Genomic DNA, 576,716 nt, shown 5'->3' with positions numbered 1-576,716 from the left:
GGTTTATTTTATAACCAGCAACTTTGCTAAAGTTGTGGATTATTTCTAATAACTTTTTAGCAGAATCTCTGGGGTTCTCTAAGTATACCATCATGTCATCGGCAAAGAGTGATAATTTGGTTTCCTCATTGCCAATTCTTATTCCTTTAATCTCTTTCTCAGCTCTTATTGCTATAGCTAGCGTTTCTAATACAATAGTAAATAGTAACGGTGATAGTGGGCAACCTTGTTTCACTCTGGATCTTATTGGGAATGGTTGCAGTTTGTCTCCATTACATATGATGCTTACTGATGGTTTTAAATAGATGCTGCTGATTATTTTAAGGAAAAGTCCATTTATTCCTATACTCTCAAGTGTTTTTAATAGAAATGGATGTTGGATTTTATCAAATGCTTTTTCTGCATCTATTGAGATGATCATATGGTTTTTGTTAATTTGGTTATTAACATGGCCAATTATATTGATAGTTTTCCTAATATTGAACCAGCCCTGCATTCCTGGTATAAATCCTACTTGATCATAGTGTATTATCTTGGAGATGATTTTCTGTAGTCTTTTTGCTAATATCTTATTTAAGATTTTAGCATCAATATTCATTAGGGAGATTGGTCTATAATTTTCTTTCTCTGTTTTCAGTCTACCTGGTTTAGGTATCAGTACCATGTCTGTGTCATAGAAGGAATTTGGTAGGACTCCTTCATTCCCTATTTTATCAAATAATTTATATAGCATTGGGGCCAATTGTTCTTTAAATGTTTGGTAAAATTCACATGTAAATCCATCTGGTCCTGGGGATTTTTTCTTAGGGAGTTTGTTTAATTGCCTGTTCTATTTCTTTGCATATATTTTCAAAATAAAAACTATTATTTTAAAAAATGAATGCAAAAAGTTTTCAAATGGGACAGAATCCTAAATTTTGGGATTAGCTTCCAAAGCCAAAACCAATTTGTTTATCAAGATTTAGAATTCATATTACTTAATTGCATGTTATGCAAAATAATACTCAAGGGTGAAACTGAAAAAAGGAGAGAAATATATCTCTATACTGATTGGTTTTGCTGATTTTTTTCTTTTTCTTTTAATTCTATGTTATAATAGATGTGTCTCTGTGCAATGGAGTTGAGAAAGCTAAATTTAAAAATGAGAGTGATACAAAAACAAAAGATATCCTTTTAAAAAGGATTAAATAAACATTTTTTAGATATCAGGAATTATTCATAAGAGTGATCCTTATGTTCTAGGAACTTAAATAGACAACATGTGAAAATAACTAAAATATAGGATAAGTCCATTAGAAGATTCTTAAAGACTTGGTCAACAGAGAGTGTTAGAGCACATTATAGGTTAAAAATAGAGTGCTATGTGAACTCTAAGAAGTAAAGGTTATTTCCACTGAAGAAATAAATAAATAAATAAAAACATGGGAGCAAGAGTGTATATGTGAATTACAGAAGAAAATATACAGTCCAATTTGGCTAATACCTACAGTACATGGATGGAAACTAAATGAGATCGAAAATGAGCCCAAATTGTAGAGAATTTTAATGCCAGGTTAAGATATTTGAATTTTATACACAAGGAGTCACTGATTACTTTTGAGTAAGAGTGGAATTATTATTTGTTCAAATCTCTACATAAGGAAGACAAATCTGACAACAGATCTTGGGATTAGCTAATTTATAGAACAAAATAAGAGAAAATAGAATAGAAACCAGAATAAAAAAAATATTATGGACAAGAGACACACTCTGGGCAAAAAGACGTTCACAGAGTTTGAATGAAGTATTATAATTTAGTTGAAATATAGAGGGCAGGGATAGAAATAGTGATCTAGGATGACACAAAAGCAAAATTAGGTCTAATTAAAGGAGATAATAATAAAAGCTCCATTTTATTAAGTGGTATCATAGACAGTGAAGTAATGTTAAAAAAAACTTTGCAATTAATTTCTCAGGTAATAGCTCCATTTCTCAAATATATAGAGAACTGAGTCAAATTTATAAGAATACAAATCAATTCCAAGTTGATAAATTCCAAAGTATATGAATAGGCATTTTTCAGATGAAGAAATAAAAACTACAATCATATGAAAAATATCTATAAAATCTCTCTTGATTAGAAAAATGTAAATTGAAACAACTGAGGTACCGTCTCACAGCTATCAAAGCTGACAAATGCTGGAAGGCTTTAGGGGAAAATATGTACACTAATAATCTGCTAATACAATAGTAAAGTGGTCCAAACATTAAAATCATTTAAACAAGGTTTAAATATGCTACAGCTAACTCTGCAGAAGTAGATAACTTTGCACACCAGCAAGATTTTTTTTAAAAAAGTAACTTTCCCAAGTCAATAGAATTCTGTACAATACTAAAATTGTAATGGAGAAGAAAAAACAAGGGGGAGCTTGCACAGTAGAATAATTTAGAAATGGACTTAAATGATATGGAGCACTTTTCCAGGGGTAGATTCCAGTCTCCATGGGGAAAGAAGATAGGTAGATTGTGGCCTGAAGATTGGCAAGAATTGATGTGGAGCCTGATTCTAGGCCAAATTGAAGCAAAAGCTCATCTACCAGAGCCCAGTACCCTAAGGGCAAAGTCTAAAGTTCTGATGGAAGAAAATGAAGATGTTGGGCATGAGGTATACAGCCTGATGGGAAGATGGACAAGACAATGCTATGACATAATCTAACAAAGAAAATTTTAAATATGTTAAATATAAAAATTGGAGTAATTTGTAACAACTGTATTGGAATTCTATATTTAAATAAGTGCTTTCCTTTAGAGAAATAATCTCAATAAGTTATATACATTTCTTTTTTTGGGAAATGAATATCTGAACTCTACTAATTAGTATATTTTGATACATTTCTTTGTGGGTAATCACTAATTACATATTTGAAATAAATTTGTCTTATTAATGAAATAATAATCACAACAATAATTGGCATTTTTCCAGTAACTGGAGTTTCACACATCATACTTGATCCTCATGAAAAATATTTATGATGCTACTTACAACTGGTATTATAACCCTCATTTTAGATACAAGGAAACTCAAGCTAACAGAGGTAAGAGTTACCCATGGTCCCACACAGAAGGAAAAAAACAAAGAATTAAAATTGGGACACTAAGTCCTAATTCTTGAGTTATATTTTAAGTATAAATTCCTCCAAAACAAGTGCAATATTACTATTATAAGCATTATTAACTTGCATTTCATCAATGCTAATGCAGAATAGAGGAGGAAAAGAACTAGAAAAACAATCAGGAGACATGGATTCAATCTTGGGCACTTGGGTCAATTATCAGTTATAAAACTTCCTGTAGGATATGTCCCAAAGACTATGTTGTTAGCTGTAAAATAGATGTATTAGCTGTCTTGCTAATAAATAATCGCTAATTGCCTATCTCAAAGAAATTTGTGTTCTCCAAAATACAGTGGAGTATATTGAATAGTAATAATAACTTCATTATATTATGCAAATTTTTCCAAGTTTTTTTTCTAAAATCATTGAGTTCATCATTTCTTATACCATAGTAGCATTCCATCACAATTATATACCACAAATTGTTCAACCATTCCTCAATTGATGGGCAAGTTGCCAGTCCTTTGTCATAAGAAGAGAACTATGTAACCATTTTAGAACATATAGGTTATTTTCCATTTTCCTTAATCATCTTTGAAAAAAGACCAAGTAGCAGCATTGTTGAGTCAAAGAATATAAATAATTTAATAAATCATAAGGCATAATTCTAGATTGCTCTCCAAAATGGCTGGATCATTTCATAACACTACTAACAACGAATTAGTGTGCCAGTTTTTCCATATTCTTTTCAACATTTGTCATTGGATTTTTAAAATATTTGCTTAAGAAAGAAAAATAAATACTGAAAACTTCGACCATTCTTCCTCTACTATCACCAAAAAAACAAATAAAAGAAGTTATATAGAAAGAATGATAAATATGCATTTATGTAAATGAATCTCATAATCACAGACTTGGCAAGAAAAATAAGACCATATATTTGAAAATAAATAAAAATATAAATGTCTTACATTCATATAGGACTTTATAGTATACAGAAAATTTTATAATCCACCCTTCATTGGGGAGTTCATACTATACATAAATGACACAGTAAATAGGGCATTCTGTCTGGTTTCAGGAAAACTTCATTTCAAATCTGTCTTACTAGGTTTCCTCAACTGTTAAATAAATACAAAAATATAATTTACATTTAAGGGTTGTTTGTGAGGATCAAATGAGATATTTATTTTTGGGTTTTTTTATTATAATAACTTTTTATTGACAGAACCCATGCCAGGGTAATTTTTTACAACATTATCCCTTGCACTCACTTCTGTTCCAATTTTTCCCCTCTCTCCTTCCACCCCCTCCCCCAGATGGCAAGCAGTCCTATATATGTTAAATACATCACAGTATATCCTAGATACAATATATGTGTGCAGAACCGAATAGTTCTCTTGTTGCACAGGGAGAATTGGATTCAGAAGGCAGAAATAACCCGGGAAGAAAAACAAAAATGCAAACAGTTTACATTCATGTCCCAGTGTTCTTTCTCTGGGTGTAGCTGCTTCTGTCCATCATTGATCAATTGAAACTGAGTTTGGTCTCTTTGTCAAAAAAAATCCACTTCCATCAGAATACATCTTCATACAGTATCGTTGTTGAAGTATATAATGATCTCCTGGTTCTGCCAAATGAGATATTTTTAAAGAGGTCAATAGCTATGCAATAAATGCTTGTTCCCTTCTCCATTTCCTCTAAGAGGATTCAGATTAGACTGACTATATCTTTTCTTCAAAATGTGCAAAAAAGTAAGCCTACTTTTTCATTTTAAGCAGTATATTGACCTCAATCTGAATAATTTATAATTTATTCCTATAAATATTTTAATTAACAAGGATCTAGGGGGAGAAATCCTCTCTCTAAATTAGCAAAAGATTTTCTTTTTTATTAAAATAGCACTTGTTTAAATTAACAAGAGCTCACATTCTAGACGTCTTAAGTCATCAATCCCTTCTTTGAAACATCAGTTTTTACTATCTGTACCTCTCATTTGTCTGGCACTGATGCTTCTATGCAGCTCCACTTATAACAGTATATAACATACTGCCATTCAATTTGACTTTCATATTGCTTATGTTTTAGGGAAGTCTTCCTCTACCATTTATTATTTTTGAAATTTGAAGTGAAGTGAATAGCATTTTTTTTTTTTTTGCTTTTTAAAGATCCCACCCCTACTTGATGAGAGAAAGTCTGAGGTATGGATTAAATTGACTTTTATTGGGGCCTGTCTTCTCAGTTCCTTTCCTTGTGTTTTCATTGGTAATTGACATCCTCTGCTTCTTTAATTTGGTAAGAGATATTATAAGATACTAGTTAATTCATAATGAGAGGAACACAGTTTTTGAGTCTCTCCTTCTGGATTTAGAATAGGAAGAATTCCATTTATATTCCATTTATCAGTACATTTTAATACATTGCTTTGGAAATAATCATTAGTTTAGAAAGATACCAGTTTGTTTCTTGCTTCTGATATAGACTTTGTCAGATAGCTTCTCAGGGATGCAGAAAATCTTTGAGAATGTTAAGTTGCAAAGCAGTTATACAATTGCATCAAGAGAGGAGATTTTTTCTTCATCTCTACAATGATGAAATCACAAATCCAGTTTATAGACACATAAAGAGGTATGTGTACATGTATATGTATATGAGGATATATGCATGCATGTATATGGATATACTCATAATGAAGATGCATATAAATATAACTTTTCTTATAAATACATAATGATCTATGGATATATGTATAATTATTATCTTACATAAAAGTCCTATTTTAATTCTGTATAATAGCATGATAATGACATTTGTTGGAAACATATAACAACTATAACCTAAACTAACCTACTTAATCAAGCTACAGAGAAGATGTGAACATTGTGAATGTATAAAAGAAAAGATTAACATCTAAAGAAGGTATAATAGATAAAGTGCTATGCCTGAAGTCTGGAAAACTTATCTTCTTGAATTCAAATCCAGCCTCAGATATTTCCTATTTGTGTGAACCTAGAATAAGTAATTTACCTCTATTTGCCTTGGTTTCCTGATCTGTAAAATAATCTGGAGAAGGAAATGATAAACAACTGCAGTAGCTTTGCCAAGAAATCCCCAAATGGGATCATAAAGAATTGGATAGCACTGAAAGGCTGAATAATAACAAAACAAGAAAAAAATGACTCTAATTATCCCTTTCCCCACAGACATTTAATCAGACTAACTCAGAGACCACAATAGAAATCCCAGATGAGCACAGAAACCACTTCAGTCATCAAATTCTTATCTTCTTGCATAGCTAAGAAATGAGAAAGCTTAGGGAAAAATGTTAATTTTATTATATAAATTAATTTTGAAACATATCAAAGGAGAGTAGTTAATGGTTATAAGGAATATCTCTTGACAAACAACTAAGAACAGAATGAAAAAAATTGACAGAAAGTTAAGTTTTAGATCTTAGCCAAATCAAATAAAAAAGCATTTATAAATAAAATTGAAAGAACAAATAGAAAAATAGAATGAATTGTCCTTTATTTTTATCACTAATGATAGTAGAAACATTAATATTTTGACTCGATGATCTAACTACTTGATGAACCATACAGAGGAATGAAAAGTGAATTAAAGAAAATGAAGTCAGGAAGATAAACAGGATCAGTTCAAGTTCACAGAGAAAAAAAAAACAAAGCAAATTAATATGTTAAAGTTATCCCAATTCTGGAAATACTGAAGCATCAATTCTTTAGATATCTAAAAGGAGAAGTGATACCAAATGATTGGAGATAAATAGATAGAGACAGAGATGGAGATATAGAGATATCTTATATATCTTAAGTGATCAGGAAGCTATTCCAAATTACCAATATATTTGTCTGCTTTTCAAATTCTTTTTTGAGAAGGATACAGATATAATAAGGGTATTAGGCAATATGATAGCAAAATTAAAACATTAAAGATGGAGTTCTGGGAATAATTATTTACACAATTGACTAAAAAGTATAAAGAATACAAGATCTCCATGATCTTATTTTTTATTGATTATATTCATGGTGTGTGTATAGGAGAGCCAGACAGACAGAGAGACAGAGAGAGAGAATAAGAAAGAGATAGGGAGACATAGAGCCCTTCAATGGCTAAAAGATTCTATCATTTCTAGATACAACCATAGTGAGAACTTTTTTAGTAATCTTCTCATTATCTAAGCCAAGTGGTAGCATAAAATAAAACATGGGCTCACCTACTTGCCACTGTTGTGAAGGATATACTCTTCCAATTCTTGAGAATAGAGGAATTTTCAAAGGATTCTAAAGTTCTCCAAACAGTAGAATAGAGAAAACCAATGGATGAAGAATCAAGTTTGTTTGAAATACTAATCAGTTAGTGTTTCAATACATAAAGCTTAGGAAGCCACTGACCGGAAACTAAACAGGAAGAGATCAGACTTAGAATATATTTAAGAAATTATATAGAACTTTCAACAATTACAAGATGTTACATAAAACAAAATTCTGCCAACTATCAATATTTTTCTAATGATTCAATATGGCTATGAGTAATGGAAAACTACAAACTCCAAAGAATTAAATTGCAGATGACCCAGATGACACGGAGGATACAGATCCTGGTGAAGGAACATGCATAACAACTGCCTATTTTCAACAATGATTAAGAGGATCAAGTCAATAATCCAAGAAGGGTATAATTGGAAAACAAATGGGATTGGCTATTTAACAAAAGCAGATAGATAACAATATGTGATACCAGTTAGCACAGAATATTAAAAGATTTAGAAGAGAGTTTCCAGTGAGTCCAGCTGATTTGCAAAGGTGTAGATGTGTAAAAGGATTGGGACAAGAATCACACAAAATTAGAAATTATTGATGGGTTTCATTCTGAAACTATCAAGTATTGTCCACATTGTTATAATTACAGATTCAATGGAATATTATGATATATATTTGCCACATATACCAATGTATGTATATATTTGGAGAAGAAATATTTTCTTTTTTTCTGAGAGAGCAGGAATTAAAAATTCTTTTTATGGAATGTGTATAATTTTAGTATTATCTCTTTTAAGTATAAACTCCTTAAAAGAAAAAACTCCCAAGAAATTTATAGAGAGACCTCAGCATGCTTTAGGCTTCCTAATAAATGATCATTACAGCGAATAGTGTAAATTACATATTAGTAAAAAGGCTTAGCTATGCCGTATAAATTAAAATACCAAGTTAGTTCTGTAATTTAATTTGAGAAAATGATTGCAAGGCTTTCTGAAGCAATTGGGCTCATTTTGGTAAAATCCAGGGCAATTTACAACATTACTGTAGATGAGAAAGGTCCATTTCTCCCTCTGAGCTCATGGAAAGCTAATTCATTTAAAGGCACAAGAATACATAGGTATTTAATGATAGTCATAAGTTATTCTCGTCTTCAGTTAAAAAGGGGAAGGGAAAATAATCCATGCAGGATCTACTAGGTGAAGACAATGTACTAAGAGTTTGTTTCAAATATTATCTTGGGGAGGGGGCGGGGTTAACCAAAGATGGGAGAGAATAGGCAGGTCTTTGTCTTTAGCTCTTCTTGCCTTCCCTCAGATCAGCACCAGATAAAGCCTCTGAACTGGTTTTAGAGTGACAGAACCCACAAATATTTGGAGTGTAACAAATTTCTAGCAGGATATATTTTGGAAGAACTTCAGGAAAGATCAGTCTTAATTAGGGAAGGCAATTGAGACAGCCCAATGTAGACACAGTGAAGTGACAGAATGGCCTGGGGAGTAACCCCAGCATAATGTGGGACTTGGCAGTGCCCAACCCAGCACTAAAAAAAGCCAATAGCATCAGTTCTAGGACAACATTAAGCTACTGTCTCCTGTTGAGGAAGCTTGGGACAAGCTCTCCTTTGCCCTAAGAACAGAGCTAAATCTTTAGAAAGAGCAAAAAAGGCAAAATGAGCTCTGACCATACAAAGCATTTTTATGGAGACAGGGAAGAACAAATCTAAAACTCTGAGGACACTAAAGACAAAACAGCTCCAGATGAAGCCTCAAAGGTGATACAAGTTGGTTTCCATTTCACAAGGCTCTCTTGGAAGAATTCAAAAAGGAACACAAAATAGAGTTAGAAGAAAAATGGGAAAAGAAATAAGATCTTTGCAGGAGAGTTTGAATAGGAAACATAGCAATTATCTGAAGAAAACTTCTTAAAAAAGATTTGCGAAATAGAAAAATCATGTAACTCCTTAAAATAGATTTGGCAAAATGGAAAAATAAAACTTCTTGAAAAGAGAATTTATGAAATGGAAAAAATCCAATGAACAAAATAACTAATTTAAAAGTTCAATTGGCCAAATGCAAAAGCAGATTTTAAAAAGCTGACTGAAGAAAATAATTCACTAAAAATTAGAATTGAACAAATGGAAGTGAATGACTCAATGAGACATTAAGAATCAGTCAAATAAAAACAAAAAATAAAAAAGTAGAAGAAAATGTAAAATATATCATCAGAAATACAACTGCCCAGGAAAATAATCCAAGAGAGGTAATCTAAGAATTATTGTACTACATGAAAACCATGATGGAAAAAAGACTTTAGACAACATCTCTCCAGAAACCATAAAGGAAAATTGCCCTGATATCCTAGAACCAAAGCATAAAATAGTCATTGAAAAAAAGTCACCAATCACTTCCTGAAAGAGACTGCAAAATAAGACCTCAAAGGAATATCATAGGTAAATTACAGAATTACCATATCAAGGAGAAAATACTGCAAACAACCAGAAAGAAAAAAAAAATAGAATATTGAGGAACCACAATTAGGATTCCCCAGGAATGAGCAGCTTCTACTTTAAAGGATCAAGGCCCTGGAATATGATATTCTAGAGTACAAAGGAGCTTGAAATGCAGCCAATAATCAACTTTCCAGCAAAATTAAGCATTTTCTTTCAGGGAAAAAAAATAGACCTTCAATAAAAAAGGGAAATTTTATTTATTTATTTTTGATGAAAAGAACAGAGCTGAAGAGAAAAATTGATATTTATACAAAGAATTCAAGGAAAGGAAAAAGCATGTTTTATAGAGATTAAAAAGTTTACATCTTTATATGGGAAGACAATATGTTCAACTCTGAAGAACAGTATCTTTATTAGGAGTGTACTTAGAGGGTGTAGGTATAATTTGACATAACTGTGATGATATAAAAAGAAACTGAGGTGGGAAAGGGATTGTACTAGAAAAAGAGGAAAGGGGAAGTACAATGGGGTAAATTTCATTATATTAGGAGTCAAAAATATCTATTATAAGTAAGAGAAAGAAGGGAGGGGGGCAAGCATTGCTTGAACCTTAATCTCATTGGATTTGACTCAGAGAGAACATCAGACAAGTTAATTTTGACAGAGAAACTTGTCTCATTCTATAGCGAAATAGGAAGAGAAAGAAAGTTAAGGGGAGGCTAATAGAAGGGAGAAGAAAAGTAGAAGAGGAAAGGAAAAATAAAGGGGGAGGTGGCTATAAAGGAAGAGGGATGATTGAGGAAAGTGGTGGTCAGAAGCAAAACATTTGGGAGGAGGAAAAGACGAAAGGAAAGAGAAAAGTATACCTTGGGGAAAATGAGATGGTAGGAAATACTGTTAGTGATTTTAACTGTGAATGTGAATGGGATGAATATTCTCATAAAACGGAAGCAGATAGCAGACTGGATTAAAAGCCCAAATCCTACAATATGTTGTTTAGAAGAAACACATTTAAAGCAGAGCAACAGAGTAAAAGTCTGGAGCAGAATCTATCATGCTTCAACTAAAGTAAGAAAAATCAGGAGTAATGATTCTGATCTCATCAAGCAAAAGCAAAAATATATCTAATTAAATAAGGCAGGAAACTATATTTTGCTAAAGGATACCATGCTAAGTACTAAGTATATGTAAATTAGAGATAATGAAGTTATATCAATACTAAACATATATATACCAAATAGTATAGCATCCAAATTCCTATAGTAGTTAAGAAAGCTGCAAGCAGAAGTAGAAAATCACTATTCTAGTGGGTGATCTCAACCTTGCTCTAACAGAACTAGATAAATCAATCCACAAAATAATAAAAAAAAACACATTAAGGAGGTAAATAGAATTTTATAAAAAGTTGGTTATGATAGACCTTTGGAGAAAATTGATTAAAACAGAAAAAATATACTTTTTCTCAGTAGTACATGGAACCTACACAAAAATTGACCACCTATCAGGGCATAAAAACCTCATAATCAAATGCAGAAAAGCAGAAATAGTGAATGGATTTTTTTAAAATCATGATACAATAAAAATTACATGTAATAAAGGGCCAGTGGAAAATAGACCAAAAAATTAATTGAAAACTAAATAATGAAATCCTAAAGAATGAGTGGGTGAAACAATAAATCATAGACAAAATTGTTAATTTCATTCAAGAGAATGACAATAATGAGCCAACATATCAAAATGTATGAGACACAACCACAGCAATTCTTAGGGGACATTTTTTTATCTCTTGATGCTTACTTGCATAAAATAAAGAAAAAGAAAAAAAAGCTAGAAAAAAAGCCCTCAATTAAAAAACAAATTTGAAATCATGAAAATAAAAGGGGAGATTAATAAAGTTGAAAATAAGAAAACCATTGGACTAATAAACAAAACTCAGGGTTGATTTTATGAAAAAACCAACAAAATTGACAAATCTTTAAATAGTTCAATTATAAAAAGGAAAGAAAAAAGTCAAATTAGTATCAAAATGAAAAGGGTGAAGTTTCCACCAATGAGGAGGAAGTTACAGCAATAATTTGGAACTAATTTCCCCTAACTGTAAGCCAATAAATATGATTATATAAGGGAAATGCATGAATATCTACAAAAAAGTAGATTGCTCCAATTAACACTGGAGGAAATAAATTATTTAATTAATCCCATTTTAGATAAAAAAATTGAACAAGCTATTAATCAACTCCCTAAGGAAAATCTCCAGGGCTAGATGGATTTACAAGTGAATTCTATGAAACATTTAAAAATCAAATGAATTCTAATACTATGCAAACTATTTGGAAAAATAGAGAATGAAGGCATCCTATGAAATTCCTTGTATGATACAGGTATAGTGCTGGTACCTAAACCAGGTAGGGTCAAACAGAGAAAGAAAATTATACATTAATTTCCCTAATGAATATGGATGTAAAAAATCTTAAATAAAATATTGTCAAAAAGATTACAGCAGGTTATCACCAGAATAATATACCATGACCAAGTAGGATTCATACCAGAAATGCGGGGCTGGTTCAATATTAAGAAAACTATTAGCATAATTGACTATATTAATAATCATAGTAAAAGAAATCACATTATTATCTCAATAGATTCAGAAAAAATATTTGACAAAATCCAACACCATTCCTATTATAAACACCAGAGAGCATAAAAATAAATGAATTTTTCCTTAATATGATCAGTAACATCTATTTAAAACCATTAACAAGCATCATATGTAAAGGGGATTAATTAGAACCAATCCCAATATGATCGGGGTGAAACAAAGTTGCCTACCATCATCATTACTATTCAGTATTAGTTTAGAAATGTTAACTTTGGCAATAAGAGGAGAAAAAATAAAAAAAATAGAGTATGTAACAAAGAAACCAAATTATCACTTTTTGCAGATGATATGATGTTATACTTAAAGAATCCTAGAGAATTAACTAAAACACTTCTAGGAAAAATTCACAACTTTAAAAAAGTTGAAGAATGCAAAATAAATGAGAAGAATGCAAAAATATGAGATAGAGGGGAACCAGAAAACTGAGAATTTTTTTTTTATATCCAAGGGTCTGATAATGCCCTTATTTCTAAGAAATATAGGGAATTGACTCAAGTTTATAAGAATTCACACCATTTTACAATTGATAAATGGTCAAACATGTGAATAAAATTTTCAGATGAAGAAATTAAAACCATTTCTAGTCAATTGAAAATTGACTTTAAATCACTATTAACCAGAGAAATGCAAATTAAGATAACTCTGAGGTACCACTACATACTTCTCAGATTGGCTAAGATAATAAGAAAAGATAATGGTCAATGTTGGAGAGGGTGTGGGAAAACTTGGACACTAATATATTGTTGGTGGAGTTATAAATTGATCCAATCATTCTAGAGTGCAACATAGAACTATGCCCAAAAGGCTATCAAACTATATGCTTACCCTTTGATCCAGCAGTGTCTCTACTGGACCTGTATCCTAAAGATTTAATAAAAAGCAGAAAAGGACCCACATGTGGAAAAATGTTTATAACAACCCTTTTTGTGGTGGCAAGATACTAGAAACTGAGTGGATACACATCAGTTCAAGAATTACTGAATAAATTATGTTATATGAATGTAATGGAATATTATTGTTTTATAAGAAACAATAAGCAGGACGATTTCAGAGAGGCCTAGAGAGAACATGAACAGATCCTAAGTGAAGTGAGTGAAACTAAGAGAAAACTGTAAACAACTGCATCAAAATTATGTGATGATCAATTCTGTTGGACATGACTCTTTTCAACAGTGCGGTGATTGAGGCCAGTTCCAATGGACTTGTGATAGAGGAAATGATCTATATCCAGAGACAGAACTGGGGGACTGAGTGTGGATCAGAACATAGTATTTTCACTTTTTTGTTGTTTCTTTGTTTGCTTTTTTTTTCATTTTTTCTCTTTTAATCTGATTTTTCTTATAAAGCATGATAATTGTGAAAATATGTATAGAAGAATTGCACATGTTTAACATATATTGGATTATTTTCCCCAGGAGAGGGAATGGTGGGAAAGAAGGGAGAAAAAAAATGGAACACAAGGTTTTGCAATATATTGCATATATTTTGAAAATAAAAAACAAATATTATTGCATTTTATCCTCATAACAACCCTAAAAAATAAGAACTATTGTGATCCCAGTTTTTCTTGTTCAGGTGTTTCAGTCATGTCCAACTCTTCATTACTCATTTGGGATTTTTGTGGCACAGATACATGAGTAGTTTGCCATTTCCTTTTCCAGATAATTTTTACAGATGAGGGACATAGGTAAACAGGGTTAATTGACTTCACCACAGTCACATAGCTAATAAATATTTAAGGCTAGATTTGAAGTCAGGAAAATGAGTCTTCCTGGTTCCAACCTCAGTTCTCTTATCCATGAGTCACCTACGTACCCGGTTTTACAGTTGAGAAACCTGACTTCAACAGAAGTCAAGTGATTTACACTGTACATGCCTGACGTTGCATTTGAATTCAAGTCTTTCTGACTTCAGGCTGAGCACTCAATCATCTGTATCTCCAGCTACTTCTAATATATCACAGAATAGCAGCAGGAAACATTCAGAATTGTGGTCAGTCACTCATCAATTGTGCAGAGAAAAGACCTGGACTCCCTAATAATTAACTTGTAAAATCAGTGGGACCTAACTTTTAGAATTTTTGTCTAAAATTGTTTCCTTTTAAAGAATTTTTTTTCTCATAGTATCCATATACCAAAGTGATGAAACTCTTCAAGAGAGGCAGCTTGTCATGTTGGATACCGCAGGTCTTGGAGACAGGAAGACTAGGTCTTTTTTTATTATACACATCAGTTGGTTGATCCTGGGCAAGTCAGTCAATTTCTTAATATTCTAAGAAATATTCTGAGACTATACTGCAGAGAAGGGGCTGACCTGCCTCGGTAGAGAGTGAAGGAACATCTTGGAATCCCTACAGGACTTAAAAATAAGTTCCACTGTCTATCTCTTTATTATGTGGAAGATCTAAGAGAAAGTGTTCAAGGTTATAGTCAAGAGAACAAAGTGGGAATGGGGTGGAGCAGTTAGATTAGTGAATTCTTTTATGATATCAGGCTAATCTCCAGTTGGATCATGTTCCCAAAATGCAGTCATTGACCTTGTTCCATCACTAAGAGAATATTAGTGTTTTCCTTTTTGAAGCATGTTTTGCCTCAGGATCATGGTCTCTTTTCAGTGGTAAATAGTTTTTATCAGATAATTAGCCAATTTTGGTTTGCTCTTTGGCTTTGATCAACTGCTTCTCTGTATATTCCTTATGTTTAAACCATTACTTTAAAAAAAATTCTTGAGGCAGCTAATTGATGCAATGGATAGAGAACCAGCCCTGAAGTCAGGAGGACCTGAGTTCAAATCTGGCCTAAGACACTGAACATTTCCTACCTGTGTGACCTTGGGCAAGTCACTTAATACCAATTGCCTCAGCAAAAAAAAAAAATAATAATAATAATAAAATAAAATGAATTTTTAAAAATTATTTTTCTTTGGATCTTGCCTGACAACCTAATTTCCCCAATCTAGGGATTACACAGTGCAACATCCTGTTTCCAGCTTCTGGAGGAATTCATGCCCAATCTCGGATCAGGAACAGAATCCCTTTGGAAGCCAGGTGGCCCAATGGATAAATCACTGGACCTGGAATCACGAAGGCAGAGGTTATAGATATAGGTATAGATAGATAAATGTGTGTATGTATGTCTATGTATAAATGTATGTGTAGAATTATTTGTGGAGAAATGTATGTATATGTATCTAAATAGATACAGGAGCATATATATACTCATGCATATGTATGTGTATGTGCCTGTCTGTGTGTTCATATAGCCTCAGACATCTACTGAGTGATCCTGGGCAAGTGATTTAACTTCTGTCGACTTTAATTTTCTTAATTGTATAATGAAGACAGTAATATCTACTTCATAAAATCATTGTGAAGATAAAATGATGTAATATTTTAAAAGGAGTTAACATGTACTGTTTGCACATAGTAGGTATTTAATCAATAGTGCTAGCACATAGTAGAGCATTTAATAAATGCATGCTTCTCTTTTTGTTACACTGCCTGTAAAGTGGAGATGATATTACCAGAATATATTTTATGTATATGTCTATATCATAGTGGCATTTAGAATGGCAAAACTCTAGTTATAGAACTACATTTTGCTATTCCAGTCCCCCCACTAAAATCTCCTTCTAATCTTTGCTTCTCTCAGTTGTTGCCAAGATCGATTCAACAGAGCTGGTAGGAAGGAGAAGTATACCTCCAGGAAAACTTGCATCAGTTCTGGATCTCCTAATTTTCTTGGTTTTCCTGAAACATGTCTCTGACCTTCCCAATTCACTATTTATGTGACCATAGAATTTTGCTTTGAAAATAATAATAAATATTAAATTCTATAAAATCTTCATACACATCTCTTTCTCCCTCTTTATTCTCACTCCAAAAGAAAAGCTATTTTCCAATCTCTAATGGGGACATGAACAGCCCCTTGCAGAACTTTGGATGCAGGGAAAATGTTGATTTGGCAGATCAAGCTTACTAATTAATCTCATATTTCCCAAAGTGGCTTAAACACAGAACAGCTGTCTCCAAATAACTATGGCTTAGGGGAGTTCACAGAGTATCCAAGTGAGTGACCAGTGCAAACCAAGTTCAGTGTATAAAAATGAAACAATCAATGACCTGTTTCTATGGCCATGCCAACAGTGAATTAGGAAGGTCAGAGCCATGTCTGAAGAAAATCAAGATGATCAGCAGTATTTGAAATGAGCAGTCCAAGGACTCTGACCAGAGCCAATTTATCCATAAACAAAGTAGTCTACCAACCATACAATGTAATGTGTTTAAGCCACTTTGGGAAATGTCAGATTTTAATTAGTAAGCTATTAAAGGATAATGAGATGGCTTCCAGCCAATTATTAATTAAAGAAATATTATCTACTTAATAAAATGGGGCAGCAAATCTTCCCAACATTAGGAAAGCAAAGTTGGTGGGACAAACCATCTTTGTTAGAAACCCATCATTTAAGCTCAGTGTTTTCATTTAAAAATGTATTTAGAGTTTCCCTTGATTTAAGTTTATGTAGTGCTTTCTTTCTTTCTTTTTTTTTTTACTGAGGTAATTGGTGTTAAGTGACTTGCCCAGGATCATACAACCAGGAAGTATTAAGTGTCTGAGACCAGATTTCCACTCAGTCCTCCTGACTTCAGGGCTGGTGCACTCCACTTCACCAACTAGCTACCCCATGTGTATTGCTTTTTTTAGGATGATGTGTTTTATATATACTTTTATAAATATATTTGTTGGAAAGAAATAGGATAAGGGAATAAGATGTAATTTGCCTTAGAGTTTTAAATCCTTTAAGAGTAGTCCTAAACATTTGAGTGGGATATATATCATAAATTATACTCTCCTCACACATAAGCAATATGTCTTTTCAGTTTATACAACATTGAGTAAAAAATGCGAATGGATGCTTTCAAAATTGCTTTCTGATAATATTCCATCTCTATTCCAATTTTTTGAGCATTAATCTACAAATGATATTACAAAACACATTTTTACTAATCTATACAAGGTTAACTATAAAAGGTCCTTAGTACATAAAAATTTTTGTCATCACTCTTTTAGAGAAAGACCAGACAGACCAATATGCTTCAAAATTAGTCAGGTTGGGTGCTATGGCCACAAAATGTTAATGCCATTTTATGTTTAAGTAACAAAGGCATGACATTCAGGAATAAGAATAGTTAGCTAAATAGAAAAATAATTTAAGTGCTTATTATGTGTCAGGCACTGTACTAAATACTGATGATACAAATAGCAAAAAAAATAGTCCCTGTCCTAAAGAAACTTACTTTCTAAAACAGGTGGATAATAAAAAAGGGGACAAGGTGATAAATAGCAAGGAATAGCATAGGAAGTGACAGTTGGCCTGGACGTTGGCAAGATAAGACAAAAGCTAATCTGTTATAGTCAAAGGACCCAAAATGGAATTCTGTGTTACTAAAAGGGAGAAGGTATTGGTGTTTGAGTTGATTCATCAAGCATATATGAAGTGTCTACTATGTGACATTCACTGTACCATGTTCTGGAAATACAAAGAAAGGCAAAAATAGTTCTTCTTTGAAAGAGCTCATAGTCTAATGGGAAGACAAAAGAAAAATGCTAGAATAAGACCCCATATGCTCTGAAAGAGTCCTCGTGTGTGACCAGAGCAATCCCTACCACTTTTAACGTGGGAATATTTTGTGTGAATTAAAGGAAAGTAAAATAGGCTTCTTCAGCCTCTTTATATCTTCTGGAAAGACTTTATTCATATTAGGAGGGGAGGCTTCTCTGCTCTCCCCAAAGGGAGGGGATCAGAAGGATATCTATCTGTTCCCTTAAATATTGTTAGTCTAAGGAATATGATCAAGTTCCTTCTAACTTTTCATTATTCTATTCTTAGTTTTGGATGCAAAGAGATTTCTAAGCTCTACAGCAAAGGTTTACTTTTTTCTCCGAAAAAAAACAAAAAAAAAAACAAACCTAGTTCTATGAGAAACATACATAGCAAATAACAAATAAACTAATTTATCCAATCATAGTGAAATTGAAATCAGAGTAATTATACACAATAGAAGAAATAACAGAAAATATAGGATGAAGGAGCTTTTCCATTGGGAGTTTTGTAATTCAACTGAACAAGAGTACTGGATCTCATACAATAAAATCTCCCTAAATTCTCTAGTGTGGCAAACTAGGACAAGAGACATGAAAACTACCAATTCATCTCATATTCCCTAAATGTTTTCCTCCAGCATACTAAAGGAGGGTTGACCTCTTCCATTTTCCCTCTCAAAATTAGAAGCACATGTCCTAAGTGATTCAAAGTTCAAAGACTTCAAATTGGAAGTTCCAAAGAAGATAGAAGAAGGCTGAATCTCTCCAGCTCTTGTCAATTTTGCTCCCCATACCAATAAGCTATTGTATAAAAGTTACCTACACAACCATGCATAATCAAGATATTCCCAGGAAAAATAACAGATAATATCAGAGAGAAGCACTAATATTAAGGGTAACTAGTAAAGGGTTCCTGGAAAACATAGTTTTAACTGAACCTTGAAAAAAGCTAAGGAAGACAGAGATGAGGAGGCAGAGTTGCAGACATGAGGTATGGGCAGTGAAAATTAACCAAGTCAAGAGGTGAAGTGTCTTGTGTGAAGAACAGCAAGGAAATCAATGTCACTAGATTTATAGAGTAGCTTAAATGGGCAAAAAGACTGGAAATATAGAATGTGGCCAGGTTATGAAGGCTTGAAGGTGGAAAGGTCCAGGAAGTGATAATCCTGCTGTAGTCTGTAAAGACCAGACAACATTTAACATATTTTGTTCAGTTCTAGTCACCATGTTATAGGAAGGATATCGATTAATTGGAAGGTTTCCAAAGAAGGGCAATCAGAATGTTGTGAATTACTGGCAAATCAGTCAATCTCATCCATTGAGCAATGGTCAGTGCTACGAGTGAATCATCCTCCAGTTATTCCTTCATATACTTGCCTAATTAATCTTCCCAACTTCATGCTTTTAGTATATCATTCCTCTACCCAGAAATCTTCAGTGGTTTCCCACTACTTCCCCAAGAAAAAGCTCAGAAAAAGAAATATCTCCTCTCTGCCATCTTGGCTCGGCTCCCTATTTCTATCTTTACTAACATAATCTCTCATACCTAAAATGGACTCTCTCTATCCCCTCACCATCAACAACTGGTGAAGTTTCTCCCTTTCTTCAACTTAGTTGCTCCTTTCTCAATGATCCAATTAAAACAAATTTATGGTCTTTTCTCCTACTTTTAGAATACTTTTCTTAGATTATTCCTTTGCAGTCATCTTACATTCCCTTTGAACACAGTGACTGGTGTACATGCATCCAATCCCTGTTCCTATTTCACTGCACTTTTCTTGCTTTATATCCCTACCACAAAGCACACAGTAGATGCTATTTGATGAAATGATTTGCAAATAAATATTTGCTGAACTGAATGAAGTAGAATTTTTCTATGTTACTAAAATAACAGTGGAGGATGGAGGATAGGAGATGTGTTTGCTTACATAATTTTGAGCAATTCTTATTAAGCAAGTAGAATGGATCATCAAAGAGTATGGGTGTCTCAGTTTTGTTAGCTCAAGAAAAGACAATGGAATTTATTAAATGTGATTCATCAGAACTGGTATTTCCTCCAAGTCATCCTATTAAAAGATCTTTATTCTTATTAGCAGGAGAGAAAATGTTTTAAAGGAATAATAATACTTTACATATTAGTCAAAGTATGTATAATTTGTTTTTGTATTTTTAAGAAATTGGGTATATCATGACTCATTTTTAATACTTTGTTATCTTGTAATTTAGTCCAGAAAAAATCCTAAGAACCACCCACCAACTTTCTCTACAGCCTTTTTTCCCACCCCAATGCCCTAGAGATAGTTGTCATTAGAATCAAATTTATATGTGTATATATAATTATTCTATAGATACTTCTATTTATTAATTCTTTATCTGGATGCAGATAGCATTTTTCTTTGTCCTTAATAATTAATTCCTGCATTTATAATAGACAAAATAACTTTATTTCTTAAAGTTCTTGAAACAAATTTCCATTTTTATATAGTGTTCTCTTGATTGTGCTGATTTTGTTCTTCATTATTTCATGCAAAGCTTTCTATGTTTTTCTAAAGTCAATTTTGCTTATCATTTTAATAGCCTAGTAATATTTCATCACAATCAGGTATTACAACTTTTTTAGTCATTCCCCAAATAATGGGTATCCCTGCAATTTCCAGTTCTTTGCTATCACAAAGAAAGATGGATTCTCAAATATATTGTTTTTTTCCCCTTTTTCCTAATCAAATTTCGAAATAGACCAAGTTGTGGTATTGCTAGATTGAAGCATACAAGTAGTTTAATGATAATTTGGGCATAATTCCATATTGTTGCCAAAATGTCTGGGTTATTTCACAATTCCACCAACAATAAATTAGTGTCCCAATTTTTCAATATCCTCTCCAACATTTTGTAATTTTCCCCTTCTATCATTTTACCTAATCTTAAAATATGAAAAAAGGTTGTCTGCATTTCACTAGCCAATGATGATTTAAAACATTTCTATATGACTAAAAATTGTTTTAATTTCTTCATTACAAAATTGGCCATTCATATAATTTGACCATTTAATTGGAAAATGATTCATATTCCTATATTTGAAATGTATGCATGCATGCATGTATATGTGTATGTAAACTTCATTATCTATAGTACCTTTATCAAAATATAGTTACTGATTTATTATATGGTTTAGCTATAATGTTACCTAATCTATTCCTCCCTTTTTTTGCATTAGCTGAAGCATAATAAATTCTACCCCAAACCTCCATTTCAACTCTCTTTATATCTCATTTTAAAATATTTTCTTGTAAAAAACATTGTTGAATTCTATTTTTTAATCTATTCTACTATTCATTTCTTTTTTATGGTTAAGTTCATCCAATTCACATTCAGTTATACAAATAAGTAACATACAAATATATACAAATAAGATGGAAGAAAATTCACAAATAGAGATCAATTATAATCTCTATTTGTGAATTTTCTTCCATCTTATTTGTACTATTATCTTTCTCAGACTTTCTTTTTTTACCATATTCAAATTACCTTATCTTCTCTCCTTACCTTCTCATTCCTTATTTTGACCTCCCTTCTAAAAGTCCCTCCTTTATCTATTTTCCTCACTGTCCTAATTTTGATCAATATACTATTCTAAAAGTCCTTCTCATACTCTATCCCTCAGTTTTCTCACCTCTTGAGAAGATGAGAAGATTTCTAAACCTCTTCAGATATATTCATTGTATATTCTTCCACCCAAATGAGAATAAGATCCAATCTTATCTGCTTTCCACTCTAACCTGTTCCTTTTGTGTTAGTTCTTCCTTTGACATCTTAGTGACTTCCTTTGACAGATCAGCTACAGATGAAATTTCTCCTTGCACAATTCTCGTTTTCAAGAAGCTATTTTCTTCCTTAAGATTTTAATTGTATTTTCTAGTTGGTTAACTTTATGTAATTTTCTTGGATTATTTTATTTATTATTATTATTATTATTTATTTTTTCCTCATTATTTTAATTTGATTTTTAAATTCCCTTTTAAGTTCTTCCAAAATTTATTTTGAGGCTTGTGATGATTTGATCTCACTTTTAGTGTAGAAGTGGCTTTTTTTTAAACTTAACTATCTTCGTCTAAATAAGAACCCAGATCTTCTTTTAAATCAAATTAGCTATCAATGGTTTGGGTTGTGTTTTTTTTTTTTCTTTTGCTTACTCATTTTTATTTTTAATTTGCGTCATTTTATTTTTAACAATTTAATATTATTATCAAATTTTAATCCTAAATTGTAGTTGATGTTGCCCTAGGCCTCATATTCTTCTTAATATTGTTTTCTGAATTCTGTCAGGGACTCCTCTTTTTTTCACCCTGAGCCTTATAAAAGTTCTTGCTCTCTACAATACCACCCTCACCCCTGCCAAGACTTATGCTCACTTCATCTGGTTAGCACTTCAAAGCCTACTTCGAGAAACAGCAAGAGGTCCATCAATTTTACTCTACTCAATCATCTGCAGTTCTTTAGTTGAAAGTTTCCCTCCTTCCTTCCTCCTTCCTCCCTCCTTCGTTTTTTCTTTCCTTCCTTCCTTTCTTTTTTCTTCCCTCCCTCCTTCCTTCCTTCCTTCCTTCCTTTTTTACTTCCTTTCTTCCTTCCTCACTCCCTTACTTCCTTCTTTCCTTCCTTCCTTCCTCCCTCCCTTGCTCTCTTTCTTTTTTTCTTTCTTTCTTTCCTTCTTTCCTTCCTTCCTTCCTTGATTTTTTAATATCATTTGGAATACTTAATGTAACTTTCTTTTTGTTTTCTTCTTCCTTATTCTGATTTCTGGCATTGGAATTCTAAGACAGCTTCAGGGGTCAGGCATGGCCTAGCTTGGGATTTGATCATTGCTATCATGTACATGTGTCATCTTTTTCTATGCTAGAACTGAAATCTTTAGTCCTATATTGTCAATTGTGTGAAAATGTTTATCTTGATGTCATTCTCCCTTCTTGCACCTCAAACTCAGCATATCCAACCTCTTCAATTTCCTAATTTCTCTATTACTCTTGATAATACCATCTTTTATCACATCACAACCAAGGCAAAAATTCTAGTGATCTTTGACTCTTCCCTCTCCCTCACCCTACAAATCAAATCTGCTGTCAGGCCCTATCAATTCAATTATCAGGTTATCTTCTTTTTAGTTCCACTGAAACTACTTTATTTCAAGCCCTCATTTGTTTTAATCTATATTGTTAGCATTTTAACTGTTCTTTTGGCCTCTAACTTCCTCTACCTTGAATCCTTCTCATACAATAATTCACATAATGCATGTAATGTACAGTTATATTATTTACTTTTAAAACTTCAGTTGCTCTTCATTGACTATGAAGTAAAAATAAATTTCTAATCCTCATATTCACAAAGCTTCATAATTTGACTCCAACCTAATTTCCAATCTTACTTCATACTGCACTTTTGCCCATATCTTTCACATTCTGTACACACTATCTTAGTTTTATCTTGCTGCCTCACATATTTATGCCAATTTTTTCATGTTGTTGTATCCACCATCTCCATTCCAGAAATCTTATATTCATCATTAAGTCCAATTTAGGTTCCACTTTGGAAAAAATCACGGTTCTGGAATCATATGATCTGGATTCCAATCCTGATGTGCTGCTTATTAGTTGTATGACCCTCAGCAACACTTAACTTTTCTGGAATTCAATTCCATATGAGGTTTCTTTTAGCTCTAAATATCTGATCCTTGAGACAGCTAGATGGTATAGTGGAGAAAGTGTTGAGCCTTTAATTGGGAAGACAAATTTAAATCTACCCTCAAACACTTAGTAGCTGTGTAATTCTCAACAAGTCACTTAATATCTCTTGGCTTCCATTTCCACAACTATAAAATGGGCATAATAATAGCACCTATCTTTCAGGGTTTTTAATTTTTGTAAAGCAGTTAAGTATCTGGCACATAGTAGGTGTGATAGATGTGCTTATTTCCTTCTCTTTCCAATGCACCCCCTACCAGACAAAAGCTTTTTCTGTCATCTTAAAATTCCTTGAGGGATTTTATCTAGACATTATACTTATCACTTTCCTAGTTATATGTGCTTTTTTCTGCATTTTTTTAATTTCAAGGTCTTTGAGCATAATACTCTTATTAAGTCTACTCAGCATCTATCATAGTGCCTTGAACCTTGTTTTAAAAAATCCCTATAATCATAGAATCTCAGTTAGAAGGATTATTAAAAGCCACCAAATCTAACATGTCCTTGTACAAACATCCACTCTATATCCTACCCAAGTAGCAGTCATCCTTTCTTTTCTAGAAGATTTCTAATGAGAAAATCCCATTCCCTCAATCCCAATGAAGCCCATTTCACTTTTGGATAGATCTAATAAGTAGAAATTTTTAAGTTGAATTTTGAACCTAAGATTAGACTTTTACATTAATACCTATTCAATTTCATCCTGGAAAGCAATGTAGCATAATGTAAAGGGCAATCTGTTTTAGAGACAAGAAGACCTAGATTTAAAAAGCAAAGGATCACAGTAACCTTAGGTTTGATAAATCTAAAAATGCAGAGATTGCAAGGACTCAGTATTTTTTCAAAATTATCTTTATTTTGTTCAATATTTCCTAGTAATATGTAAAAACAAACTTTTAAACATTATTATTCTAAAAATTTGAGTTCTAAATTCTCAGCATCCTTCTAGAACTGCCCTCCCTCCCGGAAGAAAGCAAGTACTTTGATTTGTTTTCTACATTTGAGGTCATGTAAAGGATATTTCCATACATGATAATAGCAATATTATAAAGATAATCTATTGTGAAAGACTTAACTATTCTGATTAATGCAATGGTAGAACACAACTCCAAAGGATTTATGATGTAAAATATGATCTACCTCAAAATAGAAAAATGTTGAACTCACAGTACAGATTAAAGTATTTTCCTTTCCTTTTGTTCTTACTTTTTTTCAGAATATGACTAATGCAGAAATATATTTTGTATGATTTGATATGAATAATAGATATTACATTTTCAATGAGTGGAGGAAACAGTGAATAGATGGAGAAAATTTGGAACTGAAAATACTTTTTTTAAATGAAAAAGAAAAGGCAAATAAGACTTGACTTCAAACTCCTCCTCTGATATATACTGGTTGTGTAACTCTGCATGAGTTAATTTACATCTCAGTGTTCCTAGGCAATCTCTTAAAGTTCAAGTTTCAGAAAAACTGTAGATGAACTTCCTGTACCAGTAAAATCACAAATGAGAGAGAGAGAGTATATCACAAAATATGTATATATGTGAATATGTATATCTGTATACATATGAGGTGGGTGGATATATAATGTATGCATACATGTATATATCTTAATAAATTTGATCTCAGACTTCCAGTATCATTTGGATCCAGATTTTTTCATTTCACGTGTAAGTTATTCCTCAGAGTCTTATATTACCTGAAATAGCAATAAACATTCAATCTGTGCCTTAATTTGTTGAATCACAATCAGTTAACCCTCCCCAGAATTCATTTTAGAGAGTTCTGACTGAAACAACTCAGTACAAATTAAAGAAAATTTTTAGCTTTTCAATTTGGCACTATCATTGATATTCTGAATTATTTCTTATCATGTTGAGTTTATCTGGATCTTTTTATTTGGGATGATATCAAACAAAACAGGTTTCCTCTCTAGATTTATTCAACCAGAAAAACAGAAAGGATGTAGCATTTCTGTCTTCATTCCAAGCACTTATTTCACAACACAGAGTATCTCTTAGTAATCATTTAACAGTATAATCCCTCTCATTCTTGGGTACTGTGGCACTTAATGTCAATTCCATACATTTGGAGTACTTGTTTTTAGTCTCTAAGTAAATAAAATAAAATAAACATATAGACAGATAGATACACATATACACAGGATGACTATAATAATGAAAATGATAAAAATACTAAAATAAAGCTGATCATTCTGTAAATATAAAGAACAACTATTAGATAGTCATTATATAGACATAGTTCTCTCCTTTTCCTTGGAAAGATAGGGAACCATGGACTATCTGATATAATTATTGTATTGAGTTTATTTATTTATTTTCTTTACCAAAGAACACCAAGTGGTAGCAGATTGAGAATGGGGAGAGTCAATTCATAAGTAACTATCATGTAAAAAGAAAAACTTATAGATAAAGCTTTTATTTATATGTTTTATATATGTGTGTGTGTGCGTGTATATACTATTTTACTATAAAGTCAATTAGTGTATGTTTTACTTCTGCCTTGAATTTTGTATTTTTCCATTTCTTTTCCATACCACCCCATAAACTAAAATTTAAAATATGTACACATGCTCATATATCTATATATGGAATTTGTATATTAAATATAATATGTAAATATATAGATATTTGCATTACTATGCATCTATAACATATGACTTAAATTTAGGTTTTCATATATGAATATATACACATATACATATTTACATATGCATATTTGTGTATCATTTTATTTATGCTTTTTTTTTTCTTTTTTGAAAGGTCTGGAATTTATTTTTAATTATAAGCATTTCTTTTCTCTCCTATTGAAGAAAGAAAAAAATAAAAATTTTCATAACAAATATGCATAAAAAGTAAAACAAATTCCTACCCTGGCCATGACATATGAATATATGTATATATATATATATATATATATATATATATATATATATATATTCATATATACACACACATATATACATCTATATATACATACACATTTTATTTATATTTTCTTTATCCTGAGTGTCCATTACATCGCTATCAGGAGATGTTTCATCATCAGTACTCTGGATGCTTTTGCTTTTGTTGCTTTACCCCCAAGAGCCCCTGGAAGTAAACTCTTAGTAAACTGAGGCCATTAAGTGATCTTAAAAGAATGACAGAGCTGGAATTTGAAAGCAGGTTCTCTGTCTTGAAATTCAATACTTTCCACTCAGAAATTATTAGACACGGATAGACTTGTCTTAATGTTCAGAATTTCCTTGAATTTCCATAAGTCAAAAGAGTAACTCATTTATTCATGCCTGTAGGCAGAGGGGGAGAGCAGGGATAAATTAAATACATGGATAATCCCTCAACCTCATTTTAATGATTGTTTTCAACTCCCTCCTCTGTACCATTTACTGTCTGTATCATTCATTTGGCCTTAATATGTTCACTGCCTTGTATTGTTAGTTTTGTGTATAGGGTCTGTAGCTTCTTTCCCCACTAATGCATAAAGCTGTTGACAGCTGGGATTGTATCCTGTACTTGTTTTTCTCCTCAGTGCCTAGGACACCTTCCTGAACTTACTGAATTAGGCATTCAATAAATGCTTGATGATGATAATGATACAATTTGATAGCCTTGGTAGGGCTTATATGTATAATCAATTCACCATTATACAGCAGCTGATTATAACATTTTATGGATTATCCAGGCTCCTTGTTTCACTTTCTGTACTCCAATCAGCCACTTTTTGCTCATTCTGTCCTGAAACCTTTCCAATCCAAGACAGCTGGTAAGGAAGGGTAGAGAGAGAAAGTGAAGCTCTAGCCACTCAAGGTTTCCCTGAATTAGGATCCTGGGTAGCAGTTTTATTGGAGGAGGGAAGTGAAAGTAATCATGAAAATGAGGTTTAGGGATTATCTTTGGATTTCATTTATCCCTACTCTCATCTTTCCCTACAGACATCAATAATGAGTTTGCAATGTTTTGATTCATGGAAATTCAATGAAATTCTGAGCTTTAAGACAATTATAGCCCCTCAGAATTAGAACAAAATATCAGGTGGACTGCTCAAAGAGAAGTCTGTGCAGATTTGAGTTTTTGCTACAAATGTGTTTTATTCTGGTGCAATGAAATAAAACCATCATGTGGGAAAATACTAGGTGGGGAAAGAGTTGAGCAAATACACACTTGAAAACAAAAAAAGAGAAAAGAAAGCTCACCTCCCAAGCATAGTAATCCATACCAAAAAAAATAAAAGTCTCAGTGTTTTCCAAAGTAAGTCATTTTCCATGTTTACCTTTTTCCACAAAAGCGATCTTTGACTATGGGTACAGACGTCTAATGACCAACAAGAGAAAAAATTCAATCAAGGACCACAGAGATATAAAAAGCAATGAACCAATTTTATTTTAAATAGACATATAAGAAACTATTTGTTAGAATTATAAATTAAAATCAGGAAATATAAATATTATTTAATAAACATTCTCCATTTCATTTTCTGGTGATTGAAGAGAGTAGAACCATTCTGTTTCTTTCACTATGGGAGTTATTTATTTCTCTTCTGGTTTGCTGCTGTTACTGCTGCAGCAATCTTAGTCAAAGCAAAGACTCTAAACTTCCAGATGAAAAGCAATTAAAAGTGCTATGAATAATGGTTAATTTGCTCAAGTCAGCTTCAAAGAGCAATGTTAAGAAGTGAAAACAACCTGAAGTCCTAAGGAACAAGTTTGTGAGACAAAAATAGGTTAGCTATTGAACTTTTTCCCCCTTATCTCCTATGCTGACTGATTAAATATTGTCTGACTGTTTTTCTGTCTCTGACTCTGTCTCTATTTGTCTTTTACCTCTGTGTGTGTGTGTGTGTGTGTGTGTGTGTTTCCCTGAGTCTCTCTCTGTATGCCTCTCTCTGTGTCTCTCTTTCTAATTCTATCTCAGGCTCTCTGGTTTCCTTTTTTTCAAATCAATCTTTTCATCTCCATCCTTTCTTTTTTCATTTTCTTTTCTGTCCCAAAGCCACAAACTGTTCAACCCTAATCCTGGCTGACTGAGTAGTCAAGAGTACTGACTACTACATAGCACCACTTATATGAGGTTTTTTGCATGAGGAAATAGCAAAGAATAAGGAGGTCCCAAATATAAGAAAAAATAAAAATAAAAACACATAAGTAGAATCACTTCCATAAAAGTATATTGTCATTTATTTTCTTTATTTTTTTACTTTTTATTTAATTGAACTTAATAATTATTTGGCAAATTCTTCAATATTTAAAGATCAAGAAAACTGTCTAAAATTTAACTTCTTTTCTAAGTTACAAATATACACACATATGTATGCATATGCTTGTGTTTACATTCATACATACATATGTGTATAAACATTACTAAGATAATAACAATATTTCTCTCTCCTTTCTTATTCAGTTTTTTGGTTTTCTTATGTTCAACCTTTAGATTTTTTATTTTTTATTGATGCTCCTTTTCCCATATCTATCATTACCCATTTACCTACTTTCCGCTTCTTCCTATCAAATAGAAGATCCCTCGTAACAAGTATCAGGTAGGCATTTAAAACTATATTTTCCTTTACATAATGAATTTATGGCTAGAAAAAATCCTGTATCAATAAATTTCAGCTATTTTTTTTTTTTTTTTGCAAATTAGAGACATAAAATTGCTTGAAGTGCTAAAAAGTTAAATTACTTGCTGGTGGTGCATACTTAGTAAGTATGGTGAGATTTGAATTCAAGTTACCTTGTGACTATTAAGCCACATTGCCTCCAAAACAAATATCTCTAATCTAGGACAATATTAAACGCATTAGCAAACTCTGAAAATGTACTTTCACAACCTCTCCAAAAACTTGCAATTTTCCTTTTTTGAAAATCTTAACATAACATTTCTGAGAGAAATATTGGAGAAAAGATATACTAACACATTTGGAGGAACAGTGAATTTGTCCAGCCATTCTTTAAAAACAATTCAGGGTGTTATTCAAAAAGTTATTAAATTGTATATAGCATTGGTTCAGTGATATTACTATTAGATATAAATCCCAAGGAAATCAAAGAAAAAGAGAGAGGGTCTGCATGTATAAAAATATTTTTGTGCCATTTTTTCATGGTTGTTGCAATAAAGGAGTAGAAACAAAAATATATACTGTCTATCAATTGAGAAATGTCTGAAAAAGGTGTCATTCTTTGTTTAATGTTTATTTTAATTACCAGAATATGAAATTTAATGTGTTTATTAAATGATGTTTCATATATTCTATTCAATTTGTAATTCAGGTAAAAGTTAGCCTTTTATGTTCTTAAAAATAAATGATATTAAATTGTTCCCTATAGCCATCAATACTTTTTTCTATTGGGGCAGTATTATTGAAAGAATGTCTCTCTAAATTCAGAGATCACTTTTGTCAGAGAAAATGTGAGCATTTCAAAGTTACCTTCTGTATTTGTATAGTTTTCTATGCATTTCAAATCTTTCACATTCTTTTTATCATTTGATTCTCCTGACAAGTTTATTGATCTTTAAAGTAGAATGAGGTGAAGTATGGGTTACTCTTTCCACTTTAAAGATCAATAAACTTGGGTTCAAAGATACTATTAATTTCTTAGGGTCACATAGCTAATTGATGAGATTTAGTTTCCAGATACCCAATCTAGAGATGAAAACACAGCATATTCTTATTACTTCATAAAACTACATTTTTGTAGCTCTAATTATAGACAAGTGGATAAGCATTTCTTAAAAACTTACTACATACCAAAGACTATATGAAACTCTGGGGATACAAAGACAAAAGTTTGCAGGACCCCAATCTGAGCTGTCCTAGAAATCTTGGAATAAGATAGAATAGGAATAAGATAGAAAAAGAAATAGGAATAGAAATAAAAATAAGATAGAAAAGCAGGAGGACCAGTCCAGACTTTCCCTTCCAAAATGCAAAGAACTTGATTCAAACAAAATGATTAAAGTTAGGAAGAAGCCTAGAATAATGAGCAAAGCAATAAGACAGAGACAGAGACAGAGAAAGTCAGAGAGAGAGAGAGACAGAGAGAGACAGAGAGAGAGACAGAGAGAGAGAGACACACACACACAGAGAGAGAGAGAGAAAGAGAGAGAGAGAGAGAGAGAGAGAGAGAGAGAGAGAGAGAGAGAGAGAATATCTCCTCATAAAAAACTATTATAGTCAGTGACAGGCAAACTCAAGACACAGAAAATAAGAATGACAAAAAATCTACCTGTCATGTCTCAAAAACACAGCATAAGCAAAATTCTTGAAAGATATGAAGCAAGCATTGGAAAATGAGCTTTAAAATGCTTTTTGTTTTTCTCTTTTAATCAATAAAAGAGCACTAGAGGAGAAAATGTGGGGAAAATGAGAAACATAGAAGAAAGAATTAGAAAGGGAATTTATAGATTGATATAAGTATAAAATCTTGTCCAAGCAACAAAGTTCTTGTCAATTATAATGGGACAAATAGAAACCAATGACTTCATGAGAATAGGAAATATTAAAATAAAGTGAAAAGTCTAGAGAAAATGGAAGAAAATCTCAGCGTATAAGCAATTAACCTGGAAAATAAAGTAGAAAACATTAAAAATCATTGGACTATGTGAACAGTATGACCAAAGATGTATTTTAGACATTATCTTTCAAGAAATCTTACAAGAAAACTAACCAGACCTCTTAGAAACAGAGAACAAAATGGAAAGACAAAGAGATACAGAATAAGTCCCTCTAAGCCTGCAGAACATAAGCAACAACCACAGGAACCATGACCGCTGAAGAGGTTCAGGACTCTTTACCTCTGAGCGCCACATGATGTAGGTCCTTCCTGAGCCTGTATGTCTCAGGATATACTCTCAGATATATATTTTATATAATGTTGTGAAGACAAAGGACTTTAAGGTATGTCTTGATTATATTTTTATTATATTTCTTTTCTTGACAAACTAGTAGAAAAATAAAAGTCTGGATCTCCTGATTAGTCTAAAGACAGCAATCTAGGTCAGATATTGCTCCAGTAAACTAGAGAGTCTGCTCATTTGAGACTTTCTCAAGTTTCTTCCCTGAAACTCAGTTATTTGTTAAAAAAAAAAAGGCTCAATCCTTAGACCTTATGCACATATTGTCTCATCTTAAGTTATAGAATAAGTTTCTGAGTGTTTCAACAGAAGGATGACAGTATATCAAGTGGACAGATTGATGTTTCTATTCAGGATGTTTAATATTGCAAAAAAAAATTATTTGAAGCTTATTTTGAGAATGAAGCAATTGAAGAAGTGGGAAGCCATTGATGCCTTAATTGAACATTGTCCCAGAACATATGCACTTTACCATAAGATTTCTCAGTATAAGGCTAGAAAACTTGTCTGCAAAACTCTGGGATGTGAGCACAGGACAGTGCATATATAGCATCCAGATCTATATTTGCACTACTATGAAGTTTGATGAACATATACTTGTATGTGGATAGCAATTTAAAAATTATTTTTCATGCTAAGGCTTTTGGTTTCAATGCAGCCTCTCTCTATGACAGCCAATTTTTCATGAACCAAAGAGCATACCTACTAGTATTGCCATGCAGTAAATAATCATTTACTTTCCTGGATGGGGAAAGGGGATTTTTTATCGACATATTACAAAGTTACATACTAACAGTGTACACCAATAAAACTCATTTGTGCTTAGTTATATTTGTCATAATAAAATAATAAATTTGGTGCTTAAAAATATGAAGACTTTACATGTTACACTAAAAGAAAATTCCAAATGAAAAGTCCCAGTAACAACATAGTCAAATTCTATATAAGTATAAAATTAAAGAAAAAAATATTGTAAGCAGTCAGAAAGAAAGAATTCAAGTACCAAGAATCATAATTTACTATCATACCATCATATATGATTTAGCAACCACAGTTATAAAGTAGTTGGTTGAAAGCTTGAAATATGAAATTCTAGAAGATAATGATTTAGGTTTACAAGCAAAATTAACTTGCTCAGCAAAATTTAATATAATTTTACATGGGAAACAATGGATCTTAAATGAAAAAGAAGGAAGGTGGTGTAGTAGATAGATCATGGTCAGAAAGAATCATTTGACTCATTGACAAAAATATGTCAAAGACTAACAAATTTTAAAGAATTACGAACTCTAACCTGTGTAATAACTAATCACCATTGCAGAGTATTAATAATGAAACTTGTTAACTACTTCCTGATAGTGATATGAAGAATTCAGTGCCAAATGAGACAAACAGAATGAGAGATAGAGACAGAGAGACAGAGAGACAGAGACTGAGGCAAAGACAGAAAGCATACAGAAATTTTGTTATATGCGAGAATAACAAAGATTTTATTTTTCATTCATGTAGGTAATCAACCTATTGAAAAAAAGTATAGGGAGGAGGTCAATAGGACCTACACCATTTTGGTGGCAGCATCAGAAAAGAAAAAGAGGCATTGGTGAGATATGCCACAAATGTAGAATTCAGAGATCTTGGCAACAGATTGGTAGATATGAGGTAGGGCTGTGGGGAGTAGAATATGAAGTAGAGGATAATCTCTAAATTGAGATCAATACTAAGGAAATTAGGAAGAAAAGAGAAATTGGAGCAGGCTAGACATTTCATTTTGGACATTTGAATTTGAGATGTCTGTATATTCATTTCAAGATAAACAATAAATAGGTAGAAATCTTAGAAATCTAAAACTAGATGTCAGAAAGAAATTAAAGCTAGATACATCTGAGGGAAAAAATCTGCAAAGGAATGATAATAGAATGATGGGATATATATATAAGGGAATCTATGATGAAATCACCATTCAAAATGTCATACAGGGAAAAGAGAATTAAGGACAGAGATGTGGGGGGAAAGATAGTTACCAAGCATGACCTGAACGAAGTGAATTGTAGGTCTTACAGCTAATACGAACCAGAATTGAAATCCAGATCTTTTCTTTGATCCCATTGTATCTCATAGCTTCATTTTCTTCTTTACTGAAGGAAAAGGAAAAAAAAATTATCAACTTTCTTTTTTCCTTCTTTTTTTCTTCTTACTCCTCAGCAATCTCTCACCTGCTATCCTTCCCTTTCCATGACAGGTTCACATTCCAGCATTTCTCTATTTTTCTTCTTCAGATTTTTTGTTTATAGTTGATGACTAATATTCACTATGCTCTTAGATAGGGGTAGGTCTAAAAAAAATTCAACACAGCCAAATGTCCATAGCTATTGCTCTTCCTCCAGCTGTTCCTCCTCCAAGTTTTCTTCTTCAACAAAGATTTGCACACCTTGTGCTCACACCCTATTTCCATTATCATCCCTGTCCTTTGCCTATCAGCATATTTGTTTAAAATGTGGCAACATTTCCTGCAGGATTTTTCTTTCCTCCTCACTTCTCTGAGCATATTGACTATACCTCAGCAGGCAACATGTTCACAAGAAATGTTCATTTGTTTCTGATAACAACCTTGTGAGATGGAGTCAGCAAACAAGATTACCTCTATTTTTTTAGTTGTGGAAATTGAGAAATAAAGAAGTTATGCTGAAGACAAGTTGGTGATGATCTCTAAATTAAATATTCATCAGATTATATAGTCAATGTTGAAGGATCTAAGAACTGAAAGCATAAAGATAAAGACTATAGCTGGGATTTCATAAGGACAGGAAACTCCTGGATGACTAAAACCTCTAACAGTGCAGGTTGACATATTATTTTGAAGAATTGCCTACAACACTGAAAGGCTAAGAGATCCAGGGTCACAGAATCATTATGTATTAGAAGCAAAATATGAACCCAGATCTTTCTGGTACCAAGGTCAGCTTTTCTATATGTTGCCTTTCAGGTACCACTTATCATATGCTACCTCATATATCTCTCCTACTGGACTTTAAACTGAGGGTCAGGGATGATATTTAGCTATTTTTATATCTTCCAAAATCCTTTTTTCCTGTCTTCAAATAGTTTCCAATCTAGTTAAAGAAACATAAATTGGCATATGCCCAGTGGGTTCTCCTATTCTTGTTTTCAGATTCAGTATATTTGTCTTCAAAGAAACCCTAGTTCATTGGTGTGTCCTGTTAGCAAATGGGGCTATCCATTCATCATTTCTACATTTCCAAGGCCAAAGGATCAATTATATTACAAATCAGAGTATTGAGCATCCTATCGACTTATCAGTTCTATATCTATTCTTCCATCATCCCAGTAGTCAGTTTTGGGGTTATATTATTTCCTAATGGTCTCTTTCTTTGGAAAGCTCATAAGAGGCAAGAAATTTTTTAAGAACAGTTTCTTCATCCTATAGAAACTTATATTCTGAAAAACTGCTCTAGTCTGTTATGATTTGTCCTTTATTCTGCCCTTGCTAAGGATGGCAAAATGATGATGGGGGATGGCAACAGGCTCCTGTGGAGATCACCACTACTTTTGAAGCAAGGCTAGTTTGAAAAGTCTCTTGAACCAAGATGCATTTCAACCCACCCACTCCTGGGAACAAGCTGACATGATAATGAAGGAACTTGACTGCCCCCAAAGTTGAAGTGAAACCTCTCATATATTTTTTCATAAAAGCCTGGCATATGAAAGATTGAACTAAACTTTCCCTTGGGGAGTGAGCTCTGCATAGATCAGAAAAACTAAAGGGAAAAAAAAAGAATGGCTTTTAAAAGCCATTTTTTTTTTTTTTGCCAAAAATGGATCCTTTTTTTTTTTAGCTTTCCAGGGTGGATGTGTTATCAGAACTGATTGTTCATCTACAGTTTTATCTTCCAGGCCCCTGTCATTTCATCTCCTCAAAGACTGATTTATTTTTTCATGTTCCACTATCATTAACCCAACAAAGTTACAGGCACCACTCTGAGACCTTCATTTAAATGAAAAAATAAACTAAAGGCATTTTAGAGAATATTTTAAATGGAATTACATTAATATGTTGTTTCAGTGTTCATATAGCACATATACACACATCTCCTCTTTGTATATATATATATATATATATATATATATATATATATGTATATATTTATATACATATATACATGCAATATGTATATATGTGTATATAGAAGCCTAGTCCATTATGTCATTCTGACCACCCTTGCAGCCAGAGACAAATATCATATCTTGTCACTGCCAGTTACTAATTTGCCCAGCAGCATTTCCCAGAAAACATGAAGATATTCATTTTTCTTTCATTTTGCAATCTATTTAAAAGTGATTTCATGTTTTGTTTAAGAGGAAAAATAAGTACAGACAGCTGATAGAAAAATGGTCATCATTAGGAGAGCTTACTAGATTCTTCTCTGAGGTATAGCTATCATTTAGGATTTATAGATAATTAATATGTGGTATCCTAAATTGAAAGTCTCTTACTATTACCCCCAGAAATATGTCTGTGATGTCTCTTGGCTAGACAGAAAGAAGAGTGTGACCATTTTTGAACCCAGAGAAATATAGGAGCTGTTTAAACAATACTTTTCTTTGAACAAAGAAATTTAAAACAACCAGACTTGGAATTTTTCAAATCCATCAACGTCATGGTAGTAAAGAGAACTACCGCTAAATGGTAATATGACTTTAAACAAATTGTCTAGCTTCTCTGTGCAGAAGGTCTTCTAAATCCCTTTGCCAATTGAAATAGATCACATATGCTTTATGTACACTAAATTTCCACCTTTGGCTTCATTTTCCCACCATCAATACCCTTTCTTCCCCAAATTTGCTTCTCCCTTTCTTATACTTTTCCTATTCCCTTTAGTTCTCCACTAGAATTTGTTTGCTTTCTTGTCTATCTTAACAAAAATACTGTTCTTGTGGAAAATCTATTAAACTCATTCATATTGAGGCATGGTTTGGAGAGTGTTACCATATGCCAAAGAAGATGCTAAGTTAATAATAATGGTTCTGTGTGTGTGATACTTTTGAATCAGATATAGGTGGACAGTTGGGATCAGTGAATGGGAAGAACAAATTCAAGTAGGAATACTCCTTAGTTAGATTCCTTGGTCAAAACAAGAATATTTTACATGTATTATCAAATCTTACCCCAAATTAAAACAGAACTACAAAAGACTAGACCCAGAAAAAATACTCAAAATCAGTTGGCAACTTCAAGATCAAAAACTTTGCAAAGCATAATCTACTCCAGGCTGTGACAAGAGTCCCCTCACGACTGGGAAAAAATAAATAAGAACAAAAGCTCTCTCCCCATCTTCCACAGTAAATGAAAATGGTCCTTGAAGAAGTTTAAGTGCTCTACAGTAATCTTTTGTTTAATTTTCTAACTTGTGCATGTTTTCAAGGCAAAGCTTAAATAAAAAGGTGTATCCTGGAACAAAGAACTCTTATGCATTCTTAGCATGTTAATATAAGAGCTATCAATGGTGTCCATAAATTTTTCAGCCTGAACAAAGTATAAATATACTGAAAAGAATACTTAGAATCAAAAAGTGTAGGAAAACATTTTTAGAAGGCAGTGGACTCCTATTTTCTATTGTAGTTGTGCCTTGTTTTGAGGAGGTCATTTTTTATGTTTTGATTTTTGTTTTTCTCTAACTTGGAGAGGAGCTCAGAAAACAATTTTTTCTGTGTCTTTTTCAGGGACTTAAGAGGCTAATACGTTTCTTTTTTTCTCTATGTGATCCAGTGCAATGGTCTGATGTAACCCAGAGCACAGTTTCTCTATTACCTTGTCCAATCTTTCCAGAAGTCTTAGCAATATCAATACTACAAGTTGCAGCCGCACTGTTGTTGTCCCAAGTACTCTAGTTTTTTGTGTGCCTGTCTTTTTTCATGAATTGTAGCCTTTTTCATCTCTTTTCTGTGTATATGTCTTTTTCTATCTCTAAGACAATGTGGGTTACTGAATAATGATGCAGATCATTGGATCTTGGATTCAGAACTTGCCTGCAATGTATATCAGTTTGCGTTATTTGCAAGTAACCTGAGTTCTTTGATTTTCTTATTCATTATTTCTAACATGAAGAAATAAAACTGAAGTGTCTCTACCGTCTCCCAGTAGTAAAGCAATGATCCTGGGACTAAGGGGTATGATTTTTCTACTATAATTTGTTAAAGATGTCTTCTTAATAAAAAGCAGCCTTTTTATAGAACTAATTGTCATTTAGATGAACAATTATCTCTAAAATATAATTTCTCCATTCTGATCAATAAATATTTTAATTGTATGCTTAATCATTTATACTCCTGTTTTCAAGGAAAGAACTGAGAAGGTGTGAGTTATTGGATACATACTACCAAGACACATTATTGCCAAAATTAAAAGATTCCAAGTTCACAAAACAAAAACTATGCTAAGGAAGCATATGTCTATAAGAAGAGTTTTAACAATTAACCTTTGATGTTTAATAAGTTATAAGAAACCTTATAGAGTCTATGGATATAGAGTTGGCCTCCAACTCAGGAACAAACTAGATTCAAGTCCTGCCATGGAAGTATATTGGCTGGGTATATTGTACTGGTCAACTCATTTAACTTCTTAATGTCCCCAGAGAATTCTCTGATTTTGTAATTGTAGAAAAGATACCGACAAATGTTGATAGTTTCCTATGCCAATGAAATCACAAGTTCATCCCAAAATCAGAATAAGAACAAGATCTTAAGCCAAAGGAATAAATGTCAAGCAATAACAAGTACCACTCTATAGGAAAGGGAGAGATTTTTTATTAAGAGAAGCAAAGACATTTCCAAAATTGTACCTTCATTTGGCTGCAGTTCTATTCAGATCATATTATCATATTTAAGCATTCTGGGTTATGATGCTTCAGAAAGTCAGAAACAAAGACAAAATATCAAAATAGCAGCTCGTGAGTATCCAGAATTTCAGAAGGAGAGCAGAAATGAAAAGGAACAATTTCTTGAATACATAAGTCCCCTTTTTATCCAAAATGAAATATTTTGGCTGAACCATGACTCAAGAGGCATTTATATCCATCGGTATTATCACTGCAGTCTCTGAAAAAAATCACTGACACTGTGCACTCTGAATGACTTAAAGGGCTATGACAGCAACATGCTGGGACCAGCTCAAACCGACTTGTAAGAGCTGATTATTAAATTTCAGAGGGTACATTTAAACATTTTGCTTTCAAATAACAAACCTACAAATCAAGGTTTGAATTATATTTTGGTGATTATTTAGACTTAAAATAGTAATGGAGGAAAAGTTGATAAGGGAGATCAAACTTTAAAATATAACATATATTTTCAGAGAGCTGAGTATAAAACAGTCACTAGCATGTTCCTGGCTCCGTGGTCTCTAACAAATAGGATATGATTTATGAATTATATTTCTAGTAGAGGGGATAAATTACTTTGACAATTTGTTCTTTATTGTCCAGTCCTTTCTGATAATCAAAGGAGCACTTTGGCCAAAGGATAGTAGCAGCAACCTGAAGTAATCAAAAGATTTCTCTGGCCAAAAGATCTATTCCAGCTCATAGCCATAAGGGAAATGGTGAAATGATTGCCAGTTTGAATAAGTGTTTTGGGTTCTTTAAAGAAATAGTATAATTCTACAATTCCTCTCACTTTTCATTCACTCTTTGACCAAAACTCAGTGAGATATTTTGATAAGCTTATTAATTAAATTTTTAATGGAATGATGGGCCACTCTTCATGGAACTTAATAGGGGCTGGTTTCTTTTTTTTAAGATTTGTAGACAATGTCACCAACATGCCTTAGTAAATGCAACTCTCCCATGTAGAAAGGTGGTATAGGATATTTACATTTAAAATAGAGAAGAGGAAGGAGCCAAGATGGCGGAGAAGACACACGTGACTTTCTAAGCTCTTCTCTTACCCTCTATATCAATATTATATCGAAACTCAAAAATAGTCTTGACTGCCACAATTCGTAAAGATAAGAAGTAGAACAACTCACCGGCTGAAGAAAATCTGCAGTCTTGCCAAAAAAAGGTTGGTTCCGGGGCCAGGGGGGACAGCAGACTGGGAGAGAAATTAGGTTCCAGGAGGTCCAAACCGAGGGTGAAGGACAGATCCGCAAAGCGCGACCCCAACCCGCAGACGGGGCTTTTCCCTTGGGGCAGGGATCCTGCACAGGAGGCCGCAGCCCGGGTTAGCCCCAATCCACATGGGGGCCTGGCTTGGGGACATAGAGTTTCCAGGGCCGATTTGCATCAGGCAGAGACACTGGGGCAGAGTTCCCAGGTCTGCGGTCACAAACTCAGTCCCACAAGAGGCTCCGGCCTGGGGCATGACACTTTCACCCTTAGTTTCTAGCCGAGGGCAACGCTAACCCACAGCCCAACTGGGCACTTGATAGTCCCAGTGCTGAATCACCCCTGTTGGGGAAGGAAAACTCACCAGAGACCCCATACCTTGAGCCGGAAATCGGTTTACCTTTCCTCTGAGAGGAAGTGGAACCCCTGCCAGGGAGACCACCCAAAGGCTTTAAAAACATGAATAAAAAGATGAAAAGAATGATCCACACCTTCTATGCAGAAAAAGAGCAGGTCAAAACATGAAGAGACCTAAACAGCAAAAAAATTGACTGTCCTCCTTACATGATGCTCCAAGAAGAGACCATTAAAAGTCCCAAAAGAGAAGAAGATAAATGGAAAGGAAAGAGAAGCCTAAAGAGAGCAACAACTTCCTGAAATACGAATTGAAAAATTTCCCAGGAAGGAGGGAAACAAAAAGGGAATTGGAAAAAAAAAAAAGAATTACAGAAAGTAGGATGGCAAATTAAGACAAAGAACCCTGAGAAAGTAGGATCAAATTGAAAAAGAAAATAATTCACTAAAAAAAAAAATTAGTGAAATGGAAAAAAATTCCACAGACCAAAAAATACATTTAAAACCAATTGGAAATAAGAAAGAAGAAAAGCTAATGAAGAAAATAATTTTAAAAATTAGAATAACAAATAGAAACTAATGATTCATTGAACAGCAAGAATCAGTCACAAAACAAAAAAAATGACAAACTGAAAAACCATGAATTATCTAGAAAACGAAGACTTTTGAAAAATAGATCTAGGAGAGATAATCTGAAGATTAGATTTTCGAAAACTATGAAAAAAAGAGCCGATATATTTTCAAGAAACTAAAGAGAACTCCCAGATGTTAGAATCAGAAGGAAAAAACTTGAAAGAATTCATCGAACACCTTCTGAAAGAAACCCTAAAATAAAACCCAAGGAAATTGCAGCCAAATTTCAGAACTATCAGATTAAGGAAAAATTAAAAGCAAAAAAAAAAAAAACATTTAAATACCGAGGTACAATAAGGATCACCAAGACGGCTGCCTCACATTAAAGGAAAGAAGGCCTGGAATATAATTAAAGGCACAAGAACTTGGGGCAGCCAAGAATAAACTACCCAGCGAAGTGAGCATTTTCCCAGGGAAGAAGATATTTAATGAAACAAATGAATTCCATTTGTTTCGAAGAAAAACAACTAAACAAAAAATTTGATTCCAACCTAGAACCGAGATGAAAAAGGTAAAAATAACCTTTAGAATTGTATTTCGTTGTGATATACAAAAAGAATAATGTAAGATTTGATTGTACTGATATAAATAAAAAAGGGAAAGATAAAAGAGATGATGGCAAAAAGGTGGGGGAGGGAAAAAAGAGGAAACCAACCCACAAAGAGGCAAAGGAAACTTATCATTCTGAGGGAATTTGAGAGGGGAGGAACAGTGGAATCTTATCAGAGTTGGCTAAAGAAAAATAATTGACATTTGTTTTAGAGAAAATTTTCTCGCCCATTAAAAAATGGGGAGAGGAAAAGGGAAAAGAAAAAGAGTTAAGGGAAGGAAGGGGAAAGACCCAAAGGGGGAGGGAGGGATTAAAAGAGGGTAACATCGGATACAAGAGGGTATAAGTTTAAAGAGGTTGGGGAGGCAAGAATAAATAAAGAAATCTGGGGTTATTAGGATAAGAAATACAGATTTGAATTCTAACGTAAATGTGAAGGGATGAACTCCCCCAAAAGAGGAGGCAGATAAGACTGGACAAAAGTCAGAACCCTACAATAGTTGTTTACAAGAAACACAAAAAGCAGGAGATACAAAGGAAATAAAAGGCTGGAGCAAAATCTATTTGCTTCAGGTGAAGTCAAAAAAGGGAGCATCCTTATCTCAGATCAAGCAAAAGAAAATTTCTAATTAAAAGAGATAAGGAAGGAAACACATCCGCAAAGGGTAGGATAAACAAGAAGCAATATCAATATTAAAAACATATATGCACCAAGTATATGGCATCCAATTCCTGGAGAAGAAGAGAGTTGCAAGAAGAAATATACAAAAACTGTAAAGTGGGAGATCTCAACTTGCACCTGAATTAGACAAACAAACCACAAAAAAATAAAAAGAATTAGAATAAATAGAATATTAGAAAATTAGGGTTGGATCTTTAGAAAATTGAATGGAGATAGAAAGGAATATACTTTCTTCTCAGCAGTTCATGGAACCTATTCAAAAAATTGATCAATATTAGGACAAAAGACTCAATATTAAATGCAAGAAAGCAGAAATAGTAAATGCTTTTCAGATCATTATGCAAAAAACTAACAACAAAAAAGTTAGGGGAAATAGACCAAAAGTAATTGAAACTAAAAATCTCATCTTAAAGAATGATTTGAAGGCAAATTATAGATACAATTAATTTCCTAAATAAAATAAATGATGGACATCATACCAAAATTTGTGGGATGAAAAGTGGTAAAAGAGGGAATTTTATATCCTTAGAGGCTTACTTTAATAAAACAGAGAAAGAAAAGATTAATGAATTGGGCTTGAAAAAAAAACCAAAAAAGACCCAAATTAAAACCCCCAATCAAATATAAATTAAATTTAAAATTAAAAGTAGAAATTAAAAATATTGAAAGTAAAAAACTATTGAACTAATTAATAAAACTAAGAGTTGGTTCAGAAAAGCCAATAAAATAGATGTTTTTGGAAATCTGATTAGAAAAAGGAGAGGGAAATGAAATTAGTAGTCTTAAAAATGAAAAGGGAGAACTTTTCCACCAAGGAAGAGGAAATTAGGAGAAATAATAAGGAGGTATTTTCCAACTTTTACAATAAATTTGATAACCTAAGTGAAATGGAGACTACCTAAAAATATAGACTTCCAGACTAAAGAGGAGGAAAAATTGTTTAATGTCCCATTTCGAAAAAGAAAAGAACAGGAATTAAACAACTCCCTAAGAAAAATTCCCAGGACCAGATGGATTTAATTGAATTTTACCAAACATTTAAAGAACAATTGGCCCCAATGCTATATAAATTATTTGATAAAATAGGAATGAAGGAGTCCTACCAAATTCTTCTATGAACAGACATGGTATGATACCGAAACCAGGTAGGCTGAAACAGAGAAAGAAAATTATAGACCAATCTCCCATGAATATTGATGCTAAAAACTTAAAAAGATATTAGCAAAAGACTACAGAAAATCATTCCAAGATAATAACTATGATCAAGTAGGATTTATAAGGAATGCAGGGGGGTTAATAAGAAAAACTATCAATAAATTGGCCATTTTAAAAATTAAAAAACCAATGATCATCTCAATAGATGCAGAAAAGCATTTGATAAAAATCCAAATCCATTCTTATTAAAAAACACTTGGAGTATAGGAAAAATGGACTTTTCCAAATAATCAGCAGCATCTATTTAAACCATCAGTAACATCATATGTAAAGGAGACAAACCAACCATTCCCAATAAGATCTGGAGGAAACAAGGTTATATCACCGTTACTATTTAATATTGTATTAGAAACCCTAGCTTTAGCAAAAGAGCTGAGAAAGAAATTAAAGAATAAGAATAGGCAAATGAGGAAACCAAATTATACTTTGCCGATGAATGATGGTATATTAAGAAAGGATTCTCAAAAAGTTATTAGAAATAATCCACAATTTAAAAGGTTTTTATAAAATAAACCCACATAAGTCATCGCATTTTATATACAATAAAAAATGCAACAGTCAGAGTTAAAAAGAAATTATTTAAAGTAACTACTAAATATAAAATATTTAGGAATCTATTCCAAGGGAAAAATCAGAAACTTTATAAAAATTGAAATTTTCCCAAAATTAAGTCTGATCTAACCAATTGAAAATATTAAAGCCTTGGATAGGGGAAAATATAATAAAGATGAAAAATTTAAACAATCTATTTATTTAGCACTATACCAATCAGAGTCCCAAAAAATATTTTAATGACCTAGAAAAAATAACAAAAAGTTATATGATAAACAAAAATAAGAATGTCAAGGGAATTAATGAAAAAAAAAATGAAGGTGGCTTATTTACCAGATCTAAAATTATATTATAGAGCAGCAGTTAAAAAAACTATTTGGTATTGGCTAAAAAGATTATTGATCGGGAATAGATTAGGTCAAGGATAAAACAGTCAAAAATATAGCAACCTAGTCTTGAAAACCCAAAGATCCCAGCTTTGGGATAAGAACTTACTGTTTGATAAAAATTGGGAAAATTGGAAACAATATGGCAGAAACTAGGCATTGATCTATACTTAAGCCGTACACCAAGATAAGGTCAAAATGGGTTCAGACCAGAAAAGAAGAAATTAAAAAATTAGAGGAACACAGGATAGTTTACCTTAACCTGTAAGGGGAAGGTCTTTATGACAAGAGAACTAGAGATTTTGATCACAAAATAGAAAATTTCGATTATACCAAACTGAAAAGTTTTTTGTACAAAACAAAAACTAATGAGACAAGATTAGAAGGGAAAATAAACTGGGAAAATATTTTCAGTCAAAGGTTCTGATAAAGGCCTCATTTCCAAAATATATAGAGAATTAACCTAATTTATAAAAATCAAGCCATTCTCCAATTGAAAAATGGTGGATAGAAAAAATTTAGATGAAGAAATTGAAACTATTTCTAGTCATAGAAAAGATGCTCCAAGTCAATTAATCAGAGAAAGGCAAATTAAGACCTAAGAACTACACACCTGTCAGATTGGCTGATGCAGGAAAAATAATGATGATTGTTGGAGGGGATGCGGGAAAATCCGGGGACATTGATGCATTGGGTTTGGGTGAACGAATCCAACCATTTTGGAGAGTAGTTTGAACTATGCTCGTTATCAAACTGGATACCCTTTTGATCCAGCAGGTTACTACTGGGATTATATCCCAAAAGATTATAAAGAAGGAAAATTTTGCAAAGAATGTTTGTGGCAGCCCTTTGTAGTGGCAAAACTGAAACTGAATGGATGTCCACAGTTGAGAACTGAATAATTGTGGTATATGAATATTATGGAATATTACTTTCTGTAAGAAAACCAAAGGATAACAGAAAGGCCTGAGAGACTTAAAACTAGTGAGGAAATAAGAACCAGGAGATCATTTATATTTCAACAAAATACTATATGATGACCAGTTCTGATGGACCAGGCCATCCTCAGAACGAGATCAACCAAACTTTCCAATGGAGCAGAATAACTGAACTAGCTATGCCAAAAAAGAACCTGGGAGATGACTAAAACCATTAATTTAATTCCCAATCCTATATTTATAACCTGCATTTTTATTTCCTTCAAAGCATGTAAATATTTCAGAGTCGATTCTTTTTAAAAAAATAACGTTTTGGCATGTATACTTATTGTGTATCTAAATTTAAATATTTAAATCTACTGGTCACCCTTTATCTAGGGAAGGGGTGGGGGTAAGATTGAAAATTAAAAAAGGTTTGGCAATTGTTAATGCTGTAAAGTTACCCATGCATATATCCTGTAAATAAAAGGCTATTAAGTTAAAAAAAAAAAAAAGAGAATTAAAAAAAATAAAAAATAAAATAAAATATAATAGAAAAGAGGACATGATTCATGGTATTTAAATGAACTCTCTTGCCTCACAATATTTCTCATTTACATAATGTTTTATCTTGTTTGATTCTTAGTAATAATTTTAAGAGGCATATTGTTATTATTACCATTTTACAGAAAGGGAAATAGAGGTTTAGAGAAGTCAAGCAACTTGTCCAGTCACCACCAATAAGAAGAAAAGAGTGATTCAAAGTCAGATATCCTTTTGCTCAAGTATGGCCTTATTTCTGCTATATTACACTGCCACGTGTCTGCTGATTTATCTATGACATTGTTCTGGGACCACAAGAGAAGAGGAGTAAAGAGTCAAAATTGTTTTGGGCACTTCTCTAGGTAGCATGATTTCAAAAGTAGATTTTTTAAAGGCTCTAACATGATGATCTTCATTTTAAATTATTAACCATTGGTCATTCTGTCTTCTCTTCTTCTTTCAAATTGCAAGATTAGGTCTATTTAACCCAACAATTAAAAAGGGTAGTTGCCTAAAATTTCCCACCAGGGAAATGCAGGATCTTAAGATGGCGGGTCTGAACAAAAAAATAAAAAAGAATAACACAAGGATAACTCCTCTGTGGTTGTCATGTCTACCACATCATCCCAAGAAAGTTGGATGTCAGATGTATAAGAGAACACAGCAGAACAATATCAGAGTATCATTTTGTGATTTTAGATAAAGACTAAGAACCTTTCCAGGTCTGAAATTCCATGACACTGGGTTCTACCACAATTCTTTTTTTATACCTGAATGAGAAAGAAAAATGCATTACTCGTCCCTATTGGAAAGATGTGGCAGAAGAATGTTTAAAGAAGTGCATAGGTGGGGATAAGGGGGGGAAAGGAGGATTTCAAATTCTTGGATATTGATTAAATGTAAAAATCTTCCCTGGAAGCATTAATAACTCCCAAATAGCTCCAAATTCTAGAATTAACACCAGGAGTATATTACAATTTTTTCATCTGTGAAAATTCATTTATGCATTTGGGTGATGAGGTAAAGCCCAACAAAGAGCCCAGTGGAGAAGGTAAATAGAGTCCTCTATTTTATCACTACTTTCTGACAGGGAGGCTTCAGGCATAGGAAAAGGCATGGAGGAGCTCTCTAAGTGTTGGCCATGGTGAGGGGAAAACCTCACCATGATTGGACAATCAAGCCCAATAGTACAGTGGGGTACATATTCACACTTAAAATAATCATTGGGAAAGGCTAAGGTGGTTGGTGGCCCACATGGGAAGACAAAGGGTATCCATTCCCACTGAGGCACAAGGAGTTTTTTCCTCATTTACCTTCAGCATTGAGGCTGTCTGGGTAAAGAGCAGTCTTGTGCTCTTGGCGGATAGGCAGTTTATTTTCTCATGGGAGTTTATCAAAAAGGGCATAGCCCCAGAGCTCTCACAAGAGGATGTTTTAGATCATGTTCCCACTGGCAAATCCTTTGAAATGGTAATGAGGACCCAGCTATTAGACCCAATTTTGCTGCCCAATCAATATCTTCTTATTTTGAATTATTTTTATTTCTGCTTTTTCTTTCTTCTCTTCCTCTAAATAAGGGGGGAGGAGAAAAAGAAAACATATTATGAACATATATAATTAAGGAAAATTTTCATGTTGGCCATGTGGGAAACAAAAACTCAAATGCACCCAAATGCAGTCCTTCATCTCTCTGATCAGACCTCTTGATTCTTTCAATTTTATATGTCCTTTGTGGAGTTTATGTCTTGGGATAAAATGTACTGATTCTGTTGACTTCACTCAACTTTGTATAAATCTCCTTTGGTTTCTATGAAACTATCTCCTTCATTATTTCTTATAATCACCTAATCTATTTGGGCCTCCATTTCTATCTCTACAGCATAAACACTTTATAACTAATCTACATATAATAACAGAGTCATTACAAGAATCAATTAAGATAATAGATGCAAAAATATATGAAAGGTCAATAATCTTAATACATTAAAAGTGAGATAGATTAACAGATTTTAAAAACAGATTTGACAACTGTGGATACTTATCTATTTAAATCCATATCTCAGTAGAAAATATAGAATTGCTATAGCAAAATGACAATGGCCAACTTATCATATAGTGACCAACCATCTGATGATTAACAATCCAAGTTAAGGTAGACCAGCCCTTAGTTGGGAGAGACAGAAGACAGAGCTAGGTCTCATTTAGTGAGAGTGATGAGTCCTATGAAGTAGTCACATAATTTAAATTCATATTGTATATTTCCACTGGATTAGAATCAGATACCTTATATATAACTTTGATGTAAATTCAAATAATGAGAATACTACATGAAATGCATTATTTATGTTAATTAGTATATAGTTGTAGTTCATCAATGGACCTATATCCCAAAGTTTTCCTATTGGATATGAGCTTCCAGGTTATTCTCTATCCAAAAATCTTTTTGGAGCTCAGGTTCATCTTAATTCCAAGATAACACACTGGACAATTCTGAAGTGCAAAGATTATATACAAGTATTTCTGTCTCATATTCCAGAGAGAGTTCATAGGATCAGACATTTAAAGTTGGAAGGTATCTCAGATTTCATCTAATCCAATTCTCTTACTTTAAATATGTAGAAACTGAGGAAGATCATCTCCTTGAGGAAAGGAGTTGTCTTTTTTTTTTGGGGGGGTGATTGTATCCCTAGCTTTGTTCTGATAAGGAATAAGCATTTAATAAGTTATTTTTCATTTATTCTGACTCCAAATTAAGCATACATTCCACTGAAACATTGCCTCCACGACTGATCATACTTGACAAGATTGCCCTGAATCTCCAGGCTCCAGAAAGTTCAGACGTCCATCAACAGCCCCCAACCTTGGGCCCTACATTTAGATTCCTTTTTATCTGTAGATTCTCTAGCAAATAAACCTTTTACTTTTGACAGTTGAAGTATATTTTTGAAAGAATTCACCAAGAATAGTTTGGAGGCTTAGGAGTTTTATAAAACCTGAATTTAGAAGTTAATATGAAAGATGGCAATTGTCCCCTAAGGATAGCAGTACTATAATATGAACCATAAGGCTTCACATCAGTTGACCAAAAGAAGAAAGATAATTTGCTTCTTAATATCTTTTTCATGCAGTTTATAAAATAGTCTTCTGTGGTACAATTTTAAAAATAGAAACTGCTCAAAAATTATTAGCATTTGACTAAAAGCTATGATTTCCTATAACGGATGCTCAGGAATTCCAAATATACAAGTAAGACTAATTTAAATCACTAAAATATAAAGATTTGAATGTGTATACATACCTGCTCACATATGTGTACATGTCTGTCTGTGTATAATTAGGATGTCTGTATTCTGTTGATTCTTGGTTCCCCATTGATTTCAGAGCTTTCAATTTTATAGTCTTCATGTTTTAATAGATTGGGAACAATTCTTGTTCCATGTAGAATATCTAATGCTTTACCGAGAGAAGCAATTGCCAGGTAAAGTTCTACAAATCTATGCACTGTAGCTTCTCCCTAATGAGCAGCAATTTTGAATTCTTGCTTCCCCCTTGCTTACATTGTGAATGGAATGGAGAAGCGTGGCTGGAAGGTACCTGTGATTGGAATTTGCTAAAAATGGCCAGAAGGACAGAATCATATTATCATAGATGGAGAACTTAACCAACCTCTGAATTGGTATGCTGGGACTCCAAACTCAAAATGACAGTTCTATAAAGGTTTCAATATTCGTTTACACTAGGGTGGCTATTTCTACACATTGCTAATATTTGCAACAGGAATTGATTCTTATTTTTTGTATTATTTTTGTCAGACAGAAACATTGATTGAGCACCTATTTTATCCAGAGCCCAGGGCTAGGCACTGTGTACGTGCTAGGGATAAGGGTGGAGAATAGTTCCTAAGACACTAAAAACTATGTCCTTGTTCCTCCCTAAGTGACCCCTAAGGGACTAAAATACTGAGCACTCATAAAAATATAAAGAATAGGGGTTTTTTTTAATGTTTGTTACCACTTTTAATTGCTGCCACTTATGATAATTCTGTCCAAACATCCAAAAGGACCTTTCTTTTTTTTTTTTTAACACAGTATGATTTAATTACAGCAAATTAATCTTTTGGCCAAGTCTAACAATGCATGCATCATTCTGAAACTTTCTCATGTCACCTCTATAAGGAGAAAATTTTCTGGAGGAGTTAAAGTTGGAAAAATTTGAAACATTAATTTAAAAAAGGGGTTTGAGAAGTAAAATGAATGGCCAAAAAGATTAAGAAGAACATTCCATAAATAAAAAAATAAATGGCATAAATAATGGGTTAAATTTCATTGCAAGTTCAAAATTTGTTCTATTCTAGCCTTCTGACATCACAGAATTATATAATTTAGAGCTAGAAGATACCTTGGAGTTCATGTAGTTCAATTCTCTTCTTTCATTTTATAGATGAGGACACTAAGGACCAGAGATGGTAAGTGACTTGCTCAAGATAATGCAGTTAGTAAATAGTAAAGTTAGAATTTAAATCCAGTACATCTCATTTCCAATCCCATGCTTTTTCCTTTCTACTACCATGACTCCCTACTATCATCATCCCATCTTATCAGTCTCCTGCTCCCTGAAAGTCTTGCTCTTCTGTCCTACTCTCTACACACTCATCCAAAATCTTATTGCCCCCAAATCTCTAATCAAATTACTTTACTACAATATAATGGAAAGAAACTTTGGAGTCACAAGATATCAATTCAAATCTTGCATCTATCATTATCACAGATGTGACCTTGAGGAAATCAAGATTCATACTCACATAGAATTTACTCTGTACTTATTTGGTTGGGGGGATGTTAAAAGAGAGGCAAAGGAAGTTAAGAGAAGAAAAGGGGAGTAGCAAAGAAGGAAAGAATGGAAGAGAAAAGTGAAAAGAAAAATAATAGAGAAGGAGGAATATTTTTTTCTTGTAAAAAGAAACAGGGGACAATGCTTCTCCAAAATGTTGTTCATCTGTTAGAAATAATTGTCTTAACTCATGATATTACATATGTACTTTTCTCTTGGGGCAGTATAAATGAAAAATAAAACAAAAACTCTAGAACTATTAACCTGCAAAGGGTAGAATGCAAAGTACATGTCAGATTAGATCACTGAATTAGTTATTTTATTTGCTTAATTGTGGTTTTTTATTACATGTGAGCATTCAGTTTCAGAGAGGGCATTAGATACCAGGTACCTCAAACAAACAAAAGACACCAATGAAACTTATTTTTTAAAAAGCAACCCTCTAATTAAAAAGAAGAATGAAAACATTTTGAATACCATTTTCTTTAGTGTGCACCTTGAATGCCCTTTTATATTTTATATTTAGACCTCAAATGCAACAAGGAAAACTTATATGCAATAACTGCAAGCATCTTTTATTGTCTGTGAGAGTAAAGCAGAGTAATTGAAATTCAGCTTAGCCAATCAATGTCTATCGAATTCCCCCCATCTTTTCCCTTGATTTTCTATGGTCCAATGACATGGCACTTTCTTTCAATATCAAAATGATTTGGGGTAATGGCAGTTCAGTTGCAGAAAGCATGCATGGGCTTCTGAATAGAAAACTACAAGTTATAATATTACCAAAATGTCAAATGCAAATCCATCATAACAGAAATAAAAAAGGTTTTCTCCAGAAAGAGATGAATGTTCTCCAGTGTCCAGAGACCTAATCCATTCCTGTATTAATTTTGAAAAGGGATTGTAGAATATTCTTCTGGAAAGGAGAAGGAAGTGGCCTGAATGTCTAGCCCAACAGTAGATAGATTTTTGTTTCTCTTGTGTTGAATATATTTTGTCTGTCACATATGTTCTCTGCATGTAAAATCACTCAAATATGAAATTGAGACAGATTGCCATGGCTCATTCATTAATTTTCACAGCATTGGATGCCCTGCTGGCATTTTAAATTAACTTAAGGAAAAGTTCAAGGAATGTAACTTCATTTCAAATTTTGTCACCACTATGATTTTCTAGAAATGTGGCAAACTGATTAAATTGCATTAGTGCAAGCTAATTGCACAGCAAAAGAGGAGAATATTAAATGCTAACTACCATAGCTAATTTCCAATGCCCACACTTTTAGAAGTTGAATGTTGTATTACATGAAAGGTGACACTCTAATTAATGCCCAGCAATGATAAATAAACAGAACTGCAAATAATGTAATCTCTAAAAGAGGCAGAGACTGGCATCTTCCAACATTTTAAATAAAATGTTTTAAAAAATCTTAAAACCATAGGCTCATCGAATCTAAGAAGGAACCTTGGAGATGATTCAAGCAAACTTCTTCATTTTACAAATGAACAAAATAAGGTACTGAAACACTGTTAATTAGGCAAAGTCATATATCAAGCTAGACGCCAGAATTATTTATTCCCAATCCAATTTATTTTCCTTATTTCACTGTTTCAATGCTTTGGGATCATCTCAAAAGAATCAGTAGCTCTAGCTCTTGCTCAAACTTACTTTACTGCTCTTCTCTTCTTCAAAACATACATCTTACACATTCTGTTATAAAATTAATCTTCTTAGGGCACAGATCTGACCGTCATATTATTCCTTTTTTCAAATATCTTCAATCAGTTTCCCTTCTCTGTGCCTCTAGGATAGAATACAAGCTCCTCAGACTGACATTTGAAGTCCTTCATAATCCAGCTCAAATAAATTTTCAAGAAGTTTCATTTTGCCCACAATTCTGAAATAAGTAGTGTTATTCAGCTTGTTGGAGAGAACTACATGATATGTGATTCCTGAAGTGCTTTGTTCTCAAATAGTAACATGAACCACAGACACTAGTTGCATGAAAAAGAAAAATAGGTGCACTAGGAATGACATGAAAGGGAAAGGGAAGGAGGGCCTCCTATGTTCCAGGCATTGTGTTAAATGCTTTTTTTGGATATATTATCTCATCTGATCCTTACAAAAAACATGTGAGGCAAGTGCTATTATTATCTATATTCCAAAGCTGAAGAAATTGAGAAAAAAGAGAGGATAAATGACTTATCCAAGGTCACACAGCTAGTAAGATTCAATTGGAACTAAGGTTTTCCTGACTGCAAGCCCAGGACATTATATATTATGTTACCTACCAGCAATCTCTAAAAAGAAAGCAGCTTCATAGCAGAAGAGAACACTCACGCAATGGAAATCTAAAAGAAAGGTTGAACAACTGCTTGAAACAATGCTTTGCAAATGGATTCATAAATTTGGAAGAAGAAAGCATAGTGGTGGAGAGAGGATGAGAGAATCAGAGTAGCAGTAGGAGCTTTCAGTGATCCTAAGGTGCCACCCTGTTCCAGGGGAAATGGAGGCTAAAAAGCACAAGAAATTACCAGCCAGCCTTGGATCCATTGATGTTGTTAGTCTGAACTGCTCAAGTAATGCTACTTGTGCTGTGAGAAGCACAAAGAAAAATGTGATATTACTTCTCTAAAGACATGGAAGTTGGCAACTTTTTGTGCATGGATGTAAAGAATTGTTTTTTACTTTAATCCATTTCTTATCATTTGCCATGCTAATCTTTTTTAATTAAACACTGTCTTTGCTTATCTGTGCATATATGTATGCTTGTATGTGTATGTGTCACTTGTGTGATCTGGCAACATTGCTGGGGGATCAGGACAAGGTTTTATGAAACTCTATGAGGTCTTCTTCTCAATAAGTTCAACTGGTCTTTATCTTTTCACTAAGAGCAGAAATGTAGGTGGTTGAGCAGACCAGAACTACAAACTTTCATAAACAAGGATGAAATATCTGTACACAAACCACCAGTTACTAATGGATTCTACTTCCCCTCATTGAATCTAAGATTGAAAATGAGAGGAATTATCATAATTTTTTCCCATAACTCAGTTCCTAAGTCATTGATACTCTAATTTGTTTCTAAATTCCTGTAACCCAATAGATTAAAAAACAAAATAAACTTAATGAATAGAATAAGAAGTTAAAGGATACAAGAGAAAAATCACAGATGACAGTCCCTTGGCCTAAGTTTTCAACTTCATTTCTTCCAAGGGAACAAAGGAACATTTATAAAAGAGGCTTATCAAGAATTTCTCCATTATTGTAGTTACAAAGAAGAGAATGAAACAGATTCCCTAGTGACAAGAGTTTTAATTTCTGACTACTGTTAAGAGAGATGTCATTTTCTGACTAATTATTGGAGACTAATTGGAGTCATTTGTACGTCACCATCCTGAAGCCCAGGACAAAGGGGTCCCATAATCTCATTCTAACCCTCATTGTCCATGTCATGTCTTCAACATTTTGTGTGTGCCTTCCCATTTTTGCATTCTTCATCAGGGTGACTTTCACAATAACCATGGTCAACTGGAAAATGCCCAACTCCAAATTGGTGGTGTTTAATCAATAAATAAGCATGTGTTGAAGTGCCTATTTTGTTCCAGGAACTGTGACAGGCACTAACAAGTACAAAAAAGAAAAAAATCTCAACATGCCGAGCAAGATATATGGGAGCAGTGGTGCATTTTCTATTTAAAAGTCAGACTAGAATTGTCCAGAGTTCCAACTTTGGAGCCAAGGTGGCAGAGTAAAGCCGCTTGAACTCTCTCAGTTTTCCTCAAAAATCACATGAAATTAAATCTCTGAAAAAAGTCTAACTGAATGAAACTGAATGAAAACTTCAAGAAAGGTCAGTCTCACTAGGGTGAAAAGGGTGTGTAGCGCAGGTCAGATAGACTTTGGGAAAGCTGATAAGAGGGTCTTAATAACAGCAAATCAGCAACTAAGAACCTCAATTCTGGCTCAGTAGAAAAGCAAATCAGTGGGCCAGCTTCCAGTCCCAGCTCAGAAGGCAAACTCTGGGAAATCAGACTGTTTCCTGAAAAAAGCAAGCAAAGCTACCCCCTGCAAACACAAGGGGCCCCTGTGCTCAAATTGAAGGGTCAGAACTGCACAATAATCTTGGGATAGCACCACCATTATGCCAGAAGCAGAACTTCACCTTAAAAGTTAAAAAAAAAAAAAGAAAAGAAAAGAAAAGAAATAAGAAGAAGAAACACCAAAAGAAAAGGAAAGAAAATGAGCAAGAAACAGAAAAGAACCTTGACCATAGAAAGCTACTATGGTGATAGGGAGGACCAAAACACAAACTCAGACCAGGAGAGACCGTCCACAGAAGAAATCTCAAGGAGTGAGATAAATTGGTCTCAAGCTCCAAGAGATTTCTTGGAAGTGCTCATAAAAGACTCCAAAAGGCATATGAGAGAGTTAGAAGAAAAAATGAGAAAAGAAATGAGAGGTATGCATGAGAAAGTCATCAGTTTTGAAAAGGAAGGAGAAAAATTGTCTGAAGAAAACAATCACTTAAACAATAAAATAAACCAAATGAAAAAAGAGACTCAAAAAATAACTAAAGAAAATCACACATTAAAAACTAGAACAAGGCAAGTGGAAGCTAATGACTTTGTGAGACAGCAAGAATCAGTCAAACAACTAGAAAAAAATGAAAATTGGAAGAAAATGTGAAATACAGCATTAGAAAAACAGCTGACCTGAAAAATAGATCCAGAAGGACCATTTAAAAATTATTGGCCTATCTGAAGACCATGACCAAAAGAAGAGCCTGGATAGCATTCTACAAAGTGTCAGTAAGAAAAAAACTACCCTAATATTCTAGAAGCAGAAGAGGAAATTCTCACTGAAAGAATCCACTGATCCCCTCTGGAAAGAAATTCCATAAGGAAAACCCCAAGGAACATTATTGCAAAACTCTAATTTCAAGGAAAAAATACTGCAATCTGACAGACAAAAACAATTCAAATATCAAGGAGTAAGAATGAGAATTACAGAGGATCTAAAAGATTCTATAATAAAGTACTGGAGAGCCTAGAATGTCATATTCCAGAAGGCAAAGGACTTGGGGTTACAACCAAGAATTAACTACCCAGCATAATTTAGCATTAGCTTTCAGGGGAGGAGATGGAGCTTCAATACAGTAAGAGACTTTCAATCATTTCTATTAAAAACAACAGAACTAAACATAAAAATTTAATCTACAAACAGAGGGCTCAAGAGAACCACAGAATGACAAACAGGAAAAATATATATTTAAAGGTTAAGCTGTTTACATCCCTAGATAGGACAACAATATCTGTAACTCTTGAAAACTTTATCTGTCTCTGGGGCAGACAAAGGAGGCCATTAAATGGAATGAAAGTGAGGATGTGTATGGTCCCTGATGTGATAATATCAAAGAAAATGACATTAAAAGATATTAAGGGGTGGGGAAAGGATTGTACTGGAAAAAGAGGAAAGAGAGGTATAATGGGAAAAATAGTTCACATTAAGAAACTCAAAAGACCCATTTCAGTTAAAGGGAAAAAGGGAGGGTGATGAACATTGTCTGAAGCTTGATCGCATCAGTTTTGTATTCAAGAGAGAATAACTTAATCATTCACTTGGCTATAGAAATTTATCTAACCCTATAAATAAGTAGGCGGAGAAAGAGAAAAAGAAAAGAGAGGGACAGGATAGAAGCAAGGACAGAAACAATAAGGGAAAAGTAAGAGAAGGGGGAAAGGGATAGAAAATAAGGTAGTGGGTAGAGTGGGTTAAAAAGCAATACTTAGAGAAGGGGGAGGAGTGATAGGAAATAAGGTAATGGGTTTGATGGATAAAAAAAATTAGTTAGAGAAGGGGGAGGATTGATAGGACATAAGGTAGTGAATGACAGGTTAAAAAAAAAAACACATGACTAAGGACAGGATAGAAAAAGAGAACAAAGGTATACAGAGAGGAGAAAATGAAATGGAGGGAAATACAGAGCTAGTAATCATAACTGTTAATGTTAATGGGAATAACTCTCCCATAAAATGAAAGCCTATAGCAGAGTGGATTAAAAACAGAATCAGACAATATGTTGTTTATGAGAAACACACTTGACACAGAGAGATATATACAGAGTAAAGATAAAAGGCTGGAACAGAATTTATTATACTTCAGCTGAAGCATAAAAGCAGGGGTAACAATTCTGATCTCAGATAAAGCAAATGTAAAACTAGATCTTATTAAAAGAGATAAGGAGGAAAAGTACATCTTTATAAAAGATACAGTAAATAATGCAGTAGTAACAATACCAAATATGTATGCACCAAGTGGTAGAGTAGGTACATTCTTAGAAAAGATTTTAAGGCAGTTAGAGGAAGAAATAGAAAAACTATTCTAGTGGAGGATCTCAACCTTGTCCTCTCAGAATCAAACAAATCTAAACACAAAATAAACAAGACAGAAACTAGGGAGGTTAATAGGATCCTAGAAAACCTAAATATATAGCCCTCTGGAGAAAATTGAATAGAGACAGAAATGAAAACACCTTTTTTCTGGGCAGTACTTAACAAAAATTGACCATATATCAGACCATAAAAATCTCACAATCAAATGCAAAAAAGGCAGGAAAGGGATATGCTTCCTTTTCAACCACAATGCAATAAAAATTAATTTCAATAAAGGACCAGGGAAAGTAGACTAAAATCAATTGGAAATTAAATAATCTAATTCTAAAGAATGAGTGGGTCAAACAACAAATCATAGATACAATCCATAATTTCATCCAAGAAAATGACAATAATGAGACAATATACCAAAGCTTATGATATGCAGGCAAAGGGATTTTAGGGGAAATTTTATATTTCTAAATAGTTATATTAATCAAATAGAGAAAAAGAAGATCAATTAATTAGGCATGCAACTAAAAAGCTAGAAAAAGCACAAATTAAAAATTGTCAATTAAATACCAAATTAAAGATTTTGAAACTCAAAGTAGAGTGTAATAAGAGACTAAAAAAAAAAAAAAAAAACGAACTAAATAAACAAAAATAAAATTTGTTTTTCTGAAAAACTAACAAAGTATATAAACCTTTGCTTAATTTGATCAGAAAAAAGGGGGAAAAAAACCTCAAATCACCAGCATCCAAAATAAAAGGGAATAATTTATTACCAATGAAAAAGAAATCAAAGCAATAATTAGGATCTATTTTGCCCAAGTTTATGGCAGCAAGTCTAGTAATCTAATTGAAATAGATGAATATTCACAAAAATATAAATTCCCAAAATTAAGAGAAGAGGAAATAAAATATTTAAATAGTCCTATTTTAGAAAAAGAAATTGAACAAGTCATTAATGAACTCCATAAGAAAAATCTCCAGGGCCAGATGGATTCACAAGTGAATTCTACAAAGCATTTAAAGAACAATTAATTCTAATACTATGTAAACCATTTGAGAAAATAGGTAGAGAAGGAATACTGTCAAATTCTTTCTATGACACAAATATGTCTGATACTTAAACCAGGAAGGGCCAAAACAGAAAAAGGAAATTATAGACCCATTTCCCTAATGAATATTGATGCAAAAATTTTAAATACAATATTAGCAGAGATTACAGCAACTTATCAGCAGAATAATACTCGATGACCAAATGGGATTTATATCAGGAATGCAGGGATGGTTCAATATCAGGAAAATTATTATTATAATTGACCATACAAACAACACAACCAATAGAAATCGTATAATTTTAAAAGATGCAATAAAGGCTTTTGACAGCAACTATCCCTATTAAAAACACTAGAGAGCATGGGGATAAAGGGAGCTTTTCTTAAAATAATAATCAGTATCTCTCTAAAATCTATAGCAAGCATTATTAGTATTGAAGAGAAGCTGGCTGCATTCACAATAAGATCAGGGGTGGAACAATGATGTCTATTATTATCACTATTATTAAACATTGTACTAAAAATGCTGGCTTTAGTGATAAGAAAAGAAAAAGAAATTAAAGGAATAAGAATACACAATGAGGAAATAAAACTATTACTCTTTGCAAATGATATGATTATATACTTAGAGAATTCTAGGAAATCATATATAAACCTATTGGAGACAATTTACAGCTTTAGCAAAACTGCAGGATATAAAATAAACCCATATAAATCATCATTATTTCTATATATTACTGACAAAGATCATCAGCAAGAGATAGAAAGAGAAATTTCATTTAAAATTACTATAACAAAATAAAATACTCATGGGTCTACTTGCCAAATCAAACCCAAGAACTATATGAACACAATTAAAAAAACACTTCTCATACAAATAAAATCACATCCAAACAATTGAGAAGATATCCAGGCCAAGCTAATATACTAAAAATGACAATTCTACCTAAATTGGTTTACTTGTTGAGTGTCATATCAAATTGCCAAAATATTATTTTATAGAACTAGAAATGATAATAACAAATTCATCTGGAAGAACAAAAGGTCAAAAATATCAAGTTGACTAATGAAAAAAAAATACAAAAGATGGTGGCTTAGCAGTACCAAAGCTAAAACCATATTATAAAGCAATAATAATTAAAACCATTTTGTACTCACTAAGAAATAGAGTGGTGGATCAGTGGAATATATTCGATACATATAACATAATAATCAAAGCCTACAGCAATCTAGTATTTGATAAACCTCCAAACTCCAGCTTCTGGAATAAGAAGTTACTATTTGACCAAAACTGCTGGAAAATAGTATGTCAAAAACTTAGCAAATACCTACATCTCACATCCCACACCAAATAAGGTCAAAATGGATATATGATTTGGGCATAAAGGATTATATCTTAAACAAATTGGGTGAAAAAAAAAAAGATAATTTACCTATCAGATTTTTGGAGAAGAGAGGAATTCATGACCAAAGAACCAGAGAAAAAGGCAAAAAAGACAAATTTGATTACATTAAATTAAAAAGGTTTTGCACAAATAAAAATAACAGAAATAAGATTAAAAGGGAAGTATGAAGTTGGGAAAAAATCTTCACAGCCAGTATTTCTGATAAAGACCTCATTTCTAAAATATAAAGAATTGTTTCAAATTTATAAGAATACAAGTCATTCCTCAATTGATAAATGGCAAAAGGATATGAACAGGCAATTTTTATATCACAAAATTAAAGCCATTTATAGTTACATGTAAAAATGCTCTAAATCAGTATTGATTTTTAAAAATGCAAATTAAAACTACTCTGACGTACTATCCCACACTTCTGAGTTTGACTAAGATGACAGGAAAAGAAAATGATAAATGTTGGAGGAGATGTGGGGAAACTGGGACACTAATGCATTGCTGCTGGAGAGCAATCTGGAACGATGCCCAAAGAACTATAAAACTGTGCATACCCTTTGACTCAGCAGTGACATTAGTGGTCTGTATCCCAAGAAAATCATAAAGGAAGGAAAAGGACCCACATGTGCAAAAATGTTTGTAGCAGCTCTTTATGTAGTAGCAAAGAATTGGAAAAAGAATGGATGCCCATCAATTGGCAAAAGACTGAACAAGCTATGGTACATGAAGGTATTGGAATATTTTTGTTCTATAAAAAATGATGAACAACCTGATGATAGAAAGACTTGGAAATATATAAGTGATCCGATGCTGAGTGAAACAAGCAGAATCAGTAATACATTGTACACAATAACAGCAAGATTGTACAATGATCAGCTGTGAAAGGCTTGGTTCTTCTCAGCGATTTAAAAACCCAAAGCAATCCCAATAGACTTTGGACAGAAAATGACATTTGCATCCAGAAAAAGATGTAAGGAGATGAATGTAAATCAATACATGCTATGTTCACTTCTCTTTTTCTGTTTTTTTTTTTTTTATCTCTCCCATAGCTTTCCCTTTTGCTCTGATTTTTTCTCTCCCAATATGCTTCATAAAGCAATGTATAAAAATAAAATCACTACAATTAAAAGAAATAAAAGTCAGGACAAAACTCATCATATACAATGAGTCAAGTTCATTGTTTTTTCTTTGGCATTTTCTGGTATTTTTAGCATGTCTAGTCTAATGCAAACACGGCTTCATTTTTAAATGTCCCTTTAAAACACAGCAGTACATTACCTTCTGGACAACTTTTGTTTTAGTCTCTTGAGGCTATGTGGGCCACATGTTTTTCTATTCTGATATTTTCTAGGTTGAAATTGAAGGAATATATATATATAAAAAAAGAATAGATCAAATCTCAGGTGCTCTCAATATGTTACTGTGAAGTTTATGGGATATTATATCACACCTAAATGTAGAAGTAGCAAGAGGTCCTATGATCATGCTAAGAGCAGTGAGATTAAATGAAGGTGGGGGGGGGCGGAAAAGAGAGAGAAAGAGATTATATGCGCACGCGCACGCACACACACACACACACACACACACACACACACATATCCTTATTCCCCTTTAGAGGGATTGCATCTCAAGTAAACTCACCTAGCTGCAATTCCTCAGAAATTTCATCTCCTGACTTTGGGCCTTTGTATAGGATGTTTTCCATGCATAGAATATAATGTAACTCTGCCTTCTAGTTCCTTCAAGGTTTAGTTCTTCTATGAGGTCCTATAAGAAGGCTTTTCTGTTTCTTGTATTGTCAGTGCTATCTTGTTCCTTATTTTATGATGTATTTATTTATCTATCTATATGTGGTATCCTTCAATAAAATGTCAACTCCTAAGGGAAGTTACCTTTTGGTTTTGTCTTGGTATAATGCTTAAAGCAGGTCATTGATACACATTGTGTGATTGAATTTTATAAATAATAAGCCTTGTATTTTAATCATTAATGTTTATTAATAGTTCATTTATTTATTTATTTAATAATTTGTTTGATAAATGTTTATTAATGTTTTAAATTATTTAATTAAAGTTTAATAGGAATTTTAAAAAAACACCCTGGCTGTTTTCTAAAATTCCATTCTTTGCTTTTAAATTAGATGTTATTTAAACTTTGTGATTACAAAGTAATCTGCAGAGATGATAGTAAATCCATAGGAGTAGATGAAATTCTTCCATGCATGACACCTAACATGTAATTAATAAATGTAGTTTGATTGGTTGATCACAAAGGGAGAGAAAGCACACAGAGAACAGATCTTAAGAGAAAACCCATAATTAGGAACCAGTAGGAAGTGAAGAAAACATTCCAATTAATAGAAAAAAATAATAATTTCCATCAATTTTAGGTTTTTGTTTTATTCTTCATAATTTGTCTGGACCACAAACATTCATACTGAATGAGTGTCAAATTGAGCCAACATTCTTTTCTTTGTTTTTTTCTTTTTTTTTTTTTATTTAATAGCCTTTTATTTACAGGATATATACATGGGTAACTTTACAGCATTAACAACTGCCAAACCTCTTGTTCCAATTTTTCACCTCTTACCCCCCCACCCCCTCCCCTAGATGGCAGGATGACCAGTAGATGTTAAATATATTAAAATATAAATTAGATACACAATAAGTATACCTGACCAAAACGTTATTTTGCTGTAGAAAAAGAATCAGACTCTGAAATATTGTACAATTAGCTTGTGAAGGAAATCAAAAATGCAGGTGTGCATAAATATAGGGATTGGGAATTCAATGTAATGGTTTTTAGTCATCTCCCAGAGTTCTTTTTCTGGCATAGCTAGTTCAGTTCATTACTGCTCCATTAGAAATGATTTGGTTGATCTCGTTGCTGAGGATGGCCTGATCCATCAGAACTGGTCATCATATAGTATTGTTGTTGAAGTATATAATGATCTCCTGGTCCTGCTCATTTCACTCAGCATCAGTTCATGTAAGTCTCTCCAGGCCTTTCTGAAATTATCCTGTTGGTCATTTCTTACAGAACAGTAATATTCCATAATTTTCATATACCACAATTTATTCAACCATTCTCCAACTGATGGACATCCATTCAGTTTCCAGTTTTTAGCCACTACAAAAAGGGCTGCCACAAACATTCGTGCACATACAGGTCCCTTTCCCTTCTTTATAATCTCTTTGGGATATAATCCCAGTAGTAACACTGCTGGATCAAAGGGTATGCACAGCTTGATAACTTTTTGAGCATAGTTCCAAACTACTCTCCAAAATGGTTGGATTCGTTCACAACTCCACCAACAATGCATCAATGTCCCAGTTTTCCCGCATCCCCTCCAACAATCATCATTATTTTTCCTGTCATCTTAGCCAATCTGACAGGTGTGTAGTGGTATCTTAGAGTTGTCTTAATTTGCATTTCTCTGATTAATAATGACTTGGAGCATCTTTTCATATGACTAGAAATAGTTTCAATTTCTTCATCTGAGAATTGTCTGTTCATATCCTTTGACCATTTTTCAATTGGAGAATGGCTTGATTTTTTATAAATTAGAGTTAATTCTCTATATATTTTGGAAATGAGGCCTTTATCAGAACCTTTGACTGTAAAATATTTTCCCAGTTTATTGCTTCCTTCTAATCTTGTCTGCATTAGTTTTGTTTGTACAAAAACTTTTCAGTTTGGTATAATCGAAATTTTCTATTTTGTGATCAGTAATGATCTCTAGTTCTGCTTTGGTCATAAAGACCTTCCCTTCCACAGGTCTGAGAGGTAAACTATCCTATGTTCCTCTAATTTATTAATAATTTCATTCTTTATGCCTAGGTCATGAACCCATTTTGACCTTATCTTGGTGTACGGCGTTAAGTATGGATCAATGCCTAGTTTCTGCCATATTAGTTTCCAATTTTCCCAGCAATTTTTATAAACAGTAAGTTCTTATCCCAAAAGCTGGGATCTTTGGGTTTGTCAAAGACTAGGTTGCTATATTTGTTGACTGTTTTATCCCTTGAACCTAATCTATTCCACTGATCAACTAATCTATTCCTTAGCCAATACCAAATAGTTTTGGTAACTGCTGCTCTATAATATAATTTTAGATCTGGTACAGCTAAGCCACCATCATTTGATTTTTTTCATTAATTCCTTGAAATTCTTGACCTTTTGTTTTTCCATATGAACTTTGTTGTTATTTTTCTAGGTCATTAAAATAGTTTTTGGGAGTCTGATTGGTATAGCGCTAAATAAATAGATTAGTTTAGGTAATATTGTCATCTTTATTATATTTGCTCGCCCTATCCAAGAGCATTTAATATTTTTCCAATTGGTTAGATCAGACTTAATTTGTGTGAAAAGTGGTCTGTAATTTTGCTCATAAAGTTTCTGATTTTCCCTTGGCAGATAGATTCCTAAATATTTTATATTATCAGTAGTTACTTTAAATGGAATTTCTCTTTGTAACTCTGACTGTTGGATTTTGTTAGTGATATATAGAATGCTGATGACTTATGTGGGTTTATTTTATAACCAGCAACTTTGCTAAAGTTGTGGATTATTTCTAATAACTTTTTAGCAGAATCTCTGGGGTTCTCTAAGTATACCATCATGTCATCGGCAAAGAGTGATAATTTGAGCCAACATTCTTTTCAAAGAATTTCTGACTTCCACCTTTCTAAGCTCTAAGGTTAAAAAATATAGTTGTTTTCTTCATTTGAGAAAAAAAAATCAGTAAAGAAAAGTATTATCAACATCAAATGCTATTAGAAAATTAAGGATGTTTAAAACTAAAAGGAAGTCACTAAATTTTACATTTGGAAAGCCATTGGTGATCTTGCCAAAAAAAAAAAAAAAAGATGCAATATGGATTACAGGAAGAAAACCTGACCACAAGGAACTGAAGAGTGAGCAAGTAGTAAGGAAATTAAAACAGCAACTATAATTTGATTTTACTATAATTTTAACAGTGAAAGAAAGAGATTTGAGTCAACAGTCTGGGAAAGAATTGAATCAAAGAAAAGTATTTACAAAATATGGCTGTTCATAGGTCAAAAGAGAAGAAATCAGGGGAGAGGAAGAATTTGAAAATGACAGATAAGTAACAACTTGATATTAGAAGATGGAATTAAGTAAATAGATAGTATAGCTTTAGAAAAGAGAAAAACCTTATTTTCCTATGAATCTGCAGAGAAAGAGGACAAGATAGGAATAGACAGAGATGGATGGAAGGAGGAAGTTTTGAGCTGCAGAGTGAAGTTGTCAGAGCTCATGATAGATAGCCTCAATCTTCTCAGGAAAGAGGAGGCAAGGTCATCTGCCAAGAGAAAATAGGAAGAGGGAGTAGTGAGGGGTTAAGGAAGAATGAGGATATTTTAAAACATTATTATGAATGTTATAGGTAACCATTAAAGGTGAATAAGGATTATTAAATAGCACTGTGCTCAGTTAAACTTCATATAAATACATATATATATATATGCATATATATATATATATAATTGTCATAAATCCTGTCACTGTGGTTTTGTGAATTCCTTCAACAGTTGTGTGGGAGTATTAGCAAAAGCAAATAGTGAAGATTTTTCAGTATTTGAAATTACAAAGAAAAAAACAAAGGTTTACAGAGGTGAAGTTTTGTTGAAATAATTGAATTACAGATAGCTGAGAATGTTCTAAAGCAGTGAGCAATGGAAATAGCAGAAATTAAACTTATCAAAAACAGCTGAAATAGAAATGAGGGGCTAGCAGAGGAAAAAGAAAAAGATACTGTAATGAGAAAAACAGAAAAGTTTAAAGATCAATATCTTAGCAGCTGATCAATTTTGAGTGATGTCAAGGTCTATAGTGTAACTATATCTGTGGGAATGGCATATGCAAAGTCAATATGAAGGTGATATGAATTGATGAGGTAAAGTTAAAGGTCAGAAAGTTAGATAACATCAATGTGATGGCTTCTATTGCTTTCAAGAAAATAGAAGAGATGAGAGGAGATAGAAAGTCTTTAATCCTGGTGGTATGTCCTGAACTTAGGTAGGAGTCAGTAATAAGGATCCAGAGAAGATACTATAATTGAAAATCTTAAAAGTGCAGAGGATACAGTGTTAAGTGATAGTTACAGAGAAAGTCCATCTTTGAAGCTACTGATTGTTTAACTCTGGGCAAGTCATTTAACTTCTCAATCGCCTAAGCAACTTTCTAAGACTATATAAAGAAGGTGCTAACTTGCAAGAGTAAAAGAAGGGCTTTTCTGACCTAGGATTTCCCTATACCTATGAAATAACAGATTCACTTCTTACCTCTAACTTCAAATAAATTAAGTCTTATGGAAACACATTATTCTTTTTAAGAGTCAGGAAAAATCTTCGAAATTATTTAAACCAATGATGTCAAATTCAAGTGGAGAGGGAAACTAAAACATTAATAATAATTTCACAGGAATACTTATTATTTTATCTATGTTTTATTATATTTCATTAATTTTGTCCTATATGTGTCAGATACATTTTTATCAGGTTTAAGCTAGACTTGAGAATTTTGCAGCCACAATGGCCTTAGAGCACGAATTTTGATATAGAACAAACTACTAATTTTATAAATAAAGACCAGAGAAGTGAAGTGACTTTTCTAAGGTCAAGAGTTGAAGGAAAGAAAGAAAGCAGAATCTATGGACTTCTCTCCTATACTAGATTTGTGGAGCAGAATTCAAGAATCAAATGTGAAAGTAAGAATGAGACAGGCAGGCACTGGTGGCAATGACTTTGTTGTGGTTCAGAAGGGATTTCAAAAGGTTGGGGGTGTCTCAAAAGAATTTGCGGGTTTGAACCCATCTGCAAGTCAAGGGGCAAAGTTTATTGTACTTGTAACACCAAGGTTAAGTTCCAAAAAGATTTAGCAAAGAACCAGGAGCAAGTCTACAAATTTATTCAGTTCTTCACTTCACTGATATGCTAATTTTGTAACCTAGAGGTAGAATTGAGGAATGATCTATTCACTATTGTCTCAGGAATTTGATTATCACTGACCAGCAGATTAACTGTTTGACAGTCAGCAGTGTTTGTAGCACTAGCCTAAAGCCAGAAGACTTTAGAATAAGATAAATTGTTAGAATAAAAGCACCCTAAGTTCAGGGAACCCCATCACTGCTATGTTTTTTGCTATCCCATCATTTTCCTTTTCAGGCAGTTTGAACCTCAAATTATTTGGGATAAAGGGATGGAAGTTTCATCTTCTGAAGCTGCTTCATGCTGATAAGGGGTGTAGAGTTGTCTCTGACTAGTGGAGTCCAGATAGAGGAGGGGAGGTACATGACTTGAAGATGGCAAGAGCAAAATCCAGAGGGTTGTGTGTCAAAGTCAGTTAGCCAATGGTATTCAGGTTGAACAAGTAGTTGGAAGTTCACAGCTTGGAGTCTGGAGGAAACAAATCTCACAAGTATAATGAGCATAAACAAAATAAATAAAAGTGTACTTACTATAGGTATTACTAGGGATAGTAACCAGGAACCCCATTTGGAGGAAGATTTTGGAGGAAAACAAGACTATCATGAATATCTCACATCCAGACAGCTTTTCCTAGAATAAATATCAAAGAACATTTCCCAAAAAATTCCTGACTTTGTTTCCTCAAAGAAGTTGGGGAAATGTGTAAAACAGTACCATTATACACAGTGAAAGGAGTGCTCAGGTGACCTAAGGTACAAGTACCATAATGTTTAAAAGGCATTAAACATTGGGTAGAGAGGATAATATGCAAAGTGGAGATAATAATTAATTTTAAATGGGTTTGATCTCCTTTAGGAAAAACCTCTGAGCTTTTTCACTCTTATAAGGGAAGGCTTTTACCCAATTAGTAAAGTAGTAAAGATGTCAACAAAAAGCAAAAGCAGTTTGAAGCCCCTGAGAGAGGTCATGAGTAAAATCCATCTGCCAATCCTCCCCTGGGTATGTTCTCCTCCTTTGGATCAGCTTCAGGAGAGGGGTTTTAAAAGCTCTTTCAGGATTTGCTTCGGCACAAACGAGGCAGGCCTGACAAACCTCTTTAATTGCTTTGCTTAGCTTATGACCAATGAAAATAGGTTTCACAAGAGATTGGAGAGAATTTTTTTCCCAAATGAGTTGCTTGGTGTAGGGTAAAGAGAAGTTTGCAAACCTCCAAGCCTGTTTCCCTTGGCCTGAAGTGAATTCCCCTTCTGGTGTCCTTTATAAAACATAACAGAAACCTCTTTTAAATCCATGAACAGCTTGTAATAATTGTAAAATTTCCCCTGCATAATTAATGGGGGGATTATTTATTTATTTATTTATATTAACAAGAATCTCCTTTCTTTCCAAATAGCACCATGGGCATGTAAAACATGAAAGGCATATTTGGAGTCAGTATGGATGTTCCCTCTCATTCCCTTTCCCAATTTTAAAACTCTTCTTTTGAACCAAGTGAGAAGTTAGAATCTTCAGTGTTTGGTCCAGGATGAGCTTAGAGTTCCTCAATTAGAAAGGCTGTGGCAGCTACTGCTCTAAAGCAGGAGGGTCACCTTAACGACATCAAGTTTCTTTTGAGGAGTAGGCAAGGAGTCTAGGATAGGGTTCCAGAGACTGAGTCAAGACCCCTAGGACTTGGCCCTACCTTTCATAAATATATAGCATAAAAGACTTTAGGTAGATCTAAGGCTAAGACAAGATATTAGTTTAGCTTCCAGGGTATTAAAAGCCAGGGCCCCATTCAAGGGGAATTGTGCCAGGGCCTTAAATAGCATCAAAAAGGGGCTTGGCAATAACAAAGTTAGGGATCCAGATTCTACAAAATCCAGCCATGTTCAGGAAAGTAAAGAGTTGTTTCTTTGAGGAAGGTTCAGAGAGTAATAAGATGCTTTTTCTCTGCAGTGAGCAAAAAGGAGATGGGAGTTAATTCATAGCCCAAATACTTAACAGACTGATAGGCAAAGGGCTGAACTTTTTTAGGCAAAGAAACTATCACCCCAGACAACCAGAAAGTTTAGGGTTTTTTATGACTGCAGCCAGAGAAGCCTCTCAGATTGAGCTGCAGATCAAGATATCATATACATACTGGATAGCCAATGCCTGTCCAAATATGTGGGGTCTGTCACAGAAGCTCTGAACTTGTTATATTATGGACATGACTGCCCATGTTAATCGGTGGAGATTAAGCTCCCCTGGTTTGCCCCTTCAAAGGTAATAGGAAATTGTGAGTTTTTTTTTGTAATGGTATACAAAAGAAATCATTATTAAGATCTAAGGTAGAAAACCATTGTATCTTCTAGGATACAATGCTCATGGCTTCTACTGACCATTTGCTCTCATTATGGAAATTTTCTATAAGAGGTAAAATTAGGTTCATGATTATAATAGTGTCAAAACAGGTCCTTCAGGCTTCAGCCTGAGAGCATATACATGACAGGATAAAACATCCTCATCTCTGTTTGACACCGAATCATGCAGTAGCAATTCCACCTCATAGCCAGACTCAGGAATAATCAGGTGGAAACAAAAGAACAGAATGAGGAAACTGAATCAGAAGGATCTGACCTTGAGCAGAGGCTAAGGTTGTCCTCCCAGCTCTTGCCCAGGTAAGATGTCCTCCTATGACAATTCAGGAAGGAATCCCTCTGAGTAACTTATGGCATTTCTCTCTCAGATAGTAGGTTACTGATTTAATGATCAGGCAATGAAATTCAAAACTCAAAAGACTATTAGTTATAGCTTCAAGAGATTTTATCTCTAATAGCAAATTCTATTAATCATAGCTTGGGGTTAAATAACATTACTCTTAAAAGTCTACCAGGACTTTCACATATGGGAGATTTTATTTAACATTTAGATTCTTAGTAAACACATTCCTTGTTTAAAACTATACATTCTAAGCAGTCTCATCTCTCAGAGCTGATAACTTTTTTGAAACCCTGATGGCTTCAGGAAAACTGGCAAGCCTACAAATTAAAGGCACTTTACAGATACCCCAGAGAAGGAGCTGACCTCGGCCCACTCACCTATTCTTAGTTTTTTTCATGGATAGTACTGCTTGATACCACCTCCCACTTTGTGAAGGGAGACAAAGATGTTGCTAATAAGATTTTTATCTCATTACTCTTCTTGTACATATAGTAATTACCATTTTTAGGTGTAACATGATAACAATAAGTCCAAATAACTTAGTTAACAATTTAAGAATTTTCCTAAGTAATAGCCAAATAGTCTTAGCTGTAATTTCCTCTTAGTTTTATAGCAAAGGTGAAAATACCTAATTCCTTAAGTTATATATACAAAATATTACAAAACACCCTTAGCAAGGCTAAATAAACTTTTCATTCTCTTTTAGTTGTTCTGGTTTTTCTGTCCCCAAGTTGTAAAAGCTTTGGAAATTCTTAGGGAAGATTTCTATTCCCTTTAGTAAGTTTCCCTTTTGTTTTAGGGAAAAAACAAGACAATTCTTAAAATTGAGATTTTAAAGTTGACAATTTTAATGATTGAGATTCCCTAAATTCCAATTAAATGTACCAGACAAACTGAATTGTCATTTGATTATTTTCCAATTCACACAAACCATTTCTCTTTTGTGAGTCAGGAAAGAGTGAAGGTACCAGTTTTTACTGACAGGACCCTCAGAAGTCTGACTCTTGATAACTCAAAAGCAAGCCATTTATTGCCACAGTTTTTAAAGTAGTAGTGAATTATTTTTCTGTTTTCCTAAACTTCCCAAACTCTTAAATCTTCTGTTAACAGTCAGTGCAAATAGAATGCAATTTGCATGTCCCCTTAGTGGACTTTGATTAAAGCTCCTTTAAAACTGCTTTTGCTATCATATCTCAAGCAGCAAATTTCATTGAACTGAATATATTTTCTTCCTTTCCCTCTTACCTCTTCCCCTGTGTATCTCTGGTGCAGTCAGGGAAGAAGGGAAGAGGAAAGAAAGAAAAAGAGACTCTCTTTTCTCTATGTACTATATTCCTAGTTCTAGGGAAGCCTTAATTTAATTGAATTTGCTGACAAATTACTTTATACACCTACACACAATTTATCTTAACATTGATACTGTATATTAGTCAATCTAAAAACCCATAAAGTTATCAAATATGAAGAAATTATATACAATAAAGAAGTTAACATTTTATAGCATTTGTTTTATGCTAAGCACTTTTATAATTGTGTGATCATAACAACAATCTTTATTATTTCTCTTTATAAATCAGAAAACTGGGCATAGATAAAGTAATTTGCCATAAATTATATGGTTAATACATTTCTGCAACTGAAACAAAATGGTGTGTTTACCAAATGCAGAGTCTGACTGACTTTTTCAATTCATACTGCCATGTGTCAGGGGAAATTTTATCTTAAAAATTTCAATCCACATCGTGATTCAATTTCACAATTCCAATAACCCACCAAATTCTGTAAGTGAACAGAACAAAGACCTTCAAATGTAAAGGAAAGGAAATTAAAATAATTCAATACTATTTTGTACCTATAGAAACCACAGGATGAATATGTTCAAAAGATTAAGGAGCTCAGTATTCACCCCAATGTGACATGCACTACAAATCTAATCCTAGTCATTAATTTTTTTAAAAGATGGACATTTTAAAAAATAAATTTATTAAAGACATCTCCACAAAAGTCTCATTACAAAAAAGCAACCAAAAAGGAAAGAAAGGCAAAAATTATACTGTAATTTTCATTCAAGAGTTTATTAGTTCTCTTTCTGGCGGTAGAGAGTATTTTCATCATGAGTTTTTTAAAATTGTCCTGGATCAATGAAATGATCAGAGTAGCCAAATCTTTTATAGTTGATTTTTCTTATATTGCTATTCCTGTGCACAAGATGGATCTCTCAGTTCTTTTGACTTCATTTTGCATTTTTTCACATTAGTCCTGCCATGTTTTTGTTTTTGTTTCTGAAATTATAGTCTTCTTCATTTCTTATTGCAACATAATAATCTATCACAATTATGTCACAACTTATTCAGTCATTCTTCAGTTGATGAGCATCCCCTGCATTTGCAATTCTTTTCCAACACAAAAGAGCTACTATAAATGTTTTTATAAAATAAATATTTACTTATAGCTTTGAATGTGAATGGAACAAATTTAACCATAAAACAGAAATGGATAGAAGTTTAAAAATTTGAATTCAACAATATGCTGCCTTCAGAAAACATAAAAATAAAAGATACACATAAAAATAAAATAAAAGAAGTGCAATTTATTGTGTCAAAAAGATTGGAGATAGTAATCCATGATGTCAGACAAAGTTAAAATTAAAATAGATTTAATCAAAAGTGGAAAAAAATCAAGTATCCTATGTTTCAGCAATAGACCATTTAAAATATCTAGACAATATAACATACCCATGCTTATACTTACCAAAACATACACTAGACCCACGTGAACATTAATATAAAACATTTTATATAAATAAACTCAGATATAAATAATTGAAATGATATTTATCATTCATGGACAGACAAAGCCAATGTAATTTTAAATGACTTTTGTTTTTTTTTGCTTTTTGCTGAGGCAATTGGGGTTAAGTGATTTGCCCAGGGTCACACATCTAGGAAGTGTTAAGTATCTGAGGCCATATTTGAACCCAGGTCCTCCTGAGTTCAGGGCCCTTTCCACTGCATAACCTAGCTGCCCCCTTTAAATGACAATTTTAACTGACAAATCTATATAGTCAATGTCATTCCAATTAAATTGCTAAAATAATTTATCTTATTGAGTTAGGAAAAATAATTTAAAAAGTTCCTTTTGAAAAGCAAAAAGTCAGGAATTTCAAAGGAAACAGGAAAAAAATATAAACAAAGTAGAGTCAGCAACATCAGACCTTAAACTATGATCTAGAAAAGCTTTGTTGAAATGTAAAAGAGATAATTACAATTTAAAATTAAAATTTTCTTGTATAAATAAAACACATGTGTCTAAGAATAGAAAGAATGCAGAAAATTGGGGGGAAACTTTCATAGGCAATCAGAAGGGATGTGATTGACTTGGAATATTGCTGTGGTACACAGAATGATGAGCTGGTTGATTTAAAAGAACATGGAAAGATAAGGACTTATGAAGACAGATACTATTCACCTTCAGAGAAACAAAAGACACATACAAATAAGCATAATATGTTGTTACATTTATGTGTATGAATGTATATGTGCATACATTCTATGCTTATATAGTTTATGTATATTTATGTGCATATATGTAGATATACACATATGTATATGTGTGTATCTAATGCTTAATAATAAACCCACGTGGAAACAGGTGGAGATATGGGGGAAAATAAAATTAAAAATGCGTAAAAGACAACAAAATAAAACCAAAGGAAGCTAAGAAAAGTTGGGCAGCTTTGAAAACAATGTGTAGTGCTTATTATGCAAGTTTTTTATATTAAATCATTTCTTCTGGTCTGCTGTGTATATATACATTTTTTTCTTTTCTCATTTTGTATTTAGATTTAAATAAAAAATTACCAAAAAAGTAAAATATATGAAATAAAATTGTTCATTTTACACACACACACTACACACACACACAAACACACACACAAATTGCAGAATAGAAAAAACACTTGAAAGAAGAGAGAAAAAATATAGATAATAATATTTCACATACTCTAATTAAGTCAAATAATAACAATGAAGGGAAAATAACTCCCATAATCTCTTAGAACTAAGTCTACAATAGAACTGACAAAAAAGCAAGAAGAGTAATTGAAACAGAGGGGAGAAAAGAGGAAATGTTCTTTCGGTGATGAGAAGCAGTCTCAATGAAGAATGTTTTCATGGGGGAGGAGGGAGAAAGAAAGAGACAAGAGACAGAGAGACAGAGACAGAGAAATGGATATGGTGAGTTTATGATGGGTGCTTGGTGCTTAGAATAACCAATTAATTTAACTGAGGAGAAACTGAAGTTTTTGTGAAGCAATTGAAACACTGAAAAGTAGAATGAAATGGGCTCACAAACAAGAATGCAGGAAAATTCCTACCATGGGGAAATTTTTCTATCTTCCCTATTACCTTCAGAAATTGGAGTGAGTTACAATAGGGAAAGGTAGGGCAAGGGGGCAAACACAATAACCCAAAGTAGGTAAGTTCAAAACTTCAATTCTGTAAAAACTAGAGAGACTAATAGTAAATATAAGATCCCTGCCTCAAATAATAAAAGTTCTGAATATTCAGAAATGAATGAGAAATAATGAAGAAAACAAGGGAAAGAAACCATTTTTAGAAAAGGGAACAGAAAGATAAAATTAAAAACTAACCAACAGAACAAGTTGAGGGAAGAAAGAGGAAGAAAGATTCTGTTTTTATATTTAATTAAGAGAAAAAAGAGAAAGAAGTAGAATCAGATAACTAGAAAAAAATAACAAATGGGAAGAACATGAAAGGGAAGGAAGAGACCCAGTGGGTATGGGGTACCTCAAATTAGATTAAGTTAATACATCTAAAGAAGTGCTATCTTCACAGAGAAAGAAAGGAAAAATTCTATTTCAGAAATATATAGATATAGATATATACATCTATCTATCTATATATATATATATATATATATATATAAACAAATGGAAGAAAACATGACTTCTTATAAGATTAAATATAAATGGATTAACTAGACCAATAAAATGAAGGCGAAAACAAAACCAACAAATTAATGCTTATACAAAATGCATTTTTAAACCAGACATGTACAGAATAAAAATGTGTTTGAAAAATAATTGTTATACATCAACATGTATTATATATTCAAAAGAACAAGAGTTGTAATTATGTTATCAAACAAAGCAAAGCTCAAATATTCACAATATAAAAAGAGATAAACAACTAAACTACATTATGCTTAAAAGAACCATAGAAAACAAACCAAGTGCAATATTAAACTTAGATGCTCCACATTCCTTAGCATCAAGGTTCAAAAGGGAAAAATGAACTGGATTATAAGAAAACACAGACAGCAAAAGAAAAATGCCAAGAGATTTCGCTTTCTCTTTCTCAGTTTTGGGTAATACTAACAAAGAGGCAAAAAATTGAAAAATGTAATACTGATCAAGTTGCGGCAGAAACTAGAACTAAAAGTCTTCTGGGATCTTTAAAATAGGATTGCTAAATTACTCACTACCTCATTGAGCTTTTATAAAAATTTTATTAAAATTGACCATATATTAGAGCAGAAATATATTGTAAATAAATAGCCAATAAAACTAGTAGTCAGTTTGGGGAATATTTAAAACAGTTAAATGGAGAATTAACAATGCAATCTTAAATAATAAAAGGGTCAGAGAACAAATCATGATAATACCTAATAATTATATAAGAGGAAATTATACTGATAAAAAGCAAACTAAAATTTCTTAGACATAGTTAAATCAGTTCTCAGGGGAGAGATTATATCCCTATAAGTTATATTAACAAAATTGAAAAGGAGAATTAATGAATTTATTATGTTTTTTAATTAGTTAAAAAATATAAAATAACTACAAAATTAGTATCTATTTTAAAAACAGAATTTAAATAAATTGTAAACAAAAGAAAAAATTTATAGAGATTTTTAAAAAATCAAATGCTGTTTCTTTGGAAATAATAAAATTCATAAATCTTTATTCATACTGATTAAATAAAAGGCAGAAAATCAAAATAACAAAACAACAAATGATGAGATGAAATCACAACAAACAAGAATAGGTAAAAATAATCTTTGGAATCCATTATATATAATTATATGTTATCAAAAGTGAGAACAAAAAGAAATGTAGGGAATCACCTTTTTGTTTTGTTTATTATTTCACAACATGACTAATATGGAAATATATTTACATGATTGCAAATGTTTCATGTATATCAGATTGCTTGTAATCTTGGGAAAGGAGGTAGAAGGAGGGAAAGGAGAAAAAAATTGGAACTCAAAATTTTTTAAATGTGAAAGTTGAAAACTATCTTTATATGTAATTGGAAAAAAGTAAAATATCATTTACCAAAGGAAAAAAAATGAGAGAGAGAAAGAGAAAGACAGACACAGAGAGAGAGAGAGAGATGCTTTCATTTACATGACCATCATCTCTATATGACCCAAGCTTTCATTGTAGGGACAACTTGGAGGCACAAGTTGGAGACTAAAATGATGAAAATCTGAGTTCAAATTCATCCTCAAACACTTAGTAGTTATGGCTCTCTGGCAAGTCACTTCACTCCTATTTCCTCATCAGTTTCTCATCTGTAAAATGGAGACACACAGGAGAAGAAAATAAATTGTAATATCTTTGATAAGAAAGTCCCATGGATAACATCTCAGGGGTTACATAGAGTCAGATATGATTGAATGACTAAACAACCCTGAGGTACCGATTTAGATTGGCTAAAATAAAAGGAGAACATGACATTATGGAGAGGATGTGAAAAAATTGAGAAAATAATATACTGTTAATGGATGTATGAGTTAGTCCAACCATTTTGAGAATGTTGAGAAGTTGAAATTATGCCAAAAAAGTTATGAAACTGTACATATCTTTTGACCCAGCAAAATCACTAGTAATCTGTTTTCCAAAGTGATCAGAAAAAAAAAAAGGAAAAGATCCCATATCTTTTAAAGTATTGATAGCAACTCTCTTTGAGATAGCAAAGAATGAGAAACTGAGAACAGCCATAAATTGTAGAATTACTAAACAAGTTGTGATGTAAGATTGTGATAGAATACTACTGTGCTATAAGAAATGGCTAAAATTTTCCCTCCTTAAATTTACAGTTGTATAACATCTCTCTCTCCCTTCAAAGCTCATCTCAAGTTCTGCTTCCATAAGAAGATTTTCCTAATTTTCAGGGCTATTAGTGCTCTCCTGTAGTTTGCTTTCTAGAGCCTCCCAGCACAACCAGACCAAAATCTTTTACCTTACCCAGAGTTCCCCCACTATCTGCAGCCCTCTATACTCTCTACTGCAATCACATTACATTGTGTGTGTGTATGTGTGTGTGTGTGTGTGTACGTGTATGCAGGGCGTCATGTATGTGCAAAAGCCTGCTCATTGATCAAAGGCAAGAATATGTTTCTTCTTTTATCTTTATATTATCAGTGCCTAACTCAGTGTTTAACATGTAAGAGGCATTTAGTAAATATTTAGTATATGCAATTGGATTGATGCAATTCTTTTCAGATCTGTCCATAAACAAATGACTATCGTTCACAAAGCTTACACATTTTTAAAACATTCCACATTTTAGGTATTGATATTAACGTCTGTGTATTATACTTTTTACTAGAAAAATAATAGGTTGGGTACACAGTAGGCACTCAAATGTCTGCTGAATTAAATAATTTCTTTTCGAAGTCCTTGAAAAGACAATCTTTCTGATATTTTATGTCCTATCCACTTCTCTGGTTTCACTTTTAATGACTATGTAGCCTGGAGGGCCAATTAGTTAAAGGCTGCTGAAGTAGATAGAACCCATATGGTGGAAAGAAATTACTCTATTCTTCTTGCTTTCTTCCTGTCACCAACAATGGATTATGGTTTGTTGACATGAGTTGCCCATGATCAATGCAGAGAAGTTGAAAATGGCAGTGCAAAAGTTGCTAATTTGACTATATTTCCTTCCCTTTTTTTTTATTTTGTGTTCAAATGGAGATAAGAAGAAACCCATACTCTCCACCAAGACCTTTCATGTTGTTCCCAGTAAAACTCAGGTTCCCCTTATTAATACTAATACTGACAATAACACTTAGAAGGAATTGGAAGGATATGCACAAATTTTACACCTTCATTCTAGTCACCAAAGACAATATTGTATAAGACAAGTCCAGGGATACAATCTTATAGCATCCCACAGAAGACTTTCAGCATAATTATTAACCTGAACATCATACTTATCTATAGAATGCCTTCTCAGGACTCAAAGCCTGTAGTAAAGAGACAAAAGCTAATTCCTTCTGTCCAATGCCTAGAAAGAGTAGGTTGTCCAAAATGGGAGTTTCAATGATGAGAAAAAAAAAGGTAATAAAGGAAAGACTGGATTCATGGCGTACTAATCATCAGCCACAAATTGGCCAGAAAAGTCTCCTCACTCAGTCACTTCAACAACCAAAAGTGAGCAAATTTAATGACTTTTTCTAAGGACTGACCCTAATTACCAGGGAATCTCCCGGTAACCCACAACTGTTGTAAGACAGAACTCTGGGGACTCTCTACCACTAGCCATACAATATGATAAAATCACTCAAGCCATCACCAGTTATTAGAAACATTAGTATAAATTATATTTCTATGAAAGACCCTAAAATTTCCAACTATTAGGAACCATCAAATTCAGATGATAGTATTAAAAAGATGTTATATATCCTTCTAGGACTTAAATAAACAAGGAAATAGAGACCAAATAGATGAAGAGATTCCATCCAGCTATTTAATACCTGAGCCAGGGACTGGAACCAGTCCTGTGTCCTCTCCACTACTCCATTCTGCTTACTCCCATTTATTCTATTACATCTGATTCAATTGTGTTGTATTTTGCATTGCACTATATTGTATTGCATTGTGTTGTTTTATGTTGTAGTGTAGTGTATCCTATTATATTTCCAATTAGCCACAGACTAATAGACAATAGAGGGAAAAAGTTGGGCACAGAATGAGTGTATTTCATACAACATTTCTATTTTGTCTGCTAACTTAGGGTCAGCTTTGTTTCATAAAATCACTCCTAGGAACAATTTCTTATAAAAGTTTTAATAACTCCAATAAATTGCTCGCTCTCTCTCTCTCTCGCTCTCTCTCTCTGTCTGTCTCTATCTCTGTCTCTCTTTCTGTCTCTCTCTGTCTCTCTTTCTGTCTCTCTCTGTCTCTCTGTCTCTCTCTCTCTCTCTGTCTCTGTCTCTCTCTCTGTCTCTGTCTCTCTCTGTCTCTGTCTCTGTCTCTCTCTGTCTCTCTCTCTGTCTCTGTCTCTGTCTCTCTCCTCTCCCTCTATGTCTGTCTCTGTCTCTTGTCTTCCTCCTCCCTCTCTCTCTATCCTTCTTTATGTCTCTTCTCTCCCTCTTCCTTCCCTCTCTCTTTTTCCGTCTGTCTCTCTTTGTCTGTCTCTGTCTCTGTCTCTCTGTCTCTGTCTCTGTCTCTCTCTCTCATTTTCTTACACACACACACTCACACACACAATCATATATGGATAAAAGTAAGGGATCATCAGAGAGTTTATTCCCAACCCTGAAAGGAGATGTTTTTTTTTTCTCTTTCCTTCTCAGTTCATTTTTACTATAAACAGAGAGGAAAAGTCAACTCGGTCAGCAATCCCAGAAAAAAAAGCATTTTGATGTGACAGAGAATGGGCACACATTTGCAAAATTCATTTCATACTTTCTTTAAAGTCACACTAAACACAGCTTGCTATAAATTCTCCAAATGTGAAAAGAAGTGGTACTTTATAGATTTGGCTTAATTCCCTAAAAGGTCCCTGAACTAGCTAACAGTGTGGCTGCCCATTGGTGCTAAGTATGCCACTCTTGCAATTGTTGATAAATTCAGAAGAGAAGCATTACAACAATTTTCACAAGCAGAATTTTTTAAACAAATACATTAGCAGATTCTGTTGAATATTTGGTAAAGATTTTATATCTTGTATACATTGCATAGACTAGATGTCAAAAAGATACTAAAAAATCACTTTGTTTCTTAACATATTGGTCTTCCAACCAATGTGCCCTTTGCTTAGTACACAATTACCCAGTGAATTTCTTCCTACATCAGAATGTTGATACTAAAATAGATTCTTGAATGTGATATTTTCATCAGGAGTGAAGACCAACTGGATCCAAAATTACCTAAAGATTTTGTGATTCCCAGTTTCCCAAGATGCCTTGCACCCCAAGAGTATGTTCAAGATCAATTTGCAAGTTAATACAGCTCTATTGCCCAAATAACCAGTTTATATATTTTCTTTCATGTTCCCATGTCTAAACTTAGACACTATACTGTTATGGGCCCAAGGTTTGAACCCTCATTATCACTTTACACAACAGTTCGTATTAGAAGACAACAACAAACTTTTTGGGGAGTAATTTAAGTTAAATAAAATGTTCTTTTGTAGACTGTGCTTTGTTTTGTAGTGTATGGTAGCATATGGTTGTGTGTGTGTGTGTGTGTGTGTGTGTGTGTGTGTGTGTGTGTGTGTGTAGATGTGTGTGCTTGTGGGAAAGAAGTAAGGTACAAATTCCTCAGGTGACAAAGGAACTATATAAGCATTATATTCCAAGAAAGAAAAAAAAAAAACTTTACTATTACTAATGGTCAGATAACAATAACAATAACAATAACTTATTCTTCAGGTGATCATAAACAATTTTACCAGAGTTAAGCAACTCTAATTTCCTGTAATTTACTAATATTCAGAATACCTTAACATCCAACTGGATTTGAGTAATGAAATGGACTAGGCCCCTTAATCAAATTTTCTTATTCACCGGAATTGTATTCATAAACCAAAATACACTAGCATTTTTTAAAACATTAGAATACAATAAAGCACACAACACTGAAACTCCATTGACCATAATCTATCCTTTTTTGAGGATTCAGAAGGCACGTCAACATCTTGAAGTTCATCATCATGTTCAATTATTATAACTGTGCTATGGAAGTATGGAATAGCTCTACATAGAGAGGTCTAAAAGAATATTGGTTAATGCATTCTTTCTTTCATTCTAAAGTTTTATAGATGTCCCACTGGGGAGAAAGATTAAATGTCCACATAGTAAGCAAATTACAAATGTATCTGGATATAAGATATTATAACTACTTGTCAAAAAATTCTCCTACAACCCAACTATTAAATTGAAGGAAAATGAGATTTGTAGTAATATGTAAATACACTATTGATCTGTTTTATCTTGAATAAGTTTACTCAACAGCAAAGAACCAACAGAAGGTTAAAATATCCCCTATGTTTTGTATGCGAAGAGGGAATTCTGCACTGCCAAATGTTTAATAATCCAAGGAGCTAGACAAGGAACCAGGATAAGTTTTACCTATAGAATTGGCTTTTAAATATTAACTGCTACAGGTAAATCATCCATCTTAAGAAACCTTAGAAAACCAATGAGCCCCAGCAGCATACTGAGATCTGGAAATCTAATAATGAGTTTTCTCATCCTTTCTAAATTTTTAATTCATGCAATTCCATGTCTCCCATGAGATGTAATTAAACACGAAAGGAAAAAAAATAAATTGAGATGTTTCTGTACATATTCATTTTTCCTTGAGAAAAAAGAGAAAAAACAACAGAGATATACAAGAGGATGTTCATGAATCACTTGTGAAATATAACTAGAAAAGAAGTTCAAAATGCTGAAAGGCAAAGGGGTCTAAGATCCTCTTCTGAAAGTCATTCTGTGGTTTTCGTTATTCATTTACAATGTCACTCTGTAGTCTCCTCACACTACACACTGGCTATGTGATGCTAGCCAAGTTATTTACTCTGTACTTTCATTTTCTTATGTCAAGTCAATTCAACAAGCATTTATTAAGTACTTACTCCATGCCAACTACTGTGCTAAGTGCTAGGAATACAAATACAAGCAGAAAGAAAGTTCCTGCCCTCAGGGAGATAACATCCTAATGAGGAAAGACAATTCATGAAAGGAAATTAGAAAGGTATGTGTGAGGGGGTGCAGGTACTGGAGGACAGACAGAGAAAATCTGGGAAGAAATTCAATAGTACAGCATGAACAGGAATGAAGACAGGAGTGCCTTAGATGTCCTTAAAATGTATGTTCTTGGAGAAAACAGGGAATCAGAGGGAGACCATAGGACTGAACTTCCAGGTTGTCAGATAAGCAATCATCTAATATATATTAAGTAGTTGTTCTGAAGAAGAGGTACATAGCATAAAGCATAAGGTGCTGGATTTTCTTTAAGTCAGGAAAATCTAACTTTGTATTCTATTTCTGACATTTACTTGCTTTCTAACTATATACAAGGTATTTAATCTTTCTATACTTCTGGCAACCACCTATTATTTATCTATTGTCATGGCATATTGCAATTTTCTGTGGTGGAGAAAGTTGATAGGAAGTACTGTAAGCATAGCTTTTTGAGGTATTTACACAAGTAATGAGAAATATGCAAGAAGATAACATGAATAAATGATATGCTACATGTCCAATCTAGTATCCCATAAATAAAGTCCTGTACCTCAGTGATTAGCCTACATTTCCCCATGCCAAAAGAGAATCCTTCTAAGATGTTCTTCACACTATTGATGAAAAAAAGAGAAATAATTTGTATTCCCTTAGAACCTGCTAGTGGTAGAATGTAATAAGGAGAAATCAATTCTGATACTGTCCTTCTCTTTGAACTAGCTGATATTTTTCCACTCATTTAAAATCATCATCAGAACTTCTCTCTCTTTATATCTTATATTTTATATGAACATGCATTATTAGAATTAGGACAAAATATGAAATAAGAAGAATAATGTTTAGAAAGACACAATTATACCCAAATAGGTTTCATTTTGAGGCATAATAAATCTTTAATGAAAATATTAAGCATTAAACTCATCACTTCTTAGTTCTAAGGCAGAGAAATATGGTATATTTCAAAATGCCACTTTCTTGCATATAGTCTTATGAGTCCCCATGTAAAATAAAGAAATAGATGGTAATTTTATCTTCATTCAAGTATGGTCAATTGTGAATTATTCAAATGTTTATTATATTATTTGAGAATTATAAGTACCCTTTTAATTTCCTTCCTCTTTCTCTTCTGATTTTAAATATTGGGTTGCTATTCAGCAGACAATCATTACCCAGAAAGTAAAAAGAAAAAAAGGGGGGGGAAGGGAAGATTCAGATAAATTCAGTTTTGAGATTAGTTCAAATATTTCCATGGTGGAGAAGGTAGAAAATTGCCACTAGATGATGGAAAATCAGATGGATTTTCAGTTTCCCAGTTTCTCCCTGCTCCCCTAGACCATGGATTTTTAAAATGGATTCCTTTTCCAAAGCCATACTGATAAACCTCCTTTTATGAACCTAGTGACTTAAAAAATCAATCTCAGGTGCTGTCAGGTGCATTGAAAGATTAGCTGAGAATGGTTGGAAGTTAAAACAACATTCTTCACTCAAGAGATCATGACAACAGGAAAGAATTAGTCTCAATTGACCATATCCCTAAAGGAAATCAATTCAGTCCTTAGCCCAGTAGTGTAAGGATGCTGTGGCAAGAGTGTAGGTTCCTTACTAGTGAAATCTCACATAAGAATTATATCTTTTTCCTAAACAATGATAAGTAACAGAACTCTCCATATATATCAGTCTATTAACCTCATGGAAAAATCATCTCATTCTCCCAGAAATCTTTGGTCCTTCTACTCCTATGGTCTTTAATAGATTACCATTTTAAATCATAGCTCACATCAACGTAACATTTTAAGATGCAAAGCACTTTATATTAGTGATCTCAATTGTTCCTTTGGACAGCTGTGGAAGATAAATGCAATTATTGCTCCCATTTAAGAGATGAGAAAACTGAGTTTCAGACAAATGCAATAAATAACCCAGGCTCTCACACCTAAGGAGTCAGGTCTTCCTGACTCCACATTTAATATTCTATACACACAACCACATTGTTTCTTGTAGATGCTGATCTGGGTATCTCTGCTAAAAGGATATGTCATTCTTTTGAGGGAAAGGGTTATAACCATGCTCCTGATTATGAGTATCAATTAGATAAAGTAACTAAAATTCAAATCATATTCCACAGCAAAGTATAATCCTGTACAATTATTGCTGCTGTTTTTTCAATTAGTATAAAATCTCCTTACTTGAGAGAAAAAGAAACTTGACAAGTCTAATTGTCCTCACTTGCTTCATCTGCAAAATGGTCTAAAGAAGAAAAAGGCAAATGTCCAAGTATCTTCTCCAAGAAACTACAAATTGGGGTCATGAAGAGTTGGACACAATGGAAAACAACTGAACAACAAGCATTTTTTTCTATCCTGTAGCTTTGTTGAAGTTGCTAATTATTTCATGAATTTTATGTATTTTCTAGGATTATCTAAATTATCATACTTTCTTCATAAGTAAGTAATTTGTTTCCCCTTTGCCTTCACTTATTCTCTCTCTCTCTCTCTCTCTCTCTCTCTCTCTCTCTCTCTCTCTCTCTCTCTCTCTCTCTCTCTCTCTTTCTCTCTTTTGTATTCTCTGTATAGATAACATTTTCATCACTGTGAGTAATAAACATTCTTGCTTTATCCCTGATTTTACTGAAAAGGCTCCTAGCTTGTGCCTAATAGAAATAATGTTAACTCTATCCATTTATTCCTATTTTCTAATCTTGGGGGGATTAAAAAGAAATAGTTATTGTTTTGCATCTATTGGTATAATCATATGCTTTTTATTTTTCTTGTTATTAATGTGGTAAATTATATTGATAGTTAGTTTTCCTAATGCTGGAGCAGCATTTGTAGTATAAATCTAACCTTAATAAGCGAGAACAAGCTTTGTAATATATGCTGTCTCCTTGTTGGTATTTTATTTAAAAAGTTTGCTCGAACATTCAATAGAGATAGGAATCTATAATTTGACTTCTTTGATTAGATTCTCCATGGCAAGATATATTTATATCACAGAAGGAAATTGTTAGAATCTTCTTTTTCATAGTTTTAAGTCTTTGTAATATTAAAATTAATTATTCATTAAATGTTTTAATAGAATTCACTTATAAATGATTTCTGGTTTTAGTGATTTTTCTTTGGAAGTTCCTTTATGGTATGTTTTAATTTATTTTTCTAAGGCTTGGTTATGTAAATCTCACTTTTTCAATTAATGTAGGAATTTTATATTTTTAAAATATCTATCCATTGCAGTTTTGTTGGTATGTCATCAGGTTAAATTGCTCCTAGTATTTTTATTTATTCCTGATTAGTTGTAAATGCATCTATTTCATTCTTGACATCAATAATTTGGCTTTCTTTTTAAAAATTAATTTAGTTAACATTTTTAAAGCTCATTTTATTTATTAATGTGATGGTTTTTTCTTTCAATTTTTGTTAATCTTTCTTTGATCTTCAGGATTTTTACTTTGATTTTAAAATGGAGGAGATTAATTTCTTGGCTTTTCAGGGTTTTGTGAGTTGTGTACATATCTTATTGATCTATTTCTCTTTTATTGATGAAAGTGTTTAAAGGTATAAATTTTCCCATAAGGATGACCTTTGGCTGCAGTCTAAAATTTTTTTCTACTTTATCTCGTCTTTCTCTTTAATGAAGTTGTGTGTTATTTTATCATTTTATTATTATTATTATTATTTTATTTATTTATTTAGGGTTTTTTCCCCTCGGGCAATTGGGGTTAAGTTACTTGCACAGGGTCACAAAGCTAGGAAGTGGTAAGTGTCTGAGGCTAGATTTGAACTCATATTCTCTTGACTTCAGGACTGATGCTCTGTCCTGTGCCACCTAGCTGCTCCCTTTATCATTTATTCTTAGACCCACTCTTTTCTTAAGAGTAAATTATTTAGCTTATATTTGTTTTTTAAAATTATTTCTTTAGTGATCCTTTATTGAATAGAATATATTTTTCACTATAGTCCCCCAAAATGGTTGGTTTTAATTTTTTTTTTATTTTCTGCAATGTTATGAGGTTTTTTTAGCGTGTTCAAAAATTGTCATTTTCTTTGGGAAAATATCATGCAGAGCTGAGAAATGTGTTCCTTTCTATTCATTTTTTCAAAATATCCAAATATGTTCTACATCTAATTTTTCTAAAATTCTTTTCAGATTCTTAATTTTAAAAACTGCTGACATTTATATAAATCTGAGAGGGATTAATTGAGATCCTCTGTTACTATAGCATTATTATTTATCTCACTGGATTTCACTTCAGGTTTCCTTTATGGATTTAGAATATATGATATTTTAGTTGAAAAATATGTTTAATACTCATTTCTGTATTTGGTTATCAAAGTTTCTAATCAGCTTTTATCTTTTCATTGCAAATTTTTCTCCCATAGGATTATTCTCAGTAGGTGATTCTTGGCCAAAATGTATGACTTTCTAGAATGTCATATTCTAAGTTCTCCACACTTTTTACAATGTGGCCACTAAATCTTACATGATGCTAACTATGGTTGCTCAGTACTTGAATTTGTCATTGTTGTCAACTTGCAGTATTTTTATTTCATTTGGTAGCTCTGCATTTTGTTTAAATGTTTTGGGGAGATTTCATTTTGTAATTTCTTTCAGGGTTTGAAGTAGTTACTATCTCTATTGTATAATATATATAAAAGATATAGATATAGATATAGATATATATAGAGATATAAAAGATATATATAAAAGATAAGGGCAACTATAAAAGATAAGGGCAACTTTCAAAATTTCTTAACATAGGATGTCTAGGCCCTTCTTAGGGGTTGGGATAAGGGGTTTCTGGTACCCCAGTGATTCTTAAATTAATTATTCTTTATTTTCCAGATTAGGGTTTTTGCTATTGTTTTCCTCTATATTTTATTCTTTTGAATTTGTTTTTTACTATTCTTTGTTATTTTGTGAAATATTAGCTTCTATTTGGTCCCTTATAAATTTTAGAGAGTTTCCCCCCATTGGGTTATGTTTTGTTTGCTTCCAAATTGTTAATTCTCTTTTCAAATCTTTCGTTCATAACTCTCTTTACTTTTCCCATTAATTCCTCTGGTGCTCTTATTAGTTTCTTCAAATTATTGCAATTCATTTCAGGGAATATCTCTTGCTTAAGCTCTTTTACAAATTCTAATTGAACTTGTGCCCAAGTTGGTTTTCTCCATGACTTTGCATGTAGATATTTTGTAGTCTTTTGTTGTTGTTGTTGTGTGTCTTGAGTGTTCTTATCACTACAACACTATCATCTATAACCATAATGTGGGATTCTTTTATTTGCTCATTCTTTCAATCTGTTTTAACTTTGGAATTTATATTGAGAATAATCTCTGTGCACTTCTGGGAAGAATATATGAGCTAAGGTTTTGTCCTTTTGAATAGTTGTGTCCATTGTTTTCTTGTGGTATGGAGTGTTGTTTTTCCAAGATTTCATTCCATTGACCCCATTTGTAGGGTCAGAATCACACAGCTGCTAGTTGGTTCTGAATGTCTTTATTATTTGATATACAAGCTAGAATCTGTTACCATGCTTAACCCAAAATCTCACTCCTAGATTCCAAATGTGTGACCTTGAAATGTGCAATGAATGACAGATGCCAGATGGCATCTGTTTCTGCATATTGCAAAATATCAGGGCCTTTCTGTATATCCCTGGTTCATAGCCTATGTCCTCTTTCAATTTCTGCACACTGTAATGCTCCATGTAGTATATCCCTAGCCTTACACTGTCCCTAATGGTCACAGATTTGATTGTGCCCTATGCCGACCTTGGCTGAATATGACTCACTGTAATTTTGTATTGGATTGTCCAGGCAACATTAGTTTTTGTGTATGTTCTGGATCATTGTGGAGAATTTGTATCAGAAGAATTGGGCTTCTGTGAAAATGAATCAGAAGAAGGCTAGGTTGGTTGCAAGCAAGGGTCTTAAAACAGTGCCAGATTCTTTTCACTCAGTTCTTTGAACATTGTCCTAAAATTATGACAGTCCTGATGATCAGTTGAATGGGGGGCTTGGTATCCCAAGAAAGGAATCTTCAAGCTCCAGCCTAAATTTTACGTTCTTCATGATGTCTCTTAGCATTCCATCCTTCTTTGATCTTATTCCATAATCTCCTGTCACCATTAAACTCAATAACACATAGGTTTGCATTTCATCATAGACACATTATTGATTGTTTCAAAAGTATTGATCTTGTCCTTTAAACAAAGCTTTTGATAGGATAAGATAAGATCATTCTATATAGTTCTTTATAGATAAAATATTTGGATGATAATAAATATCTCATTTCTCATTAATTGTTGACATCACATATGAATTAAAGCAGTATAGTATAGTGGATATAGAGATGACTCAAATCCTAGAGAATATGAGCACAGTTCCAACTTTTAATATGTACTGGCCATATGACTTTTCTAATTTAGTGTTCTAGGCAACTTTCTAAGACACTAAATAGGAGGTGCTAAGCCTGTATTTGGTAAAGGGACTTCTTTCATCTAGGTATTCCTTCCAACATCATCATAATCACATGTAGAGGGCTGAAACTATGAAAAGGAGTACTTGAATCAGACAGCAGAACACTTAAAGCTAATTACCTATCTGATGTGAGATAATGGCTATGTATACATATTTAGATGAGATGGTGATGTGATGGCTCTCCTTACCATTGGTGTTTGCTGAATGTTTGGCTGTGAGATAATCAGAGGCAAGGATTGGAGGGCTGGGGGAGAGAGGTCAGAGTCATTTGGAGGCAGGACAAAGAGGAGAAAAGCTGGAGACTCTGGACTTGAGAGTCCAGAATATATTTTTGACAAGCTGCATGGCAGCTTACCCGCCTCCTTCACTTCTCCCCTTAAAAGCCAAGAACTTTGATTAATACTGACTCTGACTGATCCTGAGGACCTCCAGGAAGCTAGCCCAGACATTACAATCATAGCTCTAGTCCTTGGACCAAAGTTGGTATCATGTTAGGTCAGCCTTAGATGGTCACTCATGCCTTACATTCATCTGGTCTGAATGTAGGATCCCCATTTTATAAAGGGACAAGAGAAGGAAGTCCCTGAAATTGTTTACCCTATCACCCAAATCTCTAGAAAATTATGAAAGATATGTCCCTTTTTTTCATTTTTTTCTTGCTATTTTTTTATTATAGCTTTTTATTCACAAGTTATATGCATGGGTAATTTTTCAGCATTGACAATTGCCAAACCTTTTGTTCCAACTTTTCCCCTACTTCCTTCCACTCCTTCCCCCAGATGGCAGGTTGACCAATACATGTTAAATGTGTTGAAGGTAAGTTAAATACAATATATGTATACATGTCCAAACAGTTATTTTGCTGTACAAAAAGAATCGGACTCTGAAATAGTGTACAATTAGCCTGTGAAGGAAATAAAAAATGGAGGAGGACAAAAAGAGAGGGATTGGGAATTCAATGTAGTGGTTCATAGTCATCTCCCAGAGTTCTTTCCCTGGTTGTAGCTGGTTCAGTTTCATTACTGCTCTATTGGAACTGATTTGGTTCATCTCATTGTTGAAGAGGGCCACGTCCATCAGAACTGATTATCATATAGTATTGTTGTTGAAGTATATAATGATCTCCTGGTCCTGCTCATTTCACTCAGCATCAGTTCATGTAAGTCTCTACAGGCCTTTCTGAGATGTCCCATTTTTTAAAGTTTCTCTATCTATCAATAAAAAGACCTCCTTTGTTTGTACTAAGTCCTAAGGATACAAAAAAGAGGCAAAAGACAGTTCCCTATCATAAGGAATTTTCAATCCATTCTAGTTCTCAACAATAAATCTATAAACCTCCATTAATGGCCATTCTTTAGCAAGTAAATCTCATTTGCACATGTAAAAGTGATAGTTATTATGGGATTTGTGGACTAATCATTTTTGATGGATGGTTGGTTAGTTGTTCTTCATTTTTTTTTTCCTGAGGTAGTTGGTGTTAAGTGACTTATCCAGGGTCACACAGCTAGAAAGTATTAAGTGTCTGAGGTCAGATTTGAACTCATGTCCTTCTGACTTCAGGACTGGTGCTTTATCCACTGTGCCACCTAGCTGCCCCTGTCCTTCATTCTTGAAGAGGATCAAAATGATATCATTCTGAAAAAATGAAGTTAGTGCATCTGACTGGCTGACCAGACCAATATGAGCTCAGAATGCTCTGCCACAGGTTGGACACAAATAATCCTTATGAACATTTTGAATAGATTCTCTAATTCTATGCATCTTCTTCTGAATTTCTTCTGAGCTGATTCAATTATGCTTTGCTTACACTGCATAGCACCCAACCTGATGAGCCATGCCAGACTAAGTGGTCCCATTCCAAAGTCTCACTTTAGAATATAATCAATTCTAAATATAATCAGTTCTTAAGAGAGGCTTTGAAAGTGATACCTAATTATTCTTAGTAGATTGCTACTTCCTTAGAAATGATAAATATATGGAATAGAAATATAATATGACTTACAGGAATTGAAACAGAGTGAAGAAAGAAGCAGAATAAAAAAATGACTACAATAATGAAAATGAAAGTTACTTTAAAAGACATCATAATTGGGATGAAATGCAGTGAGCAGTCATCACTGTATAAGATCCCAATTCTCTCCAGAAGTAGTTACTCTGATGTATATTTCGGCTAAACTAGTCTTGTTTGATACCCAAAAAAAAGAATTTCTGTGTGATAAGATTAGAAATTAACAGTGGTACATATAGGGATTGCATTTGTCTCATATATAGTCTTTGTATCAAATACAGTCACATGAATGTATACATAGTCACATATATATATATATATATATATAAATAGTCACTTAAAATTATATGCATTACCATTTATATAGATAGATAGATAGATAATGCATTTTAGCCACATAGAAGATATATATATGACCAAAAGTAATATCATAAAAATAAGAAGGAAAGGGATTTCAAAAATACTTTTCAAAAGAATTGCCAAATATTAACAACCATATGAACTAGTGCTTCAGATCACTAATAATCAGAAAATGTAAATCAAAGCAACCCTGAGATTTCGCCCTATACTATGAAATTTGGCAAAAATGTCAAAAGATGGGAATAATCAATTGTGGAACTGTTAAGGAAAGATATACACACTGATTGATTATTAGTGAACTTGTAAATTAGAACAAATGTTTTAGAAAACAAATAAGTACAATGTAAAGAAATTTAAAATGTCTGTACCTTTTCCACTATTATACTAATACATCAAGGCAGAAGGGAAATCAAAAAGGAAAAATCCTCACATACACCAAAATATTTATAGCCATACTTTTAGGGATAACAAAGAAAAGTGGAAATCCGTTAATTAGCGAATTGCTAAACAAATTGATATATGAATGTAATACAATATCTTTGTGAAAAATATAGAAAAACAAGGAAGGATTTACATAGACTGATGCAGAATGAAGCAATGAAGGGCATGACAACAATAAAATAATTATTATAAAAATGAAAATAGACAAATAAAACATGAAACAACAAAAATAAATGATGCAAAATTACGAAGTTCAGGTATTGCTCTCAAGAAGAGCTATGGGAGAAGATAATACCTCTCATGCCTTTGTAGAGGTAAAAGGTCCATGGATGTGTTACCTTGAATATATTTTAGATTTCTTCTAGGAAGTGATCAGTTTTACTGATTTTTGAAACCATTTTTTTCTGAAAACTATTATTTATGCCAAGATTAGAAGAAAATATATCAGAAATATAGAAAAACTAAATGCAAGTTAGTGAGGGAAGAGGGGAGAAGCACTGCTAGAGGCCCAATCAAGTGAGAGGACCAGAAAAGGTAACATGTTATGGTGGTAAGTGAGATGAACTATTCCTTCCTACCTTTTTTTGGTCTTCTTATACCTTATACCACTACTGGCCTACTTGGCATTTCACATACATGAGGCTCCCACTCCCATTTCTATGCCCTTATACTTTATGTTCCCCAAATTTTACAGGATTCTTGTTTCTTTAACCATGTACTGCTGTGGAAAGATTTTTCTGAAGTGGGCAGCAGGAGTTTGTGGAAAGGACCCAAAGAAAGAAATTTATATTCAGGTTTTCTGATAAAGGTTTCATTTCTAAAATATTTAGAGAATTGAGTTAAATTTATAAAAATATAAGCAATTTCCCAATAGAAAAATGGGCAAAGGATATGAATAGACAATTTTCAGATGAAGAAATTAAAGCCATTTCTAGTCATTTAAAAATGTTCTATCACTATTGACTAGAATGCAATTAAGACCACCCTGAGGGACCATTTCACATCTCTCAGATTGCAAAAATTACAGGAAAAGATAATGATAAATATTGGAGGGGATGTGGGAAAACTGGGACACACTAATGCGTTGTTAATGGAGTTCTTAACTGATCCAACCATTCTGGAGAACAATGAAAAACTATGCCCAAAGGATTATCAAAGTATGCATACACTTTAATCCAACAGTGTCTCTACTGACTCAATATTCCATAAAAGAGGGAGAGGAGACCAACATGTGCAAAAGTTTTGTAGCAGCCCTTTTTACAGTACCAAGGAACTGGAAATTGAGTCAATACCTGCCACCTGGAGTTAGCTGAATAATGTAATGGAATATTATTGTTCTATAAGAAATGATGAGCAGGCTGGCTTCAAAAAAGCCTGAAAAGACTTACAGAAACTGATGCTGAGTGAAGTGAGCAAAATAAAGAGAATATTGTAACAAGATTGTGTGATGATTAACTGTGATGGACTTGGCACTTTTCAACAATGTGATGAATTTTCAACAAAGTCCAATAGACTTATGATGGAAAATGCCATACACATCCAGAGAGAAATTATGGAAACTGAATATGGATCAAAGCACAATATTTTCACTTTTTGCTGTTGTTTTTATTATTGTTGTTTTTGTTGTTATTGTTGTTGATTTACTTGGTGAGTTTTTCTCATGGGTTTTTTTCCCCCTTAATGATCTGAATTTTCTTTCATAGCATGGCAAAATGGAAATATGTTTAGAAGAACTGCACATGTTTAATCTATTGCTGCTGTCTTGAGGAAAAAGGAGGAGAGGAAGGGAGGAAGAAAATTTTCATATATAGGCTTTGCAAAGGTAAATGTTGAAAATTATCTTTGCGTATATTTAGAAAATAAAATACTATTTTTAAAAGTATTATTTATTATATGGACTAACACTCTAGGAGGGAAATTAATGATTTTTTAGTGATATAATGAAAAACCACAAAATATATATCAATAAAATACTTTTAAATAATCATAGCCCAATTACCAAATATATTATAAAATTCATGTGTATGTCAGTTGTTCAGAATTCAGAATATGCTCTCCCTTAAAAACAGTATGCTAGAAGAGTCTAGAGCCATTTTTTTTTTATTTTTAGTATAATATTTTATTTTCCTCCAATGATTTATTGAGATAATTTTTAAAAGTTTTCATTCCAAATTATATTACTCTTCCCTTCCTTTCCATGTCCCTGAGACAGTAAGCAGATATACATGTTATACATTTGCAATCATGTAAAACATTTCCATATCAGTCATTTTGCACAAGAAAAAACAATTTTTTTTAAAAAGTGAAAAATATCATATTTCAGTCTGTATTACACCAATATCACTTCTTTTTTCTAAACACAGATAGTAGGTGTCATCATTAGTCTTTTGTCATTGTCTTAGATCACTGAATTGCTAATAATAACTAAGTCATTCATAGTTCTTCATCATATAATATTGTTGTTACTGTGTACAATGTTTTCCTGGCTGTGCTCACTTTAATTTGCATCAGTTCATGTAAGTCTTTCCCAGTTGTTCTGAAATTATCCTACTTGTCATTTCTTATAGCACAATGATATTCAACCACCATATTACCACAGCTTATTTAACCATTCCCCAAACCATCTCTTTGATTTCCAGTTCTTAATAAGTCTATTCTTTAAAAAAAAAAACTGGTTTAAATAACATAAATGTAATATGAATTTGTTCTAAGAAAATTAATATCAAAGAAAAATAAAGCTAGCTAGTGCCTATATAGCATTTAAAGCCCTGAAAAGTACTTCCTATATATTATTTCATTTGATCTTCACAACACCACTGTACTATAATAACCTTTTTATATATGAAAAAACTGATATTCTGAGATTTTTAAGGGATTTGCTCAGGATCACACAGCTACTCCATGCCCTTGGTTTTCCAGATTTGAGTTATACTCTGTCTCTTGTGCCCCCTAGCTGCCTTATAAATGTCATGATATTCATAAATATGACTGAATAAAAATGGATTTTTTCTTGAATATCAGTATTTGAGGAAAATAAGATTTAGTTAGAAACAGATGAAGAGATAAAGGAAAATATTTGTGCAAATTCTGAAGAGAATTTGGTGGGGCTTTCATCTTTCATGGGCTTTAGCACCTAATGGCATTGGTACTTTTAAAATTTTTATTATGTATTTAGCTGTAGAACTAGCATTACTGTTATAGTTCATCATGAATAATGTTATTCTGACATTCTGAATAATATTATACTGACCAAAAGATGCAATGGAGAGAATGAGAGTGCTTTAATGTAACTAAGATAAGATAATGGAAGGAGAAAGATTAAAGAGAAAGTTTGTTTGTAGCTGTATATAATCAAAAGAAATTGACTGAAATGGGATCAAATAATCCGTAAACAATGTAAGACAAAGGAAGAAGCAAGGACTACAGAGTAAGCAAAATAAAAAAAAATAAAAAATAAAAACTAGAAGAGGGGAAAAAAGCAAATGGTAGCTCAGTCAACTGTACCATAAGGCTCTCTTTGTTACCATACAGAATGAGTTAGGGTAACTGGGAAAGCAGAATAAGTTCAAAATGTATGGGGGAGGGAGAGAAGATAGGATGAAATTGTACCCACATATGCAGGGAACATTTTGTTATGAAATATTCATTATTCACCAAGTATGTGGATTATTTTAATAAAATAGGGGCAAAGCAATAAAGACCATTTTCCACATTTAAAACAAACTTCCTTGAATAGCAACAGGACAACATTGTACACATGATTGTGATGATCACCTCTGATGGATGTGGCTCTTTTCAACAATGAGGTGATTTGTGGCAATTCCAATATAGTCTTGTGATAGAGAGTGCCATTCACATCCACAGAGAGGACTATAAGGACTGAATGTGGATTAAAACATACGATTTCGCCTTTTTTTGTTTTGTTGTTGTTTGCTTACAGCTTTTTCTTTCTTATTTCCCATCTCTTTTTAATATAGTTTTTCTTGTACAGCATGAAAAATGTGGAAATATGTTCAGAAGAATTACACATGTTTAACATACTTTGAATTACTTGCTTTCTGGAGGAGGGATGTAGGGAGAAGGGAGGGGAAATAATTTGGGACACAAGATTTTGCAGGGTGAATGCTGAAAACTATCCTTGCATGTATTTTGAAAATAAAAGGCTCTTATTTTTAAAAATAAAATAAAACAAAGTTCTTATTTATACCTTTTGTGCTTCTTTTTTCTGTCCCTAAAACAGCACTCTGAATACCCTCTTAAAATAAAAAAAGTCTGAGAGAGAGATTTCTTTCAAAGAGTAATATGAAAGAGACAAAAAAGAACTGTTTTTTTAAATGTTGTTTACCACAGATCATAATTACATATGTATTTATCATCACACAATGGTTCATTGCCTGAGAATGCTTTTCAGAAGGTTGACTTTAAATAACATACTGAGTTGTCCAAATAATCTTCCACAAATACTGTTTTCATTATATTACTTTACTACAATAATTTACATGGCTTATTACATGAAATTTAAGCCCCATTATTAAGGATTCTATTATTCTCCAACCCTCTTTCCTATTACTTCCTATCAAGTAGTACCTAGATTGTACAAGTTAATCTGGTACCTAACTTCTCACCTTGTTGGTCTCTGTGTTGTCCTTACCCTTGCCCCATCCTCTGTTCCCTCAAATCCCTGACATACACTTCTTTCTTCCTCTTCCTCAATTCATGATTATTGGGGAGTTTGCAGTGGGAAGGTCACCTTCTTGAATTAATAATATACCTTCCTAATAAATACCATATCCCTAGGTTTTATTTATTCAATTGACATGTATATTATGTTCTATGTTATTTTCTATTTGTTGATAGGTTGGTCTTCACTTAGTCTCAAAGCATTTCTTATATTCAGAAATATAAGAAATTGATTGAAATGGGATCAAATAAGCCGTAAACAATGAAAGACAAAGGAAGAAGCAAGGAATACAGAGTAAGCAAAATTAAAAAAAATAAAAACTAGAAGATGGGAAAAAAGCAAATGGTGGCTCAGTCAACTGTACCATGAGACTCTGTTACCATACAGAATAAGTTAGGGTATCTAACCCTAACTCTGCCCCAATCAGGCCATAAGCTTCTTAAAGGGAGGAAATGTATTTCCTATCTCTTCTTCTTTTGTCTTATTGTCTTACTTAAATACAAAGTTATGCCCACAGTAGGCAGCCATTCAACAAATGCTGTTAGCTAAATAATTAATGAGAAAAGATGAAAATTAACCTTGTGGGTACTGATGTGGAAGAAAAAGTTTAGCAACTAATTACATAAAAGATATGAGAATATAATTCACATTAGCTATGTATTTCATTATTACTTTGGTTCTTGCTTCTTTGCATTTGTATTTCCAGTCTTGAGCACAATGCTTCACAGTTTGCAAACACTTAATAATAAATCTGTTATTTATCTAGCCGCATGCATTTTGTTTCTATTTTCCCCTCTCCTATCTCCCACAACAAACTAATTAAGAGCAAGGACTATTTTAATTTTTGTCATGTCTGGTACATAGTTGATATATAATAAATAATTGCTTAATAATTGAAACTGTGAAAACAATAAGTTAAAAAGCACATACAAAAGAAGTCAAAGAAAGAAACAGAATTATTGGATTCCTGTCTCAGATTTGCCATTTCATTCATGAGTGTATATGTATGCCTTAGGATAACATAACAGAAATCCATATAGCTGAATAATATAATCAATTTTTCTCTGAATATGTATTTTAGCCCTGAAATCTTAAGTAACAAAAAAGTTTAGTAGGGTCTTAGGATGCTTGGATAAAATATTTATTAGGATACCCATATGCATTCAGCTGTTTGCTTGTAATAGAAACTGGAAAGAAGAGGATAATTAAAAACAGCTAACATCCTAAATCTAAATCACCTAACACAGAGCATGTCACATAGTAGATACTTAAGAAATATTTGTTTATTGATTGTTCAATTGATTGATGTCTTGTGCTTAATTTCCCCCACCTACCTGTCTCTGAAAAATATTGACTTTATCACCTTAGGGAAAATAGAATCTCAGAGCATTAGGCAATTCTCAAAAACCCTAAGTTGAATAAAAGGTGCAGGTCAGTATTGGCAGAAATGTTTTCATTTGAACATATCTTCAAATCAATGAAAACACAAGTCTAAGCCCTGTCCTTTCCTACCTATTAAAGGAATATAATATGGAGTTTCTTTAAAATGGGTAATAAACAGTAAAGTAACTTCTCTAAAGAAAGATGCTCCATAAATTCAGGCATTATTATTGTTTATGTCAATTGTTTATCACACATGGTTTCTGCTTTTAAAAAAGTGTTATTTCCAGCTTGCCTATTCATTATAACAATATAAACATATTCATTTTTTTTATTTCTTTCTTAAGTGTAGTTGTAGTTCCTAATAAATGCTTTGATATAAAGTCCTTAGTTTGATTCCTCTTTTTTTTACATTAACATCACTGGCTCTATAAAACTGATTGCCAGAAAAGAGAAGAGGAATAGAGGGACAGAGAAGCAGAGACAGGGATAGACAGAGATAGAGACAGAGAAAAAAACAGACAGACAGACAGACAAAGACAGAGAAAAACAGACACAGAGAGATTATCCTTTGTTGCCTTTTTGATGTAGGATTTATGGTTGAAAACCTTATTGATATTTAGGTATCTTCTCTCTTCCCCCTGGCTTTTCTTTCAGACATGTTCTTATCACAACACTGACATTACCCTACTGAAGGACATTTCACTGTTCTGATCAAGCTCCATCAACTGTTTCTTTTCTCTACTATTTCATTCATAAGAACTCAGGAAAAAAAAGACATTCTTTCCAAAACATTAAAATTGTCTATCTTACTTATTCAAGCCATTTCTCATCCATCTTGATCTTTTTAAGGTCAAAAAATGGGTATCTAACCTATGTATTCATCACCAGATTTGACAGTAGCACAGTGGATTGAGTTTTTAAAAAAACCTAATCTGTTACCTTATTTCTGTCACTGACTATATGATCTTCTATTAGTCATCTTAGCCTCAGTTTCGTCACCTGTCAAATGAAAGTACATAGATATTAGACTAGGTGTCTACTGAAGGTCTTTCTAGCTATAATATTTTATGATTCTCAAAACCCAATACACTATTTCAAAACAGTTCCATTCATTTTACATTCTCTTTCTCTAAAACTTTTTGTCTTTACCATATAAAGAGGAGAAAGCAAAATAACAAGAGAAATCATTAAATTAGTATACCTTACAAAGCAGATGAGGGAACTTAGTGAACCCAGGTGAAAACATAAGCATGTTTATTCATATCAAGAGATTAACCTCAAAGAGCATTTCCAAAAGGACTATATGTAACTCTTACTTGGATTTTAACAACTTGTATATATTGTCACCCATCAATGTCTGGAAGATTTTAATTTACTGGATTGAGTGATGTGGACCAACTGATCAAGAATTGCCTACACAAAATAATAACTTGCTTTCTTGTAGCCAATAGTCCATAACTTTTAATCTATACTTAACAGAACAATTGAAATCTATAAAGATATCTATTAACAATCATTTGGCTTATTTGTAAATTCTCACTTTTGATCATTTTATTTTACCCATGGATTGAAAGATGACTTTATATATTAATAGAATAGATAGCCAACTTACCTAGTATGTATGAAAGGACCTGGAAAATTTGTCAACCTCAAAATAGTCTACTCCAAACAATGTACCTATTATAAATCACTCCACTTGTTCAGGTTGATATTATAGATAATTCAGGGCTTCAATAACTCTCATCTGACTTATTGCTATAGTCTCTTAGTCTATGGTTCCACTTAGTGGAACTTGTAATAACAAATTATCTTCTGTCACTTCCCAAACTCCCATGAAAATAAGCCATTGGTATGATTTTATTGGTAGAGATGAAGGGAAAGTATGAAATATATGACACTAACCCAAGGTCCTCATATCACCTGAGATTCCAGAAGAGCCAGGATCCACCTTAACATCATATTCCTGGGTGTTAATGGCAAAAAATGAAGAGAGTGATAGAGAAGAAACAAGAACGCATTTGACCTACTTCACAATTTTTAAAGAACTGTCTCTATTACATTAGGTAATTAAAAATAAAATCCAATACTATGAGCATCCAGAGAAAGACTCCTAACCAATTTATAACTCTCATAGTAGTCGATAGTAGTTCATAGTAATTGAAAGATTGCAATATATTGGGACAAGTTTCAGAGAAGCTTACAGAAACTTTCCTGCAGTCTTGATTTTTATACCTGCTTTCCATAAGCAAGAAACAGAAGGAAGGTGGCAACAGCTACCACTGGAAAGGGATTTTAATTCATGAACAATAATGTTGAGCTCCATATATACACAAGTCTGCATGAAAATATTTCTCTCCATTTATATGATAGTATATCTATGTATATATAGTGGATACATATATGTATACATACACACATACACATATATATATCAACAGAATTGGGATAATAGAACTTTCTCTGACTGCTAAAAAGGAGTATTGTGAGAATCAACTGAGATAATGCTGTGAAAGTGCTTTGTAAATTGAAAAATTCAATATAATTATAAAGTGTAATTATTTTGAGGCAATGAAGCCAGGGCAACTTCTGTTCTTCTGAACTGTAGTTCACTGCTTGCAATGCTGTTCCCAGCATCAAATATTTCACAACTTTGGAGCCAGCATTTCCTAAAATCCCAGCAGACTCTACTGTTTTCTACTAGGTGGCAAGCCCATCTATCTTGTAGTTGTTTGTATATGCGGCAACTGCTCTGCTTTGAGTAACTGATGACAACCCAATACTTAATGACAGCCAGGAGTAATGACCCATGGCTGAAGATGAAGGTGCCAGCCATCAGCTAAATGTACAGGCTCTTCATGAAGGAGAAAAAACTCCAGCCACATTACAGAACAAGTGCTACCACTCCTATAAAAAGAGCTTTCCAAAGGGCAGAATCTACATTGTCTTCTCAGGAATCAATGGATGAGATATTGATTTCATATAACATATTTATGTAAGGAGTATTTCCATGGGACTTACACAATGCGGAGGACATAAGTGACTTTGATTTGTCCAAGATTATATGTTGAGAACACATAGAACTCCAGCCTCTGACTTCATTCTAGATCTCTTTCCACTGCACAGAGTAAAGTGCTTCAAAAAAGCAATGGCAAAAATACAAGATAAAGAAGAACTGACTTAACAGCAAGCCATTAAAAATAAAAAGGATAAAGGAGCATAACTGATTTCTAGAGGGTATAAACCAAAGGTTGAGTTAAGATGGAGGAATACAGAAGGAGCAGCGAGAGATAAAAGCCTGACTTGTTGGAGGTGCAATCAGGATTAAGGAGACCCAGGATGTGGGACTAGAGAGCAATTATAAAAATATGGTAAAATTTGGGAGTACATTTGAAGCAATTGCTTTTAGTTTTCTTCATTAAATGTAGTGAGAGAAAGTTGTTATGGGGCATAGCGTGATATTAATCCATGAATAAGTTCTGCAAACTTCTTTTTATTATTTCCCATAGATATTCCCTTTTCTTCCTCCTACTTCATTTTCTTAAATACTCTCCCTTATCCTTCCATTCTCAACTCACTCTTCACTGTTTCCTGTCCTGGCATTCTATGTGCAGTGGATTCCCCAGGAGTAGGACAGGGACATTAGCACCAGTTGGGCCACCAAACACAGCTACTGACCTTCTTGTAACAGAATCATAACTTCTGAATCTGGGTATTTGTGTAGCTATGTGGAAATGTTTGTCTTTGTCTATAACTGTAAGTAAATAAGAAAACCATCCCAGGTATAAAATTGATTCCCTCTCACTAGACCACTGCAAACAAAAGCCAAAATAAAGACTTTAGATAACTCAGGGTAGGAATTTATGAGTCACCCTTTATTTTGCCCATCCCTAAATCTCACTGTTGTCAACCATTGCTAGTACTCCCTCCACAACAGTTTTAACATTCATTCCTTTCTCTCCATTCACTGAGCCATCACTCTAGCTCATGTCCTCATCACTTCTTGCCTGTATTACTATAAAATCCTACTAATTGGTCTCCCTGCATCTAGTTTCTTTCCTTTCCAATCTATCCCCATACAGTTCTCAAATTGATATTCTTAAATCATAGATTTCTCATATAATTCCTCATCTCAATGTTTTCAATGTTCCCCATTCCCTCTAAGATAAAACATAAAACTCCTAGCCTGGAATTTAGAGGTCCCACCTCTTTTAGATTTGGGGAACCTAAATGAAATTAGGGTTTCTGGTGGTCAGGTAGTTAAATGGGGTCTAGCGGCAGATTCGGGGTTCAGGGAAGGTTTGGTTCCCCTGCACCCCTTGGGATTTGGCACAAGGGTAGGGAGTTTTGGGGAACCCCCTTCTGGTAGCACAAGAAGTTCTCTGTAAAGGAATTTACAGACCCAAAAACCTAGATTGATAAAAAGGTTTATTATGGGGATTGGAAGTAAGGTTAAAGTCTGGTTAAGGAAATAGGTGAGGGTAAAGAGAGGATGGCACTGGAAAAAAGTATTCCAGTGGACAGAGGCTCCTTGGGGTGCCAAGCATGGTATGGCTGGCATGTTTGGAACCTCTGCAAAGAGAGGATTATAGTTTGGGTCTTTTTATAATGAGATATTTAGCTAAAGGGGGCCCATGGGTGGAGTCCCAAGTTAGCTCAGATCCAATGGGGGCTTGGGACAAGCCCAGATCTCCTACTGGAATTCAAAGAGATGCTTTTGACCAGGATTTGTGAATCAAAGATCCTAGCTTCCTGAACTGATAGTGCATCAGCCAGGAGGGACTGGGAATAATCTTAAAGGAATGACAAATCAATCTGAAAGGAATCACCAATGCAGTTTCTTAAAGGGACCACAACCTACTTCACACCCACCTTTCATCTTATTTCAGATTATTCCCTTTCACAAAATCTTTTCCAGTTACACTGACTTTACATAGTTAAGTTTCTATGTCCAATTTTCCCTTTCACAAAGTCTTTTCCAGTTACACCGACTTTGCATAGTTAAGTTTCTATGTACACCTTTTTCCCTGAAGCAGCTAGGTGGCATAGAAGCTAATGCACTGGTTTTTACAATCAGAGGGACCTGAGTTCAAACGTAACCTTTTATTAGCTATGTGAATCTGAGTAATTTAACCCTGTTTGCCTCAGACTCTTTTCGTAAAATGAACTGGAGAAAGAATGACAAATCACTGTAGAATCTTTTCCAAGAAAATCCCAAATGGAATCACAGAAAGTTCAACAAAACTAAAAGAACTTAATACCATTCTTCTATTTCTGTGCTTTTGCACAAGCTGTCACCCATTTCTGCTATGCACTAATTCTTTACCTCCACATACAAGCATCCTTATCTGACTCCAAAAGATAGTTTAAATGCCAATTCCTAAATACAGTTTTTCCTGATTTTCCCAGTTATCACTGCTCTCCTCCTCTTAAAATTACTTTGCAGTGCTTTGGATATGCTTTCCATTTAAACTATCTGTATCCATAGAATATCTCTCCAGGATAAAGTATTCTCCTTTAGGACAGAGGATCTTTCATTTTTGCCTTTGTATTTCTACTTTTTCCTATATTGTCTTGCATACAGTAAGCATTTGATTAAGGGATAGAACAATGGAACTCAATTAAAAAAATTGAATGGACTCTTGACATGTATTTTACACTAGAGGTTCCTATTCAGATCTATGCTGAACTAGTTAGCCTTTGAGATTCTTCTAATTCTGTGATTTTCTGTCTCCAATAAAGGTTTTGGTTACCTATATGTTAAATATAAGCCAATATTTTTTTGGCTTATATAATGTGTATTCTTAGCATGCATTAACAGTAGAGTCCAGAATGAGAGAAATATCAAAATTGGATAGACTCATTCTTCTGAAAATTGAAAATAATCTAAAGAAATTATGCTGTACAGCTTCCCAAGCCCTTGCCTTCCAGTTGGCAAAGTATTACCATCTCACTTTTACAGATGAAGCATCTAACGCCCTGTAACTTGCTAAAGGTCACAAAAACTTGTAAATGAGGGACTGAAAGAACCCAGTTCTCTATCTTGCCTCAAAATGCAATATTCTTTCCACTATAACATGCTGCCTGTCTCTAAGAATTGATAGGAAGTCACACTGAGTCTCTTTGTGAAATGTTCTTAGTCATCTATTAGAAGTACAACCATTTAACTCAGCTGACTAGATCATGGATCCCATGGTGCCAAGGTTGGGGGTATGATTTTTCTATGCATCAGGGCATGCACCGTCCCCCAGCCACCATCAATGGGAAGAAAAAGACTTTGTCATATATATATATATATATATATATATATATGAATTCTCATTTCAGAAACTGAATTTGGGGTCAAGTGACAATATTCTTTCATTTTTCCTCAAAATCTTCAGTCTCCAAGGGAGCAGAGAAAACTGTTTCCACCTTGAAAAGATTTGCAGCTGCTCATGAGAGCATTAGCTTGCCCTCTGTAGAAAAATCTGAGAGGCATGTTTTAATCTGCCTATTACTGAGAACCAGATGCAAGCACATGGAAATATACCTTCTTTGGAGTGTCTGCTTTCTTCATTGATTATTTGCACAGGAGCAAAAAGTTTTCCTCCAACTGGGAGAGAAATTTCTGCCTCTTATTTCTAGCTAGGAAGGAAATTGGTAGATGCTGAGTTGGCTCTCTGGAGGAGCAGATGTAGAGTTCACCTGGCTAACAACTGAAAGCTAAGGCAGCTGTTTAGAAGCCTACCAAAGGTTAATTTATATGCATACATCTCCCACAAAGCATCTCCCTTTATGACTCTGGAAAGAAACAACTTTCTGGCTGGAAATGAGTTAGCACAAAAAACATTACCTTTGCTTCTTTGCCTTGCCTCTCCCTCACTCCCACACACACCAATAAAGAAAATGTAGAATCTTTCATTTGCCCTAAGGGATACTCAGATTCGTACTGTAGCATGAACTCTGCAAGTTTCTAAATAGAAAAATCCATTATTTTCATAAGGTCAAGATCTATAGACCTGCTATTTGGTGACCAGGGACATGAACTACTGCTCCATGATATCTGAGAGATTGTTTCTCAATGACTCAACCATTTCCCCCCAAACTGAACAGATCCCTCTGCAAGACTTGTGAAGTCTTCTAGGCTGTCACAAAAGGAAGTCAGAAAGCACTTAATAAGTGCTTACTATGTGCCAATGACTGAATTAAGAGAAAAAGAGAGAGAGAGAGGAGAGAGGAGGGAAAGAAGGAGAGGGGAAAAGAGAAAAAGAGGGAGAGAGAGAAGGAAAGAGGGAGAAAGAGGGAAGAGAGATAAAGAGAGAGCATAATCAGTATATGTAGATAGAATTAGACAATATATATAGAATAAATAAATGAATGAATGAACAAATAAATAAATAAATAGATGATGTGGGTGGGTGTGTGTGTGTGTGAGAGAGAGAGAGAGAAAGAGAGAGAGAGAGAGAGAGAGAGAGAGAGAGAGAGAGAGAGAGAGAGAGAGAAGAATGTCAAAGAAGCAATTCTCATTATATCCAGGAATGATTTTTTTTTCCAGGTAAGATCTGAAAAACTGAGAGAATCTGGTTTATTGATTCATACTATTTGGAAAACTATGGTCAGTTAATTTTTTTGTTTCTTTTTCCTCTCATGGTTTTTCCCTTTTGTTCTGATTTTTCTCTCCCAACATGATTCATAAAAAAATTATATTTAAAAAGTTAATATACACACATAACCAAAAAATAATACAATTAACAATAATAATTTTAAAAGTTTAAAAAAAGAAAATTGTAGTTATAATTTGAGTATAATTTGAAAGACAAAGGAGAGTAAGAAGCTTGAGTAGAACATGAAAAAGAAGGTACCTAGGAAGATAGATAAATACAAATAATACAGTAGAAGGAGAATTAGCTCTGAATTAGGAGGACTCAGTTCAAATCCCATCACTGAAGAAAGTTATAAGAGATCAGGTATTATATGTTTTTATTCCCCTAAGTGTTGACCCAATGTTTTACATGCTGTCCACACTGCTTATTTATGAATTAAATTGTGTATTATATAAAAACATGATGGTATCTACCTATCAATCAATCAATTTAGATAAATAGATAAAGATAGACATTTATGTTATATCTATATATGGTGAGAGACAGAGACAGAGAGAGAGAAAAACAGAGAGAGAGAGAGAGAGAGAGAGAGAGAGAGAGAGAGAGAGAGAGAGAGAGAGAGAAAGAGAGAGAGAGAGAGATACTAGACTATAAGCAGCAGGGGAACAGGGACACAGTATATAATCTGAATGTGTTTTCTGTCTCAAGTACTCAGTCAGGTACTAGTCAACTACTCAGCACACAGTAAGTGCTTTAAGAAATGGTGTGGTGTTCTTTTTCTTGAAGAAAGTGCTCTTCAAGCACAGAAAAAAATTATCACTTTCAGGAGTTTATTCAAGAGCAGATTCCTTTCACACATGGCTTAGAATAAATGAATAATGAGGTCCTTTAAAATTTTCAAATCTGTGATTCTAAAATTTATGCACTATTGGTATTATTAACTGATTAATACAAGCTAATTCTGCCAGCCCTAGAACTCCTCCAAGTTGGCAATTCAGCAGCTACTCCACAGCAGATAATATCCTGTTATATATTGATACATGCATGTGAGAACACACAAACACATAATCTCATGGAAATGGACAGAAGAAGAACATAACCTGAACTTTGAGGGATAGTTACAATTTCACAGATAGAGACAAAAGGACAAAGAATTCATGAAAAATCATGAAAAATGTTGCAGAAACATGAGTAAAAGTAGTGAATGAATCAATAAGATTAAAGGGTAGGATTCATGTAGAGGGATAGAGGAAGATAAAGCAGGAAAGGCAGGCTTAGGCTAGAATGTGGAGACGCTTGAATGTTGATTGAATCTGTACTTCATTTGTACCTCTAACACTACAATGAACATCCAGGACTAATGCATCATACTGCATTGGTCAAGATATTGTTTATTAATTCTCTTTCATAAACTTGGGTTCAGCCATATACTCATAAACAGAAATTCCCCATACCTACTAAAGGCAAAAGAGAGCAGAGAACATTGATACTAGGGACTTTAGGGGGAGATATCTCATCCTTTCTTCCAATTTAGAGTTTAATAAAACCCCAGTCACATTTTATCAAGCACTTTGTCCCACTAGTATTAAAACTACAATGCCTTCAAAGAGCAAATAATACTTTTAATAAACACCATTTCATATTGGGGTGTCTTATAATGTTCCCTTTATATAAACCTTATTGATTGTGAATGAAGATATTACAAATCAAAATGTTTCCAAAAATCTATGAAATTTGAATTTAAGTTGGGAGGAGAGAATATATTTCTCTTTCTGTAAACTAAAAACAATAATGCTTTATAGTCTCACTAGGAGGGGAAAAAAATCAACTTTGGTAATATGCCTATTAACAAAGAAGATGTGTTCCAATGATCCCAATGTTATTAGAAACTTTGTTACTAGACACAAACAAGGAGACTTAAGAGACTTGGGGATGTATTTGAATATGTATTTGTATGTGGAGTGGGGAAATATCATTCAAAAATATCATTAAATATTAAGGAAGATAATATCAAATATGATCAAAAATCAAACATGCAGTTGGTAGTCTTGGGATGTAAGAATATTTTGAAGTAAAGACAGAGCAAGATATGGTCTTATTTCTGCTCAAGAAAGAAAAGGATAGGGGAAGGGAAAGAGGGGAACAGTCATTTAATAAAGCAGAATAGACTCCATATTTTTATGTGGAACAATAGAATATGTGGTCCTTTCAAACCAAGAACTTGTCCAGGATTATAACAACTGAAGCTGGGAAAGCTGAAAACTCATATTTCCTAAGGTTTGGTTATTGTTTTCCCTCCTAGAGGGATGAGGGTTGAGAAATAGGGGGAGGGTACCAGGAATTCTATTTCAGCTTAGTATTTCTCATGCCACCTCTGCAGTTATTCTGAAAAGATTAAATCCAAGTTACCTGTAAAGCTGGCCATATTCCCAGTGTAATTTCAGGACCCTATTCACCATCACCCATCAAATTATTACCACTGGCTTCTTGAGACCTGAAATTCCTTTAAAACAGGATACAGATTTTTATTCCCCAGTTAGAAATAAAAGGCGTTAGCTTCAAATCTAGTTAATTCAATGTATTGATTGAAATTCATTCACATTAATGTATAATCAAATGATTTTGACATATCCAGTGACTGGATTGGATTTTTTTTCCCAGTTTATAAAACAGAAAGTTAGAAGGCCCAAAGGAAAGGGGGCCTTAATTTGAGAAAGAGTTTACCACTACAGAGAGAGGAAAACAACTTAAAGAGAAAATCAGGAGTCCTGACAGTAAAGTTTAGCAATTTTACAATTGCGTCAAGGGTCAGCCCAATTTTCTTCAACTTTATAGGAACAAATAAAATCTATGCCCTGAATTAGTTTTGTCTCATGCAACCATGTAAATAGGATCATAGATTTAGAGCCAAAAGGGATGTTATAGATTATATTAACTAACCCCCTTGTTTTTCTGCTAATGAAAAACAGGCATAAAGTAGTGATGTGTATTATCCAAGATCATATAAGTAAGCAGGTTCTCTGATTCCATCATCTTCCACATTACTGGGACCATTTGCCATTAAACTACATAATATTCATTAATATTACTTCATGTTTAAAAGAAGTTAGTGCTCTTTATTAAAAAGAAAAAAGCCCTGTTCTCAAGTTTGTAAAATATATTACTATATCAACTTTTACAAACATCAAAATAGGCAAAAGTTTGATCCCTTCAGGACCTAGATTTATTTGAAATAATAGGTACATATGCTTTTTTGGTCTATATCCCACCTAACACCATTTTTATAGACATTATTTGGCTAGCACAGGACTGTGTTTTAGGAATAAGCAAAAGTATTTCTTTGCATGACAGTAGCTAACAATTTTTTAGCACTTCAGGTGAAAATAAAAGGGGGTAATCTCCACAATCAACTCAGCATTAAAGGCCAAGGTCTCCTACTTCATCCAGAGTCATTTTCAGTCATCTTGATCTATATCTGGCCACTGGACCCAGATGGCTTTGGAGGAGAAAGTGATGCAGGTGACCTTGCACAGCCTTCCTCACTTCAATCCAATTCACTTTCATGTCATGACATCACCTTCTGATGTCATGGTCCTCTTTGAGAACAAAGGACAAGGACAACATCAGCCTCCTAGAAGTGTGCTAGAGACAACATCCTGTTTGTACTTTGCTGTTCCTCTAAATCACATCCATCAAAGGTGGATGTTCCTTAACGGCCTGTCCTGCCATGCTGTCTCAATTTGTGACTTCCTCAGCTCCCATAGATTCTCATTACCATGTCTATGGCACATGATTCCAGATAGTGAAATAGATAGAATACTGAACATGGAATCAGGAAAACCTGAGTTGTTATCATTTGCCTCCATATACAATTAGTTGTCTAACTCTAGACAAATCACTTATTCCCTCTAAGCCTCAGTTTTCTCATCTATAAAATGAGGGTAATAATAATATCTGTCTCATAATTAAGAGAATTAAATGAGATATTTATAAAGCATTTTGTAAATGTTTATAAAACCTTAAAATGCTATATAAACACCGATTATTGTTGTGGTTTGGGCAGCTATGTGGAAGAGTTCTGGATCTGGAGTTAGGAAAACTTGAATTCAAATCTAGTATCAGATACTTATTAGCTGTGTGGCCTTAGGCAAGTCATATAATAATATTTGCCTTCATTTTTTTTTTCCATTTATAAAATGAGTTGGAGAATGAAATGGCAAATCACTCTTTGACAAGAAAACTCCAAAATAATTCCAGAAGAGCTGGATATAACAGAAGAATAACAACACTGTTGTTGTTATTATTATTTACATATCCAGCTTAATCTCTCTCCTGAATCTCCAAATCTATCAGTTATATACTAGGCATTTCTAATTGCTTGTTCCAGAAACATCTCAAATTCAACATACCCAAAACTTTTTGAAAACATATCTAAAATTTGTTACATCTCCCAAACACACTTTTTCCTGAATTTTTTTTGTCAAGAACAACATTAATTTGCCTTTCACCTAAGCTCACTCCGTCCATCATTGTCTCCACTCACAATCACCACTCTAACTTACATGAACTGATGCTAAATGAAATGAGCAGAACCAAGAGATCATTATATACGTCAACAACGATAGTGTATGAAGATGTACTCTGATGGAAGTGGATTTCTTTGACAAAGAGACCTACTTCAGTTTCAATTGATCAATGATGGACAGAAACAGCTACACCCAAAGAAAAAAACACTGGGAAATGAATGTAAACTGTTTGCATTTTTGTTTTTCTTCCCGAGTTATTTTTACCTTCTGAATCCAATTCTCCCTGTGCAACAAGAAAACTGTTTGGTTCTGCACATATATATTGTATCTAGGATATACTACAACATATTCAACATATATAGGATTGCTTGCCATCTAGGGGAGGGGGTAGAGGATGGGAGGGAAAAATCGGAACAGAAGTGAGTGCAAGGGATAATGTTGTAAAAAAATTACCCTGACATGGGTTCTGTCAATAAAAAGTTATTATAATAAATAAATAAAAAACCAATCACCACTCTAATTTAGACCATCATTATATCTTATTTGAACAACTATACTAGCCTCCTACATGATCTTCCTACTGCAAAACTCTCCCCCCTTCGGAACATCTTTCAGTGGTTGTTAATGTGATTTTCCTAAAGCATTGATCTGATCATATCACACCTCCTTACCTTCAATAAATTCCTGTGTATTTCATTATCTCTGGGATCAAATATAAACTCTGTTTGGCATTTAAATATGTTCAAAACCAATCCCCTTTAAGAATCTTTTACATTTTATTCTCTTTTGCAGACTAAAATTCAATCATACTGTCCACACATAAAATTCCATTTCTCATTTCTGTGCCATTGAAGTTTCAGCTCCCTATACCCAAAATGCAGGGTCCCTTTACCTTTGCCATCCCTTATCACTTCCAAATCTCAGCTTGAACAGTACCTTTTATATAAAGATTTTTCTGTTTACCCCTGTTACAAATACATATTCTCTCCCCAAAAAACCTTGAATTTATTTTGTATTACAATATCTATAATTATTTCTCTTTTAGAGGCAAAAAAGAGTGGAAAGAGTCAAAAAAGGGGTGTACTTGCAACCAAATAATATTAAATGATAATGAATCAACAAAGTAAATTGGGGAGTGGTAAAACAAGCAGGAGGAAAACTAGGTGAAAACAGTGTTAGTAAAATACAGAGGAAAACAAAGTTGTCAATGCTGTCAAATGAAGTCTCAAGGAAGGCAAAGAATGAGAAGAGTTCATTACCTCTTGTGATTAAAACATCATTGGTAAATCTAAAGAACTCTTTCAGTTGAGTCATAGTCAGATCCCAAATTGAAGGGCATAAAGAACAGAGAAAAGAGGAAGTTGAGGTACAAAGTAGACAAGGCTTTTTCAAGGACTATGGCTGAAAAAATGGAAGAGAAACATAGGATAGAAGGAGATGATATACTATAATTATTCTATTGTACATCTTTAATATTGTAATATATCTACATGTAAACATATTGGCAGAATCCTTTTTTTCATTTTTAAAATTTGCTATCCCCAATGCTTAGCACAATCCCTGGCCCATAGTAGTTACAAGGTAAATATTGATTGTTGACATAGAGGAAGGCCTTGAGCATACTAAATTTGTGGAAGGATATGAACAAAACTCATATAAATAAGCAAGAATGAGTGGGCAGTGGCTTATAATACTGGAGGGACCCTGTTTATTCTAAGATTATAAATTTGTAGATAGAATGAACTTTCCACTGAAATATATCCATTAATTTCTCTTCCAACGGGCTAGGTTGGTTTATAAGCAGCTAGCATCACTAGGAGCTAGAAAAAATTCACTAAAACTAGCTGAAGAAATGTGAACTATATATGCCTAAATGATCAATGCCTCTTTTACTGCTTCTATCAATCTTTAAATTAGTGTAATTATGTCTTCAGGAAGCTGCCATAGTAAACATGGCAATCCCCTAATTGTCTTCATCAACAGTGGTACAAAAAGGAAAATGTAACATCATTGTCCCATCTTGCTGTTTCTGTTGCTAAAAATCATTTCTATTGTTAATATTGCTATTAGATTGTATTCTCCTTAAGGAAAATTGTGGGAATGAATACCACTTCTTATGTTTCCTAACATCTTATCATGATGCCTTACACATAGACACTCAGAAAAGATTGAATAGAATTATTATTTTTTACTTTGCTTATTTCCAAATGAATTTCACCAGTGCTTTGTCTCCTCTGCCCCCTGCTGCCATTATTCTTTACTATCTTTTTTATTTTTAGAAGATTATTCTTATACATCAATTCTTTCAAAAGATTTTCATGTCTGCCTTTGTGAGTATTCCTTTATTCCTTCCTTCAGATATTTTTAATGATTTTGCAAGGTTCTACTCCTCCAAACTTTACTGGGCTAGTCATTGAATAAGGCACACAAGACTCATCAGAGATTGTACTATGCTACCATAGACAGGTCTGGGGCCCCTGCTACACTGTGAGAAGATACTGGAATAAGAGTAGTGTAAGCAGTTGTTTAACCACTGATCCTAAATGTCTACCATTTCCTGCTTTAGAGTATGAAATGTCTGAAGGAAAAGATTTCTTATACTTGTGAATTTCTTTAAAACACTTCAGCCTTGGGGGCAGAGTCAAGATGTTAGAGAGGACACACACTTCTTTCTGGCTCTCCTTCTACCCTCACACTAAATATGAAATTCAGCCTCTGAAATAGTGCTAGACTGACAGAATTCACAAATATTGGAAGTGGAGAAAATTACCAGCAGAAGATAATTTCAAAAATCACCAGAAAAGGTCTGTTGTGATTGAGCTCAGGCACAGAAGGAGGCCAGGCACAGACACAGAGCATGACACCCCTGAGCAAACAGGGTGGTGGGTGTAGGGGGGAGGAAGGAAGGGGTGGTCTCCACAGCACAGAGAATATACATGGAGGACTCTACCACAGTGCTGGCTACTCTGCCTTGGTTGTACGCCAGGAGATCAGCAGAGAAGGTATAAACACGGGGAAGGGGGGGGTGGGAGGATGTTATTGTTTGCTTGCTTTTTTTTCTTTATCATTTTTTTTCCTTTTTTATCTAATTTTTTTCTTCTGTAGCAGTATAAATGTGGAAATATGTTTCAAAGAATTGCACATATTTAACCTATATTGGATTACTTGCTATCTAGGGGAAAAGGAGGGAGAAAAATTTGCAACACAAGATTTTGTAGGATGAATATTGAAAACTATCTTTGCATCTATTTTAAAAATGAAAAGCTATTATTATTGAAAAGAATAATATGTAATTACAAAATGTTTAACAAAATAAATAAATGTAATACAATGTAAATACTGTTAATTTTGAGGTTTGCTAAATCTTTTCTACTTGTTTTGAAACCACTGGATTAGTGAACCAAATTATCAACCAGTAAAGGATGTCAGAAATTGCCTCTATCATAAACATCTAAATGGTTGAAAGGATTAGGAAAAGAAGTTTGATTTTAAAAGGAAAAAAACATTTTCTTTTTCAAATATGTGCTTTAAAAGGCAATCCCGTGGCAGCTAGGTAGCATAGTGAAGCAGACACAACACTTCCTAGATGTGTAACCCTGGGCAAGTCTTTAACCCCAATTGCCTCAGCCAACAAACAAACAAACAAACAAATAAATAAATAAATAAAATTAAAGGCCGTTTCCAGATATAACTGGGGCAATTTCTGACAAAAAAATGAATTGTTTTATTTCTTACTGACAAAAATAAATATTAACTTAAATTGTCATTCCAAAACACGTAGGATAATGAACAGTTTTGATCATTTAAATAGACAGAAAAATTTTTTTTCACTAAAAGATGGGAAAATAACATTAAAAGATTAGATGAATTGAGATTTGTTATCAGGGGAAGAGAATATATAAATGATAGCATAACATCCCAAAACATGATTTTAAAAAAGATTCACTTTTTCTCCTCTAAAAGTCTTACAGGGGTAAATCTAAAAATATGATAACTATTAAAATTATTTGGGAATTAAGGTGTGATTAATAATGACCTATTGATTTCATAGGGGAAATTTGCTGAGTTGTTGACTTTTAGGTGAAATGGAGCCACTGACAGTATGGATATAGAACTCAGAGTGTATGTGTATGAAGCAATTGAGAACTCAGACTAAAAAGTAACTCTGTGTGAGGACTGAGAGTAGCAGCAAGACAGGTCATCTGTCAAATCATGTAGCAAGATTCCTGCTACATTATATCTGACTGTTTGGAGGCCCTATCTGACAGGACTAGAGTTTGCTTTCCAAATATTGCTCTTTGTTGTCTCCTAGAGATTGAGAGGTGAGGCTTAGGGTATGCAGAAAGGGGAGGTTTTATAGTTGCTCTTTTGAAAATAATACTGTGATTTAATTGGACAATGCAAAATCCTAGTGAATCAAAAGCTTAGTAGGCTTCTTTGCCTTACTCAGAGTGAACTTGAGTTCTTTTGCCAAGAGTTCTGTTTGATTTGGGAACTCTTAATTTGATTGGCCAACACATCTTGATCAGTGAATAGAATACCTGGTTGGACTGGCCTGTAATATCCAGATTAGTCAGTGTGATGAGATTTGCCATTTTTGGACCCAATGGGAACTGCTATGCAAATCATTGGTATAATACTTTGCCAATGTTCTCAAGAGACATGGAAAATTTGCAAAACTTTGTACATGCTATCTTGTTGGTTTGAGCATTGAATTGGGTTTGTCTTCTTTGATAGAGATTAGGAATAATAGAAAAACAGTTTGCTATGAAGTGGTTTCATGCACTTGGAAAAATTTCTAAATGGATGAGTATCATCAAAGTCTACAATTTAGGACTGTGTATTAATTAATTGAAGCACATAGGCTTTCCTCCCTCCTAGTTTTCTATAAATATATGTCCACTTTCACTCAGAGACACCAAATTCATTGATGGGAGAGTATGACACAGGTTTAATGAGTGAATTGAGAAGTATCTTAGCATTCATACATTTGTTTTTATATATTAGTGTTTGTAGAATAATTATTTATTGGAGGGCCATATTGGTAACTAAATACTTATATGTAGTATTGAACCAAAAAGGACTCAAACGTTTTTCATGATAACCTGAACTTAGCCTTACACACTAGATCAAAGTGACAAGCATGACCATAAAATGACCTTGATTTTTTCTGTTCTTCTGCTTACTTGAGCATCACACCTATGAGGTGCTTCTACAGATAGGATCAGTTATTGTTCTCTGAGAATAATGACCCTGGAAATTCCCCTTAAACCCATTCCCATCATTGTATACATCCCAACCCCATTCCCACCACTGTATGCATCCTGTTATTACTTTAGGCTGTGAGAATCATATCTTTCTTGTATAATAGCTACCTGATGATAAGTAAGGAAATTACCTAACTGCATTCTTTTTGCTTCTGTTATCATCTGTTTGCTTTGCTAGTTACAATCCTATATAAGTGCCTCAGTTATTCTGCACTGAATGCTTTGGACAATAGTCCCATCAGTCAGCTAGCTTATTAAATATTCCACTTTTAAAATTAAATCAGTCTTTACTTGCCTCAGTTTCCCTGATTGTAATGCAAGAGCCTACATCCTAAAAGTGCAATCATTATGACTGGTTGCCTTTTCAATCATTTCATAATTTATTTATTAACCACCTACTATGTGATGGCACTGTACTAAGCCCTGGAGATAAAAAGAAATTCAAAAGAAAGTCCATCTTTTCAAGAAATTCATAGAGGCCATAACATGAACAGCTAAGTACAAACAAGCTATATACAAGATAAATTGGAAAAAATCAATTGAAGGAAGATATTAGCAACAGGAGGGATTGGGAAAGGTTTCCTGAAGAAGATTGAATTTTATTTGTCACTTGAAGAAACTATATAAATTAAGAGGGAAAGATGAGGAAGAAAAATCAGTTTTGTGTAAATGGAAAGCCCTTGGTAGGATCCAAACAACTAAATCTGGGAGTCTAAGAAGTGTATTTTCTTTCAACAGGATCACTACTGGGAAAGTAATAGAACTTGACCATACTGAGGTAATCATGTCCATTTCCTAAGAATCTACATTTGCTGATTTGAGAGATAGTTGGAGTAAATGAGCTCACTCAGAGGTAACAGGTGTCTAACTGTTAATGTGAGAGATATAAAGTGCTACAGAATAAATGGACATATATTCCACAAACATTTTGGTATTATACTTATCTTCAAATATACAGCTTCATATCAATAAAATATGAAATTTAAATTACTTCAAACAAAGGAAACTATATTTTTAAGCACATAGTTGAAGTTCTTTTCTTCTTTTTTTCTTTTTAAATGCTTATCTGAAGATACTGTCTCTCAATAGGACTTTAAGCTTCTTAAAGGGAGAAAAGTTCCTATATTTACTTATTTTATTTTCTACCACATTACTAGTGCCTAACAGTACTGCATCCCTATCAGGTTATAGATATATTCATGATAAAGTGAAATGAATTAATTTTTTTTAAGATTTAAAGACAGAAGAAATTTTAGAAATCATCTCTCTCATCCACTTTATTTTTTAAAAAGGGAACTGAGGCTCCCCAAATTTCAATTGTCTGCTCATAGTAACATAGATCTTAGGTATCAGGACCAATATTTATCTCAAAGCTGTTAATTATAATACCAGTGCTCTTTCTACTCTTTTGTTGTTCAGTTCATGTCTAATTCTTCCTAAACCTATTTGGGGTTTTCTTGGCAAAAATACTGGCATGATTTGCCATTTTCTTCTCTAGCCCACTTTATAGATGAAAAAACTGAGGAACACAGAGTTAAGTGATTAGCCCAGAATTACACAGCTACTAAGTGTATGAAGCCAGCTTTGAACTCAGGAAGAGTAGTCTTCTTGACTCCAGGCTCAATTTTCTATCCACTATGCCACCTATCTGACACTACCACCAACCTATTTCAACAGGGGTGTCCATTGTTTTTAATCTAAATTTTTTTCATCACACTATTGTTATAGATTAATGTTATTTGAATGTTATTCTTTTTTGGTTACTTTTTAAACTGCAGTGCCCCAACTATGTCCTTCATTTTTATTAATAGATGATATCTTGGAAAACAATAGCATCACTTCTGTATTTATTCAAGTCACAGATTGAGTGACCTCTACATAATTTATTCAGTCAACAAACACCCAGAAAAATAGTAGATAGGCACTAAAGAAAGATTAAAAAAAAGATACAATCTATGCCCTCAAGCTATTTTAAAATAAGGGAGGAGGAAAAATAGAATGCCAATAATTCAACACAGAAAATCTAATTATAGAATTGAAGTATGATTGAAATAGTATGAGAATTCTGAGGAAATAGAAATCAAAATAGGAACTCCCTGAGGAAAAGAAAAAGGGTTTCCTTGCCTACAGCTAACATTATCATTCTTGCTTCCATACTTTTATCCCCTTTACTCTGAGCATTTAACTCCTCTCTCTCCTCTCCTTTGACTAATGTTTTCTAGTGAGTTATTTTCAAGGTTTGTTGTTTCACATACCTTAAGATACTTGGACATCTTTTAGTAACTGGAAGATCTGGGACAATGAAGTGGTTGATTAGAAAAAATATATCAATCTCTTCTTCAAGGTTCAGATTAAGGAACTTTGTTTTCTTTGGGGTACGATAATGATATCTGAAACAACCTAAGCTATTTTGCAGCAGGGAGTGGAGACTCATTTACCTGGGAATTCTACTGGCATTTAGAAACTCAACACATCACAGGCACAAAAAATGATTTTAATTCACTTTATACATGGTTTATTAAAGACAAAATGGGTTTTAAGCTGAAGAAAAGTGAATTAAAATGTCCATTCCACACTGAAATCAAAATTAGTTTTTCTGATTTCTTCTATCAGCTGTCACAATATCTTAGTATTTGAGACAGCTCAGAATTATAAATCTCTAATGTCTACTGGTAGATCAGATTTAAAAGTGTAATTACTGTATTGATCAAGAGCTACCTGTATTATGAGATAGACAGAGGCTCCAGGGAAGAAGCTCAAATGTTTTATTTTGATTGCTCCATTTTCAAACACCTCTGAAATCTAAATGTATAACTCACATAAAGAGGACTCCCAGAAGAACAAAAAAATCAGTTTCCTAGAAGCTTGGGCTCTTTTCCCATGTGCTCACTCTCCAGTGTCCTAGAAGTTATAGGATTTGATAATTACTAACTCAAGGCTGTTATAGAAGTCACAGTGCTAGAAATTGCATTTGGTTAATTACTCATAAGGTAAAGATCTAAAATTTAAAATTTCCACCTCAAAACATGCTTTTATTTCTTCAAGAGTGAAAGTAATATTCTCATCATTGGGGAGGAAGTGTAGAATGTTCAAATACAAAGGATTTTTTTTTGCTTCAGAAACTTATTAAAACACAGCTTATGGTATGGAATTGAAAACATAGTATAATATTACAACAAGTTCTGAAAACAACCCACACTATAAAACAAGTGTTAGATAAATGCCCCCACCCAATATGAATATTGTTAATGAAAATAAAATAACATTATGAGTAAAACAGGGATTTGTTGCATGTGCCAAGCTACCAAAGATGAAGGTATACATTTCAGAAACAGCAGGCATCTGCTTCTCTGAGAAGATATTTAATGTAAATAGGAACAGACTCTTTCCATACTCTCTCTCTCTCTCTCTCTCTCTCTCTCTCTCTGTGTGTGTGTGTGTGTGTGTGTGTGTGTGTGTCTCTCTCTCTCTCTCTCTCTCTCTCTCTCTCTCTCCGTTTCTGTCTCTGTCTCTCTCTGTCTCTGTCTTTGTCTCTATTATTCCTCTCCCTTTTCCTCCTCCATCCCTTTCAAATTGAGTTTTGGTCAATTTAACTTGTCCTTTTCAGTTCTTAGGTATAAGCAGTTGAGCCTCTATCTGAGAGCTGAAGTCATGGTGACATTGGAGGCAGGATTTCTGGATGAATATTGCTTCCAGTTCAGTAGGGAAGCCATGAGAAATTAAAATGCTAAAAGCATATCGGTAGGAAGACCTTTTGGACAAAACTTGGAATTGAGGGAGGATTCTGAGAACTTGGCTGAGTCAATATATTTTAAGTTCTCCAGGTGTCCCCCACAACAAGAACATATTTGTGCTTCTGGGAGAACATAGATAGATAAAACACAAAAAAAGATTTGGGGCACAGCAGGAACCACTCTAAAAGACCAGAAGAAAGGTCCAGGGCTGAGGATTAACCTGTATAAAGTACAAATACCTCCAAGCTACCTCTGCAGAAATATCCAGTGGAAACTCCTTCGATTTACAGGGTGTGGCTGGAGCCTGTTCAGGAACCCAGAAACTTCTACTCTCCCCAGATTCCACAATGGAGTCCAGGGTACAGTCTGGAAAGTCTGAGTAAACCTCAGCTGATTGGGAGCACTAGGACCAGCTGTGCTACAAAGTCGGGGCCCTGGGTGAGAAGGAGCCAGCACACCCCTAAGTGCAAAGGCAGGGGGGCAGGGATGCTGTTGGCTATGGGCACTTGTGATAGGGGAGAGATTTTGATTTGAGGTTCCAGGTCTGAGGGGAGAGCTAAAGTGAATCTAGAGATATCATTCCCCCACCCCAGGATTAGAGGTGCTTGTTACTGATACTTCTCATAAAAGAAAGAAGTAAGCCACAGAAACTTGAAGGAGGAAGACTGGAGTTCATCTTCAGAGGAGGACAGTCAAGTAAAAAGTTTTTTTCTCCAAAAACTAACTTTAAATGGCTCCCTGATCAAAGAATTTATAGGAACTCAAAAAAAGATTTTAAAGACTTGTGGCAGAGTCATAAAACATGAAAATAGGAAAAAAATACACTGATCACCACCTCAAATAGATCCTTGAAGGAAAACACAGGAATATTATTGCCAAACTTTGAAAACTCCAGATAAAAGAGAAAATTTTATAAGAAACAAAGGAAAAAAAAAATTCAAATATGCCTGGAGTTGCTATTAGATTTGTACAAGACTTATGAGTAGTCACAAAAAAAGACAACAAGTCTTGGAAATATGTGTACTAAAAATCAAAAGAATTAGGTCTGTAGCCAAAAATATCATATCCAACAAAATTATCTGTAATATTCAATGAAAAAAGAACATTCAATGAACTTGACGATTTTCAGGATTTTCTCTCCACCAAACCTGAACTTAAAAGAAAATTTAATAGATAAGAGCTAACATCAATGATTAATTTCAAGGAATTTAACATGGGCAATTTTTTTTGTTTTTTTTTTTTATATGGAAATGTATACCATATTTAAAATTAACATCAGTAATTGGGTAGCTAGAAAAGAAAGATTGGGACAGAGTTGATCATGATCTGACTCTAAAAAGCAAAACTGTCTAGAAAAAGGTAGAAGTAGTAATTAAGTTATACAAGTGAAGTACAGAATGCAAAATAGACGCAGAGGCATTGGGGGGGAGAGGAGGAAGGCTCACAGTTCTGAAAACCTACTCATATCAGGAATGGGTTAAATAAGCATATATACCAATAACATATATACCATGAAGGGTATAGTACCTTCTAAAATCTATAAAGAAAGGGAATGTGCAGGTAAAGAAATAAAAGCCTTTTCTAATCATATGGAATAATGCTCTAAATAATATTGATCAGAGAAATGCAAATTAAGACCACTATGTACTTAATCAGATTGGCTAAAATGGCAGGAAAAGATAATGATAAATTTTGAAGGGGATATGAGAAAACTAGGATACTAATGCATTGTTGGTAGAGTTGTAAACTGATCCAACCATTCTGGAGAGCAATTTGGAACTTTGCTCAAAGGACCATCAAACTATGCATACCCTTTCATATAGCAATGTTTCTATTGGGTCTGTATCCCAGAGATCATAACTGAGGGAAAAGGATCCACATGTACAAAAATGTTTGTAGCAGCTCTTTTCATAGTGTCAAGGAACTGGATATTGAATGGATGCCCCTCAGTTGGGGAATGACTGAGTAAGTTATGATATATGAATGTAACAGAATATTATTAGTTCAACAGGCTAATTTCAGAAAAGCCTGTAAAGACTTAAATGAACTGATGCTAATTGAAGTGAGCAGAATAAAGAGAACATTGTACACAGTAACAACAAGAGTATGTAATGATAAACTATTACAACTTTTCAACAAAGAGGTGATTCAGGGCAATTCCAATAGATGTGATGAAAAATGCCATCCACATTCTGAGAGAACTATGAAGACTGAATGTTGATCAAAGAATAGTATTTGTACCTTTGTGTTGTTGTTGTTGTTGTTTGTTTGATTGATTTTTTCCTTTTTTCCTCCTTTGTTCCTTTTTAATCTATTTTTTCTTTGCACAGCATGATGAATATGGAAATGTGTTTAAAATAATTGCACATATTTAACCTAAAACAGATTGCTTGCTGTCTTAGGGAGGAAGATGACTGATGGTTAAACTCTCTAGAAAGGTCATCCAAATCTGTGTTGAAATCTGAATAAATATTGCTCCTCTACCTGGTCTTTCTTGTGTAGATAGACAAGTCAAACTCCTTTGAGTGATTACAGAACTATTTCAGGAAACTGTTTTATTTTAAAGCTTGCTGCAGTCAGCACAGCACAAATCTGACCATTTTTAAAAATCTCTCTTTGGCATGAACTCAGCAAGAGATTCTGTCTATCATAGTGGTGAATACCATAGGTAAGCATCTCTATGTCTTATGTTTTATATATCACCAAACACTTATTATTAGAGGTTTGCCAAATAGTTTTTTACATTATCACATCTTACAAGAAATTTTAAATAATTTTGATGTATGAATAGAAGACTGCAAAATAAATCAACATTGTTCTTTCCTATCAAGTTAAAAAATATGCACAATGAAATCTCATATTCTCTTCATCTTTCCATTAATTGTGAAATGAAAAAGACAACTTCTATTGTTTACTAATACTTGTGAACATTAAAGTTTGCTTATTCCTTAATTATATCTTCATTGAGAAAATGCCTTCAATTCATGTAAAGATGACAAAGATTTTGAAGTAGTAGGCAGATAGGTAAGTCATTATTGATGTTCTCTGAGTCAATTTTTTTGGTATTAATAAAGTCTGATTTTATTCCATGATTTTGGTATCTTCTGTTTCAGATGCCAATGAATTGGATATCTAGCCAAATTTTCCATGAACAGGTTTTAGCCGTCATTGCTTTCTGATGTTTTAGGAGATAATGTTGCTCATATTGTCTATAATCTTTTTTCATAAGATTTCACAAAGGAATTTATATTTGCATTGGTATTGCCTTTGAAAAACAATACTTTCCATTTGTCAAATAGATGATACTTTGTTAGTCCTTTTAATCTGTTTGTTGTGGTAATTCACTTTAAAATTTTGGATAAAATCATTATAGTTGTTATTGATGTATTTTTGGTGATCCATATCTAAACTTTTATTTCAATTAATTGTAAGTTGATTCAATTTCCATTATGCTTCTTGGTTTTGGTTGCTTATTTGTTAGTATTCTGAGTATATACCGATGCTACAGAAATAATTCCCATTTCAAATACCAATAATCTTGCTTTTTAAAATATAATCTGTTTCATTCTTTATGATGTTGTTTGACTTTTGCCATGTTTAGCATCAAGTAATTCTTGAAGAAAGTGTTCATAACATAGCTATATGAGAGAATTCTGTAAAATCTATGACTTTGACCTCTGTCATTCCTACTTCTTCCCCATATACTTTTCCCCATTCTTACCTCTTCTCATCTTTTCTCTGAAGTCATCAGATATAAGAACAATCCTTGATTTAATTTTGAAAGTAAAAAACAAAGAGCATGGTAGTTTCCAAAATAAATCAACACAAAGAATATTAATATTTCAAAGATAGATCATTTTGTGCTGGGAGGGCAGCTTGGACTCATCAAAAGACTATGCCATTTACCAGTTGTAAACTATTTCATTCTTTTCCTCCCAATAAATTTTTGGCCTAATTAGCTGTCCATCTACAATGTCTGCTCAAGCTATTTAATACTGACAGACAGACTCAATTGGCTTGTCATCCAGCTACTTGTCATAATATGGACAACTGGAATTCTTGGTCAATCTTACTTTTCTTCTGTAGCAGTTATTCATAATCAGGAATTTGCTTTCTAAAATTGTTAACTATATTTCAATATGATTGTTTTCCTTCAAAAGCCTATATATTTTATGTTATAAATTTAAAAATACTGCTCTGAGAAGGCATTCATAAGTGTTACCACACTGATAAAGGGCATCCATGCTACCAAAAAAAAAAAAAATTGAGAATCCCTGAGACTTCAAAGAAAAGATGAGAAGAGGTAAGAATGGGGAAAAGTATATGGGGAAGAAGTAGGAACGATAGAGGTCAAAGTCATAGATTTTACAGAATTCTCTCATATAGCTATGCTATGAACACTTTCTTCAAGAATTACTTGGTGCTAAACATGGCAAAAGCCAAACAACATCATAAAGTATGAAACAGATTATATTTTAAAAAGCAAGATTATTGGTATTTGAAATGGGAATTATTTCTGTAGCATCTGTATATACTCAGAATCTAACTTTGTTAAAATATCTAATATATTTCTTTTTAACATAGAGATGTTCCATTATTATTTGTTAATTAACTTGTTAAATAGAATCTTGTATAAAATAATATTAAATAAATTTTCATTTAGGTAAAAGTACTTGCTTTATCAGACAGAAGTCTGATACTGCACAAAACAATTTCACCTGTCTGATTTCATTGATTTCCCACATTCTACTTTTTAAATTTTTAGAAGGAGAATCTCCTTTTTGAAGGGCTTTTCTCCAATTTTGAACTGTGAAAAACTTACACTACTAGAGAAACCTGGATGCATACTTATAAAATATGCCAAAGTGAATAAGTGAAAAGTCCCTGCTCTTTTATAAAGTATTAGAGACCTTATTGTCTTTTCATCACAGAAATAAAAGCAACTCACAAAGTTACATGTTCTTGATTTCACTTTTATTTAATGAAGACTACAAAGATATATGCCCACAGTTGCCCTGTCCTTGTCTGGGAAAAGACATAGGACCTTTGTACCATTGACTAGTGCTTTTGTAATTTCCCTGCAGGAAATATTCAAGAACTATGTCACATAAAAGCCATTAATGAATGCTTTTATAATTTCTTTGTGAAAATATTCCAGGACTATATCACCCAAGGTGACACAAAGTACATTGTGACCATGAAGCACAGAACTTGATGTGGTCTCTGATGTTATACCTCAGGCATTCCCATGAAGGGCTGTGCTTATATCACCTTGTATATAGAGTGGTAGCCTTGTACAGTGGAAACCCCTTATACAATATAGCAAGCAAAAATGTCTCTAGTATGTGTGTATGATCTTTAATACAAGTACTTATGTTTTTGTTTCAAAAAGTATAATTTTCCTAAGCTATTTTTTCTATAGTTTCATCACTTATATCATCAGAACTGAGAGATACTGTAACAGTCACTTAACTGAGCTATAATTTGTTCCTTAATATACCCATCCTCCCTCCGATTATAAATTGTTTCCAAATTCATCAATAGATAATTCAAAGATCATAAATTAACAAAACTGGAAAGAGCCTTTGAGGTTGCCTCTTTGAGTGATTTTCAAGCTTTTTTGATCTTGGGCTTCTGTCAGTAATGAACTATTGAACAGGGTCTGAACTTGTTACTGTCCTACTAAATGAATTACAATTGTTTCTTATTATCTCAAGAAACATATAAAGTCCTCTGCTTGACATTAAAAGTCTTTCAAAAGCTGATGGTCCTTTGCCCTGCCATCTTTCTAGCCTTCTTATACCTTACTCACTCCCACATCATCCCTGATTCGGTGATACTGGCCTCTTTTCTGTTCCTGACATGATACTCTCCATGTCTTCCCTGATTATCATGTTCAATGTCTGTTCCCCATGACCAGAAATCTCTTTCTTCTTTTCTACTTTTTGGCTTCTCTAGTCTTCCTTTGAGTTAAAACTAAAATCCCACCTTCTATAAGAAACCTTTCTGATCCTTCTTAATGCTAATGCCCTCCCTCTGTGCTGGTACATAGTTTTTCATATGATGTCTCTTCCTTTAGGTTGCTTTTTGCCTTTTTTTTGTATCTTTAGGGCTTAGCTCAGAGCTTGGCACATAGTAGGCACTCAGGAAAATGTTAAGTAACTGATTTATGAAATGTACATATAACTACTATACTATTTGTGTGTATGTATATATATATATATATAATGTACATGTATAATAAAATTTATACAAAATTGATGATTTAAAGGATGAAAGAACTATTCTGAAAATATTTTATTCATTAATAGTACTAAAAGCCTTTCTGTTCAAAGGAGATAAAGAAGCCAGAATAAGAGAAAACAAGACACCACATATGGGAAATAGACAAGGAATTCTAAAGTTTATGGGGAGATCTCAGTTAGTTGAGACCAGAAGGTTGTATTGAAGTTTGGAGATAACTCTGTTTTCAGTGCATGTGAGTAAGGTAGGAGAAGCTTAACAGAATAAGGGGATAGCAAATAGACTGATATATTGTCTAAAGAAATAACCAAAAAAGAAAATGGGTGAAAAGAGGAAAGAGTATAAAAAGATAAAAAGTCCATGGTCTCCCCCTCCGCCCTGGCAAAAAAAAAAAACCTACAAATGTCTAAGTTAAAAGGACTCTCTGAAAGACATGAAGAAATAACTGCAATTGGGAACCTGGAGGGATAATGATGAGGGACAGTTCCTTTCTTACAATTATGTTGTCAATCATTTCCCACCCACATGTGGTTCTGACAGGAAAAAATACAGACTGAAAGCAGAGAGGTCATTTAGGAAACTGTTAAAAGATACTGAGCATTTAGTTAAAGCATCATGCCATATCTACATACTGGATTTTCAGTCTTATTTCAAGGGTCCTCAAACTTTTTAAATAGAGGGCCAGTTCACTGTCCCTCGGACTGTTGGAGGGCCGGACTATAGTAAAAACAAAAACTTTGTTTTGTGGGCCTTTAAATAAAGAAACTTCATAGCCCTGGGTGAGGGAAATAACCGTTCTCAGCTGCTGCATCTGGCCCGCAGGCCGTAGTTCGAGGACCCCTGGAATAATGACCCTAGCTTATTGTCTGACTTCTTTTGGACCCAGCCTAATTTCAACTCTGGGGGTATGGGGAAAGAGTTGAGGCAGGAAGAGGGGAGGAAACAAGTATTTATTAAACACCTACTATGTGCCAGGCTTTTTACAAATATTTTCTCAAATCTTGAGCCCAAGAAATAATGAATCCTCAACTGTCTGGTCTTCACTTAATCATGAGAATCATATAGTCAAAATTAATACTAATGAAAGAGACTGTCATACCTAATGTCATTAGAATTTGTTCCTATGGTGTACAGGCCCATCTTCTGAAGTGGAGTCTATGTTTCTCCCTACAGTTTTGGTTCATCTGCTTCAGTTTAAATCTGACAGATTGTGTTTCTTCATTGGTCCAAGTCCATGAGGGCTGAGGATAACTGGTGAATTGTGGGCATAATTAATTAACATTACTGGCTTGACTACAGCCATGGGAACTACAAAAAGCAATGCTTTTTACTCAGAGGATATGAGTTTGGTTTTAATTTTTTAAGCATGGGTTAGCCAGCAGGGGAGAGATTGAAATGTATGCAATTCTAGTCACTGGAGTGGAATAATGTATGATTTTTTTTTAAGTATCTAGTTTGGTTTGCAGCTAATTGCAGAATAATATTCATGGTCACCTTGCCTGAAAATGATCTTTCCAGTAATTGTTATAGAGTAAACTGAGAGGGGATTGTCTGGCCCTTGCTGAGTATAGATCAAGGTCAAAAATATGAGTGAGACATATTTACTATTGCACTTAATAGAACTTGCCTATGGCACTATTATGATGGAGGTGAGATTTGTTTTGGGAATTCTCAATTTCCCCTTTCTGTCCCCCAGTCTGCTTTCTTTTTTATATTGACAGATTTCCATAGGACCCCATATTTCTGCCTCACCCAATACCCTCTTCTTTTTTCCTTCATTAAAGATAATAGTCCACAAAAATGTTCCCCTATAAATTATTTACACCTCCTATAATTATATCACTAGAGTCTATGACTATATAGGGGGAGATTTGGGATTAATAACTAGCATTTAAAGTTTGCAAAGAACTTTGCATAAATTATCTTATTTGATTCTCGAATACTACAGGTATTATGTTCATTTTACAAATGAGATAAACTCAGCTAAATAAAAGTTAAATGACTTAATCAAGGTCTGCAAGAAAACCTTATCATTTTGTGGAATTAAATGGTTTGTTTGTTTGTTTTCTCTTGTTAAAGGAATCATTGGAATTAACCAGGAAATGATAACAGAGAGATTTGGATTCTTCCCAAATTCCTTGAAGGCATGCTTTATATGGAACCACTTATTCCATCTATGGTTTAGAACTTGTCTTGATTATCTGCAAGAAAGTACTGAGAAGACATTTATTCTCTACTTTCTATCTATAACACATAAAGGAGCAGAGGTTTAGGGTTGCAAAGGACTCTGAAGCTCTTCTGCTCCAATTCTCTTATTTTCAAGATAAGGAATTAAGGCCTGAAGAGACTAAATACTTGAATGAGGTCAATTGGGTAGTGAAAAGCAGTACTAGGATTTGGAGGTAGCCACCTCTTCATGATTTTTCCTACATACTGGATAATAGGGATGGTAACAGGATGAAGTTGTGTTTATCAAGTGGATTTTTTTACTAATAAAAAAAAAGCCATCCTGTGGGACCAAAAGAGCCCATGTGGAATTTATAAGCAGACTTTGAAGCTGATGAGAAAAGCAATAAGCTGTTGTGAAATGTCCTATATTGTAAAATATCCCCAGGGACCTCATCTTGTAAACATTACTATGCAATGTGAATTAAACACCCAGCACTGCATGTGGGGAGCAGCAGCAGTCTGGTTTTGCAGAGTTGATCACTTTGTAACTTGGGGTCTCTGATTTTTCAAAACATTCTAGTGGTGTTCTAGGATCAACACAGGTGAACTGAACTTAAATAGTTCTGTGCTAGAGAAGAATGGAGTAAAATTGAAGACTGAAGATTATGCCAAGAAGATTTTTTGAAGGAATGTGGATCCTGTTTGAAATGATTTTCACATTAACTCAGGTCACTGGATGTATGTAATGGGGAAAGCAAAGGGCATGGGGTCACATAAATGCTTCTAACTCACTACCACTAAATATTAAGGCATTTATTTCAGGCAGTGGGATTCCATAATAAAGCAACAAAGAGCCAGAATCTGAAATCCTCGGGAAGGCAAATATAAGCCATTGGCAAAATGGATGTACTGAATAAGGAAATGAAAATGAGACCCAGAATAAGGAAATGAAAGCAGCGGTATGAATATATTAGTCTTCCTGACCCTCAAGCCCAAATCTAGACTAGAATGAAATGAAATTTTAGAATCTATGTTTTATTAAAATAGTCAATTTCTCCCTACTCACTGTATCTTTTAAATGTTTTCCAGATATTAACTCTTGATATCATAGTTATTTCTCTTTTTTAACTTTTTTTACCTTTTTACATGTAAAAATAATTTGTAATATTCAATTTTTAAAATGTTGAATTCCAAATTCTCTCTCTTCCCCTTCCCTTCTCTCTTAGAAGACAAATTATTAGATAGAGATCATACATCTGCAGTCATACATAACATTTTCTTATTGTTCTTTACTCAATGAAGACCAATGGTATCGAAATGTTGGGATCAACTGAGTATGTTCGATTGTGGATGATGAGTCCAATACAGGCTCAGAACACTTTACCATAGATCAGCCAAAAACTGTTCTTTTGAACATTTAGGTTGGAGATGTCTCTAGATTTGTGTATCTCATGTTTCTATTATGCTAGTGTGATTTTGCTTTGCTCATAGAATGCAGGGCCTTCTTTAATATAGACACACAATGCTGTGCCAGCATCTCCCATGTCTCACAGTCAGTACTAAAGTTCTTCAGAGAAACTGTGAAAATATCCTTATACCACTTCTTCTGACTTCTGTGTGAATGCTTCTCTTGTGCAAATTCTCCATAAAAATAGTCTTTTATGTAAATATACATTTGATATTTGGGCTACATAGACAGTCTATCAGAGTTGAATTTTCTTCAGTAGAATCTGAAGGCTTTACAATTTAGCTGCAGAGAGAGAACCTCAGTATGTAGTACCTTTTCTTGCCTGGAAATTTTCTTTCTAAGATAATTCAAATGGAAGGGATTCAATATTCTGGCATGGTGCTAGTAGGCTGTCCAGGTTTCAAAATTATAAAACAATGAAATCAGCACAACTCTGTAGTCCTTCCATTTGGTATGCTACCTAATGCCTCTTCTCTGCCATACATTCTTTCAGAATCTTCAAACACTGAGCTATCTCTGACAATCAAGCTCTTCATCTATGAGGACATCCTAGAAAATATACTGCCAAGATAAGTGAATTTATCCACAGCATTCTCTATTTGATAGAACCAAGGCTGCCAAATATGGAGATTGTAGTTCTGGCTGATGGGTAATTGTTTTTCTTGATGTTTGTGAACAGGCCAAAATTAACACAAATGGCAAGGAATTGATCCATATTCTGTTGCCTCTCAGCATTAGAGGCTACATTCAGTGCATAATCATCTGCATAGAGAAAGTCATTCACCAACTATCCCTCCCTTTTAGACTTTGCCTTTAATCTTTTTAAGTTAAACAGTTTATCATCAGTATAGTAGCAGACCTTTAATTCTGTTTCAGTCTCACTGAAAGACCAACATCATGAAAAATATCATGCTACAAAGCATGGGAGCAAACACAGAATCCTGTTTCATTTCCTTTGGTGATTGGGAAAGTATTTAGAGCATTGTCCTTTATTCAGAATCTTTGTAAACATGTCATTATGAAAATGGCATACAGTACTGATTACTTCTCCAGGCAACCAAATTTCACCATGATCTTCCACAAGCCCTTATGACTGATGCATTAAAGGGCTTGGTAGGTTGATGAATACTGTGTAAAGCCTCTTCCACTTCTGCATTTCTTCTGGAGTTACCAGGAAGCAAACAAAATATTGACAATTCTTTGGCCCTTTTCGAAATTGGACTGGCTCTCAGTTGGATGGCCATTTCCCAGGTGCAGGATCAGTCTATTAAGGAGAACTCTGGCAAAAATCTCTCCAGCAATGATTGAGGACATCCTGTGATTTTCACAAGACAACCTGTTTCCTTTTCTTTTATAGAGATGAATAATGAAAGCATCCTTGAACTCTGGGGAATAAACTCATCTTGCCATATAACCAGGAGGATTTCTGTCAGCTTCTGTATGAGCAGTAGATATCCTTATCTTATAGATCTCTAATGGGATGAAATCAAAATGAATTAATTTGCCATATGACAGGAGCCTAATGACATACAATACCTCTTCTTCAACTGAGAATTCAGCTAGAAAGGAATTGCATTCAACCTGAGGTGTATGATCATTGATTGATGGCAGTCTATTGAGAACATTATGGAAATTTATAGCACATTTTTCTAGGATCATGTCTTTATCACTGATTAGTGTGGCTCCATCAACTCTGAGTAGTTGAGACCCAGAAGAGGTATGATCTATAAATAGTCTTCAGGGCATCATACAAGTACTTTGGATTATTGCTGTTAGCTTTAAAACTGAGTCTTATCTGCCAAGAATCTAGAGTCTTCACTTAAACTTTATTTGATGGAATTAAAGATTGCTGTCTTAGAAACAAACTATCTTACTGGTAAAACTTGTGGAATTCATTTGTTTTTCATTTGGCAGCTACTGAATTTACCCATCAACAATCTTTCTTTTTTCTTTTTAATAGTATTTTCCCCAGTTACATGTCAAGAAGATTTTTAGCATTCAATTTTACAGGAATTTAAGGACCAATTTTTTCTTCCTCCTTTTCTCTCATCCTTCCCCTGATCTGAAGATGGTTGACAGTTTGATTTAGTTTATACATGTACTATCTTATAAAACTTATTTCCATATTAGTCACAGTTTTGAAAGAAGAAACAGGTCAAAAGTAAAAAAGAAATATGAAAAAGGATAAATTAAGTTTAAAAAATGTGCTCCATTCTGCATTTTTAGCCCATCACTTTCTTTTCTGATTATGTATAGCATTTTCCTTCATGAGTCCTAAATACTTGACATGGATTATTGTGTTGCTAAGAAGAGCTGAGTCATTCATAGCTGATGATTTCAAAATGTTGCTGATATTGCACACAGTTTCCCTGGTTATATTTATTTCAGTTTGCATCAATATATACAAGTCTTTTCAAATTTTTCTGAAATCTGACTGTTTTTCATTTCTTATTGCACAACAGTATTCCATTACATTCATATGTCACAGCTTGTTCAGTCATTCCTCAATTTATGGACATCTCCTCAATTCTAATATTTTGCCTCCATAAAAAGGGCTGCTGTAAATACTTTTGCACATAAACTTCCTTTTCCCTTTTTCATGATCCCTTTTGGATATAGACCTAGTAGTGGTATTTCTGAATCAAAGGATATGTACAGTTTTATAGCCCTATAGACATAGGTCCAAATTGCTCTTCAGAATGTTGGATCACTTCATTCTACCCACAGTGCATTAATGTTCCAATTTTCCCAAATCTTCTCCAACATTTATAATTTTCCAATTTTATCATACTTATCATATTTCCAATATTATTGTATTTGATAGGTTTTAAATAGTGTATCAGAGTTGTTTAAATTTGCATTTCTCTAATCAAAAGTGATTCAAATGCTTATAGAAAGCTTTGATTTCTTCATCTGAAAACTACCAATTCATATCCTTTGACTATTGGTCAATTGGGGAATGGCTTACATTTTTATAAATTTGATTTAGTTCACTATATATTTTGGAAATGAGGGCCTTTATCAGAGGCATTTGCTGTACAGATAGTGTCCCAGATTTCTGCTTTCCTTCTATTCTTGATTGCATTGGTTTTGTTTGTACAAAAGCTTTTTCATTTAAAATAATCATATATATATATATCTATATATATAAATATATATAGATATATATATATGATATATGGCACATAGCACTATTATGGGATATGCCTAATTTTTCAGGACTATGCTCATGCTTGTGGAGGACCTGCTGCTGGAGAATATCTATTTGACTATTGCTATACCAGAGTACATAGTGTTTCCTAAAGCTGGAGTCCATAGTCTCCCTTGGTTTTATCAAGGTATGAGGGGGGTCCTGGTATTGATGGTCACCTACTCTACCACTCTGAGGCTCAGGCCTCTAGGTGATTTATTGAGGTAGAGCTTGCTGCTAGCTCACTGGGGTACTTCTTGTCTTGTATTTTATTTCTCTTTTACATGAGTAAGATATTGATCCTCCAAATTTCGTGGACTAAAAGATTGTTTCACCATATATTTTAACATATTTAACATGTATTAGATTAGCTGCCATCTAGGAGAGGGGGTGGGGGGAAGGAAGGAAAAATTTGGAACAGAAAGTTTTGCAAGGGTCAGTGCTGAAAATTACCCATACATATGTTTTGTAAATAAAAAGTGTTAATAAAAATTAATTTTTTAAACTTGTTTTTAAAAAAAAAAATTGTTTCACTCTGTCCTCCTTGCTGATTCTGCCACTTCAGGACCTTTTGAGGAGATATTTTATGATTGTCTGGAGCTCAACACGGGATAGTTACAGAAGTTCACTGCAAACTCCACCATCTTGACTATTGGAAATCTCTCTTTATCCATCATTTTCATCAAACCAGTCTTGATGCTTGCAAGTGTTCTGATCCATATGAGGAAATGTGGCAAATAAGCAAATACAAGTCTCTGAAAGTTGCCAGCTCCTTTTCTGCTTCACTTTTGCAGACTATGTATTGACTCAGGTTAGCAATAAATTATTCACACTAGGAAAAGCATTCTAATCTGTTGACTTTGAGAATCCTGACATTTGGCTTGCTTTGGGATCTCCCACTTTCACTAAATATAAATATTTAGCAAGAAGAGTTTAAGTCTATGGTTCATCCAGTACTCTGTACCACACATCAAATTTATCGCTCTTACATCTTGCTTGTTTTTTCTCCTTTCAATGATCTAGTCTGTTAGATATTGCTTCAATGGCTTATGTGAGAAGTTTTATTGCATTTATGTAAATGGAAGATGCTGTTGGTGATGGGAAAAGTTATGAGATGCACAAGTCTTCAGTAATAGTGAGGTTTAGAGCATACACACTGATAATGTTGGCATGGCACTTTCCTAAAAATAAAAGTCACATTACCATAAGCCTGGTTTTCACTCTTTTTCACCTCATTTAGTTTATTCTGTTTTTAAAAGTGGTATTTTCTTCAATATTTCCTATGTCTCCTTCAAGCTATTGACTTTTTTTTCTTCATGATTTTCATTGCTTTCATTTTTTTTCCCTCTGTCTCTCCTACTTGGTTTTTAAAATCCTTTTTGAATTTATATAGAAATTCTTTTGGGAACTGGAACAATTCACATTTATTTTGGAGTGTGAGAATTTACCCATTTTGACTTTATCCCAGAGTATTTCTTGACTATTTACTTTATCTCCTGAGATGGAGGGAGCATTGTCTCACACTTAAGTTTTTTTACACTGTTTTCAGAGGTAGTTCTTAGAGTCCATATGTTTTTAGTTGTTCCAAATTGGTATGATCTAAAGAGAGGTATGATCACAGCTCTCCTGGACTATGTTCTGCCTCTGTGAGTGCTCTCAAGCACTGGTTTCCACCCTAGAACTGTATATATTAAAACCTGAAATAAAAGGGGAGAGAATAGGAGAAGATACAGTATTGAAAGTGTGTAGGTTTATGGCAATAAGACAAGATGTGTAGATTAATAGGAAGAGGATAAAGAGAAGAAATAGAACTAAAATTGAAGCGTTAGCAGTAATAGTAATTGAGAGATATTCACAAATACAACAATAATGATTGGGATTATAATTTATTAGGAAAAAAGTTGGGATAGTAATCAATGATCTTAGAGCAAGTCAAAGTCATAAAGAGAGAAATCCATATTATATGCCAGCCATATTAATATTGTTTTAGATGCATGTACATGTCTGTATGTGTTTGCATGTGTGTCTTTGTGTATGTGTATGTGTGTGTGTTCATAAATATATCTGTGTTTAATTGTAGCCTGCTTGGGGAGTTAGGGGAGAGAGAAGGATGAAAGGAGAAAAAAAGAAAAAAAACAAAAAGTGCAGACCCAAAAACAAAACAAAACCTATAAGGAAGCAAAGATAGACAGTCAGAAATATAATGTCTTCTATTATGCTTTCTTGAAATGAAAATTTATTGTTATATATTTTGAATCACCCCCTGATTTTCTGCTGGCATATGACAATTTTTTTGCTTGTTTGTTCATTTCCTTTTTCTATCTTTCTTTTTCCATTTTTTTATTTTCTATGAAAGACTTAAATTAATATTTTTTAAAATATCATTAACAGACTTAGAATACATAGCAGACTACTGATTAATCACAAGTCAATAAACTGGAGCTATCATGAGAAAGGTCTTAGATTTTTTTTCCCCTGCCCTTGACTTCTAAGACAAAATGACATATCTAATTATTTTTCTTAATCCAAAAGATAACTTCTAAATGATAGCATGGAGCTTGTACACTTTTACTTGGCACATATTTTTGATGTATTTCCTCTGCAATTGGCATCTATCTTGAGAGTGATTTTGCTGGATTAAGACTTTCATATTTCAAAAAACACCTGACAGTTTGATCCCTACAAAAACCATACAAGAAATGCAAATGTTATTTTTTTCCATTTTAAAGATAGAGAAAGTAAGGCATAAGACATTTAATTGAATTGGTCAAAGCCAAAGTTAATAGCAGAACTGCTCCTAATAGCCAGGCAAACTGATTCCCACTTCATTGCTTTTTCTTCTAGACCACACTACCTCAGATTTTTTTCTTTTCATAACAAATTTGTCATTAAAGTAATTTTTGTAAAATATGTTTCTTCTAAGGCAGAAAAGGGAAGATACTGATAACTAAATTTCAACATGCCCCTTGAATGGAGGGAAAGAAGGGCAATTACAAATATAATAGAGTGTACAAATAAATAGAAATTTTGAACCATGGATCCAAACAACCGGTCTTAAGTTGGAGTTTGATTGGAGTCAACAAGGAAAGACAAAATATGGAGAGGCACAAAAATAAGTCCCCAACTGAATGTTGTTTAAGAGGGATACTGCTGTGTAGTCTATAGAAAGAGTAGGCAGAAGCCTACTTCACTCACATCAGAAAAGAGATTAAAAGCATCCTTAGGGTGACAGGTCAGACCTATCTTTTCAATTGCTCCCTCTTTATACAGACACATAGTTCATTCTTTACAGATACAAAGGAGCTCACATTCTCTCCTCTAGTGGTCTGACCCATCCCACTACATATTTCACCCTGAAGTATGACAAAAATCAAAGAGGCACTTCACATTGTCTATTTTGTGTGCAAAAAGGTTATCAGAAAGGCAACATAAAAGTCAGATGGAGTGGAAGATGCTTACAGACTCTGGCAAAGGGGCTAATGGACAGTTCAACACCAAACAATGTATTCAAAAAAATAAATTAAACATTCAATTCAATACTGAATTGACTAGTGTACTTGAAATTGTCTGGACATAGCCTTAGAAATGAAGTCATGCAATTCCATTCCACAGGTATCTATCTGTCTTTTAGGCATCTATCCCCATTGGTACTAGTCTAATTTATATCACAGGGGATATAAAAGAATTGTAAAAACAGTCCATGTTCTAAAGAAGGTTACAATTTACTTTAGGAAAACAGAAAAATCATAGAATGGTTAAGTGATAATACCACAGAATACAATATGATTAATTTCCTCATACATCTTATAGATAATTCCTGCACTAGATACTCAAAGGAGTAGGCCTCAAAGAAAGAGGAGGCCAAAAGGAAGGAGAAAGGCATTCCCTTGCCTTACTGCAAAGGAATGTTGTGAGAAAGAATTTTGTCAATCTTAGAATACATAATTGTGAATTACTAGATTCATTATTCCAGATGAAAAAGCAAACCTAGCAAGGAATAAAGGTGGGAATAAGAATGTCATGGTTCTGGAATAGCTTGATGTACTTGTGAAAAACTAATTTAAAAAATAGGTACTCTGCATTTTTTTATAAGCAATTTACTATCTGTAAAATGAAGGCATATGACTAAATGATCCCTAAGGACTCTTCCAAATTTAAATCTATATAAGTCCCTAATAATGAATAAGGAAGAAGAGCTGGAAACTTATTATTTTTTCATAATTGGGATAACGCAGGAAAAAATTGTATTAACATGGCAATGAGGTAATAAGAGAATTCCATGAACTTCACATTACTGTGATTCATACTTTCCTCTAAAGGAAGACTGAAAGTCAAAAGAAAAAAATGGCATAAAAATATGATAAAAGAAAGAAGGAAATGGGCTGGAAAAGGAAGAGGAAAAAAGGACATTAAAGAAAGATGTTAAGCTTGGGAAAAGAATAGTCAAAAAGAAAATAAAAGATTAGGGAGTATTGTTTATGAAAGAAGAAAAAGAGAAAAAGGATAAGACTCAAGGAACAGAATTTAGAATTGGCAAAGAGGAGAAGAAGAAAGCTTTGTGACTAGATGGTTCAAATATAGATAATTTGTGCAGATTTCTTTTCTTCCTTTTTGCCTTTTCATCTTAGAGAAAAATAGTGCAAAGAAAGATAATAATAGCATGTGATAGGAAGAAAACAAACCTTACTATTAAAACTCTGAATAGGAAGAAGATTAAATTGCCCATAAAATGGAGCAGAATGGAAGTATATGTCAGAAAATAAAACCCAACAATTTGTATTTTCAGGAAATACATTGAAAATATAGAATCATGCAGACTTAAGTGAAGACTTCTATTGTACCTCTGCTGATTTTGTTTTAAACAGGAAAGGGGAAGTGATCAAAGTAAAAATAAAAATAAAAATATGTATATTTCAAAGAAAAAAATATGAATATTAAATATGTACACCAAATGAAATATACTCTAAGTACTTATTGGTAAAGCTTTCTGAACTGCAGAGAAAACTAGACAGACTACTAAACAATACTCCCCTTTCAGATTTAGACAAATAGGAAAGAAATCAAGGATTTAATAATGATAGTAAATAGATTAAATTGATAGAGTTTTAGCAAATATCAGAATCACAAGAAATTATATATATGTAATATATATAAAATGTCATAATATATGTCATATATTATATATATATATATATATCATTATATACATGTATTTCCACACATATATTTCTCAGCCTTTGCATGGCACATTGCTAGAGTTACAAAAATTATGTATTAAGCATAAAGTACTCTTGAACATGCAGAAAGGAAGATTTGAGAAATAGGTTCTTTATAGAACATAATAAATTATTTTTAATCAATAGAAATATTTGAAGTAAGGACTCAATTATAAAATAAAACTAAATAATTGATTAGTTATCCTAAACAATTAAATTAAATGAATAAATTATAAAAATTATAATAAAAAGAAAGAAACATCAAAGAGATAATGTCAAAATGTGGTAAGTAGTCCTTAATGAAAAATTTATATCTCTGTATGTTATGGCAAAAGAAAGATCTCAATTCAATAGTTATAGTAGTAAAAAAAGAGAGAGAGAGAGAAAGAAGAATGATAAATGAATAATTTATAAAAATGAAAAAATTCAAATTCTAAAAAATCAAGGAAGAGGTAAAATTGGGGGGAAAACCAACACTTGGGAAGATAAATAAAGCTAATTAATGGGTGTGATCAAGGGAACCCTCTCTGATTATCTATAGTTAAAGTATACAAAAAGAAATAGGTTCAGAATTGAGACCTTCTTGGTAACATACATGGCCCACTTCTTTCAGATGAGCTACATGTATTGAATTGGGGCTAAAAGACATGGTGAGTTGGGGTGATATTGCAAACCTTGGGAGGTTTCTCAGTCCCCTGATCCTCATGTTGACAATTAACCTGGGAAGAGCTGACCACACAGTAGACTAAAAGAAAGTCACTCCACCCTTTGGGCCATTCTTTCTTCCTATGTCCTGAACAAATATGACATTTAACGCTATCACTTTAGATATCACATTAGGGATAGAAGAGGAGATGATTCTTTTCTTCACTTAGTAAAAATGAAAGCATTTGTCTGTGGCAGTCATTACATGTGCTGAGTTAGAAGAGCTTGATACTGGATCTCTTTGTTTCTCTCCTTTGTGAGTTTTCCCTGAGCATCAGTTAATAGCAATACTGAAATGGGTTTTTCTATCCTTAGAAGCAACTGGTACATCCAAGAGATGAGGATCTCCTAGGTCCTTCTGCCCGAGCTTTTTGGCAACAAGAGTGTTCTGTATCTATACCTTTCTTGGAGAAGATTGACAAAGTACTAATAGACTACCCAGGCCTTTCTGCTTCAACCCCTGTTACCAAGACTTATGGCACTGATCAAGTACCTTTGGGCCACCAGAAAAGAACAAGATAGATATATCTTGCATTACTGAAAGGGATAAGCTCTAGGCATGTTTCCTGAAAGATACTACACTGCATGATCAGAAGGAGGTTCCTGTTTATCCCAATTATATTAAGAGCTACACACACACACACACACACACATACACACACACACATTTATATACATATATACATACATGTGTACACATGCGTAACTTTATGCATACATATATATAAAGAAACTAGATCTGCCATTTCATTGCCATAAAGAACTTTCAGGTGAAAAAACTCCCACTAATTCAGTTCATCACCTTCTCTGAAACTTATATAGACTTTTTTTTTAAATTGCCTAGAGTGTTGAAAGCTTGCCCAAAGTAACAGAATCAATATATATAAGAAATGGGTCTTGAATCCAGGGTTGCCTCACAAGGTAATAAGTTTTCAAAGCTGAATGTCTTTCAGCAATCACTGAATGACCACTTGTTAGGGATGCTGGGAAAGATATGTGCATTTGGAAAATACTGAAACAGAGGCTTTTAAGACCTGTCTTCCAGTTCTTATGACTGTAGATAGAATACATAATAAAAGAAATGCAGCCAGATTTTGCTTAGTAATTAGGGGAGAAGATAAAGAAAATATATAGTTTCTCTTCCACTGAAATACTAGATAATTATGGTAAGAAGATATATTCATCACAATATATCAATTAATTTTTAAAAAATAAAAACAAGTTTGGGGAAAAACTAATTGAAACCCCCAGTCAAGTTAAAAATATGTAATCCAAAGCCAAGTGCAGATCAAAGGTTTAACAGAAAGAAAGAATACATTTAAAAAGACCAGAAAAGCAGGAGTACCAGACAGCAGGAATTTTTCATGAGCTATATACAGGATAGAATAGAGTTTCACTAAAGAGTCTTTTATCCTTAGAGGAGAGGAATCAGCACTGGTTTCCAGGGGAAATAAGAAAGTATAACTAGTTTTAAAGAATTTTTAAGGAAGAATTTACTAGGTTGAGCATTAGACTTTGAATTTTGGGGACAAAAGTTATATATGAGAACAAAGTCCTTGGTTCACCATTACCTCCCCATTGCCCACAAAGCAATAGGCAGATGGAGTGTTTAAGTAAAATTGAAAGCAAAAGCCAAATGCTAGGACTCTAGTTTTAGCAGTGATCTCTTTTCCATTTTAGAAAAAGGAAAAATTGAAGTTTCCCAGAGAAGTAAAATTAGGACCCATACTGAAGTAGTGATATCTTCATGACAGTATGCTGTTTATCCCCTGCCTTTGCTGTCACAGGCTTTGGGAGATAATAAAACTAGAGTCAGTTCCAGGAAAGTTAGTTTTGACACCATATTGTCTCTGAGTTTCATTTTCCTATCTGTGAAATTGCATTTAATGTTATTATTTAGTCATTTTAGTCCCGTCCAGCTTTTGAAGACTTGAAATCAAATTTATCCTCAAACCTTACTAGTTGTGGGATCCTGGGAAGGTCACTTAACCCTGTTTTCCTCAGTTTCTCAACTTTAAAATGATCTTGAGAAGGAAATAGTAAGCCACTCCAGTATCTTTGTCAAGAAGACTTCAAAGGAGGATTCTGGAAAGTTTGCAGAGTATATTAGGAAGTTTCAAGCACTCCAGATTTCCCCCACAAATAGAATAAATTCACACCTCAGGGTAAACATAGGCTGGTGAAAAATCAAGAAGATGGGGTAGAATAGGGATCCTCCTGATCCAACCCTAGAAATTCCAAAGAAAGACTAGGGTCAGGGATTGACCCATGTAAAATGCCAACATCTCCAATCTACCTCCACAGAATCAACAGTTCTGGGCTAGCTGGATGTGCCTGGAGCCTCAGAAGGAGCCACAGAAACGTTCACCTCCCCGACAGCAAGTGGAGTAATGGCCGGAGTCCCGGAAGAATGAGGGAACCTCAACTGATTGGGAATGGCAGGCTCAGCTGTGCTGCTGAGAGACAGTCCTGGCTAAGGGGAACCAGCACACCCATGAGTGCAGTTAGTAGAGCAGGTTCACTGCTGGCTATGGACACTTGCTTGGGGATGAAGCTCTTGGTTTGGGGTTCCTGGTCAGAGGGGAGAGCTGAGGTGAAGCCAGAAGCACCATTTCACTCCCATCCCTTTATTAGAGGCGCTTATACTAAAACTTCTTATTTTAAAAAATGAACTTGCAAAGAAGAAGGAACCCCACTATAGAAACATATTAAGGGAACAAGGAAGACCAGGGTTCATCTTCAAAGGAGGACACTGAAGTAAAAAAAAAAAAAAAAAAACTTCTGTCTCAAAGAGTAATGTGAAATGGCTCCATGCCTAGAAAGAATTTATAGAAGTGAAAAAAAGAATTTAAAAATCAAATGAGAGAGTTTGAGGAAAAACTAAAATAAATAAATAAATTAAAAACCATTCAAGAAAAACAAGAAGGTTATAAAAAAAAAGTTAACCAACTAGAAAAGGAAATACAGATTCTCAAAGATGAAAATAATTCTTTGAAAATTAGAATTGGGAAAGGGGAAGCCAATGAAGCTAAGAGAGACCAAGACATAAAACAAATTATAAAGAATGAAAAATTGGAACAGAATATGAAACATCTTATAAGGAAAACAACAGATCTGAAAAAAAAATCGAAAAGAGAAACTATAAGAAAAATTGGACTGCCTGAAAGTTGTGAGCAAAAGCAAGGACCTTGGCCCAATAATGCAGGAAATAATCCAAGAAAATTGTCCTGGAGTGATAGAACAGGAGGATAAAGTAGAAATATTTAAAAATCCACTGATCACCACATCAAATAAGTTCTTTGTGGAAAACACATACAAATAGTAGTGCCAAACTTTGAAACTCCCAGATTAAAGAAAAAATTTTGCAAGAAACAAGAAAAAAATTCAAATATGCTGCAGCTACAATTAGAATTGTACAGGACTTATCAGCAGCTACAATAAAAGACTACAGGTCCTGGAATCATTTGCTAACAATCAAAAGAACAAGTCTTGTGGCTAAAAATATCATAAATAGCAAATTATAATGTTAAACAAGAAAAAATGGATATTCAGTGAACTTGCAGATTTTCCACACTTTCTATCAACCAAACTGAAAATTAACAGAAAATTTAACATGTAAGAACCAATATCAAAGCTGAGTTTCAAGGAACTCAACAAATTGTTTATATTTTTTATAAATAGAAAATGAATACCATATGTTGAATATTATCATCAACAGTAGGGCAGCTCAAAAGAAAGACTGGAGCAGAGTTAAGGCAAAAATAATTCTACAGATGAGGTGCAGCGGAAGAATAGACACAGAGGCATTAGAGGGGGGAGACGGGCTCCTGTTCTGAAAACCTACTCCCATCAGGAATGGGTTAAATAGACAACAGTATACACACAGTGAAGGGTATGGCATTCCTCAAAATCTATAAAGAAATAAGAGAGGGTTAAGTGGTTGGAGAAACAAAGGATATGGGAAGAAGAAAAGAAAGAGATCCATGAATGGGGGGAGATTAAGTAATAGCAAAGTTAAGTAATAGCAAGTAAAAGCAAGTTAGGAGCTATATTAAAACAATGAGTCAGGAGGGATAGGAAAGATATGTATGTATGTTGGGGGAAGAGGAGGATGAGGTATGTGAGTCTATGTATGTGTATGTATATATCTGTATGTAAACATAACTATATCCTTTCTTTACTACCAGCCTGCTTGCCAGAGGTGGGAAGGGGTGTGTGTGTGTGAAGAGATGAAAAGGGAAAAAAAGAATAAAGTAAAAAAGGTGAGCAGCAGATAACAAAAGAACAGTTTTCAAGGAAGTAAAGAAAAAATGTAGTTCACCAGCCCTGAATTCAGGAGGACCTGAGTTCAAATCTGGTCTCAGACACTTAACACTTCCTAACTCTATGTGACCCTAGGTGAGTCACTTAACCCCAATTGCCTCGGCGGGGGGGGGGGGAAGATGGATACTCATGAAAATAATTTCTTTTACTAATGTTTATACTTTCTTCATGTGGTAAGTTATTGTTATATATTTTGAATCCCTTCCTCCCCCATGTTCTGCTGGGCACATGACAATGTTCTCTTTTGCTTTGTATTCCTTTTCTGTTTTTCTTTTTTCTTATTCTGTTTTTTTTTTTTTATAAAACACATTTTTAATAGTTTAAAAAAAGAAACAGAAAATTCTTAACGGGGTCACCAAGAATCTAACATGACTGAAATGATTGAACAACAACAAGCTCTAATAATTATGGGGTAGGAGAAGAGAAGTGGAGGTACCATAACAAGATAGAATTTCAAATCATTAATCATCTAACAGAATAGTTTATTCACGTATGATATAGCTAGGCCTAATTTGGAATCCAGCCCATTCTATTTCCAAGGGAGACTGAGATTTTTGTTTTTTTGAGGAGCATGGTGGAATATTCCTTCATTCTCCTACTTTCAATAGGACCATTAGACTAGACATCTCAAATATTTGTAATTAAAGAGTATGATGATCTCTTTAAGAGATCTAGAATAAAATTTACTTTTACTTTGTTGGGGAAATAGGAAAACTTATCAGTTTATTCTCACCAACTTAATTCTCTCCCACAAATGCTTGGGACACAAAAATCAGTCTCTCAAGGTGAGATCTAAGCAAATAGTAAGCAGAAATTGGAGAAATTATACAGATTAGAAGAGACAATATGATACACAAGAGTATTAATTCTTTGTCATAAGAGTAAGATAAGAAGTCAAGGCCTAACCAAGGAGAGAATGATTTCACCAGGAAAATTATTCTTAGCTATCTCTGAAAGTGCTCAGAATTTAAAAAAACATGTTGTTGGGGGAGGAGGAAGGTCCCCTATGTTTCTATTAATCTAGGCAGGTTTCCTATCTGTTATTCAAAAATCTGAGTCTTATATTTTGTTTTTTCTCTCTCCATGAATATAAAGTGTATAGGATCAGAGCTAAACCTGATTTTTGTCTCCTTCTCCATATTGCAATAGGCATTTTCCCAGGGCTGTTCTTCAGGGAATTGTCCCAAACTATCTTTATATGGGATGTTAATAATATTCTACCTAAGCAGAATAGTTTTTGAGGAGAAAAGAATAACAGAGATCAAGAAAGACCTCATATAAGAGGTGGTATATAAGGTAGTCCTTGAAAATAGCTAAGAATTTCAAAAAGGAGAGGTGAGAAGATTGAACATTCCATGAATTAGAGCTTTTGTATGCATAAGGATTCCTTTTATTTGTTTTTAAGTACTGTAAACTTATATGCACTGTCTCATATGATTCTCATAAATGTTCTTTAAGTGAGGCACAGCAGGAATTATTTTCTCCATTTTACAGATGAGAAAAATGAGTCATATAATGATCAAATGTATTGGCTCTAGAAAGCAGAACAGAAATTAATTGATAGAAGTTACAAGAAGACAGATTTCAGGGGGAGGATTCTGGGAAGATGGCGGAGTAGGTTGGTAAATTTCAAGCCCTCCAGATTTCCCCCACAAGTAGAACAAATTTGTACCCCAGGGAGAACAAAGACCTGTGAAAAATTAAGAAAACTTGGCACAGTATAGGGGGGACACTATGGGAGGTAGTAGAGGGATCCTCCAGGTAAAAGCCAAATCTGGAGAAAGATCCTAGACATCCCCATGTGAAGTGCAAATACATGCAGACTAGCTCTACAGAAATATAAAGTGGGATACCTGGGGTTAGCTGAGTGATACTGGAGCCTCAGCAAGAACCACAGAAATTTTCATTCCCTGGATAGCATGTGGAGTTGGGGTCTGAGTCCAAGTCTGAGTGAACCTCATCTAATTAGGAATGCCAGGCTCTATGCTGAGGGACTCAGCCCAAGGCTAGAAGGAATCAGCACATTTGTTGAGGGCATAAACAATGGGGTAGGGACGCTGATAACTGAGGGTACTTGCTAGAAGTGGAGCTTGTGGTTTGGGAGTCTGGGTCAGAGGGAAGATTTCAAAAGGCACCATCTCCTCACCCCACTATTAGAGCTGTTTATACTAATATATCTTGCTAAAAAAAAAAAATTTAACAGTCAAAGAATAAAGAACCCCACCATAAAACTTACTATGAAAACGGGGAAGATCAGGGTTCATCTTCAGAGAAGGACACTGAAGTAAAGTAAAAAGTAAGCTTCTTCTATACCAAAGAGTAACATGAAATGAATTTAAAAATCAAGAGAGACAGTGAGAAAAACTAAAATATAAAAATAAAAATCATCTAAGAAAAACAAAAAGATTATGTAAAAAAATTAACTAACTAGAAAAGGAGATATAGAATCTCAAAGATGAAAATAATTCTTTGAAAATTAGATTGGGCAAGGAGAAGTCAGTGAAATATGAGAGACCAAGAAATAATAAAATATTATAAAGTAGAACATAATGTGAAACATGAGAAAAATGACAGAGCTAAAGAAAGATCAAGAAGAGAAAATATAAGAATAATTGGACTGCCTGAAAGTTGTGACCCAAAAAAAGAATCTTGATACAATAATACAAGAAGTAATCCAAGAAAATTGTCCTGAAGTGATAAAACATGAGGGGAAAGTAGAAATAGAAAAATCCACAGACCACCACCTCAAATGGATCCTTTGTGGAAAATTATTGCCGTAAAGTAATATTACTGCCAAGTTTTGAATCCCCTGGAACAAAAAAAAAATTTGTAAGAAACAAACAAACAAAAAAAACCCCAAAAAAATCCTCAAATATGCGTAGCTATACAATTGTATAGGACTTATCAATAGTCATAATAAAAGACCAAAGGTTCTGAAATCATATCTACCGATAATCAAAAGAATTAGGCCTATAGCCAAAAAGATCATATCCAGGAAAATTATAATATTTAATTAGAAATGATGGACATTCAACAAACTTGCATATTTTTCAGGACTTTCTACCAATCAAACATGAACTTAACAGAAATTTTAATACATAAGAACCAATTACAAAAATCGATTACAAAAATCAACACAAACAAATTATTTATGTTTTTTATAAAAAGGAAATGTATACCAAATATTTAAGATTGATATCAACAGTAGGGGCAGCTCAAAAGAAAGCCTGGAACAGAGTTAAAGGCAAAAATAATAATTCTACAAATGAGATACAGAGGAAGAATAGACACAGAGGATTAGAGGGAGTAGGAGGGCTCTTAATTCTTAAAACCTACTCACATTGGGAATGGGTTAAGTAGGCAATATATGTATATATAGTGAAGGGTACAGCATCCTCAAAAATATATAAATAAATAAGGAGAGAGGGATGGGTAATTGGAGAAGCAAAGGGTGAGAAAAGACAAGGGAGGGATCAATGGAAGGGGGAAGGTTAAGTAATAAAAAGGCAAGTTAAGGAGCAGAATTAAAGTAAAGGTCAGTCATTTTTAAGCTGCCTAAAAGTGAAATAGTCTATCTTCAAAAGCAGTGAAATCCTGTTCACTTAGAAGTGTTTAACAATAGTTCCTGACTATCTATAAGAAATTAGTAGAGACTATTCTTGAAATGTCCCAGTTCACAATGCCTTGGATATTCCAATAATAACATAGTGAATATAATTTCTTTAAGTTAAACATAGCCTGAGCCCACATGTATAACTTTGTCCTAGAAGTAAAACTCCCTTAGTTAAAGGACTTTGTGCCTCAAGTCTGCTTCCCCAGTATCAGAAGTAGGTTTCTCTGCTTAAGTCTTAACTTTATTGAAATCATTAAGCAATGTCTCTCAACTGAAGAAGTTTGGTTTTCTCTTCAGAAATCATGTGCCACTTCCTCTGTATCCCACCCTACAATTAATTGAAATGACTTAATTGGACATTGGAACATCATTTGAAAAGTCTGTGGTAGATAGTATTGAACTTAGAATCAAAAGATCTGGACTTAAATTCTGACTCTGCTATTTGCTATCCATGTGACATGGTCTTCAAAAATTCCTTAGTTTCTTTACAAGATGGAAATAAGACACTAACAATTTCTTACCCTTTAAAACCTAGGAATGGACAATTTGTAGTGTGGGTCCCTCCAGGATTCATGACCTTATCAAGTGATAAATTCAACCAAACACAACCAATCAAAAGTCTGAAAAGGGAAAAACCTTAACATTTTATTTTCTAGGAATCTTAAAAGCTATAATTTCATCAAGTGAGTTAAAAGGAGTCAATTGATTAGGGTTCTGCTAGTCAACTCAACTCCCTTACCTTAATAAATAAGAAAACAAATATCTTTATTGCTGGCAAAAGTTTTAACATAAGCAAATTTATAAAAGAAAGAAACTAAACATAGAGGTTTCAACTCTATCTGGTCCTTAGGATTTTGGAGGTTGAAAAAGACTTTACACAGATTTTTGCAGTTTTTATAAGCAGAATCTATGCAAAAGACAAGACTTAGATAAGATAGGTTGAAAGGCATTTTAAAATTTAGAATTAGCTCTGAGATTTGGATCTGGGAGAATAAGGAATTCAAATAAAATAATAAAAATGTTAAAATGATTTTTTGTTCTTTGTCTTTTGTCTTTGTCTTTTTTGAGGATATGACATCAAAAAGATGATGTCATGACTTGCAAATGAATAAAATTTTAGGGGGGGAGGGCTGTGCAAAGTCACCAGTTTCACTTTTTCCTCCAAAATTATCTGGGCCAGTGACAAGATATAGATCAGGATCCCTGGAGAATTTTCCAGATACAGGGCAAGACTTTGGCCTTTTCAAGCTAATGGATATTTCCCAGGTCTCAGTTTGACTTAAGGTAAAGCCCTAGATAAAGTAAAGGCTAGGTAAAAAATGAGGCAGAGAATGGCCTCTTTTAGTTAGTCAAAGGGAAAAATATATATATCTGGGAGGGGAAGATCCTCAGGTTTCTGGACAAAACATAAAGAATTGCTATTTATTTCAATTCTGAGCAATCTGGATTCAAACCAAGACTAATTGCTTCTCAGCTAAGAAGACTGAGAATTTACATAACAAAAGAGTTAAAGAATATCTCCTAAAACTATCAAGCTAGAACTTCACAGACATATATCTGGACCCAAAAGCATTTATAGATTAGGAAAAGACCTGTAGCAGCAATAATAGAGACTCCTATCAAAGAATATTGATAGTAAAATTCTCCATCAGCAATGAGTCTAACAGAGAACAGTATGGCAAGGATAATAATGAAGTAAATAACCCCTCAATCAATTAGAGAAATTGAATAATTGAATTATATAATCAGAAGATCTCTGTAGCCCAATAGAATCAGAAACATAAATTATGTCAGACAAGTGCCCTCACTAAATGTGTCCTTACAATGAATAGTCCCTGGTCGTGTTCCCTGGTTCTGTCCCCTTCTTCACTGATATTATGGTAACCTTTGGGAGAGTGTACCACTTATTGTGTTTATGGCAGCAAAGTTGGAAAATTCTTCTTTGTCACTTATATTGTCATGCTATTTAATTAAGTGATTTTGTTTTATTTTGAACTATCTCCTTTTGTTAGCTATTAAAATAAAGGTATTTACAAGGATTCAAACTTCAATATGCACTAGCATAACCATCTCTCACTGGGAATATAAGAATAACCTCCTTCTTGATCTCCATATATATATCCAACAGTCCATACACACACACACACACACACACACACACACACACACATACTACACTTCACATAGCTGCAAAGAGAAGATTTTTTTATTTGATTTTTTTTTACTTGTTCCCCATTTGCATGTAAAAACATATATATATATACCTATTCTTCTCCTGAATCCTATATTTGAAAATCACATTTTCTATTCAGTTTTGGTCTTTTCATCACAAATGCCATGTTCATCTTTTTCTCTGAAAAATTATACTCAGTTTTGCTGGGTAGGTGATTTTTGGTTTTAATATTAGCTCCATTACTTTGTGGAGCCTTCCAATTCTTTATTCTAAGCCTTCCAATACTTTAATGAAGAAGCTACTAAATCTTGTGTTATCCTGACTGTGGCTCCACTATACTTGAAATGTTTCTTTCTGGATGCTTGAAGTATTTTTTTTTCCTTGACCTAGGAACTCTGAAATTTAACTATAATATTTCTAGGAGGTTTTGTTTTGGGATTTCTTTTAGGACTTGATTGGTAGATTCTTTCAATTTCTCTTTTACTCTGTGGTTCTAGGCTATCAGGACAGTATTCCTTGACCATTTCTTGAAATATGATATTTAGGCTACTTTTTTGATCATGGCTTTTAGAAAGTAGGATAATTTTCAAATTATGTCTCTTGGATCTATTTTCCAGGTCAATTGTTTTTCTTTTTTATTATTATTATTTTTTAGACAGAATAAGAAAAAGAAAAAAAGAAAAATAAAACAGAGCAAAAGAGAATATTATCACATGCCCAGCAGAACCTCAGGAAGGATTCAAAATGTATAACAACAAATTACCAGATGAAGAAAACATGTAAATTAGTAGAAAAAATATATATTCATGAATGCCCATTTCCCTTGTAAATTGTTTTTTTTCTCTGCTGTACATCTTATATGCTTTATTCTTTCTCCCTTTTTCATACCCCCCAATCCCAAGCAAGCTTTAGTTAAGAAAAAATGTATGTATATATATAGGTATACATACACACACACCACACACACACACACACACACACACACCTTCCCTATCCCTACTGATTCTTTAATTCTGCTCCTTAACTTGCCTTGCTATTACTTAGCCTCCCCCATCCAAAAAAGCCTCTCTTGTTTTTTTTCCCTCACCCTCTGCTTCACCATCCACCATTCCCAATATGTCGGTTTTCAGAAATAGGAGCCCTCCTCTCCACCTCTAATGCCTCTCCTATCTTTCTATTCTTCCTTTGCACCTCATTAGTGTAACATAATTACTGTTTTTACCTTAACTCTGCCCCAATATGTCTTTTGAGCTGCCATATTGTTGATGTGCACATTAAACATAAAGTAATCATTTCCCATATATAAAAAAAATAAACAATTTGCCCATGTTGACTTCCTTGAAAATGATCATTGACATGTTAAATCTTATATGATTTTATGTGATTATATATAATCTTATATGTTTAATTTTGTGTTAAGGTCTGATTTGGTTGCTAGAAATCCTAAAATATGTGTTTATTGAATGTGAATTTTTCTCATTCAATATTATAGATAATTTTGCTGGTTATATTTTTTGACCACAGGCTTAGTTCTTTGGATTGTCAGTAGATATGATTCCAGAACAAGTGGTCTTTTATTGTGGCTACTGATAAGTCCTGGACAGTTCTAATTTGTAGCTACAGCATATTTGAATTGCTTTTCTCTTGTTTCTTGATTTTTTTTTTCTTTGTTATGGGGCTTTCAAATGTGGGCAATAATATTCCTATATGTTTTCCACAAAGGAGATATTTGAGGTGGTGATCACTGTATTTTTTGTATTTTTACTTTCCCCTCATGTTCTTTTACTCCAGGACAATTTTCTTGGATTATTTCTTGTGTTTTTGTATCAAAGTTCTTTTTTTTTTTTTTTTTTTTTTTGGTCACAACTATCAGGCAGACCAATAATTCTTAGATTTTTCTCTTCACAATCTCTCTTCTTTAGATCTGTCATTTTTCATAGGTTTCACATTATGTTCTATTTTTTCATTCTTTATAATATTTTGTTAATTTTTGGCCTCTCATAGCTTCACTGGCTTCCCCTTGCCCAATTCCAATTTTCAAAGAATTATTTTCATCTTTGAGACTCTATCTTCTTTTTTAGTTGGCTAACGTTTTTTCCATAATCTTCTTGTTTTTCTTGGATTGTTCTATCTTTTTTTTTTCTCAAGGTTTCTCATTTGATTTTTAAATTCCTTTTCTATAAATTCTCTGTGGGTAGGAAGTCATTTCATTTTACTCTTTGGCATAGAAGTTTTTTTGTTTGTTTGTTTGTTTGTTTTGTGTGTGTGTGTGTGTGTGTCCTATTCTAAAGTTGAACTGTGGTTTTCTTTGTTCTCATAGAATGTTTCTAGAGTGGGATTCTTCTTTGCCAATTCATTTTTGTCATCTCTTTCTGATGACCCCCTTACCAAGTGTGGGCTGAAAGGTCAGGAAACTCCCATTGCTCCCACTGATTATGTCACCCAAAGGCATGTTTTTGGTTTGCTGGAGCATAGTCTATGCTGGTACAGCCTGTGCTATAACAGGTTCCACTCTCACCCTAGGGCAACAGACTTTTCCTACTGATTTTCTAAATTGCCTTGGGTTAGAAAATCATTTCACTTTGTATTTCTGCGAGTTCGTTCACTCTAGAATTTGTTTATAGCCATTATTTACAGGTATTTGTTGGGGGTTGGGGAAGAACTCAGCTGAGCTTCTACCTCTATTCCACCAGCTGGGATTCAGTGCCTATAGCTTTTTGGAAGACCATTATCAACTGTATTCTCCTATCATGTCCTTATAGACCATCTTTGCCAAAATATTTTAATGATATCCTTGGTTAGACCCAATCTCTCCTCTCCTCTGCCCTACTCTGATGGCTTTCATCCTAGATACAACATGAAGGGTTAATACGCTGCTGTAGATGGCCATACTACCTGCTGACTCAAATTGAGGGAGTGAATATTGCTGTAGTATACTTCCATTGTTATCCATGCTTTTTCTCTTGTACTCTAGTTAAGTTGTTCTTAATTATGTAAATCTTCCTTCCTTTAAATATGTTCATTAAAAGGGCTTATTTCTTTTATGAATGTCTGTAGCATATTATTCTCCTTTCTCAATTCTTATTATAAATTGGATCATACAATGTAATTTTAAATATATATTGTATACACAGACATGGAATATACTTGCTAAAGTATATTTTCTTTTTTAACTTTAATCTCTGTTTCTTTTGGAGATAGTTGAAAACAGAAAAACAGTTATTGGAAAATATATGCTACAGGTCACCTTGACACTAAAGAAAGTGGGTCTCTTGAATTACATGAAGCAGACATTTTCAAAATTTTACTCTGAAAAATCATGTGGGCCAAGTATTTGTACTATTATGTCTTTTTCTTGCAGCCTATAATCTTGGTAATGCTAATCTTTCGCTACCAGCTTAAAATGCTTTTTTAAAATATTCTTGATTTCTGGAGATCTTCATGTCAAATGGATCATGTTCCTGGATATGTTCTGAGATGAGATAAAAATTAGAAATGCTTAATATTTTTATGACCCTTTTCATACAGGAAGCCCTTAGAAATAGAACATTCCTCTAAAGATGCCATTAAATAATAAGTTCCATTGTCTTGTTGCTCAAGGCAATGAGCAAATAGTAGTTATTTCCCTTCTGTAACCTAATGTTATAGAAAAGATTTAAACCCAACTCCTAAATCTTACTCCAGCTGTCTCTATACTATTCTGGATTTAGGGAGCTCATTATTTATTTAGGGCTCACACAATCAGCTTATCTGTCTTTACTTAATAACATCTGAGGAATATAAGAAAACTTATAGAAACTGTTTTCTTAGAATGTGGGTGAGGGCAGGGGTAGGGGGAGTAGTCCTATTTGAATTTTCAAGGCAAGATAAATTACTCACACAGTCATAAATGCAGAAATGAGAAGGAATGATTCAGAATAAAATAAAGAACTGGTGACAAATGGAACTGGAGTGCCAAGAAGAAATCCCATGATGTGGTAGTTACCTAATCCCCAGTGAAACCAGATATCAATTTCAGCACCATGGTTAGCAATAATTCCCACAAGAAGACGCAGTAACTTTTAAATTCTTAGAATGATTGAAGGTACACATTAGAAAGCCAGCCTAAAAGTAGATAGAACCTGGAGGAGTAACACAATAACTTTCATTTATAAATTATTTAATGTTAAAATAACACTTTCCTTACAATACATTAGATAAAATACATTTTAAAAATACACTTTATTGATAGTCTTTGTTTTCATATCACATACATTTCTGATGCATACAATTTTCCATACACCTATCAAAGATGATAAAAAGTGCTTACTTGTATCTTTTTTATATCTTTTCTTGGAGTAAAGCTTGATCATTATAATTTTAAAGCATTTAAATTGTTTCTTGCTTTTCTTTCCATTTATACTGTTGTAATCCATGGCTATATTCTGCTTACTTCACTTTTTATCAGTTCATCACTCATCCCATGCTCTTTTATATTAATCAAATCACTATTTCTTAGAGAAAAGTAATATTCCATTACAGTCCTGTATCATATATTTTGTTACATCCCAGGTGATAACTGATGAGAATCTACTTTTAGTTTAGATATGTGTGTGTGTTTGTGTGTAATCATATAAGGCTTTAAAGTTTACAAAGTGATATGATTTCTATCTCTTACCCCACCACCACTTCAGCCCTCCATCCCCCCTTATACATTGTTCTTCTTATATATAAACTCTAATCCATTCTCAAATCCTAGCTCATTCCATACAGAGATTACAAGGTATCATATGTCCATCAGATATTTCTGTTTCCCTAGGGTCTTTCCTTACTGATGTTAATATTGTTGTGTGGGAACCTTCCAATCCCAAAGCTGAACACTATTCCAAGTTCTTAAAGCATTAATACAGTTCTATTATCTATCATTCCTAATACACGTTCTTTTCTTATGTCCAGAGAACTAGGAACAAAGCTTCTGTTTAGGAGTTCCCAAACCACTATATCATCCTCTGATTCTGTGTTTATGATCCAAGTCCTGCTCTCCCTTACTTTCTCAACTCCTTCCTTTTGCTTGACTCACTCAAAAATTGGCCAATGGCGCAGGATGAAAATACTCAGGCACTACTTCATCTATTCCACTCCATAGTTGGTCACAAATGCACCAAGGTGTTAGATCTCCTTGTTTCCAGTCAAGCATGATAGATCATCATTGCATGAAGGACTTTGTAATATTCAAGAAAATATAGCCTAATCTCTGGATATGTGGGGGACGGGAAGTGGGAGGAGACTGTTAGCAAAAATTACCAGTTATGCTTAGTTCTACCTTCCCTTGGTATTTTAATGAGGACCACAGTAAATGTGGTCTGTGATTTTTCCAACAATGAGGAAGTGAGTATAAATATTATCACCCCAGTTTTACAGATGGGAAAATGTAATCCCAGTAAGCTGAAATGTTTTGCCAAAAGTTACACAAATAATAAGTATCCAATACAGATTTTTGAACACAGGTCTTTTCAAGTCCAGAAATGGTTCCACTATAACTCATTTGGATCTCCCAACTCCATGTTGGACTGGCCAAAACATAGTAATATATCCTTTTCCACCTACACTATTATTCTTTGCTTTAATTATTCAACACTCTCCTTGTTTCTATTAAAACTCATTCTTACCTTGGTCAATCAGTCAACAGGCATTTATTAAGCACTAAATTCCAGGCACATTCTTATATAAATAGCAAATGGCAGCACAGACTGCCCAAAGATTTTTGCATTTTGACAGATTGCTAAAAGATTGAATTTCTGATAGTGGCTAAAGCCAGTGATTCTGGCTAAAAGATAGATTTTAGCCAGAGAGTTAAAGAGAATTGCCAAGGGAGAACCAGCAGCTGTCTAGTCTGCCTATGCTTAAGGTCAGCCCCACCATTCAACATAGCTTAAAGGAGGACTCTGCACCAAATTAATGTTCAGGATGCAACACTGACTGACCTTAGTGGCTTTGTTTGACAGTTTATAAAATCAATACTTTGTTTTTGCATAATGAGCAAAAATAATGCAGAAATGATCAACTGAGGGCTGTTTCTCTCAAGCTATTTAGTAGTAACTACTTTAATCTTTTTTGTCTATGCCAAAATCAGACCACTTCTGATCATTACTTGGCCATGTCTCAAGCACATGGTCAATATAACTTAGTGTTTCTGATTCATAAGAAGTCAATAAGAATTTGCTAGAAACTTACTGTGTTCAAGGTGTTGTGCTCTTTGGAGAGGGTGAAAAATGAAACAAAACAGCCCCTGTTCCTTGTATTCTGTTGGGAAATAAAACAGGTATACTTAAAAGTGCATAAAAATAATCCAAGTTAATTAGAAGAGACAATTAACACTAATGCTGGGAAAATTGGGAAAAGTTTCCTGTAGAAGGGTATCCCTTTGAAAGCTCCAAGGGATTCTAAGCTGAGGAAGTGAGAGAACATGTTCTACTCATGTAAAGTCATAGAAGTGGGAGGGGACATGTGTTGGACAGGAAATACCAAGTCACACAAAGTATGGGAAAGAGAATAATATGAAATAAGACTGGAAAAGCAAGATTACAAAGAACTTTAAATGCTAGGGTAAGGATTTTATCCTATAGACAATAGGTAGCCACTCAAGATTTTTAAATTTCTCTCACTGAGATATCAATCATAGGTTTGCTCAAGTTTGTCTTGGCTGGTAGTAAATAAGTCTACAAAGATCTTCAAAGTCTGCAAATGAATGATTCTGCAATTCAGAAAAGATTTTGGGACAAACTTTTAAAGAATATTTCTGTTTCAGGTCCAAATTAGTGACACTTCTTTTACATTCTGCCTGTCAAGTAGGGAAGGAAAATCTGTCACCCACTTCCCAAAGAACAGAAATCAGGTGTGACAAAGTACACTTTGGAGGGCAGAAAAAAAGGAACAGTGTAGGAAAAGAAAATGGTATTATTTTATTACTCATATTAATAATAGTATTTTCATATGGATAAAATGATATAGTGATATATGAAAAATCCATGGATTATAAACTATCAAATGTTTCTAAGCTATTATTTATTCTATTGTTCTCAGAATTGGAAGTATTCAGGACAGCTATGCAATATTTTGTTACTTTCATATTCAGATAATGAAAAAGTCAAGTATTTATACAGAATTCACTGCAGCTTTCTGAATTCCCAGACCATGCAATATCTGGGAAAGAACTTCCATGAAAACCAACCTTTTCACAGAATTTTCAACTTGAAAAGCTAGTTGGAGGACAAGAGGTAATATTGGATACTTCAGCATTTCTATTTCCAGGCTTAAGTAGAGCCCACAGGGAGAACAGATACCAAACAAGAAAGGAAAACAAACGAAAACAGATACAAAATTCAGAAGCTATGCCTAGTGGACTTCTGACTCCCAAAGCAAGAGTCAGACAGCAACTGCTTGTCTTCAGATTCAGACCCTCTATGGACACACAAGATCAAATGGGGGAAAAAAAAGTCTTCATTGTCTTATGCTTTAAAATGAACCAAAAAAAAAAAAATCCAAAATATTGTCAGGGGAAACCTGTTAAATTCAATCACTAAATTCCCTACTGAAAATCCTAGTAAATTCGATTCTTCCAGACCTGCTTTGTAGAAGGTGTATGACCCTGACTATACTCACCAAATACAAGATTCTAGGTTTGAAAAAAATGGAAAGATTGTTTTATGCAAAAATAAAGGCATTGGGAAAGGGCAAAGGCAGGAACAAAGTTTCTGATAGTACTACTAACCACATGCCAACTATTTTACAGAGAAGGAATAAGAGTGATGGAGTCTCATGGTGCTGCCTTTTCTTTATTTGGCAGGGAAAGCTATTATTAAAGAAATAGACACAGGGTTTGAATAGATGCAATCAGTACACTACGCCCGACTCTGGCAAAGATACCTCTTCTACATTTTCATATATCTGTGGTCATATCATTTTATCTTCAATTGCTTTAAAGCTTTCCTGAATATAAATCTCCACAAGATTTTAGGAATGGGATTATGATTTTCTTCTTAAACTATTCTTCTTTTAGACAGACACAAGCTAGAAAAGAGTACACTCAGGTAGGCACCATCCTATATGGTTCTAAACCTTCCCCATACTTTCTGGATCATATCAAGAAGGTATGAATAGGGAGCAGAGTTGACCTGCAAAACTGTGAAGCAAGCCAGGTTATCATTTGACCCTATTTATGGAAGACTTTTCCTTGGTACCTCTTCTGCCTTAAAGTCCATCTTTTGTTTTAGTTTTGCCAATGTATTAAGTAAAAAGGGATTTATGTATGTCATATCCCAAGGATATTTGTATTTTCAAAAAAGATATTTTTAACCACAAATTTAAAAGGCTCAGAAAACATTATAATGATCTAGAGATACAAGTGATAGAATGCAGAGCTGCCCTATTACTCTTTAACTCATACCAGGTACACAGTTACCTATTTATAGTTAACATTTATATGGTATGTATTATGTGTCAGGCAGTATGTTAAGTACTTTACCAATATTAATGCCATTTGTTCTTTACACTAGTACAATAGGTACTACTATCATCCCCCTTTTTCAAATGAAGTAACTGAGGAAAATGGGGTTGTGACCTACCTAGGGTTACACAGATAATAAATATCTTAAGTCAGATTTATATGTCTTTCTAATTCCAGGCAAGCTGATTGCTCTACCTACTGAGCCACCATTTCCATTTTTAGTGCTAGCCTTATATTTAGTAGAATGAGCAAAGCTGTGACAAAAAGATTTATCTTAGTGTCAAGTGGGCATACATTGAGCTTCAAGTGCCTGTACTATAGATATCTTTCTAAGGAAATGTGCTATAGGCCAGAGAAGTCAAGCACATGATCAACAGGCTACACACAGCCCTTGAAACTACTACATGGCACAAATAAGAGTAAAATGTAATTAGGAAATATTTTAGTAAATTATGAATACATTATAAAACAATGAATTAAAAAAGAAATGTGCATGATTTTCTAAGTTAATATGCAAATCACAGATATCCCCATGTATGACTTAATGGCCCTCATTTCTGTTTGAGTTTGACAACAGTGGTATAGATGAAATAAAGAACGTATATGGGTTGCGATCTTTACACTTTTGAATTATACAACATAGGTAGATGTGAAGTAAACATGAGAAGAGTTAAGTAAAAAATACTTTGATCATTTTCTGATTGTGATTTCTTTTCTCTACCAAAAGAGTTCAAAATCTCATGTGATAAAGTGGTTATCAGAGTTGGAATTAGTGTCAAAGAACCCAAATCTTGGGTTCTGTTATTTACTCATTGTATAATGTTGGGGAAAATCGTGGCCCTTCTAGACTTTGATTTCTGCCAGTAAAAAGTTTGGGATCAACATTCTTTAAAGTCTTTTCTAGCTCCACCTAGCGCTCTAAATCTTATGATTGTTCTACTCCTTTTCATATCTTACTATAATTTCTTCATAGATGTACAAAGAAAGTTAAACAGCAATTGATAGAAACTTTGATTTGGAATAAAACAATCTGGATCTGTAGTTTAATATCTTTCTAATTGTGAGGAGGCAGCTAGGTGGCTCCACCAATAGAGTGCTGGGCCTGGAATCAAGAAAATGTAAGTTCAAATCTAGCCTCAGACATTTATCAACTATGTTATTTAGCCTGTTTGCCTTAATCCACTGTAGAAGGAAATGTCAATTCATTGCAATATATTTGCCAAGAAAAATCCTATCACAACTGAATAAAACCTCCTTGAGAAAGATGTTTTTCTCTGAGGATCTCATTTTCTCCATCTGTAAAATGAAAAGTTTGGACTTAGACTAGTACTCTAAAGTTACTTTTGGCTCTTAACCTACAGGCCTCTGTGTTCTTTTCTCATTACAACAAAAGATACTTGTTCAAAATACAGTGGAAGAGGTTTCACAAGACAGTCTGTCTTATTAAAGATTCATTGACTGAAAAGCAAATATAAAGATCTTATAATCTAACTCCTTTATTCTACAGAAGTATAAAAGGAAGTCTAGGTCTAGAAGGGCTTCTTATTGTCATGTGACTAACAAGATGATAGCGATAAGTGCTTTGGGAACTCAGAAAAAAGGATCAGTGCTAGGATTACATTATCATTCTAGAGATCTAAAATTTAAGATACATTTTTAAGAAGAATTTGGATAGGCAGAGAAAAGGGAGATGATGAAAAAAAAAGAATGGAATCCAGAAAGTACCCAATGAATAAATTAGTGTATCTGCTTTTTTATTTAAGTACTTAAAAACTTTTTTTTTTTTAAGCTGCTAGCTGATACAGTGGATAGAGATGGATCTGAGATCAGAAGGATTCACTTTAGACACATACTAGCTTTATGAACCTGGATATCATTAACCTTGTTTACCTCAGTTTTCTTATTTATAAAATGAGCTGGAGAAGGAAATGGCAAATCACTATAGGATCTTTGCCAAGAAATACCCAAATGAAATCAGAAAGAATCCAACCTGACTGAACATTAACAACACCAAAAGGATTAAAAGGGGTTAAGGGTTATATTATAAAAACCATTCTTTTTGAATTGCTGTATGTCCTTGAATGTATTTTACAAAGCCCTACGATTAAACCTTTCCATTTTATTTCAACTAGTGCCCACAGTTGAAAAGCTCCATTCCTGAGGATACATGTTTGTAGCCAATGTCTCTGCCTTTAAGGTCACAAACTGCCCATTCTTTATAATGCTTTAAAAGAAAAAAAGACAGCACATCAAGGAAATTGTGCTGTAAGTTATTTACATAAGAGACTTAGAATATCTTTATTACAACTCTGAAATGACTTATTGAAGTAATGAACATTTCCATAATTAAGGTCAAGAATTAGCAGTTATTAACAGCAGTTTCCTGACAAGGAAAATGATACCTTTAAAAGTATGCTGTAGGCTTATTTATGCAATAGTATTTAAGTATATCACAACTTTTAGAATAGATTCAAAATAACAAAGCAGCATGAAAAAAACATTCACATTCAAAGAAAAAGATGCTAAATATAATTTACTGGTCCCTACATTTTATTAGGACTAGATAATATATGGCCTTTTAAAAATCAAGAAATGAAGCTGCTATTTATCAAGTTTAATTATTTAATAATTACAACCCTTATGACATATAACATGGTTAAAATGGCATGATCTACTTTAATAATATGTTAATCAGGAGATACCAAATATAGAGGGAGAAATAAATGGTTTAGAACCCCATATTACACTTTTAGACCCCCTAATTTAGAAGGAACATATTTAGGTCCTAAATTTATATAACAAGGCTTTTTGCTTTCCTTTCTATTCTAACAATTGAATTGTATCAAAACTTCCTACATAAGAAGCAAAATTCATTTCATGTGTGTATGTATATATATATATATATATATATATATATATATATAAAATATCCATGTATATGTGCATTATGTATAATGTAAATGTACATGTAAATATATGAATAATATACATATGATACATATATGTGGAGTGTAAATATATGAGTAATACACATGATAAATATATATGGAGATATGGACAACACTGATATGTATACACATATATATATATTCCACATATGATGATATTATATATGCCCACACATATAGACTCTCTAGCATCCTTTTGCCAAAAAAAAAGTTCACGTCCCCAATTTTTTTTTAATATCAAGATTAAGATATTGCCATTGTATTTAATTCAAGACCATCATTTTCTTCCTTTTCTATTTTGTGCCAATGAAGTCACTATTATAGGATTACAGGATTATACATTTTTAGAGCCAGAAGCAGCCCAAGATGTTGCCTACTCAAAGTCTTAATTTTTTAGATGAGGTAGAAGAAACTATGGATAAATAAGGAAAATGAAGACCAGGGATGTTTAAATTAAGCTCACAATAAGTGAAATTAAGCCATTATTTTAACCAAGCTTTTGGGATGAGCAAATGAGATAACTTTCATAAGAACTAAAATTTTCAGATTTTTCAATCACAGTGCCCATAAAATAAATTTACTTTTTTCTCCAATAAAAAAAAAGATTAAGTAAAAGTCAAGAAAGGACAATATGTGTAACAAATTTGCTCCAAAGGAAATAAATGCAGTGCAATCTTTACTTAATTTGTCATATAATTAAGGTCAAATTTGATACATTTATAATCTGCTATCATCACTTACACTCAACATGGAAAAGTTTTGTTGTCTCACATATGAATGGGTTGTTGTAAATTATAAGTGGATTCTAACAATCTTTGTATAAAATATGGTCTATTATACTTTCATATGTCGGACATAGCCATCATCCTGGAACAGGCTCTCACCAACTCAAATCTGGATTATTTTAATTTGCTTCTGGTCTATCTCCCTGCGCCATTTCTCTTCACTCTGGTCCATGCTCCACTCTATTGTCAAATTGATATTCTTAAAATTCAAGTTTGAATATGTCATCTCTTTATTAAATTATTTCTACTATCTGCTTCTCTCCAGAATAAAATATAAGATCTTCTGATCTTTAAGGTCCTTCATAAACTTACTTCTTTCTATATTTCTAATATTCTTATTGCTTCTCTCTTTCACATTTTCTGCAGTCCAAGAATTCTGGTCTTCTTGGCCATAACATTCTGAATCTACATTCTCATACATTGTTTTCTATTCCTGGAATTCCCTCATTCCTCATCTTTGATGAGTGAGAAAAGTAAACTCCTTAAGAGCAAAACCATTTTCTTAGGCCTCTCCTGGTTTCCCTATATGTAAGCACAGTGCCTAAAACAATGCCTATCAACTTATAAAAATAAAAGATATCACCAAGTTGTATTTCTCAAAATCATGTATTTTAATAAGGATATTATAATGAGCTTATTTCCCCAAAAAAACCACAACCACCCCTGAAAAAGCAAAAATGTATAAAAATTGAAATAATTGTAGTATGATGTATGTATGTAGTCATCTTAAATTTCCAATAATTTAATGTTTTACTTATTTTTTAAGTTTTTCATGTCTAATATTTAAATAATGAAATAATATATCTTCATCATTGATAAATTCATCACTGAGAAGAAAGGAATTTATGCCCAGAAAAGAACTAGAGCACATTATGAAATGCAAAAATAATTTTTATTATATTAAATTTAATTTAAAAATTTTTATAAAAACAAAACCAAAGCAGCTAGGATTAGAAGGGAAGCAGAAAACTGGGGAAATATTTTACATCTAAGGGTTCTGAGAAAGGCTTCTTGTAACTGAGTTTATGACTATTCCAAATTGTTTATGTATCAATATGATGCTCAGGAAATTGTGGGCAACAATTCTCTTTGTGATAATGATTCAGTTCCAATTCAGTTTATTTACTGATCTTTCAAGAATATTTTAAGGTCTATATTTATAGAGTAGCAACTTGAAAAATAACACACTTCTGGTGTATAATTCTAGCCAAAGATTATGTGTTTGATGGTGTTTAATTTTGCAATCTGAAGAGATGTGTTGGACAGTTCCTACTATTTTCTTGCATAATCTGTATTGACCAATTATTTCAAACTGCTTAATATTCATTTTAAGTTACCATCTATAATTTCTGATAGAAATGATCTTGCCCTGAAAAAAATGGTCAGAATCCTCTCTGTTTCTATAAACAAATCTCCATGTTTCAGGCTTTGTTTAACATTTTCTCATGGACTTGTTATTCGTTGAATTAATATGAATGTTACCCATTAAAGAGTTTTTGATTCACCTTTTGGATCTTGGTCATTTTTTAGGCTCTGCCTAGAGATAAACCTCTTTCAATTGCATTAGACAAAAGTAATTGCATGAACCTATTGTCATTCTTTATTATTGTTTAGTGGATTCCAAAAATATTTCTGTAAATGTTTAACCTGTTTATCATGGGTTGGAATATATCTGTCATTTCTCTTTCTCAGTTTTAACAAGAATGTTTTTACCTTTCTATAGCTATGTTTGTGTGATGTGACCTTTGTGACTGGGGGTTTTTTGTTGGGATATTTTATAAATTAATTATTATTCATCTTACATTTCAAAAAATGTCTCTTAATACTGATGCAGTATCCATGTTTTTGTATTAAATATATTTACTGATTTACTCAAATTAATAATTTTACAAAAAAGAAATTATCTTAATCTGATATAACCTATTTGAGAGAAAACACAATACCTCTTTATGGTCATTTTTTTTTTAATACCTGGAGTTTTCTAAACATCTTAATCATAAGTTTTAGACTTTTACCAAGAAAAAGTCAATATCACACATTTGTAGTTTGCAGACTCCTTTCTTTCTTTGATTTTTTTGAGGGGGAGGTGTGGCAGGTGTAGGAGATGGGAAGAGATCAATACATTTGCCCTTCTCCAAGTGGCTGTTCTTTGGTACCTCTTCTATTTGCTATAATCTTTTATAGAGTACAGAGCCATAGCAATTACATGTCAATTCTTTTCCCTACTCTTTGTGTACCACAAAGGAGGAGTCTCCTTTAATGGTCCTGCCTCAGTTTCTCTAATTGTTCTGCCTCAGTTTCCCTAAATTGTCCTGCCTCAGTTTCCATGAATTGTTCTGCTTTAATCCCCTTGGTTTACAATCTCCCTCATCATCATTAGGACTGATATAATTTAGGACTAGGTACTCTAAGGTTATAAATTGTAAATGTGTAAACTCAAGATAAGGGGGAGTTCAGATTTCCTGGCTCCTAACTTCTCCTAAGTCATCAAGAATTTATGGTCCTACCCCCAACCTGTCAGAATCAGATTGGTGATCCCTGCCTGGAAATTCCTGCTCACTAGATTTTGGATTCCACTGCCCCCCACCTTTGTTTACCCACCCAATCTTGGAGTTAGGGGTGTGTGTGTGTGTGTATGTGTGTATATATATATATATATATGTCATTGAGAACTCACATTCACTGCTGGATGCTTTGGACATCAGCCCTGTGACATCATGCCCCCAACACAATCTCTTCCTCTCAGAAATCCAAATAAATATTTAAAACTCTTTAATCTCTATCTTGCCTCAGTTTCTCCAGCATTACATGCTAGCATGTATTTTATCTGGTCCAATAACTCAAACTCATCAGGAGAAATTGGTGTTTTCTTACTTTGTCTCTGACATTATCTTCTTAGCCATCTATTATCTCCTTGAGGTCATTTTTTTTTCCTTCTAACTTCACTGATCTCCAAAGAGTTCTGTTCATGTTATATACTCTAACACATATTAGCTACTATGATTGTGGGTAAACCATTTAATATCTTTAGGTCTTCATTTTCTGTCCTATAAAATGGAAATATTGTTATGCCAAAGTTCCCTTTTAATGGGGTGACCAGTTCCTCCAATTGTCCTATTTTGTAATTCTGCCTTAGGCTATATAACCTTTCCCTCTTAATGTTTGAGATAAAGGTTTTATAGACATTCCTTAATGTTTGACAAGATAAAGGTTTATCCATTTCAGATGTCATTCGAATATCAGCAATGTGATTGTTCTTGTTATTCCATAAAAAGCTTGCTGCTCCAATACTTGGGGCTAGACTCTTTGAGATGATAATCTTGTCTAGCCCTGGGATCAACATGGATGCATTGGTCCCAGTATTTCTCTCCATTTAATAAATTATTGAATTGGTCTCTAATCTTTGTCTTGCTCAGTTTCTTTGGCATTACAATATCAATACTTGTTCTACTTGACCCATGGGACTTTTGTGAAAATATGACTTTATACTATAGATAATGTGAGTGATTGTAACAATTATAAAACTTTTGCTACTGAGTTTTGATTTTAGATGTATTCAATTACTCTAATCTTTAAAATTTCTCTTTCCTTCAAAAGGCATTTTATCCCTAGAGAGATATTCTATGTCCCTTGTATTGTTATCTTTTGTCTCTACATGAATCACCAAAAGTAGGTTCAGGTCTAATGAGATTCAGGATATTCTTTGTTCCATTGTAAATACATGCTTCAAAAAGACATAATGTTTCCAGTTACTCATGACAGCTCAGTGTATGGGTCATCTCTCTGCTCCTCAGTAGGTATTTCTCTGTCACCAATACTCATCTCTTATTTCTGTGGCCAATGATGGATATCCTTCCTCCCAAATAGATCCTTATCAACATTCATTCTCAAAAGATCCAGCTCCAACAATTATGAAAACACACACACACACGCACACACACACATACACACACATACAACTCTTGAGGATGTTATATAACTTTAATAGTTGATTGTTCTTCCAGTTCATTTGTGTGTAACATTATTCCACTCTTCACTCTTTTGATGCAGGTTTGGATTCTCAGTTATCTTTTTTTTTTTTTTTAATTTGTTTTCCTCTTCCAATATTCCAAGAAGTAGTTCTCTCTCCCTGATAAGTCAGAGTAGAAAAGCATTCCTCTAGTGTTTTCACTTTCCCTCCTCCAAGAAAACTAGACTGAAATTTTACAAACACACAATTATTATCTCTGTTATTGTCTTTGATTCTGGAAGAGGACCATGATTTCAGGAAGCTGATGCTATGACATGCAAGTGAATTGGATTTAAATGAGGGAGGGCTGTGCAAGGTCACCTGTCTCACTTTCCCTGAGAGGAAAATATATAGATTAGGAGTACTAGAAATGGCCCTGCATAAAAAGGGACACCTTGGGCTTTTTAAGCTAAGGTCTTCAACAGGACTCAAGTTTGCCTTAGGCTGCATTCAATGATAAAAACTATGTAGCAATTGAGGCAAAATTTCCTCATTCACCTACTAGAAAAAAAAAATCTAAATAAATAAATGAATGAATCTGGGAGGGGAAGGCCTCAGGGTTTCTGACCAAAGCAGAAATGGTTGCTATTTATATTCAATCTGAATTAATCAGGACCCAGACAATGACCAAACAGGGCTTGGCCTAGGACCTATTGTTTTTGGTTTAAGATTTGGTACTTAAGAAAGAAATCTAGCCAGTAAACCCCAGATATCTTGGGAGGGTTCAATCTCAGTAGACAGAATCTTACTGAAAGCTTGCTCCTTAGAACCAAATGCTAAATTATCAAGTTAGTTTTTATACCCCAGAAATCAGCAAATGGTACAAAAAAGGACTTATTAGGATGTTGGTTTTCTAGATAAAAAAAAATATATGGAGAAAATTTGAATAATACATATTAAACTTAAAAGTATATTGTGCATATGTTTGTCTATTTTGAAGGACTGATTATGAAATATTTATTAGCTCACTCATTTGTGGAGATCACTACATCATTTTTTTGCACTTCCTACCTGCCTAACTATACATTCACATTACTCTATATCTCTTAGAATTAGCTGAAATGGGAAATAGTTTTCCAGTTGCTAAGGATTCTAGTTGAAGAGATGATGAAGAGTGATTATCTTAGAGCATGAAAGATGTATTGAGGAATTTTCCTAAAACTGCACAAGAAGGGAAGAAATTCTGTGGGGACCTAGTTAACACCCTGGATACTTTAGAATCAGCTGGAATCAGGATAAGCAAAAATTCTTGGTCTTTATTCTTGGTTGAAATGAGAGGAATGGACACAAGAATCTCCTCTTCCTCACTATGCCAGGAGTCACACTAGCTTGTCTTACTCCACCCTCTAATCCCTTCTCCCAATCTCTCTATAGACCAACAAATCAAGTCAGTACAGAATAGTGGGACAGGCCATTTTCCAAATATATGCTAATAGAACATTGTCCAATAAGTAATTAGCTTTAAGTGCTGGGTTGTCCAAGTGCTTCTGCTCAGTTTCAGCCCATTACAAAATTCCTTAGTCAACTTAACAGGATTATAGGAATTTGAATAAAGCTCACCAGACAGAACACACTATAGTGTTCTATAGATGTCAGACTGACAAAATATGTCACTGCTTTGGTATATCTATATATACATACGTTTGCATATATGTATCTTTGTATATGTATGGATATATATTATATATGTAACATTTTATGTTATGTCATATATAATTATGTATATATAATATGTTATCTATGTATAATATATTTGTATATATATTTCTTTATTTGGAATGTCATCTAGTCATTCAAGCTTTAATATTTTTGACAGAGTTCATTCTAAGACCTATTTATAGAGAAAATCCCTGAAAGAAGAAAGGGAATTTCTCACCTCCTTATCCCTTCCTTTCATCAACAATGGAGTTCAGTAACAGGAATATTCTCTCAGAGTAAGATATCCCAGGCAGCAATTAAAGATTCCATTTAAGAACATTAGAATTGGAAGCTAATTGTGAAGGAGGAACCCTATGCCTAAGAGAGAATTACCTTTGTGAAAGAGGAAATTATTTCTAAACTTTGCTTTACCACTGGCCAACTCAACTTCAAACTGGAGGTGTAAATTAGTAAAAATAGCAAAAGATACTATCCAGCAAGACTACTTCAGACAGATATATATAGAAAGACTCCATGGAGAGAGAAACTTACAGAAAAGTGATTTTTGGTAGCCAAGGAGGGAGCTGGTTTCAGTCTGAAGAGAAAAATAACTATTAATAAATGGTTGAGCTGCAGAAAGGAGCAGACCCTTGGTAATCAAATTAAGCAATCTGTCCAGAGTAGAATGTCATGTAAGACTCTATGAAGAGAGAAATTACACTGAAGTTCTGTACTATCACAATTTTGACATAGGTTTTGACTACACAAGTATTCTAAAATTTCCCCTGTTATTCCCACTGTATAGGGATTTATGAAACTTTACACTCCAGGATTATGGTAGAGGAAAATGTTTTGTGATTATTATTCTTACCACACCATCTTATTAAATGTCTTTGTTAAGAGCTAATAGTGCCTATTAGCTGACCATCTACAGGATCACTCTAGTGGGAACTCATGGAGCTTTAGTTTTAGAAGTTCATTCCCACAGTAACTCTAAAACCAGAGGTAGCAATAAGCATAGGCCATGCAGGTGTGCACACATGCACACACACACACACACACACACACACACACACTAGTGCAAGTGAAAGTTAAGAAAGCATTCTCTGGATGCTAGATTAAAAAGGTATTCATCAGAAATTATCAGATCTTTACCCTATATAGTGTAAACAGTTCTACTCAACTATTACCTGTTTTATCTTCTGAAGATATCCAGACTTCCAACCATTTCTCAGGTCTTCTTTTATCTTCTCTTCTCAATCAATCAAACACTGGGATAGGGAGGAAGTATATAGATAAAAAGTATGGCCAAATCCTAAAATTCCATGATTTTTAGAAAAATCTATAGAGAGGAATCCCATTCTCCCCTCAACAAAAAAAAATGTGGTGTGTTGTACCTGAGAAAAAAATCAATTTAACATGATTTATTTTTTCATTTGACAACTGATACAGATTCCTGCAATTGATACAGCTATGGAAATGAATATCATTAATTATTATTAATCATTAACAGCCAGCTTAATCAATCCTGTCAGAGTGGTGGACTCTATGTGACTAATTACATAGGGATATATCCATGAGCACCAAGAAGAGGAAGAGGAAGAGGAGTAATAACAAATAACATTAATATACATTAAAATTTACAAAGCATTTTCCTCAGATCATTCTTGGGAAACAGAATGAAAGAAAAGTAACAGCATGGAATGTTACATGTTATTTATAAAGAACAACAAACTGTGCACAATACAATTTCACATACAGTTCTCTTTTTCTTGTGTATTTGGAAATGCTCATTTTATTTATTATTTACATTCAAAAATAAAAATAATAAAATCCAAAAAAAATTTTACAACAAAACAAAAAACAAATAGTACAAATATAATTATCCAATATTTCCCCTAACCCATATATTTTTTAAATACACAAGAAAACTAAGACTCAAAAGAGCAAAATGATTTAGCTATTCATTGCCATGAAAAAGCAAAGGAACTTCTACTATACCATGTTGCTTGGAGCTCCACTGGGAAGAAGGAAATAATTAATCTAGTTCTGAAATGCTGACTTTCAATAAAAATTACACTCCTGCTAGTCCTATCACCATTACCATTTTTTCATCTCTTTCCCTTAAACCCTTCCTGCAATACCCTATCCCTAGGCAAAGAAAGTGGGGAGCATTTTTTTTAACTTTAACTAAAATATGATTACTTATAATTATGATTATTTAGTTCCAAGGAGATAGGAGTTGAAGTCTTTTGCTTTTGTATTGCATTTTGGAAGGTCTGGTATCTAATAGAGTAATAAAAAATGAGATTGGGAAAAATAGAAAGTTGCAAAAATATGCCATATTTCCAATCCCCAAAAATATTTTCTTTCTTATTGGTGTGTACTTTTTTTGCCTTTATTTTACACTTGGCTTCATTTATTTACCTAAATTAATTCCCACTGTGTAAAATCTGACAATGTCGGAGGCTATATACTTGATATTATTAGTTAATTATTTAGTAAAAACAAAATAATGTATTTTAAAATAAAATATTTGATGTGGGGCTTGATTTTTTTGTTGTTATTGTTGCTTTGCTTTTTATTTTTAAAATATATGTATAGTTTTCAACATTCACCCTTGTAAAACCTTGTGTTCCAAATTTTTTCTCCCTTCTTTTGCCTACCTCCTCCCTTAGATAGCATGTAATCCAATATATGTTAAACATGTGCAATTCTTTTACACATATTTCCACAATTATCATGCTGCACAAAAAAATTCAGATCAAAAAGGAAAAAAAATGAGAAAGAAAACAAAATGCAAACAAACAACAACAAAGGTGAAAATACATTGTGATCCACATTAAGTCCCCACAATCCTCTTTCTGGATGCATATGGCTGTCTCCATCACATGTCTATTGGAATTGGTCTGAATCACATCATTATTGAAAAGAGCCATGTCAATCAGAACTGATCATCACAAAATGTTGTTTCTGTGTACAATATTCTCTTCATTCTATCACTTCACTTAGCATTAACTCATGTAAGTTTCTCCAGGCCTTTCTGAAATCATCCTGCTGATTATTTCTTGTAGAATAATAATATTCCATTACACTCATATAAAATAACTTATTCAGTCCTTCTCCAACTGATGGGCATCCACTCAGTGTCCAGTTTCGTGCCACTACAAAAATGTTGCTATAAACATTTTTACATATGTGAGGTCTTTTAACGTTTTTTATGATCTCTTTGGGATAAAGACCCAGTAGAGATACTGTTGGATCAAAGGGTATGCACAATTTGATAGTCCTTTGGACATAATTCCATACTGATCTCCAAAATGGTTTGCTCAATTCACAATTCCACCAACAATGCATTAGTGTCCCAGTTTTCCCACATCCCCTCCAAAATCTTTCCTTGTCATTTTAGGCAGTCTGAGAGGTGTGTAGTGGTATCTCAGAATTATCTTAATTTGCATTTCTCTGATCAATAATTATTTAGATTATCTTTTCATATGACTAGATAAGGTTTGAAGTTCTTCATCTGAAAATTATCTTTTCATTTCCTTTAGCCATTTATCACTTGTATAAATTGCATTCTGATAAATTTAAATCAATTCTCTATATATTTTAGAAATTGAGTTCTTGGCTTTTCCAAGTTTTTGGCTTCCCTTCTAGTCTTGTCTGCATTGGTTTTATTTGTACAAATTCTTTAAATTTAATATAATCAAAATTATCCATTTTGCATTCCATAATATACTCTACTTCTTCTTTGTCCACAAATTCCTTCCTTCTTCACAGATTTGAGAGATAGACCTGATTCAACCTTACCTTGGCATGAGTGTTAGGTGTTGATCAATATCTAATTTCTGTCATACTATTTTCCAATTTCCCAGCAATTTTTGTCAAATAGTGAGTTCTTATCCCAAAAGCTGGGGTCTTTGGGTTTATCAAACACTAGATTACTATAGTCATTGACTATTGTGTTTTGTGAAACTAACCTGTTCCATGGATTAACTACTTTATTTCTTAGTTAATACCAAATGGATTTGAGAACTACTTCTTTATAATATGGTTTTAAGTCTGGTTGCTTTAATTTCTTTTTCTTCTCTTATTGCTCAAGCTAATATATTTATAGTAATGGTGATAATGTGCAAACTTGTTTCACCCCTGATATTATTGGGAACGGTTCTAGTTTATCCCCATTATAAATGATATTTGGTAATGATTTTGAATAGATGCCACTTATTATTTGGCATAGAGATCCATTTATCTCTATGCTCTTTAGTGTTTTTAATAGCAATGAGTGCTGTACTATGGCAAAAGCCTTTTCTGTATCTATTGAGATTATTACATGATTTTTGTTGGTTTTGCTGTTGATATGGTTAATTAAGATAATATTTTTCCTGATATTGAACCAGCCCTACATTTCTAGTATAAATCCCACTTGGTCATAGTGTATTATTCTGGTGAAAACTTTCTGTAATCTCTTTGTTAATATTTTATTATTTAAAATTTTTGCAATAATATTCAATAGGGAAATTGTAATTTTCTATCTCTAGTTTGACACTACCTGGTTTAGTTATTAGCACCATATTTTTGTTATAAAAGGAATTTGGTAGGATTTCTTTCATTATTTTCCCAAATACTTTGTGCAGTATTTTTAAATGTTTGATAAAATTCACTTGTAAATCCATCTAGCCTTGAAGTTTTTTTTTTCCTTAGAGAGTTAATTAACAGCTTGTTCAATTTATTTTTTTTTTAAATGAGACTATTTAAGCAATTTGTTTCCTTCTTTGTTAATCTGGGCAATCTATATTTTTGTAAATATTCATCCATTTCACTTACATTATCAGATTTATTGACAAATAGTTGAGCAAAATATCTCCTAATAATTGCTCTAAATTCTTCTTCATCTTTGGAAAGTTCACTCTTTTTATTTTTAATACTAGCAATTTGATTTATCTGTTTTGTTAGTATTTTCTTAAAAACCAACTCTTAGTTTTATTTATTAGTTTAACAGTTTTCTTAGTTTCAATTTGATTGATCTCCTTTTTTCTTTTCAGAATTTCAAATTTGGAAGTTAATTGGGGTTTTTTAATTTATTCTTTTTCCATTTTAGTTGCATGGCCAGTTCATTGATCATCTCTCTCCCCATTTTATGTAAGTAAGCATCTAGAGATATAAAACTTCCCCTAATAACTGCTTAACTGTATCATATAAATTTTGGTATGTTGTGTCATGATTGTCATTCTCTTGGATGAAATTATCAATTGTGTCACTAATTTGTTGTTTTATCTATTCATTCTTTAGGATTAGATTATTTAGTTTCCAATTTCGTTTTTGTTTATTTTTGGTCTGTTTTCCCTGTATCTTTATTACATGTAATGTTTATTGCATGATGATCTGAAAAAGATGCATTTATAATACTGCCTTTATGCATTTGATCTTGACCCTAATACATGGCCAATTTTTGTGTAGGTTCCATGTACACTGAGAAAAAAGTATACTCCTTTCTGTCCCCATTCAATTTTCTCCAAAGATCTATCAAACCCAACTTTCCTAAAATTCTATTTATCTCCTTAAATTCTTTGTTATTTATATTTTATGGATTGATTTATCTAATTCTGATAGAGCAAGGTTGAAATCCACCACTAATGTAATTTTGCTATCTATTTCCTCTTGCAGCTCTCTTAACTTCTCCTCTAGGAATCTGGATGCTGTAACATTTGTTGCATATGTTTAGTACTGATATTACAACATTATCTCTGATACCATTTAGCAAAATGTAGCTTCCTTCTTTATCTCTTTTAATTAGTTCTATTTATGTTTTTGCTTTATGTGAGATCAGGATTGCTCCCTCTGCTTTTTTTCAGCCAAAGCATAATAGATCTTCTAAAACCTTTTACCTTTATTCTGTATATATTACTCTGTTACTTATAAACACATCATAGGTTCTAGCTTTTAAATCAGTCTGCTATTTGCTTCAGTTTTATGTAAGAGTTCATCCCATTCACATTCAAAGTTATACTTACTATCTTTGTATTTCCCCCATCTTATTTCCCCAACTTATACTTTCCTTTTTCCTTTCCTTCTTTCCCTCCTTCCAGTGTTTTCCTTCTGACCATCATCTCCCTCAATCAACCCTTCCCTTTTACAGCTCTTCCCCTGTTTTTTTTTTTATCTTTATCTTTCCCCCCTTCTGCTTCTATTCCCCCTTCCATTAGCATCTCTCTTTCCTTTCTCCTTTTTCCTTCTATTTCCTATACAGTGAGACAGGTTTCTCTTATCAAACTAAATATGTTTGTTATTCTCTCTTTGAGCAAAATCTAATGAGATTAAGATTCACACAATACTCATTCCCCTCCCTTAACTCTTTCCCTCAATTATAATGTTTTTTTTTTTTGCCTTTTCATGAGATGTAATTTTCTTCATTTTATCTCCCCTTTCTTCTTCTTCCAATCCCTTTTCCATCCAATTTATTTTTTATATCATTAAAATAAATTCACATTACACCTGCACCCTCTAAGTATTCAGCTAATAATGATACAGTTCTCAAGAGTTAAACATATCATCTTCCCATATAGGAATATAAACTTTTGAATCTTTTTTTAAAAATGTTTTTTCCCCTTCCCTTTTTATTTTTTATGCTTCTCTTGAGTTCTGTGTTTGCAGATCAATTTTCTGTTCATCTCTGGTCTTTTCATCGAAAACAAGTGAAATTTCCATATTTCATTGGATGTCCATCTTTTTCCTGAAAGAGAATTTTTAATTTTGTGGACAGTTGATTCTTGGCTGCAATCCAAGCTCCTTCACCCTCAAGAACATCATCTTTCAGACTCTTCAATCCTTTAAAGTGGAAGCTGCTAGGTTCTGGCTAATCCTGATTGTGGCTCCTCAATATTTGATTTGTTTCTTTCTGGCTGCATGTAGTATTTTTCCCTTGATCTGATAATACTGGAATATAGCTACAATATTCCTTAAAGTTTTCATTTTGGGGTCTCCTTCAGAAGGTGATCAGTGGATTCTTTCAATGACTATTTTAATTTCTGGTTCTAGGACATCAGGGCAGTTTTCCTTATGGTTTCTTGAAAGATGCTGTCTAGGCTTTTTTTTTTTTTTTTTCCATCATGTTTTTCAAGAAGTCCAGTAATTCTGAGATTGTCTCTCTTAGATCTATTTTTTATGTCACTTGATTTTCTGATAATGTATTTTGTATTTTCTTCTATTTTTTCTTTTTTCTTTTTTGCTTTTACTTGACTGATTCTTAGTGACTCATTGAGTCATTCACTTCCATTTGTTCAATTATAATTTTTAATGAATAACTTTCTTCAGTTAGCTTTTTTACCTCTTTTTGCATTTAGTCAATTGAACTTTTAAATGAGTTGTTTTGTTCGTTGGATTTTTTTTTCCATTTCACTAATTCTATTTTTAGGGAGTTATTCTCTTTTTCCATTTCACCAATTCTGGTTCTTCAAGGAATTGTATTATTTTTCCATTTTTCCAAATCTATTTTTCAAAGAGTTTTCTTCAGATAATTTCTGTTTCTTTTTCCAAACTCTCCTGCAAATATCTCATTCCTTTCCCCATTTTCTTTCTCTCTCTTTTAAGATCTTTTTGAATTCTTCCAAGACAGTCTTTTGAATTAGAAACCAACTCATATCACCTTTTCCAGCTTCATCTGAAAACATTTTGCCTTTAATTTCCTCAGGGCTTGAGGTCTATTCTTCCCAGTCTCCATAATAGCTATCTATGGTCAGAGATCTTTTTGCTTTTTTACTCATTTTTAAAGGTTGAGGTCTGCTCTTAGTACAAAGAGTAGATTGTCCCAAGCTTTCTCTACAGGGGATAGTGGTTTCATGCTTTCCTACAGCCAGAGCTGCTGGTTTCTTTCCCATCTGAGTGGGCATGGCCAAGTCCCATATTATGCTGTGGTTCAGAGGTTCACTACTTGCCTTTTTTTTTAATGTTGAAGTGTGATGACCACGTATTTTAAAATCAACCAGAGTCAGGAATTCAAGTTAAGGGAAAATCTTGGATCTTTATTCTATGTAGAGGTGAAGGGGGCAATAGCAATGTGAGGAGCCGCGACACGAACCCACCTGCCATCTCTCTCTGCCTCTCTTCCTGCCCCTCTGCCTCCACCCACCAAAATTGTCACTATGTCATTTCCTATACAACACATCAGGACTTGCACAGAGAGTGGGTGGAGGTCATTCTTTATCCAAGCATATATATTAATAGAGTATGGCCCAATTACTATTTAGCCTCACGTACTTGGGACCTCAGTGCATCAACTTGAGCTTCAGCCCATTACATTGAAGTTCTCATAGCTAATCCCACTGATCAATTGGCTTCTGAACCAGCACAGAGTAGTCAATGCTACTATATTTTGGCTAAGAACCTCTCAGTAGATTCCCTTGACACATGGAGGTCTCTCCACCCTAAGTCCCCATGCTGGTCTGCTTCCTCCCTCTTCCTCCCCATCCCCCCATTTTGCTTCACCCCGCCCCCATCAAACTGAGTCAGATCTTTCCTGAAGTTCTTCCAAATATATTCTGCTAGAAATTCGTTACACTCCAAATATTTGTGAGTTCTATCACTATCTGGAGCTAATCTGACCAAAAAGCCAGGAAGAGTTCAGACACTCTCTCCATCTTGGCTCCATTCTCCTATTTGATCTGTTAAAATAGATTTGGTATAAGAAAATAAAATCTCACCTGCCCAGACCTGAAATAGCTTGCCCAGTTATCCTAGTCTACATGGCTGGGAGACTGCAGAAAGAAGAGGCAGGGACCCTTCTGAATTCTACTTTTCAGGTAGCCTTTTGCTAGTTCTCTACAGGATATAAAAGGCTGATTCTGCTCAGACATTTTCTTGATCATATAGTGAGAAAACTAAATAAACTATCACAAAACAGGAAATGAGGTGTGAATGTATATGTGTATGTAAATTTTTTTGTATATTTGGGGAGAGAGAAAGGGGAATGAAAGAGGAGTACAGGTCTTGAATAGTGGGAACAGAAAAACCATAGGATGGTAAAAGGCATGACTAAAAGTACATTGCAGCCATTATTTTCTTTCTGTTGAGATATTTTAGGATAAAGATAAGATAAGAATGGTAACACTGAAACAAATTGTTAAGTATATTTGATTTAGTAGTGATAGCATAAAACTCTATATAACAGATTATCTGAGATGGTCCAGAACCAGATGACAGGGATATTTTACCTGTAAGATAGTGGATGACAAGAAAATGAAGAAATGGAACATTTTCATCAGTTACTTAGATAAAGGTATAGAGAGCATGCTTATCAAATTTATAGACTGTACCAAGAGTTAGCTGACATACTGGATTCAAGATGAGATTCAAGATACAAAAGAATCTCTGTAGGCTCTTGGGTCAAGGTTAAAATTAATTGAGGTAGGTATATGTAAAGTCTTACTATTGGATTAAAAAAATTTAAATATAGATGTGTGCATATATTTATGTGTGTGTACTTATATCATGCAGGTACATGTGTTTTATACACAAATACATATACATGCATATTAATGTATTTATATACACATGTGTATTTATGTGTGTGTAATTCTAAGACAGGAAAGGTTCAGCTGTAGTTGTATGAGAGAAGACTTGTCGGGGGCCTTAGTGTAGTATAAGCTCATTCCCAGCTAGTTTTTTAGCAATGCGACAATGAAAATATCTCATCAGAATTTTGGCTGCATTGAAAGAAATATTCCTGGAATAAGGAAGCAATATGAGTGCTGTCCTCTACCCTGTAGAGTTGCTCAATTTGGAGCAACTCAGTTTAGGAATGTTATTGGAAATCATCCAGAGGAGGGTTACCATGGCACAGGATGGTGGACTTGGAATCAGAGGATCTGGGTTCAAAACCAGCTCTGCCACTCACTACATGACATGGGGCAAGTAACTTCACTGCTCTGAGACTCAGTTTCCTCCTCTGTAAAATAAAGGTGTCTCTTAGATGATCTCTAAAGTCTCTTCCAGACAAAAAAGTATGATTTCACCAATTCAGATAATTGTTTTTAAAGTTAGTTTATGTTATATGAAGATTGCTGGAAGGAACGGGAGATGTTTAATCTGGAAAAAAGACAGGAGAACACGATATCTGTCATTGGATATTTAAAAGACTGATATGTAGAGAAGAGATTGACTAGTTCAGTTTTTTCCCAGAAGGCAAAGCTAGTTGCAGTCAATGAAAGTCAAAAGTAGACAAATTTAGGTATACTAGGAGGAAAATCTTCCTTGCAATTATACTTATGTAAAAGTGGAATGGTTTACATGGAGAGAAAAAAAAAAAAAAACAGTTCCCCTTTACTCCAAGGACAATATTCATATAAAGACTGCATAATCTCTTGCAGAGAATGTTTCTAGAAATGATTTGGAACAGATGACTGCTAACGTCCATTCTAATTCTGAAATTTGGCAAATCTATGTCAGCTTTTGTTGTTGCCTTAAATTCTTTAAAATTATACTGAATGTTTTAAAATTGTGCTTCCTTATACTATTATACTTTAAAATCTAATAGCTGCAAGAGGAAGATGAAAGATAGGAAAGAAACAAGCTTCTATTAAACACTGATTTTGTATACTGTTCTAAATGTTTTATGAGTATTATCTCATATAATTCTCACAACAACTCTGTGAGGTAGGTATTAATATCCTCATTTTACACCTGAGGAGACAGAGATTAAGTCACATGCCTGGGATCACATAGGCCAGATTTAAACTCAAGGCTTCTTGACTACAGATTTAGCTCTCTATATATTACATTATCTATTTGCTTCAAAATTTATGATCCTATGATTGTAATCTTATAACAAAGAGTTGATGAGAGTATTTTAGTAGAATGTCATCTCCTTGATGGGTAGGACTCATTTCCATTTTGTCTTTCCATCTCTAGTATCTATCACAGTCTTTTACACCCAAGAGACAATTTATTGAACTGAATTTCCACATAGTGGAAAATCTTTGTTCTTTGAAGGGCCATTTCATTTTTTTTGGAATATTCAAAGTCATTTTTATGAATAAAGAAGCCTAGGAAAAATAATTATGGATTACAAACAAAACTCTTGTTAAATATAACGTGTTTAATTTTGTTATGTGATCATAATCTTCTCAGAGGGTAGTCAATTTCTAAATAAGATTTCCAAAAAAGTTTTGAGAATAGATCATCTCATTAGAATAATGAGCTCATATTTCCCAAAGAAACTGCTTTGAAGGGAGCAGAACTTAGGGAGCAATGAAGCACAGTTGAAGGATAGCTAGATTTGGACTTTACAGTTGTTTTTCAATTATGCGTGACTCATCATGGCCTCATTTGGGGTTTTCTTGGTGTGGTTTACCATTTCCTTCTCCAGCTTATTTGACAGATGAGGAAACTGAGGCAAACAGAGTGGTGTGAGTTGCCCAGCTAGTGAGTGTCTGAGGTCAGATTTGACCTATATTCTTCCTGACTGGCCCTAAGGTCCAAGACTCATTCACTAGAGTCAGGATGGCCTTAATTCATAACTAGGCTTAGTCTTTTCTTAGACCCTAGACAAGTTACTTGAACCTCTGTTTTTCTCAGTTTCCTCATTTATAAAATGGGGATGATAATAATACCATCTATATCTTAGGGTTGTGACAACTAAATTATATAGTTTTTAAAGGATTTATCACAATTCTAGAGACATAGTAGGTGCTATAAAAATGCATATTCCTCTCACTTCCCCACTTATAAGAAGTCTACCAGCTAAATGAAAGTCAAAGTGACAATACTTGGTGTACATAACTGGATATAACTCTCTTGTATACATAGTGCTTTATTTAAAAATTTTTTAAAAGGTACAGCATATTTGTGCAAATTCAGAATTGGAGGACAGTTTTATGTAGCAAGCTCAAAAATCAGAATTCATGAATTTCTATGTCATTCTGATCCTTTAGATGAAAAATCACTTCCTTTGCCTTGCCTAAGCACCCCGGCATGCATCTGAGGTAGAAAATGAACAGCTTTAAAAGGCTGAAATCTTTGTAAAGCCTCAAGTCTCAATTTCATAACTGTCTTGCAATATGCACTCTATCCACTGCACCACTAAGCTGCCTAGAGTTGGAGGACCTAGTTCTGAATCCCGGGCACCCATTTTTTATCTTTGTGTCCTAGACAAGTCACATAAGCAGTCTCTGCTTTGTTTTCCTCATCTTTAAAAAGAAGTAGTTTGGCTAGAGAAGCTCTCAGATTCCTTCCATTTCTAAATCTAAAATCTGATGAATAGGATACATGAGGGTTGAGCAAATCACTTAATCTTTGCCTCAATTTCCTTATATGTAAATTTAGTATCCATGTCACAGGACTGTTGTGAGGACCAAAAAGGCTAATAATTGTGAAGCACTTAGGAAAGTGCCTGCATATAATATTTTATAAATATCTTTATATTATTATTATTATTTACTACACCATCAGATGCCAGTATGGATAGAATACAAACAGATAAATAAAATGGTGGCTCTTACACATATGTTTGTGACTGTTTTGCAAGCATTATTATGATTAATAAAGTAGAAATTCCTTTAAAAGTGAAGCTAAATTCATAGTAACTTTTTGACACATATTTTTCAATTATTAAATAATATTAGAAAAACTACTGTCATTGGAGAGAATTTGAAAATAATTTTGACATTCCAAGGGCTTTCTAAAACTAGACAGTGTTGAGAAACATTGATCTACAGTATCAAAGCAATAATTTTGACAAAAGGCTTGCTCAAACTAGATAATGTTGAAAACCATTGAACTAGAGATTCACAGCAGGAATTAAAGAAATCAGGGCAAGTGGATCCTGAGGTTTTTTTTTTTCAACTTTACTCAGGCAAATATTAATGGAATTAATTTTAAATAATTGATGGAAAAAAGGATGATTATGGGACCCCAGCAATATAAAATTTTCTGGAGATTTGAGCACAATTTAGATTTGGGGTGATAATGATTTGGGGTTGTACAGATTGTGCTTATCCTATGAGAGCTAGAAAATGGAAGGAGACACAAACCCAATCAAGCTGAGAATCTGTTTTTCACTCTCAGTAAAAAAGGCTCCTCACTTTCCTCTTCCCTTGTATTTCCTCTTTATTTTCCTGGGAGGATAGACAGCAGAGAGAAAAGTAAGAGAAAAACACATTACTCAAAACAAGCCTGAGACTGAAAGAAAATAATGAAATCAAGTGATAGGTTACAAATGAGAAACGAGTCTGGAGAATGAAATATCTAATGACAATGGAGATAAAGAGAATGTGTGCCAAGAGAAAAAATAAAATAAAAGGTGGTGGTAGAAGAGACATACAGATTCAATCACAGACAGAACCTGAAAATTGAATGCCCCTACAAAAAATTGGCTTGCAAAGGAACAAAAAGAAAATGGGAATTTTTGGACAGGAGAGGATAAAGTAATGTGGCTTATTCGAGGGTGAAAGAAAACCAGAGCTTTGAGGTAAGAGGCTATTAAGATATCTGATCTGCTCAAAAATCAACATGGGTAATCAATCCAACATGGCTTCCAAATGAAAGTACAAATCAGGCATTTGTTACAATGACCAGTGTTACTCATTGAGGCAGTGTAGTTTGGTAGAAAGTACCCTTCACTGTGAAAAAGAAAATATGGTTCTTTCCACTGTCCTACTGCTATCTAATTATATGAATTTGGATAAATTACTCTATGTCTTTTGAATTCAGTGACTGTATGCTGTATTTCTGTTCTATGAAAGCAACATTTGCCATCATAACTGTAGTGAATGCAAAGAATGACTATGGTTACAAAAGTGTGTGGGAAAAGCTCTCTGGATTGACTCTGCTCTGGGGTAATCAACCCAGCTCTGTTGTGTGGCAAGTAGGAGCATAAAAAGAATTGAAACAACTTCACTTACCTCAAATATCAAACCTGGGGGACTTTGGACTTAGAGGAATGAAAAATTAGCCAAAATTTACACATCATATCTGAAGTACTCTTTGTTCTGCTGGTTGTGTATGGCCACTAGCTGGAGAGGATGAACTGGTGACCTTTGACTTCGCATTCTTGCAGAAACTACCTCTCTCCCTACCTAACAGTGGAATCATTTTTATTCTGCCCTACCCTTCATAACCTGTTCTCTGTTCCCACTTTCAACTCCCCTTAGCAGCATCCTCTTAGATTTCCATAAAGCTTCTTGATGTATCTTCCTGTCCCCATACTACTCTTCCTCCAACTCATCCTTTATTCTGCCATCTGAATAATCTGTTTTATGTATTGATCTGGAATCACTACTTCTCAATTTAAAACATTTCAGTGTTTCCCTACTGCACATTGCTAAGCACACTTCTTGGTCAGACATACAGGCCTTCAGCAATATGGAACCATTCTAGCTTTCCAGCTTTGTTTCTATTTCTTCCTCTTCAGTCACTCTGTAACTCCAGCTAAACTTTACTTCTGACTGTCAGGGTCTTCCCTACCCTTTATGCTCTACACAGCCCTTACCCACCATTTTAAGCTCACATTGAATTTTGGTCATGCCCTAAAATTCTTCCTGCTCCCCTTGGTCAATAACATTTCCTCTTAAATCTCATATAGTATGTTTAAATAACTCTCTAAAGTACTTATGTAATATTGTATTTTCTAATATTGCATTTAGAGGTTTTTTAACATGGGCATCATAAAAAACTAACCCCATAATTTTTTTCTTGGGAGCAGGTGGGTTTAATTGCCTTGCCCAGGGTCACACAGGTAGGAAGTATTAAGTATCTTGAGACCAGATTTGAACTCAAGTCGTCCTGACTTCAGGCCTGGTGCTCTTTTCATTGCACCACCTAGGTGCCCCTGAACCCATAATCTTATAGATTGTCATTTCTCAGAATCATGATTATGATCCTTTTCACATATGTCAAATAATGTGTTAACCTTTACTAACCAGAAGACATGTGACGATGTACTGGAATGATTGCTAGTATAGAGTCAGAAACCACAGGTTTAAAACCTGAGTCTTTTTAGGCAAGCCATTTAACTTCTGTGGACCTCAAACATTTTAATTGTATAATAAGGGGTTTAAAATAGATAATCTCCATTCTAAACTTATGACACTGTGACATTACTTCAAAACAAAGGCATTTAATTAAATAGCATAGTAAATGAAGTGGAATGAAAAGATTCCATTAGAACACAAGAGAATGTTCTCTCCCACTGATTACCACTAGTCAGGGAAGGCACAAAAGTAAAGAATATATAATACCAGAGAATATGTGTGTGTGTGTGTATGTGTGTGTGTGTGACCCCCTTGTAGGGACATATACAGTCAAGGAAAATCAAACTTCCAGTAAGTTATAGTTGCTGATGCCATCTGTTTATATTATTGTGCTACCATCTGCTGATCTCTATTGAGTGACATGTTTGTTTTCTGGTGTATTTTCTCAGCTGGGCACATCATCTCTCCTGGGAATCTCATTTCTAGATTGGGTATCAAATCTTCTTTATTGAGCATCTTTGTTGAGCTGTTATCTGCTAGGGGAAAAAAAAAAAAAAAACTTTTTCCATTCTTAAGCTCTTTTATATGACCTCTGAGTATACACATATATAAGTATACATATAAAACATGTATATGTGATTTATTAATAAATCATGATTTGTGACTCCCACAAGACACTCTATATGGGGTCACAAACCACAGTTTAAGAATCTGGGTGCTAGAATACAATACACAGTTAATTTTGTTTCTAGTAGACCTACATAGTAAAGGTAAGAATGTGGACCCTAATTCTCCACACCCTGGTCCACCTTTCTATATGTATTATATAGATCTGCTAGCACTAAAATTGTTAGTTAATATAATGAGTTATAAAATTGTAAGTTGCATGAAAGTAAGTATCTTGAATTATTCAGACTGTTCATGTTCCCAGTACCTAATTGGCAATGTCAATAAATATTATTAAATGACAGCTAGGGCACAGTGGATAGAGTGCCAGGCCTGACATCCAGAAGAGCAGAGTTCTAATCCATACTTGCTTACTATCTATGTGATGGTAGAAAAGTCACTTAATCCTGTTTGCCTCAGTCTGGAGAAGGAAATGGCATTCTAGTATCTATGGTAAGAAAACTCCAACTGGGGATATTACTGAAACAAAGCAACAACAAATATGTTTAACATGGTGTCAGCCATCATGCTAAACACTGGGGATACAAAATATCAAAAGTCTATTCTCAAAGAAGTCACAATCTAATAGTGGAGACAACAAATAAATAAATATGAACAAACAAGTTATATACTGTATAAACAGGGGAGAAATGTAAGAAGAAGAAGGGAGTAGAATTATGAAGGATTGGGGAAAGTTTTTTATAGAATAAGGGATTTTAGTTGAGACTTAAAGAAATCTAGCAAGCAGAGATGGAGAGGGAGAGCATTCCATGAATAGAGAATAGCCAAGAAATGAAGTGTCTTCATGGAATAGCCAGGAATTCAAATCTAGGACTTGCTGACTCCAGGTCCAGTGTTCTATCCATTGAGCCACCTAGCTGCCTCCTCCATATATGAGATTCAGAAGTGTATATGGAAGGTAATATCAGTGGGGCAGCTAGTGAATTGTTAGATAGGATTCTGGGCTGGAGTCAGGGATATCTTAGTTCAAATCTGTGAGTTCAAAACTGTGTAAGTCTAGGAAGGCTACTTAATTTCTGTCTCCTCCTCTGTAAAATAGGGATACTAATACCATCTACCTCCCAGGGTTACTGTGAAGATAAAATGTGATAATATTTGTGAAGCAATTAGCTCCTTGTAGATGTTATATAAATCTTAGTTATTATGCTATTTCATTTTATTAATTATTATTATTAGGATAAGATTAGTAGTGGAGGGAATTTTGAATGGGAAGAAAGAACCAGGAAAGGCCACCTAAGTAGAATTAAAGTTGAATTTTGAAGGAAAAGAGGGAAATTAGTTACCTCCTTTATGTACAAGATTCATAATGTAATGGGAAAGGGAAACTAGTTACCTATTTCATATAGAAGATTCATAAGTGTAATGGGAAAGTAATGTCCAAGGGGCAGTTGGTGAACATTCCAACTACTGTCAAATAGACAATGCAAATTTATGATGTTGGGTGATGGAACCTCATATGTAAGGAACAGTTCTTGGGCCAGTATAACTAGATTGTAGATTTGGGGGCAGGGAATCAAATGCAAGAAAATAGAAAGGTAAGAAGGGACCATAATATAAAGGTCTTTAAAAGTTAAATGAAAGGTTTTATATCTGATTTTATAAGTAATAGGGAGCCACTGGAGTTTATTTAATAAAGGGAGGGAGTGAAAGGGGAGGCTATATGATACAGTCAGACTTACACTTTAGAAAAATTAGCTTGGTAACTGAGTGGAACATGCATTGGAGTGGGAAGAGATTTTATAAAGGGAGAGATTAGAAGCCTATTGAAATAGTTCAGGTGAAAACTGATAGTTTGCACAAGCATTGAGGCTGTGGTCAGGCAAGTTTAAAGAAGATATTGTAAAAAATAAAAATGACACACTATGACAAAAGATTGTATATCTTGGCTGATTATAAGTAAAGAATAAAGGATGACACTGTGAAACAAGCCTGGGTATCTGAGACAATGATGGTGCTTTTAGCACAAATAAGAAACTTAGGAAGAGGGAAAAGTTGAGGAGTGAGGAGGAAGGAGATAGGCAGGTAGGGGTCTGTTCTGTCAGACAAGTTGGAGATAACTATAAGTCATCCTTGTGAATAAAATACTGGCATTTGGGGAACTAGAGAACCAGGGTTCAGGTTCAACTTCAAGCACTTATATGATAGTGGATAAGTCAATCTAGCAGAACCTCTATAAAATGAGTAAACTCATTACAAAGTTATTTATGAGGGAACGTTTTTGTTTTCTTCTTGTTTGTTTGTGGTTATTGAATGTTGTCAAACCTCAAATGCTATAAATATGAATCTATTTTGTTTATTTATTCACAAATGTGAATTTATTTAAAGAGAGGTAGTGGAACATGATGGGGAAAAAAAACAACAATAGATTACTGGCTTCAGGATCAGGAAGAATAACTGGATCTACCCCAATCCCTAATACATACTAGTTATATGATCTAGGACAAGTTGCTTTTGTTATCTAGGTGTGATGCTTTGAGAAAAAATCAATATGCATAGATCCAACCTTTAAAAAAGACATTTGTATTTATAAATAAATCATAGAAGGAATCATCACAGCTTTCCTCTAAATAGGCAACTCCTTTAATATATTTAAAATATGATTTTTAAAAGCTATTCACATGTAACTATGCTGGAAAATATATAAAGATATGTATTCTTCATATGTACTGAGTCAAACAAGATATAACTCAAATTGTCTGATATCATTTTTGCCTGGACTGCATTTATGAAAGAACCAAAAACATAAGAATATTCCATTTTAGTTCAGCAAACCTTTGCTTGGGATCTGCTAAGGTCCAAGGCACTGAGCAATCAAAGCTGAGCCTTCCCTCCCACCTCTAGTAGCATACTTTTAAAAGGAAGAAAATAAATGGAATGTGAAAAATCCATAAGAGAGATGACACCAAAGGATTATGGGAAATTCAAGGAATGAGAAAATACTTCTTACTAGGAGATCAAGGAAGGTTTATTGGAGAAAGGTGTAACTGAACTAAGACTTGATGAATGGGAAAGATTTAATACATCAAGCTTTGTAAGAGTGAGGAGTGCCAGGAAGTAGGAGAGAATAAGATGAAACTTGAGACCTGCGAACAATTCAGTTTAGTTATATCACAAAGTATGCAAAGGCAAGAGAAAAAGTTAAGTGACAAAAACAAAATATAGCTACATAGCTTAGGTAGGATTAGTATGCCTTATGGTACATGATATATCAAAGTAGTACCTGTGGCAATAGTGATCCAGCCTCAAAGCTGGGGAGATGTGTTCAGGTCTTTCTCCTGACATACTGAGCAAGTTATTCAATCTCTCAATTCTCTAGGTAGCTAAAACAATAGGATGCAGATTATTGTATTGGTAGAGGGAGTTTCCTCCTCTCTATGGCGTTCCTTAGAGAAGTGAAATCAAAGGCCCAGTCCCTATTCCTGTAGCTGAAGAAAAGAATTTTTTATATCACAAAGTAGTTGGTATTCCCAATGCAACTTCAGAAATTTAGCATTCTCCTAATATGCTTCAATAATTCATTATGGATTTGTCATCTATGAATTAATTTAACATCTCAAATACATGACATGAGTTATGTTACTTTCCATATGGTGTCACACAATAGAGTTATGTCTCAATTAGTTAATAGCAAATTTCTGGAGGCCTCAATCTTCCAGAACAACTAGAAACCCAAAAGTCAGGCAAAAACATTAGTCCAGAGAAAATAATTGGCCCAGTAATAACCAATCCACATTTATTTGGATTTATAATTGAGAAGCTCTCCATATTTATCTCTCTAGCAAGTTAGGTAGTTAGACAGTTTTATTAGATAGATGACAGATAGATAGAGATTTATATGTAAATATCAACATGTAAGGCAAATACAAATTAACTCCATTTTACAGATGAGGAAAGTAAGGCTCAGAGACAGTAATTTGCCCAGGCCAAATAGCTCACAAATACCTGAATCAGAATTTGAACTCATGTTTTTTTGAATGCAAGTTCAATATCCTATCCATTATGCCAAGTCAGACAGTTCCCATTGTCAATTCCCATGAATTTCAATTCGTAAATTTTTCTCAAGCACATAGTCCAGACAAAATCTCAATCCTTGTTAACTAATGGATAGGTGGTAGCATAATGGAAAGAGTGCTAGACTTGAAGTCAGGAAGATTTTCCTTTATTTTTGACTTTATTTTGACTTTAAAATGTGCCTCAGAACCTAGTTACATAAACCTAAATAAATCACTTAACCTCTCCAAGCCTCAATTTCCTCATATCAAATGAGATAAGCTATTTAAAGTGCTTTGTAAACCTTAAAGCCTTTTGTAAATGCTGTTGTAATTGCTGACTTTGTCAAGTTATTATTTCCCATCCTGCATTTTTTTTCATGTTCTGGAGTATCTTTTCAACTCTGTGGGTCAGTGGTAGCTCAACTCAAAAAGGAGTCTAGAGTATGATCCATAGGGGCCATCAGTCCTGGGTATTGAAGGTAGATTTTTACTGTCAGGAACAGTATCAGATTATAAATGAACCACAAAAGGCACAGGTCTAAGGGTACCCAATGATATTGAAAGTTAACTGCTTAGTCTCTCAGTAACAACCTTTCCCCTCTGTTTTATAGCATCTCATGCACACATAATGTATGACTGTGCATTATAATCAGCTTATGGTGATGGGTCTTATCTCCTCAATAATCTGAAATGTCCATGAAGAATGATGCTATGACTTCTCTAAAGTTGTTATTTCCCATAGTACTTGGCATAGTATTCTGTATCAGTAGGCACTAAATATATATTTGTTGAATATGTAAATGGCTGAAGAAATGAATGAGCAAATGAATAGAGTTAAAAGCAGAAAGCTCACAGAAGCCATTTTCACTTCTGTCACAGGATGTCCAAGAAAGATTTTGATACTCACTTCTGTTCCAACTTTTCCCCTCCCTCTCTCCACCCCCTCCCCCAAATGACAAGCAGTCCTATACATGTTAAATAGGTTACAGTATAACCTAGATACAATATATGTGTGCAGAACCAAACAATTCTCTTGTTGTACAGGAAGAGTTGGATTCAGAAGGTAAAAATAACCTGAGAAGAAAAACAAAAATGCAAATAGTTTACATATATTTCCCAGTGTTCTTTCTTTGGGTGTAGTTGCTTCTGTCCATTAGTTTCAATTGATCAGTGATGGACCAAGAAAGATTTCTAAACACTTAATTATAAATTGTAGTCTCTACCTCATACCTTGTCGTGAGACTACATTACTTTCCTGATTCTTGTTTCATCTCTTTCATTTTCATTTATATCTTCATATAGAGCAGTTTTGTGCAAAGTGGTAGTATATGTTACTATATATGGATCAAGAATTCAAATTTCAAAATGGCCTGCATAATTTCTAAGAGATTATAAATGATCCAAAAGGCAAATAAATATTTGTAGCAGTTAAAAGCTTTTCCATGTTTGAAAATTATGGAGGAAATATAGAGTGTTTATATCAAGATTGCACAGAATGTTATATGCACTAAATCAAAATTGCACAGAATGTTATATGTATACCAAACACCATTTGGAGAAAAATAAATTGGGGCAAATTGGTTCTGATTTTATGTACTAAGTATATTATAGCTTAATCATTAGGCCCTAATGAAGTAATTGCTCAATAATATAATTTTTCTTCTTCTATCCTCTTTTGCCTTTTCACTAAGTTATTATTATAGTTTGTGTATGAATTTATTTTTTCCCTGTTCTTTGGGAAATGTTATTTCATCAAAATCTATTTTATTTAGTGATTATTATACTTTCTAAGATTATTTTTCTTTTATTTTTAAGGTATGGTTTCATTAAGTTTACAATAAATCCAATTATTATCCTCTCCAAAGTCCTGTTCCAATGTCTGATCCTGACACAAGTCCCAGCTTATCAAAGGCTAAGCCCACAAGGCACAACTTTGAAAGATTCTGTGAAGTTGGAGAGACTTTGAGTTTATGACCAACAACATGGCTATTTTCTGAGCAAGGACCATAATAGAAAAGAATGGAGAATAGGTTAGTTACTAGGGGACAAATTATTTGTCTTTGGCAACCAATAAAAGACAGGAAAATATAAAATGGCTTTAGCTCTTAAACAGTCCTTTTTAACTTATGCAGTGAGAGAGAGAGAAAAAATAAGGGGATAGGAAGGGAAGGAGATCTTGACTATCAGAAAATTAGATGATCTATAAACATTTCAATGTTGGTACGTTAAATCTGAAGTTATTCAGAGACCAAGGTGTCACATCACAGGAAGAAATAAATGATATCACATTGACCTCCTCATATTAATGAAAACATATAGAGGTACAACTAAAATAACGATGGTGCTTAGGGTTTGCTTGAAGGAGAAAAGTTTTTTTTTTTTTTCCCTGAGTTGATTTTATCACGAATCAAAGAACCCAGCAGGAAATATTTCATGGAACATTTGGCTATCTTGCCTTGCAATATTAATAATAACTATAGGTAAAGAGAATTGCATAAAAACAGTTTCATTTTATGGATATTGTGACAGAAAAGAAAAAAGTAAAGAACAATGAAGAACTTTAGAGGCTCTTCTAAACAAATTAAGACTATCTTTTGATAATCAATGATGTTAAAGTGAAGATAAAGGTAGAGTCAATGACAGTCTCTTAGAAGTTTTATCAGTATTACCTATTTCTTTGTAGTATGGCATCCCCAGAAAGTAGACCACTCAATCTTTTCTTAAAGACTTCAAGTGATTTGGAATTCTTTATCACCATATGGCAAGTAGGTGGTATAGTGGATAGAATGCTAACCCTGGAGTCAGGAACACTGAGGTAAAGACATCTGTGGGACATCTGGTTGGAGATATGCAACAAGCATTCATGCAAAATGTGAGGTCAGGAAAGGGTTGGAGCTGGATAAGTAGATCTGAGAATCATCATTATAAAGATCTTATTTGAATTAATTGGAGCTTATGCAATGAGCAAGTAAAATAATATAGAGGAAGAAAAGAAGTTTCAGGACAGAGCTCTGGAGATCTCCAGTATTAGCAGAAATGCCCTGGATCAAGCTCAAGAAAAGGAGATTAGGGAGTGATCAGATAAATAGGAAGAGAAACCAGGATGGGATCGTGTCAGTGTCATGAAAACTTAGAGAAGAGAGTATAAAGGAGAAGAGTATAATTGACAGAGGCTGCAAAAGAAAGATGAGAATTGAAAAAAGGTCATTAGATATAGCAATTAAGAAAAATTAGTAACTTCAGAAAGAACAGTTTAAATTGAAGGAGGCTAGAAACCAGACTCCAAGAGTTAAGAAGAGTAAGGAGAGGATGGAGAGGTACTGGTTGTAGACTGTCTTCTTAACAGTTTGACCAAAAAGGAATAACATCATGAGATAATAGCTAGAATAAATGTATTGATCAGATGAGAATTTTTTAGGGGAGACATGAACATGTTTGTAGATAGCAAGGAAAGAACTAGTAGGAAAAAAATAATAATCGAGAGAATGGGCACAATGGAAGGGCTAATCTTGAGAAGATGGGATGGTATAGGACCAATTGCCTTTAGAAAGGGTCTTCCTTGACAAGAAGAAGGACCATTTGTTCAGATCAGACAGTGATAATGTAGACAATTGCAGAAGCATCTAAGAGAAAAGAGAGGATAAGAAGGTAGTTCATTGTGAATGTCCTCAATTTTTTTTTTCAGTGAAAAATGAGGTAACATTTAAAAGGGGTAGGAGTTGATATAGAATGTTTGAAAATGGGTCATATCTTTGGTGAAAATAAAAGAATATTGGTTACTCATGCATCACAATTGATTAGTACAATCCATCAAACACTTCAGATTTTTTAGGCTAATGATCATCTAGTTATACTTCTCATGATCTTTCTACTCATTAAATTACTTTTTTGAATTCATGTAGGGCTCTACACTGATCTTTAATTCTATCCATAATTCTAGATTGGGAATTTTTTTTGGGGGGAAGGGTTCTGAATATCATCCAAAATGTTTGCTATGGCTTCCAGTTTTGTGTCACCCACAAAATCTTTGCTTACAAATCATACCAAATCTAATTGTGGCACATTTCTAAGTAATTGATTTGGAAAATAGCATGGGTCGCACTTTTTACATTCTAAACTTTATGAGGTATTTCTGCGATACCTTCTAAAATGTCTACGTTGAAGAGAAAATAAAGTCAATGTTTACTCAACTCCCCATAGCAAACTATGTACTTGCCCTTTTTAAGACTGATTTTTTTTATTTCTTGCTATGCCAAATTCTTCAAACAGCCTTTCTTTTTTAAGCCTTTATCTGAAAGAACATTGGGTCAAAATGTCATTCTTTCAGAAGATTTTCTTATTTTTTAAAAATTCTTTCCTTCTTTAAAAAAATAACATAAAAGAAAAGAATAGAGTGAGGAAACATTGTTTCCTACCTTTTTTAAAATAAAGATTGAATCTTGCCTACTTGAATATTCTTTAAATGAATCTGAATATACTATTCAATTGGGTTTTTCTACTCTATACTTAGAGAGGTCAGCCAGCTCAAATGCATCAGCCATCTTTGACCAATGCAAATCTTTCTTTTCATTATTTTCTTTACCTTTGAGAAAGGACAGAGCACTTCAAACAGATAAGAGGAATTGAAGATTCATTTCTGCCCCTTCGCTGTGTGACTCTGAGGAAGTCATTTAACCTTCCTTCACCTATCAAATAGAGATAATAATACATGTACTAACTGCCTCATGGAACTATCATGATTAAAGAGTGGTATAAATCATAAAGTGTCAGATAAGCATGTTATTATTAATAACAATAAGATAAATGCATTTTTAAATTTAGCATTTCAAAAACAAAAACTTCCACTTATATTTTATGCTTCTGCTAGACTTTAAGCTCTTTAAAGGCAAATATGTCTTATTTACTTTTGCTAAGCATCTAACATAGTATTTTATAAATAGCAGGTGCTCTAGTATACAGCACATAGTAGCCATTAGTAGGCATTTCATAAACAATTGTTAAATGGATGAATGAATTCTAATATAGGTTTGAATGATAAAAGAATAGTAATAAATCAAGCACATATTAAGTAAAGAATTTAAAATACATTATTCTTTTATTATTTATAATTTTTCTAAGTAATTCTGTGTTAGAACCTTGCACTTTTTTCCTAAAAAAATTTTTTTTCTAAAAGACTCACCCTAATTCATGACTATTACATCATTCTGGAACAGTACATTTAAAACTGGAAAATTTCAGTTTGAACACTAATAGTAAATATCACTCAAAACCTCTTTTTTTTATTGTTTGTCTTTTTCAATATCTATGGAACCAGTTGGTATCCATATAATCTTTTCCAGACACTGATTGGATTATCTGTACATTACCTAGTGATATAAATACTAAGGAAATTTGTCCTTGAATCATGTACTCATTTAAAATACCATTTGAATTGTTTTTACATGTAATTGTGAAACAATAAATTTTAAAAATAAAAAATCATCTGAAAGCAAATAAAAGCAATGCTTCACAAATCATGATTTCTTTCCAAACATGTCTTTTAATCCATTTTGTTGTGCCCAGTAGACTAACAGCTATCTCTAGGACAGAAATGAAACATCAAAGTCATATCTGCCTAATTCTACCACCCAAATCTATTCAACAATAGAATCTGAGATGGAAAGCATGTTGTTCCTTACTGGAAGAAAATGATAAGTTTGGTGACATCTATCAATATACTTCCCATATATGCTGATCCATTCTTTTCTTCATCATTCATAGTTCAAATCTCATAACTCACATTGTGTTAAAGGATAGTCATACTTTTGTTTTTGTTTTGTTTTTCTTTTCCTATATTTTTTTCCAATATGAATGTAATAATGATGGTCATCACTTTTATGGATGATCCTTATATTTCACATTACTAGCAAAATCTGAAATTTTTTTATCAGCCTGACCCTTTGTATCATCTTCAGAATGTTCACTGAACTGTTGGAGTTAGACTTCCATTTTTCAAGTGATTTCTTGTAATTGTTGCTATCATGGACTTTTTTAATGTGTACAGACCACATCATTTTGAGGTCATCATAGATGGTGATATATGAAGCATTTCAAATGCATAGATGTGTATATATATCAGAGAGACAATTAAAATTGCTTTGAACCACCTATTGGTGATAAGATTTTTCAAACTTAGGTGGGCTGGATTATGCTGAATTCCAAAATCTATTCTAACAGGACTTGTGCTCTACTGATGAAGTCTTCAAGACTTCAGAGTCCCCTCTATAAAATAGAGAGCATTCCAAGAATTACATTAGTCCATTGTGGTTAAAGCATTAAAAGAAAAATTTTGCATTAATTTTCAAGGGAGAAAACTCTCATACTTTTTTTTCTTTTTTATCTTTGGAATAAAGAAAATTTTGGAAAATATGAAAAAAAGAGGGCAAAAATTAGTCTGATCATCTTGAATTTTTTTTTGATATTGATAATGTATAAAACGTTCTAATATTTCATGTAACACTAGAACTTTTAATAATGATCTATAGGTTGAGAAGAACAGACTGGATGTTGAAGAGACCAAAAAAATGCCAGATGGGGGTTGAGTAAATTAAGTAAAGATGTTTGTCCTGCAGAAGAGAAAACAAGGGATACATTACAGCTTTTTTCAAATATGTAAAAAGTTGCTAAATGGAAGAGGAATCATACTTGTCTTACTTTGTCCTAGAAGATTAAAGTAGAACAAATGTGTGAAAATGGAAAATAGGATAATGAAATCTAGATGTCACAAACAACTTTCTAATAATCTCTAACTCTATCTGATAATGGAATGGGTCACTTCAACAAAAAAATATATATATCTTCCTTTCTCTAGAGGTCTTCAAGCAAAAACTATACATGTTGTAGAGAGAATTCTTGGTTGCAATGGGGTCAGAACTAATTGCTGAAGTTGCCTCTGGTTCTATTTGGAGTTTATTCAAAGGTAGTAAACTATAAGTAAAGCATAATGTATATACAATAAGAGCTTATGGGTACAATTGTAATTATAAACTATTAGAGACAGGAGGATTTTGAGAGATCAAGTCCAGTTTTCATTTTAACAAGTGAGAAAATTGAAGCCCAGCATTTGTTCATCAGATCAAAGAGCCAGGAAATGGAAAGGTTGGGATTCAAAGTCAGTTTTTTTGAGTCAAAGTCCAATGTCTTGATGTTTTGTGTTTCCCCTCCAACATCATGGTAAGGAAATTGCAGTCTATGGCATTGAGGGGTAACATCTTCTTAGGAGAGTACTAGGCCCAAGGCGCAGAGCCTAGAGTTATTCCTACTAGAATAGGGAAATATCCAAATTTGTCCTTAGGGATCTGAAGTTCTACTATTTTTGGTTGTTGTGGAGTTTGAGAAAAATCACCCTGTAGGTCCACAAGCTACTCCCATTCTCAATGCCAAAATTTTTCTACAGGTGAAATTAGTTTATAATAAGTATAATGGAGAACCATAAAGAAAACCCAAAGTTAAAAAGGTAACATGAAGCTTGAGAGATGTATCTGGAGAAACGATGGGCTTTTCTTGGCTGATTCCAAATTGGGGAAATTATAGATTGACCATATATTAATAAATAACTCATGTCTTTTTTTGCAGAAGCTAATTATTTCTTTCTTCTACTGTGTCTCCTCCTCTTATCCCTTGAAATTACTCATCCGTATCAAATCTTAGGAGAGCAATGAATCTTGAGATCTATGTGACATTTCTTTTATATATATGATGTATTATGAAATATCCTATATTATTATTTTTTGAGTATTTAAATCAGCTTCATTTAATTTTAAATGATTATAGAGTAGATAGAGAATTGGACCTGACCTGAGTTTCAAAACCTATCTCTGACATTACTAGTTGGGACGCTATTCAGAACCCCAAACAATTCTACAAGATTTTTGAGTAGCTATCTCCAAGTGACTATAGCTTCCCCACCAATAAAATTACTAATGTATCATTTGTTGGTGCCTTTGTGTCAGTTACCAATAGAGAATATACTTGTGTTTATGTCATAGGATGCTAAAATTCCCTAGACTTACAATGGAGGCCAGCACTTCTTCCTGGGCCAATTGATAATCTGGGAGTAGTTAGGTTAAGGTATTTATCCAGATTCTTATAACTTTCAATTATTCTTTCAGATTCCTTTCCTGACTGACATCTGACTGAGGACATTTTGACAATTACAAAAGTGACATTTTGGTCTTAAGATGCTGAGTAGAGAAAATAGAACCGAATGAGTTATTTAGTGGGGTTTTTTTGGTGGCCAGGCAAAGTACTGATTTTCAGATTAGGGAAATTAGAGAGAGATGAAGGCATAGGGGCTGTACCAATGATAAAATTTACCTAATTTAATTTTGTTCACAACTCACCTACCAAGATTTCACAGGGTCTCATAAAATGCAAGTGTACTCCTGAGAATTAACCCGAAAGGCCTTGATTCATTAAGCATTAATCAAGAGATAGCTGATGCCCTTAAGAGTTTTTGGTCTAGCTTTTTCTGTTGAAACCTACTGAAAACTCACACAAAGAGTAGCATAAAATTTTAAGGCTAACTTGATCTTTTCTTAACTATAAATTGCCAAATAGGTCTGAATCACTCTTAGTCACTAGCAACAAAATTGAAGCTTCAGATCTAGTCCCACAAGTGGTTTTGTTTGATCCGATATTTCATGCAAAAATGATTGAAGTAATTTCTACTAGGGCCTGCTTTGAGTTGTTATTGGAAGCCAATCCTCCTAGAAGGGGTTGTCCATTATCAATGAATTATAAGATCTCCTAACAAGAACTTAATTTTTTAAATTAACTCAAGGGAGTAGCAGTTTGAAATTATAGACTTCTAACAAAAAATTTGTGAAAACAAGGGAGTTTTGTATAATGAGTGATGGATTTGTAATAAAAAGGATCTCAGTTTGAATCACAGATTTGTAATAAAAAGGATCTCAGTTTGAATCACAGCTTTCTATTTAGTACCTGTGTTATTTTATCTTTCTGGGCCTCAATTTCCTCATCTATAAACTGATAGGGTGAGGCTAGATTATCAAAACAAGGACTAAGGACCCTCTCAGCCACTTAAGGAAGCTATATTGTCTAAGGGTCTTCTATACACCTCATATCCCAGAGCTCCAAGGGACTGTAACTAATTAGTATAAATTCTATTGCTTTCCATATTTTCTTTATGCTTCTGTGAGTCCTTCTGAATGACTTTCAGTGATCCCTTCTCTTTCTTTACACAGAATCTCAGGATGAAAAGAGACCTCAGTCCACCCCTACCTGAAATAGAAATTCCCTTTGTAGCCTCACTGACATATGGTCATTCCAGACCTTGCTTATGCAGTTCCTGTATTGAATCCATTTTTCTTTAATGGATGGAGACTGAAATTGAACATAGTATGCATTCTCTAAGAGTCTGACCTGTGGGTGTTGAATACAAGGGAAGTAAAAGTTAGAACTGGTACATGTTATGCCCCTGCCTATCCATACCAGATGCATTTAAATTGTATCTGTATATAGCTAGAAATGCATTTTATACAGAACTGTAGAAATTCCTAAAATGAAAGATGGTTTTTATAAACCACATATTGCCATGCCCCTGTGGTATATTTGAGGCAATAGTGATTTACTATTCCAATAGTCTCAACTGATGCTTCAGATTTAAATGCCCATGAATCACTCAGAAGCTTATACTACTCACTTTCAGCCAGGAATAGCCTGAGGCAGCTCTATAGACAGTTCTGGCTGATAGACTGGGAATGTCTATCAGACCAAAACTGCTTACCCTAGCCCTTTTCCACTGTGTCCAATTAACCTAATGGCACGGAGCTTTTGCAGCTTACAGAAACAGAGCCCCTGCCCTGGAAAGTCAGTTTTCCTCCTTCCAAAGGTTTTTGCCCTATGATTGCTGGTTTTCTGCTGTGGGCAACAGCAATCCTGAGTGAGGGATCATTAAAGGATAAAGAATTTGGCTAGAAAGAAGAAAGCTCTTTACTAAAGACCTATCAGCAGCTCTATCAGCTCACCAACTAACATAAGGAAGTGATGGTGTCTGTCAAAGTACTCAGCTTTTCTTATCTTACTCCCCTGCTCAGTCCTTCAAGTGGCTCTTCATTACCTTCTATATCAAGTTCAAATTCCTGTTTGGATTTTAAGGCTTTCCATATTTGGTCCATTCTACTTTTCTGTCCATTTTCCAATTATTTCCCATTACCCTCCAAAACATACCTTGCTTAAAAGAACTGAAAGGACACCATTGATCTGACTTTCTATTGAAAACACCACACTTGCAGGCTTCTGGGAAGAGTAAGTCAGAAAATTCCAAGCTCTCCAGATATCTCCCACAAACAAAACAAAATTGCACCTCACAATGACCATAAACCAGTAAGAAACATATAAGAATGGGGCAGAATAGCGGTCATTCCAAGACAAGCAGAGAAGATCCAAAGAGAGACCCCAGGATAAAGGTTCAAATGTGGCCACACTAGCTCCACAAAAAAACAATAAGCAGGGAACCAGAGGCTAGTAGGGTTCAAAGGTAGCCTTAACCTGAACCGGAGGATCTTTCACCTCCCTTGATAGGGTGGGGAGTCTGGGTCTGAATCCAGCAAGACTGAGGGAATCTCTTCTGATAAAGAATGCCAGGCCCATCTGTGCTACTGAAATGTGGCCCTGGGTAAGTAGGAACTAGCACACACCTGATAAGTGCAGAGTAGGGGGCAGGATAGTAGTTGGCTACAGGCATTTGCAGGAGGGTAGAGCTCTTGGTTTGGGGTTCCAGGCCAGAGGGGAGAACTAAAGTGAAATCAGTGGTATCATCACCACTCCCCCCACCCCAGGATTAGAGGTGGTTATATTAAGTTCTCATTTTTTTTTTAAAGTGAGTGGGCAAAGGATAAAGGACTCAAGAGTAGAAAATTAATATGAGAATAAGGAAGAATAAGGTTCATCTTCAGAGGACATTGAAATTAAAAAAAAAAAAAAAAAAAAAAAACTTCTCCTATCCCAAAGAGTAACTTGAAACAGCTATTTCCCCAGGAAAAAAAATTTATAGAAGAATTCAAAAAAGATTTTAAAAACCAAATGAGAGACATTGAGGAAAAAACTAAAAAAGTAAAATAAAAAGAATCATGTAGGAAAAATAAGATTATGAAAAGAAAGCCTACAATCCAGAAAAAGAGAACCAGTCTTAAAAAAAATAATAATAATTCTTTAAAAATTAGAATTGGACAAGGGGAAGAAAGTGAGTTGTAACAGAACAAGAAATAACAAAATGAAATATAAAGAATGAAAACAACAAAAGAATATGAAACATTTTATAGGAAAAACAACAAATCTGGAGAAGAGATCAGGAAGAGAAAAATGTAAGAATAATTGGACTACTTGAAAGCTATGATAAAAAAAAAAAAAAAGAACTTTGACAAAATAAGACAAAGTAAATTGCCCTGAATTGATAGAACAAGAAGGGAAAGCAGAAATATAAAAGATCCACTGATCACCATCTCAAAGAAATACTACAAGGAAAACTCATAGACATTATTGCTAAATTTCAAAACCCCCAGATCAAATAAAAAATTTCACAAGAAAAAAAATTCAAATATGCTGGAGTTACAATTAGAATTGTACACAATCTATCAGCAACTATAATAAAAGACTTCAAGTCTTGGGATATTACATATGTCTAAAGCTAAAGAGATTATATCCAGAAAAATTATGCATAATATTGAATGAGGGAAAGATGTATATTTAATGAACTCACAGATTTTAAGGATTTTGTCTCAAACTTGAACTTAATAGAAAATTTAACATGCAAGAGCTACTATCAAAGACTAATTTCAAGAGACTCAATAATGACAAACATTTATATTTTATACATTGGAATGTAAACCATATGGCTAAAATTGACAGTAGTAATTGAGAAATTCAAAAGAAAAATTGGGGCAGAACAGAATATCAACTTACTCTATAAAACAAAACCATTTCAGAAAAATAGCAATTATTATATCCGATTAAGGTACAGAGGCAGAACTAACACAGAAGCTTTAGATAAGGGAGGGAGGCTGGTAGTTCTGAAAACCTACTCACATCAAGGATGGATTAATCTATGTATTTTATATATATATGTGTATTTGTATGTATATGTATATAAATATACATATAGATATATAGATAGATACATATAGATATAGATATAGATACATATAGATATAGATAGATATAGATATGTACAATGATGGGTATAGCAACCTTCAAAATCTATAAAGAAGTAAGGGGCAAGGGCAGCTAAGTAGCTCAGGGGACAGAGCAACAGCCATGAAGTCAGGATGACCTGAGTTCAAATCTGGTCTTGGACACTTAACCACTTCCTAGCTGTGTGACCTTTGGCAAGTCACTTAACCTCAATTGCCTCAGGGGAAAAAAAAGAAAGAAAAAGAAAAGAAAAAAATAAGGGAAAGAGGAATATGATAAGGTGAGGCATAGAAGGGTGTAAAGATTTATGGCAGTGGGACATAAACTATATATATGAACTATATATAAACAAATTATGCGTTTAGATTAATGGAAAATGGATAAAGAGATAAAGGGTGGCATAGGAGAAGGTGGGATACAGAGGAGTGAGTGGGATAAGGGATGTAGATTGATGAAAATAGGATAAAAAAGGAGGGAAAAGGTCAAAGGAGAAGATATGGGAGGGATCAACAGATGCAGGAAGGTTAAGTAATAGCAAGTAGCAAGGCAAAGTAAGGAGTAGAACCAAAGTAGAAGAATTAACAGGGCTAGGAAATAAGAAGCATACATAATAACAAGAATCAGGAGTAGAATTTATTAGGAAAAAAAAAGAGTAGGATTAGTACATTGATCTCAGATGAAGACAAACTTAAAGATTCAATCAAAAGAAATCTATATTATGTCAGACATATTAATATTGTTTTAAATGTATGACTATTGCAAATGCATAAGTATGTATATGTGCTTGTGTGTGTAGGTGTGTATGTAGGTATATGTATATTTAAATGTGTGGAGATATATACATTTATATATATGTATGTATATATAAATATATATTTGCTTAACTGTAGTTGGTTTGGGGTAAATGGGGGATGAAAGAGGAAAGAAGAATAAAGTAAAAAGTTAGAGGACAAAAGAATAACTTACAAGGAAACAAAGATGGAAAATCATGAATCTAATGTTTTCTATTTTTATATATACTTTCTTTAAATGCAAATTTACTGTTAAATATTTGGAATACTTCCTGATCTGCTGGGCACATGACAATGTTTTGTTTTGTTTTGTGTTTTCCTTTCTCTGTCTTTTTCTATTTTTTTCTTATTTTGTATTTGGTTTTAAATAAATAAATTTAAGAAAAGATTAAAGAAAAACAAAGAAAAAATAATACTAAAATACAATTAAAGTAACACTAAAGTTGAGGGGGACAAAAAGGAAATACCATACTTATCTACAATCCATACGCTAATACAATTGTAATATCATCTTCCAAATCAAATCCCCTTTATTAATTTTTAGCCCCTCAGAGTTTCCTCTTGTTCAGTATCTCTTCAATTGTGGGTGACTCTCTATGATACCAGTTGGGATATTCATGGCAAAGATATTGGAGTGGTTTGCCATTTTCTCCTCCAGCTCATTTTATAGATGAGGAAACTGAGGCAAACAGGATTAAGTGACTAGTACCCAGGAACACAGTAAATATCTGAAGCCAGATTTGAATTCATGAATATGGTTCTCTCTGACTCTGTGCCCAGTACTCTATCCACTATATCACCTAGTTGCCAGTTTCCTCTAGGAAATCTCAAAATTAAATTAAACATAGCTCATGCCTATATTTCTACAAATAAGAGGGTCCTCAGCTTTTATATATGTGCTCAAGGCAAAAAGGCATACTAAATACAGTCTTTTATTTTATCCCATAGAAAATTCTGAAAGCACATGAGTGGACTTTTAAAAATCCACAAGCAATTGATATAATACTCCTTCCATTTTTGTTACAATGCCTAATTAGTCACCTTGAATCAGAGTACCATTTTGTGGGTTTTGATCCTATCAGAAAAAAATGAACTTGGAATCATTAAATCAACAATATAAACAATGTGTCCTCAAATCCTCTTTTACTTCTAAAAATATCAAACCTTATGGTACTACCCACAAAAGTTTATCCTTTCTTTGGAAAGAAAATGAACTTAGGTTTATTAGACACATCATCCTGAGATTGACACTATCCAACTTCTTTATCTAAATAACCTGATCCTCAAACTCTCATTTTTGGATTATTGTAAAGGTATCCAGGAAATCCTTCTTCTTTTACAAGAAGATGAGATTCTGAAACTTGTATTCTAAGCATTCTCCTATTGGGTTACATGGGTGAGAACACTTGCCTGGGGTCCAAGAAACCATTACAGGCTCTAGAAAAGGGATAAAACCCTTCATTATTAAAATGAGGCCTAAACCTTCTGAGTTTTTTGGTTTTTTTGTATTTTCTTACAAAAAGGGAAAAAATCAAAAAGGATTATAGTTATCCCTTAATTCATGTAAAATTTTTTGACTTTCCCTTTGTACCACAGAAGAAGTTTGATTTTTTTTTTCTTTTATGGATGTTTACAATGCTTTATGCTAAAATTTGGGTTAAGTATTTGGTCATAGGCTCTAAGTCATCAGCTGGTCTTCATATTCCATCTGTGGCTTCCACAAAATTCTCCAACATTCCCATATAATTTCTTTTGTTAAATACCTTTGGAACCTTGTTGCAGAAAATCACGATGTGAAAGGAAGAATTATTTTTAAAAGGACCACAATTAGCAATCGATCCTTTTTATAGGAAATGCAAAGGGATTTTTCTGACTTCTGACTTGTCTGAGCCAATCAATTATTTTCCAATTAATGAGGTACAAAATCCAAAGAAGGAATCATTTTGATCTAGTATTTCTCCCTTTTTCCAAGGAGTAATCCCCTATAAAAGTAATGTCCTTTTCCGATTTTCTTTATGTTTACACTTTTCCTTAAAATGACTTCCTTTTCCTTCATCTAGCAATGAATTTTTCTTTGTATTACCTGGCCACTGTAACCTTTAGGTTTAGAGATTATATGGTACAGAAGGACAGGTGTAAAAGAAGCTGTGATATAATTCCTTCAAGTCCAATGATTGTTTTAGAATAAGACTGACTAGTCACTTACTCTTTATGTTCATATATGTATATAAAGTTATGCAAAACAGTTTTGATTCATTATTTTTTTCTGATCTTCCCAGCAACCCTCAGAATCTTTCCATTTTACAGATGAAGAAAAGGAAGTAGAGAAAGGTTGCATGACTGCTTGTTGCTCTCAGTCCCAGAGTTAGGTAAACAAGTCCATCTATAATTTCTTATAATTTTATTTAGAAACCATGTTTTACCTTAGATGAAATTAAATCTCTTCTTTGTGAATTAAAAAGTGATTCTTTCAAAAATAAAAACTCCAAATATGTATATATATATACACATATATACACACACACACACACACACACACACACACACACATATATATATATACTTATCAAAAGGCCTCAACTGCCTAAGAAAACAGAAAATTAAAGCATGATTAAAAGTATACCTTAATAAGCCAAAATAATAGTTAATAATACTCTTTCCACTTTTGTTCCAATGCCTAATTAGTCCCCTTGAGTCATAGCACCATTTTGTAGTTTTTGACTCTATCAGAAAAAAAATGAACTTGGAATCATCAAATGAATAATATAACCAATTTACTTCAAAAACTTTGATGTGATTTGAGAGATATTAAAAGGAGAAAACACCAACCCCTCCTCTCAACCCCACCCAAAAATACCTACACTTACTGTCCATTATATTCTAGGGCATTCATCACTTTGGGTTATGACATTGCTCAATGTGCTCAACGTGTCTTCTTTAGCTTTTATTTTAATTTTTTAAATTGTTAGATGGAGAAATGTAAAGATAGGAGGTAAAAGAAATAATAATTGAAAAAACAAAATGATTTTAAATGGAAAAAGTACAACTATTTGAGTGGATAGTAAATACCATATTAAGATGTTATCATGATTAACACGAGGATAAATTGGCTTGCTAAAGTGCTTTGTGATACCTAGGATCATAAAATGCTTTTCCTAAGCAGAACCTTAGCACTCATATAGTCTAAACCTTTCATTTTGAAAATGGTATAAGCATACCCAGAAAATGAGAGAGACAGAGACAGAGTTAGAAAATAGCAATTACAATCCTTGTGGGTGGTGCAATAAGTAGGCAATCAAGGAGGACAAAATGATTTGCTGTACAGTCTCCTTATTGAGAAAGAGTACATGAATTTGCATTTGCTTGCCAGGATGGCAAAATGAACAGAAATCTGGCCTTGCAGACAAGTCACATCCCTGATATATACTATAGTGTGAACCTGAACAAACTATAGAACCTCTCAAGGCCTTCAAACTTACTAAGAATTTGAGTTGCAGGTGTTACTTAAAGAGATTTTTGTGATACTGTTCTCTCTTCTTCTCCCACCTATATCTGACTATTTTCATCAAGATCATGGCCACTTATGATGGATATCCCATAGGACTTTCTCCTGGGCCCTCTTTTCTTCTTAATGTATTCTATTTTACTTAGTAATGTTATCACACTCCCTGATTTCCAAACAGATAGTTTCTAGACCTGTTTGTCTAACCCTATATTTTCCCCTAAACTCTACTCTCCTATTTTAACCTGTAAGACATCTCATACTGGATGCCTCATCAACATCTTGAACTCAGCATGTCCAGAAGTCAACTCATTAGTTTCCTATTCCCCCTTTCTTCTGACTTACCTGTGATTATTGAGGTCAGCTAGGTGACATGGTGGTTAGAGTGCTGGACCTGGAGTCAGAAAACCAACTCAAATCCAGCCTCAGACACTAGCTTTATGACCTTGAGCAAGCCATTTCACCCTATTTGCTTTAGATTTTTTACCCATAAAATAAGCTGGAGAAGGAAGTGGCAAACTACTCTTGAATTTTTGCCGAAAAAAAGCCCAATTTTTGGATACAACTGAAATAACTAAACAACAATGACAAATTACTCTTTGGGGGAAACTCGCAGTCCCAATCACCCAGACTCCTCTCATATAACATCAAAATCTCATCAGTTGTCAAATTCTATCTTTGTAACATATTTCATATACACTCTCCTTCTCGCTGATGTGGCAAATACCTTGGTTCAGAATCTTATCACCCATGCCTGGATGGTTGCAATAATCTGCTGAGTAGTTTACCTTCCTTAAATATCCCTGTTTTTCAGTCCATTCTCCACTCAGTTACTAAATTGATCTTCCTCAAATGCAGATCTGATCATGTCACTTTTGGTCCACGTCCAATCGTCTTCAATGGCTCCCTGTTACCTGCAGGATAAGAATTCTCTGTCTTCCTTAACCTGACACCTTCCATCATTTCCAGTCTTCTCATACCCTTCTCTTCTGCATGTGTTCTATGATACTACGCTCCTTGCTATTCTTCAAACATAACACTGTATCTCCTGCTCTAAGAATTTTCACTGGTTTTCTTCTATGCCAGGAATGTTCTCCCTCCTCATCTCTGTCTTCTAGTTTTCTTGCCTTCCTTTAAGTTTCAGTTAGTCTCCCCTTCTGCAAGAATCCTTTGTAAGGGCAGCTATATGGCACAAAAGAGAGTAATGGCCTTGGAGTCTTCCTGAGTTCAAATATGACCTCAGACACTTGACACTAGCTGTGTGATTTTAGGCAACTCACTTAACTCTGATTCCCTCACCAAGAAATGGAGAGAGGGAGGGAGGAAAGAAGGAAGGAAGGAAAGAAGGAAGGAAGGAAAGAAGGAAGAAAACTCTAAGGTCTCCTTAATCAATCTTAGTAAAGTCTCTCTGAAATTCTCCCCTTCCCCTCATTTATTCTGTTTATATCTTGTTTGTACACAGTTGTTTTTCTATTGTTTCCCCATTAAACTGGGTTTCTTGAGAGCTGGTACTTTTTGTAACTGTTTAAGTGTTTTGGTTTTAGTTTATGATGATCTTTTCACTTACACAGTGCCTAGTACATAGTAGGTGCTTAACAATTGCTAATTAACTAAGTTTTCTCATAAGAAATTCTCTAAACCAATGAAATCACAGCTTTGGCCCAAGAGGAAAAAAGCATTTCATGACTTCTGTTTAAGAGTAGTACTCTTCCCCACCTCAAAAAAAAAAAAAAAAAAAAGTGAGTGACTGCAAGAATGACCCTTCTTAAATGTTGATTAAGAACATGGAAAGCACAAGGACATATAGGATGCAGGGATGGAAGAGAGTACATGGTTGAAATAGCAGACTATAGAATAAAGACCATGAAGCAATGGAATTAAAGTTATAACAGACGTGAAAGACCAAAAACTTCCAGAGGATCAAGGGTGTCAGAATAACATTCAAAAGCAGAATCGGAATGAACAAAACTTTTGAGATTGAAGAAGGTCAGGAGATTACAATCTTTCTGCCTTGGGAGGAGAAAAGAGAATAGTCTCAAGTCTTTCACTTTGGGAAAAGAGAACATTACTTTTTTTTCTCCAACTCACTTAAGGAATCAAGAAAAGGTACCAAGGCTATGGAGCCCTAGAGATTATCTACTGATATTATCTAAGGCCAGATGCCCATGGAAGTAATTTATCATTGAGCCCTAACTAAAGGTTTAACTTCTGGTCACCTCTCTAAAGTGTTGAACACACTTTAATTATCTTTGTGCCATGAATAAAATTGAAGCCAATTAGACCAAGGTTACATTTTCAAGGGTGGAGATGTAAAAAGGAGGCTCTGGTTCCCACAGCAAGCATCAAGAGAGCATTTAGAAGTAAGATTTCCAGGTCTTGGGTACATATATATTACCTAGCCCTGGTTCTCCTTGTCCTTAACTAATAGAAATTGAAATCATAATGTGGACCTTATTATGTCTCCTATGATAAAAAATAAATTAATAATGTATGTCCCGACTGTCCTTCATACCCACTAATGTACCTGAATTTAAAAATTAAAAAAAAGATATGAATATCTCTGATGAAAAGCTATAAGAAAGAGAAAATGTCTCAAGAGGTCTCTTTTCTCACTGATCCACTATAGCTACTTACTGAGCTCAGTGTTCTGCATCTCTGGCCTTGTGTGTGTCCATTCTCCCATGCACCAAAATCACTCCACACTTTTCAAACAAAAAGAATAAAGGAATATAATTCCTCTATCCTGTTCTGGCCATTTTGTGACCTAGACTCTCAATCAATTCCCTACTAAATAGATGCCCTTCTCTAAATTTTTCTCTGGATTTTCCTGCCCTAATGTCACCCCAAGTCACCTCCTTCTGCTCTTCCCCAGAGGCAAGTGACTTACAAAACCAATCCTCCCTTCCTGGAAACCCCAGGGAGCAGGGTCTTTGGTTCCCACATTTTATCTATCACTTTCCTTCTCTGGCCAATTTTTCCTCATTGCAGCAGCTTCCAGGGTATATTTCTTGACAGATTTGAAATCTTAAACCTTAAATCACATCCCTCACACCAAAATACCAGCTGCATCACCACTGCAGGCAGTATCTTCCCAATATGACAGGCAAGTACATTATGCTAAGTAGATAATCACAACAATTAAATTAAAAGGTTATAATTTCATCCCATTGGGTATAGTGGGTCTGTCAAAGGCAATTATGTTAAAATAGAAACCAAGTCTCCCCACTCCTCCCCCCTGCTACCTGCCCAAATGTTCAGATTTTTAAATAGCCAAGTTCATCTGAAACCACTGAAGTTTTAGTACAGAGGAAAGCAGGAAAAAGGTTCATATTTTATCTAATTTTGTTGGATTTTAGATTCTAAGATACTCAAAGTGCATCATTATAATGAGATCACCTTATTATAGAATGGTCTAAAAGTACAGATCCTAAGAACAGTGCTGTCCTTGAATTAAGCAGAAATAGTAAGAGTTTCTAGTGTTCACTTCAGTTTTTCATTGTACCTAACTCAGACTTAGCTAAGAGGGTATATAAAAATTGATCTGTAGGGAAGTATGAAGAGCTGGGTAAAAAGTGAGACAGCTAGGATCCAAACCCAATGCTTCTACTTTCCTTCAAATGACTCCTGTGTTGTGAACTTGGGATACTGAGAATGGTCTTGCCCTTTATTTAATAGGGAAAGTGAAGGTGAGGAAAAGTTTAACATGGTCCTTCCTTCCAAAAAGTAAATACTTGAGGAAATAGATCTTTCACATATAAAAGATTAGAATGCAACACACAACATATTACTGGAGGGAAAGAGAAAGAAATAGGAAATATATGTCAATATTGCAGCCATGTGGCACAGTGGAGAGAGAACACTAAAACTCAAGAGACCAAAGTTCATATTCACTCTCAGAATTAGTATCTCTGTGACAGTGGGCAAATCATTTAATGGCTTTCAAATTCAGTTTCCTCAGGATTATTGTGATGAAGAAGTTAGTTATTGTTATTATTAAAGATAGTATATGGTCTAGATTCTAAAGAAAGTGAAGGAGAAATAAATGACAGCATCCTATGAGCTTTGTTGTTTTCTTCGGGTCATCTGACATTTCTAAAATATGTAGACATATGCAGAAGCTGACCATTACATACACTATGAAAATCAATTTTTAAAAAAATATAGGTTTAACAGTACAAGGCATATTTGAAAATATAATAAATCTTTGTGCAAAAATGCTTTCTCATATTCTCTCCATCTCAGAAATGCAATCACTGCCTTTACCCCTACCCTATGTTCTTCTGATTCGATTATATTTACCTTGACTTTTAAGTTCAAGAGCAATATGATTTTCCACTCCATTCATGGAGCCTTTTTTTCCTCAAAAAATTTTAATCTGAATAGTATTTTCAAGCAGGAAGAGACCTGGACAACAGCTATGAGCCACTTATAACACATCATAAACTAAGAATTGTAGAGAAGTATAAAGGATGTATTCAGAAAAATTGTATGAAAAGAAAAAATATAAAGGTTGGTCATGTAATAGGAGTTAGTAATAACTTTTTAAGTGATAACCAGCTCTACTGATATTCATAAAGAGCCAAAGACATATAAGGAAGTTCTCTGGCGTGTTAGGCAGACCCACAATTCTACATGGGTCCTAAACTATATTATATCAGGGTCTTCAATCATCTCCACTTCATTGCTCTGCATTAAGTTGCATTTTTTGAGTGTGCATCTCCTCCAGTTGTCATTTTGAGACCCCACCACTCTTTTTCAGAGCTTCTCACTACCATTGTTGTCTATTCTTCTCTACAACTGTTAAAGAACCTCCCATCAAGGTGGATTAGAGCAACAAACCTTAGAACTATTCTAACACACCTTCTTAATTTTGCTGATGAAGAACCTAATAACCAGAGACTTAATGACTTATTGAAGAACACACATGTATATAGAAGCAGACTTAAGCTTCAAATATGTATCTCATGGCTTTCAATCCAATAGACTTTTCAAGACATTGTATTTCCCTCAACTCCACTGATGAATAGAAATATCCTAACATTTTCTTGGGAATCTATGTCATCGTTGTTAACAATAAATATATCCACAAACTCAATATGCCCAAGACACTTTACTGGTCATTATAGAGTAGAACAGCCAAGTCAATAAATATTTATTCAATATTTACTATGTAGTAGGCATTTTGCTAAATGCTAAGTATGAAAATACAAGTAAAAAGAAAGACAATTCATACCCATGTAGAGCTTATATTGTAATGGAGTAAGAAATGTAAAAGAAAGTTGAAAAGTGGTAGTGGGTATTTTGTGGGAGAATAGTGAAGAAAAAAGTAGAGAGTCAAGAGTAGTTGGTTTACAAATATCATGTTTTGATCCTCACAATGACCCTGTGAGGTAGACACTGTTTTATCTCCATTTTACAGTTAAGGAAATGAAATCAGACAGAGATTAAGAGAATTACCAAGAATCTCAGAGGTAGGACACATCTGAAGCTGGAAGTTCAGTGCAGTATCTCATCCCTGCTTTTGGTCAGCTCTATATTATCACTCCCCACTGTTCCTGACTAATTTTTGCTTTTCAGTTCTCCCACAATACATGGTGTCAACTCTCAATCAGATGATCAATAGAGTAACTACCCTGGGATCCTAATTGTTATTGTTATAAATCTTTCAAGATTGATTTTACGGTGAGACAATCTTATCCTTTTCCCAGATTTTCTGTTTCAGCTTTACTCTCCATAGAATAAATCTGTTCAGGTACTTGAAGGAACCCTTCTTTCTTGGGTTCATATTTGTTTTCTACTCATGACCATTTTATGGTAGACTGTCCTGATCATCATTCTCATGAACTCGTACTTCAGCACCTGGATAATGTGTCTCCTGTTCTTGGCAGTATATACCACTTGGTCTTTTGTCATTCCAAACATTGCCACTCTCTTTCCAGTTATTTTTGTCTCTCTCATCTTCTTCTATGGTGACTGTGTCAAGTTATGAAAATTATATTGGTTCTTAAAGATCTCCAAAAAAGAAAGGTAAAGAGTAAAATCCAAACTTCTAAGTTATTCTTGATGTAGGTATCTGTGACTCAAAGGAAGAATAGCCATTCTGCATTACATGTGTCTTATCTCTTCCACAATAAACTCCTGAAAAACAGAGACCATGTTTTATAGTCCTTTATATCCCCCTTGGTGCCTAATACAGTGTTGTGTTTATAATAGGTATTCAATATACCTTTGTTGATTAATTGATTCAAAAGAAAAAGCCTTCAAGGTCTACCTCATAAGATTTGTCCATTTTGCAATGAAATAACCATAGCTTTAATCTCATTTGCATCCATCTCCCACAGGAAACAAGACAGTTTCAATACTAAGAAGTCCTGGTGGATTTCAAATGCTTTCGAAGTTAGCAAAGGCTATAATGATAGCAAAGACAAATTAATCTCCTTTTTCTAAAACACCTGCTCATTCTCCCTCCTTTGCTATTTTTAATAGAACTTTTGTTCTCTCATGGACTGAGTCTAGAAACCTAATGTGAAAACCTTGAGTCCATTCTTCCTGTCATTCATACACCATCTGTTTTATCCTTCTTTCAAAGTCTAATCCCAATGTTATTTTACCTTCATGTAACTTTACCTGATTTATAACTGCTCCAAATTCATATTGATCCCTTTGTCCCCTGAAGTCTGCTAGCAATTCCAGTCCTATAGACACTGTCACTGAAGAGTCTTCCTACATTCATCCCCTCTTTTGGTTCCCATTGCCACCACCCTAGCCCAAACCTTTTTAAAATCTCTTGCTTGAATTATTGAAACAATTTTCAAACAGGTCTTCCTACCTATCTTCCTACCCCCACTTAGTTCGCTACCAGATTACATCTATCACTAAACTCTCCTCAAAATTTTCAGTGGGTCCCTGCTGCCTCCTCAATAAAATCTGAAGTACTTAAAAATAGATACTGAATTCTATTCACAATCCAATAACAATCTACTTTCCCAACCTTATTGACAATACACTTTTTGCCATGCTATATACTCAGGTCAGTCCAGACTACTTAAGAGTTCTACGAACAAGTTCTGTGTTTTCTGCCTTCTCTGCATTTGTTTACACCACTTTCTATGTTTTGAAATGCCCCATGTTTGTTTGATAAATCTTTTTGCATCCTCTGAGGTCTAACTTAAATTCTAACCCTTCTATCCTTTTCTGATTCTTCCTATAAGAAATTGATTGTTCCTCCTCTGAATTCTCATAGCATCTCTCCTGTATACTTTTTATGTTAAATACACTACAAAAATATGAAATCTTGTAGTGCAATAATTTGTGTATCTAACCTATCATTTTTACTTAAGTTACTTGAAGGCAAGCAATGGCATTGCATTTATTTTTGTGTTATAGTGCTTTGCATAAATTAAATACTTAATGAACAATTTCTAAATAATAATATTATGGAGCTGAAATGAAACACATGCCCTTGGTGAATAAAGTCCCATTAAATGTCATATTGCCTTATAAACTAGAATCAATAACATCACCCTATAGGGAAAATTAATGTATGAGACTGCACCAATTAATAGCAGAGCTCTATTAATGATGCAGTAGAAATATGACAAAGAAACTTCTTCCAGTCTGTATTGGAGCTGCCTACAAAGAGGGTGGTAGTTTTAAAGAGCTTAGGGAACAGTCTTGAACTTGCTTCTAAAGACAATTTCATACTTAGTAGAATTGGTCCTTTAAGTTCTATCTGAAACAGCTCAGTCTATCACAGAGCTTCTTCAATTATTTAAAACTAACTGCATTAATTCAATCTCTCTGTAATTTTGATTCAAACATCTAACTCTGAGTCTCACAATCTCACTCTATTGCTGACAGCACTTACATGTGAAAATTGATTATTTTTTTATTCTGAAGTTGAATCCTGCTGTTTCCTGACACTAATTCATTGTGTCTGCTGGGCTTTCTGCCTTTACTTCTAAGCTAGTTATCGAAGGAAGCTACAGAAACATGACTTTCTGCCTTTTTTTCTTTTAATTCACTTATGCTCATTTCATGGCAGATGGGACAGGAAATATGTTCCATGGCAGATGGTTATTAAGGAAGTTTGTTGGTCAATGACAGCCCAAGTGGGGTTTTTGTTTACAAGGCTGGTCATGCACTGGAAAGTATATTTTGGAATTTTCCAGACATACTCATATCTAATTCAGCTAGGAAATATCTAGGTTGAAGTAAATTTATGCTCCAAGTCTATGATGAGTTCTTAACATCCCAAAGCAAGATAGATCTCTTCAGGTACAACTTAAAATTATAGGTCACACATACATGCTAGTGAGGTATACTATTTATTTGAAAGAGTTCAGAGAATGCACAATTCTCAGAAAGCAGGAACTGTTTCATTTTTTCCCTATGTATCTTCATATCTAATATAATACTTGACTTAATAATTTCTTGCTGGCTGATTAAAATTATTTATTGTTCCTCTATGTTTCCTGTACTATGTTAGATAACAAAAATGTAAGTAAAAAAATTATAAAAATGAGTCCTTTTCATAAAGGAATCTACAGTGATAGTTGGGTAGGTGGGTAAGCCAGTATTCACAAACATGAATTAAATCACAATACAAAAAAAAAAAAAAGATAGGGAGACATAGTTTAAAAAAAAAAAAAAAGTACAAAACACTGGTTACACTGGTTTTGAGTCAAAGGACCTGATTCTAGTTAATAGGTCTCGTTACTACTTGAATGACCTTGAATCACATACACACTCTCTTTCAACCTTAGTTTTTTCTTTTATAAAATGAAAGGATATAAGATGGACCAGATCCCATTTTTTAAATCCCATATGGGGTCCCATAATTGAATGCAGAAGTCATGAAATTATGACTGATTATCAATGTGTTTGTTTTTATACCTATTTTTAATACCTATATACCTGGACTTGTGTAAAAATTTCTTGGACAAAAAGGGGTCACAAAAGGAAAAGAAGAAGTCCTGGATTAGATACCCTTGTAGGTTTAGGATAAATCTAAATCCTATAAGTCTATAAATGTTAAATTATTTCATTTCAATTACAAGTACTTTAGGAATCTTGTAATAGCTTGGACTTGGTAGTACTATAGGAATGAAAGCTACAAAGAAAGAAAAATAGCTAGAGTAAACTAAAAAGGAGGAAACAATGAAGGCATTCACACATACCACACAAAAGAATATATTTCCACTTTTCACTTTTTTTTTTTCCTGAGACAATTAGGGTTCAGTGACTTGCCCAGGGTCCTACAGCTAGGAAGTGTTCAGTGTCTCAGGTCAGATTTGAACTCAGGTCCTCCTGACTTTGGGGCTGGTGCTCTATCCACTGTGCCACCTAGCTGCCCCCCCCCCCACCACATTCCACTCTTACTGGAAGTTTGCTTTAGTTTTTATATTGACCCCCAAGAGATGAAGGTGGGGATTGGATATGTGATTTCTTTATCATAGAGAGCCTTCTGGTAAAGAGACTACCTCTATCAATGCAGACCCCTACCTTCTCTGCAGTTTATAGTATTAGAAGTTGGCCTTAGAACTCAGACAAAGTTATGTATTTGTTCAGTATCACTAGGCCAGTGTATTTTGATGAAAAACTCAGATCTTCCTGGTTTTGAGAACCATTCTCTTCTCTCTCCCATGAGTCAGTGAAAAAACAAACTTTAAAAAATATAACTCCATCTTCAACTAATAAAGCCACAGTGAAAAGTACAACTTATAAAATGTGGAGTACTCTTTTATTTATTTTTTTAAAAGCCTAATAAAGAATATATGCTTGAGTCACTGTTTTTTTATTTGAAAGAATCTCCTGGAACAGCTAAATGCACCTAAGTTGATGGGGCCAGGAAGCTCCACAGCTGCCGGTGATACTGTAAAATAGATTTGATCAAATGAGACTTAGCATTGACCCAGTGGGATATGAATTAGGGATGATAAAAGGGTTGGTTGGTCTGTTTTATAAGGAAAATTATATTAAAACCAGGTGAGATTGCTATGCAAAATTAGAAGATTTTGCAGATCTTAAATTGAGACATTTGAAACTTATTTAAAAGAACTTCAAAAATGCAACATTTCTATTCATTTTCTTTCAGGGCTCTACATCACATTTTATAGCAAATTATTATGGAAAACAGCCCAGGATTGCCCAGCATTCTGCTATTTCTGAAGAAACTATTGTGTATAATAGTTGCCTATATCAGATTTCAGAATGGTCTAGAAAATATAGTAGAATATTATAGCAAGCCAGGATGTTTGTGTGCCTTCTCTCTCTCTCCCTCTCTTCTCTTACTATCCCTTATTTTCCTTACAATTCACCATTAAAATGTCCTTTTCAGCTCTCTAGGCTTTGAGTGGCACATTCACAGAAAAATCCATTTGTATTATTATACCAATATGTGCTACCAAGCCCAAGCCAGTTTCAAAGATTTGCTTTTCATGTATTGAGGTCCAAGTACTTATATAAATGTTCGTTCTAGAGAACAGAGAAGTATAAGGTATGGTCCCTCCTCTCCAAGAGGTTATAATATATCTGGGGAGATGACATATAAACAGAGCCATCAAAGAGTATCCTGGCTATTAGCCAAGCTGCCTGATCTTCAGTCAGTTCCATTAGAGTAACAGGCTATCATTTATCCATTAATTCTACTTCCTGTTGAGTTTACCTGAATCCTGATGTTATTTTAAGGGGTGTGTGTGTGTGTGTGTGTGTGTGTGTGTGTGTGATGTGTGTTATCACTGTTACCCTTCACATCTTCTAAACCATTTCTTGTTTTCCTTTCCAACTGTCCCTACAGAAAGTCATCATCAAAGTAAGCAGTTTAATTGGACTAGTTAAACTTAAGCATTACTTAAATGTAGAAAGAACTCTGCAAAAGTTCCATTTATTTCATTTACTCATTTCCAGTTGTCAATCAACTTTATTAAGTAGCAGACACTGGGATATGATTTAGAGATGGAAAAAAAAAGAAAAAAACTAGTAATTTCTCATCTCAAAGAGCCCCCTGTCTAATTCAGGAGACAACATAAACAGTTATATAAGAACAAGATTAAAAGTTATTAAAAGGAGGTGATGTCAAAGGGAAGGCCCTAGCTTTAAGGGAGATCAGGAAAAGCTCCATATAGAAAGTGAAACCTGAAGATGAGGGAATTCAGGAAGTCTTCAGAGATGAAGAGATGGAGCCTTCCAGGCTGGAATTCAGTCAATAAAAATGCAGGGTGGGGAGATAGAGTGTTATGTGCAAAGTAACACAAAGGTCTAGTGTCACTGGATCATAGAATATTTAGAGGGGAGTAAGATTTAAGAAGCCTGCAAGGGTAATAAGGAGCCAGGTTGGAAAGAGATTGAAAAGTCAAACGGAAGATTTCATTTTTAGTCCTGAGGTACAATCTGAGCATATTGAGACCTGGAGTTAAGCCCAAATATGATATGCTGCTATCTTACCTCATGACTAGAATGACTTCTGCTACAGAATAGTGGGAGATAACTATAGACTCCATAGATGGGGCAGCTCACAGAGGCATTTGGTTTTATCCTTTAAGCAATGGAAATATCTAAAAGAGGTACCATACTTGTGAAGGAATATAAGAGAATAGGAATCCCCTGATGGCACAGATGCAAAACTTACATTTTTCTTGACCACAGGCATTTTGGAAAACAATGGAAATTGTTTTATGCAAATTTATGCAAGGGCATGCATAAAATTGAAATAAAGGTAACCTAAAACTGAAGCAAAACATCATGAAAGCCTTCTTTCATGGAGGCTCATACAGGACAAGGGTTCAACAACAATGACTGTCCCTCAGAGCACAGCCATTCTAGAACAGAATTGAATGGATGGTGAACCCATATCTTCCCTTGTTGACCAAGAGAATGTTGAGAATCTAGCATTTAGAGTATGCTTTTTCAGTACCCATGCTGAAGGGAAAGAGTTTTCACCTGAACTTTTTGATTTGTACGCTCTAAATGATTTTTTAAAAGAGGGCAGCATTGGCACAGTAGAAAATCTCTGACAAAGACAGAAAGCCTTTTTACTTCATAAAAATCATAATAAAGGAGGATTTTTCCAGTACCAACCTCTCTCTGTAATTACCTCAGCCTAGGATTTAACTATATTTGTACTGTCAGCTATGTCAAAAATGAGAAATTCCATGATCAATTCTTTTTTAAATTTTATTCTTGAACGAGCCATAAAAAGAATATATTTAAAGAAATCACAAGTCTAAGTCTAAAGTCAACACTTAAAATGTACTTCTGAAAGTGAAAGAGGGTCCAGATTATGTAGTATTTTTCCTTATTCTATCATTATTTTAGTGAACATTTACAAAGTGCCCAAGCTTTGTGTGTACTACGAAAACTTACTTTATATCTTTCCATTCTATGTGATTACTAGGGGAGCACAATCCATGTCCACTTCGATCTTACTTGTAATTGGCCGACAGCCTTTTTTATTCCAATACCTCTTTAACAATATCTTTTATGCAACAACACCATACTGGTGATATGAAGTAGCCTACTTATAGTCAATGCGCATCTCTTCATTAGTCACTGGGCAACATCAACTTTAATTTTTCAGTGATGGCAGTGTTCAATTATTGGAAGGTTCTTCCACATCATTCAAAAAATGATTATTGCTTTTTTTTAAATAGGTCTTTTTTCAAAAAGAAGCTTAGGTTCACAAAAGTTATATATATATATATATATATATATATATATATATATATATATATATATATGAAGATGTATGTGTATGCATATATATGTGTGCAATACATATATGCATACATAGATGACTGCATGTAGACAATTTTAGAGGGATTTAATGAGCCTAGACTTCTTCTAAAAATCGATTGCCAGGCAGGGAGAAAAAGAAAGAGAGGGGAGAGAGAGAGAGAGAGAGAGAGAGAGAGAGAGAGAGAGAGAGAGAAGAAAGAGGGAGAGAGAGAGAGAGAGAGAGAGGGAGGGAGAGAGAGAGAGGGGAGAGAGAGAGAGAAGAAAAAGAGACAGAGAGAGGAGAGACAGAAAGAGAAAAAAGAAAGAGAGAAAAAATGAAAGAAAGAGAAAGAACGAAAGAGACAGAGAGAATGAAAGAGACAGAGAGAAAGAAAGAAAGAGAGAGAGAAAGAAAGAAAGAGGCAGAGACAGAGAAAAAGAAATAAAGAGACAGAGACAGAGGAAAACAAAGAAAGAGAGAGAGAGAAGGAGGGAAGGAGGGAGGGAGAGAGGGAGGAAGGAAGGAAGGAAGAAAGGAAAAAAGAGGAAGGAGAAAGGGAGGAAGAGATGTACATATATATATATATACACACTTATGTGCATATGCATGTATGTGATATATATGTGCATACACATATGTATAAATATAGAAAATCATACAGAAATTTAATAAATTTGGGCTTCTTTCTAAATATAGATTGACAGAGTGATATAGAGAAAGGTAGATAACACAACCATACACACACACACACACACACACATAGAATAGCTCTATGCAGTATTCATTTACCTAAATAACATACCTTCTGCACAATATTCTTCTTCTGTTTGGTATTTCCCATGTGTATAGTTAGGAAGAACTCAAGTGAATGATCCTGTATTTCATTTAGGAAGCTCTGCAATGTTCAGCACAGTATCACCCATTAACATAAGTATCTGGAGCACCTCACCTTCTCTAGGAAATCCATCTTCTAATCGTAATGTGGTCTGGGTATTCTCTATGACAGATGCAGGCACATTTGGTGAACATAATCTCCCTATTTGAAGTCTTGTGATATTAATAACCAAAGGGTACTAGAACAAAATTTCCTCTATTCTTGAAACTTTCAAAGAATCTTCTATGCTTTTAACATATACAAAAGAGTCACATGATTGGATAATAGCCTTTAAGGCTAGATTTCAGTTTAAAAATAGTAAATAATAAGTAAAATAATAAATAAATAATAAATAAAATCAAATATGTGACTTAAAAGACAGTCTGCTAACCTCTTCCTATTCTTTTGCAGAGGCTGGCTGAGGGGTGGGGGAAAGGGAAATTATTCTTGGGTAGGGAACATTGTGTTATTTGTCATATTTTTAAATATATGTGTTATTTTTCTCTCATTTTCTTTATTTTTTCTTTTTCTTTTAAAATTATTTGTTAAAAGGATGATTTTCTAGGTGAAGGAGGTGATTCATGCAAAAATTTAAATACAGCAAAAGCAGAAGCTATCAGTACAATTTTTTTTATGTGATACATAAAGAATTTAATATGTGAAAGTATACAGATCACCTCATATTTTATCAAGGATGTCACTGATACCTTAAACAGACTGACTTTGTAAGAATTTTTGTAATAATGGACAAATAGATATGTAGATCAGCAGTTATTATTTCTTTGTTCATATTTTGGGGAAATAATATCTGATATTTTTCAGAATGCTATCTTGAAATATCCTCAAAATTATATTCCTCCCAGCATATATATCTTCTGTTTATGCTTGATGTATGCTAGTACTCTTCTGTCTGTTTTTCCATCATTTTGATTTCCTTAAGCAAAAAAATTATAAATCAGTATGTTAATTCCAAAATGTGGCAGCTTTATTGTTTTTGATGAAGAACAGAGTTGATTATAATAATCTTGACATCTTTGAATATTTTCCCTCTTTTACAATTTTTTTGTTTGAGTTTTACTTTTAAATGTTCTTGATTAAACATTTCTCACTCTACATATCTGGTCCTGGGTTGTTTCATCATTTTCAATGATGAACCTTTTCAATCATTTTAAAGCCATCTATTCTCCCTACTCTGCCACCTTCCTCAGCATAAGGTCTCCAGAATCTATGAATCGAAGGACTGAACTCCCTCAGATCTAGAATTCTCAATTCTAGGATGCATATGCCATATGGCCTATATGTCTAATCATCACAACCCAATCTAATCCAATAAACACTTATTAAAAGCCTATTTTGTGGCAGATCCTACTAAATGCTGGGAATGCTGCTAATAAAACACGTTCTTCATTTCAAGAAGCTTATAATCTAAAGTGGCAGGGAAGGAAAGGAGAAACTCCAAGAGATATTTGTTTTAGAGGTCTCTTGTTCTGTGGAGCTGAGATTAGGCACAGAACTAGATGTAGAATGGAGTGATATTTGATATTTGTGAAAATCCAGTTTCTGTCCTCTTAAAAGAAAGGTACTGGGAGGGTTTTAGTACTCCACATTGCAGCTCTCCAATCAAAGGGGAGAGGAGGCTGAGAAGACTGATGTCAAAGTAGGCTAGAGTTAGGAGCATGATGATGAGATTAAAAATGAGTTTTATCCTGGGATGGGCAACCATTCTTCATCGTTTATTCCAATTATTTTCTTGGAATTTATCCCCTCATATATATAATGTCCTAGTTTACCCCAATTTCAACTTGAAGGGCATAATCTAAAACACATACCACTCCTATCAGAAAGGTCATGTCCATCCATTATATATCCTTTCTTACTATGAAATCCATGAAGAGAAAAGCGTGACTGGAAAGTTAGGTTAGAGTCAAATTATGAAGGATTTTGACTGTCAAGCAACTGAGTCTGACTTCCTAATTTTTGGAAGTATGATTTCCCAAATGGAAACACCTCTTCCTGATCACCACTCTTCAAATGTCTTTCATTATTTTAGTTGTCCTAATTCTTACTTGTATCCTCAGTTCATAGAATGGTGGCTGGCATATATAAGTGCTTAATGAATTCTTTTTCATTCATTCATTATAGTTGGTACAAGTTGTAATTATTCATTTTTATTCTAAATCATGGACTTAAATCAATGTAGTCTAAAGTTTCATTAGCAACTTGAAATCTAAGAACAGATCCACCAACTAGATTATTTTAAAGTGTTCTAATAAGTCTCCTTCTGTTCCTATTCAAAGACACAAGAACTCAGAGATGAAAGTGGCTCCAGAACCCATGTGATCTAACTTGTTCTTGAGAAGGAATTTCTTTCAGAATATTTCTAGCAAGTGGATATCCACCTTGAAAATCTTTAGTGAATGAGAGCCCACTGCTTCCTAAAGGAGCAAATCTATTTATTTATTTATTTATTTTGGTGGAAACTGTTAGTTTACAATAGAAACCTATAGCAGTCCTGTTGAGGTGTGAGAATTGAAGGTTGAGAGATTCCCCCAACAGCAATGGGATCCCCTTTGGCCAGTCACAGGCTTTGCAAAAGAATTCGCAAACCCCAATGAATACAGGGGAGAACTTTGTGGCAAAAATGGGTTTATTTATTTTAAGAAGACAGCTTTCTTAGCCAGCAAACTCCTGATGAGGAATTAGCAGAGATGGATTGACAGATCTTCGGTTTTATCAGGTTTGCCCTGCATGGGAGCTGGGGAATACTTTGAAAGACTAGTCTTCAATCCAGTAGAGGGTAGTGATTATGTCCCAAGCCAAAATCTCCAGTTGAATGAGATTACTCATCTGGGAGTTTCCCCTATGAACAGAAGGATGAGCCCCTCCCAGAGGCCAAGAGGGTTTGAGACCTCAGATCACCCTTCACCAAAGGATCCTTTCTGATGCTTCTTCCCCAAAGATTAAAGGGGCCACAAAATTTACATCAGTCCTAAATCTGCTTCTCTGCAGCTTTCTCTGATTATTCCTAATTCTGGCCTCTAAGGTCAAGCAATCTCATATCTCTTCTACCTGACAATCTTTCAAATATTTGAAGATAATAATTTATTCTACCTAGTTTCTTCACGATCTCTTCTTTCTTTAATATATCCTCCATGTTGTCTCCAGGATAATTTCCCTATGCATAATAAGTATAGAAGATTTGACTTTTCTATTCAAAATTTTTCAGCTGTTCCCTGTTACTTAAATTCAATTTCATTTCCTTATCACTCAATGTCCTCTATAACTTGTCCTTAATTTTCCAGCTTTGCCATGTACTATTCTCCAGACTCCATGATTTATCCAAATGGAATTCTGTCCTCTTTACTTTCCTACCTCTCTGGGGTTTTTTTATGCTATTCCCTATACCTGAAATATTATTCTCTCCCCAACCCCACCCTTGAATTCTTTTCTTCCTGTTGAGTTCCTGATCATCCTTTAAAATCCATCCAAAAAAAAAAAAAAAACCTTCAAATTCAAATGTCACATTCTCCAGGAATCTTTTCTTCATTTCTATCCTTCACCTTCAGTCAGAAATGACCTTTCACTCTTTGAATCCCACATGATACTTTTTTCTTTCTTAACCAAAGTATATGTCATAAATTATTTTTGTATTATGCTTATTCTACAAGAATGACACATGAATAATTCTTGTAGAATAAGAATAACACATCACCCAATTAGATTATGAATTCCATGATGACAGATTGTCATGTATTAGCTAAACTTCTTATCTTTTTCAGAGCCTTAAGATAGGCTGTCAATAGGTGTTTAATAAATATCTTCAGTTAATTTATTTAAAATATGTAACAACTCGAATAGCCTAAGATCTTTGAGATTCTAAAAGTGAGAATAGACCTTTTATTAGGACAAGATTCCACTAGAGGTGTGTCTCTATTTATGTTTTGTCCCCTTCCTCTATTCCTCTTTCCCTCCCTTCTCCTGTCTCCTTTTCTCTCTTATTCTCCCTCTCCTCTTTCTCCCTTCCTCCCCATTAGCCTCTTTGCCCTCAACTTCTCTCTAATAAGACTCTAGGAAAAAGACCCAGAATAGTTACACTTCTCAGAAGCAAATTCTAGGCCTCTGTCTCTGACACTTACTAGCTGTATGTCTGTGGACTAGTCTTCTTAGTATCAGGTAACTTTATAGTAAAATAGAAGTCATAATACTTTTCCTACCCACCTCAAAGTTGCAATGGGGACAAGATATATTAAATGGTAAGTACTGTCATTCACTTTTAAATAATAAATTTTGGTAACTCAGAATTCATTGCATAAAAACAAAAGTGTCTACTATACTGAAATATGCAGCTAAATTCAAGAGGGAAATAGCTTTTCATGTGGGAAAGGGGCTAAGTGCTTTGAAAAGTAAGCCTAGGCTGTAGCAGCAGCCCCAGGAGGTGTTATTATCACCTTCATTTGTAATGGTAATTATCTGCAAACCCGGTAAAATCTCAGCCAATTTGGAAGAATTTGCAGGTCCCATTAATAATACTACCACAATGTTCTGTCATTTTTCTGTAATACAGCACTAATACAGAAATATCACATACATTAAGCAAAGATAAGACCTAGAGAGACTAACCAACATGCCTTGTTTAGAGTAAAATTACTCATGAGGCCTGTTGGATGATTTACTAGCCAATCCCAACCTGTGCAGAAACTAGAGAGAAAAATCAATTAATTTCCATGAATGTTAATGAACTCAACTTGTTATAAAAGCAGGATAACATACCGAGAAAAAAATATTCTAAAATACAGTGCCCTAAACCATGGAGTCCCTGAGGGAAAGAGGCAGGTGTGTGTTTCACTTAGTCTCTCATACTATCTATGCAAATATGTGCTTATTAAATGCTTCTTGTGTTGATGATGAAGACATACAAGTGTGTGGTAGACTTAACCTTTGCAAAAACGTAGCAGAAAGAGATTTGCAGCCCTTAGGGGATGTATGGTAGGTGCTTAATAAAATATGTATTCACCATAAAGTAAACCCAGCAGTCTATCAGTTTTACCTCTCTGAATATGAAATCCTCCTCCCATCTTCTAAGATTGTTGCAGTGATGTACCATGAGACAACTAACAGTGAGACAGAGAAAAGTCAGGGAAAGGAGAGGATGAATGGGAAACTGAATAAATCTGTATTCTTTTAAGTACATTCAGAATTGATACATCCCCAGTTCAACTCTCCAGTCACTTATAAGCTGTTTTAAATGCAAAAATCATGTATATATTAATTTGTCATTCCTAAGAGCTAGATAAACAAAAAGAAATTATTATATATAGTTGAATGACATATTTTTTTTAAAGTTTAGCTACCATAATTGTATGGTCAGTGGAATTAATTAATCAACCCTTCTGGCTAAAAGGGGTAGCATCTTTGCCATTTGTGAATTCTTAATTTTCAGAAAATGTGGATACAGTGGAGACAAAGGGATCTGTAGCTAAGTTCCCTGGCCCATCCTTTGGTTCTCCAGTATATATTTTATTAAGCACCTATGTCGAATAGTAGTGACCATAAAAACAATCAGAGACTCTCAGAGTAAGAAAAACCAAAAAGGGGGGTATTATGATCTTGCAAGAAAGAACATCTCCGGATTGACAGGGTGCCAGTTAAAGGAATGCAAAACATAAACTGCAAAACACAAGTTTAAATAGAACAAAAGGCCCCCTCCCCCACTTGATCTTTTTTGTTTTTCTCATTGTTTGGGAAGTCTAGCTTATACTCTAGACATGGCAATCTATCTCGGAAACAAAAGAATAAATTGACTTTAAAAGAAATACTTAAATGCCAATTAAGAGTTGGGGGAAACTGGAGGGGAATATTCATTCAAGACAATTAAAAACCTGCAGCTTTTTAGCTATAATCTGACTTGTTACTGCTAAAATCTCAAGTCATAGTTATGTAATTGTGGAGAAACTGAGGCAAGATAAAGATTAGAGAGTTTTAATATTTTATTTATTGGAAAGCTTAATTGATTGACTGAATCGGACTCGTCTCAAAGTATCCAGTGTTGAATGTGAAACTCCAAGGTTTTTTTATATGACACCAGTGAGAAGAGAAACAAAGGCATAAATTTGGTTCTGACAGGTTGGGGGTGAGAACTATAAATTCTTATTACCTGGGAGGTAAGGAGGTATCCAGCTAGAGACAGGAAATCTGAACAAATAGAGGTAAAGAAGTCAATTAGATATCTGAGATGGACCATCTGAAGAATTATCTTTTGGAATGTTAGAGTGGCAAGTACAACCCTAATTATCTCAGCCCTAATAGACAGAAAAAAGGTGAGGTTTCATACTAACTCAGGGAAATTGAGATATTATAATGCAGGGAAACTGAGGTAGAACAATTCAAAGACACTGTGGCATAAGAGGGTATAGGTTAAGGCCATATTCCCATGAGAGGGTCTTCACTCAGTTTATCCCATACAGAAGCTAAAGTACATCCCTTAAGGACTACAAATCTCTTTCTGCTACATTTTTCCAAAGGTTAGGTCTAACAGACATTGTATGTCTTCATCATCAACTACAAAGGTACTCTTGTGTAGAAGGCATGACCAATGCATGGGGGACAGAAGATTGTGATCAGCTGGGAGAAGTATGCTCCTAATCCTTGTGCTATTTGTTTTTGAAGGAATTCTGACAGTGGTCATTAGGTACATTTCCCATCTGGGAAACCCAACAGACTTTGTTCTGGGACTAAAAATGACAGAAAAATAGGAAGAACATGGACACAAGGGGAAAAGGCAAGATTCTGCACTTAGCACCTCATTCTCCCCTGCTTATTCAAGTCATTCTGCCTTCAGGAGAGACTTTCAGGGGTTTCTTAAATATCATATATAAAACTGGTAGATATTGGTAAAAGGAAATAAATCTATTTTATTCATCTTCCAAATGGCAACTATTGAGTTCTGATCCTCTATGAAACTCTGGGGTGAATATCCTAATAGCTCATCATGGTAGCAGACTGGTGAAAGAACTAAGCTACTAGGTTTCTGGCTAACCTACAGAAAGTGGTGATGGGTCTAAAGTCATAGGGATTTAGAGAAATAGAGCATTGATATCTTTATTTTAATTCATTTCTGACATTAATTTTTTTAAATTTTTATTATAACTTTTTATTTACAAAACATATGCATGGGTAGTTTTTCAACATTGACCCTTACAATCACTTCTGTTCCAACTTTTCCCTCCCTTCCCTCCATCTCTTCCCCTAGATGGCAGTCAGTCTCATATATGTTAATCATGTTAAAATATATCTTAAATACAATAGATGGATACATATTTATACAATTCTCTTGCTGCACAAGAAAAATTGGACTTAGAAAAGTAAAAATAACCTGGGAAGAAAAACAAAAATGCAAGTTCCCAGTGTTCTTTCTCTGAGTGTAGCTAGTGCTGTTCATCACTGATCAGTTGTAACTGAATTGGATCCTCTCATTGTTGAAGATAGCCATGTCCATCAGAACTGATCCTCATATAGTATTGTTGTTGAAGTATACGATGATAATCTGGTTCAGCTCACTTCACTCAGCATCAGTTCATGTAAGTCTCTCCAAGCCTCTCTGTATTCATCCTGCTGGTCATTTCTTACAGAACAATAATATTCCATAACATTCATATACCACAATTTACCCAGTTCTGACATTAATATTAAAGAGCTGTACATAATTATGAAATGCTTCATGAATGGAACAAGGGGAGTAATATTTTGGAATACATGGGGATGAACCAATGATCTCATTGTTTAGATTATATCAATTCTAAACTAAGATAAATAATAAAACGTTTAGTAATACAAAGTTATCATTCTGTATTGAACCACATTCTCCTTTGTAAAGTACAAGTCTTCAAAGTCATTGATATGTCATTAATTGTCGCTTTGTGGTCTTGTATCATAGAATCTCTAAATTGGAAGGGAATTCAAGAAGCCCACCTCATACATGAGCAATAATTCTATCTAAAATAGTGAATTCTTAACCTATAGTCTGTGAATTTTAACTATATATGGATAAATGTGAGAGGCAAAGAGAGAGAAAATACATACAAATATATTTCAATGTAATTGGTTTCCTTTGTAATTCTATGTATTTTATGCATTTAAAAACATACTAGGGGCAGCTGGATGGCTCAATAGATAGAGCACCAGCCCTGAACTCAGGAAAACCTGAGTTCAAATCTGGCCTCAGACATTTTACACTTCCTAGCTGTGTGACCCTGGGCAAGTTACTTCACCCCAATTGCCTCAACAAAAAAAAAAAAAACCAAAGAAACAAACAAAGAAACAAAACACCATACTGGAAAAAGATTCATAGGTTTCACCAGAACATTATCCTCTCCCCTCCTCAAGCCTCCCTTTACCCATCCCATCTGTAATGTACACCCCACCCCATTTTTAAAAAAAATAGTCATTCTGCTTAAAGAACTATGGTGAGTAAAAATTCATTACTTTCATGGGCATCCTATTCCACTTTGGATAATTCTAATCATGATCCCCTCCCCCTCTTCCATTAAGCTTCTCACCCTGTGCAACTTCTACACATTTGGGACCAGGCAGAATAAACTTCATCTGCCACCTCTATGACAAGTCTCCAAATACTTGAAGCCATATCAGAATCATATATGAATTCACATTTTGACTCTGCTTCTCATTACTTGTCTAATCTTGGACGGGTCCCTTGATTTCTCTGAGTTTGATTTCTCATGTTTAAAATAAAGGGATTGGACTGGATGATCTAGAACTCCAAACTCTTCCAGCTCTGAGCTGATAATCTGATCCAGTAAAAAATACAAAGTCCCTCTAAAAGTCCCTGGCCGGTGATTGTACAATAAGGGAAAAGCTGAGAAGAAGGTAAATTTTAGGAGATCTCTGAAGGCTAAACAACAATGTTTACTAAGCAGTAAGAAGTGAATTGTAGAAATGATTTCAGTCCCAAACCTTAACACTTTATTTCCCCTGTCTCACAATCTGGACCCCTTTCAGAAGAGAGGAGGTTTCATCAGCACCTTGATTTCAAAAAGACTTGGAAAAATGTACATGAACTGATGCTAAGTGAAGTGAGTAGAACCAAGAGAACATTGTATACAGTGATAAGAAGATTATGTGATGATCAAGTCTGATGGACTTGACTCTTCAACAGTGAGGTGGTTTAGGGCAATTCCAAAAAAACTTATGATGGAGAGAGCTAACTATTTACTGAGGGAATGAATGTGGAACACAATTATAGTATTTTCATCTTTTATTGTTGTAGTTTAGCTTGTTTTTTTTTTTTTCTCATTTTTCCCCTTTTGATCTGTTTCTTATGCAGCATGATAAATGTGGAAATATGCACATGTTTAAACTATATTGGATTATTTCTGTCTAGGGAAGAGGGGAAATGGGGAAGGAGGAAGAAAAATTTAGAACAAGTTTTTGCAAGGGTGAGTGTTGAGAGTTATCTTAGCATGTATTTTAAAAGATAAAAAAGTCATTATTACACAAAGAAGAAGAGAAGGTTCAAGGTTAGCAAAGTTAATCAATTAGCAATAATGTTTCTTGAATTTTTACTCAAAAGATAGCCTTGCAGAACAAGTACAAAAGAGCAAAATATTTAGAAAACAACCAACATTTTGACTTAGCATATACATATGTTGTTAGCTTCATTATATAGAGAAGGAAACTGAGGCTCAAAGATGCTAAATTATGCCCATGATCACATAGTTAATAAGAGTTACAGGTGAGATTTAATACAAGGTTATAAAGAAGGGAAAGGGACCTGTATGTGCACGAATGTTTGTGGCAGCCCTTTTTGTAGTGGCTAAAAACTGGAAACTGAATGGATGTCCATCAGTTGGAGAATGGTTGAATAAATTGTGGTATATGAAAATTATGGAATATTACTGTTCTGTAAGAAATGACCAACAGGATGATTTCAGAAAGGCCTGGAGAGACTTACACGAACTGATGCTGAGTGAAATGAGCAGGACCAGGAGATCATTATATACTTCAACAACAATACTAGATGATGACCAGTTCTGATGGATCAGGCCATCCTCAGCAACGAGATCAACCAAATCATTTCTAATGGAGCAGTAATGAACTGAACTAGCTATGCCCAGAAAAAGAACTCTGGGAGATGACTAAAAACCATTACATTAAATTCCCAATCCCTATATTTATGCATACCTGCATTTTTTATTTCCTTCACAAGCTAATTGTACAATATTTCAGAGTCTGATTCTTTTTCTACAGCAAAATAACGTTTTGGTCAGGTATACTTATTGTGTATCTAATTTATATTTTAATATATTTAACATCTACTGGTCATCCTGCCATCTAGGGGAGGGGGTGGGGGGGGGTAAGAGATGAAAAATTGGAACAAGAGGTTTGGCAATTGTTAATGCTGTAAAGTTACCCATGTATATATCCTGTAAATAAAAGGCTATTAAATAAAAAAAAAAAGAGAGAGATTTAATACAAGGGCTTCCTGACTATGAATTCAGCATATTTTTCAACTACACAAACATAGTTTCATTCTTAAAAATATAAGAGAGGTCAATCTAACATGAAAGAATCTCCCTTTTTGCCTTTTTGCCACAGATTCCCAATAAATAGAATCAAGAATGCTTAAAAAAAAATTGTATGCTTCCTTTCCAATGAAAAGATGACACAAATGAGTCATTATCATGTAGATTTGCTATTTAGGTTATTTTTCAAGTTATTTCATTAACAGCACAAATTAAACACCAACTACATGTCAGGAATCATACTAGGGAGCAAAATTCAATTGTGATAAATTGCAAGCAACATGGGTTATACTGAAACAGCCTTCTTTTTTTCTCTAGTAGTCATGGATATCCATTTACTTATGAGACAGCCAGTCTGGGTTTAAAAGGCAGTCTGTGACCATGTAAGAGAATTCTTCTTCTGTGAATAGCTAAGTATTCCAGAAGAATCCAGCCTATGACCCCATTGTCATTCACATTGAGCTCTAGCCTCCTGAGCTAATGAGCTGAGCTGACAGTACCAGGTTCAGCAAACAGGAACCCCTTTCTGAAGACTGAGAAATAAAGGAATGACAAGTACAGTAATGTATTTCTAGAAAACAATGAAGTCCCTGCCCAGGGGCAGGAAAACACTCCAATAATAAAGGATTACAATTCATCATAAATATACGAATAGCTATATTGGCTCTTAGGTTTTCTGGTATGTCGTCTTGTTTCTGTGAGGGACACAACTATAAGGCATGGTTATCTATCAATACCATTAATTAAACTTAGGTAGAAAGAATGCTATTCCTCAATATCAGCTAGACTGGCAGTGGTTTTCAAAGTATGGTCTAGAGAATCCTGGGGATCTCTGAATCCCTTTTAGAGGGTCTACAAATTCAAAAATGGTTTTTATTTCCAATATGGTAAAAGTCTATAAATATAATCCAGATAAACAAAAATGCTTTGGAGAGATCCTCAATAATTTTTAATAGGATAAAGATACTGCAAACAAAAGTTTGAGAACCACTGAGCTAGAGTCTGGTAAAATAGCATGGAACACTAGGAAGATCTACCTCTAGAAAAATCTGGGTTTGGATCCCATAAGCTGAGATTTGAAAAAAGAAAATAGGAATGTAAGAATCTAGGTTCGAATCTCATCTCTGATATTTACTATCTGTGGAATCCTGGACTCCCCTTAAACTCCCCTTGCCTGAGTTTCTTCATTTGTAAAATGAAGGGAGAGGAGGTGGTTTTAACTAGATAACTTTTGAAGTTCTTCCTGGCTCTACATCTCTGACTCAGTACTATATTCTCTGACATATTGACTCTAGGGCAAATTCTATTCCATGTAATTGCAAACTTTTGGAGGCAGGAAATGCAAATATTGTGTAAATTACTCCATGTTTTTGGGCCCCAAAATCTTAATATTAAAATGATACATTTGGCTATTTGATCTCTAAAATACTTTCGGCTTGAATCCATAAGCTTTCCATAGTGGTTATATTGAGAGGGGTCATAGTCCATCTGAAACCTTAGTAACATAGCAGAGAAAGGCAAAAGCAGGGAATAGATCCTGCCAATGGAAGTGAGCAAAGTTTTGGGAAAGCAGATTTTAGTAGTCCATTATTTTTCTTCCTGGTAGCTGATTGTTAATTAATTAAAAACCTCCCTAGTTGAAAATTCCAACTATAGTACCTAGTTTCTTACTTTTTTCTTAGTTCTTTGGATGCTCCTAAAAATTCCCAGTACCCAGACTTTGACTTCTATTTTTATTTAAGTGGATACCTATCTGTACTCTTCTCGTTTCTTTAGATAGGAATTTTCCCTCAGATTTAGTTAGAATTTCCCTATTCTTATTCTTTTTATACATGTTTGAAACCTTATTTTCCTTAATTCTATATATGCCAATCAGTTGCTACATCTTGTTGAATCTGTCTCTCAGATTTCTCTCGTCTATCCCTTTCTTTCTCCCCACATTGCAACTACCATAGTAGTTCAAACCTTCATTACCTCTCACATGACTGTTTCAGCAGAGGCTTGATTGGTCTCTCAACCTCAACACTTTCCCCTTTCCAATTCATCCTTCACATAACTGTCAAATTGATTTTCTTGTCCTGATAAAGTTTCTCCTCTACTCAATAAATTTCAATAGTTCCCTGTTGCTTCTAGAATCAAAACTATTATTTAAAGCCCTTTATAATCTGGCTTCAACCTATTTTTCCAGTTTTACTTATTATCTTATCTTCCTGCACTCTACAATTCAGACAAACTATCCTCCTTGCTGTTCTTCAGTGACACTATCTCTAGTCACTGTGCCTCTTGCTGACTGTCCCCCAGATCTGAACTATGCAATCATTCCTCATCCTCTCCTCTTATATTCCCTAGTTTTCTTCAAAGCTCAGCTTATACAAAGACTTCTCAAATGCAGTCTTTTCTAGCTCCCCAAGTCACAGGTGTCTTCTTTCTATAATTACATAACATTTATTTTGCATTTAGTTACATATGCCCATGCTGCCCAACAGAAAATAAAGTTTTTGAAGGCAAGGGTTATTTCTTTTTTTTTTTTTTTTTCTTTTTTAATTGGTGACAGAGGGTAAGCACTTAATAAACATTTATTAACTGATAAATTTATCAGGGTCTCAAGCCAGCCACTAAACTCTGATTCTGTGAAATGTCAGTTAATTTAGGTCAACTCAACAAACACTAAAGAGCCTACTATGAGAAAAGCATTCTATTTCTGTAATAACTACTTGGCAAAATACAGTTAGGACACAGCAGGTCTAGCTCGCCTCAGAGCATTTTCCAAGGACCATGTAGATTTCACTCAAGCAAAATGTGTAAAGACACTGAAAACTCATTTCCATTCATTCCGTTCTGAGTTCCATTTCATTGTTGTATTCCTTCTTTTCCTCAAATTACATCCACAGAAAAAGTTATTTTCAAGATTTACATATGGATTCATTATATGTTTTTGCCCAATAGGAACATCTCGTAAAGTGATCATTTTGAAAGCATCATGTGGCTTTTTAGTTTATATGAAAGCAATGGAAATGTGTTTCCATGTGCATGGTTCATATTTTTTGTGCAAATTTGAAAATTACAAACCATACCTAAGGGTATTAGATGGTACGCTCTCTTATCTGTGCTTGAAAAACCTATTTTGTTAAAGTCCAAAAATATCCTCTCTCAGTCATTTAATGCTGCTGGTCCCTAAACAATAGTGATTGATTTTGTTTGGTCTGGCAAACACAAATTATCCCATAATCATTTCAGCCTGCCAGCCATTCTTACATTGACTTGTTTGTGTTTTAAAGAAGAACATGTAGTGATTGTCATGAAAAATGGAAAAGGTTAGAGGCAAATAAAAGATTTCTCTGTGCCAAGAAAAAAAATGCAGCTACTTTAATTTTCTACACCACATGAGTTTCGTTTTATACAGAAGTAAAGTGAATTTAAAAATAAAGAGAGGGCACTTCAGTTTTCAAGTAAACTGGTCCTACAGATACCCATTATGTGCTTTTAGATTCATAGGTTTGTGCTGCACTATGATGAGGCAGGCCCTAAATGGGGTGTCATTTTCTCCCTTTCTCCCTTTTATTTATAAAGATATCTCTAGCTCAGGTGGCACACATCAACTAGTCTGCATCTAGATAATGGGGTAATGATACCTTCCATTTGTATAATGCTTTGTCTTTTTCAAAGCATCTTCATATGCATTGTTTCATTTGATTTCATAGAGAATTTTTCTATTATTATGAAGGTACTTATAAATACATAAATATTCACAGTTCTTTTTCCATCATAAAAACAACAACAAAGAACTTCTATAATTAATCACATCTCAATTTCTTAAGAACACAATAAACTCAGATTTCCATTCTTTCCCTTTGGCATTTCTCCCTCTTCTTTTCCAATTTGGTATATTTTATCCTGCCAGGAAATTCCTATATTGAGTTTTATATGCATTTGTATGCTTCAGCATGTCTTTAACTGAGAAAGACTATAAGCCCATGATCATGAATCTTTGTTCCTCTTTCTTGCTTCCTTTTAAATAGGATTCAAACACTCTTTCTAGGTAATCACAGTTTATTCACTTTCATTCCCATAACCATGGCCAATTTATTCCCAAAATTTTCCCTAAAAACATATTGGATGTTTAATGTTTGGACAAGGAAAGAGAAAGAGGGTCAGGGTGTGAAAAGACTGGCACCCTGATACACTGACAATGGGCTAAGAAATCGTCTGACCATTTTGGAAAACAATATGGATTTTATTTTTTAACAAAAGGCTAAAATATTCCTATCCTTTAACCCAGAGTATCATACTGCTAAGAATATACAAGATACAGATGAATATATTGTGTGTCTAAAGTAGTAGTGCAGTTTTAAGCAATTAAAGCTTATTAAATTAAGGTATTAAAATCTAAAACTACACTAAGATACTGGAAACCCCCTATATTTAAATGAGGTCAAGGTTAGAAAGAAAGGTCCCTGTTTATTTTGTAATCCTCTTTGGATGGTTCCTTTTTTTTCTTTTTCTTTAATCAAATGTGGGAATGATTTTTCTATTAAGTTTTTCTAGTCTGTACTCTTTACTACATTCTTTTCACCTATTGATCCTCCCCCTTTTCAACAAGCTTTTCTTTTCAGGAAAAAATTTCCTGATGAACAGTTTTTGGACATGGGAAGATGGAATTTGCCCCTAATTATTGTGATATTCTACCCCATTTCTGCTGAAATAAAGGAGCAGCAAATTTTGAAACAATTTTGCTTCAAATGAGATAATATAGTTATTAAATGCCAGATCTTGATATGAATCCAGTTTTTTGAGGCCAAAAAAGTGTAGCTGAAGAAATTTTCTTAGAAGGTAGATTTAAGCTGAGCTTTGAAGACTGACTAATATTTATATAAATATAGAACAAGAAGATGGTGTTCCATACAGGATAATTTTGCTAGCCTTGCCAAACAGTAACATTATCATCAATGTTTCACTTTATCACAAGCAATATTTATGATTTTAGAATTTATCAACAACCTGTTCACTGAGACAAGAAGCAGGGAGGAGGGAGGAGAAAGAATAAGGGGAAGAGAGATCTCTAAAGTATGATTAGAAGGAATATGTAACTTGGCAAAATTCAGCTTTAAAGTGTATATAATAACCATTATTTTGTTGCTGTTCTCTATGAGAGAAGCTAATTTCTTCTCCAGGCAACATCTTGCTAAAGTAGAACAATGAAATTGTTGCTATTAGAGAAATCATAAGGAAGGACCCTGAAATTCTTCAATTCCCCTGAAGCCTATAAGGCCCATTTGATTCTCATATTTCCCCTGTGAACTAGTTAAAATAGGTATTATTATCCCCATTTCACAGATGAAGAAACAGAAGCTTCTCTTCATTTCTGTGTTTAGTAAGCATTTGAGACTAGTTCTCTTCCACATCCCATCTATCTCTGAGGTCCCTAACAAATGCAAAACAAAGAAGCAGTTGGTACCTCAGAGATGTCACAAAAGCAAAACTTAAAATACAATTGTCAGGCTTTCCTTCTTGAAATGTCATAGTATGACAGACTTTGCACAAAGAGCAGGGAAGAAACCAGACCTCTAGCTAAATGAACAAACTGGACTTCTTGTTGTTTTAGGCCATCTTCATTCATGACCACAAACTTTCATATACTGCTTTATGGTTTACAAGATAATTTATATACATCATTTCATTTAACCCCCCAACCATCCTGTGAGCCACAGAGATTATCATCTAGATTTTGTAGAGGATGAAATTAAGGTACAAGGAGACTAAGGGACTTGCCAATGGTCATATAGTGACTAAGTGTCTGAACTTAATAACTCAAACCTATGTCTTCTGTACCCCATCCAGTGCTACTCCTCCTATGCTATACTGTTGCCTTTTTGAGCAAGCTGGGTATTTATCAAGACAGAATAACAGAACATGAAGATAGAAGGATAATGAGATGATAAGTGGAACCAAGCAATTGTTGGACTTGGGGATTTATTATCTGAAGGAAATGGAAAACCACTCCAATATCTCTGCCAAGAAAACTCCAAATAGAGTTACAAAGAGTTTTCCATTTCCTGCTCCAGCTGATTTACAAATGAAGAAACGGAGTCTTTAGGGACTTGGCCAGGTTCATATAGTTCATCAATATCTGAGGCTGGATATAAACTCAGGTCTTCCTGATTTTAGGCTTAGTGCTCTCTCTCCACTGTGCCAGTCTAGTCTAAGTAGGAAATGCAATTGTGCCTCATATACCTCAGCATAGCCAGAGGAATAGGCTGACTCCAGCCCTGAAAATAATCTTGTGATTCAGCCTAATTGCAGGCAACGAAACAACCTCCAGAGGACAGACTTCTTCTGCTTCAGTGTAACACCAGGCAAACGGGCAGAAGCCAGCCCAAGAGGAGCCTAAGCAAACAGGAAGCCCTCACCAACACCAGATGGCCAAGTGCTTCTGTGTAGCCTTGAAGAGATGCAGAAATAACCCAGGACATGCTGGACACCAGCACTAGGACTCCAATTCAGCATCAGGTAAGCTGAAAGACCCCGATGGCTTTCAACAGTGCCAGTCCCATCACCCCAATCTTTTTCCTTCATCACAGCATCAGAAATCCCCATGGGGGGCTCTGTGCCCCTTCCATCTCAGGATCAGTAAGTACTCAAATTTAAAAGAAAAGGGAAAAGCCAAAAGAAGGTACAGAAAGGAAGAGGAGGAGGAGGAGGAGCACAAGGAGGAGGAGCACAAAGAGGAGGAGGATGAAGAGGAGAAGGAGAAGGAAGGGGAGGAGAAGGAGGAGAATGTGACCTTGGAAACTTATTATGGTAACAAGAAAAATCAAGACACAAACTTGGAAAAGGACAACAATGTCAAAACACCTATGGCTTAATAAAATGGCTTAAAAAGTAGAGCTGGCTAAATTGAAAATGAAAAACAAAAATCCACCAAAGAAAGTTGTTCCTTAATAGCACGATTGGTCAACTGGAAAAGAAAACACAAAAATTAACTGAGAAAAATAATTCCTTAAAATACAGATTGGACAAGTGATACCTAATGACTGTATAAGACATGAAGATTCAATAAAACAAATTTCTAAAGATGAAAAATAACAAAACAAAATGTAAAATATCTCATGGGGCAAACAATTTATTTTGGAAATAGATCCAGGAAGATAATGTCAGAATTATTGGATACTTGAAAGTTATAATCAAAAAGAGGATTAGACAGCATCTTCCAAGAATTTATCAAAGAAAACTTTTCCCGATGTTCTAGAACCTGAGAGCAAAATAGTCATAGAAAGAATCTACCAATCACCTCAGGAAAAAGGTCCCAAAATAAAAACTCAAAAGAATATTATAGCCAAATTTCAGGACTATTATATCAAGGGGAAAAAATACTATTAGTGACCATAAAGAAACACTTCCAATATTAGGAAGCCAAAGGTTTACACAAGACTTCACAGCTTCATTAAAGAATTGAAGGTCATGGAAGATGATTATCTGGAAGGCAAAGGAGCTAGGGCCACGACCAAGAATCACTAACCTGGCAAAATTATACATTATACAAAAGTATACATAACCTGTACAAAATTATACAAAAAATAATACATCAAGGGGAGAAATGATCATTCCTTGAAATTAAAGGATTTCAAGCTATCATAAAGACAAGACCAGAACTGAACCAAAAATTTGATCTCTAATATCCAGTATCCAAGGTAAAGAGAAGCAAGAACAAAGGAAACATTAAAAAGGGGTAAGAAAACATAAGAGATTCAACAGTCAAACTGTTCATATCAATACCAGGGAAGATGTTACTTATAATTGTTAAATTTTGTATCACTTATAGTATAGTCAGAAAGAATATGTGTACACAGAAGATATAGATATAAGATAAATTTGAGGGTATGAAATAAAAAAAATTAAGCAATGAGAAAGAAGAATACACCAGGTACAAAAGGAAATGAGAAGTACAATAGTATAAATTATGTCATATGAAGAAGTACAAAAGATTTATTAAAGTGAAAGGGAAAATTTGAGGGTGAGCAACAATCATTGTTATTGTCTCAAAGAGGGAATAATATACACACCCAGTTGAATATAAAAATGTATCTTACAGAACAGTGAAGCAAGAAGGGAGAGGATTAAGTAAAGGGAGTTGGGGAAAAGTGATATTGATAGAAGAAAAGATCAAGGGTACTGGTAGACAAAAGCAAAATATTAGTAAGGAGGAAAAGAATGAAATGGGAAAGAACAGAATGGAGGGAAATAATACAGGTTGTGATTATAACTGTGAATGTGAATGGAATTAACTTTCCAATAAAGTAGAAGCAGACTGGATCAAAAACCAGAATTCTATAAAATGCTATTTACATGAAACACACTTAAACAGAGAGAGACACACAGCATAAAGATAAGGTGCTAAAGCAGAATTTATTGTGCTTTAATTAAAGTTAAAAAAAAAAAAAAGACAAGGGTATCAATCCTGATCTCAAAGTAAAAGCAAAAATATACCTAATTAAAATAGATAAGGAAGGAAACTACATCTTGCTAAAAGGTACCATAGACATTGCAGCAATAGCAATATTAAACATATATGCACCAAAGGTATAGATCCAAACTCTTAAAGGAGAAGGTAGTGAGTTACAGGAAAAAATAGACAGCAAAACTATACTAGAGGGATACCTCAACTCTTCCCTCTCAAAACTCCATAAATCCAACCAAAACATAACTAAGAAAAAAGCTAAGAAAATAAATAAAATATTAGAAAAATTAAATATATAGACTTTGGAGAAAACTGAGAATAGAAAGGATTATATGTTTTTCTTAGCAGCACATGGCACCTACACAAAAATTGACCATGTAACAATACAAGAAAAATAGTCTATGAACAGATTCAGCAGCTTCACCAAACTATTATAACATAAAAAGACAGAAATATTAAATGTATTCTTCACAGAGCATAATGCAATAAAAGTTATATTCAATAAAAGGCCACATAAATATAAATTAAAAATTAATTGGAAACAAAATAACCTAATCCTAAAAAATAAGTAGGTCAAGGATCAAATCATAAAAACAATCAATAATTTCATTAGAGAGAATGACAACAATGAAACAATATACCAACATTTATGGGATGTAGCCAAAACAGCACTTGGGGGAAATTTTATTTCTCAGAATTCTTATATGAAAGAACTTGAAAAAAGAAGAGATCAACAAATTGGACGTGCAACTAAAAAACTTGAAAAAGAATGAATTAGAAACCCCCAATTGAGCACTAAATTGTAAATCCTGAGAAGGGAGTGAGGGAGAGAGAAAAAGTCAGAAATAAAAATCTTATAAAAAAAAGAATGCTAAAAAATGGCATGTAATTTTGGGGGGAAGAGGAATAAAATACTCTTTACATAATGTTAATAAATTGAGTTTAACACTGAAAAATAATAACAAAAATAATTTGATATAAAAAGCTATTCTGGCGGCAGCAAACAACTCATAAATCAATAACAGTGTGAAAACAGTTACAAGCAAAGTCTCAAAGGAAAAAAAAAAACTGGGCACAATTCCAAGAAGAATTTCTCAAAACACTAAAGAAAAAGATGAAAAGCAGAGGAAATTTTGAGGGAAAAAGTGGTGTGGTACATGAAAATTATGAAACAAGAATTAACAGCTTTGTAAAGAGATGCACAAAAAAAAATACTGGAGAAAGTAACACCTTAAAAAATAGAATTGGCCAAATGGAAAAAAGGCACAGAAGTTCACTAAAGAAGATAATTCCATAAAAATTAGAATTGGGTAAGTGAAAACTAATGACTCTGTTGGAAACTAAAAACCAATATAACAAAGTTAGAAGAAATAAAAGTAGAAGAAAATACAAAACTTATAGTTTATATGATACTGTTTGCCTTTTCAAGAGGGAAGAATATTTGGAACTCAAATTTTGAAAGAAAAAAGGTATTAAATATAAATAATTTTAAAAGGAAAATTGAAGAAGAATTAGAACTTTGGGGGCAGGAATGAAAATATAATTAATTTCATTTTAGGCCTCTTGGTTTTGAGTTACACAGAGTACATTCTAGCTACTTCCAAATCTTCTTTCCCCATATACATTTACTAAAATATTATCTCATTATAATCTCAGAATTTCTCTTTAGCTTCATTCAGTATATCTCCATTCCCACCTGTCTTAGGGAAATATGTTATAATCCTGCTCATGCCAAATAACCACCCAAGCTGAGTTTTTTTTTTTTATTCTATCTTCTGTTGTAGGATTTCTTCATTTGTCCATAGACCCCACTTCCCACCCCCAAGAAATGTATGCACAGATTTCAAGGAACCTCTGTACTTAGGGGATAAAAAAATTACATTTTTATTTTCATTAACCTCTAACTAAAATTTATCATTTCCTTCTATGATTTTTAAAATAGTCTATGAACAGATTCAGCAGTTTCACCAAACTATTATAACATAAGAAAAAGGTTAAAATCCATTCCTCTATACTTCCTCTCCTCCAGAAGTTCTTTATTTAATTATCATCCCTCTTCTCTCATGTATCTCCAATTTCTTCCTTTTTTTTCCTTCTTTCACTCTTAAGTAGAGGACCAGAAATCCTGAGTTCTGTCATAGTGTTCTTGCCTTACTGGAGTTCTAAGCTCAATACCTATACTTACATCACTAGATGCCCTTAAGCCAATCCCTTCCCCTTTTCAGGATTCTGTTTCCTCTTTTATGAAACAAGAGTTATACTGGCTTGTCTCTAAAATCTCCAGTACTAAAAATCTATGATTTTGGATTTACTGCAATGGTAAGTACTAGATAAACTTCAACATTCTTGGTACCTGAGAATAATGACTAATGAAAGTCAATAGGGTACAAACTTTCCAGCCAACTGTGCACTGCTTGAAAAGTGAAAATCATTGAAAAGTTCCAACAAAGAGCAGAAAGATGCCAAGTCAGCAATTTTGAAATACCCTTTTGGGTAAAATAGAAAGCAATTATACTTCATCAGACTCTTCTGAACAATTCACCTTGACAGCCATTGCCATTTCAGCTTCTGTCTCCCCAGTAGACACCTCCTACTTTAAATCTAATTGCTCTTCCAGTCAGAAGCAACAAATTTCTCTGCCCTGGATTAGATTATCTAAATGTAAATGTACTTTCTGCTACACATCTGACATTTCCATTGTTTGCATTTTTCTAGTCCAAGGTGGATAGGTGCCATAAGAACTGATTGTTCAATATTGTCACAGAAAATCATTCCTCTTATCATCCCTTTGCCACCAAAAGACTCATACATAGCATTCTAAGGGATTATATGGATATAGGTGGAGAGGGGTGTAGGAGAGGGAGATTACTTAGATTTTCACATGTATTTATCCTTCATGGCACAAGTTCACTGGTATTCTTGTGACAATTTTGTGCATAATTAAGGTCCCAACAATTGAGAAAAGTTAGGAGATTTTGCACAAACATATACTTGAAGGTTCCTAATAGATTTCCCTTTTTCCCAATAGTATTTTATTTTTTCCCAAATACACATATAGTTTTAACATCCATTTTTGTAAGATTTTTTTGTTCCAAATTTCTTTCTCCTTCCCTCCCTCAACATCCCCTTCCCCAAGTCAGTAACCAATCTGATACAGATCAAATAATACAATTTTTTAAACATGTTTCTATATCTTTCATTTTGTGCAAGAAAAAATCAGAACAAAAAGAAAGAATCATGAGAAAGAAAACAACAAACAAAAAGGTGGAAATATCCAGTCTCCATAGTTCTCTAGATGGAGATGGCATTTTCCATCCCAATTAAATTGAAATTATCTTGTGCCACCTCAGAAGACAACCTATTGCATTTTTATTATGCAACCTATGACTTAACAACTGAACTTTTAAGCTTATGGAGAGCAGTTTTAATCCTGAAGGCTATTTGCAGTTTCCTTTTTCATAATATCACCCAAGGCTTCTTCTTTGTCAAAATTTATCTATACTGGTCTCTACCCCAAAAAAAGGGAAAGCCTCTTAGGTTCCACATAAGCATTTAAACTGACAAAATCTGAATACAGAAGAGACTTTAAGCTGTCAAAACACAACAAATTTGAATCTGAGCTCATAAAAAGTTCACTCTTTCCCTCTCTGCTGAGTCCATGGATCTCAGCACAGAATCTCAGTATAGTATCTCAGAAGCATAATAATGTCCTGAATAGAATTTCTCTGAAAGAAGAAAGATCTTATGACTACTAAATAGGCAAATGATCTCCCTTTCTAGTAAGTCTTGCTACCTTAAAATACATATACAATTCTTCTGAATTACCATGCAACACTGAATGGATTCCCCATTTCCCCAAAGCAAAAGGAGGATTTTGAAGTACTTTGAGAATCAAGCAATTCTTCCATGTTGTGAGTCCCATCTCATAGGGACATAAATATTCATCTCAATTTATAGTATTACTCTATTGTTTAAGTTCCCCTATTAGAGAAAGAATTTGAGTTCCTAAACTCTCCCCCCGCCCAGCAGATGCTACCTTCCTTTGAGATCTACACAGTCCATATAATTCATAATCCTAATGAAGAGCAAAGATCTGAATTTTATCCTTCCACACCAAAGATCTGTGCTTTGTTACTTCTTCATTCCAGTCCTGGTTTGGTCCAATGACATCTACTTTATCAGAATATTTGTAGAGTACCTATCACTTCCTACAGAGGCCACATGCCTTGCAGACATCCCTGTAGTGAATTTAATTGTGTATACTCAGTTTCCATCTCCTATTTCTCCTCCCAACTCTTCACAGTCTATGTCTCTATCACTTCTCACCTTTCTAAAATCCGAAGCCAAAGATATAATGTGTGTGTGGGTGTGAATGTAGGGGGAGGAGGGGTGGTTTCAACCGCCAATGGAGAGTCAATTGGGAAACAAAAGATAAGACAAGGAATTCATAATTTATCAAAAAGGTAATCTATGCTCTTAATCCTGGAAGGAATAGGGAAAAGTCAGGGGAGGCAAAAGGTATTTAATAATAATGTTCATATATATGAAGTATTAATAAAAAGAGGTAGATAATAAGAAACTCTACTTCTCCATTAGGAGTTGAAATTTCTTTCTCTATTCCCCATTCCTACACTAATATAAAGATTTAACTTACATGACCAATCTATTTTAAACTGAAACAAGAATTACTGACAATGAACTCTCCAATGTGGATTATAGTTTCCTTAACTAGAGGGAAGTCTTTGAAAAAAGTGAATGAACAGGAATCCACCTGAGATGGCTTTGGTGCATTACTGCTTGGCAACAGGAGGATGGATGACCTCTTGAGTTCCACTCAGCTCTAACGGTAATTATTGCTATAAGTTTCTGGGGACCCTTTGGACTCACTCTTTTATCATGTTCATTCATGTTAAAACCCAACTGGAGAATATCAGGAGTTGGAGGGCTAAGCTAAGTGTCCACAAACACTGATAGTGTTAGGCTGAGTCTGGGATGAGCAAAATCTCCTTCAAGTCCCTAATGTAAGTCAGTTGGGTAAGCAATATTAGAAGCTAGAATTAGTTCTACAGTTAGGGAGACATTAAAGTATACTAGCCATCTGTTCAAGGGCAAGAAAGACTGAGGAGATATAAGCATCAGCATTGAAGGACAGACATGGTTGCAACAAATAAGTATATGCAGTTCATCACATGGCAGATGTAACTAAGAAAATAAGAAATAGAGTTGACTCTACCAGTGACCACATGATATATATACATCACTGCCAGTAAAGGACAAAACATATAAACAAATTATTTTTTAAAAATGCTTTTGGGAAATAAACTAAGTCAAACTAAGCAACCAACTACCTAGAACTTCCTCTGCTTTTAACCTCCTAATCTCCAATACTGAATTTTTGGATTGGCACCTATTAGGCCCATTCATGGTAGCTCTTAGTTTCTTCTATAATCCACAGCCACTCAGCTAACCAAGTCATCCAGACTTTTTTTTTCATTGTATAGGTTGTCTTGCCATCCCAACCTTCAACTTCTCTACCCTAGGGCAAAATTACGTTTTCCATCACGGGAAATTTTTCTAATTATTTGCACCTGGCAGTTCTGACCCAAGCAATAAATTAAACTATAGGTAGATATTTGAAAAGATGGTTAAACCAAGTAGAGTAGATGAAAGAGAAAACTGGAACTAAAAGAAGTCAGGTTTAAGATTACAGTGAAACTAAAGGGTAGCTATGAAGATGGGTCACTGTCAAGATGACTTATTTGTAAAATCATAAATTCAAATTCAAGCTATTCTAGGGTAGCTAGGTGGCACAGTAGATAGAGTACTGGCATTGGAGTCAGTAGGACCTAAGTTCAAATTGGACCCCAAATACTTGACACTTACAAATTATGTGACTCTAGGCAAGTCACTTAACCTCAACTGCCTTAAAAAAAAATTCAAGCTTTTTCCAAACTGCTTTTTTATGAAATATTCTGACTCCACTCATCTGATAGCTCTTAAATGAACCAGTGTTCAATAACCCAGATCCAAATAGTTTGAAGCTTACTGATAGAAATGTGTAGCACTAAATCTTATGCAGTGGGTTTTAAAAACATTTTATGTCTACAATCTCTTTGTATCCACATGATTTCTAGATAAAAGTTTGGTATAATCATCCACATTTGATACATGAGAAAATCTAAGACCAAAAAGACTTCATGATTTTTTCAAAGGTACATCACGATTCCAAGATAAAATTGGGACTAAAACTTAGGCCTCTTATTTCTTAACCCTATACTCTTTCTAGTAGGCCAGTTATTGTCAAATTATTTTTTTCCTAGTTTGCATACTAATTTTGGTTGTTTTCCACAGGACAAGTGCAGGCTACCTATCTTCACTCATTTCAATATCACTGGAGTAGTATTCATCAAGATGAATGAATATTGATTGACTGGGATGCTAACAGTTATAGACCTCCAAAGTAATATGTTCACAACCCAAGCAAAAATACACACATTATAAATATTTAAATATTATTAAAACAGTTTTCCATGGAATTTTAGTCTAATAATTCATTCATGTCATTCTCAACACTTATTGCATTCTCAAAGTGCAGCATATCAGGTGCAAAGGGGAAGGCTATTCTTCATCCTGAGAATACAGGAAGGCATAATAGGATAGATAGCATTTGAGTGTAACTATTCACAAAATTCTGTCTTGATACCTCATCAAAGCATATAGACAAAATTGGGGGTTTGAAAGATATGCTAAGGGAGCACAGACTCTGACAGGTTCTACTACACTGTGGTCCTATTGATATTCTTAATTTCTTATCTAACTATCAACTAGCACGCTATTAAGAGTCCCAATATTTAGATAAACTATATATTTTAAGTCAAATGTAGGTATTTTAAATATGAGATGTTTTACCAATGAACAGTAAATTAATGTACTATTGGAAAGACATAATAAGAATAAAGAATAAATTCAGACCAAGTAAGAGGGGGAAGAGTGGGAAGCATAAGAAATTGGGTTTAAAAGTGTAAAATCCGGGGGCAGAGCCAAGATGGTGGAGAAGACACACGCAACATTCTAAACTCCTCTCATACCCTCACTACTAATTGCCAAATTCAGCCTCAAAAATAGTGTTTGACTGGTAAAATTCACGAAGATTGAAAGTACAACAACTTACCAGCCAAAGATAATCTGGAAGATTGCCAGAAAAGGTTTCTCCTGAGCAGCAGGAGCAGACCAGCACAGGCAGGGGATAGAACCAGAGGTTAGATACATAGCAGATCCGGGAGGGGGTGATCTCCGTGGCTGGAAAATTTACAGGGAGGACTCTACCACAGGTTGGCTGTTCTGCTTTGGTTGCAAAGTAGTAGACCAGCAGAGAAATTAGTCAGGTACTCCAAAAAACACTGGAATCTAACAGGATCTGGCTACATCCACACAGCTCTGGAAGTGAGTGACTGAACACAGACCACAGCACAGCTGTGCAGGCCCATTCTGCTTTAGCCCGGGACAATCACAAATCTGCATGGCAGGAGGGCTCAGCCTAGGGCAGCCTCTAATCTTCATGGGGGGAGCTTGGCCTGGGGCAATAGAACTTCTGCAGTTCGACTGCACTCCCCAGGGAAGAGACACTTCTGGTATGGTTTGGGGATCTTCCCAGGGCAATTGCTAATCCCCACAGCAGGTTTACTAGGGGCAGTGATTTTCACTACTCAGCCTCTAGCCCCAGAGTAGTCACTAATCTGAACTGCCAGTTTCTTCCCCAGTTTGGCCCATGAGACCCAGGGCACAGACACTTCTGGTGCGGAGCTTTTCCCAGGGCACTTCCACAGCTCAACTGCTCTTTGCAGCCCATTTGCAGGACAGCTACTGTTCATATGCCTATCTGTGCTCTGCAGAGGAAGCTGGCAACTTCCTTGCCCTGAAGGCAGACCATGAAGGCTTTAAAAAAATGAGTAAAAAAGCCAAATGGATCATTGATAGCCTCTATACAGAAAGAGATCAGGCTTCCAAACCCCTGTTACCAAAACTATTTGGTATTGGCTAAAAACTAGACTAGTTGATCAGTGGAATAGGTTAGGTTCAAAAGACAAAATAATCAATAACTTTAATAATCTAGTGTTTGACCAACCCCAAAACCCCAGCTTTTGGGATAAGAATTCACTGTTTGATAAAAACTGCTGGGAAAATTGGAAATTAGTATGGCAGAAACTAGGCATTGACCCACACTTAACACTATACACCAAGATAAGGTCAAAATGTGTTCATGACCTAGGCATAAAGAATGAGATTACAAATAAATTAGAAGAACATAGGATAGTTTACCTCTCAGACCTATAGAGGAGGAAGGAATTTATGACCAAGGAAGAACTAGAGATCATTATTGATCACAAAATAGAAATTTTTGATTATATCAAATTTAAAAGGTTTTGTTCAAACAAAACTAATGCAGACAGGATTAGAAGGGAAGCAATAAATTGGGAAAACATTTTTATAGTCTAAGGTTCTGATAAAGGTCTCATTTCCAAAATATATAGAGAATTAACTCTAATTTATAAGAAATCAATATTAAATAAAAAAAAAGAAATCAAGCCATTCTCCAATTGATAAATGGTCAAAGGATATGAACAGACAATTCTCAGAAAAAAGAAACTGAAACTATTTCTAGCCATATGAAAAAATGCTCAAAGTCATTATTAATCAGAGAAATACAAATTCAGACAACTCTGAGATACCACTACATACTTATCATATTGGCTAGAATGACAGGGAAAGATAATGTGGAATGTTGGCTGGGATGTGGGAAAACTGGAACACTGATACATTGTTGGTGGAATTGTGAACACATTCAGCCATTCTGGAGAGTGATTTGAAACTATTCTCAAAAAGTTATCAAACTGTGCATATCCTTTGATCCAGCAGCGTTATTACTAGGCTTATATCCCCAAGAGATATTAAAGAAGGGAATGGGACATGTATGTGCAAAAATATTTGTGGCAGCCCTCTTTGTGGTGGCCAGAAACTGGAAACTGAGTGGATGCCCATCAATTGGAGAATGACTGAATAAATTGTGATATATGAATGTTATGGAATATTATTGTTCTGTAAGAAATGAACAGCAAGATGATTTCAGAAAGGCCTGGAGAGACTTACATGAACTGATGTTGAGTGAAATGAGCAGGACCAGGAGATCATTATATACTTCAACAACAATACTACATGATGATCAATTCTGATGGAGGGGGCCCTCTTCAACAATGAGATGAAAAAAATCAGCTCCAATGGAATAGTAATTAATTGAACCAGCTACACCCAGCAAAAGAACCCAGGGAAATGAGTGTGAACCACTACATAGAATTCCCAATCAATCTATTTTTGTCTGCCTGCATTTTTGATTTCCTTCACAGGCTAATTGTACACTATTTCAAAGTGTACAATTGTGAAGCTAAATAACTATATGGACATGTATACATATATTGTATTTAACATATATTTTAACATATTTAACATTTATTGGTCCACCTGCCATCTGGGGGAGAGGTAGGGAAGGAGGGGAAAAATTGGAACAAAAGGTTTTGCAACTGTCAATGCTGAAAAATTACCCATGCATCTATCTTGGTAATAAAAAGCTATAATAAAAGTGTAAAATCCAAGTCAAGTATTCAAAAGATATAATTCCAAGAGAAGATGAGATGTAGCATGTAAGCATGCAAATATAAGGATGTAGAAGGATAGAAGAAAAGGTCATTAGAGTTTAGAAAGTTGAGGAACTAATAGGTAAGATTTTTATTATATCAGTATCTTTCATTGAAGTCTCATCACATCTCATATTTTGTTCCTTGATAGCAAGATGGGGCAACTACAGTTCATTTCCAGAACAGGAAAATTAGCTCAAGTGGACAATATCTCTACAAAGATACTTTCCAGGTGTTCTTCTGGACCTGTATAGTGTTATGAGATTTCTGGTATTGGTTTAGGGATCAGAAGAAAGGCTAATTTTTTTAAAATGCAGGAAGAGTCTACAAAGCTGGAAAGGCTTTAGAGATGGTCTGGGCAATGGGCCAACCTAGCTGAGTATACAGAGCTTCATCACCAGAAGGCTGGCTACCAGGTGATGAATTTATTTTTTTCTTTAGCTGGGAGGAGGTCCAAAGTAATTCATGAGTCCCATCTACTACAATCTGGATGGGTTGCAATTTGAACTACTATTATAAAATCAAGGATTTTTTGAAGTATTAAAATAGTATTACCGCGCCCTGTCCCTCATCTACACTCTAACATCAGTGTCCTGGAGCAAGCTGGCAAATCACACTTTGTTACCCTTTCATATTTTAATATGATTTCTGTTGTTTGCTGCCAAATTTGTATTGCCAATCTCACATGATCCTTACCATTCTAAACATCAAACCCATAGTGTTTACTATGTGTCTGGGTCAGTGCAAAGAGCTTATTATATTCAATGAAAAAAAGAAAAAAAAAAACAAGCTGTATAGGAGACATAGTGCTAAATCTGGAATCAGAAAGGCCTGAATTCAAAGCTCACCTTAGACCTTTACTGGCTAGAAGACCCTAGGCAAATGATTTAATTTTTTTGAATTTCAGTGTCCTTATCCTTAAAATAGGGGTGGTATTTAACCTATCTTGAAAAGCTGCTATGAGGATCAAATGAGATAATGTGTATCTAATTTTCATTGTTCAGTTATTTCAGTTCTGGATTATGCCAGCTGTAGTTAGTTTTCTTGGCAAGCACACTGAAGTGATTTGACATTTCCTTCTCCTGCTGATTTTACAGATAAGGAAACTGAGACAAACAGGGTTAAGGGACTTGCCCAGGGTCACATAGCAAGCAAGTGTCTGAGGCAAGATTTAAAGACAGAAAGATTGTGTGTGTGTATGTGTGTGTGCACACGTGCACACTTTTCCCCAAAGTAAATTTCTTCAATGTTTTGTTTTTTCATCCCTCCTATGAGTTCATGAGGTAGGAAGTGCCAAAGAGGGATTTTTACTCCAAGGCAGGTTGATATCATCTCTGCAACTTAGAGTTGAGTAGACTATTGTAGTGTTAAATGACCTACAACTGATATGTGTCACTTCTTCCTACTTTCAGGGCTAATTCATTGTCCATTACACCATTCTGCCTCAAACTCTGGAAAAGAGGGTATTTCAATCTTTATCTTAATTTATTAACAAAGTGTTATTCCTTAATGCCCATAACCTAGATAAAAGAAAGTATCTGGTGTTTGATCAAGTTCACTGGCTTAATTGGAAAAGCAATTATGTTGGTCAACTAGGTACCTATTACATCAAGAAGAAATTGAATTAGGTTACAACTGATAAGCAGATATTTTGCAGTCCAACTCTAGTCTAACTTGATTTTATTTTTGGGATGATTAGAAATATCTGTGTATATTTTATTTTCTCGGCAACTTGATCAAAATGTTCCTGGAGTAATCAAATCATTGTGTAAGAGGACATGATTTTAATCATTTAGAGGAAACAAGTTCATGTTCAAATGAGAACTTTTGAAAAGTTACCTTGTTAAGGTAACAGACTCATCAGTTTGTCAGTTATAAAGAAACTATCTACCTACCATATCCAGAAAGCTAAGAAATCATTGGATAATTGAAACCTTGCTATAAAAAAGTCTCCCTCATTGAGCATGTGATCACATTTCTTTAAGTCAATGTATTAATGTAAAAAGATGCATACACACAGACTTAATTTTGGACTTTGAAGTATTTTATGTGTAATGATTAATAATAATAAATCATTTAACTTTTGTCTACCACAAGTAGGTTCATACTGAAGGGAGCAGATTCTTCTAGGTACTTTCTTCTCTAAATAGAACTCTTGGGGCAGCTAGGTGACACCTTAGATAAGAGCACCAACCCTGAAGTCAAGAGGACCAGAGTTCAAATCTTGACTTAGACACTTAACACTTCCTAGCTGTGTGACCCTCAGCAAGTCTTGTAACCCCAATTGCCTCAGCAAAAAATAAGTAAATAGAGTTCCCTTTTGGATTAGCTCTTTATTGTTACATCTTAAAATGAATAATCATAGATTATTTATTAGATCTAAAAGGGAACTTTAAGATTACCTAGTCCTATCTTTTTATTTACAATTTTTTTCATGAACATTTAAAATTTCTTCATAAACATATTTTAGTTGTGATATATTGTACATTTCCTTCTCCATTCTGTGTTGACTAAAATCAATTGTATGTATAATCTGCACAAGTTTGTCTGCTTCTTTGAGTAATCAAATTCATCATGCCAAGGTCTTTGAATATGTAAAAATCAAAAAGGAGTCAGGAACTGATGTGTAGGTGGAGAGTCAAGAATTAATTTCTGAGTAAGCAAATTCACAAAATCCATATACCTTTGAAAAAAAGTTATTCTTGTCCTACAAAGCAAGAAAAGTTGAGAAATTGAGGGTCACTAACTGCAAAAAGTACAGAAAATTCAGGATTTATTAAGTCCTTTTAAGCAGTGGGACCTGTACACATTTTGATGCTAAATATGACCCAAAACCCAGGTCCTTTTTTTGCCACCTGGCAGTTAATAATGCACTGGAATGAACTGTGAAAGGCTTTAAATATCAAACTTAGCAGTATACATTTTATCCTATTAGCAATAAGGAGCTACTGGATCTTCTTGAACATGGGGGTGACTTGTGATTTAGTAATATCAGTTTGGCACTTTGTAGAAGATGAATTGGAAATGGAAGAGACTAAAAACAAGGAGACCATTTAGGAATATAAACAAACAAAGACCTAAATTGTTGTTGTTTCTGCTGTTGTTACTGCTGTTGTTTGTCCTTATTTTTCAAAATGACCAACAACAACATGGGTGATATCTTGTATATGAATTGGCTTTAATGAAAGCAGAATTGTTCAAAGTCTCACTCTCCTAGTATCATGGAAATTCAGTGGTGAAAGAAAAGTCAGTATGACTTGAATCAGGATATAGTGGTAATTTTGATGTTTTCAAATGTCTGATCAAGTTCTAAGTGCTCCATAGACCTTGTTTCAGCCACCTTTATGACCACTGGAACAAACTGTTCACATCTCATTCTGCCAGAGGAAGTCTTCATATTCTTAGAATAGACATCCCTCTAGCTTACTGAGAGGTGAATTCAACCTGGTTTAGCCCATCTGCCAAGATGATTTTATAAGGATATGATTGCCATGCATGCTACAGCTTCTGGAAGTCATATGAGAGAGTTAGATGACACCAAAAAATAGATAAGCAGCTCTCTCACCAGTGGTGCTAGTCCTTCCTGAACACCTCAATTACTCCAAAGGCCTGAACTAGGATATTAGGGATATTGGTAAAACATTAGAGAAACAGAATCAAGGAGACTTGGCAACAAAGAGTTTATGCAGTGTTTCAAACCTGGGTGATTGGAAGATTGATGGTACCTTCAACAGAAATTGTGAGGTTAGGGAAAGAAGCAGTTATAAAAAAAAGAGACAACAAGTTCACTTTGTATGTGTTGACTCTTGAAATTCCTTTGGGTCATCTTAGTAAAAAAAAATAATCTAGTAGATATAAATAGTACTGGAGGTCAAGAAAAAAATGAGGACTGGATATGTATGTACTCATGGCTCCTAATGAAATCACTGAGCAAGGGGTTATAAAGAGAAGAAAAAAAGGCAAAATACTGTTATAGGTCACATCTACATAGAAAATAGGACACGTGATTCTTTTACAAAGGAGACTTAGAAGTGGCCAAATAGATAGGAGAAACAGTAAGAAGCACAATCACAAAAAGGTGAAACTATTTACAGGTAGGGAGTAGTCAGCAATGTTTAATTCTGCAGAAAGATTGCAAAGCATGTTACTTGAAAAAATGAAGAATGGATTCAGCAATTAAGATATCACTTGTCTATAGAGAAAGCAGTGATTGTCTAATCGTAGATTTGAAAGCCAGATTGAAAGAAATTAGAAAGTGGTTGAGAGGTGAGGAGATATAATCAGCTATAACTTTGGGGATGAAAGATGGCTGAGCAGAATTAGATAAGGATTCAAAAGGTTAAAAGACAAAAGATGCAGAGCAATAGACACAGTTTTATAACACATTTATAAATGAACAAAAATCAGCTCAATATCATGAATTTTATCAAGTATTCTCATGAGGAAGGAAGCAAGAACAGAGAAATGTGATAATGAGAATTTTCCCAAGAATAAGGATTTACAGTTTAGGATGACGAAAGGTTAAAGAGACAAAAAGATTCTATAAAAGTAACTAAAGAAACTTAAAAATGGAAGATCATGGAATCAATGCTATTTATGAAGGCAATTGAAATAGAAAAGAAGATGTCTTAAAAGAACAGAATGAATCAAGGGACAAAAGATAACAGTAATAAAAAGAAGGTTTAGTGACAGAGGGGGGGGAGTAGGCAAGAGAAAGAGAAAGGGAGAGAAGGAGGGAAGGAGGGAGGGAGGAAGAAGAGAGAAGTAGAATACCAAAGGACTATGATTTACAAGTGGCATTTGTTAAGTACTAGATTCCAGAGTAGTACAGTTATTCAGAGATGGTGAGGCAAAATTCTGACCATCTTAAGCATAGGGCAGACAAGGAAGTCATTTTCAGTTGAAGAAATTTAATAATTCAGAAGTTATTGAGATAAATATTGGAGATCTCAATAGTGATTGTATGATTGGTGTGATATGAAGACTATGATCAAAGTATTTAAATCATTTAGAACATGTGGAAATAACTGTAAGGTTGCTACAAAACAGAAACAAAGATGGAAATATAGACAGATTCCATGAATAATATAATACATTCTGACCCTTTAGACTACATTCTCTTCTGGGCGCTTTTTTCCAGTTCGCTTAATCAAACTCCCTTGTTAAACCACACTATTTGCCCTTATATAATGACTATAATACTGATATCAGTGAATAAGACTAGACTACCTACATACATTATATCAAACTTTTCCTTATAGAATTATATCTAGGGAAACATAATTTGACTTACATGCAATTGAAATCCATAATACAGCTGCATTCTTCCCATTTGGCACATTTTAAATTAGTTCTACTTTATTTTTATGTTCCAGGGAAATTTTTCCACTGACTCATCCATTACTCCTCAATAGTCATAGAGTCATAGATATAGAGGTAGAAGAAACCCTTAGGGATCATCTAATTCAGCCCTTTCATTTTGAATATGATGAAATTGAGGTCTAGGGCAGTAAAGCAACTTACATATAGTCACACAAATATCAGGCCTTAAAGGCAATTCTTTTAACTCCAGAATGAGATCTTTGCCCTGTAGCACCCTCTCTCTTCTTGGGCCACTCCTATTTTCTCTTTGATTCCTTCAAATTAATTAATGTTTGCAGACCTTTTTTCCTTCACCAGTAAACACCAGAACACAACATTCCAAAACTACTTTCAAGGGCAAACCAGAAAAGACCTTTTCTTCACCATATTTGGCTTACAAAGCATTAAATTTATACCACTCCATAGATTTGAAATCAAGAGACCTATATTCTAGTCCTGGCTGTCACAAATTTGCTGTGTGACTTTGAATTAGCAACAGTGTATATGCTCCAAATACTTTTTCATGGTTATTGTACAGATCAAATGAAATAACAGAAATGAAAATATTCTGAGAAGCTAATAGTAATAGGTATCACTCTTTTAGGGAAAATGTCATAACTGTAAAAAATGTCTGAGATACTCAATGCCTTGCTTAAGTCTGTCTGCAGTCCAATTTTCAATTAATCTGACTCTAAACAATAAGCACTCAAATATCTGGTAAAATATTATTAGATATGAATAAAAATGAGATATGAAACCTATCTGGACTTTATGGAAGTTAGAAAAACATGGTTAATTATTTTTTTCAAATAAGATATAATGGAAAATTAATAAAAATAACCAAAAGCCTTGTTAAAAATAAGATATGATCCAAGAAATCATAGTCCAAGTAAGTCCAAAGGTAATTTGTTATTCCATGGTTTTATTATAATGAAAAAGAAAGATAAATTGTTGAGCACTAAGGAGACAGTGCAATGTCTGCCATAAATTACATGGGATTACTCAAAACAAATTATGCTTGGCAAACTTTATGACTCCATGGCTATCATTTCAAAAGTAATGAAGGAAATGCATCATGGGCCATGGATTTGGATTTTTAGTAAAAGACTTGATTGCAGTGCCCCACAAAATTTTACTGGGAAAATTAGTACAAATTGGTTTTGATGTTAGCAGTCACGTGGACTGAAAGCTGGAAAGATTGCAGAAAATCAATGACATGGAAGTATGGGAAACAAACAGCAAGGGAGCCAGCTTTGGAAGGAAGAGAGCTTAGCTAGTCTCTGCCAAGCAGCAGTATTAAGAGTTGATTTGAAATGTTGTTTTGTGATCTGGAAGAGGGAATAAACACAACTGTGGTCAAATTGGCATGGGTTATTAAACAGGAGGCCATTGCCAACTATGATGCAAATAATAATAACTTACTCCTGTGTAGTGTTTTACAATTTGCTAAGTTCTTTCCATAGACTGTTTCATTTAATCCATGTAAAGCATCATTAATTCTATCTACTCATAGTCTATAAATTATCATGCGAAGTTCCATCAATTGCATTTCTTCCTCAGGAGTGTTGTCCATACTTCTCTCTGCCTAGAATACCCTCCCTCCCCTAAAGCCTTCTAAATCCTTCGCATTCTTCAAGAGCCAGTACAATATCACTCTCTCTAAGAATGCTTTTTTGGATCAGTCATTCCTCCCTCTCCCAAGCTCAGAGCATTTATTATCAATGTCCCCCATGTGAGAGTTCCTTTATCAGAGAGGTGATGTGGGAAAGAAGAAAAAGTTATTTGGAACCAGGAGATCTGTATTCAAATTCTAGCTGTTCTCTTTAATTATCGACTAAGGACAACCCACTTTATCTCTTCAGATCTCAGTTTCCTTTGATTTTGACAGATGATTTCTCCAGTTCCTTTCAGACTAATATCTATCATCTTTATGTAATTCTTATATTGTTGTTTAACTTTTCATATGTGGATAAAATTTAATTGGGATAAATGTAAAGTTTTACACTGGGCTAAAAAAACAGCAAGTTCATTCAAAAAAGAGAAAGTATGACTAGAAAGAATTTTGTGTGCAAAATTTCTGGATGTTTGAATGGTTCAGGTAATGTCATCCCCTTGTCACCATCCCCACCACTCTCCACACACTTTCAATCAGGTGTGACATCTACAATAACATGGATTCCTCATCTTTTCTGTCATGGACCCCTTTGGAAATCTTCTGGAGTCCAGATACCCTTTCAGTATAATGTTTTTAATGCATACATAACATAAAATAAATAGGATTATAAAAATATGTATACTGAAATACACATTAAAATATTTTTAAGAACAAGTTCATGAACTCTACATTAAATTAAGCATCCCTACTTTATCATATGTCTTGCAACCACCACTCTCCACTCACACAGCCACAAGTGAAATTAAAACCTTCGTAACCTCTAACTTGGGTGATTGGAATTATCCCCACTTGCTCTCCCTGTTTCCACTTTCTTCCCTTTTCAAACCATCCTCCTCATAATAGATAACCAGGAAGCAGCTAAGTAGCACAGTGTATAGAGCATTGAAGCTGGAGTTAGGAAGACTTGAGTCCAAATCTTGCCTCAAATAGTGACTATGAGAAAATCTAGACAAGTCATTTAACCTTTGTCTACCTCAGTTTCCCAAAGGGTAAAATGGAGATAATAATGACACCTACATTCCAGGATAGTTCTAAGAATGAAATGAGATAATATTTGTAAAGCACTTAGCATGGTACCTGGCATATAGGAGGCACTTAATAAATATTCCTTCTTTCCAGACAATCTCCCTGAAGCACAGGTCTAATCATGGTGCCTGAAACATGATAGGTGCTTTATTAGTGCTTTTTTCTGTCCCTCTTGGCAATAATTTCCTGAGTTAGACACTTGAGAATGTATACCCCTTTTCTTCCTTTTCTACTGATGCATTTTCTAAAAGAGTTGTGTGAAGCAGTTAGGCAAAGGTTTAAGGCTTTAGGCAGCCTGGAAATTATGCACTGCCTTTCTGGATTGATTGCCAGGTTGATTGTCTACAGGATGTAGATCCTGAGGTGGAGGTGTCCTTTGGAGGATAAACAAAAAGGAAGTGTGTACCATAATTCATAACAGTATAAAGTGAATTATGGGAACAATTCTAGAAGTGAGACTTGTCTGTTTACTGAACTTTACCTCTTTTCTACATCTTGGATGCAATTCTCATCATAGTCAGAAGGCCAGAAGGGACCAACAGAGATCATTTATTGACCTAACTTTTAGCCCTAAAGTATAAGTATCCCATGAATCACACAGACTTTCAGGGCATTTCACCCAAGGCTTTTTGAATTGGAAATTGCCATGGGGTTTGATAGATGATAAAACTATAAAGCCTCTTTTCTTCCTTTTTTTTTATTAGAGCTATTTAATTTTTACTATGGAAATTGAGCAAGATGCTGAGAGAGATACAGAATCTAGACAGCACAGTTCAGGCAGCATCTGGTTATTCAAAGACAGCCTCACAGGGCACACATTCTCCTCAGGAGGTCATGGAGGGGAAGTTGCTAAAGCCTTTAATCCAGCCTAGCTAGCCTGACATGGTTTACTTTCATAGCAAAAAAGGAAGATAGGCTTGTTGCTCCCATCAGTAAAATAGTTCTTACATCAACAATCCAATCCAGCTAAGCTAAACAAGATGCTGAGAGAGACCAAGCTGAATTAGGACATGTTCAGTAAATCAGAAAGTCAGTCAGTTAAGGTTTAACTGTATAGCTCTGGTATAGGGGAAATAGGGACAATCCTGTACCAGCTTATGGAGATAGCTGAGGTTGGGGGACACAGTCCAAGTCCCTAATATGGGAGATAAGAGATACGTGGGAAGCAAGCAAGACACATCACTAAGTATCTAATAAGTATCCAATACATATAGAATTATAAGGCAGTACCTTGGAAGCACTTTGATGGTACAATGGATAGCATACTAGACCTGGAGTTAGGAAGAATTTAAGTTAAAATCTAGCGGCAGATACTTACTACTTATGACCTTGGTTAAGTCACTTAAGCATTGTCTGTCTCAGTTTCCTCAACTGTAAAAGGGAATAATAATAGCACCTACCTCTCAAAGTTGTTTTGAGGAACAAATAAGATAATATTTGAAAAGTGTTAGCATGGTATCTGACACATAATAGAGTCTTTAAAAAATGCTTATTGCCTTCCCTTCCCTCTGGGTTAAACACTGAGGACAAAGAAAGAAAGGAAAACAAAGTGCTTAGATTCTAATTGGGGCGATACAAAGTATAAAATATAACAAAACCAGAGAGCCCTTGGCAAGTGTCAAAAGACATAGTAACTGAAAGAGGAAGGAAATACTGTTCAGAGGAGGAAGAGATCAATGACACTCTGCACAGGGAGGGTTCCCACTGGAGTAGGAAAAAGCTATATTGGTACAAAGCTTGTATACATGAGAGAAAGACAAAGTACCCTAAAGCAGTGATATCAAACATGCAACCCTGTGGCCCACAACCTCCAGAGAGTAGAATCAGATTAAGATGTAATTGGGAAATAATTAACAAAATAAATAAAAATACAATAAACATAGGAAACATTACACTAAGTATGTCCTGGCAGGGACCCCTAGGTACCAAGTAGTGACCCCATTTTTATTTGAGTTAGACACCTTTGTACTATGCCCTAGATAAGTGAGAGAAGAGTTTAGTGTTGAATTAAAAAAAAAAAAACCAGGAAATATACAAAACACAATATAACATAATAGTCAAAGTGATGGATTTAGAATTAGACAGAAATTCTAAATTCAAAGCTCATTTTTGCCTCTTGTACTTAGTAGCTATGTGACTCCCCATAAGCAACTTAACTTGCAAGAGCTCCAAAGTATTCTGGTAAATTAAAAATAGGGATCTGGAGAGAAGACATGATGCTTACACAGCATATATTTAAATTTAATCTGTGTCATTAATACTTTCTTAAGTCTATTCGATAATAAAACAATAAATCAAGCCCTGATTAGCAGCTTGTATTATTGCTCAGATGTGAATGCCAGCATAGAAATTTTAAGATCAGCTGTCAGGGAATAACTCTACTACCCCCCTTCCTTTCTCATCTCTAACTGAGAGTTTACACAAATGATTTTTAAAATCCCTTCTAATGGGACAGCTAGGTGATGCAGTGAATAGAGCACCAGCCCTGAAGTCAGGAGAACCTGAGTTCAAATGTGACCTCAGATACTTAATACTTCCTAGCTCCGTGGCCATGGGCAAGTCACTTAACCCCCCCCCACACACACACACACACAAAAAAAAAAAAAAAATCCATTCCAACTCTAAATATAGAGTCTTATGTACACAGTTTAGAGAAAGGGACTCAATAAAAGGTAGAGAGTAGTATAAATAAAAGATCATAAGTTTTTGCCTAAAAATTAAGTAGTCATTAAAAAAATAGGAAACCAATGGAACTCACTGCTCGTATTAACAATTTTCTTCTATTTTACTAAGAAGATCATACCCATCTGTTGTGAACACATCTCAAAATGTTTCTGTTTTTATCCCATCCTTTCCTCTAGCCCTCTAGTCTCAGAGACGGAAACACTCTTCTTCCTTACTAAAAAGAGAAAATACTGGAGCATGAAGAGGGAAAATGTCCCTAAAGAATGTTTAATGTCTTATCTGTGAAAGGACAAATGAAAAAAGAAGATAGAAACTGAATTTCTGCAGAAAACCTCCTTTTAGAAAACAGCCAAAGGCAGTAAGTACTTACATTAGGGCAGGAACCAGATAATTTCATGTCAAATTTACCTGAGTAAGTAAACAAATAGTGGAAATTATAAGAGGCAAAGAAAACCTGGGGAAATAAAAGTCAAGAATGTTTCTTATGAAAAATAACTCATTCAGGATTCTATAAATAGAGGCTCTAGCTAACAAACCATGAAAACTGAATAGGCAATAACTGTGACAGTTAACAATAAAAGTAAACTTCAAGAAGGAAGGAAACAAGCATTTATTAAAGATCTAGGTAAGTCACTTCATCTCTCTTTTCTTCTATTTCCTCACCTGTAAAAGGAAGGATGATAATAGTACCTACCTCCAAGGATTGTTGTAAGAATCATATGGAGTAAAATTACCCATGTATATATCACGTAAATAAAAGGCTATTAAATAAAAAAAAAAGAATCATATGGAATAATAATTGTAAAACACTTAAGAGTGTACTTGGAACATAATTATTATATACCAGTAGGCATTGTACTAGGTGCTTTATGTAATGATGGATAGATACCTGGAGGCCTCCCAACCAGAGAAGTTGAAAGAGTTAAGGAAAATTCTTACTATTTTTCCAATATATTGGGGAAAATAACTGTTTCCTGAAAATGATGGCAGAAGTACTTCAAAAGGAAAACAAAACGTGAGGGTGGGGGAAGAATTTGAAAAGGAATAGAGGAATCTTAACCTGGGTCAAGAAATTATAGAATAAAAAAATACAACACAGAGAAGAAAAGGAAGGAGGAAGAACACTGAATGCTTGGAGCAATATAATAGGTTCCATAGGAAGTGAGATTGAACACCCAGAGAATAGTTTCTCTCCAGATAAATACAGATTGTAACAATCCACAGGACATAAGCCATGTGATAGAGAGAGCCATCTGCAACCAGAAAGAGGACTATGGGGATTGACTGGATCATAACATAATATTTTCACCTTTTTTGTGTTTGCTTTTTTTTCCTTTCTCTCTTTTTTTGATCTGAATTTTCTTGTGCATCATAAATGTAGAAATATGTTTAGAAAATTGCAAATATTTAACCTATATTAATTTATTGGCTGTCTTACAGAGTTGGGGGGGAAGAGAGGGAGAACAATTTGGAACACAAGGTTTTGCACAAGAGTGAATGTCCAAAGTTTTTATTGTCTCCTTCAGTCTCCCAGTCTGTGTCAGCAGCCTCAGTCAGTCAGGCAGTCAGCAGTCTGCATATCCAAATGTAATGTCCTGCTTTCTAGAGCCCCCAAGTTGGAGTGACAAAATGTACTCTTATTTTCTAGATCCCCTACACCAGGGTCCTTGGTTTTAAGTGGAGAAGTGATGAAGGCAGGGGAGCCACCATGAAGCTAGTCAAGTCTTCTCCCCAATGGCTGAGTTTGTCCCCCATTATATACTCTATTACAATTAAATCAATTCATCATATTGATGAGTCCTTGATTGAGAGTCCTTACAGTTTCCTCCAGAGCACCAAAACTTTTAGTGCCAGTAGGGTCATAAGTTGAAAGAAAAAAAATCCCATCAAATTCAAGGGAATTAGTAATTGATGATAGAAAGGAAAAAAAAAAAAAAAGACTTAGCAAAGTAATGTTAGCATCTCACTGTTGACAGTGATTACAATTGCTATAAAATTTGAGGATTGTTTGCCCAACTTGTTAGTCATCTTCTTGAAGGAACCCCTACTTCAAGAAATCACATCATTGTTTCTAAGATTAAATTGATGAATAATACTTTGCATTTATGTCCTTTGCCATACTTTTCATACTTTTCAAATTTCTTCCACATATAGTATTTCATTCTGTCCTTACAAGAACACTATAAAATATATAGACCAGATATCCCCTTTTTGGGGGGGGAGGGACAGATGAGAGAAAGTGTGACATAATGTGTTAGATGTGGCCTTAGACCCAGAAAGGTCTGGATTCAGCTCCTGTCTAATACATCCGGATTGTATAACCCTGGACCAGACACTTAACTACTCAGGATTCTTGAGTAATTCTCTAAGTCTATATACCTAGCAGAAAGGAACTTACTTTCTACCTTGGGAGGAGTTTCCCCAAATGGCAGTTCAAGTCAATAAACATATATTAAGCACCTATTATGTGACAGGCACTATACAAATAAGAAAAAGTCACTCCCTGCCCTCAAGAAGTTTATAATCTAACAAAAGAAGATAACACCCAAAAAGAAAAAACTGAAAAGAGTTGTAGGAGGGGATTGAAATCAAACAGAGCAGTTTGTGAAAAATGGAGAGATGTATGGAAGTTATATTAAATTATTATGTGTTCCTGTGCTAGTCTCTTCATTTCTCAGAGATTATCTTAACTGACAAATAGATAGAATTACCTCTTGTTGAAGGTGGAGAGCATGAGAAATAGCACAATGTAGTGGATGGAGAACTGATCTTGCAGTTAAAAAAAAAATCTGAATGCCCACCCTGCCTCAGACACATTCTGGCCCTGTGACCTTGGTCAAGGTATTAAACTTCTCAGTAGTCAGGAAACTCTTTAAAGCTCCTAAGTTACAGAGCAGGTAATCAATATGTTTTATTAGAATGGGTTTTCTCACCAGGAGTTCCTTATGCCAAGGAAATCATAGATCTAGTCCAAAAAGGGAAAAAAAAAAAAAAAAAAAAAAAAAAAGAGGGAGAAGAGTGCTATTTGAAATAGCAATGTTAATGCTGATAAATAGCAAATGACTCTCTGAAAACATATGGCACACTTTTGAGTTTAATCATTATTAGCATATTCTCCATCTCCTATAAAGTCTAGACAATCAAAAAAATAATAAATCAGGCCCTAATTTGTGGTATTTACTGATTTACAAGGCAAAAATGCTCACATTTACAATTTAACAATTGCCTCTCTTGAGCTGGCTCTACACCCCTCCAGAATAAATGATTACTCATTGAAATAGAGCATTCAGGTCTTCCTAATCATATCCCTATAGGTTCTTACCCCTTGGAGTTAAAACTCAAATATAAATGCAGCCACTAATCCATAGACACGGATCCCTATGGGATCCTTAGTGACATAGTTTTGAAAAGTAATATTATTTATGTTTTATTGTATTTTTATTTATTTTTGTCAAGAATTTCCTGATCACATTTTAACCGGTTTAACTTCTCTTCATACGCTCCCCTATGTTTAACATCTCTGTCTTACCTTTTATCTGCACTTTGAAAATGTTTTATTTGCTTCCTTTTGTGTTTCTAACACTCTCAATGAACAGTCATGCAGTGTTATGGAGGGAGTTTTGGCTTGAGTCAAGCTATCTGGATTCTTGAGTACTGACTTTGCCATTAAATAGCCACATGAATTTGGCCAAGTAAATGCTGGATTTCAGCTACCTCATATATAAAAGAAGGGACTGTTTTTATGTGCAGTCATGTGTCATTCTTTATACAGCCCTATTTGGGGTTTGACAAAAATGCTAAAGTGGTTTGCCATTTCCTTCTCCAACTCATTTTACAGATTAGGAAACTGAGGCACACAAGGTTAAATGACTTTCCCAGGGTGACACAATTAGTAAGTGTTGAAGGCTGGATTTGAAATCACATTTTCCTGACTTCAAGCCCCTCACTCAAAGCACTGAACCACCTAGCTGACCCACTGATCCCTCTGCTTTTTAACACTGTAATTCTAAATGTTTTCAAATTCTAGAGAGCTATTATTATCTATCCACTATGCCTATGAAATCAGTTTTAGAAATGTTCTCAAAGAGCAGAGATGTGACTTGCTTAGGTGGTTTAATTAAAAGCTTCCCATATTCAAATATGCTTTTAATGCTTCTTTTTCCACAAGGAAATGGAGGAGGCAATGTTTGAAGGCCTGATAAGACTTGAAATCTTTAGCAGAAACAACGGAACTGTTAACCATGTCAGGTTCTTCTGAGTTCATCCAAGCCTTCTGTACTGACAAGCAAGTTCATAAATGAGAGAGATGGCATTTCCACCAGAGTCAAGGGACTTAGTTACTTTAATAAAAATTTTAAAAGCAAGCTGCCAGAATCTTGCTGTCAATGGGGATTTCAGCTGGTAAGTCATTTGAAGGACTTCTGCTGAGTGTTCTGTTCAAGCTTGACATTTCCAAGAGTCCAGGAAGTGCTCTGATTTGCCCAGAAGGAGGCCCACTTATATAAGACCTGTCATGATTTCTAAGAGGCGTCAGTGGAATAGTTCAAATTCTAAGAAAATGACATTAAGACAGATTTTTCACACTTCTGAGTAAAAAAGTACCTCAAACAAATTTCTTTCCCAGTGTCTGCTAAATGGTTGACTGATTCTTGCTTCTGGACCCCCAAAGTTCTGGCAGTGATGAACTATTAAGAAGTTATAAGATGCTTCAAAGAAATGCAGCTAACTGGCACACTAGATAGAATTTTAAGCCTGGAGTGTGGAAGACCTGAGTACAAATGTGGCCTCAGACACTTACTAACTCTGTTACTTTGGTAAGTCATTTAATATCTATCTGCCTCAGTTTCCTCAACTGTAAAGTGGAGATAATATTGGCAGCTTCTTTGTAAGATTGTTAAAAGGATCAAATTAGATAATATTGGTAAAGCTTTTAGCATAGTGCCTGGAATATAATAAATGCTTGGTCCTTTCCTTCCCTTCAAAGACAACTTTGGAAGAAGAAAGTTTTCCTTCTTCTCAGGTCCTTTACATATCTGTTAAACACCTGGGTTTTGTGCTTTCCCACGAAACTAGTGCCCACAAACTTTAGTTTTTAGATAGTTGTTTGGTGCCTTAACGAAATTTGACCAAGAAAATAAGCAGCTGTACAAATAATCTTATCCACCATAGAATTAGATAGAAGGCATAAGTATGGAAGTGGACTATATACATAGTGTTTTGAGGTTTTCAAAAAGAATTCCATAAACAAAATTTCTCTGTCACCAGTCTGTCATACTAGATACAGTAATGTTAAAAACTAATATTCATATAGTACTTACTATTTGCTGAACACTGTGGTAAGTGCTTTACATTATAGATAGAGTTAGAAAGTTCCTTAAAGATATTCAAATCCAAACATTTAATTTTGTCAATGAAAAAAATAATTAATAGAGAGATTAGTGATTCATTCATGGTCACATAACTTGTGTCTGTAGAAGAATTTTAACTAGGTTCTACTCTGACTTCTATTCCATAGTGTTCTTTCCAGGATATCTCTCATATTCCTGGGATTTCCTGAATTATATTTAAGGTAGCATGTTAAAATATAAATCCCCTAATGGGTTATATGAGAAGACATACATGTCTTCATATATGAGATATAAAATATATATGAGAACTCATAAACACCATCATTCAAATTAATTCAGTCTTTTTTAAGCTCCTTGCAAACTGAAAGTTTTAAAAGATCTGACTGTGTTAAACAAGTTATTAAAAATAAAATATGGGAAATAGACAACACAATGACATTGATACAAACTGCCACAATTTCATACAAGTTAATGCCATATAAGTTAATTTGTAATGGGCTGAAGCTCGAGTTGATGCACTGAGGTCCCAAGCACGTAAGGCTAAATAGTAATTGGACCATACTCTATTAATATATATGCTTGGAGAAAGAATGGCCCCCATTCACTCTTTGTGCAAGGCCTGATGTGTTGTATAGGAAATGATGATTTTGGTGGGTGGAGGCAGAGGGGCAGGAAGAGAGGAGGGGAAAGACTGCTGGCTGGCTTCTGGTTTGGCTGGCTTCCTGTTGCAATTGCACACATTGCATGATCCCCCCCTTCACCTCCAATCCCCTTCACCTCCGACCCCTCTTCACCTCTGATCCTTCTTCACCTCTACTGAAAATAAAGATTGAAGATTTTCCCTTAACCTGAATTCCTGACTCAGGCTGATTTTAAAATACGCGGTCATCACATTAATTGTCACAACAAAGAGATTCAAAGACTCTAGTAGGCATCTTAATAAAAAAAAATTTGCAAGCCAGAGAAAGATGGCACCCAAAGACAATACTAACTTATCTGCAAAATCTTATGAAGATGAATGATGGATGTGATTAGTATTATCTCATAAAGCAGAGAGAAGTAATGGAAGTTAAAATAGTTTAAAGTATTCTTGGTAATATAGCTGTACATCATGCTACTTGCACTCTTCCCTATCTTGCCAAGAAACAGGACTTCATGCCACTTTTTGGCCTTCTCAACCCATGCTGCTTTTCAAATACTCTTTCCTTCTTTATTTAACTCCTTTTTGCATGTTATCTTTTCCAATTAGAAAGTTAGTTAAGTTTTTTTGAGGGCAGGGACTATCTCCTTTGATTGTGTTTGTATCATCATTATCTAGTTCAGTTGATGTGTGTATGGCTGAACTGCTTTTTTATTTCTCTCAATCTTTGACATTTGACAATTTGATATTAATTTTGCCAAGCATTGGCTCACTTGATGGAAAGAGAATTTATTTGGATAAGAAGGGAATTTAAAAACAAAAGATATCAATATCCTTATTTTTTTTTTCCTGAGGCAATGTGTCCAGGCTCACACAGCCAGGAAGTATTAAGAGTCTGAGGTCACTTTTGAACTCAGGTTCTCCTGACTTCAGGGCTGGTGCGCTATCCACTGCATCATCTAGCTGCCCCTAATGTCCTTAACTTTAAGTGATAGGAAAGAAATAGAGAAGACCCCATGAAAAAGATCTGTGTGTATGTCTCTCTCTGTCTCTGCCTCTCTCTCTGTCTCTTTTTCTCTCTGTGTTTCTCTTTCATTCCCCTTTAGGATTCATAGCATATAATATGTTCTTATTAAATATTTTATTTGTTTATATATCTACACAGAAAAATAGATTATAGCTAGAAAGAAAGAGAAAAAGGAATATAGAAATATTGATACATCAATTCTTTGTTGTTGTTCAACCATTTTCTATCATGGCTAATTTTTCATGACTTAATTTAGAGTTTTTTTTTGACAAAGATACTAAAATGGTTCGCCATTTCCTTCTCCAGATTATTTTACAGATGAGAACACAGAGGCAAACAGGGTTAAGTGACTTGTCTGGAATCACAGCTATTAAGTGTTTGAAGCCAAATTTGAATGCAGGAAAAAGAGTCTTGCTGATCCCAGAATACTATCCACTGTGCCATTTAGCTACACCTATTTTGATTCTTGCCAGGATTAAAAATTCTGGAATGTTTAGAGTCAAATGAATAGAGTTTTCTTTTATTCTTTTCTTGTGTTATTTTTACTATAATAATTTTTATTTTTCTTTAGTTGATAAAATAGCAATAAAAATTTGGGAAACAAAATATTTTTTGATATTCTTAAAAAGATTGGACAACTATCTGTCCCTTATTCTTTTAGATTATCCTCTTTGGATCTGGCATATAGAAGGTACAAGCAATCAACAAAGCACAGGAAGGGGCCTGAATCCATAGTAACTGAAAAGCTGCTTAGAAAATACACTCTGACTGCTTGTTGGTGGAATAATTCAATGGATTCACAAACAGTCATGGGTGACCCTACCACAAGTATATATCTGTCACATTGGCTGCTGAAATTCTCATAGGGCTTTGATATCTATGACAATCTGGAAAACAATCTTCATTCAGCCTCCAGTGGGAAATGATATGAAGAATAGTAATTCTTGTTACTGGGAAGGAGATGGGGATTTAAGGGCAATCTTCAACACATGTCTCTACCAGAGTGATGTCTGTGTGGAATAAACTGTTTTCTGTCCTGACTTCACTTCATTTTTCTTACTATGGATGCTGCTTCCTACAATTCAGCTAAGCATTACATGGACTAGAAAAGAAATAAGAAGTAGAGAACTGAAGATATGAATCTTGGTTTCGAAAGTCATACTTTCAGTCAGTGTGAATGTGGGGTTCAAATTGTTTGGGAAAATATCATGAGCTACATTCATTGATAATATTGGTCTGTAATTCTTCTGTTTTACTTTTCCTTGATTTAAATTTTATGAGTAGTTTTGCTTCATGAAAAGAGTCTAGTAGAGTGTTTCCCTAATAGAGAAATTTTTTGAGAAAAATTTGAATAGTATAGATATAAATTTTGCCTTAAAAATTTGCTATGAATCTCTTACAAACTCATCTGCATAAGGAATCACTACCCCTTTTTAAGTAGTTCATATTCATGTGTTCTGTTTCTTTTTTTGAAATTGGATTATTTAATATCCTAAAGTAGTGCTCTCTTAATGTAGGTAATTTATATTTTTGTTGGCAATGCCCTTATTTCTTTTGTATTCTTGTTTTTGGTAGCATATAATTGTGCAAAGTTGTTTTAATAATTCTTTTTCTTTCTTCTGCTGTTGTGATAGAATCTTATTCATTTCTTAATTTGATAATTTGATTTTATACCCTATTTTTTAAAAAACTCTAGTTAAAACTTTTTGTTGAACCCGTCAATAAACTCATAATTCTTTAGGCTTTAGCTTAATAGTTCTATCCTCTTTCTTTTTCATTTTCAATTTATCTATTTCTCCTTCACTTTTCAAAATTTCCTCTTATGTATTTATTTTGGGTTTATTTGTTGCCTTTTTAAAAATTGTATGTTCAGTTCATTAGTTCTTTCTCTTTTTTTAATTTTAATTTTAAAATTCTCTTCCTTCCCCCACCCTACTTCAACTGTTAAAAAGATTCATTACATATAGGAAGTCATACAGACTTTCACATTAGTTATGTGCCAAAAAGAAAAGAAAGAAAAAGGGGGGAAAAAAAGCATCCTTCAATCTGTACTCTAAAAGTATCATTTCTTTATATGGAAGTGAAATATTTTTTATTCTTGAGTTCTGTAAAACGGTGTTAGGTCATTCTGTTGATCAGAATTACTAGATGCTTTTATCATTCAATATCTTTAAAATATTGCTGTTACCGTAAAAATGGTTGTTTTAGTTCTTACTTTTATCAGTTCATATGTCTTCCATGGTTTTTCAGAAATCACTTCCTCATTTCTTATAGTACAATAGGATTCTGTCACAATCATATACCACAGCTTCTTCAGCCATTTTCCAGCTGATAGGTATTTGCTCAATTGCCATTTCTTTGTCACTAGAAAGAGCTGCTATAAATATTTTTATACATATGTATTTTTATATTATATATATATATATATATATATATATATATATATTTTGTCTTTTAGGTCGATCTCTTTGAGATATAAATTTATAAACTTAGTGATGTTGCTGTATTAAAAAACATGCACTTTTTTTTTTTTTGGCTGGGGCAATGGGGCTTAAGTGACCTGCCCAGGGTCACACAGCTAGGAAGTATAAAGTGAGTGAGGCTGTGAACATGCACATTTTTATAGTTTTTTGGACATAATTTCAAATAATTTTTCAGAATTGTGGGCCATTTCACAACTGTATCAACAATGCATCAGTGTTCCAATTTTCCTACATCCTACATTCCAACATTAGTCATTCTTGTTATATTATTCAATGATAGATGTTGAAAGTTATTTTCATTTGAATTTATCTAATTATTAATTATTTGGAGGGTTTTTTCATATGACTATTGATTTCTTCTTCTGAATACTGCTAATTCATATCTTTTGACCATTTATCAATTTGGGAATAGTTCTTATTTTTATTTTTTTTATTATACCTTTTTATTGAAAAAACATATGCATAGGTAATTTTTCAACATTGACCCTTGCAAACACTTCCATTCCAACTTTTCGCCTCCTTTCTTCCACCCCATCCACTAGATGGCAGGTAGTCCTATACATGTTAAACATGCTAAAGTATATGTTAAATACAATATATGTATACATATTTATACAGTTATCTTGTTGCCCAAGAAAAATCGGATTTAGAAAAGGTAAAAATAGCCTGGAAAAAAAAAGAAAAATGCAAGAAAACAACACCAGAAAGAGTGCAAATGCTATGTTGTGGTCTACATTCATTTCCCAGTGTTCTTTCACTGGGTGTAGCTGGGTCTGTTCATCACTGATCAATTGGAACTGATTTGGATCCTCTTATTGCCGAAGATAGCCACTTCCATCAGAATTGATCCTCATATAGTATTGTTGTTGAAGTGTTTAATGATCTCTTGGTTCTGCTCATTTCATTTAGCATTAGTTCATATAAGTCTCTCCAAGCTGGTCATTTCTAACAGAACACTAATATTCCATAACATTCATATACCACAATTTATTCAGCCATTCTCCAACTGATGGAGTTCTTATTTTTAAAAATTTGGCTCAATTTCCTACATATCTGAGTAATCAGGTCTTTATCAAAGAAATTTCTTGCTTTTCCTCCCTAATTTTGATTGTATTAGTTTTGTTTGTATTAAAACTTTTAATTTAAATATTTTACCATCAGTGATCTCCTCTATTTCTTGTTTGGTATAAATTCTTCCCTGATCCATAAAGCTGACAAATTTTCCATGTCCCCTAATTTGCTTATGATATCACTCTTTATTTCTAAATCATGTACTACTCTTGACCTTAGTTTGGTATGTGGTGTGAGATGTTGGTCTATGTCTAATATCTGCTAGTCTATTTTCCAGTTTTCCTAGTAATTTTGTCAAATAGTGAGTTCCTGCCCCTTTGAACTTAGATTATTGCAGTCATATACTTTTGCATGTCATTTACACATGTTATTCAACTAATCAATCACTCGGTTTCTTAGCCAATAATAGAATTTGTTTATAATTATCACTGTATAGAAAAGTTTGAAATTTCATTGCAGAGGCAACTAAATGGCTCAATGGATAGAGCATCAAGTCAGGAGGACCTGTGCTCAAATATGGCCACAGACGCTTAATATATCCTAGCTATGTGACTTGGGGGCAAGTCACAATCCCAGTTGCCTCAGTAAAATTATAATAATAAATATTACTACATTCTAAAAAAAAAAGAAATTAATAGTGCTAGACCATCTTCCTTGACTTTTTTTCCATTTATTACCTTGAGTTTTTGTTCTTCCAAATGAATTTTGTTATTTTTTTCTAGCTCTATAGAATAACTTTCATAATTTGATTGAGTTGTCACTGAATAAGTAAACTACTGTCTCAGCCTACCCAAAGACAATGTTTTTTTTTTTTATTTAATTCTCTTACATTCTTTAAGTATATAATCATGTCATCTGCAAAGAATGATTAATTTCATTCCCTCTTTACCTATTTCTTTGACTTCCCCCCCCCTATTTTATGGTTTTACCTAGCATTTCTAGTATAATACTGAATAATTAGGGTGATAATGGACAACCTTACTTCAATCTTGATCTAACTGGGAAAAATACTAGTTTATCTCTATAGATAATGCTTGGAAAAATCCTTCTCATCATTTTGTATCCATATTCATTAAAAAAATTGGTGTATAATTTTTTTGTCTGTTTTGGCTTTCCCTAGTTTAGGTATCAAAACTATATTTGTATCATTGAAGGAATTTGGTAGAACTTATATTTTTTCAAATATAGCATTAAAATCATTCATTGAACTTTTGGTAGAATTAACCTGTAAATGTATCTAGTCCTGGGGATTTTTTCTTAGGGAGCTCACTGGTGACATATATATATGTGTGTGTGTGTGTGTGTGTGTGTGTGTGTGTATTTCTAAGACAAGAGTTATTTAAGTATTTTGTTTGATCTGCTGCTAATCTGGGCAATTTATACATTTGTATAATTTCATTAGGATTTTCAGTTTAATTGATATATAGTTAGGTAAACTAATTTCTAATAAGTGTATTTATTTCATCTTCATTGGTTGTGCATTCACACAACTGTCGATTTGGTTTTCTTTTTTTCTAAATAAAAAAATATTAAAATAAAGAAATTAAAGACAAAAAATCAAATTAACCAATGGTTTTACCTATTTAATTATTTTTATAAATCCATGTTTTAGTTTTATTAATTCAATTATTATATTCAATTTTGTTATTCTCTCCTTTGATTTTCATTTTTTATTTTGATATTTAATTAGGATTTTAAATTGTCCTTTTTCTGTATTTTTAACCTTTATGTTCAACATTTTATCTGCTCTTTCTTTTATTGATGTAAATGTTTCAAGATATAAAAATCCTGCTAAGTACTGCTTTGATTTCATCCCACAGATTTTTGTGTGCTTCCTCACTATTACAATTATGTTAAATTAAATTATCAATTATTTCTATGAATTGTTCTCTATATACTAATTCTTTAGGATTAGGTTATTTAGTTTCTAACTAATTTCTAATCTGTGCTTCAAAGACTTTTTATTGAATGTAGTTTTTATTGAGCTATGGTCCAAAAAAGGGAGCACTAAAGTTTTTTTGCCTTAATACCTGGTTGATTTTTGTCAACATGTCATGAATAACTGAAAATAGGTATACTCCTTTCTATTCCCAATTGTTGTTTTCCATAGAGTTATCAAAACTTGTAAAAGGCATGACTGATTTAAACAAGCTATTAACTCAGTGGAATTGATAAGACAATGTCAATGGTTATCTTGTTATTTTATGGATAGATTTTAGTAGGTCTGAAAAACATAACTCAAGTTCCCTCATTATTATTCTTTACTATCTATTTCTTCATTTTGGTCATTTTTTTCCTTCAAGAATTTGGATGCTATGCCATTTGGTGCACATTTTTTTCAGTATTGATAGAAATTCATTGTCTTTGATACCACTTAGCAAAATGTAGTTTCCCTAATTAGCTCTTTTATTTAGGTCTTTGTTAGTTTTTTATTTTGTCTGAGATTAGCATTGTTATACCTACCTTTCAAAAATTCTCTATTGAAGCATAATAGCTCCTGCTCCAGCGTCTTAATTTTGTGGGTATTTTTCTGTTTCTTCTAGGTATGCAAATATGCAAATAATATATTATTGGATTCTGTTTTCTAATCTATTTTGCTATCATCTCCATTTTAAGAGTTCATTCCATTGAAATATGTAGTTTTGATTATTGTATTTTACCTTCCATTCTATTCTCATATTTATTCTTCTCTTTTTTTTATCATCTCCCCTACTCAAAAGTCTGTTTTGCATCTGTCTATTATTTCCATTCATTTACCCTCCCTCTATTCACTCTGTTTCTTCTTGGTCCCTCCTTTTATATTCGGCCAATTGTATTTTTAAAGCAATTGTTTGTTCAGGGGATTTTTTTTTCATTTCACTAATTCTATTTTCAATTTTTTTTATTAAAGCTTTTTTTTATTTTTCAAAACATATGCATGGACAATTCTTCAACATTAGCCCTTGCAAAAACCTGTGTTCCAATTTTCACCCCCTTCCCACATTCCCTCTCCTAGATGGTAAGTAGTCCAATATATCTTAAACATGGTAGAAATATATGTTAAACCCAATATATGTATACATATTTACACAATTATCATGCCACACAAGAGAAAAAGTGAAGCAAAATAAAATGCAAGGGAACATAATCAAAAAAGTGAAAATGCTATGTTGTGCTCCACACTCAGTTCTCACAGACCTCTCTCTGGATGGAAATGGGTCTGTTCATCACTGAACAATTGGAACTGGTCTGAATTATCTCCTTGTTGAAGAGAGCCATGTCCATTGACGTATATAATGATTTCCTGGTTCTGCTCATTTCACTTAACATCAGTTCATGTCTCTCCAGGCTTCTCTGAAATCATCCTATTGGTCATTTCTTACAGAACAATAATATTCCATAACATTCATATACCACAATTTATTCAGCCATTCTCCAATTGATGGGCATCTACTCAGTGTCCAGTTTCTAGCCACTACAAAGAGACCTGCCACAAACATTTTTTACACATGTGGATACCTTTCCCTCCTTTAAGATCTCTTTGGGATATAGACCTTGTAGAAACATTGATGAGTCAAAGGGTATACACAGTGTGATAACTTTTTGAGCATAGTTCCAAACTGCTCTCCAGAATAGTTGGATCTGTTCACAGTTCCACCAACAATGTATCAATGTCCCAGTTTTCCCACATCCCCTCCAGCATTCGTCATTATCTTTTCCTATCATATTAGCCAATCTGAGAGATGTGTAGTGGTATCTCAGATTTGTCTTAATTTGCATTTCTCTATCAATAGTGATTTGGAGCATCTTTTCATATGGCTAGAAATAGTTTCAAATCTTCATCTGAAAATTATCTGTTCATATCCTTTGATCATTTATCAATTGGGGAATCACTTAAATTCTTATAAATTTAGGTCAATTCTCTATATATTTTAGAAATGAGGCTGATGAAATTAGATTCAGGGAACCAAAATGATGAGATTAGGATTCCTGGTGGTCAGGGAGTTAAATGATGAGGTAAATGGCAGGTTTGGGGTTCAGGGAACCAAATGAAGAGGTTTGTATCCCCTAAATCCCCTTTTAGGATTGGCACAAGGGAGGGAGTTGTGAGAACTCCCTTTTGATGGCGCAGAGGTCCTTCATAAAGGAATTTACAAACCCATAAAACTAAACTGATAAAAAGAAGTTTATTATAGGCATTAGGAAGTCATCCTATGCTGTGTATAAATAGAAAGGCTGGATTTCTTAGTGGCAAGGTCCCAAAAGAGCAATATAAAATCCTTTTAGGGAAATAGGTGAGGGGAATAAAGAGAGAGTAACGCTGAGAGAGAATATTATTTCAGCAGGCAGAGGTTTCCTTGGCATAGCATGGCATGACATGGCATGTTAGATCCTCTGCAATAAGTGAGTTTAAAATTGCTGTTTTTATAATAGAAGCCTTACCTACGAGCCAAGGCCTGCTCCCAATGGGGGCTGGTCAGCTTGAGCTGGAATTGAATAGAATTGAATGAGTCTTTCTTTAATTCAATAGATTTGGAATTCTCCAGCACTGGACTCAACTAGCCCCACCTAGATAATAGAATGAAGCTGTTTATCTTGCTTCCCTCCTGTGGGGTCCCACAGATGCAGGATTCAAGGAGAATCTCTCCTTCAAGGAGCTTTAGCATTTTTCGAGTCCCCTTATCATACTCTTTATCAGAACCTTTGAAAGTAAAAATGTTTTCCCAATTTATTGCTTCCCTTCTAATCTTGTCTGCATCGGTTTCACTAATTCTATTTTTAAGAAGTTTTCCCATTTCACCAATTCTATTTTAAGGAATTGTTTTCTTTTTCCATTTTGCCAAATTTAATTTTTGTAATGTCAGAGCTAGCTCTCTGGAGGACCTTGGGATCAGCCTGAGTCCTTGGTCTTTAGGTGGAGGAGTGAAGGAGAAAGGAGAGCTGCCACATGGCTGGTCAAAGATGGAGTTTGAAATCTGGACTCTGAAGCCTGAAGTCTTCTCTGTGTCTGTGGCTGAGAGAGCCTTCTGTGTCTGAGACTCCCTTAAATACCTCAGTACAATTACATCGCACTGAGCACATGCAACCATTACATCACCATAAGTACCATGCTGTCCTAGATTCAAATCTATCTCTTCAGAGTTCCAGCCCTCTAAAATTTTTAAGAAGGTTTTTTTTTCAATTTCTGTACTACTTTTTCAAGCTGTTGCTTTTTTCCCAAAAAAACTTTCATAATTCACTTGCACAACTCTCATTTCTTCCCCATTTTCCCCATATATCTCTTAAGATGCTTTTAGAATGCTTCCAAGGAAGCCTTTTGAGTCAAAGATTAATTCACATCCTACTTTGAGGCTTCACCTCAAGGCATTTTACCTTTACTATCTTCTTCTGGGTTTGTGTTCTGATCTTCCCTATCTCTAAATAGTAGCTTTCTATAGTTAGAACTTTTTTTTTTTCTTTTTTTTGTTCATATTGAAAAGGTGAGCTTTGCTTGTAGGGTGCAGGGGAGAGTGTTTGAGCTTCTTTTGCAGGGAGACAGGGACTTCTCATTAACAGTGCTGGAGCTGTTGGTGCTGAAGGTTTTTCCACTGCTCTGGGTGGGCCTGGCCAAGACTGTTATGCTGAGGTTGGGGGCTCACAATGTACCTTATGTAGGTGTGTTCACAGCTGGTTTGCTGATCCCCTGGCCTTCCAAACCAGGACAGATAGTAAATGCTGCTATGTTGTGGCTGATTCTCCTGTTAAATTCCCCAAGCCAGGCCTCCCCACACCATAGGTGGACTGGGCCCTGTTTCCCCCTATCCAATGAGATAGATTTTTCTGAAGTACTTCCAAGATATCTTAAGATGAAATGTGTTCTGTAATTCCAAAATCCATTTAGAGGCTTAATCTAGCACTGATTCTGAGAGAAGGTGGGGAAAGTTCAAGCAATATCCTATCTACTGTTTAACATCTTGGCTCTGCCCCCCTTTTCTATATATTCTTAATATCTATTCTCTGAATCAGGGTCTGTATTCATGTTTATTTTTTCTTTATTTTTTTACTTTCCCATGTGGTTAAAGCATCTTGATTAATAGACTTTAATATCTTTTCTAATCAATTTCATTGATATTAGCTTTGTAGATCTTGGTCCATCATTCCCTTTAATCTTTTTTTTATTAAAACTTTTCATTTTCAAAACATATGCATGGTTAATTCTTCAACATTAACCCTTGCAAAACCTTGTGTTCCAATTGCCCCCCATTTTCCCCACTCTCTCCTCTAGATGGCAAGTAGTCCAATATATGTTAAACATTGTAGAAATATTTGTTAATGCATATATATTTATACAATAATCTTGCTGGTCAAAAAAACCAACAAGAAAAACCAAATCAAACCAGAAAAAAAAAGAGAAAGAAAATAAGATGCAAGCAAACAACAACAAAAAGTAAAAATGCTACATTGTAAACTACACTCAGTTCTCACAGTCCTCTCTGCATCCCCTTTAATCTTATTTCTTTTCATTCTTAAAAGTAATCATTTGTAAATGAAGAATGTGGCTAAGAACAGTGACTAATGGTAGAAGTCATTCTGTGTCCTGAATTCTGGCATCCAATTATACCTCCTGCTTTTATTCCAACTACCCTCCTCACCTTGGAAGTTCTAATTTCCTTCTTCTGAGGGAGGATATGTTATCAGAAAAACAACAATACACTTTTAAGAGTAAGTGATTTCCAAGTCCAGGTAACATTGCAAGAAGCATACCTCTTTCTCCATGGGTGCTACTTATGGGACTCTCTTGCCCTTCTCCACCTTGATTTAAGGTCTTCTATTATTCTCCCAGTTTTAATCTCTCCTTCTACCATTTCTTCTTTAGCTTCTCTTGTTAAAAGACTACAGGAGTTATTTTCCCTCCAAGGTCTACCAAGGTATTTAATAAGAGGAAATCAATTTCCTCTATTCCCAACCTCTCCTCTCTGTATTTATATATCGCCTCTCATTCTGCAATTTTGTCCCACAAGATATTTTTAATTCACCTGAAGTGGGAACTACAGTTTGTAATTCATGGTGCTTCAGTTCTACTCCTTTACTTTCACTTTAATTTCTTTAAATTGTGTTTTCACCTTTATTGCCTTGTGTACTTTTAAATCTCTAAATGATTTCTATTTTATTAGACTGATTTTTCTCCCATTTTTTAAAAATAATAAAGATGGGTTAATTTATTTCATTCATTATTCTTTCCTTGCTAGCTCTGACTTAGAACTATGAAATACTAAATTTGGTCATAATTTTTAATAGGTTTTAAATGATAAGGATACCAAAAAGAAACTACCTGACTCTTTTAGACCAACTTTATTAATGTCTTCTATATGCTTTGATTATAATCTTCAAATATTATTTCCTATTTGAACCAAAAGCTCTTATTCTCATTTGCAGGATTTGGAATTTTTATTTACCCTAGAATACACTGATCTACCTTTGAGCTACAATGCAACCATAACATCAAAACTATCACTTAACAACTCTCTTAACAGCTTGCTCTGGAGATTCTGAGATTTGAATCATGTACTTGACTAGAAAATGTTAGTTTTGATTAGTGGTCTCATTCTTTACCCTTTAATTGTGGATTGCTATTAATGTTGTAGTTGTACACATTTACTTTTTTGGTATTTCTTTTGTTTCAGTCCCTTGCAAGCCAAATATTTTATGCAGGTTTTTTTTTTTTACTTCAAGAATTCTTTATATATATATATCTCATTTAACAGTCATCTTTTCTTCATTGATAATTAGGTTCAATTTTGCAGAGCATAAAATTTGAGATTGCATCCTTTGTTTTTCCAAGTTATATTTTTCCTGAGGTGGAATATAGTGTTATGTGCTGTCTAATATTGTTTTACATTTATCTCACAAATTAATATTAGCATCATAGCAGTGAAACCTAAAGGTCTTTAAATTAACCTTCTTCATTTAATAAATGGAGAAATTGAATCCTAGAAATAGAAAGCAATTCATCCAAGAAATTCTCATTCCATATCTAGTGATGTACACCATGATCCCTTAAACAAAAATATTAGTTAAAGATCTATACCACAGCATATGTTCACTAGAAACTAGATTTCCATTACAGAAATTGGATAAACTTGCCTCAAAGAGATGTCCCAAACTGTTTATTACTCCAAATTGTCTAGTAAAAATAAATTAGACTACTATTGAGTATTTTGCACTGCAAATTTCAGACTTTTTTCATTCCCAATTTATATCTTAACACATGTTCATAAAATAGATAAAACTGGCACGTAGGAAGAGTTGGTGGATACTCTTTTTGTAAAATACACTTGTTAGAGAAACAACCTGAGAGATCAAAAGTTAAAAGCCATTCCAGCCAAAAACAAAGCAGCGCTAATTCACTGCTTGATAAAATTCTAGCTGACAAGAATGCTAATGAGATGATTTTCAATCTTTGCTTGTTAATGTTCAAACTCTGCAGGTTTTCCCAATAATTTTATATATGTGTGTTTAATACACACACATATATCTTATTTATACTCCCATATAAATGTATTGTGTATATGTGTATATCTACATATGTGGACATAAATATACACAAACAGATGCACACTCGTTTTTTTTTTTCATAGAAAAATAAAGAAGTAGGCAAAAATTGTTTCATCATACAGGCACAAAGTCATTTCACAGAACACTTAGTCATCTTGTATTGATTAGTATTTGCAAGAAGACCACCATGAATAAAATTGCAGCTAATGTACTAACATCTATTGAAGAGATAAAGAGATTGAATAATTCTATATAGAACTGAATAAAATAACCAAATTAAATGAGACTATACTTTTATATACAATGTCTTTGAGTCAAAGTTGTTTATAGGAGACAATAGAAAATGTTTAAAAATGATGCCTGTGGACCAAGAAATCAAAGTGTTTAAAGGGATATGAACAATACAGAAGCTTTACATCCATATACCATAAATAGTTTCATCAAGAAGTGAGTTAGAAAATACTGAATATGATCAATGAATTCCAAATAAAATCACACATTACCCCAAACAAAATTGATTCTTAACTGATAAGAAATAACTGGTTGTTAATATGAGAACCATGTATGAATGAGCATTGTCTATCTACAAAGTATCAACTTCTTTGAGAAGAAACCAAAATCAATATCAAGTTAAAATAAATATTAAAAATGAGAAGTTCTATTGTGCAATTAAGTGTTCCACTGTGATCTATTGAAAGCTATTTATACAGAAAAATTAGAAAACAACAAAAAAAATAGAAAATATCAGTTATTACCTTTCCCTATAGAAGTTTAATGATATAAAGAAATTTCTGCTAAATAGATACCAGAAAAAAAAAAAGATCAAACAAGATCTCCTTGCTCAGTAGAAAGATAAAATGACTCCAAATCTTTCACTTATTTTTCTACCTTCTGTAGAAAAGTTAGCTATTTTCTCTATTATGATCACAGATATTTCTTCTTTGATTAAGAATTCTTCGTCTAATCCTATGCCTAAAGGATACTTCCACTCTTCTCTATTTTTTAAATATGACCTTTTGTATTTAGGTTATTTTGATTTAAAGCTTACTGTGGCATATGGCATAACATTTTGTCTAAATCTATTTTCTGTCAAACTGCCTTCAACATTTCCCTAAAATCTCAGAAGTCCTAATAATCATTAGTTTGTGCCCTTCAATATATTGAACAATTGGATTTTTTTAATATTTAGGGAAAGGGGGAAACTTACTTATCTAGTCCATTCCATTGATAGACTTTTCTAGTTTCTTAAAAAAAAACATAACTTTGATAATTACTGGTTTGTTATATAGTTTAAGGACTAACAATGATACACACTATCTATCCATCCTCTTTTTTTTTTTATCATTTTCCTCATGATTCTACAACTTTTGTTCTTCCAAATGAATTTTGTTATGCTCATGATTCTACAACTTTTGTTCTTCCAAATGAATTTTGTTATGGCCTAGTTCCATAAAATAACCATATGACCGCTTGATTAATATTTCATTAAATGTATAAATTGAAGCAGTTGTATTTCTGTTATGTCATGACCCATTAACAATTTATGATTTTTCTCTCCAATTATTTATTGATCTTCTTTTATTTCTGCAGAATGCATTGTATTATGTTGCCAGCTTATGACTATTCTTGTTTTAGGAATTCTAAATTAAATGTCAAATATTTGTCTTGGTCCAATCTAGAGAAACAGATTGCTTACAAAACATATTGCTGTATGTAAAGCCTACATACAGTTCCTAGTCTCTTTGTGCCTCTTTAGATACATTCTGCTAAGATTCCTATTGAAAATATTGCTAAGACTACTCAAGGTAAGTCTAGAGCCATGACAGAATTGGCCATTGGTAGCTGATAACATATTAGATGTCATTTGGCAAAAATAATATTTGGGGGAGAAAAATACAAAATAACTTAAACAACCTGTTGATATGATGGTTGTTCTAAAATTGGAGGGAAAAAGGGTGGGAAAAAAACATGGTAGTCCTTGATTGATTCTCTTTGTTCTTAGTCCCAAAGTTAAGTGAAAAAATATGGTAGAAAAAAGTATTTATCTGGAAGTCAGGACACATAAGTTATAATTCTATTGCTAGCTGTTTGATCTTGAACAAATCATAACTTCTTTAGGCTTCTATTTCCTCATTTGTTAAATGAAAAGGTTTAAATAGATTATCTCAACAGTTCCTGCTTTCAAGGACCTTACATATTTCTGAGAGAAATATTTTATAGTGAATGACATTCTGTGAAGAGAATTGTTAATAAAGGAAGCTTAGGAGAGGGTGATTTAGCAAGAGTCAGTTAAGAGGGGGAGTTAAAACTAGACTGCTTCATTTTCTTTATTAAAAAAAAATTGCATTGGTTGATGATGTAGCTTCTTTAGTTGTAAATGCCCATTGAGTCAGACTTCTTTATCTCTTGATGGACTAAACAATATTTTATTCCACCATTCACTTGGAGAGTAGGCTCTCTCCTGATTGCATGCTCAAGGTCACTTTCTGCACATCTGTACCACAATCTCTTATTTTCAAATTAATTACTTTCTCAGACTATTTATGTCAAATTGACGGTTTCTAATTCAAGATATCACATTATGCTATTGCATGATATTTCTTCCTTCTTTTAATCTTGATTATTCTGAGGCATACAAGAGGTAGTCCTAAAAATAAGAACAAAAAAAATCATAGGAATATGCACTATCCAAATGAGTGCTATCTTTCAAATTAGATATTTTTGGAAGCTGCTCCTTTGTTTAATAGATGCTGATGGTGTCCCAAATACAATATGATTGTGTCTTTAAGACCAGCCTTGGCAGTTCATTTTAAGTCATAAGAAAAAATGAGTATTATTACTCTATGATCCCCCCATCTTGTTTTTAAATACTCTAACACTCCTTCATCTCTGTGAGGATGAATGACTTCATCATTCACCTTATGCTGAATCACACTTGGTTCCAAATGACTTTCAGGTATTTCCAAAAATCAAATGTACTCTCAAAAGATAAAACTTCACTACTAAGGATGTCAGAAAGAATTTACTGGATCCATATGTCTTTCCAAACAAAGAGACCCTAAATTGTTCTGAATAATAGAAGCATCATTGAAATAAGTATATGACTTGCTTTATTAGATGAACTATAAGTAGACTCATTCATTTGGATGGGTAAATTTTGACTGTTTCTCTTTTAAAATGTTTCAATGTTATTATTATACATATCTGAACCTGTGATCTAATCAGTATAGGGAACTTATAAATGAGGAATTTCCCTCTATAAATAAAGATGCCAACTGTTGTACAATTTAGAATTAAAGAATTTCTTCAGGATATAAATAGAACATTACTTTCCACGATGTGTTATTTACTGGTCAATTATTTTTTTAATACCTGAATAAATAAATGGTAATCTTTTTGAACATGGGAATTGTATATAGTCTTTTTTTTTAATACCCCATGACATGATCTCTCTACTTCCTGTTCTACTCAGTCATACACTTGGGGATATTATTTACATTACATACCCTGAATATATTCTTTTTTATATAGCTTTTTATTTACAAGTTATATACATGGGTAATTTTACAGCATTGACAAGTGCCAAACCTTTTGCTCCAATTTTTCCCCTTCTTCCCCCCACTCCCTGCTATTAGATGCCAATTACTGCCATTGAAACAATGACATTATGATGAAAGCATCCCAACTCTTGAGTTCCCACAGTAGAAAAAATGGAAATCAGATGTGATACGTAAATATCTGAAAAAACCCTGTTATTTATTTCGCATACCTAATACTTCCAAAATCTACTCCCAGACACACAGCCTCTTCTAATTAGGATTATAGAATGTCAGAATCTGAAGGGAAAAGATCTATTTAAAGTTCTTCATTTTATGGATGAAGAAAATGAGGTCAGAATTGCCGTCTTCTGATTCCCACTTGTCCTTTCCAATTAAGTGTGGCTGATCAGTCATGTCCAACTCTTCATGACCTCCTGGACAATACTGTCCTTGAAGTTTTCTTGGTAAAGTTGCTGGAGCGATTTGTCATTTCTTTCTCCAGTGAATTAAGGCAAATAGAGATTAAATGATTTATCCAGGATCTTGAAGCCAGATTTGAATTCAAATCTGCATGACTCGACCCAATATTTCATCCACGGGGTCATCTAGCCATCTTCCAGTTAAGTGTAGTAGTTGCTAAATGGAAAGCAGATACAATCCTCCCAGTCAGGTTTTACTTTCTTTACAGTTTCATGCTTTTTATGATCAGCATATGTATCCAACACCTACAAATGATTTCATTAAACTTTATTTGTGTTTTATAAGCCCTTTAAAGATTCTCTCTTATTGAGTTCATCTTCCCATCCATCTTCCACTGAATAATTCTAGTCACATTCCTTTCTAGCTGGCATATATATTTTCACTAATTTTAAACTGTCTCTCCCTATACACTCCTTTGTCACCTTTCTCTCTACAATGGCCTATCTTCTATCACGAGTTTAAATTCTCTCTCAGTACTCAAGAATTCATTGATGATGTCTCAGGTCTCATCAGTCAGGTATGACACTCTTGTTCGTCACCTGGTTGACAACAAACTGCTATTGACCCAGCAGTTGTGCTGTCAAGAAACTATAAAAAGTGGAGAAAATACAACTAACTGGCCGCAGCTCATACCTATTATTAAATTAAAGCAGCAAAAAAAGGTTTTTGTATGCTATTCCCTCTCATGGCCTTATTTTAATGTGTCTTTAATGCACTGTAGCCCAAGCTAATTTTTTTAAAAGAAATAAACAGCAGAAAAGATCATGTGTGATTTGCTAGCAGAAGCACTAGATTATCCTATAGTTAACTAAGAAACACTATAATAATTAATTTTATTATCTCTCAATTATTCTCATTACACAGATTGAAAAATTTAAAGAAGATTAAACAATTGGTCCAGGGTTTTGCAGTTAAGCCAGTAACCAAATATATATATATAGATAGATAGATATGCATATATATATGCATATCTATCTATATATAAATATTTTTTTTTCATTTCACATCCCATGAATGTGAAAAAATCTGAGCTGCTAGACTATTGAGGGGAGCATTCATTTTGTGCCAATACTCAGAAAGTGGAGGAGCAGAACTACAAATAGCATTAGATTTTAGAAACAGGAGTTTGTGCTCCAAACCAGGGGAAAAAAATCCTTGGCAGGCCAAGTCAAAGCCTGAGCTCATACTAGGCCACTGATAAGGGAATTACCATTTTCATAGGAAAGAGCAAAACCCAGGCCTGAGAACAACAAGAAAGATAAACAATAATGTTACTAAATAAACATACATGCTTCCTCACATGTAGGAAATGTATAGCAGACTGTTGTCTTTTCAGAAATACTAGCACATAGAAATACCACTGCCTTTAACAACAACACCTGAATTGTGAAAAGAATCAAACAAATTGAACATATCACCAAATTTCAGCATTGGAATTTCAAAGTTCTAGCATATCAGAAAATATAATTCTGGAAAATATCCTTGGCAATTGTTATTAGGCTTTTTACATACATACAAATATACACATATGCATACCTAAATACATACATGCATCTACACACATATACAATCTTTTGTGAGGCTCTCACTACCTATTGAGTCAGCTCATTTTACTTCCCAGTAAATGTTATTGTTAGAAACTTCTTTACCTTAACCCCAAATTTGTCTCTGCAATTCTATTCGATTGTTCCTGGTTCTTTTCTCTCCTTATTAATTTAGTTTGGTCCTGAAAAAAAAAAAAGAAAAGAAAAAAAAGAACATTTTACAAAGGAATGCTTGCCTATATCACAAGACATGATGCAGATACAGTTTGGTATTTTGAATAATTGAAGATTGAAGAAAGTTGGTCTATCACAAATCTAGGTCATGTACCTAGCATAGCATTTTATAAGGTGGTATGTTATATTATCCCTAAATAAAGAGGAAAGTGGAGAAGGCAGGTGTCCAGAAATGATAATTCAATGCACAATTATGTCTCTAATCATCTAGGTCACAGTTCAGATGTAGGTAATTATGTGGTACTTAAGCTTTTGGTGACCCCTTATTCACTTTCACTATTTAGGTTAAAATTCAATCGACAATTCAAAATGTATTAAACTTGAAATGTGCAAGGTGCTGTTTTAGGGAGTGAGAATTTTAAAGGGAGGAGCAGAACAGAATAGTCTTTGTCCTTGGGATGTTTTTGTTCACCTGGGAACAAAAAAATGTCACTTCACCTACAACATACTTTAGAATATATAAACATTTCTGAATGTCATGATCAATTCAATGTAATAAAACTCAACATTTTAAAAGTGCTATGAGCCAGACACTGTCACAAAAATGAGGCAATTGGGATAGAAAAAAAAATGAAGAAAGGAAACAAGCATTTATAGAGCACTTATTTTGTACTGGACAATATGCTGAGTTGTATAAATATTATTCACTTTGATCCTCACAACAACTCTAGTAAGTAGGTATTATTTATTAACTCCTTTTAAAATTGAGGAAAGTAAGACAGAAAGAAGTTGAATGATTTAACCAAAGTCATACAACTAATAAGCATCTGAAGCTGAATTCAAATTCTAGGGTCTTCCTGACTCTAGTTACAGGGCTCTATTAAGGGTGCCATTGAGCTGCCTTTGATAAAATTAAATGAAAACAATTCTAAATTTTATATTCTACCAGTAAGGAATAAAAGTAAATGCAAAATATCTACAAGTCAGTATTAATTTCAAAAGTGAAAGAATACTAATATTGATATCTGAGCTGTGCTTTGAAGAAGGCTGGGCCTTTACAAGACCCAGATGAGAAAAAAGGATATTCCAGGCCTGGAGAACCATTAATGGTCTTTGTGTTTTCTCTCCTGTCTCCTTATCTTCACAATGACTATCCATCCCTTCTGGAATGCACTCCTTCTTTACCATTACCACTTAAAATCTCAAATTCTCTTCTTCCTATATGAAAATTTTCTCTACCCTCCCCCAGCTATTAATGCCTTCTTCTTGTCAAATACCTTGCATTTATTTTGCATATATTTTGTATATGTTTATATAACTCTTCACTCCTATGTTTGGCTCTAATCTGATGAGGTAAATAATCCAATTTTAGAGCAAGACTATCTTTAACACTGTAGTTATGAAATGGCTTATGATTATTTCTTTAGTTAAAGAAAAAATAAAACATTATAATGATGAGCTGAAGTAGGGCTCAGACCTCTGCAAGGAAAAGTCACTTTTTCTGTATCTTCTCTCTCAGAGCTGTGCCAGAACTCATTCAGGAAACAAATGAATACAATGAAATGGACAAGGACAAGGTTAATTACAAGTGTTTATGAGAAATAAATCTTTCACAGAATTTTTTTTAAAAGATATAATTAAAAATCTGTACCCATCATACCTATTTGTGAAATAAGGATAGAGTGCACACACACACACACACACACACACACACATACACACATATATAGACACTGTATATGTATTTGTACTGTGTATATGTGTGTATATATGCATGTATGTGTGTGTATGTATGTGTTCTCACTCTCAATAATGATTCAATAGAGTCATTAATTGATATACTTGATATGTAATAGAATACAAGAAACTCACATGTCAGGATTAAAATACAAATTACCAACAGGCATCTGAAAACACTCTCTTTAGTACTCATATTCCTGGTAAACAGCCACAATAAAACATTCCAGATTCAAAGTTTGTTTTAATTTTTAATTAAATTAATTTTAGACTAAATTTCAAAATACTCCAATGCAGATCCCCTCAGTAAACCAAGAGAGTTGAATTTGCAGAAGCAGAAAGCAACAATAAAAGGGGGACTATCTACCTCACGTCATATCTGGCAGTAAGATGTCTAAAACTTTAAATACTTTGGTTTAATCATCACATTTTATATATACACATGTATGTGTGTATACATAAATATACATATACATGTATAGAAAATCTCCATGCTCTTTCCAACCTAAGCAGTTTGAAGAAAAATATAATGTGTATATATATATATATATATATATATATATGTGTGTGTGTGTGTGTGTGTGTGTATGTGTGTATATATTTGTGAAGAAAAAAATAAATAAAATATACATACATATAAATAAATATTACATTTTAATGGAATATATTTTCCTCAGACTGGGATAATTCAGCTATGGTCCTGAGGATTTATTGGTCTTTCTTAGTCATTATTACTTTAGACATGATTTTGTAATTTAATTTTAGTTTTAAATGTCAAATATTACATCTTTTTTAAAATTTTTCTTTGTCTTGAAAGATTTGTTTTGGAAAGAAACAGCTTTTCAAGAGGTCACAGAAAATGTCAATCAAATATGCAATATTCTTCTCAGCTGGAGGGCTTTAATCTCTGTACTCAAGAAGTTAAAAACATAGAACTAGATACTAGTGCTTTCCAGGCCCAAGTCTGATCACCATACGACCTTTATCACTGTATTTGTTTTCTCTGGGAACTTAGCTTTAGTCCTCTTGGTATTTCTGGTATCAGAAAGAAGACCGTAAAGAGGAGTTTTGTTTGTTCTTTGTCTTATATCTCTTAAACAAAAGAAGCAAAATGGTCTGAACCATATTCAAAAGCTACTGGAGCCTCACCTCTTGACACCTGCATCTTCACCTTTCACCACACAGAGAGCTCAACATCCAACTATAAGCATTGCTCCAAAGGAACAAAGAACTCAGACGAAAGTGCAAATAAACCAAAGGGAGTGCTTCTGGAGAGAGCCTGGCAGGTAGATGGATCAGGGCAAAAAATCTATTTGATGTTTCTATTAGCTCTACACCCAAGGAAATGGAATTAGAAAGGAAACTATATCAGAGAATTCTTTGAAGAAGGTCATTTTGCTGATGCTAAAAATAGCTACTATCCACATTTAAGGAGAAAAAAAAATAGTCACAGAAATTGGAGACAGAGTAGACTTGGGTCTCTAACTGGTTGATGATAGATTGAAAAGTCTAAGGTAGGATGGCAAGGACCATGGCTAAAGTCCATACCCAACCCAACAGCAGTAACAGGAGGGCATTCAAAATGCTGTCTTAAAATAGTCTGCAGGGAAAGAAGTGAAGTTTGAAAATTGCTAGCATGTTAAATGTTCACAGGCTAAAAACATAAATGGAGGCTTTTTCCTAAGGGCATTTCTAAGGGCCTGAGAGAGGGTGAAGGCAAGGAATTTTAAGAAACTATGATCTCTGAAGTAATAGCAGCTACTAAAATTCTCCCCCACTTACCCATCTTCTGAAATTTCCCTATCAGCAACCTTGATCCTCCTATCTTCTTTACCTTACAATTTATTATTCTATCAGCAAATATATAAAAATCCATTATTATTCAAAAGTTAGGTCTCAGGTGAAGAGCAAAAAAGTATCTCAACACACACACACACACACACACACACACACACACAGGCTGAATAAACAATCTATTCCCAACTGCCAGATTCACATATTTCTCCCTTACCTTCTTGGTCTTCAAAGCTCTCATAGAAGGCACTAATATCATAAGCTCAGAGCTATAAAGGACCTCTGAGATCGTCTAGAACAGGCTCTCTTTCTAAAAAGGAGAAACCTGAGGCCCAAGGAGGTTAAGTGATTAATTCACAAATATAAAAGGCAGGATCTAAACCCATATCTTTTGAGTTCTGAGTCATTTCTGCCCCTTATTCTAAACCTCATCCTTTCCTCCAAATTTCCATGTTTCTGTTGAAGATATCACTTTCCTCCTAGTCACTTGGGTTTTCAACCTGGGAGTCATCCTTGATTTCTTTCTCCCTTATTGACAACATCCAATCAATGACTAAATCCTACAGGTTCTATTTTATAACATCTCTCATATCAATTCCCTTTCTTTCTTTCTGTACAACTACTACCTCAAATTTACCTCTTGCCTTGATTATAATAGTAGACTCACCTACATCTAGTCTCTTCCTTCTCCATTCCACTTTCCACAAGCTACCAAAAACATTGATCTGAATATGTAAGTCTCTAGTTTGAAAATCTGCAATGGTTCCTTGTAACTCCAAGGTAAAATGCAAATTCCTCCACCTACTCCCTAAAGATCTCCATAATTTTTATGTGTATATGTCCTTGTTTGCAAGTGCTTACATACATACACGTGCATATCTCCACCCCAAATCACTCATCAGTGCTCTCATCTAATATATCTAACAGGGTGCATTGTCAGAACTTTCAACTCAGCATAGAGAATATTTAATGAATTTTCCACTAAATAAAAACTGGCAGGGCCATCTTTTGATTTATCCCAGGCTTACGACCTTAGATTCATGTTTCACTAATCCTTTTCTTCCTCAACTTCTCACTGATCTGTCTCTCCTGTCACAGAAAGAGAGATATCCTTCTGTATGTGTTCATGAATGGCATCATCTCCTCCATTCTTCCCCAGGACCTTGCATAAGAATTAAGCTTCCTTCTGTCAAGCATCATTAGTCTCTTTCTTTTCATTGCTTCCTACCCTTTTTCCTACCTACATGCTTGGATCTCCTTAATATTAAACTTATTGTTTCCAAGTATTGTTTCCTATCCACCACACAAAACCTGGATTTAAATTCTTACCCTGAGTAAGTCACTTAGTATCTTTCAACTTTTTTCCCCTTCCTTATAAAAAGAAAATAATAAAAGAAGCTATTATGCAGGATTATTGTGATGAAAAAAATGAAATAATGTATATAATTTGCAAAACTATAAAGCTTTATATAAATAGAGGGACTATTTTTAGTCCCCATCTCTTTTAACCTACATTCATCTCTCAACCATTTGTACCACCCCATTGCATTGCATACTCTCTAATTATTTGACTTCAGTATTCTACTTTACAATATGTTTTCTGCAATATATCTGATGACTCTTCTTCTATCTTGTTTACTTGCTCATTATCCTCTTTCTAGTCTCTTTTTGAGAGGTCTTCCTCAATGATTTGTCTAATTTCCTTTGTCATTTCCAGCTAGCTAGTAAGCCATTCTCTCCCTTGTCAACTTCTACAATTTGAATAGATGACCTGAAAACATATCTCTTGATTCAAGGCAATTTCAATAAATTTGGGAGGGAGGATGCCATTCTTATCCAGAGAGAGAACTATGGAGTCTGAATGGGGATCTCAACATAATATTTTCACCTTTTTTATTATTTGTTTGCTTGGGTTTTTTTTTTCTTTTTTCTTTTTCCTTTTTGATTTGATTATATAAGACAATTCCCTCTGTCAAGGATTTAGAAATCTAATAGGGAGATAGATTTCAAACATAAATAAATTAAAATGTTGTCTACAAAACCACCAATAACAACAACTACTGCTATTGCTACCATTACTACCACCACCACTTACCAGTACTACTACTATTTCTACTACTACTCTTAAATAGTAGTAATAATACTATTAATTATTAAGATCTGGGGAGAGGGCATTTTGTGCACCATGAGGAATATGGAAATAGTTTTAGAAGAATTGCACTATATAGGAGAATATATAGGAGAATCCTATATGGAAGAATCCTATGTAGGATTGCTTGTTATCTTGAAGACAGGGAGCGGGGAAAGAGAAAAATTTGGAACACAAAATTTGTATATTTGGAAAAATAAAATACTATTTAAAAGAAAAGAAAGAAAACTTATATGTCTAATTCTGACCTCTCTTCTGATTTCTGCATCTATATATCCAATGCCCTTCAGAATATTTCCATTTGGTGTTCTCCCAGTCATTTCAAACTCCACTGGTCTAAAATTTAGGAGGAAGAGAAAGAGGAGAAAGAGGAGGAGTTGTTATTGTTGCTGTAGTACTCATAGTTGTTGTTGCTACTTGAGGATTTGAAATCTCTGTACTAGATTTCTAACTCTTGACAGGATGGATTGTCTTATTTAAATTTTGTGTCTTTCTCCCTTCCTTTACCTAGAAAAATGATCAGCACATGATCAATACATATGTTAGGTTGGTTATTCCCTACTTTTACCTTCTATTTTAATGTATTTAAACTTTTACTTAAGCTATCTCTCATGTTGAGAACAGGCACCTCAATCTTCCTCTCCCCACCTCTGTTGACATCCCATCCATTTCCTACAAAGCTCAATTCTAAGATCATTGCCTCCATGAAACCTTCCTTTCATGAATGCCCCATGCTCTGCCACCAGGAGAATCAGTTATCTTTTTTCAATATTTTCATAGTATTTTGGTCCCCTCTCTTGCACTTCTTCCATTTCTCCTTTTATTATGACCTCATCCATTCTTCCCTTAGGTGAAAAACTCCTTGTGATAGCAGGCTTTGTGTGTGTGTGTGTGTGTGTACTTGCAACCCAAGAGCCTTACAAAGTGCTTTGCATGATAAAACAACTTAATGAATGTTTCTTGAATCGATTTCTTCTCTCACAATCTCTTGCTGAGATACAAGAAAAGAAGCCCAAAATATGAGTATCACGTTAACAACACGCCCTCATGTTCATTCATTTACTCTTAAGACATGACATTTTTAACGATACTGTTTATTAAAACAAGTCTACTCAGGGGATATGTGTTTGTTTTAGGAGAAAATAGAAAAATCCTTTGTATCTTCCTTCAGAGTAATTTTTGGTCAAATTGCTTCTCCTAAATAAGTCTCCCCTTTGCTGACACTGAATATTTCAATAGATATTGAGCTAAATTCATTAAATTACTACCATATTTATGAGTTGGATAGAAAATTGAATGAATTAGAGAGTTTTAATATTTAAAAAGAAGACAGAATTGGATAAAATTTGAGGATTTTTTTTAAAAGAATGAACAGGTTACCCAGATTACCTTAAAAGCATGGTGAGTTCCATAACCAAATTGTACTAATTTAGACCCTGTTTTGAAGGAGAATAATATACTTCAGTCTAAGAAATTACCCCTTTTTTCTAAGTCATTTCTTAATAAAAAAGAACAATAAAATTGGAGTGTTTTCTCTTCGTTTCCCATCAGCTGTTTTGTTTGGTTTCAATTCCAGGAATACCATATCTTCTGGGTACTCTCTGTTCCATTCCCTACTTTTTAAGCTTCCTTTTGTTTGTTGTTTTCCTCCATTGAATTGTAAACTCCTTTAGAGCAGTGATTGTCTTTCTTTGTGTTCCCAGAGTTTAGCATAATACTTGGCTCAAATTTAGAATTTAATAAATGTTTATTGACTATTGTCACTAATTTGGGGATCAAATCACAAGGCTACAAGTGCTTTAAGGAGACAGAAAACAGAGATAGAGAAAGTTAGAGACAAAGACACCATATAGTTCAAATAGCACCTCCTATTAATATTTTGCAGCACAGTCAGAAATTTCCCTATCCAATTCTTACTTCTGCCACATTCTGACTACAGTATCCTGGTCAAGTCACTTACTCTCTCAGTAACCCTGAGAAACTTCAAGGCTATAATTGCCAAATGGGCGCAAATACATAGTCTAGCTAAGGAAATTTCCATTGCAAATAGAGATTGAATAATACATTTACATTTAAAGAGAAAACATTGCATAGTGAATAGGGCACTGGATCCAGGTACAAATTTTATCTTAGACAATTATGGGGCAAGTAGCTTATCATCTTTATGCATAAATCAACCAACAAACTTTTTGTTAAACTTGTGCTCTGCTCCAAGCACTGTGCTAAGAAATGCAAAGATAAATAGGAGTTAATTAACATAGGGGAGATGCAAAAATCAAGAGGGTTTGAGAAAGGCTTTTGTAAAAGAAAGCATTTTAATTGGGATTTAAAAAGAAGTCAAGCAAGCCAATAAGCGGAGAAAAAGACAAAGAGAATTGCCGGTATCTGAGGCCAGCCAGAGAAAATGCCCACAGTTAGGAAAGAGAGTCCCTTGTTCAAGAACAGCAAGGAAGCCAGCGTCAGAGAATCAAAGTGTGGGGTGTAAGGAATAAGAAGTCTGGAAAGGTAATATATAATGCTGGAGAAATTTGAGGCAAGATAGAGATTAGGGAGTTTTTAAAATATTTTATTTGGATTTCTGAAAGGAAAAGATAGTCTGGGACCAAAGCCGAATCCATTCTGCGTCTAGGGCTGAATTAGACTCTCCCCTCAAAGAATCCAGCCAGGAATGTGAGATTCCAATGGTTTTTATATGTGGTCTAAGATCAGGGTAGACAAAGGCAAGGGAATGGAGTCCAAACTCTGGTGAGCTTAGGAATTTCCAAAAACATACCATCAATCTGGTTCTGACAGGGTAGGGGGGTGAGGATCATAAATTCTGATAAACTGGGAGTGGGTTAGTTAGAAACAGAAAGTCTGGAACTTAGAGATAGACCAATTAGGTATCTGAGATGGGACATCTGGAGTTTTATCTTTTGGAATACCAGATCTCTACAGCCCTAATTACTTCAGTCAGGAAGGGGAGTTGCAATCAGGGGGATTGAGGCAGAACAATTCAAGGAACTGAGGCAGAACAAATTAGGGAAACTGAGGCAGGATAATAAAAAGAAACTGCAGCACAACAGTAGAAGAGGCCTAGGTTATGAAGAATTATGAAGGCCAAAAGATTTGTATTTAATTCTACAGAAAATAGTCACTGGAGTTTATGGAGTAGAAAGAAAGGAAAACATGATCAGACTTAACTTTAAGAATATCACTTTGCCAGATGAATGGAGGCTGGATGGTAGTAGGGAAACTTTAAGAAAGCCAAGGTGGGGAGGGGAGGAGGTAGACATAAGTATATTCAAAAGTAGGAAATTTTAAACTATAAGAAAGGGAAAGATTGAAAAGAAGTGATAGTATAGGAATAACAGAAGGGACAGTGTAGTGAAAGAGACAATATGGAATGGGATTGCTAGAATAAACCTTAGAAAATTAACCAAAGGATTGAGAAGTTTGAAATTTAATCCATGGTTACATACCTAGAATGGGTTAGAGATAAGGCTTCTTAGTTCCAAGTTCCTTTCCTTACACTGTTTCCTATCATGTTATATGTAGGCTGTTATAAATTAAATTTTGACTGAATGAATATTTAGGGTTGTATAATTTGCTTCAATGCTATTTTAGAACCTTTATATTAACAAGCCATGTTATAATAAGTAGTGCTACTATAGTATATTCCACCTTACATTTTCTAGTTAACCCTAAAAGAATATGGTCTTAAAGAGAGATGGTCTGGCAATTTGGTGCAAATGAGGAAAAATAGATGGGCAACCTTAGAACTGCACTGGTGCCCATGAATTATGAAAAGAAAACAATATAGAAGAAAGCTCTAGTACTTTAAGTAGATCTTGGAATAGAATCATATAGGAAAAAAAAGTATGAACAAGTTGCAAATTATTATTGATAGAGGAAATGTCCACATTTATGATATAATAGATTCATGGAAATATTGAAATATTGTCTAGATGAGTATAATTTAAAGCATCCCTTCAGCAGGATAGTGTTGGACCTAGTGTTCAATTTGAATTATACTAAAGGAAAGCCAGCAAGCAAGAAGGAGGGAGGGAGGAAGAGGGAAGAAAGGAAAGAAGGTAAGAAGCAGGGAAGGGGGAAAGGCAGGAAAGAATAAAGAAAAAAGGAAGGATTGAAGGAAGGGAGGAAAACACCTAAGTTGTACATATTGGGTGAAAAATAAATGATACCCAACAGAAAAAAAAAATTTAAAGCATCCTTTATAGTCATATAAACTCTCGCTTTGAAAGGGTCTGATTGTGTATTTCAAATGTTAGTATGAAGTCATACAATGTATAAATAAGATTCAACATGTGAAATCAACAGAAAGCAAAGCATTTGTATAAGGTTTGATGGCTATATTAGGTCCTCTCCATTTTAGTCATTCATGGTAAGTGGAAAACTCTATATCCCATCATTTTCCTTACAGAATGGCCAGTCTTTTTTTTTTTTTAATAATATTTTTCTAATTATATGTAAGAACAATTTTTAACATTCATGTTTTTAGAATTTTGAGTTTCAAATTTTTCCTTACCTCACCCCTCCCTAACATGGTAAGTAATTTGATATGTTATATATGTACAATTATGTAATTTATAATTATGTAAAACGTATTCTATATTATAAATATTAGAAGAAACTAACCAAAAAAATCACATGTACACATGCACAAAAAAATAACAAAAGTGGGAAATAGTATGCTTCAATCTGCATTCAGACTCTAACAGTTCTTTCTTTAGTATGTGGATAGCATTTTTCATATGAGTCCTTTGGAATTGTTTTGGATCTTTGGATTTCTGAGAATGGTTGTCATTCATAGTTATCCTACAATATTGCTGTTACTGAATACAATGTTGTCCTGTTTCAGAAGGTTGGTCAGCCTTAACACAGTCACAGGACAAACTGAATGTAAACTAACTCTATCCTGAGATAACCAGTCTATAATAGATAGCATAGGACTTTCTCCACAACATATTGTCAGTGTTATGATGATGCTTTCAAGCACTCAATATGTCTCCAATACCCCTTCAACCATTTATAAGAGCTCCCTGGTAGAATTCATATTGTTTTGAATTTGGACCAGATTCATTTCCCCAAAATTATTAAAATCTCTTTAACTTTATGATATTCTACAGGATAAAGAACAGTTTATTCCCCATCTTTGCTGAAAACAAAAAATAAGCCAACAATTGCATCAAATTTGGGTTAGGTGTCTAGTGGGATTTCCTGATTACTCCAGTCTGAGACTTAGAACATCATATTTTACACAGTCTCTTATATATAATATGAATCACAATTGTTTGTTGAATTGAACACAATAGTAAGGGAATTTTTAGAGGTTGTGGAATATATTTAACAAACATTTTTGAGATTCATTAGAGGCAGGTAAATTTGATGAACTTTTAGGCAACTACCACCACTGACATTTTGATTAGTTTATCATTAGAGTATGGTGTTGCAAGTCTGCTAAACTTGCTTCATCACTACACTTTAATTTCACCAGGAATTTCCAAGTCTCAGTTCTAGATGCTTGTTCTTCAGTTCTTAGTGCTTCCACTCCACCCCTTAATCCCAGGTTCCTTGCCACAAATGATGGGCTTCTTTCCCAGTGTTTTCTTTGAAGTCAGCATGTACTTCTTTATATTTTCCACTAATTACTACAAGGACCTACTCTAAGGATGAAAATAGCAAATAAAGAACTTAAGATTGTAAAAACCTTGGCACTTATTCATGGTCTCTTATACAAATATATGTTCAATGAGCGTCTGCTTTTTTTGATTACATCATTTATTTATATCATCTATATTTATATTTTGATTATATCATTTATATTTATATTTTGATCACATAATTTATTTATATCATTTATTTGATTATATCATTTCTTCTAGATCTCAATCCTGAAATCAGCCAAGTCAGTCCTGATTGATGTGATAAGATGTTGGGATAGTTCAAGGTCTGGGTTTCCTACTCATGGTAGATAGAGTTTGCCAAACTTTGCTCAGGACTTCTAGCTCCAGCTTTCCACTCTTGCTACAAATGTGTGTCATCCAACTACATGAACAGCACTTACTTCAATAGTCCAAAGGAACCCTGTTCTCATCAATGACATAGTAAAGCACAATCCATTTACCTTACTATGTGCCTCTTTTTCATATTTATGGTAGATGTATTTAACCTACTAGAAGTCTTCTGGTTCTTTTAATATCTCATTTATATCAGTAGAACACTGGATTTTCATCTGTTATCCATTAATTTCATCATTTAACCAACCCATATGTGTTGGCAGTCACAAATATCCATGATGACATCTTTTTGAACACTTCTTGTATATGACATCCACTTAAATCTACTCTACATCCTGGTCCTGGGACTCACATAGTTTTGATTCGCCTGTGACCATGGTGTGATTATATGACTAAAGTCAGATAGAAAGATTCCACATCATATAATAACACTGAGAATATTTACCTTAAAAAAGATGGGGCTTTTGTTGCAGACAGATCTTAGGATAATTGAAAGTGTTTTGCAATTTCCCATATGTAATCTGGCTTACTCTTCAACTCCTATTTAATTCTTAAACTAATCTATCATCTACATTGTATCTGTCTAAAATATGTGTGTATGTGTGTGTATGTGTGTATATATACACACCTATATATATATATATATATATATACACACACACACATATATATAATAATACAATGAATTGCATGTAATAATCTAGTTGGAGTTCTTTCTCTTTTTAAATGACTAATTTAACCTCTTTTGAGTGATCCCAAAATTGATCTCATTGATGAGACCCTATTGTATCCCATGATTCATTGAGATCAACATAAAATCATCTTAAAATGTGTATTATCTAAAGACCTTTCAAACCAATTCTACTGTAGATTCATAGAATAGGATATTTGGAGCTAAAAATGATTTGGAGGCCATCTACTCCAAACCGTTCATTTCATAAATGAAAAACTAAGGCGAAAGGAGATTAAATGACTTGACCAAATCATATAGGTAGCAAGAAGCAGAGGGTAGATATTTAGACCAGATTCTCTGATGACACGCCCAATACTCCACTGTACTACAAACACAGTTCCTACCAGTTTTTGAATAGCATGACTTTAAGGCCTTTTACTATCCCACCTACCATTCTCTAGGCATTTTCCAGCTTTCTAAGTATTTTCTGAAATGCAGCCTTTCAAAACTAAAGCAATATTCCCCACATGGCCTGCCTAAGCAAAACAATAAGGTGACTGTGAACAATCTGAATGCCTAGAGAGAATTGTTTTCATTTGAACTTTGAAATATATTCTTCACGACACTGCTAAATTGCTTGAGAAAGCTTGTCCCCATGTTGTATGATCATCTGATAGTGATAATGTTGAACCAAGTTATCTCTATTATTATACCTCTCAAGGAATTCTGTTCAATTTTAATATATTCATGGGAGACACCTTGTTAGAAGAGAGCCCCCAAGGCTGTACTTGGATTCCTGTGATTTTAATTATCCAAATTTAATCAGCTTAAGCACTCTTTTTCACATCTCTCAGGCTAAAACTTGGAGTTTTCTTTGACTTTTTCCTTGTCCTTCATGCTGCATAGCCAGACAGTAACCAAGTCCTATCATTTCTTTCATTTAATGTCTCTCCAATTCACCCTTTCTTCTCCATTTTCAATGCTGTCTCCTTGTTATAAATTCTTTCTTTCGATATCTGAATTACCACAACTTTCTAGCTTGTTTCTTAAATTTTAGTCTCTTATTCCTCCCATCCATTCCAAGCACTGTCCACAAAGTTAATCATTCTAAAACACGGATTTCATCATTTTATTCCCTTGCACGAGAGCTTACAATTGTTCTCTACTGCCTACTCTATTTAATGAAAACTTTCCTTATATATACTTTAAAGTATACAAAGTACCATCCTCTAACTCTATTAGCTGAGGAGACTTTCAAAAAGCTTTAGTCAGTTGTTGCTAGCTTTTCTGAGCATTTTCCCTTTGGTTTTGCCCTGAGACCATATGTGAGCCTTCATCCTTGGCTTATGCATTTGTTCTTTTGTTTTGGATAAATGAAGTGGAGCCTCCTCAGCTAATCAAAGAGCTTCGCATTTACATGTTTAACCAACCAGAACCAATTAAAGAGTATCCACACAGTTCCCTCTAAGACATTTTCTTTATACATTATCATTGCTCCTGGAAACAGGATCCTAGCTTCCTCCATGTGAAGAGACTTTATTCTTATAAAAAAGAAAAACAATTAAAACCAACACAGCAACCGTATTTGACAGCTTATACACAATTTTGTGTCCACCAAAATGGTGGAGTCACTTCTACTAAGAAAGAGGCTTTAAACCCTTAATTTTTTTTTTTAATTTAATAGCCTTTTATTTACAGGTTATATGTATGAGTAACTTTACAGCATTAACAACTGCCAAACCTCTTGTTCCAATTTTTCACCTCTTACCCCCCACCCTTCCCCCAGATGGCAGGATGACCAGTAGATGTTAAATATATTAAAATATAAATTAGACACACAATAAGTATACATGACCAAACTGTTATTTTGCTGTACAAAAAGAATCAGACTCTGAAATATTGTACAATTAGCTTGTGAAGGAAATCAAAAATGCAGGTGGGCATAAATATAGGGATTGGGAATTCAATGTAATGTAAACCCTTCATTTTTAAAAAGAGGTGACCGAGGTATCAAGTAATCATAGAATCATAGATTTAGTGTTAAAAGGGAACTTAGATATCATTTAGTCCCAACCCATCATACAGATTAGGAAACACAGATTCCAATTGGTTAAGTGACTTGCCCAAGGCCTACAGATAATGAATCAAAGACATAGGATTTGATCCTCTGTCTCCAAATCTGACATTAGAACCCCATTATGATACAAGTGATAAGATTCAGATTAAAAATCAGAATGTCTAGATTCTGACTCAAATTTGGTTCTCTTTCAACTATACCTCTCTGCCTTTCTTACAAAAGGTATAAGGAATGGTTTGTTTACCTGCACATCTCAGTCCATTTCACTCAGTAGGGACAGAGAAGGACACTTCATTGCAAGGCAGTTTTTTGTGAGCCACTTGCTGGGCTTGGGAACATTTAGAGACAGATTTTACTCACCCCTGCCAAGAACTCATCCATTATAACTCCAGGAGAAATTCTCAGGCCAAAGCAGCATCCACAGCTAAGAATCTTTTGTCCAGCTCTTGCTCCTTCAGGCTGTGGATTATTGCTCTTCCATTCTTTCCCCAACCCCCACCTTGAGAAAAATAGGAAATAAATAAGCACATCAACTGGATCCAGACAAATAATTTGATTGCTTAGAAAACAAATTACTTTGACTATTTGTTTCTTTCTTCTCCCTGCTTGTATATTTGTCACCCCTCCTGTTCCTTGCACCGGAGGGTCCTTTTCCATTTCTGTCATCAAGTTTTTTCCGGCTTCTGAATATTTAAAGAAGATAATATTTCTGTTATCTCCATGGTGTTTAATAGAAATATTGGGACCAAATTCATTTGCTATAAAGCAATCTGTCATTATCTTCTATTCCCTTGGGTAAACCAGTTCTCTTGAGAGAGATCACAGTGGATCAAAAACCATCCTCACCATTATCTTCATCTTCATCCAAAGCATATAATTCATTCAGGGTATGATCATATGAGAATAGAAAAAATAAGTGCAGTATTCTGAAGCAACATAAGAATGGATGAATGAAATTAATGAGACATCAAATAATAGATGATTCTGTGAAATGAGGACTGGATTTAAAGTCATGAGAACTCCATTCTAATCTCAATTGTGTTACTATAATTAGCTCTTTTTAAGTTGTCTGGGATTTGATTTTCTCATTTTTAAAATGAGAACCTTGGACTAGGCACCTTCCAGTTCCCAAGCCTACATCTGTATGAGCTGTAAAACAGAAATAATAATATTTGTATCCTAGCTCCTTCATGAGATGTTGTAGAGATAAAAATAAAAGTGAAAACACTTGGAGAAGTTAGCTAAAAGCCATATATGTTATGTAATATATTATTGTTATAATTACATGATTAAATCCCAAGAGAATGTCACAGATTGTACTATAGGAGTCTATCCAATATACCTAAGAACAGAGGTTCTTAAATTTTGCACTCATGATGCCTTCTCACCTGAGAAATTTTCAAGTAACCTTTAAGTATATAAGTATATAAAATAGGTATATAAATCAAACATTTACTGATAATAAATTTGTTTTAAAACAATTGTTTGATATATATATATATATATTAATAATTTTACCATTTTGTTTTAAACCTAAAAACAATTTTGAAGTATCACCTCACACCTATCAGATTGTCTAAGATGATAGAAAAAAGTTAATGATAAGTGTTGAAGGGAATGTGAGAAAATTGAAATACTAATGCATTGTTGGTAAAGTTATGAACTGATCTAGCCATTCTGGAGAGCAATTTGGAATTATGCCCAAAGAGCTATAAAATTTGTGCTTACCTTTTATCCAACAGTACCATTACTGGGTCTGTAGCCTAAAGAGATCACAAAAGAAATAAAGAATCCATATGTGCAAAAATACTTGTAGCAGCTCTTTTTGTGGTGACAAGGAACTGAAGATTGAATAGATGCCCAACAATTGGGGAATGGCTAAATAAGCTATGGTATATGGATGTGATGAAATATTATTGTTCTATAAGAAATAATAAGCAGGCTGGTTTCAGAAAAGCCTAGAAAGACTTACATGAACTGATACTGAGTAAAATGAGCAGAACCATGAGAATATCATACACAGTAACAGCAAGATTATGTGATGATCAACTGTCATAGACTTAGCTCTTCTCAGCAATAGTGATCTAAGATAATTTCAATAGATTTAGGATGAAAAATATCACCTGCATCCACAGAAAGAACTATGGAGATTGAAGCATACTATTTTCACCGTTTTTTTTTTTTCCTTTGATTTTTTTCTTGTGTTTTTTTCTCTTTTGTTCTGATTTTTCTTTCTCAACATGACTAATATGGAAATATGTTTAAAATGATTGTATGTGAAAAACCTATTATCAGATTACTTGATATCTTGAGGAGGGTGGAGGTAAAGGATGGAGGGAGAAAAAATATTTGGAACTCAAAATCCTATAAAATGAATGTTGAAAACTATCTTTTCATGTAATTGGAAAAATAAAATACTATTGAAATTTTTAAAAGAATAATTGTACCATTTATCTAAGATGAAAGCAATTTGCATACTAATGACATGAATAGGCTGGTTCATTTTTAGATAAACAATTAAATCTTGATGGAATATTTGATATTTTTATGGTTGCCCAATTTTTTGTGATCCCCACATTCAGTGACATGACCTCATATGGGGTTATGAACCACAATTTAAGAAACGTTCCTTAACTTAAAGCATGTGGAAATTGTTCTTCTTTTCCAGGCTGAGATATTGGCTGGCAGAACTATGGGCAAAAAGTAGATGAAACAATGAGAATAAATCTGACAGCCTATTGCCAGTGCATGACCAAGCTAGGAAGCCCTTTATGTCAGCCTGGAACATCTATGATAATAGACAAAAATCACCAACCATCCATGTTGTTTAAACTAACTCCTATTCTTTTAAAATGCTTATCTCTGATCTGCATCCTCCTTGTCTATACCATCATAGACCATTAGGAAGAGAACCATACTCTTTAAAACATGCAATACACAGTCATGTTAATCCATAACAGAATGGGAGAAAGAAAAGTAATGATGATGATTTTAAAAAAATATTAATTCAACAAATACAAGGAACAATTATTATTTATTTCATAGAATCTGTAGGATATAAAGACCTTAAACAACAAGACAGGAATCTCCACTGTTTTGTTTTTGTTTTAGAGGTAGTCATCTTAGTTCTGCTTTAATAGTGTCAGAGGTGAGAAACTCATTATTTGCAAGGCAGCTATTTCTAATATTTTACAATTCATAATTGGCCCTAGTAATGCCTTCTCAAACAGGATGTCTATACCCTCTTCCTTATGATATACCTTCAAAAATGGCAGATAGTAATTATATATATCAAATCCTGACCTTATCCAAACTCATCAATTCTAGTTCATTCAAATAACCTATTGTCTCTATCACTCTATCATAATATCCCTCCTCTGCACATTCTCTCTAAGGATTCACATCATGCATGAGCAAAGGGGCAAGTTCATTTGGTTTGAGGGTCATTACTAGCAAAACTCTTTTAAAAAAACAATTCTTTTCAAGCTTATACACCCTTGAAACAGGATACAATTTTACCCAGCCGGTAATTTATACCATGAACAAAATGGCTGCCCCCTGGATCCTGTACTTGGCAACCCAGGATGAGAAAGATATTGCCTCAGAAATCATCCACACTGTCCTGATGCTGACTTTTATTCTCCATTGGGTGCTTTTTAGATTGTATTTTACTACCTGTGTCAGAGACCAATACTGGTCAAGACTTATTACTCACCAATGAGCTGTAAAGAGAGTGCTGAAAAGGGCATTGGAGGCTACTGCAAATATACATCACACTATGTGAGGCTCAGATGCCCATAGCCTAGGCGTTTATTAGCATTAGGTTTTCATTAGTGCCCTTTCAGCTTTACTTCCAGGCCTCCCATTTCAGCACAGGCCTTGATGTGTCAAGGTGCATGGAGGTTCAAGAATCCTGGGAATGCTGCTAATCGCATTTGTAAAAGGCCCAAATAGAACCAGATTTAGGGTTTAGTGAACTCAATGTAAAGCCAGTTTATTACTGCCCTCAAGAGCGTACCACCAGTGAAAGACGCCATGATTATATAAAGATTCCCACAACCAAAAAACACCCAGGATCCAGTAGAACTAAGAGACTGCTCTCCATTTGAAAAGGGAAACAGGAGTGAGAAAGGGATGTATCCTAAGGACAACTCACTTTTCTAGTTACTTAGCTGTTCATATCCACTGACCCATCAATATTATTAAGAGGAATAGCCACAAAGACATGAAAGACTCATATGTACAAAAATACTTACAATACTTTCTGTTATAGCAAACAAGTGGAACAAAGTTGATGTCCATCAAAAGGAGAATGGCTGAACGGATTGTAGCCTATAACTATAGTAGTATATTATTGTGCTTTAAGAAATGCTGAATATGATAGGTTTGGGGAAACCTGAGTGACGTGCATGAGCTGATTCAGAGTGAAAGGAACAAAACCAGGAGAATCATTTATATAATGTTGCAATTTTTTTAAGGGAAAATAATTTTAAAAGAAAGAATATAGCACTCTAATCAATGCAGGAAGAAATACTGACACAAGATACTACTCACCTCCTTGTAGAATAGCTATGAATCATAGCTCTAATAGCCAGTGTGTGGACTTGTTGGGATTAAATGGAAGTTGTAGAGTGAGATTAGTAGGTAGTGTTAAAAATGTAAAATTAAAAGAAAGGAGAGAACATTAAAAATATACAGAAAAGAACCCAAAAACTTCAGAAGGGATCATAAACAAATGGGGCAATGTTTTCTGTCACATGTGCTTTATTATGTGCTTAAAAATATAAATAATTATCATTTGTGATTTTATATGATCCATTTCAAAAAATGCCAAAGGTTTGTTTTATTGATCATTAAGTTAATAATAAAAATAAATTAAAAACCATCTTTTTATTTGGAGAGATAGGGGACTATAGGTATGGAACCTTGCAAAGATTATCAGATTTAGTTGATGAATTTGTTACTTTTCTTGAAATGCTTTTATTATCTTTCTTTTTATTCTTTGTAAATAGGGATGTGTCTGTGAATGAGAAGGAAGAAATAGATTTGGAAATGATGATGCAAAAACAAAAGATATCATTTCAAAAAAAACTCACTTTTTATACAAAGTTCTTTCCATATAACAATCTTGTCAGGTATATAGTATGAGTATGATTTTCCTCTTTTTATGTAAATGGGAATTGAAATTCAGAGAGATGAAGTGATTTGCCCAGGTTGTGACTCAGCTATATCAGAGACCTCAGTGATCAATCCTCAAACCTAATTCTATGATTCCAAGTTAAGAGTATTCTCTCATATACTCTTATAATATTGCATGGTCTCCAACTTTATAACCTAATTGGGAGAAAGACTAGTGAATGAAAAGTTAAATAAGAGGAAAATAAAGTACATCACAATAGCACAGAAGAAGGGATGAATGTATATTTATAAAGCATTTACTATGTCAGGCAATTATTGCAATATCACTAGACCATTTGAGATTATATCTAAGGAATGAAACAAATAATATAGAAGTTCAAAAGAAGATGAGGGTCACAAACTCATAGAATGTTTGACCTGGAGAGGTCTTTATAGATCATTTAGTTCAAAGATTCTTAACCTGTAGTCTGTGAACTTAAAAAAAAATTTTTTTTGATCATTCTTCAAAAATTAAGTAATCAAAGGATGTGAACAAATATTTCCCAAAAGAAAGAATACAACCACAATAAAAGGATGCTCCAACTCACTAATAATAAGAGAGATTCGAATTAAAATAACCTTGAGGTTTCACCTGTAAATTGATGATCTAAAATTTTAATACTCAGTGTTAATGAGATTGTGGAATGATAGCCACACTAATACATTATTGATGGAGTAGTGAAATTATGCAATCATTTTAGAAGGCTAGTTGGAATTATGTAAATGAAGTGAGGAAGATTTCAGTACCCAATGAATCAGAGACTCCCTTACTAGGTTTATTGGAAGTTATTGATAAGAATGAAATCCCCATATTCACAAAAATATTTATAGAAGCAAATTGCTTCTATAAGAATTTGCTGTTCTTTGTGATAGCAAAGAATTAGGAAAGAAAAGCAGATGCTCACTGATTGAGAAATGGCTAAAAATATTGTATAAATAAAATTAATGGAATGTTGTATTATAAGAAATTATATATATGAAAAATACATAGAAGAATGGGAAAATTTACATGAACCAATGTAGAATGAAGTAAATAAAGACAAAAAATAAAGGGAATAAATAAAAGGAAAGAACTATTACATGCCAAAGAATAAAAAAATGAGCACATAATAAAATTATCAAGGACAAACCTGATTCAAATGATCAGATATAAGAAGACAATCCTATGTAATTATGTGTGTTTTGTTTTATGCATTTAAACCATTCTTAGGAGTCACATAAGATTCAACAGGTGGTACATGACATGAACCAAGGCATGTCTACTCCCTACATTTGACAGATGGAGACCATGAGGCTCAGAGATATTGAGCAACTTGCCTAAGGTCACCAGATGATTTTTAATCTTGGAAACCCTGAGACATTTTAGCAAGTAATTAGTTAGGGGAATTTGCTATTTATCTTCCTATCTAAATTCATGAAGGCTTCATGACTTTCTTCAAGTAGTCTCCCTAAAATACAAATCTGATAATGTCACTCTGTACTCTATGAACTCCAGTGGCTCATTATTACCTCCAGGATAAAATATAGAATTCTCAGTTTGCATTTTGAAGCCCTCCACAACCTTCTTTCTCTTTTTCCCATCTTCTTACTCATTATATTCCCTTCCAGGTACTCAATAATCCAGTAACACTGGACTTTTTGCTATGCCTTAAACACAACAATTTCCAATTCTGTGACTTTTTACTTTCATCCTTTCTTGGAATAATCTTTCTTTTCACCAATCACAACCTGGATTTTCTCAGAATCAGCTCAATTACCACTTTTTGCAGGAGACCTCTCCTGGTTCTCTCCTCTCCCTGCCTCCCATCCTAGTACTTTTCCTCTAAGATTATTTTCCATTTACACTGCATCTATTTTATGAGAACATTGCTATTTATGTGTTGTCTTGGTCTTTAGAATGAGAGGTCCTTGAGAGTATGGATTGTGTTTTTGGCTTTCTTTGTGTTCCCAGCGCTCAGCATAGTGTCTAGCATAAAACAGGCTTTAGATAAATGTATGTTTATTTGTTGAGAGGAATTAGTGAGACTTGTAAAGAAAGGCATTCTAGGGCAGGAGACAAATTCAATAGTAGAATAAGATGGATAAACGAAAACTATAGTAGAAAATGAGTTGTTAAGGTAGAAAGGGCTGATCTAGGGAACAGATCATAAAAGGAACAAAATGGTCCTCGTTAGCTTGGTTTTCTCAGGGCTTGGAAGGAAGGGATAATTAGAACTAATGGTTCTAATCCATTTTCCCCTCTCAAGTTTATTTCCTGAAGGTGCTTCTGTAGCTGCTACTCTCTAAACCATATTTATAAATGAGGGAAGGGCTTGCCACTCAGCCTAATCTACTGTTGAAAAACTAACAGAAACAATATTGAAGAAACCCCCCTCGTACTCAGTAGTAATCCAATGGCCGCAGACTCAGGGGAAATGTCCAGGATGAAGCAGCTTTTTTCTCTATTTACTTTTGTAAAGCACAACTAAGTATAATCTAAAGCCAATAAGAATAGAAGTGATAAAAGGATTCATTATACTTATTCACCAAAGATGATGTTAATAGCAGTGTAGTCACCCAATTCTTATTGGTAATATATTTGGAAATAAAAATATTACTGATCTCTTTATTAAGAGAAGATTGATGTGAAACATGAGATCTAAGGATAGTTAAGTTTTACAACATTTAGGATAGAAAGATATTTTGACCTAATTGATCAGGGAGTTAATGAATACTAACAAATTGTATAAAAAAAAGCCTAAAATTTTTGGATTCATGGGCCATACATGTTAAGAACATAAGATGCATTGTCTTTTGCCTATGTGCAAAAATGAAGGAACACTTACATTTTTCTAGCTAAAATGCAAGCTCCTTGAGGGTAGGGGCTATTTCATTTTAGTCTTTGTATTCTAGAACATAGCACAATGTTTGGAATATAGTAGGACTTAATAAAACCATAAATTAATCCATTCAATTAGATTAATTTGAATAGGACCCTATCATAATATCTTCATTGGAAGCATGAGGTATATACTTTTATAATTCACGTTTTACATCTTGTTAGAGTGATCTGGAGGGGATTCTTGGTTTGGCTTGCCAATGCAATGGAATGGCTATAAATGGCCATTGAAGTTCTTCGCAAATCAAGGATTTATAAATCTAAAATTTATTTTTATAGTACATCAAGGTCCACAGAGCACTTTTTCACAACAAACTTATAAGGTAAGATTTGTAATTACTTTAATCCTTATTGTACAGAGGAGAAAACTGAGCCTAAATTGCCTATAGTCATATAGACAAAATATAACAAAGCTATAAATCAAATTCAGGTAATCTGAGAGTGCCTTTTGTATTATGAAATGCAAATATAGTATTAGGTAATAAAGTAAATATAATACCATATTCTAGAATACCAAATTTAAAATGAATGGATCTATGTTTACCTCAGCGTTTAAAGCAATGTGATGGAGTGAAATGGGTCCAGAGGCAAGTTTAGACTTCCTCACTTCTTGCTTTGACTAAGTCTCTGAACCTAGAAGCTTAGTTTTCACATTGATGAAATGAGAACAGTAATTATTACATTATATACTTCCCAGGGAAATGATGATGATGATGATGATGATGATGATGATGATAATTACTAGCATTTAAATAATACCTTGAGGTTTGCAAAATTCTTTACAAATATCTCATTTAATCTTCACAAAAACCTTGGGAAGTAGAAATTTATTCTAATTTGCATTTTACAGGTGAAGAAACTGATGTGAAGGGTTAAATGTCTTGCCCAGGAACTTATAGCTAAGATGTCTAAGGAAAGGTTTGAACTCCGGTCTTCCTTACTCCAGGTCTGCTACTCTGTCCACTAAATCACTAATATAAGTACTCCAGACTTCTTTTCATTTATAAAATAAGGAGTTTTAAAAAAATATTTATAGCAGCTTTTTTCATGGTAGCAAAAAAAACCAAAAACTTGGAAAATAAAGTGATACCTATCAATTAGGGTATGGCTAAACAAATTTTGGTATTTGAATGTGATAGACTACTACTGTACCATTTGAAAAAGGAATAGGTGATCTCAAAGAAATATCAAAAGGCTTATATGAATTGATATAGAGTGAGGTGAGTAGAACTAGTAGAATTATTACCATAATATCAAGATTATGAAAATGACCATTTTGAAGACTTTTATAAAGTGATGAAAGATGAAATTAAAAGAACCAGGAGAACAGTTTATAAAAATGACAATAACAGATTTGAAATAGAAAATTACAAGAACTTTTTACTATCAGTGATTCCAGAGACCTGATAGGGAAGCATGCTATCCACATTCTGACAGAGAGGTGATAAAGGGAAGTGATACAGAATGAAAAATATACTCTTTGAATACAGCAAATGAGAGAATTTATTTTGCTTGACCATTCATATTTGTAACTTTTTTGATGTTAGTTTGTTTTTTGAATTTGTTTTTCTCTTTTTTTCTCCCATAATGGGGCTGGAGGTAGGAGAGAAAATGGATTTCTGTTCATTAAAAAAAACTTTAATTAAGAATATAAATAAATCAGTGACATGAGGGGGAGTTGACTTACATTATAATCATTATTTTCAACATGCTATGCCCATGATATGGATAGTAACCGGCAAACTGAGGGATTTAGCAAATGAATGAGTAGATGGATTAGAGGGGTAAATGTTCTTGCCTTCAATGGTTCCAGATTTAGGAAAAGTATCATAAAATGAGAGTGAGCTAGTTTACTGTACAAAGATCAGTTTTAATATAAATAGGTTTTGCACCAGAACATGCAAAAATATCCAACATGTATACCTCCAGCTTCTATATAACTCTAATATTACACTATTTAGTATTTACAATGCTGAGACCCTTATCTCAGATCATAAATTCCCTTGTCTAGGATTTTATCAAATTTGGGGTCTATGATTATACTACATTTCTGATAATAGAAATGCTTAGATCAAGCTTAGCTTTTAATACAAATAACACTTAAAATGAACCCAGAGAACATAATTGTCTGATATGAGGCAGGCCTTCCCTTTGATCCCAGAGCAGAAGGATATGTTCATGAAATCCATTTTTTCATCAATCTTGTTGCCTGAAGGTAATGCAACAGCTGTTCAACTAAATTTATTTTTTTCATAAACCAAGAAATTGTGGCTCTGCCTGTCCTGATGTTAAACTGATAGTTCTGATGTGTAGGAGCCATACCCAAGTTAACTAGCAATCTAACAGATCCAGTAGGAATATAAAGGATATAGTTCTCCTCTTTTCATAGAGACAGCTAAGAAGCGTCAGCTAAAAGAAATAGAAGGGGATAGAAAGAAAGGGAATAGAAGGACCACAGAATAGAGGAGGAAGGAAAGGAAAAGAAATGAGGAAAGGAGGAACCAAAGGAGAGAGAGAGAAAGAGAATGACAATGGGAGGGGAGAAAAGAGAAAAGATGAGGGAAAGTACTAAATGAAGTAAATGACCCATCCCTTGATCAACGGAACAAGTTACCCCAGGGATAACAGCACAATCCTATTTGAGAGCCTATATTGAAAATTAGGGTTTATGACCTCGATGTTGGATCAGGACATCCAAATGGTGCAACCGCTATTCAAGGTTCGTTTATTCACAGATTAAAGTCCTATGTGATCTGAGTTCAGACCAGAGAAATTCAGGTCGGTTTCTATTTGTAAATTCATTTCTCCCAGTACGAAAGGACAAGAGAAATAGGGCCAATGTCCCTGATAAGCCCTGAAAAAACATCAGGACACAGAAAAAAGGTAGAAGTTCCATTGGTAAAAGTTGCCTCAGTTTTTTCCCCCTAGTTTTATCAGTCTAAATGAAAATATGGTAAAATACCAATGTCCTTGTGTAAAGAATTAAAACTATTTTTTATACAGATATAACTCCCTTTCTCCCCAAAAAAATATAAGAAAATGCCTATATATAAAGAGTTTCAAGGTTCAAGTAGTATATATTTTCAGAATATATTGGTCCAAATAGTTTATATTTTCAGACACAAAGTTAGGAAATATTAGTCTAATTAAGATAACAAGGAACGAAATGAAACAGTGGGACACTTCCCAAAAATAAATATTATAAACAGACACTCACAAGACAGTTTAAATCATATGGTTAAGCTAAAAATTAGCATATATGTTGCCTTGTCTAATGGATGACACATTTTATCGGTGAGGAAATTGAGGCAGAGGGAAATTGGACTTGCCCAAGATATACTTGTAGAAAACAGTAAAAAGATGATTTGAACTTGATGGGGGTGTGAAACTGTGTTCCCTTTCATCTGTAATATTAATCACTCTGAAATTGTGTTCCCTTTTGATCTGCAAAAGAAGAGAGATTGGGGTTTTCCAGATTCCAGAGAATCTACCAGAGAACATATCCTCCTGGATGGACTTTTCTAAGGCAAATCGCCCCATTGATCTTTTGGTGATGTAGACTCTTTTCAGGAAATTCCAAATTCCAGAAGCCTTCAAAGTGATTTGCATTCAATTGGAGATCTAGGCCTGGGGACTTTGGCTTTCTTTTCAACCTGAATCCTGAGCCTCAAGATTCCTTATTAAGGGGCAATTTTAAACTCACTTCTTTGCAGAATGTCCCAAGTAGCATGCTTTATCTCTTTGGCATAGCTGCCAGGACCCTGCCCACTGTGAAAACATTCTCTTCTCAGTGCCAGCCTCCATTTCCCTAATAGGACTTTATCACTAAGAAGTCAGTCTCCTAGCAAAGCTGACTTCTCATCCAACAGTAAACTTCCATTTTTGCCTCTTAAAACTCTTCAGGTTCGTGAATTCTTTCACAAATGATCTGCACTGACCAAAAGGGGATTCCCACAACTCTCTGACTGCCACTAGAACCCCATCAAACTCAAGTCCCTCATCCCAGAATGCACTGGTTTTTTTCCCATGCAATCACAAGTGTCAATGTATTACTGGTAAAATTAAGATAATTTCCTAAAATTTAACCTGTAATGACAAATTTACAAATTACTAATATAAAATAGATTAGAAACTAGGAAATTGTGATAAGCTACAAACAATAAAATAGCAGACTCAATAAGCAAAGTTGAAGTATGTATTTAGCTCTGTCAGGGTAACTATGGAGTTAATCTTAGTGCAAGAATTGTAGTTTAACTAACAGGTCTGTCTCTCTAAGGGAAATGCATGCATGCTGCTGCTTCTTCTTTTTTTTAATTTTAATAGTCTTTTATTTACAGGTTATATGTATGGGTAACTTTACAGCATTGACAATTGCCAAACCTCTTGTTCCAATTTTTCCCCTCCTTCCCCCCACCCCCTCCCCCAGATGGCAGGATGAAGAGTAGATGTTAAATATATTAAAATATAAATTAGATACACAATAAGTATACATGACCAAACTGTTATTTTGCTGTACAAAAAGAATTGGACCCTGAAATATTGTACAATTAGTCTGTGAAGGAAATCCAAAATGCAGGTAGGCAAAAATATAGGGATTGGGAATTCAATGTAATGGTTCTTAGTCATCTCCCAGAGTTCTTTCTCTGGGCATAGCTGGTTCAGTTCATTACTGCTCCATTGGAAATGATTTGGTTCATCTCATTGCTGAGGATGGCCAGGTCCATCAGAATTGGTCAGCATATAGTATTGTTGTTGAAGTGTATGATGATCTCCTGGCCCTGCTCGTTTCACTCAGCATCAGTTCGTGTAAGTCTCTCTAGGTCTTTCTGAAATCATCCTTTTGGTCATTTCTTACAGAACAATAATATTCCATAACATTCATTCACAATTTATTCAGCCATTCTCCAAGTGATGGGCATCCGCTCAGTTTCCAGTTTCTGGACACTACAAAGAGGGCTGCCACAAACATTCGTGCACATACAGGTCTCTTTCCCTTCTTTATGATCTCTTTGGGCTATAAGCCCAGTAGAAACATTGCTGGATCAAAGGGTATGCACAGTTTGATAACTTTTTGAGCATAGTTCCCAATTGTTCTCCAGAATGATTGGATGCATTCACAATTCCACCAACAATGTATTAATGTCCTTGTGGGAAATACATACTTCAATGGTTATTGTGATTTTATATTGCCATCCATTGAATAACTAATACTATCTATCCTAAACAACCTCTTAATATTACTATGGCTTCACAGGAGAAACAATATATAATACAGTGGGAAGAATACTCAATCAGGAGTTCCAGGATCTCAGTTTGAAACAATCCTGGCATTAATAATTACATGATAGTGGACAAGTCACAATCTTTTTAAGCCTTCTCTGTTAAAATAGGGGGTTGAACTAGATGATCTCTAGAGAACCTTCTGTTTCTAGACCTATGAACCTATGACTTGTATTTGAGTCCCCTTTTCCCCCCTCTTTTGAGGCCTTTTGCATGAGGCCTTCCCTGATCCCTCAAACCACAGTCTCCCAAACTGGATTGTAAATACAAAGTGTTCCAAATATCTTAAGGCAATCCAAACCTATTAAGTCTTAAAACTGTGCTGATTATATTTGTATTTATTAGATTTACATTTATACTGTTTATATTTTTATATGTACTTGCTCTTTAGGAGTAGGATTATTTCATTCTTTGCCTTTATTTTCCATTCACTTATATTCCAATCATGATTTCAGGCATAATGCCTGGCATAGATAGAGTAGGTGCTTAAAAATTATTTCCTGACTATTCAGAGTAATATAGCTGAGGCTGGATCTGAACTCATTTCTTTTTGACTCAAGTCCAGCAATCCATTACAGCAGAAGCATTAGGAACAGCTCCACGAAGCATGTGGCCCACAATACCCATGCATGTTGCCAAAACCGGATTAAAATGTAATTTAAAAATATTCAACAAAATTAATTAAAATATAATAAAATATAAATATTCCATTTTAAACTATGTCAATATGCACTCATAGGGATGCTCACTTACAGATTAGTGACCCTCATTTTGATTTGATTTTGACACCATTGAATATACCCTGAGGCCTCTCACAGGGAAGAAGTATAATGAAAATGCAATAGCAAAACTGACTGTAAATTTTTCTGTATTTCTAGGGTATCATATATGAGCTCAGGATGTATATGAGAGAATAGGTACCAGTGAATAACTGATGAGGCAAAACTTAGAAGTCCATAGGTCAGCTTTTTCTTAGATATTAAGATACCATATGTTCTTTTAGCCATTGGAGCCTTTTAACACTCAGATACACTCATGAAGTCATAAATTTGGGTCTGAGGTTCATTAGAGACAATCAAATCTTTTTTTTTAAGGAAAGAGACACAGAAAGGTAAGCTGTCTCTTACAGCTAATAAGTATCTGAGGTAAGATTTTTTCCTCAGAGTAAAATACATGCAAAATGATTATAGTATACACAGTATTATCCTTGGAGGCTTCTAACTTCCAACCAATACACACTTAGTTTTTATTTGTGAGCTCAGGCACCCACCCAAATTAATATATATATTTTAATTTTCTATTTTACAAAGCTAATATTTTATCAAAATTTCTAGACTAATAAATTTTACTTGACTGAGTTGTATGGGGAAATGAGCTAATCAGATAAAATTGAGGGAAAATAAACACATAAAGATAGATGCCCTATAAAATTTATGGTGTATATTGGCTTCCCAATCAAATTTGATCACTTCCAAATCAAATCTAATGCTTGAAGTTATTCTTCTTTGTAACTGACAGTGGAATGGATTCAGCCTTTGTTTTTGCACAAATACTTCCTTCAGGCACTGGCACATAGCTCCCTTTGGCCTTTCTAATGTTGTAACATAAATACATAACAACTAGAATTATACCATCTGTTTACATCAAGGGTAATATTAGATTCCATATACTACTTGCTGGATTAAAAAAAAAAAGCAAAATATCTAAATCTAGTATGACAGGAAACTTTCATCTACTAATAGATAGCTACATTTATTTATCATCAGAGTTTGAAGACTGATTTCTAGAGAGATTTTTAATTGCTCAGGATAATTATGGGAAAGTAGTAATAATTCAGATTATCTTAATAATAGGTTCATAGATCTGGCAATGCAAGAGATTTCAGTGACCATCTAGATATAAAATTGAAAAGTTTTAAAAATTGTCTAGACATTAGGTTGTGGTTGAAGCATGAATGAGTATGGCATCTTATCTGGTACCCAAATCCCCCCAGAAGCTAGTCAATCGCTCTATGTTTCTCACTTGCAACTGCACCCCAATTTATACACCTGCACTCAAGTTGGTAAATGCCGGCTGGAAGGATAGCAGATGTGAGAAACAGCCATGACTATGACACAATTACATCTTATTCTTGAGCTTTCTATGTCTATATACATATCTATAGCTTCTGAGACCCTAGTAGTGTACTTCCCATGTATAGACATCAGTAATAATCAACTTTTTAATATGAAACAGTATATAAGAAGAACAATCAGAATATAAGAAGAACAATCATAATATTGATATCTGAATAAAAAGCAAAAGACAGAAATAATCAAAACATACAATCAGTCCATAAATCTACAGCAAACTCTTCCACCAATGGAGGTACTAAGGAAGATAAGAGTAGAGACCAGAAATTAAATATACATTTACAGAAATTTAATGGTAAGCTACATGAATAAAAGAACCCAAGTGAATAGGACTACTCACAACTGTGGACATCAGGCAAAGATATCTTGTCTCTTTATTAATGAGCTATTCCACATCATCTGCTCTTGGTATCATGTCACCTATTGTCTGATCTCAAGGTGAACAAAGGTATTTTGTCTGTTATTCTGAGTCATCTGAATACTTTTGGATAGCAGAAACCTTAAGCATGAGGTTTACAGAGAATTCTAGGATTGAGCTTTTGACTAGATACTAAGGCAATGTGGCTTCTTTCAGTAAAAAACAGTTGCCCTCAATCTTGGGACTGACAAAACTGTCTACATCTTGCTTTCGATAAGATTTGAGGGATCTTCCCCTCTTGAGAAATAATGAACAGTATAAAGAAATGTTGAGGGAATTTCCACCTCTCAAGCTTTAGATAGCTCTAGAGAGCAACACAGTCTTCCCCCAAGTCATCTCATCACATACAGCAAAGGACCATCCCTTCTTCCAATCAGCTCCTCCAAACAGATCTTTCTTTCCATCAGATAAGCATCTCACACCAACAGCAGATTTTGTCAACCTCTCAGCTCCTATGCCTTCCCACCTTTGGTAATCTGTGTCCTGTCTCCTGATGTCATGAATTCCTCTGATCCTCTCTTGTCTCACCTTCTCTAGTTACTGAATCTTGATTTTCCATTATTGCATCTAACCCCAGATTAAGGCCTCTTCATGTAAAGTGACTTATTTCTAATTTAGTTGGAGAAATACCCCACCTCACCCCCAAGTTACATTTGCTTCAGGTATAAGACACAAAGTCCATATATCATAGTTTCATTTTCCCAAAACAGTTTTTTGATTTACAGTTTTCTAGGTTACCTGCCAAGTCCCCAAAATAATCATATTCAAATTAAATGCATTAGAAATAATGCAGTATCTTCACTCTGAAAAGCTTTATTTTCTTAGATTCTTTCAGAATTTTTATCTTAGGAGTTGCTTTTCTCAAAGATCCTCTTAGCAGGGTCTGTTTCTTTTCTTTTTTCTGTTTCATGCAAAGTGTTTGTGGTTGTTTTTATGACCCTTTTAAAAAATAAAATGCTTGCATAAAAAAGAAGGAATATTTTATAAGATAATAAATCTATAACTGGAATTGAAAGGGACCTCAAGAAATAACTAGTCCAACTTCTTCATTTTAAAGTTAAAAGTGACTTGCTAAAGATTATAGAAGTACTGTATCAGCTTCTCTGACTCTCACACAATGTTATTCCTTTTCTGACTCTCACACAATGGCCCCAAAATATTTCTAGCTATCTCTACATCTATCTATGTGACTTCTTAATCTTCATTGCAAGAAACTTCAAATTACTATATTGTAGAGTGACATGTTACAAAAGAAGTGTAGTCTCAATGTAGAATCAATTAAGGACAAGGCAAATTATCATCAAAATAGAAAGCAATATCCAATCTATCACCCTATTTAAGGGCTTATTAGGTAGCAGGCAGTATGCTAACTAATGAGGATGTTTGAAAAAGTGAAATGAACCCTTCTCTCAAAGAAATTGTGTTTTAATGAAGAAAAGAGACAGAGATAAAACAGAAAGATAGAAAAAGAATGGGAATAGCAAGATTGGGATAAAGATAGAAAAACTGAAAGGCAGGGAAGGAGAGAGACAATAGAGAATTGGGTGTATCAGAGAGACTGCTCTCTCTCTCTCTCTCTCTCTCTCTCTCTCTCTCTCCCTTCCCCTCTCTCTCTGTCTCAAAATAAAAGATGATTGATTACTAGAGGGAGGGCACTAATAGCGAAAGGATTTTGTAAAAGCTTCTTCAAGAAAGTATCATATCACTTGAATGGAGATTTGAAAATCAGGTTAAAGGAGTAAGTCAAAAAACTAGCAAATAGAAGTCAAATTTATCAGGTAGTCCAGGAAGGAAGAAGACCAGAAGTCAGGCTGTTCTGATGAGTAGGAGTGCTGTACAGACAAGAGAGGATCCTATATGGGCAGAGTATGTCATGTGAACTTTTTGTAATCAACTCATTTACAAAATTCAGAGACTCAGAGGTCTGCACATGAAAGTCATTAAACAGGAAGCAAATCTGAAGTAGGAAAACCAGAATTCTTCTAAGAGTTCAGAATAAACAGTGGGAAAACATAAGGAAATTGATTACTGCCAAAAGTGACTAAGGACAGGAATCCGGGATTCCAGCACAAATGATTGGTGTTATAGAACCTGAAAATCAGAATTATGACCATTTATCTTAAGATAGAAATCAGTATTGTTTCCAGTATATTGTTTACCAGGAAGTATGGCAGAAAAAAAATGGGTTGGAATGTCGATTTTAGGAGTAAATTTTGCCACTTTCATAGGTGTGATAAAGAATTAAGATTCATTTTTATTGATATTTTTCTAATTACGAGTGATTCAGAACATTTTCCATATATTTATTGATGGCTTATATTTTTTCACCTTGAGAATTGCCTGTTTACATTCTTTTGTAAATTAGAGAGTGGTTTATTCTTATAAATTTGAATCAATTCCTTAGATATCTTTGAAATGAGGCATTTATTTAGGAAAATTGCAGCCAATATTTTTCACCAGTTAACTGTTTTGTTTTGATTTTACTTAAGCAATTTGTATGTTTATGCATGTGATATGTCTGTGCAAAATCTTTTTTAATTTTTGCAATAAAATAGAATATTTTATTTTCTATTATCTTATATTGTTTGGTCATGAACTGTTCCTCTATCCACAAACCCAAAATGTTACTTCTTCCCTGGTCCTCTAATATGTTTATGATGTGATGTTTTCTTTGTATAATAACACAATCCTTTCCAGAATGGTTGTTCTAATTCACAACTCCACCAATCCAGGCAAGTAGACTAGCAATTTATACTTTGATAATAAGTGGGAAACTCAAATACTGAAAAAGGAGTCTGATACTACAGACCCCTTTTTTTAAGCTCAGGAAGTTTTTCTCAGCTATACAGATTGGAACTAATTTCAAAATTTAACTAGTCTGTTTCAAGACAGTTAAAATAGAAATAAAAGCAAGAGTAGAAAAAGAAAGGATTAGATTCTCTGAGCTTTAGTTTCTTTATCTGCAAAATGAGGAAGTTGAATTAGATCAAATTCTTAAACTGCAAGTCATGACCCCAGAGGGAGTCATGTAACTGAATGTGTGGATCACAAAATTATGATTTATTATGAGTAAATGTTTGATTTGTATACATATTTTATATATTTATATAATCTGAAGTTGTAAAAAAATTTCTTGAGTTGTGGCTAGAAAAATTTTAAGAAGCCCTAAACTAGATGATTTTTAAAACCTCTTCTAACTCAATCTATGTATGACCTGAAAATAGGAACCAGTTCAAGGGAATGATCAATCTGCCCTGTATTCACTATATTTGTCAAAGGACAGGCCCATGAATGCCGAATGAAATGAGCAGGACCAGGCAAACAATATACACAGTAACAGCAAAATTATGTGTTGATCAACTAGACTAAGCTCTTTTCAGCAATGCAGTGATCCAAAGCAATTCCAATAGACTTGAGATGGAAAATGCCAATCACATTCAGACCTGAAACTATGGAGATTGAATGCAAAATCAAAGCACACTTTTTTGACCTTTTTGTAGTGGTGTTTGTTAATTTGTTTGTTTTTTCTTTCTCATGGGTTTTTTCCCTTTTGGTTATATTTTTGTTGAACAACATGACAAATATGAAATTATGTTTTAGGATTGTACATATATAATTCATACCAGATTACTTACTGTCTTGGGGAGGAGTGAGGTAAAGGAAGCAGGGAGAAAAATTATCTTAACACTTATGTATTTGGAAAAATAATACTATTGAGAAAAAAGAATGGTACTCTGACTCATCCATTACCCTAAAGAAGAACATAATGTCATTTCATTCAAATGCACCCTTCTTCCAAAAAGTTTTTGGAACTCTAGAAGAAAAGGTGAAAATGTTAAAAACAAAATTATTGATATCACCCAAATATCAATCTATCATTCAATTTTATGCAATAAATAAAACCAAGGGAATCCACCTCTAGAATTCCTTCATTTGATGGATGAGATTCTAAAAGGGAAGAAGGCAGGCAGAGACTTGGCCTTTACCATTATTGTGGAATGAAAATAAATATTGAGACCAGTCTTACAGACATCATCATTTATATCTATAAAGAAAAGTAAATGGTAAAGAGCATATTGAAGCAGCCTTTATATAGGAACAGGGTCAAAGCAGTTCTTGTTTGCTTTCTCTAGGGAAAAAATAAACAAAACAAAACAAAATTTAAAAAGCCCCTTTGCTTTATCCTCTACCCAGCTCCACTATTTCTTCCAGTGTTCCAGTGTATGCATAATTACTGAAAACTAAAGAAAGTTCTGACCAAATTCCTGAAAATGAGAAATAGATATGGACTTATCAATGGAAATGACATTAAAGCAGACATTACCATCTGCTTTGTTGTTGTACCTAAAAACTCTAGGACCTTCCATCTGATGTAAATCTGGAACTTCCCCTATGTGTGGACTTCTCAGCTGAATTTGATCTCCTAGATAGCAGAGTTTGTGTCTATTCTGTACTATCCTACACATAGTAACTTCCACATAGCAAATATTAATAAAAATCATTGATAAAATTACAAAGAAAACAAAGTTTGTCTTTGATCTTCCAGGCTTCCTATTTTGTGTCTTTCATATCCCACCTAACCATTATTAGCGCTACCTCCCTTTTCCTGGCTTTAGAATTCAAGGGTGAAGTCTTATAAACTATGAGATTATAAGACTTCACCCTTGAACTCTAAAGCCAGGAAATTCTTCTTCTCATGGTTGGAAGGAATAAAGGAGGGTAATTAATCCAATTCATATACAAACATGAATTCTTTATACCATGCCTAAGAAATGGCCAGCAATCTATTGCCTTCTGAAGGAATTAAGTTTATTTTTTGGTTAGTTTTAATTGTTCAGAAGTTCTATTTTAATTGACCCAGATTCTGCTTTTCTGTAACTTTTGCTCATCCCTCCTGCTTCTGTCCTCTGGGAACTAGGAAATTCATTTATTATGTTTTCATGGCCATAGGATCATTGGACTTAGAATTAGTAGTACCATAAAAACATAGATTTCATCAATAAGGCAAAGAAACATGCATTTATTAAGCACTTAACTATGTGTCAGACAATGTTTGCTAATTACTGGATATATATATGTATATATATATATAAATATATATATTTATATATATATATACATATATATAAATATATATATTTAAATATTTATTTATTTATATATATATAATATAAATATATTATATAATATAATATAAAATAAATATTTAAATTAAAAAATAAATATATATAAATATATATATTTAAAAAAGAGTGCCTCCCTTTTCCCTCAAGTAGCTTACTTTCTAATGGAAGTAGACAATAAAAAGGGGAGCTAAAATTCTGTGAAGCAGGGGCAAGGGGGCAGAGGGCATAAAGCATAAGCAGAAGTGAAATGAAACTTGGCCAGCTTGGCTTGCTTTCCAAAATGGAAACCCCAGAAGATATGTTCCATCTGGGAAAACAGACGGGTCATCCACAGTGAGGTGGTTCTAGTCACTGAAAGAAGTTTCAGCAGAAGATTACAGGTGAGGTATGGTATTGAGATCCAGAAAGTCAAAAACAAAACTGAAAGGGAATTTAGAGAGTATCTAATCTAATTCCTCTTTTTACAAATAAAGGAAGTTATTCAGCCAAGTTCCCACAGGGAATAAGAAGCACATCTAAGAATTCTCTAACTCCAAATTAGCTGCTTATTCCTTCATACCACATAATTTTAATTTTCCCATCAGTAAAATGGATCACAGATTTATAGCTAGAAAGGAACTACGAGGTCATTGAGCTTAACTATCTCATTTTACAGCTTCAGCACCTAGAGATGAGGGAAGTTAAATAACTTTGCCAAAGTCATATGAATTAAGTGACTGAATCAGGATTTAATCTCAGGTACTACAATTCTGGTCTTCTTTCCACTTGCTTTTTAGTGGGAATAATACTGGTTAAAAATATGAAGATAAAATAAGATGAATTGATAGAAAGTTTTCTAACAAAAAGACCTAGAAAAATATAATAGATATAATTTTAAATCATTCTAACCATTGATTCAGTGCACACCTGGATTTAACATCTATTGTAGCTCTGTTTTCTTAAAAATAGATCCATAAAGAGGGTGATAGAAGTGACAGTGGAAAAAACATCCTACCTGATCTAATAGAAAGCACTATGGGAGTAGATGACAAGGGTGGACATAACACTGGGTATTTGCTGCTGCAAAGATGAGCAAAAAGTAGATTAACCTCATTTTTCTCAGACCCAGCTTTTCTCAAAAGAGCTTCTGAAAGTATTCAGTAAGGTAGAATTCACAAAAATCACAGGTCCAGGAGCTGAGAGCATTAAAAATAACCTATGGAAACTTGCTGAGCAAGCTTTGATCGTTAACCAGTCAATTGCTTGCACTGTCCAAGCTGCCAAGGTGGGCATCCTTTCGTCCTCCTGTTACTGAGAACAAATTGTGACAGACTACCAGCAAAGCACGGTGTGAAACTTTCTTAACAGGCTTTCATGCTGTAGGCAAAAAGAGCAGAAATGACATTGCTAATGCGAGGACTTTGCTTTGTTGCTTCCCATATTTCACAGTTAAGACTGCATTTAATTATCCCAGGATTAGACCTTCAGTTTTTTCTGTTGAAGAGATGGCTGGTTTCATTCCTGAATTGAATTGTGCTATTCTCATTGAAGTATGTATCTGATCTTTTAATGTGTTTCTATGGAGATTCATGGACTGATGGTAACATAATAAGATTGTTTTGTTTCTTAACAAACACAGAAAATTTATATATCCATATAGGTTCCGTTTCCTTCAAAAAAGTTACCCTGAACATCTATATATGTATTCTATTCATCTTGTCATATGCAGATATCTGACATTCCTCTTTGAGCGGAGCCTTTACAAGCACATTTTAACACACACACACACACACACACACACACACACACACACAGAATGGATACTTTATAGTATCACCTCTACTTTGATCAAAAAGAGTAATCGCCCATCTCATTTTTTCCAGGCTTGGATCTAAATGACTCTTGGCCATTTCCATTGAATAAATCTGCCCTTAAAGCACAAATGTTCAAGAGGATTTTCATGGATTCTGGAGGCCATTCCCAGAGAGGAGTTTCAAAAGTAGTTCATACAATGATAACTAATTGGAATAAGTACACAACCTCTATAAGGAATGATTCAGAAAGCAATAGAACTCATTTGTATAAATAATTTCTATTGTAGTTTTGGGAAAGAAAAGTCTCCCATCACTTTATGGCAATCCCTTCTTCTATATCCCTCCATATATTGTGCTGTCTGGTGATTAATTGTCAATTTCCAGCTCCAAGACAGCCATGAAAATAAGCATACATGCCCAGAATCTTCTGTCTGATTTTTCATTAGCCCCACAGCTTAATGTCCGTAGGTCTCAAATATGTTTGTTTCTGTAGCTGTACTATGCTACTTAATGTTTAAATGTTGCCCTGGGCATAATTTTCACAGTGTTTTTCAGAGATGGCTGTGGAAAACTGGTGCCCAGGAAGGAATTGGAACAAGATATTATCAAGGTATTCAGTATCAATTAGGCTTTTTTGACAGTGTGTCAAAAAAAGGAGCCTAAAATTCAAGGGTTTGGAGATAAAAGAAGGCACCAGCAGGTACTTAATCTGGGAGTTCTTCCTGAGAGAAAAGGCACCAAAGAAAGAAATATAAACAGCAAAATTCTCGTCAGAGAGAAAACCCAAAAACCCAAGGATCTATCTATGGACTGAGAAGGAAGATAAGGGGCTGATCAGCAGCTTTAAAAAAAGGAAGTCTTGAGTGAAAAGATACTTGAGTAAAATTGCAAAAAAAAAAAAAAAACTTTTCACCAGAAAAAAATGACTATAACACTACATATAAATAAGATGCAACTGGTTTGTGTGATGAAATAGCCCAATTCAGCCAAATACAAGCTCTACATCAGGAACAGGGAAGTTAAGGAAAAGGCTAAATCTGAACTACTCAATAAATTCAAGATGGAGTAAAATAAACTCAAGAAACAGTGAGTAGGGCACCGTACTCAATATTCACTCAATAGGGCTCTCTATTACCTACAGGATCAAATAACAAGTCTTCCAGCTTTTAAAGCCCTTCAAAATCTAGCTTTTTTCCTTCCTTTTCAGTCTTGTCATACTTTACCACTCTATGTGTTATGCAATCCAGTGTAATTTGATTCTTACTCTTCCATAGATAGATAGATAGATAGAAAGATATAGATAGATAGATATACATATTTCTTCTGACTATTCCATATACATGGTGATCCATTTCTGTTAGTAAATTTTCATTGGCTTCCCTCTATATCTAAAATTCTTTCCCTCCTTATTTCTATGTCTTTGATTCTGCAGCTTCCTTCAAATATTGGCTAAACTCTCAATTTTTATTTAAAAAAATACTTGGAGGGCAGAGTCAAGATTTCAGAGAAAAGGTGGGGGACATGCCTGCATTTTCTTAAATTCCCTTCTAAACAACTTTACATAATTCCTCAAAACAAATTCTAGAACAATAGAATCCACAAAAGGGTGTGATGAAACAATTTTTCAACCCAAGATAATTTTTAATATTGGCAGGAAAGTCAGGGTGAAAGTACAGTGAAGGTTACACCAGTACAGGCTATGTACCAACAAACAAGAAGATGACACTAGGATGACTAAGTCAATAGCAGCGTCAATTGCTTCTGAGGTTCAGATAACTGCTCAGACAATAATTATAGGAGGCTCTTGGCTGGCCTCAGGTGTAGGACTCTTATGTTGCCTATATTTGGATCCAGGTTACAGTCCTGAGTTTCAGTCCCAGGGAAGGGAGGAGCACTAGCATACTGGAGTATGTAGCTCCAGGAAAGCCAGAATGCTGGTCATATTGCTTGGGTAGAAAATAGTGTTTATGGTCACTTGCAAACCAAAGCATGGGCCAAGAAAGTGGCAAACAATCTTCCCTTACATCAGGGCTTCTTAAACTTTTTCCACTCATAATCTTTCTTCACCCAAGAAATGTGTATTTGAAGCTAGGTATATAGATAAATAAAATAGGCATGCAAATAAAATATTTACTGATAGTAAATCAAAATTTTATAACCCCTACATTCAGGTATGTGACTCCATATTTCAACTATAAGAAACTTTGTCTCAGAGTATATAACCTTAGAAAAACTGAAAGCTTACAGAAAATCAGAACTGCTGCACAAAGTAATCTGAAAGTTGGGACATTGTCTTCTCTACCCCAGGAGTAGAGTCCAACTTTAATATATATTTAAAAGTTTAAAAATAGATAGGAAAAGTGAGAAAACAACAATAAAGAATCTGACTGTAGAAAAATACTGTACTGACAGGTAAAGTCGAAAAATAAACTCAAGACAGAAAACTCAAAATTTTTACATCTAGCTTCAAAAAAAAATAAGAATTAGTCTCAGACACACAAAGAATTTCTGGTAGAACTCAAAATGGATTTTTAAAAAATCAAAAAAGATGCTAAAATCTTCAATAAGATATTAACAAAAAGACTATAGAAAATCATCCCCAGGATAACACACCATGATCAAGTAGGATTTATACCCGGAATGCAGGGCTGGTTCAATATTAGGAAAACTATCAGTAAAATTGGCCATGTTAATAACCAAATTAACAAAAACCATATGATCATCTCAATAGATGCAGAAAAAGCATTTGATAAAATCCAACATCCATTCCTATTAAAAACACTTGAGAGCATAGGAATAAATGGACTTTTCCTTAAAATAATCAGTAGCATCTATTTAAAACCATCAGTAAGCATCATATGTAATGGGGACAAACTGCAACCATTCCCAATAAGATAAGGAGTGAAACAGGGATGCCCACTATCACCATTACTATTCAATATTGTATTAGAAATGCTAGCTTTGTCAGTAAGAGTTGAGAAAGAGATTAAAGAAATTAGAGTAGGCAATGAGGAAACCAAATTATCACTGATATGATGGTATACTTAGAGAACCCCAGAGATTCTACAAAAAGTTATTAGAAATAATCCACACCTTTAGCAATGTTGCAGGATGCAAAATAAACCCATATAAGTCATCAGCATTCTTATATATCACTAACAAAATCCAACAGTCAGAGTTACAAAAAGAAATTCCATTTAAAGTAACTACTGATAGTATAAAATATTTAGGTATCTATCTGCCAAGGGAAAATCAGAAACTTTATGAGCAAAACTACAAAACACTTTCCACCAACTGGAAAAATATTAAATGCTCTTGGATTGGGCAAGCAAATATAATAAAGATGACAATGCTACCTAAACTAATGTATTTATTTAGCACTATACCAAACAGATTCCCAAAAAACTATTTTAATGACCTAGAAAAAAAACAACAAAGTTCATATGGAAAAACAAAAGATCAAGAATTTCAAGGGAATTAATGAAAAATAAATCAAATGAAGCTGGCCTAGCTGTACCAGATCTAAAATTATATTATAAAGCAATGGTTACCAAAACCATTTGTTATTGACTAAGAAATAGACTAGTTGATCAATGAAATAGGTTAGGTTCAAAGGACAAAACAGCCAATAACTAATAATTTAGTGTTTGACAAACCCAAAGACCCCAGTTTTGGGGAAAAGAACTCACTATTTGACAAAAATTGCTGGGAAAATTGGAAATTAGTATGGCAGAAATGAGGCATTGACCCACACTTAACACCGTACACCAAGATAAGGTCAAAATGGGTTCATGACCTAGGCATAAAGAATGAGATTACAAATAAATTGGAAGAGCATAGGATAGTTTACCTCTCAGACCTGTGGAAGAGGAAGGAATTTATGACCAAAGAAGATCTAGAGATCATTATTTATTACACAATAGAAAATTTTGATTATATCAATTGAAAAGTCTTTGTACAAACAAAATAATGCAGACAAGATTAGAAGGGAAGCAATAAACTGGGAAAACATTTTTACAGTCAAAGGTTCTGATAAAGGCCTCATTTCCAAAATATATAGAGAATTGACTCTAATTTATAAGAAATCAAGCCATTCTCCAATTGAAAAATGGTCAAAGGATATGAACAGACAATTCTCAGATGAAGAAATTGAAACTATTTCTAGTCATATGAAAAGATGCTCCAAGTCATTATTGATCAGAGAAATACAAATTAAGACAACTCTGAGATACCACTACACACCTGTCAGATTGGCTAAGATGACAGGAAAAAATAATGATGAATGTTGGAGGGGATGCGGGAAAACTGGGACACTGATGCATTGTTGATGGAGTTGTGAACAAATCCAACCTTTCTGGAGAGCAATTTGGAATTATGCCCCAAAAGTTCTCAAACTGTGCATACCCTTTGATCCAGCAGTCTTTCTACTGGGCTTATACCCCAAAGAAATACTAAAGAAAGGAAAGGGATCTGCATGTGCTAAAATGTGGCAGCCTTGTTTGTAGTGGCTAGAAACTGGAAAATGAATGGATGCCCATCAATTGGAGAATGGTTGAGTAAATTGTAGTATATGAATGTTATGGAATATTATTGTTCTGTAAGAAATGACCAGCAGGATGAATACAGAGAGGCTTGGAGAAACTTACATGAACTGATACTGAGTGAAATGAGCAAAACCAGATCATTATATACTTCAACAATGATACCGTATGAGGATATATTCTGATGGAAGTAGATATCTTCGACAAAGAGAAGATCCAATTAATCAATGATGGACAGAATCAGCTACCCCCAGATAAGGAACACTGGGAAATGAGTGTGAACTGTTTGCATTTTTGTTTTTCTTCCCAGGTTATTTTTACCTTCTAATTTCAATTCTTCCTGTGCAACAAGAGAACTGTTCAGTTATGCACACATATATTTTATCTAGGATATACTGTGACATATTTAACATGTATAGGACTGCTTGCCATCTGGGGGAGGGGTGGAGGGAAGGAGGGGAAAAGTCAGAACAGAAGTGAGTGACAGGGACAATATTGTAAAAATTACCAAGGCATAGGTTCTGTCAATAAAAAATTATAATATAAAAAAAAAGAATAGGCTGCCTACTTCTATATTGGTATAGTAGATGAACTTACAGCCTAATACTTTTATTCAGTTATAAAAGGTAGTTAACTTATCTATCTATGCAATGATCTAAAGATTATTGAATATGAAAAGAAGTTTAGCAGGATACAACTTATCACAGAACTTTTTCAATCTAAATTCCAACAAAGTCCCAGCCCCTCTTGGTGAAGATCCAAAGAATGCTCAATTAAGAGAATATTGACAAGGGGATTTCCAAGAGGAAGTTCATAGGCCTTAAGACTGCTATAATAGCTGTCAGTATCTGACAAGCCCCCTGAAAAATAAGCCAGTTGGATGCTAATGGCATCACTAATTGAATCAGCTAATTGAGGCACACAGCATTACATGACTTGCCCAGAGTCACTCAACTAGTAATGTCTGAGGTTAGATTTGAACTCAAATCTTCCTGATTCGATTCACTCTATTCATTGCACCATTTACCTACCCTATAGATATCATTTATTTTTCTACAATTATAGAAAAGGACTTCATTTTGCTTTTCATTAATAATGTCCTCAGTTCCAAGTTATACAAAAAATTATCATGGATTAGTCACAAGAAATAAACAAATTCATTCCTAACTCCATGTAGTTGAAATAAGGGTAGAAATTGTGACATTCCTTGAAAAGAAGGAAAATAAATTAAAGGACCTAAAGGCTTTGAAAATCAATACTTCACGTAGATACTAAGAGTGCTACTTAAAAATGAAATGGATGTCAAAAAATAATGCCAGGGCCTTGAATGAATTTTAAGATAAGATGAGAATACTTAGAATGGAATTTTTAAAAGCCCTTTTTGACTTTGGTGGCATAAATCCAATTAATCGGCCAATTATAAAAAGATGGAGTAATTTTTTAAAATCTGATATCAGTTTTAACCATCATGAATTAATGCATTCTCTCACATATTTGACAGTGAGTGTAAAACATTTTAAGAACTGTATGCAACAGTATACGTCGCAGACTATCATTACTCCCCTACCCCATAGCCAATTTCTTACCTAGTTCTGTCATTTCTACCTTCATAATCTTCCTCATATGTATCCCTTCTCCCTTCTTATACCTTCATCACTCTAGTGAAAGCCCTGATCACTTTGTACCTGCATTATTGAAATAATTTGTAATTGGTCTTCTTGACTCAAAACTTTCTCCACTCAACTTCATCCTCTACTCATCTGTCATATTGATCTTCTTAAAGCAAAGGACTGACCATGTCACCTTCCTTCCATTCAATAAATGTCAATGGATCCTTATTGTCTTCAGGAACATTTATAAAACTCTGTTTGACATTCAAACATCTTAATAACCTAACCACTTCCTATTTTTCCATTTTTCTTACACCTTATATTCCAAATACTTTAGAATGAAGTGACAGTGACTTTCTTGCTAGTATTTGCACATAACATTCCACATTTCACTCTCAGGCATTTTCACTGGCTTTTCCCAATGACTGGTATTCTCTCTTTTTTTTTTCATCTCCAACTTTAGGACTCTCTGACTTCATTCAAGTTCCCACTAAAATTCCACTGTTCACTGGAAGCTTTTCCAATTCTCTCTTCATATTAGTTCCCTGGAATTTATCCTATTAATAAATCATTTATACTTGGATATTTTCATTTTGTCTTAAATCTTAGATTCCTTGATTAGGAATTTATTTTTACCCCTATTAGTTTAAATACTTAACACAATGCCTAGCACATAGGAGGTATTTAATAATTTTTCGTTGACCAACAGACTGATTATAGCCATAACCATTAAGAAGATCCTAGGAGAAAAGGTGGAGCTACATACAAGTACTCCTAAGAATAGACATGAAATACCTCCAAAAGAATAGTGATTTGAGAAAACTATGGAAAGTCACTGGAAAATTACATCACACTCTGGCTGACAAACATTTGAAATATCCACTGATTAAAGGCAAGAAAAAGGAAATAGGTGGATTGGATCTGAAAAACAAATGTTTGCTGACTGACAACAAAGGGGAAAAACCCTGACTCTGGTGCCAGAGATTTGAGTTCATGTTCTTTATCTGATTCTTATGAATTGGACTTAGCATTCATGGGACTCAGTATATTCTGTAAAATATTGGACTAGATGGTTTCTGAGGTCTCTTTTTTCTCTAGATCTAAAACTTCATGAAAACATTGATTGGACCAAATGTGAAACAGTAACATTATACACCAATTATCTAATGAAAAATAGGATAGTTTCATTAATGGAGATAACCAACTCTATATTCATTGCAAAATTGGAAACTGCAGGTCCAGAGAGACCCATAAGTATCAATCTAGTGTTTCATGTTGATGCATGTTATTAGCAAAGAACTTTACCATCGTTTTTCTTTTTAGATGAAAGCATTATTCTATCTTTACTGAAGGTGTTGCATAGTGCCAAAATATGAGATTAACAACAATTTCTGCAGATAAATCAAATATTTATTTGTATACTTTATACAAAGTTGTCATAGATTATATAAATTTTAGACCAATAAATACTTGAAATAATATATTGATCTCAGAGCAAAAAAAATTATGTTAAAATGTCTAAGAATATAAAGAACATTAACAAGCTACACCAAAAATTCTATAATGTAATATGCACTTATTAGGAGAAAACCTTTGCCTCAGTTTTGTATTCATGGTTTAGAAATATATTGCAAATATATAACATATACCTAAGAATTATAGAGTGTTGTCTACATGGAAAACTGTTCTTTATTTAAAACATACTTAGAAATCAATAATGTCAAAAATAATTTATATAAACTGTTGAATTTCTAGGAAGAAAGTTTAAGCTCACTATGGTTCCAACTAGCCTTTAATTCATCATCACAACTTTTGTATACAACTGAATATTTCTTCCAAGTCAAAGAGGAAGTAAAGCAAATGATCATATTAATTTCTTGATCTGCATGGATGACATTAAAATATTGCTCCACTGAAAAGCATTTAACTGGTCCTTTATCGCTTGGAAACTTTAATGACTTCAGAATATCATATGGACGCAATAAGATAAAATACTTAATTTACATCAAAAATATCAGCTGAAGGTTTTGATTTTTAATCTGTAGGTCAAATTGAACAAATGGATGAGGATGATGTTTATAGATATATTGGTCTGCTCTTGGCAAGTGTCAAGCATAAGGTCTGTAAAAAGAAAGCTAAGACTGTGTATATCAAAAGTACAGGGGTAATCCTATGCATCTCTAAGCTTAACAGGTACTTTTGGCAGAGTAAAATGTATGACAATGTACCTCAATGTTACCTAAACAAAAACTAGTTCATTGTTAATAAACACAGAACTAAATAGCCCAAGGCAGCAATAGAAAGATAAAGTATTTCTTCATTGAATGATGAAGAAGATTAAAAGATATTCTCAGAGCACTTAACAAACAAATAAAAATTCTTTTGAAACAGAGCTAATTTCACAATGCAAGAGTTCAGGTGATCAGAAGTATATTATTGTTTAATCATTCAGTTTTGTTCAACTCTTCATGCCTCGTGGACCATGCTGTCTATGGGGTTTTCTTGGCAAAGACATTGAAGTGATATGCAATTTCCCTCTCCAATGGATTAAGGTCAACAGAGATTATATAACTTGCTAGTAAGTGTCTGAGGCCACCTTTGGACTCAGATCTCCCTGATTAAATGCACAGAGCAGTATCCACTGAACTACCTAGCTACCTCTGACAAGTGATTTATACCACCAGATTTGTCAAATGTAACTGAAACATGCTTCTCTCTGTGTAAGAGGTGCTATGTTCTGTGTTATCCATGAAAGTTGTGTGTGTCCACCTAGATGTGGCTCAATGAGAAATATACCTCTAGTCTCTGCTCAACATTCCCAAGAGAGACTTGACAAGAGGGAAAACAGAAAATTGGACTTAGATGCAGGTCATTCTGCTCTTCTCAAATAAAGGGGTTATCAGGGTAGAATTACATCCATCTTCACTCCCCTCCCCCAAATATTGTTAATGTAGGGCAAATTCCTTCTGGCTTCCAGTGGAGTTCCTGATTAATATTCCTTAGTATGGAAGGAGGAATGTCCCAAATTATATAGCAAAGGTTCTTTTTCTTCCCATAAAATGACTGTTGCACTAATAACACACATAGTAAACGAGCAAAATAAAGTCATTGCATTCAAGATCATAGGAAACAGAAATCAGAAAAAGTATATTGATGAGAATATATCAAATAATATAGAGAGTGAATAAACTCTCTCATTGGGAGATATCTCCTGTCAATCAAGAGAAAGTCCCAGATCTTGCCCAAGAGGAAAAGTTTTTGGTTCAGTAGACTGGGATTACAAAAATAATCTAGATACTAATTTCCCACAGTCTTTCTCTTCCTCTTGGGACCTAAATAGTCTGGAATCACATCTTATTTCTTGAACCTAGAAAACAAAAGACCAGAATCTCTCTTCTCCCAATATCTTAACAATTTTGCCCCTCATTCATTCTTAGAGCACTGAGTAATCATTGCTACCAAAGAAGAGAGTCTTATGTAAAAGAGCTTTGTGCCAAAGTTTACATTAGTACAGAATCTATGGGAGGAAGAACAAGGAACCCTGCCTGGGCAACATCCACACAGACTTGACCAACAATATAGGAACAAAGAAGCAAATAATTTACCAAGTCAATGTATCTGCTTACAGAAAGAGATAGGTGAAGATAGTAATTTAACACTGATTCATGGCTACCAGAAACTACAGAAACTTCTTTCTTAAGAACATTACATTTATTAATTAATTCTAGTTTTGTCAGGAAATAGTAAAAACAGTGCAATATATCCCTGCAGATTGCAAAAATTTTGCAATTAACCAATCAGGACATGATCACATTATAGGAACAACAGGCCAGATTATCTCTATTCTTCATAAAGTGATATATAATAAAGCCCTGTACTACAAACACAAACTTCAGAACATCCTTGAGAAGTAAATAAACATAACTAGAGTATTAACATATGAAACTCAGAATGCAAAGAATTAAAACAAACAACACAGTGAATAGCAAATCAAAATTTCTCAGGCATACTATGACCCACAAAATAAAATCAAAATGTTTTAAATATACTGTGTCATTCTGAATACTCACAACTTTTACAAAACATGAAATGAAAAGGCCTCAAAATAAGATGACCCACCAGAAGAAATAGAAACCATGGAAACAGAATGAAATACATATACATACATATATATATATATATATATCATCAGTGCAAAAGAGGAAGGAGCTATTTATGAGCAATGACATTACCACATAGTAATGGCAGTTATAGAAGAACAGATGTCAAAAGGGAACAAAAAAGGTATGTGACTCCCATGGGCAGCATACACATGGTGTCTCAGATGTGCAGTGGGATATTTACTCCAATGCTAATCCCTAAAGCCTCTCAAAATTCAAACTTTATTTGAATTTTTAGACAAAAAGTTGACATGTCACTAAGCTTATTCTCTCTCATCCAAAAGCCAAGGTATTAGGTGGTTTGGACCACTGAAAAGAGAATATTCTCCAAATTACCTAATAAGGAATAAGAAAGGAGGAGCAGGAGTCAAGAAACTTAAGTTACCATGCCAAAACATTAAAATGGATAAAGCAAGGGAAATATCATATCTCATGGCTAAGTTAAATCCTAACTTGCATTCTAGGAAATGAGGATGAAAGAGTTTTATCATCTCAAAACATACCCATTATCCTATTACTCAAACCTATATCCCAATACTTTCATTCAACTACAAAAACAAACAAATAATAGCCAAACATTAAAGAAGTAACTAGTCCCAGAAATATTTCTTTCTCAGCTTCACTAAATATCAGATAAAATTAATGAAATAATAATACAAAATACTTTACATGTCTCAAGAATTCTCACACATATTATTTCATTTGATCCTTTAATACCTCTTTGAAGGTCACCACTTAGAGCAAGTATTTTTTTTTTCTTTCCTTTATTAAAGCTTTTTACTTACAAAACATTTGCATGGGTAAATTTCCAACCTTGATCCTTGCAGAACCTTCAATCCAAATTTCCCCTTCCTTCCCCTACCCCCTCCCCTAGATGACAGGTAATCCAATACATGTTAAATATGTTAAAATATATGCAAAATCCAATATATGTATACATATTTATACAGTTATCTTGCTGCACAAGAAAAAATGGATCAAGAAGGAAAGAATAAAAAAAACTGAGAAAGAAAACAAAATACAAGCAAACAACAAGAGAAAAAGTGAGAATGCTATGTTGTGGTCTACACTCAATTCCCATAATCCTCTCTCTGGATGTAGATGGCTCTCTTCATCACTGAACAATTGGAACTAGTTTGAATCATCTCTCTGTTGAAGAGAGTCACGTCCATTAGAATTGATCATTGAATAGTCTTGTTGCCATGTATAATGATCTCCTGGTACTGCTCATTTCACTCAGCATCAGTTCATGTAAGTCTCTACAGGCCTTTCTGAAATCATCCTGCTGCTCATTTCTTACAGAGCAATAATATTCCATAACATTCATATACCATAACTGATTCAGCCATTCTCCAATTGATGGGCATTTACTCAGCTTCCAATTTCTTGTTACTACAAAAAGGGCTGCTACAAATATTTTTGTACATGTCGGTTCCTCTCCCTCCTTTAAGATCTCTTTGGGATATAATCCCAGTAGAAACACTTCTGGGTTAAAGGGTATGCATAGTTTAATAACTTTTTGAGCATAGTTACAAATTGAAGAGCAAGTATTAAGGTCTGCATCATAGATATTCTACTCTGACATCCCAGCAGGGCAAAGAGGTCATATTAGATTCTTTTTCAGAGCACAAGTTCTGGTTTGTCCCTTTGATTTAAAAAGATTTAAATTATGCATATAGTGAGATACTGCATATCAAAGGACAAGCCAAGAGAAGCTTGAACATTAGCTACCAGATGGGGAATATTTTTAGCCACAAGTCATAAAGACTTTCTCTGAAGTGTGGAGGGATTCTGATCTGCATTGATTAGGAGAGCATCTCCCACTAATGAATTTCCATATCTTTAGAATTATTTAAGCATTCACAGATGAGGTTCAGAATGGCCATATGAATGTTCCAAGGTAACATGACTAAGTCAGTGACAGCCCAGACCTAGAACCCAAACCTCCTGACTGCTACAATAGTGTTTCTCCCATATCATATGAATCATACAGAGTGATGCATACAAATAAGGCACTTTCTTTATTAGACAGATCTAGGCCCAGTACTATTAGAAATTGTCCATATTAAAAATATTTCTTCTGCTATCCACATGTTGTCTTTTCCACACTTTTAAGTTTTCATATTTCTAGAGTTTCTTCTATGAGCTACATCATTCTGGTTTCTTTCAGTACCAAACATATGCAAGTATTATTTGAAATAATTTAGTGGAATCAGCATATTTCATTTGCATAAATTTGCCTCTTCAGAATAAGCCATTGCTTTAGCTTTCCTAATACAATCGCAATTTAGTTTGAGGCTATTTCTTCTATGCTTGCTTTTGATTATTTGTCAGTGGGCCTTGCCATAATCTGGGCGACAGCCTCACAAATCATGATTTCTAATTGTTGCAAAGAACATCCTGCTCTTCAATGCCACTTACCCACTTTTTTTTTTTACTGTCACATGAGTCAACCTCTCCATCAAGACGTCCTCACTGGCCTGTGATGTGAGCAATGAGCTGTTTTCCACTTTGCTGAATGCAGTCACAAGGATGTGATTCAAAGAACAATTCTGGCCCTGCAATCGGCAATAATTCTGAAGCCATTGGTGGCATTTGTCTGCTTGACATCATGTCCTAGAGATTTCCCATGCATCACAATGGCGGGTAGTAAGCAATGTGTCTTATGGTCCTCATGGGAAAGCTTCAGCAAAGGCATGGCAAGCTGCTGTCACTGGGGCCATGTAGTAGACTGCAGGCTAGAACAGCTCCTAACCATAAAATCCTGGGAGGTTTGCTTTGCAGTGCATGATGCTTGTGCAGATGTTCACGTACAAGCTGTCCTTCTCTTTCACATGGCATGCCTTATAGCTCCCAACAGACAGTCCTGGAAGCCACATTTTATATTTATATTTCCTACAGCATCATAAATATTGACATCTTCTTTGCATCTCTGCTATTAGCATTCACTGTGACATTGCATTAACAGAGAACAACAAACACCACAGATTAAATACTCAGTATATTTGTTCTTCCAAATGGCTCTGGAAATATAAGCGAGGTCCCTTGCCATGGACCTGAACTTTTTCCAGCTTCCCTTCTTCCAATAAATCCAGTCTGAAATCATCATTCTAGATTTCTCAGAAAGAGGATCTATTTAATATTTAGCAATAGGAAAGATCTAAAAAACAAATCCAAAATGGATTTTTTTTTTCAAAAAAAAAATTGCACAATTCCATCCCATGTTAATACTATCTCTGAACGCACATATCTACTTTCAACAGCATGGGGATTCTAGTTTAAGCAAATGATAAGTTCAGTTGGTTTTAAAGAAAATATATGTCTCTGGAAAGACTTGTGTTTGAAGAACAATGATTGTGACAGAACTGTTGAATATTTCCCATGTTCCTCCCAATTAACATATGAAGCTTTCATGAGGGATGCCCATAGTAAAGGGCCAAATGCAAACTTAACTGAGCTAAGCAACAGAAACTATTTATTAAATAAAAACCACTACATGTTTTTAGAACTGAAAAAGTTATTAGAGGCCTAGTAGTCCAATGCTATTTTTTATAGATGAAGAAACTAAAGAGAGCTGAGTGAATTTAAAAAAAAAAAAGCCAATCAGTGATAGAGACAGAACTGAACTCATGACTCCTGAATAGCAATCCCAAGTTATCCCTACTACATTGAGAGTTTATGGTCAATCCTGGTTGTAGAGGGCAGAAACTCTGAAAAGGTGTACTTGAATCAAGGACAACACTCTGCTTATAGTTAAGCATCTACTCCCAGTGTGAGATAAAGGTTCTCTAAACATATACTTAATGTGATATGGTGATGTAATGGTTGCACATGCTCAGTTGCTGTAGTGATGTAATCATACTGAAGTATTTAAGGGCTGAAAGCCTCTCAGCCACAGACACAGAAGAGTCTCAGACACAGACACAGAGAAGATTCATGACTCCATCTTTGACCAGCTTCATGGTGGCTCTCCTGCCTTCATCACTCCTACACTAAAACCAAAGACTCGGGCTGATCCTGAGATCCTCCAGATTGCTCCCTGGACACTACACTTGGTGGTAGCCTTCTTGGACCTAGAAGATGGCATTGGAATTGCAGGAAAATGCTAGACTTGGAATTGGAAGACCTACATTTGAGTCTCAACTCTGTCATCTCAAGTTGTGTGTTCATGAGAAACTCGTTTTTACTCTTGAGAACTCAAGTCTTCTCCTCTATAAAATGAGAGGGATTGGGCTGGGTGACTCCTAAAGCTCCCTTGAGCTGGAACATTATGTAATTCTAAATAGGATAGAAAGTCATTGTTTTGCTTCTCAAAAGGACATTTATTCAAAAGACAATAATGATGCTTTATATATTTAAATTTCTGCTATTGTAATAAAAATTAAGTTTTTCTCTGGGGCTTTATTCACTTAGGTATGTGTGTATGCCTATGTGTGCCTATATATATATATATATATTTACATTTTAGTTTGAGAACTACTCCCATTATTGTTCATCATATGTGCCTTCTTATCCACATACTTCATTTCTGTTTTCCAGCCTCCCCCTAAAAATTTCCAAAATTTCTTCTGAGATCATGCCATAGGATCATAGATTTATGATTAAGTGATTTCTCTAAGATTACACAGAGAGTAAATGGCAAAGGTAGAATTCTAATCAGATATTTGGATTCCAAATCTATCAATCCCTCCATTCCCTGACATCTTGAATGCCTCCAACTCATGTCCATCTCTGTCTTCCCTAAATCCTTTTTCCAAATATAATCTATCACACTTATTATGATATTACATGTATTGTTCCTTTGTCTGTTTTGCATATTTAGCTTTTGTTTCTCCAGCTATCTCTATTCCTTCAGCTAGACTGGATGACGCCAGAAGGCAGGAACTTTGCCAAACACTTTTCCATATCTCTTACAGTAGTCATTCTGTGATTAGAAGTGAGATTTCCCATCTAAGTCCTCACAGAGAACTTTGCATTTCTCATGGGCTATTTTTGTTTGTTTATTTTTACTTTCTACTTTGTATCATAGATATTCATGCATATGTTGTAGCTTCCTACAAGATTTAAAGTTACTCAGGAGCAAAAATATTTTATTTATTTTTGAATTTCTCTAGTGTTGTGAACAAGGCCCTGAACACAATATATCTTTGATATATGTCCACCAAATTTAATTGACTATACAGGATCATTATCTATGTAAGCAAAAACATTACAAAAATAATCAGAAATCTGATTAACTTAAATTGGCAAGACTAATTCTTAAGAAGATAGAACTAGAATCCTAGAAAAATGCTAGACTTGGTATCAGAAAACCTAAATTTGAGTCTCAGTTCTGTCCACATAGTAGTTGTGTGTCTATGAAGAATACAGTTCCATTTTTGGAACCTCAGTCTACTTATCTGTAACATGAGAGGTACTGAATGAGAAGCCTAAGTCTTCTTTGAGTACAATAATTCTAAAGAATAGAGAATAAATAACAGTTTTGCCTTCTCAAAAAATATCCATTAATACTTAGTCAATCTATAATATTTAAGATTAACCATATACCCTGAAATTATCCAGTGATATTCAAAACCCTAAATGATAAGAATAAATAATAATGGGATAAAAAACTGGAAAGCCTTTCTCTTTGATTTCAAACACAAACATTCACAAATAATCAATTTCCTTTATTTTCTCCGACCCCTCCTTCTATCTAGATCTGGTCCAGACCTGTCCTGAGTTAGCCTTAGAATTGGCTAAAAGGAAAAGGAATCAGTAAATACACAAGATATTTGTGAATATTGATCCTAATGTCACCTTTGACTATTCCAAGAAAAAAAAAATCCATTCTACAAGGTACTAGAATAGTTCTTAGTCTTTGATAACAGTCAGTTGGGGGGAAAAAAGTAAGAGCTGCAACAAATGTTACAATTGAGTCAGATTAAAATGAAATCTTGACATACAAATTTGCTAAGGAATTTTCTTTTGTTGTTGCTATTTTGTTTTATTTTTCTGTTAGCAAAGAAGTGACTTAGAATGTTACGCCTCTAAATACATTTTTAAAAAGTCACTTAAATCTCTATTATTGAATAAAATAAGATGTCAAAGTAGATGGACAATAAAGATTACAACCCAAGAAATATGAGGCAGGCACCCTAACTGACTCCCTGGATATCTGACTTCCCTGCTGAGTAATGATCTGAAATCTTATAATGACAAGAATGTGTAAAGTATCCCTGCTTCCCTGGGTTTTGCAAAGTTTGGGAGCAAATTTTCCATCCCAGGTCCATTCCATAATGCATAATGAAAGGTTTCATTTCACTAGAAAAGTAAAGAGGAAGAGCAATAATAAATGACAAGTTTCTTTCTTCTTTCCACTCTGCGCTAGTGGCAATAGCAGTGCCAGGAAAGAGCAAGTAAGTTTGGAAGCATATGCGGTAACTACAGAGACTTCCTTTGATGCTTCTGAAGCCGTTTTAAATGGAACCGTCCATTTTGGTCTCTGCGCTCAACTTATCCAGAGTCTAACACAGTTGTGTGTTATTGTAGCCCCGCTGATCACCTGTTCCTTCCATGATCTTTGTGTTTGATCTTGGGAACATTAAGCAGCTTCAAGAGCAAAGGCATCATCAGGTACACCCGCCACTTGCCCTGTCAATCAACAGGACCAATACAGAGAGAATCTTTTCATTTGCTACTTACCCACCATCAGTGGGGAGGTGTTGGGGTGAGTGGTTGACTTCTAAAGAGTTCAGCAGGGGACCCATCCTCCATGACTGCAGAAAGACAACAAAGTTAGAGCCCATGAAAATGGAATGTCTTTGACTGAGGGAATGATACCAATCACCAGGTGACCCACTGAAAGAACCAAGTTCCACTAAAGCAGTTACAACAATTGCTTTGTGGGATATTCTCCTCCCTTCCTTGAAGGGTCAAGTTGATAGGCAAGCCACTCCCAATGGACTCAGTGGGTACCCTCAAGAACTCCCTGATTGTTAAAGACCCTTTTCTCCTGTGCCTGCTGCAATGCTGAAGAAACTACAGTTAGCAAGGTCGCAGGTGACAGCGCTATTATCTACCCATGTGGCTGAGGCTGAGCAAAATGAGTCTATCACCTGGAACAGCAGACTCCAGAGATTCATCAAGAGATGGAAAACACAGGAGAAGCATGTCAGCTCTTGATTACAGTAGTGAATGATCAAATCCCATGGAGAGAGCAGGGGCAAATGAAGTGCATGGGAATGATGGTAGCCCTTGATCCTCTCATGAAAGGGGCTAAATTCTCTGATAATAAGTGAAGGTTAAAAATTCTTTGTGTAGTCTGGATATGAAGGCTGTGGGATATGGATTCTGAGTTTTCAGTGTAAAGTTCTTTCAAAATGATTTCCATAACTTGCCTGAATGAAATTTGGTAAAACCAAGTAGTTTGATATTCAAGAGAGGCTCATTCAACCTTCTAGCTTATATGTATAAATAAGAAAGGGAACACATTTGGAAAATAGGCTAGAGGTCATCCTAGAGTAACCAAAAGAATATTACATGATGATTCTCTTTTTTAAGAAATCTATGTATTTAAGACTAAATTAATAGTCAAACAATTGGAATTTTGGAGTATTCTCTCATCAAATTACAACTTAAAGACTTTCAATATTATCTTTCCCAATAGCCTTATATTAAAGATGAGGAAATTGAAACCTAAGGAAATTAAGTGATTTATTTGCCCAAAGACACATAGGTAATGAGAAATCAGGATATGAATGCAGGTCTTGCTGAAATCAAGTCTAGCTTTTTTGGAAACATAAATATAACCTGGCTCCTGAAGCTAAGTGTAGATGTGGATACTCTTCATTCTACTTGCTAACTGCCTACCTGCTTGACTTTATTTCTCTGGAATAAGATGACTCTGCATGAAAAACTCTTTTGCAATTCCCATTTCTAGCTTCCTTTTGTGTATTACCATCCTTCATTAGATTGCAAACTCTAATCTAAATTTAATGTTTATTGAATTTAAGTCTAACCTTCTTGGAAGAAAAAAGGATAACCTAGAGTCTAAAGCTGGGGGTGGATTTTGATACTCTGGTTTGCCTGGTGAAATGAATATTTATGGCTTCTCTAGCACACCACTTGAAAAGCAGATAATTCCTTTTCTAACACATCTTGGTCCAGCTCAAATTTCTTCTTCCAAATTATGCTTACACTTTCAAGTAAGAATTGTAGGAAGAGAAATATTAGTGATGTATTTTAATTTCAAAAGGTCAATCATGCCAAATATATTACTGGTAAGGAAATGGATAAGTGCATACTCTTTATTTGATCACTACTGACTATGACAGTGCACTAGGATATGTTTATCTTGTGTATGTAAATCATTCAGTCAAGTAGCATTTATTAAGTGCTACATAATAGGAAATGTGCATACTGTTCAATGTTCTAACCTATTTGCAAATAGTTAAAACTGCACTCATGTTTCCTTGAGAAGAATCAGGATTCAGTGCCTACATTTTACAGGAAGGCAGATTCCTTACTTATTATTGCTTCTGAATTCTGAATATTCTAGCATTAATTTTCTAACACCAGAGCTTCTACTAACAGAGTCCAACCACACCTAAAAAATAGATGAACTAAAATGATCAGAAGAACTATTGTTGCATAGAATTGGAGTAAGAATAAGAAAAACAGCAAGTGAAACCATTGATAGCAGTCAGATGGAGAAACCATGATCAAGGCAGAGGCAATATGTTTCCATTTCTTCCTATTTAACCTATCTGCCCATCAAAATACATGCACGCACACACACACACACACACACACACACACACACTCAAATATAAAATCAAATTAGTGTCAGTGAGGTAGGGGGCTATCATTTTCCTTTCTAATGATTAAAGACATTACCCTTTATGCCATTCCAATTTTACATCCCATCAAACTTTTTGCATCCAAATTGCAGGGGGAAATATTAAATCCTGAGCTTCATTTAGTTTCCTAATTAATAATAATGATACCTGGTATTTATAGTTTAACATAAATAACTATTTTATCTTTACAACAATAGGAGATAGGATGTATAAGTTTTATTTTTGTTTTATAGTTGAGGAAATGGAGGCTTAGTTCAATGTTACATAGCTAGTGTTTGGCAGAATTAAACTTACAATCTAAGTATTCTGACTCCTAATGCAGTGATATTTCTCTTAGACCCTTCTGCTTCTCTAGAGGAAACATTAAGAATCCCTTGCGCTGGTACTACTATATAGAAGAGTAGCATGGTTGCTCAGTAATAAATTTGCAGGAAACTCTTTCTGTCTGGATGCCTTTGAGTGACATAAGGAGAAATCATAAATTCTCAAGATATCCTTGGACATGTTCCAAACACCCACTATCACCCCTTCCTTCCCATCTTCTTACCCCCACAGTAGAGCAGAGCAGCATGGGACTCTGGCAGACAGGACATGTTCAGCTTCACAGCTTTTTCTCAAGAACATTTCCACTGATGGAAGGGAGGAGATTTAGAATTTTGGTCAACAAGTTTTTCTGTGAAAACAACCAATGCAAACAAAGACAAGTGAGGAATATGCATTTTGAAAGAAAAGTGATTAAAAATTGGAATCTATAGTTCACTATTATATACTTTCTGGAAAATGAACCTATGAACTAAAACTAGATACATAGAAACTTAAATCAAAGGACTTATATGCCAATAGGTTTCAGAGAGGAGCAGAAGAATTTTTAACATAATAAGAAAACAGAATATCTATACATTCCTGTCTGGTTCTTTGCTCACATCATTCCTTATATCTGAAAATATCCATATCATTCATATCAGTATTTTGAAAATGAACACAGCAAAATATTCTTTCTTCCATGAGGACTTCTTGATTCCCTTTGCAAATTATATTTCTCTCCTCAACCTTCTCAAAGCATATTGTACGTGCTACTTTCTTTTTTGCTTAAGTTTTCTCTTTTCATATAGTTATTTGGGTATGTAGGTATGTGTCATATAACACACACACACACACACACACACACACACAAACATACACAATATACACACGCATAGATGGTATCTTCAGTTTGGGCCAAACATATTAAAAGGAAATGGTGGTATACTTAGGAACATTTATTTGAGGGATATCAAGGTGTCTAAGGTATGAGCACATTCCTGCGAAATATTAAAGTAGACTGCAAACAGAGGTGATGGGAGTTAAGAGAGGCAAGGTAACTGGAAGACAGAAGTCAAGATGGTAGAAAAAAGCCAGGAAATTGCCAGGGTTTTCCTCATTTTCCCTTGGAAACAACATAAAATCAAGTCTCTAAATAAATTCTGGAATGACAGAACCCACAAAAAGACAGAATGAAACAATTTTCCAACCCAAGATAACTTAGAAGGACTTCATGAAAGGTCTGTTTTCACTTGGGTAAAAAGTAATTTACACTGTAGGCAGTGTTCAGGATAGAACAAAATTTAACTGGAAGAACAAAAGATCAAGAATACCAAGGGAATTAATGAAAAATGTATAAAAGGTGGCTTAATAGTAGTGGACTAAAACTTTATTGTAATGTGGTGATGATCAATACTATTTGGTAGTAGCTAAGAAGCAGAATGATGGATCAGTAAAATAATTTAGGGTGTACAAGTCATAGTAGTAAATAAGTATAGTAATCTGCTGTTTGATAAACTTAAGGCTCCAACTTCTGAGATAAGAACTTTGTCCCAAATATGTGACAAAATGTGATAATTGCGTTACCACCCTGGATACCTTAGAATCAGCCAGAGTCAGGATAAGCAAAAGTCCTTAGTCTTTATTCTTGGTCTTTAAGGGTAGAATTGAATTGGATGGAAGCATAATCTCTGTGACCCCCTTCTTCCTTGTCTACAGCCAAAGTAATCCTGGCTTGTCTTACTCCACCCCCTAGAACCTCCTACAATTCTCTGTATACACCAATTATCGAGCCAGCACAAGATAGTGGGAAGGGCCATTCCCCAAGCACATGCCCATAGAGTATTGGCCAATTGGTAATTAGCCTTAAGTGTTTGAACCAACCTCAGTGCATCCAGTCAAGAGTTTCAGCCCTCTACAATAAAATATGCTTGAAAAACTGGAAAGTTGTGTGGCAAAAGTAAGCATAGACCAACATCTCAAAATGTATACCAAGATAAGGTCAAAATTGATATATGATTTAGACACTAAAGGATAATACCATAAGCAAATTAAGAGAAAAGGGAATGATTTATGTTTCAGTTCTATGGAAAACAGAAGCATTTGTGACCAAACAAGAAACAGAGAACACCTATGAAATGCAAAATAGACAATTTTGATTACATGAAATTAAAAATGTTTCACACAAACAAAACCAATGCAATGAAAATTAGAGAGAAAGCAAAAAGTTTGGAAACAATTTTTACATCGAATGTTTCTAATAGATCCTCATTTCTTAAATATATAGAGAATTGAATCATATTTAAAAGAATGCAAGTCAGTAACCTATAGTCATATAAAAAATGCTCTAAATCACTACTGATTAGAGAAATGCAAATTAAAACATCTCTGGATTACCATTGGAGAAGATATGGGAAAATTGGGACACTAATGCATTGTTGTCAATTGTGAATTGATCCAATCATTCCTGAGAACAATTTGGAACTACCAGCAAAAGGCAATCAAACTTTGCATACCCTTTGAACCAGCACTACCTCTAATAGGTCTATGTCCCAAAGAAATAATTTAAAAAAGAGAAAGGACCTACATGTTCAAAAATATTCATAGCACCTCTTTTTGTAGTGGCAAAGAATTTGAAATTGAGGTATCTATCACTTGTGGAATGGCTGAACAAGTTTATATATGAATATAGTAGAATGCTATTGTGCTAAAAGAATGATGAACTAACTGGTAGATTTCAGAAAAACTTGAAAAGACTTACATGAATTGATGCTGAATAAAAGGAGTAGAACTAGGAAGACATTGAACAAAACAACAACATTTAATGATGATCAACTATGATAGATTTAGCTCTTTTCAAAAAGCAATAGAATGATCCAAAATAATTCCAAAAGATTCATAATGGAAAATTCTATCTGCATTCAGAGAAAGAACTGTGGAGTCTGAATGCAGATAGCACACTATTTTCACTTTGGGAGATTTTCTTCATACTTTTTAACCTTTTGTTCTGTTTCTCCTTTTACAACATGACTAATATAGAAATATGTTCAGAATGATTTCACATGTATAACCTGTATCAGATATAGCTGAATAGAGAAATGAATAGAGATATGAATGAATAGAAAAAAGATCCCCCTGAGAGAGATGTTGTGATAAAATTTATTATTTAATTGAATATGTAGTATGAGAACAATGTAAAGCTCAGGGTAATTCTGAGGTTAAGAAATTGAAACTCTGAAAGGCTGGTGGTATCGTCTACAGAAATATCGAAGTTTAGAAAAGGGAAGGGTTTAAGAAAAAAATAGTTCATGTTCCATCATGTTGAGTTTATGATTTTTCTATGATATTCATTTTGAAATGTGCAATTGGCAAATAGTAATCTATAAATGAATCTCAGGAGAGAGAAAAGGGTTAGATTACCACAAAAGACAGACTACAAAGGAGAAAAATTATTTTAAAAAAAGAAAATCATTTTAAAAGTTTTCAAAATGCTAATTTCAAAGGTATATAGGAATTTAATATAAATATATAAGATCACAAGCCATACTTCAATAAACAAGTCATTAAAATATATGAAAAAGCATTTTGTAAAACTTAGAAATACAAAAGAATTTAGAATGCTATTAGAAAAGTCACCAATTATAATGTACCTTTGACCCAGTAGCATCACTAATGGTCATATATTCCAAGCAACTCAAAGACAGCAGGAAAGACAAATGTATAAATATGTCTATTGCAGCATTTTGGTGGGAGAAGCAAAGAACTAGAAGCAACAAAAGAGTCTATCATCTGGGGAATATATTAACACATTGTGGTATATGTAGTTGCACCATAAGAAATAATGAATGTAAAGGATCTAGAGAGATGCCAGACATTTTATATATACTTATAAGAAATAAAATAAGCAGAATCAAGAAAAAATTTACAATGACTTCAATACTATAAAGAAAAACACATTGAAATACATCAGAGTTCTGATCAATACAGTAAGGTTGGCAGGGAAGCATCTATCCTTCCTCTTGACAGAAAGGGAGGGTTGTAGGTATGGAATGAGTTATCTACCAGTCAATAAACATTCCTTAAATATCATTTTAAGTGCCAGGCACTATCATATGCACTGGAAATACAAAGGAAGGCAAAGGATAATCCCAGGTCTCAAAGACCTCACAGTGTAATGGATAGACAATTTGTAAACTGTGTACTAATAAAGTACATACACTATAAGTGTACTAGTATTGAGAGTGATTAGGAAAGGCATCTTATAAAAACTGGGGTTTCAACTAGAACTTGAAAAAATCCAGAGAGGCCAAAAGATGGAAATGAGAGGAAAAACAATTCCACCCATGAAGTACAATCAATGAAAATACTGAGAAGAAGGAGATGGAATGTTTGGTGCAAGCAACAGCAAAAAGATGAATGTCACTGAATCAGCCTGGGCCATTGCTAGTTTTGTTTTGCCACTGGACTTCAATGATTCTGGGAAAAAAAAAAGTGAAGCTGATACCTTTGGTAATTCTCTCTTATTTAAATCTGATTCATACACAAATGAAAACATCATGTTTGTCAGGCTTATTTTAGAAAAGCCTGGAAAGATTTACATGAACTGATGCTAAGTGAAGTGAGCAGAAGCAAGAGAACATTGTACATAGCAACAACAAGATTATGTGATGATCTAGTTTGATGGACTTGGTTCAATAATGAGGTGATTCAAGACAATTCCAATAGACTTCTGATGGAAAGATCCATTTGCATCAAGAGAGAGAACTAGGAAGACTAATGTGGATCAAAGCAAAGTATTTTCACCTTTTATTGTTGTTTGGTTGGATTTTTTTATTTCTTGTGTTTTTTTGCCCTTTTGATCTGATTTTTTTCTTATACAGCATGATCAATATGGAAATATGTTTAGAATAATTGCACGTTTAACCTATAATCCTGGATTGCTTGCCATCTTGGGAAGAAAGGAAGAAGAAAAGAGGAAGAAAAATATAGAATGTAAGGTTTTGTAAAGGTGATTGTTGAAAATTATGTTTGCATGTATTTGGAAATACTAAATTAATAAAATTACTAAATGCTAAAATTAAAAAAAAAGCTTCAAAAAAAAAGACATCATATTCTTAATGGATCAGCATGGAAAGAAGTAAAGTGTAGGAAGATAGAGAGGAAACCAATGCAACAGAGAAGGAAAAGTAGAAACAAACACACATACATGTATGCATGTGCGCGCACACACACACACACACACACACACACACACAAACACCCCTCCTTTAAACAGATCTAGAAAGTAAAAGATAACAGACTGAATTTGATCAGGAAATCTAAGAGAAAAAAAATCACATTCAATCATTTTTCAGCTTAGTTTAACATAGGCAAGAGTCTGGGAACATTTGAACACTTTGGGCCAAGAAATTGGACAGAGTATTTTCACAGGAAAAGTATTTTCACACAAGTAGAGCACAGCACCACTGCCAGATAGAATATAGTGGTGCCTTAAACTCATAGGAAGAGGTAGAAACTGGAAGCTCTGTTGTTCACTACCCAGTTTAGGTCATAGATCCAAGACATTACTAAAGAAAGGTCCAACAATGAAGGGTGGTTTTCCAGGGTGAAAGCAGTTCTAAGTCTTGGATTGTTTATAACAGTTTCAAAAGCAAGTAGCAGAGATATGGCTCAGATTCTAAGGACAGACTGTAGTCTCAGCTGAGCTACTATTCAGCTCTGTCTGAAGCATGTGGCATAAAAACAAGGACAGGAGTCCCAGACTAAAAAGCTTCCAGTTCTGGAGCTAAACAGTTTTCCTGCTGGATGGATAGTTCCCGAGTCCAGCAGCACTGTTCAAGAACAGCAGTATAGAAGCTCATAGGTATATTGCTCAGATTCAGGTCCAAGTCAGGAACTTGCAGCAATCTGCCTTAGAGAACTGAAAGCTTACAAATTCTCAGCCTGAATCATACTTGAGATCACAGAATAACACAACTCTCAACACCACAAGAAAGGAACAGCAGAAATATCCTAAACAGCCTAGACTCGAACACTTCGATTTATAAATCCTAGAAGAGATAAAAAGTTCGTAAAAGAATTTGTTTTTTTCAAATGAAATAAGATCATGAGAAGGTAAGTGAAGAAAAAAATGAGAGTTATGGAAGAATGATTTGGAAGGGCAATTAATATATTGGTGTAAAAGAGAAAAAACTTGCCTGATCAAAAAACACTCTGAAAATTAGAAATTAAGGACACCATCAGATAACAAAAAAAAAAATTAAAAAAACAATGTCAAAAAACCAAAAAAAAAATAATGAAAATGTGTGGCATTTCATCACAAACCAGAAAACAGATCTAGAAAAAATAATTTACCAGTCTTTGTACTTCCAAAAATCCATGATCTAGAAGTATCATATTTCAAGAAACCATTTGTCCTAAAGGCAAAGTCAAAATACAAAGAATCTAACAATCAACCAAAATGAAAACTCACAAAAATATCATAGCGAAAATTTAGAGCTCACAGATCAGAGGTGGCAGGGGAACACTGAAAGGAGCCAAAAAGAAAGCATTCAATCATTAAAAATTACATTCAAATTCACATATGATTTAATATGAAGGATCAGAGAGCTTGGAATACAATATTCCAAAAGGTAAAGGAAATAGGCTTATAATGAAGCATAACTTTCTGAGAGAAACATCATAATCTTATAAAGGAAAAAATAAATGGAACTTCAATTAAAAAAAACAAAACTTCCAAGCATTCCTAATGAGAACACCAGAGCTTTATAGAACTTTGATATTTAAATACAGGAGTTAAGAGAAATACAAAAAGTAGATACAAATACAAACAAAACAAACAAAACAAAACATGATGAATAGTCATAAAAGATTAAACAAGCTTATACTGCTTATATTCTAATGTGGGAAGATGAGCCATGTGCCTTTTCTCTGTCTTATCATCATCAGGAGTAAAATTACAAGTTTTAATTAGAGATCCTTGGAATGATTTTATTGTCTCTTAATGATTCAAAAGAAACAAGAAAAGAGATCAAATTAATTTTTTAAAAATATACTGGGGAAGTAAAAGATTGAAGAAAATTATTTCATATAATCAAGGCATGCACATAGAAGTTTATATAAACAAGGAGAAAAGGTGGGAATAAGTAAAACCTGAACCTCATCCTCTGAACTATTCAAATATATATTTATGTATGTACCCAACTAATCAAAGATAGGTGGCAGTGTCATAGGAAAGAAGGATAGTATGATGGAGAATACATACATAGAACTTGGGAAAAACAATTGGGGAAGACAAAGAGAAGAAGCATTTATATAGTGCCTATTATATGCCAGGCACTGTGCTAAGCATTCTATACATACTGTCTCTAATCTTCACAACAACCATGTGAGGTAGGTATTATTAGATCCTCATTTTACATTTGAGGAAACTCAGGCAACCAAAGCTTAAGTGACTCACTCATGATCTTTCAGTTTGTAAGTGTCCAAGGCCAAAATTGAATTCATGTCTTCCTGACTCCAGGTCCAGTGCTCTAACCACTGCACCACCTAGCTGTCTATACAGGTGGTGGTGGTGGTGATGAGTCAAAGATGACATCTAGATGGCAAGCCTAGGTAACTAGGAGGATTATGGTGCTCTTAACAATAACAATAAAGTTAATAAATCAATGAACTTAAGGAGAATGGTCATGAATTCAGTTTTGGACTTGTTTAGTTAATTATGTCTATGGAATATCTAGTTCTAGTGTCTAAAAGGCAGTTAAGGATTAGATCTACAGGCTAGAAGAGAGATAAGAATAGGATGAATAAAAATTAGAATCTTCTGCACAGAATCCAAGGGAGATGATAAGGTCACCAAGAAAAAGTTTAGAAAAAGAAAAAAAGAGTCCAGGACAGAGCCCTGAGGAAACTGATCATTACCAGCCATGAATCTGTTGAAGAAATAGCAAAGAAAATTGAGAAGGAATGATCAGGTAGATAGAAGAAGAATAAAGATAAATTAAGGTAATAGAAATCTAGGGAGAAAAAATAATCAAAGAGAAAAGGATGATTGGCAGTGTGAAAGAAAAGGGCAAGAAGGATGAGAAATAAGAAAAGGTCATTAGATTTGACAATTAAAAGAGCATTCATTACTCGTAGAATAGGATCTATATTTTCACTTCAACAGGCCTCTTTCTCATAGGGAAGATTTCTCTGGGAGGAGGAAGAACAGTCATTGCATTCTGTGCAGAATGCAAAAAATCAATATAATATTTATATTTTAAAAATAATTAGAGCTTTCTAAAAGTATAATGAGATTCTTGAGGTGGGAGGAGTAAAAGGGAGTAGTATCAAATAACTGAAATCCTTGAAGTAGAAGCTATATGGCCATTTTCCCTGGATACCATAGGAGGTCATGGGGCAGTGTGATACAGTGAATAGAGGTGTGGACTAGAATCAAGTAAATTCAAAACTTGATTCTTTAGATATTTACTAGCTTTGTATCCCTGGGCAATTTAATTTAATTTAACGAATATTTAATAAGCACCTGTTATGTTCCAGGTATTGTAGGGATAGAAAAAGAGGCAAAAGACAAGGAGCTTGAAGTGGATAAACCCAATTTCCTCTTCTGAAAACAGGAATAATCCTGGCAACCACCTCATGTGATTGTGAGAAGCAAATGAAGTACAGGTAATGTAGGTACTATTGTTCTTGAATATAGGTTGAACAGATGACTACCATGCCCTTCCCAACATAAAGCTCTGGATGTCTGTTAAAAACAAAGTCCTATGAGTATTTATCTTAGAAGAGACACTAAATGGGCTTGGGTCAAATTGCTCGTTTTGTTTTCATCTGAAAAGAGGCCAAAGGTTTTCAGTTTGAGAAATAGCTTGTGACAGGATAGTTTTCAGACAGCAACTGATTTCTTTCCCTCCTACTGCTTTGAGTGCCACCTTTGTCATCCAGGTGGGTACTTGTGAATCCTTTTTCATGAATGTCTGTCTAATCTGAAGACTCAAGAGAGAGATGAATTTTCTTTGTCAAGACATTACTGCTCTGTACTAAAAAGCAAACTCTGTTATTGATAACTGATGGTCAATATATTCAGGTTGGCCAGAAATATTGTCCTTTCTAAGTCAGATATGAGCAGTTAAGATCACACAGGAATCTTTCAAATTAGAAAATCCAGTCTCAGGAATTGTCACCTTGGACAAGTCACTTAACCTCTCTTAAATTTAGTTACTCCCTCATTATAAAATGAACAAAACATTTTAATAATTGTAAGCAAAATTAGTTGTAAACCGTAAAGTGTAAGATAAACAGAATGTATTATTAATGTGTTTATTATTGCTTTCATATCCTCTCCCCCAAAAAACAGCTTCTATCAGCACTACAAAAAATTTTTTTAAAATAGTTATAACTTAATAGATTAGTACATGCTCAACAGATTAATCTAGGTCTATAAATATAGAGATATAGAACTCCTGGGAAAGGAATATTCCTCTACTACTGCTGATTGGCACCTATATTTTAGCTTGTGGGAGCATTAAAAGTTAGCAATTTGTCAAGAATCACACAGTTAGTATAAGAATAAAGGGCTGGGCCAGAGATATCCCATATGTCCTAGGTTCATTTTTTTTTATCTTTTACTCCATGCTATTCTCACAATTATCAATCAAAAGCAAAAATATTCACTTCTTCCACATTTTCTTTGCTTCTCACTTCCCAACTATTCTTCCACCCCATTCCCAGTCATCTCATTGTTATTGTTGTTGTTTGTTGTTATTTCATACATAAAGAAAATAATAAAGTCTATCCCAGAGATTTTAGAGCTCTTAACATTCACAGAGCCCTGTGAAAATCAAACACTTTTGGATTGTAATATAGAGGTGAGAGTAGTCCCATTTTTTGTTATTACATCAAGAGAACGTGGATCAGTATGTGAAGATACTTAGAGATTTCAATGCAAGGTAAGCATTTAATCAATTAGAAGCAACAGGAAAAGAGGAAATAATTTAGATAAAATGGTCACAGATTTAGAGCTTAAAAAGTACCTCAGAGACTATCTAATTGAGCTCTCTGGTTTTACAAATAAAGAAATTGAGCATAAATAACTTGCCCATGGTCACATGAGCAATAAGAACCAGAACTGGCATTCAAGTTCAGTTTTTCTCATTAAGAAGCTTTCTCTTGCACCACATTGCCTCTCATACAAAGTTGTGAGACATAGAAAGTGATAGACGAAAACTCATCCCATCATTGCTGAAAAGATATGTATATGTATATGTGAGTTGTCCTATACATTTTTAAATAATGCAATAGATTCTTGCAAAACGATATCAAAAGACAAATTATCTTTTAAAAATCCAAGAATATGTTATTAGAGAGAAATTTTTAAATTGCCCATAGTTGCTTGCTACTGTGGTTTCTCTCTAATAAAACCAAAGTAGCATGCAACTATGGGCAATTTAAAAATGTGCAAAAAAAAATTTGAGGAACATGAAGGGAATGAAATGAGGACATGTCTACAGCAACTTTCCATTTCCCCAGCCCTCGACATCCAAATAAAATCATATAAAAGATCTGTCTGTTAGCTGGTGCTTTCCCAAACAAAATGGGCTGCCCCAAGAAGAAATGAAATCCCCATCATGAGAAAAAAAAATGCTTGCTAGTTTTCTATTAGGGGATTTTGTGGAGAATACTCTCAAACAGGGTGGAAGGAGGCACTAGGTGAACTAAGGACTATGATTCAAAAACTAAGAAGAACAAAAGATAAAAAGTACTTTTGAGACATAATTAGACTCATCATTTTAAAGCACTTGCTTACTCATGCACCTGAAGGGAAAATGCCTTAGTTATAACCCTGTGAAAATTTAGGAGTTTCCCTCCACTAGTTGGTGCCCTGTCCATTCAAACTCCAAACTCTCCTTTTCCCAGTAATCCCTCCCTGCTTCAGTTGGACAATTACCCACCTTCAGAGCCTACTCAAATAAGCCTTTTTCTCTCCTAGTAAGCAGTGCTCTCTACACTAACTCCATTTTCAGAGACGCTGAAGCATAGCCACAATGAGTTGCCCTCAGTCTCCAATTGGTTTCTTGTTCTCTGATTTTTGTCCCTTCACTAATTTCTAATACCACACAGAGCCTTTATTATGTATCACAAAAAAATCTAGCTTGTTCCTAAGACACTTAATTGATTCCCTACCCCCCCCCCAACGGGTCTCACTTTTGGAGGGAAACATACACATCCATACCACAAGAGCAATCATTTCCTCTTTATGCCTTCTGGTGAGCAATGTTAATAGAATAAGGCTGTCTTCACCAAAGAAAGGGAATTCCCTTATCTTTTCTAACATTCATTTCCCTCATCTTTAAAATAAGGGAACTAGATGATTTCTAAAATTTCTTTCAATTATATGACTCTCATTTTAAAAATCCATTCTCCTGCTTCCAGACAGAACTACATTTAAATCATTATAGAAAAATGATAAGAATTTCCTTTGCAGAAGGGGGTTACACAAATGTCCAAATTCATGTTTTAAAATTGGATATACACTAAGAAGTTTTCTTTTTTTCTTCTTGTCTAGCCTAAATTCCTTCATGCAACTCTTATAGGCAGTTTCCTCTAATATTTAACAGAGGTAAGGAACTATTAATTAACATGATCTAAATAGACAAATAAAGATAAAATATTCACTAAGGATTTATTATATTCCAGGCATGGTGCTAAGTCATGAGAATGCAAATGCAAATACCAGTAAAAATCAAAATAGTCTCTGTTCTCCAAAAGTTTATCTTCTATTTTTTTATTTTTTTTATTTTTTTATTTTTTTTTATTTCATAGCTTTTTATTTACAAGTTATATGTATGGATAATTTTACAACATTGACAATTGCCAAACCTTTTTTTCCAATTTTTCCCCTCTTTCCTCCCACCCCCTCCCCTAGATGGCAGGAGGACCAGTAGATGTTAAATATATTAGAGTATAAATTAGATACACAATGAGTATACATGGCCAAACAGTTATTTTGCTGTACAAAAAGAATCGGACTCTGAAATATTGTACAATTAGCCTGTGAAGGAAATCCAAAATGCTGATAGGCAAAAATATAGGGTTTGGGAATTCAATGTAATGGTTCTTAGTCATCTCCCAGAGTTCTTTTTCTGGGCGTAGCTAGTTCAGTTCATTACTGCTCCATTGGAACTGATTTGGTTCATCTCATTGCTGAAGATGGCCAGGTCCATCAGAATTGATCATCATATAGTATTGTTGTTGAAGTATATAAGGATCTCCTGGCCCTGCTCATTTCACTCACCATCAGTTCGTGTCTCCAGGCCTTTCTGAAATCATCCTGCTGGTCATTTCTTACACAACAATAATATTCCATAACATTCATATACTACAATTTATTCAGCCATTTTCCAATTGCTGGGCATCCACTCAGTTTCCAGTTTCTGGCCACTACAACAAAAGTTTATCTTCTAATCGGGAAAACACCATATAAAAGGAAACTCTAAGTAGAAGAAGAACAAGGCACAGTCCAGAAATAGTCATGGACTAAATCAGGTTTGCAATAAGTATGATACCAGAGATACTATCTCAAATGGAGAGTCAGGGAGAAATTTACCATTTAGAGGAGACTTGTTGAGTTATAGCTTTTCCAGTATAAAGATGGCCAATGGTACAGAGGTCCAAAACTGAGTTACTATGTCATGAATATAACAAAGGCCATACCATCTATTCATAATGGTCTTTCCTATTCCAGGCAACCATGTTAGGACTTTTATAGTCTATTTCTTGCCATGGGTTGAGCTAGCACTGAAAAATCTTAGCTTTTCATTTGTTTCTGTTATTTGGACATTTCAGTCATGTCTGATTCGTCATGACTTCATTTGAAGTGTTCTTGGCAAACAGCAGTTTGCCATTTCCTTCTCCAACTCATTTTGTTGATGAGGAAACTGAGGCAAACAGGATTAAGTGATTTATCCAGGGTCACATGGCTATTAGAGGTCACATTTGAACTCGTTTCCTTGGCTTTTCATTATGAAATGGAAAACCCCGAGTTGTCTCTTTGACATTCCCCAGTCCATGACAGTCACAGCAGGGAGATAATGAATCAGATAAGATAGAATTCATTCTGGGTTCTCTTCTTTTAACTTTCTGTGTGGCATCTCATAATTTTCAGAATTCCAGTGTGTGAATAGGTAGGGAAATGCTCACCTTTATCCATAGCAGCAGCATCTGGCAGATATTGTAGGAAGAAACAATTAGATACAACTTAATTCCTAACTTCCTGTTCCACTCTTGCATTTGTTATTCACTGACTTTAAGTAAAGAAGTATCTATCTTGAATCAGACACAAATAGGTTTGTGTGTGAACTTGCAAGGTCCAGAGAGTCAGAGCCCAATGGCAGACAGGAGGAGTTGCTGTGGTGCTTTTAAAGAGAATGGTCACCAACGAGGGGATTGAGACAAACCTGGTCATTTTACCAGGAGACATATACTGGGAATTGTTTGGAGAGCACAGGGTTGAGAAAAAATAAAATGCTTAAGCAACAATCATACAAATTATTTTATGTTTTTATGAGGTTTTTGTCATCCTCTGTCAATTGTAATAGTAGTTAAAAATTACATTACTAAATATAATTTTTCTGTCAAACACTCACTACAAACCTATTTTTTTGTTTGTTTAACATTTCTTCTGTGTATAGGAATAAATAGCTGTCTTATGAGTTATTGATAATGCATATTGAATATTTTTCTCCCCTACCCCATCCTTTTTGGGGAAACTTTTGATATGAACCATAACCTAAACTTTAAATAATTTGTCTCCAAAGCACTTGGGTGGTTATTTGATGAGCCCAGGAGTATAAAAACAGGAATTCTAACCTGCTTTTTTAGGGTTTTTTCAAGGACCAAAGCCTATCCAAACACTATATCTGGTTATTGGTAGGGAAGTAGTATTGTATTCCTGCTCCTGTGTATCCAATAGTGGGTTTTCACTATTAGTCATCTATAGACCTCATATACTTGAAAACTGTTCCTGCCTCTGCCTTCTCTTTTCCAAACTAAATAACCCAGATCCTTTGAGGGAACAGTGGAAATTAGCATTCTCAACCATATTCACTATAGCTACATAGCAGGATGGATAGCAATCATGAATTTTTTAGAAAGGATTTTGATTTAAATTATCATTTTTCTTATTAAAATATTTTTCTAGGGGAAAAGCCTGCCTGAGCATGGCTTTAAAACTTGTAAAAAGTCAATGACATTATTATGATATATTCATAATTTTTTTAAAACATAGTACTGAAACTATATTCATTAATGTTTTTGAAAAGCTTTATAAATAGGTCACATAATGCCTTTCAATATCCCCCTTTTTTTGACAATAATCCATTTCATTGATTTAATGGATGATTACCAACTATGAGTAGGCACTGTGCTGAGCACTGAAATACAAGAAAAATATGAAATAATGCTGTCTCCAAGAAGATTATAAAATGGCATTAAAGAATAATTCTTGCATTAAGAAAATTGAACTATGTGACCCTATATGTCCTTTCACTTCTCTAAAACTTTATTTCTACTCTTAAAGTGGAAATAATAAAATTTGCACTACCTATTTCTTAGGTTTATTATGAGGAAAAAACTCTCTGTAATCCTGACAATGCTGTGCTCTATAAGCATGACTGTTATTATTTAATAGCTATAGGTAGAGTGTGAATACACAAGAAAGAATACAAATATGTGCAGGAATTTATGAGAAGATATTTTCTAAATGGGAGAATGGGGGAAAAAAAGCAAAGGATACATGGAAAGATGTAACATTTGCACTGGACCATAAAGCATGGGTAAGAATTAGTTGAATGTGCACAAAGGATATTTTAAGTAGAGAAATAAACAGTATAGACAAAAAGCTTGGGGGAAATGTATGTTTGGAAAACAACTAATCTAGATTGGTTGATTGGTGAAATAAATGAAATGGATTGGTAAGCAATAAATCTGGAAAGCTTTTTTGTGTCCATAAAAATTGAAATGAAGGGATTTGGGTATATTTCAATAAATAGCATAACTATTTAGTAATTTTAAGTTTACAAAATGCTTTCCTTACCAAAAAAAGAAAGAGAGAGAGACAGAGATGGACAAACAGACAGACAGACAGAGAAGGAGGGAGGGAAGGAGGAAAAGAAAGAGGGAGGGAGGGAGCAAGAGAAAGAAAGAGAGAGAAAGACAGACAGACAGAGAGAGAGAGAGAGACAGAGAGACAGAGACAGAGACAGAGAGACAGAGAAAGACAGAGAGAGAAAGAGGTAGGGAAGAAGGAAGGAGGGAGAAAAGGAGGGAGAAAAAAGAAACAAACAATAAAACAAAGAAAGAAAACTACTGGAAAGTAGATAATGCAAATATGTTTATGTCCATATTTACAGATAATGAAATTGAAACTCAGAGAAATGTGAATTTTTTCAGGGTCACCTGAAAGAATCAGAGCAGTTACTCTCATCATTTCATTCAATAAATTTTAAGTACCTACAGTATAAGGGGAATTAGGATAGGGAAGGAGGATTCAAAGACAGAAGTGAAAAACTCTTTGCCCTCATTAGGCTTATGGGTAGAAAATAACACGTGCAGAGAGAAACAAATACCAAAAATATGCAAGGTAGATACAAAGTAACTTATGGAGAGAGGGAAAGGCACTAAAATCCAAAGAGAAATCCAGAAAGAATTCTTGTGAGCAACAGCATTTGAAGTGAGACTTAAAGAAAATTCAGAATTTGGAGCTCAGATTTGAGTATCCAGAGCAAAAAAGGTTGAGGTTATTTTGAAGGGTGATGATTACACTAATACCATGTGGCAAAAGTTTCATCAAGATATCAGTATATTAATTTCCCTTGACAATGATTTTCCCAAGGTCTGCTTTGAAGTTCCCCAAACTCAGAACTCCATCTTCTGAGCTTTGGCACAGATTGTTACCCAAATATAGAATGTTCTCCCTTCTTACTTTGGTTTTTTTAAAATCCAGTTTCCTCCAAAGCTTAGTTCACATATTATCACCTAAGGAAAGCTTTTATTGATCTTGTTTATTTGTTAATACTCTCTTCTCTGTAAATTATTGTGGATATATTTATCTGTTTACATGTTGTATCCCTCTAGGATAAGCTTCAGAGAGGAGAATATTTCTCACTTTTCTTTGATACTCAGTGCCTAGCACAGTGCTTTATATACACTAGGTACTTGAGAAATATTTATTAGATTGGATTTCATTCATTTTTACAAATTATAATACCAAATTATTATTTTTATTTTCCCAGGCAGCTTCAAAGTGAAGATGAAAAATTGCAACAAAAAAAAATTACTGTTTTCAATTGTATTGTTGTGTCTCTTCTAAAAATGACACCAACATTTATCTGGATTCTGAATAATATATGCTAAGATTCTATCGAACAACTGTAATGAATTTTTTAGGGAGAAAATGATTACATCAAGTCTTTCCTGCTATTGGTTTCAATCAAATTCTAATGCAGGGCCTTAAATTTGGGAAGATTGCCTACAATATGTTGCATGTATTTGCATTTATATAAAAGTTTTCTGCTATTCCTAACTCAGCTGACTCATTGTCAGTCTATATCCATTCATAATCAAGTTCAATAATTCAAACAAACATCACTGGAGAATGAGGGCTTCTATCTCAGAGAATATTCCAAAAAATTCCTTTAAGTGGAAAAACCTAATAAAAAGAAAAAAGAACTTCAACATTTTATGAGTGGGATAGGTGCGAGTATTCTCTCTACCAACTCACATTGCAACCCTTTTATAACTGTATCTACATTCTTTGATGGTTGCTGTGGTTGAAAAATCTATCTCTAGGTGGCCAATTTGGTAATGAGCCTTTAGACTGGCCCTTAAATAGCAGATGCATATCCACCATCATTCCCATCCTAATAATCTTTCCTGTTTGACAGTGTGTGTCAGAAACTTAAAACTGCAGATAGAACTTATAATGAGGAATCAGAGTAGGATTTTAGTAAGGGAATAATAACTATAAATATTTTTATATTTATAATATTTTATTATTATTAAAATAAATGTTTTATTTTAAAATATATTATTGAAATCCTTCTAGAACACATTGTATACTTCCCTGTCTTCATAAATATTCCCTTACTCAATAAACTCCCAGTAGCTCCCTTTTGCCTCTACAACAAATATACATTCTTTTCTTTAGTATTTCAAGGCGTTCATAAACCTTTTCTAACCTACTCCTCCTTTTCCATTTTATATTAATTACCTCTGTGTTCTGTATAGCTTAGCCAAACTGCCATTCTTGCTGTTCTTCATATACAATCATCAATCTCATGTTTCTGTTTCTTTGGGCTGGCCATCTTCCAAACCTGGAATCCACTCTTTCCTCACCTTTATCTCAAAAGTCCTTTACCTCTCCCCTTCTCTATTACTAGTGCCCTCCTTCTTTAGACTATCTTGTTTTTCATGTATTTTTATTCTACATAACTTTCTATAGACACATGTCTCTCCTGAGAGTATGTAAAGTCTTTCAGGGCAGAGATTTACATTTTTGATTTTGTATCACCAGCAGGCAGCATAGAGCCCTGCGTGTAACTGGTGCTTAAGAAGTACTTGGCAGTCAATGAAATACACAGAGCATGTTAAACAAAGTAAAACTTTCTCTAAAGATAACATGAAAACATACATAAACCATATTTGCACATGCAAATATCAATGAAAATGGTTTCAGAATACTGAAATGGCATAGGGCAATAATTCCTTTTGTTTGTATAATATTCTTTTAAAAACTTATTCAAGTTACATTCACATATATTATCTAGACATAATATGTTATGTTAATATGTTAATAACATAGAATGTTATGTTGATGTAAAAAGATATCATCCGTTTTGCCGAACCAGAAGGTTAAGGTGGCCTCCCAATGTATATGTCTTATTCATATATTCCTTGTGTGTATATAACTTAATGTGAATGTCCTAGTCACATGTGTTCCTTGTGTGAATACTTCTAGAGGGATCACTTTATAGTGATCCTAAAGGTCTGTTCTTACCACTAAGTAAACCCTTTCAGCAGCAGACTGAACCAAGCTGACAATAACTGATGGGCCAAAAACCCATTAGTGAGTTAGTTGGTTGTCTTCCACAAGCATGTGGAAATTTCCAGTGGAATGGGCAGAAGAGAACAAGTTGTTTCAATGTCTATGAAAGCAGATGAAGCATTTAGAATTTGGTCAGACATCAGTCACTATTGCCATCCACTGCATCCCAGGCCATTACCAGTCATTCTGACTTTTGTCTTGCCACTGGCCTTCAATGACTCTGGAAGACAGAGTGAGACTGATGATTTTTGTGCAACTGTTTTCATTTAAATCCAATTCATGCATTAGTCAAGACATCACTGTGTGATGTCATTGGTTCTCTTAAAAAACAAAGGGCAAACAATAACTCTCTATCTATCTATACGTGTGTTATACATCTATATATAAGATGTGTATATATACATACATATACACACACATACATTGCATGTATATGTGTGGAAAAGTAAATGCAAAATTTAGGGAAGAAATGTTCTACTATTATTTTTAAAATAAAAGCAATTAAATATAATGAACTATATCCTATAGCTAATTGAAGAAAACTGAAATACAAGAGTCATTCTGCAATAAATAAATTATTAAAGGACATAAACAGCAAGTTTCATTCCCCCCTCAAAAATAAGAAATGAAAACCATCAATAAGAATATGAAAATAAATGCTCCTATCAGTGATAGAGAAATTTAAATTTTAAACAACTCTGAGGTTCCATCACACTTGCAAAGATGATAAAAGTGGGAAATAACAAATATACTAGCTACTGTAGAAGGACAAACAAGTTAATGGACTATTGGTGGAGTTCTGAACTGGTCCAACTACTCTTGAAAATAATTTCGAGCAATATACAAAAAGGCACTAAATTATTCATACTCTTTGACCTAGTAATATCACTAAAAGGCATATATCTCAAAATGGCCAAAGATAAAATAAAAAAGGTCCACAAGTAAAAAAAAATTATAAGTGCACAAATTGCTATATCAAAGAACTGGAAACAACGGAGTAATTATCAATTGACTGAAGAAGTTATGATATATGAATGTGATGAAATAACAAAATGACAAAAAGGCAGTTTCAGAGAAAACTAGAAAGACTTGTGTATATATAGATGCAAAGTAAATTGAGCAGAACTGGGAGATAATTTACATAATGACTATAAAAATATAAAGGAAAGCAACTTTGAAAAGTTTAAGCACTCTAATCAATACAATGATCAATGACCAATGATCTGTAAAAGACTGATGATAAATCATGTTTCTTTTCTCTTGGCCAAGGCACAACGTTAGATATAGGGGCAATTAGTGACACAGTATATAGATTTCTGACCCGGAAATCAGGAAGAATTGAATTCATATTTGGTCTGTGACACTTACAAGTCATGTTACTGGGAAAGCAATTTAACTTCTGCTGCTCAATTTCCTCATCTATAAAATTGGAATAGTAATAGCACCTAGCTCCCAAGGTTGTTGGGAGAACAAATGAGGTAGTATATATAAATGATAATTATTATTATTATTATATAATAAATATAATTTATTATTATTCAATAATGATAATTATTATTAATATTTCATATTATTATATGTCCAATGTACATCTTTGTTTTGCATAGCTTTACTTATTTATTACATAGAAGAGCTTATTTTTGGAGGAAGAATAGGGAAATAAATATGATGATATTTTTAAAAGTAAAAGAAAAAAAGTTAATGCAAGTAAAAGTAAAAAGACTCAGAAAGGAGTAGAGAGAAGCAGGACACTTTTGCTACTATCATGTTCAGTTTATTGTTGTTCAGTCATTTTTCACTTATGTCTGACTTGTTGTGACCCTATTTGGAGTTTTCTTGGCAAAGATTGGAGTGGCTTGCCATTTTCTTTTCCAGTTCATCTTTTAGGAAACTGAGGCAAAGTGATTAGTTCCAAGTCACACATTTCATATTTGAAGTCAAATTTGAACTTAAGAAGATGAGTATTCCTGCCTCTGGACCTGGCATTCTCTCTCTCTCTCTCTCTATATATATATATATATAATATGTATATATATATATGTGTATTTATGTGTATATATATATATGTATATTATATATATATATCCACTCTACAACCTAGCTGTCCTATAAAATATGTGTTAATATTATATACTTTTTATAGTAACATATGACTAAAATAAATCTTATATAATACTTTCATAGTATTACAGTTTTTGTTGTTTGCTGATGTTTCTGAAGTCATACTAATATTTACACATGGTCCCTATTAAATATTTTTGAATTTTAGTTTAGCGGGGATTCTGATGTCTAAAAACTTCATCAAATAGTGGGAATCAAATGAGTTACTCCAAAATTGCACAATTATCAATAAACCGAAGCCTATTCATAGACTTATCTTTTCTTTTCTTAATACTAAATCATAAATTATAGATTTCATGCTAGAAAGAATCTTAAAGATATCTAATCTGACCCCTTCATTTTAGAGATGAGGGCCAAGGTCACTGAGTAAATAAGTGGCAATACTGAAATTCAAGCCTTGGCTTTTGGCTTTAAGTCCCATTTTCAATATGTCTGGGGAAATATTATGAAAGAGAAAAAAATCTAGGCTAACCTTTGACCAAAAACCAAATAAGAAATTCAATTTCCTCCCAAAAAAATTGTCCATAAGACCAAGTAATAAATAAGTAATTTAAAAGTCTGAGCAATATAATTGTGACCTTAACTATTAAAAACAAAGCAACAAAAAGCCGGATTTTCCTGGTAGAATTGGATTTGTAGATTATTGGATTTGGTAGAGTAGGATTTGTAGAACACTATGGGCTGATAAGAGTGATGGCAATATATCTAAGGGGTACCTGTGGCCTGGGAGTATATTTAGCTTCCTTTAACTTCTAATATGCAATGAGTTTCATTAAATAGAGTCTGTCCTTGAACTATAATCAATGTCTAATTTAATTTAGTCAAGATGCACTATTACAGGATTCTTTGGAGGCAGGAAGATGGAAGATGGTCCAGTGGCTTATGGTACACCCAGAGTTAGAAAGAGTTGAATTCAAAGAAATCCCATGTGTGATTCTAAACAAATCACTCAACTTTAGTTAACTCAATTTCCTCATCTGTAAGATAAGAATAATAAAAGTACTTACTTTCCAAGGGTGGTGTGAGAATATAATGTGACAATATTTGTAAAGCTTTTAGCAACATTAAATTGCGAAATTTATATATAAATGATAGCTATTATTGTGAACCTATTGTGAAAACTAGATACAAAATTCTCATTCAGCATACCAGGTTGGCTGTGTAGCTGAACTCCTCTCTTTCACAATCATCCCTTCTGTCTCCATTCGCAACCACTACCACTATTACCTTAGCTTATGTCCTCATCACTTTTTGCATGGACTATTACAGCAACTTCATAGCCATTCCCCCTGCTTCTCATAATTCTCCCTCTCCAATCTCATCCACATAAATACCAAAAGAATCATTCTAAATAATAAAATCTTACAATATCTCTTCCTTGCTAAAGAATCTTCAGTAGCTGCCAGTTGCCTCTAGAATAAAATATAGAAGACCTTTTTGAAATTTATTTGTTTCTAATACACATTGCTTTGTTTCATGTTGAGAGAGAAAAAAATCAAAGCAAAGGAGGAAAGCCATGAGAAAGAAAAAACAGAAAAAGGAAGTTCATAAAATATGTATTGATTTACATTAAATCTCCATAGTTCTTTTTCTGGATGTAGACAGCATTTTCTGTCCAAAATTGATTAGGATTGCTTTAGATCACTGAACCACTGAGAAGAACCAAGTCTTCTGCAGTTAATCATTACACATTTTTGCTGTTACTATGTACAAGGTAATCCTGGTTCTGCTTGTTTCACTCTGCATCAGTTGTTATAAATCTTTCCAGGCCTCTCTGAAATCATCTTGTTCATCATTTTTGTAGAACAATAACATTCCATCATTTTCATAAATCACAGTTTATTCAGCCATTCACTAACTGATGGGCATCTGCTCATTTTCCAGTTCATTGCCACCACAAAAAGAGCTGCTACAAACATTTTTGCACATGTGGTCCTTTTCCCTTCGTTATGATTTCCTTGATATATAAACCCAATAGTGGCACTGCTGAGTCAAAGGGTACGCCCAATTTTATAGCCTTTTGGATATAGTTCCAGATTGCTCTCCAGAATTGTTGGATCATTTCACAACTCTACCAGCAATGCATTAGTGTCCCATTTTCCTCACATCCCCTTCAATATTTATCATCTTTTCCTGTCATCTTAACCAATCTGAGAGATATGAGGTGGCACCTCAGGGCTATTTTACTTTACATAAAATATGGAACTTTTTATATAAACTTAGAAACTCAAGAATATTCATCTAACCTATATTTCAGAATTATTGCACACTACATCCTTTGCACACTTTGTTTCAGACAAATTAGCCTATTTGTTCCACTCTAAACTGAGCATGTCACCTTCAGCCTTCTTCCTTTGTATAAGCAGCTCTATAGAAGATATTTTCTTTTTATTTCTACCTCATGAAATACTTATCCTCAGTACAGCTCAAGTGCCTTGATGTATTATTGTCTTTTGTGCTCAAAAATGACCAGCATCACATCACAATTTTAGGGTCAAGGTGTCCAACTGTGGCTGATCAGACCAGTACAAGTTTAGAAGACTCTAGTACAGGTCAGGTACAAATATCCCATGTGAACATTTGGAGTGGAAATAGCTGGAAATCTGCACATCTTATGTGTCTTTTGAGCTCCTTTGCTCATAGAGCACAGAATCTTTTTTAATGCAGGCACACAATGCTGACAGTCTTGTACCAGTGTCTCCCATGTCTTGCAATCACTGCCCAAGTCCATAAGAAGGATTTTGAAGGCATTCATTTCCTCAGTTGCCACATTCTATCCAAATCCTTTCCAGATTGCACAGCTGTTAGTTGTGTCTTCTTATATCCCCTTGCAATATGTCAGATCCTTGAGGACAAAGTTTGTTTTTCATCTTGAATTTGTATTTCTAGTTCCCAGTCCGCTGTCTTACATGTTTTAAAAGAAATAAGTCCTCTTCGAATTGGACAAAATTGCTTTCTCTGTGTGAAAAATAAAAACAGAACAATGTACATTTTCTCTGTTCTAGACATTTCTACAACATGCTGCTGCCTAGGCAGACACTATTAGATGATTACAGAATAAATTTAGAGGAAGTTAGCTTCACTTTTTCTTTTCAGCAAAACTTGGCCGGAGGCCCCTTTACAAGTAAGGTGTTATGAAATGTTGTGGGCAAGTCATGTATTTTTAATTTGATCAAATAAATTAAAATTACATCTCTGGGAGCTGAAGCCAAAACTGTGATCTACCATAATTTTAAAATATTGCACTTTGGCAATGTCTCCTGAACTCCAAATATTTATCTTAATGACAATCTTTCATTACTTAGATACTGAGGAACCAAGGTTATTTTGGCCAACATCTAAACCCTTTTATGCTCCTGAGTGACCATATGCATTTAAAAGTTACAAGCTTAAAGAGAAAACGTGACTAAAATTTGAAGCCCACAAAGAGAAATTAGAGGGGAAAAAAGATGACAACATCAACTGATGAAAAATGATGTTCACAAGAAAGTTCTGATTTTGGATCTGTTAAAACTGTAACATATTAATCAGATTCCAATTTAACTATTTTTAAGCATCTACAATGTGTAAGATGTGATGACATTCCACAAAGGGAGGAAGTGAGGTGCAATAGAATGAGACCGGATTTGAAATCCACAAATCCTGGTTTACCTCTGTCATTAGTGATCTGTATAACTTTGGGTAAACCACTTCACATCACTGGGCCTTGGTTACCTTATTTTTTAAATAGACAGCTGACCTAGACGGTGCTAAGGAATCATTTAATATTAGGAGTGGTGATCCAATTAATTCAGTTTGTATTATTGCTGGACAGTTTATTATAAGATACAAGCTAAAGAGACAAAATATCATATCAAGTGAAGAAATTTGATTTTAAAAAAATCAGCTAATGTTCCTCAGAGCACCTGCTAGACTTCATGCAGAATTTAAATAGAGCAACACAATGTAAAAAGAAAAAACACTGTTTTGAGTCAGAGAACTTAAGTTCAAATCCACATTTTAATGCTTACCTATATTACCTTTAGCAAGTCACATCATTTCTCTGGGATCCAGATTATTTATCTGTATAAATGACTAGATAACCTCTAAGATTTCTGCTAGTTATAAATTTATGATCCTGTGTTCTAGCTCCATCCAACACTCTCTTTAAGAAAGTACACAAGGTAGCAACATAGCACTCAGTATGAACCATGATCCCAAGAATGAACTTGAAGCCTGGTACATAAAAATGCCAGAGCAGTAAGTGATAAGCTGGAGTGATCACTCAAAATTTAGAGGGAATTGACATATCCAAAAGGTTAAGAACTTCTCAACAAAGAATAAATATGAAAAGTTTTTTTAATATAATCTTTATCTGAAAAATCACTTAATATTATTCACAATTAGAAAAATGCAAATGAAAGCAACCCTGACATGTTACCTTATATACATCAAATTAGCAAAGATGGAAAAATGGGAAATTTTTTTTTTGTTAGAGAGCCTGGAGGAAGAAATGTAAATTTGTTGCTCCTGGGATTATGATTTGGTTTGATCATCTTGATTTTAAAAGTTCTAATTATGTAAGAAAGGGCAATAGATTGTATATACACTTTGAAGTATAGGCCAAAGTCATGATTTACCACAAAGAAAGTTCTACATGTATGTAACATTCATATCAGCATTGTTCATGAAATAATGACATCATTTTCTCATCAGTTGATGTTGAGCTAACTCTCCCATGTCTTGTGCAATTGATATTTAATCCTAAGGTAAATCTCAAATAAATTGAATTTTTTTAATTTGATAATATATTTAATAGGAATAAGTAGCTCAAGTTTGGCATTAATCAAGATTCTGATTGACTAGATCATTTGTCAAAAACAACTAGATGTATATTCCAAAGAGGTCTTAAAAGAGGGAAAGAGACCCGCATGTGCAAAAATGTTTGTGGCAGCCTTTTTTGTAGTGGCAAGGAACTGGAAACTGAGTGGATTCCCATCAATTGGAGAATGGCTGAATCAGTTATGATATATGAATGTTATGGAATATTATTGTTCTGTAAGAAACAACCAGCAGGATGATTTCAGAGAGGCCTGGAGAAACTTACATGAACTGATGCTGAGTGAAATGAGCAGAACCAGGAGATCATTACCCATGGCAACAAGAAGATTATATAAAGATCAATTCTGATGGACGTGGCTTTCTTCAACAATGAGGTGATTCAAACCAGTTCCAATTGTTCAGTGATGAAGAGAGCCATCTACACCCAGAGAGAGGACTGTGGGAACTGAATGTGGTTCACAACATAGTATTTTCACTCTTTTTGTTGTTGCTTACTTGCATTTTATTTTGCTTCTTTTTTTACTGGTTTGATTTGATTTTTCTTGTGCAGCACAATAATTATATAAATACATATGCATACATTAGATTTAATATATATTTTTACCATGTTTAATATATATTGGACTACTTGCCATTTAGGGAAGATTGTGAGGGAAGGGAGGGAAAATTGGAACAAGGTTTTGCAAGGGTTAATGTTGAAAAATTGTCAATGCATATGTTTTGAAAAATAAAAAGGTTTAATAAATAAATAAAATTTAAAAAATAAAAAAACAACTAGATGAAATTTATATCAATAGATGTAGAGAGCCAGAACTCTGGAGAAGTATGCTTGAAACATGGTGTTAACTCAGAGGAACTGATGAGACAATGGTTATCTAGTTTACATGTATACTTAGTACTTAGTATGGTGATGTAATGTTTCTCCAAGTTCACACATAATCAATATGCTGAAATGATGTAATTACAATAAAGTATATAAGAGCCAACAAGGACTGAAAGATATCCATCTCTCAATATCCTGCTGCCTTCTCCTGCCTCCTGCATTCCTCCACTAAGACCAAGGCCCATCTGAAGGCCCAGAAAGCTAGCCCAGCCCCAGGCAAAGGAGACAGACTATGAAGGAAATAATGAAGACTTTGGATTTTATTCCTGACTATTCTTGTGGAGATTATTCTGCTGAAACCAAGGCCCATTTGGAGAACCTCCAGAAAGCTAGCCAGAAGATTATAAATAAATACAAAGTTTTTGTTCCTAGGTAAAAAGCTACACCATACAACTACAGACTAGAGGAAAATGTAGCTTAATAGCAGCTCATATAGAAAAGACCTCTGAAAATTGATCATAATTTCATTATAATCTCCCAGTTTAGCAGATAGCTAAGGAATGTTGATTTAGGATTTATTAATAGTATGGTGTCTGAAACAAAAGAAATGGCAATCTCTGTCTATATATGGTCAGATCACATCTAGATTAGGTCTGGGTATATCAGTTTAAGAGGAATCTTCCAGATAAGACTAACCTGAAAAAGAAGTGGGTTGTAAACCATATTATATGATATAGAAACAGGAAGTGTTTGAAACAGATAACAAATGAGAAGCATTATCACTCTTTGAATACTTCAAAGGCAGCCATCTAAAAGAGAAAGGGGCATAGTCTCTCTTGGTTTAGAGAACAGAACTAAGACCAGTAAATGAAAGTCACAGTTTCATAGACATAGTATAAAGCATCACCTTAACAATTAAAATTGTTGTACAGAAATAGAATGAGCTATTTGGCCAAGAAGTGAGTTCCCCATTTAAGGACATATTAAAGCAAAATATAGCTAACCACATGTCAGGTATGCTGTAGAGTCAGTTCCTACACTGGGTGAGAAATTAATGAAGCAACCTTCCAATTCTAAAATCTCTATGCTGCAATGATTCTCAATAAATTCTCCTCAATTTTGTCTTCATTATTCAACTAGACTAAGGGTTATTAATCTAGGCTCTGTGAAATGATTGATTATATATTCATGTATATGTACATATGAAGACAGGGAGAGAGAGATGGAGACAGGGAGGGAGGGGAGAGAGAGAGAGACAGAAAGAAACAGAGAGACAGAGAGACACACACACACACACAGAGAGGGAGAGACTATATTTCAATTAATTGGTTTCCTCTGTAACCTAATATATTTTATTTTTTGCGTTTAAAAAATATTCAGAAACAGGGACACTAATACATTGTTGGTGGAATTGTAACTACATCCAACCATTCTGGAGAGCAATTTGGAACTATGCTCAAAAAGTTATCAAACTGTGCATACCCTTTGATCCAGCAGTGTTACTACTGGACTTATATCCCAAAGAGATCTTAAAGAAGGGAAAGGGAAAACTGTACGTGCACGAATGCTTGTGGCAGCCCTGTTTGTAGTGGCCAGAAACTGGAAACTGAAGTGATGCTTACCAATTGGCTGAATAAATTGTGGTATATGAATGTTATGGAATATTATTGTTGTGTAAGAAATGACCAGCAGGATGATTTCAGAAAGGCCTAGAGAGACTTACACAAACTGATGCTGAGTGAAACGAGCAGGGCCAGGAAATCATTATATACTTCAACAACAATACTAATCAATTCTGATGGACCTGGCCATCCTCAGCAATGAGATGAACCAAACCAGCTCCAATGGAGCAGTAATGAACTGAACCAGCTACACCCAGCGAAAGAACTCTGGAAGATGACTAAGAACCATTACATTGAATTCCCAATCCCTATATTTTTGCCCACCTGCATTTTTGATTTCCTTCACAAGCTAATTGTACAATATTTCAGAGTCCAATTCTTTTTGTACAGCAAAATAACTGTTTGGTTATGTATATTTATTGTGTATCTCAATATATTTAACATCTACTGGTCATCCTGCCATCTGAGGGAGAGGGTTGGGGGAAGGAAGGGAAAAAATGGAACAAGAGGTTTGGCAATTGTCAATGCTGTAAAGTTACCTATATATATAAAACCTATAAATAAAAGGCTATTAAAATAAAAAATAAAAAACTAAAACAATATTCTGAGAAGGGGTCTACAAGCTTTGCCAGACTGCCAAAAAGATCCACAAAATAGAATCCTTTTTCATTTCCTAATTCATTATAGAGCTCCAAAATTGAGATTTTTCCTCAAGTTTAATCACAATTTTTTTAAAAGGAGAAATTTAAAATAAAAACACTTTACATAATACCCAGGCTACCTTCTAGCTTATCCAGTACATTTATTATTTTTCCAACAAATGATGAACATAGATTGCAACTCTACAACTCATCTGATACAGTAAGCCTTCTGTCCCTTAGAGCTGAAATGGGGAGCTACAGCATTATCCCTTGTGTCTGCTTCCCCATCTTTCATCTTCACAGATAAGTATCCCTCTTAGAATGCATTTTGGCTGCCTGAAGGGAGATGATTATATGCCATGAAGCATTTCTAGAATATAACATTATGAATCTCCTGGAAATCCCTTTTACCACTTTAAGGGTACAGCCTATGGAATTGTTTTTTGAGGTATGGTTGCTTGATAAACTTTACTTTTCCCCCACTGTTCTCCCACAAACCTGAAACAAAGCAATAACTTTTCAACAGGCCTCCTGTAGATTTTTTTTTCTGTTATCCATCACTTCACACTTTAGATGAAAATGTTTGCTTTCAGTGTCTTTAAGATAAATAATCTGCCTGAACTGTTTGTACCTGTTCCAAAAACTGTTAATAATTCTTCACTCGTCTTTACCCACTCCTTTCAAATAAGTGGCTGGTTGAGACCAAAGAACTCCAAATTCTATTTATAAAGAGGGAGCAGGCTTCTCTTTGTGGACTTTTTATTACATACTGGCACCAAAGAAGGCTTTCATTTATTGGCCCAAAATGATTTGCAGCAAAACTGTGTCAACATAATGACAGATGTAATTAAGTTCACCATCCTTCCTAATGTTGTGGGAGGGAAGAAAAAGTCTGTAGAGAAATTTATTGAGGAAATGTAGTGATGGGCGCTTAGGGTGCTGGAAACATCTTCAAGACTGAGCAGCATCATTTTATGTCCAATGTGATTACACTATGAGAGACAAAACTGAAAGGAAAAGTGATGTCTTATGTGCTGACATCAAGAACGATTAAAGTGATAAGAAGGTGCCATATTAGATTTTGATATTGGGCTTTGTTTTAAGAAATGAAGCAGTGAATGGTATTATTTCTAGGAATCAGCCCTTCCAGAACACAGAGGTTTCAGTGACCTTAAGCAAAACACTTAACCTCTATTTTGCTTATTTTCCTAAACAATAAGATAAAAACACTTACCTCCTATGGTTGTGAAGACCAAATAAGATAATACTGGTAAATAACTTAGCACAGTGCCTAGCACATAGTAGGTGCTATATAAATGCTAGCTATTACTTTTTGTTATTTTCGGTATCGACTGCTAGAATATTCTGAAAGGAGCAAAAAGATTGGAGTCTGTGGCCATCTGTACTGAGCTTGAGAGAGGAAGTTGATAACGTATACAAAATCTTCTTACCTTTAGGAAATCAAAAATTAATAGTAAGCCATGGATAAGCACATGAGTTAATAGAATACCTCTAAAGTCAGGGGCAATACTATGTATTCATCAGTCATTCTGTCTCTGATTATTTGCCACCTTTTTTCCTCTATGTCCACTCAAACAATTCACGAATGCAAAATACTAAAAATATAGGTAGAAAAGAATTTATCTGAAAAATACTTTTGGGTAAAAATTATAATTATTAGTATTTTTCCAATTAAATATTTAATAAAATAAGTATTAATAATATTATTATTATCCATGGGCATTTTTTTTACAGATAAGTGCTTTCTGGTTAAGTAGCAGTAGCAGACATAATATGTTGAATCATTTCAGTTATGTCCAATTCTCCAGTTTTCTTGGCAAAGATACTGGAGTGGTTTGCATTTCTTTCTCTAGCTCATTTTACAGATGAGGAAACTGGAAAATAGCAGTAAATGACTTGTCCAGGGACACACAGCTAGTAAGTATCATATTTTAACTCAGGGATTCTTGACTTCAGAAATAATAGTCTATCCACTGAGTCACCTAGACAGACAGATAGATAGATAGGCAGTACTTTATTATTGCCCGTTACAGATCTTAGCTCTATGATTATTTCTGTTGGGTAGATGTGGAAACTGAGGCAGCAAAGATTTGAAGGTAACAAGGTTATATTTGAACTCGGGTCTTCTAGGGCTGTATACATTTTACCTTTCTACTTTTAGTAGATTAAAAGTTAAGTGTGTCAATGATAAAATATAATTATCCCCAAACACTAATGAGATCTCCTGATTAGATTAAAAGAAGCATGGGATCCAAGACTAAAATGAGACACCAGTGGGGGCAAGGTGGGGGAAAGCAGGAGAATGAGAAGGGGAGGTAATAGTACTACTGTCTTCAGCTCAGATCAGACCAAATCAGTATTGTTGGATTCAGTTCCAGTGTCACATTTGTATAATTTGGGGTTGTAAGTCTGTTTCTTTGTCTCTATTTATCTGTGTAACTCTTTCTCTGTCTCCCTGTCTGTATTTCTCTGTCTCTGTCTCTATATGTCTCCTTGTCTATGTGTGTCTATGTGTCTTTCTGTATCTCTCTATCTCTCTCTCTCTCTCTCGCTTTCTCTTTCCCTCTCTCCATCTCTCTCCATCTCTCTCTCTCTCGCTTTCTCTCTCTTTCCCTATGTTTCTCCCTATGTGTCTTTCTGTTTCATTCTCTCACTCTCTCTCTTATTCTCTCTCTTTCACTCGCTCTCTCCGTTTCTCTTGCTCTCACTGTCTTACTCTCACTCTCTTTGTCTCTGCTTCTCTGTGTCTGTGTGTGTGTGTGTGTGTGTGTGTGTGTGTGTGTGTGTGTCTGCATCTCTTTCTTACGTTGTCTTCTCTTAGAAAACTGCCCGGCCTGGAAGTATATAAGCAGCTCATTCTCCTGCTTTTCACTACACACACATGAGGTTTAAACTTGCTCTATTTCCAACCTAGGCTGGTTTGTCCCCCATACCACCTTACTCCACTCCTTAGACAATGTACAGGCCTCCCTGTTCTTATGGTCTCACCATATTAACGCAGAGCTTAGTGTATTTACCTGAGCTGCCTCATTTTCTGCAGTTCAGAATCCCAGCGCTCAAGAAATCAGCCAGCCTTAGCCTCCCTGGCACAAGGAAGGACAGATGTGTACCACTACCAGACTCATAAAGAATCCCTATGGTCCCTTTCAACTCTAACACCTATGATCCAAGGATGATAATCTGTCCTCAGAAGGCGGCTTCTCTGGGAGAGACTATCTCTGAGGCTCCCTGTAATTTCTTTGATGATGAGAGTATATCACTCTTTCAAAAAGATTAGAGCCTTATCTTTTCCCAGTAACTAATAGCAAGGTGTACTTCAGAGACAATGGGTTCTTGACTCACTTTTAATAGGCATAGAACTGTAGCTGCTTTTCTAGTGGTGGTAATTGGGCTACACTTAAACATCCTTTTTTCCCCCTCCTGATGACCCTAGTCAATTTGACTTCTGCTACTAGATGTGTTGCTGTTTAAAACCATTTTTTTCCCCAAGAGTCTAAGTTACTTCAGTAGAAAAAAAATTATGAACAGAAATGTGGTTATCTGATTTTCTTCTTTTATTTTCCACAAACCTCAGGAATAACCCCAAAACTTTTAAAAGAAACAGGATAGGATGCTGTAATTGAAAGATACTTTAGTGCTCACCAAGTTTGAACTTCTCATAAAAAAGGAGGAAATTGAAGCCAAAAAAGATAAAGTGACTTCATTAAGATCACACAGTTAATTGTGGGGATGTGGGATGAGAACATATATCTCCTTAGCCTCTGTTCAGTATTTTTCATTATATGGTGCTACCAATACATAGAAAACATGATTAGGAACCACAATAGAATCATTATAGGTTGTAAAATGGATTCAGTTTAATAGTCTCATTTAAGATTGCAATAATAGCTTTAATATATAATACTTTAAGATTTATAAAACAATATGTACATGTGTATATATATGTATATAAATATATGTGTATATACATATATGTACATATATATTTATAGGACAGGTGTGTATATATTTATATAAATATGTGTATACATATAAACATACCATCATTGATCCTCACAATAAGCCTGAAAAATAAGTGCTATTATTATCCCCATTGAGGAAACTAAAGCAGATAGAATTTCAGTGACTTGATTATAACTATTAGGAACCAAAATTAAAGTATTAAAATTAAGACCTTCCTCATTCCATGTCCAGCACTCTAATCACATTACCTTATTGCCTTATACTTAAAATAGCAACCACATTTCCCAAATATTCAACATGTACTAGAAATTATTTAAAAAATCCATGGAAAGGCACACAAAAAGAAAGAGGCCCTGAACTCCTACTAACATTCTAGTTCCATAAGTCTATGGGTTTATGGCTAAGGAAGTTTCGTGTTTATTTTCTATCAACAACCTTTTGACTTCTAGAAATTTTTTATTATTGAGCATGAGTTTCTATCTAATCAAGTTGCTATACTACAGATGCTTCATTCAGCACCCCAGATCAGACTCTCAGGACCTCTTACGTGGACCATTGCAATATCACTTTAATTTATCTCTGTGCGTCAAGTCTATGCCCTCTCCAATACAGCTTCTATACAGCTGCAAAAGTGTTTTTCTGAAAGCACAAGTCTGACCTGATTACTCCCCTATTCAATGAATGGATCCCTATTGCTTCTGGAGTCAAATTCAAACTCCTGCTTGGCATTTTAAAGACTTTGGTGTAATAAAAAAAATACAAAAACAAAAACAACAACAAAAAACAGTGAACATGGTATGAGAAAACCTACTTTCAAATCCTCTGGGGCAAGTCACTGAACTGTCTCAATATCTTCACCTGAAAAAATAAAATATTGGGAGCAGACTACCTGGCCCTCTCAGGTCTTTCAGCTCCAAATATTTGATCCTATAGTGATCCCCTGATCCTAACTTTCCTATATTATTCCCTCCATATCCTGTGGTTCAAATAAACAAGTTTTTTTTTTTTTCCTTGTTCCTCACACAGGTCACTCCATCTTTATCTCCATGCTTTTATCTTGACTGCCCTTTCATACCTGAAATATATTCCTTCTTCAACACAAAAACCTCATTTTAGAATGTCTTATTTCCTTCAAAACTCAGATCAGGTATCATCTTCTACATGAAGTCATTCTTCTTCTCCTCAGCGGCTAATGTCTTTCTTAAAAAAAAATAAGTAAAAAAAAAATTGGCATCCATTTTGCATATAATTACATATTTCCATATCTCCCTGAAATGGAAGATATTTTAATGACATAGATTGTTTCACTTTGTCATTGTTTATTCTTGGCCTAGTAAATGCCTGGCAATTATTAGGTCCTAAATAAATTATTCTTAGAGCAGTTAGGTGACAAAGTACAAATAGAGTTCAAATCTGGCCTCGGACACTTATTAGCTGTGTCCCCCTGGACAAGTCATTTGACCCTATTTGCCTCAGTTTTCTCATCTATAAATGATTAGAGAAGGAAATGACAAACCACTCCAATATTTTTGCCAAAACTCCAAATGAGGTCACAGAAATTCGGTTATGACAGAAATGACAAAAACAACAATGAAAAACATTCTTGACTGAGTCTTACCCAGGCACAAGTAAACTGAAAAGGAGCCACTGTGGTTTTCATAGTACCTACATTATCATCAAAAATTTATTGAGCTCCTACTCAATGACTGAACATGTAGGACATTCTGTTTGATTCTTTCTGCAGATACAAAAAAGCCTAAGACATAATTCCTGTCTTCTTTTTGGCACACAAAAAATATATCATCATCATTGCTATCATTTATATAATACTATGTGTCAGGCACTATGTTAAGTACTTTATCTTACTTGATACTGATAACAACACTGGGAAATAGGTGGTATTATTATCCTCATTTTACAAATTAGGAAACTGAGGCAAGCAATGGGACTCATCCAGGATTACACAGTAAGTAAAGGTTTGGGGCTAGATTTAAATTCAGGTCTTCCTAAGTCTAGATATATCCTCTCTACCAATTAGTGTAGCCTGAACTACTTTAAATTGCTTTTTATTTAGTCACATTCTCAAAAGCAGTGCTCCTGCTTTGGGCTTTCATTGCACTAAGTTCTAAGTAGCCAAGCTTACTCTTCTCATACTGTTTCATCAATCACCAGAAGAGGTTGTTGAATGATACAGGGAGACAGGGAAATCCCAAGTAGATTGTAATAACATAAAGGCATTTGAGGATATGAAAAACTGGAATTCACAAGGGTAGAAAACTCTGAGATTAGGAGGGAAGAAAGAAAAGCAAATTTATGGGATTTTTTATTGTTTTATTTCAGTCTTGGAGGCTTTTATTACTGCCAGACATTTCTTAGCCCTAAAGGGAAGAGATATGAAAATCCTTACAAAAGGGTAATATGACACCTTAGAAGTATAGGTAAAAGTGGGAAAAGGTAACTTTACCTATTGAATCTACCTGAAGGTGGGGAGAGCTTATAGACAAAACATATGCACGGAGCTTTGAATTTTAAGAACTAACTTAAAGAACTACTTCCTTCTCCCCCTAATGACTACCTTATTATGTCTCTTAAACTGAAGAAGTGTCTATATAAAAACCTTGAGCAAATTCCCTGTTATCCAATCAGGGGGAAAGGATTGAACCAATGACTTCATCAGCACCTCTACCTGTATAAGTGAGCCCTTTCTCTGAAACTTGTAGCCTTAAGGTACATGACAAAGGTGACATAGCTGTTATAGATCAGAGGTGCATCTTGAAACCAGATATTTCTGTTTCCATGGCCACACTACTGTGTCACACTGCCTCTGGGTTAAGCAGATGTATAAAAAATACAAAAAAAATCACATTTAATAGTGGATAGGAAGCTAGTCTCAAAACTGAGACTCGGGTCCAAGTCTCCCTTCTGACAACTACTGGCTGTGTGACCCTGAGCAAGCCCCCTAAGCAAAATCTTCAAAACTAAGTTCTAAAGTAGATGCCTACCCATATTGGATAAAGAGAGTTTCCTCATTAAGAGTTCCCTAGAGCAATAAAATCACAGGTAAAATTGTTTTTCCATTGCCTTATTCCTACCTAAAGTAGCTATGTTCATTCCAGCTCTAAGACCTTTGTTCAGTTGGACTTTTGGCTTTTATTTCCCTAGTAGCTTAACTCATACCTGAGTTTGTCTACAATACTACATGCTCAGACTCACCTCAGTTTTATGTGGGCTTGGCCAAATCATCATCTCTCTGAACCTCAGTTTTCTCATCTATATAATAATAATCTTTATTGTCTTTTTCCACTATAAATCTATGATGTGAATGTTTGCTTCCTCTTTTGTATTCCTGATCCATTCCCACTTACAACTACAGTCATCACAAGTACAAACAAAATGAAAAGTGATTCTAACCAAGGATTGTCTAATGAGAGAGATCCAATGACATCCTGCAAAGAGCACTGGACTTATCAGAAGACTGAGGTACAAACCCTAATTCCACATTAGAGCTAATTTAGCAACCTGGACAAATCAGCAAACTCCCTGAGCTTATCTCCTCATCTCTTAAAATGAAACCATGTATCATCAAGCTTACAAGGTTGTTTTGGGGAAAATGTTTTATATGCCTGCAAGCATTATATAATTTATTACAGTATTACATAATTGTGTTATCATTATTATTCCTTGTCCCTCTTCCTGTTAATTTAGTGTTTCCCAAGCCAAAGATCGACAGGGTGAATAAAATGAGCTATAATCAACCCCCTCTATTTCTCCTTAGATTTGGAGTTCAAGGTGAAAATGCCTGAGGAAGGCAGAATAGAAAAATGATTGAACTTAAAGGGATTAACTGATTGATTCAACATAGTGCTCCTGCAAGCTACTCTATAATTGAAAGGCTTCTTGCCATGCCTTCTGTCCTTCCCAGCCACTCCATGTGAGGGGCCATAATCATTTCTATTCTAACCAAATCTCCAACCATTTTTATTTTTAATTTTCACTGCAAGAATATTTTGCCATTCAGAAGCTTGATCTTTTTTCACCAAAATAACAAGATTGTCTTCTTAATGTTCTAAAATTCAGAGTCCCAGTTCTGTCCATTTAAATAGGAAGAGGAGTTTACAACCATGGCTAGAGATTTGATGGGATATACTACTATTAAATCCATACCTACTTTAGAAGAACTCTGAAGCAGAATTATATAACTAGAACAGGTTAATGAGCTCTGTCACAAGATGCCCAAATTTAAAAGGCACAAAAACTTAATACATGAAATATTTCAGCAGCTTTTGAACCATTGATAATAACTAATCCTCCCTCCCACTCGGTTGATTTGTCTTCATAATTTCTTGTATTATTTTCAGATCATATATTACAAAATTAATTTGAGGGCACGTCATGCTACTTATCTAGGAATTATTTGGGCTTCTTGCTAGAGATTGCTTTAAAATGGGATTGCTGAGTCATTTTAAGGGCTAATTCATAGGAATTTTTTCCTTCATAAAGAGTAAGTTCCCTCTGGCTTTATTCCAACCCTTATACCAAGCACAAAAGGACAGAAACTGGCCTTTTAATGATAATTTTAGAATAATTGACTGGTCATTTTTACATCCAATTTCCTTGTCTTATAAGGATAGTATCAATCCTTAGAACACCTGGAGTTTGGTTTAACACCATAAGCAATTTCTCAACTGCTTGCTTTTTCTTTAAAAATCTGTAGAGAGGAAAAATGAGCTGGGAAATAATGAGAAAGTTCAGAGCACTATACCGAGCAATAACAGCTATAACCAAAGGGGAGAAAAAGAGGGACAGATTGACTGACACTTTCATTTTAAAAAGAATCCCTAAGTGTGCCATATCTAAATAATATCATTATAAGCAATGTTATAAAGGCCTCTGAACATTCCAACCACTATCTTCAAGGGTGAAAACCCACAGATAGGCTTGCTTTGCAACTCAGACATTCGACTGACTCATGATTGCCTCTTGTTCCATTTAGAAAAAATAAATTGGAATAAAAGCTTTGCCTATGGCATTTGAATAAACTTGGAGAAATGAAGTGACATTTCCAAAATCAGTTGGTGCCTGCCTGCAAGGAGATCTCAATCTGATGTGAAAGACAACATACTAACAATTACATATATGATTGATATGGCAAGACTGTGATGTTTAATATTGGGGATAATATTATGATTTTGCTGCAGCATTGGCATGGTGTTTGCATGATATTAATGTGTTGTTGCTATGACAATGGAGGAGAAAAATGACAACCACTCTGGTATGTTTGCCAAGGAAAAATTCAAATAGGATCACAATGAGTGATAACAAACAGAATTTGGAGGTCACACCAAACCAGTATTTTAAAGGAACCATGATCTAGAAAGTTGCAGTCTAAGCAAAAACAAATTCATAATTTGCAACTTTTTATTTTTACCTTAGACTGGCTCTTTCTAGTAAAAAAATCTGAATCAATCAAAAGGTCTTTATCAAGCTCTTAGTATGTACTAAATACTATGGTAGTTATGGATGAAATGGAAATTAAAAAAAAAAGAATGGAACAATCCCTACTCACAAGGAGTTTACATGAAAACAACTGGGATGTAGATAAGCATGTAGAGCAGTGGTCCTCAAACTTTTGTTCTCAATATCTTTATCCTATTAAAAATGTTTGAGGATCTGTCCAAAGAGTTTTTTTCTTATGTGGGTTATAATTATAGATATTGATCACATTAAAAATAAAAACCAATTATGAATTTGTAGACTCTCAGAGATTCCGAGGATGCTCTGGACCAGACTTTGAGAACCACTGATGTAGAGAATAAATATAAAGAAAATCAATGCATGGTGATTTGAGAGGGAGGATACTAGATGGTAAGGGGATCATGAAAGCTTTCCTGGAGTCAGTAGCACTTGAAAAAAGAGAATGATTCTATGAGGGAGAGGGGAAAAGGGAATTTGATACAAATTATGGAACAGGAGCTGCAACCAGGATCTGGGTGAGGAGCAGAGTATCTACCCTTCTGAGAGGGAGAGTAAAGGAAAGATAAATTGGATGGGTATTAACAGCTAAACAGAATTTTTAGTTTATCCTAGAGATGATAGGGAACCAACAGAGCATATTATTGAGTATAAGATTGACACTCTAGTCAGTTCTGGGTTCAAGGAAAGTTAGTTTAGCTATATGTAGGGTGGATTGGAATGAGGGAAAGACTTGAGGCAGAGAGACCAATTAATTAAAAAGATTTTCACAATAATCTAGGTGAGACATCATAAAGATCTGAATTAGAGTGTTAGCTGTGTGAGAAGAGAGAAGGGGTGAAGTCTTTATTAGGGGAATAGTGTCCTTCCTTCTTCTCCAGGCTAGACTACTGACTCTACCAGATGTTCTATATGATGTCCCAGAAACTGTATCACCATGGAAGCTGGAATTCCCCTCCTTCTCTACTTCCTTTGCCTCTGATTGTCAGGTTCCTCCTAGAATCTCCATTTTAAAAGACACTTAGGAAAGTAATACCTTAATTTCTCTTCAGCCTTTGCTATAGATTTTCTAAGACTGACCTGTATCACCTCCCAACATCTAGTGTTCTCCCTTTAGAATGTAATTCCTTTAGGATAAGAGTTATTTTCTTCCTACTTCTTTAGTATAGGAGCTGACATGTAGCAAGTGTTTAATTAATGCTGGTTGATTTGGCTTGGCTTAGGGTATAGGGTTGGGAGATAACATTAGCATTGATAAAAAGTTCAGTTCTCCTAAGTTTGGCAAAGTTAAAGAGAGGTTATATTACTGAAGGGTAGAGTGAGTTTTAAAGAATCCAGCTTGTTAGACAATGCCCAGTTTCTACAAACTCAGATTAATAAAAGGTAAATTGTAAGGCATATTTTACATGCCCCATTAAACCAGTGGGATTAAGTCTGCAGAAAATATAATTACTTTTTGATACAACTAAAGCACAACAAGCCCACTCAGATGAAGTGCTATGCCCTAATTTATGGGCATACCCAGGAATCTCTCAGCAATTAGCATCTTGACATCAAAAAACATAATATATGATAATGCTCAGAGGTACACAATCCCATAAATCATTGCAACCCCTGGTTTTACTAAGGATATAAACTTTCTCCCGAATGATCATGCCACATGGCTTTCTCCACAAGCCCTTCCACCTAGATCATTTTAAAAGACATTATACATTCATGCTAGAATTTGAAACTGTCTTTGCTTCTTTTTAGGAGGCCCCAGTAGTGGAAGCAGATGGCTCTGGGAGAGCTACTTTCTTGGGACCACCTTGTCAAAAGGGGCATCCAGGTCTTCAGCTAAGTTGTGTAAAGAATGATGCACATGTTAACTATCTGGAAGTAATAATTAGATGTGAAAACTATTTGACCTCTGCATTTTTTTCACAGAAAGAAAGAACTAGACATGATTATCATGATCAAGCTTGGACCTGAAAGAAAGAAGAATGCACTGAATCCCCCTCCCTTCTCTGTATATAATTGATATGCTTTTGCCCCTTTTCATCTTTGCTAGAAGAGATGGCTTTCTGGGGGAAAGGGTGAGTAGTGACATATTTAATAATAAATATATGAATACATATAGAAAAAGATACTTATATTTTAAATGAACATATAAAGAACTGGAAAGAATCTCAGGGATCATCTTGATTAACCCTCTCATTTTGGACTCATAAAAAGAATATTAGACTTGGAGTCAAGAAGGCCTAGTTTTAATCATTTCTCAATCATTTATAACAGTGTGTTTCTGAATAGTCACTTAACCTCTCTAAAGTTCCAGTTTTTCATTTTTAAAATGCTAATTATAGAATCTAGCCCCCTGCATGAGGCTCAAATTTGATAATATATATTAAGTGCTTTGCAAAATCTAGAAATCCAGTTCTATTTCTCTTCCTCCCCCAATGGCTCCTGAAAGAATTTTTAAAGACATAATAAATGACATTAGCTCAGAGGAAGGTTTTTCAATTGTCAATTTTTTAAAAAGTAAAATCAAAAAAGAACGAATGAACAGGAATCCTCTGGTATATCAGATTCTGAGAAACTGAATTTTCTGATTATCTTTTTCTATTTTTTTTTATTTTAACACCATTTGCTGAAAATCTGTGTTATCCTTTATAAAACAGTAGTTGAAGATATTGGGCCACTGTTTCATTTAATAAGTTCCTGCTTGAGTTCAGTTTAAGGAAAAAATATTGTTCCCACAGATGAATTTGTCTACTACCTAGTGTCAAAAAACAAAAGCTATGTGATCTTTTTGCTTTAACTGACACAAAACTCAGAGCCAGAGTTATTGCCTAAATGTTGCGATCTCAACTCTGAAAGTTATCTGTTCCTTTGCTTTCTTTAGCTGTACCCTATTTCATCATGAAATGTGTTATCTTGAATTGCATTTTCATCTGCCTGTTGCCTCAAGTTCTTAAGGAAGTAGGCAGGAAACAAATCCAATTCAATCACACGGACTCTTGTGTCTCAGCTGTGGTAGAGCCTTCCAGGCTTGTATGGGTCTGATCAGCCACAGTTAAATACACTGTACCTTGACCCTGACATAGTGATGTCCTTTTGGTACTCTTCGGCATGAAATAGAATAGTTACTATTTGGTACCTACTGACAGTAAGCATTGTGCTGAAAAAGAGAAAAATGTGGAGCCTTTAGATCTGAGGTGGAATAGCTTCTCTGACTTTTATTAACTTATGCAAGTCACTTAACATCTTTGAGCCTCAGTTTCCTCATTTGTAATGGAAGGAAATTAATTGCATGGCCTCTGAGGTCTCCCTTAGAGCTACATGTATAGCTCTACAACCACTGCTTATATAGGATCTGCAGTCTACTTGGAGTACTTGTGCCAAGTACTATACTAACTACTGGAGATACAAAAAAGAGCAAAAGCCATTCCTTGCCCTCAAAGAGATGACAGTATGATGGGAAGACAAAAAGCAAACAAATATGTGTCAACAAGTTTTATGGAACATAAATTGGAAATGGGAGGAAAACACTAGAATTAATAAATAGGAAAAGGCTTCCTATAAAGGATGGGATTTTAACTGGGACTTGAAGGAAGCTAGGGAGGCTAGTAAGCAGATATGGAGAGAGAAATATTCCAGGTATGGGGACAGTCAGAGAAAATGTGCACTGCTAAGAAATGAAGTATTTTATTTGAGGAAAACCAAGAAGACCAAAATCTTATGTTGAGAAATGACATAAGAACACTCTCAAAGTAGGAAGGAGCAAGGTTATGAATGACTTTAAATTCCAAACAGATTTTGCATTTTATCCTGAGTCAATAAGAAGCTATAGGGTTTATTGAATGGAAGACTGATATGATAAGTATTGCATTTTACAAAAAAAACATTTTGGAAGATGAATGGAGGATGGTTTGGAGTGGAAAGAGACATGAAGCAGACAGAAAAATTAACAGATCATTGCATTAGTCCAGGTATGAGATGATGGGTGCCTCCCCCAGAATGATGGCAGTATCATAAAAGAAAGCATATTCAAGAGATGTCACAAAAGTAAAATCAAAAGGCTTTAGCAACAGCTTGGTTATATAGGGAGAAATAGTGAGAATTGGATAGCACACATAGGTAGTCAGTCCGAGGGATTCAGAGGATAATATTGCCCTCCATGGTAATAGGGAAGGTAGGAGAAGAGAAAGGTTTATAGAGATAATGTGTTCAGTTTGGTATGTGTTGATTTTAAGATATCTATTGGATATGCAGTTTGAGAAATGAGAAAAGTAGTTGGATGCAAGCTTGGAGACCAACTGAGAGATAAGTAGGTTTGAAAATTATCTCCATAGAGATGGTTATCAAATCTATGGGAGCTGATGAAATTATCAAGTGAAGTAGTATAGAGAAAAGAACTCAGGCCCTAGGAGATAACTATAGTTAGAGGACATGATCTGGATGAGGAGCCAGGAGAGAGAGAGAGAGACAGACAGACAGACAAAGTAAAACAAAGAGACACAGAGAGAAAAACAGAGACAGACAGACAGACAGACACAGACACAGACAGAAATAGACAGAGACAGAGAGAAAGACAGAAACAGACAGAAAAATACAGAAGAGAGGGACAGAAACAGAGACAAAGAGAAGGAGCAGTCTGATAGATAGAGAATCAGGAGTGAGTGATACCTTGAAAACTTAGGGAAAAGAGAATATTGAGGAAGGAATGATCAATAGGGTCAGAGACTGTAAAGCGGTAAGGAGAATGAGGATTGAAAAAAAAAGTCATTAGATTTAACAGCTAATAGATTATTAGTAACTTTGGTGAGAGTGTTTTTACTGGAATGATAAGGTCAGAAGTCAGATTATAAGGAATTGAGAAGAGGGAGGAAAGAAAAAGAAGTAAATATCATAGAGGACATTCTCAAGGAGTTGAGCCACAAAAGGCAGAAGAGAAATTAAATTAAATAGAAATTCAATTTAAAATAAAGAAACTTAATTTCTTGCTCAAAATGTAAAGTGAATGGCCTATTTTGTTACCTATGTATAGCCTAGTAAAGTGTGTAGTTCCTTACATCTCTTGCTGAGTTTCAGGGTTACCTCCCCCTGCAAGTTTAATTCATTGGACTCAGAAAACAATGCAGGAGAAGTAGTCTGTCCCTAGAGATAGTCTAGATCTGTTTTAGTGATTTTTTTCTAAGTAGATAAATCTCTTATATCAGTTTATTTTGTTATAATTTTGATCTTATTAAAAACTGGACATTGGGGAATAGGAATAGTTAAGAGGATCTTAGTGGAGTGAACTTGTTAGTTAAGTTCAAATTAATTGAAATCTTACTGTACATTCTTCTTTTTGAACTGATATACTATTTTTCCCTCTGCCAATGCAAATGGGCACCTACTTTGCAACTTATTTGTTTTCGTTATTCTTCAGTCATTTTAGTCATGTTTGACTCTTCATGATTCCATTTAGGGTTTTCTTGAAAGAGATACTAGATTTGTTTATCACTTCCTTCTCCAACTCATTTTACAATGAGTTGGACAATGAGACACTAGCTAGTGTCTGAAACTGGATTTGAACTTGAGTTTTCCTGACTTCTTGCCTCTAATTCCATCTACTAAATTACCTTTCCATTTTTGTTTGTTTGTTTGTTTTACTATCTAATAACATTTGTGCAGAACTGTTCAAAACACAAAGGATATAAGATGTGAATAAGAGATTATTTAGTTCCATTTTACAAAAATTGAAATTCACAGAAAGAAAGCAACTGGCTCATTATCACTCAGCTTTATTACTCAATACAATCAAGAATTTATCCCAGGTCTTCTAATTCTAAATTCAATCTCATTTCTATTATATCTAAGGAATGTCTATAAGAATAAGGATGAGGATGGAGATGGCAATAAATATTGGGTTGTGGGAACAGAAAAGCAAAGTGGAACAGTCTCTAATGATAGACATAGAAAAATATGTCTGTATGAAATATCATTCCATTTCACAATGAAAGGAAAAGAAGGACTCTGGATTTTTAATAAGCAGCCATTAAACCATTCACCTCCTGTGACTATAAATTTACGGAATACATTATTAGGCAAAAGAGTAGGGAGGTGGAAATAATTCCCTCCAAAATAATTACCAGTACATAATTCAAAAAATGTTATTCAATTAGCAGCAACTAATGATAATAAACTTACATATCATTTTACATTTGCAACATATGAGCTATTTACATCTTGCAGAACTGGTGGAGGAAAAAGAAAGCAAAAAGGGAACTCATCAAGGTCACTGATCAAAATGTGAATCAATGTATTTCCTGGACTTTAGCCCAGGGCTAATGTTCTTACTTTAGAACTGAGCGGAACTAAAAAGGGACCAAAGGAGTAAATTGAGAATTCTACTCAGATAATAAAGTCAGATTATTTTTTCTACAATAAATGACTATATTTGGACTAAAAAAAAAAAAAAAAAGCAACTTTCAGACCATGAGAAAACCATGTAAGTGTCTGTCATGTTTTAGGTAATTCCCAATGAATCAATGTTTGACATTAAACTAGAAATTAATTAACTTATTAGAAAAATTAACTATAAAGTAGTTTGGAGAAATAAACTATAATGATAATAATAACTCTTTGAAAGACAGTTGCATAGTGTCAAAGTCAAAATGACCTTGATTCAAACCTTACACCTGACATACTGGCTATAGTTATAGTTATTTATGACTATATGTATATACATATATATAGTTATAGTTTTAGTTAAGTTATTTAACCCTCCTTGCATCAAGCCAACTGTTTTAAGACTATAAATTGAAGGCAGCTTGCTGATTTGTATCAACAGATGAATTTCCGTACTTGGAGGTTCCTAGGCCAGTGAAATCACAGGACCCACCAAAACAATAATAATGATTATAATAATTACAATAATAATCCCTTTTATTTCATAAATTTTATAATTTCCAAAGCTTGGATATGTCTTTTATTTGAGTTTTATAAATTTATAAATATGTAAATATAAATTTAGAAATATATATACATATAAATAAGGTGAATAGGAAAAATATTATTCCCACTTGACAAATTAGGAAACTGATCCCTATGGGATCAATTGATTTGTACAAATTAATGTTATTAATAGAGTTTAAGTCTTGAGCCTCAGTCTTAAGCCAGATTCTTTCCCAGCATACCACACTGCCTCAAAAAGAAAAAAAATGTGATCTATAACTTCTATTAAATTGCTCATCATTTTAGGAAAAGGAGAAGGGAAGGAGGAAAGGAGAAAATTTTAGAATTCAAAATCTTGTAAAAATGAAAGCTAAAAAGTGTCTTGCTATATAATTGGGAAAAATAAAATACTATTTTTGAAAAGAAAGAAAAACATGGGAGATATGTGAAATGGTGGTAAACCCCTATACTCCTTATGCAAATATCTTCACTTCTGAGAGTTTCGTTTTTCTTTGAAAAATGGAGATAATAATATTTATTATTGCAAATAATATGACCTCACTAGGTTATGGAGGAAAAGTGCTGTGTAAACCTTCAAATGTTCTTATAGCTCAATCTCTATTAGTGAGAATAATGTATCCTACAAAGTGGTCACGCATATTTGATGTCACATAATTTGAAGTTAAATTTATGTTTAAAAAATTGGTTCTGGTCCAATGGAAATATGCAGTGTAAATTCAAATGGTGCTATCACTTCATAGAATCATTATTCAAAGTAATCAGGATCTGGCTTTAATGTTGTGTTATTATTATTATTATTAACCTGCATTTGCCCACAACTTGACCTTTTTTAAGTTTCCATAGTTCCATAGTTCCCTTGTCAAGAAAATAGTAAAGAGCCTATTTCTTTATTCCTTTCTGTCTCTATCTGTATTTCTCAGGAAGTCACTTTTTTTGTTTCTGTGTCTTTTTTATTGCCCCTTCTCTGACTGTGCATTAATATGACTATATCTCATTCAGTGCCACTATTGTATGCATTTTGGGCTCTGACTTTCAACTTTCTGTGTCTATCTTTCTGGATCTTCTTTTTTTATGTTCAAGGCATTCCCTCTTTTGGTCTCCGTGTTTCTCTGTGTCTCTCCTCTCTCCTCCTCCTCCTCCTCCCCCTCTTCCGTTCCTTTCCTCTCCTCCCTCTGTCCTCCTCTCCCTCCCTCCTTCCCCCCACTTTTTCTCCCCCCACTCTCCCTCTCCTTCTTCATCTCTCTCTCTGTCCCTCTCTCTGCATCTCTGAATGTGTGTATATCTCTGTCTCTCTGTCTCTGTGTCTTTCTCTCCCTCCTTCCTGCATCTTTCTTTCTCATTATATGTCTCTGGGTAATTTTTTCTCTCAGTATATCTATCCTTCTTCCTTCCTATGCATCCCTCACTTTCTTAGGTTTTATGTGTGTGTGTGTGTGTGTGTGTGTTAATTACTCTGTGTGTTCTCTCAGTCTTGCTTTCTACCTGTTTCTGTCTCTGTCTTCTATCTTACCATCTGTTTCATTTTCTAGTAATTTTTCTCACTGTTTCTCCCTTATTCTCTTCACCTGACATCCTCTCCCTCCTTCTCTCCCTCCCTCCCTCCTCCTCCTCCTTCTATCCCTCCCTCCCACTTCCTCTTTCTTTCTTTCTTCCTCTCTCCCTTCCTACCTTTCTCCTTCTCTTATTCCTCCCCTCTTCTCTGAATCTGGCTTGCTGAATCTTTTTGTTTCTCTATCTCTGCTTTTCTATTTCTTTGTCTATATAGTTTTCTCTGTCTTTCTATCAGGAGACCTAGCCATTGTTTCTCTACATGTATGTTTCTTTTCTATTTCTCTCCAATTTTTTTTCCAGAACTCTTGCTCTTTCTAATTGTTCTTCTCTTTTCCCTTGCACTATATGTCCCACCACTACTCCTTACCTTTGATCTAAATCCAGCAAGAAAGATAAACAAAGCACCCAAATGGCAATAGCATGAATTAATTTAATTCTACTAAGCCCAAGGATGTTGCAGAATAGAATTGAATGACTCAGGTCAGGACCATTCTCCTGATGTTTCAGTGACTGCATAGGTATGTAGAAAATAATAAACAGTTTGGCTTCTGGCAGACTTAATGTCAATTCACAGCTGAAATATTGATATTAGAACACAACTCGTCAGGAATATTCCCACAAAAAGTTTTGGATTATTTATAAAGAACCTATATAAGATTCAGGAAATATTTTTAGCAATCTGATAAATATTTAGTGTGCATGGGAGACCAAAGGGGGCTTGACTAAAAAAAATGAACTAACAGATGGGAAACATCTATGTCTAATATTATTACTAGCTATTTCATTAAATATACTTTCAGAGGAATCAGTCCAAGGCCAATATCATTTCTCGAGACTCATAAACAATCTAGTAATAGCCATACCAATTTATATGTCTATCACAGAGCTGTGACATGACCACTTAGCAAAGTCACTTATTAAAAAGCATATAAGTCAATCACTTGCCTTAAACAGTTTCTGTTTCCCACATGAGTCTCATCTCCCCATTTTACTCAACTAGTTTTTAAGTTCCCAGAGGGCAGAAATAAATGCATAAACTCTACTTGTTACTTTTCCCTTTCCTTTTTTCCATTATCAGCAGTACCTACCTGGCCATATACTAGGTGCTCAGTAAAGTCTGCTGATGGATCCTCCTCAGGGAGAAAGAGATTATACTTCTTTTCATCAGAGAGATGCTTAAAAAAAAACCTAGAAGTTTTACAATTAAGACATATGTGAAGTGCCATTAAAACATCAAAAAGATGCATGACTTATTAAGGAAGACGGCTGGTCATGTGTTGAGATCAAGATCAGGCTGCATTGGTACCTTTAAAATATTAAGAGATCCAGGAGACTCCCTAGAACATTGAATGACTTCCCTATGGAGGATTTAAGGGAAAATATGGATAAGATTCACAGTCTAAGATGACAATGGCATCTCTAGAGGGCATTTTCACATTGAGACTATGAAGACGATAAAGTACTGGAGAAATATAAAGCCCCAGGGCAGAAGATAAACCCTAGATCCTCATCTAGCCTTTGTGTGATTATATTGTGTTGTTTTTATAGTTCAGGGGAGTAGATAATAAAATCTCTGTGCCTAACCAAACTTTGTGGTAGGAGCAATATTCTAACTCACCAACCCTACCCCCATGCAAGTTAAACTGGGCCTTCCTTTAATCATATTGAGATATTTTTTGAGACTTGTTTGATTCAAAAGATTCAACTTGGTTGGCTCAGTTTATTGATGTCACTTAGGAGAGAAGCAGGAAAAGTTTGGTGGATCACAATAGAAACTTGTCTCATTTAAATCAACTAAAAAAAGTCTCAATGTCTATTTTTTATTAATCTCCTTTTTCTTCCATGACTAGGCAAATCTACTTTTGTCAACTTCTGAATGTCATTTTGTGCCTATTTGGAAACTAAAATAGAGCAATAAATTGACCTAGTCTTTATGAACAATACGATTTTGAAAATCAGATTATTCCTATCATTTACCCTCCCATTTTCTACTTTGATGGAATTAGAGCCTAATCTTAATCAATGTAAACATTCAGCAAGTGATGATTACTTAATTATAATTCTCTCCTTTATGGTATTTTCCTGGCACATAAATGATCCCAGCACTAATCTTAGGATTCTCTCCCTCAAATCTCTTCCCACTTCAAACTATCCTCGACATAGCCCCCAAAATGATTTTCTTAAAGTTCAAATGTGATCATATAGCTCATCTACTCAGGAAAATCCAAAAGTTCTCTAAAATTTAATATAAATTTCTCTGCCTATTATTCAAAGTTCTTAACGACTTGGCTGTTCCCTATATTTCTCTTTTTACACATTACTCCTTTCATGCCTTCTGTGTTCTAGCTACATGACCACTCTAGGGATCTATTCTTTGTGTGTTTGTGTGCCTCTCTGTCTCTATCTGTCTCTGCTTCTATCTCTGATGCCTTTCTGTCTCTGTCTGTCTTTCTGTCTTTGTCATTCTGTTTCGGTTTCTCTGTCTCTGTTTCTCTTTCTCTGTTTCTCTCTCTCTCTCTCTCCTTTTTCTTTCTCCCCTTTTCTCCCTCTTCCATCTCCTTGTTCCCTTCTTTCCCCCTCCTTTTTCCTTTTCTCTCTCAATAGCACCTGCTATATCTACCTCACAGTATTGTTGTCGGGCTCAATTAAGATAATGTATGTAAATATCTTTGTCAGTATTTCTCCAGGTAATCTAAGTGTAAGAACAAAACCATTCAATACCCCCACACACACACACACACCCCATTCCCCCTATAAACCAAATCAACTCTCAACATTAACAAAAGAAGAAAATGTTTTGGAAAGAGCAGGAGACCAGAAATCAGAAAATCTGAGTTCTCATCTCATCTCATACCTTACTAGCTATGTGATTTTCCTTATGATATTTCTCTTCCCTGGCCTTCCTCATTTAGAAAAACATGAATACTCTATCTTGGAACAGAATTATTGGGAGAATCAAAAATTTGGCAATTTGAGTCTATAAATATAGACTGAGAAATACATACCATGTTCCAAAGAATGATAGGATTTAATTAATAGAAAACATCTCTGCAGCTTTAAGTTTTTCAAGGTACTTTTATATGGATTGTCTCATTTGAACCTCACAGACCTTGTGAGATACATTATATTGTTATCCCTATTTCGCAAATAAGGAATCTGAGGTTGAGAGAGGTCTAATGATTTGATGAGTGTCAGGTAGAATTTGAACTCAAGGCTTCCTGATTCTTAAGTCCAATGTTCTATCCCTTGAGCCTTCAGCTCTATTTAGGATAAGTTATTTGGGGAAAGTGGCAAAGGATGGATGTTTCTAGAATGAAGGGGGTTATCTTATTGACCCAGATGAATGGAGGAAACATTAAATGTTCTAATTTCACCAAATACAAGGTGAAGTAATATAGAACAGAGGATGGAGAAAGTGGGGAATAGATAAATTGGCAAGGATAAATGAGAATTTATTTGCTTTTTGATAGTCTGAGATCTTCAGAGGCTCTTTACCATGTTAGCTAATCAGAGTCCACTAAATGTGGAAAAAAGCTTTGCATAATGGATAAACTTGAAGATATTAGAAAAAATGAGAAACAAATAAGAATGTACTCTATTAGGCATTCCAGTAATATTTATGCATTGAAATAAAGGCATTCTTTTTAAAAATTTACCATGTAATACAAGATTTTTTAATAAAAAAGTAGCCCCCAATATTGTCTTAGGAGGGCAATAATCATCCTAAATGATCATCTACATCATTTTTAATGTATACAATTGGTGCCTTCAATATAAGAACATCACAGCCAAAGATGCCATAATGAGAAAACACAGGCACATTACACCCACAATCTATTTCATTATTATGATTGCTTTGCAACTATTCCACATTTGGAGAGAACATCTCTCATCTTAATGTCCAATCCTTCTGTTTCAGGCCCAGATATTGTATAGGAGGTAAAGAAACAAAAATAGCAAAGCTCTAATATGGGGCTCTCAAACTTTCACAGATCACATCAAATTCTGAAAGCCACAAGAAAGAATTGTGGGTAGCACAAGATGGCAGAGTATAGGCAGGAATTCACCCAACATCTCCCTCAAACCTCTCCGAATTCCTTTAAATAATGACGATAAATAAATTGTAAAACATTAAAACAGCCCAAAAGTTGGATTAGAACATCAACTTAGAGAATCAGCAGAAAAGTTTTGTGGCACCAGAAGGGAGTCCAGCCTGCAGTCCTGATGCAGGACAGGCCAGCCCTGGCCCCAGTTCCACGCCAGCAAAAGAAGAAGGGTCTAGGGACCTCTGAATCAGCAGCAGTACTGGTGGCTTCCAGACTTCTCAACCCAGAGACACCAAAGAGGGCTTCTCAGAGAAGGAGAAATGGTCTGTGAAACATTCCCCAAAAAATAAATTAATGAAAAATGTGCAATCACTATATCCATAAAAGATGTGAGTTTTGGGAGCATTACAAAAACACCTAGTGACAAAATAAAGTCTCCTTAACTGGTCCTAATGAGTGTCTAAATTTCTCCCTCTAATGACCATTTCTTTACATGTGATATTAGAGACACTAGCCCAGGACTACCCAGCATAGCATGTCCTCAGCAGGGAAAGTACTATGTTTTTTGAGTAAAATAGAATTAAAGGAACACAAAAGAAATGTGAAATGTGCAATTTAGAGAATTCATCCCAAACATTCACAAGGCTTGTTTGTGCCTGACCTGTGGTAGAGCATTCTGACCTTGTATTGGTCTAATCAGCCACAGATAGACCTTTACTCTAAGTATTATCATTTTGGTCCTCTTCAACAATGAAGGACAACCCTTACCTGTGACATAATAGAAATAGAATCAATGTGATAATGATATAAACCACACTCTGAATTTGAAATCAGAAAACATGAGCTCATGTCCCAGCTCTCCTACTCAGTAGGACTCAGTCCATATGGTCTTGAATAAGTTGATTATCCTCTTTTTTTTCTCCTCTATTAAATAAGAGGTTGAACTAGAATTTCCCCAAGGCAGTGGCACAGTTCTAACAGTGATTTGGGAACAAGAATTGACATGAAATATATCATTCAGGAAATGTGTGATTAGAATAGAAGTTAGGGATTCTCATATAGCAAGATCCAAAGATCGAAAATTAGCAATATTCATGCTGTTGATATTGGCACACATGGAATGTCACAAGAGGTAGTTCTCCATTATTTGAATTGACAACTGCGATGATTTATGGAGAAGAGTTCCATATGGTAAGTTGCATGGATAGATTGCAATTTGCATTATTAAAGGTTAGCATTAGTAAGATCACAAACAGACCTATTTACTAAAGTTTAGCATAATATGTCACTCACACACAAGTTTACTATTTTTCAATTGTTTGTAGATGCACTTGTGATGAATAAAGCACATGTTCATTTAAAAGTGTTACTGAATCCATAGTAACTTTTTGGCTTATATGTCTCTCAAATGAATGGATACTGATAATATGCTTTCTTTCATATAGGAATTAATAAAATTTTTATCATTTAAATGGTTCTTCTTCCAGCAAAAAGTTGGACACCAACAAATGAATCCAATTTCCTCATTTTTCAGGTAAGAAAACAAAAGTTTAGATAAAAAGACTGGCTTGCCCAAGGTTACAGCTCTAATAAGTGATTGGTCCAGGACATGAATTGAGTTATCCTGATTCCCAGTTCAATATTTTCTAAATTATGCCATGCTGTACTTCAGGACTCTCCATTCATGAAATCATAGATTGTAAGGAATAAGAGGCCTTCAAGATCATCTAGAACAACTTATTTTCTAGATGAGGAAAATGAGTCCCATAAAAATGAAGTGTCTTGTGCAAGGTCACACATGAAGTCAATATCAAATATGGCATTTGAAATCATGCAGTCTGTTGCCAAAATTTTTTTTCATTCTACTTTGGTGACTTTCTTCCATAGTATTTAAAGGTGGATACCTGAAGTATGAAAATTTCACAGAACTAATTTTGACAGAACTAGACTTCCTTCCCATCACCACACTCATTTTTTGACCTTCATTATCATCACTTGAAAGCTCTCTGGCAAGTCTTGCTTAGCAGTGGTTTTGGAATGGAATTGATCTTTTGGCTTTCTTACTAGAATTGCACTAGGGAACTCAGAGCCAGGAGCAATTGAGGAGCTCTGTTCCTTGGTACTGCTTTAATAATAAGCCTAGACTCTCCTTATCCATCCTGCTTCCCTTTCTCCCAGTGTAAGAAGCTGATGAGATTAGAATAAGAAACTATGTAGTGATGAGGAAATTCCATGTCCTCATAGTTTTAGTAGAATAGTGGCAAGGATTATGGAGTCTGCAACTGGGGCTTCAACATGCTTTCACCAAAGTTGTTTCATTAAATCTGATGCTGAGTACCTTCCCTCCTGCTTTCCTTGTCCTGCCCTCTCAGTTCCCCACAAAACTCCTAGTTCCTGGTTGTCTTCCTGTTTTGTTTTGTTTTGTTTTTTATTAACCTGGCTTACTGTTTTTTTCAGCTCCTGGTTGATTACTAATTACCCAGGCTGTGGATGTCCATCCCTCTGCTCTCAGGTACCTGTGTTTTCCTGATTCTTTTTTTGTCCAGCTGGGCCTACTGCTCCCCTAATATTAGCTTCTTGCATATATTCCCTACTTCCTTAGTTACAATTTCTTATTCAATTTCTTTAACCCATCAACATTCATAACCTAGTATGACCATTTTGTTAATTTAATTAGTTTGTTTGATTTGAGACTGTACCTGTGATTTCATCAATAAAGGGAGGTCCATGTGAAAAAAAAATCATCTGCACTTGCTCTACAATTTAGTCTAAGAGACTAAGAGACTTAAGAGTAAGAGAAGGTCTAAGAGAATTGCGAAGGAATTAAATGACTTTCCTAGTGTTACACAGCCAAGATGTTTCTCAGGCAAATAACTGAAAAGTGTTGCTACCAAACTATACTTATCTTAAACTGAGATTTACCTCAGTGAAGGGCAGTCTCAGCTTCCCTGACAAAGGCAAATGAGATGTGCCTCCTTCAATGAGATTGGGATTCTATGGAGCAGAACACATTCCATTCTGTTTGCTCTTATGTTGGCTTAATCAGGGCAACATGCAAATGAGCAGGTGTTGAGTGGGCAAAGGGAGGAGTTGAGGAAATTTTTCCATAAGAGTCGCAATGAGAAGGATTATGGATGGGCTTGAGTGAAGTTGTTCATCTTTGTCATTGCAGGAGCAGACATCTTCTAAATGAACTGTGGAGACGTGACTCGAAAGGGAAGAAAAAGCCTTTTCTAGGAGTGATAAATATGGGGAACATTTAAAAGATGAACAGAAGATGAGCTCTTCAGGAGAGAGCATTTGGTAGAGAGGCTTGGTAGGGAAGGACAAAGAAAGGTCACTGAGATCATTGTTCTTGTCACTTAATGGGACCACAAAAAATAAAGAAGGCAAAGGCGAGGTATTGAGTGTGAGACAGGGTCTGTAAGAGACAGAAGTGAACGTGGCAGCCATCCTTTTGTATGTGGTCAAAAAACTCATATATATTGGACTTTTTTCAATAATCAATTTACTCTGGTCATTGTCATTCTGATTTGGCTTTTCCCTAGCTTCACTTTAATTCAAACAACCTTAACCTTTTTTCGAAGTCTCAATGATTTTATTCATACCTTAAAACTCCAAACCCATCCCCTAGTTCCTTATTCCTGGAACAACTGCTCCTGAATGAATGGTTTGTTTTACTTCTTTTCCTTAGTCCTGTTAATCTAGATTCTCCACCAAAAAAGAAATTTCATAATCATCCACCAAACTCAGGTTGCTGCTTCCCCCATGTACTCCAATCTTTTTCTGGCCTATTCTGGTCTATAAATACATGATGAGGATTAAGATGCCCCATCATCTGCTATTATTATTAGCAGTGTCATTATTATTATCCCACTAAAGAAGATCAAGAGATCAAAAGCTAAGTACCTTGTTTAACATTTCAGATAAAATAAAAAGCAAGCTCCCAAGAAAGTGATATTCTAATGAGGGAAACAGCCATACAAAAATATAAAAGATACAGCCAGTATAGGAGAAATATGCCTTCTGAAATAAGAGACATCAACGTACTTGAGTGATACAAATTTTCTATGTGAGAGACACTGCAAAGTCAGCTTCCAGGAGAGTTATAATAGCATAGAATGGAAACATCTTGGCACATGTGCATGCATAGTGTAGATTTTAAGTTCTTTGAGGGCAGGGACTGCTTTTCGCTTCTTTTTATTTGCAGCACTTAGTCCCTGACACATAGTAGGTACCATATTTACTGATTGATTGGAAAAGTTATCATAGATGCTTCCAGTCTGCTATCATGTGGTTAGAAGAAGGCTTTTTTTAATTGATGATGTAGCTAAAATTGAGGGTGTCTTAGATGGCTTATCTGGTTTGGTTGTTAACTTTTGTGGATCTCTGAGTCATTCTTTCACACTTCCATGTCCAAGACCATGTGGCTCTATGAATACAAGCTGGTGTTATTTGCCACTCTTAGCATTTTTTCTTTTAGGCAAAAGGAAAGTGGGCATCCCAACTTATTGGTTTTGCAGTGGTTCAACATCAATGCCCCAATGGGTAAGGACATGAGCTTGATAAAATCAAAATTATTTAGGAACAGCATGAGCCCAATTTTCTCAGAAACTGAAGTAGGATAGGTAAGAATGTTCCCTTAAAGTATTGAGGAAAATGTTGATACTTTTGTTATTGCATGATCTTCAAAATAAATATCCATTTATAAAACCTGACTGATATTAAGTGATTAAATGGAATTAGAATATTAGTCACTGGCACATATACAACAGTGTATATGGAGAGAATGGGAGGGAGACAATGAACATTCAAGCACATGACATTAGAGAAAGACACTCCAACTCCTCCGAGTACCTTAGAACCCAAGGGAAACACACCTAAAGCCAGAGTACTCACTATATTTCCCCTTAGAAAGGAAGTAGCTGGTAAAATCAGAATGGAAAATTTCTGAGATTCTTCAAATTCTATCTACCCCTAAAATTCTTCCCTAGCTAATTAGAAAGAGAAACCATAACCAGCCTCCTTGGCTTTATACAACTAAGAACAATTCATTTTTATATTATCCTCTATAACATAGTAGATTAACCACAGTTTCAGAGTTTGATTTTCCCCTTTACATGATCAAAAATTCAGTCAGTTCACCCAAGAATAACCAAGCCCTGGAAGACAGAGTCTCACTAATTAAACTCCTAAAAGATTAAATTATCAGCCAAAAAAACTAATTGTTTAATTTACACTGAGAAATATAATTGCCAAGTAGATTAGAATACTTGTCAACTGGTCAACTTTTTCTTAAGCATAATAATAATCATTCATATTCTTCTATCACCTTGAAGTTCACAAAGCACTTTTCTCAAAAACAACCTTGGAAGATAGATAGTACATATTTTATAATCCCCATTTTCCAGATAACAAAACTGAAAGAGATACAGTGATATGTTTCACAGCTGTGGCTAGTAAACTGGTGACAGATCTTGAAAGTGAACCTTTATGCCGTAACTCCAGTGATCTTTTTCTAATTTCACAGGTTCTGTCCTTATACAGCATTTTATTTGGGGAGAAGGAGGGCGGAGAGGATTTAGAGGAAATCAGAGTTAGGTGACTTTCCTAATGTCACACAGATAGCTCCTAAGTATGTGAGACAGATTTAGATTCAGGTCCTTTTGACTCTAGGCCCAGTACTCTATTCTTTGCACCATATAGCTGCCCCTCATCTAAAATCTTATAGCAATTCATCAGGGTGTCCCTCAATTACCAGTCCCATCATTCTGATGCACATTGCAAATAAAATAAATATTCTATTTGTTTAAATGACCTCATTCATTATTTCTTTTGCTTTTCTGTCAGCTGTGTTTGCTGGACACATTACACAATGGTACAAACAGAAAAGGTTTCTTTAGTAACCAAAATGAGGGAACATAGTAATAATGCCACAAAATTAAACAGAATATAAAATCAGGTTGGATCTCAGATTTGGAGGGAAATCTGGTAAGATTTTGAAAGGGCATTTAGCCAGCCCATTAACATCACTCTTATAAAAATGGGAGAATTAGAAAGAACCATTGCAATCAATAAGTATGATTGGCAGAGTGGATAGAGTGCCAGGTGCAAAATCAGAAAGACTCCTCTTCCTAACTTCAAATCTGACCTCAAGTGCAAGCTGTATGATCCTGGGCAAGTCACTTAACTCTACCTTATTTTCTTCATCAGTAAAATGAACTAGAGTAGGAAATGTCAAACCCACTCCAAATGACATCACAGAGTCAGAGATATGACTGAAAAAAAATATTAGCAAACATCTAGACTAATCTCTTTGTTTTGTTTCACTCAATCTAAGAAACTAAGTCCTAGAAAGGAGAAATCCACAGTTAGTTAAGAGCCAGCACTTGGTCCTAGATATCATCTTCTCCATGTTGCTTCTCTCTGAAGGAAGAGAATAATTGTTGTGTTAGCATCATCAAAGTTTTAAGAAAGGGAAGGGTACAATTAGAGAAATATAACATTTGTGATCATAATCCTAACCTAAGGAAACCCCAGAAGGATTCTTTGCGGTTGTAAAGTGTTTGAATTACCATGGGCTTTGACCTCTCCAACTCTCATTTCCAATGAATATGAGAGGATTTGCCAATGAACAGAGGACTTGGTCTATACTTCTCCTTTTTGGACCACAAAAGATAATTAGGATTTGTCCATAAGCAATCTGCAATATATTCTCTTTTCATCACACAATGTGAAAAAGGCCAATTTTTTTTAAATGAAATTCCAATCAACATATAAAAACTCCTTTTGGGCATAATGGGAAAAGCCACTATTTATTCTACTTCAGAGAGAAACTTGATTTTTAAAAGGAATTTCTTATGAGCAGACTGTTTATTGAAGAAGCCTGCTTTTATAGGCAGAAAATCATACAAATTAGTCTTTTTCAAGTTCCAGCTTCATCTAAATTTCAGTGATTGTTATCAAACATGTATTATTTATTGTCAACAATCAAACTGCACAGAAAGTGGACAGAGCTATTCAAATTCAGTCTTATCTGCACATTAGAAATGAAGAAACAATTTAAAGCTCTTTTGAAGAGAAAAAAATCATTTAATCCAAAAGATTGTGTACACATACTTCAGTTCACTGCAGAATTAAAATAGCTGAGTTATCACCTTGCTTTGTAGGGCTGATAATGAAATGTCAACAGACCCTTAAGAATGGAAGAGCTCTAGAGGTGACATAACATATTGTCAGGAGGTGATCCTTATCTATCTATCTAATTGTGCTTTTATATTTCCCCATAGATTCTCTCAGCCTTCCAAATATTTTAGTGAGTATGTAGAAGACATGCAGACTTTTCTTCAAAGCACAAATGGGTAACGGAAAGCTGATCTTAGTTGTAGAAAGAAAAAATATCAGAGTCTTTGTAAACCCCTCCTATACCACCACACCCCTCCCAAAAAAGAGTATACATATTATCTGCTAGGAGATAAAATTAGTACCATTTTTGTTGTTGAGTATCAGAATCCCTGTAACTCCATTTGGAGTCTTCTTGATAAAGATACTAAAGTGGTTTGCCATTTCCTTCTCCAGGTCATTTTTACAGATGCAGAAACTGAGGTAAACAGGGTTAATTGACTTGTCTAGAGACCCACAGCTAATAAGTGTCTAAGGCCCAACCTGAACTCAGGTCTTCCTGACTGTTCGGTCTATTGCATCATTTGGTTGTCCTAAGTAACATTAAGTTGGGCCTAAAATGAGGTCTCAGATATTTGAGGGAATATGATGACATTTTGGAGAGATTATTTGGTAAACGCACAAATATTTATGTGTTTTCACTTTTTTGTTCTATCTCATTTACTATTCAAGTTATATCTATCATCTTAATCAGTAAATAAGTGTCTGTCATTTGCCAGGTACTCTGCTAGGCATTGGAGTTTCAAAGATAAAAAGGAAACCATTTCTATCATCAAGGAGTCTACAAGCTATTAGGATAGGTATCATATACATAAATATATAACCATATGCAAAATAAATACCACATAAGGAACACATCTTTTCCTCTGATTTTCTACCTTTTACCTTTTCTCTTTTAACTATCTCACTTTCCTTCTTCCCATGACTTCTAAAGGATTCTACTAAAGGCGACATGATATTTTTTCCTTGTGACCACAATTTCTACACTATTGTTGCTTCTCCACATACTGTATTTACTTGTGCCTTCTCCCAGTCTCTCTCCTGATCTCCCCAGCTCCCATAGATCCTGCTACCTATCTGTCTCAAATAAGTTAAAGTGCTCAAAGACTATGAAGCATGTGGTTCCTATAACTACTTCACATTCATCTACTCAACCTTCATCTGTGCTTGTGGTCTTGACTTTTGTCTTTCCACGGGGGCTTTGATGATTGGAGGAGAGAATGGGGCTGGTAACTTTGCACAGCTCTGCCCCATTCATATCCAATTCACAAACAAGTCAAAACATCAGTCTTTTGTTTTCTCTGAAGAGTGAAGAAGAAACAATAACAACAAGAGTTCTGCATAGAGTCTCTACAGAGAGAATTTTAAGAGCAGCTTTTATAAAATCAACTTTGTTCCACATATTTCTTCAATATGTGCCACACTATAATTATGATGGTTTAAATTTTAAGCTCACTCCTCCCATGGAGGCTGTGGGAACTGAGGGACTAGAGTTATAGGAGAATATTTTGTATAATTGTCTTTACCTTGTTATCTGAAAATAGTACTCACTGCCCTTGGGGATCCAACCTGCCAATTTAAGCAAAACTATGAGCTTGGAATGTTTTGCCACAGCTCAAGAACAAATAGTCCTTATGAACACTCAGGGTGGCTTTTCTAACTGTGAAACTTGCATTTCTTCTGAATTAATTCAATTTGGTCTTATTTATACAGCACAGCATCTCTTCTGATGAGGGCTTGCCATGCCAAGTGGTCCTGTGCCAGTGTCTCCCATATCATAAATTAATTACAAAGTTCTCTTAAGAACTTTGAGATCTTGAGATCTTTAAGATCTTGAGAGTGTCCTCGTATTGCATTTTCTGATCATCTTCTAAGCTCTTGCCCCTATGTCAGTTCTACATTAAAGTCTTTTTGGTAGGGAAACACTACTGTTGTGATTTTTTCTTCCTCCTCCTCCTCCTTTTTCTTCACCACCTCCACCACTACCACCATCATCACCACCACCTATTCCTCCTGTTCTTCCTCCTCTTTCTTCTCCTACTCCTCCTTTTTCTTTCTCTTCTTCTTTCTTCTCTTCTTCCTCCTCCTTCCTCTTTTTCCAATTACATATTTTTTTTTTCAAAATTTTGAGTTCCAAAGTTGCAGGATACAAAATAAATCCACATAAACCTTCAGCATTTTTATACATCACCAAAAAAATCCAACAGCAAGAGATACAAATAGAAATTCCATTCAAAATAACCGTCGATAGCATAAAATATTTGGGAATCTATCTACCAAAGGAAAGTCAGGAATTATATGAGCAAAATTACAAAACACTTTCCACACAAATAAAGTCAGATTTAAATAATTGGAGAAATATTAAATGCTCTTGGATAGGCCAAGCGAATATAATAAAGATGACAATGCTCCCTAAACTAATCTATTTATTTAGTGCTATACCAATCAGACTCCCAAGAAACTATTTTAATGACTTAAAAAAATAACAACAAAATTCATATGGAATAATAAAAGGTCTAGAATCTCAAAAGAACTAATGAAAAAGAAAATCAAATGAAGGTGGTTTAGCTATACCTGATCTAAAACTATTTTATAAAGCAGCAGTCACCAAAACCATTTGGTACTGGTTAAGAAATAGATTAGTTGATCAGTGGGATAGGTTAGGTTCACAGGATAAAATAGTCAATAACTATAGCAATCTGGTATTTGATAAACCCAAAGATCCCAACTTTTGGGCTAAGAATCCATTATTTGACAAAAACTGCTGGGAAAACTGGAAATTAGTATGGCAGAAATTAGACATGGATCTACATTTAACACTGTACACCAAGATAAGATCAAAATGGGTCCATGATTTAGGCATAAAGAACGAGATTATAAATAAATTAGAGGAATATAGGATAGTTTACCTCTCAGACTTGTAGAGGAAGAAGGAATTTGTGACCAAAGAACAAAAGATCATTATTGATCACAAAATAGAAATTTTTGATTATATCAAATTTAAAAGCCTTCATAGAAACAAAACTAATGCAAACACGATCAGAAGGGAAGCAACAAACTGGGAAAACATTTTCACAGTTAAAGGTTCTGATAAAAGTCTCATTTCCAAAATATATAGAGAATTGACTCTAATTCATAAGAAATCAAGCCATTCTCCAATTGATAAATGGTCAAAGGATATACACAGACAATTTTCAGATGATGAAATTGAAAGTATTTTCACTCATATGAAAGTCTTCCAAATCACTATTGATCAGAGAAATGCAAATTAATACAACTCTGAGATACCACTCCACACCTATCAGATTGGCTAAGATGACAGGAAAAAATAACGACGAATGTTGGAGGGGATGCGGGAAAACTGGGACACTGATGCCTTGTTGGTGGAGTTGTGAACAAATGCAACCATTCTGGAGAGCAATCTGGAATTATGTCCCAAAAGTTATCAAATTGTGCATACCCTTTGACCCAGCAGTGCTATTACTGGGCTTATACCCCAAGGAGATACTAAAGAAGGGAGAGGGACCTGTATGTGCCAAAATGTTTGTGGCAGCCCTGTTTGTAGTGGCCAGAAACTGGAAAATGAATGGATGCCCATCAATTGAAGAATGGCTGAGTAAATTGTGGTATATGAATGTTATGGAATATTATTGTTCTGTAAGAAATGACCAACAGGATGAATACAGAAAGGCTTGGAGAGACTTACACGAACTGATGCTGAGTGAAATGAGCAGAATCAGGAGATCATTATATACTTCAACAACAATACTGTATGAGGATGGATTCTGATGGAAGTGGATTTCTTCAACAAAGAGAAGATCTAACTCAGTTCCAATTGATCAATGATGGACAGAATCAGCTACACCCAGAGAAGGAACACTGGGAAATGAGTGTAAACTGTTTGCATTTTTGTTTTTCTTCTCAGGTTATTTTTACCTTCTGAATCCAATTCTCCCTGTGCAACAAGAGAACTTTTCAGTTCTGCACACAAACATTGTATCTAGGATATATTATAACATATTTAACATGCATAGGACTGCTTGCCATCTGGGGGAGGGGGTGGAGGGAGGAAGGGGAAAAGTTGGAACAGAAGTGAGTGCAAGGGATAATGTTGTAAAAATTACCCATGCATATGTACTGTCAATAAAAAGTTATTAAAGAAAAGATTTCACCCAGGAATTAGAAAAAAAAAAGAAAAATGAAAATTTTGAGTTCCAAAAGTGAAGTGACAATTGCTGTTGCTGTTTCCAACTCCTTTATTCCAAAGGATTCCCTGCCATGTTTGACAGTCTGAGCTTACTCTAGTATTAAAGTCAAACAGAATTGTAAGATTGCCCTCTTTTGACATATTGTTGGTAAAAATCTCCAGGTGTGCATAAAATTTTTCTTTAACCTCATCGGGATTCATCATGGTTGGAGCGTAAGTCCTAATGATGGTAGCATGGTGTTTTTATACAAGTGGCAATCACATTGTCATGAGCTTCTTGTTCACTCCTTTTGAAAGGCATATGAGTTTGTTTTCTAGATTAGTTTTGATTTTTAAACCTACACCAACTTGATAACACTCCCCTCCACTGTAGTCACTCCAGAAAAATATATATCCCATACTGATTTCAGTAAGCTGACCTTCATTTTGCCAACCTTATTTTACTAATGGCTACTATTTGTATGCGATACCTATTGAGTTCTCCCACAACAAGAATTGTTCATCTTTCAATTCTATTGGATTCTGTGTCATTTATAAGTGTGGGCACATTCCATGTACAAATGATACACTTGAAGGCTATCTGTGGGCCAAAGACTGTAATGCATACTTAGGTCTGATGGACCCTTATGTAGTGATAAATTCATGATCCTAGAGACATGGACTGGACACTTCCATAGTGTTCTCAATAGACCATCATCAAGCCACTGACTATTTATCTCAGGTTGAAATCAATCGCTCCCTAGCTGAAGTTCCAACTAAAGAAGAGACTTTGAATGCTTTTAGGCTACTTTTGTATACCAAAGTATCTGATGATGATTTCATCCCAGATGAGGTTTATAAGGTGAGGCATGTACAAAAATGTTTGTGGCAGCTCTTTTTTTAATGGCAAGAAACTGGAAAGTGAGTGGATGCCCATCAGTTGGAGAATGGCTGAATAAGTTATAGCATATGAATATATGGAATATTATTATTCTATAAGAAATGACCAGCAGGATAATTAAAGCGAGAATTAGAGAGACTTACATGAACTGATGCTAAATAAAATGAGCAGAACCAGGAGATCATTGTACACAGAAACAACAAGAGTATATGATAATCAATTCTGGTGGGCATGGTTCTCTTCAGCAAAGAGTTGATTCAGACCAGTTCCAATGATCTTGTGATGAAGAGAAGCATCTGCATCCAGAGAGGAATGTAGGAACTGGGTGTGGTTCACAACATAGCATTTTCACTATTTTGTTGTTGTTTGCTTGCATTTTATTTTCTTTCCCATTTTTCCTGTTTGATTTGATTTTTCTTGTGTAGCAAGATATATATATATATATATATATATATATATATATATATATATATACATATACTGGACTTAGCATATTTTTCTACACATTTGACATATATTGGATTGTCATCTAAGGGAGGAATGGGAGAAAGAGAGGAAAAATGGAACACAAAGTTTTGCAAGGGTTAATGTTGAAAAATTATCCATGCATATGTTTTGAAAATAAAAAGCTTTAATAAAAAAAAGATTTTTAAAAAATTTAAAGAAATTTACAAGGTGGGGGATCTACTGCTCATACAAAACCGACTGAAATTTTCCATGTTATATAACAAGGGGAGGTTATGCTCCAATGTTCAAGGATTCCTCCATTGTCCTCTATGAAGGTTAGAAAGAATAGATTGTTGTATGATAATTACAGTGGGGATCTCTTAGTGATTGCTGGCAAGATTCTTGTCACAATCCTTTTTCATAGATTATTCCTATATCTAGAAGAAGCTCAAATACCTGAGAGTCAGTGTGGCTTCAGAAAGGGCAAAGGATCAGTCAGTATGGTGTTTGCTGCCCAACAACTTCAGGAGATGTGCCAGAAGTAGAACAGAGAACTCTATACATTTGTAGATGTGACCAAGGCCTTTGATACTGTCAGTTGCACTAATTTATAGAAAATTATTGGTCAAAATGGGTTCATGACCTAGGCATAAAGAATGAAATTATTAATAAATTAGAGGAACATAGGATAGTTTACCTCTCAGACCTGTGGAAGGGGAAGGTCTTTATGACCAAAGCAGAACTAGAGATCATTACTGATCACAAAATAGAAAATTTCGATTATACCAAACTGAAAAGTTTTTGTACAAACAAAACTAATGCAGACAAGATTAGAAGGGAAGCAATAAACTGGGAAAATATTTTTACAGTCAAAGGTTCTGATAAAGGCCTCATTTCCAAAATATATAGAGAATTAACTCTAATTTATAAAAAATCAAGCCATTCTCCAATTGAAAAATGGTCAAAGGATATGAACAGACAATTCTTAGATGAAGAAATTGAAACTATTTCTAGTCATATGAAAAGATGCTCCAAGTCATTATTAATCAGAGAAATGCAAATTAAGACAACTCTAAGATACCACTACACACCTGTCAGATTGTCTAAGATGACAGGAAAAAATAATGATGATTGTTGGAGGGGATGCGGGAAAAATGGGACATTGATGCATTGTTGGTGGAGTTGTGAACGAATCCAACCATTTTGGAGAGTAGTTTGGAACTATGCTCAAAAAGTTATCAAACTGTGCATACTCTTTGATCCAGCAGTGTTACTACTGGGATTATATCCCAAAGAGATTATAAAGAAGGGAAAGGGACCTGTATGTGCACGAATGTTTGTGGCAGCCCTTTTTGTAGTGGCTAGAAACTGGAAACTGAATGGATGTCCATCAGTTGGAGAATGGCTGAATAAATTGTGGTATATGAAAATTATGGAATATTACTGTTCCGTAAGAAATGACCAACAGGATGATTTCAGAAAGGCCTGGAGAGACTTACACGAACTGATGCTGAGTGAAATGAGCAGGACCAGGAGATCATTATATACTTCAACAACAATACTAGATGATGACCAGTTCTGATGGATCAGGCCATCCTCAGCAACGAGATCAACCAAATCATTTCTAATGGAGCAGTAATGAACTGAACTAGCTATGCCCAGAAAAATAACTCTGGGAGATGACTAAAAACCATTACATTAAATTCCCAATCCCTATATTTATGCACACCTGCATTTTTGATCTCCTTCACAAGCTAATTGTACAATAATTCAGAGCCTGATTCTTTTTGTACAGCAAAATAATGTTTTGGTCATGTATACTTATTGTGTATCTAAGTTATATTTTAATATATTTAACATCTACTGGTCATCCTGCCATCTAGGGGAGGGGGGGGGGGGGGTAAGAGGTGAAAAATTGGAACAAGAGATTTGGCAATTGTTAATGCTGTAAAGTTACCCATGTATATATCCTGTAAATAAAAGGCTATTAAATAAAAAAAAAAAAAAAAAAAAAATTATTTCAAAATTTCATTGCCTAGAGAAGTTCATCAGTATAGTACACTTAGGTTCTGGACAAGGAACAATGTTCTCCAGCTTTCCTGTTCACCAGTGGAGTGAAGCAAGGCTCCCTTGCTTTTTTCTTTCTTTCTAATGAACAATGTTCTCCAGCTTTCCCATTCACCAGTGGAGCGAAGCAAGGCTCCCTTGCTTCTTCCTCCCTCCCTCCCCTCCTTCCTTCCTTCCTTCCTCCCTTCCTCCCTTCCTCTCTTCCTTCCTCCCTCCCTCCCTTTCTTCTTTCTTCCTTCTTCCTTCCTTCTTTCCTTCCTTCCTTCCTTTCTTTCTCTGAGGCAATTGGGGTTAATTGCCCAGGCTCACACAGCCAGGACATGTTAAGTGTCTGGGGTCTGATTTAAATTCAGATACTCCTGACTTCAGGGCTGGTGCTCTATCCACTGCGCCACTGAGCTGCCCCCCCTCCCCCCTTGCTTTTAACCTGATATTTTGAGCCTTGCCCAATGTCTTCAATGAGACATTGAAAGTCAGCTACCACACTGATGATAATTTTGTCCACTTAAGGCTACAAGTCAAAACTAAAGTGAAGGGAGTGTTGGTGCATGATTTTTTGTTTGCAGATAATTATGCACTCAATGCAGCCTCTGAAGCTGAGATGAAAAAAAAAGTGTGTTTCAATTCTCTCTGGACTGTGTTAACTATTTAATGAAAACATAGGTACTCCATATTATCTATATATGAACCATCAGTTACAACAAAGAGAGAAGTTCTGAATGCTGTGGATAAGTTCCTTACCTTGGTGGTATACTTTCCATAGATGTACACATTAATAATAAGGTAAATGCACACATTGCTAGAGCTAGCTCAGTGTGTGGGAGACTCCAAAGGAAAGTGTGGGAAAGGATATGAGACTGACTACCAAAGTGAAGCCATTGTTTTGACCTTATTGTTGTACACCTGTGAAACCTGGACAGTCCACCCGCACCATGCCAGGAAACTAAATGGCTTCCTTTTGAATTGTCTTAGGAAGATTCAGAAGATCATCTGGCAGGATAAACTACCAGACACTGAGATTCTTTCTTGGATTAAACTGTCAAGCGTTCCAATTCTACTGCAGAGAGCACAATTTCATTGGGTTTGAATGCCAAATGTACGCTTGCCAAAAAAAATAAACTTTTGAGTTCTCTTTTTATGGAGAACTCAAACAAAGCAAGTGCTCACGAGGTGGTCAGAAAAAGGAAATTCAAAAATACTTTCAAGGTTTCTAGTAAGAACTTTAGAATTGATTGTATGACTTGGGAGACACTGGCACCAGGACCACCTAGCATAGCACATGCTCAGCTGAGAAGATGCTGTGCTCTAGGAGCAAAGCAAGACTAAATTAGCTCAGAAGAAAAACATGATGTGCAAAATTAGACAATCCACCCCAAATATCCATAGACACTATTTGTGTCCGACCTGTGGCGGAGCATTCCAAGCTCATATTGATCAGCGTACAATCAAACACACTACTGATTCTAACAGTGATGTCACCTTGGTCCCCTTTGAGAACAAAGGACAACAACAAATCAACCAATTTTTAATTTATTAAGTAATATATGTTATACTTTCCACCCATCCGCCTAGTACAATATAAGCTCCCCAAGAGCAACTTCTCTTTTTTTTTCTCTTTCTCAGTGCGATGTAATAGAGAGAGAGAGACAGCATTGGAGTGTGAATTTCTGACATATACTGTATGACCATGGACAATTTTTTTTAACCTTTCAGTATCCTCATCAATATTCTAAGACTGTACAGGTAAAGGAAGCTTAAAGTGGAATAGAAAGACAAAAACAGAGAGAATGAAATGGCTTGCATGGCATTGTAACCAAGAATTACTGGAAGTGAAAATGACCCTAATGTCTTGTTTCCTGTGCCCAGGAGCATCATTAAGACTCCAACAGTAAGCCCAGTTCCCATCCTGCAACCCCATTACCCAGCTGGGTGACTAAGATATTTTTCAGCAGACAGAAGACTTACAAAAGCAGAGAATTTTCTGACTTCCTCTCCTGTAGCTTAGGAGTGGCAGGAGAAAGAACAGAGAGACTGAAATTCACCTTGGGAACTAAGGGGCCGTAATCACACTTAAGATGACTGATTGATATTCAGTGTGAAAGATAGAGGAAAGAGGAATTTACAAGAAAGTATATGAACTATGTGCAGCTCCTTCCATGGCACCCGTAACACTGAAAATGGGATTGTGTCTACCAAGTTTTGTTATTGCTTTTTCCAGATGGCTGAAGCTTATCTCCTTAAGTGCCAAATCTCTTGACTGTGTTTTAAACAATTTATATGAAGATGTGCATAATAGATTTCCTTGTCTTCTTAAACAAAAGACACCAAGCAAAAGTCAAACTTTTATCAATGATCCTGGGTCTTTACACTGATAATTAATTATCAAAGCCTGCCTCTGAGACTTATTAGAAACATGACCCTAAGCAAATGACTTAACTTCTATGATCTTTAGTTTCTTTATCTGTAAAATCAGAATAATGATAGCCCCTACCTCCCAAAGTTGTGAGGCTCAAATTAGCTGATATATGTATATATATAGAAAATGCTTTCACAATCTTTGTTATAAAAATGAGTAAATTATTATTCATAACATTGCATAATTTACATAATGCTAACTTTGCTTTTTTAGTTAAAAATGGGAATTATTCAATCAACCATTATTTATTAAGCATCTGTTATATGCCAAACACCATGTTAACTGGAACTTCGTGAAACTCTTATAATGAAAGCATTAGCACTGAAAATTTTTCACATTCTAGGATAATTTTTCCTGAGCCTGATGGAAAATTGCTTTAAAACAAATGAACAACTGTGAGTAGGTTATGCTTACTTCAATAATTCAAGGATATTATTATCATGATTTAATGAGTATAGTTTTGAGAATTTCCATTTCTGAAAAATTCATTACCCTATGACCAACACAGTCCATCACCAAGTCTTTTCTCAAAGACTTTTCAGATTGATAGGAGACAGTTGAGGTATAGAAAGAACACTGTAATCAGAGTATTTGAGTTCAAATTCCAGATCTTCTATGACCTTGAACAGGTCTCAGTTTTTCTGGGCTTCATTTTCCACATCTATGAAATAAGAGAAAGAGAAGGGGGAATGATTATATTAAATGATCTCTGAGTTTCATCCCTATGATATTAAGACTTGTTAGACTAGACTTGTTTTCTCCTGGCATAATCTGTAAAAACCAAGTACTTCCACACTCTTATAAACCATTGAATAGGACTTTATAATAGAGAAAGAGGAATACAACTGTTTACAAATCTTATAGTCATAAAAGTATTTAGTGCAAAGATATTTTTCAAAAGCAATAGATGAGTAACATTGTGATTTGGGTTTAAATTTATTAGTCTAACAGGGCATTGGCAATTGAGTTGGTACTTAGAATAGCCAGTCACTCAGAACCCAAAACTCCCCAATTCTATATGTATTAGACTGAAGATGGTAGGGAATATTGTGTCTGCTCCATAAAACCCAGTAAGAAGATCATAGCTATACATGGCTAAGGACTAAGATCTCCATTATATACCTCAACAACAATACTGTATGAAGATGTACTCTGATGAAAGTGGATTTCTTTGACAAAGAGAAGATCTAACTCAGTTTCAATCAATCAATGATGGACAGAAGCAGCTACACCCAAAGAAAGAACACTGGGAAATGAATGTAAACTGTTTGCATTTTTGTCTTTCTTCCAGGTTATTTTTACCTTCTGAATCCAATTCTTCCTGTGCAACAAGAGAACTGTTCAGTTCTGCACACATATATTGTATCTAGGATACACTGTGACATATTTAACTTATATAGGACTGCTTGCCATCTGGGGGAGGGGGTAAAGGGTGGGAGGGAGAAAGTCGGAACAGAAGTGAGTGCAAGGGATAATGTAAAAAAATTACCCAGGCATGGGCTCTGTCAATAAAAAGTTATAATATATTTTTAAAAAGGACTAGGATCTCATTAGCTAGTCTATCCAGTTGTCCTTCAGTAATGTCCAGCTCTTTGTAACCTCATTTGGGTTTTTGTTGGCAAAAATACTGCGATGGCTTGCCATTTTCTTCTCCAGATCATTTTTTTACAGATGAAGAAACTGAGCTAAGCTGTGTGACTCCAGGGTCACACAGCTAGTAGGCTTCTGAGGTCTGATTTAAACTCAGAAAGTTGTGTCTTCCTAACTCCAGGCCTGGCACTCTATCTATCCACTGTGCTACATAGCTACCTTACTGGCCAATCTCCCAATCCTAGAACAGATGCTATTAATATTTTTGTTATAAACACCTTTGGTAGTCTCATGAAGTCTGTGACTCCTTTTAGAGAAGACTATATTTTTTAAAAGAAATGTATATGTTTATGTGTATATATACATATATAATATGTACATACATGTATTCAAATATATGCATATGTTTATGTGTATACATATGCATATATATTACATATATACATATGATTTAAAAAGAAAGTATCATTTTGAAATAATTATCAAAATACATTTTAAAACAAGTCCATATCCCCAGTTTAAGGATTCTTGTCCTAAAGAATTTATAAGATCATAGATTTATAGTTAGAATAGGTTTCAGGATATTTATTACAATGTCCTCATTTTAGTGATAAGGAAAGGGAGGCTTATAAAGGTTAAATTAATTATCCAGGATCATACAACTGCTAAGTGCCTAAGGCAGGATTATGAATCTGTCTGGGTCTTCCAGATTCCATGTCTAGTGCTCAGTCTACTATATTATGATGCTTCTCCACTTAGTGTCCTTAAAAGCAAGAAATTCTTGAAGGATAGATGAAGCATTGGGTGGTTTCAAAAGTGTGATGTTTTCATTGACAAGATTTTCAGCTGCTTCTCTATTTCTTTGTTGATAGCAGAAATGAACAGAAGGAAACCAAGATCAATCCCTGTCATATTTCTGAAAAAGAACCACAGCTTAATAAAAAGCAAAGAGAATATATGAGTGGGAAAAGAGAGGGGGAAAATCTTCAAGGTGAAGAAAGCTTTGTATCAAGACTGAAAAGATGAGAACATTTCTGAGAAATCATATAATACATGTTTGTATCTGGCTCTATTAAGAGGCTACAAGAAAACCAAGGTTGGGAGAGAGGAGAGATCTTTTCTAGGTCATACTATGAAAAGAAGGTACTTGTTCTGACTTTATGGGAATTAGATTGAAGAGGTACAGAAAGGCTGAATAATCTTCCCACACTACTATTTTTTTAATAAGAATAGCTATAAAAACATGGAACAAGAAGACTTAAGAGCAAGCCATTCAAGTAAATTTATAACTCTTCTGGAAGAAGGTTGAAAATGGGTACTAAGGGGGAAATGAGAGTCTTCGATAAATGGTAATTAAGAAGTTTTCTTCCTTGCATTAGAAAAACCCTCTTTGAAAAGTAAAGCCAGAAGGATCTTGGAAAAAAACATAAATCCTAATCCAAAAGCTCCCAATGATATATGTGTGTTCTTGAAGCTAGTTTTTTTTCTTTCTCAAATTCCAGGAAAATGAGGGATTTAGGTTATTAGACATTTGTATCCCTTCCAGATCTGCATTCTGTGAATCATTGTAGCCCAGTAGATGTCAGAATGTGCCAAACTGGCCACTACACACCTAACCTAAATTCAAAGTGATTACTGTGTACTTCTGCTTTATCACATGATATACTAAAAATTAATATATACTGAGCATCCTCTCTGCTAGGCTTTGTGGAAAATAACAACTTATTTGGGCCTTGTCTTTAGTTGAGGAGAGAAAAATCAAACCATGTGGGAAAAATAGAGAAAAAAAAGAAAGAGAAAAGGGCAAAAACTTTAGGAGCTGTGATACTGGCTCAGACTGGCCAATTCCCCAGATGCTTTTTGGCATTTTATTAATCATATACTTGACGACTTTCTGCATTAAAGCTTAGTTTGTCATGGTTTGTCTTGCTGGCCTTTAAATATTTTCACACCATAAGAAGGAACATATCTCCCAAATAAGCACAGCATCAACCAGGTGTGACCCATGATACTCACAAGAAATTAATATTTGGATACCTCCATCAGTCAACACAGCCTTCTTAAGATTCACTGTAGAGGCCAAGGTATAAAAATTAGGTCTGGAATACATATAGACAATATGGAATTGGGCGATGCCCTCTAAGGTAAACACTTGGCAGAGCTTCTGAGAAATACTCAGTTTTTACTATTAATTTATGGTGAGGTCCTTGCTATTGATGGAGATTTAGATGACACAGTAGATAAAGTACCAGACCTGGAGTCAGGAAGACTTCAGTTCAAATGTGGTCTTAGAGCCTTCCTAGCTAGTGACCCTGGACAAATAACTTAACCTCTGTCTGCTTTAGTTTTCTCATCTCTAAAATCTGGATGATAATCATATCATCTAAATATCGGGGTCTTTGTGAGGATCAAATGAAATAATATTTTAAAATGCTTGGCACAATGCCCAGCCCACAGCAAGTGCTGTGTTAATTAGCTAGCCTTAGCTAACTATAACAACTAACTTAGCTAAATATAGTTTATTTCTTTACTGCTACGTGATACAATGGATAGCATATTGGACCGAGGATCAGGAAGATCTCAGCTCATATCTGACCTCAGATACTTCTTAGCTGTGTGACCCTGGACAAATCATTTACCCCATCTTCATTTCATCATCTATAAAATGGGGGTGATAAAAATTTTCCCTATCTCCCAGGGTTGTTGTTGCAAACCTTGAAGTTTGCAATGCTTACAAAAATGCTGGCTATTATTATTTTACTGTCTGTGATCCAGGGCACAATAATGATGATATGCATTTAGATTCAGGCTCAGAACTCTGTACTTGGTCATTTATGGTTATACTCAGTCCCCAATCATGGCTATAGATTATACCTTCATGATAGACAATGACAATAATTATGGAGGATTGAGGTAAGATCAGAGAGAGGTAAATGTTTGCTTCCTTTACCAGAAGGGGAAGAAGGTAGATATTCAATAATATCATAATAGTATAGTGGATTGAGCACTAGGAATCTGGAAGACCCAGACAGATTCATAATCCTACCTATATAATTTAACAGGGCAATTAATTTAACCTTTATAGGTCTACTTTTCCCCATCACTAAAATGGGGACACTGGAATTAATTATTCAATTTTTGATCAATAAAAATGATTACTAAAGGAAAATTATGATTACTTAGTACAAGAAAAGGTAATCACTAAAAGAAAGCTTGGATTAAATAAGAAGAAAACGTTAGACTAATCTAATTTTCCTTATTGATAATACTACAACTAGACAAGTAAATCAAGATCCAAGGAATATTATAGGGGTAGCTAGATGGCACAGCAGATAGAGTGCTGGCCCTGAGGTCAGGAACACTTGAATTCAAATCCAGACTCAGACACTTAATACTTACTAGTTGTGTGACCCTGGACAAGTCACTTAACTTCAATTGCCTCACTCTAAAAAAATTAAATTAAAAAAAAATCAAAGGAATACTATAGATATCCTATGTTGGTATTGCAGAAAGGCATTTGACCAAGTCTTGCATGACAATTTATTGACCAAAATGGATAGATGTGTACTGCATAAAAATGGTTAAGTGAATTTATTGACCTAGATCCAAGGAGTGTTCATAGTATATTGATTCAATCTGGAATGAGATACTCTATGGTGTTTTGTGACCCAATTCAATTCCACATTTTTACCAATGACTTAGATTAAATTCTGGATGACATGAATATCACATTTTATAAGACTTAAATCTGGTAAGGATGGTTAATACATTGGACCACAGAACCAAGATTCCTAAAGATATCATCATTATAGTTATAATGGTAGGTGAAAATCAACTAGATGTAATCTCACAAGGACAAACAAAGTCTTGTACTTGGGTTCCAAAAATTAATTGCATTTGTACAGTATAAATAATGTGTAGCTTAAAATAGTTTATGTAGAAGATCTAGAATTATAGTAGGACTTAGATTTAACATGAGACAGAAATATGACACTGAAGCCAAAAGTAAAAATGTGACTTTAGGCCTCTTTAAAAGAAGTATGGTATTTGTAAACAAAGAAGTAAAGAAAGAAGGTAGTAGTCCTCCAGTGCTCTATCCTGGTCAGACCAAACCTAGAATACTATGTCCAAATCTGGATGTTAAATTGTAGAAGGACCACTGCTAAAAAGGAGGATGACCAAAGGGGATGACCAGGTTGGTGAGAGTACTAGAAATCATATTGCATGAAATTGGATGAAAGAACCAAGGATATTTAGCCTAAAGCAGAGAAGACTTAGCAATTCCATGACAAAATGGAAATGATAATAATAGTACCTATCTCCCAGGATTGTTATTGCAAACCTTAAAGTTTGCAAATTCTTATGTAAAGGCTAGCTATTATTATTTTATCGCCTGTAAAAAGTAACAGTGTGAAGGTTTATCATTTAGAAGAATGATGATCAGGTTAGTCCTAGAAGTCAGAATTACAATCAAAGGTAAAAGTTACAAGCAGACAGATTTTATCTTAAACACAAGGAAAATCTTTCAAAAAAAAAATTGGGGCTATCTAAAAATAGACAATGAATTCCCCATTATAAGATATCTTTCAGTAGAAATTGAATATCTATTTCTAAGCAATAATAAGGAGGAGCTTTGGGAAGAAATTAGACTAGATCTCCTCTAAGATCTTTCTGAGATACTATACAATTCTCTGGTTCTATGGACAGCAACCTTTTTAAAAAGACCATCTTTCTAGGTCATTTCCTCCTGATTTGTCAAGGGAAAGGAATGAGGGAAAGCCCTTAGTGCTATGAGTTACCAGTAGTTAAACTGATATATATGGCCTATTCCTTCATTAATTTAAAAAAAAAACATAAATGGGAATTCTGTCTTCTTAAGTTACACTGAATCAAGGTATGTATGTTATTTTCCCAAATATATGTAAAGGTTGTTTAGAACCTTCATTTTTATAGAACTTTATGTTCTAAATTTTTCTCCCTTCCTCCCTTACCTCCCCAAAACAAGTTATCTCATATAGATTAAATATATGCATTTCTTTTAAACATATTTCCATATTTGTCATGTTGTGCAAAGAAAAATAAGACCAAAAGGGGAAAAAAACCATGAAAAAGAAACAAACAAATAAATAAAAGGTGAAAATACTATGCTTCAATTCATATCCAGTCTTCATAGTTCTTTCTCTGGCAGGATGGCATTTTCCATACCAAGTCTATTGGACTTGCCTTGAAACACAAGATGTAAATTCTTTAAGCTATTCGATCTGGCCAGGCATAGTACAACAATAAGAAAATCACCATATGTTATTTTGGTCACACAAAACATACCAAAAAAAATAAAGAAGAAACCAACCCTTGCAAGAGAACGTGCTACTGAATTAAATGAATGCCATTTTTTCTGGATTTATCAGACTTTTCCTCAAAATGAAAATGTGTCATTGAATAAATGGATGTCATTTGTCTATTATTTATTTATTATTAATATTATTATTTTGGTAAATTAATGTCCACATTGGGAAAGAATACTAGAGGACTTACAAATAATACTTATGTATACAAATGAGATTTATTTGAAGAATATATTTTTATCAATAGCCAAGGTCTTGGAGAGAGTTGGAAATGGGGAATACTGCAAGTTCTCAAGTACACATTTCAATCAGGTAACTCAGTATTGGATAGTCACAGATTGGGGAGGAAAAGTAGGCTTCAGCCCCTCATAAACAAGGGTTTCCAATATTTCCCTCCTAAGATATAAAGTCTCATTTCTCAAGTGTATTAGTCGATATTCCTTATCTCTTAAAGATTGATTCTAGGGTAAGTGATTGTTGGGGAAGTAATGTATTATTTGTTATTTCTGCTTCTGGTTCTATGTTTGGGAATCTTCAATGCTGTAATAGTTCATTAGGATAAAAGAGGGAGAAAGGAGAGTTTGACATATCCCATGGCTCACTTTTGGCCTATTTTCACAGAAATAGAGAAGTTGGCTCTTGTGGCTTTGATTGGACTCTGTGAAGCATCCCCAGAGCCCATTCCTCCACAAACCAGTCACTTTGAGCTCACAGAGAGCTAGTAAAAGAGCAAGATTTGTTTTCAGCTTGAAATTCATATTTAATTCAAATCTCCTGATCTAGGCTCCATACCTTAAAATATAATATAGATGTAGCAAACAAATTAACATTTACTCATAGCATTTTGTTCCATACTTTCTGTATTGTACATGCACACAAAAAATTAGTCGACACAGATCTTAATGAATATATCTATATATGCATTTTCTAGCAAGCAATTTCAATTCAGTTATATTCACAAAGGAAATATAATGTTTACAGACATAAAAATGCTTAAACAAAAAAACACCATCTTATAGAAAAGGTCATAGCATTTTCAAAGATGTATAATACTTAAGAATCCTCTTGCATAGGCAGCCTGGAAAATAGCAGTCAAATGAGAAGCATCTAGATCAAGGATTCTTTATCTTCTTATTTCATGAAATCCTTTGACGGTCTGGTAAGCAGACCGCTATTCATAATGAAAGGAAATGTGCATTAGTTCCATAATGCTCCATGTTCCTCATGCTACAAATCTACCAAACATAAGGTGAACTGCAGCAGTTACAGATTAGGTGACTCTAACACATAGATGTAAAGGGAATTAAATTTGTTTTTCATCCTCATCCTCTTTCTCTCTGCATTACTATTTCCATGGGAAGCAGAGAGTTTTTCAGGGGACAAGGATGTAATAGGAAGTAGAGGAAGGCAAGAGAAGGATGCAATCTGCTTATGTTATGTAAGTTTAACATTACCAGAATGTGAGAAAGCAAAGAATGATATGTGGATTAGAATGTTAGCCTAGGGGAGAGGGGTGTAACAAGGCAGCCTAGAGTACTGAAACTTGAGTGGGATCAATAGGAGATCAAATGAAATTTTGTCTTTGAAAACTGATTGCTTGGCTAAAAAATAAAAATGATGGCAATGATGATAGTGGTGGTAGTTAGATTATAATGGTAGTAATGATGATTATGGTGATAATGATGTTAGCATTTTAGTTGTATTTTTTAAGATTTGCAAAGTATTTTATATGTGTTAATTCATTTTGATCCTCACAACTGAGATACATAAATGATATTATTTCCATTTTATAGATGAAGAAACTGAGACTTTGAGACATTAAGTGATTTGCCTACTGCTACATAGTAATTATTTGGATCAATATTCAAATTCAATTCTTCCTGACTTGAGGTCCAGCATTCTATCCTCTATAACACCTACTTTCCTCAAGAACTTATTGAATGAATAAGAGATGAAACATATTACTTATCATACATATAGGTGAAAAATTTATGAATAAATAAAAGTTAGAAAGTAAAGTGTGAAATAGATAATTTCAATTACAATAAAATTAAGAAGTTTTTACACAAATAAAACAAATGGAGCCAAAATAAGAATGAAAATAAAAAATGGAGGGGGATAATTTATAGACAATTTATCAAATAAAAGTCTCATATCTAAAATATATAAAGAACTTTCTCAGATCTATAAGAATACAAATCCTTCCTCAGTTGACAAATGGTCAAAGGATATAAACAGGCAGTTTTCCAATCAAGAAATCAAAACAATTTATAGTCATATCAAAAATATTCTAAATCATTATTGATTAGAGTAATACAAATTAAAACAACCTTGAGATATCATTTTGCATTTATCAGACTGGCTAAAATGATAGGAGAAAGTGAGAAATATTGGCAAAGATGTGGAAAAATTAGGACACTAATTTTTTATTGATGTAATTGTCAATTGATCCATCCATTTTGGAGAGCAATCTGGAATTCTGCCCAAAGATTTATTAAACTACTTATATCCTTTGACCCAGCAATACTACCACTTGATCTGTTTGCAAAGATAATTAGTGAAAAAAGAAAATAACCTAAATGTTCTAAATTGTTTTGCTTTGTTGTGGAAGAAAACTGGAAATTGCAGGTCATTTGGGGAGTGACCAAAGTTGTAGTATGTAAGCGTGATGGCATACTACTGTGCTATAAGAAATTATAAGCTCAATAATTTTAGAAAAATCATGAAAAAATTAGCATGAAACAATGAAGAACTAAATGAGCAGAACCAGGAGAACATTGTATAAAGTAATAGCTATATTGCTTTAAGAACAAGTTATTTTGACTTTTATAAATTGTCAAATTAACATGAAGAAAGATACTGTCTGCATCCAGAGAAAATAGGAATTTACATAATTTTATTGTCTATTTGAAAGGAATAGTAAGTTGTACATAGTAGATTTTCAGTTTCATGTGCAATCATCTTTTTATTGTATTATCTTATAGAAATGCTTGTTTAATTCCATAAATTAAAATAATTTTAATTAAAAAGAACTTGCTGGATGAGTGAGTGAATGAATGAATGAATGAATAATCAAAGATCACAGTCATTTGAACCATCTGCCACTTAACTACCTTCCTATAGCAAAGCTCCACATCCATGAAAGTAATGAAGGTTTCCACTTATTAAGTGTCATGGGTGGCCAGTGGGTCCTAAGGATGAACATAGCAAATTCCTTACAGATAAAGTCTAAAACACTACAGATGGTAATCTGATTTTGGCAGAGACAAAATTTGAGATTCTCCCCAGATTGACACTGGCACTCATTCAAATAAAGATTAAGTAAATCCTACAAAATTATATGTGGGTCTTTCTGCTAGATACAATAATCACAATGCTTTAGGAAGCAAACTAGGAAATAGTACTAATTCCCTTGAGATGTGTCCTATCTTCCTCTTCCATCAGAATGTTACTTGAATGACTTAATTCAGCAAAGCCCCAAATTCATTAAGCCCAGAGAAATCCCATCATTCAGTAGAAACTAGAATGCTGCATATACAGATATCAAAAACAGCTGCTGCAGGTCCACCAGCCCACCACAAATCAAAAACCTGGCAGGTTTTCCCTGCACAACCCCGGGATAAATGAAAGCCAAAAGCCTGCCCTAACTTTAAGATGAAAAGCCTTGCTTGGTTGCAAACCAGCCACTGCTTCAGCCATTTCCAAAATGCTTCACCCTACATAGGTTGTAGTCACCTCATGCCTGATGCCTGTGGGTGGGAGCAATGATTCTCCCTCTTCTTGGTCTCTCCCAGCTGCCTTTTAGGAGCAGAATGCTTTCACTTTTCCCATTAGATTTTGGCTTTTGTGTACTTTCACTTTATTGGAACTGGCAACATGAAGCTATTTAAACACAGCTCCATCTGTCAGAGTCAAGTCCTGCAGGTAGAGTGTCGTGTTTGATTTTAGATTATCATTTGTTGTGTAGTAAGGAAGGGCTTCAGAGGGAAAGGGGGGGGGGAAGATAACCCTGCTCTTAAAAAACTGTCTTTTATTTTTCAATGTTTTGAGAACCAATTCTGGAACTTAGATCATAAATCTATTCCCCAATGATCCATGTTTCTCATCCTTTACTACTTGCCCAAATAATACTCAAGAAAACTAAAGAAAACCTATCAAAAAACTATTTGATTTGACCCTGAGCTTTTGGATAACTCTCCTTATATCATTCTTTACTTACCAAGCAAGAAGAACAATAATTATTCCTAATATTTACATGGTACTTATTATGTTCCAGGTACCATATTAAGTGCTTTATAATTATTATCACATTGATCTTCACAACAAACCCAGGAGCTAAGTATAATTATTATCCTCATTTTACAACTAAATACAGTATTCTAGATATGATCCTCTCGATGTAATTTCTTTATTGCAATTAATCTCTCATTACCTTAGTAGCATCCACAATACACTATTGGCTCATATTGACCATATCTTTACTATCAAACTCCATCTAAAGTACTTTAAAATCTAATTCTGCCTATCTTGCACTTGACTTGTGCAATTGATTTTGGAAATGGATTTAGGATGTTTACCTACCTGGTTGAGGTCTTTGGTGTTCTTATCTTGTTTTTGTTCTAGATGGATCTGCTCTTTGTGTCATATGAAAAATAATTTATTCTGTCTATCTTTATCCAAGTTGTGGACCAAAAATTTTTTGAAGAGGACAAAGCCAGGGATTGAACTTGGTGGCATTTCACTATGGATATACCTATAAAATGAAAATTGTTTAATCAAGACTTTGGGAATTGGTGTCACATTAGCTATGAATCTGCTTACCTTTCCTATCAACCAACCCATACTTCTTTATTTTATCCACATGTACAAAAAGTAATAAAATGAAAGATGTGGAATTGTCTTATTGAAATCAAGATACATTACTATCTATTGCATTTCCCAGCTAAATATTTTGCAAGAGTGGTCTGCTTGCTTCATCATAATATTCCTGTATAAAAACACAAATGGGACAGTTGATTAATTCAATACATTCCTATTCAGGTTATAATCAATCATTTTAGAAAAAGGAAATATTAATTTAGGATAGGAAACTCATACTAACTACTAGTATTATTGTTTTTCAGAATAAATATTTTATCTTAGCAGCTTCTCTCTCGTTTCTTTAGTTCATGAGACTCCTAAAAACAAAGTATTACATATTCACATTTTTTCCAATCATCAAAGCCTTTTAACTGTATCTGACTAGCATGACATATCTAAAAGGGACACTATGGTTCACTTGGAAAGGCTTCTCTTAGAAATTAAAGCGACAGAAGCTACAAAGATATGGCAATGTGGGTTTTTAAAAAGCAGAGATTAGGGTGAATCATGCTTAAGAGCATAATAACAGTTTTGCAAACAACTCAACAATGGCATTTCTCTGAGTCCAATTGATTTCCATTTTACAATGGTAAAGAAGCCAAGGTAGCTGAGCTATGAAGGTGATACCTACCAGAAGTGATCAGAAGTCCTAAGAATTATACTAGCCTTCCTCCCATGCTGGTGATATCTCCAAAAGACTCATAAGAACCAGGGAAGAAATTATAGATCCAGAGGCAACTCTATACAAAATCCCATAAAGCAATGTACTTACACATGGTATGTTCTCTTTACTTCCTGTCAGTGGAATGGTCAGAAGTACAGACCAAATAACCTATTCAAGTGATCCAGATACCATTTGAGCAGAAGAATAGGAAGCATTTGTTATCGTTGACCACTAAATTGAATCCAAGACAATATCTTTTCAAAGAATCATCAACTTTTTTTAGTTTCTCTCTTAAAGGGACATATACCATGCTACTTTCTCCAAAAAAGAAGTATAAAAGCAACAGAAAGGAAATGCACCATTAAATGGCCAACATGGTCATTTGATCTTTCTCTGCTAAGTAGTCTGGTATTTGTGACTAAGTATTCTGCTGGGATTCTATTTCCTCTTTTCTAGTTTTTCTTTTTTTGACTTCAGACTCTCAGCCCCATGGTAAAATCCATTTTTGTTGTTTTCTCTAGAAAAGGAACAATCCTATGGAAATGTTTGTATTTTAAAAGTTTTTAATATCATTCCTCAATGAATTGTTCTTAAGAATTTCTTCAATATAAAATTTTCTGTTCACTTTTTAAATCATTAGCACCAACCAATATTGACAGCCTTGTTGTCCATTACAACTCCTGAACTTTTAATCTATCCAGACTTACTTTTTCTCTGCTCCCTATACAAAATACTTCATCTGTTACCCCTATAACTTTGGGCAAGAAACTACCTTTTTTCTTACCTACAAATCCTAGAATTTCCTTTCTTTCTTTAAGATTGGGGAGAGATGAGGAGAAAAGAAAAAAAGGAAAAAAAAGAAAATTATGTAACTTCATTATACATTTAAAAGGAATAGCAAGTTGTACATAATATTCAGTTTCATCTTTTTTTCTCTTCTACTATATTATGGAAATATTTATTTTATTAAGTTCAGAATTAAATGATTTTTTAAAAGACACAATCTTCATCCAGAGAAAAAATTGATAAATAGAAGTATGTATAGAATGATTTTACATCTATATACATATTTGCATCTAATAGTAGCCATAGAGGAGGGGTAGACAAAAAAATAATAAAAACTTACATGCTAACTTTCTATGTACTTTAAAGGAATAACAAGTTGCATATAATAGATGTTCAGTTTCATGTGCAACCATCTTTACCCCTAATCCACTACGTTATAAAAATGCTTGGCTTGAGTAATGACTAATTCTGAGCCCAGCCAGAGGCAATAATGGCTGAATCTGATTCTAGAGTTAAAAACTATGAAAATATGTTGATGATGTTGTCTGCCCTAAACAAGGAGGTCAAGAAGCTTCTGAAAGAGATGGAGAAGATTTCTGTTCAGACAATGTTGGAGGTCTATGACATGGTGATGCACATCAACTCTGGGTAAACTCCACACAGCAACTGGAAGATGCCTTCTTGCACTGAAAAGAAGGCAAGCCCAAACAATAGGCCATTCTCACTATGACTCCTCCTTATACCTCCTGGACTCAAATACTTCTAGAAGAGAATTGGGCCCTAGGTGACAGAGAGGTAGATCTATAGATGTCACACATAAATGATCACTGTTCAATGCAGGTATTTTCAGGAAGGAAGGAAGGAAGGAAGGAAGGAAGGAAGGAAGGAAGGAAGGAAGAGAGGGAGGGAGGGAAGGGAGGAAGGGAAGGGAGGGAGGGAAAAGGGACAGAAGGAGGGAGGGAAGAACGGTGGAAAGGGGAGTGAAGGAGGGAGGGAGAAAGGGATAGAAGGAAGGAGAAAGGGATGGAAGGAAGGAGAAAATGAGGGAAGGAGGGAAGGAGGGAGTGAGGAAGGAAGGGAAGGGAGGGAAGAAATGAGGGAGTGATTGAGAAAGAGAAAGAAAGAAAGAGAGAGAGAGAGAGAGAAATAGAAACAGAGTCTGAGACAGAGACAAAGAAATACTTGTATTATTTCTAAAGTTCCAAATAAAATTTTTAAAGAATGCAATTCACCATATTTTCCATTCTTTTCTGATTCCCCTAACTGCTAAGTGCCTTGTCACCTAATGTATGTATTTGTAATTTTCACCTTATATTTCTGCTCTATAGCCAATGTGTTCCAAATTCTTAATGTACTTTTATTATATACTTTTAATATGTGCTTTTTCTCTGTCCCATTAGAATGTAAATTCATTGGGAATAGCATTTTTTTTATTTTTTTTAATAATATTCCCGTCACTTAGCACCCATCCTGCCATATTACAGGTATATAATAAACACTTATTGATTGATTTGATTAATTAGCATGCTTCTAGCTGAAAGAACACTAGCTTAGAGATAGAGATTTTGAACTGACTATATGCTTCCTGGAAAAGAGGACTGTTTCAGAGACTGAGGTCAAAATAAAGGGAAGAGCAAGACTGATTTCCTACCACTAACATCTATAACAAAAATTTAAATTCAATTCTCTATGGCTTCTGCCATTTATGTGAGAATGAAAAGATTAGAGAGTAAAAGAGTGAAGACAAAACTATCCCAGAGTAATCTAGGACAGCTCATAACTGGGAAAGCCTAATTTAAACTGGCAACAGGAGACCTAGTATACCATGTGTCCCAACCTTTAATGACTGATTAAGCCAAGACTTAGGGGAAATTGCAGTTTTTTTAAATGTAAAAATGAGCTACTTAAAGGTAATATTCTATAGCAGAAGATGTAGGACTTTTTTCTTTCAGATTTCCAACATCTAAAGCATATGCATGCAAGCCAAAGAAACATAAAATAACAAACATTAACCCAAGAGAATATTAGAATAATTTCTGCACAAAGTCCTATAAACAATAAACTTCTGAAAATGCTCAGTAAAATGATTAAAAAACATTCATGAACAATCCTTGGTCTTTTAAACTTTTTTTTTTATAACCTTCAGCTCTTACAAGATACAGATAGGTTTCCCCAGTAAAAGGTAATTATTGATCGATATCTTTAGTGCCTAATGTATAATGATGCCTTACACATAATCAGAAATCCCAGGAAACATTTTAATTATACTTGACATATGTTATCTCATTTAATCCTTTCAACAACCCCATTAGAGAGGTACTATTAAATTCTTATTTTAAAGAAAAGGAAGCCTCAGAAGTATTAAGCCATTTCTCAGGGTCACAGTTATCTGAATCAGGATTTGAACTAAGGTCTTCTGAGTCCATTCAGGTCCAGTATTCTATCCAATATGCCAACTATCTGTCTCAATAGCTTGTTGAATAGTTAGATGGATAGATGGATAGAGATAGATGGTTGAATAGCTAATCCCAGTTCAATTCTCTTTAGACTCCCAGCATCTGATCTTCCTTCCTCTGAGAGATTGGAAGAGGCATAATAGCAATGAAGTTACATGGGTCCATATAAGGGAAATTCAACCTCAAATTAAGACTACTAGAAGTAGGAGATTAGGGAAGAGCACTTTAAGGACCAAACCTGTATCCTAAGATCATGATAGTCTATTTTGTAGGATAAATGGATTCTTTAATTCACTTCTCTTTATTCCACAAGAGTCTTACACATATAATACTATAGCACACATTTTATGTCTTGTATAGTGGCTTTAAATGAACAAAATGAAATACTTCTATTTGGCTGCTAACACTCCAGAATCTGTGCCAGTGATGAAGCTGAGCACAAATGGGCAAGATCCAAGGCAACTTCCTCTTTTACTTCAGTCACCAAACATTATCAGCCTCTGGTTATAATAAATCTTGGTTCCCTTCAGTCATGGAGGAAAATTATCTATTCATTCAATAAATAAAAAAGTAGATAGTGAGCAGGAAGTGATGGTGGAAAGAAATGTTCATCTCTATAATAAATAGCCCTATCCTTGGAAACAGTTACCTATACATGCTAATTTGGAATCGGCCACCTTCCAGAAATGAAAATACAGTGTGCCCAGTTAAGTGTAAGTAAAATCATTCCAAATTCCCTTTGGAGACTCAGAATCAGGAAGGTTTGGGTTTACATCCTACCTCAGACATTTACTAATTGTATGATGCTGGGAAGGTCACTTAAAATCTGTAAGCATCAATTTTCTTATTTACAAAATGAGGGAGTTAGTTTCAATGACCTCTAAGAACTGTTCCATCTCTAACTCTATAATTTAGAAACATCACTCCTTTTATGGGTTACAAGCACTTGGTAAAAGTAAGACATCCACATGGAGCACATTCAGCAAATTGATCACCATATTTACTAGGTAGCAAGAAGACTAAAACTACACCTGAGTCCTTGAAGGCCTATATAAGGATGAAATAGAATGCAAATTCCTTGAGATTAGGGATTGTTTATCTCTAGTACCAAACACACTTCCTAGGACACACCAAGTGTTTAATAAATGTTTTTACTGATTACAGAAACCTAGAATGCATGTTGAGTCATTCTACCCCTACTCACTCATGATATAGATGAGGAAATCAAGGCACAGAGATACAAAGTGAATTTCCAAAATCAGAATAATAGTAACTAGCAAAGAAACCATCATAGAACAAAATAAAATCTTCTGGATGTTTGTCCCTTCATGCTCACAATAAGTCAAGTTGCAATCTGTCATCTCTTCCATACGTCACTACATTCTCTGTTTCTTTTGTGTATTGCCAACAGCAATTTCCGGCAGGCTGTCTTCTCTCTGCCTGCCAGTTCCCTTCACATAGAATAACAAGGCAACTCTAAATAGCCCCTGGTCAGCAGGCCTTTAAAATACCTGCCAAAAATGCCATTCCCCTTGGGTCCTCACCAGCCATCCCTGAAAATAGGCTCCTGCCAAGCCATCTGAACAGATAAGTCTGAGAAACCATTTTAGAAGGAAAATTATCTTCTTTTCAACAGACCAAAGACCTCAAATTCATTTTATTCAGGTGATTTCATCTGCAGCACATCAACAGCCAACATATACTTTTGCTCACAGTGCATATTTCTAATAGAAAAAAGAGACCAATGATTTTTGTTATTGATGTTCTATTTTTAAAAGGGACAATTAACCAATGGCTGAACAATAATAGTACACTGAGAAGGAGAGGTACAACTAACTACTCAAGGAAGCCTGATCTGGGGAAACAATGGACTTCAGTTCTGACTTTTAAATAAAAAAGTTTGATGGACAGGAGAAATGTATTATACACATGCTTGGAATAACAGTTTCTATGAGTTTTAAATATTCCAATTGATCCTCCAGATATTCTTGTGAGGTAAATATTAAAACTTTATCATTCTCATTTTCAAAGGAGGCAAATGAGGTTTAAATGTTAAAAATGCTAATAAGTGACCAAGCAGGGACTCCTTTAAACTTCCTTATCGAAGACCCTCTTTACTAGACCATCTTATCTAATTGGAAAATAGGATGCAAAAGAGAAACAAAAATTCATAAACAAGGGAAAGCTGACTGACAGCACCAAAAAACTGCTTGGATTTTATGCCCCAAAACATGATATTAAAGAACAAACGATTGAGTGTTTGGGAACATGAAGTACGAATGAGAGGATACATATTCATGCTAATTTGTTCCAGCTACAACTCTGTTCAGCAATAGACAACATCTCAAAGTTCACTCTTCTCATTCAGAGACATCAGTTAAGTAATGAACTTTCAGAGCAAGCACAAATGGCATTAGGTTAACAGACACCTCTGCCATTTCCTCCTACACATCCTAAATAAATGTATTTGGTATTGAGCTCCTCACTAAGTTTCAACTTAAATGTAATTCTTGCCATCAAATAAAAACAAATGAATAGATTCTGGAAAAGACTAAATATGTTATTTTTTAAAGTCCTCAGATAAGCCCAATATAGAGTCCTGAAATAACTGGGCCATTGGGTTTTTTATTATGAGTTACAAGTTCCAAGGTTTAAAATGTCTCCCTGGAACTTAGCTGTAGGGGTGGAATGACAATATTGTTCAAAGAGGTCCTTATACCTAAGGCAGCTAGAGAGCATAGTATCTAAAGCTCTGACCCATCTTTTAGCTCGGAGACAGGAAGACTCAAGTTCAAAGCTAGTGCTGTGATGCTAAGCAAGTTACTTAACCTCTGTCTTCTTGTTTCCTCCTAGGATTATTGTAACAATAAAATGCTTTGTGCTTTGTAAGCCTTAAAATAATAAACGCTAGCTACTATTATTAGTAGCTGAGTTTAAAGAATATAGCATTAGGTAAGAACCAAAACCTCCTTCTAGTTAGTTAGCCCTTGAGTAGCATACAAACATTTATACAGGTTAACTTCATTTTATGTAGTTTATGTTCTCTTGGAAAACATGTATAAATCAGATGTTTATAAAGCAAATTCTTTTAAATTCATTTGGGGACTTTCTGCCCTGTTTTTCTGCCCTGTCTTTCTGCTAATCTAGTTCTAAAATGAGACACATCCAATATATTTGTGAATATATCTGTCTATCAATCCATCTATCTATATTTTAGTGTGCTATATATGTATGGATATACATATTTAATCACTAATATTATATTTCTTATACTCTATATTATAATAAATGGTATAAATATATTAAAATTTTTATTATAAGAACTACTTGCTAATAGATATGTGCATATATACGAATTTACATAATAGATACATATCTATTAGCAAATGGTCTATATATTCCATATATAGAAAATTTATGTGAATATATAATAACTTTATTTGTGCTATCAATGTATTAAATATATTGTCATACATATTATATTCTACATTCCATATATTATGTAGAATATATATTATATTTAAAATAATTATGTTTTATATGCTATTCTATAATTCTAAAAGCTCCATCTGCCAACAAATTATGTTTTTATATATTGTAACAATATTACATGACTCCATATTTGATTCCATGTTATTGTTTGAAGTAAAGCACCCCCAGAATGGACACTAAGAAGAATTGCAGAGGAGGCCAGACATTCAGACCTAACCCTCAAGAAGAAATTAGAGCAAGCAGAGAAAAATGCATCAAACACAAATGACAGAAAGATGATGCATATAAAAGCACCAGAACTTAGATGGCCAATATGGTGGCTAGAAGGGCTTAGTCTTATCTTCTACATCCTCTACATTTTCTCCCTGAAGTTATTGTGAGGAAAGAGAAGATCTGATGAGAAAAAGTTTTCTCCATACAAAATTCCTCGTGATACCACGATCATAGAATAAGTAGGGCAGTGGCTAAAGACAAATTATTTGTTTTTCATCAGTAGCAGATTGGATCTGCCACATCAGTTATGAGTAAAACTGTCTTTGTTGGAAATAGAAACCTGTTTCAGAAGTAGTGGTCTACAAAATTTTTTTTCTCTAAATGTGACCCTGGATCATGTAGCAGGGTTAAGGGACATCCATCAAATGATACTCATAAAGAAATTCCATTTTACAGAGTTTTTTGCTTGAGTAAGTGGCCAATATTGTGACTACCTCACATTCTCAAAAAACACAATCACACTTGCTATCACCTAACTAAATGAAAATCCATCAAATCATCCATTTCACTCAAAGAAAAATAAGGTTATTTTGTATATAATTCAGGTTGCCTTTTCTTAGATGAACTAGGCGATTATGCCTTCATTCTCTACTTCATGCAGTGCATACAGAAATATTGTAAATTAATTAAATATTAATCCTTTGTTAAACTTAATGTCCTCTCTCCTTATGTGAATTGCTTTTCATTATCTTAGTGAATTTAAATATAGGTGTCTCCCAAAACTCTGCCTTTGGTCATTTACTTTCTCTGCAAACTCACTCTCAATGAATATCTAAGTCCTATAAATGATTTGCAGCTCTCTGTCTTCATCTTAGCCTTTCTCCCATGCTCCATTCCAAATTTACATACGTCTGCTGGATATCTCTACTAGATATTCCTTCAGCATCTCAAACTCTAGCCATCATCTCTCCTTCCAAACCTGACCCTTTCCTATCCTTTTATTGTTGTTGTTCTTTAAATACAGTCTCTGGGACTTAAAATTTTGGAATAGTCTTTGTCCCTCTTCTCTAATCAGTTGTTAAGTCCTTTCAATTCTCCTGCCATAATATCTTTTGCATCAATTTCCTCTTTTCCATTCCCATTGAAACTTCTATAAGGCTTTTTTACTTCTCACCTACACTATTATATTGATAGGCTCCTAACTTATCTTCCTGCCTCACTTTTTTTTTATTAAATAACTTTTTATTGACAGAACCCATGCCAGGGTAATTTTCTACAACATTATCCCTTGCACTCACTTCTGTTCCGATTTTTCCCCTCCCTCCCTCCACCCTCTCCCCAAGATGGCAAGCAGTCCTATACATGTTAAATAGATTACAGTAGATCTTGGATACAATATATGTGTGCAGAACCGAACAGTTTTCTTGTTGCTCAGGGAGAATTGGATTTAGAAGGTATAAATAACCTGGGAAGAAGAACAAAAATGCAAGCAGTTTACATTCATTTCCTAGTGTTCTTTCTTTGGGTGTAGCTGCTTCTGTCCATCCTTGATCAATTGAAACTAAGTTAGATCTTGTCTTTGTTGAAGAAATCCACTTCCTTCAGAATATATCCTCATACAGTATCGTTGTTGAGGTATATAATGATTTCCTGGTTCTGCTCATTTCACTTAGCATCAGTTCATGTAAGTCTCGCCAATCCTTTCTGTATTCGTCCTGCTGGTCATTTCTTACAGAACAATAATATTCCATAACATTCATATACCACAATTTACTCAACCATTCTCCAATTGATGGGCATCCATTCATTTTCCAGCTTCTGGCCACTACAAACAGGGCTGCCACAAACATTTTCCTGCCTCACTTTTTTTCCACTTCACTCTGCTGGGCCAGTAATTATTCTACTGCACCATTCTTATTCTGATTAAAGGAATCTTTAATGGTTCCTTATTGCCCACTAAATAAAGTAGAAATTTCCCTGGTGTTGAAAATTGCCCACCTTTTAGCTCCAACCAATGGAGCCTTATCCCATATTCTTCCCTTTCATAAGCCCAAACTCAAGCCAAACTACCTTCTTTCCAAAGCCTTGACATAATAATCAACTGTTTCGGTGATATACTCTCTTTCTATGGCCTCAAGCAGACATCCCCTGTCTCTGTGTTTTTTGCTTATGCTGACATGAATGGCCTCCTTCCAGTTTCAGCCTTTTTAAACCTCCAAACTCTTTAAGATTATCCTCAAGAACGACTTTCTTATGTGAAGCCTTCTCTAACATCTCCAGATATAAGTAGCATCTTAACCTTCCCCCAGACCTTTTCTATGTACTTTTCATATATCTCCAGTCATCTTGATCTATATATCTGGCCACTGAACTCAGGTTCTGGAGGGGAAAGTGAGGCAGGTGACCTTGAATATCCCTCCTTCACTTCAATCCAGTTCACTTGTATGTCATGGTATCACTTCCCTGATGTCATGGTCCTCTTAAAGAATGAAGGACAAACAACAACAATTCTACTTTATGATATTATTTTCTCCTAATCCTCTATTAGATTGTATGATTCAAGAACTATGTCTTATTTTAGCTTTGTATTTCCAATGTGTAATATGCCACCATATTCATCATAGGTCTTTAATAAGCATTTGTTAAATATAATTGAATTTAATTTACACACATAAGCTCATACATATTACATATATGTGTGTGTGTTTTATAATATAGGATACATCTTATTTAAGAATTACATGTTAAAATTTCTTGAACTAACTGAATTGACTACATCAATAGTAACAGAAGGAAATGTGTCATATTCAGGAAATGTTTAGTATAATTAAGTTTCTAGAATCATGACTCTATCCATCTACCATATAAGACTTTTTTTCTTTCTATATGTGTATATATATATATATATATGTGTGTGTGTGTGTGTGTGTGTGTGTGCATGTGTACATGTATATGCAGAAAAAAGAGAGACGGGAAGAGAGAGACAGACACAGAAACAGAGAGAAAGAGAGACAGACAGAGAGAGAGAGAGAAAGAATATGGCTACATGTAAAATTTAGCTTTATGTTTTTAATAAGCATTCTAGGCATTCATAGCTGATAGAATGATTATACTCAAAGAGTATTGATTAAAGGTATATATATATATATATATATATATATATATATGTATTATATTATTATTCCAACATAAGAAAATCTGGTTTTATATAAAATCTTGCAGTTGAGTATAAAATATAATTGTGTAAGCACAACAAGCAAGAGATGTGGATTTACAGCAAGTTCATATTTAGGAGTGGAGGAACTTGGTTTTCATGGACTTCAAGCTCAACAAATATCAATAATGTGATTGATTTGTCAGTTAATCATATTATCATAGGCTGAATTAATAAATGTTTTATGACCAGAACAAGGAAAGATATAAGATCATATCCCAATTTAAGCACTAAATTTTAGGAAGGATATTGAAAAGCATGAACAAATTAGTAAAGGTGCTTTAAACCATGTCACCTAAGGAAGAGTTTAAAGATTGGCAATATCTATCTTATAAAAGAGAAAGATTTAGCAAATAGACAATGACTTTTTCCCGATATTTTAAGGTCTTCTATGTTGAAGATAGAATAGATTTATTCCCTGTTGCACATAAGGATAAAACAAAGACCCGTGGGTCCAAAATGTGTAGAGATAGATTAGATTTAGATTCAACAACAACAACAACAAAAAATTTTCCAACACTTACAGATTTCCAATAATGTAATGGATTAACTTATGAGGTTGTTCATTCTCCATCATTAAAAGAATTTAAGCAGAAATTGGACAGTCATCTGTCACAACTTATAAAGATTTAAGCATATGACAAAAGTTGGACTATGGTTATAGAATCACACATTTGGAGCTGCAGGGACCTTAGCTATTATCTAGTCCAGTGCTTCTGAAATATTTTGGCCTTAGAACCCTTTTATACTCTTAAAATTATTGAGCACCTTCCCCAAGGACCTTTCATGTATGTGGGTTATAACTATTGATATTTAATATATTAGAGATTAAATGATTTAATATTATTATGGAAATAGTTTTCAACTGTCAGTAGTTTTAGACCTCAACTTTATTTTGGGGGAGGTAGGAATTAATGACTTTTTTTATTTATTTATTTTTTATTATAGCTTTTTATTTACAAGATATATGCATGGGTAATTTTTCAGCATTGACAATTGCAAAACCTTTTGTTCCAACTTTTCCCCTCCTTCCCCCCCAACCCCTCCAGATGACAAGTTGACCAATACATGTTAAATATGTTAAAGTATAAGTTAAATACAATATTAGTATACATGTCCATACAGTTATTTTGCTGCACAAAAATAATCGGACTTTGAAATAGTGTACAATTAGCTGTGAAGGAAATCAAAAATGCAGGCGGACAAAAACAGAGGGATTGGGAATGCTATGTAGTGGTTCATAGTCATCTCCAAGAGTTCTTTTGCTGGGTATAGCTGGTTCAGTTCATTACTACTCTATTGGAACTGATTTGGTTCATCTCATTGTTGAAGAGGGTTAGTCCATCAGAATTGATCATCATATAGTATTGTTGTTGAAGTATATAATGATCTCCTGCAGACCTCAACTTTAAAAAAGATGTCCAACTCTCTTATTTTACAAAAAAAAGTGGTTTAGTTCCAGAGTGGTTATGAATTGTGGAGTTAGGTAGCATAACATTTGACACAGGAAGGCTTGAGTTCAAATCTTGCTGAAGATATTTCCTAGCTTTGTGACCTTGTGCATATTACTTTTTGCCTCTCAGCCATAATTTCCATATATGCAAAATAGGGATAATACTAATACTTTCCTCACAGGATTGTTGTGAGGATGACACAATATATTTAAAATGCATTATAAAATTTCAAGTTATTATTAATTGACTTGACCAAAGCATTCAAATAATAAACAAGAGAATGAAGATTTGAACCCACCTTCTATGACTATGACTATGCTGGACTACAACCCCAGTGTTCTTTTCACTATGCCATATTGCCTTTGCTAGATAACCTGTAAGTCCTATACAATCTGGGATTCTTTTCATTTACTGGCTTGTCTAATCTCTTGGATCAGGTAGATGGTTCAGTTGATAGAGTGTTGGGCATGGAGTCAGGAAGATTCATCTTCCTGAGTTCAAATTCAACATCAGACACTAGCTGTGTGACCTTGGGCAAGTTATTTAACCCATTTTGCTTCAGTTTCCTGATCTGTAAAATGAACTGAAGAAAGAAATGGCACTCCCTAATGCATTTACAAAGAGTCAGCCACTAGTGAATAACAATAACAAATCTGATTTTCTTTACTCATTACTTGCCTAGAGATTCAAACTGAATTACAGAGTTTTTTTTGAGTAACCAAAGTACAAATTTATGTACTGAAATACTTGGAAGTAAAATTTCACCTACTTAGTTAACTTATCGTCCATTACTGGTACCAGTCTGGACTTTGAGTTAGAAGATAAAGTTTGAGATGCCGACTAAGAGTTATTCAACTAACCAGAGGCAGCAATTAGAACCATGGAAATAGATGATATAGGAAAAAACTAAACAGAGAGAAAAGAGAAAAAGCAACAAAGACAGAACCTTAGAGAATCCCTTCTTTTAAAGTGTGGGGGGGAAGAGGAGTCATCAAAGAAGAAATATGACTGTTCCGAGGACAGAAAAAGTACAGTATCAGAGAAGTAAAGGGAAAAGAGAGTTTAAGAAAGAAAAAGACAGTCAATATTGAATCACATTAATTTCTCATATACTTTCAAATTTCATTCTACCATACAAAACTGACTTATAAAAATAAAATATTTCTAAATTTATTGTCAAATATTCATAATTTGCTGTTTTTAATGAATAAATTCTACTCCAGCACATTCTAATAGTGTTTTATAGTGCTACTATGTACAAAAAGGTACAGAGTAAATAAGGATAGTCTAGCAGTTGATCACAATCTAGCCACTACAGGAAGATACAAGGTAAAAGTAAGGCTCCATTCTTCAGTCTGCCACAACTCTGCCATCTTTTCTGTGCTGGAGAATAAACTTTACAGAAGTGAAAAACTTTATCATGGATACTACCTCACTACTCCAGCAGCAAGAGGAAAACATGCTTGATACCTTTAAATTTTACTCTGGCTTTGCTTAAGGCAACATTGAAAATTAGATTAGTTCTAGGATCAACAAATTACTGTGGATACAGTAATTAGAGATTAGAAAGTGTAGGATTCAACAATGCAAAGGAACTCTTTTAAAAGTTGTACTGATATATTTTGGTTTTATATAGCAAATTGTTTTTACATTTATAGATTACCCCCAGTCTGTGAAAGATCTCTGGAAACATAGTAAAACAATGAAGCAAAATTGATATTCATCTGAAAATACATATGACATTCTATATCTGTAGTACTTTTTCTATATTTTTAAAAATTATTAATTAATTTTTCTCTTCTCTCCTGGAAAAAAAGAGAAAATTAAAACAAATTCCTTATAACAAATAAGCATAATCAAACAAAACAAAGTCCCTCATTGACTGTACACCAATATATACATATATACACATTCATACACACATCTAAAAGGTATGTATATGTATATATATGAAGACACATGCACACACACAAACACACATATTTCTATATATCTTAATCTCTATAATTTCTCTGTCAGGAGGCGGATAGAATGTTTATCATTAATCTTCTGGGGTCATAAATGGTTATTGTATTGATCATAGTTCTTACAGCTTTCAAAGCTATTTATATTTCCAGTGTTACTATCATTTTATTATGTATTTTCCTGGCTCTGCTTATTTTATTCCTCATCAGTTTATTAAAGTCTTCAAAACTGTTTATTTTTATAACATTGATGTAACAGTATAAATTATTCTCCTAATTCTGCTTACTTTACTCTATATAAGTCTTTGCATGTCTCTTTAAAATCATTTATTTCCTCCTTTTTTCCAGCAAAATGGTATTCCATCACATTCAAATACCACAACTGATATAACTCTTTCTTCAGTTAATGTGTATTCCTTTAGCTTCCGGGTATTTTTGCCACCACACAAAGAATAGATATAAATCTTTTTTCCTCTTCATGTAGAATCTTTTCCTATTTCTCTGTTCCCTTTTGGGTATAGCCATATCAATGCAAGAGGTGAATCAAAAGACATTTACTATTAAACAAGTTTTTGTGTATAATTCTAAATTGCCTTTCGGAATAGTTGTACCTATTAAGAGATACACCAATTAAACATTACTTTCTTTGCCTGTTTTTCTACATACCCTCCAATATAATCATTTTCTATTTGTGTCATCCTTGCTGATTTGAAAGTATGACATGGGATTTCAGAATTGTTTTTTTTTTTTTTTAATTTCCATTTCTCTAATGGGTAGTGATTTGGAGCATCATATAGTTATAAATAACCTAAGGTTTTTTTTTCCCCTCAAGAACTGTCAGTTAATATGTTTACTCCATTTATCAATTGAGGAATAATTCTTATTCTAATCCATTTGTGTGAGTTCCTTAAAAGTCTTAGACATAAGACCTTTATCAGAGAAACTTGCTGCAAAGTCTTTCCCCTGGATTAATTGTTTTCCTTAAAAAGTTAGATTTATTGGAATTACTTGTGTAAAAGTTTTTTTTAATTTTATGCAATTATAATTACTCATGCTATTTTTATATTATATATTATAATAGTACTTCATGCTATATTATTACTCATACCACCTTGTTTTTTTCTTTCTGTTTATTGTTTGGTGAAGAATTTTCCATATATATCCAATGGTTGCTCTTCCATGTTTCAAATTTCTTCTGTACTATTGTTTAATTTTCCTGTAGTTTTTGTCAAAAGTGAGTCCTTATCCCAGTAGCTGGGATTTTTATTTTTATTGAATATTATAAAATAATCCTTCAGTAATTTATATGGTGATTTGTATGACAGTAAATAACTAAATCCATTTAAGTAGTATTATCACTTATTATAATTACACACCCTACCTTAAATTTTTCCAATTATTTAGATCTGCCTGTATTTCTATAAACAACATATAAGCATATGTTTATAGTTTTTAATGCATATCTTGATAGATCAGCTCCCAAGATTTTGTACATACAATAGTTTTTGTTTGCTTGTTTTTACTGAGGCAATTAGGGTTAAGTGACTTGCCCAGGGTCACCCAGCTAGGAAGTGTTAAGTGTCTGATACTAGATTTGAACTCAGATCCTTCTGACTTTAGGGCTAGTGTTCTATCCACTCCACCACCTAGTTGCCCACTGCTAAAGTTATTTTAAATGGAATTTCTCTAAATCTTCTTTTGAGATTTACATTTATCAATTAGAGGAGTGAGCCAAAATTATTTTTAATAAGAGCATTTCTTAAATGATAATGATCAAAAAGATATGAACCACTAGTTTTCAGATAAAGAGATTGAAGGTTTAAATAATTACATAAAAAAATCAAAATTATTGCCAAAAGACTATAAAAACATGCATACATTTTGATTCAGCAATACCATTACTAGTTCTATATTCCAAAGAGATATCTTTATTATATATTTTATTTTTTATTATTATAGCTTTTTATTTACAAAATATATGCATGGGTAATTTTTCAGCATTGACCCTTGCAAAACCTTCTGTTCCAAAATTTCCACTCCTTCCCCCAACCCCTTCCCAAGATGGCAGGTAGTCCAATACATGTTAAATATGTTAATATACATTAAATCCAATATATGTATACATATTTATACAGTTATCTTGCTGCACAAGAAAAATCTAGAAAGAAAGAAAAAATCTGAGAAGGGAAACAAAGTGTAAGCAAACAATAACAGAAAGAGTGAAAATGTTATGTTGTGGTCCACACTCATTTCCCATAGTCCTCTTTCTGAGTGTAGATAACTCTTTTCATTACTGAACAATTGGAATTGGTTTGAATCATCTAAAGAGATATTTCTAAAAATTAAAAGAGCTTATATGTACAAAATTATTTATAATAGCTTTTTGTGGCAGCAAAGACTTGGGAATTGAAAAGATGCCTATCAATTTAAAGCCTGCTGACTGAGTCATGAGATAGATTGTGATGGAATACTATTATGCTATAAGAAATGTTGATGGGGGTGGTTTCAGAAAAAAACCCTAAGAAGAGTTATGTGAACTAATACAAAATGAAGTGAGTAGAACCAGGAAAATAGCAACAATATGCATATGGGAAAAATGATCAACTATGAAAGACTTCAATACAATGAACCAAAACAATTTCCAGAAAGAAAACCAATGACTTTTGGATGTAGCTTGAAATATACTTTTTTATTTTCTATATTTTTCTTTCATTTTCTTTTTGCAACATGAATAATATAGAAATATGTTTTTCATGACCACATGAATAGTGTCATATTACTTGTCTTTTTAATGGATATAGAAAGGGCAAGAGAGAAGAAGAGAATTTGGAACTCAAAAAATTGAGTGATTGCTTAAAATAAAATGGTGGTCCTAGAGAAGAAGTCACTAATCAGGAAAAGAGAACCTCAAGGAGGATATTTCCCCTGAGTGTCAATGAATCAAAAAAGGAAAAACCTAAGGGAAAAGTCTGGATGTTGATGAGGTGAAGCATAGAGGGAGTCCTTTCTAAAATATTATTGCTTAACCCATGACCACAGAGAATAACACGTTATCATCATATCGTGGATTAATTCATGAGATGAACAGTCAGGATAGGAAAGAGATTGCTTTTTAACTAACAGTCAAGTACTTTCCATATAACAAATTTCCCATAGGGAGGGGCTTCAGATCACACTGTGCCATTTATAATATAAACATTTTCAATGATATTATCTTTTATTATTATCTTTCAATATTTTGATGATTTTTTTTTATTTCATTGGCTCAAAGTTGTAGGAACTCCTGCCAAAAGAGCACAACCAATCCATGCCATCTTTGTATATAGTCTTCCATAAAATTTCCATAAAGGAACAATTCAATAAACTGGAGATTATCTCATTTAGTATTAAAATGGAATTAAATAAGTGACTTCAAAAGCTCCTCTAATCCTTAGTATAAGTTATCCCTTGAAACTTAGTGTGTTATTTAGTGTTGGTATACATTAGCAATTAATAGCTTTTTAAGCTGCTGAGAGCCAATTGCTACTATATCTGCTTTATGAATTGATATCAATTTGGGAGAATATTTTCTTCTAATTCTTAAAGCTCACTATATAACAAGGGTTGTCATTATATCTTACTATGATAGATTTTTATTATAAAGTGCTTTACATATATTCTTTGATTCAATCTTCACAACTGCATGATATTGATGATTTATCTGTATGTATACATATAAGGTAAGATACAGAGTGATACAGTGGATAAAAAGCTGACTTTAAAACCAGAAAGATCTGGTTTCAAGTTCTAATTTACCAAATACTGGCTATGTGATCCTAGGCAAATCAGTTAACCTCTTAGTGTTCTATATAACTCTGTAAGACTATGATAAATTTCAGAGAAAATGAGGAATTTTCCTCATTCAAGAGTTCCCTATAGCAACAAAATCACAGGTTCATTCCTCAGGGATGTGATATTCTCATGTACATAGACACATATACCCCATACAAATGTGTATTGAGGATGTATGTGTGTATAAACATATGTGTAAAATTATAAAATTTAATATTTCATTATCTATGTATGTATCGTATATTAAAAGAAGTACATTTTAAGTATAATACAAAATAATAAGATTTGCTGATTTTTACATAGTTCTGAATTTTACTGTGATGGAATTATACTGGTATTTTGGCCCTCTTCTTTTGATATTTCTGGAGAAGAAAGAAAGAAAGAAAGAAAAAAGAAAGAAAGAAAAAAGAAAGAAAGAAAGAAAGAAAGAAAGAAAGAAAGAAAGAAAGAAAGAAAGAAAGAAAGAAAGAAAGAAAGAAAGAAAGAAAGAAAGAAAGAAAGAAAGAAAGAAAGGAAGGAAAGAAATCTTCAAGAAAATTTGTATAGTACCACACTTGTTCCTAGGAACTTGATGGAAATTGGATAAGCAAAGAAAAAAAGAATAAGGAGGCTTATCCTCAAACTGAAAAAAAAAAACACACAGTAGGTAGTATTCATGTGGGTAACACACTTTATGCACTTTGTACACATGGAGAGGGGAAGAGACTAATGGATTTCACTTGTCCTAATTCAGGTAGAAGTAAGAGCTGGGGACTAAGGTAGTTTAACCGAATTGAAATTACCTCTGAGGATGTTTCAAAAAATATAACAAAAGCTAAAAAGTTCACTGCAAAGATCTTTCCAATAATGTTTTGGAATGCTATCAGTGTATAGTTTTGTAAATGTTTATTTTAAAGGGGGCAATAAACATTTGGATAATTCAGGTGTATTTGTCTTTCTATGTATGTTGCATTTCCTTAGCATTAAACTTTATATATACCTGTAGGAATGTCAAGATACAGATATAAGATTCAAGTATATCTTTATGCAAAAATATTGACAAGCTGTTGTATGAGACAAATATGGCTGCTAATCTACTTTTCTTGTATAAAGATGTATTGTAAATTAATTCATCAGCTTCACAATAGCTGTTTAGCAGCTTATTTTCATTTCAGGAAGTAAGATTACAAAGACATTATTCTTTGTTGCTCAGTCTAAAGTGAATCCATCCCTTAGTGTGACGATTATTCATTTTCTAGAATTCATTTTCATATAATTCTTTCAAATCATCAACCAATCAATTATTCATTAAGAATTTACTCTGTTCTAGGCACTGTGTTGGGCTTATGTTGAGGACACACTAGCAAAAGTGAGATCTCCCTTGTATTAAGAGTCAGGTCCCATTTTGTGGAGGAAAAAGCATATTTCTTTCTCTGTACAAGAAACACTAAAGCTTCTTCTAACTACTCTAGTCCTGGGAAAATCCATTAGACCTGTGAAAAATATGTGACTTCCCTCCCCATACTTCACTCCCTAGGTGGTAGGAGTTCTGTGAACAGTTTGAATATATGGCACAAATTGGGAAGCAGAGTGATTGATAGAAATGTAAATATAAAATTTTAATGCGGATTACTCTTTCTGACCTAAAAGATCGTCAATATTTCATGTTTTGCTCAGTGGGATTCAAGAGCCTGCACCATTAGTGAGATTCCTACTGATCTTTTCCAAAAGGCTAATTTCATTATATGCTAATCTCATCACACACATCCCAAACCCACACAAATATCCAGAAATCAAGGGTTCATAAACCCAAACTGTTGCAAGACAGGTATATACAAAAGGTGACTACAAAATGATGAATGATGTTTTATTTTAGCAAATATATAATAATTAATACATACAAATGATTGGTGTCCTTCATAGATTCTTGTATTCTAGCACAATAAAAGTCAAACCTCAATTAGCCAGATTATTCAGGGAATACAAATAAATATCCCAGTGAATTGAATTTCAAGTTAACTGAAGGTTTTTATATTAATCATTGTTACTAGAAAATCCTTCTGGAACTAATTAGTCTATTTCATGTATTCACTGTCTCTATAAACTTAATATAGAATGTATAGAATGAAGATAGAATAGGACCAATACTGAGTAAAACTGTGAAGTACAGGAGTTTTTGTTCATTGTCTATAGGACTCTCTTTCCCTTCCTCTCCAGCTTACCAATCTTCCCCCTAGAAAACAATTTTCAGTTGCCAACAACACTGATATATTCTTTTCCATATCAAAGTGTGCTCTTGGGCCAGGTTCTGCTATCAGTGATTTATACCTGATTGGGGATGTCAGTTGCTATGTTCCTTTTCCCAGAGGTCCTTACATTATAAGCTTCATCTTTAAAGGTGGAGGTGAAGATGTTGAAAGAAATCTTAGGCAGGTATCAAGGAAGATAAAGAGAATGGATCCAATAGGAAAGTTGAGGAGCCTGATCAATGATCCCTGAAATTTTGCTCAGTCCAAGGAAATAGGGCCAACCACAGGTTAGGATAATAGAGGAAGTAGAATCTCTCTTTAATATTTCAAAATCTCACTGGGCATTTGATCACTGCCCAGGATTAATGATGGAAAAGATACAGGAAAATAGAATGAAGCTAAAGTGATTCCAAATCAATAATTGAAGTTATTTTTTAAAATCCTTTTTATGAACTTTTGCATTTGTCATTTGCCTTTTTTCTCTAAAAGCTGACTGAATAAAACGATCCCAGCTAACAGAGAGCTCAGGTTAATCGAGATTTTACTCTTTATAACCCCTCCCTTCAATCTGGAATCTGAGCACGCTTCATCTGTTTCTTATTTATTTAACTCATTACCCAACCTACTGACTCTGGCACCCTGCACATGCTGACCTGACAAACTCGCTGAATTAAATTCACAAAGAAACGCCAACTTAATTAAACCCAACTATGATGTCCCAAACTGAGACGATGGCTAACCAAGTGCCACGGCCCCCATCTGATGAAAATTACAAATGTCAACCTTTCAAGATCCAACAATAGGAGCAGCTACACTCTTCTCACTGCCTTTCAATTAACCAGGGGCACAGCAGGATTTCTGCCATTTGGGTGAGGGTTCTGCGAGGTTCCTCTGGTTAGCACAGTATGTAATTAATAAGGAATATCACTTACAGATAGATTTTCAGTGCACAGCAGAGGAAATTAAAGATCACATCAGTTCTGCCTCACCATCACATTTCCTTTCTCGCTTCTCTTTCTTTATTTTCCTCTTCCCTCTTTTTCTCTTTTTTTAGGGAACCAAGATATGCACCTACCTGTTTTTATTTTATTTATAAATCTCTCCAAATAGTAAATCTGTATACTAGGAATATTGAAGACAGGTTATAGTTAATTAAGGACATGCGTGCTGAATCCCAAAAGTATACATGATAGTAAGTTAAGTTGGCATGAATGACAGAATTTCATGCCTTAGTTCTGGAACCACATATGATAGATTGAAGGGCTATCAAGTGGCTACCCTGCAAGAAGATTGGAATTCAATGAATGGCAAAGTTGGAAGAATTTGAAGTAGGACCAAGGGAGAAAGGAAAAGGATGCCCCTGGATCCTTGAGTTTCTTACCCTACAAAATGCAGAAATTATAAAACTTTTTTCACAAATTTAAACACCTGTGAAAATTTACTCAGATCCAATATTAAGAAAAGAGGCTATTGTTTATCAGTGAAACCTGAAACTAAAAGGTCCTCTACTGGCATCTTCATTGCCAGAAATGTCAGTTTTGCAAATTTTTCCTTCCTATTTAGGGTGAGTCAGGGAAGGAGTAGTTTTAAAAATAAAGGAAAAAAGTAAACAAGTATGATTGTGACAAGCCAAGAAAACATATACCCTTCCGCACCTAATTGCAATTAGCACATTAACACAGTCCCAAATTATGATGTATTTGTCATTGGAAATTAAATTCATTAATTATTGTGCAGCCACTGCTGAATCTTGCACCGAGTCCATCCTCTGAATAAAGCAATTTAAAATTAACGACATACTGATTCTTGCTTATTAACAATTTAATAGTTATGTGTTTAGCATTGTCAATTAAGAGAGACAAAAAAGGAAAGAGGCAGTGAAGGGCAGTGAAAACAAAGATGCTCAGGCCAGCAGCACACTCAGCTGGGCATCCCCGGAATGGACAGCTTGGGAGAGAAATACCTGTAGCCAACTCTGGAACACCTCTTTGGCCCATCCTTGGGGAGGCCAGTCAACAGAGCTCATGGCATATCTGTGCAAGGAACTAGAGGGAGCATTTTAGCATTGACTTCTGGAGACTGTATCCTCCCCTCTTTGTCAGACCCAATGGGAATTAGAGCAGCAACTGCATGCCAGATAGAAAGGAAAGTGAAACACTGTGACAGACCAATGATGCAGAGGACCAAGGAAGGATGGAGTTGGCAGCTAGATTGTGCCATGGTGGATAGAGTGCTGTACCTTGAGTCAGGAAGAGCAGTATTCAAATCTACCTTCAGATACTTACTAGCTGTGTGATCCTGTGCAAATCATTTAACTTCTGTTTGCTTCAGTTTCCTCAACTATAAAACGGGGATAACAATAGCACCCCCCTCCCAAGGTTTTTGCAAGGATCAAATGAGATAATATTAGTTTAAAAAAACACTTAGCATAATGCCTGGTATACAGTTGGTGCTGCTTAAGTGTATTATTATTATTATATTGTAATAGTAGCAGTGACTCAATTCAATTTGTAACTAAATATTGATAATTAAATTCCATTTGTACCTAAATAACAGCTCCCCCAATAGGTACCCGACAAATATTTAGTAACAAGTTGAATCATATGACCTCAGAGAGCCCTTCCAAACAACAAGTAGCCATCCAATCTTTAACTGAAGACTTCTCCTGAAGGAAGAGGGCAAAGAGCAATCTACTATTTCTCATGGCAACCTACTCCACTTTTGTATCTCTACTTATTAGAGCTTATTTCGCTATATCAAATCAAAATCTGCCTCTCTTTATCTTCTGCCAATTGCTCTAGTTCTGCCTTCTGGAACCAAACAATCCAGCAATCATTTATGAAGTACCTACTATATGACAGATTCTGTACTTAGTAAAAAACATAAAGTAGGCAAATCAGCACCAATTCTTCTCCAATGTGACAGCCCTTTTAAGTTCCTGAAAACAATCCCTGAACCCCACAAATCTTTTATCTTTCTTGACTAAATATCTTATTCCTTTGACAGATTCTTATATGGCATGAACTTGAGACCTTTCATCATCCTTCTTACTTTTCCTTTGGCACCCAGAACAAACTATAGTGCTCTAGATATGGTATACCAGGACAGAATACAATGGGACATTACTTTACCAAGGATTATAAGGCACAAAATTGTATCTTTTTGAACTGCATCATTCTGGAACTAAGTGAATTTTCTTAGACAAGTGACTCCATTCTTTGAGTCTCACTTTCTTCATCTGCAAAATTAAGGAACTAAATTGTATTTTTCTTTTATCATTAGTGGTAATTCATTTCAAGCATGTCCAACTCTTGTGTCCCCATCTGAGTTTTGGGGGTTGTTTTCTGGAAGATTTTTTTGCAAAGATACTGGAAAGGTTTTCTATTTCCTTCTCTGGCTTATTTTACACATGAGGAAGCTGGCAAACAAGGTTAAGTGATTTGCTTAAATTTCTGAGGGCACATTTGAACTCAGGAAGATGAGTCTTACAGAGTCCAGGCCCAACACTCTATTCACTTCATCAACTAGCTACCCAAGATTCTTTCTAATTTTCTTCCAATTCAATCAAGCCAAGGTTCTGCTATAATTCTACAATAAATGTCAAATGAATAATACAATGTAATGGCTGCTATAAGAGTTCAGAATTAAAAAGAACCTGCTGGGGCAAGGTAATGGGAGGAGGCTAACAACACCAGGCTAAGAACTTTCCTACGGCTAATCAACACTTTACCATGGATTCACTGCATGATGATGGTCAAGTTGCATCTCATCTCTGGGCATCAGCTTCCTCATTTCCAAAAAGAAACAGCTGGACTACATAATCTCTAAGGTTTCTTCCAGCCTGGAAGTTCTGTTGTATTGTATACAGCTATCCCAGTAATCCCTGCATAATGTGAAGCATAATAAAAAGAAAGGTGCCTTCAGAAGTAAATGGGAGGTTTCCAAGAATCACTGAAAAACATGACTTGTGAAGAGAGATTTGGAATTAGCATTTATACAGGTATTGTATTTACTACCAGCCATATCAAACTGTTATTGTTAAGAAGATATCGCTTCCTTTTGGTCAGCTGGGAATAGGCCCCACCTCTACAGACAATTTGCATCAGAAATATCAGTATAGGGCCAGCAAAAAACTAAAACTTTTATCTTATTTACTGTGACTGGCATGGGTTTGTATAACAATAATAGCAATGTTACCGTTAGATCACAGAAGCAGTATTGTCCAATGAAAAGTTTTCCGAGGTGAAGAGTCAGAACTTCTCAGTCCAAGTTCCTCCTTTGTCATTGACTTAATGTGTGAATTTAGGCAAATCACCTGACCCTGTTTTTTCTATCTGTAAAGGAGGGATCATAATACCTATGCTTAATACATTATATGAACGTATCCTTATTACATCACAGAGGATACATCATGGAGATAAAAATGAGAGAAGTTAATGGTCGTGGAAGCACACTGAGAAGTAGAAAGCACTATATAAATTTCAGGCTTCATTATTATCCTCACTGATTTGATCTGTGGCGCTCTGAAGTCCTTTGCCCACAGCAAAGCAAATCATTTTAAATGGACAAACTATTTTAATGAAAGCTAAATTCTTGGCTTACCTCCAGTGGAGTATTTCTGGTTTCACCCACAGCATTCCAAGTTCAAAGGGCCCTGTGTTCTGAAGCCTTCAGTCAAAATCAGTTTTTGCTCCTACATAAGAACACAATCTGGCCTCAATGCAGTTCACCTTCCTTAGAATTTCTAAAGCCCTTTACAGCTCATTATAGCATGTTCCGACCAAACCAGGCTACTTGCTGTTTCCTGAAATTAGCACTACACCTTCCTTACATGTGCCTCTGTACAGGCTATCCTCATGGACACCTAGAAAAACCTTCCTCTCTTCCTTGCCTCTATTTTTTTCCTTATTTCTGAATCTCTTATCTGCCTTTTGATTTCATCACTCAGCTGAAACTACTTTCCAAAGCTGAAGTACTTTTATCAGTCTTCATGCTCTTTAACCTTTTTGTATGATCCTACTGGTCATCCTTTCCTTGATAATCTCTCCTCTCTGGGTTTTCATAGTAACTTCCTCTTGGTTCTTCTACTGCCTTAGCATCCCTTCTCAGTCTCCTTTGCTGGATCATCACCCATGTCGCAGCTTTAACTATGGATGTGCTTTCCCAAGGCTTTGTCCTGAACCCTCTTCTCTTTTTGCTTTATATTCTTTCTCTTGTAAGTTTTCCTTGATCATGCTAATAGTGCACACTCCCTTCTCACAAAACTGTTATATCCTTCTCTGAATGTATACCATATCCTGATTCCCCAATACAAGATGCTAGAAGAGTGTAGCTACTTTTTGACTTTATTTTTATCCCTAGCACCAAGTATGTTGCCTTGCAAGAGGAAAGGAACAAGCATTTGTTAAGTCCCTACTATGTGTCAGACCCTGTGCTAAGAAAGCACATTAAAATATTATCTCATGTGATTCTCACAGGAACCCCATCTGGTAGATGCATTTATAATTTCTATTTTTCACTGCAAACTATAATAACAAAAAGAGATTTAAGTATCTGAAACTAAATTTGAATTTAGGTCTTCTTGATTCCAGACTCAGTGTCCCTCCTAGCTTTCTGTACCTTGAATTTCTGTGGCCAAATTACTCAACACGTGGTAATCAACTTTCTGGTTCTGTGCATCTCCAAGCTCAGAAAGATGGATCTAGTCAATAAAACTGTAGAATATTTCTAATGTATACTTTAAGCCTTTCCATTTTGATAAGATTTGGTGGAACTTGTGATATGCTGTACTATTGCCTTTAAGAATCCAACATCACAGCTTTTTTTTTTTTTGGAGGGGCTCTAAAAATTAGGAGGACATAGTTCAATATTCAGTTCTGCCACTATCCTTAACACTAATATCTTCACTTTGAGGTGAATTCATTTTCTTCACCTAAAAAATGATTGCGTGTGATTCCTGATATCCAGGAATATACATATATATACATTGCACATAAATACATAGATACATGCATATGTGTGTATATAAATATATTTTATAACTGCAGTTCAAAATAATTGTTTATTTTGCAGTCCTATATATTATATTTTAGGCATTTAACACAATTATTCTCAGGGAGGTATATAGTTTTCACCAGATGGCCAAAAGATCTCAGGACACAAAAAGAGTTAAGAATTCCTGAACTAGAGCTTTCCTAAGATTTCTCCAGCTCTAATATTCCATGGTCCCATGATAATCATCCTGGTGGCTTATTTTCACAATGCAAAGTCAACTATACTAACCCTTAAAGGGAAAGCTGGAATTAGACCCCAAGATGTTTCAACACAGCTCTTTCTTTCTAGTAGGAATATCACTTCTTTCCCCTCTCATTGTTTCAAGGAATTTGTCGTCATCCTTCTTCTTAAACTGTAATAAAAGAATTCTCTTATCTCAGTAAGTACCAATGTATCATGGGATCAGATTCCTTGCCTGTAACTCAACTATAAGCAGCACTATTTCCGTGTAAACAGGCTTGATCTTTATACCACTTTGTAAAATGTACTCCAGGTTACTAGACAATGCTGTTGATTTCTCTGCACATTGTAGGTCTCTTATGTGATTTTTTCTTATATGGAATGTTGTGGTAATTGGATGTTCTTTCCTTTTCAATTTCAGATAGGCAGAAAAAGGACTACATTTGTCAGAGAAATCTTCTCACTTGGGTGTGAAGAAGAAAGCAATTTATTGTTGGAAGAGATAGCCCCAATGAAATTTATCCAGCTGTCCAAAGCCAGGGCTAGGTTTTTCATCCATTCTAATAGGAAGGATATACATGATAAGAACCACTATGACAAGAAAGCTCAGTTTGTGTGAGTCTGTGTGTGTGTCTGTGTGTCTGTATGTGAGGGGTGGGGAGGCTAACGACAAGTGTCAAATGTCAAAAAACTTATCCTTCTTTCTCTAACAGTATCCCTTCACTATGCCCAAATAATAGATATAGAGTCTGGTAACTAATTCCTCACACAAATCCAAAAAGCATTTGCATTTAACTTCTTTTTGCTCTATAGTTCTGGGGAAATTTAACCCTTTCAGTACTACCTCAGGGATCAATCCACAAAAGAACTGACTGATGTTGAGCTTTTGTTGCAAAATGCAATTTTTTTTTTAAATTTAGACACATTTTTTAAAAGTTTAAACATAAAGCAATAGACTTCAAGTAAGAAGAGAGTTTCAAATTCTGGGTTAGTTTGTACATGTCATTTATTATCAGTGAGTCTCATTTCATTCATTTGTAAAAATAGCATAATAATTGCACAATCCTCCTCACTTGAGTTTTTGTAAAGAAATCACTCTGTACATCTTAACATGCTATGTGCGTGTAAGTTATCATGGACCAACAAAACAAAAAAAAATGTTAACATTATCTTAAATGACAATGGAAGTGCGAACAGAATATTAACTCATTGTTCTTCCTTGCTATGGACACTAAGAAATACTTAGTTTTTTAATAATGATATTTACACCTTTCCTAGTACAACCTTAAAAAAAAACTGTATCAGGCCTATTTCCTAAAATGGTATATAAGTTTTCTTATAAACCTAGAGAAAATTTTCAGAATCAGTAGAGTAAAAGGATAAATCATCATTTAAAACAATGAACATAGGAATATTTTCCTGATTGTAATTTATATTCTTCACCATACAAACAATTCCTAACTGACTGTAATGTAACTCCCATGACTACAATTCTACAGAAACTACTCTCTCCAGGGGCACCTCTGAATCACCAAATATCTCTCTCTCTCTCTCTCTCTCTCTCTCTCTCTCTCTCTCTCTCTCTCTCTCTCTCTCTCTCTCTCTCTTTTTAAATTATCATTCAGTCAAATATATGCCCTTAAAGATACTGTTCTGTTTTCATCTTTGTTTTTTTTTTTTTCAGAACCTAGTGTAGTGGCTTACCCATAGTAGGTGCTTAGTATATGTTAAAATTGCTTAATTAAATAATTTCCCTTGGGTTTTCTGAATCATTTTGCATGGCTGGATATCTTCTCCTAATTGAAACTCTCTCTTCTTTGATTTTCCTTGCCTTCTATGATACCACTCTCTCTTGGTTCTTCCCTACCTAATTGCTCCTTATTGATTTCTTTCCTCTTTCCAACTTATAAAATATTTTTACACTACAAAGTTTTGTACTTGGCCCTCTCTTCTTCTCACACCAAACTCCATCCTCTGGAATATTATCTTTTCCCCTGATTTCATTTATCACTCTATACAGATAACTCCCAAATAGATAGATAGATAGATAGATCCTGACTTCTCAAACAGAATATGTCTAAAACTGAGTTAATTATATTCTTCATAAATCCCTTCTACCAAATTCTTTATTTCTGTTGCTCCTCTCAGTAGTCACTCTGAGTTAAAACATTTTTTCTCTCTGGAATTACTTGCTAAATATTATATTAGTAATACGTCTCACATTGGCACGATCCTCTCCACTCACACTGCCATTAACCTAATTCAGCTCCTCCTCATCTCTTATCTAGCCTTTGTTAATGCCTCCTAACAATTCTCCTTGAATCCAGACTCTCCCCTCTACATTCTATTCTTCATTGCCAAAATTATCTTTTAAAAATACAAGTTGAGGGCCCGTGAAGTCAGGAGGACCTGAGTTCAAATCTGGCCTCAGACACTTAATACTTCATACCTGTGTGACCCTGGGCAAGTCGCTTAACCCCATTTGCCTCAGCAAAAAAACAAAACAAACAAACAAACAAACAAAAAATAAGTTGAACCATGTCATTTTCCTGTTTTTTTTTAAATTATGATTAATTTCACTAATAAAATACAAAATAAAATATATCAATACAAAACATGAATGCTGAAGAATTAATGTTCTGGAATACAATAAAATATATACTTAGTTTTGCTTCTAAGCCACACCCAACTAGCCATACTTTATCATTCTAGTTTTAATTTATTTCACAGACCAGGTTGAAGAAACTATAGTTTATACTATATTGTTTATTAGTTGTATGAAAGAAGGAGTCTTCCCTGGAAAAGAGAAACAATGCCAAAGATAGAATTGTCTTCACGTACTAAAAAAATGTAATATGGAAGAGGGAATAAATTTGTTCTATGTGAGCCCTAATTAGAACCAAGAGCAAGGAGTTTTATTTACAAAGATGAAAATGTAGGTTGACTTAAGAAAAAACTTCCTGATAATTGGAACTGTCCCCAAATAGAATGGACTAGTTTGGGAGATTAATGATCCCTTTCTCTGAGGTCTTCAAGATGAGGCTGGAGAATAAACAAACATTTATTAAATGCCTAATATCTACCAGGCACTATACTAATAAGTGGAGGAAACAGAATTCAAGGTGCTTAATGCTAAAGACAAAAACATTTTCCTATTGCCCTGATTCCTTTTTCTTTCTTCTTTCAAATTCAGCTTAATCTATTGATCTACGAACCTAGAATTTCTTCATGAATGATGAATGGAGGAGGCTCATTTTTATGTACTTCATTCCCCCCCCCTCCCGATTTTAGCAGCCTCTAGATTATCAAAGATCAAATGTGATTTGCATTTGCAGAATAAAAAATTGGCTACATGAGAAAATTTAGTGAATATTGGCAGTTTTCACGGCAGAGGCCAGGTGCAGCAAGACAGGAATTAAAGGGGTGTATCATATGTGTTGTACATGTTAATTGGTAAGGGTTGGGATAGAGTTAAGAAGAAGTATGCACATATTCATTTAACTAATTTCTCTATTAACAGGAGAAGAAAGGTTCAATATACTTCTTAGATCAGCAAAAACTTCGATTCTCTTCATATGTGAGACATAAAGGTCTCAAGAGCTGAGCTTACTTAATAAAATCATGTGTGATAGTGCATGAATGTTGGAGAATTAATGCTTTGGAATTATTATGAAAGGCTGATGTTATGTGAATGTTTGGAGGATGTTTGTATATGTTCTCGACAAGTGTATTCTTTTGGATTATATTCAGGATGCCTATGTGTTGGGAAGGGTTATAGGTGGTAAAATATGTGGAATATAATTGTCATCATCATTTCAAATAAATAAATCATTCCAGACAAGTGAATTTTCTTAAGCTAACTCAGATTTTAGTATCTGAAATGTAAGGTGAGTTAAGGGCTTAGCTGAAGCAATAAGCATGTTGAACCCATCCTCTCATATTAATGGAGATATTAATTCATTTAATATTTTGGGTAACTACCCTACCTCAAATTAACATGTTCCACAAGCAACCAAATTCTCATTCTTTTTTTTTAACCATAAGAAAAGGAGGAAAGATCCAAAGGCAACTTGCTTGCCAAAAACTGACAGGCGTGTCAGTGACTTTTCTACTTACTGAATGTATTTGAACTCTGTTTAAAAGCAGATATAGTAAACTGTTATTTGTCATTTTTTTTCAGAACAGCTAATCAAATATTCTGGTTAATGGAGAGTTGCCATGACGCTAAGCATTTAACCTTAATTTTCAAAGAACTGCAAAGGATGAAAGCATACTTTGTACTAAAATGGTTATTAACACAATTAAATTTTTCTTTGATGAATGAGAATATAGTCTGGATCTTGCATTAGCCCAGAGTCACTATTATGAGTAGCAAATCTCAAAATGCTAAGAGGTCCAGGAAAGTGGGCTTTGCCAAATTATTCTCATGGATAGGATATCAAATTAGCCAGCTTTGGCTCCATATAAAAATGTTAAGTGTAGCTGCTGTCCTTTGATCATGGTGTTGACCTGCTTGCTGATCACCAATGGTGCTGAGGGTTTCCATGGTGAGAAGACTACTCTAATAATACAAGGCATGGCACAGATAAACTCCAGTCATGTTACCAGTTAGGGAACTCCACCAACTTCTGATTATTTAAACTAGTCTTTTGCATATGGTGAGGCTAATTATAGTCCTACGCATATTGATAGCAAAGAGTTGCAGGATTCATTTCCTTGAACAGTATTATCTGCAAATAATATCTTCTTTGTTGCCTTTATGGGTCCTATTCACCCTGTTCTTAGACTGGGGCTATTACCACTGACTCATACTAGACATGTTGTGTATTCTGTGTTCTTGCAAGGTCAATGTCACCTCAGAGGCCTTTGTTGTTCTCTGGGTGCTTTTTGAGACTGCAAATAATCATAATGATTCTGAGTTAGTTGAGTCAACAGTAAGTTAGTTGCCAGGTAACAGATGTCTTGCAGAAAAAATCCTAGTTACTGGTCTGAAATATAGCATTCAGAGGTCCTATTAATTCACTAACAGAATGAGTAAACTTAAACAGGTTGAAATTCTGGACTTGAGACTGAGGTTGGGGAGAAGAGTGGAAAGGAAGTGTGGCGGGAGAAAGGAAAGAAGGATAGAGAAAGAAGGGAATAATAATTTACATAGTGCTACTATGTACCAGGAACTGTGCTAAGCACTTTTTAATAAATATACCCTTTAATCCTCAAAAAAGGTAGGTGTTATTAATATCCCCATTTAAGAGTTAAGGAAACTAAGGCAAACAAGTGTTAAGTGACTTACCCAGAGTTAAACAGCTAATAATTGTTTTAGGTTGGATTTGAACTCAGGCTTTCCTGACTTCATGTTGGCACCATATACACTGTACCACCAGTTGTACCATCATCTCTCCAAGCATGGATCCCCATATTTTAACTGTTCATCAACTGAAGAAATATATTTTTAGTGTTCTTATTAAGTTCTCTTTTGTATTACAGATATTTGTGAAACTAGTTCATCACTTGAACTTAAACTTAGAAATTGTATCTTGGTAGTCTTCATCTTTCCATTTATTGAAAGGTATGGATAAAAGTGACATCATCTAGGCAAGTATGGGTTGAAGAAAAGAAAAACTCATATTAATGAGGTTGTAGATCTGTTGAAATATTGTAATTTTACCCCCAAAATGTTGTACGTAGTAAGTGTTCAGTAAGCATTGAAGTATACTAAAAAGATTAGGCCTGAGAAGGGATTGGGTAGAAGATGTAAAACCCCAAACATCATTACTCCAAACCCAATTGTTCCCATATTCTTAGGAAATCCTGATGAACTTACTTTCTGTACCATTAATTTGGTATCTATTATATGTGTGTGTGTGTGTGTGTGTGTGTGTGGGTGTGTGTGTGTGTGTATTATATTGTTAATGACTTTTTAATGTGTATATCTTATCTCACCCAATAGATAGATAGCTCTCCAAGAAGAGGGTTTGTGTCCTAGGCAGACTATTAAGAGGAATTAGCACTGGTCCGAAAGTCATTATTACCTAGATCTCTAGGCTCTATAAACTATCACTTCAGTCCTAGACCAGAGAAGACTTGGTCATGAGTTCAGAATAGAAAATAAACATCTATTTATTTATGTCATCAAAAATGAAAAATAAAGGTGAAGAGAGAAATATTTAGAGGTAAGATAAGATAATCTTCCTGAAACCCTCCAATCAGGCCATGTAAATAGTTGCCTAGTAGGAAAATACACTGGACCAGCCTCAAAAGCGAGTGTGATTTAATCAGTCATTATTCAACCAATGTTGTAGCATACACAAGGTACTAGCCCTACCCCTTAGGATATTAAAAGCTAAATGAGGAAGTTCAACATATTCATTAAAAAATAATAACAATAGCAAGGCAACACGTGGAAGAATAAAATGGGGAAAGATCTGGCTCCCCAAACAAACTCTATTATGAGGTAGCTGAATGATATCAAAAAAGTCATTTAACCTTTCTGTGCCTCAATTTCCTCATCCATTCCATAAGGGTATTTCAGCTAGATGATCTTTTAAATTCTTTCAACTCAAACATTTTTATAATTCTATGCTAAATGCCACATAAGTAGTCCTTATAATAAGTGCTGTGAAAATTCAGAATGAAAAAAATACTATGGGATAGTTTCGTCAAAGAAGGCTCCACAAATGAGGTAGGCATTGAATTGTCCTTGAAGATCATATATAATTCATAATAAATACTATTGCAAAAAAAGGCTTTGAATTGAAAATCAAAAAACCTGGATTCTTTCCCTAAAATATATGAAAAGATATAAACATACATTTCTCAAGGAGTATTTCTATTAACTATTCACAACCTAATGAAAGCATGTTCCAGATCACTAATAATAATTGAAGAGCAAATCAAAATAATCCCAAGGTTTTACTTTACATCAGCAAATTGGCAAAAGTGAGAAAGATGGGAATAGTCAGTGTTGGAAGACTTATGGAAAGACAGGATCACAAAGGCATCATTGGAAAAACTATGAATTAGTACAATATTCTATAATTATCTTGCAAATAAAGTAGCAAAAATATCCATATTCTTTTTTTATTAAAGCTTTTTATTTACAAAACATATGCATGGGTAATTTTTCAATACTGACCTTTGCAAAGTCTTCTGTTCCAAATTATCTCCTCCTTCCCCCACGCCCACGCCTAGAGGGCAGGTAGTCCAATACATGTTAAATATGTTAAAATATATGTTAAATCCAATATATGTATATGTATATATATATACACACAAATATCTTGCTGCACAAGAAAAATCAAATCAAGAGGGAAAAAAATTGGGAAAGAAATCAAAATACAAGCAAACAACAACAGAAAAAAATGAGAATGCTATGTTGTGGTTCATACTTAGCTCCCACGGTCCTCTTTTTGGTTGTGGATGGCTCTCTAAAAAATGTCCATATTCTTTTACCCAAATATTTCAACATGAGATATATATCCAAGGTGGCCATACACAAAAAGAAAGGTCCTTAAGTGCACCAAAATATTTACAGCAGAACTTTTTTATGGAAGCAAAAAAAAGAGAAAACAAAATAATCCTCATCAATTGGTGGATGGCAAACAAATTATGATATATTAATATAATTGAATGTTACTGTATCATAAGAAACAATAAATATCATGAATAAGGAGAAGAATCAAAAGACTTAGATTACCTAATGAAAAGTTAAGTAAGCAGAACCAAGAAAAAATGCACATAACAAATACAAAAATATAAATGGATGGGACAACAATAATAAAGCAATAGGAAATAGAGGTTACAAAATTAAAAGTCTTAGCTCCAAATAAGATTTAAAGAGACATCTATCTTACCCCAATCCTTTTTAGAAAAGAACGTGAAGGGTCCATGGGAGTGAATATGTCTTAAAATGTCTTATTTTTGATGTGTTGATTGTTTTGTTGCATTTTTTATATTATTCCTCTTTTTTAAAAAAAAATGTTATAAAGAATGGCTAAAGGTCAGGATGGAGAAGAGATGGACAGGGTCAGAGGGGAATATCTAGTCAATACCCCCAAAAAGTTCCTAAATTTTAAAAAAGAAACCTTGGGTCTAACTCCAGCTCTGCCTCTAACTCTATGTGAACTTTTAGCAAATATAGAACATTTTTGAGCTTTAGTCTTGTCATCTGTAAAATAAACAAGTTCGATCAAATGATCTCTAAAGTCCTTTCCAACTCTGGAATACAATTTCTAAGGTCTATTTTTGCATCAAGATTTTTTGACAATTAAAGGATCAGAGATACACTAATAATGAGATAAGCAAAATGGTACAAGTCATGTTTGGGAGAGGGTGTGAAGAAAGGGGTAAAAAGCACCAGATTTGATACAAAAGCTAGAAAACTTGCTTTGGAGTCAGAAAGACCTAAATTCAAAACTTGCCTCAGGTATTTACTAGCTGTTTAATCCTGGACAATTCACTTAACCTCTGTCTACTTCAGTTTCCCTACCTGTAAAATGGGAATAATAGTAGAAACTATTTTCCAGGATTGTTGTAAAAATAAAATTAGATACTATTTTTAAAGCACTTTGTAAACTTTGAAGAATTATATAAATGCTAGCTATAATTATCCCCTGCCCTTCTTATCTTGATTTCTGTGTGCCAGATTAGTCTGTGAAATCTTATTTCCTAGAAATACATAGCATTTTATCTAGTTGGGAGCTGTCTTTCAGGAGGTACCTAAAAATGTTCTTCAGTTCTCATTAATTGTGAAAGTATAATTTCTACTCCTGACATGGCAAGAGAAAAGCAAGTTTGGGATGGTCAGAATTGTTTCCTGAATTGGATACTTATCAATAATACTAATACCACGGTTGTCATGGACAAGCAAATAAATAGATTAAGGAGCTACCATATTCCACAGAGCCTCACTGAAAAATGCCCTGGATTTCATTTTCATTGGCACTCTGACAAAGAAGTCAGACTGCACCTGGATTTCCCACAGAAAGCCATTTAATAAGACATTTGTTTACTTCCTTCCTTTTACCAGTGACAATATAATCGTATCTGATTCTTTTCATGATTTGGCTTCAAACCCAAAAGCCAAAAGTATGATCTTGCAATTGGATGACCCTAAACACAACATACCTCTGGTAATCCTCACAGTAAGGCAGTTACAGATCCTCAGGGATGGAAAGAAAGCAGAAAATATGTTCCTGGTAAAAATAACCATTCCTCCCATCTGGGACATATTGCAGACCTTATGGAGATAGCTGTAGGAAGAAAATTTCTTCTTTGCTCATTTTTCTCTGGAAAAAGAACACCCAAAATGCCCACTAGTATGAATGACAGCTTTGGTTCTACTTAAAATAATGTTTTTCTAAGAGTCTTTTATGTTTCCAATTAACAAATATCCTTAAATTAAACAGTTGAAAATTAAATCTAAAGCAATTCCAAATTATGGAAGAGGGAAGAGGGGAAGAATGAGCTATCTGAAAATAGGTACAGCTTTTCCTTTTTTTTCTCTTAGCTGTCATAAAGGCAATATAAAATACTGAATGTATACAGTTCTTTGGACCACACCTGCTTTCTGCTCTTGATTCTAGAGAGACAGGCTTTTTGTACACCTGAGTCTTGACTGTTCCAGAACATACACAGTCCTAGTTTTTTGGATGAAAGATAAGAGCAGATTCCTTCTTTCATATTTTGTGAAGAGACCTAAATCTATCCTGCCCACTTTTTAGTCACCCTGAAGTATTGTGGAATGGTAACATAATCCATCTTTCTCTCAACCCTCCATAATCTGCTCCTAACCTACTTTTTCAAATGTGTCTTCTACGATGTTCCAACATGAACCTTTCTATTTAAGTCATACTGTCCTGTCCTACTTGCTGTCATTTGAACATACAAATTGAACATTCCTGATTGCATACTTTTGCATGCACTTGTGGTTTTTCATATTTAAATAGATGCTTCAGTTTCTATTTATGTATTACAAGAATGTGTTCCCCCTCTTTTCTGCATTTTTAGAATCTACATATCCATCAAATTTCATTTCCTCTATGAAACATTTCCTGGCTCTCAGTCTCCCTTCACTCCATTAAAATGTAGTTATTTTCTGTCTGTGCAGTCTGCAGACAGACTGAATTCACATCATGGGAGCAAGAACCACAATATAGTAGAGAAAAATAACTTTTATTGAATGGAGACAAACTCATGCTTTGAGCAACAAAGGGAAGCTCTGATAATGACCTTACAAAATGATTGTCTGTGGATAGATAAGTAGATGATAGATAGATAGATAGATAGATGGATATTTGATAGATAAATTATAGACACCGAGACAGAGGAGAGACAGAGACACACAGAGAGAAACAGAGACTGAGACTGAGAGAGACAGAAGAGACAGAGAGAGAGACAGAGAGACAGAGAGGCAAAGAGAGACACAGAGAGAAAAAGACAGAGAGAGAGTGCATTTCTGAGGTATTTACTATGTGCCAGGCACTGTATTGAGTAAACACAAGCAAGTGCCTGACCTCAAAAAGCTTATATTCTAATGGGACAAGAGAAGATATATAGAAATAGAGTAGAAGAAGTAGAGCATCATAGTATATGACATGGGAATGGCCAAGAAGTTGTTGTTTCAGTGTGTCTTGAAAGAAACTAGGAATTCTATGAGACAGAGGTGAAGAGAGAATGCTTCTCAGTCATAAAATTTAATCAAAGTAAAAGTACAGAGGTAAAATACCAAGAAGACCAGTTTGGATAGATAGAAAACTGTATGAAGGGAAGTAATGTATAATTAGGCTGCTAAAGGTGAATTGAGGCCAAGTTGTAATTGGCTTTAAATTCCAAAAAGAATAGTTTCTATCTGATCCTAAAGGCCATAAGAGCCACTTTATTGAACAGAGAATCATAGCAAGTAGACTTAGACAGTTTTTTTTTTTTTTGGAGAATGCATTAGGGAGGAGGTAGATGAGGCAGGAAGACACAGTAGGAGACTCTTGCAATAGTTGTCTAAAAAGAACAAGAAGACAATCTGAACTAGGCTTTTACTTTGACCAGTAGCCAGTGTTGATGGTGCTTCCAACAATGAGTAGGCTGTGAACTGGTATGGATCACAATTATTGAAATACCCCAAGTATCTATCTCCTTAGAGACTATTTCCTTCTTCCCTAATGCTGCACTGGAAAATGAATAAGGGAAGAACAGCTCTGGGTTTTTGTCTCTAGTCTCTTCCTCATGAGAGGAAATCACCCTAAAGTACGAAAGACCTATTTCTGCCATAGATAATGAGACTCAGCTCTGTGTGCATATATGCATAAATTTTACCACTTCTCTTGTGTTATCTGTTCATCCCTTTGCCTTCTTTTAAATCTCTCTATATAAAGAATAGCAGCCACTAATCCTAATAGTATCGTTAATACTCAGCAACTCAGACAGAAATTTGGGGATAGGTATAAAAGTCTGGATAGGAAGGAGAGATAATCCTGTCTCAGAGGAGGAGGCAGATATAGTGATTTCCCTTGGGAAATCAAAAACATTTTGGAGCCACTTTACAACAGTATTCCCAGTCCAGCTAAGCAAAAGAGGAGGTAAGCAGAGAGAGATTAATAACTTAAAGTGAATCAAAAGTCCCTAGATGTATTACTCATAAGCCCCTAAACATAATGGAATAAATCTAGGAGTCGCCAAGAATCCAAGTACCTTAGAAGGGCAGGGAGAAGAGGAAGGTCATCAGTCTGCAAAATGATAATAATCTCAGCGAGCATTTAAATAGCAGTTTGAGGTATACAAAATTCTTTACATATATTATCTCATTTGGTCCTCACACCAAGCCTATGAAATAGATATTATTATTATCCATATTTTACAGATGATGAAATTGAGACTGAGAAATATTAAGTGACTTATCTGGGGTCACTTATTTTCACATATCTAAAGCAAGGTTTTTACTTAGATCTTTCTAACTCTGGATCTAGAATTATATCTACCATTCTGTGTACCATGTGAGTTCCCTTTTTGGATTCTTCACTGGTGTTTACTTGAGAAAATCCCCCCCCCTCTAAAAATACCTCCATTGATGATTCCCTATGCCCTAGCTTTACGGAAGATATGAGGGGTCAACTGCTATCACTTTGTAAATTTTCCTGTAGATACGAATTTATACCAGAAGCCCCCCAACTTCAATGCTTGCCTAAATCTTTGGAAACTTTTTTAACCTAACCCCTATGTCTTCAATTAACTGTTCTTTTCCAAGGGAACTTCCATCACTACAATGATAACAAAACAAAATATTAATGATAATAATAAAAACAAGTAAGTCGTTGAACATTTTAAGGTTTCCAAGATGCTTTATGTTTATTAACTCATTTGGTTCTCATAACAGCCTTCAGAGATGGGAGCCAATATTATATCCACTTTTTACAGTTGAGAAATCTGAGGTACAGAGAGATTAAGTGACTTACCCAGGGTCACATAGCAAGTGTTTGAGGCAGGATTGGAACTCAGATCTTCCTAACTCCAAGTCTTCCCCACTATTCACAGCTCCAAGCAGCTGCCCATTTTTATATAAGAGGCAGGATTTGGACTTGGATTCTATGACTCTATAGTTGGACCTTTTGCATATCATCATAGTAGTACCCTCACCAAAAGCAGGGCAATTTGGATGAGAAACATATTTAGTAGTAAATAGAAATCCCCGTGGATATGGAGACTTTGAGATAACCAGAAGACACTATAAGATAAGATTGCCTTATGAAGAGTAGTCCTATCTACTCTTGAGCAGTTTGAAATCAAACAGCCTCTCTGCATATCCATTTCTATATGAGAGATCAGAAAAAAATTTTCGAAGGTTTCTTTTTACCTCTAAATGTAAAAGTTCTTCCTTTGTTTTAATCCTGTCTGCTGCTCTATATTTTCACCTTATTGCTCCTTGGATGAAGCAGAATGAACTCTTTCTGACGTCAGTCCTCGAAAAAAAATATCTCATCACTCCTAAATCTCTTCTCTTGGCTAAACTTCATCAGTTCTTTCAACCAGTCCCTGTTGGACCATTTATTATGTGAAATCTAAAATTTACCTAAGACTAAATCCCTATCCTCATCATGCCTCCAGTCGTTATTGGGGGATGAGAGTTTGAGTGTGGAAGTGGAATTGCAAGACACATTTTACAAATAACTTTAATACCAAATAAAATAAAAAGGTACGTCAAAAGAAGAAAGCATGAGATATCTGAGATCATCACATACATCCGTATATTCCTCACAGCTGCTAAGTTAGTGCTAGACTCATTAAAGTATTATAAAATATTTTACATGTGCTAAATTGATTTATTTTCCATGCCCATCCTCACTAAGATTGTGAAGGATGATGGGCATCAGTGCATGGGGCTTGTGGTAAAAGAGAAAGGAAGGTGGTGTGAGGAAAAGGATAGAGAAAGTTCTTGACTAGCTTTAAAAAGCATTGTAAGAGCATTGTAAAAAGCATTGCATAAGAACCCTACCAAGAGTGGGTTCTCAAGGGTATGACATAATCCAAGTTATGGATTTCTGACTGGCACAGAAAGGAGACTTAGAGGGTAGGACCATGGAGCTAAACTGATCTCTATCAGTGCCTTTTCTCTGCTTTCCTTTGGGGCTCAATTCTTTAGTTTCTCTCAGTCCAACACATATCTAGAACTTCTTCATCTACTACTTGCCAGACATTGTGCTAAGCACTGTGGTTACAAAGAAAGGCAAAATATAATTTCCGATAATTCATCTACTAATGCCATACATTTTGCACAAGCTATCCCTCACACCTGGAATTTCCTCTCTTCTCATTTCTGAAAAGTCTCTTCAAGATTCACCTCAAGGACCACCTTCAGCATGAAATTTTTCCTAATTCCCCTAGGTTCTAGTGCACATCCCTAAAGTTACCCTGTATTTTATATACTTTTGCACACACATGCACACCTGTGCACAGGTTGTCCCCTCTCAAACAATGTAAGCTCCCTAAGGATGAGAGCTATTTATTTCTCTTCTGACTTTGCTCACCATCTAACACAATGCTTGGAACATCGCAGGTGTTTAAGCAATCATTGCTAGCTGATTGTTTTTTTGAAAAGGGAGTATGGCATGACATTGTATGTCTTTAAAAGGTAGTTCAGAAACAGTTTGTGAAGGTTTCTAAATGCCAAACTGAGAAATTTGTATTTGATTCTGGAGGTAATAAGGAGCCACTGTAGTTTATTATAGAAGGAAGTGACATGACCAGCCTGTTCACATCATAGATGCCCTCAGGGTCTGCAAAGATTATCTCTTTCCTAACATTTTCCCCAGCAGCAACAATTCAGCCCCCAAACAAATAAAATAGTGCACTTGGGCTGTAGCTCTGCCTTCTGATGATAAACTTCTTAATCATGAGCTAATAGTTAGCAGCCAGTTCTTGAAATGCAAGACTTCCCTGGATAAGGATGCCCTTTGTGCCCTTACGTTAATTACTTCCTTGACTAACTCCAAGAGACACTTACTAAATTTAGAGAATCCTCTATCCATAAATGAGCACACTACAAGTGCCACTGTAACTGCTGTGAGTGGCGAGTTCCCCTGTCAAAGTCAGAAAGATATCTATTTCACTTTGGGGAAAAGAAAGAAATGAGAAAAAAAGCACAGCCAGCCATATCAGGAGCATCCTTACTGTCCATTGCTAAGAAGCAAAAAAATTACACAATCTCCAGAAAGCAAATCTATAGCTGCATAAGAATCGCCCCTTCCACATCTCCTAACATCTGCTTAAAGGTTTCCAACAAGAGGGAATATAATAGCCCTTGAAGCAGATCATTCTCCTTTTGGATAGCTTTAATTATGAGGAAATTTCTTCCTTACATCCAACCCCAACCTGTCTCCTGCACCTCCCAGTTAGTGCTTCTTGTTCCATTCTCTGGGGAGAAACAGAAAAAGCCTATAGTTGCTTCTACAATATGGCCTTTCAAACACTTGAAATAAGTCAGTCCCTCCTCCTTATGTTCTCTCTTCATTAGGCTAAATGCTTCTAGTACCTTCAATTCTTTTACATACTGGGGACCCTCAGCTTTGCTATGAAGTGGGCCCTCCCTATTGGAATTTTTCAAGCACTGAAAAGAGTTTGGAAGGGATTCTTTCATTACAATGCTAATTCCATTAGAACACTGGCCCTGGAATCAGAACCTGAATTGGCCTTGGGCATTTTTCATTCTCTGGGTTTCCCTGTTTTTTTTTTTAAGTGATTATGGGTCTCAGGTGTAATATCCTAAATTAATTCAATCAGCAAAATATGACTGCAACAGGAGCATCTTGAGGATCTCACAATCCAAAGGGAATCCCTCTTTTATTGAAGACTCTGGCTTGGAGTCACTCTAGACAATGACAGTAATTTGCTGAACATAGTTCCTTTCCTGTTTTATGATTTGTTTAATATTGATGATCAAAGACCAATTAAAAAGATCACTTTGTTACATATTTTAATGAATTTTGTGTATTTCAGAATATCTATACAAGACTCTTTGTTTGTTTTGTTCTATCAAATGCTTTTATACAATCCACAAATAATAAACTGTGAGAAACTGCAGTTTCTGTTTTTCAATCAATTATGGGATGTCATTTTTGAAAGCTTTCCCTTCATTTTCTAATACTCTAAAAAAAATCATTCAGTATCTAGAAACTTATGTTTTCTCAATAATCTCTTTATTAAGTTTGATTAGGTTTTGGGAGGAGAGGTTCCCCATTGTGGTATCTCTCCTTCTTCATACATTGAAAATTATCTTTGAGTGCCCTAAAAATTGTTATCTTTGACATGGATCTCCTTTAAATAGATATAATCCAATCAGAAACTTTTCCCATCTGTGTTTTCTTAAGTGCCTTTGATATCTATAAGTGTATCTAGATTTTGGTGTTAGAAAGAAACCAACTGTGATAGCGCCATTGTCCTTGGTAAGGAAGAGAACTTATTATAAAAATTTTTGCTATCCTTTTGCACATTTTCCATTTTTTTCTTTCCTCTTTCACATTAAATATCACCAGAATAATTTTATTTAGTTTGAATTTTTGAAACTTATTTTCCCTCTACTGGTTCTTCTCATTTAATGTGCTATTATTCTTCACAATCTTCCATCATTCTCCACAATATTTTTAAAAATAAATTTCATTGTTTTGCTTTATCACATCTATATTTTGCAACTCTCTATGACTTTTCCTCCTTGGGACCCATTTATTATAAGAATAAAAAGAAAAGGAAAAACAAACCAACATATTTTAAATGAGTGACACTAGAGCACTTCACACTCAAAGCCTTTCACCTCCACAAAGAAGAATAGGAGATGCCATCATAAACTTCTCTTGGTCAGCCAGTCAATAAAATTTATTAAATAGTTTCTGTGAGCTAAGCACCAAGGACACAAAGAAAGTTATCTGTTTTCAAGTAACTCACTTCTGATGAGAGAAACAATATGCAGACAATTATACATTCTTTGGTCTCCTCATTATAATGATTAACTCACATTAGTTAAACTTTTGTAAGAAATTAAAATTGTTGTAGATGCCCTTTCCTCCATCCAGTTCCATTTTTTTCTGTCTCAATAACTTGTTTAAATAAGTCACAATAGAGTTTCTTTAAAATTTCAAATCATAATTTTTCTCATCTTTATATTTATTCCAAATTTATATTAATATTTACAATTTCTCTAGGAAATTGATGATTTCATCATATATAGATAACAGATTCATGAATTACTCCAAATCAGTAGAGAAGTATTTCTTCTTCCTTAAAATATAATTAATTTCATTTCTGTGGTGTTATTCAGTTCTTGACATGTCTAGAGTCTTTTGATTTTTTTTTCTTGAAGGAAGTCTTCATGATAATTAAATATTCCTTTCTCTTCAATGTCATATTTTCTAAAAAACAAAATTTGTCACCTTCCCCAATGTCCACTTTTGCCTAGAAATTACCAAATATCAATATACATGCATATATGTGTATATGTATGTGTACATATGTACATATATGTGTATATGAATATTTCAAAACATATATGCATATATTATTATATTCCTATATCTATATAGATTTAATTTGGAATGTCTAATTGAGCTCTTTATAGAATTCTCTATATCTTCATCCTCTGTAATAGATGTGTCCATAATTATGATTATTTATTTTCATATCCTATTTTTTCCAGTATTAAATGATAAATGATAAAATAGATCATAAAATGAATGCTTTCAAATGCATAAAGAATCAAAGAACTTCAGTCCCTCCTATATTAATCTCTTCAAGCAGAATCCATGATACACATTTGCATTTAGCTTCAACTTCCTTTTGTCTTTATATTTCATTTGTACTGTGTCAAAACTAATGCTCTCCAGGAATATACACACTTGTTGGTCATAGAACTGAACAAGAGTCCCCCATTTATTATGAAGTATAACAGCTTAAGTAATGTTTATAGAAGAGCTAAACCTATAGATTACAGATTGAGGAAGATAAATTATGGACCATTGAAATAATCCAGAGGTAAGGTGATGAGGTTCCAAAGTAGGGGAAATTATTAAGAATGGAAGAGAGACATTACAAAAGAAGAATCAATAATTTTTGCTAAAGGATTGGAAACTAATAGAGATAGATAATGGAGTAAGTAAACAATCATTCCCAGGTTTAAAATCTGAGTGATTCTAGTAATGACAGTACTTAAAGACATGAAAAAATCAAGTCTCTGGCCAGGATTCAAATATGTTCTGTTTTAATGTAATGGATTGTTTGGGGATTTAATATGTGCTCAAACATAATTTTTTTTTACTTACGTAGTATCACAAAGAAAAATAGTGAGTACAAGTAGAGATAGAGAGCATGAAGTTAGGAGTTCCATTAAGTCTACAAAGCCCTTTGGAAAGATTTCTCTCCTCCAAATGGTTGCCCATCTGACTGCCCATACATGGAAAAAAGTTCCTTATCAGTATCATGTTTAATACACTTTCATTCTTCCTTAATTCCTTTTTACTATGGCCCCTTTAGCCTGAGAAGCCACAGTCATCAGTCACTGAAAATGGCAGTGAGGTTCTGGGAGTTTGTATCCTGAGATGGAAAGAAATGTCAATGCTATAACATAACAGTCTTCTCCTTCACCTCCAGTTTCATCAAAGCAATTGTAGATCCTGCATCTCTTTACTCCATCATCCTTGAGGCTCTTAAAATACTTTATGTTCAACTATTTTCTCTTTCATTTTTATTCCAAAGATCTTTCTCTGGGCATAGGTCTTTGGTGACTCCATCAGTTGGTATTTGTGGATTAGATGGTACCTATAGGATTATCCAGCAAGCACTATATCAACATCCAAGTATAAATGTCCTAAGTTACAAAGATTGACAGTGAGTAAAGGGCAAAATTGGGACTATCCCATTGTCCAGTCTGACACTGCTGTCCATACAGTTACCTGCTCACAATTCATAATATGGTCTCTTCATACTCTATGTCTGTAATTCCCAGGAAAATTTAGCTATGTCCCTGGACTTGTTAACATATTCTTCCCAGTATCTTGATAGACTTGACCCCAAAAAATCCATGATTCTTAAATAACCAGATATTGTTTGCTCTGCTTGTGTTGATAAATGTTAAAAAATAATAATAATAATAATAAATGTATCCACAGCAATTCAAGATTAATCTAAATTATTAACATGTTCTCCATTACTTTCTTAACTTTAACAATCAACCAGCAACAAATCAAGTCCTAATAATGAGATCAGGGTAGCAACTTCTAGTTTGAAATAAATATGTGACAAATTCACAATACCCATCCTTTTTGCCAAAAGGAAGATTTATTTAGGAGAAGAGGTTACAGACAAAATAAAGAGTTAAAATGAGGCACCAGGAGTGCCAAATAGGAAATGGAGTTAGGAGAGCAATAGAGTTATCATTATCAAGGAAAGAAGTTTGGAAGAATCCATTAAAGGAATATTCCATGAGGTGGGAGTATGCTATTGACTGACAGGATAGATCCATAAAGAAGTTTGGCAGACTAACCAGAGTTAGATATAGTAAGGAGAAAAATGCCATTAAAGGGAAGACACTATGAAAGAGATAGAGGAGGGGGAACAGAGGGAAAGCGGGAGAAGGAAGAGCCAGATGTTATGCACTTGGCAGATCAGGTCCCAAACCTGTCTAAAGATATCATAATTAATATCTCAAAGATTGTTTAAAGATATGCAGAAGTTTGAGGAATAGAGAATGGAGCCTGATAAAAGAGTTCCATCCTTACAAATCACTCTATACAAACAGGATGATATGGGACTTCATTATTCCTGAATGTAGCCAGATAGGCTTCTTCCTGACAAGGGAAGAGCATGAGCTCAAAGTCCACATCACTATTATATAGTGATCTTGCTTTTTCCAAAGGGAAAATTCTCACACTGAATATATAATAATCGTTTCTCCAGAGCCCATCTAAACTGGCTCCAACACATCCCTGACCATTACCTTTATTAGTTCACCTCACAATTGTGGGTATCTTTTCCTTCTAACCCCTATCCTTTCTATACCAAAGGGCCACTATTCCATATCTCTCTAGATAGACCAATTATCTCCAGCCATATCTGTAATCCATTCATTTTTTGATGAAATGTAATATTCAGAGCCTGTGTATATGATCAAACAGGTACTTCACTTAAGGAGCAGCACAAAGATAGATAAAGTGAGTCCAGGTAGAAAGAGCCCACACAGAGCCTGAGATCTCTGAGTCTCTAAATTAATATGCTGTGGATAGCCATCTGGATATTTGACTTTGACACCACTGTTTAAGTAAAGAAAGGTAAATTTTGTTGATTTTTCTAGGTTTTAGGGTCAATTGCTCTGTGAGCAATGATCTAGAGCCAGTTTGAAACTGTCATAATGATGTGTATTATTCATATGAATACTTACACCTAGAAATCATCAAATGTGAAAGTTAGTCAGTAATGTATTATTTTGTTATTTGTCTAGACTTAGAAAAGTGATAGAGAAAATGTTATTGATGCAAATTATATTTAAAAGCTAGTCATGCCTCTGAGGGATCCCATTGTTAAACATTTACTAGGTCACCTCTACCTAAAACAATGTATATACATCAGTGCATTTGTTTGTTCAATAGTGAATTAGTAAATTAATTTGTTTCAATTAATGAAAACATCTATTAAGTTATTAATTGGGGTGAGAGGTTTTCTAGGAAATTTTCATACTAGCCAAATACCAAAACTACCTTTAGGTATTGGGAGGAGTAATGAAAAAAGCCAAGAAGGTGAAACCAACAGTCTGCCATCTGCTAACTCCTTAAATTAACTAATTATTTCAGTTAACTACATACTAAACTCCATGTTTCTACAGCCTCTCTAATTTATCCCTCTGGGAAATAGCTCCATCATCACTCTAGTTATAAATCTCTTTGTTAAATAGTACTAACAAAGCTGAGCTGTCAAATGTGAAGAAAAGTAGAATACAGGCTACACTAAGGACTATCTATGTAGGTATCTTTCTAGTCACCTAATCTGGGAAATTCCCTATTCTTTTTCTCCAAATTTTCCCTTTCTTTTAGAACTAGATAACACTAGCAGGTACCATTCCTTTTTTTTCCCTTTGCCATCTTCACCTTGCTATACTTAACAAACCTAACATACACAGTTTGCATTAGTGTTAAAAAGAAAGATAGTAGTTGGTCTTTTCCTATACAAGATTTTGCTATTTTGAGGGAAAGGGGAGAACATCTCTAAGCTAAAAGAACTTTCACTGAAGACTTCAACCAGTCCCTAACAAAAGTTATCATTGACTTTTAATTTAATAATTTCTAGTTTAACTCCTAACTTGATAGTTCCTAATCTGACCTCTTTCAAAGCTCTATTCACAATGCTTCTCCAAGAAGTCTTCTTTGATTGATCTCACACAAACACCCCATCATTCCTCTACTCTTGAGTTCTCAGTATTATAAGTTTATTATAAGACATCCATTGAAAACACTGAATCACCTTCTCTGCTGTTAGACACAGTTTCCTGTGAGTTTTGAAAAAATCATCTGCAGAAAAAAAGCTATAAAACTAACTGAGGCAAAAATTTTCATTGGCATTCACTGGCCTCTAAGAACTTGTGTTTAGCACTTCATCTGGAATCCCTCTAATCTCATATAAATTCAAGCAGACAAATAGCTACCCATAAGAAACTTCTGATTTCTCAGAAATGCAAAAGATAAGTTCTGTTTCACCTGGATCTAGTATTCAAGACACCCTAAAAGAAACACGAATTCAGTAAAAGGAAAAACATGGAGTTGTCCAGAAGACACTACACAGATGGGAGTTCTTAGAAGTCACTATCAAAACTCAACCAAAATCTCTTCTACAAGGCTAGAGGGAAGCTATTAGATTCAATAACCACTTCCTATAATGCTGCTTTGTTCGGGGCTTCATAGCAACTCCAACATATCTGTGGGATAAGTATAGTCTTGGGGCAGGATCCAGAGTGATCATGACTAAATTCTCAAGTTTCTGAACCTGGACAGATTGGTAATATGATTATAGCTCTAATTTTCTATCACAGATAGACTATATAAATTTTTTTAGTCATTTCACATAATCTCTTTAAGTACTTTCTAAATGCTTATTAATCACCCTATTGTCTTTAAACAATAAATATGTATTAAGAAAGGAATATATGTAAGTGGGGATAAATGCTTAGCAACTGGTGGAGGTGGGGAGGGAAATGTATATGCAACACACTTTTTAGCTTAACTGCATTTTTAACATTAAAACAATAAACAAAAAAGTAAATCATTATGAGAATTTGGCATTTCTGAATTGTGAATGCTCATACTGAAATTTGAATCATCATCTTAAGAGCCATTTTAAGCTGGCTTTAGAATACCCCTGCATGTCGAAAGGAAATATGATGCCTCCCCCTAAGGAATTTATAGTTTTAACTGAGAACCAAGACAGGGATACAAATAACTATAATATGAAGCATCTTACAATAAGTTTCATATGAATGCTACAGACAATAAGGCCTATCGTTGTTCAGAAGATAGAAAAATCTGAAGTGAGAAAGGAGGACATTATAGGGGAAGTAAGATTTCAAACAAATCTTGAGATTCAGGAAGGGTTTCAGCAATCAGAGATGAAAGGAACCACATTCTAAGCCAAGGGATAGGGGAATTCAGAGGGAGATCAAATAAAGAAAAGTCTTTGGGCAGGAACATATAGGACATGTTCAGAGAATTATGAGAAGAATAGTTAGACTGTGATGCAGAGTTTTTATAGAGAAGCAATAAGGAAAAAAGCTGGAAAAGTAATGCTGGGAGTCTACTTGAAAAGGGCCTTGAATGCTAAAGATTAGGATTTAAACTTTGTTTTCTCACCTCATCATTTCATAGTCATATCTGAAGCAGGAAGAGCCTTGGGGTTTAGCCTGAGATTCAAGACAATCTAGCATCAAATCACAATTCACAGTGGACCTCAGTACTTGTTTATTGACTGAAAGGCTGACTAATTAGGATTTAATGCAATCAGGTTCAAACTCTCTATCAAGGTTTTTAAAATAATTGATCCATTGATTGAGATGCTGAAAGAACAAAGAACATCTTAGGGATCTGTCCTACTCTTAGGAGACCAGATTCACCTATCCCCAAATTATATCAACAATTATCTTTTCTGAGTAGCTGAAATTCCCATATTAGTCACTCCTTGAAGTTAAATCTTCTATTAAAGTGAAAATATTACAAGGGAGAGAACATTAATTCATTATCAACCTTTAATACTTTTTCTCAGACTGCAAAACTAATTTCTAGCTCTTCCAATTCTCAAGTCCCTTGATTTCTTTGATAAAATCAACATGTTTTGGATTAAAACTATACAAATCAACTATTTCCAGTTGGAACACTAAACAAAAGCTCACAAAGTTCACAGGTGGCTGAACTGGTTATGGAAAATTAATGAAGCTCAATCATGTGATGTTATAATATACCGATTGATGATATAACATGAAGCCACAGCCAACTTAACTCCCAAACAGTCAAGGCCAGATTTTATATAGACTTCTGTTAATTAAGCAACCTACCATCTACTTAAGTAACAGTCATCTGTGATGCTTGAGAAAGTTGTTTAAATAAAGTGGTGTAGGTCAAGGCCAGAGTGAAAGGACATAAGTGAGGAAATCAAGAGAATTGGGAGGATTAGGACAGCAAGTGATTGATAGTGGAAATTCAGTGAACCACCTTGAATCCTATCTTGTGATTTAATTCTGGAGCTAGTTCAGGTCCCTTTTTATTCAATCATGATTCTAGTTCAAATTATGCCTTGTGAGAAAAGTTTATTCAATTATAGGAATTGGGAGAAAACTTTATTGTATTTTTTTAACTGAGTCCTATACGACTGGGAAACTGGATCATTTCTACTTGCTGTTTAACTATCATTAATAAAGGACATAGGTCATACTGATCAGAAACCTAGTCAGAGTAAAGAATGATGCAAGGAATTTTCTCACAGTTGAATATCTCAAGCAACTCATGTGTCTTATCTGAAAACTGGTCTCACGCTTATCAATAAGTTATTGTCTCCATGTTCTTTTGATTAAATTTACAAACATTTTTAGGAATGTACAGATAACTCCTTTTCTTATTTCAGGCAATTCTACCTGTTTTCTCTCTGCTTCACAAGTGGGAAAGTCCTTAATTTTTAATCCCATTAGAAATCAGAAGAAAAAATTCAGATCATCTAAGATTGTATTGTTTCCTTTTAATTAACTGGTCTTTTCGATTAATTGTTTTTAATGTTTACCAATCTGTCTTCCCCTATATTTGGGGTTCAGACCTAAGCTGAGAAGAAGGTCTGGTCCCAGTTTGTTTGGGATTTGGCATGTATTGATTAATAAATCAATATAGTCAGAAGATCAAACCTTTGTTTTCCTCAGTAATTTCAACTTTCACCTACCACATAAAGAAGGAAAAACTGAGTAAAGAATGTAGATAAATTTATTCTAGAAATTTAGAAGTAATGAGTATTAGATGTAGATTGAGAATTAAATTAAAGAAAATGGGTTGTCCTTTTTTAGGACTGACCAGTTGATGCAAGGTGGTATAAAATTGGATTAGGGGCAAAAGTAGAAGGGTAGATTTTTAGCAAGAAGAGCCATTTTATTCCTCTGTTGTGGAACAAAAGACAAGAAGATGGGTAAAAATATGGAGACTGAACAGTGGGGAGAAGATAGTAAAAAATCTTGATCATCTCAGTAAAGTAAGAAGCAAAGTGATCTCAGAAAGAAGGATGAATATGGAGCTAAGGTCAAGAAGAATAAAGATGATGTTTACAACATAATTTGTAAAATGTATGAGAGGCCATTAATAATATAAATAAAAGCATGGCTATACAATGATAAAAATTCAATTAAGATTGGATGTCACAAATTTTTAGTGTACCGTGTCAGCATAAATTCATGCTTTCCTCCAACAGTTTTAGGTAGTTTAGGAGTTCAAAAGGAGAAAAGAGATCTTAGAGGTCATAGATGGGGTTTACCCAAATCTGAGGATTAGCATAGTAAGAAAAAAGAAGGACAAAAGACAAAGCATTTAAAGATGGAGGAGAGTGCTTTGTTGAAATAACTAACTATAAGGTAAAGAAATGAAGGGTGAAAAGGGAAAACAGAACAAGAATAGTAGAAAAATGAAAGGGGGTTAAAGGATTAGATGGTCATGATAAAAACTAAGAGCATGTTCAGGAGGATTAAGGCAATGGAAAAGGTGGAAGAATAAAAGAATATAAATAGTAGTGAGAATTTTAAAATTTATTATCTAGGAGATGAAGGTTTGGGGGATATGATGTTATATCTTTGAGCAACTGAGCTAGAGTAATGAAGGTCATGGTAACTAAAGCAGATAAATTGGAAAGTCCAATGTTAGAAGGGCCATAACTTTAATAATAAAGGATGACGGCAGAAGTCATAATAACAAGGACCGCTGTGATCCAAGTGGTAAGGAAAAGGAGAAAGTAGGAAAATTACCTGGGAGACAAGAAGTGACTCTGACAAGGATATGAATATATTCAAATAAAATGAACTTCAAATGAGAGAAAGATTCTGAGTCATGGTGGAAACAGTGAATTTGAGAATGGTAGTAATTAAGGGATTACTTCAAAACGTCTGAGGTATTTTTGTTTTAAAGGTATCTCTTAAATGTTTGACGCTTGCCATAACTGGAGTTGTATTTTTTAATATCTTTTATTGATACTGGCTCCACTACATAGAGAGCATTTTATATATATTATCTCACATATTTGCTTTCCATAAAGTTCTCCAGGTAGGCAGTCCAAAACACCATTTAGAAATAAAAAAAAGAAACTCAGAAAAGCTAAGTAGTTTATACAGGTTCATATAGCTAGGAAATAGAAGCACAAAAAGTAGCACTCAAGTCTTCTGGTGTCTATTTCATTCATTCTTTATTCCACCATCCTGATGTGAGGACAAAAGGAAGTATATTTTGCCAACCCTCCCTACTTAAAACTGTCCATCCATCCCACTGGTGAGACTTCAGAAAGACTTTCCCAGAGGTGATAGGCTCTCCTGAGTCACTACATACATTCAGGGGAGAGGGTGATATGCAAAACCCGGGGACACACTCTCCTAGAAGAAGAGCTTCCATTACTTCTCCTGTGAATACAAAAATTAAGAATACATGACACAATGCTCAAAACTGAGCTAGCTGCCCCTGGAATAATGTACTTAAACATTTAAGTAACTTAAATTATGTTTGTCTCAGTTTCCTTATCTGTTTAAAAAAAAAACTGGACATGTAAGTAGCTTCTACCTGCCATTGTTGTTGTGAGGATCAAATGAAATAATAATTGTAAAGTGCTTAGCACAGTATCTGGTGCGTTATAAGTGTTATATAAATGTAATCTATTGCTATTGAGTCCTTCAGTCATGTCCAAGTTTTCATGAACCCATTTGGAATGTTTTTGGTAAAGATACTGGAATGATACATCATTTTTTTCTCCAGCTCATTTTACAGGTGAATGTTACAGAAGTGGTTAAGTGATTTGTCTAGGCATTAGTATCTGAAGCTGGATTTGAACTCAGAAAGGTGAGCATTCCTGACTCCGGGCCAGCAATCTATTCACTGTGTACATAGCTGCATACATACATATATATATATATATATATATATATATATATATATATTTACTATTCAATTATCTATAGCTGCTATTGTGATGAATAAAGCTAGCATGTGTCTGAGGCCAGATTTGAATGTAAGTCTTCTTGATTCCAGGCCCAACCTTAAAAAGGCCCTCCAATATTATCCACTATACTTCCTAGTTGTCCAGTGATGGCTATTATCAGCTATCATTATTATAAGGAGCTTAACTGATTGATCAGATGAATACTATAATGTTGCTCTTGAATTCTGGCTTTCTCTGGGTGATTAGACGACTGATTTAAAAATAAGACATAGAAGTCATAATGATGATGATAGCTAACATTTAGATAATGCTTTGGCTTTGGCAAAACATTTTAGATAAATTATCTGTTACTTGTGTTTGCATCTTTCCAATGAATAACCTTGAAAATCACTATGTTTTACAACAATTATGTGAGCTACTTGTTATTAGAAACACAATTTATAGATAAGAAAAGAATACAAGCAGTGAAATAATGTACCCAAGAGTCATACAGTAAATATGTGAGACAGGATTTGAATTCAGGTCTTCCTGATTCCAAACCCCATGTCTTAGTCACCATATCTGCTTGCCAAATATTAAGGCTTTTTTCAAACCAAAACTATTACCTAATAATAGTTATATAACAAATGATATTTACAAAGAACTGGAGATTAGCAACTCACTTTCACTGATACAACCTTGTGAGGTAGACATAATACCTACAGTATAATAATAGTAGTATTGTTGTTCTATTTTATAAAAGAGGAAACAAGTTCAAAATGGGCCATATGCTAGGAACGCCATCATACTGGCTGGCTATGCATGGTTAAGTGAGGATCAACCTGGATGCTAAAGGCATTAAGGTATTCAATATTCATACATAAATCCATTACTTCTTCACATTTTATTTCTAGATCAATAGATTTGGTCATTCTCTTCATTGATTCTTGCTCTGTCACGTCCTAAGAATGTATCTTCTAATAGGAGCAACTAGTTGCCACCAAAAAAGTAGTAAATAGCAATATGGAGCTGATGTGGAGCGACTTAGGAAAAGATCATATTCTTCAGTTTTCTAACATCCCTTGAAGTAAACATAAAACATCTTAATGTCAGTATGGCTGTTGCCCTGAGAATAGGTGCTAAATTAAAACTGAAATAGTTAGAGAAAGGCCAGCGATGTACAACACGCCAACATTTCAATATTTGAAACTGGTTAAATATTCCAAGTCTGGCTGTCTGTTTGTGTTGTAAGCCCTTAGGATTGGAATTGTCTCTTCCTTTTTTCTTGATTTTGTGGGACTCCAAAGTCACTGATAATACTCAATGAAAATAGTAATATTCATAGTTTTCTAGACATGCCTCATTGAACCTCTTGAGTGCAACATCTGGCTGAGCATTCTCTTTAACAGATATTGAGGAACTAATTTCTAGTTTCCACTCTAAAGACAACAAGGAATTTTTTTAAAGATCTATTTTCTTGGCTCTATCCCAAATATTTAAGCAGCAACTAGGAATGTTACAGTCTTCAGCAATACTTCTTTAAATTGATCAGAGAGGGGAACTGTGAGTTTCCCTCATCCTATTCCATTTTGCTTTGAATCTGCCTATGTTGTCTTGTCCTCATCATCATCCTAATTATGTATTTACATTTGATTGCTTCACACACAACATCAGACTACCGTCCTATAGCCAGCTAGTATCTTGGCAGGTTGATTAATGTTCAATGCAAAGATAAAAGCATCTATTTGAAATGTAAATAATTTCACTTTCAAGGTCATTCATGGAAAATATGAAAATAGAAGCAATAGGCAACAAGCATTTATCAATCACTTACTGTATGTTAAACTACTAAGTGCTAAGTGCTAGAGATATAAAAACAAGCAAAAAGCAAGATATTCATTGCCTTCAAGGAGTTTACACTCTAATGGAAGAAAGGCAACACAAGAAAAGAAGCTGAAAAGGAAGGCATAGAATAGAAAACACAGTAATAAAATTTATAAAATCTGAAGAGCAATTTGGTAGGGAATGAAAAATGGACTTTCTGGGCTCATCCAAAAATGGAACCCAAAATTTTGTGAGATTTTTCTGGTCATAAACATTGCCTTGAATACTCTTTTATGTATATAAATTTTTTCTTTCCAGTTATAATGTCATTGAAGACAAGGATTCTCTGTCTTAAATTTCTTTGTATTCTCAACACCACGCATGGTATTGAGTACAGAGTAAGTGATCAGTAAATACTGATTGATCTTGTGAGATGATGGGAAAAAGTAAAAAAAAAAGTAGGATGAGGATAATAAAGTATAAAAAGTAAAAAATATATTCATATGCTGATGAAATTTTGTGGGCAGTGATGAATAACGAATAGAAAACTGGCTTCAAAGACAATAGTTCAAGTCAAGCCTCAGGTCTAGTGCCATCTCTTTTTCCTTTTGAAAAGAGACACACATGGAAATTCAATAAATAGTTTACAATGATTTCCAGCTTAATTTGAAAAAAATTTTGAAGTCAATAAACCTACAAATATATTTTGAATATGATATTTCACATTCATTATCAACTCTCTACTTATCTTCTAACCATCAGAGCCTCAACCAATCAATGGGTATCTATTTGAGCATTTAATATTTTGGGGTGTTAAGGGGAGTACAAAGTCTCTGTCTTTAAGAAAATCAAAATATGATTGGAGAAACCAAGTTCGGATGAAAAAATATGAACATTTCAAGGCAATGTCTATTTAACTGCTAAGAGAGTATTTAGAGATTGATGAGAGTTTCATGAAAGAGTATAGTATTGATGTGAGGTCCTGATAGTGAGTATAATTTGGAGGGGAAGAAGAAAAGGCAGGTAAACAATATGAGCAAAGGAAGAATGTGTTTATAGGGACAATGAAGAAACTAGACTTAAGGGAAAAAAAAACAAAGGGTTCATGTTATAAACTGGTGAGGTTGGATAACTAAAGTCAGATTATGAAAAATGATAAAAGCTAGCTTGGGGGAATAATATTTGACATGGTAGGAAACAGGGAACTAGTGAAGGGTTTTGAATAAAGAGGTTACACAATGAAAATGGTTTGGAAGATTAATCAGACAATATAAAACCAAATGGATTGGAAAAGGAAAAAAAGCTGAGGGGAAGAAGTAAGAAACTATTCCCATAAGGCAGATAATAACTCACATTTTTATAACTCCATTAGGTTAATAAAGCACTTTATATTTTAATTATTTATTCCTCATATTACATACTAGGTAGATGCTATTATTATTCTCAAATTACAGGTAAGGAAACTGATGCTGAGAGAATTTATGTGACTTGCTCAGGGTCACACATGTAGTAAGTATTTGAGACACGAGTATTCCTAACATCAATCACTCAAACAGGTACTCCAAATTTCAAGTACTGTGCAATAGTTACCTTACCCCAATGCATATAAAGAGTTTAGTGTCATTGTGGTAAATGTAGTAATTGCATTGTGGTAAGTATAGTAAGCATTTCATAAACAAGTTGTTATATCGATAGATAGATTAAGCACTTAATAAATCCTTACTTTATGTTAGGCACTGAGCATATAAAAATGAAGAATGGGGATATGGTTTAGAGATGGTTGAGAAGTGATATGGAGTTCTGGTTCTAAGCAAGATAAGGTGAGATTACTGAGGTGTAGGGGAGAGAGTTAACAGGGAAGGTGGCTGGAAAGGCAATTCAGTGACCAAGTTGGAAAATCTTGGGAAATTCTAGATAGGAGGAAAAGGATTTTCATCCCTCTTTTGGCTTAAGAAAAGTTCATTTGGAGGGAATGCTAAAATGGAAAAAAAAAGATTCAACTCTCAGGACACTCTCAATAAAGGGTCAGTCAGTTTCATATTAAAGATTCTAAGGGACAGTGAACTTACTACAAAATAAAGCAGTAGTGTAATCCATTTTCCATCATTAATAACATTAATAATGATAATGATAACTTTGCAATGATTTAACATTTGTGAATCTCTTTACATACATTATCTCATTTGATATGAAAGAAAGAAGAAGCAAGATTGAAGAAATAATCCCTAAATATCACTATCTACAGTTTCAAGATCTTTTCTTTTTCACCCTGACCAGGATGGATTTTTTAACACCTACAATAACAAATGAATCACTTTTGGGATCTGTTACTTTAACTATGCCAAGCACTCAGACTTCAGAACACTTATCCAGCCCCCCTCCCCCCCCCAAAAAAATAAGGCAAAAATCAGTGGAAAACTATATTCAAAGTACATACCAACAATTCTTTGTCAAATTTGAATCTGAATACTCTTCATTTCAGAAATGAATCCCAACAGTGCCACCTATAGATAAAGTAAGGAATCTAATCTTTTTTCTGTTATAGAAGAGTCTATTTCTGTTATTTTTCAGTTCCAAGGTACTAACTATTATTTTTTAAATGAATGTGTTTATCATGTCTTTTGTCTTTAGCTCCTTTTTATAAATCATTTCCCCAAACAGAAAAATATATAATACAAAGAAAAGGCAAAGAAATACACAGCATTTACATTTTACACAAACTCATTTCCATAAATAAAACAAATATGGTATAAAGTGAATCAATGTTTGTCCTTCCTAATATTGTAAGGATGGGATGTCTGAACAAAGTTAATCTATTCCAAGATAAACACAGTAAAGCAAATTAGGGTTGGTGCCAAATTAATCAATCTGGTGACAATTTGAAGATGTTAATGAGAACAGAAGAAACAATGGCACACATTCCTTTCTGAAATCTTTGACTTTGGATAAGAATAAAACAAATATTGTACTTGCAAATTGTTTATAATTTATCATTAAATTAAGAGTCATCATATTTTACCTACAGAATAAATAACATTTTTACAGTATACCTGTTCTCTTTCCACATTGAATAATCTGAATAAATATGACAGTATACTTTTCTTATTTAGAAATCATTTAGTGACCTAAAGTGAATGCCACTTCTCATGCAAAATAAATTATCATTACATCTTACTCTCATCTAAACTGCCCATGAAAAAGATGACAAACCAAAAATATATATATTCAGGATATTAGGCACATTTTCCTCTTTCTTTCTTTTCCCTTCTCTTTCTTTCTTGTTTTCAGTTTTCTTCCACAAAATGACTGATAAAGAAATATGCTTTGCATGAATACAGATGTATAATCTGTACCAGATTGCTTCCCACCTCAGGAAGAAGGAAGAATAAGATTTGGAACTCAAAATTTTAAAAATGCTAAAAATTGTTTTTACATTTGGGAAAAACAAAATATTAAAAATAAAAATGTGTTTTATAGTAAAACATTGTATGAGGACAGAGATGATGCACTTTTTAAATTGTGTCTCCTCAGCACCAAGGACAGTTCATTGCATATACACACACACACACACACACACACACACACACTACACGCAAAATGGTATCTTAAAAAAACAGTTTTGTTGAATGTATCAGAATGGAATAAAAATTATAACTCTCAAACTACACTGAAGAGCAAAATGATTTGAATGGAGAATTGAAAGATTATGAACCTAGGCTTATGCATATGAACTTATTGTTAAAACTATGTATTAAGAGGCAGCAGGAGAAAGCTGAGGTAGAAACATGAAAACTCACTGCGAAAATTTGTGGTATACAAAGGAAAAGAAAACACTGAAATATTGGTAAAATTAACTAAAATTCAGAAGAGTGGAATTCTAATTTCCCATCAGATGCCAGTTTTATGACTTTGAACATTCATTTTTATTTCTTCGAGCCTCAGTTTCTTCCACTTTATCAATGGATTGTATTTTCTACAATTCTTTTTTTAAAACTATGTACACAATTATTAATGCCTACTTAGAATATAAGTTCAGAAAAATACCATTTCAATAGCATTTTAGCTGTAAAAGATAAAAGAAAATCTAAAATGCTCTTTTTTGATAAACACAAGGAATCCTTTTCTGAAAAAGCAAAAGGCTGGCTTCAAAAAAAAAAAAACTATTTTCAAGGATAATTGGAATTAGGAAAAAGGTAAATAAGAGTACTATTTGTCCAAAGTAGTCAACAAAGTTATCTCAGCCTAATTAGAAAGGAAAATGGACATTCAGGAATTTAGCAGTAGTACTATGTAGCAGTAGATCTGTGATGAATTTAAAATGGAGCTCACCTTTCTTTTTCTCTTTCTGTGTGTGAATGCATTAATACATACTAAGCTTAAAAGCTTAGATCATCTCAATACCCTAAAATTATAATTATTAAATTAGACATACCTCTTCGATCCCTGACTCTATCTGAGAAGTGGGTGTAGCACCTTATGCAATGACTTCCAAATAAACAAAAATACTTGATAATTTCATATTTTCTTTGCAAGTAAAGTTATCATCTTATTTCTGCGTTTATTTAAAGAAACCCTGCTTTTTGTCCATTAAAACACGATCTCAAAGTATTTGAGCATAATAGGTGTGAAAGCACATTTTATGCACATAAAAGATATTTATTATCACATTCTCCCACTTTTCAATGGAGTTTAGTTAGAAACAACCCTTAAAAATGCACTATCCTGCTACTGCTCTTCAATATTCATTGTTCCACAGACTCTAGTACAGGTGGATAAAATAGTTGTTCCTTTATATTTGAGTAAAAATATTGGTATGTAATTTCTTTTTGTTATATTTGGCAAATAAAAGTGTTCTGTATTAGCCTTTACTAATTTAAAGTGATATATCTGTTTCAGAAGCATTCTTATGTTTTTAACCTACTACCACATGTTCTGAAAACAGCTATCAATGTTCTTTCTCACTTTTGACAAGAAGGAGTAACACTTTTATCTAGTTGCCATAGTACAACAGACCCTATGATTAATTAAGATTGTATGGAATTTTGCTAGAATACATCTGAAATCTGTTTTTGTACATGTTACAATTCCAAAAGTGTATGTTCAGACTGGCATTGGATATGTGTTCAATAAATATTGATTTATTACTTTTATTATTATAGAAATAAACAAAATTAAATACTATGTACAAATTTCTATAATTTGCTCAATTATATATGATCATTATGGCCATAAAATATCATTTCTAACTTCCAAATATACTTATGAGTACATGTTTCTCTTATGGTTTGAGATCTAGAAATAAAAATTTCAAAAATTAAAACACCTAAATATTAAAAGCAAAATATTTAAATAAGAAGAAATGCAAATTAACTCATTTTGGCTCAATTTTAAAACTAATGTAAAAATAAGTTATATAATATGGATAGATTCATATGCATGTTATTTATTTTTTTAATTTATAATTTCAAATGAAAAAGCACATTTTTCATAGTTCTGCCAATACACCCAGGAAAATCTGAATCGATATGCCATTTGGATAAAATCTAATGGTGGACTCAAAGATTCACCATTATCACTTTTCCTTTCCATTTTTGGATTAAGGAAGACACTATAATCAAAAGTAAGCAGTCCCTTATGTCTATAAAATGAGACCTTAGAATAAAATGAGCACTAAGATCCCTTCCAGGTCTATATCTTATGATCCTTTAATTAAAATGCCCAATACTGTGCTATCTATATGTGTAATACCCACATAATAGTACAAGTGTATTTTATATAGAAGGGAGTAAAAGAGCATTAATAGATGTTTTTGCAAACAGTTAGAAATCCCTAGAGCATAAATGGGTTACTCTGTCAGCTTTTCAGAGCTTTGACTTTGGTTCTCTTTCTCCATGGGGATAACCCAAATTCTTCTATCTCATGTCCCTAATTTAATTTACATTTTTTCCCTAAAGGTTTCCTCTTTGGGGTTGAAACATTTCAGTTGAAAGTAATGGGCCATGTATACTGACAGTGTCCTGATGATGCAGAGAGATCAAGGGGCAACTCCATTTCTCTGTATTTCTTCAGAGCCCTTAGCACTCACCTTTGTTAATCTTTGTAAGCAATCCTTCTTTCTTAATTTGGAACTTGCCACAAGGAGACAGGCTGGAGTGGAACTTTCTCTTTAATGGGATTTTAATGTGATAGCCAACAAACTAATCTTGTTTAGATATCATATGAAGTCATGTAATCTCTTTCTGGACACTTTCATTTCCTAAAAACTAGGTCCAAGTATGTAATCCATTTTCAGCAATGGAAAACCTTTAATAAAATTACTACAAAAGGTCAAGTGAATGGACAGACAGCTGCCCTTCTCAACCTTAGATTTATCTTCATTGACTTTAGTCAATGACAGCAAAGTACTAGCTGGAAGATAAAAATGGAATTTTATGTCTCTCTTTTCAATAAAGTTCTAATATGAGCTTTATTTCTTGTTATTTTCCCCTTTCCATTTCTGTTTGGAAATAAAACTCCCATTATAGACAAGGACCATAGTTTGCTTTAAAAAAAAAAAAAAAACTTTAATTCTCTTACTCTCTTGATTTGATCAGAATGCCACCAAATAAAGATTTGCTAACCATCCAGTCAATACTAATATGCTGGGGTTGGCTCCATCCCAGTTAGAGAATTCCACTACAATTCTTCCTCTTGTGGAACTTTAGTGATTTTTGCCAATAATGAATATATTCCCAACAACAAATCCTGCTAATAGAAAGACAGACTTAGGCTGACAACTCCATGGTGTGATTTAAAGAATGTTGTAAAAACCGCACCTTCCTTGACACTATTTTCTTCCTTCCTTTCACACATTACATGCACACAATATCTTCAGCTCTTTGGGATTAATAAATTGTATGCTTCTCTTAAAATTCAAATATTATTTGAGGAATGAAAGCATATTAAATCAATATCAATGATAAATACCTTTGCTCAAACTGAATTACCAGATGAGTCAGGCCCTAAGAAGATAAGATATAAGATAATTAAATTTATATGGAAGAGAAAGTGAATCAGGAAAATGAAAACATGGAGAATTTCCTTGAGGTACTCACCACTGGGGAGAAAACAGAACAGATAAGAGGTGACATAAAGGTCCAGGAAATATGGTAGTGGAATGGATAGAGGGGAAAGTAGTAGTAAATCTTACAGAAAGTTGGAATATCTTTTTCAAAATGTATTACACATCTTCGTTCTTAATTTATCCCCACCTACAAAATAAATGGCAATAATATATGTGGTATAAATTGTGTCCTCTTTAATCTTTGGGGGAGCCCTAATATAAACTGTGTCTGGGGGGAAGGGTTGGAAAGGCCCTGATGGAAACTGTGGGAGAAAGTTATTCCTGAGTCTCAAAACCTCCCTGCCTCTGGAAGGAGCCCACCCTTCTGTCCATAAGGGAAACTCCTAGATAAGTAATCTCATTCAATTGGAGATCTTGGTTTAGGACTAAATCACCACCCTTTATTGGATTGAAGATTAGTCTCTCAAACTGCTCCCCAGCTAGGGGCCAGGAAAAACCCAATAAAACTGAAGGCCTGTCAATCCAATTTCTAATCAGGAGTTTGCCCACTAAGAAAGCTGTTTACTTAGCATAAATAAACCCATCATTGCCACAAATCTCAAGCCTATATTCATTAGGGTTTGTGAATTCTTTTGAAAAGCCTGTGTCTGGCCAAAGGGGATCCATCCCATTGCTGTCAGGGAAATTTCTCAACCCTCAATCCTCACACTTCAACATATATATCATAATATACAATCAACAGATGGTAGGGATGATATAAAGGAAGACTTAAAATATTGAAAAACAAATGTCACCCACTTGTCAGGTCCACCTAGTAAGAGTCCAACTTAAAAAAGGTCATTTTTTAAAACGAGCACTTCTTTGTTGTCTAAGATTTCTAAGTGATTATTTCAACTATGGGCTGATTAAACCGCTAAGCAATGGTCAACAAGAAGCAAGAAGAGTATCAAAAGTCCAGAAATACATGTAGATAATGTGGGTATATGCATCTAAATGATGAAACAATCAAGCATTTTCCAAGGTCAGGTAAGAACCAAGCAAGCAGGTATCAAAATGAATTTGAACACTCACAACTGGTATGTTTTGTTTTTAATTTGACCAACTTTGTGTCTATTCTTTTTAGCCCTAATTTTTGGAATTAACCTACAATCTCCTTAATATTCTGTAGAGATTATAGTTGGGCCCAGATCTTGGCTCCTACTAGTATTTTTTTCCTGGAATCTCTTAGTCATGTATTAGTAAACATATTTGAAACATTCTAGGTAGCCGGTGATTCAGGCCAATGAGCCCAGAATAATTGAATTGTCCTGAAATTCATGTCATCATAGGATTTCAGAAACCCTAGAAATAATAATAACCCAGTGTTCTAGTTTTCTAAGATGAGTAAACAAAGGCCCAGAGAGACTAAATAATATGTTCATGGTTATAAGACATTTAAGTGTCAGAATCAGGATAATTAACTGATCGTGTTCATTGAATTGATCAACTTTAGTAGATAACTTTATTATCCTTGTTTTTATTTTACAGATGATGTCTTTCAGCCATTCTAACAAGACATGGCAGTGTTTACTTTTAAAGCTCTTCTCTATTTTTTTATCACTTCATATTTGTCAAGCAAAGAAAAGCAAGGTTATATAAACTTTTTTTAGAGATGTGGTGACAGAAAACATTCCAGAATCAAAATTGTAAAATGGTTAACTCTAAAATAGGCCGCCTCTGCTGGAGTATGATCACTGATAGCCATTTACTTTTCCCATGCACATTTCCACATCTCCCTCCAACCAAAAAAAAAAATCCTCTTTGAAGAGCCTGTTGTTTCTAGCCAAAAGGATGATTGAATATCATGAGTATGTAAATCAATACATACAGATGTAAAAAGTATTGTGATACATGTTCCGGAGATAATTTGCAATTGAAAATCCATTAACAATGTGAAGAGGTATGAATAATGCTGGAATGGCTGGCCAGGTTTGCCAAAAATAAGAATGTGCAATACATTCTGAAAATGAGACAAAAGTCTTGCTGCAAAGTGGCAGTTTTTCCCTTCTTCTAAGAGAAGTCATTTCTAATGTTCAGTCCTCATCTGTTGCCTCAGATATGTAACAAGATGTATGAAAAGTGGAGAACCAAATGTTTCACATAACAGCAGCAACAGGGGGAGGAGGGAGAGAAAATGTGCAGTCTACAAATAAACACTGGGTGCATTTCAAAGGCAATTTCAACTAGAACTTGAGAGTGAGGGAAAACTTGAATAGAATTGCTAACCTTGCAAAACATGAGCTAGGGAAATAGAATGGACAAGAATAATAGTGTCCCATTACTGGGATTAAACTTCATTCAGAAATATGTTAAGTTAAATTTGTTTTCCATCCAAAGTGCCTTGTATAATTAGATTGAGTGCATGTTTTCCATGTCTCTAAGTGTGATTGTTCTCCAATGAGTCTGTGCATAGAAAGAAATAAACTGGCTAGAAAGGCAATGTCCTACCTTTGGGATGTAACATTCACATTGACCAACTCATCTGATGAATCTGACTATATTTTGTGCTCTGATGTTGCATGCTTATTTGGCAAAATTACCATATTATGACTATTCATCCTCTTACTTGCTACCTTAATAATTGTTTCTGGATTGATAAATTTTTCCCAAGGCTGGTAGGGGTTTCTTATAAGTGATTTTGTATATATTCCTAATTAAATATTTTCACTGAAACAGTCTTGCAGTTGAAATGATGTTTTTATTAAAATAACAAAACAAAAATCTGAATTGGTAGGAAACAAAAGCATTGTTTTCACCATTAAAAATAGTTGCACCAGTTTCTTCCAAACTTTGAACTTAATTCACTTGAAAACTAACAATATTATCAAAAATAAATAAATAATGATAATAAAAAGACCCTTATTTAGGAGCATGGAACACATAAAAGTCCAATTTATAGTATTAGTTATCATGAAAACTAAGAAAAGGAGATTATATGTTATTAAAATTAGAGCAAGTCCTCAATTTATTAACCATAATGCTCAGGGATTTCTAATTCTTATAATTTTCCACATAACAAAAATTTTCCCAGAAATTCTTGTTTTATTTTTTATTCCTGAGTCTCTTTCTATATTACAACCCCTCTTCTTTCAAGACATCAGTGAGAAGAACATAGCAATTAGTAATTTGAAGTTATGAGTATTAACCCCAGCTCCAAAACTTATTAATGATGTGACCATGGGAAAGTTATTTAACCTCTCATTCTCAATTTCCATATATATAAAATATGGATGACAGCCTTTGAAGTAATTTTACAGAGCTGCTATGAGGAAAACATTTTTAAACTACATTTCAGTTATATGTGATTTCTCGATTACATATTGTATACAGAAGATAATGTTCATTTTCTTTAAAAATTGATTTTAAAATGCCTTAGGGTCATCATTCTGAACATCTCTTCTCAATGTGCAGAGGTGTAATCACAGCAAAAGATAGGGTTGAATTGAATAGACCAAAGGAAATTCTCAAAAATAATTTGGTATTTTTTTCTGTGCATATTTGAACCAAATCAGTGTAGCAAAGTCAAAAGATTATGTACCCGGAACCTCGGATCCAGACTCTACTCCCATCTCTAAAGCAAACTAGTGTGTGATTAGATAAATAACTTTATTTGCTCTATTTCCTATAAATAGCTGTGTTTTGAGTTCTCATTCAACTCTATTAATACATATTTTTAACATTTGGCCTCTGATTTTCTATCATATGTCTTCTGCTCCAAATAAATAACTTTTTTTCTTTTTTAAAATTTATTTAAAAAAACAGAATAGAAAAAAAAAAGGAAAATAAAACAAAACAGATCATCATTGTCAAATGCCCAAAGAACAACAGGGAGGATTTCAAAATATGTAACAATAAGTTCAAGAAAGGATATATAATAGTAGAAGCATTATATTCATGAGTGTCTATCTTTGCTTTGCTTCCCTGTAGGTTATTTTTTTGTTCTCTGCTATGGACTTTTTTTACTTTATTTTTTTTTCCTCTTTTATCCCCCCACTTCCACCCAACTGGCTTTAATTAAGCACAGATATCTGTTATATTCATAAATACATTTACAGATATACGTATATCTGCATACACTCATGTACACAGACACAAACACACATATATATTTTCATACCTACCCACAGACTCACTCATACATACACACTATACACACACATACACAGAGCGACATACATAAATATCATATACTCAGACACATTCTCACGCAACCACCACATGTAAACATACACCCAAAACATTAATATGGCTAACAAATAATGTATATTTCTCTCTCAATTGAATCTTTAAGTTTGATTTATCTCTTCTTTCCTGTCCCTGCTAACTCTGCTATAATTCTGCTCCTTAACTTGCCTTGCCATTACTTAACCTTCTTACATCCATGGATCTCTCCTTTATCTTCTTCCCCCACCATTTGTATCCCCTTCTCTCATCCCTACCCCTCAGTTTCTTTATAGATTTTGGAGGGTACTATACTCTTGGATTTCAGAACTATGAGCTCTCCTCTTCCCCCACTCCAATGCTTTTGTGTCTATTTTTTCCTCTGTACCTCATTAGAATAGCATAATTACAATTTTTCCTTTCTCCAGGTTGTTGTGCTTTTTTAAAAGTCTACTCATCCCTGCACCAACATTTCTTTTGAGCTACCCAATTGTTGATGTTAATCTTAAACATATGGTATATTTTCCATAAAAAACAAACAATTTATACATATTAAGTTCATTGAAACTGATCTTTGAAATTGGCTCTCATATATTAAATTTTCTCTTGAGATTGGGTTTGGTTGAAAGAAAGTCCTGAAAATCTACAAGTTCATTGAATCTTTTTTTTTTATTCAATATTATGGGTCTGGTGTTCTTAATCAGCAGAGGTTCACCCAATCTTCCCGGACTCAAACCTTTGATTCCACATTGCCGCCTGGAGGTGAAAATTTCTGTGGTTCCTCCTGAGGCTCCAGCCAAACCTACCTATCCCAGGATTCCCTACTTGGTGTTTGTGAAGAGATATCCTAGAGGTGTTTGCATTTCACATGGATTAATCCTTGGTCTGGGGTCTTTCTCTGAATCTTCTTGTGTTGCCCCAGGAGGACCTCTGCTCTTCTTCAAGTCCTCTTGATCTTTCATCAGTCTATGTTCATCCTCAGGTGAAAATCTGGTTTGTGAGGGAAATCTAGAGAGCATGAAATTTAGTGATCTCCCTTGCCATCTTCCCAGAATCCTCTTAAATCATAACTTTTTAAAAATCTAGCTGAGAGGTCTGATTACAATATTTGCATTTTGGTTAACTGACACTTAAGTTCATACTAAGTTCATCCATGTATCCTACAAAACCATTAAGACAGACTTCAAGATTTATAATACATATTTACTGTCTAGAATTGAGCCTACATAAATAAAATAATTTCACTTTACCAGTGCAATTACCTCTTCTTAGATAGCACTACATTCAAATAAGGAAAGTTCTTCTTTTGGCATTAATATAGTTATGAGTTCAAAAAAAATCACACCAAGATTTATTTTTAATCCTTCCAGTTAGAGGTCCAAAAATCATGAAATTAGAGATCTAACCTGAGGGGGAAAAGGATTGTTCTCCTGTAATAGAAGAAATGCTAGAGAAGAACAAGAAAAGGGAAAGAATATGGGGTAAATTAAATTACAAATACACCATATGATTTGAACAGAGTGAATTTTGAATTGGGCATCCATTAGCAGTTGAGCAGCTGAAGACAGAAAAGACTGAATGGAATAAAGTGCCAAGAAGAAGTAGTATCTCCTCTCAGCTGGCAGAGACAGCTCCTTAAGGGAATGAAATTTCCTCAAAATGCAATTTGGACCAAGCTGTTAGTCAAGTTAAATGCAGCTCTAAGGAGCTTCTCAACACCTCTATTGGAATAGTCTGGCTCTTGCTGCTGCCCTTTTTGGCAGGACCTGCAGCTCTTCTGAATACAGAAGAATTCTGACTATGCAGAAAGATAGTAAACATCCATATTACTTCTTTTCAGAAGAGTCCTAATTCATTCTGCTCCCTTTCAGTACCATTGCTTAGAAATGGTGTACCTTTAATCCTTACTCATCTGCATCTGGCATCCTTTCTGTCTCACTCCTTTCATGAAACTTTTGTTAACTACAGTAGCTCAAAATATTCTCTCCCAGTTCTAAACTCTTGGTTTACAATTTATAATATAATTGATCTCCATTCTGAAGATCAATCTGGAATTATACCCAAAGGGCTATAAAACTGTGTATAGTCTTTGACCCAGCAGTAGTATCCCAAGAAAATTATAAAGGAGGGGACAGGGCAAAAATATTGAAAGGGAAATTGCAAAAATATTTGCAACAGCTCTTTTTGTGATAGCAAAGAATTGGAAAGTGAGTAGATGCCCATCAATTGGGGAAAGGCTAAATAAATTGTGGTATATGAAAGTAATGGAATATTATCTTCTATAAAAAATGGTGAACAAGCTGATTTTAGAAAGGTCTAAAAAGATTTACATGAACTGATGCTGAACAAAACAAGTAGAACCAGGAATACATTGTACACAATAACTGCAAGATTGGGTAATAATCAGCTATGAAAGACTTGGTTCTTTTCAGCAGTTGTTATTCAAAGCAATCTCAATAGACTTTGGACAGAAAATACCATTTGTACCCAGAAAAAGAACTAATGAGACTAAATGTAAATCAACACATGCTGTCTTCACTTCTTTTTTCCATTTTTTTTAATCTTTCCCATAACTTTTCCATTTTGCTCTGATTTTTCTCTCCCAATATGATCCATAAAGCAATGGGTGTTAAAAATAAATAAAAACAATTTTTAAAGAACATAATTGTTCTCTAATCATTTAAATTCTATTAATGTTATCATTTGGCCAGATCATTAATCCTTTATACTCTCCACAGGACCTAGTCCTTAACTGGACAAATGTTCAATTTTGTCAGTCATGACCCCATTTGAGATTTTCTTGGCAAAGATACTAGAGTAGTTTGACATTTCCTTCTCCAGTTCATTTTACAGAGAGAAATTGAGGTAGAATTAAGTGACTTTAGCAGGTTCACAATTCTAGTAAGTATCTGAGATAGGATTTGAACTCATTAAGATGCATCTTCCTAGTTCCAAGCTCAGAGGCCAGTGTTCTACCCATTGTACCTCCCAGCTGCTCACATAGCAGAAAATATAGCATTCTGTCTATGAAAACTAGATTTCTCATTTGCTTTTTTTTCCTTAACCGAAAATTTGAGTTGTCAATATATATATTTTTTAAATGCTCTATTTGGATAAAAAAAAAATATATTTTATTGATTGACAGGAGAAGCTAAACTGCACAATAGAAAGACTACCAAGCCTGGAGTAGGGAAGTCTGAATTCAAATATGGCCTCAAGTACTATTTATATGACCCTGGGCAAATCACTTAACCACATTTGCCTCAGTTTCTTCATATGTAAAATGAACTGGAAAAAGAAACAGCAAACCACTATAGTATTTGCCAAAAAAAAAAAACTAAATGTGATTGATCATGAAGGGTGAGATACTAGAAACAAGTGAAAACAACTAAACAACAATGATAATCATTGATAGAGAATGGTTATGGTTCAACATGAAGAATAATGGATTTGTAGTCAGAGGATCTAGATTCAAAACACCTCTTCCTCTGTGTGACTTTGGGCAAGTCCCCCTCAGTTTCTTTATCTGTAAAATGGGAGAGTTGACTTAGTTCAATAATATTAAACTCAAATAGAAATGGCTTCACCTTGACTTAGAAAACCAAAAATTAATATCTATGTTGTGCTGTATTTTTATTTAATTTGTTATACATTTATCAAGTGAATTTTAATCTGATTTCAGGCTGCACTAGGGAGTTTTGTTGACAACTTTTTTGCAAGTAGGACTTGATGCCATTCTAAATTCCTTTCCATGTCTAAATCTATGATCGTATGACTCTCTCACTCTCATTTATGTGAGAACTTATAGTAGAGACATGGCCTTAGTATTTTATGAAGAAATCTGTGCTTCTGTCCCATATCACAGCTTGATCACTACCAAAGAGCACAAAAATAGAAAAGAGTTCCCAATATACAACCATGCTTGAGTGCTATTTTCATTTTCAGAAGCAAAAACTCTCCTGATACATTCATCATCTGAACCTGTGGCAAGTGATTTTCACAGCCTTTATCATATTACCTCCTAGCCCTTCTTCAGCATATGGCCTATTATATATATAAAGAATTAAATGTATTTCATACTATGGGTAATATATATATATATATATATATATATGTGTGTGTGTGTGTGTGTGTGTATGCATATATATATTCCAATAGATACAACTATCCCTTCTTCCCTTTCACACAGAAAAGTTAACTGAGAATGTAAAATGACGATGTGGGACTACTGGGAAATGAAGATATTATACTGATATGTCTAAAAAGCTAGCCTTCTTATTCCAGGAAAACATGTTCTGTGGTGATGGTTTTCCTGGATAAAATAAAGACCAAATTACTGAAGCATCATTCTCTCCATTTCTCTGAGGTTTTTCTGCTAAGAGGTACAAGTGAATGCTTAAATTCACATATTCTACTTCTATGACACATCCAGTTATTTTCAACAATAATTAAAATAATTTTTAACTTTTTCGTATTCACCATGGATATTGTTAATGGCTTACAATTAGCAAGATATTTGCTTTTAGAAGTCCCAGTAGATTACTTGAAGGCTACCTAACACTGGAAATGCAAACTCTTATTACTTTTTCTTGGTTCAATTGAATATTGTTTTGAGTAATTGATTTTACAAATTATGATTCCAACCCCCACAACAATGTTCTCACTTTTCAGACAATACATGAGTCATAAATCTAATAGCTAAAGCATTAAAGATATATAACAGTAAATAACAAAAGAATAATAACATTTGTACAATAAAATAATTCTTGAACATCCATTCTTGGATAGCCTATGGATGCAACTCCTTAAAAGCTCAAGAGACAATGTAACATAATACCCACCAATCTTCACAAACTATCAGGAAGGGGACATATTTTTCTCCAAATTTATATCCCAATGATGAGAGAGAGAGAGAGAGAGAGAGAGAGAGAGAGAGAGAGAGAGAGAGAGAGAGAGAGAGAGAGAAAGAGAGAGAGAGAGATGAATGGAATTCACTGTTCTCTCTTGATAGAGATCTATGGAATCTTCTCAAGATTTCTTTCTGCAAAGCTAACTGACTAGATGCACCTAAAAATGAGTTCATTAATTGAGCTCTATTGAGCTCATCTAATTGAGCACTCCTTTCCTTGTCTCTTTAGTTCATTTCCTTTCCCTTCTATTTTTCCTCCTTAATTTAGCTTAGCTTATAAAGTTCTCTTTCTCAGATCCAGGAATATTTTAAAATTTTTTTAATATTTTGAAAACTGAATTTCAATATAATTGTTTTCCTTGGTAATCCTATTTTATTTTGTCCATTTAAAAATAGTATTCTGAGAATGGATTCATAGGCTTCACTATATTCTGTGAAACATAAAAAAGGTTAAGAAATCATGTTCCAGAAACACAGAAATAATAATAATGGTAGCAATAATTATAAATCATATTTACATGGCATTTACATTTCAAAATACTTTTCAAAGTTCATCAGTCTTTAATAGTATTATTAGCTCCATTTGTAGAAGATTGTAATCTGAAAAGTGTAAATTGCTTATTGGCCTCAAATCATGCATTAAATCAATAATAGAACTAGCCATAGTATAGAGACCTCATGCTTCATAATCTAAAGTTCTTTCTAATCAGTCAATCAATCAAAAATATTTATTAAATTCTTAATTTATGCTTACTGGGGTTACAAAGAAATGCAAAAGAAAAAAATAACTTTATACTCTGCAGTGATGTGTGAAGTATTCAGATGAAGCAATAATTTTGATGTGATTTTATTTGGGGGATAGCAATGGTTATATATGTGTGCTTCTACAGTCACTCTGCTGGACTCGGAAAATCTGACCTTTACCAGGTGAATATTGACCTGGTTTTTCTAACTATTGACCTTTCTACCTTCTACCTTTCAGTTGATTGTGGAATTTTATGCCAAATGTCTTGTGGCTCTGTTCTGTAGTATTTTTAATCCTATGGATTGTAAGAATAGATAACCTTCCAAGAAAATTAGAAAACATCTATCAGAGAGCAGGGATATCTGAGATGGCACTAAATCAACAACTGAATATATATTCTCTGTCTCTCTGTCTGTGTCTGTTTCTCTCTCTCTCCTCTCTCTCTCTCTCTCTCTCTCTCTCTCTCTCTCTCTCTCTCTCTCTCTCTCTCTTTCATACACACACACACACACACACACACACACACACACACACACACGATCAAAGTGAAGAAAACAAAACCAGTTTAAAATTTAGCTTCTTAGTTGAAACTATGAAGAGGAAAATCTAGAATCACTCAACTCAGGTTAGATGTTTTCCCTCAAATCTGCCTTGAAAGCACATAAAAACAAAGGTGGCAAACCCCTCTCTTTCAGACAGTCAAAAACAAAATTATTAGGGATCAAAGACTTGGGTTCTAATTGCAGCTCTGTCATTTACAAATTGTAAAACCTGAGAAGGTCTTTAGTTTCTTAATCTCATGGAAAATCTTTAAATTTTAATATTGCTGAAATTTCAGTTTCCTCATCTATTCAATGAGAAGGTGAGAAAAAAGTCATCTCCAAGATCTTTTTTAGTTTCAGTGTCCTATGATGTTATGAAAACTAAGCTAGCTTCATGAAAAAGGGGTCTGTTATTCAGCCCCAGGAAAAACACTTAAGGTTATTTTATTCCTCCCTCTTTATAATCATTAGTTTGAAGAACAGTCTAGAGAGTGTCCAGGCATAAATAAGGTAAAACATTGGTAGGATTGTTCCTGAAATGATAGTCACATGGAAGGAGTATTCAATCAAGAGAGAAAGATCTGACATTTACCTGAACTTACTCTATAGTAATCCTTCTCCTTGCCTACTCCAGTGCCCAAACATGGGAATCCTGGCTCTCTACCCCAAATCCTTATATGTGCTTTCTTTTATAATTAGAATGGAAGCTCTTTGAGAATGCAGACTGTCTTTCTTGCTTGTATTTATAATTTTAGCTAGCTATTTGAAATTTATTATCATTATCTCTTCTCTAAGTTAAAAAAAATCTGATTCCCTAAATTAGTTTTCTTAGACTATTTCCCAACTCTTCCTTGTAAGAAAAAAGATGATTTAAGCTCAAGAAGAATGAGAAAAATCATATTCTTTACCTTTCAAGTTACTGTTATACCAAACAAGAACATTTTAACATTATCCTTTTATTCTAGAATATTTTTCTTTGGCATCACTATAATAATAATAATAAACAGTGACACTTATTTAGTGGTTACTATGTACCAGGCACTGTGCTAAGTGCTTTAAAAAATATCAACTTATTTGATCCTCACAATAATCTGGTAAGGTAGGTACTATTAGTATCCTCACTTAGAGATGAGGACACTGAGACAGAGGTTAAATGACCTTTCTTGGGTCACACAGATAGTAAGTGTCACGCTACATTTAAACTCAGGTCTATGACTGATCCCAGGTACATGACTATATCCACTATACCACCTAACTGCCCCTATTAGAATTTTTTCTGTTTTTAGTACCCAAATAATATATAGCTGTCCATGAAAATAAGCATATTCTAATAGTATTGTTTCTTTTTTAAATCTTATGTCAAATAAATCTCCACAAAATCTTTCTCCAATGTCTTATTGTTACCTGGAGATGACCCTGGGTTATCAAAGGCAATGGCAATGGAAGGCAAGTTCTAGAAGATTTTACCGTGTTGAAAAAACTGAATATGACCATGGAACAGACTGAAAACCAACCTAGCTAGTAATGGCTGGATATATCTCAATAGGAATGGCAATTTGTACAGAAATATTTTTTGGCCATGTCAACCAATGAAATAAAATAAAACAAAAATGTGCTTCAGTCCAGTGGGCCCCTCCTTTGACTCCTTCATTGAAAATGACAGAGGAACAAAAAATAAAGGATGCTATGAATTATTTTTAATCCAACTTCAACTTTACTGTTGATACTCTGAATGTGAGTTCTTTATCCAATGATCAGAGAGCACACATATTTCTAAGAGTAGCTAAATCATATTGTCTTTTCTCAGTACTTAACAAAAACCTCACATTATTAAGGAGAAAATTAAGGAAAGTGGTAAAACTTAAGACTCTGATCAGTGGATATAAACAATCACAAATTCAGAGGGCTGATGACAAAGGATGCTACCCCTCTCCTGAGAGAGAGAGAGATGTGATGAATACAAGATGCAGAAAGAGACACACATTTTTGGTAAAAGCAATGTGGGAATTTTACTTGACTACCTGTTTGTTACAAGGGCTTTGTTTCTCACCACTACATCATGTGAGGAGAAATAGAAGCTAGTGGTTGAGAAAAGGGAAGCAAAACAAATACAGGATCAAACATCTTTTTTTGTTTTTGAGGCAGAGAAGATAAGAGAAGGAAAGAACAATAAAGAGTACAGATAATCAAGACAGCTTTGAAAGTTATAAGTTAAACTTGTTATATACTCAAAAAGAAGAGAAAATAAAAGATGTACATGATAGTTTCTGCATTTTCATATACAATCCAGTTTTTCAATCCTACTGGATATTTGGAAATATCTATTTAATTAAGTGAGAATTTTTTAAATGAGGGGAGAAGAAACTTGCAGCTAAATGATAGGCTGCAATATATTAACACCATGAAACTCTGAAGGAAAACAGGAATAAAGGTTATCATCAAGGAACTGTATGATAATAAGAGAGAATGAACTGTCCATATGGCAAGAGCAAAATATAACAAGTAGCTATCTGGACTGCTTTGCTGGTAATTTTGCTATTTCAGGAAAAATCAAGAAAGATTTCTTAGACTTGAATAGACTCCATTTTTAGGGGAACATGGACAAGAATTACACAGTATGACAAATCATGGATGAGTTGTAATCTGTATTGTCTTTCTACTCCAAACCTTCTTTTCCTAACTTGCCTATTACCATCAAGGATACTACCATACTCCCAATTCCTAGGCTTTTAACCTGAGTTTCATCCTTAACTCCTCACTCTCTTTCTTCCACCAAATCGAATCTGTTGCAGGCCTGTTGATTTTACCTTTATAAAATTTCCCATATGTTTCCCCTTCTTTCCTCAGGTACTGCCACCAGCTAGGTGGCCCTCATCATCTTCTATCTAGTATGTCTCAACAGTCTTCTGCCACAATCTTTCCCCATTATAATCCATTCTCTCTTCTCAGATGCCAAAGAGACCTTCTTAAAGCACAGGTCTGAAAATGTCACACACACACACACACACACACACACACCCACACTTCCCTATTATCTGTAGAATCAAATATAAGCTCTTTAGTTTGTCTTTTAAAGTTTTTCACAACCTGGCCCTTCTTAATTTTTAGTCTTCTTATACTTTGTTCCCTTCCATGTACTCTACAATCCAACAACATTCATCTACTTGCTATAATTCACATATAACATTGTCTCTCTGCTCTCCTCATTTTCACTGGCCGGGCTCCAAGCCTGATTCTTTTCTTTCTCATCCCTGACTCCTGTCTTCCTTCAAGTCCCAGTTAAAATCCCACCTACAATAGGTAGCCTTTTACCCTTTCCAATCACTAATCACTAGTTTTAATACTTTCCCTCTTTTAGTGATTCTCAAAATATCCTTTATGTATGTATAAGTGTGTATATATCTCGCTCGTACATTGTAGTTTTCATATCCTCTTCCCCCCGCTAGATTGTGAGCAACTTATCAGCAGGGATTGTCTTCTACTTTTCTTTGTATCGCCAGCATGTAGTATTGTGTCTGCATAAAGTAGGTACATAATAAATATTTATCGACTAGCTGACTGCATTGTTAGAGGAAAGTCCCAAATCAATGAGATCACATATTCACTTGAGTATTTGAGAGCTTTAAACAAAAAAGAAGGTATGATTTACTGCATTGGAGAAAGCTACAACAACCAAATGACACATTTTCTTTTACTTGTGGCAAATAATTAGCCTCCATGTTGCTAAGGGCTTGATAACAGCTCTGTCAATGAAAAAAGAGAACCAGGTTCCTCAGATGCTCATCACTTGCACAACATGCAGTTTCTCCCTAGTTGTTTAACTTCTTAAAGCTTTTACTCCAGATATATTCCCTTCTGATGGAAGCCATGAGAAGGAGACTCTCATAGAGTTTTAGTATTCTTCAGTAGTATCTTTTCTGACTTTTTCCACCTATAAGGTCCATCCTCTTCTTAAAGATGAAAAGGAAACTTTCTGTTGTTTAAGTGAGATTGAAGACTAGGGACAGATGAAGTACCAAATAAAGATGGTCTGTAAGTTTCAATTCCATTCCCCATGCTAATTTGTCATTTCATTGTTTTAGAGAATGCCTAATACAGAAACATCTCCCCAAATGTAGAATGCCAACTCCTTTGTAACTTATGGTTTTAGTAGCACCAGAGACACTGAGTGCTTCTGTAACTTGCCCATAAATCACACAGCTAGTAGATACACTACAAAGTGTATGTAGTACACTAGTAGATCTATACATAGTAGAAAACTATGGCAAAACTGGAACCAAGTTCTTCCTAATCACTACACCACATTGCCTCTCACCAAATTCCAAGTACCCCAACCTCAATACTGTGTTTTCCATTTATTTGTACTTAATATGTTCTTCTTTCATCAATGAATGCCCACAAAAATTTAGGATGGAGTAAAAGATGGAGAATGGAAGAATTATGATCTTAATGTGAAACAACTAATACAAAAATCTTTATAGGAGGTATATAGATTTTAATTCTCTTGTGAAATTTTTGTATCTCCAGAACTAAGCATGGTACCTGGCACATAGTAGATACTTAATAAATGTTTATTGAATTGAATTGAAAAGTCACTTAAATTTTCTGTGTCTCAATTTCTACATCTATAAAATGGATATAACTATACTTACACTATTATTCTGTGGAATTGCAAGGACAATATTCTCTATAAACTATAAAGCACTACATTAAATTCAGTTATTATTATTTTCATAGTAAACTTTTATTTTCATATATAGATCAGTTTGTATCTTCAACCAGAATGTAAACCCTCTAAAGGCAGGACCCAGTCTTCCATTTCTTTGTATAACCCATCCATCCCAAACCCAAGTAACTAGTACTAGGTTTTGGATTTATTTATACTCATTATGTGCTTCTTTAATAAATGAAAGTCAATGCAGGTTTAGGATGAGGTAAAGGAAGAAGATAAATATTGAAATGTTATTTTCACAAAATCAAAGCAATGGGAGAGACTTTAGAAAGCATCTGCTCCACACTTCATATTTTATAGATGAAGAAATCGAGATCCAGAGGGGTTGAATGATTTGCCCAACTCACAGAGCTATTAAACTTAATTCACTCAAATTTCTTTTAAGAACAGAGGCCCAACTAATGTATTTAATAAAAAAAAATAGCTGGCATTTATTTAATGCTTTAAGGTTTGCAAAGTACTTGACAAATATTACCTCTTTTTCTATTAAAACAACCTTGAAAGTTAGGTGCTATAATTATCTACAATTATTATCCCCACCTAGTTGCCAATTTAGTATCTAGGCAACATCTATCACCTTGAGGCCTGACATTCCTTTTTTATCACTACCTTCTATGGCATTATGGGAAAGTATCATAGATCTAAAGCAGAAAGGACCACAGAGACATTTTAATCCAAGTCCCTAACTATACAAATTGAAGAAACTTTCATCCTGAAAATAAAGTACAATGAACTAAGATGCCATTTCAGGTCCCCTACATTGAGAGATATGATTCTAGAAACTACAACTTCCTGGATGAGTCTTTATTTCTGGTACAATTTTTTTGGATTGTGTTTCTGATAGATTTCTAGATAGATATACTGTAATTCTTCCTAAATTGTAGTTATTCTAAAGTATCTAGCTTGGTGAATATATATAAGCAATATTCTTCTTTCTTTCATAATTCTGATTGAAAGTCCTTTATGTTGGATTCAAATAATTCAAAGAAAATGAATTCTAATCAACCTTTATTAGGAATAGTCCATCTTTTGCCAGGAATCTGTCATTTTTTTCCTTGTGGAAGCCATAGTCCAGAAATCTAACCCTTGCTTTCAGATAGTATCTTCTTAACTAGTTCTTCACTTAGATTCTTGTTTTCAATCTGCATGGAGTTATGAAATTCAATGCAACAAACAATCATTAAGCATCTATTATATACCAAGCATTTATCATTATATCCCAGTACAGTGCCTGGTCTATTGTCCGTCTATTATAAATGCTTCCTTATGCTAGTTTGTTACAGTGAAAGGAAAATTAAATTTGGACTTAGTTCATAAGATTTGAATTCAAACCAAATTCTTCACTTACTACCTGTGTAACTTAGAGCAGGTCCTTCCATATTTCTTGTTTTCTCACTTATAAAATAAGGGATTAAAGATGATAATAATGATGATCTTAGAAATCTCTTCTGTTTCTAAATACTATGGTCCCATGAGTCTATGAAAAAAAAGGGAGAGGGTTGAAATCTAATAAGGAGGAGAAAGGAGATGAAGTTGTTCTGAATAAGTTGATATAAAATGTAAAGAAAATATACACAACCTAAGAAGCACCTGATGGTGTCCTGCTCTAGCCACTTAGACCTCTTCTCAAGGTGTATGATAACTTAACAATTTGCTCTTCAAGAAAGCAGGTGCAGGTGCTGAGTTAAAGACGGAGGTAGAATGAATAGCTATATTCTAAGATAGGATTTATACCAGTGTACAGATAGGAAAAGTTTGACCGTAGGAGTCCTATTACCTTTTTTTAGTACAATGCTTCTCCTAAGGAATCACACTTCCCTTACAACTTTACAACAGAAGCTCAGTGATATTTTATTGTCCCTTGGCTAAAGACTGTCGTCTCCAACTGTTTTTAGCCGTGCCTGATCTTGCTACTGAATACCCCACACTTTAATCTCTTCCTATTTCCTACCTATTGCCCCACATCAAAATTTATTTGTCCTAAATCTCATTCACTTAGGACCTTCCTCTGCTTCTCAACACCTGATACACTTAATGCATATGAATATTTTAATGAATACTAATGTGTTTCTTCTTCTAGGTAACAAATGTGTATTTTTAAAGGAGACTTCTGAAGACAGTGATTTAATACATAGAACTGATTCTAACACTGAAAATTCTAGATCAGTAGACCAATAGCAGAGATACAGACCAGTCATAATTAATGTGAATTCAATAATGCAAATTTTAACTTAATACAAATTATAAAATAATACCAGGTTGCAATTCAAAGCATCATCAGTCTTCACTTGCCTATTGTTGAATGGATATGATGTATTGCTGTGTACTATGTTATTTTGTAAAGAGTCCTTGATAAAGTGGACAAAAGGAAGAATATTTCCCCTTTTCAGTGAGGAAAAGAAGAGAGGAGGCATTAGAACAAAAATCAATGCAATTTAATGTTATGGACATGAACTTGGTCATAGTAATTCTAAAGTAAGATGAGATGTCATAGGGCCTAAATCTATGGTAATTGAATATTATAAAATGTGCAGACAAAATAAAAGAAAAAGATAAAACATAATCAGCATTTTGTGATTTACAAACAACTACAAGGAATAGAAGTGTTAAAGTGATAAAAATGGAACATATATTTGAGTTGTATGGATTGAAGATTGCAATCAAAAATGCCTTCTTCTTAGCAAAGCAGCCATTCAGACAAAAGCTTCAATTATTTAAGAAAAAGGGGAAATGGAAATGGTGTATACTGAAGAAACTTTCATTGCAAGAGTTTGTTGGTTCAAAACCTTTAAAAATCACATTCATTTCCATAATATCAAAATTAGCAGAGACACAGTCAGTGCAGATGAGAACTAGGCAGATAAATATCCTGATGTCTTGAAAAAAATAATCAAAGAAGGTGAATCCACTGATCAACAAAGTTTTAATGTGCATGAAATAGCATTATTATGAAAAAGATGCCTCCCAGAGCACACATTTCTAATTTAAAATAAAAAAGAACCTAGATTTAAAGTGGCTAAGGCTCAACTAATTCTTTTCTTAGGAGGTAATGTAAAAGGGGATTTTAAATTAAAACCAATACATGTTTATTGGGCTTGAAAGTCTTCTGCTCTAGAAAGATACAACCACTAATTGCTTCCTGCAATTTGGTAGGCCAATAAGAAAACCTGGGTGACTAAAACGATTTCAAATACTGACTTTCAAGTTATAAAATAATTAGCTGATAAAAAGTATCATATTTAAAACATTATTAATTTTAAATAATTCCCCAAGTCAAACAAGTGCACTGAGTTCAATTTGTGAGAATGTGCACATGCAAACTCACTAAGCTGTGGGTAAAATGCTCAGTTAAAATGCTCAGTACCTAACCATGTATTGTGAAAATTTAAAGAAAGACAAGATAGTTTAAATGCTAAAAAAAAAATCCTAAACCATTTTCATTATAGAATTAGTGTGGATTTATCTCAAATGAGATAATAAGTATTTATTAAGTACTTGCTATGGCATCTAAGTAGTGCAGTGGATAGAGCAATAGACCTGGAGTCAAAAAAAACAGAGTTCAAATCTAACCTCAGACACTTAGCAGCTGTGTGACCATGGATATGTTACCTAATCCTGTTTGCCTTAGTTCCTCATCTATAAAATGAACTAGAGAGAGAAATGGCAAACCACTCTAGTATCCTAAATAACTCAAAAACAACAAGTATTTACTTCATGCCAGGTACTGTACTAAGCTTAAGTATGCTATTTAGTATTTTTTAAATTTGTGTTCTATAACTACTACTTTGTAATAAACTTGAAAGAGAGATGTATTTTATAATTCTTTGTTGTTGTTATACTAAGTAAAAACGAATTTAAATGTATTTTTAAAATTTCATTGAATATTTCCATTATATCAGAACCAACTATCATATTTTACATGTAATTATTACTTTTAATAGTGCAAATTTGAGTAATGTGACTATTTCATAGAATTCATTACCTGTATTTGGGTGCAGAGTATCCCATTTCCACAGATCACATATAAGCGGACACCAGCTCTACTTGCAGATGTGACTATTCTTGCTGAGGGTCTATTATAAAACCAATACAGGAAATTTACTCACCTTTCTAATCCCAATTTCTAAGGACTGCTTCTCATCAAAGAAAGAAGCAGTTGGTGCTTGTAGGGCACAAGGAAATCACCCAGTATAGTTGCTGGGTTGGTTATTGTCCCTCATTCTTGAAGAGGGCCAAAATGACATCACTGTATTAGGGTCAGTGTATGTGACTGTGGCTGATCAGACCAATATGTCCTATATGAATTAAGTTATGAAGCAATTAAATGGCACAGTGGATAAAATACTCAAAACTGGAGTAAGGAAGAATTGAGTTCAGATCTAATCTGTGTGACTCTGGGCAGGATCATCTCTGTTTCGTCATCTATAAAATAGGGATAATAATAGCACCTAATTCTTAGGGCTGTTGTTAAAATAATACAAATGCTAGCTAGTTGAAGTATTTTTAGTGTTTAAAGAGCTTAGGGTACAGTGGGGAGAGCACTGATCCTGGAGTCAGAAAGACTCCTCTTCCTGAATGCAAATGAAGCTTCAGGTACTTACTTACAAACTGTGTGACTCTGGTAAGTAATTTGCCCTATTTGTCTCAGTTTCCTCATCTATAAAATGAGTCAGGGAAAAAAAACAATCAATTCCAGTATCTTTGCCAAGAACAACCCAAATGGGATCATAAAAGTCAGACATCACTTAAAAGAAATAACTAAACAAAAATACTTAAAGTATCAAAGTAATTAAAGTACCAAAGTATTTACCATGTGCTAGACAGCATGCTAAGGGACTTTGGGTTTCCTTGAGGTAATCTGACAGAGTGGTTAGTAGAGAGCTAAGTCAGTAAGACTAGGGCTCAAGTCTCTAACCCATCCCAGCTGTGTGACCCTGGCTAAGTCCCCTACATTGCCAGTGCTTCCCGATAACTCTCAAGGCTATAAAATGGCAAAGCAGTGTTGATCTGCTCTGGCACGGGGAAGTTCCTCATTAAACATTCTTGGCAGGGAGGAGAGGAGGGAGAAGCAACAAACAGCATTGAAAATAACTCATTGTAAATGGATTATAAACCTACCAAACCAGCTCCAAGAGGACCTGAGAGCTAACTGGAGAGCCATCAGTCTTTTTCATCCCATCTGATACTCAGTTTTCTCCTGCCACTGCTCAGAATGGACAGCATCATTTCTCAGGCTATGAGAAAACTACTTTCTCTCTATTCTTTCTGGCCCATAATTTCTCTGGAAGATAGGAAGAAGATGATTGTTTTTGCTTTAGGGTCTTTTCCTTCTATCTCCTGCTAATCGCATTTTTAAAAAAGAACTAAAATATACAAGGTGGTCATAAAAAGTCTGAAAGCAGATCAAAAATGAGCAGATAATGGAGAGTTGGCTGTATGTGTGTGCACACGCCCCACTACCACCACCATCATCACCCCAGCTTCCTCCATATTAAGTGACAATACAACCAGGCTGCACCAGTCAGGAGTAAGCAAGGCAGAAAGCAGTGATTATTAGCTTCACAAAGGCAATTTCCAGTCTGCTGTTCTGACTCCAGGCAAGTGGGTGCTTGGCACAGTTTTCAGTTTTCACAGCAGTAGCAGTTTCAATATCTCTATAGTGATAATGCCTCGGGAGATCCCTTTGTCAGAATTCTCCAGTTAGCTTTTTTAAAAATGTCTCTGTGTCTGCCCAGCTCTGTGAATAGGCAGCTTTCAGGCTGGGCCATGGAGCAACTACTGCTTCTAAGCGCTAAGTGTCCTTTCCTTTTGTTCTCTGTCAAACTAGTACCTGCAACCCCAGTGTCACAGGCAAAATAAATAAATAAATAAAAAGAAAATTTCACAGGGTGTTCCCTGTGTCAGGGAGTCAGAAAAAAAAAAAAAACTCCTGTCACCTCCTTCTTTTTTCCTGTATCTCCCCACTTCCCACTACCACACTAAATAATAATAATAATAATAATAATAGTATTCATATTGCATTTTAAGATTTGCAATGCACTTGTGCATGCTAATTCATTTTATTTCACAACAACTCTGTGAGATAGGTGCTATTAAATAGCCTCATCTTACAAATAAGGAAACTGAGTCAAAGAAAGGTTGTGACTTGCCTAGTGTCAAACAGGCAATAAGTGTCTGAAGCTGAATTTGAACTCAGGTTTTTTCCAACTCAAAGTCTAGCATTCTTGCCCACTCTACATCATAGCTGATTTTTACTGTTTTTATGTACACTTGTTTTATGTATTATTCTTCATGTGGTTGTCTTATTTCATTTGTCTGTGTGGTAGAGTAAGTAAATTCTAACTTGGTGCAAATAGGAAATTGCCACAAGTTCTGTATGTCCCCAAATATCATTTTTTTACTGGTCTACCAGATCAGCATTTTTCCCATTAAAGTAATTTCTTAAGGCCCTTTTGATACACAAGTGTTTTTACTAGCTTGAAGCATTTTAATAGCTATATCCTATTATATAATATCGTAAATTTAGAGCTGAAAGGAAAACTGGAGGTTACCAACTGGAAATCACTTTATTTTACAGAAATTACTATGGCCTAGAAAGATTATAGAGGTTAACAGAGTCAGGCTTTGAACTCAGATGCACTGAATCCAGATTCAGTGAATTATCCACTATACCACCTGTCTGTTACCTAAAGAGAGAGTTACTGCATTAGTTGAAATGACATCACCTAATTAACATATTGCCTTCAAATATCTCTCAAAAAAAAAAATTCTGAGGGAAAGGAAGTAGTCTCCTGCAGTGAAACAGTATGAAAAAGACATTGTAGACATCAGGGATGGATAATAGTAAAAAGAACTTCCAAAGTCTATTTAAATCTAGGCTTCCACATGAGTCCCAACTCTCCCTTAAGCCTCAGAGATCTGAAAATAGTTTCTCCCCCATTAGACTGAAAGCCTTGTTAGGAAAGAATTTATATGTCCCCCAATAGAACAGGAGTTTTTTCATAGAAGGGAATCTGTGTCTTTTTTCCTCTTTATTTTCCTCATAGCATTTACCAATTAGCCAGTGAAACAGTAATCAAGAATTTATTCACCCAGTACTATGTCTTAAGTGATGAGGATTTAAAGAAAAATAAAAAACATAATTCCTACCTACAAGGAGTGCACATTCTAATGGGGGAAAGAAACATGGAAACAATTACCAGATATATATGTGTATATATATATATATATATATATATATATATATATATATATACACCAGGTAAATGTGAGGTAATCTCAGAGGGCAGGCACTAGAAGTGACAGGGACAGAAGGAAAGGTCCTTGAAGGTAGGTTTGGCCTGAATCTTAGAGAAATCCAGCAATTGGCAATAAAAAGAAAGATCATTTCAGAAATGGGGACAGTCAGTGAAAAGTCATGGATCAGATACATACATTGCTAAGTTCTTAATCAGGGGGAAGATAGGCTGATGTCAATCGACTAAGGACCCACAAGCTTCTGGACCTGTCACATGGAGTGCTATTCATGTCAGCAATCAAAAGCAAACAAATCACTCTCTACCTACTCCTATCTCTGTCTCTTATGTTTCCCTCTTCTTCAGTCCTTCCACTGATAATAATGAATATATGAAGAAAGGTGTTGAAGTGCTTACACAAAAAAGGACCAATAATGACTAATGCAAGTTTCATTTCTAAATAGTACAGGATGCTTTCCCTTTCAACTGAGCCCTTCATGCAGAGAAGCCCCTGAGAGGATCATTTGTTGTGGCCTTGTAAATGAGCAGGACCTCAGCATCAGCAGAACTCTGTAGAGGAAGATTCTTTGGTGGATCTGAGATTTCATCATGTAGGTAATCCCAAATCACCACACTAATACCTTCCCATCTTTTATAAATCTTGTCCTTGACCTCCTATAAACACTCATCAGGGGATCCACCTAACATCCTAGAGCCTTGTTCTAGACATTGAGATACCATCTGGGTACCAGTGAAACACATACACTATGTATCTGATTCATTCTTACTAGAACTACCTTCTCTGCTTTCAAGGTGTCCTCAGTGATAACACTGACTTTGATGGGCATTTCCTCATTACTAATATACAGCAGCATATTCACACCCACCATACATTTTATTGCCCTTTGGTTGGTTCACAACTTTAACTCTTTGGAGACTGTGGTACTCCATGATTTTTAACTATTTCATATTGCTAAAAGAACAGTGGTAGTATAAGGTTTGACTTTTGTTTCTGGATCAAGTTTGAAGTCATCATAATCATAACAAAATTTCCCAAATGAAATATGATTATTCTTCTACTCATTTAATTCTTGCACAATTCATTATTGTTTAATATTATTTGTTGAATTGACAATTCATTGTCCATTTACTATTTTTTCCCCAAAATAAGTGTATAAATCAATCATTTGTATCCACAAATCACCCCCTAGACATCTTGCTTTTTCCTGTGTGGATAGTTAAATCAAACTCTTTTGAGTGATTAGAAATATTATTTTGGAGCTTTGCAGTACTGTCTACATTACATTGTCAGCTACAAATAAAAGCTTTTGAAGGACCTCACTACATAAAGGAATACTTCTTTCTTGTGGAATCTACCTGGACATTCTTGTTGACAATGACAAATAACTTTGGCAAACATACATCTCCATGTTTTTGGCTTCATTTGGTTTTAGTTAACAGGATGACATCAAAATTATGTTAGTTATTTGATGTTTCAAGGAACCACATAATTTTGGCATATTCATGAGAGCTGCATTGAGCAGAGATTATAAAGCAGAATTTTGTTCTACTGAATTAAATATTTTCCTATAGTAAAAAAACATAAAATATAGGATAGAATGTTATGTATATTCTCTGAATCTTTCAATCATGAGACTGTAAAGATGTGCTCATCTCAAGAACACCCCTTTAAAAAACTTGTCTATCCCTTTTTCATACTTTCATCAGGAATGACCTCCATGAACGATCAGATTGTACACATTTTTCTGTAGGTTAGAAATTTGGCATCTATGTTTGGAGTGAATGATTTCTTTTCTATCCTCATATTTTTAGCAATAATAGAGTCTGTGCCTTTTCCCAAGTGTATAGCATTCTCCATTCTTTCAGATACCCAAGAATCAATCCCTCAACATCCTCAAAATTATGGTTCATCTCATCAAAGACTTTCTCTGGATATAGTTGAACTAGTCCAGCTGCTCTTCCAAAGTTTATTTTCTTTATTGACATTTCCAGTTCATTGTACAGCAATTTAGGGACTCTGCTGTTGGTCTAAATGTGTGACTCCACGCTCCATTCAGGTGGCAGAGCTAGGAAAGAAGACTAAGACATAAAACAGAAACAGAACAGACAATATTTTATAAACCCGCCTTACCTGAGCTTCCCAGGAACTAAAGAGATTGCTCAGCAATCAAGTTCATAATGCATTTTATTCACAAGTATTATTTGTCACGTATAATATCTTAATTATTCATAAAAAGATATCAGGATTCCAAAATTTTATTTACCTGAAACATGTTCTCTTTTCTTTTATCTCACTATTTGGGAAGCAGTATCAGGTGATTTAAATTACCACATCAGAATATGGAGGAAGGAAGGTAAGAAAAGGAAAAATCATCAAGATAAGAGTAAGAGTAATCTCCAAAGCTTAGAGATCAAATTGATGGGAGTGAAAGATTCACCCCAGATTCTGAGGGAGGTAAGAAACAAATAATAATATACACTTTGGCCCACTTTACTTGTGTCAAGGTTATTATTTTATGTTTCTTTATATTAAATGAAGGAGCAGAGAAGTTTTGCCATAATTGACATTTAAAAAAAGAGGGCCACAGAAACATTTTAATGTACCAAAAAGAACAGAAGAAAAGTTCAGAAAGAAACACAGAAAAGCAGGGCAGCTTAGAAAATAACATGGAAAATTTTTTTTATAAATATAGAGTGTCCAAAAACCTTAGTGAAATTTTGGGATATTGCATATATGTATATATATATATGCATGCATCAGTGCATGCATGAATTTCAGGACAGTTTGTGTCTTGTGAGAGCTTTTATATGCATATATATACACACAAATATTATATATGTAATATGACATATAGAAAGTAATAAGAAATGGAGATTCATGGCTTCATAGAGAATACTTACGTATTTTCATTGAACTATAGAATGTAGATGACCATCTTGCAGATTATCTAGATGATACACAGTATCCCAAAAGTCTTTAAACTTCACTAAGATTTTTGGGACAGCATGTATTAAAAAAAAAAAAACATAAGGGATTAATCCAATTGAAAGAAATCTTCTAGATTGGGGAATAGGAAAGAGAGCAACCATATAGAGCTTTCAATATTTCTCATAATTCAAAATGATATGCCATTTTCTTTTCATATTTCTAATTCAGTTTTAAATTGGGACCAGTACTGTTATACCATAATAACTGGGGGAAGCAGTCAAGGAGTTTGTTGGTGCATAAAGGACTCTCTCTCTTTAGGATTAGGAATAATTCTGCCTTTTGGAAAACCAGAGCATGGGTACTAAATAACAGTGAACCAAATTTAAACCTTGGCTTGAAGGTAATGTCATTTGGTGGACAAATTATAATACTATACTCTCTTATTGGGTTAATTAATCAATCAATTACAGATAAAGAAACTAAGCCTGAAAGAGATTAGGAATATGGAATAGCTTCACCCAGCTCATAAGCATCTAAGACTCTATACTCAAGGCAAAGGGCTCTTCAAGATGTCAGGACAGAAATAGAGCAGGTGAGCAGGTGCTCAGGAAAAAAAGAGATAGAAATAAAAAATACCAAGTGGATGAGCTGGTTAAGTGCGTATTTTGTTCCTAAATGTAGCCAGGTCTTTTCCAGCTTGTATAACTTTCCCTAGTTATAGCAATTATTTCCTTCCTTTTGTCTCTTCGCTATGCTTTCAAACACATGACCATAGTCCACCTGCCTTCAAATTCACCAGGAACAGAACAAGAAGAAATAGGCAAAATCTACTGTCTGGGGACCTGAGTTAGACATACTGAAGTTCCTGGCTAGGGAGAAATTGAGAAGCTTTCATTCCCTTGAAGATCTTTAAGACCAGGAGTAATTCCCTCATTAATTGACAGAACACTAGATGGTTTCATTATCTTGTTCTCCCAAATGAGACATCTGTGCCTCTCCATTTCCAAAGCTAGTTGCAGACTCCAAAGACAGAATGTTCCTTAACATTCAAACAAAGAAATAGAAAATATAGCCAAGAAAGAGATGAAAAACATAAGAGATGGGAGACAAAGATAATCTCAATCTAACTCAATATTGTGACTAATAAAAGCCCTTTGAAATGACTTTTCATTCTTGTTTTCTAATCTTCCTTTTAAAATTAAAAATACTCTTGCACTGGTGTTGACTCCTTATTATTATTTAGAGTTTTACTCTTTCATAATGCTTAGGTCACTTTGCTGAATTCAAGGAACACTGCTCCCTTCTCTAATATAGACTTTTTCCTCAAAACCTTTAATCCTTTGATAGAAAACAATTAATCTAAACATTTCTCAGAATCTACAAGGTTTGAAAACTTCATTGAAATAGAAGGAATTTTTCATATACAGACAGCCAGGTGGCAAGATAGAAAGAGTTCTAGTCTTAGAGCACTTAAGATCTGAATTCAAATCTTCCCTCAGATATAAACTATGTGACAGCGTGGTAAATCATTTAATCTCTTTCAGCTACAGTTTCCTGTCTGTGAAGTAAAAATAATAATAGCATTTACCTAACAGGGTTATTGTGAGGATAAAATAAAATCATCTATGAAAACTGATTTATAAATCTTAAAGTGGTAAATAAATATGAGTGGAATTACCATCACCATTATCATCATCATCATCATTATTCCCTCTCTATTTCATCCCTACCTGTAGTCTGGACTCTACCCCAAGTTCTTGAGTTTGATAGGTCAGTTTTTGCATCATCTTGCTGGGGATTCAACATTGTGATATTTTTCCCCTTTCCAGATCCCCTTTATATGTTCTTTTCCCATTAAAATATAAGCTCCTCAAGGGCTTTTATTGGTATCCTCTGTGTTTAATGCAACATGTAGTATTTAGTAGGTGTTTAATAAAAGTTCCATCTGTCTATCTAGTAATAAAAATTCACAGAGAGAAAATGGTCTCTAGATAATGTTTATTAATGTATAAGAAAATAGTTCCATTTTTCAGGGAAATTCTTAGGGCTTAAATAAATGACACTAAAGTATCAACATGTAAAGTTTTATAACTAATAGTACACTAGATGATTTTATCACTTCTTTCTCTGACTTCCTCTATCAATATCCAGTATTAATTTTGAAATAAGAAAAAAAGCTGAGTTTAGCCTAACCTTTTTTTCTTAATTTGTATTCTTTTGTTTGTTTGTTTGTTTTTATTTTCAAAACATATGCATAAGTAGTTTTCAACATTCAGCCTTGCAAAATCTTGTGTTCCAAATAGTTTTTCCTCCCTTACCCCCACTCTTTCCCCTAAATGGCAAGTAATTCAATATATGTTAATCATGTACAACTCTTCTACATATATTTCCAAATTATTATGCTGCACAAGAAAAAAATGAGATCAAAAATAATCTAACCTTTCAATTTGAAAGTCTTAATTTAAAAAAAAAACTCTTCTTGATAGGGCATGCTTTCATATCCACCTTCACTGTTGACCTCTATATATCTCAAATGAAGGTTTTAGAACTTCAGCTAACATCTTTTTTTCCCTTGGTTTTACTGTATAAAAAAGACTGCCTGTCCTCCACAGGACTAGTGTATCCATGGGGTTGTAAAGTATGAGTTGCCTACATGATTTCTCCCCAAAACAAACATAGCACTCTTATCTGTTCACTTTCAGTAATGACTTACAATGTCCTTCCTCTTTCTCTTCGGCTCAGGACTCTGCCAAGAGAGTTTCTTAATGCAAACAGTGAAAAATGAATTACAAGCATGATCCAATTTTGTTCTGCATAATTAGCAGATTAGACATTAGAGAGAATCCACTTATTTTCCTAGCTCATCCGTACCCTGTGCAAATGGAAATAAGGATGCCCAGAGAGTGGTAGTAGAATGACCATTATTCAAAAAGGACATTTACTAAAGATAAACCAAAAAATTCCCCAATTATGTCTGATTACTATAAGGATTTTTTATTATTATTTTTAAGTTAGATTTTGTTTTCATATCATTGTCATTTCCCATGCTGTCTCCAAGTTGTACCCTTCTTTTGAAAAGAAAAGCAACTAGTGAAAGGTATCTGAAATAGATCACATCTGACAACATATACAATCTGTCCTAATACTCCCTTTTATGAGTGAAAAGGTACAAGTAATATATTATCGAGGACCTGAATTGTTGTTTTAATTTTTTTCAGTTACTCAGTTCAACTTTCATAGTGATCTTTATCTTTACATTTTGTAGTCATTGTATATTGTTCTCTTGATTCTACTTATCCCTTCCCTTAAAACTCCCCCACTAAAATGGAAGCTCCTTGCAAAGACTTTTTCATTTTGTCTTCATATCCTCAGCACCCAACAAAGTTATCTAGAACATAGTAGACATGCTTGTTAAACAATTTCATTCTGCCAGCATTTTTGTAAATCTTTTTATTTAGTGGATTCTCTGAATTTCTCATATTCATTATTTTTTTGCATAATTATCTCTTTACATTCTTTTACCATAATTTTTTCAAGCATTTTCTGATCAACAAGCATATTCGTTATTTTCAGTTTTTTACTACTTTGCTCTAAGTGTTACTATTAATAACTTGGTATATGTTGGACTTTTATTTCTGCTTTCAATATTTGGGGCGTATGATGCCTAAGAATAGGATCACTAAATCAATGGTTATAAAGAGTTTCATCACTTTTCCTGCCTAATACCAAATCAAAATCTGCTATGCTTTTTCTATTTCGCAGCTCCACCAGCAATGCATCAGTGTACCTATCTTCCCACAGTTTCTCCAACATCAATTATTCTCAACTTTTATCTCTGATAATTTTCATAGAAAGAGGTAAAACTCTGAGCTGTTTTAATTTGAATTTCTCTTAATTTTAGTGAATTGGAACATGTTTTCATGTCATCATTTAGAGTTTGAAATTCTTTTGAATATATCCTTTCATTAGTTACATATTGTGAGGGATATTTTTTTCCTTGAGTAAACTAAGTCATTGATCGAGATCAAAAGTATTAAAATGCAAGCTAGCAGGTCACAATAACACATAAAACCCCTAGTATGGCCTGAACCAGATTAAAATATAATTTAAAAATGTTTAACAAAATAAAAAATAAATATGACATAGATCATATTAATTTCTGGTTTCCTAAGTCAAAATGTATCTACCTATAGAGATCAATTTCTATCTGAATTTGATACAACTGCTATAGTCTATACCACCCAAGTCAACCTACCCACCTCATTGAAAGCTAGCAAGTTAGACTCCATCACAGAATCCCCAGTCTTTGGAAGCTGAATAACACAGCACAACTAAAATATATCATTCTAGAGCTGTAATCCAGATGGAGAAGACAGACTCCATGCTTCTGGGCTTCCTTTCCTAACTTGTGCTGAGGACAAGGCTCAGAGATATCCACTAGGGAGGGACCCAGCTGGTAGGGCTAATGAGCAGTTGGTCAGTCCACACATCACTGCCACATCAATGACTCTCCTGATGTTTGTGGAAAATGGTCACCATGTGAAGCCCTCACTGTCTCCCCAGCTGCTGACAATAGTGCAAAAAGAATATTCCATTAGGCTTGGGGAGGAGAGGGATGAATGTTTGCCTTAACTGCAGTTGCTGATACAAAAAGTGATTAGACAAGTCAGGAGTGGTAGTATTGTTTTCACCCTCTTATAATGAATGCTCAAATTATTTCATCCCATGATTTCCCATTGTGTTTTTTCCCTTCTCAGGTGTTCTCTCAATATGGCCTCCTTAAAAATAAAAAATAAAAAATACCCATAATTAAATTTATCAGTACTACTGCCTTCCAAAAGCTAACCTCTAGATTCTCTTTGTATCAAAGTCTGGTGATGAGGAGAACTTTAAAAAAAAAGGAAAGAAAGGAAAATACAGCAATTACTATAACATATTCACTTTATCCATAGCATATAGCTACCACCAAACACCCACCAAGAGCTATGTGCCCATATCCATTATATCCTTAGAATTGCTCCCACATGGTTAAGAATATGAATGGAAGCCTTTTTTGTCTGGGTCTGTGATATCATGGATGATAGGAACTCTTCAGGGAGGAAGCTTTCTTCTGATATGTCTTTGGATTGTTCTCTACACCTATATTACCTACAACAGGACGTGAATCCAGATCTTTCCAGCTCTTTATTCATTTTTCCATGATGTCCCTTCTCAACTGGGTCCTCTCTTTTGAAATTTAGAGCAAACTTGTTGCAAACAAAAGATAAGATTCCATAATGTTTCCTTTGGGTCTTTTTTTTTAATAATAGATTTTTATTTTCAACATACATGTAAAGAGAAATTTCAAAATTCATTCATTCATGCAAAACCCTGTGTTCCAAATTTTTCTCCCTCCCTCCCTCCCTACCTTCCCCTCCTCTAGACAGAAAGTAATCCAATATATGTTAAATATGTGCAGTTTTCTTTACCTATGTCCACATTTATCATGCTGCACAAGAAAAATCAGATCAAAAAGGGAAAATGAGAAAGAAAAGCAAGCAAGCAAACAACAAAAAAAGATGAAAATAGATAGTCTTCTTTCTAGATGCAGATGACTTTCTATCACAAGTCTATTGGAATTGGCTTGAATCATCTCATTGTTGAAAAGAGCTGTAACCATCAAAGTTGATCATCATATAATCTTCTTGTTGCTATGTAAAAATTCTCTTGGTTCTACTCATTTCATTTAGCATCAATTCATGTAGTCTCTCCAGGCTTTTCTGAAATTATCCTGCTTCCTTCAGATCTGAGTAGATATCCACTCATTGAGGATAAATTAGGTGCCACAAAGCCTGGAGGCAGATACAATGGAGTATGAGGAGTCAGAAGATCTTACTTCAGATACCTGAATCCTAAATCTTGTCACAAGAGCATCTTTACAATGAGTTTAATGATTGATCCCCATTAGATTGATGGATACTGTTATGGTCAAAACACTATCTCCTGAAATCTTCACTTTTAAAGTGAATAGGAGGAGTAATGCTATAAAAACAGCTATGGACAAGGAGAAAGAAGTCGTGGGTTCAAATCCTACTTCTATGTAACTCTGAGCAAATCACTGAACCACTCTCTTTGCTCTTTGGTAAAATTAAGAAGGCAGGTGAGAAAAGCTCCCAGATCCTTTCTAGAGCATAAAAATACTATGGTTCTACCTTTAAAGACAAGATGATTAAATATAGTTGAGTGAGTAGGGAGTTTCACCAAAAATTCCACGTCAAGGCTATGTTACCATTACAATTTCTTGGATTCTTGTTCTAGTTTTTTTGGTACAAAGCCATAATATTATAAGTATAAAAAGCCCCCCTGGTGAAAAAACCCTTCCATTGATGTAAGTTTCAAATATTTGATAATCTGTATTCTCAAAAGTTTACTTAAAACACTTGCTCTATGGAAGGTCCAAAAAAAGCACCTTGATTAACTTTATTAAAAACTAAAGATGAATGGCTTGTCGTAGCATTATAAGGTAAAGTGTGGGGAGGACTGAGGTAAGAATTTGAAGGATTGAATTGTGGTCCATGATTCTATGCTGGAACAATAGCCAAAACAGAATTTATTTTTCCCTCCTTTGTGCCTCCCCTCATACTAACCATCCTTAATGACAAAACAGTCTGAAAAGTTAATTTTACATTGGAACTAAACCTTAGAAAACAAAAAAAATTGTTAAACAATAATTTCACCTCTATATGAAACTACCAAATGGAATTCAAAGTTCAAAATGTAAAAGGATATTTTCTTTATAAAAAAAATTCTCCACATATTTTAATTCTTGTATTTCCCTTGAGGTTTGGATATTTTGGTCACATAGTTATCCAATTAAAATGAAAACTCACTGCATTATCCTTTAGGCGAGGACAGCTGCCAGCTGCTAAGTTTTATAAAGTCTTTAATCTTGTCCATAAATATTTAACAAGAATTGGTTGGTACACAAGCTGAAGAGAAGTAAGAAATCAAAGGAAGAATCTTGGAAATAACCTCTCTCTAGTATGAAAGCCATATAAAACACAGCAAAATTACCACTTTCCTCCTTTTTATTAAAAGAACCATTTAAAAATGTTTGGTATTTTTATCATTTCTTCAGGCTTCTCATCCTAATAACTCCCCCCCATAAGGTAAATCATTTAAAAGAAACATTTAAAACAACCTTCTCCTCTTTCCAATACCTTGTCATTTGTTTTTGAAGCAGCCATTTCTATTTCCATGGAAAACAGCACTTGAGGATCTCTAAGCGTAATAGCATCATTCTATAAGGTAGCATCACATCCTACTCCTGCCTTCTCCTCTGTCTACTCCCTCTACTCCAGGTATAAATATTTATTATTACCTCATTTCCCAAAAGGGCTTAAGAGTTCTGTCTTATGCTCTCCATGCTGCAGGCAGCTCCATAGGGAAGGAACGTTAGTACTTTCTTGCAATGGGCTTTGGCTTCCCCTCCCCTTCTACCCCTACTTCGATTTTGTCAGCCAACATTGTTAAACACAGGGGAGCAAAATGTTTTCCTGGCCAGCTAAACATATCTGTGTTAGAGGAAGAAATTGAGAAATTCCCCCAGCAGGGGGAAAGTGAGTATACTTAATGTGTAAAGCACATACACAGTGCTATTTCTGTCCGGGAGAGCCCAAGAGAACCTTCCTGCATATAAAGAAACCAAAGGCCAGTATGTCACTTATATTGAAGTGTAGGAATCTCAGAGTAGGAAGGAACTTCAGAGATAATCTAGTATACTGACTCTCAACAAGTGGCCATTCAGCTTCTGCTTAAAGATGTATGGAGATGAGGAACTATCTCCTTAGGCAAACATTTTTAAATAGCTCTGATTGCTGGAAGTTGTTCCTTGAAATCAAGTCAAAATCTGCCGCTGCAACATCCTTTCATTGTCCCTAGTTTCCCCTCTTAAATACCAATTAACAAGTCCTATTCTCTGTTCCACATTTCCAGTCTCTTCTTCACTATAGACCAAACCTCTGAGTCTTGTATGGAATCCAGTCCCTTCCCTATGCTTTTTGGCCTCCCCTAGACATACTCCAATATGTCAATGACCTTCCCAATATATAATGTTCAGAACTATACACAGTATTTGAAATGTGGTCTGACCAAGGTAGAGTACAGCAAGATTATTCTCTTATTTGTTCTGAATGTCAGAGTCCTAGAAACTGATTTGATCCTATGACTGCATTAGCTATTTTTTAACTATCATGTCACTCTTTTGATTCACTTTGAGCTCTTTTTCTGATTCTTTTTTCACATGTACTGTTGTCTGTCATCCAGCTCTTACCACCACTCTCACATTCTAGATTTCTGCAAATGTTTTTTTTAAAAATAGAGTATAGCAACATGAGAAATATGGAAATATGTTGTAAAATCTTACAAAAAATTAATGTTTTGATTACATTTATTATGACATCTGAAATGATCTGTGAAGACATTGATGTTGATATTAATATTACCTCCAAAAGCAAAGTTTAGAACCTATTTATGCTTTTGCCTTTTTCCATAGAGAGGATGCTCTCATTATGAAGGCAAGCCCACTTCCAAAATTCCTGCCACTTTGTGAATATCAATGAAATATGTGAATTATCTTTTGTCTGGCCCTTGGTTTTGCTACATAACTGATTCATCACAAATACTAATACCATTTTCAGGTACCACTTCTGTACAACTAATGGGTAATATGTTGCAATCTCTTCATATGTTATGCCTCTTCATTCTCCTCTGGATAACATTCATGCTCATTAAATTTCATCTTCTTAGATTTATCCTGTTATTCTAATCTATTGGTACCCTTTTGGATTACTGTCATTAAGTATTCTATACAGCTTCAGGTAGATTAGCATCCTAGTTCTCTGTCAACTGTAAACTTAAAAAACATGCTGTTTATAACTTTATTCAAGTCATAGATTAAAAATGTTAAAGATAATGCCACCAAAAATAGATCCTACAGCTTTCAACTGGAGAAGTTTCCCCAGCTTAGAACTGATCCATCTCTTTTCACTCATATAATCTATTATTAATCTCACTAACCATGTGATCATCTATCCCATATCTCTTCATTTTTTATCACAAGATGATTCCCAAATTGACAGACTCTATCAAAATCTAAACCAGACACAAATACTGTTTTGTTGGGTCATGAGAAGCCATGTATGGTATCAAACTTATCCACATGCTTTGGAAAGAATGGAATAGAAAAGCATTTATTAAGTTCTTACAATGCCTCAAACACTGTGCAAGTTCTTACAATGCCTCAAACACTGTATATATATACATATATATATATATATATGGACATACATATAATGGACATACAAATAAAAGACAGAGAGTCCCCTTCTTTCAAAGAGATACATTCCAATCAGAGACAATATATATGGGAGTTCAGTTGCAAGAAGGGGAAAAAAGTCTCAATGGTTAAAGTACTTAGCATCCTACAGTGGAGAGTCCATTAGCACTGGTGGAAAAAGAGATCATTGTGGTTCCTGGACAGACAGGATTCAGGGAAGGGCAGACTAGATAGCTAAAGAGAATGACAACATGCATGTCTTAAGGTATTTTTACTTTTCCATATTGGCTCAGGATAATCAATTGGGATTTCCCTACTACTGACTAAGCCTAGTAGAGAACTAGAAACAATTTATACTAATAATTCAGATAAATTTTCTTTTACTGAACTCATAACACTTTTCTCCCTAAAGATTTCATCTACCCTAGTCCCAGAAATCTCTTCTTTCTATGAGTTCCAATGTAATTTATTCCTCTGTCACACAATTTAGTGTGTTACATACCATCCTATATCATTTCTATTCATTACTCCAACATTTAGTGACAACTGCTTTCATATATTGTCTTTTAACATACTAGAGAAGTATAAAGACAGTTCAAATATAAATGTATGCATCACCATGAGATTCATTAAAGAATATAGGTGACAGCTGTCCAGATCTCAGGTAAAGAACAAGATTTAATAATACCACTGTTATAGTTCTTTTGGCTATGTACTAATGAAAGACATACTTTTATTTACACCTGTAAATCAAATCTTATGCCAATTATTGACAGTCACAAAGTACCAGTGCCCAAAAATTCATTACATTATGCGGCAGAAAAGGGAAACTATTCTTTCTTGCCCCTTATATAGAGGCCATATAGGTCCACATAGGACATGTGGATGATGTCCTATCACTTTTCCCAATTCTCAAGGGTCCAAAGGCAGTGATTGCTCTGGAAAGTTAGTTGGACTTAATTGAAATAATTGATTGTCATTTCACTCAAGGCTTTGGATTGGGGTCTATGAGACCTCTTTATATGTACATTCCCAGTACTAAGGAACCCAGTCCACTGTACAAACATATTAGTGATACATTAGGTACACTCATTGAATATTTGAACAAGGAATCTCTTGGTTTAAGAGTGTAAAAGAGCAGATAGGAGAAAGTGATATTCATTGTCCTGACCTAAGTACATGATATCTACTAAGTCTCCCAAGCCAATCATCAAACTTTGAAATATGCTCTATACATGTAATAAGCTGGTTATCATTCACTCAAGGAATTTGCTCAATATTTAACATAATTTAACATATTATAATATATGTCTTACATTTCTAAGGTAAGCCAAAGTAGAACTATGACAAGAGATAGAGGAGATGCAATTATACAATATTATCATATTCTAAGTTTTACACAATTTATTGTTTAAAAAAGTTTTTCTCTGTACCTTATTTAATTCAGACCTTTATCACTTCTTACCATTATTATTGCAATAGACTCCTAACCACTGTCCTTGTCTCAAGTCTCTCCCCTCTCCAATTTATATTCTACCCAGCTGCTTGGGGTTTTTCTCAGGTCTGATCATGTCACTTTCCTCCCTAGTAAACTCCCTGTTGCCTCTAGAATTAAATAGAAATCCCATTGTTGGGCATCTAAAGTGCTTTATAGCCTAAATTATTATTCCAACTCTGCTAATCATCAAGTCTCCTTCACATATTCCTTTGCCCAGCCAACAATTGGCTTCCTGCTGTTCATTGCATATGTGTAGAATGTAGAAACCAACATTGTGTAGGTTTCTAGATAATATAATGGATCAAATGCTGAACCTGCAGTAAGGAAGACTCAAACTGAAGTTGTGTAAGCCTAGGTAAATATCTTAACTGTCTACCTCAGTTACTTCAATTACAAAAATGAGGATAGCATTGCCCTATACCTCCCAGGATTGTTTGAGGATCAAAAGAAATATTTGTAAAGCCCTTAGCATAGTGTCTGGCACTATGTAAGCACCTGATAAATGTTTCTTTCCTTCCTCCCATATCTTTAAATTTGCATTTGCTTTTTCCCCATATGTAGAATGCATTCCCATTTCTCCTGCATTTTTTCCTTCTTTCCTTGAAAACACAGTTCAAGTATCATCTTTTACATGAAACCTTTCCTTATCCTCCCAAATACTAGAACCTTTCTCAAAAAAATACTTGAAAATATTTTGTATATAATGGAATATTGTCCTATGTAGTCTTCCTGATAGAATAGAAAAAGTTAAGATATTTTCCTAGAATTACACAGCTTGAATTTGGGTTTTCCTCATGCCAGGCCTAGTACTTGATCCATTTCATCACCTAGAAGCCTACATAAGAAGCTCCTTTAGGTTGTCTACCATTAATTCCTGCCTTTGCATGTCATACCTAGGACAGTTCCTAGAATAGCAGATGCTTGATAAATGGCTTTTGATTGATTGATCATTTAAATCTCTTATGCTATGAATTAAGTTTACTTCCTTTTGTTCTTGTTCCATCCTGAAGAAAAATACAGAATGTCTATTTGGAGTTTTTGGTAGAAACACATTGCATATATTTGAAGTCTATTATTTTGCTTCTCAGCCTTCTCTTCCCCAAGATGGATACTTGTATCTCCTTTATCTTTTCTTCATAAGATGTATCTCCAGCCTTTTTGGCATTGTGATTTCATTCTTCCTCTCTACAAAGTTCGTACATGTCTGTTCAAATCACAGGCCTCAGAGATATACTCTAGTTAGAGTTTCTCCAAGGATAATAGAGCACACTGTTGGTTCTTAGCACTATAATACCACATTCCTGAGTCATGCTTGATTGGTCATCAGCTAGGACCTGCAGACCCTTTTGTGCTATAATTGCAGGAAGCCATTTTTCTCAATCCATTATCTGTTTTGTTTGCTTTTTCTTCTCCAGCAGGCATACTTATTTCACAGCACTATGTTAGCTTCTAACTATGTCTCCAATTTACCAAGGTCACTTTGAATTTGGTTCTTAGCCTCCAAGGCACCAAGCACTTGGTGTCTATCATCTACACCACTGATGCAGCCATTAAGTTGGATTGGACCTAGGACTTCACCCTGCAGATCCTTGTTTCATCCCCCTCGGGTTGATAAAGAGGATGATACCTGGCATCTATTATGTCAAGCAGCAAATGACTTACACTCTGGAATGCACCCTGCGTCTCAGTACTGCTGTTATAAAAGGTGTTTGGATTTTACGATCTCCTCCCATATGGCGTTTCATTATGTTGTCCACATGACATCTTCTATCCTTGACGTGTCTCATCCCTCATGTAATGATGATTACTATCCCCAACCCTCTTTTTACTTCTCCAGGGCAGTTTCCTACAGATCAAGATTTTGTTTTATTTATCATTTCTCCCTGCCCTTTTCTTGCCTTAATTAAACTCAGCCGCAGGACATAGAAGACCAGAGAATCTGGTTTTTCCCCATCTGATGCGAGCAATGCCCCCCCCTCCCAATACCCAAAGACAATAAATAGTTCCCCTACGCACCCCAGCGCCAGCTCTAGCATATATGTCCTTTGTCCTAGGCTTTCCTCATCTCTATTGTAGGTTGTTTCCAGGCTTGATTTACATTTTAATATTTCCTGATTTAAAGGGGTTCCTTCTGAGGAGGTGGAATGACTTTTCATTTTTTCTTCTTTTGCCTGTGGCTGCTGTCATATTTTCCATAGTACAGAGAAGCAGCTATTTTCTCATTCTCAGGATAGGCTTCCCATTCCCCTCCCCTATCCACAAGCAACTTCCTAGCTTAGTTATTTGCATAAATAGAATAAAATCAAGTACTCATAGCCCAAGAAAATGTATTAGAAGTCACCAAATTCAACCCCCTACCCATGGCAATAGTAGTTTCTATAGAATCCCAACCAGGCAATGATCCAGCCTCTCCTTAAACTATCCTAGGGTTGGGGAAATCACTACCTCAAAAAGCAACCTATTTCAACTCAGGATACCTCAAATTGTTAGAAAATGCATCCTTATATTAACTCACATCTGCTTCCTTATAATTTTCATAAATTTGTTCCTAATTCTGCTCTGTAAGAATACAGAAACATTTATCATATATATCTCACATGCTTGTTCCCCAGATATATGTAAAAAACTATTGAATCCATATCACTTGCTCATCCACATTAAATATCCCCAGTTTCTTAAATTGTGCATCTGACAACTTCAAATCCCCTCATGACCTGCCTGTTCACTCAATGTTCACATGACCTGCCATGTGTACATTGGACTCAATGCCCCCCCCTAAAATAAGTGCCTAGAAATGAATATAAGGCTCTATATGGGGCCCAATTTAAAAAAAAAAAGTATGGGACACTTTTTACCTTTATCATGTGCATAGTTTTGTTATTAGTGAAATCTAAACACAGATTAACTTTTATGGAAACCAAATCATGAAGCTGATGCTTATAATGAACTTGAAATACATTAAAATCCACAAATTCTTTTCATGTGGCCTGTCATCTGTACACATCTTTCACTTATGCAGTTGAGTTTTCAAGTCACAGTGCAGGTCATTTTATATATATATATATATATATATATATATATGTGTGTATATATATATATGTGTGTGTATATATATATATATATATATATATTTCTATTAAGTTTCATCATGTTAGATTTAGTCCAATATTTCATCCCATTGGCATCCTTTTGGGTATTGACTCGATAATACCTGTGACCCTTCGATGAAGTCCTCTTTCCAAGTTGATATTGAGGTATCAGTCATCTTTCTTCATATCTAATTAGTCAACCAATTCTGAACTCAATTTGCTGCACTGCCAACCAAATTCTGACCATTATAACATCTTGTGAGATTCTGTGAAATATCAGGAACAGAATAGTGCCAAGTATGCTAGATTTGAAGTCAGAAGAAGGATTTGAATCCCAGCTCTTTCACTTACCACTTGCATTGCCTTGAGAAGGCTGTGACCTCTCTGAGACTCAATTTATAAAATTATAAAGTAAGAGTTATTTGTCTCATAGTCCCTAAAGTCCCTCTGAGTTGCTCTAAATGCATGTTTCTATCATATGTGATGAATATGGCATTGTCTTGATCTGCCAATCTAGCTGCCCTGTCATAAAAACAAATAAAGAAGCCTGGTTTGATTTTTCCTCATCAGTACTAAAGCCAAGTGGTTAAGGACAGAGTCCTGTAAGCATCACAGGACTCCTTCTCCCTCCCTCCCTCCTTATTTCTCTCTCTTTCTCCTATACTAAGACAACTATCAATTATCCAATTCAACATTTATTAGGTTAACTTGACCATCTCCCTTCAAATTTAATCTAGGACCCTGAACACAAGAGTCTTTGGAATGGCAGTAAATGCAAACTACCAGACCTGCTTTGAATCCAGTCTCCATAGCCATCATTGAGGGGAGAAATTATTATACAGAAGAGGCCCACCTTCCTTATCATTAAGGCAACTATTGTTGTCAACTAACTGTCACTGATAGGTAGGTAGGCATGAGAGCCCTGGTAGGGATAGAACTTCCAGATTACCAGTCTTGCTTCAAATCTTAAAGCCACCATCCAGAGGAGAGACTCCTTCGTTCATTCATTTACTCATTCCTTACTTCAGAGCCCTGTATTAAGGTTATAAAACAATACTTCATTGTGATGGAGGGGTGACCTTGGGATTTCAAATTTAATCAAATTTAATCAAATTTTAGGTGATTTCAAAGGGCTATCAAACAGCAAATTCAAGCAATAGAAATGCCTGGTAAGGACATCTTGAGTCTGTCTTTGAAGGTCTAGCCTATCTAGGTTCAGAAATGCTCTTCTAGAGAAGACTGGAAATGAAGTGTCCCAAATCTGTTGTTCTTTTGGCCACGGTAATTCAGGAAATCTTACTAGGGATTGTGAAAACTGACATTCATACAGAATCAATGAAGAGCAGTTGATCAAATCTCAGATCCTTTAACTCAAAAGTTTTGAATCAGTCCCTTTCTACTTAAGAATCAACAGGAGATAAGATTGGGAGACTCTACCCATAATTCTAATATCAAGATTTCTTTAATAATAATGTCTAAATTTTATATTACACTATATGCCCCAAACTGTTCTAAGTTCTTTACAAATAGTATTTATTTGGGGTCCCTTTTCTTTCATCCTCATGACTCTAGAGCCATAATAATGATAATGTTTCCACAGTGCTTTGAAGCTTACAAAATGCTTCTCTAATATGCATTTATAATAATGTTTCTATAGAGCTTTGAAGTTCATAAAGTATTTCACTAATATACATTTATAATAATGTTTTCATACTGTTTTGAAGCTCACAAAGTGCTTCCCTAATATTCACTTGTAATAATGTGTCTATATGCTTTAAAGCTCTTTAACAAAGTGCTTCACTAATATTTATTTAACCTCACAAAAATCCTGGGAGATTTGTGCTATTATTATCCCCATTTTACAGATAAGAAGGTAGACCAGGGTCAAGTGATTTGTCCTGAGGTCACATAACTAATGACTGAAGCAAGCTAAATTTTAACTTAGGTCATAATTAGTGCTGCCTCTATGCAAATAACTATAAAGAAAACAGTATGGTTAAGCACATGAGAGAAATACAAAATTTTATGTGTTCCCAGTTCTGTTATCATAAAAAAGATATAATTACATCATGGTCCAGCAAAGAACACATGGAACTAGGAGACAGAAAACCCGGGTTCAATTCCCAGTTATGGCACTTACTATCTGTGAGACCCAAGTAATATTCTTAACTTCATTTTTTCCTCATCTTTTTAAAAGAGCATAATTTCTACTTGGCTTATGGAGTTATTGTGAGGGAAGGGCTTTGCAAACCCTTTTGAAAGATTATTCAATAGACAAAAGTATTTATTAAGTGTTCTGCTACCAAAGAAAAAAAAGTACAATTGTACATCAGTACAGTAGGGTTACCATTCCATAGAACAGACATTGAAGAGAATTCTCCTGGTCCCAAATAATCCCCCAACCTGTAACCAATATTGAAAGCTCTAGAATTAGATATACTTTTATAGATATTAAATATACATTTTTACTTTTCTAAAATGCAAATATCCATTGAAGTAGTAATATATTTGATCACTAATAACTGAGTATAAATTAATTTTTCAGCTCAATTCTTTCTTTCCTTTTTTTTCCTTGCCTTTGCTGAGGCAATGGGGTTAAGTGACTTGCCTAAGGTCAAACAGCCAGGAAGTGTTAAGTGTTCAGCTTAATTTCTAAGATATGAAGAACTAAAACAGTTTGAGAGCACTAGGCAACAAAAGGGGTTGGGGGGAGGAGTCATCTATGAAAGAAAATGGAGGTAGAGTAACATGAAAAACATTATGTGAAGAGCTATCCTTGGTTCTACAGATGGGGGACTCTAGCATCTAGCACTGGAGTTCTAAATAAACTTTGGACCTGACAAGCTGCCTCTCCAGAACAAATTTTGTACTTTGCAACATCCCAGTTCCAAAGGGCAGGTCTCCAGCAGTTCACCAAAGGGACAAACTGTTCACTGCATCCCTAATTGTCAATGGCATCATGAGCCTCACTAACATCCATTAGAAAAGACAGCATGGGTCTCTAACAGGAATTTCTCCACCACAGCAGGAGGCAGCAACTCTCATTGTATCAGCAGCTTTCTCCTGATCAGCCCCCTGAAAATCCCACTTCCGGCTCAATTCCATTTACGGACATGAACGTGAAAATCTTAAATCTGTTCCTGGAGACTGAACTCCCTTGGAGCTAATTCTCAATTATCCATTTCTTTTTTCCTTCAACTAGAATCAGAAAAAAAAAAGAAAAGGAAAGAAAAAAACTTATTTTTCCAACAGTTTCTTTTTTCCTTCATCACCAAAATGAGTTATTAAGAACCTAGTTGGGTGATTTCTCCTACACTAAGAGAAATCCATCAAGATCTATATAGCAATGGTCACTTAACTCTTAGTGTTTACCATCTAAGATGAGGCTGTTTTAATTGAACAGGGGACATAATAAAAATATTCAATTAATGTGAGTGGAAAGTTTGTGTGCCAAATACTGAAAAAGTAGGCATACATCCAGAAAAAATAAAATAAAGCTGAGTTTTACTTCCCTTTTTGTCTTCCATGACTATCTCTAAGAGAGAAACCTAAAAGGAAAAAGCACTCTGATTTAGGGAGATTTTTCTGTCAAAAACTCTGAATAATGAAGGCAAGTATAATGCAGTATCTTATTTTGTGAATTTGCCATTAATGTATGTTGTAGCACAATGGGTAGAATATTGGACTTGGAGTTTGGATCCTGCCCCAGATACCTACCAACTATGAGCATCTGAAGTCATTTAATCTCAGTTTTTCCAAATGAAAGAAGGGAGTACCACATTAAGTGAGGATTAACAAAATAATGTAAGTAATATAGGTAATAATTATTTTTAAAACTTTGAATTATTTTATATATAAATGTTCACTATTATTATTACCCTCTCCTAATAGCATATTCATCATCTTTCCATTTCCCCTGACCCTACATCATTCTTTCTGCAGATTTAATCAAGCTTCAAATAGAAAAATGAAGAGATTTCATAAAGTGCTTACTCCTTTAATAGGCTTGTTCCCATACTTCTGTTCTTTGGAATCATAAGGAGCTGATTTACCACTTTTCTGTTAGTCATTTTCAATCACTGCAGTCCTCTCTGAGTCTTTATGACTCCATTTGGATTTTCTTGTCAAAAATTCTAGAGAGGGAAAGGTCATTTCCTTTTCCAGCTTATTTTACAGATGAGGAAACTGAGACAAACAGAGTTAAGTGACTTGCCTAGAGCCACACAGCTAATGTGTCTAAAGTCACACTTGAACTCAGGTCTTCTAACCTCCAGTCCCAGTCCTCTATCCACTACTCTACCTAAATGGCCAGTTAGTTACACAGGTCCAAAAAAACTAAAGTGACAAAATTGCAAACAATGCTAGAATGTGAAAATGCATCTAGAATCAAAAAACCAGCGTTGCAATCTCAACTCTGCCACTTACTAGAAAAATAACCTTGAACAAGACATTTGAGCAAGGCAGCTAGGTAGTCAAGAGAATTAAATCCCTCCGCTTAGAGTCTAATCACTTGAGTTTAAATCCAGCCTTAACTAGCTATGTAACCATGGGCAAACACTTAACCTTTCTTCCCTTAGTTTCCTCAACTGTAAGATGAGCTAGAGAAGGAAATAGTAAACCATTCCATTAACATTGCCAAGAAAAATTCAAATGAGGTCACAAAAAGTCAGGCATGACTGAAAAGGACTTAACAACTACAAATTACATTCATATATCATAATTTGTTCAACTAATCCCAAATTGATGGACACAGTTTTAGAATCCTGCAAGAAGCAATGATGAAGTATACTGCCCACCTCCTGACACTGAGTAATGACCTCAAGGTACTAAATACTATGGTTTTGGGGCAAATTTGTTTTTGCTTCACCATGAATATTTGTTACAGGGATTTTGTTGTTTGATTTTTCCGGGAGTGGGGAGAAGGGATGAGATGTAGAAAGTAGATTTTTATTCACTTAAAAAAAGTTTATTTTTAAGTATTTGTATTTTGAATTGTTAGCGAGTTATGAGTTGAATGGCTAGATCAGCAATCTGTCACAAAAGTAAGTTGTTTTATCATATTTCAATTTATTTTTACTCTTTTTTTGACAGGGAGACAAATTTCTTTTCTGAACTTAGATCTCTGAGATGCTAGTTTTGGTGATTTTTATAGATAATACAATTATCATGATTGGTCATAGGTGGACAAAAGTTTATTATTTATTCTGCTCAGCTCAAGCCAAAGCAACAGTATCAATGACTTTGAATAACCTTAAAGTATTTTCTCTGAATTTTGGAAAAAGCAAATGTGATCATTTGCAAATAGATAGTTATCTCTGAGTGGAAAGACTTTTGCCTATATAACACATGCCCATTCTGTTTCCAACAGAATATGTAACCAGAAAGGAAACACACTGTGATCCTATGAAAATTCACCCTGACAGAAATTCAACCCACCCTAATGGTCTTCAGGAATAATGCTGCCTATTTGACACTGACCAAGAAAAACCTTCCAGAATCTACAGTGGCCATAATGATTAATGATTAAGCTTATAGTCCTGGCTATTTGGTCCTCTTGTATCAGAACACTAGATAAGGGAACCCATTTTAGAGGCATATAAAGCAAAGCATAACCATTAAAAGAAAGCCATGAAGTACAATTGATAAAAATGTAATTACTTGTTTCCACATGGAACATGCTTTGTAGAGCAAAACCCTGGCTGCTGTTTTTATTGCTGCAGATAATAAAAAGGTATTTAGGAAAATTGTTACTAAAATTGTCTAGAAATTCTGCCATCAAGAAATTGAGCCTTAAAATTAATTCATTTTTTTCTTTCACAAAATCAAATTAAATATACCACAGGTATACATAGGTATGTGCCTTTCAGTGAATTGTAATACTTTTATTGATTTTTAAATAAAAAGAATGAATATATTCTTTCATATTTTCTCATACTTTGAAACATTTAAATTAAACAAGCCTCTTTGCTTCATGAGATTGAGGTGCTACAATAAACCCTAACCTTCTCCATGGTTGGGGAATGGAGCATTTAATTTAATCAAGTATTCTGACTAACAGGGTTAGCAAATATGCTATATATAGAATACAAGGATATAAGAATATCCTCTAGTGATAGTATGTTGAGGGAAAAAACTTTTGCTTTAAGGGCTTTTCTAAAATTTATGAAATCCATGTGCCCTCACTGTCTCTTCTCTGAGCATCTTCTCCTGCTTGGTACTCCTATCCTGCTCTTTTTCTGGGAACCCTTGTGAAAATGGAGATTGCTCAGGGAAAGAATGTCAATTTTTGTCTTTGGCATTTTAATATATGTTTTTTAAAGAGAATTTGCCTACCAACTCACACTTTGTTAAAAGGATAAAGTCAAACCTTGACTAGTTTTCTGAGATTAAAGTCACCCCCAAAACAAATGAGCTGGTTTGGAGATGCTCTTTGGTGCCTGGTTGTTGCTCAGTCATTTCAGTCCTGTCTCACCTTTACAATACCATCTGGGGCCTTTCTTGGCAAAGATGTTGGAGTGGTTTGCCGTTTCCTTCTCCATCTCGTTCTACTAATTAGGGAACTGAAATAAACCATGTTAAGTGACTTGATCAGGGCCAAAAAAAAAACTAGTAAATGTCTGGAGCCACATTTGTATTCAGGTCTTTCTGACTCCAGGCTGAGAACTCTATCCATTGAGCCACTGCTCTGTCTACTAAGGAGTGGGAGCACCCCCCACCATGATTTGTTTGGCTAAAGGCTAGGACTCTGCAGGACAAACCTGTTGAAGAAGCCATTCTTCTATCCTAGACTAAAAAAGAGAGCTTATAGTCTGCTGTCATCCTTTTTCTCTCTTTCCACTTTTTTCTTTACTTCTTTCTTCCTCAATTTCAAAGTAAGGTCAGAAGGTATTTTCTCCCTCCTCCCTTATCCTGAGTTACCAATGAATGCTTTTCAGAAGAAACAGAGCTGTCTTTGCTAGACCAAGTGTCCTCAGAGGGGAATTCTTGACCTCATATTCCTATCTTCTGTCCCTCTTTCCTCCCTGTAGAACACTGTACAAAACCTAGAGAATTGAGAAGAGACTTTTTCAAACCAAGGGCAGCAGCTATTATCAGGCCAGGGGTCAAATATCAAGTGAATTTCTGAAGAACTTAGTGAAAGTAGATTTGTTTGCGCATGTGGTCCAAAAGGGAAATTCACAGTCAGTATTCCTGAATTCCACACTCCTGTGTAGAGCAGGGGACTATCTAAATTTTCTAGGCAGTATAATATTAGAATCTAAAAAGGAAATTTCTTGGGTAATAGCAGCCTTAGAACTTGCTTTCAGACCAATTGCAATTTTAATCATTTGGAATTGGTCCTTTGAAAGAAAGAAAGGGAATTTTAGCATCTCCATAGATAATGAAGAAATTTACCCATGAGATACCACCATACTTAAAAGAAAGGAGGGTTTTGTTTTTTTTTTTGGATAAAAACAAGGCTCTGCCTCATGGCCCCACATTTGGAGGATCAGAAAAATAATTAAAGCCACAAGAAAGAAGAGCAAGAAATCGGAACCTCAATGTCCCTGCTCTTACAGTGTATTAATTAGGTAATGTATATCTTTTGGGAAGGGAGTTGTCATCTAGCATGCCCAAAGTATATGCCTTCCTGGAGGAAGCAAAAACATAGGATATCACTGAGTCTTGGAGGGACTGGGTATAAGAGAGAAATTTCACCAAAAAGCCCAGATAGTAAGTAAAAATTCAATTCCCTTCATGTGAAAAATTTGGGCTATAGTTCACATTTTTTGTTTAATGAGTTAGGTTTCAAGTTTTTCTTTCTTTTTTTAAGAAGCTTCACTTTTTTAACTACAATTTAAACATGAAATAAAATGGACATTTTCATAAGCGCATTAGAACAGTAAAAGAGAATAATATAAGAAATTGTACGGCTCTATCATGCGTGATTTGTTTTTCAAGCATAGAGGTTCAATCTCTAACTTTTAAAGCTATCCTGCTTATCTGTGCTTCTTTCTAGACTGCCTTCTGCTTTGTTATAAGTCCTTTTGACAGTCTACATTCTTTGAATGAAAAAAAATTTAATTTAAAAGGCTACTCCCTGGGCACTGCTAAACAGTGCTCTAAAGGATGTCAATACACTTAGGAAAGGACTACTGACTTGAATCTGGAGTAAGATGAATAGCTAAGTCCTTTAGCAATATGTTTATATAAGTTATGATAATCAGAAGTTTGTCAGGGTAACCCTCCATGCTTGTTAGTAATTGTTTTCTAGATATTACAATCAGATATGCCTGCCACCACTTAGCTGTTATATGTGTCTATACATGCAAATATTTACATATATGTGTACAAATATATGCATATGTGTATATATATACATGTTTATGTGTTATAACCATTTATGGTCATGACATCCACATATTGCCATGTATCCTGTATGATCACAATAAACTGACCCAATGTTACAGTGGTGACCAAGGTGTCTAATCCAGCTCACATGGGTACCAGCCAAATAAGCAGATGCAAAATCTCATCAAGAGCTTCCAATCTGATCACCAAGAGGAAAGAATGACTATTTTCTATGACTGGATTATATAGGTCCAGTCTCTAGCCATCATTGCCTATCTGCTAGCTAACTATGGGAGGAGTGGGGGAGATAAAATTGCCCCTTGAAAAATATAATTGATGACTTGTCAGAAATCCTCATTAACTTCATAAGTATTAAGCTGTTTTAGGACTCATTAGATTATTTTATTGGGATTTAGATTATTTTAACAGTTTCCTAACTAGGTCTCTTCTCTCCTCACTCTAGTCCATACTATACATTGCTTGCTACAAAAGTAATTTTTCTTAAGTATAGATCTGATCGTGTGACTCTCCTATTCAATCACTTCCAGGGGTTCCCATTATTGACTTTACTTAGCTTTTAAAGCTCAATTCAACCTGGCCCCAGTTGGTCTTTTCAGCCTTTTTGGATTTTGCTCTTTCTTCCAAAAAACTCTGGATTCCAGAAAAATGTGGGCTTTACTCTGTTTTTCTCACATTCCTTTCTATCTCAGCTCAGTGGTATAGTGGATAAAGTGTTGGACTTAGAGTCAGATGACCTGAATGTGGATCTGTCTTCAGATATCCAATAACTATGAAACCCTTGGAAAGTCACTTAGCCTAAATTAGCCACAGTTTTCTTCATCTGTAAAATAAGTTATTCTAAAGATCAAATGAGATAATATATGTAAAGTGCTATGAAGACCTTAAAATACTATATAAATTTTTAAATTGTTATTAATTTCCTGTCTCCATGACTTTTGTACTGGGCATCCACTATGTTTGCAATGCACTCTCTCCCACTTCTGACTCAATCACTCTTCTTTTAAGTTCTAGTTCAAGTACCATTTTCTCCAGGAAACCTTTCCTGATTCCCTTTCCCACCCCCAACTCCTAGGGGCCCTTATTCACAAATTGCTTTATGACAGACATGTATATATTATATGTGTATACATATGTCTGTATTCATTTGCTTTATATTTATGTTGAATATATCATTATACATACTGTCTCTCAAATTTGAATGAAGGTTTTCTGAAATTAAGAATTGTTTCATTTACTAAGCTTACAATCCCAGCCCCTATTATAGTCCATAATAAATAGTAGGTGTTTAATAAATGCTTGACTAATTAGGTAATTTCTATTGTATAAAAAGAAAATCTATAATTAGACTTTTTCTGTCCAAGAAATTGACTCAGTGAATAATTATTTGATAGCATGTCATCTGCATCAAGTTAATTTGAAGTCAATAAAGCATATCAAGCAATTTAATTCATAACATGGACTGTCTTTTGTAGTAAGTATGTGTTCAGTATTGGTTGTTCTTACAATAGAACCTCTTGGGTACCTGTACTTGAGAAGTTAATAAAAGAATCTGGAACAATAGTTCCAAGTCTTTCCTTGGGTAAGACAAAATGTACCTGAAATTGTTGTTTGTTGAAAGACCTGTTGTTTTTAGAAAAACTGGATTATTTCCAAATCAAACAAGATGACTTGAAATATGCAGCAAGATAGCTTTGTTCAGTGACCCTCTGATTATCATTATCAAGTAAGGAATAAATAAAAAGGTTTATATTCTCCAGTGAAAGTCTCTAAGTCCCAAAATAGCTACATTGGACAAGGACAGCACTCAACAAAAAATTATATTAATATACTTTATTAACAATTTTGATGATTTGGAACAGTCTTATGAATCTCATAGGACTTCACTGTCATGGTTAGAAGTAACTACAATTATACCAGCTACATGTAAATGTCGCATTTTTGAAGATAGAATGTTAGATAGCAAAGTTTACTAGATGTGTCTCAATCAGCTTCATTGCTTGACATGCATTTACATCCTCCAAAAAAAGGAGCCATCAAAAGCTAAATGAGATCATATCAATCATTCTCCGTTACCCAGTCACATTTCTATTCTTAAATGTACCTCACGTCTTCAATTTTATCCACCAGTACTTTTCTACTAGCCCAGACCATGTTAGGCAGACTAAAAACTTATGTTAGATGGTAAAAGGTGGGGGATATATTCACTCTACATAATAATTTCCCATTGGGCTCCTACCACACTCTCACTCTGCAGACCTCTATCAGAATATGTTATTGCCACACAAAGTCCCTACACTTCTGGTAACAACAGATGACTTTAATATATTCCATCTCCAAATGCTGACGGTTCATACAACTTACAAGATATATTCATACTGCAAATTAAATAAATGTGTCATGCCAAGTATTTCACCCTTCCTCGTCTTCTGGGAAATTGGTGTGAATTACCTATATGTAAGCTGGAAGAAATTTGACAAATTGCAATGAGGATACAATATGTTGAGTTAAAATGTACAAAGCATAGAAGCATTCTCATACCCATGTAGCATGCATCAATTCAGACGACAAGGAAACTGGCTAGAGGACAATATCAACTTTGAACACTTGCTGCCTATGAAAAAAGGAGTCTTTCAAATAAATTTACAATCATTGAATCTTATAGTTCCAGGAACTCTATGGAGGAGGGGAATAGAAAGAAAAATAGAAAATTTCAATAAAGAAAAAGCGTGCTGCAGTAATGAGGTCTCCTATCTCAATGGAATAGGTGACCTATTGTAGTATTTTGCATATGGTAAGCCTTTAATAAATATTTGTCTAATTGAATTGAATTTATCAAAGCAACCTGATAAAAATTCATAAGATGCCAAAGCAGAAGGTAGAGACACAGTACCTTGAATCTAAAAGCACTGAGATATTCCTCTACCTCACCCCTCAATAAGAAACAAATACTGCAAGCAACCCCATCAAAGGCCATCATATAAATTCTCACTTGCCCTGAGGAATCCCTCCCCTAACACTGAACTTCTTTATAAGCAGAAAAGAATGCTAAGAATTAAATGACCAAAACCCAGCAAAGACAGATACATTTGGGGCATTACCAGGGTGAAAAAGAAAGGAATATAAGCCAACCCTAAGAACACCCACAGAACTTATGGAGGTGAGATGAGAGGGGAAACCAGCTTTGAAAATGGAATACTCACCCACACATATTGAATTTTCTCAGATAAAATTCCTTGAGGGAACTAAGAAGTTTCAATTGGGAAACACGGGTGTTATTTCATCAAAGACACAATGCTAACCCCAGTAGTTTTTATTTTACACACACACACACACACACACACACACACACCAATGAGAAACTAAAGAAGATAAAATCAGTTTAAATAAAACTTGGGAAGGCACCCAACTAATCAAAGTCAACCCAAGTGAATTAAGAATGAAATTGTAAAAAAATAAATAAATAAATAACAAATTCATTAAATGTGGGAAAGATCTGGAATGATTTTTACCCCCAAAAAATTAACTACAGTAAAGTTACCACTATTGGCTTTTAACATCATAGTCACAAATATGCCTTAGAGATTGTCTGAAAGTGGTATGCTAAACCTAAGACTCAGGACCCAAGTTTATAAAGGTAATAGTCTCAGTTACAGAGAAAAGTAAGAGAAAGAAGAGTCAAGAACTTCAGGAATTATGACATAGAGAAAGAGACCCTTTTAAAATTTTCTCTTTATTTGGCTCTTTTCAACAATGAGATGATTCAGGATAATTCCAATAGACTTGTGATGGAGACAGCCATCTGCACCCAGGAGGACTATGAGGACTGAATATGGAACACAACATAATATGTTCACCTTTTTTGTTATTTGCTTTCTTTTTTCTCTCATTTTTTTCCTTTTTGATTTAATTTTTGTGCAGCATGATAAATGTAGAAATATGTTTAGAAGAATTACACATATTTAACCTATATTGGATTACTTGCTGTCTAGGAGTGGGGGTGGTGAGGAGAAGGGAGGGAGAAAGATTTGAAACACAAGGTTTTGCAAGGATGAATGTTGAAAATTATCTTTATATGTATTTTAAAAATAAAAATCTATTATTAAAATTTTTAAATAAAAAATAAAATAAAGTTTCCCCTTTAATGCTTTTGTCATATTGCAAGGAACAATAATTGATTATACTAGTATTTTCTCCAGAATATTTAAGAATGTCAGAAAGGAGTTAGAGAGCTAGTATGTTATGACTTAGTTCTATGTAGAGTCAAGACTAAACTTAAGCTTGAGAAAATGTGACAGCTAGAAAGATTATTTGGTGAATCAATGTTATGTATGCAATGGAGACACCAGCTGAGTCTTGCAGACTCAGGGTATGATGATACCTACAGTGTTTGTATTAAGGTCTCCTCATTTTGTACTGTCATTATGGTACATAGAGATGTTTGCTAATTGCTACTATGAATTCATAGCATAATCAGAGCCCTTACACAACATGTACCAGAATTAGAAAAAAAAAAGTGGTGATAAGAAGGAAGCAGTCAGATCAAACCTAATGCTATCCATCTGAATTATACATGTTTAACTAATTTTTCTTGTTAGAGGAGGATGCCATGGGCAATGGCAGCTCTAGGACTATAAAAGAAACAAATAAGGTATACCATATGGCTAGCTTCCCCTTTGGTCATATTGGGCAGTTTTGTAGAGGAGAAGCTATGGATAAAACTAGGGCCAGAACAATTATATACACAAGGAAGGAACCTGTAGAGACTAATTCAGTGGTAATTCAGCACAAATATGTACTGGTAAGCAACAATGAGAATTAGATATAGACTTGTGATTGCTTATCTGAACTATTCCAAGTGAAGTGGCCCTGGTTTTCCTAAAGCAAAAGATCATCCATAGCCTTGGAAACATAGAATCATAAGATTTAGAAATGGAAGAAATGTCAGAGCTCAATTAATCTAGTACTTCCTCCCTGCCTTATCCCATTATTCAAATGATAAAACTGAAGCCTAGAGGAAGAAAGAAGGAAACAAGAATTTATTATGTACCTTTTATGTGCTAGTCACTATACCAGTGGTTCTCAAACTTTTGTTTTCAGTATCTTTATCCTATTAAAAATTATTGAGGATCTCTCCAAAGAGTTTTTGTTTATCTGGATTATATTTATAGACATTTACCATATTGGAAATAAAAACTATTTTTGAATTTGTAGACCCTCTAAAAGGGTTTCAGAGATCCCCAGGATTCTCTAGATCATACTTTGAGAACCACTGCACTATACTAACTCCTTTATAAATATTATCTCACTTAATTCTCTTACAATTGAGGAAATTGAGACAGATGGAGATTGCCCAGAGTCACATAGAAAGTGTATAAGGCCAGATTTGAACTCAAGTTTTCCTGAAGACAAGCCCAATGCTCAATCCACTGAGCCACCCACTGAGCACCTCCAGGTGCCTCTAGAGAAGGGTATTTGGCCAAGGTCACACAGATACTAAGTAAGTAATAGAGGAGGATTCAAAAAAGATCTTCTGATTCTAAATCTAGTACCTTTCTCTCTGGACCATGCTGCCTCCCATGATACAAAAAATTTTTTTTTAAACACAGCTCCCATACATCATTAGATGTCATCACAGATTCCCAGAAAATCATTTTGTAGGCTGCAGAAATTTATGAGGTATAATATTCTGCCAATTTGCCTTTTTACATTCTCGGAAGAATGGTACTCATGCTGAAACACCTCACAGATATTTTTCACCTATGAATAAAAATGTTCAAAAGAACGCAAATCAACAGATTTGGGCTAATTGGTGATTGTGCTACCTACCATTTGAAATGCCTGCATTTTCCAGAATCTAGAACATTAACACGAAGGCAAGATTGAAGGACTGAATTTCAATTGCCTGTCTACACTACAGAAATTCAGTGGGGAATTGTCAAACTTTCATTTTGCAGTGTGTTCTGCAGACCTTGCATTTCTTAACAAAATAAAGCTGTTTATCTGTCTGCCAAGAACCAGCTTTCTCAGGAACTTTCCAAACCTTCCCAGAGTACAGCTAGAAACAGTAAATGAAAATAAATAAGATATATAAAAAGATATAAAAATGGCAGGTAGATATGACCAGGAGGACCTGGCAGCACTCAAGAAGAAATCAGGTCAGCAAGCAGAGACATAAAAGTCCCTTAAAAATAGAAGTGATATATATAAAATGCAAATTACTATTATTATTACTACCATCATCCTCACTTCAGGCATTACTGCTCACAATCTGGCCAGTCTTACTCAGCTCTAAACCTCAAGGTATTCTCTTCATTGCATCTTGTTTCCAGCCTTTAGGGAGACAGTAGTTTCCACATGAAATCAGTTATTGATTTGATGAAAAATTCCTTGAAATATCCTTATACCTCTCTGTCCCTAAAACAAGAACCAACCTCAGTGAAGAGATGGGAAAAGAAATAAGCAAATAGTGTGATTTGGTATGATGATGCCTTGAGAATAGCAAAGTCTTTCAGGAAGGCTGGGCACTAGGAGTGGGGGAGAATGATAAGAAAGACAGAAGACTGCCAAAAATAAACCTTACCTACTGCACCATTTTGCCTACATTAGTCCTGCCATTCCAACAAATGCTCATTCTATCTTTTATCAACTCAAAAATGATTTTACCAAATCCTAAAATAAAGCTTAATTGAGAAATAAAGTATCTGTAGTTGAGGTAAGAGGGAGTAAATTTACCATTGTGGAAAATATCCAGTGGATTTCCTAACCAAAGAGACCCATGAAAAATGTTTCATAATTTTAGAGGGAAACAGGAAAAAGATAGGTGAAGTAGCAAAGCCTAGTGGTAAGATCCCAGAGGCCCTTGGCAGTCGAGGCAAGGAAAATTACTTCATTCTGGCTGTTTTGTTCTTTATTCCATGAATCCCAATAAATTCCAGGATTTGGGGATTACTTATGATGTAATTCAGCTCAACCCAACAGAGAATGCAAGGACTTTATTGAAATTCTGACATTACTAGGATGATTTAAGGGAGTGACAATCCATATTGCATTTTGTATTAACAATCTCTGTCATATTAACAATTATATTAACAATTTTCTGTCAATCTACCATAACAATATTTTTCCTTCTGGTTTTCCTGCTATTAGCTTCTCTCTGATCTGAAATAGGGTCCCAAGAAGAAAAAGGACAGATAGAACAATGGAGCTTTGAATAGAACTTTTGTCTTCATAGCAGCTTAGAGTACAAAAGGTTCTTAAGGTGGTGTTTAAAAACTTATTTTATTAATATCTTAACAATCATATTTCAATTTAATTGATTTCCTTTCTAACCCTAGGCATTTTATTTTATACACTTAAAAGTATTATCCTAAGAAGGAACAGTAGGCTGCAAAAAGGGACACAAAAATAGTTCAAGAACTCTAGGTATATTGGATAGAGCTTTGGACTTGAAATCAGGAATACTAGAGTCTGAATTTGACTTTAGACACTTACTGGATGTGTGGGGCCTAGGTAAGTTGCCTCTCAGCCACATCTTTTACCCCCAAAGATGGAAGAGCTAGGTGGTACAGTAGATAGGATGCCAGGTCTGGAGTCAGGAAAACCTGAGTTCAAACCTCATGCACATTATAAACTGTGTGACTCCTGAATCAATCACTTATTCCTCTTTCCTGCACTATAAAATGAGCTGGAGAAAGAAATGGCAACTCTCTCTAGAATAGACAAGAAAAATTTAAATAGGATCACAAAGAGTTAGACATGACTGAAAACAACTAAACAACTTTACAGGGTTATTGTGAGAACCAATTTTGAAGCACTATGTAAATGTTAGCAATTCTTGCAGAGCAGTTTTTGGCAATGATTCCCTTTAAAATAATCTGATAAAAAAAATAATAGTTCAATTTTTATAGTGCTTTAAGATTTATAGCACATTTTTCTCACAACATTAGGAGGCGGGTATTGAAGTATTGTTATCCTCTGTTTACAGATGAGGAAATTCAGACTAGGGAAGGTTAACTGATTTCAGAATTAGTAAAGGTCAAAGTCAGTATTCCACCCTGAATGTTCTTGCTTTAAGACCAGTGCTCTTTCCACTGCAACATTTAGGATGGCGTCTGGCACATAGTATTTGCTTAAAATTTATTAACAGCCTATATTAGTATTTTTCCATCAATCAGAATATTTATTAATGACCTCCATGGCATGAGGTATAATACCAAGCAACATCAATACAGAGAAAAAAAATGAAGAAAGCACCACCCTCAGTCCTCACAGAGCCTACATAAATAAACAAGAAGAAAGTGTGATACTGAAAGATTGTTGGATTTGAGGTCAAAGGACTTGAGTTTGAATCCCTGCCTGCCTCCATTACTTCCTATCTGTATGGCCTTCCTCAGTTTCCTAGTCTGTAAAATAAGACTAGCCAAGTTCATTGTTAAGGTGCCTTTTAGTTCTATTTCTGTTATCCTTCAGTCCTCACTATATACAAGATATTGAAAGGAGGTTCAAGAGGATAAAATTAGCTATATATGACCTGTTTTTGCTGAAGCCATGTTAGCTTTTTTGTGATTAATGTTTCCCTTTCTAGATATCTGGTAAACATCCATTCTATAACAATAAGCTAAAACCAACAAGAAAAAAAGTTAAAGTAATAATTCATCTAGGCTTTCTAAATCACTTTCATAAATGATTTTTAAAATGATAACAATTACTAACATTTAGATAAGTTTTTAAAGTCTACAAAGTACTTTACATGTGATGTCATTTAGTCCACATAAAAACTGATGAAATTGAGACTTGCTCAGGATTACACAGCTAGTATTATACAGCTAGTATCTGAGGCAGGATTCAAGAGGAGGTCTTTCTGACTCCAAGTCCCATATGTATTATATCACCTTGTTATCTAGATCAACTTTGATTGGAAATCCTGGCTTCAAGGAAGACTTTGAGGTTTGATTTGGCCACAAGTCTTGTATAAGCCAAATGTCTTTTTCCCATCGCCTTCTATTGAGAGAGAGAAAGAAACAGAGACAGAGAGACACACACACAGAGAGAGAGAAGCAAAACTACAAGTCCCAATATGTTTGCACCCAGAATCAAATAGGGAGGACTCATACTGAAAGGAAAGAAGGATACTTAATTTAGGGCAGGCTAAGTAGCAAGGACAATTCAGCCATTCTGACAAACAAGTAGATTGATGTTCTCAAGTGGTCAGGTAGCTCATACTACTTACACAAAACTCTTCCACAAAGACATAATCAAAAGACAGAAACTATGAATCAGATGAAATCCAGCATGTAGAATAGGGAAAAATTGGTAGAGGTGATATAAACTAAGGAAAATAGGAAATCCAAGATATTCATAGGACAAAGTACAATATCCATCAGGGATCTTAAAAATCAACCAATTCAACCCTCTGATTTTATAAATAAGGAAACTGAGATCCTTAAAATTTGTAACATTTTTAAAACTAACCTCTTTCCTACATTATCTTCCTCCTAATCCCAACTGATCTGATAGTCTCTTTCTCTCTTCAGGGAAAGAAACTGTGCTTAGTAACCAAGGATCATATATGCATTTAGCAGCAGAACCTAGGGTACATCTTCAATATCCGGAACCCCTTTTCTGATGTACTCTGTTTTCATGTTCCAAAGAAACACAGAAAACAGCTCAAAATCCACATAAAATACCCAGAAAACATTAGTACACCAAACAAATTCCTGACTATCTCTCCTAGAGGGTGGGCAAATATAATCATAAGGAGAGTGTCCAAGAATTAGTATTCTAGTGAATACCAGAGTCAAGCTCCCCAGAGTCCACTCTCTCACACATTAAAAAGCAAAGATTACCGAAATCAACTGGTCTGACACTCATAAATCAGGTCTGTTTTCCCAATGGTCTTACTTAAATACTCTCTTTTCTAACCTCCAACCAAGTGGAATTGATGAAATTAATGGCTACTATATAGTTTCAGCTGAGGTTACTGACCCCTGCCATCTTAACTAAAACTCACAACTTCTTTTCCCCCTCTCTGGGTCTCTACTGCTTGAATCTCTGTTCTGCTACTAGTATTGATGTTACAAAAGGTGAAGCAGCCTACACTAGAGACAGGAACTTTTTTATTATAGCTTTTTATTTACAAGTTATATGCATGGGTAATTTTACAGCATTGAAAATTGCCAAACCTTTTTGTTCCAATTTTTCCCCTCCTTCCCCCCAACCCCTCCCCCAGATGGCAGGTTGACCAATACATGTTAAATATGAGACAGGAATTTTTAATAGTCCCTGGTATAGTTTGGGTTGAGATACACCAATTGAACCAAACCAGATGCCATACTCATCACAAATTTCTGTCCATTTAAATATATGTAAGTAAATGTATTTAAATGTGCTAATATACTTAATAAATGTGATTATAATATATTGTATTATATAGGTTATATTAGTTATATTGTCTATATGCACATAGTGTATATTTACATATAATACATATGTATGTGTATATATAAACATATATTCAGAGAAAACTCTTAATAATCCTTTGCAATATATCCCAACATTAGTTAATCAGTCGCACATTTTAGCTTTGTTGTCTATCAAGACCATATCTGTCATCAAATCAAATCAAATCAAAGCAGAGAAATGTCTCAAATTTCAAGATCTACAGCAGTGACAGGAGGCAAACAAAACCATTAACCTTTTGAAAAACTCCTCCTATCAAGCAAAAACAACCAACAGAATTGTCTATAATGTTGGGAGAGGCTGACTTGGGGTGGGTGACAGAGAGACAGAGACAAAGACAGAGAGAGACAGAAAATGAGACAGAGACAAAGACACAGAGTCACAAAGTAAAACAGAGAAAGAGACAACAAAGCTGTATACATAGAGATAGAGAAAGACACAGACACAGACAGAAATATAGATACAGAAAGCAGTTGCTTAGGCAAAATCAGACAAAGGAGGTATGTGTTCATGTGCTATTATCTCCATTAACAATAGTAATAACTCGCATTTATATAGCACTTTACAATTTTACAGAGCTTTGTTCTCACACAAATGCAATGAAACAGGTAGGATAAACATTTTTATCCTCATTTTACAAAGAATTCAAACATCAAAACAATTGTGACTTCCCAAAGTGAGACACACAGCAAGCTATGGATCCCTAGACCTCAAACTAGCCTTTCAGTATCATTACTTTATCAACTTGGTAGTATAGTGTTTTATTTTTTTCTCTTTAGCTGTACAAGAATCCTTCCAGTGAGGTCAAGACAATAATATACATTCTTAATCATTCTCTTTCTTCTCATTCTTCACTAATATTTATCCTGGAACTCAGTATCTAGGGATCCTATTGGGTAGGAACTGCCTTCCTTGAGGGCAGGAATTATTCAGTTTTTCTCTATAGCCTCATCATCTGACACATAGTAATCATTAGTTTATTGATTGAGCAATTCATTCATACTAAGGTTAAAAATGATTGTGTTGGACTGTTAATTAACACATTGTAATTTTAAGTGGGAACTCTAAGGTCTAAATCTGAAAATGTGACTAATAAAAGTATTCCTGACACCCCTGAAGTCCTGGGGTAGAAAATGAGTGAATATTGGGGACTTGGAAACTTTTAACACCCCCTCAAGCCCCACCCATTAGGTTTCTGGGATTCTGTCTCTGGAGTCCTAAGTTAGACTTTATAAAACAACTTGCAAACTTCTAGTTGGAGAGAGTTAATGACTCCAGTAGTTTGGAGTTTTCTCAAATAATGACATTATTGATCAACTTACCTAAATCTTTTGAAAAGGTTAATCCTCCCAGCTGCAGCCTTAAGCAAGAGACCAAGGCTTACCATGTACATAAGCTGACCATCAAAACTATAATATCCTTCCTCTGAGTACTAAAGAAAAAAAAATGATAAAGTGAAAAGGAGGAGTACAGTGGCAATCTATTCTCCTTCTTACGAAGCTGATATTCGATTCCAATTTAACCTTATATCTCTAGAAAATCATTATTTGAAGATTTCTAAAAAGTAAGAAAAGCCTTGGTTTTCAGTTTCTTCCTCAAATTCACAAAACAAAGAACAATGAAACCATTCTAAATAATTTGATCCAAAACATACCTCAAAAGTGGGGTAAATTAAATTAACCCAATGATTTCCAAATATCTTTTCTATTTTGTACTACATAATAATAACTTACTATAGAACTAGAATTAGAAATAATCTTCAGCAATGCATAAAGAGCTGGGCTTGGAGGCAAAAAGACCTGGTTTCAAATCTGTTGCAGCTGTTTTAAGAACTCAATGTATATGAGCCCTTTGATCTCAGAGGCAAGATGAATGAGGCAGGAGACTCATAGAGTGTGAAAAGAGCTCCAGTTTATTATGTTGATATACATTTTTGCAAGCCTGATCAGCACATGAACAGTAGGCAATCCCCAATCATCATTCAGAGAAGCAGCTCATGGGCTTTGAGTATCCATGGTATCTGCCAATGGGAGGGGAGAAAATCCAGCAATCTAGCAACTCGCTCACAGGCAAGAGACCCTCTTAAGGCATCCTGCTCACAAGCAATTGTGCTGTGACCCTCAGACCAAACCCGTTACCATGTCACACATCACTGCTCCTTGCTAAACAAGGACATTTATGTAACATGACAGAAAACTTATTGTGCACCAAAAGTTGAGGTAGTCTCTGTACTCCCTCTCAGCAAGTCCTATAGCCTAACACAAATCTAACCTCCAAAACTTACTAATATCATGATCCTGAGCAAGTTATTTAATTTCTTTGAGATTCCAGTAACAATCAGGACTCGTTTGCTAAGATATATTTGTATAGAGGCTCTCACACAAGGAGTTCTTCATTCTGACAAATCACTAATATGTCCTGTATTCACATCTATCATTGTGAGGTTTGCATGAAGCATCCCTACAAGGTACAAGATATGTAACTTAAATGTTAACATCATCATTTTACAAATGAAGAATTTGAATATTAGGTTAAGTGACTTGCCCATGGTATCACAGCTAATCAGTTGTGAAACTAGGATTTGAATCCAGGCCTCTTACCTCTAGCACTCTTTCCATTTGATGACTTTCATTAAAATGATTATAATAATTGACACTTTATTTCAAGACACAAGAAGTCTATGAGGTGGGCAACTAAATCCAAGTCAACCTTCTTCATGAAAAGAGTTAAGATTGAGAAAGATCATAATTGAAAACCAAGGGATTTTCTATGGTTATGATTAATAGCCATTTTGTGTTTTGATAAAATGGAAGTTTAGAAGAAAGAAAAAGAGGGTGGGTATGCTAATAATATGAAGTACTGGGAATACAGATACTAAGAATGAAAGAACTCCTACTCATGAGGAACCTGTGTTTTAATGGAGGAGACAACTAAGACATATATAAGTGCATAAAACATATAAAAAGAAAATACAAAATAATGAAATAGAAAGTGGTTTGGAAGGCAGAGAGAGAATCTGGAAAAACTTAGTGTAGAAGATGGTACTTAAGTTGTGTCTTAAAGAAAGGAACCCTATGAAATGAAAGGAAGGAAGGAAAACACCCTAGGCATTGGGAAAGCCAATGCAAAGGCATAAAGCAAAAGACTGAGTCCCTGTCTCCCTGTTCTTTCATTCCTTTTCCTTTCCTTTTCTCCCTTCCTTTCCTCTCCTCTTCCTCTTCCTTCTTACTTTCTCTCTGTGTCTTTCTGTCCCTCTGTGTGTCTATCATTTACTGTCTCTGTCTCTCTGTCTCTTTCTCTCTATATCTCTCTGACTCTCTTTCTCTCTCCATCTCTGTCCCTCTCCTCTGTGTCTCTCTGTGACCATCTGTCTCTGTCTGTCTTCCCCTCTCTGTCTCTCTGTGTATCTGTCTCTTTCTCTGTATGTCTGTTTCTGTCTCTTTCTGTGTGTCTGTCTCTCTATCTATCTATCTATCTATCTTTCTATGTGTGTGTGTTTCTGTCCCTTCCCTTCCCCTCTTTTCTCTCATTCTTATAACAAATCCTGCCAGCTGCATGGGAAGAAAATATATCCCCAGAAACTTCCCTTTTTCCAACTTAGCTGATTTGTCTTTTCTCTACTCCCCTTTCTCCTGTGAAGACTTTTATTTTTCTATCTATGGTTGCTATTGAATGCTGCTAATTGGCTATAGACTCTAATAAGGATTTGAAAAGATAGTAAAAAAAAACAAGACCTGTAGCCCAGAAAGCAGAAGTTTTTAGCAACAAGCTATCTCCTTACCAGGATAATAATCTATTTTCTTTTCAGTTTGACCACACAAATTATTTGTAACTCAGGTATAAAATTTTACTGGTGGGTAAAATTTTCCATGGCTTCTTCAGAAACCCAGACTAAGAAATTCTCCAACAAAATACTTTCAATATATTTTTAAATGTACACATATAATATGTATATATATAATATATATACATGTGCATGCATATATGTATGAGTTTAGTAGGGCAAGTATTAACAAGAGCAAAAGTGGACAACTTAAGATTGCAAATTATTATAATCTACCAGGATTTGGATTATGTTTCCTTGATAGATGATAATGTTCTCACTGATAGCTCATTTGAGATTTGGACAACACATTGATAGGGATGGGTAGCACCTGTGCTTTGTTCTTGTTTACTCAAACACATCTTAAGAATGACCAATTGTGTCCTGAATGATTAAATGGGTCATAGATGACAATGATAACTGAAATACATTCTAGAATTTAGACCTAAAAAATAAGCAGATATAATTGTAAGAATTGAAAATCCAGGAAAAAATACAAAGTAAAGACAAGAAACTAGAGAGCAGGATTTGGGTCCTTGAAGATGGACAGTTTACATAGAAAGGCAACCATGCCACACAATAGATAAAGCACCAGAACTGGAGTCAAGAAAACCCAAGTACAAAACCAGCCTCAGACATTTACTAGTTATGTGACCCTGGGCAAACCAGTAATATTCTTTAATTCAGTTTCCTTATCTGTAAAATGATCTGGAGAAGGAAAAGGCAAACCTCTAGTGTCCAAGAAAACCTCAAATAGGGTCATGAAGACTTAGACATGACTGAACAACAAGTTGTAGGGGAGTAACATGTAAGAGAGAAAGAGACTTGGAAATAGAAAGCTAGGTGAGTAGGACCAGAAATATTAAAAAACAAAACAAAAAAAAACAAACCTTCTAAAAGAGACTGTAGTTACAAATGCTTCCAAAGAGAGCTAATGTTATGTTTAGTTTCAAAATTCAACCCAATTGCAACAGGAACCAACATTATGATAACATTTTGAGTCATGAGGAAGCTGATTCCCATGTATTCACTAACAGCTTCTACTGGTTCTGAAAAGTCCTTGGTAAATAAAATGTTTGCATTTCTCCAAATTTCACACATTCATTTGCCAATCTTACTAATCCCACACACATACTGCAGATACTCTATAATCATTGGCTTCCTTTACTTCCTGTAACATTTGTATAAACAGAAGCTAAATATGCATATGTATGTAGACATATGTATCACACTTTATCACAATATTAGACATTCACATCTGTCTGGAGGCTGCATAATAGATTTCTAATCAAGTTTCTAATGGAATCCTAGTTTATTGGGGTAGGATCTTATTATCATGGAATCCTGAGTCTGAGATATGTCAGTGAGTTATACAAGAGCGTTATACTTAAAGTCAGTATTATCTGAGTTCAAACCCTGCTTCAGATACTTCCTACATACGTAACTCTGAACAAATCATTTAACTTCAAAATTTTGCTCCTCTTAAAATAAATATTAATAATAATAATACTAGCTAATGTTTATATAGCACCTTCTGTGTGTTAAGAATTTTACAATTATGATTTTATTTGATCCTCAAAACAATCTTGGAAGGTAGGTGCTGTCATTATTCCCACTTTACAGTTAAGGAAGAGATACAGAGGTTAAATGACTTGCTCAGGGCCATATAACTAGTTATTATCCCAAACTGGATTTAAACTCAGGTCTCCCTGACTTCAGGACCCCATTCTATCCACTACACAACATAACCATTGCCTAAAGGAGCATAATAACATTATAGTTATTGTTACTATTACTATTATATAATAAACAGCATGAGGAAAACAACCTGTTGTGAGAATTTAAAAAAGATAATGTATGAATAGTGCTTTGAAAATTTTAAAGTAGTTTGTAAGTGTGAGCCACTACTGTCTTCTCTATACCACATCTTTCCATTAAGACTAAGGTCAAATCACCCTCAGATAATTATTTTCAAAGATTTACAGAGAAATAAATAAATTTGCAGATATACCTATGCAGAAGTTTGGATAGATATCTTAGTCATAAATATACTAAAGGAGTTTGATATAACAGTGAACCCCTTTCTAAGGAAGCCCTCTAGCAACTATATAACTATAATATTCTCAACAATCATCAAGTTGTGCTCAGAGTCACTGGAAAATGGTGAACATTATTTTGTCCAGGACATCAAAAATCATAAGTCTTAATGGGGTTTGTCAACACAATTCTCTGAGTGATTATAGATTGATCATTTTGCACCCCCTCCTGCTTCAGTGTCCTCCATTCTCATGTAGGAATGGGAGTAGGGAAAGGAAAGAAGAAGTACCAAGTATGTGCAATGGGAAAGATAGCATGTAAAGTATTTTCCAAACATTACGGCACTATTTATAGATTGTTATCCCTTTTGTTGTTGTTATTATAATTATTAACGTACAGGATTAGAATAATTATGTTTGAAAAAATACACCTAATTCAGATTATCATAATAATAATTCAGTTGATCAAAGTAATAAGGTGATTAATAAGATAAAATAAACCATATGCTATTTTTTCAACTCCAGGAGGGCATAACTAACTGACAGCTTTACCATTAAGAAGAAATCTTACCAAAGAATTAAAATTTCAATCTCCCTACAAGGCACAGAGAATTTTAGAGAATGAGAGGTTTAAATCAAAACAGCCCTTAGAAATTATGAAATCTAATCTCCTTATTTCATAGATGATAAAAGAAGCACAAGTCAGTTGTCCTGATAGTCTCTTACAGAATCCCTCCAATCATGACCTTTTACCTCTGCCAATTATGCCTACAGGATTTGAATATGAACAATGTATAGCTTCCTAAGGTCCCTCACATCCTATGTTTGTATATAAACTGGATGAGTTATGAAACACTACTACTTTACTGGGTTTGCTAGTGTATTATAATACACTGTAGTGTATTATAATACACTAGCAAACCCAGTAAGGCAGCAATTCTTTACTTGTTTTCTATGAACTTGTTTTCTAAAAATTTTGGTAACTATATTTTAATAGAATTGACTTCCTTCCCTTGTTCTTTTATTTGATGCATTTTAAAATATAGTGCTGAGAAGAGGTCAATAAACTTCATCTGATCGCAAAAGGCCCAACAAACATACACACAGAAAGAGACAGAGATAGTGACAGAGACACAGAGACAGAGAAAGACAGACAGACAGACAGAGATACAGAGAAAGAGATGTGTGTGTGTATGTGTGTGTGTGTGTGTGTGTGTGTGTGTGTGTGTGGTAAGAGATTCCTGATCTATGGAATACTTACTTATCATAGTGAGGTTTAATTTCTAAAAAGCAAGAGAGTCAAGTTCTGCAGATAGGCAGCTTTTTCAGGACACATAATTATTGTTCTCCCTCAACCCCATCTTCTAACCCCAGGAAAATTACAAAGGTATAGTTCAGTACCTCTCCAGGCCACCAAATAATTTCCCTGACTGTGCTCTGAAGCATCCCCATGAAGATGAGACTTAAATGCTCAAGAATGCATCTTACTTTTCCCTCAAGAACAGTCAAATCTTTGAAGTCCTGAGAAGTATCTTAGAATGCTTAAAAATATTTCCATGACGCTGTCCTTGGTACCTGGCTCCCTATCAGCCTACAATCTCCCAACACAGCTGAGCCGCTGCTTGAGCAAGGAATTCAAAGTCACCCTGGACCTAACTACTCTTTGTCTGGAGTAGTATTCATTGTGCTTTTAAAACACAGACTGTCAAAAACCCAGAAAGAAATGAATAAAACCCTATAAAGAAGAAATTCTTTCACACTGAGTCCTCAGATATCACTTCCCTGTCAAATGAAATACTACTTTCTGAGTGGATGTATACTGGTGAGGATACGGCTACAATGTTGTGAATGTGTCAGTCCAGATGTACATCTCTGCTGTAGTCACAGTGCATGAGAATGGAAAGTATTTAAGGTTCTGATTCTGCATCCTAGGATATCACCTCTAAGAGACCTGGACAATTTATATCATTATTTTTGGCTTCACCCACTTCTTATTTCTTCAATCCAGAATCCTTAAATTATGCATTCGCTTGAATCTCTAATCATGACAGGAAGAACAGATCATGGACATTAGATGAATGTAGCATCATTTTAAAGGGCATACACGTATAATATAAATATAAAGCCAGAGGGTCCTGTTTTTATTTACAATCTGCTTGCAAAGCTGGTTTCTATGGCAGCCAGGAATTCAAGGGTTTTCTTTCCCCAAAAGAAGCTATTGAATTAAGAAGATTCACTCACCCTATTATAAGTCTTTTTTTTTCTTCTTTGGTGATATACTAGAAGCTATGAGGCATGGGTAATTTATGTTGCTATACTCGTTTCACACTGTTCAAGAAGATACATGGAAGGAGATTTTACTTTGGTCCCTAGAACTCTTCTTATTGTAGGGAACATTATTGTATTTCATACAACTATGGGGAAGAAAAGGGGTAAAAGTTAATTAAATCTATAAAGTAGAGGGTATATTGGGTATGAGTAAGAGATCCAGAGAGAGGGAATTAGCTGAAATTTGCCATTGACTTTGGAAAGACAGCCTGAGACCCAGCCACTGACCTGCTTTAAAAATCAATATGATTATTTTTTGTAATCAAAAGAGGAAAAATATAGTCTATTCTTTTATTATATGAAATTGTAGTGGGAAAGGAGGAAAGGAAAAGATAGGGCAAGGGAAAATAAACATGGGGAAGCACCAAAATACAGTGAAAGAACACTGACTTTAAAGTCAGAGGACCCAAGTTCAAATCTTGATTCTGATACTTATTACTTGTATGACTTGAGACAAGTCATTTAATCTGCTTGAGCTTCACCTTCTTCATATATAAAATGAGATGTTGTCCTGAATACACTGTAGTTTCTAGCTCTACATCACATAAAAGAGGTTAGAAATACTTGATTATAAGCTTTTGGAGTTTAGAAGCCATGCAGTTTTCATTTCATCAATAGCATTTAACACTGTACATAGTTGTGGGACAGAGTACCTACTGTGTGCAGAGAATTGTACTAGGAATTTTTAGGGGAAATAGGTGAAAGTAAGGGTAGGTAACCATAATTGGAGGAGAGAGTTTGGACCTACAATTTTGTTGTTTAGTTCTAGAACAGCCAGACAAGAAACTCCCTCTACAAATTCAAAATACTAAAATTTAGAGAATTGCTTAGATAACTGAAGCTTACCAGATCATAACTGACTTGCCCAGAGTCACACAACCAATATGTGTAAAAAGAAGAGAGAGAAAGAGAAAAAGGAAGAAAAAGAAAAAGAAAATGTATAATCAATCCAGCTCTAACTGATTCCTAGTTTGGCTCTCTATCTTTTATGCTCAATATCAAGAATAATAAATGTACCAGGAGAAGAATGGAACCCTTTTCATGGAACTGGGCATGCAACTTCATCCTCTCGTATAACATATTTATCCTGCTCCCTTGCTAAAGGAAGGAGCAGGATATTAGTCCAGATACTTGAGAAGTACCCTGTCTAGGCCATCCACTTAATAAATACTGACACTTATATAGAACTTTAAAGTTTGCAAAGCATTTGATATACCTCATTTGATCCTAAGAACTCTGTTCAGTAGAAGCTGTTCTCATTTCACAGATAAGGAAAATGAGGGTCACATAGCTGACAAGGAAAAACTAAGTTCAATTCCTCTTTCAGATATTTATCAGCTCTGTAAAATGGGAGAGCTAGAGTGAATGGCCACTAGAATCCCTTATAACTCTAAATCTTTGATTCTATGATTCAAAGTGTTTGAAGCAGGAATATAATAGCAAAGTGTAGTTCTATTGGATTCTAAGATTTATAGAATTGTATATAAATGGAAACTCGTGATAATAGTAAAAATATTATTTTTCTTATTTTCATATAGGTGAAAATTGAAATAGAAAGATTGATTAATTTTCTAATTAGTAAATGACACAGCTGGGATTTGAATCTAGTTAACCTGGTTCCAAGTGTACCACTCTATTATCTATACCACATTGCCTAACTAAAGAAATGTATGCCCTATTATATAAGGTAGTACAGGACAATCCCACAAAAAAGAGAGGTAAAAGAACACTTAGACCTGCAAACAAATTGTAGGGAAGAGGGGGAAATGTAGCCCTTTCTAAGATTCCAAGTCCTCAAGGAATATGAAGTTATAAATTAAGAAAATGAAGCTTTGTAAATACATACTTACCATAATTTATACTTGATTTTAGGATAAAGGAAGGAAGGAAGGAAGCGAAAAAAAGAAGAGAGAAAAAAGAGGAAAAGGAGAAAAGAAAATGGAAAGGGGGAAGAAAGAAAAAAGGATTCTCTCATAAAAAGGGAATTTAAAGAAGGGAAAAATTTTAAAAAGGAAAGTAAAGAGTTTTATTTTGAGATATGTTGAGTTTGAAATGGGTTGGATGACCAGAAGAACTGCCAATAATTGACTAATAATGTATAACTAGAAATTAAGAAAAATTGCAGCTGGATGTTCAAGCTTTAGGATAATAGATCCAAGTCACAGAATTGAAAGGACTCAGATGTCATCTACTCCAACCTCTTTTTACATATAAGAAAAATAATATGCAAAGAAGTAAGATGACTTGCCCAAAGTCACACTGATAAAAGTGGCAAAATCAGCATTTGAAACCAATTCCACCAATTCCAAAGTCAACATTCATTCCACTGCACTGCATGCACTGCCTCATAGAATCATGTGCATACATGATGTGCATGTGCATGCAGACATGTGAGAGTTGATGAGCATGTGATATAGTGCATGAGGAAAACAGATTCATGACAGAGCTTTGAAAAACACCCATACTTAGAAAGACATGATAGATGATAATCAGTTAAGAGTCAATATAACATTGAAAAGGGCACTGAATTTGAAAATCAGAGGAGTTAGTCTTTAAATACAAGTTTTGATATTTATTAGCATTGTGATATTGGATAAATCTCTTATTTCCCAACCTTAATTCCATGCTCCTACAATTCTATAAGAAATTTTAAAATGAGTATTCACACAGGTGGAAGGAGAGCAGTGTCAGAGAAAACAAGGTGGAAGAGATTATGGGAGGAAGGGGGGGAAAAAAGCATCAAAAGCTGCAACAAGGACAATGAGGAAAAGGACTGATAAAGTGCTGTCAGAATTAAAAATTAAAAGATTACGTATAACCTTGAAAAAACAATTTCAGCTAAGTAACATGATAAAAAAAAACAGATTGTATAGGATTGTTAAGTGAATGAGCAGTGAGGAAATATAAGCAGCATTTGTGGCAAAAGAAGGCACTTGAGAGAAAGAAACAAAGAGACTGACACCGAAAGAGAGACAGAGAGTCAGACAGAGACAAAGACACACAGATAGATGTGGATAGAGCACCAACCCTGGAATCAGGAGGACCTGAATTCAAATACGACCTCAGACACTTGACACTTAGCCTGGGCAAATCACTTAACCCTGATTGTGAAAAGAAGGAAGGAAGGAAGGAAGGAAGGAAGGAAGGAAGGAAGGGAAGGAAAGGAAGGAAGGAAGGAAGGAAGGAAGGAAGGAAGGAAGGAAGGGAAGGAAGGGAAGGAAGGAAGGAAGGAAGGAAGGAAGGAAGGAAGGAAGGAAGGAAGGGAAGGAAGAGAAGGAAGGAAGGAAAGGAAGGAAGGAAGGGAAGGAAGGAAGGAAGGAAGGAAGGAAGGGAAGGAAGGAAGGAAGGAAGGAAGGAAGAAAGAAAGGAAGGAAGGAAAGGAAGGAAGGAAGGAAGGAAGGAAGGAAGGAAGAGAAGGAAGGAAGGGGGAAGGAAAAAAGGGAAGGAAGGAAGGAAAGGAAGGAAAGGAAGGAAGGAAAGAAGGAAGGAAGGAAGGAAGGAAGGAAGGAAGGAAGGAAGGAAGGAAGGAAGGAAGGGGAAGGAAAGAAGGGAAGGAAGGAAGGAAAGGAAGGAAGGAAAGGAAGGAAGGAAAGAAAGGAAGGAAGGAAGGGAAGGAAGGAAGGGAGGAAGGAAAGAAGGGAAGGAAGGAAGGAAAGGAAGGAAGGAAGGAAGGAAGGAAGGAAGGAGGAAGGGAAGGAAGGGAGGGAGGAAGGAAGGAAGGAAGGAAGGAAGGAAGGAAGGAAGGAAGGAAGGAAGGAAGGAAGGAAGGAAGGGAAGGAAAGGAAGGAAGCCAAAATCAAGCAGAGGAAAAGCAACAATGACAATACAGTTTTTCTAATCTAATGTAGATGAGAAACTAGGACTAAGGTGGGAAGACAGTCTAGACCCATTAGAATTTAGGAATAACATAAGTTTATACAGTACATTACATATATTATCTCCTTTCATTCTTATAACTTTGTAAAATAGGACCTACTATCTCTAGTAAGGGAAGATGAGGAAAACATAATAACAGTTATAATAATAAATATAGTAACAATGACAATAATAATAGAGTAAATTGTTTTTTTAGTCTGATAAAGGTATAGGTATACTGGAACATTCAATATTCAGGCTCAGAGAGAGAAATACATTAGATTTCCATAGATAGATTACAATATACTTCTAGAGACAAAGATGTGAATTAAGGAAATGCTAGATTCCTAAATTCTAATCTCAATTCTGCCCCTCTTAGTTTCAATCCTCTAAGTAGAGGGAGGACTTTAGAGATTATTTTTCAAGACTCTTCTCTCTTTTAAGTGCAATGATAATTAATCAATTGCAATTAATCAACAAGCATTTAGCATTGCTCTAAGCCAGAGACACAAAGAAAGGCAAAATCAGTCCCTTCCCTCAAGATGCTTAACATTTTAAGAGGGAGACATAATTAGGAATAATGTAAATAATTAGGACTGTACAAGATATATGCTGATGGATAGAAGGTAACCTTAAAGATTAAGGCCTTAGAAGAAAGGCCTTCTACAGAAAGTGGGATTTGAACTGAGTGATCAAGTTATAAATACCAAACAAAAGGCTTCTCCTGGACATAATAGGGAGCCACTGCAGTTTTTGAATAGAGAATGAACTGACATGTTCATATCTACATTTTTTAAATCACTTTGGCGGGTGTATGTAAAATAGACTAGAATAAGGATAGCCGTGAAACAGAGAGATCAATGAGAAAGTTATTGCCAAAGCCCAAGCAATGCAATATACAAAAAGAGGGGGGGGGGAGGAAATGAAGTCCCTGCACAAAGACAAAGATACAGAGAATATTGCAGAGAATATATGTAGAATATTAAATATATACAAATATAAATAAATGTCAAATATATACAAAATAATTTCTGGGGGAAGGGTGTCAGGATATGTTTTCTGTAGAACATAGCTCTTGAGCTAAACCTTGAGAAAAGCTTGGGACTCTATGGGGCAAAGTCAAGTAGGGAGTACATTTCAGACATGGAGAAAAAAGTTAAAGGTGAATGGAAACAGAGAAAGGTAGGATGCAACTGATGTTGTGTTTCTGAACTTTGGCATTTTCTCTGAACAGAACACCAACTTAAATGTAAACTGTCTGTGTCTTTGCTTAGAGACACAGATGGAAAGTAATGTGTAGTTGGCTCATAGCTTCCCTTAGGACTCCATGGGGACACTCATACAAAATAGGACATGAGACTCTTGGGTAATCCAAAGAAATACCTGCAGACACAAAAATCTCTGGAGAATTGGAAACTGTGGAGATGTTCAGACACAAAACATGGTAGGATTGGTCTTAAGGAGCTATTAGGGAGAAGGCTTGCAGACACAAACCTGTGGCCTTAGGGAGGTCATGAGCATTCTTTCTAAACCTGTTTCTTTATTTGTAAAATGAGAAAGTTGGACTAGGTAACCTCTAAAGTCATTCCAATGCTTACATCTTTGACCCTTCAGGAAAGTGAGATTGCAAGATCACGCTGTCAAAGTGCCATGAGAGAAAACAGCCTTGTGACAAAATTAGAATGTTTCATGCAATGGGGCAGTCAGATAGATAGTGCAATGGATGGAACACTGGCCCTAGATTCAGGAAAACCTGAGTTAAATACAGCCTGAGATTCTTAACAGTTACCAGCTATGTGACCCTAAGCAAGTCACTTAACCCCAACTACCTAGCCAAAAAAAAAAAAAAGAATATTTCATATAATAGTCTACAGGAAATACCTTTCAAAACAGTTCAGTCCTGCCTGGGGTAAGCACAAAGTAATTTGGGAGGTTTGAAAGAGACCTTTTTATCATCTCCCTTTCCTGATCAAAAAAATCCAACCAGCTAATCCATAGGAAAGGGGATAAAATTAAATATCTATGAATATCTATCCCTATCTATCCCTCTAATTTTTTTCTTTATTCAAGGTTTTTTTATAATAGATGCAAAAGTAACCTACATAGAATGAAGTGGGAGATGACACTTCTGCTCCCTTCCACCCATCTGTCATGGGTGCCAACAATTCCAAGGGAAGGTGCCTACTGGGAGCTGTAATTAACTAAGATATGGACATGATATAATGAATATAGCTCCTCCTCACTTCTGCTTCTTAAAATAACTAATTCTCTTTAAAAATTAGGTCCTACATGAAATCTTTCCTTACTTTCTACAAAGACCCCAGGAGCTTTCCTATTCAGCTAAATGAAAAAGGACCCAAGAAAGTTAAAAAAAAAAAAAAATTGAGTAACCCAGGCAAGGAGTTTGAATATCAACTAGCTCTTGATTTCCCAAAGTTTTATCTCTCGTCATTAGAATAAATTAGCACAAGTCCCTAGATCCAAGCACTTCACTCCCTTCTCCCAAGGACTGATCTTGTTGGAACCAGATGAGGACCCTATAAAAACCCATCAGTCTTTGGAAGTTTGAAGGTGTGAGCCACTGGGGCCCCAGAAGGGAGTTAAAAATTCTACCCTGTCTCAGTGGACCTGTTTTATTGTCACCATATGACTGCCTTTCACATTAAAATTATTTCCCTTGGATAGAGCTTATTTTCTATAGTCTTGTTATGGCTCCAGGTTTCTTTTTATTGGACTATTGATATTCAAAATTTTCCCAAGTCTGCATCAACACATCCTTCCCAGTGATAGTGCCTCCTTCCTCACAAAATTAACTTAAATTTACTTCATATATATTTGTAGAATACTACAAATTTATATGTGTATCTTGAGGGCTGAGATTTTTATTTTTGTCTTTGGATCCCCAGTGACTAATTAAATCCCTGACACATAATATGTCCTTAATAAATGCTTTGCTGAGTGACTGAATGAATTAATGGATAGAGTAATTTCCAAAATGACCAGGAGCTGAAAAAGAGTTCTCTCTATAGAATGAGCTATAGCAGAGCTGTCAACATTGGGCCCATAGCCACACTGGGGCCCATAAGACTCCCTAGTGTAGCTGGAACCAGAATAATATGTAATTAGGAAATATTTAACAAAATAAATGTAGTGAATACCATCCTTTACATAGAGTCTGGGAGTGTTCTGTGACTCAAAGGAAGGCAGAACAGACATTTTTAACCTCTTCTCCTAGCACCCTTGTCCAAGAAAGAATTCCAGGAAGGGAAACATGAGGTTGAGACCAGAAGCTTTACCACTCTGCACTCTCTCGACAGAGAAGATACCTGGCTAGAATTATATCTGACTACTCACTTAAACATAATTAGTCTATACAATATGGTTTTCAGGTTTAACTTAACTTTTGATATGAGGAGTTCTCTTGTTCCAGTCATGTCTGATTCTTTGTGACACTAATTGGGATTTCCTTGGCAAAAAATACTGAAGTATTTTGTCATTTCTTCTTCTACTTCATTTTGCAGATGAGGAATGAGCTAAATAAGGTTAAGGTCATACAACTGCTAAGTATCTGAGGTCACATTTGAATTCAGACCTTCCTGACACCACTGGGCTCACCTAAGCTAAGACTTACCTCCCTTCTCATCCAATATCAACTCTAAAATGAACTCACAGAGAAGGTAGCAAAGAAACACATATTAAACAGATAAAATCAAAAATCAGAAAAAGCATGATTAGGAAATTATATACCCAACACCACAGAGTGAAAATGCTATCTCTATTGAAAGAAACAGACAAACAGAAACAGAGATAGAGATCTCTGTTGGATCTCACCTAGTTCTCTTCTCCCCAGCTCTCACTCATCTCCACCAATGAGAATCACATATTATATGATTTGGGACTCAAATTACATTGTTAAAAATATAATTGAGCTTAGAAAATGTTAATTTGTTGTTTGCCAAGTCAACAAGTAGCCCCAGGAATCCTTACATAGGGATTTAGTAACCCCTGTTTCTATTTGAGTTTAATACACTGAACAATAGAGGTCTAATTATTTTCAAAGGTATTAGTAGCCTCCTATGAATAGCTTTTCATTATCCTGAGTTGTTTCAATTCTCTCTCACCTCAGATATTTATGTTGTATTTATGTATGTGGCACTTTTTCCACAAATTTTTGTGGTGCTTCCCCCCCCCAACCTCCTCCCATACCAGTCCCAACTTCCTAGGAGAATGTAACTTTTTTAAGAACATAAATTACTTTCTTTTTTTCCCTTGCATCCATACCACCTAGTATAGTGGGTGCTAAGGTTAAAAGTCAGCACACTTCTAGAAAAGATAGGCATAACCCTGTCCCTTATCAAAAGTAAGAGAAGGAAGTAAACAGAAAGTATATTATATGAGCATTAAATAACCACCGGGTGCCTTCAGCTTCAGAAAAGGTAAAGAGGTGATCAGGTAAAGAAAGTAGGTTACCAAAAGGGGACATGGAAAGTCCCAAAAGACAAATTTCCTCTATTATATATTTTCAATAACTCTGTAACAGCTCTATTTCTAACAGGGATCAAAAACTGTTCAGCTAGGGGAAAAAGTATAATTTCTGACCGGAAAAAGAAACCATCTCCCTAATTTATTAATGTGATGAAAATATATGTAGCATCTTCTCCCTCCTCATTTGTGGTTATTCCTTTTTCCTCTCTTGAGAGTTTCATCTCATCACATTTCTCACCCAAATCCTAAGAAACTGAATGATATATTTTAATATTGCTGCAGGCGAAGTTTGACCTTTAAATATTATTATTCAAATATTAATGACATAACAAGAATATGCCAACTGACAGGTGTAATACAAGTCAGACCAAATAGAACACTAAATCTGCAACCTGCTTTGAAACTCCCATTAGAGATAATGAGGTAGAGACATGTAACTACACATGCTGTCCAGTAGAAATTCCCCTAAATATTCAGATGGCATAAATTAACTATAAATTGTGCTTGAGGGGGAAAAATCCTCCTCCTCACTTCAACAATGTTTTTTAATCACTTCTACTCCCTAAGCATGATGGCTGAATGGAAGGCCTGTTTATTTCCATGTCTTTGAAAAAAATGTCGTATCGCTTATGTGGACTGAGTTAGGGAAGATAGGAATGGCAAGCCTGTGTCAGAAATGAGGACACCTTCAAGGATATCTTCATCTCTGTCTGTCTCTTGCATGGGGCTGGACTGTCAGCATCAGATGCTGCCATTTATCAGTGAGGCTTCTGTACTGTACACTTGGGTGCTTTGACTATATTTTGGAAACAGAGATATTAGAAATTGGTACGTCAGATCATTATCTAAGGTAGACTCAGGGCCAACATTAGGCAAAATAATAAAGTAGGCAGTGTCCTTGGTGCAGCTTTGTGTTGGAATCTTTTACAAACTGTTAAGCCATTGGAGTTAATTTAATCTTAGAAAGAGTTATTTTGGGCCAGAACTTGAAACAAGGTACTAAGTGGAACTGATTGAACAATGCTTGTGTTCACACCTTTAGAGAGCTCATAAGTATCTAAGTACTCAATGGAGTTCACACGTGTGGGGCTTAGTCCAAATTCACACCTCCCTTATGGCCAGAGAGCACTCTGGGAGATATCCCAGAATCCCTCTCCCTCCAGAAGGCAGAGTTAACCTTTGGGAGATCACATATATAGGGAGCTTTTGAAGTTTGGGCTTAGTTCTTCTTGTGGGACTTAGAAGAGAGAGACTCTGGAAGAAAGCCTACAAGCCCTATCTTCAAGGCAAGAGAGAGATCCATTGCATCTTCCAACTTGGTGCTGGCTGGAGGCTGAAGAAAGCAGAGGCAGAAGCCAAGGACAAAGCTGCAAGAGCTCAAGCAGAGAGATAGGTCTCTGAACTAACCAGGCTAATTTGGAAGGAGAAATAAACGTTTGCATTTTTACCAGCTGCCTGCATTTTGGAGTAATTATTTATTTCAACTGAAACTAAGGCTGCCTCCAGGAAAACTTTCACAGCTTTGTTTTCCTGTCATTTCCTTTTTATCTCACTTTAATTACTCCCCAATATCCTTATACTGATACCCTGCTGGTCAAAATCGCCCATGCACTTAAGTGCCCCACAGCCTTAGACAACTACCCTATGTACTCCAGGTGATCCCAACACATCAAAACGTGTCTCTCTTAAAAAGAATCTGCATATACAGATTAAATAACAGCTCTTTTTATGGTAGCAGAGAACTGGAAATCAAGGGGATTGGATGCTTGTCAATTGGAGGATGGCTGGATAAGTTGTGGCATGTGATTGTAATGAAGAACTACAGTATAAAATGACAGGGGTGCATGTGACTTCAAAAAAAATATGGCAAGGCCCATATGAACTGATGCAAAGTGAAGTGAAAAGAATTGTGAGACCATTGTGCATGGTAACACAATATAATAATAATCAATGTAAAAGATTTGGCTACTCTGATCAATACAATGATCCAAGGTAATAAAGGGTTAGGGTTAATAATAAAGAATTCATAATGAAAAAATGCTATCTACTTCCAGAGAGAAAACTGATGAACTCCAAGTACAAATTATAGTATAATTTTCTCATTTTCTTGTTTAAAAAAAATGCAACTACTATACTGTAGAAAAATGTTTTGCATGATTCTACATGTATAACTGATATATTGTTTGCCTTCACGGGAGGTAGGAAGGGATTGGAAGAAGGGACAGAATTAGAAAATGAAAATGTAAAAGGAAAAGAATATTCAAATAAATCAATTTTAACAGATTAATATAAAAAATCTTGTCTCTTATGTTTCACCTTCAAGCCCCTCTTTTCTTCTAGGAACATTTGTTGGAATATAAACTCCTTGAGGACAGTAAATGATTCATATTTATATTTTTATTTTCAGAACTTATCACAGTAAATGGCATATAATAAAGCTTAAGAAATGCTTGCTGGTTTGATTGATTAAATTGATGTTAATAGATTAACCAAATATCTTAATATTTGATTTTAATCAAATATATTTTAATGTTTAATAATGATATTTGACATTTAGAATATATTTTGCAAGTGTCTTCCCATTTAAGCCTTATAGCAACCCTGAAAAAAAGCTGCTAGTAGTATTATAATCATCTTCATTTTCTAGCTGAAATAAATGAAGCCAAAAGAAGTTAAATTATTTGCAGGGGTCACCAAGCTAGAAAGGATTAGAGATAAGATTAGGACTTGGATTCACTCTATATGATCTAGCCAAACTAACCTTGTTTCTGTCCCTCTCATAGAACATTCCATCACCTGCATGCATGCTTCTGTATAGCACCTACTCATGGGCTAAATTGTCCCACTCCTACTTATATTAGCAGAACAAGTCTCCAGAGGATGGATGAATTTTTTTTCTCTCAGATTGGTAGAAATAAATTGAGGAGGCCACATCTGCTATGATCCCACTGATTATTAGCTAGAGTTCATTCCTTTTAAGAAAATATTTATTAGATAGAGAAAGCAAGGAAATCTGCCCAAAAAATCACCCCAAACTGGAGATATACTCTCTCCTTAAACAAAACAGGTCCTTGGGGAGCATGGATTCAAAGAAAAAACATGGGACTAAAAGAAACTCAGTTCTCAGCCACTGAAAGGCTTCTTTTTTTGTGGAGTTGCCAGGAAGTTGCCCTTAACTTTCAACTAGATTCTGAAATCCTGAAGCTATCCTCAGTGTGTATAGTTTGTCATTAATAGTTTTCTCAACTACAGGATTAATGCATTATCTCTTTCTGGTCCATTCAATTTGATAATATGTTATATTACATTGTTACATATAATATGTTACATTAACTGCACCTGTTGGAGACAAAGACTCAAGATTCTATATCCTGAGCCTGAAAACTCTTAAAAACTTGGTTCTTTCACTGCTAAACTAGTTAGTAACTGCTGAAATTATTATGTTAATTAAAGTTCCCATCTTTATTTTCAGCTTGATGAATCAATCATACTAGTCCCTTCTTGACAAACAAAGAGATAAAATCTTAAGAGATGAATAGGATAGAAAACACCCTGTTCACACATTTAAAGCTTCAAGCTTCAAGCTCTTATACTGACTATATTACATCAAATCAGGTAAGAAGGTAGAGTCCCATCCCTTACACCTAGAGCCGTTTCCCTTCTTACCTGAAGTTTTGAGAATCCTTTACTTTCCTCAAGAATCAGCTCAAATATGACCTTCTACATGAAGCCTAATCACCATCACATCTACTACTAGTGCCCCCCAGATTTAACTGCTTTTATGTTTATTTTTATTTATTCTGCATATACTTAAATGTATAAGTTGTCTTACCCAACGGGAATCCCTGCTCCTTGAGAGAAGGAACTATTTCACTGTTTTCTTTGTGCCCAGCATCTAGCCAAGTATCTAACACATTTGGGGTATTAAAATATTGCTTGTTGACTAATTGATTGAGCTAGAGCCCAGTAATTTGACAATAAGACACAAATTTGGGTTGGAACCCATTAGGAAGCACTTTTTTTCTAAACAACATAGTGGAAGAATGCTGGATTTGGAGTTAGAGGACATGTTCAAATCCCTGGTAAATGACTTACAACCTGAATGGTATTAGGTGAACCTCTTAAACTCTCTAGATTTCCATTTCTTTATCTATACATTGAAGAGATAGAATTAAATAATCTTTGAAATATTTATTTTCCAATGATATATGTCAGTCTAAATGTCTATGACTAAATTATCTTTAAAGAATCAATTCTAAGACAGAGTGTAATGCTTGTTTCTCTATTGACTTTGTTCAATTCTCAATGAAGGATGCCCACTTCCCAAGTCTCCTTACTCATCAAAATTTAAGAATTTAATACTTTCCCAATACTAAAAGTCCAATGTATCTAACAAGGCCTCCTTTTAATCTTAACACAGAATCATTTTAGATACCTATGATACCTTCCAGATCTAAATTCTATGGTCCTATGATATAATTAGCCTTTATGCTTAATTTTACTAGAAGCATTTCTGATGAGAAAATAGTGTGGATGAGTCTAAATAGACCAATATATAACCACCAGACCCTTTCATTACTTTTCCAAGGAAAATTCTAAAGCATGTAATATCCTTCACTAAAAATTACTACTTTTAAATTACACTAAGAATCTGGCTGACATCCACTAAATCTAAGAAATTCAAAATTAAAAGCATCTTGGCACCCTTCAGTCTGTCCCTTACACATATCATTATTACAGAACATATGTTGTTTAATCAAAAGAAAACATTACACTGAGTAATGTGTGCTAGCACTGTCAAATGTGTCCCAAAGAAGCTGGCAGAGTTAGTTATCTGGAAAAATATAAATACCCCCAATGGACCAGATTTTTTTTGGTCTTATCTCTGTATTCCTAGTCTAGCAAATTTTCTATAAACAAACTTGGGAGCCCCCATCATTCACTCTGCTCCATATGCCAGAACAAATTTGATTTAGTATAACAAACACCTATTAAGCATCTACCATGAGCTGGGCACTATGACAGTTATTGAAGGAAATGCAAAAAAATAATACGTTCTCTCTCTCTTCAAGTAACGAATAATTTAGCAAGAGAGTTGAGGCATATGTGCTCATGGACAGTTTTGAACAAATTAAGAGACAAGTACAAAGGAGAGGTACAAGTAAAATACCACACAGATTAGAGTCAAGAAAGATCATTTCCAAGAGACAGAATGAAGAAAGGAAAGAAAGATTTCCCCACAAGAGTCAAGGGAAAATTTTGTTTTGAATCAGAAGTAAGAAGTGAAGAAACAAAATGATAAATGAGGCCAAAGTATATAGTTATTTAACCAGAATACAGTTGGATATGTATTGTGATAACAGAGCAAGAACAGAAACAGAAAAGTAGACTATGAAATCATAGGATGCTATAGCTGGAAAGGACATTAGAAATCTCCTAGTTCCCATCTCCTCATCTGACAAATTAAAACTGAGACAGCTCCGAGTGCAGTGATTAAAATTCTGGGCCTGGAGTCAAGAACACCTGAGTTTAAATCTAATCTCAGACTTACACGAACTGATGCTAAGTGAAATGAGCAGGACCAAGAGATCATTATATACTTCAACAACAATACTATATGATGACCAGTTCTGATGGACCTGGCCATCCTCAGCAACGAGATCAACCAAATCATTTCCAATGGAGCAGTAATGAACTGAACCAACTATGCCCAGAGAAAGAACTTTGGGAGATAATTAAAAACCATTACATTGAATTCCCAGTCCCTATATTTATGCCCACCTGCATTTTTGATTTCCTTCACAAGCTAATTGTACAATATTTCAGAGTCTGATTCTTTTTATACAGCAAAATAATGTTTTGGTCATGTATACTTATTGTGTATCTAATTTATATTTTAATGTATTTAACATCTACTGGTCATCCTGCCATCTAGGGGAGGGGGTGGGGGGGTAAGAGGTGAAAAATTGGAACAAGAGGTTTGGCAATTGTTAACGCTGTAAAGTTATCCATGCATATAACCTGTAAATAAAAGGCTATTAAATAAAAAAAAAAGGAAAAAATAAATAAATAAATAAATAAATCTAATCTCAGATACTTACTAGTTGTATAATCTTAGATAAGTCATTTAACTGCTTTCTGCCTCAGTTTTCTCATCTGTAAAATGGAATAATAGTAGCATGTACTTCCCAGGATTGTTATAAAGATAAAAATTAGACATTTGTAATGTGCTTTGTTAAACCCAAAGTATTATATAAATACTAGGCTATTACTAAAAGATGACAGGATTTCCTACAAGATGATGAGGTATTTGTGTGATTAAACCCACCCTCCAAGCACTATCTCAAAACAATAATAAATGCATCCTATTGCAATGGCACCTAGGTAGCACCCTAGTGCACAGAGTACTGGTCCTGGAGTCAGGATGAGTACAAACAATACCATTAATCTTAGAAAAGAAGCAGATGATTGGGTGGGGATGGAGGAAAGAGGAATCTTCCCAATAAGTTTCCTTGATAAAAGTCTCATTTCCAAGATATGTATGGAACTCAATTTTATAAGGATAAGAACCATACTCCAACTTACAAATGCTCAAAGGACATAAATTATAAATTTTCACATGAAAAAATCTATTACATAGAAACCATATAAAATGATCCAAATTATTAAAAGTGAGAGGAATTAGAATTAAAATAACTTGGAAATTCTGTCTCATACTCTTCATATTTGCAAAGTTAACAAAAGAAGGAAAAAAATCTAATGCTAAAGAGGATGGAGGAAAATCGGCACATAAGTGCATTGGAATTGGACAAAAAGCTAAAATATGCATAGTCTTTGACCCAGAAATACTATTCTATCTGTATTCCAAAGAGATCAAAGCAAGAAGAAAAGAACCCATATGTACAGAAGGTTTTAAAGAGTTCTTTTAATGGTGAATAAAACTGGAAAATAAAAAAGTACTGTAAGTTGCAGTATGACAATAAACTGAAGTATATGAAAATAATGTATTGTGCTGGAAGTAATGCTTAAAGGGATGATTTCAGGGAAAGGATGGATGGATAGTTTGATGAGTGAAAAAATATTTATTAAATATTTACCAAGTCCAAAGCATGTACTGGTATTACAAATAGAAAATTAAAGCAGTCCGTGTTCTCAAGGAGCTCACATTCCATTGGGAGAGACAATACGTGTGCTGTGAGTGAAATGGAAAGGTCTCATGATTTTTAGGATGCAACATCAAAGCAGATGCCTCTTCTTTAATGTCAATTCCACCGATAAAAATCATTATTAGTTTCTAATGTTGAATTATTTCACAGTGCCAAAGACTTTAGAGGCAAGAACTTTCTGTTTCTGGGTTTTCAATAACTCTGAATATAGCAAGGAGCAGTTGTCAGATTGCCACTTCTCAGTATGATTACTATAGGCAATGAGCCAGAAACATTGATATTTATAGAGGGTCACAGATAGTGAGGGGACTCTGGGTAAGGTATAAGACCCTTCCACTATAAGACCCGCTATAATACCCTTTACAGATATTCCCAAATCTCTGGGGTTCAGGGTTCTTAATTGTCTCCTTCAAGGTCTGAAGGAAGATGGTGGCCAAGATGGTGATACAGGTTTGTGTTGCCTAGAAGATAGTGCCTTTAGACTCTTCTCTAGTGGCACCCTGCCACATTATTGAGGCTGGACTACTTGACCAATGGGAAGCAGTTGGTGACCATGATCAGTCCCTTTTCCACAGCAATTATTTCCCCAAATGAAGGCTTAAAGAACTGGTCCAAAACCAGGACAAGAGGTCTGGAAAGTGCTACCAGTCCTAGGACTCCTTTACCTATCTGCCCATTGATCACAATTAATCATGACAACTGGGTTGAAAGAAACTGAGGTGGTTTGGGGCAAGGAGAACTCAAGTTCAGGTTCTTCAGCTCTCTCTGGAAAAGTATGTAAAAACTTTTATGCAGAATGAAGTAAGCAGAATTATTTATTTAATAAGAATATTTGTTTTTTGTGAAGACAAAAGTTTTGGGGGAATTACGAACTTTAATCCACACATTGTCAGAATTAATGTTAAAGATACAGAATAGCTTATATAAAAAATAGAAATAGAAAAAAAAGGCAAAAAACTCACAAAGCAAAAAATGGAACAACTCTTAAACCAAAATAATAGAAACTTCAGAGATAATTGGAAAGAATTTTTGTTTATTTATTTTTATTGTAGTTTTGAAATAGCATTGTAAAAGCTACCTAATTTTAAGTGGTTAAGAGGAACTAAAGCACTAATTAATGCTCTCTAGCCCTAACAAATATAAGGAACATAGCTGGTGGGATATTAAACAAATGACAAAAGAAAAAAAAAAAAGCAATACCACAATCCCATAAACCCCCTAGAGGAATTGTATTCTGATAGAGAGTGGGCTAAGAATTCTAGTTACTTGAGTCTCAATCCAGTGCTGAGTCAGTATGGTCATTATGTTTGATGTAATCTGTTTTGTTTCTTAAAAGTTTCCTCTTTCCTTGAGTCATAATTTCATGATTTATTTTCAAATTTCAATGGCAATCTTTTATTCATTATTTTATTATTTGTTACTAGTCTTATTGAATTAGGCTCCATAAATACATTCTATGGAATCTCTAATTTTATGAACTTATCATTATTTTCTTTATAGCTAACATATGATTAATTTTGCATAAATTCTGTGAAACTTCCAAAGATACATGCTTTACTTACACTCATATTCTCTCTACACATTTATTCTGTCTAGTTTGTTTAATAATCTTCTGATTTCCATAATTTCTTTTTTGTTTATCTTTTTTTCTGGATTTGCTATATACTGATAATGAAGTATTAATCTCTCACTATCTTAAAGACTATTTCTTTTTAAAGTCTATACAACTTTCTTTTATTAATCTTCCTATAGAATTATTAGTTTTATATATATTTAATATTTATATGGTATTATTTTAAATAGAAAATTTTAACAGAATATAATGTTCTTTTTGTCTCTTTTCATATTTTCTGGATTAAGTTCAACTTTATGCAGTAACTTTAGTGATGCACACCAAAAAAATTTAGTAGTTAGTGCAAGCATGAATACTTTTTTGTGATTTAGAATAAGCTGATAAATTTTAGATAATTCTTACATTTTGAATGTACTTATATATTTCTGAATTAAATGTGCTTCCTGTAAGCAGCAAATTTTGGGATTCTACTTCTTAATCTATTTTATAATACTTTTGCATTTTGTTGGAAAATATAGTCCATTTGTATTTTACATTAAGATTGCTACATTTGTCTTTTCTTCACAGTCATTCTCTTGGAATGAATATACTTTTTCTCAGTTTTATTATTTCTATTATCAATACAAATAATAGAAGCATTCCATATAAGATCTTCTGTCATATTAATAAGTGTGTAAGTTGCTTTAACTCAGTTCCCCTTTTAGCAATGATAAGAGATTCCTCTACCACCTACTCTTCCTGTTCCTATATTATTCTTGTCTTTCTTTTTCTTGGACAGAGGTTTCTGAAATCTTTAGTGATTTAGTCCACACTGTGTACTGAGAGTTTTCTCATTATGTTAGCAAATGGTTTATCTTGCTTGCTTAAAATATTTATTTCTTGGCTGGGAAACTTGACTATTCGTCAAGAGTTGTTTGAAGTGGATCTGTCATTCTGCAGTTTTCAAAGTATGTTTGCTTCTCATATATACATTTTCTGCCTTTCAAAAGCATAGTAAATTTTGCAGAGTAGACAATTCTCTATTAAAATCTCGTACTCATTAATTTTGTAAATGTCCTATTCCCAATTTTGCATAATTCTTAAGTTCCTTAATAGCAAGAGCAGATTCATAGCACTAAACACAGTATCTGAAACATGGGTGTTTAATAAATGTCTATTGATTGGTCATTCAATTGAAAAATCCTCTATAACATCACTGAAAGTTTTAAAACTGTATCTGCCAATCATCTGAAGCAGTGATCCATCATATCACAGAAGATTCCCTTTCAAAACAGACATCTCTGGTGGATAAAGCTTAATGGGGGTTAGAACAGGGTTTCTTAAACTTTTTCCACTCATGACCTTTTTTTCCTGAGAAATTTTTCTATGATCCTACATACATAGGTATATAAAATAAGTATGCAAATGAAACATTTTCTAATAATAAATCATAATATCATCACCCTCACATTCAGTTAAGAGATCCTATGCGGAGTTGTGACTCATAGTTTAAGAAACTGGTGATTAGAATACCTTTCTTCCAAATATTCTTACTGAAGAAGCAATCTTGATCAACCAAGTGGAAAATATGGTTTTCTTCCTTAGCTCAAATACAAAATAAAATACCAGTTTTTCATAGATCAACACACAAGCCAAAATTAAATTCCAATAATAACTAAATGCACAAAGTCAGCTTTCCCTGACTACCATGAGTTAATAAGCACTATTTTGTGAATTTTAGAGGTATATAAAGGAAATAAAATGCCTGGTCCCTGTCCTCAAGAGCTAAAATTTCATTTGGGGTGATAACATAAGTACACATAAGATAAAAGAAGCCTGCTTTTACAAAGTAGCATGTCAACAAATGTAAATCCATATCATATAAATCAAATAAATAGCTGTTGGAGGAACAGAATAGACATAAAACTACACGTCATGAAAATTTTCCTTATTTAGAGACTGATTATAAGCAGGGATTTTTATCTAGGATCTGTGAACTTTTGATTTTTATGATATTTTGGTATTTCAATATAATGTTTTTGTAATCTTTTGCATCTTACTTAATGTATTATCAGGGTCAATAGGCTGCACTAAAAATTACTTTTCTCATTAGATTGTAAACTCCTCAAGAGCAATAATTACCATCCTTATAATTGTATTCCTACAACTTGCCAAAGTGCCCAGCCCATAGCCAGAAATTTAATAAATGTTTGTTGGCATTTAATAAATGTTTACTAACTTGGCAGGTAAAATGGAGATAATACTAAGACAGAAGAAAATGGAATCCCCCAATTCTTAATAACTTTAAGTTATGAAAACTTAAAACTGCACTAAGCTTTAAAACACCCTATGTAGAATACCTAGTACAAAGACAACTAATGAGATAAAAAGATTTATTGTTTATTAAATATTTATTTAATTTTTTCAGCATATTTATTGAGTATTGACTAAAATAATTATACAAAGAAATAGGATTGGGAAGAATGAAAGTATGATTATCTTAGTGTCAATAAAAAGGAATAAATGACACAAAAACAAAATGAGATCAGTAAATCTTTGCAAGGAAAACTATCTCTACTAAAATAAAATATGTTCAACAATCTAATAACATTAGAAGACCATGTCATACTATGTAAGCACAGGATGGAAGGGTATGACACTCAACCCTGCCTTTCATATGGATCACACACCACCACAGGGTCTTTTGGATTAACTACCAAACTCTGTGCCTTTTTTGCTTTTGGTTCTATAAGAGTTGCCTGCCATTCTTCTTTTCAATCCATCACTTTGTGGATGGTCATTTTTCATCTACAGAAAAGTTGGTATATATTGTTCCATCAAATAATTAATTTTTAGTCCCATCCTACTTAAGGAAAGCTCCTTCCAAATCCTGACATAATCTTAAAAGAATACCTTTTTATATCTCTTTAGTAAAAATATTAAAAATTAATCAAAACACAATAGTATCAACAAATCAATGCATATGCATTCTCAGCCTCTGTATTCCTCCTACAATTCTTACATCAACCTTTCCCCAAGGAAAAGGAGATCATAACCCAGAAGTTTGATTCTCTTCAGTCATTTGAGAACTGGTAAAAGTTTCTGCCCAATCACTTTTTTCTTTCATAGCAAACATCCTTGGTAGATCAGTTTCTAATATATTGACATTACATAGGAACAGATTATGTTATTCTCCTACTCAAAAGTAGAATGGACAAGAACAAGAGAGCATCTTAGCTTCCACTTTCATGTTCTTACAATTCTACTCGTAGATCTCAGTTCTCTGGGTTGTGTATATCTAATCTGTATCTCAGTCCCCATAGTCAATCAATCAATACACACTTACTAAGCACCTACTCTATGCCTAGTACCATGCTTAGCACTAGTGATACATTGAAAAACAAGACAGTCATTCCTACTTTCAAAAAGCTCACAATCTAACAAGAAAAACAACATGAAGACAACTATGCACAAATAAACTATATATTGGATCATTTGGAAATAAGCAACAAAGGGAAGGCATTAGAATTAAGGAATATTGAGAAAAGTTTCCTGTAGATAGGATTTTCATTGGAATTTTGCACAATCCAAGAAAATTTCTCCAAAAGATTCAAGTTCCCTAAATTAATACCATGAAAGCAGTAAGAGAAGAAACACAGAAGCATCTTCCTGTAAGCAAATACTTATGATCCTCTCCCTTTCTCAGATAGAGTCACATCACGCAGTAGAAGGAGTATTAGATCTGACAGAGTTCAAATTTGACCCTGGACATTTACTAGCTGTGTGGACAAGTCATTTAACCCTTGTCCCAGTATCTTCATCTGTAAAATGATCTGGGAAAGGAAATGGAAAACTCCAGTATCTCAGTCAAGAAAAACCCAAAAAGGGCCATAAAGAGTCTAATATAACTGAAAAAGAATATTACTCCTTAGAATTCCCTGAGCTCCCACCCTCCTATATACACTTCTCATTTCCTTGAATGTTCTACCCATCTCTGGATGCCAAATATAATGTGAAAAAGTTCCTATTCATCAACAGTCCTGGCAGGGCCATTATATTCATTTACAGCAGGTCTTCTTAACTTGAAGTCTGTGGACTTGTAAAGTTTTTTTTTTTCTATTTTTATAACTGTAGTCTTTTATAATTTGTTTCCTTAACCAATTGAGAGAATCTGATGATGATATCATTTATGATAATAGACATATATATATCAATACAATGTTTGCAGAGCAATTTGCATATTGCATCTGAATTCAGCAACAATGCTGTGATGTAGGTACTACCTCCATTTGACAGATTAGGAAGCTGAGGTTCATAGGTTTAGTCATCAACCCAAAATCTTAGAGCTAGTAAATGTCTGAGGTGAAATTTGTACTCATCATACCCTAATTGCAAGTTCAGCAATCTATCAACTATCTTTGATATCTCTTTTAAGAGAACAATATTAATTCACATGAAATGAGAATATTTTGAGTAAAAACTATATCAAAAAACTGAATTCTAGGCTTATTTCTGTCACCACCTATAGCCATGTTTGTGGACAAGTCACATTCTCATTTTGGCTTAGTTTTCTAACATAAAATGAGGCAATGGAACTTAATTATCTATAAGTACCCCTTCAGTTCTTATTTTCTATGATTGTAGCTATTCTTTTTTAACTGAGAAGGTACTTAAGAAATCAGGGAATATTGCTCAGTAAACTTTCCTTGAAACCTTGGAAATTGCCAGCAGTATATACTGGATAGTAATGTGATATTATTTCAAACATAATAACTAGAGAAAGATGTGGAGAATTAAAAACATATTAGTAGTGGCATACTAATATTTTAAATTCACAATTGCTTTCTTTTTTAATGAGATAATTTGGCAGGTCAACAAAATGACTGTGATTTGGGGCTTGGTGCTCTTTTTTTTTTGATGCTGTAAATTCAATAGGAATTTCAGGATAAAATTATTCAAGAGAATGTAATATTCTAGAGTGAATTTGTCTACTTCAGACATTTCTTCCCAGAAAAAGCTCTTGCAGTTTGTCTGTTCGGTGTTCTCTCTGTATTTCAAGTAATCCATTTCTGGATGTTTGGTAATGCTGTGAGGATAACAAAGCTATGTTAAGAGCTGGACCAAAGAATAAGTGTATCAGACAAGGTTCCAGAGAGTGTATTACCAATCACTCTGAACAATGAACAATGATCAGCAAGTTTGTTCTTTAGTTAACATTTCCTCAAAGCAGTCCTATATGTCATGTGTATAATTTACATGACAAAACAAGGCAAGACCATAGGTTTTGAGTCCTCTATTTAAGAAAGGAATTCATCACAATCTTTTCCCCAAACTTCTCCAACATATTCCTACTTCTTACCCTTCCTCTCTCCTGCTTTTCAGCTTCCTTTTCTGTGTTGTCTTCAACCATTAGATTGGAAGTTACTTCATGACAGATTATCTCTTTTTTACTCCTATTTGTATCTCCTATGCTTAACACAGTGTCTGGCACATTGTAGACTCAACAAATGGTTTTTGACTGACTGACTGCCTGAATGCATGCATATAGGCACTCCTCATGAACCCAAGATATATTTGCCCCTGGAACAAATAGTACTGCCCTCTTATAATGTCTCATACATTACTCAGGGACTGTCTTGTCTGTGGGTCCTGCAAAAGCCATCCATATGATCTAGTTAATTGATAAAATACGATCTTCCCAACAGTAGCTCATAATCCCCCAGTGAAGTATTTACTTTTGCTAGTCAAAGGATACATAGTTCTAAGCAGAGGCATTTGAAGAAATAGCATAATGACAAAATAACAACAAAATATCTCCCCATAAACCTGAAGATCATCCTACCATAAATGCAAACATTCTCTGTAAGAAATATAGACATACAAAAAGATTATGTGGAGGAAAGTGGATGCGTTTGTGGGACTCTTGTAGAGAAGTATCTCATTCCTATACCACTGAACTGCTGATATCAGGCATTTCCCACTCAATATTTCTCTCTGATGAGTTCCATTGTCCATTCTGTCTCCAACTCATCAGCTATCCATCATAGTCACCTACTATTCTATCCTTCAACTACTGCAGAATCCAGTGTTAAGTAAATCCCACTATTATTATAGACTATTACTATAATAGTCACTTTCATCATCCAGTGAGAGAAAGGTCTGGGGTAAAAGTGAGGGTGTACTTAGCAAATTTCCCTCCTTTCAGGAAAGGATTACAATATTTCCAGTTAGTTTACTGTCCCTAATCTACAGCCTTCAAATGAAGTACTATCTTTAAGGCTACATGCTTCTCAGTTCCCCATCCTTTGTTAGAGGGGAGTGGGGAAGTGGAAGGAGAGAAGTGAAGAGAATATTGTGTACATGATAAATTTCTCTACTGCATAGGAAGACCACAGATTTTTCAACCAATGGTTATGAACCTCTTCTCTTTAGTAAAATCAATGCCTCAAAAGGAAACAGGTGCTAAGTCTAAGATCACACCCCCTATTTTTTACTTGTTTTTGTTATGCCTCATTTAACTCTCAATTCAATTTTCAGAAAGAACCCATTTTAATTTTATTTTAATGAGGGGAAGTATTCCCGGGGCTCTCCCTTTTCAAATGGAAAAGGAGCTAAGTCAAAGGGTAGACAGGAAACTGCTTTCAAACTGCCTCCATCATGTTCCTCTCTGCTCTTCACATCACAATGATTTGGCTGATTGAAAAGGCTCATGACTTAGTTGCCACTTCTCACAGCATTATGTCACTTTCTCTTTCTCATTTTCTGTTCTTTCTACACTTGGAGAATCCAGTTCTAGACTTTAAGGAATAGAAATACAGATACAACTTAAATTTAATACTACAGGACTTACTAAGAATATATAAATGTCTGGCAGGATTACATTAATGCTGAATTAATGCACATACAAAGAGGTCACAAGTTTTAACTACAAGGAAATAGAAGAAGGCAAGATAGAGGGCTGGAGGATAACTGTACACTGGAGCATGTTGACAAATATTTAACAACCAGATCTCCAGTGGGGCAAAATGTAGCAAGACACATTTTTATATTTAATTTACATTATTTATATCTTCTCCATCATTTTCTTAAGTTTAGACAATCAACAACAACAACAACAACAAAATCAAGCCCAATTTATAGCATTTGTTGATTTCCAAGGTCTAAATGCTCATACTGAAAATCAGTTTGTCTCAAAAGCTGACTCTGCTCGGAGCAAGGAAGAGCTGATTTCACAACAAAGTAATTCCTTCTCAGGGCTCTTGGGCTGCTCTTCCAAATCCTCCTGCTTCAGACTCCATTCTCCACTAGAGCTTGGAAGTTACTTCTGTGCAGTGACTATGCAATAGAATAAAGCTACTGGCTCTGAAATCAGATGACCTGAGTTCAAATCTTATCTCTGATATTATTATATATAGAAACTTGAGAAAGTGATTTAATGTCTTGAATATTAGTTTCCTCATTTGTAAAATGAGAGTTGCACTAGATGGTCTCTAAGATCCCCTTCAGTTATAGATATGATCCTCTAACAGAACGTTGGGGTTTCTGAAAATTCAAGTCAAACTATATCTTTCTCTTTACCTTCACTTGTCCCAAACTTAATAATAAGCATTGTTAAGCTTACCTTGTGAGAGGTCGTGTTCCAGGGATCCTCTCCTTTTTGGGGAAAGCATGAAGGACTATTTATTGTAATCAACTACTGGGGGCAAAGATGTCAGTATAGGGGCTCTACTGGCTTTATATGAAGAGCTTTCTGAGAAAGAATATCACCTAATTGAAGATGGCTATTAAATAAAGAACAATTTACACAGGTTGCTCTGCCCTGATTTACATGATTACTTTTATTCATCTTTCTCCTCTACCATAAAATTTATAAACAATACACACACATACACCTCTGTTTATTGGTCTCTGGTCTCCTATTGGCATTCATTAGGCAGCTGTGTGGGAATGGTGGGAATTCCTGATTATCTTACTACTGTCCTAACATATCACTTTATTTCAAGTTCCCTGCTACAGTTAGTGGACCTCTTCCTAAGCTGTAGTTAAAAAGAAGTTTCCTTTAGGAGTTTCCAAGTGATAATAGAGTCCATTTGCAGATGGAATAGGCAGGGTGATGAGTTAGAAGCAAACAGATTCATGGTGACAATATTGGAATGACCAAAAGACACATTTCTTCCCCTCTATAAGAACCCAAATAAGAACTGTGATAGTTAGAAAGCTGCATATTAAGATTTTTGCAAAGAAGGAAAAAAAAAGGCAAGGATGGTGATACAACTGTAATAGTCCTTGCTACTGGGGAGGATTGATTGAATTCATGAATGAGTTCTGAACTACAGTAGGGCTAAAGCCAACTAGATGTCTGTTTTAAGTTTAGCACCACTATAGTGAACTCCCAAGAACAGGGAGTTACAAGCAGCCCAACATGGAACAATCAAAACTTCCGTGCATTTCAGCAACAGGGTCACTCCTAGGAATGACTACTCTGCTTCTAATCTGGGTGACACAGAGAGATTCAGAAACAAAAACAAACAAAAAGATGATGATCAGGCAATAAGAAGAATTTTATCACATAATGGGAGAAGAATGAAGTATAATCTGGCACATGTTTGCATAGATAATATTACCTTTTCTCAGGTAGTTGGTGACATTTCTTTTCATCATCAAACTTTCCAATGCACTCTGGGGAGAGTAATACATCAACACAATGTCCTGTCATTTTATCTTAGAGTAAAATTATTCAAGTAGTTACCAGTCTGCATATTAAGCATCTATGGAAGGAGCAGCTAGACAGAACATAGAGCATCAGCCCGGAAGGACCTAAGTCCAAATGCAGTCTCAGACACTTAATACTTCATACCCATGTGATTTTTGAACAAGTCACTTAATCCCATTTGCCTCAAAAAAAATGTCTATAAAGCAGGATGAATGAGCTAAAAATCTGACAGAAAATATTCAGCTATACCTGAAGGGAAGGAGAAAGGGATGTCCAAAATTTAAATAATAATCTTTATTACTGATTAAACTTTACATTTTATCTTTGCAAAATTTAAGAACTACTTTAAAGATAGAGATTTATATGCTCACATTTCTACTCTCTTCATGGGGTAGGGATTTTATATTAAAGCTGCCAATGTCAAAAATAAAAGCAAAAAGATCCTAAATGTTTAAATGCTAGATGCTAATCTTAGGTCCTTGAAGTTCATGGTTTGACCCTCATTTGAATCTAGTATAAAAACTACCAAGTAAAAAACTTTGGTTATATAGCTTCCTCTCTCCAAGCCTTTGATCACTTGAGGGTTCTTTCTCCTTGACTGAAATTCAGTCCCTCCTTTAAAATTACCTCCTAAAATCCCTGATTTTCATCAAAACTTAGCTCAAAAGCTATCTCCTGCACAATGCTTTTTCTCATCTTACTACCATGGCTCCATAACCCCTCCAGAAATTGGGTTTTGTTTATTTTAAATATATGCATGTTGTCTCTCCTAATAGCATATCAACTCCATGAAGGCAAAAAATTGATTTATTTTTCTTTGTACTCCCAGAGTCTAGTTCAGTACCTGATATAAGTTGTTCAGTCATTTTCAGACATGTCTGACTCTCTGTGACCCCACTTGGGGTTTTCTTGGCAAAGATACTGGAGTGGTTTGCCATTTCCTTCCCCTGATTATTTGACAGATAAGGAAACTGAGGCAAACAGGGTTCAGTAAACTACTTTTGCCTAGGATCACCCCACTAGTACGTATTTGAGACCAGATTTGAACTTAGAAAAGTTAGTCTTTTTGACTCCTGGCCTGGCACTACATACATTACATCATGTATGCTCCAAGGAGTAATGACAAAAGTGTGATAGTAAATATGGAATAACCAGAAGGGAAAAAGGAGAAGAGAATATAGTAAAGAAAAGATTTGGAGGCAAAGCTTATGGGATCATAGATCTAGTGTTAAAATGGACCCATAGGCCATCTTATTCTCTACAATATAGGAAACTGCAGCCCAGGGAAGCTAAGTGATTGGCTCAAGATTACAGAAAGAAGTTAAGTATAAAAGGTAAAATTTGAATCCATGTCCTCTGAATACAGAATGTTCTTCCCACAGAGGGTAAAATATAACTCTTTGAGAACCAAGACTATTAAATTTGTGTCATTATATCTACCCACATTATTTAGCACACTGCTTTGCATTTAACTAGATACTTAACAAACATCCACTTAATTGAATTGAGAGGTGACTAAATAGTGATGAAACTCTCTGCCTCACCCTTTGTCCACAATGTACATTTCGAGAATATGTTTGTCTATTTGCATTTAAAATTAATTCAGAGAAATTTCTGCATATATTTTATGATCATTTGTGTTTAAAACATGGTATAAGTATACTATGCCTGATTTTCTGCCTTTTGCATACACCTTTTTCTTATTATAGCTAACAAAAGATGTTTTCACTAGCATGAGTAATATATACCTTACCTGGCTGGCATTCACACAGAGCCAGTTCCCAAACTTGAATTATGCATTAAACAGTACCCCCCTGAGATACATTTATGCAGGATGTATAGTACAGGATTTCCAATAAGTATCTGAAGAAAAGCACCTCTTCTCTTAATCTTAAAAGGTAACTAGGTATAAGACCCTGGGAGGACAGAATACCTTAGAGGCTATTCATCAACATGCAATTCCAAGTCTTCAATTTGGAGCTGAAGCTGAAATCAGGCTGCCTTAATGAAACAGTGACAGGGAGCTACTTTAGCATGGTGGGTTTAGCTAATCCTTCCAATGCAGATCATTTACAGGATATAAAAAATGCCACCTACACACACTACATTCTATTATTGGTTGCATTCATTGCTTGCTCTTTGGCAATGGGTTAAAAAACTGTGCTCTGTGTAGTCAGATTACAAAGAGAAAATGCCTTTTTTAAATTTCCAGGGGAACGGAAGTGGTGAATCCAAATGCTCATTCTATATTGCCTATTACAATCTTCTCCTGAGCTAAAAACTAAAAATAAAAAAAAAACTGCTAAAAGAAATGCAATGCAATACAAATTGGTTAAGAAAATGAAACCTAGAGAAAAAAATATTTTGGTGAATCAATTATAAGGCCACTGTTGAGTCTAGTATGCTGTGACCTAAGTTACTTTCCTCAGGAGACATGCTGTGAAATTATACCCTATGTGTTCAGTTGGTTAGTTTGTCACATGGGAGGAAAAGAGTGTTTCAATGGCTGGAAATCCATAAGATCAGCCTTTGGGGAGGAAAGTAAAGAAGCATGGGAGAAGGGAAAGGAAATTAAATAGAAAATAATAAAAGCATCATATGAGAGCTCTGGATGTGGAACCTAAAAATTAGAATCATTAGCTCTTCCTGGATGACAAAAATATTTATATATAAATTTATTTGATTGATAATGAATGTTAATAATTTGATTTAGGGAGAGCAAAAAAGTAGCCCTCTGCCTCCAAATGATCTCCATTGCTTCTTCTCTGTTGAGGTAGGTTTAGCAGGACTAATATATTAAATTATTAATATTCATTATCAACCAAATAAATTTATATATGAATATTTTTGTCATCCAGGAAGAGCTAATGATTCTAGCCAATCTCTGTGGCCACCAAGCATTGCTCCAAAAAGACTAGAAAGAAAATCCCTTTCTCTTCTCCTTTCTCTTCCCTCACTCTCTCCTTTTCTCTCATTATACCTCTCTCTCTCTCTCTCTCTCTCTCTCTCTCTCTCACACACACACACACACACACACACACACATCCATCTTTTGCATTAAACTGGAAAGGAATTACAAATAATCTGTGCCTTATATGATATATCACACAATTAAGTAAACAAGTATTTTATTCTGAAGCTGAGAGTCACTGTTGTGGATAAAGAGAATGAGAAATAAAAGACAAGAAAAATAAAAAATGTGATCTCTGATTTGAAATATTCAAAGGTTAAAGCAATGTTTTGTTTTGTTTTTTGTTTTTTATTTTTTTAGGCAGCATGAGTATGCCAGAAAACTATATAATAACATACATGAGAAAAAATACTTCATATTTTAACAGTGCTCTACCACCATACTGGTACAAAATAAAAGAGAGTAGGGAACAAACATTTATTATTAGACTACCATTGTTATGCCTCAATTTCCCTGAATTACTCTGCCTCACTTTCCCTAAATTGTTCTCCCTCAGTTTCCCTGAATTGTTCTGTCTCGGTCTCCCTGGTGGCAATTCCCCCTTCCTGACCATTAGGATGGAGATAATTAGGGCTGGGAGCCCTGGCTATTTTAGCATTCCAAAGAGTCATAAACCGCAAATGGTTACTCTCAAGATATCTCCTGTCTCAGACTCAGTGGCTCCTAGCCTCCCAACTTCTCAGATTATGATCCTTCCTTATCGCCAACCTGTCAGAACCGAATTTATGGTTCATTTCTGGAAGTTCCCACTCACCAGTGCTCTAACCCCACCCTGCCTTTATTCCTCTGATCTCTGGAGCCCTATAAGAATCCCTGGAATCTCTAGTTCCCTGCTGGATGTTTTGAGACTAGATCCAATCCAGCCAACTGGGCTTAACATGGATCCTGTTTTGACCCTAGTCCAAGCTCTCCACCTGGTGCCTCTAATAAAATATTAAAAACTCTCTAATCTCTATCTTGCCTCAGTTTCTCCAGCATTACACCATGTGTACAGTATTTATTACAAAAACCTTCAATTTCCGTTTCCAAATATTACCTCACTTGATCTTCACAGCCACCCTAGAAGGTAGATACTATTATTATCCCCTTTTTAAAGTTAAAGAAACTAGGACAGACACACAGCTATTAAGTCTCTGAAAATAGATTTGAACTCTGGTCTTTTTAACTTTAGGTTCTGTGCCACCTTTGTGTTTCACCTCACCATCTAGACTATCACAATAGCTTGCTGGTTGTTCTGTCTACCTCAGGTCTCTCCCCGTTCCAATCCATCCTCCATTCAGCTGTCAAACTGATCTTCAATCATAATTAGCCCCTATTCAATAAAGTCTAAGAGCTTTCTATCACCTCTGATATCAAATAGAGAATCCTGCTTGGAATTCGGAGCCTTTCATAACATGAGCCCCAACTACTTCTATATCCTTCCCCAGCCCCTTTCCCTTCCATTTATTCTGGATCTAATGACATCTTCACTCTCCCTCAGCAGGACAATCCATCTCCCATCTCCATATATATATTTACTAGCTGTTACCACTTGCAAGAATTCTCTCACTCTTCATCTTTGCATCCTGAATTCCCTGGTGTCTTCAAGTTTCAGCAAAAATTCCACCTTCAACAAAAAGTCTTTCTCAATCTCCCTTAATGCTAGTGTCTTAGCTTTGTTGATTACGTTTAATTTATCCTGTATGTATCTATTTGCCCACAGTTGTTTGCTTTTTGCCTCGAACTAAATTGCAAGCCTCAAAAGAGCAAGGACTGTCTTTTGCAATTCTTTGTATCCCCAGGACTTAGCAAAGTGCCCAATATATGTAAAGATTTTGTTGACTTGCCTTGGCAAAGCTTTTGCTCACAACTATCTCTGAAGTAGGTAGTACGACTCTGTAATAAAGAAATGCTCCCCAAAAATTGTCTTATTGTGGCCTCGAGACTTTAACAGAATAAGCAATGAGTTTGAAAATTTGTTTGTGAATTTACACAAGTGATGATCTACTCTGATGGATGTGGCTCTTTTCAACAATGAGGTGATCCAGGCCAATTCCAATAAACTTGCAATGGAGAAAACCAGCTGCATCCACAAAGAGGACTATGGAGATTGAATGTGAATCACAACACTGTATTTTCACTTTTTTGTTGTTGTTTGCTTTTTTCTTTTTCTTTTTTCCTTTTCTATCTTATTTTTTCTTGTGTAGCATGATAAATATGAAAATATATATATTGCACATGCACAATAATTGTATAAATATGTATGCATATATTGAATTTAACATATATTTCTACCATGTTTAACATATATTGGACTACTTGCCATTTAGGGGAGGGCATGGGGGAAGGAAGAGAAAATTGGAACACAAGGTTTTACAAGGGCTAATGTTAAAGAATTGTCCACGCATATGTTTTGAAAAATAAAAAGCTTTAATAAAAAATAAATAATTAAATGAAAGAAGAATTGCACATGTTTAACCTATTTTGGATAACTTGCAGTCTATGGGAAGAGTGGGGAGAAGAAAGGGAGAGAAATTTGAAACAAGTTTTTGCAGAAGTGAATGTTGAAAACTATCTTTGAATATATTTTGAAAATATAAAGCTTTTATTAAAAAAAAAGTCAAGACTAAAAGTGTGAAGTGAGGAGGAGTGTGTGCTTCGGCAAATTCAGACATATGTCTTCCTTCTCTTGATATTGTTACGCAATGACTGCCTTCAAATTCTTCTAAGGCATTACTTTTATTAGTAAGCAAGCAACAGATCAGCAAGTTTTCTATTGTGATAATATATCTTAAATTTTAACATTTTATAATATATTGTAAAGATAACCATTTTGAGCCTAAAATTACTCATTCTCATTTCTTAAAGCATTTCAAAATCTTCACAACTTCCTTCTTTTCATTCTTTTTAATAGTTGATTAAAAAGTTCTTCTTTAAATTATTTATAGAAGACACTTATAAAGCAAAGAATTAAAGTATCCTTTGTCCCTTTCCAGACACACATCCCCATCGGACTCAAGTTCTTATTACAACCTTGTGAAAACAGGCTGAGTTTCCAAATCATACCTGAGGGCAGTCCTCTTCAGCCATCTTGTCACAGAATAGCATGGCATCTTTGTTCCATCTCTGTTTGAATCAGCAGCTACGTGAGCCTTTCTCCGCTGTCTCTCAAACCCCCACTGTTTTACAAATGTGAATGCTGTGCATATAAAAGATAGTTTCCAAAGGAGCCTGGTCAAGGTATGTGGGCAGTTGCCCAAAACAATCTATTTTGTGAAACATGTACAGTAGTGTGAATTCCTGACAGAAATAATCATTGTTAAAGTTATTAAAAAATGCATGGGGGTCCTAAGGCTGAGAAACTGGGAGTAAAGATTGTGGCTTGGCTGACTAAAAATCCTCTTGATCCCATTTTCTAAAATATATCAAAATAAATTTAGCAGAACCAGATAGCTCATAATTAAAGAAGGGCCATTCTCATGTTTGGGCAAAACTGAAGAAGTTAATGAATTTGTTCAATAGAATGGAGCACATCCTGAAACAAATTAAACGTGCTTTAATGACTGAGAACATGGTGTAACCAAAGCACAAATATATTTGAAAAGGAAGAATAGGAGAGAAGTTTCAGTTATACAAACCAAATTAGCAGGATCTGAACCACAGGCAATTCTATTTGAGTGTAAAGACCAAGACAAAACATTACAATAAGAATTTTGTTTGTTTTTTTGTTTTTATCAGTCACAAGTGAAACAGAAGGAAAGTAGTTGAAGCAGCAGACACTGGCACAAGTGATCTTAATCCAATCTGTCAAAAACAAAGCAAGCTGAGCCTGATGATGTACCCTTATAATCCCTGCCTAGTTAGGGAGGGTTGAAGCTGGTGGATCACTTTTGTCTGGGAGTTCTAAGCAACAGTTTAGCTAAAGCCGCATGGATATCCACTCAATCTGACACCAAAATAAAGGGAACCTTTCCGAAGAGGAAATTACCAGGCTTCCCAAGGAGAAAGAAAATGACTTGTCAGAAAATTGAGAAGATCTAAACTTCCCAGGAAGATCAATGGTTGGATCAAACATTGGATTAACTATTTTACTTCCAGTTAGATGGGATAGCAAAAGAAGTCATATGTCATGTTATATGACTATGCAATCAGTTTCTTCTTAGATTCTGTTTTAGTTTTTGTAATATGAAAGCATTAGATTAGATGATTTCTAAGATTCTTCCTGGCTCTAAAAATCCTACAATCCAATGATTCTATAAACTTTCCCTCAAAAATCCAAAGGGTAAGACTTATTGCTCAACCAGTTAATTGACTTTAACTCCAAAGAGAAACTGAAACACTGAGGAAAATGAGGGTCAAATTTCAAAGCTACAGCATTGTTTCACTTTTGCCTTCCTCATATAATCAGCTTTAAACCCTAGAGTCAGTAAAAATTCAATCCCATCTGCTGTAGGCTGTCTTTCCTAGTATCCTCCATTGCTTTGTATGTTCCCTCTAAAATTAGATTCCATCTGGTCTATAATAATGTTGTGGCGTCTGAAATAAAAACACATTTAAATCAGTAAATAAATTTAATAAGCCCCTACTAAGTACCAGACATTGTGCCAAGCACTAGAGATACAGAAAGAAGCAAAAAAATAAAAAAAAAAGCCCCTGCCCTCAAAGAGCTTATATTCTAATGAAAGGAGACAACATGCAAATTAATATTTACTAAGTAATCTCTATATAGGATAAATCAGAGATCTTTAACAAAAGAAAGGCACTGAATTAAAAAGAGTTGGGGAAGGCATCCTATAAGAAGCAGGATTTCATCTGGTATCTAAAGGAAACTAGGGAAGTCAATAGTCAAAGTAGAGGAGGGAAAGATTTCCAGACATGAAGGACAGTCAGAGAAGATGCTCAGAGCTGAGAAATGGAGTATTTTGTTTGTGGAACAGTCAAAAGGCTAGTGTCACTATAATAAAGAGTATGTGTTGGGGAATAAAGTGTAAGAGTAGAAAGGTAAGAGATGGCTTGGTCAATGGATTTTTTTTTCTTTTTATTAGCAATGCAAAAAGGATGCACAGAGAGATATCTTTGCAAGCAAATTCAACTGGATTTTTCTAGATACAACACAAAATTTTAAAATGCTTACTATTTTCTGATTGACTATATTAACAAAATATAGAAATGCATGGAAGTACCGGAAAAAATTAAACATCATTTTAAGAAGATATAGGTGATATATGGTAAAGACAATAAAGCAGGATATAGAATATATATATGTAAATAGGCAATTAAATATATAGAAAAAAATCTATTCAAACAGGATATAGGGCATAGGGAATTTGTCAGAGATAAGAATTAATGTTCCCTTTGTTTTCCCAGCAAACAGTTCTATGATTGCTTAAAATCAAGGAGTTTCTTATGTTTAAAGTTAAATTCCCTTTCAATAGTTTGTATGTCCATTGCTGTTAACAGGTTATCTCCCCCATTAGAATTCAAGACAGTGGAGGGTAAGGACATTTCTGCAGTATTTATTTGGTTCTTTATATTGCCAAAGTTTAAATACTTGTTCACTGACCCACTAACTGAAACATTAAGTCTCCTGACCTGTCTGTGCTAAAGTTCCTATCTGACAAATGGGAACAATATTACCTGTTCTATCAATATCACAGGGATTTTATAAAGATTAAATGAGATCACGGGTGAAAAGTGCTTTTTCAAAATATCTATGCAATTACATTAAATTGTGCTAAATGAAAGTTCCCTATGATTAATGCTTAAGTTTAGTGTTCTTTTTTAATGTGTAAGGTAACCTAAACAACAGAAACCCCAAAATCACAAATAACATCATTTGCATTCCTCCTATAAGGGTTGAAAACTGCTCAAACGGTGTTTTCCCCATCCAAAAAGCCTTAAACTGGAGTTGAATTTTTGATCATTAATGTCCTTCAGTTGCTCTGAATTATTTTACAGGGAGGGAATATGCATTAAAGAAATCACATATGAGAGATGAAGTGGCATAATGTTGAAATTCAATCATGCAATTATTTTCATTGTTAAAGCTTTTATA

The sequence above is a fragment of the Sarcophilus harrisii genome, chromosome 3 (genome assembly GCF_902635505.1).
Source record: "Sarcophilus harrisii chromosome 3, mSarHar1.11, whole genome shotgun sequence".
NCBI lineage: Eukaryota > Metazoa > Chordata > Mammalia > Dasyuromorphia > Dasyuridae > Sarcophilus > Sarcophilus harrisii.
The sequence above is the reverse complement of the archived record's forward strand: the minus strand, read 5'-3'. Positions refer to the sequence as shown.